This window comes from Daphnia pulex, chromosome 8, assembly GCF_021134715.1.
Source record: "Daphnia pulex isolate KAP4 chromosome 8, ASM2113471v1".
NCBI lineage: Eukaryota > Metazoa > Arthropoda > Branchiopoda > Diplostraca > Daphniidae > Daphnia > Daphnia pulex.
Genome location: NC_060024.1, coordinates 13,798,910 through 14,242,098, shown reverse-complemented (window position 1 = coordinate 14,242,098; position 443,189 = coordinate 13,798,910). Strand labels below are relative to the sequence as shown.

At 41.9% G+C, this 443,189-nt stretch overlaps 73 protein-coding genes, 26 long non-coding RNA genes and 1 other non-coding gene across 205 annotated transcripts; 39 read left to right on the top strand and 61 right to left on the bottom strand.

Annotated features, from left to right (window-relative positions):
* Positions 1 to 78,510: 78,510 nt before the first annotated feature.
* Positions 78,511 to 85,253, bottom strand: LOC124200418 (mucin-5AC-like). Its single transcript, XM_046596641.1, has 19 exons — positions 85,153 to 85,253; positions 84,732 to 85,083; positions 84,279 to 84,584; positions 84,142 to 84,208; positions 83,908 to 84,072; positions 83,722 to 83,849; positions 83,518 to 83,642; positions 83,307 to 83,443; positions 82,017 to 83,231; positions 81,767 to 81,882; positions 81,566 to 81,696; positions 81,359 to 81,495; positions 80,420 to 81,295; positions 80,196 to 80,357; positions 79,988 to 80,118; positions 79,786 to 79,907; positions 79,572 to 79,708; positions 79,385 to 79,494; positions 78,511 to 79,317 (listed from the first exon to the last, which is right to left on the bottom strand). The coding sequence occupies exons 3-19, from the start codon at positions 84,318 to 84,320 to the stop codon at positions 78,892 to 78,894; spliced, it is 4,227 nt and encodes a 1,408-aa protein (XP_046452597.1). The 5' UTR covers positions 84,321 to 84,584; positions 84,732 to 85,083; positions 85,153 to 85,253; the 3' UTR covers positions 78,511 to 78,891.
* A 42-nt stretch (positions 85,254 to 85,295) lies between these two features.
* LOC124200419 (mucin-5AC-like) lies at positions 85,296 to 91,933 on the bottom strand. Its single transcript, XM_046596643.1, has 9 exons — positions 91,884 to 91,933; positions 90,940 to 91,035; positions 87,847 to 87,910; positions 87,523 to 87,783; positions 87,272 to 87,411; positions 87,174 to 87,199; positions 87,016 to 87,111; positions 86,813 to 86,949; positions 85,296 to 86,746 (listed from the first exon to the last, which is right to left on the bottom strand). The coding sequence occupies exons 3-9, from the start codon at positions 87,902 to 87,904 to the stop codon at positions 85,521 to 85,523; spliced, it is 1,944 nt and encodes a 647-aa protein (XP_046452599.1). The 5' UTR covers positions 87,905 to 87,910; positions 90,940 to 91,035; positions 91,884 to 91,933; the 3' UTR covers positions 85,296 to 85,520.
* Positions 89,346 to 90,836, top strand: LOC124200423. Its single transcript, XM_046596657.1, has 2 exons — positions 89,346 to 89,434; positions 89,567 to 90,836. Exons 1-2 carry the CDS (start codon positions 89,431 to 89,433, stop codon positions 90,760 to 90,762), a joined length of 1,200 nt encoding a protein of 399 aa, XP_046452613.1. The 5' UTR covers positions 89,346 to 89,430; the 3' UTR covers positions 90,763 to 90,836.
* A 142-nt stretch (positions 91,934 to 92,075) lies between the features above and the next one.
* On the bottom strand, positions 92,076 to 94,575 carry LOC124200421. The gene is made up of 7 exons (XM_046596646.1): positions 94,041 to 94,575; positions 93,896 to 93,971; positions 93,424 to 93,837; positions 93,226 to 93,353; positions 93,042 to 93,163; positions 92,843 to 92,979; positions 92,076 to 92,774 (listed from the first exon to the last, which is right to left on the bottom strand). Exons 2-7 carry the CDS (start codon positions 93,960 to 93,962, stop codon positions 92,245 to 92,247), a joined length of 1,398 nt encoding a protein of 465 aa, XP_046452602.1. The 5' UTR covers positions 93,963 to 93,971; positions 94,041 to 94,575; the 3' UTR covers positions 92,076 to 92,244.
* A 241-nt stretch (positions 94,576 to 94,816) lies between these two features.
* Positions 94,817 to 97,485, bottom strand: LOC124200420. Of its 2 annotated transcripts, none has more exons than XM_046596645.1 (9): positions 97,294 to 97,485; positions 96,854 to 97,070; positions 96,712 to 96,776; positions 96,087 to 96,644; positions 95,798 to 95,992; positions 95,591 to 95,730; positions 95,407 to 95,528; positions 95,205 to 95,341; positions 94,817 to 95,145 (listed from the first exon to the last, which is right to left on the bottom strand). In XM_046596645.1, exons 2-9 carry the CDS (start codon positions 96,952 to 96,954, stop codon positions 94,832 to 94,834), a joined length of 1,632 nt encoding a protein of 543 aa, XP_046452601.1. In that variant the 5' UTR covers positions 96,955 to 97,070; positions 97,294 to 97,485; the 3' UTR covers positions 94,817 to 94,831. The 2 variants fall into 2 exon arrangements, with proteins under 2 accessions (XP_046452601.1, XP_046452600.1); XM_046596644.1 differs by having other exon boundaries at positions 96,712 to 96,779; positions 97,294 to 97,458.
* Positions 97,486 to 97,559: 74 nt separating this feature from the next.
* Positions 97,560 to 99,096, bottom strand: LOC124200424. The gene is made up of 6 exons (XM_046596658.1): positions 98,880 to 99,096; positions 98,515 to 98,814; positions 98,310 to 98,437; positions 98,115 to 98,236; positions 97,919 to 98,055; positions 97,560 to 97,853 (listed from the first exon to the last, which is right to left on the bottom strand). The coding sequence occupies exons 1-6, from the start codon at positions 98,947 to 98,949 to the stop codon at positions 97,738 to 97,740; spliced, it is 873 nt and encodes a 290-aa protein (XP_046452614.1). The 5' UTR covers positions 98,950 to 99,096; the 3' UTR covers positions 97,560 to 97,737.
* A 537-nt stretch (positions 99,097 to 99,633) lies between these two features.
* LOC124200425 lies at positions 99,634 to 101,469 on the bottom strand. Its single transcript, XM_046596659.1, has 6 exons — positions 101,008 to 101,469; positions 100,712 to 100,939; positions 100,509 to 100,636; positions 100,304 to 100,425; positions 100,099 to 100,235; positions 99,634 to 100,033 (listed from the first exon to the last, which is right to left on the bottom strand). The coding sequence occupies exons 1-6, from the start codon at positions 101,072 to 101,074 to the stop codon at positions 99,912 to 99,914; spliced, it is 804 nt and encodes a 267-aa protein (XP_046452615.1). The 5' UTR covers positions 101,075 to 101,469; the 3' UTR covers positions 99,634 to 99,911.
* Positions 101,470 to 101,559: 90 nt separating this feature from the next.
* LOC124200422 lies at positions 101,560 to 106,179 on the bottom strand. Of its 7 annotated transcripts, none has more exons than XM_046596655.1 (14): positions 106,035 to 106,179; positions 105,834 to 105,966; positions 105,693 to 105,754; positions 104,928 to 105,618; positions 104,656 to 104,865; positions 104,518 to 104,594; positions 104,346 to 104,437; positions 103,443 to 103,597; positions 103,305 to 103,380; positions 103,079 to 103,204; positions 102,879 to 103,006; positions 102,693 to 102,814; positions 102,488 to 102,621; positions 101,560 to 102,418 (listed from the first exon to the last, which is right to left on the bottom strand). In XM_046596655.1, the coding sequence occupies exons 9-14, from the start codon at positions 103,369 to 103,371 to the stop codon at positions 101,751 to 101,753; spliced, it is 1,245 nt and encodes a 414-aa protein (XP_046452611.1). In that variant the 5' UTR covers positions 103,372 to 103,380; positions 103,443 to 103,597; positions 104,346 to 104,437; positions 104,518 to 104,594; positions 104,656 to 104,865; positions 104,928 to 105,618; positions 105,693 to 105,754; positions 105,834 to 105,966; positions 106,035 to 106,179; the 3' UTR covers positions 101,560 to 101,750. The 7 variants fall into 7 exon arrangements, with proteins under 7 accessions (XP_046452611.1, XP_046452605.1, XP_046452606.1 ...); XM_046596649.1 differs by lacking the exon at positions 104,346 to 104,437 and having other exon boundaries at positions 104,936 to 105,078; positions 105,472 to 105,618; XM_046596650.1 differs by lacking the exon at positions 104,346 to 104,437 and having other exon boundaries at positions 103,443 to 104,031.
* A 185-nt stretch (positions 106,180 to 106,364) lies between these two features.
* Positions 106,365 to 107,501, top strand: LOC124200426. Of its 2 annotated transcripts, XM_046596661.1 has the most exons (3): positions 106,365 to 106,475; positions 106,838 to 106,895; positions 106,972 to 107,501. In XM_046596661.1, the coding sequence occupies exons 1-3, from the start codon at positions 106,448 to 106,450 to the stop codon at positions 107,486 to 107,488; spliced, it is 603 nt and encodes a 200-aa protein (XP_046452617.1). In that variant the 5' UTR covers positions 106,365 to 106,447; the 3' UTR covers positions 107,489 to 107,501. The 2 variants fall into 2 exon arrangements, with proteins under 2 accessions (XP_046452617.1, XP_046452616.1); XM_046596660.1 differs by lacking the exon at positions 106,365 to 106,475 and having other exon boundaries at positions 106,487 to 106,895.
* Positions 107,486 to 110,549, bottom strand: LOC124200429. The gene is made up of 2 exons (XM_046596663.1): positions 110,368 to 110,549; positions 107,486 to 108,095 (listed from the first exon to the last, which is right to left on the bottom strand). The coding sequence occupies exons 1-2, from the start codon at positions 110,505 to 110,507 to the stop codon at positions 107,933 to 107,935; spliced, it is 303 nt and encodes a 100-aa protein (XP_046452619.1). The 5' UTR covers positions 110,508 to 110,549; the 3' UTR covers positions 107,486 to 107,932.
* LOC124200428 lies at positions 108,896 to 110,018 on the top strand. Its single transcript, XM_046596662.1, has 2 exons — positions 108,896 to 109,054; positions 109,144 to 110,018. Exons 1-2 carry the CDS (start codon positions 109,038 to 109,040, stop codon positions 109,694 to 109,696), a joined length of 570 nt encoding a protein of 189 aa, XP_046452618.1. The 5' UTR covers positions 108,896 to 109,037; the 3' UTR covers positions 109,697 to 110,018.
* Positions 110,550 to 111,177: 628 nt separating the features above from the next.
* Positions 111,178 to 112,983, top strand: LOC124200416. The gene is made up of 2 exons (XM_046596639.1): positions 111,178 to 111,387; positions 111,473 to 112,983. Exons 1-2 carry the CDS (start codon positions 111,371 to 111,373, stop codon positions 111,969 to 111,971), a joined length of 516 nt encoding a protein of 171 aa, XP_046452595.1. The 5' UTR covers positions 111,178 to 111,370; the 3' UTR covers positions 111,972 to 112,983.
* Positions 112,984 to 113,013: 30 nt separating this feature from the next.
* On the bottom strand, positions 113,014 to 116,013 carry LOC124200412 (uncharacterized protein PB18E9.04c-like). Of its 2 annotated transcripts, none has more exons than XM_046596635.1 (7): positions 115,852 to 116,013; positions 115,425 to 115,508; positions 115,109 to 115,297; positions 114,916 to 115,037; positions 114,728 to 114,849; positions 114,525 to 114,661; positions 113,014 to 114,460 (listed from the first exon to the last, which is right to left on the bottom strand). In XM_046596635.1, the coding sequence occupies exons 2-7, from the start codon at positions 115,486 to 115,488 to the stop codon at positions 113,232 to 113,234; spliced, it is 1,863 nt and encodes a 620-aa protein (XP_046452591.1). In that variant the 5' UTR covers positions 115,489 to 115,508; positions 115,852 to 116,013; the 3' UTR covers positions 113,014 to 113,231. The 2 variants fall into 2 exon arrangements, with proteins under 2 accessions (XP_046452591.1, XP_046452592.1); XM_046596636.1 differs by having other exon boundaries at positions 115,865 to 116,009.
* A 286-nt stretch (positions 116,014 to 116,299) lies between these two features.
* Positions 116,300 to 122,262, bottom strand: LOC124200413 (mucin-2-like). Its single transcript, XM_046596637.1, has 7 exons — positions 122,104 to 122,262; positions 118,476 to 118,844; positions 118,181 to 118,402; positions 117,986 to 118,119; positions 117,803 to 117,924; positions 117,594 to 117,730; positions 116,300 to 117,521 (listed from the first exon to the last, which is right to left on the bottom strand). Exons 2-7 carry the CDS (start codon positions 118,531 to 118,533, stop codon positions 116,392 to 116,394), a joined length of 1,803 nt encoding a protein of 600 aa, XP_046452593.1. The 5' UTR covers positions 118,534 to 118,844; positions 122,104 to 122,262; the 3' UTR covers positions 116,300 to 116,391.
* A 217-nt stretch (positions 122,263 to 122,479) lies between these two features.
* Positions 122,480 to 125,793, top strand: LOC124200411. Of its 2 annotated transcripts, none has more exons than XM_046596634.1 (5): positions 122,480 to 122,624; positions 122,702 to 124,866; positions 124,921 to 125,061; positions 125,134 to 125,305; positions 125,379 to 125,793. In XM_046596634.1, the coding sequence occupies exons 1-5, from the start codon at positions 122,570 to 122,572 to the stop codon at positions 125,459 to 125,461; spliced, it is 2,616 nt and encodes an 871-aa protein (XP_046452590.1). In that variant the 5' UTR covers positions 122,480 to 122,569; the 3' UTR covers positions 125,462 to 125,793. The 2 variants fall into 2 exon arrangements, with proteins under 2 accessions (XP_046452590.1, XP_046452589.1); XM_046596633.1 differs by having other exon boundaries at positions 125,131 to 125,305.
* Positions 125,794 to 125,972: 179 nt separating this feature from the next.
* LOC124200417 (50S ribosomal protein L20-like) lies at positions 125,973 to 126,895 on the bottom strand. Its single transcript, XM_046596640.1, has 4 exons — positions 126,620 to 126,895; positions 126,430 to 126,540; positions 126,210 to 126,353; positions 125,973 to 126,140 (listed from the first exon to the last, which is right to left on the bottom strand). Exons 1-4 carry the CDS (start codon positions 126,701 to 126,703, stop codon positions 126,036 to 126,038), a joined length of 444 nt encoding a protein of 147 aa, XP_046452596.1. The 5' UTR covers positions 126,704 to 126,895; the 3' UTR covers positions 125,973 to 126,035.
* Positions 126,896 to 127,759: 864 nt separating this feature from the next.
* On the top strand, positions 127,760 to 129,151 carry LOC124200414. The gene is made up of 4 exons (XM_046596638.1): positions 127,760 to 127,899; positions 128,091 to 128,209; positions 128,293 to 128,941; positions 128,998 to 129,151. Exons 2-3 carry the CDS (start codon positions 128,106 to 128,108, stop codon positions 128,897 to 128,899), a joined length of 711 nt encoding a protein of 236 aa, XP_046452594.1. The 5' UTR covers positions 127,760 to 127,899; positions 128,091 to 128,105; the 3' UTR covers positions 128,900 to 128,941; positions 128,998 to 129,151.
* Positions 129,152 to 129,362: 211 nt separating this feature from the next.
* LOC124200060 lies at positions 129,363 to 130,721 on the top strand. Its single transcript, XM_046596140.1, has 3 exons — positions 129,363 to 129,543; positions 129,685 to 129,824; positions 129,898 to 130,721. Exons 2-3 carry the CDS (start codon positions 129,706 to 129,708, stop codon positions 130,487 to 130,489), a joined length of 711 nt encoding a protein of 236 aa, XP_046452096.1. The 5' UTR covers positions 129,363 to 129,543; positions 129,685 to 129,705; the 3' UTR covers positions 130,490 to 130,721.
* A 382-nt stretch (positions 130,722 to 131,103) lies between these two features.
* LOC124201116 (tubulin-specific chaperone D-like) lies at positions 131,104 to 136,064 on the bottom strand. Its single transcript, XM_046597568.1, has 16 exons — positions 135,367 to 136,064; positions 135,143 to 135,309; positions 134,942 to 135,080; positions 134,687 to 134,879; positions 134,406 to 134,619; positions 134,274 to 134,337; positions 134,038 to 134,122; positions 133,595 to 133,964; positions 133,429 to 133,534; positions 133,174 to 133,360; positions 132,582 to 133,112; positions 132,385 to 132,512; positions 132,171 to 132,322; positions 131,921 to 132,107; positions 131,597 to 131,860; positions 131,104 to 131,517 (listed from the first exon to the last, which is right to left on the bottom strand). Exons 1-16 carry the CDS (start codon positions 135,745 to 135,747, stop codon positions 131,212 to 131,214), a joined length of 3,474 nt encoding a protein of 1,157 aa, XP_046453524.1. The 5' UTR covers positions 135,748 to 136,064; the 3' UTR covers positions 131,104 to 131,211.
* On the top strand, positions 136,064 to 136,998 carry LOC124201117 (39S ribosomal protein L51, mitochondrial-like). 2 transcript variants are annotated; one of them, XM_046597569.1, is made up of 3 exons: positions 136,064 to 136,208; positions 136,292 to 136,734; positions 136,803 to 136,998. In XM_046597569.1, the coding sequence occupies exons 2-3, from the start codon at positions 136,309 to 136,311 to the stop codon at positions 136,947 to 136,949; spliced, it is 573 nt and encodes a 190-aa protein (XP_046453525.1). In that variant the 5' UTR covers positions 136,064 to 136,208; positions 136,292 to 136,308; the 3' UTR covers positions 136,950 to 136,998. The 2 variants fall into 2 exon arrangements, with proteins under 2 accessions (XP_046453525.1, XP_046453526.1); XM_046597570.1 differs by having other exon boundaries at positions 136,098 to 136,208; positions 136,284 to 136,734.
* Positions 136,999 to 141,846, bottom strand: LOC124201115 (serine/threonine-protein kinase 11-interacting protein-like). Its single transcript, XM_046597567.1, has 13 exons — positions 141,065 to 141,846; positions 140,940 to 141,005; positions 140,701 to 140,870; positions 140,443 to 140,636; positions 139,320 to 140,375; positions 139,078 to 139,255; positions 138,527 to 139,017; positions 138,387 to 138,464; positions 138,206 to 138,324; positions 137,969 to 138,144; positions 137,493 to 137,914; positions 137,314 to 137,427; positions 136,999 to 137,241 (listed from the first exon to the last, which is right to left on the bottom strand). The coding sequence occupies exons 1-13, from the start codon at positions 141,583 to 141,585 to the stop codon at positions 137,170 to 137,172; spliced, it is 3,657 nt and encodes a 1,218-aa protein (XP_046453523.1). The 5' UTR covers positions 141,586 to 141,846; the 3' UTR covers positions 136,999 to 137,169.
* A 1,550-nt stretch (positions 141,847 to 143,396) lies between these two features.
* LOC124199269 (histone-lysine N-methyltransferase 2C-like) lies at positions 143,397 to 164,978 on the top strand. 5 transcript variants are annotated; one of them, XM_046595036.1, is made up of 17 exons: positions 143,397 to 143,535; positions 143,756 to 145,030; positions 145,099 to 145,224; positions 145,300 to 145,520; positions 145,598 to 145,768; positions 145,846 to 146,740; positions 146,823 to 149,472; positions 149,542 to 149,684; positions 151,344 to 153,488; positions 153,652 to 153,933; positions 154,167 to 154,988; positions 155,078 to 156,802; positions 156,878 to 159,226; positions 159,295 to 163,203; positions 163,269 to 163,571; positions 163,650 to 164,159; positions 164,234 to 164,978. In XM_046595036.1, exons 2-17 carry the CDS (start codon positions 143,756 to 143,758, stop codon positions 164,321 to 164,323), a joined length of 17,616 nt encoding a protein of 5,871 aa, XP_046450992.1. In that variant the 5' UTR covers positions 143,397 to 143,535; the 3' UTR covers positions 164,324 to 164,978. The 5 variants fall into 5 exon arrangements, with proteins under 5 accessions (XP_046450992.1, XP_046450993.1, XP_046450991.1 ...); XM_046595037.1 differs by having other exon boundaries at positions 154,164 to 154,988; positions 159,313 to 163,203; XM_046595035.1 differs by having other exon boundaries at positions 154,164 to 154,988.
* Positions 164,979 to 165,085: 107 nt separating this feature from the next.
* On the top strand, positions 165,086 to 166,518 carry LOC124199280. Its single transcript, XM_046595062.1, has 3 exons — positions 165,086 to 165,257; positions 165,321 to 165,893; positions 165,968 to 166,518. Exons 1-3 carry the CDS (start codon positions 165,207 to 165,209, stop codon positions 166,211 to 166,213), a joined length of 870 nt encoding a protein of 289 aa, XP_046451018.1. The 5' UTR covers positions 165,086 to 165,206; the 3' UTR covers positions 166,214 to 166,518.
* Positions 166,519 to 168,481: 1,963 nt separating this feature from the next.
* On the top strand, positions 168,482 to 171,516 carry LOC124200644 (ornithine decarboxylase antizyme 1-like). Its single transcript, XM_046596909.1, has 3 exons — positions 168,482 to 168,485; positions 169,799 to 169,980; positions 170,053 to 171,516. The coding sequence occupies exons 1-3, from the start codon at positions 168,482 to 168,484 to the stop codon at positions 170,407 to 170,409; spliced, it is 543 nt and encodes a 180-aa protein (XP_046452865.1). The 3' UTR covers positions 170,410 to 171,516.
* Positions 171,517 to 171,799: 283 nt separating this feature from the next.
* LOC124199283 lies at positions 171,800 to 175,795 on the top strand. Of its 3 annotated transcripts, none has more exons than XR_006876772.1 (8): positions 171,800 to 171,870; positions 172,006 to 172,086; positions 173,784 to 174,141; positions 174,289 to 174,361; positions 174,470 to 174,809; positions 174,873 to 175,279; positions 175,368 to 175,551; positions 175,607 to 175,795. It is a non-coding gene; the product is annotated as an uncharacterized LOC124199283 (long non-coding RNA). The 3 variants fall into 3 exon arrangements; XR_006876771.1 differs by lacking the exons at positions 171,800 to 171,870; positions 172,006 to 172,086 and adding exons at positions 172,183 to 172,365; positions 172,424 to 172,617; XR_006876770.1 differs by lacking the exons at positions 171,800 to 171,870; positions 172,006 to 172,086 and having other exon boundaries at positions 173,908 to 174,141; positions 174,919 to 175,279.
* On the bottom strand, positions 173,429 to 175,118 carry LOC124199281 (neuropeptide F-like). Of its 2 annotated transcripts, XM_046595063.1 has the most exons (4): positions 174,895 to 175,118; positions 174,520 to 174,600; positions 173,986 to 174,046; positions 173,429 to 173,914 (listed from the first exon to the last, which is right to left on the bottom strand). In XM_046595063.1, the coding sequence occupies exons 1-4, from the start codon at positions 175,116 to 175,118 to the stop codon at positions 173,903 to 173,905; spliced, it is 378 nt and encodes a 125-aa protein (XP_046451019.1). In that variant the 3' UTR covers positions 173,429 to 173,902. The 2 variants fall into 2 exon arrangements, with proteins under 2 accessions (XP_046451019.1, XP_046451020.1); XM_046595064.1 differs by lacking the exon at positions 174,520 to 174,600.
* A 548-nt stretch (positions 175,796 to 176,343) lies between the features above and the next one.
* LOC124199279 (proclotting enzyme-like) lies at positions 176,344 to 178,186 on the bottom strand. Its single transcript, XM_046595061.1, has 7 exons — positions 178,047 to 178,186; positions 177,898 to 177,981; positions 177,732 to 177,819; positions 177,361 to 177,671; positions 177,104 to 177,264; positions 176,644 to 176,764; positions 176,344 to 176,568 (listed from the first exon to the last, which is right to left on the bottom strand). Exons 1-7 carry the CDS (start codon positions 178,126 to 178,128, stop codon positions 176,525 to 176,527), a joined length of 891 nt encoding a protein of 296 aa, XP_046451017.1. The 5' UTR covers positions 178,129 to 178,186; the 3' UTR covers positions 176,344 to 176,524.
* On the top strand, positions 177,175 to 179,705 carry LOC124199284. Its single transcript, XR_006876773.1, has 4 exons — positions 177,175 to 177,287; positions 177,359 to 179,270; positions 179,354 to 179,483; positions 179,551 to 179,705. It is a non-coding gene; the product is annotated as an uncharacterized LOC124199284 (long non-coding RNA).
* Positions 179,259 to 180,754, bottom strand: LOC124199277 (oplophorus-luciferin 2-monooxygenase non-catalytic subunit-like). The gene is made up of 4 exons (XM_046595059.1): positions 180,660 to 180,754; positions 179,742 to 180,585; positions 179,541 to 179,672; positions 179,259 to 179,467 (listed from the first exon to the last, which is right to left on the bottom strand). Exons 1-4 carry the CDS (start codon positions 180,678 to 180,680, stop codon positions 179,331 to 179,333), a joined length of 1,134 nt encoding a protein of 377 aa, XP_046451015.1. The 5' UTR covers positions 180,681 to 180,754; the 3' UTR covers positions 179,259 to 179,330.
* Positions 180,755 to 180,989: 235 nt separating this feature from the next.
* On the top strand, positions 180,990 to 181,099 carry Trnay-gua. Its single transcript has 2 exons — positions 180,990 to 181,026; positions 181,064 to 181,099. It is a non-coding gene; the product is annotated as a tRNA-Tyr (tRNA).
* A 564-nt stretch (positions 181,100 to 181,663) lies between these two features.
* LOC124199271 lies at positions 181,664 to 198,535 on the top strand. 10 transcript variants are annotated; one of them, XM_046595052.1, is made up of 14 exons: positions 181,664 to 181,729; positions 182,062 to 182,134; positions 182,620 to 182,740; positions 182,808 to 182,863; positions 187,109 to 187,194; positions 195,209 to 195,403; positions 195,624 to 195,788; positions 195,847 to 196,013; positions 196,083 to 196,237; positions 196,300 to 197,267; positions 197,353 to 197,516; positions 197,600 to 197,803; positions 197,880 to 198,047; positions 198,133 to 198,535. In XM_046595052.1, exons 8-14 carry the CDS (start codon positions 195,869 to 195,871, stop codon positions 198,339 to 198,341), a joined length of 2,013 nt encoding a protein of 670 aa, XP_046451008.1. In that variant the 5' UTR covers positions 181,664 to 181,729; positions 182,062 to 182,134; positions 182,620 to 182,740; positions 182,808 to 182,863; positions 187,109 to 187,194; positions 195,209 to 195,403; positions 195,624 to 195,788; positions 195,847 to 195,868; the 3' UTR covers positions 198,342 to 198,535. The 10 variants fall into 10 exon arrangements, with proteins under 10 accessions (XP_046451008.1, XP_046451007.1, XP_046451001.1 ...); XM_046595051.1 differs by lacking the exon at positions 195,624 to 195,788; XM_046595045.1 differs by lacking the exons at positions 195,209 to 195,403; positions 195,624 to 195,788; positions 195,847 to 196,013; positions 196,083 to 196,237; positions 196,300 to 197,267 and adding exons at positions 187,621 to 187,811; positions 188,258 to 188,424; positions 188,496 to 188,650; positions 188,711 to 189,681.
* On the bottom strand, positions 182,358 to 182,707 carry LOC124199285. Its single transcript, XR_006876774.1, has 2 exons — positions 182,618 to 182,707; positions 182,358 to 182,544 (listed from the first exon to the last, which is right to left on the bottom strand). It is a non-coding gene; the product is annotated as an uncharacterized LOC124199285 (long non-coding RNA).
* LOC124199273 (clotting factor G beta subunit-like) lies at positions 183,383 to 186,354 on the bottom strand. 2 transcript variants are annotated; one of them, XM_046595054.1, is made up of 8 exons: positions 185,900 to 186,354; positions 185,090 to 185,322; positions 184,677 to 185,024; positions 184,393 to 184,608; positions 184,175 to 184,325; positions 183,962 to 184,110; positions 183,780 to 183,858; positions 183,383 to 183,709 (listed from the first exon to the last, which is right to left on the bottom strand). In XM_046595054.1, exons 1-8 carry the CDS (start codon positions 186,012 to 186,014, stop codon positions 183,627 to 183,629), a joined length of 1,374 nt encoding a protein of 457 aa, XP_046451010.1. In that variant the 5' UTR covers positions 186,015 to 186,354; the 3' UTR covers positions 183,383 to 183,626. The 2 variants fall into 2 exon arrangements, 1 of the variants encoding a protein (XP_046451010.1); XR_006876767.1 differs by having other exon boundaries at positions 183,639 to 183,709; positions 183,979 to 184,110.
* On the bottom strand, positions 192,059 to 205,728 carry LOC124199270 (putative leucine-rich repeat-containing protein DDB_G0290503). Its single transcript, XM_046595041.1, has 4 exons — positions 205,482 to 205,728; positions 204,308 to 205,415; positions 202,728 to 204,087; positions 192,059 to 195,090 (listed from the first exon to the last, which is right to left on the bottom strand). The coding sequence occupies exons 3-4, from the start codon at positions 203,899 to 203,901 to the stop codon at positions 192,185 to 192,187; spliced, it is 4,080 nt and encodes a 1,359-aa protein (XP_046450997.1). The 5' UTR covers positions 203,902 to 204,087; positions 204,308 to 205,415; positions 205,482 to 205,728; the 3' UTR covers positions 192,059 to 192,184.
* Positions 205,729 to 206,443: 715 nt separating this feature from the next.
* On the bottom strand, positions 206,444 to 215,097 carry LOC124199274 (trypsin-1-like). Of its 2 annotated transcripts, XM_046595056.1 has the most exons (10): positions 214,962 to 215,097; positions 214,736 to 214,871; positions 214,225 to 214,451; positions 213,891 to 214,160; positions 213,731 to 213,819; positions 213,529 to 213,658; positions 213,328 to 213,466; positions 213,131 to 213,261; positions 212,993 to 213,071; positions 212,620 to 212,914 (listed from the first exon to the last, which is right to left on the bottom strand). In XM_046595056.1, the coding sequence occupies exons 2-10, from the start codon at positions 214,839 to 214,841 to the stop codon at positions 212,832 to 212,834; spliced, it is 1,254 nt and encodes a 417-aa protein (XP_046451012.1). In that variant the 5' UTR covers positions 214,842 to 214,871; positions 214,962 to 215,097; the 3' UTR covers positions 212,620 to 212,831. The 2 variants fall into 2 exon arrangements, with proteins under 2 accessions (XP_046451011.1, XP_046451012.1); XM_046595055.1 differs by lacking the exons at positions 212,620 to 212,914; positions 212,993 to 213,071; positions 213,131 to 213,261; positions 213,328 to 213,466; positions 214,962 to 215,097 and adding exons at positions 206,444 to 206,641; positions 206,728 to 206,809; positions 206,872 to 207,002; positions 207,070 to 207,208 and having other exon boundaries at positions 214,736 to 214,865.
* A 402-nt stretch (positions 215,098 to 215,499) lies between these two features.
* Positions 215,500 to 217,696, bottom strand: LOC124199276 (transmembrane protease serine 11D-like). The gene is made up of 9 exons (XM_046595058.1): positions 217,370 to 217,696; positions 217,170 to 217,277; positions 216,831 to 217,108; positions 216,669 to 216,757; positions 216,478 to 216,607; positions 216,269 to 216,413; positions 216,069 to 216,199; positions 215,910 to 215,991; positions 215,500 to 215,835 (listed from the first exon to the last, which is right to left on the bottom strand). The coding sequence occupies exons 1-9, from the start codon at positions 217,470 to 217,472 to the stop codon at positions 215,753 to 215,755; spliced, it is 1,149 nt and encodes a 382-aa protein (XP_046451014.1). The 5' UTR covers positions 217,473 to 217,696; the 3' UTR covers positions 215,500 to 215,752.
* A 622-nt stretch (positions 217,697 to 218,318) lies between these two features.
* On the bottom strand, positions 218,319 to 220,590 carry LOC124199278. The gene is made up of 7 exons (XM_046595060.1): positions 220,342 to 220,590; positions 220,160 to 220,243; positions 219,836 to 220,088; positions 219,609 to 219,763; positions 219,328 to 219,529; positions 219,008 to 219,259; positions 218,319 to 218,942 (listed from the first exon to the last, which is right to left on the bottom strand). Exons 2-7 carry the CDS (start codon positions 220,223 to 220,225, stop codon positions 218,458 to 218,460), a joined length of 1,413 nt encoding a protein of 470 aa, XP_046451016.1. The 5' UTR covers positions 220,226 to 220,243; positions 220,342 to 220,590; the 3' UTR covers positions 218,319 to 218,457.
* Positions 220,591 to 221,067: 477 nt separating this feature from the next.
* On the bottom strand, positions 221,068 to 223,429 carry LOC124199272 (contactin-associated protein-like 4). The gene is made up of 7 exons (XM_046595053.1): positions 222,956 to 223,429; positions 222,786 to 222,869; positions 222,465 to 222,717; positions 222,245 to 222,399; positions 221,974 to 222,175; positions 221,662 to 221,907; positions 221,068 to 221,596 (listed from the first exon to the last, which is right to left on the bottom strand). Exons 1-7 carry the CDS (start codon positions 223,058 to 223,060, stop codon positions 221,118 to 221,120), a joined length of 1,524 nt encoding a protein of 507 aa, XP_046451009.1. The 5' UTR covers positions 223,061 to 223,429; the 3' UTR covers positions 221,068 to 221,117.
* Positions 223,430 to 224,267: 838 nt separating this feature from the next.
* On the top strand, positions 224,268 to 225,467 carry LOC124199282. 2 transcript variants are annotated; one of them, XR_006876769.1, is made up of 5 exons: positions 224,268 to 224,336; positions 224,476 to 224,640; positions 224,731 to 224,928; positions 224,997 to 225,070; positions 225,170 to 225,467. It is a non-coding gene; the product is annotated as an uncharacterized LOC124199282 (long non-coding RNA). The 2 variants fall into 2 exon arrangements; XR_006876768.1 differs by having other exon boundaries at positions 224,274 to 224,365.
* Positions 225,468 to 226,720: 1,253 nt separating this feature from the next.
* LOC124200351 lies at positions 226,721 to 228,212 on the bottom strand. Its single transcript, XR_006877284.1, has 7 exons — positions 228,131 to 228,212; positions 227,945 to 228,031; positions 227,518 to 227,883; positions 227,289 to 227,439; positions 227,036 to 227,229; positions 226,812 to 226,957; positions 226,721 to 226,740 (listed from the first exon to the last, which is right to left on the bottom strand). It is a non-coding gene; the product is annotated as an uncharacterized LOC124200351 (long non-coding RNA).
* Positions 228,213 to 228,797: 585 nt separating this feature from the next.
* On the bottom strand, positions 228,798 to 233,893 carry LOC124200344 (major facilitator superfamily domain-containing protein 6-like). 2 transcript variants are annotated; one of them, XM_046596539.1, is made up of 9 exons: positions 232,899 to 233,893; positions 231,537 to 232,320; positions 231,296 to 231,451; positions 231,088 to 231,219; positions 230,822 to 230,977; positions 230,632 to 230,745; positions 230,315 to 230,573; positions 229,984 to 230,244; positions 228,798 to 229,876 (listed from the first exon to the last, which is right to left on the bottom strand). In XM_046596539.1, the coding sequence occupies exons 1-9, from the start codon at positions 233,387 to 233,389 to the stop codon at positions 229,668 to 229,670; spliced, it is 2,562 nt and encodes an 853-aa protein (XP_046452495.1). In that variant the 5' UTR covers positions 233,390 to 233,893; the 3' UTR covers positions 228,798 to 229,667. The 2 variants fall into 2 exon arrangements, with proteins under 2 accessions (XP_046452495.1, XP_046452494.1); XM_046596538.1 differs by having other exon boundaries at positions 229,957 to 230,244; positions 232,899 to 233,890.
* A 329-nt stretch (positions 233,894 to 234,222) lies between these two features.
* LOC124200349 lies at positions 234,223 to 235,512 on the bottom strand. Its single transcript, XM_046596560.1, has 4 exons — positions 235,372 to 235,512; positions 235,008 to 235,300; positions 234,658 to 234,865; positions 234,223 to 234,571 (listed from the first exon to the last, which is right to left on the bottom strand). Exons 1-4 carry the CDS (start codon positions 235,407 to 235,409, stop codon positions 234,418 to 234,420), a joined length of 693 nt encoding a protein of 230 aa, XP_046452516.1. The 5' UTR covers positions 235,410 to 235,512; the 3' UTR covers positions 234,223 to 234,417.
* A 282-nt stretch (positions 235,513 to 235,794) lies between these two features.
* LOC124200343 (alpha-mannosidase 2-like) lies at positions 235,795 to 240,593 on the bottom strand. The gene is made up of 12 exons (XM_046596537.1): positions 240,270 to 240,593; positions 239,823 to 240,211; positions 239,286 to 239,758; positions 239,098 to 239,215; positions 238,824 to 239,028; positions 238,256 to 238,765; positions 238,003 to 238,188; positions 237,769 to 237,938; positions 237,155 to 237,680; positions 236,923 to 237,075; positions 236,730 to 236,855; positions 235,795 to 236,627 (listed from the first exon to the last, which is right to left on the bottom strand). The coding sequence occupies exons 1-12, from the start codon at positions 240,375 to 240,377 to the stop codon at positions 236,139 to 236,141; spliced, it is 3,453 nt and encodes a 1,150-aa protein (XP_046452493.1). The 5' UTR covers positions 240,378 to 240,593; the 3' UTR covers positions 235,795 to 236,138.
* A 293-nt stretch (positions 240,594 to 240,886) lies between these two features.
* Positions 240,887 to 242,518, top strand: LOC124200643 (protein fem-1 homolog C-like). Its single transcript, XM_046596908.1, has one exon. The coding sequence runs from the start codon at positions 240,887 to 240,889 to the stop codon at positions 242,516 to 242,518; it is 1,632 nt and encodes a 543-aa protein (XP_046452864.1).
* Positions 242,519 to 245,568: 3,050 nt separating this feature from the next.
* On the top strand, positions 245,569 to 248,433 carry LOC124200348. Of its 3 annotated transcripts, none has more exons than XM_046596558.1 (4): positions 245,569 to 245,880; positions 245,956 to 246,060; positions 247,019 to 247,345; positions 247,401 to 248,433. In XM_046596558.1, the coding sequence occupies exons 1-4, from the start codon at positions 245,667 to 245,669 to the stop codon at positions 247,547 to 247,549; spliced, it is 795 nt and encodes a 264-aa protein (XP_046452514.1). In that variant the 5' UTR covers positions 245,569 to 245,666; the 3' UTR covers positions 247,550 to 248,433. The 3 variants fall into 3 exon arrangements, with proteins under 3 accessions (XP_046452514.1, XP_046452515.1, XP_046452512.1); XM_046596556.1 differs by lacking the exons at positions 245,569 to 245,880; positions 245,956 to 246,060 and adding exons at positions 246,216 to 246,759; positions 246,818 to 246,931; XM_046596559.1 differs by lacking the exons at positions 245,569 to 245,880; positions 245,956 to 246,060 and adding an exon at positions 246,213 to 246,759.
* Positions 247,277 to 248,562, bottom strand: LOC124200350. Its single transcript, XM_046596561.1, has 2 exons — positions 248,426 to 248,562; positions 247,277 to 248,111 (listed from the first exon to the last, which is right to left on the bottom strand). Exons 1-2 carry the CDS (start codon positions 248,490 to 248,492, stop codon positions 247,726 to 247,728), a joined length of 453 nt encoding a protein of 150 aa, XP_046452517.1. The 5' UTR covers positions 248,493 to 248,562; the 3' UTR covers positions 247,277 to 247,725.
* Positions 248,563 to 248,744: 182 nt separating this feature from the next.
* Positions 248,745 to 255,532, bottom strand: LOC124200345 (myc box-dependent-interacting protein 1-like). Of its 13 annotated transcripts, none has more exons than XM_046596543.1 (9): positions 254,877 to 255,157; positions 252,921 to 253,056; positions 252,120 to 252,310; positions 251,631 to 252,045; positions 251,210 to 251,452; positions 250,823 to 250,942; positions 250,505 to 250,562; positions 250,346 to 250,430; positions 248,745 to 250,259 (listed from the first exon to the last, which is right to left on the bottom strand). In XM_046596543.1, exons 1-9 carry the CDS (start codon positions 254,946 to 254,948, stop codon positions 250,176 to 250,178), a joined length of 1,404 nt encoding a protein of 467 aa, XP_046452499.1. In that variant the 5' UTR covers positions 254,949 to 255,157; the 3' UTR covers positions 248,745 to 250,175. The 13 variants fall into 13 exon arrangements, with proteins under 13 accessions (XP_046452499.1, XP_046452500.1, XP_046452496.1 ...); XM_046596544.1 differs by having other exon boundaries at positions 248,745 to 250,256; positions 254,877 to 255,134; XM_046596540.1 differs by having other exon boundaries at positions 248,745 to 250,262; positions 254,877 to 255,131.
* Positions 255,533 to 256,031: 499 nt separating this feature from the next.
* LOC124200347 lies at positions 256,032 to 258,444 on the bottom strand. Its single transcript, XM_046596555.1, has 8 exons — positions 258,236 to 258,444; positions 257,997 to 258,053; positions 257,828 to 257,917; positions 257,509 to 257,736; positions 257,069 to 257,187; positions 256,850 to 256,971; positions 256,640 to 256,776; positions 256,032 to 256,566 (listed from the first exon to the last, which is right to left on the bottom strand). Exons 2-8 carry the CDS (start codon positions 258,046 to 258,048, stop codon positions 256,214 to 256,216), a joined length of 1,101 nt encoding a protein of 366 aa, XP_046452511.1. The 5' UTR covers positions 258,049 to 258,053; positions 258,236 to 258,444; the 3' UTR covers positions 256,032 to 256,213.
* A 1,296-nt stretch (positions 258,445 to 259,740) lies between these two features.
* LOC124201194 lies at positions 259,741 to 269,013 on the bottom strand. 4 transcript variants are annotated; one of them, XM_046597689.1, is made up of 9 exons: positions 268,515 to 269,003; positions 268,365 to 268,437; positions 268,202 to 268,297; positions 263,304 to 263,307; positions 261,404 to 261,477; positions 261,142 to 261,257; positions 260,963 to 261,087; positions 260,742 to 260,884; positions 259,741 to 260,657 (listed from the first exon to the last, which is right to left on the bottom strand). In XM_046597689.1, the coding sequence occupies exons 1-9, from the start codon at positions 268,557 to 268,559 to the stop codon at positions 259,828 to 259,830; spliced, it is 1,506 nt and encodes a 501-aa protein (XP_046453645.1). In that variant the 5' UTR covers positions 268,560 to 269,003; the 3' UTR covers positions 259,741 to 259,827. The 4 variants fall into 4 exon arrangements, with proteins under 4 accessions (XP_046453645.1, XP_046453646.1, XP_046453647.1 ...); XM_046597690.1 differs by lacking the exon at positions 263,304 to 263,307 and having other exon boundaries at positions 261,404 to 261,475; XM_046597691.1 differs by lacking the exons at positions 263,304 to 263,307; positions 268,202 to 268,297; positions 268,365 to 268,437; positions 268,515 to 269,003 and adding exons at positions 261,562 to 261,654; positions 261,722 to 261,794; positions 261,872 to 262,355 and having other exon boundaries at positions 261,404 to 261,475.
* LOC124201192 lies at positions 262,544 to 273,889 on the top strand. 4 transcript variants are annotated; one of them, XM_046597686.1, is made up of 6 exons: positions 262,579 to 262,838; positions 262,911 to 263,089; positions 263,163 to 263,353; positions 263,415 to 263,809; positions 263,868 to 264,493; positions 273,693 to 273,825. In XM_046597686.1, the coding sequence occupies exons 1-6, from the start codon at positions 262,712 to 262,714 to the stop codon at positions 273,711 to 273,713; spliced, it is 1,539 nt and encodes a 512-aa protein (XP_046453642.1). In that variant the 5' UTR covers positions 262,579 to 262,711; the 3' UTR covers positions 273,714 to 273,825. The 4 variants fall into 4 exon arrangements, with proteins under 4 accessions (XP_046453640.1, XP_046453642.1, XP_046453641.1 ...); XM_046597685.1 differs by having other exon boundaries at positions 263,868 to 264,506; positions 273,706 to 273,823; XM_046597684.1 differs by lacking the exon at positions 273,693 to 273,825 and having other exon boundaries at positions 262,544 to 262,838; positions 263,868 to 264,802.
* LOC124201190 lies at positions 264,719 to 266,915 on the bottom strand. The gene is made up of 6 exons (XM_046597681.1): positions 266,831 to 266,915; positions 266,525 to 266,761; positions 266,348 to 266,463; positions 266,155 to 266,279; positions 265,940 to 266,076; positions 264,719 to 265,881 (listed from the first exon to the last, which is right to left on the bottom strand). Exons 1-6 carry the CDS (start codon positions 266,895 to 266,897, stop codon positions 264,827 to 264,829), a joined length of 1,737 nt encoding a protein of 578 aa, XP_046453637.1. The 5' UTR covers positions 266,898 to 266,915; the 3' UTR covers positions 264,719 to 264,826.
* Positions 269,210 to 271,331, top strand: LOC124201193. Its single transcript, XM_046597688.1, has 5 exons — positions 269,210 to 269,473; positions 269,544 to 269,722; positions 269,793 to 269,983; positions 270,046 to 270,440; positions 270,500 to 271,331. The coding sequence occupies exons 1-5, from the start codon at positions 269,347 to 269,349 to the stop codon at positions 271,141 to 271,143; spliced, it is 1,536 nt and encodes a 511-aa protein (XP_046453644.1). The 5' UTR covers positions 269,210 to 269,346; the 3' UTR covers positions 271,144 to 271,331.
* Positions 273,890 to 273,897: 8 nt separating the features above from the next.
* Positions 273,898 to 275,859, bottom strand: LOC124201191. Its single transcript, XM_046597683.1, has 5 exons — positions 275,706 to 275,859; positions 275,525 to 275,640; positions 275,332 to 275,456; positions 275,117 to 275,253; positions 273,898 to 275,059 (listed from the first exon to the last, which is right to left on the bottom strand). Exons 1-5 carry the CDS (start codon positions 275,857 to 275,859, stop codon positions 274,008 to 274,010), a joined length of 1,584 nt encoding a protein of 527 aa, XP_046453639.1. The 3' UTR covers positions 273,898 to 274,007.
* A 353-nt stretch (positions 275,860 to 276,212) lies between these two features.
* LOC124201196 lies at positions 276,213 to 281,326 on the top strand. 2 transcript variants are annotated; one of them, XR_006877547.1, is made up of 12 exons: positions 276,213 to 276,725; positions 276,807 to 276,968; positions 277,037 to 277,151; positions 278,244 to 278,372; positions 278,433 to 278,582; positions 278,641 to 278,751; positions 278,812 to 278,910; positions 278,968 to 279,086; positions 279,151 to 279,319; positions 279,372 to 280,195; positions 280,300 to 280,506; positions 280,561 to 281,326. It is a non-coding gene; the product is annotated as an uncharacterized LOC124201196 (long non-coding RNA). The 2 variants fall into 2 exon arrangements; XR_006877548.1 differs by lacking the exons at positions 276,213 to 276,725; positions 276,807 to 276,968; positions 277,037 to 277,151 and adding an exon at positions 278,048 to 278,136 and having other exon boundaries at positions 280,561 to 281,324.
* On the bottom strand, positions 277,238 to 280,449 carry LOC124201189. Its single transcript, XM_046597680.1, has 10 exons — positions 280,316 to 280,449; positions 279,984 to 280,253; positions 279,791 to 279,921; positions 279,611 to 279,732; positions 279,408 to 279,544; positions 278,974 to 279,336; positions 278,799 to 278,914; positions 278,622 to 278,743; positions 278,426 to 278,562; positions 277,238 to 278,342 (listed from the first exon to the last, which is right to left on the bottom strand). The coding sequence occupies exons 1-10, from the start codon at positions 280,365 to 280,367 to the stop codon at positions 277,387 to 277,389; spliced, it is 2,406 nt and encodes an 801-aa protein (XP_046453636.1). The 5' UTR covers positions 280,368 to 280,449; the 3' UTR covers positions 277,238 to 277,386.
* A 289-nt stretch (positions 281,327 to 281,615) lies between the features above and the next one.
* Positions 281,616 to 286,058, top strand: LOC124199562. The gene is made up of 5 exons (XM_046595394.1): positions 281,616 to 281,727; positions 281,837 to 281,991; positions 282,068 to 282,231; positions 282,301 to 282,467; positions 284,911 to 286,058. Exons 2-5 carry the CDS (start codon positions 281,844 to 281,846, stop codon positions 285,983 to 285,985), a joined length of 1,554 nt encoding a protein of 517 aa, XP_046451350.1. The 5' UTR covers positions 281,616 to 281,727; positions 281,837 to 281,843; the 3' UTR covers positions 285,986 to 286,058.
* Positions 286,059 to 287,104: 1,046 nt separating this feature from the next.
* On the top strand, positions 287,105 to 288,511 carry LOC124199588. The gene is made up of 5 exons (XR_006876889.1): positions 287,105 to 287,280; positions 287,350 to 287,500; positions 287,556 to 287,788; positions 288,183 to 288,417; positions 288,477 to 288,511. It is a non-coding gene; the product is annotated as an uncharacterized LOC124199588 (long non-coding RNA).
* Positions 288,512 to 290,090: 1,579 nt separating this feature from the next.
* LOC124199646 lies at positions 290,091 to 291,494 on the bottom strand. 3 transcript variants are annotated; one of them, XR_006876915.1, is made up of 4 exons: positions 291,437 to 291,494; positions 291,162 to 291,391; positions 290,557 to 290,807; positions 290,091 to 290,151 (listed from the first exon to the last, which is right to left on the bottom strand). It is a non-coding gene; the product is annotated as an uncharacterized LOC124199646 (long non-coding RNA). The 3 variants fall into 3 exon arrangements; XR_006876916.1 differs by having other exon boundaries at positions 291,162 to 291,381; positions 291,437 to 291,475; XR_006876917.1 differs by having other exon boundaries at positions 291,162 to 291,381; positions 291,432 to 291,469.
* A 786-nt stretch (positions 291,495 to 292,280) lies between these two features.
* LOC124199645 lies at positions 292,281 to 295,390 on the bottom strand. 3 transcript variants are annotated; one of them, XM_046595554.1, is made up of 8 exons: positions 294,874 to 295,388; positions 294,394 to 294,729; positions 294,147 to 294,320; positions 293,710 to 293,894; positions 293,501 to 293,646; positions 293,220 to 293,443; positions 292,754 to 293,107; positions 292,281 to 292,677 (listed from the first exon to the last, which is right to left on the bottom strand). In XM_046595554.1, the coding sequence occupies exons 1-8, from the start codon at positions 295,093 to 295,095 to the stop codon at positions 292,576 to 292,578; spliced, it is 1,743 nt and encodes a 580-aa protein (XP_046451510.1). In that variant the 5' UTR covers positions 295,096 to 295,388; the 3' UTR covers positions 292,281 to 292,575. The 3 variants fall into 3 exon arrangements, with proteins under 3 accessions (XP_046451510.1, XP_046451509.1, XP_046451508.1); XM_046595553.1 differs by having other exon boundaries at positions 293,710 to 294,320; positions 294,883 to 295,390; XM_046595552.1 differs by having other exon boundaries at positions 293,710 to 294,320.
* Positions 295,391 to 295,743: 353 nt separating this feature from the next.
* On the bottom strand, positions 295,744 to 304,895 carry LOC124201093 (transient receptor potential cation channel trpm-like). 7 transcript variants are annotated; one of them, XM_046597528.1, is made up of 12 exons: positions 304,579 to 304,895; positions 304,430 to 304,517; positions 302,550 to 303,256; positions 301,908 to 302,399; positions 301,574 to 301,837; positions 300,568 to 301,504; positions 299,162 to 300,496; positions 298,540 to 299,099; positions 297,624 to 298,447; positions 297,113 to 297,545; positions 296,722 to 297,047; positions 295,744 to 296,651 (listed from the first exon to the last, which is right to left on the bottom strand). In XM_046597528.1, exons 3-12 carry the CDS (start codon positions 302,584 to 302,586, stop codon positions 296,253 to 296,255), a joined length of 5,607 nt encoding a protein of 1,868 aa, XP_046453484.1. In that variant the 5' UTR covers positions 302,587 to 303,256; positions 304,430 to 304,517; positions 304,579 to 304,895; the 3' UTR covers positions 295,744 to 296,252. The 7 variants fall into 7 exon arrangements, with proteins under 7 accessions (XP_046453484.1, XP_046453487.1, XP_046453490.1 ...); XM_046597531.1 differs by lacking the exon at positions 304,430 to 304,517 and having other exon boundaries at positions 302,550 to 302,728; positions 302,812 to 303,256; positions 304,729 to 304,895; XM_046597534.1 differs by lacking the exons at positions 304,430 to 304,517; positions 304,579 to 304,895 and adding an exon at positions 303,578 to 304,402 and having other exon boundaries at positions 302,550 to 302,731; positions 302,812 to 303,256.
* A 1,217-nt stretch (positions 304,896 to 306,112) lies between these two features.
* LOC124200642 (SWI/SNF complex subunit SMARCC2-like) lies at positions 306,113 to 309,970 on the bottom strand. Its single transcript, XM_046596907.1, has 9 exons — positions 309,857 to 309,970; positions 309,590 to 309,774; positions 309,358 to 309,521; positions 309,142 to 309,292; positions 308,516 to 309,081; positions 308,362 to 308,450; positions 308,127 to 308,270; positions 306,529 to 308,064; positions 306,113 to 306,448 (listed from the first exon to the last, which is right to left on the bottom strand). The coding sequence occupies exons 1-9, from the start codon at positions 309,968 to 309,970 to the stop codon at positions 306,113 to 306,115; spliced, it is 3,285 nt and encodes a 1,094-aa protein (XP_046452863.1).
* Positions 309,971 to 310,053: 83 nt separating this feature from the next.
* On the top strand, positions 310,054 to 312,144 carry LOC124201097 (NAD kinase 2, mitochondrial-like). Its single transcript, XM_046597543.1, has 6 exons — positions 310,054 to 310,364; positions 310,430 to 310,598; positions 310,661 to 310,968; positions 311,027 to 311,233; positions 311,308 to 311,584; positions 311,653 to 312,144. The coding sequence occupies exons 1-6, from the start codon at positions 310,281 to 310,283 to the stop codon at positions 311,886 to 311,888; spliced, it is 1,281 nt and encodes a 426-aa protein (XP_046453499.1). The 5' UTR covers positions 310,054 to 310,280; the 3' UTR covers positions 311,889 to 312,144.
* A 584-nt stretch (positions 312,145 to 312,728) lies between these two features.
* LOC124201100 (protein NATD1-like) lies at positions 312,729 to 313,703 on the bottom strand. Its single transcript, XM_046597546.1, has 5 exons — positions 313,561 to 313,703; positions 313,271 to 313,436; positions 313,135 to 313,194; positions 313,027 to 313,073; positions 312,729 to 312,951 (listed from the first exon to the last, which is right to left on the bottom strand). Exons 2-5 carry the CDS (start codon positions 313,416 to 313,418, stop codon positions 312,823 to 312,825), a joined length of 384 nt encoding a protein of 127 aa, XP_046453502.1. The 5' UTR covers positions 313,419 to 313,436; positions 313,561 to 313,703; the 3' UTR covers positions 312,729 to 312,822.
* A 112-nt stretch (positions 313,704 to 313,815) lies between these two features.
* LOC124201096 (FAST kinase domain-containing protein 4-like) lies at positions 313,816 to 316,065 on the top strand. The gene is made up of 7 exons (XM_046597542.1): positions 313,816 to 314,211; positions 314,272 to 314,607; positions 314,674 to 314,938; positions 315,006 to 315,290; positions 315,348 to 315,434; positions 315,494 to 315,731; positions 315,794 to 316,065. The coding sequence occupies exons 1-7, from the start codon at positions 313,816 to 313,818 to the stop codon at positions 316,005 to 316,007; spliced, it is 1,821 nt and encodes a 606-aa protein (XP_046453498.1). The 3' UTR covers positions 316,008 to 316,065.
* A 174-nt stretch (positions 316,066 to 316,239) lies between these two features.
* LOC124201095 (polyubiquitin) lies at positions 316,240 to 320,728 on the bottom strand. 6 transcript variants are annotated; one of them, XM_046597536.1, is made up of 10 exons: positions 320,421 to 320,728; positions 319,660 to 319,996; positions 319,251 to 319,478; positions 318,860 to 319,087; positions 318,478 to 318,705; positions 318,082 to 318,309; positions 317,685 to 317,912; positions 317,294 to 317,521; positions 316,902 to 317,129; positions 316,240 to 316,731 (listed from the first exon to the last, which is right to left on the bottom strand). In XM_046597536.1, the coding sequence occupies exons 2-10, from the start codon at positions 319,988 to 319,990 to the stop codon at positions 316,373 to 316,375; spliced, it is 2,286 nt and encodes a 761-aa protein (XP_046453492.1). In that variant the 5' UTR covers positions 319,991 to 319,996; positions 320,421 to 320,728; the 3' UTR covers positions 316,240 to 316,372. The 6 variants fall into 6 exon arrangements, with proteins under 6 accessions (XP_046453492.1, XP_046453495.1, XP_046453494.1 ...); XM_046597539.1 differs by lacking the exon at positions 318,082 to 318,309 and having other exon boundaries at positions 320,421 to 320,570; XM_046597538.1 differs by lacking the exon at positions 318,478 to 318,705 and having other exon boundaries at positions 320,421 to 320,570.
* Positions 320,421 to 325,437, bottom strand: LOC124201094 (probable ATP-dependent RNA helicase DHX34). Its single transcript, XM_046597535.1, is given in 9 exon segments — positions 320,421 to 321,440; positions 321,520 to 321,662; positions 321,729 to 323,227; positions 323,295 to 323,552; positions 323,610 to 323,689; positions 323,751 to 324,055; positions 324,057 to 324,181; positions 324,246 to 324,613; positions 324,679 to 325,437. Coding segments are annotated over 9 exon segments (3,561 nt in total). The 5' UTR covers positions 325,313 to 325,437; the 3' UTR covers positions 320,421 to 321,291.
* A 152-nt stretch (positions 325,438 to 325,589) lies between these two features.
* On the top strand, positions 325,590 to 326,960 carry LOC124201099 (protein pygopus-like). Its single transcript, XM_046597545.1, has 4 exons — positions 325,590 to 325,741; positions 325,820 to 326,002; positions 326,072 to 326,597; positions 326,665 to 326,960. Exons 3-4 carry the CDS (start codon positions 326,131 to 326,133, stop codon positions 326,783 to 326,785), a joined length of 588 nt encoding a protein of 195 aa, XP_046453501.1. The 5' UTR covers positions 325,590 to 325,741; positions 325,820 to 326,002; positions 326,072 to 326,130; the 3' UTR covers positions 326,786 to 326,960.
* Positions 326,912 to 328,537, bottom strand: LOC124201098 (solute carrier family 35 member B1-like). The gene is made up of 7 exons (XM_046597544.1): positions 328,285 to 328,537; positions 328,105 to 328,208; positions 327,907 to 328,037; positions 327,650 to 327,844; positions 327,449 to 327,575; positions 327,282 to 327,388; positions 326,912 to 327,217 (listed from the first exon to the last, which is right to left on the bottom strand). The coding sequence occupies exons 1-7, from the start codon at positions 328,365 to 328,367 to the stop codon at positions 327,011 to 327,013; spliced, it is 954 nt and encodes a 317-aa protein (XP_046453500.1). The 5' UTR covers positions 328,368 to 328,537; the 3' UTR covers positions 326,912 to 327,010.
* A 577-nt stretch (positions 328,538 to 329,114) lies between these two features.
* LOC124201092 lies at positions 329,115 to 329,879 on the bottom strand. Its single transcript, XM_046597526.1, has 2 exons — positions 329,591 to 329,879; positions 329,115 to 329,527 (listed from the first exon to the last, which is right to left on the bottom strand). Exons 1-2 carry the CDS (start codon positions 329,788 to 329,790, stop codon positions 329,155 to 329,157), a joined length of 573 nt encoding a protein of 190 aa, XP_046453482.1. The 5' UTR covers positions 329,791 to 329,879; the 3' UTR covers positions 329,115 to 329,154.
* Positions 329,880 to 330,047: 168 nt separating this feature from the next.
* On the bottom strand, positions 330,048 to 331,344 carry LOC124201090 (putative defense protein). Of its 3 annotated transcripts, none has more exons than XM_046597524.1 (6): positions 331,115 to 331,343; positions 330,989 to 331,052; positions 330,812 to 330,927; positions 330,652 to 330,743; positions 330,390 to 330,582; positions 330,048 to 330,290 (listed from the first exon to the last, which is right to left on the bottom strand). In XM_046597524.1, exons 1-6 carry the CDS (start codon positions 331,295 to 331,297, stop codon positions 330,228 to 330,230), a joined length of 711 nt encoding a protein of 236 aa, XP_046453480.1. In that variant the 5' UTR covers positions 331,298 to 331,343; the 3' UTR covers positions 330,048 to 330,227. The 3 variants fall into 3 exon arrangements, with proteins under 3 accessions (XP_046453480.1, XP_046453479.1, XP_046453478.1); XM_046597523.1 differs by having other exon boundaries at positions 330,048 to 330,300; positions 331,115 to 331,342; XM_046597522.1 differs by having other exon boundaries at positions 330,390 to 330,743; positions 331,115 to 331,344.
* Positions 331,345 to 331,756: 412 nt separating this feature from the next.
* LOC124201091 (putative defense protein Hdd11-like) lies at positions 331,757 to 333,300 on the top strand. The gene is made up of 6 exons (XM_046597525.1): positions 331,757 to 332,164; positions 332,228 to 332,342; positions 332,408 to 332,514; positions 332,569 to 332,660; positions 332,722 to 332,851; positions 332,915 to 333,300. Exons 1-6 carry the CDS (start codon positions 332,009 to 332,011, stop codon positions 333,086 to 333,088), a joined length of 774 nt encoding a protein of 257 aa, XP_046453481.1. The 5' UTR covers positions 331,757 to 332,008; the 3' UTR covers positions 333,089 to 333,300.
* A 112-nt stretch (positions 333,301 to 333,412) lies between these two features.
* LOC124201089 (angiotensin-converting enzyme-like) lies at positions 333,413 to 337,229 on the bottom strand. The gene is made up of 13 exons (XM_046597521.1): positions 336,436 to 337,229; positions 336,181 to 336,361; positions 335,951 to 336,109; positions 335,784 to 335,880; positions 335,552 to 335,695; positions 335,188 to 335,477; positions 334,828 to 335,122; positions 334,696 to 334,750; positions 334,432 to 334,623; positions 334,262 to 334,360; positions 334,058 to 334,198; positions 333,812 to 333,978; positions 333,413 to 333,730 (listed from the first exon to the last, which is right to left on the bottom strand). The coding sequence occupies exons 1-13, from the start codon at positions 336,522 to 336,524 to the stop codon at positions 333,567 to 333,569; spliced, it is 2,073 nt and encodes a 690-aa protein (XP_046453477.1). The 5' UTR covers positions 336,525 to 337,229; the 3' UTR covers positions 333,413 to 333,566.
* A 1,093-nt stretch (positions 337,230 to 338,322) lies between these two features.
* Positions 338,323 to 340,167, bottom strand: LOC124201062 (leucine-rich repeat and fibronectin type-III domain-containing protein 3-like). The gene is made up of 5 exons (XM_046597510.1): positions 339,939 to 340,167; positions 339,773 to 339,873; positions 338,769 to 339,702; positions 338,571 to 338,705; positions 338,323 to 338,509 (listed from the first exon to the last, which is right to left on the bottom strand). The coding sequence occupies exons 2-5, from the start codon at positions 339,800 to 339,802 to the stop codon at positions 338,370 to 338,372; spliced, it is 1,239 nt and encodes a 412-aa protein (XP_046453466.1). The 5' UTR covers positions 339,803 to 339,873; positions 339,939 to 340,167; the 3' UTR covers positions 338,323 to 338,369.
* Positions 340,168 to 340,765: 598 nt separating this feature from the next.
* Positions 340,766 to 342,494, bottom strand: LOC124201065. Its single transcript, XM_046597513.1, has 4 exons — positions 342,352 to 342,494; positions 341,387 to 342,272; positions 341,184 to 341,318; positions 340,766 to 341,101 (listed from the first exon to the last, which is right to left on the bottom strand). Exons 1-4 carry the CDS (start codon positions 342,376 to 342,378, stop codon positions 340,962 to 340,964), a joined length of 1,188 nt encoding a protein of 395 aa, XP_046453469.1. The 5' UTR covers positions 342,379 to 342,494; the 3' UTR covers positions 340,766 to 340,961.
* A 461-nt stretch (positions 342,495 to 342,955) lies between these two features.
* LOC124201066 lies at positions 342,956 to 347,192 on the bottom strand. Of its 2 annotated transcripts, none has more exons than XM_046597514.1 (5): positions 347,027 to 347,192; positions 344,564 to 344,915; positions 343,498 to 344,488; positions 343,284 to 343,418; positions 342,956 to 343,217 (listed from the first exon to the last, which is right to left on the bottom strand). In XM_046597514.1, the coding sequence occupies exons 3-5, from the start codon at positions 344,396 to 344,398 to the stop codon at positions 343,081 to 343,083; spliced, it is 1,173 nt and encodes a 390-aa protein (XP_046453470.1). In that variant the 5' UTR covers positions 344,399 to 344,488; positions 344,564 to 344,915; positions 347,027 to 347,192; the 3' UTR covers positions 342,956 to 343,080. The 2 variants fall into 2 exon arrangements, with proteins under 2 accessions (XP_046453470.1, XP_046453471.1); XM_046597515.1 differs by having other exon boundaries at positions 344,564 to 344,657.
* A 1,430-nt stretch (positions 347,193 to 348,622) lies between these two features.
* On the top strand, positions 348,623 to 349,298 carry LOC124201070. The gene is made up of 3 exons (XR_006877482.1): positions 348,623 to 348,800; positions 348,876 to 349,077; positions 349,159 to 349,298. It is a non-coding gene; the product is annotated as an uncharacterized LOC124201070 (long non-coding RNA).
* Positions 349,299 to 357,492: 8,194 nt separating this feature from the next.
* Positions 357,493 to 360,048, top strand: LOC124201068. Its single transcript, XM_046597516.1, has 2 exons — positions 357,493 to 358,264; positions 359,771 to 360,048. The coding sequence occupies exons 1-2, from the start codon at positions 357,528 to 357,530 to the stop codon at positions 359,856 to 359,858; spliced, it is 825 nt and encodes a 274-aa protein (XP_046453472.1). The 5' UTR covers positions 357,493 to 357,527; the 3' UTR covers positions 359,859 to 360,048.
* A 142-nt stretch (positions 360,049 to 360,190) lies between these two features.
* On the top strand, positions 360,191 to 361,197 carry LOC124201079. Of its 2 annotated transcripts, none has more exons than XR_006877505.1 (3): positions 360,191 to 360,363; positions 360,433 to 360,672; positions 360,798 to 361,197. It is a non-coding gene; the product is annotated as an uncharacterized LOC124201079 (long non-coding RNA). The 2 variants fall into 2 exon arrangements; XR_006877504.1 differs by having other exon boundaries at positions 360,422 to 360,672.
* Positions 361,198 to 361,549: 352 nt separating this feature from the next.
* On the bottom strand, positions 361,550 to 362,584 carry LOC124201088. Of its 2 annotated transcripts, XR_006877525.1 has the most exons (5): positions 362,544 to 362,584; positions 362,173 to 362,259; positions 362,012 to 362,080; positions 361,881 to 361,952; positions 361,550 to 361,819 (listed from the first exon to the last, which is right to left on the bottom strand). It is a non-coding gene; the product is annotated as an uncharacterized LOC124201088 (long non-coding RNA). The 2 variants fall into 2 exon arrangements; XR_006877524.1 differs by having other exon boundaries at positions 362,173 to 362,554.
* Positions 362,585 to 362,631: 47 nt separating this feature from the next.
* On the top strand, positions 362,632 to 365,006 carry LOC124201073. Of its 3 annotated transcripts, none has more exons than XR_006877485.1 (9): positions 362,632 to 362,756; positions 362,859 to 363,026; positions 363,115 to 363,260; positions 363,380 to 363,702; positions 364,063 to 364,162; positions 364,221 to 364,300; positions 364,425 to 364,478; positions 364,563 to 364,717; positions 364,779 to 365,006. It is a non-coding gene; the product is annotated as an uncharacterized LOC124201073 (long non-coding RNA). The 3 variants fall into 3 exon arrangements; XR_006877486.1 differs by having other exon boundaries at positions 364,058 to 364,162; positions 364,221 to 364,304; XR_006877487.1 differs by having other exon boundaries at positions 364,058 to 364,162; positions 364,563 to 365,006.
* A 358-nt stretch (positions 365,007 to 365,364) lies between these two features.
* On the bottom strand, positions 365,365 to 367,383 carry LOC124201075. 2 transcript variants are annotated; one of them, XR_006877490.1, is made up of 5 exons: positions 367,243 to 367,383; positions 367,009 to 367,154; positions 366,567 to 366,889; positions 365,631 to 365,755; positions 365,365 to 365,568 (listed from the first exon to the last, which is right to left on the bottom strand). It is a non-coding gene; the product is annotated as an uncharacterized LOC124201075 (long non-coding RNA). The 2 variants fall into 2 exon arrangements; XR_006877491.1 differs by lacking the exons at positions 365,365 to 365,568; positions 365,631 to 365,755 and adding an exon at positions 366,198 to 366,225 and having other exon boundaries at positions 367,243 to 367,379.
* A 301-nt stretch (positions 367,384 to 367,684) lies between these two features.
* Positions 367,685 to 368,776, top strand: LOC124201087. 2 transcript variants are annotated; one of them, XR_006877523.1, is made up of 5 exons: positions 367,685 to 367,725; positions 368,010 to 368,096; positions 368,189 to 368,257; positions 368,317 to 368,388; positions 368,450 to 368,776. It is a non-coding gene; the product is annotated as an uncharacterized LOC124201087 (long non-coding RNA). The 2 variants fall into 2 exon arrangements; XR_006877522.1 differs by having other exon boundaries at positions 367,715 to 368,096.
* A 295-nt stretch (positions 368,777 to 369,071) lies between these two features.
* On the bottom strand, positions 369,072 to 371,643 carry LOC124201080. Of its 7 annotated transcripts, none has more exons than XR_006877510.1 (9): positions 371,361 to 371,643; positions 371,208 to 371,283; positions 370,717 to 371,148; positions 370,543 to 370,625; positions 370,155 to 370,363; positions 369,915 to 370,088; positions 369,737 to 369,856; positions 369,606 to 369,639; positions 369,072 to 369,480 (listed from the first exon to the last, which is right to left on the bottom strand). It is a non-coding gene; the product is annotated as an uncharacterized LOC124201080 (long non-coding RNA). The 7 variants fall into 7 exon arrangements; XR_006877506.1 differs by having other exon boundaries at positions 370,486 to 370,625; positions 371,361 to 371,642; XR_006877508.1 differs by having other exon boundaries at positions 369,737 to 369,845; positions 370,486 to 370,625; positions 371,361 to 371,642.
* A 9,708-nt stretch (positions 371,644 to 381,351) lies between these two features.
* LOC124201072 lies at positions 381,352 to 382,027 on the bottom strand. The gene is made up of 3 exons (XR_006877484.1): positions 381,850 to 382,027; positions 381,573 to 381,774; positions 381,352 to 381,491 (listed from the first exon to the last, which is right to left on the bottom strand). It is a non-coding gene; the product is annotated as an uncharacterized LOC124201072 (long non-coding RNA).
* Positions 382,028 to 387,259: 5,232 nt separating this feature from the next.
* On the top strand, positions 387,260 to 389,808 carry LOC124201078. 7 transcript variants are annotated; one of them, XR_006877501.1, is made up of 9 exons: positions 387,260 to 387,542; positions 387,620 to 387,695; positions 387,755 to 388,186; positions 388,278 to 388,360; positions 388,540 to 388,748; positions 388,815 to 388,988; positions 389,047 to 389,166; positions 389,263 to 389,296; positions 389,426 to 389,808. It is a non-coding gene; the product is annotated as an uncharacterized LOC124201078 (long non-coding RNA). The 7 variants fall into 7 exon arrangements; XR_006877499.1 differs by having other exon boundaries at positions 388,278 to 388,417; positions 389,058 to 389,166; XR_006877502.1 differs by having other exon boundaries at positions 387,261 to 387,542; positions 387,755 to 388,145.
* A 3,329-nt stretch (positions 389,809 to 393,137) lies between these two features.
* Positions 393,138 to 394,043, bottom strand: LOC124201082. 2 transcript variants are annotated; one of them, XR_006877515.1, is made up of 5 exons: positions 393,954 to 394,043; positions 393,578 to 393,664; positions 393,417 to 393,485; positions 393,286 to 393,357; positions 393,138 to 393,224 (listed from the first exon to the last, which is right to left on the bottom strand). It is a non-coding gene; the product is annotated as an uncharacterized LOC124201082 (long non-coding RNA). The 2 variants fall into 2 exon arrangements; XR_006877514.1 differs by having other exon boundaries at positions 393,578 to 393,963.
* LOC124201074 lies at positions 393,948 to 396,320 on the top strand. 2 transcript variants are annotated; one of them, XR_006877488.1, is made up of 6 exons: positions 393,948 to 394,165; positions 394,274 to 394,441; positions 394,530 to 394,675; positions 394,795 to 395,117; positions 395,929 to 396,053; positions 396,116 to 396,320. It is a non-coding gene; the product is annotated as an uncharacterized LOC124201074 (long non-coding RNA). The 2 variants fall into 2 exon arrangements; XR_006877489.1 differs by lacking the exons at positions 395,929 to 396,053; positions 396,116 to 396,320 and adding an exon at positions 395,459 to 395,486.
* A 357-nt stretch (positions 396,321 to 396,677) lies between these two features.
* LOC124201069 lies at positions 396,678 to 399,145 on the bottom strand. 3 transcript variants are annotated; one of them, XR_006877480.1, is made up of 9 exons: positions 398,938 to 399,145; positions 398,662 to 398,829; positions 398,428 to 398,573; positions 397,986 to 398,308; positions 397,519 to 397,630; positions 397,381 to 397,460; positions 397,203 to 397,256; positions 396,967 to 397,122; positions 396,678 to 396,905 (listed from the first exon to the last, which is right to left on the bottom strand). It is a non-coding gene; the product is annotated as an uncharacterized LOC124201069 (long non-coding RNA). The 3 variants fall into 3 exon arrangements; XR_006877481.1 differs by having other exon boundaries at positions 396,678 to 397,122; positions 397,377 to 397,460; XR_006877479.1 differs by having other exon boundaries at positions 396,678 to 397,122; positions 397,519 to 397,625.
* On the top strand, positions 399,060 to 399,965 carry LOC124201084. 2 transcript variants are annotated; one of them, XR_006877520.1, is made up of 5 exons: positions 399,060 to 399,149; positions 399,439 to 399,525; positions 399,618 to 399,686; positions 399,746 to 399,817; positions 399,879 to 399,965. It is a non-coding gene; the product is annotated as an uncharacterized LOC124201084 (long non-coding RNA). The 2 variants fall into 2 exon arrangements; XR_006877519.1 differs by having other exon boundaries at positions 399,135 to 399,525.
* A 535-nt stretch (positions 399,966 to 400,500) lies between these two features.
* On the bottom strand, positions 400,501 to 402,464 carry LOC124201071. Its single transcript, XR_006877483.1, has 4 exons — positions 401,581 to 402,464; positions 401,341 to 401,514; positions 401,036 to 401,282; positions 400,501 to 400,906 (listed from the first exon to the last, which is right to left on the bottom strand). It is a non-coding gene; the product is annotated as an uncharacterized LOC124201071 (long non-coding RNA).
* Positions 402,465 to 406,972: 4,508 nt separating this feature from the next.
* On the bottom strand, positions 406,973 to 407,799 carry LOC124201081. The gene is made up of 3 exons (XR_006877513.1): positions 407,679 to 407,799; positions 407,148 to 407,198; positions 406,973 to 407,083 (listed from the first exon to the last, which is right to left on the bottom strand). It is a non-coding gene; the product is annotated as an uncharacterized LOC124201081 (long non-coding RNA).
* A 1,269-nt stretch (positions 407,800 to 409,068) lies between these two features.
* LOC124201086 lies at positions 409,069 to 410,095 on the top strand. The gene is made up of 3 exons (XR_006877521.1): positions 409,069 to 409,254; positions 409,432 to 409,690; positions 409,868 to 410,095. It is a non-coding gene; the product is annotated as an uncharacterized LOC124201086 (long non-coding RNA).
* Positions 410,096 to 410,254: 159 nt separating this feature from the next.
* On the top strand, positions 410,255 to 412,590 carry LOC124201083. Of its 3 annotated transcripts, none has more exons than XR_006877517.1 (5): positions 410,255 to 410,576; positions 410,754 to 411,019; positions 411,197 to 411,462; positions 411,640 to 411,905; positions 412,083 to 412,590. It is a non-coding gene; the product is annotated as an uncharacterized LOC124201083 (long non-coding RNA). The 3 variants fall into 3 exon arrangements; XR_006877518.1 differs by having other exon boundaries at positions 411,197 to 411,905; positions 412,083 to 412,348; positions 412,527 to 412,577; XR_006877516.1 differs by having other exon boundaries at positions 411,197 to 411,905.
* A 681-nt stretch (positions 412,591 to 413,271) lies between these two features.
* Positions 413,272 to 418,180, top strand: LOC124201076. Of its 5 annotated transcripts, none has more exons than XR_006877495.1 (8): positions 413,272 to 413,387; positions 413,564 to 414,272; positions 414,450 to 414,715; positions 414,893 to 415,158; positions 415,336 to 415,601; positions 415,781 to 416,931; positions 417,110 to 417,375; positions 417,554 to 418,180. It is a non-coding gene; the product is annotated as an uncharacterized LOC124201076 (long non-coding RNA). The 5 variants fall into 5 exon arrangements; XR_006877494.1 differs by lacking the exon at positions 417,554 to 418,180 and having other exon boundaries at positions 413,564 to 413,829; positions 414,007 to 414,272; positions 417,110 to 417,511; XR_006877493.1 differs by lacking the exon at positions 417,554 to 418,180 and having other exon boundaries at positions 415,781 to 416,045; positions 416,223 to 416,931; positions 417,110 to 417,511.
* A 986-nt stretch (positions 418,181 to 419,166) lies between these two features.
* Positions 419,167 to 420,853, bottom strand: LOC124201063. The gene is made up of 4 exons (XM_046597511.1): positions 420,694 to 420,853; positions 419,709 to 420,636; positions 419,502 to 419,636; positions 419,167 to 419,425 (listed from the first exon to the last, which is right to left on the bottom strand). The coding sequence occupies exons 1-4, from the start codon at positions 420,721 to 420,723 to the stop codon at positions 419,289 to 419,291; spliced, it is 1,230 nt and encodes a 409-aa protein (XP_046453467.1). The 5' UTR covers positions 420,724 to 420,853; the 3' UTR covers positions 419,167 to 419,288.
* Positions 420,854 to 421,310: 457 nt separating this feature from the next.
* LOC124201064 lies at positions 421,311 to 422,791 on the bottom strand. The gene is made up of 3 exons (XM_046597512.1): positions 421,764 to 422,791; positions 421,566 to 421,694; positions 421,311 to 421,499 (listed from the first exon to the last, which is right to left on the bottom strand). The coding sequence occupies exons 1-3, from the start codon at positions 422,716 to 422,718 to the stop codon at positions 421,357 to 421,359; spliced, it is 1,227 nt and encodes a 408-aa protein (XP_046453468.1). The 5' UTR covers positions 422,719 to 422,791; the 3' UTR covers positions 421,311 to 421,356.
* A 152-nt stretch (positions 422,792 to 422,943) lies between these two features.
* Positions 422,944 to 428,774, bottom strand: LOC124201060 (peroxidase-like). Its single transcript, XM_046597505.1, has 16 exons — positions 427,274 to 428,774; positions 426,722 to 427,177; positions 426,351 to 426,645; positions 426,046 to 426,275; positions 425,936 to 425,981; positions 425,772 to 425,866; positions 425,650 to 425,682; positions 425,369 to 425,565; positions 425,022 to 425,256; positions 424,592 to 424,937; positions 424,368 to 424,524; positions 424,206 to 424,290; positions 424,033 to 424,121; positions 423,758 to 423,956; positions 423,594 to 423,696; positions 422,944 to 423,523 (listed from the first exon to the last, which is right to left on the bottom strand). The coding sequence occupies exons 2-16, from the start codon at positions 427,164 to 427,166 to the stop codon at positions 423,202 to 423,204; spliced, it is 2,877 nt and encodes a 958-aa protein (XP_046453461.1). The 5' UTR covers positions 427,167 to 427,177; positions 427,274 to 428,774; the 3' UTR covers positions 422,944 to 423,201.
* Positions 428,775 to 428,911: 137 nt separating this feature from the next.
* Positions 428,912 to 435,792, bottom strand: LOC124201061 (peroxidase-like). Of its 3 annotated transcripts, none has more exons than XM_046597509.1 (18): positions 435,774 to 435,792; positions 434,265 to 435,131; positions 432,997 to 434,195; positions 432,544 to 432,925; positions 432,179 to 432,473; positions 431,875 to 432,104; positions 431,761 to 431,806; positions 431,585 to 431,682; positions 431,490 to 431,519; positions 431,217 to 431,413; positions 430,912 to 431,152; positions 430,506 to 430,851; positions 430,278 to 430,434; positions 430,116 to 430,200; positions 429,958 to 430,046; positions 429,687 to 429,885; positions 429,524 to 429,626; positions 428,912 to 429,461 (listed from the first exon to the last, which is right to left on the bottom strand). In XM_046597509.1, the coding sequence occupies exons 4-18, from the start codon at positions 432,923 to 432,925 to the stop codon at positions 429,140 to 429,142; spliced, it is 2,820 nt and encodes a 939-aa protein (XP_046453465.1). In that variant the 5' UTR covers positions 432,997 to 434,195; positions 434,265 to 435,131; positions 435,774 to 435,792; the 3' UTR covers positions 428,912 to 429,139. The 3 variants fall into 3 exon arrangements, with proteins under 3 accessions (XP_046453465.1, XP_046453462.1, XP_046453464.1); XM_046597506.1 differs by lacking the exon at positions 435,774 to 435,792 and adding an exon at positions 435,619 to 435,743; XM_046597508.1 differs by lacking the exon at positions 435,774 to 435,792 and adding an exon at positions 435,472 to 435,741.
* An 875-nt stretch (positions 435,793 to 436,667) lies between these two features.
* On the bottom strand, positions 436,668 to 438,616 carry LOC124200641 (chorion peroxidase-like). Its single transcript, XM_046596906.1, has 5 exons — positions 438,456 to 438,616; positions 438,171 to 438,349; positions 437,558 to 437,757; positions 437,236 to 437,497; positions 436,668 to 436,906 (listed from the first exon to the last, which is right to left on the bottom strand). Exons 1-5 carry the CDS (start codon positions 438,614 to 438,616, stop codon positions 436,668 to 436,670), a joined length of 1,041 nt encoding a protein of 346 aa, XP_046452862.1.
* A 1,376-nt stretch (positions 438,617 to 439,992) lies between these two features.
* On the top strand, positions 439,993 to 442,760 carry LOC124201058 (beta-1,3-galactosyltransferase brn-like). Of its 5 annotated transcripts, none has more exons than XM_046597502.1 (5): positions 439,993 to 440,759; positions 440,845 to 440,906; positions 440,980 to 441,944; positions 442,025 to 442,235; positions 442,301 to 442,434. In XM_046597502.1, the coding sequence occupies exons 1-4, from the start codon at positions 440,616 to 440,618 to the stop codon at positions 442,231 to 442,233; spliced, it is 1,380 nt and encodes a 459-aa protein (XP_046453458.1). In that variant the 5' UTR covers positions 439,993 to 440,615; the 3' UTR covers positions 442,234 to 442,235; positions 442,301 to 442,434. The 5 variants fall into 5 exon arrangements, with proteins under 5 accessions (XP_046453458.1, XP_046453456.1, XP_046453457.1 ...); XM_046597500.1 differs by having other exon boundaries at positions 440,069 to 440,759; positions 442,025 to 442,226; positions 442,301 to 442,760; XM_046597501.1 differs by having other exon boundaries at positions 440,070 to 440,759; positions 440,837 to 440,906; positions 441,012 to 441,944; positions 442,025 to 442,226; positions 442,301 to 442,760.
* Positions 442,761 to 443,189: the final 429 nt, after the last annotated feature.

Below are 443,189 nucleotides of genomic sequence, written 5' to 3'. Positions count from 1 at the left end.
ACCTCTAACCTAACCTAACCTAACCTAACCTAACCTAACCTAACCTAACCTAACCTAACCTAACCTAACCTAACCTAACCTAACCTAACCTAACCTAACCTAACCTAACCTAACCTAACCTAACCTAACCTAACCTAACCTAACCTAACCTAACCTAACCTAACCTAACCTAACTAACCTAACCTAACCTAACCTAACCTAACCTAACCTAACCTAACCTAACCTAACCTAACCTAACCTAACCTAACCTAACCTAACCTAACCTAACCTAACCTAACCTAACCTAACCTAACCTAACCTAACCTAACCTAACCTAACCTAACCTAACCTAACCTAACCTAACCTAACCTAACTAACCTAACCTAACCTAACCTAACCTAACCTAACCTAACCTAACCTAACCTAACCTAACCTAACCTAACCTAACCTAACCTAACCTAACCTAACCTAACCTAACCTAACCTAACCTAACCTAACCTAACCTAACCTAACCTAACCTAACCTAACCTAACCTAACCTAACCTAACCTAACCTAACCTAACCTAACCTAACCTAACCTAACCTAACCTAACCTAACCTAACCTAACCTAACCTAACCTAACCTAACCTAACCTAACCTAACCTAACCTAACCTAACCTAACCTAACCTAACCTAACCTAACCTAACCTAACCTAACCTAACCTAACCTAACCTAACCTAACCTAACCTAACCTAACCTAACCTAACCTAACCTAACCTAACCTAACCTAACCTAACCTAACCTAACCTAACCTAACCTAACTAACCTAACCTAACCTAACCTAACCTAACCTAACCTAACCTAACCTAACCTAACCTAACCTAACCTAACCTAACCTAACCTAACCTAACCTAACCTAACCTAACCTAACCTAACCTAACCTAACCTAACCTAACCTAACCTAACCTAACCTAACCTAACCTAACCTAACCTAACCTAACCTAACCTAACCTAACCTAACCTAACCTAACCTAACCTAACCTAACCTAACCTAACCTAACCTAACCTAACCTAACCTAACCTAACCTAACCTAACCTAACCTAACCTAACCTAACCTAACCTAACCTAACCTAACCTAACCTAACCTAACCTAACCTAACCTAACCTAACCTAACCTAACCTAACCTAACCTAACCTAACCTAACCTAACCTAACCTAACCTAACCTAACCTAACCTAACCTAACCTAACCTAACCTAACCTAACCTAACCTAACCTAACCTAACCTAACCTAACCTAACCTAACCTAACCTAACCTAACCTAACCTAACCTAACCTAACCTAACCTAACCTAACCTAACCTAACCTAACCTAACCTAACCTAACCTAACCTAACCTAACCTAACCTAACCTAACCTAACCTAACCTAACCTAACCTAACCTAACCTAACCTAACCTAACCTAACCTAACCTAACCTAACCTAACCTAACCTAACCTAACCTAACCTAACCTAACCTAACCTAACCTAACCTAACCTAACCTAACCTAACCTAACCTAACCTAACCTAACCTAACCTAACCTAACCTAACCTAACCTAACCTAACCTAACCTAACCTAACCTAACCTAACCTAACCTAACCTAACCTAACCTAACCTAACCTAACCTAACCTAACCTAACCTAACCTAACCTAACCTAACCTAACCTAACCTAACCTAACCTAACCTAACCTAACCTAACCTAACCTAACCTAACCTAACCTAACCTAACCTAACCTAACCTAACCTAACCTAACCTAACCTAACCTAACCTAACCTAACCTAACCTAACCTAACCTAACCTAACCTAACCTAACCTAACCTAACCTAACCTAACCTAACCTAACCTAACCTAACCTAACCTAACCTAACCTAACCTAACCTAACCTAACCTAACCTAACCTAACCTAACCTAACCTAACCTAACCTAACCTAACCTAACCTAACCTAACCTAACCTAACCTAACCTAACCTAACCTAACCTAACCTAACCTAACCTAACCTAACCTAACCTAACCTAACCTAACCTAACCTAACCTAACCTAACCTAACCTAACCTAACCTAACCTAACCTAACCTAACCTAACCTAACCTAACCTAACCTAACCTAACCTAACCTAACCTAACCTAACCTAACCTAACCTAACCTAACCTAACCTAACCTAACCTAACCTAACCTAACCTAACCTAACCTAACCTAACCTAACCTAACCTAACCTAACCTAACCTAACCTAACCTAACCTAACCTAACCTAACCTAACCTAACCTAACCTAACCTAACCTAACCTAACCTAACCTAACCTAACCTAACCTAACCTAACCTAACCTAACCTAACCTAACCTAACCTAACCTAACCTAACCTAACCTAACCTAACCTAACCTAACCTAACCTAACCTAACCTAACCTAACCTAACCTAACCTAACCTAACCTAACCTAACCTAACCTAACCTAACCTAACCTAACCTAACCTAACCTAACCTAACCTAACCTAACCTAACCTAACCTAACCTAACCTAACCTAACCTAACCTAACCTAACCTAACCTAACCTAACCTAACCTAACCTAACCTAACCTAACCTAACCTAACCTAACCTAACCTAACCTAACCTAACCTAACCTAACCTAACCTAACCTAACCTAACCTAACCTAACCTAACCTAACCTAACCTAACCTAACCTAACCTAACCTAACCTAACCTAACCTAACCTAACCTAACCTAACCTAACCTAACCTAACCTAACCTAACCTAACCTAACCTAACCTAACCTAACCTAACCTAACCTAACCTAACCTAACCTAACCTAACCTAACCTAACCTAACCTAACCTAACCTAACCTAACCTAACCTAACCTAACCTAACCTAACCTAACCTAACCTAACCTAACCTAACCTAACCTAACCTAACCTAACCTAACCTAACCTAACCTAACCTAACCTAACCTAACCTAACCTAACCTAACCTAACCTAACCTAACCTAACCTAACCTAACCTAACCTAACCTAACCTAACCTAACCTAACCTAACCTAACCTAACCTAACCTAACCTAACCTAACCTAACCTAACCTAACCTAACCTAACCTAACCTAACCTAACCTAACCTAACCTAACCTAACCTAACCTAACCTAACCTAACCTAACCTAACCTAACCTAACCTAACCTAACCTAACCTAACCTAACCTAACCTAACCTAACCTAACCTAACCTAACCTAACCTAACCTAACCTAACCTAACCTAACCTAACCTAACCTAACCTAACCTAACCTAACCTAACCTAACCTAACCTAACCTAACCTAACCTAACCTAACCTAACCTAACCTAACCTAACCTAACCTAACCTAACCTAACCTAACCTAACCTAACCTAACCTAACCTAACCTAACCTAACCTAACCTAACCTAACCTAACCTAACCTAACCTAACCTAACCTAACCTAACCTAACCTAACCTAACCTAACCTAACCTAACCTAACCTAACCTAACCTAACCTAACCTAACCTAACCTAACCTAACCTAACCTAACCTAACCTAACCTAACCTAACCTAACCTAACCTAACCTAACCTAACCTAACCTAACCTAACCTAACCTAACCTAACCTAACCTAACCTAACCTAACCTAACCTAACCTAACCTAACCTAACCTAACCTAACCTAACCTAACCTAACCTAACCTAACCTAACCTAACCTAACCTAACCTAACCTAACCTAACCTAACCTAACCTAACCTAACCTAACCTAACCTAACCTAACCTAACCTAACCTAACCTAACCTAACCTAACCTAACCTAACCTAACCTAACCTAACCTAACCTAACCTAACCTAACCTAACCTAACCTAACCTAACCTAACCTAACCTAACCTAACCTAACCTAACCTAACCTAACCTAACCTAACCTAACCTAACCTAACCTAACCTAACCTAACCTAACCTAACCTAACCTAACCTAACCTAACCTAACCTAACCTAACCTAACCTAACCTAACCTAACCTAACCTAACCTAACCTAACCTAACCTAACCTAACCTAACCTAACCTAACCTAACCTAACCTAACCTAACCTAACCTAACCTAACCTAACCTAACCTAACCTAACCTAACCTAACCTAACCTAACCTAACCTAACCTAACCTAACCTAACCTAACCTAACCTAACCTAACCTAACCTAACCTAACCTAACCTAACCTAACCTAACCTAACCTAACCTAACCTAACCTAACCTAACCTAACCTAACCTAACCTAACCTAACCTAACCTAACCTAACCTAACCTAACCTAACCTAACCTAACCTAACCTAACCTAACCTAACCTAACCTAACCTAACCTAACCTAACCTAACCTAACCTAACCTAACCTAACCTAACCTAACCTAACCTAACCTAACCTAACCTAACCTAACCTAACCTAACCTAACCTAACCTAACCTAACCTAACCTAACCTAACCTAACCTAACCTAACCTAACCTAACCTAACCTAACCTAACCTAACCTAACCTAACCTAACCTAACCTAACCTAACCTAACCTAACCTAACCTAACCTAACCTAACCTAACCTAACCTAACCTAACCTAACCTAACCTAACCTAACCTAACCTAACCTAACCTAACCTAACCTAACCTAACCTAACCTAACCTAACCTAACCTAACCTAACCTAACCTAACCTAACCTAACCTAACCTAACCTAACCTAACCTAACCTAACCTAACCTAACCTAACCTAACCTAACCTAACCTAACCTAACCTAACCTAACCTAACCTAACCTAACCTAACCTAACCTAACCTAACCTAACCTAACCTAACCTAACCTAACCTAACCTAACCTAACCTAACCTAACCTAACCTAACCTAACCTAACCTAACCTAACCTAACCTAACCTAACCTAACCTAACCTAACCTAACCTAACCTAACCTAACCTAACCTAACCTAACCTAACCTAACCTAACCTAACCTAACCTAACCTAACCTAACCTAACCTAACCTAACCTAACCTAACCTAACCTAACCTAACCTAACCTAACCTAACCTAACCTAACCTAACCTAACCTAACCTAACCTAACCTAACCTAACCTAACCTAACCTAACCTAACCTAACCTAACCTAACCTAACCTAACCTAACCTAACCTAACCTAACCTAACCTAACCTAACCTAACCTAACCTAACCTAACCTAACCTAACCTAACCTAACCTAACCTAACCTAACCTAACCTAACCTAACCTAACCTAACCTAACCTAACCTAACCTAACCTAACCTAACCTAACCTAACCTAACCTAACCTAACCTAACCTAACCTAACCTAACCTAACCTAACCTAACCTAACCTAACCTAACCTAACCTAACCTAACCTAACCTAACCTAACCTAACCTAACCTAACCTAACCTAACCTAACCTAACCTAACCTAACCTAACCTAACCTAACCTAACCTAACCTAACCTAACCTAACCTAACCTAACCTAACCTAACCTAACCTAACCTAACCTAACCTAACCTAACCTAACCTAACCTAACCTAACCTAACCTAACCTAACCTAACCTAACCTAACCTAACCTAACCTAACCTAACCTAACCTAACCTAACCTAACCTAACCTAACCTAACCTAACCTAACCTAACCTAACCTAACCTAACCTAACCTAACCTAACCTAACCTAACCTAACCTAACCTAACCTAACCTAACCTAACCTAACCTAACCTAACCTAACCTAACCTAACCTAACCTAACCTAACCTAACCTAACCTAACCTAACCTAACCTAACCTAACCTAACCTAACCTAACCTAACCTAACCTAACCTAACCTAACCTAACCTAACCTAACCTAACCTAACCTAACCTAACCTAACCTAACCTAACCTAACCTAACCTAACCTAACCTAACCTAACCTAACCTAACCTAACCTAACCTAACCTAACCTAACCTAACCTAACCTAACCTAACCTAACCTAACCTAACCTAACCTAACCTAACCTAACCTAACCTAACCTAACCTAACCTAACCTAACCTAACCTAACCTAACCTAACCTAACCTAACCTAACCTAACCTAACCTAACCTAACCTAACCTAACCTAACCTAACCTAACCTAACCTAACCTAACCTAACCTAACCTAACCTAACCTAACCTAACCTAACCTAACCTAACCTAACCTAACCTAACCTAACCTAACCTAACCTAACCTAACCTAACCTAACCTAACCTAACCTAACCTAACCTAACCTAACCTAACCTAACCTAACCTAACCTAACCTAACCTAACCTAACCTAACCTAACCTAACCTAACCTAACCTAACCTAACCTAACCTAACCTAACCTAACCTAACCTAACCTAACCTAACCTAACCTAACCTAACCTAACCTAACCTAACCTAACCTAACCTAACCTAACCTAACCTAACCTAACCTAACCTAACCTAACCTAACCTAACCTAACCTAACCTAACCTAACCTAACCTAACCTAACCTAACCTAACCTAACCTAACCTAACCTAACCTAACCTAACCTAACCTAACCTAACCTAACCTAACCTAACCTAACCTAACCTAACCTAACCTAACCTAACCTAACCTAACCTAACCTAACCTAACCTAACCTAACCTAACCTAACCTAACCTAACCTAACCTAACCTAACCTAACCTAACCTAACCTAACCTAACCTAACCTAACCTAACCTAACCTAACCTAACCTAACCTAACCTAACCTAACCTAACCTAACCTAACCTAACCTAACCTAACCTAACCTAACCTAACCTAACCTAACCTAACCTAACCTAACCTAACCTAACCTAACCTAACCTAACCTAACCTAACCTAACCTAACCTAACCTAACCTAACCTAACCTAACCTAACCTAACCTAACCTAACCTAACCTAACCTAACCTAACCTAACCTAACCTAACCTAACCTAACCTAACCTAACCTAACCTAACCTAACCTAACCTAACCTAACCTAACCTAACCTAACCTAACCTAACCTAACCTAACCTAACCTAACCTAACCTAACCTAACCTAACCTAACCTAACCTAACCTAACCTAACCTAACCTAACCTAACCTAACCTAACCTAACCTAACCTAACCTAACCTAACCTAACCTAACCTAACCTAACCTAACCTAACCTAACCTAACCTAACCTAACCTAACCTAACCTAACCTAACCTAACCTAACCTAACCTAACCTAACCTAACCTAACCTAACCTAACCTAACCTAACCTAACCTAACCTAACCTAACCTAACCTAACCTAACCTAACCTAACCTAACCTAACCTAACCTAACCTAACCTAACCTAACCTAACCTAACCTAACCTAACCTAACCTAACCTAACCTAACCTAACCTAACCTAACCTAACCTAACCTAACCTAACCTAACCTAACCTAACCTAACCTAACCTAACCTAACCTAACCTAACCTAACCTAACCTAACCTAACCTAACCTAACCTAACCTAACCTAACCTAACCTAACCTAACCTAACCTAACCTAACCTAACCTAACCTAACCTAACCTAACCTAACCTAACCTAACCTAACCTAACCTAACCTAACCTAACCTAACCTAACCTAACCTAACCTAACCTAACCTAACCTAACCTAACCTAACCTAACCTAACCTAACCTAACCTAACCTAACCTAACCTAACCTAACCTAACCTAACCTAACCTAACCTAACCTAACCTAACCTAACCTAACCTAACCTAACCTAACCTAACCTAACCTAACCTAACCTAACCTAACCTAACCTAACCTAACCTAACCTAACCTAACCTAACCTAACCTAACCTAACCTAACCTAACCTAACCTAACCTAACCTAACCTAACCTAACCTAACCTAACCTAACCTAACCTAACCTAACCTAACCTAACCTAACCTAACCTAACCTAACCTAACCTAACCTAACCTAACCTAACCTAACCTAACCTAACCTAACCTAACCTAACCTAACCTAACCTAACCTAACCTAACCTAACCTAACCTAACCTAACCTAACCTAACCTAACCTAACCTAACCTAACCTAACCTAACCTAACCTAACCTAACCTAACCTAACCTAACCTAACCTAACCTAACCTAACCTAACCTAACCTAACCTAACCTAACCTAACCTAACCTAACCTAACCTAACCTAACCTAACCTAACCTAACCTAACCTAACCTAACCTAACCTAACCTAACCTAACCTAACCTAACCTAACCTGCCTGTCGCTGAGAAATTGGGTCTTTGTTTTGTGAATTGAAACTTTGTTTCTTCACCTTTGGTCACTTTTCTTTTCGCTACATGCTTTCTCTGTGTCTCTTTTTACTTCCATATTGATTTTTTTGAAATTTACTAATTTTCTCAACTTCAATATTTTTTAGGTCTGAAACCGGCGTTGGATTCCTCCCCGGATTTTAGTTCCTTTTTGTTTAACCTTTTTAAATTTGTAACGGCTTTTCCTGTTTTCTCTTTAGATTTGCCGGATTTTCGATTTTTTCCGCCGGATTTTGGACTCTGCCATTTTCCGGCCTGCTCAACTTTTTTCTAAGTCCTTTTTTATTATTATATTTTTTTCGATTTCTGTGTATCTTTACTGTTCGGAGGCCCGTATCTCTTGTAGTGCGGTGGTACTTCAGGTTAACTGGAGATTTTTTACGGCTTCGGCTGTTGCTCTGGCTTAACAGTCTCATTTGTGTTTTCTTTTCCAAATCTCTCAATTTTCTGCGTCCTTCGGGAGGTTAAGCGAGAGAGGCGGATTCTTCGTAAATGTTTTAATTTTTTCTAAGTCTTTTTATTATTATTTTATTTTTTTATTCTCATTTTTCTATCATTTCGCTTTGTTTATTTTTGTTTTTCTACTAACTTTCTTATTTAGAGCCAAGAGAGGCAGCCTTCCCGGAGAAAAATTTAACTTTTTTGTTTTGCACTTTTTTCAGATTCTGAGACGGCCATTCGACTGGAAATTTAATTTTAGGTCTATTTTGGTTAAGCTTTTGAATTGAATTAACGTGTTTTTCTCCATCTCTTTTAGGAAGCCCGGAAAAACGAGTTTTTTCCCGACGTTCCTGATCGAGCTTCGCTCTCAGCCGGCCTAGAAATCCGATGTTCTTTCCGGTCTGGTCAACGTGAATTATCGGCCCGATAATTTGGACGAACCAGTTCTTTATCTTTATATTTTTGTATTTGTATTTTTCTAATTTTCTTCTTTAGAGCAAAGAGAGGCAGCCTTCCCGGAGAAAAATTAAAACTTTTTTGTTTTTCACTTTTTTCAGGTTCCGAGACATCCATTCGACTGGAAATTTAATTTTAGGTCCGTTTTGGTTAAGCTTTTGGACTGAAATAACGTGTTTTTCTCTATCTTTTACAGGAAGCCAGGAAAACGAGTTTTTCCCGACGTGGCGGTCGTACCTCTCTTTTTTAGCTCTACACTGAACGAGATTTTGAGCTCGTGGCTCTCTCGTTCAGTTGCCTGACCGAGCTTCGCTCGCAGTGCACCTAAAAATCCGATGTTCTTTCCGGTCTGGTCAACGTGAAATTTCGGTCCGATATTTCGGACGAACCAGTTCTTTGTTTCTCTTATTTTTTCTTACTTTAATGCATTTGTGTTTTTTCTTATCTTTTTATTATTATTTCATTTTTTTATTATAATTTTTCTGTCATTTCTCTTATGTTTCAGCGCTTCAAAAATCCGATATTCTCTTCTTTTTTCGGTCTGGTCAACGTGAATTACCGGCCCGATAATTCGTACGAACCAGTTTTGTCTATCTTTTCAATTTTTGGTACACACACGGGGGGAATAACACGATCTGACTAGCGTTCAGGATGTCCGTAAGTCCCGGCGACGAGGTAGTGGCCTTGGACCCGGGATGGGATATCCGCTCTAGCTCCGCTTGTAGCCGCCTCCAAGTCCATCGTGCCGATCTGACTAGCGATTTGAATGTTCCAAAAGTTCCGGCGGCGAGGTAGTGACCTTGCGGCCGGGGCTGGACGTTCGTTCGGGCTCCGCCCGAAATCGCCTCCAAGTCCATCGTTCTTAAAGGGATTTTTTGTAAACACACACGGGGGGAGGGGGGAATAACACGATCTGACTAGCGTTCAGGATGTCCGTAAGTCCCGGCGACGAGGTAGTGGCCTTGAACCCGGGATGGGATATCCGCTCGAGCTCCGCTCGTAGCCGCCTCCAAGTCCATCGTGCCGATCTGACTAGCGATTAGAATGTTCCAAAGTTCCGGTGGCGAGGTAGTGACCTTGCGGCCGGGGCTGGACGTTCGTTCGGGCTCCGCCCGAAATCGCCTCCAAGTCCATCGTTCATAAAGGGATATTTAATTTTCTAGCGGGAAGGGTACAGACAGTGCGTGGCTTTCACACAACATGCAAATTCGCAGGCCTACGGCCTGCTCTTTGCTGTTGTAACCTAACTAACCTAACCTAACCTAACCTAACCTAACCTAACCTAACCTAACCTAACCTAACCTAACCTAACCTAACCTAACCTAACCTAACCTAACCTAACCTAACCTAACCTAACCTAACCTAACCTAACCTAACCTAACCTAACCTAACCTAACCTAACCTAACCTAACCTAACCTAACCTAACCTAACCTAACCTAACCTAACCTAACCTAACCTAACCTAACCTAACCTAACCTAACCTAACCTAACCTAACCTAACCTAACCTAACCTAACCTAACCTAACCTAACCTAACCTAACCTAACCTAACCTAACCTAACCTAACCTAACCTAACCTAACCTAACCTAACCTAACCTAACCTAACCTAACCTAACCTAACCTAACCTAACCTAACCTAACCTAACCTAACCTAACCTAACCTAACCTAACCTAACCTAACCTAACCTAACCTAACCTAACCTAACCTAACCTAACCTAACCTAACCTAACCTAACCTAACCTAACCTAACCTAACCTAACCTAACCTAACCTAACCTAACCTAACCTAACCTAACCTAACCTAACCTAACCTAACCTAACCTAACCTAACCTAACCTAACCTAACCTAACCTAACCTAACCTAACCTAACCTAACCTAACCTAACCTAACCTAACCTAACCTAACCTAACCTAACTAACCCCCCCCCCCCCCCCCCCCCCCCCCCTTCAGACAGATTGATCTGCCGCCATCCACACTAGAAGTAGTCGCAGTAGAGGTTTTCTCCGACGGAAAAAGCATCTCCATTTGCAATATCTACCACTCAAGTCAGGAGAACGATGTGCAAGTTTTTGAAAATATCCTCAGAGATTTACCCCCAGACTCCACTCCTTTTCTGTGCGGAGACTTCAACAGCCACCACGAAATGTGGGGAGGAAAGAAAAACGACCACAAAGGGCTCAGTCTTGTATCTTTCATCGAAGAAAACGGGCTAGTTGCACTTAACGACGGGAACACAACGTACAGATCCAGTTCAGGAGCATCCTCCGCCCTAGACTTGACCATAACAACGCCAGATATTGCTACAAAGTGTAGTTGGTCGGTCGTATCTGAATCAACGTTCGGCAGCGATCACCACCCAGTAATGACAAACATCGCCATACCGGTCCCCGTGGAGCGCAGCAACAACTCTAGGTGGAATTTTAAAAAAGCTGACTGGGTCGGCTTTGCTCAAACGTGCGCAGACTTATCCTACATGGACCTCTTCTCCACCGATATTGATGTTTTCAATGACAATGTGACTCACGCCATCATCCTAGCAGCCAGCAACCACATCCCAGTCGTGCGACAAGGTCACCACAAGCCGGGCGTCCCATGGTGGAATGCAGCGTGTGCAGACGCCATCAAAGAAAAAGAAAAGGCCTGGGTGAGAGCAAACGCATCAAGAAATCCAGACGACTACAAAATATACAGCACTTTACGTAACAAAAGCCGATCGGTGATGCGAAACGCGAAGAAAGAGCACTGGCGAGCTCACTGTAGCACAATAAACAAGAACACAACGTCCCGTGATCTCTGGGAAAAAACCAACCAAATGCTGGGGCGAAACAACAAAACAAAACCGATCTCGGTGCTACTCGACAAAAATGGGGCGTGTGTTACGGAGTCATCAGCAAAAGCCAACCTATTTGCAAAACACTACAAAGCAGTAAGTAGTGACACCAACCTTTCAGAGTCCTTTCTCCAACACCGCCGAATCTCCGAACAGTCCATGGAAGATGGTGAAGCGGACGAGCCGGACGGACGGATAGGAGACGCGGAAATGAATGCAGATTTCTCAATGCAAGAGCTGACGACCGCCCTAAAAGAAGCAAAAGATACAGCAGTGGGATGCGACCGAATATCTTTATCAATGCTACGCCACTTACCGGATACAGCACTACGTACGCTACTGGCCCTGTACAACGAGTCCTGGAAACAAGGCACGCTACCGAAAGGATGGAAGCACTCGCTGATCATCCCCTTGTTGAAGCCAAACAAAACTGCATCGAAACCGGAGTCATACCGGCCGATCTCGCTTACCCCGGTGCCATGCAAGGTCCTAGAGAGAATGATTAAGATCAGACTCTCTTGGTACCTTGAGAAAAATCTCCTCCTCGCCCCAAATCAAAGTGGTTTCCGACGAAACAGAGGGACTATGGACAATTTAGTGAGGCTCGAAAACTCGGTCCAATCAGCCCTAAACAACAAAGGATATGTGATGGCAGTCACGCTCGATCTTGAAAAAGCCTACGACATGATCTGGATAAAAGGACTAATTTACAAGCTCAAAAAACTCGGCATAAGAGGCAACATGCTCAAGTGGATTACCTCCTTTTTGGTCGGTCGGACAGCACAAGTATCGTTAAATGGAACTCGGTCCGAGCTCTTCTCCTGCCTAAACGGCACACCACAAGGAAGTGTCATCAGCCCGTTATTGTTCATTATCCTCATTAACGACATTGCCAAGAAACGCCGCTCCTGTATGTCGGGAATGTACGCCGATGACATCTTCATCTGGCAGAAGCACCGAAACTTAAACTTCCTGAGAAAGAAAGTAGAAAAGGACACACAAGATGTTATCGTCGAGCTCAGACTATGGGGCTTCCTAGTTTCGGCAGCAAAAACCGGAGCAATAGTTTTTTCCAAGCGGAACATACCCGAAAATTTGAGCATCACAGTAGACGGAGCTAGCATCCAAGTGCAAAAGTCAATCAAACTACTGGGCATGACACTCGACAGCAAACTAAATTGGTGCAAACAAATAGACGACGTCGTCAGCAAGTGCTCAAAAGTTTTAAATTTACTACGCCTCATTTCTGGAACGAAATGGGGCGCACACGCAAAGCCCATGCTACAAATCTACCAGGCCCTGATCCGCTCAAAACTCGACTATGGAGGAGAACTCATCGAGTCCGCCTCTATCACAGCAAAGAAAAAACTGGACAAAATCCAAGCACAAGCGCTGAGAACAGTGGTGGGTGCGCCAAGGGACACTGCAACAGAGGCCCTGCTACGAGAGACGGGCGAAATGCCCTTGCACCTTAGGAGAAATCTCGCCAGCGTCAAACATTATTTAAGGTGCTACGAGGTGAAGTCTGACCTGCTAGCAGAAAAAGAAGAGTGGTTCAAAAACACCAAGCAGTGTTTTCTCTCCAGAGTCGAGTCCGTGACAAACACCTTGGACCATCATCCGAAATCAGCCGAGAAATTATCCATCAGCAAGCACCCGCCATGGCAGGCTCTGCTCCCAGAAGTTACGACGTACACACCAAACGACCTGAAATGGCAAAATGTGGTCCACATTTACACAGACGCAGCAAAATCAAAAGACGGGCGATGTGCTGTTGCCTTTGTGGTACCAGAAAAAGTCATCGTTGAACAGAAGCGTCTGGTGGACGGTTTGGCGACAGCAAAGTGCGAACTCGTAGCAATACACCTGGCAGTAAAGTGGGCAGAAGCACACGCAACACTGGGGAGCTTTGTTATCCTAACAGACTCAAAAAAGGCATTGCAGATACTCAACTCAAGTAGTGAAAACAACAGTGTCAAAACAAGCACCGTGGACAACTGGCGAGCACTCTCCAGAGCTGGCACAACTGTCAGCTTTTCGTGGGTAAAAGGACACAGTGGAATATCCGGCAACGAGCAAGCTGATCGTGCTGCCAAAAATGGGCTGGAACTAAAACCCAGCCTCAGCTGCAGAAGAGACACAAACGACATCCGTGAAAACGTTGAAGACCTCCTCCTGAAAAAATGGCAAGGCCTCTGGGACAAGCCAAAAACGGAATGTGGACGTTTCACCCACAGACACAGTCCAGTCGTGTCAAGAATCGCCTCCCTGTTCGGCCAGTCAAGAAGTGAGCAAGTGTTCTTATCGCAGATTCGCCTCGATATGCTGCCGCTAAACTATCGTCTGTTCAAACGCAAAAAACATCCGACCGGTCTCTGCAGCAACTGCGACGCCGATGAAAAAGAAAATGTCGAACACGTACTGCTGGCCTGCCCGGCGTACGCAAAGAAGCGAGAAGAAATGGTGAACGTAGAGAGCGAAAACACTCCCACACTGCAAGAGCTGCTAAATTTCAACGACGAGGTAACTCTCAAAGCCGTTTTGGACTTCTTTAATGCCATAGGCATCAAAGCCCGACTCGGTTTCTAGCAAGAGAAACCAAAAACCTAAAGCCGGTGCCCAGCATTCTCCCTAAAACGCATGTGCAAGTGGCGTAAATAGGCCTGCCGGCCTGGAAACGTCAATCCCCATCTCCAAAAAACCAAACCAACACTAAGTCAGTAGCACTCGGTTGGCTGGTTGGCAACAACCGGTCAGCCGGGTCACTCCAGTTGTGACTTGAGGCCCATTAGCCGTCGCGATCACAATAAACTGTTGTTTCTTTTTGCTATTTGTGCCTGTCGCTGAGAAATTGGGTCTTTGTTTTGTGAATTGAAACTTTGTTTCTTCACCTTTGGTCACTTTTCTTTTCGCTACATGCTTTCTCTGTGTCTCTTTTTACTTCCATATTGATTTTTTTGAAATTTACTAATTTTCTCAACTTCAATATTTTTTAGATCTGAAACCGGCGTTGGATTCCTCCCCGGATTTTAGTTCCTTTTTGTTTAACCTTTTTAAATTTGTAACGGCTTTTCCTGTTTTCCCTTTAGATTTGCCGGATTTTCGATTTTTTCCGCCGGATTTTGGACTCTGCCATTTTCCGGCCTGCTCAACTTTTTTCTAAGTCCTTTTTATTACTTTATTATTATATTTTTTTTTTTCGATTTCTGTGTATCTTTACTGTTCGGAGGCCCGTATCTCTTGTAGTGCGGTGGTACTTCAGGTTAACTGGAGATTTTTTACGGCTTCGGCTGTTGCTCTGGCTTAACAGTCTCATTTGTGTTTTCTTTTCCAAATCTCTCAATTTTCTGCGTCCTTCGGGAGGTTAAGCGAGAGAGGCGGATTCTTCGTAAATGTTTTAATTTTTTCTAAGTCTTTTTATTATTATTTTATTTTTTTTCTTCTCATTTTTCTATCATTTCGCTTTGTTTATTTTTGTTTTTCTACTAACTTTCTTATTTAGAGCCAAGAGAGGCAGCCTTCCCGGAGAAAAATTTAACTTTTTTGTTTTGCACTTTTTTCAGATTCTGAGACGGCCATTCGACTGGAAATTTAATTTTAGGTCTATTTTGGTTAAGCTTTTGAATTGAATTAACGTGTTTTTCTCCATCTCTTTTAGGAAGCCCGGAAAAACGAGTTTTTTCCCGACGTTCCTGATCGAGCTTCGCTCTCAGCCGGCCTAGAAATCCGATGTTCTTTCCGGTCTGGTCAACGTGAATTATCGGCCCGATAAATTTGGACGGACCAGTTCTTTATCTTTATATTTTTGTATTTGTGTTTTTCTAATTTTCTTCTTTAGAGCAAAGAGAGGCAGCCTTCCCGGAGAAAAATTAAAACTTTTTTGTTTTTCACTTTTTTCAGATTCCGAGACAGCCATTCGACTGGAAATTTAATTTTAGGTCCATTTTGGTTAAGCTTTTGGACTGAAATAACGTGTTTTTCTCTATCTTTTACAGGAAGCCAGGAAAACGAGTTTTTCCCGACGTGGCGGTCGTGCCTCTCTTTTTTAGCTCTACACTGAACGAGATTTTGAGCTCGTGGCTCTCTCGTTCAGTTGCCTGACCGAGCTTCGCTCGCAGTGCACCTAAAAATCCGATGTTCTTTCCGGTCTGGTCAACGTGAAATATCGGTCCGATATTTCGGACGAACCAGTTCTTTGTTTCTCTTATTTTCTTTAATGCATTTGTGTTTTTTCTTATCTTTTTATTATTATTTCATTTTTTTTTTTTTTTTTATTATAATTTTTCTGTCATTTCTCTTATGTTTCAGTGCTTCAAAAATCCGATATTCTCTCCTTTTTCGGTCTGGTCAACGTGAATTACCGGCCCGATAATTCGTACGAACCAGTTTTTCTATCTTTATTTTCAATTTTTGGTACACACACGGGGGGAATAACACGATCTGACTAGCGTTCAGGATGTCCGTAAGTCCCGGCGACGAGGTAGTGGCCTTGAACCCGGGATGGGATATCCGCTCGAGCTCCGCTCGTAGCCGCCTCCAAGTCCATCGTGCCGATCTGACTAGCGATTAGAATGTTCCAAAGTTCCGGTGGCGAGGTAGTGACCTTGCGGCCGGGGCTGGACGTTCGTTCTGGCTCCGCCCGAAATCGCCTCCAAGTCCATCGTTCATAAAGGGATATTTAATTTTCTAGCGGGAAGGGTACAGACAGTGCGTGGCTTTCACACAACATGCAAATTCGCAGGCCTACGGCCTGCTCTTTGCTGTTGTAACCTAACTAACCTACCCTATACGTGATTGCCCCCCAAAACACCACAACACAAGGGAAGGGGCTCCGAAAAGAGCCTAAACTATTTACACGGGATTCTTTTTGTTCGGGCCGGGTTTGTAAAATTTCTAATTAGCATGTTAACTTGGGATTATTTTGTGAATGATTGGGATTGATTGGTTGGTTTTAACAGGGGACATATGGGGATAATTTTTCCCCTCTTTGCATTGCGCTTTCAACCTTGGTATCTGCTTTACTTGATTGTACTGTTTTCGTTTTTACACTAGTTAACGGTCGTTACTAGCTTGTAGCCAAACGTTATCCAAAACTAACTTTCATGGATACCATTCGGTTCGCCTCATTGCATATGCCCCTAACAGCTGATCTGCCCTCAGATTTCCTGATTTCTCACTCCTTCATGCTCTTTTCATGTAATAACGTAATTTTATTAATTAATTAGATTCGGTTTCACATTCTAGCTCGCTCACGCTCGCCTAGGATATATGGGGTTCATTCTCCTCCTCTTGCACGACACAACCGTGTCTTCCTGCTATCTTGATTGTCAAAAATTTTCGTTATACTCGTTAACTGGCTAATTAGCCTTAACTTGCTTTCTAACCAAAATTGACTTTCAGGGGGTTCATTCGGTTTGTCTTCTTGCATAAGGTCCTTACAGGTGAACTGCTCTTAGAATTTGTGATTTCCTGCTCCTTCCCTTAGTTTTTTGCATTTAACTCCTAATTGACATGTTAACTTGGGTTTTCTTTACGGGATTGGGATTGATTGCTCGTTTTTTACAGGGGACATATGGAGATCATTCTCTTCCTTTTGGTATAACGCTTCCAACCATGGTATCTGTTTTACTTGATTGTAGTTTTTAAGTTTGTTCCCTAGTTAACACTTCGTTACTAGCAGTTAACCTAAACTTTGTTCAAAACTAACTTTCATGGATTCCATTCGGTTCGTCTCGTTGCATATGCCCCTTACAGCTGATCTGCCCTTAAATTCTCTGATTTCTCACTCCTTCATGTAGTTTTTTTTGAAAAAACCTTAATTGATTAGTTAACTTGCATTTCTTCCATTTTGATTACTCATTAACGGTTCAAAATTTCTTTCTAGTGCCTATATTCATTTTGTTCCTCTTCTTATTCGCCATTCTAATTTCTTATTTGCATTTACTGATTGCTATGTTTTAATATTTTCCAATTTCTCGATTTGGTTAGCAAAAGTTAGCTCGCACAGACGTGCTACGCACAGAACGTGCTCCGCACGCGCGGCTTGAGTGTAGTAAGACCGTGTGACCAAGCGGTCTGAATCACTGGTCCCTTTGCTTACTCCCCTTGGAGGGTGTAAAATAAAAAGGAGACCCTTTTGCTGGGCTCGAGTTAAGCCGCTTATCGCGGCTTAGCGACCCTTTTCCAGCCTCGTGCCAGCCCCCAAAAGGGGCGCGGCCATTGGTGGAAAAAGAGCCAGCCAATGACAGCCCGACTTTTTTGTCTGAATTCTGTAACGTCCGGAGTCTCTGTATAAAGGATGGTTCTTTTCTCACACTAAGTCAGTAGCACTCGGTTGGCTGGTTGGCAACAACCGGTCAGCCGGGTCACTCCAGTTGTGACTTGAGGCCCATTAGCCGTCGCGATCACAATAAACTGTTGTTTCTTTTTGCTATTTGTGCCTGTCGCTGAGAAATTGGGTCTTTGTTTTGTGAATTGAAACTTTGTTTCTTCACCTTTGGTCACTTTTCTTTTCGCTACATGCTTTCTCTGTGTCTCTTTTTACTTCCATATTGATTTTTTTGAAATTTACTAATTTTCTCAACTTCAATATTTTTTAGATCTGAAACCGGCGTTGGATTCCTCCCCGGATTTTAGTTCCTTTTTGTTTAACCTTTTTAAATTTGTAACGGCTTTTCCTGTTTTCCCTTTAGATTTGCCGGATTTTCGATTTTTTCCGCCGGATTTTGGACTCTGCCATTTTCCGGCCTGCTCAACTTTTTTCTAAGTCCTTTTTATTACTTTATTATTATATTTTTTTTTTTCGATTTCTGTGTATCTTTACTGTTCGGAGGCCCGTATCTCTTGTAGTGCGGTGGTACTTCAGGTTAACTGGAGATTTTTTACGGCTTCGGCTGTTGCTCTGGCTTAACAGTCTCATTTGTGTTTTCTTTTCCAAATCTCTCAATTTTCTGCGTCCTTCGGGAGGTTAAGCGAGAGAGGCGGATTCTTCGTAAATGTTTTAATTTTTTCTAAGTCTTTTTATTATTATTTTATTTTTTTTCTTCTCATTTTTCTATCATTTCGCTTTGTTTATTTTTGTTTTTCTACTAACTTTCTTATTTAGAGCCAAGAGAGGCAGCCTTCCCGGAGAAAAATTTAACTTTTTTGTTTTGCACTTTTTTCAGATTCTGAGACGGCCATTCGACTGGAAATTTAATTTTAGGTCTATTTTGGTTAAGCTTTTGAATTGAATTAACGTGTTTTTCTCCATCTCTTTTAGGAAGCCCGGAAAAACGAGTTTTTTCCCGACGTTCCTGATCGAGCTTCGCTCTCAGCCGGCCTAGAAATCCGATGTTCTTTCCGGTCTGGTCAACGTGAATTATCGGCCCGATAAATTTGGACGGACCAGTTCTTTATCTTTATATTTTTGTATTTGTGTTTTTCTAATTTTCTTCTTTAGAGCAAAGAGAGGCAGCCTTCCCGGAGAAAAATTAAAACTTTTTTGTTTTTCACTTTTTTCAGATTCCGAGACAGCCATTCGACTGGAAATTTAATTTTAGGTCCATTTTGGTTAAGCTTTTGGACTGAAATAACGTGTTTTTCTCTATCTTTTACAGGAAGCCAGGAAAACGAGTTTTTCCCGACGTGGCGGTCGTGCCTCTCTTTTTTAGCTCTACACTGAACGAGATTTTGAGCTCGTGGCTCTCTCGTTCAGTTGCCTGACCGAGCTTCGCTCGCAGTGCACCTAAAAATCCGATGTTCTTTCCGGTCTGGTCAACGTGAAATATCGGTCCGATATTTCGGACGAACCAGTTCTTTGTTTCTCTTATTTTCTTTAATGCATTTGTGTTTTTTCTTATCTTTTTATTATTATTTCATTTTTTTTTTTTTTTTTATTATAATTTTTCTGTCATTTCTCTTATGTTTCAGTGCTTCAAAAATCCGATATTCTCTCCTTTTTCGGTCTGGTCAACGTGAATTACCGGCCCGATAATTCGTACGAACCAGTTTTTCTATCTTTATTTTCAATTTTTGGTACACACACGGGGGGAATAACACGATCTGACTAGCGTTCAGGATGTCCGTAAGTCCCGGCGACGAGGTAGTGGCCTTGAACCCGGGATGGGATATCCGCTCGAGCTCCGCTCGTAGCCGCCTCCAAGTCCATCGTGCCGATCTGACTAGCGATTAGAATGTTCCAAAGTTCCGGTGGCGAGGTAGTGACCTTGCGGCCGGGGCTGGACGTTCGTTCTGGCTCCGCCCGAAATCGCCTCCAAGTCCATCGTTCATAAAGGGATATTTAATTTTCTAGCGGGAAGGGTACAGACAGTGCGTGGCTTTCACACAACATGCAAATTCGCAGGCCTACGGCCTGCTCTTTGCTGTTGTAACCTAACTAACCTACCCTATACGTGATTGCCCCCCAAAACACCACAACACAAGGGAAGGGGCTCCGAAAAGAGCCTAAACTATTTACACGGGATTCTTTTTGTTCGGGCCGGGTTTGTAAAATTTCTAATTAGCATGTTAACTTGGGATTATTTTGTGAATGATTGGGATTGATTGGTTGGTTTTAACAGGGGACATATGGGGATAATTTTTCCCCTCTTTGCATTGCGCTTTCAACCTTGGTATCTGCTTTACTTGATTGTACTGTTTTCGTTTTTACACTAGTTAACGGTCGTTACTAGCTTGTAGCCAAACGTTATCCAAAACTAACTTTCATGGATACCATTCGGTTCGCCTCATTGCATATGCCCCTAACAGCTGATCTGCCCTCAGATTTCCTGATTTCTCACTCCTTCATGCTCTTTTCATGTAATAACGTAATTTTATTAATTAATTAGATTCGGTTTCACATTCTAGCTCGCTCACGCTCGCCTAGGATATATGGGGTTCATTCTCCTCCTCTTGCACGACACAACCGTGTCTTCCTGCTATCTTGATTGTCAAAAATTTTCGTTATACTCGTTAACTGGCTAATTAGCCTTAACTTGCTTTCTAACCAAAATTGACTTTCAGGGGGTTCATTCGGTTTGTCTTCTTGCATAAGGTCCTTACAGGTGAACTGCTCTTAGAATTTGTGATTTCCTGCTCCTTCCCTTAGTTTTTTGCATTTAACTCCTAATTGACATGTTAACTTGGGTTTTCTTTACGGGATTGGGATTGATTGCTCGTTTTTTACAGGGGACATATGGAGATCATTCTCTTCCTTTTGGTATAACGCTTCCAACCATGGTATCTGTTTTACTTGATTGTAGTTTTTAAGTTTGTTCCCTAGTTAACACTTCGTTACTAGCAGTTAACCTAAACTTTGTTCAAAACTAACTTTCATGGATTCCATTCGGTTCGTCTCGTTGCATATGCCCCTTACAGCTGATCTGCCCTTAAATTCTCTGATTTCTCACTCCTTCATGTAGTTTTTTTTGAAAAAACCTTAATTGATTAGTTAACTTGCATTTCTTCCATTTTGATTACTCATTAACGGTTCAAAATTTCTTTCTAGTGCCTATATTCATTTTGTTCCTCTTCTTATTCGCCATTCTAATTTCTTATTTGCATTTACTGATTGCTATGTTTTAATATTTTCCAATTTCTCGATTTGGTTAGCAAAAGTTAGCTCGCACAGACGTGCTACGCACAGAACGTGCTCCGCACGCGCGGCTTGAGTGTAGTAAGACCGTGTGACCAAGCGGTCTGAATCACTGGTCCCTTTGCTTACTCCCCTTGGAGGGTGTAAAATAAAAAGGAGACCCTTTTGCTGGGCTCGAGTTAAGCCGCTTATCGCGGCTTAGCGACCCTTTTCCAGCCTCGTGCCAGCCCCCAAAAGGGGCGCGGCCATTGGTGGAAAAAGAGCCAGCCAATGACAGCCCGACTTTTTTGTCTGAATTCTGTAACGTCCGGAGTCTCTGTATAAAGGATGGTTCTTTTCTCACACTAAGTCAGTAGCACTCGGTTGGCTGGTTGGCAACAACCGGTCAGCCGGGTCACTCCAGTTGTGACTTGAGGCCCATTAGCCGTCGCGATCACAATAAACTGTTGTTTCTTTTTGCTATTTGTGCCTGTCGCTGAGAAATTGGGTCTTTGTTTTGTGAATTGAAACTTTGTTTCTTCACCTTTGGTCACTTTTCTTTTCGCTACATGCTTTCTCTGTGTCTCTTTTTACTTCCATATTGATTTTTTTGAAATTTACTAATTTTCTCAACTTCAATATTTTTTAGATCTGAAACCGGCGTTGGATTCCTCCCCGGATTTTAGTTCCTTTTTGTTTAACCTTTTTAAATTTGTAACGGCTTTTCCTGTTTTCCCTTTAGATTTGCCGGATTTTCGATTTTTTCCGCCGGATTTTGGACTCTGCCATTTTCCGGCCTGCTCAACTTTTTTCTAAGTCCTTTTTATTACTTTATTATTATATTTTTTTTTTTTTTTTTCGATTTCTGTGTATCTTTACTGTTCGGAGGCCCGTATCTCTTGTAGTGCGGTGGTACTTCAGGTTAACTGGAGATTTTTTACGGCTTCGGCTGTTGCTCTGGCTTAACAGTCTCATTTGTGTTTTCTTTTCCAAATCTCTCAATTTTCTGCGTCCTTCGGGAGGTTAAGCGAGAGAGGCGGATTCTTCGTAAATGTTTTAATTTTTTCTAAGTCTTTTTATTATTATTTTATTTTTTTTCTTCTCATTTTTCTATCATTTCGCTTTGTTTATTTTTGTTTTTCTACTAACTTTCTTATTTAGAGCCAAGAGAGGCAGCCTTCCCGGAGAAAAATTTAACTTTTTTGTTTTGCACTTTTTTCAGATTCTGAGACGGCCATTCGACTGGAAATTTAATTTTAGGTCTATTTTGGTTAAGCTTTTGAATTGAATTAACGTGTTTTTCTCCATCTCTTTTAGGAAGCCCGGAAAAACGAGTTTTTTCCCGACGTTCCTGATCGAGCTTCGCTCTCAGCCGGCCTAGAAATCCGATGTTCTTTCCGGTCTGGTCAACGTGAATTATCGGCCCGATAAATTTGGACGGACCAGTTCTTTATCTTTATATTTTTGTATTTGTGTTTTTCTAATTTTCTTCTTTAGAGCAAAGAGAGGCAGCCTTCCCGGAGAAAAATTAAAACTTTTTTGTTTTTCACTTTTTTCAGATTCCGAGACAGCCATTCGACTGGAAATTTAATTTTAGGTCCATTTTGGTTAAGCTTTTGGACTGAAATAACGTGTTTTTCTCTATCTTTTACAGGAAGCCAGGAAAACGAGTTTTTCCCGACGTGGCGGTCGTGCCTCTCTTTTTTAGCTCTACACTGAACGAGATTTTGAGCTCGTGGCTCTCTCGTTCAGTTGCCTGACCGAGCTTCGCTCGCAGTGCACCTAAAAATCCGATGTTCTTTCCGGTCTGGTCAACGTGAAATATCGGTCCGATATTTCGGACGAACCAGTTCTTTGTTTCTCTTATTTTCTTTAATGCATTTGTGTTTTTTCTTATCTTTTTATTATTATTTCATTTTTTTTTTTTTTTATTATAATTTTTCTGTCATTTCTCTTATGTTTCAGTGCTTCAAAAATCCGATATTCTCTCCTTTTTCGGTCTGGTCAACGTGAATTACCGGCCCGATAATTCGTACGAACCAGTTTTTCTATCTTTATTTTCAATTTTTGGTACACACACGGGGGGAATAACACGATCTGACTAGCGTTCAGGATGTCCGTAAGTCCCGGCGACGAGGTAGTGGCCTTGGACCCGGGATGGGATATCCGCTCGAGCTCCGCTTGTAGCCGCCTCCAAGTCCATCGTGCCGATCTGACTAGCGATTTGAATGTTCCAAAAGTTCCGGCGGCGAGGTAGTGACCTTGCGGCCGGGGCTGGACGTTCGTTCGGGCTCCGCCCGAAATCGCCTCCAAGTCCATCGTTCATAAAGGGATTTTTTGTACACACACACGGGGGGAGGGGGGAATAACACGATCTGACTAGCGTTCAGGATGTCCGTAAGTCCCGGCGACGAGGTAGTGGCCTTGAAACCGGGATGGGATATCCGCTCGAGCTCCGCTCGTAGCCGCCTCCAAGTCCATCGTGCCGATCTGACTAGCGATTAGAATGTTCCAAAGTTCCGGTGGCGAGGTAGTGACCTTGCGGCCGGGGCTGGACGTTCGTTCGGGCTCCGCCCGAAATCGCCTCCAAGTCCATCGTTCATAAAGGGATATTTAATTTTCTAGCGGGAAGGGTACAGACAGTGCGTGGCTTTCACACAACATGCAAATTCGCAGGCCTACGGCCTGCTCTTTGCTGTTGTAACCTAACTAACCTACCCTATACGTGATTGCCCCCCAAAACACCACAACACAAGGGAAGGGGCTCCGAAAAGAGCCTAAACTATTTACACGGGATTCTTTTTGTTCGGGCCGGGTTTGTAAAATTTCTAATTAGCATGTTAACCTGGGATTATCTTGTGAATGATTGGGATTGATTGGTTGGTTTTAACAGGGGACATATGGGGATCATTTTTCCCCTCTTTGCATTGCGCTTTCAACCTTGGTATCTGCTTTACTTGATTGTACTGTTTTCGTTTTTACACTAGTTAACGGTCGTTACTAGCTTGTAGCCAAACGTTATCCAAAACTAACTTTCATGGATACCATTCGGTTCGCCTCATTGCATATGCCCCTTACAGCTGATCTGCCCTCAGATTTCCTGATTTCTCACTCCTTCATGCTCTTTTCATGTAAAAACGTAAATTTATTAATTAATTAGATTTGGTTTCACATTCTAGCTCGCTCACGCTCGCCTAGGATATATGGGGTTCATTCTCCTCCTCTTGCACGAAACAACCGTGTCTTCCTGCTATCTTGATTGTCAAAAATTTTCGTTATACTCGTTAACTGGCTAATTAGCCTTAACTTGCTTTCTAACCAAAATTGACTTTCAGGGGGTTCATTCGGTTTGTCTTCTTGCATAAGGTCCTTACAGGTGAACTGCTCTTAGAATTTGTGATTTCCTGCTCCTTCCCTTAGTTTTTTGCATTTAACTCTTAATTGACATGTTAACTTGGGTTTTCTTTACGGGATTGGGATTGATTGCTCGTTTTTTACAGGGGACATATGGAGATCATTCTCTTCCTTTTGGTATAACGCTTCCAACCATGGTATCTGTTTTACTTGATTGTAGTTTTAAGTTTGTTCCCTAGTTAACACTTCGTTACTAGCAGTTAACCTAAACTTTGTTCAAAACTAACTTTCATGGATTCCATTCGGTTCGTCTCGTTGCATATGCCCCTTACAGCTGATCTGCCCTTAAAATCTCTGATTTCTCACTCCTTCATGTAGTTTTTTTGAAAAAACCTTAATTGATTAGTTAACTTGCATTTTTTCCATTTGATTACTCATTAACGGTTCAAAATTTCTTTCTAGTGCCTATATTCATTTTGTTCCTCTTCTTATTCGCCATTCTAATTTCTTATCTGCATTTACTGATTGCTATGTTTTAATATTTTCCAATTTCTCGATTTGGTTAGCAAAAGTTAGCTCGCACAGACGTGCTACGCACAGAACGTGCTCCGCACGCGCGGCTTGAGTGTAGTAAGACCGTGTGACCAAGCGGTCTGAATCACTGGTCCCTTTGCTTACTCCCCTTGGAGGGTGTAAAATAAAAAGGAGACCCTTTTGCTGGGCTCGAGTTAAGCCGCTTATCGCGGCTTAGCGACCCTTTTCCAGCCTCGTGCCAGCCCCCAAAAGGGGCGCGGCCATTGGTGGAAAAAGAGCCAGCCAATGACAGCCCGACTTTTTTGTCTGAATTCTGTAACGTCCGGAGTCTCTGTATAAAGGATGGTTCTTTTCTCACACTAAGTCAGTAGCACTCGGTTGGCTGGTTGGCAACAACCGGTCAGCCGGGTCACTCCAGTTGTGACTTGAGGCCCATTAGCCGTCGCGATCACAATAAACTGTTGTTTCTTTTTGCTATTTGTGCCTGTCGCTGAGAAATTGGGTCTTTGTTTTGTGAATTGAAACTTTGTTTCTTCACCTTTGGTCACTTTTCTTTTCGCTACATGCTTTCTCTGTGTCTCTTTTTACTTCCGTATTGATTTTTTTGAAATTTACTAATTTTCTCAACTTCAATATTTTTTAGGTCTGAAACCGGCGTTGGATTCCTCCCCGGATTTTAGTTCCTTTTTGTTTAACCTTTTTAAATTTGTAACGGCTTTTCCTGTTTTCTCTTTAGATTTGCCGGATTTTCGATTTTTTCCGCCGGATTTTGGACTCTGCCATTTTCCGGCCTGCTCAACTTTTTTCTAAGTCCTTTTTTACTTTATTATTATATTTTTTTTCGATTTCTGTGTATCTTTACTGTTCGGAGGCCCGTATCTCTTGTAGTGCGGTGGTACTTCAGGTTAACTGGAGATTTTTTATGGCTTCGGCTGTTGCTCTGGCTTAACAGTCTCATTTGTGTTTTCTTTTCCAAATCTCTCAATTTTCTGCGTCCTTCGGGAGGTTAAGCGAGAGAGGCGGATTCTTCGTAAATGTTTTAATTTTTTCTAAGTCTTTTTATTATTATTTTATTTTTTTATTCTCATTTTTCTATCATTTCGCTTTGTTTATTTTTGTGTTTCTACTAACTTTCTTATTTAGAGCCAAGAGAGGCAGCCTTCCCGGAGAAAAATCTAACTTTTTTGTTTTGCACTTTTTTCAGATTCTGAGACGGCCATTCGACTGGAAATTTAATTTTAGGTCTATTTTGGTTAAGCTTTTGAATTGAATTAACGTGTTTTTCTCCATCTCTTTTAGGAAGCCCGGAAAAACGAGTTTTTTTCCCGACGTTCCTGATCGAGCTTCGCTCTCAGCCGGCCTAGAAATCCGATGTTCTTTCCGGTCTGGTCAACGTGAATTATCGGCCCGATAATTTGGACGAACCAGTTCTTTATCTTTATATTTTTGTATCTGTATTTTTCTAATTTTCTTCTTTAGAGCAAAGAGAGGCAGCCTTCCCGGAGAAAAATTAAAACTTTTTTGTTTTTCACTTTTTTCAGGTTCCGAGACAGCCATTCGACTGGAAATTTAATTTTAGGTCCATTTTGGTTAAGCTTTTGGACTGAAATAACGTGTTTTTCTCTATCTTTTACAGGAAGCCAGGAAAACGAGTTTTTCCCGACGTGGCGGTCGTGCCTCTCTTTTTTAGCTCTACACTGAACGAGATTTTGAGCTCGTGGCTCTCTCGTTCAGTTGCCTGACCGAGCTTCGCTCGCAGTGCACTTAAAAATCCGATGTTCTTTCCGGTCTGGTCAACGTGAAATATCGGTCCGATATTTCGGACGAACCAGTTCTTTGTTTCTCTTATTTTCTTTAATGCATTTGTGTTTTTTCTTATCTTTTTATTATTATTTCATTTTTTTATTATAATTTTTCTGTCATTTCTCTTATGTTTCAGTGCTTCAAAAATCCGATATTCTCTCCTTTTTCGGTCTGGTCAACGTGAATTACCGGCCCGATAATTCGTACGAACCAGTTTTTCTATCTTTATTTTCAATTTTTGGTACACACACGGGGGGAATAACACGATCTGACTAGCGTTCAGGATGTCCGTAAGTCCCGGCGACGAGGTAGTGGCCTTGGACCCGGGATGGGATATCCGCTCGAGCTCCGCTTGTAGCCGCCTCCAAGTCCATCGTGCCGATCTGACTAGCGATTTGAATGTTCCAAAAGTTCCGGCGGCGAGGTAGTGACCTTGCGGCCGGGGCTGGACGTTCGTTCGGGCTCCGCCCGAAATCGCCTCCAAGTCCATCGTTCATAAAGGGATTTTTTGTACACACACACGGGGGAGGGGGGAATAACACGATCTGACTAGCGTTCAGGATGTCCGTAAGTCCCGGCGACGAGGTAGTGGCCTTGAAACCGGGATGGGATATCCGCTCGAGCTCCGCTCGTAGCCGCCTCCAAGTCCATCGTGCCGATCTGACTAGCGATTAGAATGTTCCAAAGTTCCGGTGGCGAGGTAGTGACCTTGCGGCCGGGGCTGGACGTTCGTTCGGGCTCCGCCCGAAATCGCCTCCAAGTCCATCGTTCATAAAGGGATATTTAATTTTCTAGCGGGAAGGGTACAGACAGTGCGTGGCTTTCACACAACATGCAAATTCGCAGGCCTACGGCCTGCTCTTTGCTGTTGTAACCTAACTAACCTACCCTATACGTGATTGCCCCCCAAAACACCACAACACAAGGGAAGGGGCTCCGAAAAGAGCCTAAACTATTTACACGGGATTCTTTTTGTTCGGGCCGGGTTTGTAAAATTTCTAATTAGCATGTTAACCTGGGATTATCTTGTGAATGATTGGGATTGATTGGTTGGTTTTAACAGGGGACATATGGGGATCATTTTTCCCCTCTTTGCATTGCGCTTTCAACCTTGGTATCTGCTTTACTTGATTGTACTGTTTTCGTTTTTACACTAGTTAACGGTCGTTACTAGCTTGTAGCCAAACGTTATCCAAAACTAACTTTCATGGATACCATTCGGTTCGCCTCATTGCATATGCCCCTTACAGCTGATCTGCCCTCAGATTTCCTGATTTCTCACTCCTTCATGCTCTTTTCATGTAAAAACGTAAATTTATTAATTAATTAGATTTGGTTTCACATTCTAGCTCGCTCACGCTCGCCTAGGATATATGGGGTTCATTCTCCTCCTCTTGCACGAAACAACCGTGTCTTCCTGCTATCTTGATTGTCAAAAATTTTCGTTATACTCGTTAACTGGCTAATTAGCCTTAACTTGCTTTCTAACCAAAATTGACTTTCAGGGGGTTCATTCGGTTTGTCTTCTTGCATAAGGTCCTTACAGGTGAACTGCTCTTAGAATTTGTGATTTCCTGCTCCTTCCCTTAGTTTTTTGCATTTAACTCTTAATTGACATGTTAACTTGGGTTTTCTTTACGGGATTGGGATTGATTGCTCGTTTTTTACAGGGGACATATGGAGATCATTCTCTTCCTTTTGGTATAACGCTTCCAACCATGGTATCTGTTTTACTTGATTGTAGTTTTAAGTTTGTTCCCTAGTTAACACTTCGTTACTAGCAGTTAACCTAAACTTTGTTCAAAACTAACTTTCATGGATTCCATTCGGTTCGTCTCGTTGCATATGCCCCTTACAGCTGATCTGCCCTTAAAATCTCTGATTTCTCACTCCTTCATGTAGTTTTTTTGAAAAAACCTTAATTGATTAGTTAACTTGCATTTTTTCCATTTGATTACTCATTAACGGTTCAAAATTTCTTTCTAGTGCCTATATTCATTTTGTTCCTCTTCTTATTCGCCATTCTAATTTCTTATCTGCATTTACTGATTGCTATGTTTTAATATTTTCCAATTTCTCGATTTGGTTAGCAAAAGTTAGCTCGCACAGACGTGCTACGCACAGAACGTGCTCCGCACGCGCGGCTTGAGTGTAGTAAGACCGTGTGACCAAGCGGTCTGAATCACTGGTCCCTTTGCTTACTCCCCTTGGAGGGTGTAAAATAAAAAGGAGACCCTTTTGCTGGGCTCGAGTTAAGCCGCTTATCGCGGCTTAGCGACCCTTTTCCAGCCTCGTGCCAGCCCCCAAAAGGGGCGCGGCCATTGGTGGAAAAAGAGCCAGCCAATGACAGCCCGACTTTTTTGTCTGAATTCTGTAACGTCCGGAGTCTCTGTATAAAGGATGGTTCTTTTCTCACACTAAGTCAGTAGCACTCGGTTGGCTGGTTGGCAACAACCGGTCAGCCGGGTCACTCCAGTTGTGACTTGAGGCCCATTAGCCGTCGCGATCACAATAAACTGTTGTTTCTTTTTGCTATTTGTGCCTGTCGCTGAGAAATTGGGTCTTTGTTTTGTGAATTGAAACTTTGTTTCTTCACCTTTGGTCACTTTTCTTTTCGCTACATGCTTTCTCTGTGTCTCTTTTTACTTCCGTATTGATTTTTTTGAAATTTACTAATTTTCTCAACTTCAATATTTTTTAGGTCTGAAACCGGCGTTGGATTCCTCCCCGGATTTTAGTTCCTTTTTGTTTAACCTTTTTAAATTTGTAACGGCTTTTCCTGTTTTCTCTTTAGATTTGCCGGATTTTCGATTTTTTCCGCCGGATTTTGGACTCTGCCATTTTCCGGCCTGCTCAACTTTTTTCTAAGTCCTTTTTTACTTTATTATTATATTTTTTTTCGATTTCTGTGTATCTTTACTGTTCGGAGGCCCGTATCTCTTGTAGTGCGGTGGTACTTCAGGTTAACTGGAGATTTTTTATGGCTTCGGCTGTTGCTCTGGCTTAACAGTCTCATTTGTGTTTTCTTTTCCAAATCTCTCAATTTTCTGCGTCCTTCGGGAGGTTAAGCGAGAGAGGCGGATTCTTCGTAAATGTTTTAATTTTTTCTAAGTCTTTTTATTATTATTTTATTTTTTTATTCTCATTTTTCTATCATTTCGCTTTGTTTATTTTTGTGTTTCTACTAACTTTCTTATTTAGAGCCAAGAGAGGCAGCCTTCCCGGAGAAAAATCTAACTTTTTTGTTTTGCACTTTTTTCAGATTCTGAGACGGCCATTCGACTGGAAATTTAATTTTAGGTCTATTTTGGTTAAGCTTTTGAATTGAATTAACGTGTTTTTCTCCATCTCTTTTAGGAAGCCCGGAAAAACGAGTTTTTTTCCCGACGTTCCTGATCGAGCTTCGCTCTCAGCCGGCCTAGAAATCCGATGTTCTTTCCGGTCTGGTCAACGTGAATTATCGGCCCGATAATTTGGACGAACCAGTTCTTTATCTTTATATTTTTGTATCTGTATTTTTCTAATTTTCTTCTTTAGAGCAAAGAGAGGCAGCCTTCCCGGAGAAAAATTAAAACTTTTTTGTTTTTCACTTTTTTCAGGTTCCGAGACAGCCATTCGACTGGAAATTTAATTTTAGGTCCATTTTGGTTAAGCTTTTGGACTGAAATAACGTGTTTTTCTCTATCTTTTACAGGAAGCCAGGAAAACGAGTTTTTCCCGACGTGGCGGTCGTGCCTCTCTTTTTTAGCTCTACACTGAACGAGATTTTGAGCTCGTGGCTCTCTCGTTCAGTTGCCTGACCGAGCTTCGCTCGCAGTGCACTTAAAAATCCGATGTTCTTTCCGGTCTGGTCAACGTGAAATATCGGTCCGATATTTCGGACGAACCAGTTCTTTGTTTCTCTTATTTTCTTTAATGCATTTGTGTTTTTTCTTATCTTTTTATTATTATTTCATTTTTTTATTATAATTTTTCTGTCATTTCTCTTATGTTTCAGTGCTTCAAAAATCCGATATTCTCTCCTTTTTCGGTCTGGTCAACGTGAATTACCGGCCCGATAATTCGTACGAACCAGTTTTTCTATCTTTATTTTCAATTTTTGGTACACACACGGGGGGAATAACACGATCTGACTAGCGTTCAGGATGTCCGTAAGTCCCGGCGACGAGGTAGTGGCCTTGGACCCGGGATGGGATATCCGCTCGAGCTCCGCTTGTAGCCGCCTCCAAGTCCATCGTGCCGATCTGACTAGCGATTTGAATGTTCCAAAAGTTCCGGCGGCGAGGTAGTGACCTTGCGGCCGGGGCTGGACGTTCGTTCGGGCTCCGCCCGAAATCGCCTCCAAGTCCATCGTTCATAAAGGGATTTTTTGTACACACACACGGGGGAGGGGGGAATAACACGATCTGACTAGCGTTCAGGATGTCCGTAAGTCCCGGCGACGAGGTAGTGGCCTTGAAACCGGGATGGGATATCCGCTCGAGCTCCGCTCGTAGCCGCCTCCAAGTCCATCGTGCCGATCTGACTAGCGATTAGAATGTTCCAAAGTTCCGGTGGCGAGGTAGTGACCTTGCGGCCGGGGCTGGACGTTCGTTCGGGCTCCGCCCGAAATCGCCTCCAAGTCCATCGTTCATAAAGGGATATTTAATTTTCTAGCGGGAAGGGTACAGACAGTGCGTGGCTTTCACACAACATGCAAATTCGCAGGCCTACGGCCTGCTCTTTGCTGTTGTAACCTAACTAACCTACCCTATACGTGATTGCCCCCCAAAACACCACAACACAAGGGAAGGGGCTCCGAAAAGAGCCTAAACTATTTACACGGGATTCTTTTTGTTCGGGCCGGGTTTGTAAAATTTCTAATTAGCATGTTAACCTGGGATTATCTTGTGAATGATTGGGATTGATTGGTTGGTTTTAACAGGGGACATATGGGGATCATTTTTCCCCTCTTTGCATTGCGCTTTCAACCTTGGTATCTGCTTTACTTGATTGTACTGTTTTCGTTTTTACACTAGTTAACGGTCGTTACTAGCTTGTAGCCAAACGTTATCCAAAACTAACTTTCATGGATACCATTCGGTTCGCCTCATTGCATATGCCCCTTACAGCTGATCTGCCCTCAGATTTCCTGATTTCTCACTCCTTCATGCTCTTTTCATGTAAAAACGTAAATTTATTAATTAATTAGATTTGGTTTCACATTCTAGCTCGCTCACGCTCGCCTAGGATATATGGGGTTCATTCTCCTCCTCTTGCACGAAACAACCGTGTCTTCCTGCTATCTTGATTGTCAAAAATTTTCGTTATACTCGTTAACTGGCTAATTAGCCTTAACTTGCTTTCTAACCAAAATTGACTTTCAGGGGGTTCATTCGGTTTGTCTTCTTGCATAAGGTCCTTACAGGTGAACTGCTCTTAGAATTTGTGATTTCCTGCTCCTTCCCTTAGTTTTTTGCATTTAACTCTTAATTGACATGTTAACTTGGGTTTTCTTTACGGGATTGGGATTGATTGCTCGTTTTTTACAGGGGACATATGGAGATCATTCTCTTCCTTTTGGTATAACGCTTCCAACCATGGTATCTGTTTTACTTGATTGTAGTTTTAAGTTTGTTCCCTAGTTAACACTTCGTTACTAGCAGTTAACCTAAACTTTGTTCAAAACTAACTTTCATGGATTCCATTCGGTTCGTCTCGTTGCATATGCCCCTTACAGCTGATCTGCCCTTAAAATCTCTGATTTCTCACTCCTTCATGTAGTTTTTTTGAAAAAACCTTAATTGATTAGTTAACTTGCATTTTTTCCATTTGATTACTCATTAACGGTTCAAAATTTCTTTCTAGTGCCTATATTCATTTTGTTCCTCTTCTTATTCGCCATTCTAATTTCTTATCTGCATTTACTGATTGCTATGTTTTAATATTTTCCAATTTCTCGATTTGGTTAGCAAAAGTTAGCTCGCACAGACGTGCTACGCACAGAACGTGCTCCGCACGCGCGGCTTGAGTGTAGTAAGACCGTGTGACCAAGCGGTCTGAATCACTGGTCCCTTTGCTTACTCCCCTTGGAGGGTGTAAAATAAAAAGGAGACCCTTTTGCTGGGCTCGAGTTAAGCCGCTTATCGCGGCTTAGCGACCCTTTTCCAGCCTCGTGCCAGCCCCCAAAAGGGGCGCGGCCATTGGTGGAAAAAGAGCCAGCCAATGACAGCCCGACTTTTTTGTCTGAATTCTGTAACGTCCGGAGTCTCTGTATAAAGGATGGTTCTTTTCTCACACTAAGTCAGTAGCACTCGGTTGGCTGGTTGGCAACAACCGGTCAGCCGGGTCACTCCAGTTGTGACTTGAGGCCCATTAGCCGTCGCGATCACAATAAACTGTTGTTTCTTTTTGCTATTTGTGCCTGTCGCTGAGAAATTGGGTCTTTGTTTTGTGAATTGAAACTTTGTTTCTTCACCTTTGGTCACTTTTCTTTTCGCTACATGCTTTCTCTGTGTCTCTTTTTACTTCCGTATTGATTTTTTTGAAATTTACTAATTTTCTCAACTTCAATATTTTTTAGGTCTGAAACCGGCGTTGGATTCCTCCCCGGATTTTAGTTCCTTTTTGTTTAACCTTTTTAAATTTGTAACGGCTTTTCCTGTTTTCTCTTTAGATTTGCCGGATTTTCGATTTTTTCCGCCGGATTTTGGACTCTGCCATTTTCCGGCCTGCTCAACTTTTTTCTAAGTCCTTTTTTACTTTATTATTATATTTTTTTTCGATTTCTGTGTATCTTTACTGTTCGGAGGCCCGTATCTCTTGTAGTGCGGTGGTACTTCAGGTTAACTGGAGATTTTTTATGGCTTCGGCTGTTGCTCTGGCTTAACAGTCTCATTTGTGTTTTCTTTTCCAAATCTCTCAATTTTCTGCGTCCTTCGGGAGGTTAAGCGAGAGAGGCGGATTCTTCGTAAATGTTTTAATTTTTTCTAAGTCTTTTTATTATTATTTTATTTTTTTATTCTCATTTTTCTATCATTTCGCTTTGTTTATTTTTGTGTTTCTACTAACTTTCTTATTTAGAGCCAAGAGAGGCAGCCTTCCCGGAGAAAAATCTAACTTTTTTGTTTTGCACTTTTTTCAGATTCTGAGACGGCCATTCGACTGGAAATTTAATTTTAGGTCTATTTTGGTTAAGCTTTTGAATTGAATTAACGTGTTTTTCTCCATCTCTTTTAGGAAGCCCGGAAAAACGAGTTTTTTTCCCGACGTTCCTGATCGAGCTTCGCTCTCAGCCGGCCTAGAAATCCGATGTTCTTTCCGGTCTGGTCAACGTGAATTATCGGCCCGATAATTTGGACGAACCAGTTCTTTATCTTTATATTTTTGTATCTGTATTTTTCTAATTTTCTTCTTTAGAGCAAAGAGAGGCAGCCTTCCCGGAGAAAAATTAAAACTTTTTTGTTTTTCACTTTTTTCAGGTTCCGAGACAGCCATTCGACTGGAAATTTAATTTTAGGTCCATTTTGGTTAAGCTTTTGGACTGAAATAACGTGTTTTTCTCTATCTTTTACAGGAAGCCAGGAAAACGAGTTTTTCCCGACGTGGCGGTCGTGCCTCTCTTTTTTAGCTCTACACTGAACGAGATTTTGAGCTCGTGGCTCTCTCGTTCAGTTGCCTGACCGAGCTTCGCTCGCAGTGCACTTAAAAATCCGATGTTCTTTCCGGTCTGGTCAACGTGAAATATCGGTCCGATATTTCGGACGAACCAGTTCTTTGTTTCTCTTATTTTCTTTAATGCATTTGTGTTTTTTCTTATCTTTTTATTATTATTTCATTTTTTTATTATAATTTTTCTGTCATTTCTCTTATGTTTCAGTGCTTCAAAAATCCGATATTCTCTCCTTTTTCGGTCTGGTCAACGTGAATTACCGGCCCGATAATTCGTACGAACCAGTTTTTCTATCTTTATTTTCAATTTTTGGTACACACACGGGGGGAATAACACGATCTGACTAGCGTTCAGGATGTCCGTAAGTCCCGGCGACGAGGTAGTGGCCTTGGACCCGGGATGGGATATCCGCTCGAGCTCCGCTTGTAGCCGCCTCCAAGTCCATCGTGCCGATCTGACTAGCGATTTGAATGTTCCAAAAGTTCCGGCGGCGAGGTAGTGACCTTGCGGCCGGGGCTGGACGTTCGTTCGGGCTCCGCCCGAAATCGCCTCCAAGTCCATCGTTCATAAAGGGATTTTTTGTACACACACACGGGGGAGGGGGGAATAACACGATCTGACTAGCGTTCAGGATGTCCGTAAGTCCCGGCGACGAGGTAGTGGCCTTGAAACCGGGATGGGATATCCGCTCGAGCTCCGCTCGTAGCCGCCTCCAAGTCCATCGTGCCGATCTGACTAGCGATTAGAATGTTCCAAAGTTCCGGTGGCGAGGTAGTGACCTTGCGGCCGGGGCTGGACGTTCGTTCGGGCTCCGCCCGAAATCGCCTCCAAGTCCATCGTTCATAAAGGGATATTTAATTTTCTAGCGGGAAGGGTACAGACAGTGCGTGGCTTTCACACAACATGCAAATTCGCAGGCCTACGGCCTGCTCTTTGCTGTTGTAACCTAACTAACCTACCCTATACGTGATTGCCCCCCAAAACACCACAACACAAGGGAAGGGGCTCCGAAAAGAGCCTAAACTATTTACACGGGATTCTTTTTGTTCGGGCCGGGTTTGTAAAATTTCTAATTAGCATGTTAACCTGGGATTATCTTGTGAATGATTGGGATTGATTGGTTGGTTTTAACAGGGGACATATGGGGATCATTTTTCCCCTCTTTGCATTGCGCTTTCAACCTTGGTATCTGCTTTACTTGATTGTACTGTTTTCGTTTTTACACTAGTTAACGGTCGTTACTAGCTTGTAGCCAAACGTTATCCAAAACTAACTTTCATGGATACCATTCGGTTCGCCTCATTGCATATGCCCCTTACAGCTGATCTGCCCTCAGATTTCCTGATTTCTCACTCCTTCATGCTCTTTTCATGTAAAAACGTAAATTTATTAATTAATTAGATTTGGTTTCACATTCTAGCTCGCTCACGCTCGCCTAGGATATATGGGGTTCATTCTCCTCCTCTTGCACGAAACAACCGTGTCTTCCTGCTATCTTGATTGTCAAAAATTTTCGTTATACTCGTTAACTGGCTAATTAGCCTTAACTTGCTTTCTAACCAAAATTGACTTTCAGGGGGTTCATTCGGTTTGTCTTCTTGCATAAGGTCCTTACAGGTGAACTGCTCTTAGAATTTGTGATTTCCTGCTCCTTCCCTTAGTTTTTTGCATTTAACTCTTAATTGACATGTTAACTTGGGTTTTCTTTACGGGATTGGGATTGATTGCTCGTTTTTTACAGGGGACATATGGAGATCATTCTCTTCCTTTTGGTATAACGCTTCCAACCATGGTATCTGTTTTACTTGATTGTAGTTTTAAGTTTGTTCCCTAGTTAACACTTCGTTACTAGCAGTTAACCTAAACTTTGTTCAAAACTAACTTTCATGGATTCCATTCGGTTCGTCTCGTTGCATATGCCCCTTACAGCTGATCTGCCCTTAAAATCTCTGATTTCTCACTCCTTCATGTAGTTTTTTTGAAAAAACCTTAATTGATTAGTTAACTTGCATTTTTTCCATTTGATTACTCATTAACGGTTCAAAATTTCTTTCTAGTGCCTATATTCATTTTGTTCCTCTTCTTATTCGCCATTCTAATTTCTTATCTGCATTTACTGATTGCTATGTTTTAATATTTTCCAATTTCTCGATTTGGTTAGCAAAAGTTAGCTCGCACAGACGTGCTACGCACAGAACGTGCTCCGCACGCGCGGCTTGAGTGTAGTAAGACCGTGTGACCAAGCGGTCTGAATCACTGGTCCCTTTGCTTACTCCCCTTGGAGGGTGTAAAATAAAAAGGAGACCCTTTTGCTGGGCTCGAGTTAAGCCGCTTATCGCGGCTTAGCGACCCTTTTCCAGCCTCGTGCCAGCCCCCAAAAGGGGCGCGGCCATTGGTGGAAAAAGAGCCAGCCAATGACAGCCCGACTTTTTTGTCTGAATTCTGTAACGTCCGGAGTCTCTGTATAAAGGATGGTTCTTTTCTCACACTAAGTCAGTAGCACTCGGTTGGCTGGTTGGCAACAACCGGTCAGCCGGGTCACTCCAGTTGTGACTTGAGGCCCATTAGCCGTCGCGATCACAATAAACTGTTGTTTCTTTTTGCTATTTGTGCCTGTCGCTGAGAAATTGGGTCTTTGTTTTGTGAATTGAAACTTTGTTTCTTCACCTTTGGTCACTTTTCTTTTCGCTACATGCTTTCTCTGTGTCTCTTTTTACTTCCGTATTGATTTTTTTGAAATTTACTAATTTTCTCAACTTCAATATTTTTTAGGTCTGAAACCGGCGTTGGATTCCTCCCCGGATTTTAGTTCCTTTTCGTTTAACCTTTTTAAATTTGTAACGGCTTTTCCTGTTTTCTCTTTAGATTTGCCGGATTTTCGATTTTTTCCGCCGGATTTTGGACTCTGCCATTTTCCGGCCTGCTCAACTTTTTTCTAAGTCCTTTTTTACTTTATTATTATATTTTTTTTCGATTTCTGTGTATCTTTACTGTTCGGAGGCCCGTATCTCTTGTAGTGCGGTGGTACTTCAGGTTAACTGGAGATTTTTTATGGCTTCGGCTGTTGCTCTGGCTTAACAGTCTCATTTGTGTTTTCTTTTCCAAATCTCTCAATTTTCTGCGTCCTTCGGGAGGTTAAGCGAGAGAGGCGGATTCTTCGTAAATGTTTTAATTTTTTCTAAGTCTTTTTATTATTATTTTATTTTTTTATTCTCATTTTTCTATCATTTCGCTTTGTTTATTTTTGTGTTTCTACTAACTTTCTTATTTAGAGCCAAGAGAGGCAGCCTTCCCGGAGAAAAATCTAACTTTTTTGTTTTGCACTTTTTTCAGATTCTGAGACGGCCATTCGACTGGAAATTTAATTTTAGGTCTATTTTGGTTAAGCTTTTGAATTGAATTAACGTGTTTTTCTCCATCTCTTTTAGGAAGCCCGGAAAAACGAGTTTTTTTCCCGACGTTCCTGATCGAGCTTCGCTCTCAGCCGGCCTAGAAATCCGATGTTCTTTCCGGTCTGGTCAACGTGAATTATCGGCCCGATAATTTGGACGAACCAGTTCTTTATCTTTATATTTTTGTATCTGTATTTTTCTAATTTTCTTCTTTAGAGCAAAGAGAGGCAGCCTTCCCGGAGAAAAATTAAAACTTTTTTGTTTTTCACTTTTTTCAGGTTCCGAGACAGCCATTCGACTGGAAATTTAATTTTAGGTCCATTTTGGTTAAGCTTTTGGACTGAAATAACGTGTTTTTCTCTATCTTTTACAGGAAGCCAGGAAAACGAGTTTTTCCCGACGTGGCGGTCGTGCCTCTCTTTTTTAGCTCTACACTGAACGAGATTTTGAGCTCGTGGCTCTCTCGTTCAGTTGCCTGACCGAGCTTCGCTCGCAGTGCACTTAAAAATCCGATGTTCTTTCCGGTCTGGTCAACGTGAAATATCGGTCCGATATTTCGGACGAACCAGTTCTTTGTTTCTCTTATTTTCTTTAATGCATTTGTGTTTTTTCTTATCTTTTTATTATTATTTCATTTTTTTATTATAATTTTTCTGTCATTTCTCTTATGTTTCAGTGCTTCAAAAATCCGATATTCTCTCCTTTTTCGGTCTGGTCAACGTGAATTACCGGCCCGATAATTCGTACGAACCAGTTTTTCTATCTTTATTTTCAATTTTTGGTACACACACGGGGGGAATAACACGATCTGACTAGCGTTCAGGATGTCCGTAAGTCCCGGCGACGAGGTAGTGGCCTTGGACCCGGGATGGGATATCCGCTCGAGCTCCGCTTGTAGCCGCCTCCAAGTCCATCGTGCCGATCTGACTAGCGATTTGAATGTTCCAAAAGTTCCGGCGGCGAGGTAGTGACCTTGCGGCCGGGGCTGGACGTTCGTTCGGGCTCCGCCCGAAATCGCCTCCAAGTCCATCGTTCATAAAGGGATTTTTTGTACACACACACGGGGGAGGGGGGAATAACACGATCTGACTAGCGTTCAGGATGTCCGTAAGTCCCGGCGACGAGGTAGTGGCCTTGAAACCGGGATGGGATATCCGCTCGAGCTCCGCTCGTAGCCGCCTCCAAGTCCATCGTGCCGATCTGACTAGCGATTAGAATGTTCCAAAGTTCCGGTGGCGAGGTAGTGACCTTGCGGCCGGGGCTGGACGTTCGTTCGGGCTCCGCCCGAAATCGCCTCCAAGTCCATCGTTCATAAAGGGATATTTAATTTTCTAGCGGGAAGGGTACAGACAGTGCGTGGCTTTCACACAACATGCAAATTCGCAGGCCTACGGCCTGCTCTTTGCTGTTGTAACCTAACTAACCTAACCTAACCTAACCTAACCTAACCTAACCTAACCTAACCTAACCTAACCTAACCTAACCTAACCTAACCTAACCTAACCTAACCTAACCTAACCTAACCTAACCTAACCTAACCTAACCTAACCTAACCTAACCTAACCTAACCTAACCTAACCTAACCTAACCTAACCTAACCTAACCTAACCTAACCTAACCTAACCTAACCTAACCTAACCGACGCTGATTATGCGATGATATTCTGAGCATTTAGCGTGGCACGGTCTCGTATCCAGGGATCAGGCCCTGTCCTTTACAGAACTAAAAACTTAGACACCGACTTTAACACGCAAAATGGACAAACGTCCCATCAAAAACGGGCAATAATCCCATCAAAAACAGACACCAGTCCCATCACAAGAAACAGGACGTTTCACAATAGAAGAAGTTGATAAATTGATGAATATGTTCGCTGCGCGAACTAAGTTCATGGATGTTGTGGTGATCGCTACGCGATCTAAGTTCTGGGATGTTGTAAAAATCGCTACGCGATCTAAGGACAGCTCTGGCATGCGCTACGCGCACTAAGCTATAAAACGGGCGTTTTATTGAAGAAATTAAAAAGTGTAAACACTCACGGTCTAACCTAACCTAACCTGGGGTCATTCACTCCATTTTTAGAGTATCGACATGACCCTGAAACTATCGGCGTAACCCTGAATCAAGACCAATGGCGTTTTGAAGAAACTGGATTTTTTGGAAAGTTGTTAATTACTACCGCTAGATGGCGTTTTGAAGAAACTGATTTTTTGAAAAAAGTTGTTAACAACTACCGCTAGATGGCGTTTTTTTCAAATCACTATCGCGGAGACCGAATCACTCTCCCGGTGATCACTTCACTGTCGCGGAGACCAATCCGCTATCGCGGAGACCGAATCACTATCGCGGAGACTGAATCACTATCGCGGAGACTGAATCACTCTCCCGGAGACCGAAACACTCTCGCGGAGAGCACTTCCCTATCGCGGAGACCGCTACACTATCGCGGAGACCGAAACACTCTCGCGGAGAGCACTTCACTATCGCGGAGACCGCTACACTATCGCGGAGACCGAACCACTATCCCGGAGACCGAAACACTCTAGCGGAGAGCACTTCACTATCGCGGAGACCGCTACACTATCGCGGAGACCGCTACACTATCGCGGAGACCGAACCACTCTCGCGGAGACTGAATCACTCTCCCGGTGATCACTTCACTGTCGCGGAGACTGAATCACTCTCCCGGTGATCACTTCACTGTCGCGGAGACCAATCCGCTATCGCGGAGACCGAACCACTATCGCGGAGACCGATCCACTGTCGCGGTGAGTGCTTCACTGACGCGGACATCGCCAAACGGTAGACGACAAAAAATCACGCCGATATCTGCTCACGCCGACTCCCGAACTATCACGCCGGAGGCGGGATAAGAAAAATACTCGTTTTTCCCACGGTCACCCCTATCGCCGACACCGGAGCACTCTCGCGGAGACCGATCCTCTGACGCGGACATCGTTGGCCGCGTGGGAACCAAGGCCACACAAATGGGATTAAAGTCTTTTTCACCAAAATTAAATACGCCCCCTTCCGGCGAGTGGACTATATAAGCAGCGCGCCTCATGGCCAGAGCTCAGTCGGCTGCCGGAGCTCACCCGAGCAACATCTACTCTACAGGACCACCACCACCCAGGAAGAGGCCCCACGTGCTGGATGACCCTGGAAAAAGGACAAGAGGCGCTTCCGACCAGATCCACTGGCAAATCCTGGACGAAAAAGCCCTGGACCCTGGATTTCACCGGTAGTAGGAACCGCTGTATCAGCATTTATTAATGCTATCGCTATTTTTCGTCTTAATGCATTCTGTGTATTTTACATATGTGTACCCGTTCCCCGTGACGTGTAAAACTACTATGAGTGGCTAACTAAGTCCCACTCTTCCCTACTTTTACGACTCCAAGGGAATCACCTATAATTCATCGTATTGCATCTTTTAAGGCTGGTTTTCCCCGTGTACGATAAGAGACTATGGCTGTGGCGGTTCCACCCCTTCCACCTCGAATCAAAACCAAGGGAATAATGTTAAGTACCCACCCCTCCTACCACGCTTTATACACCTGTGTTTATTAAATCCAAATTCATAGAGTGCAGTTCTAATGCTATGCATTTTAACTCATTCACGAGTATGGCCTTGTTATTATGAGACTTAGAGCTAGTAATTGCTCCCTCGTGTCAATTACCCAAGCCTAATTGCTCTAGCAATGGTAAGATACACTCGTACCGTGACGATGTCTGATAAGGGGTAGTTTTCCTGCCACCTTTTGAAAGGCACGTGTGGGTATTGATATATCTAGTGGTTCGCCATTGCGGCTCCTAAAGAATAATCATTGAAAATGGAATAAATACAAAAGTAAGCAAATTCCTTTCCTCCTCCATTGACTACCCTATTATAATAAGACATCTTTAAATTAAAAATCAAAACAACTGGAATCTCATCAAATAAAGAAGAAACTCAACAAAAAAAGACCTAAAAAATTTTTTTTGCATTTGTGTTAGCTTTTAAATATATTTTTAAAGATAAGTTAAGGGATCCAGTAGAGAACGGTCCCTTCTGGGCTGTCTCTGACTCCGTCCAAATCAGAATATTGAGATAGGAGTCGAAATTCTGGCGTCTATGCTTATGGCATAGATAAATTTGGATTCTCAACTGACGAACTGGATTAGATTTCCCTTTTTTACTAAGAAATTAGAATCTAATAAATATATCTTTAAGTTATTTATGCAACAACACATCCCCATCGATTTCGAAAAAATCATACACATATGGTTCACTAAAAAAATCTTCCAATTTTTCTGGAATTTAATAAATTCAGACACCAATCGCAACATTGACTCAACAAAGAAATAAAATATTCATAGATAGCAACGGACTCAGCTATACGCAGGGTCTTAATATCTTATTTTTTATCTAAAAACAAAAAAAACCACAAAGACAACACTTGACTACTTCATTTTTTAACTTTTTTGAAAGAAAAAAAAGAACAGGAAAATAACATCTCTAACAATCTGGTGCAAAATTATATGGATTGCCCTGTAGGACTTGGAAAAAATATTCAAATATCTCTAAATATTTATTTTTTATTCTCATCATCTTCATTTTTCCGGATTTAGACAAGACTCTACATATCCAAACGGATGGACTAAATAAATTGTAAAGTGGAAATTCGAGATCTTCAAAAAGAATTTTTTATTTTTCCTGCAGGACTTTCTAATTTTGGAATTAAATGCTTTCAGCTTAACTCAATTTGTTTTGCTGAGTTCTTCAGCCACCTTTATTTTTCTCCTATGTTCAACAATTTGCTTTTTTCAAATGAAAATTGAATAAATATCTTTTTTAAAAAATTCTTTACAATCAACTTTATTCGACACACGTCCAACAAACAATCTATTTCCTACGTTGAGTCATCTTAAAACTTTTCGAATTTATTTTCATCAAAAACGGCTAGCTTAACTCAACTCTACCAAATATCTCCAAGATTTTAATTCTTAAAAAATATTAAATTGAAAAGAAAAACTAGGCTCGTGCAGCATGTTTCAACTATTTTACTTGAAATCCATCTTTAAATTACCTCAACACCCGAAGAAGAAGAAAGTTTGATTCTCGACGGAAGGAAAGCTGGGAATTCGGAACTAGTTCAGGCTTCCTCGCGTGCATCACGACTGTTCGAGATAGCCTAAGAGCTCGGCATGATCTGGGGGTGGCGGGTTCGGTGAGCCTGGACTTCTTCACGTGCCCTTTGGCTCTTCCAATCTGGAGTTAATCAAAGTAATAAAAAGAAGAAATTTGAAAAAAATATTCGCACAAATAAAACACATTTCACATTAACACGGCTCTTTCTATTCTTCTCTTTTTTCCCGGTGGCCATGCCCAAAACATTTTTATTTTTGCTTTGACTGAACAACAAACCTAACCGGTTGCGGGACCGACGCTGATTATGCGATGATATTCTGAGCATTTAGCGTGGCACGGTCTCGTATCCAGGGATCAGGCCCTGTCCTTTACAGAACTAAAAACTTAGACACCGACTTTAACACGCAAAATGGACAAACGTCCCATCAAAAACGGGCAATAATCCCATCAAAAACAGACACCAGTCCCATCACAAGAAACAGGACGTTTCACAATAGAAGAAGTTGATAAATTGATGAATATGTTCGCTGCGCGAACTAAGTTCATGGATGTTGTGGTGATCGCTACGCGATCTAAGTTCTGGGATGTTGTAAAAATCGCTACGCGATCTAAGGACAGCTCTGGCATGCGCTACGCGCACTAAGCTATAAAACGGGCGTTTTATTGAAGAAATTAAAAAGTGTAAACACTCACGGTCTAACCTAACCTAACCTGGGGTCATTCACTCCATTTTTAGAGTATCGACATGACCCTGAAACTATCGGCGTAACCCTGAATCAAGACCAATGGCGTTTTGAAGAAACTGGATTTTTTGGAAAGTTGTTAATTACTACCGCTAGATGGCGTTTTGAAGAAACTGATTTTTTGAAAAAAGTTGTTAACAACTACCGCTAGATGGCGTTTTTTTCAAATCACTATCGCGGAGACCGAATCACTCTCCCGGTGATCACTTCACTGTCGCGGAGACCAATCCGCTATCGCGGAGACCGAATCACTATCGCGGAGACTGAATCACTATCGCGGAGACTGAATCACTCTCCCGGAGACCGAAACACTCTCGCGGAGAGCACTTCCCTATCGCGGAGACCGCTACACTATCGCGGAGACCGAAACACTCTCGCGGAGAGCACTTCACTATCGCGGAGACCGCTACACTATCGCGGAGACCGAACCACTATCCCGGAGACCGAAACACTCTAGCGGAGAGCACTTCACTATCGCGGAGACCGCTACACTATCGCGGAGACCGCTACACTATCGCGGAGACCGAACCACTCTCGCGGAGACTGAATCACTCTCCCGGTGATCACTTCACTGTCGCGGAGACTGAATCACTCTCCCGGTGATCACTTCACTGTCGCGGAGACCAATCCGCTATCGCGGAGACCGAACCACTATCGCGGAGACCGATCCACTGTCGCGGTGAGTGCTTCACTGACGCGGACATCGCCAAACGGTAGACGACAAAAAATCACGCCGATATCTGCTCACGCCGACTCCCGAACTATCACGCCGGAGGCGGGATAAGAAAAATACTCGTTTTTCCCACGGTCACCCCTATCGCCGACACCGGAGCACTCTCGCGGAGACCGATCCTCTGACGCGGACATCGTTGGCCGCGTGGGAACCAAGGCCACACAAATGGGATTAAAGTCTTTTTCACCAAAATTAAATACGCCCCCTTCCGGCGAGTGGACTATATAAGCAGCGCGCCTCATGGCCAGAGCTCAGTCGGCTGCCGGAGCTCACCCGAGCAACATCTACTCTACAGGACCACCACCACCCAGGAAGAGGCCCCACGTGCTGGATGACCCTGGAAAAAGGACAAGAGGCGCTTCCGACCAGATCCACTGGCAAATCCTGGACGAAAAAGCCCTGGACCCTGGATTTCACCGGTAGTAGGAACCGCTGTATCAGCATTTATTAATGCTATCGCTATTTTTCGTCTTAATGCATTCTGTGTATTTTACATATGTGTACCCGTTCCCCGTGACGTGTAAAACTACTATGAGTGGCTAACTAAGTCCCACTCTTCCCTACTTTTACGACTCCAAGGGAATCACCTATAATTCATCGTATTGCATCTTTTAAGGCTGGTTTTCCCCGTGTACGATAAGAGACTATGGCTGTGGCGGTTCCACCCCTTCCACCTCGAATCAAAACCAAGGGAATAATGTTAAGTACCCACCCCTCCTACCACGCTTTATACACCTGTGTTTATTAAATCCAAATTCATAGAGTGCAGTTCTAATGCTATGCATTTTAACTCATTCACGAGTATGGCCTTGTTATTATGAGACTTAGAGCTAGTAATTGCTCCCTCGTGTCAATTACCCAAGCCTAATTGCTCTAGCAATGGTAAGATACACTCGTACCGTGACGATGTCTGATAAGGGGTAGTTTTCCTGCCACCTTTTGAAAGGCACGTGTGGGTATTGATATATCTAGTGGTTCGCCATTGCGGCTCCTAAAGAATAATCATTGAAAATGGAATAAATACAAAAGTAAGCAAATTCCTTTCCTCCTCCATTGACTACCCTATTATAATAAGACATCTTTAAATTAAAAATCAAAACAACTGGAATCTCATCAAATAAAGAAGAAACTCAACAAAAAAAGACCTAAAAAATTTTTTTTGCATTTGTGTTAGCTTTTAAATATATTTTTAAAGATAAGTTAAGGGATCCAGTAGAGAACGGTCCCTTCTGGGCTGTCTCTGACTCCGTCCAAATCAGAATATTGAGATAGGAGTCGAAATTCTGGCGTCTATGCTTATGGCATAGATAAATTTGGATTCTCAACTGACGAACTGGATTAGATTTCCCTTTTTTACTAAGAAATTAGAATCTAATAAATATATCTTTAAGTTATTTATGCAACAACACATCCCCATCGATTTCGAAAAAATCATACACATATGGTTCACTAAAAAAATCTTCCAATTTTTCTGGAATTTAATAAATTCAGACACCAATCGCAACATTGACTCAACAAAGAAATAAAATATTCATAGATAGCAACGGACTCAGCTATACGCAGGGTCTTAATATCTTATTTTTTATCTAAAAACAAAAAAAACCACAAAGACAACACTTGACTACTTCATTTTTTAACTTTTTTGAAAGAAAAAAAAGAACAGGAAAATAACATCTCTAACAATCTGGTGCAAAATTATATGGATTGCCCTGTAGGACTTGGAAAAAATATTCAAATATCTCTAAATATTTATTTTTTATTCTCATCATCTTCATTTTTCCGGATTTAGACAAGACTCTACATATCCAAACGGATGGACTAAATAAATTGTAAAGTGGAAATTCGAGATCTTCAAAAAGAATTTTTTATTTTTCCTGCAGGACTTTCTAATTTTGGAATTAAATGCTTTCAGCTTAACTCAATTTGTTTTGCTGAGTTCTTCAGCCACCTTTATTTTTCTCCTATGTTCAACAATTTGCTTTTTTCAAATGAAAATTGAATAAATATCTTTTTTAAAAAATTCTTTACAATCAACTTTATTCGACACACGTCCAACAAACAATCTATTTCCTACGTTGAGTCATCTTAAAACTTTTCGAATTTATTTTCATCAAAAACGGCTAGCTTAACTCAACTCTACCAAATATCTCCAAGATTTTAATTCTTAAAAAATATTAAATTGAAAAGAAAAACTAGGCTCGTGCAGCATGTTTCAACTATTTTACTTGAAATCCATCTTTAAATTACCTCAACACCCGAAGAAGAAGAAAGTTTGATTCTCGACGGAAGGAAAGCTGGGAATTCGGAACTAGTTCAGGCTTCCTCGCGTGCATCACGACTGTTCGAGATAGCCTAAGAGCTCGGCATGATCTGGGGGTGGCGGGTTCGGTGAGCCTGGACTTCTTCACGTGCCCTTTGGCTCTTCCAATCTGGAGTTAATCAAAGTAATAAAAAGAAGAAATTTGAAAAAAATATTCGCACAAATAAAACACATTTCACATTAACACGGCTCTTTCTATTCTTCTCTTTTTTCCCGGTGGCCATGCCCAAAACATTTTTATTTTTGCTTTGACTGAACAACAAACCTAACCGGTTGCGGGACCGACGCTGATTATGCGATGATATTCTGAGCATTTAGCGTGGCACGGTCTCGTATCCAGGGATCAGGCCCTGTCCTTTACAGAACTAAAAACTTAGACACCGACTTTAACACGCAAAATGGACAAACGTCCCATCAAAAACGGGCAATAATCCCATCAAAAACAGACACCAGTCCCATCACAAGAAACAGGACGTTTCACAATAGAAGAAGTTGATAAATTGATGAATATGTTCGCTGCGCGAACTAAGTTCATGGATGTTGTGGTGATCGCTACGCGATCTAAGTTCTGGGATGTTGTAAAAATCGCTACGCGATCTAAGGACAGCTCTGGCATGCGCTACGCGCACTAAGCTATAAAACGGGCGTTTTATTGAAGAAATTAAAAAGTGTAAACACTCACGGTCTAACCTAACCTAACCTGGGGTCATTCACTCCATTTTTAGAGTATCGACATGACCCTGAAACTATCGGCGTAACCCTGAATCAAGACCAATGGCGTTTTGAAGAAACTGGATTTTTTGGAAAGTTGTTAATTACTACCGCTAGATGGCGTTTTGAAGAAACTGATTTTTTGAAAAAAGTTGTTAACAACTACCGCTAGATGGCGTTTTTTTCAAATCACTATCGCGGAGACCGAATCACTCTCCCGGTGATCACTTCACTGTCGCGGAGACCAATCCGCTATCGCGGAGACCGAATCACTATCGCGGAGACTGAATCACTATCGCGGAGACTGAATCACTCTCCCGGAGACCGAAACACTCTCGCGGAGAGCACTTCCCTATCGCGGAGACCGCTACACTATCGCGGAGACCGAAACACTCTCGCGGAGAGCACTTCACTATCGCGGAGACCGCTACACTATCGCGGAGACCGAACCACTATCCCGGAGACCGAAACACTCTAGCGGAGAGCACTTCACTATCGCGGAGACCGCTACACTATCGCGGAGACCGCTACACTATCGCGGAGACCGAACCACTCTCGCGGAGACTGAATCACTCTCCCGGTGATCACTTCACTGTCGCGGAGACTGAATCACTCTCCCGGTGATCACTTCACTGTCGCGGAGACCAATCCGCTATCGCGGAGACCGAACCACTATCGCGGAGACCGATCCACTGTCGCGGTGAGTGCTTCACTGACGCGGACATCGCCAAACGGTAGACGACAAAAAATCACGCCGATATCTGCTCACGCCGACTCCCGAACTATCACGCCGGAGGCGGGATAAGAAAAATACTCGTTTTTCCCACGGTCACCCCTATCGCCGACACCGGAGCACTCTCGCGGAGACCGATCCTCTGACGCGGACATCGTTGGCCGCGTGGGAACCAAGGCCACACAAATGGGATTAAAGTCTTTTTCACCAAAATTAAATACGCCCCCTTCCGGCGAGTGGACTATATAAGCAGCGCGCCTCATGGCCAGAGCTCAGTCGGCTGCCGGAGCTCACCCGAGCAACATCTACTCTACAGGACCACCACCACCCAGGAAGAGGCCCCACGTGCTGGATGACCCTGGAAAAAGGACAAGAGGCGCTTCCGACCAGATCCACTGGCAAATCCTGGACGAAAAAGCCCTGGACCCTGGATTTCACCGGTAGTAGGAACCGCTGTATCAGCATTTATTAATGCTATCGCTATTTTTCGTCTTAATGCATTCTGTGTATTTTACATATGTGTACCCGTTCCCCGTGACGTGTAAAACTACTATGAGTGGCTAACTAAGTCCCACTCTTCCCTACTTTTACGACTCCAAGGGAATCACCTATAATTCATCGTATTGCATCTTTTAAGGCTGGTTTTCCCCGTGTACGATAAGAGACTATGGCTGTGGCGGTTCCACCCCTTCCACCTCGAATCAAAACCAAGGGAATAATGTTAAGTACCCACCCCTCCTACCACGCTTTATACACCTGTGTTTATTAAATCCAAATTCATAGAGTGCAGTTCTAATGCTATGCATTTTAACTCATTCACGAGTATGGCCTTGTTATTATGAGACTTAGAGCTAGTAATTGCTCCCTCGTGTCAATTACCCAAGCCTAATTGCTCTAGCAATGGTAAGATACACTCGTACCGTGACGATGTCTGATAAGGGGTAGTTTTCCTGCCACCTTTTGAAAGGCACGTGTGGGTATTGATATATCTAGTGGTTCGCCATTGCGGCTCCTAAAGAATAATCATTGAAAATGGAATAAATACAAAAGTAAGCAAATTCCTTTCCTCCTCCATTGACTACCCTATTATAATAAGACATCTTTAAATTAAAAATCAAAACAACTGGAATCTCATCAAATAAAGAAGAAACTCAACAAAAAAAGACCTAAAAAATTTTTTTTGCATTTGTGTTAGCTTTTAAATATATTTTTAAAGATAAGTTAAGGGATCCAGTAGAGAACGGTCCCTTCTGGGCTGTCTCTGACTCCGTCCAAATCAGAATATTGAGATAGGAGTCGAAATTCTGGCGTCTATGCTTATGGCATAGATAAATTTGGATTCTCAACTGACGAACTGGATTAGATTTCCCTTTTTTACTAAGAAATTAGAATCTAATAAATATATCTTTAAGTTATTTATGCAACAACACATCCCCATCGATTTCGAAAAAATCATACACATATGGTTCACTAAAAAAATCTTCCAATTTTTCTGGAATTTAATAAATTCAGACACCAATCGCAACATTGACTCAACAAAGAAATAAAATATTCATAGATAGCAACGGACTCAGCTATACGCAGGGTCTTAATATCTTATTTTTTATCTAAAAACAAAAAAAACCACAAAGACAACACTTGACTACTTCATTTTTTAACTTTTTTGAAAGAAAAAAAAGAACAGGAAAATAACATCTCTAACAATCTGGTGCAAAATTATATGGATTGCCCTGTAGGACTTGGAAAAAATATTCAAATATCTCTAAATATTTATTTTTTATTCTCATCATCTTCATTTTTCCGGATTTAGACAAGACTCTACATATCCAAACGGATGGACTAAATAAATTGTAAAGTGGAAATTCGAGATCTTCAAAAAGAATTTTTTATTTTTCCTGCAGGACTTTCTAATTTTGGAATTAAATGCTTTCAGCTTAACTCAATTTGTTTTGCTGAGTTCTTCAGCCACCTTTATTTTTCTCCTATGTTCAACAATTTGCTTTTTTCAAATGAAAATTGAATAAATATCTTTTTTAAAAAATTCTTTACAATCAACTTTATTCGACACACGTCCAACAAACAATCTATTTCCTACGTTGAGTCATCTTAAAACTTTTCGAATTTATTTTCATCAAAAACGGCTAGCTTAACTCAACTCTACCAAATATCTCCAAGATTTTAATTCTTAAAAAATATTAAATTGAAAAGAAAAACTAGGCTCGTGCAGCATGTTTCAACTATTTTACTTGAAATCCATCTTTAAATTACCTCAACACCCGAAGAAGAAGAAAGTTTGATTCTCGACGGAAGGAAAGCTGGGAATTCGGAACTAGTTCAGGCTTCCTCGCGTGCATCACGACTGTTCGAGATAGCCTAAGAGCTCGGCATGATCTGGGGGTGGCGGGTTCGGTGAGCCTGGACTTCTTCACGTGCCCTTTGGCTCTTCCAATCTGGAGTTAATCAAAGTAATAAAAAGAAGAAATTTGAAAAAAATATTCGCACAAATAAAACACATTTCACATTAACACGGCTCTTTCTATTCTTCTCTTTTTTCCCGGTGGCCATGCCCAAAACATTTTTATTTTTGCTTTGACTGAACAACAAACCTAACCGGTTGCGGGACCGACGCTGATTATGCGATGATATTCTGAGCATTTAGCGTGGCACGGTCTCGTATCCAGGGATCAGGCCCTGTCCTTTACAGAACTAAAAACTTAGACACCGACTTTAACACGCAAAATGGACAAACGTCCCATCAAAAACGGGCAATAATCCCATCAAAAACAGACACCAGTCCCATCACAAGAAACAGGACGTTTCACAATAGAAGAAGTTGATAAATTGATGAATATGTTCGCTGCGCGAACTAAGTTCATGGATGTTGTGGTGATCGCTACGCGATCTAAGTTCTGGGATGTTGTAAAAATCGCTACGCGATCTAAGGACAGCTCTGGCATGCGCTACGCGCACTAAGCTATAAAACGGGCGTTTTATTGAAGAAATTAAAAAGTGTAAACACTCACGGTCTAACCTAACCTAACCTGGGGTCATTCACTCCATTTTTAGAGTATCGACATGACCCTGAAACTATCGGCGTAACCCTGAATCAAGACCAATGGCGTTTTGAAGAAACTGGATTTTTTGGAAAGTTGTTAATTACTACCGCTAGATGGCGTTTTGAAGAAACTGATTTTTTGAAAAAAGTTGTTAACAACTACCGCTAGATGGCGTTTTTTTCAAATCACTATCGCGGAGACCGAATCACTCTCCCGGTGATCACTTCACTGTCGCGGAGACCAATCCGCTATCGCGGAGACCGAATCACTATCGCGGAGACTGAATCACTATCGCGGAGACTGAATCACTCTCCCGGAGACCGAAACACTCTCGCGGAGAGCACTTCCCTATCGCGGAGACCGCTACACTATCGCGGAGACCGAAACACTCTCGCGGAGAGCACTTCACTATCGCGGAGACCGCTACACTATCGCGGAGACCGAACCACTATCCCGGAGACCGAAACACTCTAGCGGAGAGCACTTCACTATCGCGGAGACCGCTACACTATCGCGGAGACCGCTACACTATCGCGGAGACCGAACCACTCTCGCGGAGACTGAATCACTCTCCCGGTGATCACTTCACTGTCGCGGAGACTGAATCACTCTCCCGGTGATCACTTCACTGTCGCGGAGACCAATCCGCTATCGCGGAGACCGAACCACTATCGCGGAGACCGATCCACTGTCGCGGTGAGTGCTTCACTGACGCGGACATCGCCAAACGGTAGACGACAAAAAATCACGCCGATATCTGCTCACGCCGACTCCCGAACTATCACGCCGGAGGCGGGATAAGAAAAATACTCGTTTTTCCCACGGTCACCCCTATCGCCGACACCGGAGCACTCTCGCGGAGACCGATCCTCTGACGCGGACATCGTTGGCCGCGTGGGAACCAAGGCCACACAAATGGGATTAAAGTCTTTTTCACCAAAATTAAATACGCCCCCTTCCGGCGAGTGGACTATATAAGCAGCGCGCCTCATGGCCAGAGCTCAGTCGGCTGCCGGAGCTCACCCGAGCAACATCTACTCTACAGGACCACCACCACCCAGGAAGAGGCCCCACGTGCTGGATGACCCTGGAAAAAGGACAAGAGGCGCTTCCGACCAGATCCACTGGCAAATCCTGGACGAAAAAGCCCTGGACCCTGGATTTCACCGGTAGTAGGAACCGCTGTATCAGCATTTATTAATGCTATCGCTATTTTTCGTCTTAATGCATTCTGTGTATTTTACATATGTGTACCCGTTCCCCGTGACGTGTAAAACTACTATGAGTGGCTAACTAAGTCCCACTCTTCCCTACTTTTACGACTCCAAGGGAATCACCTATAATTCATCGTATTGCATCTTTTAAGGCTGGTTTTCCCCGTGTACGATAAGAGACTATGGCTGTGGCGGTTCCACCCCTTCCACCTCGAATCAAAACCAAGGGAATAATGTTAAGTACCCACCCCTCCTACCACGCTTTATACACCTGTGTTTATTAAATCCAAATTCATAGAGTGCAGTTCTAATGCTATGCATTTTAACTCATTCACGAGTATGGCCTTGTTATTATGAGACTTAGAGCTAGTAATTGCTCCCTCGTGTCAATTACCCAAGCCTAATTGCTCTAGCAATGGTAAGATACACTCGTACCGTGACGATGTCTGATAAGGGGTAGTTTTCCTGCCACCTTTTGAAAGGCACGTGTGGGTATTGATATATCTAGTGGTTCGCCATTGCGGCTCCTAAAGAATAATCATTGAAAATGGAATAAATACAAAAGTAAGCAAATTCCTTTCCTCCTCCATTGACTACCCTATTATAATAAGACATCTTTAAATTAAAAATCAAAACAACTGGAATCTCATCAAATAAAGAAGAAACTCAACAAAAAAAGACCTAAAAAATTTTTTTTGCATTTGTGTTAGCTTTTAAATATATTTTTAAAGATAAGTTAAGGGATCCAGTAGAGAACGGTCCCTTCTGGGCTGTCTCTGACTCCGTCCAAATCAGAATATTGAGATAGGAGTCGAAATTCTGGCGTCTATGCTTATGGCATAGATAAATTTGGATTCTCAACTGACGAACTGGATTAGATTTCCCTTTTTTACTAAGAAATTAGAATCTAATAAATATATCTTTAAGTTATTTATGCAACAACACATCCCCATCGATTTCGAAAAAATCATACACATATGGTTCACTAAAAAAATCTTCCAATTTTTCTGGAATTTAATAAATTCAGACACCAATCGCAACATTGACTCAACAAAGAAATAAAATATTCATAGATAGCAACGGACTCAGCTATACGCAGGGTCTTAATATCTTATTTTTTATCTAAAAACAAAAAAAACCACAAAGACAACACTTGACTACTTCATTTTTTAACTTTTTTGAAAGAAAAAAAAGAACAGGAAAATAACATCTCTAACAATCTGGTGCAAAATTATATGGATTGCCCTGTAGGACTTGGAAAAAATATTCAAATATCTCTAAATATTTATTTTTTATTCTCATCATCTTCATTTTTCCGGATTTAGACAAGACTCTACATATCCAAACGGATGGACTAAATAAATTGTAAAGTGGAAATTCGAGATCTTCAAAAAGAATTTTTTATTTTTCCTGCAGGACTTTCTAATTTTGGAATTAAATGCTTTCAGCTTAACTCAATTTGTTTTGCTGAGTTCTTCAGCCACCTTTATTTTTCTCCTATGTTCAACAATTTGCTTTTTTCAAATGAAAATTGAATAAATATCTTTTTTAAAAAATTCTTTACAATCAACTTTATTCGACACACGTCCAACAAACAATCTATTTCCTACGTTGAGTCATCTTAAAACTTTTCGAATTTATTTTCATCAAAAACGGCTAGCTTAACTCAACTCTACCAAATATCTCCAAGATTTTAATTCTTAAAAAATATTAAATTGAAAAGAAAAACTAGGCTCGTGCAGCATGTTTCAACTATTTTACTTGAAATCCATCTTTAAATTACCTCAACACCCGAAGAAGAAGAAAGTTTGATTCTCGACGGAAGGAAAGCTGGGAATTCGGAACTAGTTCAGGCTTCCTCGCGTGCATCACGACTGTTCGAGATAGCCTAAGAGCTCGGCATGATCTGGGGGTGGCGGGTTCGGTGAGCCTGGACTTCTTCACGTGCCCTTTGGCTCTTCCAATCTGGAGTTAATCAAAGTAATAAAAAGAAGAAATTTGAAAAAAATATTCGCACAAATAAAACACATTTCACATTAACACGGCTCTTTCTATTCTTCTCTTTTTTCCCGGTGGCCATGCCCAAAACATTTTTATTTTTGCTTTGACTGAACAACAAACCTAACCGGTTGCGGGACCGACGCTGATTATGCGATGATATTCTGAGCATTTAGCGTGGCACGGTCTCGTATCCAGGGATCAGGCCCTGTCCTTTACAGAACTAAAAACTTAGACACCGACTTTAACACGCAAAATGGACAAACGTCCCATCAAAAACGGGCAATAATCCCATCAAAAACAGACACCAGTCCCATCACAAGAAACAGGACGTTTCACAATAGAAGAAGTTGATAAATTGATGAATATGTTCGCTGCGCGAACTAAGTTCATGGATGTTGTGGTGATCGCTACGCGATCTAAGTTCTGGGATGTTGTAAAAATCGCTACGCGATCTAAGGACAGCTCTGGCATGCGCTACGCGCACTAAGCTATAAAACGGGCGTTTTATTGAAGAAATTAAAAAGTGTAAACACTCACGGTCTAACCTAACCTAACCTGGGGTCATTCACTCCATTTTTAGAGTATCGACATGACCCTGAAACTATCGGCGTAACCCTGAATCAAGACCAATGGCGTTTTGAAGAAACTGGATTTTTTGGAAAGTTGTTAATTACTACCGCTAGATGGCGTTTTGAAGAAACTGATTTTTTGAAAAAAGTTGTTAACAACTACCGCTAGATGGCGTTTTTTTCAAATCACTATCGCGGAGACCGAATCACTCTCCCGGTGATCACTTCACTGTCGCGGAGACCAATCCGCTATCGCGGAGACCGAATCACTATCGCGGAGACTGAATCACTATCGCGGAGACTGAATCACTCTCCCGGAGACCGAAACACTCTCGCGGAGAGCACTTCCCTATCGCGGAGACCGCTACACTATCGCGGAGACCGAAACACTCTCGCGGAGAGCACTTCACTATCGCGGAGACCGCTACACTATCGCGGAGACCGAACCACTATCCCGGAGACCGAAACACTCTAGCGGAGAGCACTTCACTATCGCGGAGACCGCTACACTATCGCGGAGACCGCTACACTATCGCGGAGACCGAACCACTCTCGCGGAGACTGAATCACTCTCCCGGTGATCACTTCACTGTCGCGGAGACTGAATCACTCTCCCGGTGATCACTTCACTGTCGCGGAGACCAATCCGCTATCGCGGAGACCGAACCACTATCGCGGAGACCGATCCACTGTCGCGGTGAGTGCTTCACTGACGCGGACATCGCCAAACGGTAGACGACAAAAAATCACGCCGATATCTGCTCACGCCGACTCCCGAACTATCACGCCGGAGGCGGGATAAGAAAAATACTCGTTTTTCCCACGGTCACCCCTATCGCCGACACCGGAGCACTCTCGCGGAGACCGATCCTCTGACGCGGACATCGTTGGCCGCGTGGGAACCAAGGCCACACAAATGGGATTAAAGTCTTTTTCACCAAAATTAAATACGCCCCCTTCCGGCGAGTGGACTATATAAGCAGCGCGCCTCATGGCCAGAGCTCAGTCGGCTGCCGGAGCTCACCCGAGCAACATCTACTCTACAGGACCACCACCACCCAGGAAGAGGCCCCACGTGCTGGATGACCCTGGAAAAAGGACAAGAGGCGCTTCCGACCAGATCCACTGGCAAATCCTGGACGAAAAAGCCCTGGACCCTGGATTTCACCGGTAGTAGGAACCGCTGTATCAGCATTTATTAATGCTATCGCTATTTTTCGTCTTAATGCATTCTGTGTATTTTACATATGTGTACCCGTTCCCCGTGACGTGTAAAACTACTATGAGTGGCTAACTAAGTCCCACTCTTCCCTACTTTTACGACTCCAAGGGAATCACCTATAATTCATCGTATTGCATCTTTTAAGGCTGGTTTTCCCCGTGTACGATAAGAGACTATGGCTGTGGCGGTTCCACCCCTTCCACCTCGAATCAAAACCAAGGGAATAATGTTAAGTACCCACCCCTCCTACCACGCTTTATACACCTGTGTTTATTAAATCCAAATTCATAGAGTGCAGTTCTAATGCTATGCATTTTAACTCATTCACGAGTATGGCCTTGTTATTATGAGACTTAGAGCTAGTAATTGCTCCCTCGTGTCAATTACCCAAGCCTAATTGCTCTAGCAATGGTAAGATACACTCGTACCGTGACGATGTCTGATAAGGGGTAGTTTTCCTGCCACCTTTTGAAAGGCACGTGTGGGTATTGATATATCTAGTGGTTCGCCATTGCGGCTCCTAAAGAATAATCATTGAAAATGGAATAAATACAAAAGTAAGCAAATTCCTTTCCTCCTCCATTGACTACCCTATTATAATAAGACATCTTTAAATTAAAAATCAAAACAACTGGAATCTCATCAAATAAAGAAGAAACTCAACAAAAAAAGACCTAAAAAATTTTTTTTGCATTTGTGTTAGCTTTTAAATATATTTTTAAAGATAAGTTAAGGGATCCAGTAGAGAACGGTCCCTTCTGGGCTGTCTCTGACTCCGTCCAAATCAGAATATTGAGATAGGAGTCGAAATTCTGGCGTCTATGCTTATGGCATAGATAAATTTGGATTCTCAACTGACGAACTGGATTAGATTTCCCTTTTTTACTAAGAAATTAGAATCTAATAAATATATCTTTAAGTTATTTATGCAACAACACATCCCCATCGATTTCGAAAAAATCATACACATATGGTTCACTAAAAAAATCTTCCAATTTTTCTGGAATTTAATAAATTCAGACACCAATCGCAACATTGACTCAACAAAGAAATAAAATATTCATAGATAGCAACGGACTCAGCTATACGCAGGGTCTTAATATCTTATTTTTTATCTAAAAACAAAAAAAACCACAAAGACAACACTTGACTACTTCATTTTTTAACTTTTTTGAAAGAAAAAAAAGAACAGGAAAATAACATCTCTAACAATCTGGTGCAAAATTATATGGATTGCCCTGTAGGACTTGGAAAAAATATTCAAATATCTCTAAATATTTATTTTTTATTCTCATCATCTTCATTTTTCCGGATTTAGACAAGACTCTACATATCCAAACGGATGGACTAAATAAATTGTAAAGTGGAAATTCGAGATCTTCAAAAAGAATTTTTTATTTTTCCTGCAGGACTTTCTAATTTTGGAATTAAATGCTTTCAGCTTAACTCAATTTGTTTTGCTGAGTTCTTCAGCCACCTTTATTTTTCTCCTATGTTCAACAATTTGCTTTTTTCAAATGAAAATTGAATAAATATCTTTTTTAAAAAATTCTTTACAATCAACTTTATTCGACACACGTCCAACAAACAATCTATTTCCTACGTTGAGTCATCTTAAAACTTTTCGAATTTATTTTCATCAAAAACGGCTAGCTTAACTCAACTCTACCAAATATCTCCAAGATTTTAATTCTTAAAAAATATTAAATTGAAAAGAAAAACTAGGCTCGTGCAGCATGTTTCAACTATTTTACTTGAAATCCATCTTTAAATTACCTCAACACCCGAAGAAGAAGAAAGTTTGATTCTCGACGGAAGGAAAGCTGGGAATTCGGAACTAGTTCAGGCTTCCTCGCGTGCATCACGACTGTTCGAGATAGCCTAAGAGCTCGGCATGATCTGGGGGTGGCGGGTTCGGTGAGCCTGGACTTCTTCACGTGCCCTTTGGCTCTTCCAATCTGGAGTTAATCAAAGTAATAAAAAGAAGAAATTTGAAAAAAATATTCGCACAAATAAAACACATTTCACATTAACACGGCTCTTTCTATTCTTCTCTTTTTTCCCGGTGGCCATGCCCAAAACATTTTTATTTTTGCTTTGACTGAACAACAAACCTAACCTAACCTAACCTAACCGGCCGGGTTTGTAAAATTTCTAATTAGCATGTTAACTTGGGATTATTTTGTGAATGATTGGGATTGATTGGTTGGTTTTAACAGGGGACATATGGGGATCATTTTTCCCCTCTTTGCATTGCGCTTTCAACCTTGGTATCTGCTTTACTTGATTGTACTGTTTTCGTTTTTACACTAGTTAACGGTCGTTACTAGCTTGTAGCCAAACGTTATCCAAAACTAACTTTCATGGATACCATTCGGTTCGCCTCATTGCATATGCCCCTTACAGCTGATCTGCCCTCAGATTTCCTGATTTCTCACTCCTTCATGCTCTTTTCATGTAAAAACGTAAATTTATTAATTAATTAGATTTGGTTTCACATTCTAGCTCGCTCACGCTCGCCTAGGATATATGGGGTTCATTCTCCTCCTCTTGCACGACACAACCGTGTCTTCCTGCTATCTTGATTGTCAAAAAATTTTCGTTATACTCGTTAACTGGCTAATTAGCCTTAACTTGCTTTCTAACCAAAATTGACTTTCAGGGGGTTCATTCGGTTTGTCTTCTTGCATAAGGTCCTTACAGGTGAACTGCTCTTAGAATTTGTGATTTCCTGCTCCTTCCCTTAGTTTTTTGCATTTAACTCTTAATTGACATGTTAACTTGGGTTTTCTTCACGGGATTGGGATTGATTGCTCGTTTTCTACAGGGAACATATGGAGATCATTCTCTTCCTTTTGGTATAACGCTTCCAACCATGGTATCTGTCTTACTTGATTGTGGTTTTTAAGTTTGTTCCCTAGTTAACACTTCGTTACTAGCAGTTAACCTAAACTTTGTTCAAAACTAACTTTCATGGATTCCATTCGGTTCGTCTCGTTGCATATGCCCCTTACAGCTGATCTGCCCTTAAAATCTCTGATTTCTCACTCCTTCATGTAGTTTTTTTGAAAAAACCTTAATTGATTAGTTAACTTGCATTTTTTCCATTTGATTACTCATTAACGGTTCAAAATTTCTTTCTAGTGCCTATATTCATTTTGTTCCTCTTCTTATTCGCCATTCTAATTTCTTATTTGCATTTACTGATTGCTATGTTTTAATATTTTCCAATTTCTCGATTTGGTTAGCAAAAGTTAGCTCGCACAGACGTGCTACGCACAGAACGTGCTCCGCACGCGCGGCTTGAGTGTAGTAAGACCGTGTGACCAAGCGGTCTGAATCACTGGTCCCTTTGCTTACTCCCCTTGGAGGGTGTAAAATAAAAAGGAGACCCTTTTGCTGGGCTCGAGTTAAGCCGCTTATCGCGGCTTAGCGACCCTTTTCCAGCCTCGTGCCAGCCCCCAAAAGGGGCGCGGCCATTGGTGGAAAAAGAGCCAGCCAATGACAGCCCGACTTTTTTGTCTGAATTCTGTAACGTCCGGAGTCTCTGTATAAAGGATGGTTCTTTTCTCACACTAAGTCAGTAGCACTCGGTTGGCTGGTTGGCAACAACCGGTCAGCCGGGTCACTCCAGTTGTGACTTGAGGCCCATTAGCCGTCGCGATCACAATAAACTGTTGTTTCTTTTTGCTATTTGTGCCTGTCGCTGAGAAATTGGGTCTTTGTTTTGTGAATTGAAACTTTGTTTCTTCACCTTTGGTCACTTTTCTTTTCGCTACATGCTTTCTCTGTGTCTCTTTTTACTTCCGTATTGATTTTTTTGAAATTTACTAATTTTCTCAACTTCAATATTTTTTAGGTCTGAAACCGGCGTTGGATTCCTCCCCGGATTTCAGTTCCTTTTTGTTTAACCTTTTTAAATTTGTAACGGCTTTTCCTGTTTTCTCTTTAGATTTGCCGGATTTTCGATTTTTTCCGCCGGATTTTGGACTCTGCCATTTTCCGGCCTGCTCAACTTTTTTCTAAGTCCTTTTTATTACTTTATTATTATATTTTTCTCGATTTCTGTGTATCTTTACTGTTCGGAGGCCCGTATCTCTTGTAGTGCGGTGGTACTTCAGGTTAACTGGAGATTTTTTACGGCTTCGGCTGTTGCTCTGGCTTAACAGTCTCATTTGTGTTTTCTTTTCCAAATCTCTCAATTTTCTGCGTCCTTCGGGAGGTTAAGCGAGAGAGGCGGATTCTTCGTAAATGTTTTAATTTTTTCTAAGTCTTTTTATTATTATTTTATTTTTTTATTCTCATTTTTCTATCATTTCGCTTTGTTTATTTTTGTGTTTCTACTAACTTTCTTATTTAGAGCCAAGAGAGGCAGCCTTCCCGGAGAAAAATTTAACTTTTTTGTTTTGCACTTTTTTCAGATTCTGAGACGGCCATTCGACTGGAAATTTAATTTTAGGTCTATTTTGGTTAAGCTTTTGAGTTGAATTAACGTGTTTTTCTCCATCTCTTTTAGGAAGCCCGGAAAAACGAGTTTTTTCCCGACGTTCCTGATCGAGCTTCGCTCTCAGCCGGCCTAGAAATCCGATGTTCTTTCCGGTCTGGTCAACGTGAATTATCGGCCCGATAATTTGGACGAACCAGTTCTTTATCTTTATATTTTTGTATTTGTATTTTTCTAATTTTCTTCTTTAGAGCAAAGAGAGGCAGCCTTCCCGGAGAAAAATTAAAACTTTTTTGTTTTTCACTTTTTTCAGGTTCCGAGACAGCCATTCGACTGGAAATTTAATTTTAGGTCCATTTTGGTTAAGCTTTTGGACTGAAATAACGTGTTTTTCTCTATCTTTTACAGGAAGCCAGGAAAACGAGTTTTTCCCGACGTGGCGGTCGTGCCTCTCTTTTTTAGCTCTACACTGAACGAGATTTTGAGCTCGTGGCTCTCTCGTTCAGTTGCCTGACCGAGCTTCGCTCGCAGTGCACCTAAAAATCCGATGTTCTTTCCGGTCTGGTCAACGTGAAATATCGGTCCGATATTTCGGACGAACCAGTTCTTTGTTTCTCTTATTTTTTCTTACTTTAATGCATTTGTGTTCTTTCTTATCTTTTTATTATTATTTCATTTTTTTATTATAATTTTTCTGTCATTTCTCTTATGTTTCAGCGCTTCAAAAATCCGATATTCTCTTCTTTTTTCGGTCTGGTCAACGTGAATTACCGGCCCGATAATTCGTACGAACCAGTTTTGTCTATCTTTTCAATTTTTGGTACACACACGGGGGGAATAACACGATCTGACTAGCGTTCAGGATGTCCGTAAGTCCCGGCGACGAGGTAGTGGCCTTGGACCCGGGATGGGATATCCGCTCGAGCTCCGCTTGTAGCCGCCTCCAAGTCCATCGTGCCGATCTGACTAGCGATTTGAATGTTCCAAAAGTTCCGGCGGCGAGGTAGTGACCTTGCGGCTGGGGCTGGACGTTCGTTCGGGCTCCGCCCGAAATCGCCTCCAAGTCCATCGTTCATAAAGGGATTTTTTGTACACACACACGGGGGGAGGGGGGAATAACACGATCTGACTAGCGTTCAGGATGTCCGTAAGTCCCGGCGACGAGGTAGTGGCCTTGAACCCGGGATGGGATATCCGCTCGAGCTCCGCTCGTAGCCGCCTCCAAGTCCATCGTGCCGATCTGACTAGCGATTTGAATGTTCCAAAGTTCCGGTGGCGAGGTAGTGACCTTGCGGCCGGGGCTGGACGTTCGTTCGGGCTCCGCCCGAAATCGCCTCCAAGTCCATCGTTCATAAAGGGATATTTAATTTTCTAGCGGGAAGGGTACAGACAGTGCGTGGCTTTCACACAACATGCAAATTCGCAGGCCTACGGCCTGCTCTTTGCTGTTGTAACCTAACTAACCTAACCTAACCTAACCTAACCTAACCTAACCTAACCTAACCTAACCTAACCTAACCTAACCTAACCTAACCTAACCTAACCTAACCTAACCTAACCTAACCTAACCTAACCCACTTGGTATCCCTCAAAACTCGATTCAAACACTTGAAAGTCAAAATTTTCACAAGTACCATCACTGAAAGTGGATGACTGATCAACCATATGGTTTCTTGTTCAGTTTTTCATTTTGAATCGAATAATGTTTGTCTGGTGTCGCTGCGATTAGCCGTTCTCGAGATATTCGCTTTCCAAATTTCAGGACTTCCTTGGTGCTCACTTGGTAAAAAAATCCAGAGGTTAGGTTAGGTTACATCAACTTCTTCCGATTTTGACGAAAAAGACAAAAAAGACGTGTTTTGACACGAGGAACTCGAATTTCGCAAAATAAAACTCGTACGGCCACTTGGTATCCCTCAAAACTCGATTCAAACACTTGAAAGTCAAAATTTTCACAAGTACCATCACTGAAAGTGGATGACTGATCAACCATATGGTTTCTTGTTCAGTTTTTCATTTTGAATCGAATAATGTTTGTCTGGTGTCGCTGCGATTAGCCGTTCTCGAGATATTCGCTTTCCAAATTTCAGGACTTCCTTGGGGCTCACTTGGTAAAAAATCCAGAGGTTAGGTTAGGTTACATCAACTTCTTCCGATTTTGACGAAAAAGACATAAAAGACGTGTTTTGACACGAGGAACTCGAATTTCGCAAAATAAAACTCGTACGGCCACTTGGTATCCCTCAAAACTCGATTCAAACACTTGAAAGTCAAAATTTTCACAAGTACCATCACTGAAAGTGGATGACTGATCAACCATATGGTTTCTTGTTAAGTTTTTCATTTAGAATCGAATAACGTTTGTCTGGTGTCGCTGCGATTAGCCGTTCTCGAGATATTCACTTTCCAAATTTCAGGACTTCCTTGGGGCTCACTTTGTAAAAAATTCCAGAGGTTAGGTTAGGTTACATCAACTTCTTCCGATTTTGACGAAAAAGACATAAAAGACGTGTTTTGACACGAGGAACTCGAATTTCGCAATATAAAACTCGTACGGCCACTTGGTATCCCTCAACACTCGATTAAAACACTTGAAAGTCAAAATTTTCACAAGTACCATCACTGAAAGTGGATGACTGATCAACCATATAATTTCTTGTTCAGTTTTTGATTTAGAATCGAATAACGTTTGTCTGGTGTCGCTGCGATTAGCCGTTCTCGAGATATTCGCTTTCCAAATTTCAGGACTTCCTTGGTGCTCACTTGGTAAAAAAATCCAGAGGTTAGGTTAGGTTACATCAACTTCTTCCGATTTTGACGAAAAAGACAAAAAAGACGTGTTTTGACACGAGGAACTCGAATTTCGCAAAATAAAACTCGTACGGCCACTTGGTATCCCTCAACACTCGATTCAAACACTTGAAAGTCAAAATTGTCACAAGTACCATCACTGAAAGTGGATGACTGATCAACCATATGGATTCTTGTTCAGTTTTTGATTTAGAATCGAATAACGTTTGTCTGGTGTCGCTGCGATTAGCCGTTCTCGAGATATTCACTTTCCAAATTTCAGGACTTCCTTGGGGCTCACTTGGTAAAAAATCCAGAGGTTAGGTTAGGTTACATCAACTTCTTCCGATTTTGACGAAAAAGACATAAAAGACGTGTTTTGACACGAGGAACTCGAATTTCGCAAAATAAAACTCGTACGGCCACTTGGTATCCCTCAAAACTCGATTCAAACACTTGAAAGTCAAAATTTTCACAAGTACCATCACTGAAAGTGGATGACTGATCAACCATATGGTTTCTTGTTAAGTTTTTCATTTAGAATCGAATAACGTTTGTCTGGTGTCGCTGCGATTAGCCGTTCTCGAGATATTCAATTTCCAAATTTCAGGACTTCCTTGGGGCTCACTTTGTAAAAAATTCCAGAGGTTAGGTTAGGTTACATCAACTTCTTCCGATTTTGACGAAAAAGACATAAAAGACGTGTTTTGACACGAGGAACTCGAATTTCGCAATATAAAACTCGTACGGCCACTTGGTATCCCTCAACACTCGATTAAAACACTTGAAAGTCAAAATTTTCACAAGTACCATCACTGAAAGTTGATGACTGATCAACCATATAATTTCTTGTTCAGTTTTTGATTTAGAATCGAATAACGTTTGTCTGGTGTCGCTGCGATTAGCCGTTCTCGAGATATTCAATTTCCAAATTTCAGGACTTCCTTGGGGCTCACTTGGTAAAAAATCCAGAGGTTAGGTTAGGTTACATCAACTTCTTCCGATTTTGACGAAAAAGACATAAAAGACGTGTTTTGACACGAGGAACTCGAATTTCGCAAAATAAAACTCGTACGGCCACTTGGTATCCCTCAAAACTCGATTCAAACACTTGAAAGTCAAAATTTTCACAAGTACCATCACTGAAAGTGGATGACTGATCAACCATATGGTTTCTTGTTCAGTTTTTCATTTTGAATCGAATAATGTTTGTCTGGTGTCGCTGCGATTAGCCGTTCTCGAGATATTCGCTTTCCAAATTTCAGGACTTCCTTGGTGCTCACTTGGTAAAAAAATCCAGAGGTTAGGTTAGGTTACATCAACTTCTTCCGATTTTGACGAAAAAGACAAAAAAGACGTGTTTTGACACGAGGAACTCGAATTTCGCAAAATAAAACTCGTACGGCCACTTGGTATCCCTCAACACTCGATTCAAACACTTGAAAGTCAAAATTGTCACAAGTACCATCACTGAAAGTGGATGACTGATCAACCATATGGATTCTTGTTCAGTTTTTGATTTAGAATCGAATAACGTTTGTCTGGTGTCGCTGCGATTAGCCGTTCTCGAGATATTCACTTTCCAAATTTCAGGACTTCCTTGGGGCTCACTTGGTAAAAAATCCAGAGGTTAGGTTAGGTTACATCAACTTCTTCCGATTTTGACGAAAAAGAAATAAAAGACGTGTTTTGACACGAGGAACTCGAATTTCGCAAAATAAAACTCGTACGGCCACTTGGAATCCCTCAAAACTCGATTCAAACACTTGAAAGTCAAAATTTTCACAAGTACCATCACTGAAAGTGGATGACTGATCAACCATATGGTTTCTTGTTCAGTTTTTCATTTTGAATCGAATAATGTTTGTCTGGTGTCGCTGCGATTAGCCGTTCTCGAGATATTCGCTTTCCAAATTTCAGGACTTCCTTGGTGCTCACTTGGTAAAAAAATCCAGAGGTTAGGTTAGGTTACATCAACTTCTTCCGATTTTGACGAAAAAGACAAAAAAGACGTGTTTTGACACGAGGAACTCGAATTTCGCAAAATAAAACTCGTACGGCCACTTGGTATCCCTCAACACTCGATTCAAACACTTGAAAGTCAAAATTGTCACAAGTACCATCACTGAAAGTGGATGACTGATCAACCATATGGATTCTTGTTCAGTTTTTGATTTAGAATCGAATAACGTTTGTGTGGTGTCGCTGCGATTAGCCGTTCTCGAGATATTCACTTTCCAAATTTCAGGACTTCCTTGGGGCTCACTTGGTAAAAAATCCAGAGGTTAGGTTAGGTTACATCAACTTCTTCCGATTTTGACGAAAAAGACATAAAAGACGTGTTTTGACACGAGGAACTCGAATTTCGCAAAATAAAACTCGTACGGCCACTTGGTATCCCTCAAAACTCGATTCAAACACTTGAAAGTCAAAATTTTCACAAGTACCATCACTGAAAGTGGATGACTGATCAACCATATGGTTTCTTGTTAAGTTTTTCATTTAGAATCGAATAACGTTTGTCTGGTGTCGCTGCGATTAGCCGTTCTCGAGATATTCAATTTCCAAATTTCAGGACTTCCTTGGGGCTCACTTTGTAAAAAATTCCAGAGGTTAGGTTAGGTTACATCAACTTCTTCCGATTTTGACGAAAAAGACATAAAAGACGTGTTTTGACACGAGGAACTCGAATTTCGCAATATAAAACTCGTACGGCCACTTGGTATCCCTCAACACTCGATTAAAACACTTGAAAGTCAAAATTTTCACAAGTACCATCACTGAAAGTTGATGACTGATCAACCATATAATTTCTTGTTCAGTTTTTGATTTAGAATCGAATAACGTTTGTCTGGTGTCGCTGCGATTAGCCGTTCTCGAGATATTCGCTTTCCAAATTTCAGGACTTCCTTGGTGCTCACTTGGTAAAAAAATCCAGAGGTTAGGTTAGGTTACATCAACTTCTTCCGATTTTGACGAAAAAGACATAAAAGACGTGTTTTGACACGAGGAACTCGAATTTCGCAAAATAAAACTCGTACGGCCACTTGGTATCCCTCAACACTCGATTCAAACACTTGAAAGTCAAAATTGTCACAAGTACCATCACTGAAAGTGGATGACTGATCAACCATATGGTTTCTTGTTCAGTTTTTGATTTAGAATCGAATAACGTTTGTCTGGTGTCGCTGCGATTAGCCGTTCTCGAGATATTCTCTTTCCAAATTTCAGGACTTCCTTGGTGCTCACTTGGTAAAAAAATCCAGAGGTTAGGTTAGGTTACATCAACTTCTTCCGATTTTGACGAAAAAGACATAAAAGACGTGTTTTGACACGAGGAACTCGAATTTCGCAAAATAAAACTCGTACGGCCACTTGGTATCCCTCAAAACTCGATTCAAACACTTGAAAGTCAAAATTTTCACAAGTACCATCACTGAAAGTGGATGACTGATCAACCATATGGTTTCTTGTTCAGTTTTTCATTTTGAATCGAATAACGTTTGTCTGGTTTCGCTGCGATTAGCCGTTCTCGAGATAACAATACTTAGAAAAACCCCTTCTACTGCTCAGAAACATGCAATCTAGGGTATATTCTTGATCAGCAATCTTGCCACCAGGTGGCGCTGATGTCAATACTTATCAAAAGACACTTCTACTGCTCAGAACCATGTGAAACAAACATATTCTTGATCAGAATTTCACGCTGAGCACGATGCGATCAAAATAAAATTTAGTTCCAAATCTTGCCACCAGGTGGCGCTGATTTCAACACTTAGAAAAAGGCACTTCTACTGCTCAGAACCATGTGAAACAAACATATTCTTGATCAGAATTTCACGCTGAGCACGATGCGATAAAAATAAAATTTAGTTCCAAAACTTGCCACCAGGTGGCGCTGATTTCAATACTTAGAAAAGGGCACTTCTACTGGTCAGAACCATGTGAAACAAACATATTCTTGATCAGAATTTCACGCTGAGCACGATGCGATCAAAATAAAATTTAGTTCCAAAACTTGCCACCAGGTGGCGCTGATAGTTCCAAAACTTGCCACCAGGTGGCGCTGATTTCAAAACTTAGAAAAAGGCACTTCTACTGCTCAGAACCATGTGAAACCAACATATTCTTGATCAGAATTTCACGCTGAGCACGATGCGATCAAAATAAAATTTAGTTCCAAATCTTGCCACCAGGTGGCGCTGATTTCAACACTTAGAAAAAGGCACTTCTACTGCTCAGAACCATGTGAAACAAACATATTCTTGATCAGAATTTCACGCTGAGCACGATGCGATCAAAATAAAATTTAGTTCCAAAACTTGCCACCAGGTGGCGCTGATAGTTCCAAAACTTGCCACCAGGTGGCATTGATTGGCACTTCTACTGGTCAGAACCATGTGAAACAAACATATTCTTGATCAGAATTTCACGCTGAGCACGATGCGATCAAAATAAAATTTAGTTCCAAAACTTGCCACCAGGTGGCGCTGATTTCAATACTTAGAAAAGGGCACTTCTACTGGTCAGAACCATGTGAAACAAACATATTCTTGATCAGAATTTCACGCTGAGCACGATGCGATCAAAATAAAATTTAGTTCCAAAACTTGCCACCAGGTGGCGCTGATTTCAACACTTCGAAAAAGGCACTTCTACTGCTCAGAACCATGTGAAACAAACATATTCTTGATCAGAATTTCACGCTGAGCACGATGCGATCAAAATAAAATTTAGTTCCAAAACTTGCCACCAGGTGGCGCTGATTTCAATACTTAGAAAAGGGCACTTCTACTGGTCAGAACCATGTGAAACAAACATATTCTTGATCAGAATTTCACGCTGAGCACGATGCGATCAAAATAAAATTTAGTTCCAAAACTTGCCACCAGGTGGCGCTGATAGTTCCAAAACTTGCCACCAGGTGGCGCTGATTTCAAAACTTAGAAAAAGGCACTTCTACTGCTCAGAACCATGTGAAACCAACATATTCTTGATCAGAATTTCACGCTGAGCACGATGCGATCAAAATAAAATTTAGTTCCAAATCTTGCCACCAGGTGGCGCTGATAGTTCCAAAACTTGCCACCAGGTGGCGCTGATTTCAACACTTAGAAAAAGGCACTTCTACTGCTCAGAACCATGTGAAACAAACATATTCTTGATCAGAATTTCACGCTGAGCACGATGCGATCAAAATAAAATTTAGTTCCAAAACTTGCCACCAGGTGGCGCTGATTTCAAAACTTAGAAAAAGGCACTTCTACTGCTCAGAACCATGTGAAACCAACATATTCTTGATCAGAATTTCACGCTGAGCACGATGCGATCAAAATAAAATTTAGTTCCAAAACTTGCCACCAGGTGGCGCTGAATTCAACACTAAAAAAAGGCACTTCTACTGCTCAGAACCATGTGAAACAAACATATTCTTGATCAGAATTTCACGCTGAGCACGATGCGATCAAAATAAAATTTAGTTCCAAAACTTGCCACCAGGTGGCGCTGATAGTTCCAAAACTTGCCACCAGGTGGCGCTGATTTCAACACTTAAAAAAAGGCACTTCTACTGCTCAGAACCATGTGAAACAAACATATTCTTGATCAGAATTTCACGCTGAGCACGATGCGATCAAAATAAAATTTAGTTCCAAAACTTGCCACCAGGTGGCGCTGATTTCAACACTTAGAAAAAGGCACTTCTACTGCTCAGAACCATGTGAAACATACATATTCTTGATCAGAATTTCACGCTGAGCACGATGCGATCAAAATAAAATTTAGTTCCAAAACTTGCCACCAGGTGGCGCTGATAGTTCCAAAACTTGCCACCAGGTGGCGCTGATTTCAACACTTAGAAAAAGGCACTTCTACTGCTCAGAACCATGTGAAACCAACATATTCTTGATCAGAATTTCACGCTGAGCACGATGCGATCAAAATAAAATTTAGTTCCAAATCTTGCCACCAGGTGGCGCTGATAGTTCCAAAACTTGCCACCAGGTGGCGCTGATTTCAACACTTAGAAAAAGGCACTTCTACTGCTCAGAACCATGTGAAACAAACATATTCTTGATCAGAATTTCACGCTGAGCACGATGCGATCAAAATAAAATTTAGTTCCAAAACTTGCCACCAGGTGGCGCTGATTTCAAAACTTAGAAAAAGGCACTTCTACTGCTCAGAACCATGTGAAACCAACATATTCTTGATCAGAATTTCACGCTGAGCACGATGCGATCAAAATAAAATTTAGTTCCAAAACTTGCCACCAGGTGGCGCTGAATTCAACACTAAAAAAAGGCACTTCTACTGCTCAGAACCATGTGAAACAAACATATTCTTGATCAGAATTTCACGCTGAGCACGATGCGATCAAAATAAAATTTAGTTCCAAAACTTGCCACCAGGTGGCGCTGATAGTTCCAAAACTTGCCACCAGGTGGCGCTGATTTCAACACTTAAAAAAAGGCACTTCTACTGCTCAGAACCATGTGAAACAAACATATTCTTGATCAGAATTTCACGCTGAGCACGATGCGATCAAAATAAAATTTAGTTCCAAAACTTGCCACCAGGTGGCGCTGATTTCAACACTTAGAAAAAGGCACTTCTACTGCTCAGAACCATGTGAAACATACATATTCTTGATCAGAATTTCACGCTGAGCACGATGCGATCAAAATAAAATTTAGTTCCAAAACTTGCCACCAGGTGGCGCTGATAGTTCCAAAACTTGCCACCAGGTGGCGCTGATTTCAACACTTAGAAAAAGGCACTTCTACTGCTCAGAACCATGTGAAACAAACATATTCTTGATCAGAATTTCACGCTGAGCACGATGCGATCAAAATAAAATTTAGTTCCAAAACTTGCCACCAGGTGGCGCTGATAGTTCCAAAACTTGCCACCAGGTGGCGCTGATTTCAACACTTAGAAAAAGGCACTTCTACTGCTCAGAACCATGTGAAACCAACATATTCTTGATCAGAATTTCACGCTGAGCACGATGCGATCAAAATAAAATTTAGTTCCAAATCTTGCCACCAGGTGGCGCTGATAGTTCCAAAACTTGCCACCAGGTGGCGCTGATTTCAACACTTAGAAAAAGGCACTTCTACTGCTCAGAACCATGTGAAACAAACATATTCTTGATCAGAATTTCACGCTGAGCACGATGCGATCAAAATAAAATTTAGTTCCAAAACTTGCCACCAGGTGGCGCTGATTTCAACACTTAGAAAAAGGCACTTCTACTGCTCAGAACCATGTGAAACCAACATATTCTTGATCAGAATTTCACGCTGAGCACGATGCGATCAAAATAAAATTTAGTTCCAAATCTTGCCACCAGGTGGCGCTGATAGTTCCAAAACTTGCCACCAGGTGGCGCTGATTTCAACACTTAGAAAAAGGCACTTCTACTGCTCAGAACCATGTGAAACAAACATATTCTTGATCAGAATTTCACGCTGAGCACGATGCGATAAAAATAAAATTTAGTTCCAAAACTTGCCACCAGGTGGCGCTGATAGTTCCAAAACTTGCCACCAGGTGGCGCTGATTTCAACACTTAGAAAAAGGCACTTCTACTGCTCAGAACCATGTGAAACAAACATATTCTTGATCAGAATTTCACGCTGAGCACGATGCGATCAAAATAAAATTTAGTTCCAAAACTTGCCACCAGGTGGCGCTGATAGTTCCAAAACTTGCCACCAGGTGGGGCTGATTTCAACACTTAGAAAAAGGCACTTCTACTGCTCAGAACCATGTGAAACCAACATATTCTTGATCAGAATTTCACGCTGAGCACGATGCGATCAAAATAAAATTTAGTTCCAAATCTTGCCACCAGGTGGCGCTGATTTCAACACTTAGAAAAAGGCACTTCTACTGCTCAGAACCATGTGAAACAAACATATTCTTGATCAGAATTTCACGCTGAGCAAGATGCGATCAAAATAAAATTTAGTTCCAAAACTTGCCACCAGGTGGCGCTGATAGTTCCAAAACTTGCCACCAGGTGGCGCTGATTTCAACACTTAGAAAAAGGCACTTCTACTGCTCAGAACCATGTGAAACCAACATATTCTAGATCAGAATTTCACGCTGAGCTCGATGCGATCAAAATAAAATTTAGTTCCAAAACTTGCCACCAGGTGGCGCTGATTTCAACACTAAAAAAAGGCACTTCTACTGCTCAGAACCATGTGAAACAAACATATTCTTGATCAGAATTTCACGCTGAGCACGATGCGATCAAAGTAAAATTTAGTTCCAAAACTTGCCACCAGGTGGCGCTGATAGTTCCAAAACTTGCCACCAGGTGGCGCTGATTTCAACACTTAAAAAAGGCACTTCTACTGCTCAGAACCATGTGAAACAAACATATTCTTGATCAGAATTTCACGCTGAGCACGATGCGATCAAAATAAAATTTAGTTCCAAAACTTGCCACCAGGTGGCGCTGATTTCAACACTTAGAAAAAGGCACTTCTACTGCTCAGAACCATGTGAAACAAACATATTCTTGATCAGAATTTCACGCTGAGCACGATGCGATCAAAATAAAATTTAGTTCCAAAACTTGCCACCAGGTGGCGCTGATTTCAACACTAAAAAAAGGCACTTCTACTGCTCAGAACCATGTGAAACAAACATATTCTTGATCAGAATTTCACGCTGAGCACGATGCGATCAAAATAAAATTTAGTTCCAAAACTTGCCACCAGGTGGCGCTGATAGTTCCAAAACTTGCCACCAGGTGGCGCTGATTTCAACACTTAAAAAAAGGCACTTCTACTGCTCAGAACCATGTGAAACAAACATATTCTTGATCAGAATTTCACGCTGAGCACGATGCGATCAAAATAAAATTTAGTTCCAAAACTTGCCACCAGGTGGCGCTGATAGTTCCAAAACTTGCCACCAGGTGGCGCTGATTTCAACACTTAGAAAAAGGTACTTCTACTGGTCAGAACCATGTGAAACAAACATATTCTTGATCAGAATTTCACGCTGAGCACGATGCGATCAAAATAAAATTTAGTTCCAAAACTTGCCACCAGGTGGCGCTGATTTCAACACTTAGAAAAAGGCACTTCTACTGCTCAGAACCATGTGAAACATACATATTCTTGATCAGAATTTCACGCTGAGCACGATGCGATCAAAATAAAATTTAGTTCCAAAACTTGCCACCAGGTGGCGCTGATAGTTCCAAAACTTGCCACCAGGTGGCGCTGATTTCAACACTTAGAAAAAGGCACTTCTACTGCTCAGAACCATGTGAAACAAACATATTCTTGATCAGAATTTCACGCTGAGCACGATGCGATCAAAATAAAATTTAGTTCCAAAACTTGCCACCAGGTGGCGCTGATAGTTCCAAAACTTGCCACCAGGTGGCGCTGATTTCAACACTTAGAAAAAGGCACTTCTACTGCTCAGAACCATGTGAAACAAACATATTCTTGATCAGAATTTCACGCTGAGCACGATGCGATCAATTTTAAATTTAGTTCCAAAACTTGCCACCAGGTGGCGCTGATAGTTCCAAAACTTGCCACCAGGTGGCGCTGATTTCAACACTTAGAAAAAGGCACTTCTACTGCTCAGAACCATGTGAAACCAACATATTCTTGATCAGAATTTCACGCTGAGCACGATGCGATCAAAATAAAATTTAGTTCCAAAACTTGCCACCAGGTGGCGCTGATAGTTCCAAAACTTGCCACCAGGTGGCGCTGATTTCAACACTTAGAAAAAGGCACTTCTACTGCTCAGAACCATGTGAAACCAACATATTCTTGATCAGAATTTCACGCTGAGCACGATGCGATCAAAATAAAATTTAGTTCCAAATCTTGCCACCAGGTGGCGCTGATTTCAACACTTAGAAAAAGGCACTTCTACTGCTCAGAACCATGTGAAACAAACATATTCTTGATCAGAATTTCACGCTGAGCACGATGCGATCAAAATAAAATTTAGTTCCAAAACTTGCCACCAGGTGGCGCTGATAGTTCCAAAACTTGCCACCAGGTGGCGCTGATTTCAACACTTAGAAAAAGGCACTTCTACTGCTCAGAACCATGTGAAACAAACATATTCTTGATCAGAATTTCACGCTGAGCACGATGCGATCAAAATAAAATTTAGTTCCAAAACTTGCCACCAGGTGGCGCTGATAGTTCCAAAACTTGCCACCAGGTGGCGCTGATTTCAACACTTAGAAAAAGGCACTTCTACTGCTCAGAACCATGTGAAACAAACATATTCTTGATCAGAATTTCACGCTGAGCACGATGCGATCAAAATAAAATTTAGTTCCAAAACTTGCCACCAGGTGGCGCTGATAGTTCCAAAACTTGCCACCAGGTGGCATTGATTGGCACTTCTACTGGTCAGAACCATGTGAAACAAACATATTCTTGATCAGAATTTCACGCTGAGCACGATGCGATCAAAATAAAATTTAGTTCCAAAACTTGCCACCAGGTGGCGCTGATTTCAATACTTAGAAAAGGGCACTTCTACTGCTCAGAACCATGTGAAACAAACATATTCTTGATCAGAATTTCACGCTGAGCACGATGCGATCAAAATAAAATTTAGTTCCAAAACTTGCCACCAGGTGGCGCTGATTTCAACACTTAGAAAAAGGCACTTCTACTGCTCAGAACCATGTGAAACAAACATATTCTTGATCAGAATTTCACGCTGAGCACGATGCGATCAAAATAAAATTTAGTTCCAAAACTTGCCACCAGGTGGCGCTGATTTCAATACTTAGAAAAAGGCACTTCTACTGGTCAGAACCATGTGAAACAAACATATTCTTGATCAGAATTTCACGCTGAGCACGATGCGATCAAAATAAAATTTAGTTCCAAAACTTGCCACCAGGTGGCGCTGATTTCAACACTTAGAAAAAGGCACTTCTACTGCTCAGAACCATGTGAAACAAACATATTCTTGATCAGAATTTCACGCTGAGCACGATGCGATCAAAATAAAATTTAGTTCCAAAACTTGCCACCAGGTGGCGCTGATTTCAACACTTAGAAAAAGGTACTTCTACTGGTCAGAACCATGTGAAACAAACATATTCTTGATCAGAATTTCACGCTGAGCACGATGCGATCAAAATAAAATTTAGTTCCAAAACTTGCCACCAGTTGGCGCTGATAGTTCCAAAACTTGCCACCAGGTGGCGCTGATTTCAACACTTAGAAAAAGGTACTTCTACTGGTCAGAACCATGTGAAACAAACATATTCTTGATCAGAATTTCACGCTGAGCACGATGCGATCAAAATAAAATTTAGTTCCAAAACTTGCCACCAGGTGGCGCTGATTTCAACACTTAGAAAAAGGCACTTCTACTGCTCAGAACCATGTGAAACAAACATATTCTATCAGAATTTCACGCTGAGCACGATGCGATCAAAATAAAATTTAGTTCCAAAACTTGCCACCAGGTGGCGCTGATTTAAACACTAAAAAAAGGCACTTCTACTGCTCAGAACCATGTGAAACAAACATATTCTTGATCAGAATTTCACGCTGAGCACGATGCGATCAAAATAAAATTTAGTTCCAAAACTTGCCACCAGGTGGCGCTGATAGTTCCAAAACTTGCCACCAGGTGGCGCTGATTTCAACACTTAAAAAAGGCACTTCTACTGCTCAGAACCATGTGAAACAAACATATTCTTGATCAGAATTTCACGCTGAGCACGATGCGATCAAAATAAAATTTAGTTCCAAAACTTGCCACCAGGTGGCGCTGATAGTTCCAAAACTTGCCACCAGGTGGCGCTGATTTCAACACTTAGAAAAAGGCACTTCTACTGCTCAGAACCATGTGAAACAAACATATTCTTGATCAGAATTTCACGCTGAGCTCGATGCGATCAAAATAAAATTTAGTTCCAAAACTTGCCACCAGGTGGCGCTGATTTCAACACTAAAAAAAGGCACTTCTACTGCTCAGAACCATGTGAAACAAACATATTCTTGATCAGAATTTCACGCTGAGCACGATGCGATCAAAGTAAAATTTAGTTCCAAAACTTGCCACCAGGTGGCGCTGATAGTTCCAAAACTTGCCACCAGGTGGCGCTGATTTCAACACTTAAAAAAGGCACTTCTACTGCTCAGAACCATGTGAAACAAACATATTCTTGATCAGAATTTCACGCTGAGCACGATGCGATCAAAATAAAATTTAGTTCCAAAACTTGCCACCAGGTGGCGCTGATTTCAACACTTAGAAAAAGGCACTTCTACTGCTCAGAACCATGTGAAACAAACATATTCTTGATCAGAATTTCACGCTGAGCACGATGCGATCAAAATAAAATTTAGTTCCAAAACTTGCCACCAGGTGGCGCTGATTTCAACACTAAAAAAAGGGGTTAGATCTATTGTCACGACATATGTCGTGGCGCGACGGTCAAAACTGTCTATTGTCACGACATCTGTCGTGGCAATAAAGAGAAAATTGTCTATTGCCACGATACGCCTATACTTCCTCTCTAGTCCCTCATGTCGTGGCAATAACACGAATTTTGTCTATTGCCACGACATGCGTTTTCGTACTAAGTTCCACAGAAGATGTTTAGGAAAACTACTAAATAGGGTAAAACTAAATGTGCATAATTCCCGCATCATTTTTCTTGTCAATTATCCCGTGAAACTCAACCTTTGTTGTAATCTCCAAATAAAAAATTACCCTCTCGACGGAGAATCGAACGCCATGCTATCGCATGGTGGCATTCATCGCTGACCATTCGGCTACCATTAGTGAAATATTCGTGTAAAAAACTTGAGATATATAACCTAACCTAACCTAACCTAACCTAACCTAACCTAACCTAACCTAACCTAACCTAACCTAACCTAACCTAACCTAACATGCGTGAATGTCGAATTTAAAAAAAAATTATGTCGTGGCAATAGACAAATTTCGTGTTATTGCCACGACATGAGGGACTAGAGAGGAAGTATAGGCGTATCGTGGCGTGTCGTGGCAATAGACAATTTTCTCTTTATTGCCACGACAGATGTCGTGGCAATAGACAGTTTCGACCGTCGCGCCACGACATCATGTCGTGGCAATAGATTTAACCAAAAAAAGGCACTTCTACTGCTCAGAACCATGTGAAACAAACATATTCTTGATCAGAATTTCACGCTGAGCACGATGCGATCAAAATAAAATTTAGTTCCAAAACTTGCCACCAGGTGGCGCTGATAGTTCCAAAACTTGCCACCAGGTGGCGCTGATTTCAACACTTAAAAAAAGGCACTTCTACTGCTCAGAACCATGTGAAACAAACATATTCTTGATCAGAATTTCACGCTGAGCACGATGCGATCAAAATAAAATTTAGTTCCAAAACTTGCCACCAGGTGGCGCTGATAGTTCCAAAACTTGCCACCAGGTGGCGCTGATTTCAACACTTAGAAAAAGGTACTTCTACTGGTCAGAACCATGTGAAACAAACATATTCTTGATCAGAATTTCACGCTGAGCACGATGCGATCAAAATAAAATTTAGTTCCAAAACTTGCCACCAGGTGGCGCTGATTTCAACACTTAGAAAAAGGCACTTCTACTGCTCAGAACCATGTGAAACATACATATTCTTGATCAGAATTTCACGCTGAGCACGATGCGATCAAAATAAAATTTAGTTCCAAAACTTGCCACCAGGTGGCGCTGATTTCAATACTTAGAAAAGGGCACTTCTACTGCTCAGAACCATGTGAAACACACTTATTCTTGCATCTTTTAAGTGTAGTTTGGTTAAATTCTGAGCTATTTTAATTTTCAAATAGGTGGCGCCACTTTCGAAAATGAGGTTTTTTTACTGTTGAGTAGACGGCGCTGCAATCGAAAATTTGTAAACTTCGTATTGAAGCATTTCTACTGGCCGAATAATTTTTTAAATCCTATATTCGTGTTCCTCGTGTCCAGACGCATCTTCTAAGTGTATTTTGGTAAGATTCTGAGCTACTTTAATTTTGTCAAAAGATGGCGCTGACGTCGAAACTTTGAATTGAGTTTTGAAGCACTTCTACTGGTCGGATAATTTTTAAAAACCGATATTCGTGTTCCTCGTGTCAAGAACTACATGAATAAGTTATTTATGGGTTTTTTTCATTTTGCAGTGGTTGTCAATAGATGGCACTTATGTTAAAACTTTCAAATTACATTTTAACGCCCTTCTACTGGTCGGATCATTTTCATTACATTTCAATTATTTTATTAATGCTTTTTTCGAAAAGTTAAATGTGTTAATGCTTATTCGAAACGTGTTCGCTTGGAAAGCTAATATCACTGTGTTGTGATTCGCAAAATTCGTCTGCTCTTGTAGAATTGAAAACAAATTTGTTGAGATTTGAGAAAAGATTTTATCCTTGAAAATCGTTACTACCTAAGTTGATCCTTCATCATTATTAACCATCAAACTGGTTCAATTCGAAAGTCGAAACTGCCCTAGACTTGAGGTGAAATTTTGAACAGTTGTTCATTTTCATTTAATCATTTTATTCTCATGAAATACACCAGAGTTGAGTTCAAGGAATTAGCCAAATAACACATCACCGCAAATAAAAATGAAGGGTATGTACAAAGTCATTCGTCAGATTATTGCAAACCGAATCCCTGGATTAAGAATGAACCCCGACACCGCTCAGGAAGAATCGAATACCAAAAGATCGCGAATAATAATTTTAAAAAAAAAATGTCTGTAAAAAGCCACTAACAAGCAATCAAATAACTCTGTACGAACTACGAATGAATAGTCTTGGCATGAACCTAGAATATTCAGACACTTGTCGGAAACATATTATGCTTCAAAAGTTTGAAAATGTGACTTGAGCCGAGATTTAGACGACACATCTTGGGAATGCTAATGATGTTTCTTCAACGGACTGCGTATCTTTTTGGTTTCATTCAAAAGCCTCGTTATATAGGACAGTGCGTCATCGAAAACGTCATCGACAGGAATATTGGCCGACTTGGAAACTTCCAGGCTAACGTCATCGGATTCTTCTTCGCTAGAGCTCGGCAAGGACTGCTTGGAGCTGGGCGATTGTAGAATGAGCCAAAGATCTTCGAGATCTTCGTCGGAAGCATCCGAAAAAATCGTAGGATCGGACGTTGCGTTCGGGTAAAATGACGACAAGGACAGGATCGAGTCGGGAGATATTTGGGAGTAGGTACTAGTCTGGTGAGGAGTTATAAAGTTTTCTTTGGCTGAGAGATTATCCCCTGGATTGGTTTTCGACTGTGGGTAATCACCAGAGGACGGTTGATACACATCCGGTAAGACGACCTATTAAGTATCCAATACAAATGATTATATCATCAGTAAATTAGAATTGTTGATCATTTTTAATCACCGTAGGGACTCCCAGGTTTAGAGATTGACTCGCGAGCTGCTGCATCCAGCTGTTGTAAGATTTGGAGGCTTTGCTTTTCGTCAAATCCGATTCGTCTGTCAGACATTCGCCTATTTTTTTGTCGTCAATGAAATTTTCGTCATCACTGAGATTCGGCTAAATCAAACAGTTGAACTTGCTGACTGACCTGATAGGGTGAAAGCCAATCCTTCGGAGTAACCATCGTTGAGTCCGACATGTTTCAAGATAATAGTGACGTCTTCCGGCTGTTGGTTGTCGACGTACCACTGGAAGGCAGGAACGGTATGGACACGGCCGCAAATTCTTTTGAGAAAGTAAAGAATCAATCCCAAATCATTTCAGAATCGTGTAAAGCAATTCGAATAGAGTCAGTAACTTACTTGGATTCGTTCATGAAGGGAGCCACACGATAATAGCCTCTCAAACAATCCTCATCATCGGCCAGTCGACTGCGTTCGTCAACCGTCATGGTCACGACTCCGCGACGACAGTTGTTGCTCACCTAAGTATAGGCGCAGTAGTATTAGTCCACAGGGAATAAACGGGCGAAATGAAGCCCAGCAGTTAAACGACTCGACATACCTTGACATTCCAAGAGCAAATGAGAGGAGTGATGCGATTGAACGGGAACCAAGTCGATTTGACCGTGATAAACTCTTGATGCGAATTTGGATCACTTGACAGGGGGACCAAGACGTTGCCTCGGCACGTATCTGCCGTGAGAATCAAATCATTTCAATCATTTCTACTCCGCCTTCAGAAAAATCATTGACTGTGCTCGATTTAATACCTAGACGCAGTTGACCGCCATTGACAGTTGGCACGAAAGTTGAGGAGCTGTCAGTGTGCCATTCCGTGTTGTAAAATCCAGCCTGGATGCCCACACTCGGCTCTGGTGTTGTTGACGGTGTTCTAGGGGGTCGGGTGCTGGTCGTCGTCGTCATTTTAGGGACTATTTACACGCAGATGAGAAATAAACGGCCAGTGATGAATAGAATTGATTCGATAGATTACCTTTTGGTGTGTAGCTGATGGTCTGGCTCGAAAGAGATGGCCGTTTAGTAAATGGACGGGCCGTTGTGGTTGGAATTTGTGTAGTTGGACGAATGCTACTGGGCCGTGCGGTAGTCGACGGGAGGCGGAAATCGGAAGTGGAGTATATGTCCGACCAGGACTGCTGGGTTGAATTGGGAGATTTCAATATGAGCCAGGGGGTCTCAGGACTATGGCTGAAAATGACGGGGCTTTTGGTGGGCGCTGGCCTTGCGCTAGTCGCAGGACGTCGAGTAACTGGAGGAACTGAAGTCGATGGAATAACTTGAGTCCAAGGACGAACAGTGGTTGTTGTGGTTGACGAAGTGTGGACAAGTGGCCCAGTTTCCGACTCGTAGGAATCGTAAAAGTTGATCCAGGAACTCTTGACTGTACTAACAGGGGCTCTGGTGGTAGTAGACGGCTTCACAGTTGTCGACGGTTGGCGAATGATAACGGAAGGAATCGAGTTCGATGAAACTGGAACTGCCGACGGACGATCGGGAGCCAATATTTGAGAGGATTGCACGGTAAAATGAGTGGCTGCTGGATAAGCATTGGTCGAGGAACGATTGCCGCCGGTTTGGGGAGCTTGCAGTTGGGTGACTGTTGGTGGTGCAAACTCATCCTTGTGGCCGACGGAATTGGAAAACGAAGAGTCGTCGTACGGTTCGTCGGGTTCAATTTCGGAATAGGCCGAGCTGGTGCCAAGGCCAAATACGCCAGGAATGTGAACTCTAGGGCCGTCTCCACTTTTAAAGTCTTCCAAGACACGACTCATCCATCGATTTTGAGACCAATAATTGTCAATGACAACGTCCAGTTTCTTGACATCCGGCTTGCTCGGAATACACTCACCTAATCAAATTATAAGCCGTTACTATACCCATCGAAAGTTTTATAAAAATTTATTCTCGTCACCTTGAAGGCTAAACGAGAAACCTTCAGCTCGTCCGTCGTCGAGTCCAATGTTCTCCATAACTATCGTGACATCTTCGGGTTGCTGGTCGTCAATATACCAGTGCAGGGGCGGGGCAGTTCCGATTCGACCGCAGATTCTGTTCGTAATAACGAGTCGTATAATAATGAATGGGCGTGAATATTAAGCAAATGACGTGCGACACGTACTTGGCTTGCATCATGAACGGGAAAACGGTGTAATATCCCTTGGTGCATCCCTTGACGTCAGCCAGTCGGCTGCGCCCATCAACTCTCAACGTTATCCGTCCACGGCCATTCGTGCAGTTGGTGTTTCTCACCTTTTTAATTTAAAAAACAGTTGATTAAATTGTAGGGGGAAAATAATAGGGAATCATCACTTGATTATACCTTAACATTCCAAGTGCAGGACAATGGGAAGTTGCGTCCGGCAGGGAAATGCAACGATTCGTACGAAGAGAGACGATCAAAAGACAAGGGAACATTGATGGTACCTCCGCAAGTATCTGAAAGTAGTACAAAGTAGATATGCAAATTGATTGTTAAAACCAATAGCGTTTAAACCATTCAAACTAAACGGGCAAACACACTATTATCTATAAAATGTTCTCGACATTTCAACGCGTGATGAAAATCATACCGTATTGATCCCAACTAACGGAATGAACCATTGTTGGACGACGAATATATGAGAGGCCGGAATCTGATGACACGCTCGGCTGAACTGGACATACCGGACAAACTGGACTCTGAGGACATGTTGGGGGACTGGCCGAGGTATTTGGTTGACGACCTTTTACGTTTGGTTGGCTCGTTGTGCTTTTACTTTTACTTTTGCTGGGTTTTTTGTTCGGCTTTTTGGTAGTTTTAGTAGCTGGACGTTTGGTAACTAACGAAGAACTGACAACCGGCTGAACTTTCGGCAGCAACTGATTGTGATTGGGAGTTTTCATAATGAGCCAAGGGATCTCGCCATTCTCGTTGATGGGCATAGGAGCGATTTTATTCACGTGGGTATTGACTGGATTCTGCTGGTAAATGTCGGACGAGAAGGGCTGGCCTCCAGAGGAAGGCGATTTCAGGACCAGCCACGGCATATCCGAGTTATCATCATCATCAACATCCGGCTGTCGAGTTGTTGGTCGAGTTGAAGGACGTTTGGTAGTCGGCCTGGCGGTGGTCGTCCTAGGGCGAGTTGTTGGCTTTTTAGTTGTGGTGGCAGGGCGGGTAGTTTTGGGCGGGGACCGAGTAGTCGAGGACCGCTTAGTCGGCGGTCGAGTGGTGCTCGTTGGAGCACGAGTGGTTGGCCGATTTGTTCCGGCAGTTGGTCGGACAGTCGTCGAAGGAGGTCGGGCTGTGGACGGCTTATTAGTAGTGGGGCGGGCAGTGGTCGATGAGACTCTCGGTGTTGGTTTCTTGGTCGTGTTTTTAGTCGTCGGCTTCTTGGTAGTTGGCTTCTTGCTAGTTGTCGATTGAGGCCGTTTCGTAACTGGTTTTTCGCTTACCGACGATTTGGCATTGGCCGGGCTACGGGTCAACACGTTTGGAGAGACGGTTGTTGGAGTCTCCCACGTTTGATGGTCGACGGTCGATTTGTGGCTGCGGTAGTAGTCCAGGCTGAACGGCATGGTGACTATCGAAGGCGACATGGTCGTCGTTGCTAGTGGAATCTCGGAATTCTCTCCTTGCCTTTCCGTGAAGTTATTGCTCATTGAAATGTCGTTGCCGGAATCATCGGTAGAGAAGACCACGATCGGGACGCCGTAATCGGTTGAATTTCTCGCGAGCCAGTGGCTGGTGGAATTCATCGTGGATCCGTCAATGGTCACGTTCACTTCGTTGGATAGACATTCGCCTGATTGGAATTTTGAAATTAAAGAGATTGCAATCACATTGAACATTTTTTTTAATTAAATATCTAACGCATCACCTGTTAGAGTAAACGACAATCCTTCCGAATTGCCATCATTGAGGCCGATATGTTTCAAGCTGATGGTAACATTTTCGGGCTGTCGATCATCGACGTGCCATTGAAAAGGCGGAACAGTTCCAATACGCCCGCAGATTCTTTAAAGAAAAGAAAAAGATGTCGAATCATTAGATTAGGCAGCAATGACTAATGTCGAATAGGCTGATTATACTTGGCTTCCTTCATGAAAGGTGAAACGCGATAAAATCCATTGAGACATCCTTCTTCATCCGACAGTCGACTGAGCTCATCTACAGTCATGGTCACCAGCCCGCGATTGCAGTTCGTATTGCTCACCTGCGCATTGTGAATAAAACAGAGGTGCAAAGTTTTAGAAAAATCCTCATTGACTGAACAAATAAACCGGCATTTTTACCTCCACTTTCCAAGAGCAAACCAACGGGCGGGTTCGTCCGGCAGGAAAATCAATTGATTTGTAGGTCTGCTCAATAAGGATATTCCGGTCATTTGATAAGGGGACCAGAATATTACCACCGCAAGCATCTTTCGATAGAAATCCAAGCGTTAATCAACACATTTCGTATAGCGAGGGAAAACGTACCATATTGGCCCCAACTAACGGGCCGGGGGCTTTTCATTGGACGCATGCTGCTAGCTGGCCGACTGCGTCTGTAAAACGAACGCAAACTGTCTCTGTCCATCGACAATGTGGGCATTGTCGGCACTGGATCCAATTTCTTTTCCAGCAGTCGGCTCGATATGGAACCTGTAAAACAAAAAAGTCCATTTGATCGTAAACAAATCCCCTGGTGAGCCAAACAATCAAAACGTCTACCTGTCAAAGCGAGCGGCACGAGGACACAAAAGCTGAACAACAAGACGTGCCAATTTCGACGCATTATCTAAAGTGAATTAATAAGAAGCGTCTTTGTATAGTTCCAATTAATTTTTAATGATTGGGTAATTGGTTACCTTTTCAGTGTCGAATCTCAGTAAAAGAAAGCTGGGCATCATCACTGCACAAAGGGTACTTTGCAAAGCGATGCAGTGGCGACGAGACGAGATCCTGTTTCGTCCACAGGAGCTGATTCAAATGCTGGGCGAAGACTGAACAATTACGGAAACAAACAATCGCCTTTTTTCTCCTCTTTTTGGCTCAGATGGTCGACAAAAATCAAGTCGCACACTCTAGACGACAACATAAACTTTTGGTTTCCTCGTGTGTGCGTCTCTTCTCGGTTCTCACGTGCACCGCGTATAGCGCGTGCAGCCAAACATCTGTGAAATGAAAAGTTGAAAAAATAAAAAAGTGAGATTACGATTGCCCGTATCGCCAGCAGTTCCGTTCGATTGGTCATTCAACCGATGACTTTCTCCGCAGTAAACGAGTATAGACGGGCGCAGCAGTACTGTTTGTTCTCTTACCTTCCAAAGCATTTCCCTAGCCGTGATTCACCGTTTTAGCCTTTAATCAAGCCAATCAAGCTGGAATTCCGCCAGGTAACCTTTACTCGTCTAGAACCGAGACCTTCTTGGAAGACGAAAAATTGGCCCCATCAATTTCAATACTAAATTAGAGCAAAAGACTAGAATCAAAACTCAATGATTTAAAATTAAGTGCGAAGAAATGTAGAGGAATTATCATCTCCTTGCTAACCACGAAACCATTCATCCGCATCGTATCCAAATAAAGATTGCGTTACGTGAGAAGATGTAGGGTTGGATGGGGACGCCAGTCGAAGGAAAAGTTGATCCCGTAATACTCGCGTGTATAAAACTGTACAAAATCATTAAAAAGATGTTCAGTTATTTGAAGGTTTTTAGCGGTACAATTAGAAACTGTTACCTATTAAATTCGGATTCCAAGCGGCACATCTTCTTCCGTAACTGATTTTCTTTTTCGACGGCGGTCAGCAATAGTCGTGGGGGAAAGATTTTGGTTTCTATTGATTCTTTCGGTACAGAAATACACATCAAAGCTATGCATGATTTCTCGGTACGGTTAAACTTTTCCAATTTATTGGTCTTCATTGAAACTACAAAATAGGAAGGCCCTTCCGTCATGCCAGCAAAGTGCGACATTCCTTCAACGTTTCAAAATAAATTGGCGAAAACTTAACAAGATAAATCAAACAAGATGATAACTAATGAACTAAATAACGGTAATTAAGTTAGTTTCAATATTGGAAAATTGCCTTTCATGTTAAACGGGATTTAAAAGAATGATGGGAATTCGTTAAAGTCTTTAAATACTAGCCGATTCGGCGGATGGATTTGTTTCCGGATGGGCTTCTTGGGCAACGATTTTTGTAGCAGTGGATTGTCCAACAGCGTCGTGATGTAAGACAAAGCATCGTCGAAAACCTCGTCGACAGGGAAATTGGCTAAATCTGGGTTTTCAATGGTGACAGAATTGAAATCTCCCCCGTCAACAACAGCAGTTTCCGACAGGTAGGTTTCAGGGCTGGGGAGGATGGCGGGAGTCTCGTAATAATCACTGACGACGGGCAGATAGGCGGGAGTGCTGCTCGTAGGAGGATCGAGGTCGGGAGTCGAAGGTTGCACATTGGGCTGGTAAGACGCCACCGATTGGTTGTGGTGGTTGTACTTGAGGATGACGACTTCCTGAGTCGTTAATGGTTTACTGTGACTGGTCGTTGCTGAAATGGGAGATAAACTTGTCGGGGCAACGGTAACGGTAGACGGTGGAGGAGATTCAGTTGAGGGCAAGGAATGGATTTTCAGTTCGTCCCAAGGAGTCTCCAAGTCAAAAACGGAAGGTTTCGGCGGTTTAGTCGGGGGTTTCGTGTTGCCGCTCATTGGCAAAGTTGTCGCTGACGACGACGTCGATTGGATTCGATTAGGGAACTTGATGTTGAGAATGGGATGAGGTTTGGGGTTGTTATCGAACGGCAAGGGCAGAGGTCTGGGGGTGAGTGTTGTACTCGTCGAAGGAGATCCTGATGAGGATTGGTTGGGAGGTTGGAGAGGCTTGAGGACGTCCCAAGGAGTCTCCAGATCGAAATCAGGAATGGGGCGCTTGGTGGTTGTGGTTGTAGTTGTAGCAGTGGTGGTTGTTGTTTTTTTGGGAGGTAGCGTTGTTGTTGTTGTTGCAGTGGTGGTTGTTGTTTCAACGGTGGTTGATGTCGACGACGACGTGGTCTGGTTGCGTTCCTTATCCTTTTGAATGAGCATGAGCATCTCAGCATCGCTATTGCCCGTGTCAACTGGCAGTGGCTTGGTAGACTCAGCGTTTGCTGCAGTTTGGGCCGGCAAAGGACTGTTACCTGTGGCCGCAACAACGCCCGGAATGACCACCGTAGGGACGCCGGATAGAGCAGAGTCGGATAACATTCGATACATCCACCGACCATTGGCCCCGCTGTTTTCCTTGCCGATGTCAAACTTTTTAATGCCAATTTCAATCGGCAGACATTCGCCTATCGACAATAAATACGAATTAGAAATTGAGACTCGTTACCACCTAATTCGAATTAAAGTCTCACCTGAGAGAGTAAATGAAAATCCCTCGGCGAATCCGTCGTTCAGTCCGATATTCTTCATCGTGATGGTGACAACTTCGGGCTTGGAATCTTCAACGTACCAGTAGTAGGGCTGGATGTAGTTGATGCGACCGCAAATCCTATTTGACCACACATCAAAATTATCGAGAAAAACAAATTCTACTTTATTTAAACGTAATTATTACTTGGCTTCCTTCATGAAGGGGGAAACACGAATGTATCCTTTGGAGCATCCTTCTTCATCCGGCAATCGACTGCGACCATCCACTCTCAACGTGATACTATTAGGGAAATATTATATTAATTATATTATAACAATTATTAAATAATAATTTATTAATACCGGGCACGACTGCAGTTCTTAGTCGCCTATACAAATTCCCCTCAATAACTCGTTAGTGAATTTTTTACGATAACATATTAAACTGTTAATAGAAATACCTGGACATTCCAATTGCAGACCAAGGGATAGGTGCGTCCGGCCGGAAAATCAGTCGACTTGTAAGTGGGTTTGATCGTTTGCTCTGCCAGGACCTTTCGGTTGTAAGTCAACGGGACAACGATGGTGCTCCCGCACGTATCTGTCATCAAAATACAAATCATTTTAAAATATTGAACACAAGTTTTTAAATCAGAATGTCCTGAAACGGAAAGATTGGCCTGGATCGATTAAAGAAAAAGGCGATTATTACCGTACTGATAAGTTCCCTTTTTTGGCGGAGCAATGGGAATGGATGAGCTCCCAACGTAACCCGGGGTAGATAGAGTGTGAGCAAACGACTGCACGACTTCCGGGTTGTAATAAGGTTTGTAGTCGTCGGTGGCACTAAAGTAACCCACGTAATCGACCACGTTTCCCATATTTTTGTTGATCGTTTTGTTGGCGCTGTTCTTGACATTGGCGAACAACGACGCGATCGGGTTCGAGATGCGCGAATGGACTTTGAAGACTCCTAATTTCAAACACACGAAACCAATCAGAATGTTAAAATGAAGCCTACTGAAATGATTTCTACCTGCCGATGTCAAGGGGACGGCAAAGCAGAACAAAACCCAAAGAAACAATTGACGCATTTCGGCCTGCAACAAAAATGAGAAAAAATGATGAATCCAAAAAAAATATGGTCAAGGAGACAAAGCACAAACAACAAAACGAGCAAGAGAATATCTACAGTCTGTGCAACTCACCACGCAAATCTCAATCCAAACTGAGGTCTGACTATTATTAGCGATTCAAATTCTTCGGAGGTTGGAAGGACACTGGATAAATACTTGATGAAACCGTCGCCTTTTTCCCTAGAATTTTCTCCAACATCCAAGGAGCCTCCCAATACCAAACTACATAACAAAGCTTTCTCAATTCAGTTTTTTTTGTGTTTGTTTGGTTTGTTTGTCTTTTTCACAAGTTTTCCCTTCCCTATCTCTTCTGTCGACTGTATAGACCTATAAAAGAAAGCACCCCGATAGCAAATAGGACATCATCGATTCTCGTATCCATTTTTCCGGACGGCGAGGTGTCCACTCATCCGCAAAAAAGAAAGGACACGCACCAAGCCACCAAGGTGTTACATCATTCAATTTCAAACATGACGCTGCCTTTTTCTAAAAAGCAAATACAAATGTCAATGTCTGAGGATTAAATACGCATTAAGTGTTATCTCTAATGTACCGGCTATCACAACTGCTCTGCTCAAAAACGTTTCCTTTATCAGCCTAGAACTACTGTATACACGTTGGTATATACGGAATCAGCTCAACAGACGCGGACGCCATACAGAGGGCCTCAATCGCCTAGAGATGACCTAGATAAGTAGGGTTTTACGATGTTATGAGAGTCGTTTAACTGCTATACCAAGTGAAAGAGTTGTGAATTGTTTCCAATTCATGTCGTTAGTGAAACCTTCTATTTATATACTTTTTATTAGCCTACAAATAATAATACATAATAGGTTTCTATGGGCATTTCTAATGCGATTTTAAATAATGCCCAGTAAAATTCAATAAATATCTGGAGCTCAACTATTTATTGCTCTGCGGAAATTCATTACCTCTTTTTATCTGCAAGTCGATGTCAGGCGCGGATTGACTTGAAGATTTGTAGTGCAACTACGCACAAGCTACATGTTGCAAGGGCGACGTTTTATCCGTTTTATCTTAATTCGCCTTGAAAGTTCAACCGTCAACTGAATCAGCTGGCCAAGAGTTGGCCAAAGTCTAAAAAAATAACAAAAAGAAAAACATGTGAGATGGACAGGGTATTGAGTAATGTCTTTTTTTTTCGAAGAGCATATTAAATTCAGTTCAATTTGGTAATAAAAAATCTTGAATTAAACGATCACGAAGGATAATAAACGGTGAGCAATAACAATTATTTAATGCTTTTATCTTCTGTCCACTCATCTCCACCCATGTTTGGATTGTTTGGTCTTTGTTTGAACGTTGCCCTTTTATCAAAATTACATATCTATAAAAAAAAAGGCACGGGAGTGTATTCTGACTCGGTGAGTCGGTGCCAGTATCGTTCAATCTACCTTTGCTAGCTCATCTCATCTACAAGTTTGTGTTTTCAGTATCAAACCGATAATAAAAACGCCGCCATTATGGGTAAAAAACCGTTGTCCGTCGTCTATTTATACAAATAACCTTTGACTTAAGCTTTTGACATAACATTAATATCGACTTACACTTGCCAGCGGATGAATGTAAAACACGAATTAATTCTTAACGTTTTGCTAGGTTTTTTGGGGAGATGCCTTGATTGGGGCACTGAGAAGATTGGGCGACACAAAAACCTACTAACAATTTCCACGCTTTCATTGATTATTAATTCTTCTTTAAAAGGGGGCAAAGCTGGAGCTGAAGTGGGGGGCCCTGCTGGCGCTGTTACCGGTGCAAGCATCTGTTTGACAATCGCTGTCGGAGTAGTCGTGGCAAAATCAATTTTTGGCACACAGGAAACTGGAGAGGTCGTTCCTAATGCTTTCAAACCGTTTCCAACAGGTGACGCTCGATCAAACAAAAGATTCAAACATTTTACATGTGATGCATCGGGGAGCACCGAGAACGGAGACATGGAAACAACTTGGACAGAAGAAGAAGAGGCGATGTCAAACAAAAGCCAAAAGGACCCGAAAAAGGAAAAAGAAGAAAAAGGCAAAGATTGCAGTGAATGCATACCGCAGACAGACGAAGATATCAAAGAGCTGTGCGATTTGATTCAATCGTTAAGTAATCTTCTAAATGAAATTCGAAACAATGGTGACAAGCTGCTGTCGAAAAAACCGAAATATTTCAAAAAATTGCTCGATTTACTAACGAAATTGATTCACACACACGGCGCCGTGTTTCAACGAAGTGAGGCGCCGGAGGCGAGGGGTATCACATTGATTCCCTTTCGCATCGCACAAGTACAAAACCCGCCCGAACTGTTTTTCGATGGACGCATTCAAGAGTTCTTTAGTACCATGCTGACGCCTATCAACAATTCAAACGATTCCAACAATTCAAACGATTCCAACGAGACTTCAGAATCATTCAAGAACATCAAAGGTCTCATCTACTGCATCCAATGCCAAATATGTCGAGGCGACAACCAAAACGTATTTAACTACGTGGGGCAGACTGTCCAACTTGTGGCGAAACGGGGAACAAAGCATTACAGAGTCATCAAGACCCAAGATGGCCACCCGCTACACAATCACTTAACAAAGAAACACGAAATAATATGTCAGAATGGCCAGATTAATGTCGGTATTCTTTCAAATGCTTACAAAATCTATTTGGTTCACGACTTAAGCGACAACGCAACGTCCCCAAGAGTAGACAAGAGTTGTAAGAGAGAGACGGACAAGCGCATTCGTCGCTCCTGGGAAATGTTTTACCAGTGGATCTACAGAGCAATGGACTTTGACGGCGGTGGCAGTAGAAGATAACACCAGACGGGCTTTAAAAAACAGTAGTTGTTTGTAGTTGATTATTGAACAAATACAATTTCATGAAACTCAGATATTTTCACTCAAATCATGTTTTTGTTAGCGCTCGAGATTTCTAGAGATTGACGCAATGAGTCCAATGACTGAGCCGCAGGGGGGATGGGAAATGTAAAATACCTGAGACGATAGTCGGCTGCTGAGGAGATTGATAGTGACTTCTAATAGTAATAACGCAGGTACCAATTTTCTCACCAAGGATATCACAGCTTTAATCTAAACAGAAGGAAACTTGTTAAATTTTTAAAATCAAGATAAGGGGGTTCAGGTTATCACATGCAACAACTTCTTCATTGAGTCTACACTTTAAAGTCCTTAAAAAAATATAGTATATTAACTCACATACATTATTTTGTTTTTTATAGGCAGATAAAACTTTGTTTCTGAATAGCCTAGCTACTACTACATTTCAGTGGTGTGAACAGTAGACTATGATTGGATCTTGGACGAATCCCACCTTCTGCAGCAAAATCAAATATGAAGGCTGATAAGTGCTACATGCTGCTGTTCTACTGTCACATGTTTATACAGAGACATTGCATAAACAGGGTCTAACAAGGTGAACAAATCTTGAACAGTTAATAAACTACTGACCACACATACCCAATTTTGTCAACCGTCCTACTGTGAAAACAGAGACTAGTGAAAGTAATTCAGTAATTTAAAAACCAAGGGCATAATGGAATTTAAATGTATCACAGTAGCCCATATACCTATAAAATACCTTATATAGTAAATGTTAATTTGACAGTGCATAGGGATGTCAGCATGATGTCGGCATGTCAATAGAAAATTTTGTGATTTCAATAGAACACTACATATTCTAATACATCACAGAAAAAAATTTAATAAATGATAATTTTAAGCTGAACTAACCAAGATTTCCTTCGATTCGTTCGGAAAAAGTACACATGGTGAAAGTAGGGTGAATTCCTGGATTTTGACATGCAGTGAACTTCTTAATTTCTTACATCTCAAAGAATATTTTGCCCTATACTTTTACATTCTTTTAAAAAAGACGAGACTGAAAAGAAATGCGATAATAATTCTTCAATGCATGTTACCGTAATCGTGTTAAAAAAAGAAGACTTTTGCTCCAGTCCATGCTCGAGTCCGATTGATTTGAAACTTGCAAGTCAAAGAACGAATAAGTCGGCCATTACAATGGGGAATGGGAAGGGAAATCGGTTTTGGCAACCTATCTGAACCCAATTTCCTGCGATTCCGGTTTAAAACCGTTTAATTAAAAAATTTTCTACAACGATTACGTTCTAATGTATTTCGCAATTTCGTTTAAACAAAATTAAAATATGTGTTCAAGACATTCATGCTTTTAACTTAATAAATCGAATATTCCTCTGTAATACAAATCTACATACCGAAAAAAAAAATTCTAGTAAAATGGGAGGAACATGGGAACACGGTTTATTGTTTCGTTAATGGCTTGCGTGCCTTTAATGGCTTATCCAATAGTGTCGTAATGTACGAAATAGCATCGTCGAGATCTTCGTCGACAGCAATCGGAATGTTGGGTCTTTGTGGAGTCGTTTGCTGCTGTGTTGTTATTTCATGTGGATAACTTTGCGACCAGGACGACTGATCGGCGGGAGTGGTTGACACCGGACGATTTGTCTGTGATGGTTTGCTGGCTGCCACAACTGGCACAACTGGAGTCAGAAAAGAACTGGGCGTCCAAATCTGATCGGGAGAGATTGGCTGGATGGGAGGCTCGGAACCGGAATCAAGCGAAGGATTCAAGACGAATAAAGAATCAGAATTGTCGTCTGGCGGATTATTAGTTTCCGCTACGGTAACGCTGGCCAAATCCAAACCTGGGATGACCACGGTGGGATAACCGTTGGTTGCGTAATCTTTGTAGAGTTTCTGCATCCAGGTGCTGTAGGATTTCAAGGCTTTGCTTTTCGTCATGTCGGAATCGTTTGGAAGACATTCGCCTGTAGGATTTTAAAAAGATTTAAAATAATAAAGAAAAACATGGACATTGGTAATGTCTAAAATTCACCTTGAAGGGTGAAACCCAATCCTTCAGAGTATCCGTCGTTGAGTCCGTCGTGTTTCAAAGTGATGACGACATCTTCCGGTTCTCTTTCGTCGACGTACCACTTGAAGGGCGGAACGGTGTCGACACGTCCGCAAATTCTGTTCCGCAAAGAGCAGATTGATACTGTTGTCATAACCCAATTAACTCATATTCTATCTACTTGGCTTGTTTCATGAACGGAGAAACCCGATAAAATCCATCGCCGCAATCCTCTTCGTCCGAGAGTCGACTGAGTTCGTTGATTTTCATAGTGATGAGTCCCCGGCGGCAGTTTTTACTCACCTGTTAGTCGGTTAAACGAAAATGAAATAATGAAATTAAATTTTGAATGAAAGTCGAATTACCTTGACATTCCAGATGCTGACGAGGGGCGTTTTGCGTTCGTACGGGAAACTGGGCGATTTGACCGTGAACTTTTTATTGAAATCGGGATTGATTGAGATGGGGACGAGGATCGTTCCTTTGTACGTGTCTGCCGGTTAATTTAATTAAAACAAAAGTTAATCTTTGCCTTCATATTCTATCAAATAAGAGTAACTTACTGGTTTTCTTGTTGTTGTACTGCGCATTGTAGACATCGTCGAGGGAACTTTCGTACGACGATTCGACGACTTCACCGTTTAAAATCTGCGAGTGGGTATTGCTGGAATAGTAATTGCTCCCGTGGCCGTTTGTGGTTTGCGAACTGTGAGAACCGCTGGTGATGACCAGTTGCCTCGTCTCGGGACTGTCCTCTTCTTTCGATTCGACAGCTGTTGTAACATTATTCAGCAGCTTATCGTCTGTTTTGACTAGCGTCGGAACGTGCGGTGGCTCTGGCGTACTAGTGTTGAAATGACCCAAACTGCCAAAAATAATTCGGTTGGTGGCTTTTTCGATTTTGCTGCTGCCAGCTTTCAAGCCCCGCCAAAACGACGAAATGGGATTGGGGAGTCGCTGGATTCGCACCCTCAGTCCTTTTTTTAGAGAAATGAATAAAGTTTGAAATGGAATAAGAAAGACAATTGGAATTACCAGCCGAAGAGGTGAGTGAGACGACAAGGCAGAGGCCGAGCAACAAGACGAGAAACGGTTGGCGCATTTCTGTCGTCTGCAAGAGATCAGAAAATTGAAATTGTCAATGAAAAGGCGGAATATTTAAAAATATTTGTATACTTGCCTTAAAGTATTTGTAGCGATTCAATCAAAGGAAACAATTTGAATGATGCCCAGCAGTCGATTCCAATGCTTCAAAGACCGAACCGAGACTGGAAGACGATAGGATCTTGCAATGGCTTTTTGACTTTTGCATTTTATCCGCAGGCAATGGGCACTGATATATGTAAAACTAGGATATTCCCGCGTATATAGCCTCCTATTTGAACGCGTATACTTCTCACGCTCACGAAAACTACCGCGCTCAAATGGGTTTCTCAGTTTTTGATATTTACGTGCATTGTGACCTCTAGCAAAGAGCTACTCGCGTATAAATAGGACATTATACACGCACGCGATATCCGATTTGAAACTGCGTCCCACATTGGTTTTAAGCACAGGGAAAAGAAGCTTGAGAACTCTTTCAACTTTTTCAGATGTTTTTGTTTTTTCTCTCAAATTAGCCTGCTTTCAAACAGTTTGCTTATAGACAATAATCAGCTCATCCTCTTTGGCTCCTCTGCTGTTAAACGAAATAAAACAGATTTTTACGGATCAAGAATTAATGCAACTTACAAATGTGATACCACCAATAAAAACCACGTTGGTTGTAGAAAACTAAAAATGGGAGCCAAATATTTCACAATGTAAAACCTTAACGGTTTTCTATTCCTAGGCAGTGCCATTACAAATTTACAAGCATTGTAAATGTGTGCTAAAATATTTGGAATCGTTCCCAGCGCAGTCAAAAACTGACTACGCAATTTCCCAGTCAATTTGTACAGGCGTTTTTGGCGTAAATTATAATGAAATAAGTTAACGTGTATTCGTCGAATTAGTGGATGCATCCAACAGAGTCGTGATATCAGTTAGGGCGTCGTCAATGTTGTCTTTGGCTGGGACGGCCGGCGTCAACCAAGAGGAATATTTTTGATTGGGGTCGTCCAGGTGAATGGGTGGCAAAATGGGAGGGTCAAATGGTGTCTGGTGCGTACTTGCTGGGATGGAAATGGTGGCGCCGTGTCCCTTGGTCGAAGCTTCCGTCAACAGACGGTCCATCCAGTTGGTGTAAGCCTCGCGGTTTTCCTGGCCGACGTCGAACGTTCCCCGTTCGATCGGCAGACATTCACCTAAAAAATTGTTTAATTCCATTATTGCCAGATGTCATTTTATTCGTCACAATTCTCACCTTGAAGAGTAAACGCCAGTCCCTCGGAGAAACCGTCGTTGATCCCGATATTCTTCATCATAATCGACACATCGTTGGGCTGCTGATCTTCGACGTACCAGTGGAACGCCGGAATGCTGTCGATCCGGCCGCAAATTCTGTGAACGTATAAACAAATTATTTTCTGATTCATTAACAATAAGAAAGTGAAGGTCAAATTTACTTGGTTTCGTTCATGAATGGGGAAATGCGGAGGTATCCTTTGGCGCACTCGTCTTCGTCCGGCAGTCGACTGCGTTCGTCCAATTTCATCGTGATACGTGCACGTCGGCAGGCCTTATTCACCTTGCGAAAAAATCGTTACGACACAACCGAGAGCATTCACGTAACCCAAATGACGAAAATACCTTGACGTTCCAAGTGCAGACCATAGGATAGTCGCGTTCTTCCGGGAATTTGGTTGACTCGTAGCTGGGCTTGATGGCTTGTTCCATCAGGATTGTCCGATCGGCCGTCAAGGGGAGAATAATGTTTTTTCCGCACGTATCTGTCAATCGGAATTTCTAATCAAATCGATTCATTCTTCTTTTAAAAATAGAATTATGAATGAGTACCGTATTGATAAGTTCCTTTGACGCGAGGAGGTAGGGGAAGTCTGAGGGGTCGATCCAGCGGTTTGCGATCGATCATGGCCTTGACACGATTGCGTGGGTCGTTTTTGATGAGGACGGGACTGCGACCCCGTCTGATTTCTTCTAGGGACACGAGTTTGGTCCAGCTGGTCGTGTTGACCCAAATGTGGTAGGAATCTTTGTTGCCGGAAATGGATAAAATTGAAAATTTAATTAAATTTTGATTTGATTCAATTAAAAATTTCAATTGTAGATTTCCTTTGTTTCCAACCTTTGTTGCCCGCCGCAATAGAGTCGCTGTCCAGTGCGGAGCCGAGCGGCACCGGTTTGGGTATACCCGGCCCGTTGAGCCACAAACGTCCATCTGAAGTGAAGACGGAAATCTCGCCCATGTGGGTGGCCACGACGGCGTGAGCTCCGGTGACTGGCAACTCTCCAGATTCGGGAAGAATGACACCCGTCACCGAGTTGACCCTGGGACGTTTCGTAGTTGTCGTCCTGCGTCTCGTTTTGGAAACAGACGAAGGTCTTGGCCGTGTGGAAACTGATGGGCGTGGTCTTGTGGCTGTTGATGGTCTGGGTCTTGTTGCAGCTGCTGAAGGTTTACGTTTTTTAACGGGCCGTTTCTTCTGGGCAGTAGCTGCTGCTTCCTTGTCGGGCTTGTTTTTGTTGATCGTGACCGGTGGCTTAATGGCGTAGGACTCTGGAATGTCCAAGTCGTCCAACGTGAAGATGCTGGGGTCTTCGATTGAATAATTGTCCTTGGAATCTTTTGTCTTGAAGCCATTGAAATAGGATTTGATGGGATTCGAGATGCGATCAACGATTCCTGATTAAAAAAACAAGAAATAAATATCAGACTAATAAAAATACCAATGAAATGCTGTTCCAATAACCTGTCGACGTGAAAGTGACGCCGAGTAAAACCAGCAACAAGACGAGAAATATTCCACGCATAATTCTGCTCAAATAAAGACGAGACAAAAGGTGTCAATGAATGCAACAAAATGATAAAGCAAATGATACAAATCGACTCACACAGGATCACGACTGCTGATGCTGAAGTGAATGTCTGCGCTGCTGCTGAATGAAATGAGGCTGGAGTGAGACTGAACGAGGACGCCATCGAGTCCTTTCATTTATTCGCGCCTCATTTTCTCTTTTCTCGAAAGTGTCTAGCTGCAGTTTCTCCGTTAAAGATGTTCCACTAAAAGCTGGCTAAAATGGCGGTGAAAGGTGTACAACATGGAAGACTCTGTGCAGTTAACGAGACAAAAAAAGGAAAAGGGCATTACACCGAATTGTAAACAACATCCGTACGATAGGCACATGTTTTCTTTCCTCTAATAAAAGGAAACAGATAATAATATTATGGGAAATGTCCGTAAACCGAAATCAGTTCCCATCAGCTGATCGACTCAACACATTGTTTATATACCCAAATAGTACGGCTAAAACAAAAGGAAATTTCACGTTACCCCAAATAGTAAATAGGACAGCGACAAAAGAGTTTCGTGTCATCCTTTCCGGCCGCAAAATCTTTTTTCTCAGATGTTAAAACAAACATTCACGCCAGGAGAAATGTACAGAATCACGCACCACAGACCACAATTTAAACCGCATGGCTCTAGACCGACGAACCGACTGAGAGGCCGGAACCGCCCCCTTCCTCCCTAATGATGATTAGAGGTTGCCAAATCGTTAATTAGCACGCACAAAACATGGAAAAATTTGATTTCATTTATTCGTTTATTTTTAAAAAATAAAATCGTCCAAATACAATAAATAATCAATCAAGCAACAGACATAAATAAATAAATAGCTTATATTAAGCGAATGGTTAGGTTAATTATTTTGAAGACATTTGATGTGAATGAAAGTCGTGAAAGAATGGCGAGACTAAGAACTTTTTGGGTTCATCTTCAGACAACGGTGAGATCCACCGTTTCCGACTCCTTGGAAAGATTTGCCATCCAGGTGCTGTAAGATTTCAAGGCCTGGCTGCTCGTCATGTTGGAATCGTTTGGCAGACATTCACCTGCATCAGGATCGCATTTTTAATTGATTTAAATTTTAATTGGCTTTATATTCAATTCAACTCACCCGATAGAGTAAAGGATAATCCCTCCCAGTATCCGTCGTTGAGTCCGGCGTGTTTCAAAACGATACTGACGTCATCCGGCTGCTGGTCTTCGACAAACCACTGGAAGGGCGGGACAGTTTCGATCCTTCCGCAGATCCTACATAGTCAAATTGACATTTAATTTTGGATTATTATTAAGAGAATATTGGTATATACTTGGCTTCTTTCATAAAAGGAGAGACTCGATAATATCCTTTACTGCATCCGTCCACATCGGCTAGTCGACTGCGTTTGTTGATCCTCATCGTCACGACACCCCGGCGACAATTGTCACTCACCTATATAAAAACAGCCCCCACATAACCGTTAATATTCGTAATTAAAAAATAAACAAGTCAATGGATAGTATACCTTGACATTCCAGGTGCAGACGAGGGGATTGGTGCGTTCGTACGGGAATTTGGTCGACTTGTACGTCTGCTCAATCAACGTGTTGCGATCGTTGGACAGTGGAACGACAATATTGGCTTCGCACAAATCTATTCCAGCAACAAAGAAAAGCAGTTATATTATTCCACTATACATTTCTAGAGATTTGTTATAATTTGCATATTACCCACACGGCGTTGTCCGTCCACACCTGAATAGGGCAGCGTGATGGCCGAGCTGTGCGTTTCACCTTCGATGTTGTAATAGGAATTCAACGCGTTGGGCAGGATCGGCGGCAAGGTAGTGCTCTCGATTTCACTGCCGGCAGCCGCTCCTTCCTGCAATCCCACCAGGAACGGAGTCGGTAACGCTGGCGGTTGACTGTTGCTGCTGGTGGTTGGCTCCGTTTTGTTGGCCTCCCTCAATCCCTGGAAGAAGAACGTCAACAAGTTCGGGATTCGAGGGAATTTCTGCTTAATCCCCGGCTCTAATTGAACGACAAAAATAATAAATCACTCAAGGGAATAGGATATTAAAACCAGTAGAACTCACCTGCCGATGTGAAGGAAACGACAAGGCAGAGCGCCAAAATCAAAACGGCAAACAGTTGGTGGTGGCCCATTCTCTTTAATTCAATTACAAATTTGTACAGTCAGATGGACGAGATGCCGAATTCTCTTGGTTGAACGAGTGGAACTGCAAAAAGTGGCCGACCAATGCTGCAGAGGCTGAACGAAGACTGGAGTGTCGGGATCGAGTAACGGCCCCTTTTTTGTTGTTGGCCATTTTGCAGCCCAGCTGGAAACAACAAGTCACACCAGCAACCCAGCAGGCAAATCATTTGATAAGTATAATCTGTGCGGGTCGTTCTCACGTTTCCATTACAGCACAAATCATAGCCATACTAATAGTCGGGAGCCATTCCTAAATAGGACGTCACACGCGGGTAAAAAACGGCCGCAAAATTGGCCGGTCCCTTCATCCGCGCGCAATACTGAAGCCAACTAATGGCTCAGATAAACACGCGTGAATACACAATTGTTTCATCAGAAACCCGAATCCATTTGCCCAATTTACATGGGCCACATTTATATCGACGCCATCAGCACCACGGTATTTTATATCCAATAAAAAATTTAACTTTTGGGAACGTTTTGAACTTTACACGACTAAATTCCAGTTTTATCTGTATTTTCAACCGGCCGTTCATTATTAATAGCCGGGAATGCTGCGTATGTCGTTTTATCACCGGAAATAAACGGACTCTGTTTGACCGTCACGATATTGTTATATAAAGGTAAAAAGGTTCACTTTTTCTCTCGTTTATTCGATACGAAAAAATACAGGATTATTCGTGGTTAAAGAGTATACAATTTTAAATTATGCCTGGGGGGATACGTGAATAGGAAATTGCATCACTTTCCTATATAATTCAATTTGGGTGGAGATAATAAATAATCAAAAAACCATGGCGACAACTCTAAGAGTGAATAAAACACCTTTTATCTTAATAAAACCTATATTAGACGAGATTCCCCTTTTATCGCACGACTCCCGACCGGTGGGTTATTATAAATAAATCAATTAGGGCGTGACCACTACAAGATCCAAGGCTTCCGACTCTCGTTCGAGCTGATGCAGCCAATTGCTGTAGGATTTGACGGCCTTGCTGACGGACAAATCCGATTTGTTTGGAAGACATTCGCCTAAATTCATTTCAACAATGGAAATTATCCAGCCGTCAAGTTTAAATTTTAATTAGATGACTCACCAGACAGGGTGAAAGATAATCCCTCCCAGTATCCGTCGTTGAGTCCGAAATGTTTCAAAACGATCGTCACATTTTCCGGCTGCTGATCTTCCACGTACCACTGGAAGGTGGGGATCGTCTCAATACGTCCGCAGATCCTACATAGTCAAATTAATATTTCATTTTCGGTTATTATTTAAAAAAGGATAGTGTCTTATTGGTTTACTTTGCATCTTTCATAAAAGGTGAGACTCGATAATATCCTTTGGCGCATCCCTCCATTTCGGCCAATCGACTGCGCTTGTTGATTGTCATCGTGACAAGTCCCCGTCTGCAATTGTCACTCACCTGATAATCAAAATAAACACACGGGAAATGAATTATTAATTCATGAAGCTGTTAACTAGTGGCGAAATGTCTTATTTAATTACCCTGACATTCCATGAACAGATGAGCGGAGTCGAGCGCTCGTACGGGAATCGTGTCGATTTGAACGTTTCCTCGATCAAAGTGTTGCGATCGTTGGACAGCGGAACGAGAATATTTCCTTCGCACAAATCTGCAAATCAATTCATTTAGTTTTAATTGAATATCCCTTAATCATGATTTCCTTTTTGGTGTTGATTGTGTTTACCTACATTTCGTTGGCCGCCGTCTGCCGTGGGCACGACAACTGTGGTGCTGACCGTCAGTCCTTCTGATTTGTAATGCGAATAGCTCGTCACGTTGGGGTAAACGGTCGGCAATGGCGGCGGACTAAAATTATCCGCAGTCTCGTCTGTTTCCGTGGCGTTGGATTCCTTCCATCCGAGCAGGAATGAAGACAAAGGATTCGGGATCTGCTGGATCCGCTTGATAAGTCCTGTAAGAATGCAGCGAATATTATTCAAGTATTAATGCGGAATTCATTGAAGAATTTGAGTGAATTACCTGCCGAAGTGAAGGAAACGATGAAGCAGAGAGCTACCAGTGAGACAAAATGGCAATTTGAACGCATCTTGCTGCCGTCTGAAATCAAAGCCCAAATTGATTGAACAACACGAGGTAAAAATTCCAAATTTCCTGTAATTCCAATTAGGAGAATAGAGACGATCTGGTGCTGTGTGTTTAGCGATTCAAATGGTTAGGAGGGTGACTGGAGACTGGACGAGGAAAACAACAGGTAGTGGCCTTTTTTCCTGGACATCATTTTCCCAAACCAACAGCAGAACCGTACGTGTATACGGCGACGACGACTATATATAGATAAACTCCTTGGGGTTTTTCTTCCATATTGCTGTTATGTTGACACCGTAGGGGGGTCTTCTCTCCTATTCAACATCTTCCCCTCGATAGCAAATGGGCCAAACATTCTCCGTGTTCCGTTTTATTCCGCTCGGAAAGGTCCTCATTCATCCGTTACGACGAGTCGATAGCTTCTCTAATGAAGCTCAAGCCATTATTCAATCGTTAATTAGACGAGTCGTTGCGTCGTCATTGATCAACTGGGCCAAATAAAATTTATTGCTATTATTAGATAAATTAACAACATCTTAATAATTAATAATTAAGGCAAAACATCAAACAATAACGAAATCAATCCTAAAATAATAATAAAAAAAGTTGCAATTAATTCAATAACAAACTATAAATTGTAACAGGGGAGTATAGTAAGGAGTTTAGATGGAAACCATTCAAGTCCACAAGATGGTCTCTACCGTCTGGACAGCAGCAGCAGCCGCAGCAGTGACGTTCAAGGAAACATTTTGGGTCTTATTCTTTAATGGAGAAATGGCTGGCGCCATTAACGACTGGTTTTTGAGTACGTGCCATGGAGTCTCAAGATTGAAATGGCTGCCGGAAATCAAGGGCTTGGCCGGAGGAGGAGGTTTTGGGGTGGTGGTCGACGGGATGATGGCCGTCTGGTTGAGGATTGTGTAATTTAAGTTGATGATGGGATGCGGTTCGACACTATTGGCGTTGCTGATGTTGGGAGAGATGGACGGAATCTTTGGGGGTTTCGTAGTACTGGTGGTCGTCGTGATGGGCGATGGCGCTATAGTTCTCAATGGCGCCGAATGATTTTTGAGAACGTGCCACGGGGTTTCCAGATCGAAATCCAGCGCAGCAATTTTCGTCGGCTGTTTGGTGAAGTTGGACTGGACGACGTTCAGTTCAGTGTCATCTGCTTCATATGCCCAGAATGGACTGGCTGTTGTGGCGTAAACTTCGTCGTCGTCGGGTACGACCAGTGTGGGTACGCCAAAGTTGGCAGATTGGTCCAGCAGCTGTTGCATCCATTTCGTATACGATCGGTTGGCTTTACTTTGCGTCATGTTCGAGCCTTCAGCCAGACATTCACCTAATTTTCCAAATGACAACACATCGATGTTATGAGCTATGCAATTATAAATGCATTAAATCGACCCACCTGACAAGGTGAATGCCAGTCCCTCAGAATATCCGTCGTCGAGTCCGACGTGTCTCAAGTTGATGGTCACTTCGGGTTGTTGGTCTTCCACGTACCACTGGAAGGCCGGCACAAAGTTGATGCGACCACAAATTCTGTAAAAAATAACAAAGAAGTAGGGATTTAAGTATAAATAAAACGTAATAAATAATGAGACCAATAATACCTGACGTTATCCATGAAGGGAGAGACGCTGTAGAATCCGTTGAGACATCCTTCGTCACCTGCCAATCGACTGCGCTCGTTAATGGTCATCGTCACCAATCCCCGGCGGCAATTCTTGCTCACCTAAATGAACTTGATTTGTTAATACAATTGAATAAAAAGTGAATCCACCTGTCCATTATTATACCTTGACATTCCAAGAGCAGATGAGAGGAGTCGAGCGTTTAAACGGGAACAGAGTCGATTTGACCGTGAAATTCCTTTTGACGTTGCGAGAGGAAGACAAGGGGACGACGATGTTGCCTTCGCACATGTCTGTCACAATTGACACGTTATAGTTAATCGTTTCTTTTAAAATTCAAAGTGAGAAAAAGGTCTGATTTATACCTATCCGCAATTGACCACCGTCGGCATTGGGCACGACGGCCGCAGAGCTGTTTGTCGGCCACTCCAACGTCCCGGCACCCAATTTCGATGGCGTCTTTTTCCTTTTCGGAATTTTTTCCAACACTCCTGAAAGATAACAATTTAAACGTGAGTCAGTAACCTTGTACGAATCAAAACGACCGTCCAAGTAAATATTTTCTAAAAGGTCTCGATTGTAATTAAATACCTGCTGAAATGAATGAGACAAAGACGCAGAGACCGACCAACAGTAAGACTAGACCAGATTGACGCATTTTGATTATCTGACGAAAAAGAAAAATTAATTCCAAATGACTGCGAAATAACATTAAGTATACAAACTTACCCTGAGTTAAGTGGACTATCCTCTAACAGGTGTGAAGCGGCAGTAACAGATTTTTCCAGTATAAAGGCGGAGGATGGAAAGAAACAACAGCCGTCCAGATGGAATTGCGAGCGATTGGCGTTTTTTTGTTGGTCCCTTTGCAGTTTCCTCAGCGACTGAATGGACGAAAAAAAATCCACTGGGAATTATATAACGTGGTGGTCTTCTTTCCTCGGGGTACTTCCCATTTGCTCGTGTGTGACGCTCAAAGGCGTTGCCATGCACATAAGACGAGAGAGTACAGACACGTAATTATTCCAACTGGAATATAAAAACCAATAAAAAGAAGAGAAAGTAGAAGCGCGAAGAATAAGCCGCAGATGATATGCTACGCATCTCATATCGAAAAATGTTGTTGAACAACTAGGACGATTCCAATTAACGATCGAACTCGAAAGTCGTTAAACGGTGCGCCACATCACACGCTCACAGCAGATCGGAAGATGATGGCCTAGATTTCCGGTTTAACTGGCCAACGCAACATTCGACTAGACGATCGATTCTGGAACTTTTAGGAGAAAGTTTCGGAATGCCCACGCCGAAAATTTCACTAATAAACTCCCAATATCTATCAAGTATACAAAATCCGATTTAGTTAAAAGTGTATAAACACTTTCAAATGCACACCGATCAATAGGAGCCCACTAGAATGATGTGTAATTATTTTGCCACACTTTCGAGTGAAATTTTTGGCTGCCACGATTTCTTTAAAATCGCAACATTATTCACACGCCTCTTTTAGTAGAGAATCTTAAAGAAAAGACTATTTAGCCAAGAACAGAAAATGTCAAACTCTTCTCAAGAGAATTATGGAATCATTTGGAAATCACAAGTTGGCGTGAGAAAATACAAAATAGTTTTTACTTTTGGCTTAGGGCATAAGCCTAAATCGCTTTTGCCGCTTTCTGCTGCAGCGAGAACGGCCGTGTGGGAAATGGTGGGACAATTGTCTAGGTCTAGGGACGTTCACACCAATCAACTAGCATTATCAATCGGTACTTTAAATGTTTCTGAAAAGGAAATAATTTGACCTTACCTGAAGGATATCTCCTTAAAGAGACGGTAGATTTTGATTGAGCGGATTTTGCAGGCATCTTTCGACCGATCCGCAGGCTGGAATATAACGGAACGATGCGGAAATGAAAGATAAATCAACTATAACTCAGAAAATTACTCAGCGAATATTTGATGCTTTGTGTTGTTCTCGGATGTTTGGTCTGGGTATGTAACAAATGCAATGGGCTGCAGTATTTCAGCACGATAAAAAAAAGCCTCTTATCACAAGTCAATTTCAGACGACGGTAGACTTGATCATCCCTTTCACGCATACGTTTCACTGCACCTTTATCGCCCATCAGTCAACTGGCACAGTTCCACAGCGGACCTGAAAATAAAAACTACAAATAACTCATCACATAATCAAGGTATAAATACTTCCTTTGTTACCAACACACGTTTGAAAGAGCTGTGCACACATTTGCGGTAAACGTGTAGTTAACGGTCGCACAAGATTCAACGAGCAGCCGCACAACAATTATTTCTATTGGCCCAGACCGAATTTCTAAAGAAATGAATCCTAAACTTCCACAAAGGTAAACTGAAATAAAATGAAAATAGAGCTAAAAGTAGCGTTGCACCTCCACCTTCGACCAAACGAATTTAGAGAGGCTCATTTGGGATTTCATGTCACGGAACTGTACAAGCGTTAATCCGCCGTTGGGGATGAATTTGACAAATGGATTTAGAAATATAATGCACATAGGACAACTTAGGATAAAAATCAAATTCCGGTGGCAAATCTTGAATAGTCAAAGAGGTTTCCTGTTCTTACATTGTCATGTCGCTTGTTAAAACATATATTCCAGATCTTATTATATTCATATCATGAAACCCAGATGGAACTTCCATTTAAGTGAACAATTTCACCAGCTGGAGATGCCAGGGAATTTAATTGTACTGGATAAACTGAATTCGTATAACAGTACAGTACCTTTTTTTTAGTTTGATTGAAACAAAAAGACGAGATCCTAAGAGCATCAACCTCATTTACCAAGCGCCTAAACTCATTACGTACAAACTACAACCCTCACTCAGCAAGTTTTTCCTTGCTTAAATCACAGCATCAGACAAGTCTAGTCTAGATTAGAAAAAAATTGCATGCAATGATTAAAACAGAAGAATAATTGCTTGTTAAAATAGAGTTCAACCTACACATCACAGCTGATATTGGATTCTAGTGTCTTGTCTGCCGCTCTATATGCTGAAAAGTCAACCTGACATTAGCCGAGGAATTATAACAAGAGAATGTAACATATTAACCATAACTTCAAATTGAAAGGTAATTAAGCTTACCAAGAGTACGAGTCACTTGTTTGTGATGAGCAATAATGGCGCCATGAGTCAGCATAGCAGTAGAGGGGAAATAGTGGGCTTGATCCTTCAGCTCCTGGGTTTCCCGTTCTTACATATCGAGCAATTTCTTTGGCTGCAAATAGGGAATGAATTCAAGCCAATACTTTAAAAGAAGTTTTAAATCTGAAAATATCTTCCTACCAAATCCAGTTGACTCGCACTTGGAGAAATAGCGTAGAGCCCGCCAACCCGGCACGTTTAAGCTTATTTTGATTATTAAGACGTCTGCTTTGTTTTTATTTTACCAAGTTGAAATTGTGGCTGCCGTTTATTTCTTTTTTCATTTTCTAAATAATTTAATAATTACGACAAATGGAATACTATGGCATGAAAACGTTAACAGAAAATTTTTACCGTAATTATTAATCCTTAAAATTCTCTCCCGAATTAGTTCTATGTACCTTAAGCATACTCAAAATCCATCTATTGAGCTTAGTAGGCGAATAATAATGCCTCGACAGTCGCCCTAGATCCCTTCATCTGTTCATCAATCACATCATTCCTTCAGCCGACGAACTTTATTGACCAGATCACGCGCGTAGTAGAAACGAGAAATGATCTCATTTAATTCATTTAATGAAGGTATGAACTTTTTTAAATATCGTTGGTTTATAACGGCTGTAAAAAATTTGGTTGTCGTGAACGACCGTACGAATATCGAATATCTTCGTCAAACGTGTTTGAACCACACGTCTTGCAATTTCTGAAAGGCCGCCGCCGCCAGAAAAACAGTAAAGTAAAATATTGATTAGCCAAGTTATTTGAAATGAAATCACAATTGAACCGCTGTTGCAATATCCATGAATCATTATTTATTATTCCTTTCGACGACACAGCAACGTATAATCGACCAATTAGCCGCCATTTATTCTTCCAGTACAACTCCTTCACTTCCATTTTTGTCTTTTCCTCATGCGCTCGATTTATTTTGTTTGGTAAAATAGCTTTTAATTCATCTGCTGCTACCAAAATTGTTGATTCCACTGCCCATCTTCTTCCAAGGTAATCAAACCGCATAATTAAAAAAAAAATACTCGTTTCATTGATTCTTCGTGTTTGTTGTTCCAAAATCATCCAGTCATAGCAGCGCCAAATTTTACAACGTTGTCAAGTTGGGAGAATGTGTAGAAGAATTTGACATGACGAAAAGAGAAGCCAAATTTGCATTTCGATCCACTGATTTGGGCAGTTGGGATTCTGATTTTTTCGCAAGTGTAAGCGACATCACCAATTCGAAGCCCAAGACGATCCAGCATTGGGCACTGGTCGTTCACTTTCCCAGAGGAAAGAAAACGTATTTCTTTAAAGCTCGGGCCGACAACGGCCTTCTTCTCGCCTATCGTGCAGAGGGCGTCGCCTATCAAGTGTTCGAGAAAGCCACGTACATCGGCACGGTCGAGACTTGTCCCAGTGAACTACTGGAGAAAGCCAAACAAGTTCCAACAGGAGAGTACGACGTGTTATTGAATAACCGTCAAACATGGCTCAAAGACTTTTTACTTCTCATTTCTCCCGAATTGTTGGTAGCGCTACACGATAAAGTTCCTGACACTAAAACCTACTTGAATTATCTTGCCAGAAAATTTAATAAATAATCTAATAGTCCGACTTGTAATTGACTAGAGTAATTTAATTTAGGGATAACATAAATGAAAGAGGCGCACAAGGTTTAACATTTCAATTGGTTGATCGGGTTTGGGTATAGTCTAGTAACCTGACATCATACTACATAACACGACCATTGGTCTCGGCGCATTTCGGCGTTATAAGATGCCAAGACAACCTAGTCGAACCAAATAGTCGAAAACATCTTTAATCGAAAATGACATTTCCACAACTTTTCAATGATAAGACCAGTAGATCAACCAGTCAATCGATTTTATAAGGTATAGCACTTATTATTAACCGAGTTATTCACCATGAGATTGGGTGGTAAGAAAAAGTGCAATTCATTTTCCCTTCAAATTTTGCTATGCAATCACAGCAAAATCAAACGCAATCTAAGTGTGCCGGTAAACTTTCATAGAGTTAGACTAATCCTAATTACATTCGACACTGTAAATGACCGGGATCAACTCGCGATGCTTCAAGTCGTAAATGAGCAAAGCCAATCCTTTCCTCTTCACCTCAGTTGCAGCAGGTTCTCTTCTCGAGTTCTCGTTGAAATCATCTTCGTCCATGAGGCTGGGTCGTCTGGCAAAACTGCAATTTAAGAGAAGGCAATCAAATGGGAGTAAAAATAGTGTAGGAGCGATTCAATACAAACGAATGCCGTTAATGTTGGATTGACAATAACAACAGAAATACTTGGACAGTTGACTACACGGTTATCATTTTCTGTGGGGTCGTTAAGTGCGTGCAGCAAACTTTCGATAAATTGAAGGCATGTAGTCGATAATTGAGATATAAAAAATTGATACAGTTTCTATAAGTTCATACCCAATTACGTAAAAGGCAGAGAAAGTCAAATTAAAATTATTCCGCGAAATTTGCATTAGTGCTTAAATATGTTGATGAATAAACCTTCTTAATTTTCACGGAAAATGCCTTTCCATCTATTAGAAAATGCCAAGACTATCGATCAGAAACTTGCTCCATGATGACGATTATTAAAGAGAGAACTCAGATAAAATATATCTCTGTGGATACGTACGTACAGTTACATGCAACACACAACTATTGAAAAACAAAAGAGAAAAAAAAAACAGTAAATAATCCGAAAATTGAGAAATGAATAAGATTAAAAGCTCTCCGTGTTGAAAGAGTTTGATTAAGCATTAAGGTCATACTTAATGACGTCAAGGTTTAGAAAGTCTAACTCAATCTAATCCGCTAGACTTGCGTATTAGTTCTTAAATATGTTGGTGAATAAGCGTCATTATTTTCAAGGCAAATGCTGTTTCGTTTACTTAAAACGCCTAGATAATCGATTAGAAAATTGCTCCATGATTTATCAACTCAGATAAGGGCCAGTGTCGAAATCATTCGCAACTATCCTTTTTCCAACGGTTATCAATTATCCCCGTGTCTTCAACCAATACGCTTGCTGGATCTGCCATTTTGGTGTGTTATTTGGACCCAAAAGTAACAAGGACATAGCAGATTCCGGAAGACAAAGAAGATTCCTGTTGCGTAATAGCTACGATGGGAAACACAGAGAGGTACGTCACCTTAATAATTCGATGAAACTCAGCAACATAATCTAAAATACTTGTTACTATTCTCGTTCGATACAACGGGCGAAAAATAGTGGTTTCAATAGGCACATTGATTTTGTCAAATTGAGAGAATGCGAAAAAGAACATGACAACGAAACAAGAGAGGCCAGATTCGCGTTTCGCTGCCCAATTCTAAACTCAACCCCGAACTGGACGTTGGTCATTCAGTTCCCCAACAGGAACAGTCCGTCTTCCACGAAAACGTACCTGTTTCAAGCTAGAGAAGAAAATGATCTCCTTCAAGCCTTCCGAGCGGAAATTCACGGAAACGTTGAAGTCTTTCAGAAATCCACGTATTTCGGTACGGTCGAGACTTCTCCCAACGAATTACTGGAGAAAGCGAAACAAGTGAAAACAGGAGAGTACAACGTATTAGCCAATAAAAAAGCATGGCTAAAAGAATTTTTGGAACTTATATCCCCCGAGTTGTCGATCGATCTTAGCAGAAAATATCTTAGGGCTAAAAGAGAAGCAATTGAAAATCGAAAACGAAAAGATGATAGTTTTATCCGTAACCTTGTAACAGCGGAAATGGTTTTGGCTGCTGGTTTGGTTGGTTTAATGGTGGGTAGTAGTAGAACATAATGCATTTTCCTATTGATTGCTTACTTGAAAGGGCATTGATCAGTATACTTAACCCTACCGATAGTTTGCCCTCCCAAATGTTTGCCGTGAACTTGAAAGTAACCAAGAACGCCACATATTCGATGGATTTAAGACTTGCCCCTACATATTAGAAAATCAGTTTTCGGATTCACTACACTCGACGAGACAAAGTCGGTCGATTGATTGAACAATTAACCGTTCTCTTGATTGCAATGCTTTTGATTATGCTCTCGTGTGTACACTCCAACCAAATGTAAACAATAAACGGCTGCCCTTGGAAGAAAATTCCGTGAAAATTCAATTTCAAGATCAAAGACTGGAATAACGATTCTCTCCATGGAAATATTTTCTTTGCCCACATTCCCTTGTAAAGGTTAAGAAAAAAGAACGGGATGTGCGTACGTTAGTGTGCCTTCAACTAGGTGACGTACCATCCCACACTCACTGCACTAAAACCCTCACCATCAGATACGCTTGGAATTTTAGGAAATAAACACACATCACGGGAGGCATCGGCCGTCTGGAGAATCGTGGGAGAATTGTCTAGGATAGATCTATAGGCACGCTATTTCAAATCAACCAAAAAGTTAACCATCACCACTACAAAAGACTCGAAACAACAAGTCAATTTGGACTGACACTTGACTTACCTGATCATGGTACGCAATGGTACGTATTCAGACAGATCCAATCCCCGAGTATAACTGGCACAGGTTTGGGATGACACATTTATGCTGATAATGGATATGCTTCCAGGGATTGGAGTAACACAACAGCCATGAGACAGCATCTCCTTTCCTGCAAGAAATAAAACAAGGTGTAGACAATTTGACATTTCAATAGGTTGTCTTCTTCTCATCACATAAAAAGGTCATTCTAGGGTTTTTCGCAACTACCGCAATGCTGCATGGAAACCTCATAGACGTAGATGCATAGAGAACAAAAGAAGGGAAGAGCACACACACCCGGCTGACCGCAAAAACTCAGATGGCTCAAATTTCGGATTTCTCTTTAATTATTCTGGATTAGCGGTGCGGCTATGCGTACATGGCAGCAAATCCATTCCTGGAAGAAATAAATTTGGACTCGATTATCACTTTCTATTGGATCGTTACGTATAGTGCATGCAAGAGACAACTGTTGATAATCTCAAGCAAAGTGAGATTTTAAAAACAGATAAGATTTCTCCGTATTGTACAGTTTCTACAAGTTCATACCTAAAATGACGTCAAAGGCTTAGAAAGTCAAATTCAAACTGAACAGGAAATTTGCATTGATTCTAAAATATGTTGATGAATGAACCGTCATTATTTTCTCGACATATGCCTTTTCATCTATTAGAAAATGCCGATCAGAAACTTGCTCCATGATGCCGATTATTAAAGAGAACTCAGATAAGGGCCGTGTCAAAATCATTCGCGACTGATACACTTTAATCAACGGTTATCAGTTAGCTCCAAGTCTCTTCAACCAATTCTTAACCTCAGTCGCACAGAAAATCATTTTCTGTAAGTATAAAATTGTTTTCTCCAATTACCGTCGAACATTAGTATGGCTATGAAAATTGCATTAATCTTCTAAATGTGTCGATGGGATGAAAAGTTAACACGGATCACTAAAAAGTAAATTTAAATATTTGTTGTAAAAGCTACGATGGGAAGCAGCACAAGGTATACGTCACCTAAATAGCTAATTCTTAATAAAATTCAACAATCCATATTAATATACTCTTTTCATGTAAACGGCGAAAAATAGTGATCTCAACATTGTCAAATTGGAAGACTGTGAAGAAGAATGTGACTGCACGAAAAGAGAGGCCAAATTCGCATTTAGATCCAGTGATTCTCTACCTGGAAACAGCCCCACGTCAGTCCAGCACTGGACACTGATCATTCATTTCCCCAGAGGCAAGAAAACGTACCTGTTTCAAGCCAAAGAAGAAAATGGTCTCCTTCAAGCCGGCCGAGCAGAAATTCCATTCAAAGACCGTCAAAGACATCCAAGTGCTGAGAAGGCCACGGTCGAAACTTCACCCAACGAATTATTGACGAAAGCTAAAAAAGTCAAAAAAGGAAATTACAACGTCTTGTTGAACAACTGGCAAACATGGATCAAAGAATTCTTACGTCTCATTTCCCCCAAGTTGATGACGTGGTTGAAAGAAAAAGTGGCCGCAACTGAAAGTGGCCCAAACATTTCGTCGTCTTCAGTGGAACATGAATGTGAGAAACAAAAACTTGCAAATAAAAGTTAATTAAGATTTAGACAAACTTGCTAGTTGCTCCTTGATCAGTACAAAGGAGTCTCGCAGACCATTTGTCTATCAATTTTATTGACTTTGAGGTCAATTGTAGTTTCCTACGTCAAAAATGAAAACGGCTGTAACTTTCCCATCGATTTGTTTCTAAACTATCGGTGTTTTGTTCAAACAGTCCCCAAAGTTAAGTTGGATAATTCAATGCCAGACAATAGTTGGATCTAAATTCGATTGAATATGCTCTTACATGCACTTGAACCCAAAGTCAAAAATAAACCTGTAGAAAACACATGCCACACCGACTGAAATGAAACCTGAATCATCAAGAAAAGATTAGGCATAGATCACGGAAGGGAATCATATGAGTGAGAGCTACTGCACAGCCTTACAATAAGAAATCTGCTAACGGGCAACAAGTTATGAACAGAATGCATTGAAAAGAGATGCTCACCATATCAATTAAGAAAAGGAGAGTAATTTCCCAATAAAGATGTTACTCTCACAAGATCCAAATGCTATCGGCTCCATCTGAGACAAATGGAAAGAACTGTGACGAGTAGAGGAATCGACACACTCAATTATACAGTTTCTTTCGCAACATTTTCCTTGTAAATTCAATATTGAAATCAATGCAGAGAGAAGCAGTACAAACCAACCTGGATAACACGGATAAAATTATTTTGGTTACCCCGTGTACATGCGGTCTAGTCTGGGACGTCTCCTGTTGAAGAATGGCGTTTCTTTCTTTGAACACAGCGGGGCAGCACAAGTCATCCCTTCCCATTTCTAATCCTTTTATTTAACCTTGAAATTATTCAGAAAATATTTGGACGGGAGATGTAGAAAAAAGGTAGCCCTACCTCCACATCATTACCATATTTTGTTTTCATACGTGCAAAAAGTTTTCAAATGACCTTCATTTTTTGTTGACAAGTTAATGAAATAAGAATCAACTTGAACTATTCCCACATCTTGCCAATGAAACAAAATAAATGTAATATCAAGACTAGACAATGGATGTCGTGCTGAAAGTATGATGTTCTGAAAGTAAAGACAAACTTTTATTTGTCGAATAAAAATCTAGAATTGAAAAATAAGTTAAACAGAATCTGATAACAGATGAAAGCAACGACAGTTAAACACTAAACAGGCAACCCATTCCAAGGGAATTGCACATGTTTATCCGAGTTATTTGTAGTGTCATTTGAGTTAATGATTAACTTTTAATCATTTAAAAAATTAAAAATCAGCGTGCAATTAGTCTTCAAATGTCAACAAAGGGTTACGAAGGGGTGGCTTGTAGAAATTGGGTCGATTGCTGCTGGAAGCTTTGATGGTCGTCGATGGCGGAAGTTTAATAGGCGAATGACTCGAGTTGCTGGATGTCATCTTGCCCGGCTCACTAATAATGGCGGAAATGTTGTTGCTGGTATTTTCCGGCTTGTTGCTTGGCGATTTCAAGACGACGTCGATCAAAATCACTTCAGAATTGTTTTCTGCCAAATTGGCAACGCCATTCGACGGTTTCTTTTGGTTCGACAAAAATGGATGACGATGATCCGTTATTGTGGGAGGTTCCGGATTATTCCCTGGCAAATTCGGTCGCCGATTTCTAGGAGGAACTTGGACTTTTGCTGGTGGCAATTGCTGTTTACGTTTGGAATAAGGTTTGCTAGTACGGATGGTTAATGGTCTGGTATCAGCAGGATCACGGATTCTATCGGGAATGTCAATGTCTACAAAGAGCTCTGCAAATGATGGGCTAATTGGGTTATTGCTGGGTTTGGGCGATTGAACGGACACGGGGACATTGGGCCGATTCAACGGAGAATCCACAGCAGCAGGCGATGGACGATATTCCGTCAAAAATTCTTCCTCTGGCGCTTTCAAAATGAGCCAGGGAATATCGGGATCGCCGTTGGAAGTGTAAGCAGACGACGGACGTTTTGTGGTGGGGCTAAAACTGCTAGTCGGCTGAGTTGACGACGTGGTTGGATTTTTCGTTGACGTGCCAACAACTGAGGAATTATTCAACAAGGAGCTCGAACCGGGCAAAGCCACAGGATCACTGGGACTGCCTGTAGTAGTAGTTGTAGGGATTGTCGAGGACGGCATCAGGGTGGTCGTCGAAGGGATCTCCGTGACATTGTTGGACTCCGTGGATAAATTAACAGATACGGTCACATTATGCGGATGAGATTCCGCCAAGGATTCGTTAGTAGAGATGTTGGACTGGAGGACAGGAGGTTGAACGGCAGTCGTACCAAGATCCTGACTGGCGGCAACAGTTGTGCTGATTTCCGTAGTCGGTGACAAAGTGGTGGGTGTCGTAGAATTATCGATGGAATCGCTGGAATCATTTTCCGACGGTATGTAAACCGTGGGTCCACCCTCTGATTGTTTAGTTGAAAGCTGTTGTAGCCAGATGTTGTAAGATTCTGTGGCTTTTTCCAGAGTCATGTTTGACGCATTGGGAAGGCATTCACCTATTAATTTGATTGAAAAAAATAAAATAAAATTTGGTTTCTGATAATTGTGTTGGTTTCTCACCTGACAAGGTAAAACCCAATCCTTCGGCGAAGCCATCGTTGAGTCCGGCGTGTCTTAGAGTGATGGTCACATTTTCCGGCTGTTGGTTTTCGACGTACCACTGGAAATCAGGGACGGTGTTGATACGCCCACAAATCCTTATTGAAAAAGAAAAGCGTTGGATTAGGTTAGAGATAATAGGCCTTTTGCTGATTGCCATTTACTTGGTGTCGTTCATGAAGGGAGAGACGGTGTAGTATCCATGGCGACATCCACCGAGATCGGCCAGTCGACTGTATCCGTCGATTTTCATGGTGACCATTCCACGCCAGCAGTTCTTAGTCACCTAAAACATTTCAGGAAATGGGTTATAAAAGTATATAAAAGTAGATTTAAAAAATGAATGAAATACCTGGACATTCCACGAACAGATGAGCGGAGTTGATCGTTTGTATGGGAATTTGGTCGATTTGACGGTCACTTGATCCTTTCCATCAAATGTCAACGGGACGATGATGTCACCTTCACACAAATCTATTTAAAATATCCAATTAATCAAGAATTATTAAAGCACTCCAGCCAATGATAAATGTAAATATTTGTACCGATACGAAGTTGACCGCCGTCATCGGTCGGCACATAAAATGAGGAGCTGTTGGTGTGCCACTTGCCGGTGTATTTGGCGATGGCCGTCTGGCTATTTCCAGTCGACTCTGATGGCGGTGGGCTGTTGCTAGTCGACGTCGTACCTTCCGAGGCTGAATGCAGACCGAGGAGGAAAGAATCGAGGATACCTGATCAATATTTCAACTGACATTGTGAGTAATAAATCTAATCAAACGCCAGCAGCAGAACTGGAATTTGATCCATCTCGTTTTCTGTGCAGTTCATCACTTTTGACAGATTCGACAAATTATTTACCTGCCGAGGTGAAGTAGACGACGACGCAAAGGTCGAAAAACAAAACGAGAAATAGTTGGCGCATTTCTTACTGTTGCTGTCCGCCTAGAATGAAAAAAGAAAATGATGTAAATGAAAAAGAATTTGGTTTGGAAAGGTAAATGACAGCCGAGTTTAATTGATCCGCCCTCCCATAGATAGAACATGAAATAAGTTGTACATATTTAGAAATTAGAAAAAAATAGAAACAAATTGTCCATCAGACCACGTAACCCAAAGGTACACACAAAAGTTTTTCCTTCAACAGAAAAGTTACAAAATATCATCCGCGGAATGACACGGCAGGCTAGGCAATTGAAGGGCAACTATTGCAACAATAAACACACGGAAACACTATAAAAACCTTCGACACATCCATTAAGTAATTGAATCTAGCTCTACTCGGTACCTGGTAAACTTACACACAAGTCCAGTCAGTTGCTCAATTCATTTCCAAATGAGTTGTCGACTGTAAATGCAGCCGGACGGGATAACCAAAAATGGGCTGCCTCCTGGAGTCTGTTGCCACTTGTGTCCGTCCCGTGACGTTCCTAGATAAACAATTCCAAAAATAAATATAAAAACAAGAATGAGGACGAGTCATTTTTTAATTGACGTTAGAACTAGGCCGATTGAAATTAAAAACTCGAAAGTCGTATTAAACGCGTTGGGCCAGATCACACGTCCATTATAATAACAATAATAGCATCTAATACATACCCACAACTTTTATTCATTTGTTATTTGTAGTTTCCCCCCGTGGTGAGAGTTTCAAGGAAGCGTTTACGTTCGTATAAAAATGGGCTGAACGTCAATGAATGTGGGTAATTGGGTGCTGACTACAAGCGACCGTGAAATGTGTTATTATTGGGCTTTTATTTTGTCGTAATAAATAAAAAGAGTCGAAATTACAAGAGTCAAACAAGTCAATTCTGAGTAGGTCTGGTGGTTAAATTGTTGGAACAAAATAGCCGGGGAATGAATCTTTCCGTTTGTAAAGTTGGTTTGAAGGAACGTCTGGGTAATAATGATTCATTTCCGACGAGGATTCTGATGACGGGTGAGCAGGATCGGGAGGCGAGGCGAGAATGAGCCACGGAATTCCTTGGTGGTCGACAACTGGAACCTTTGGGCGGATTGGATCCGGTCGCTTCTTCTTTTGATTTGTGTTGGTTTGGGGAGATTTTAAAATGACCCACGGATTTCTGGAAGAACTTGACGCTGGGCGGACAGTTGTTGATGGTAAACGGACGAGTGGGCGTCGTTTAACTGGACGGACCATTTCTTGATGGTCTGGAATGAAAGGACGAGCGGTGGTGGACGACGGAGTCCGGTACATTTCCGTTAACGACGAATCATCAGGAGATTTGAGAATGAGCCAAGGAATCTCCGAGGGATTATCGTTGGAAACTGGAACGGCCGGCCGCTTTCTGCTGGCGGGGAACACGCTAGTCGGCGGACGTCGACTAATAGGGGCTCTGGTGATTGGCTTTGGGGTGGTAGGTAACGGACGACGACGGATCATTGGGAAACTTAAAGGAGAATTGTGATTAGAAACGGCTAAAATCCCCTCAGGAACGGGAGATTCGCTCAGCAAAGGCTGGGCCGTCGTTTCAATCGATTGCATTGTAGTAGTGGTAATGGGCAGCTGGGGAGACTCGGTGACAACATCAGAAATGATCGTCAAATGAACAGGATCAGCTTCATCGGCATCTATTTGCGGCAATAACGGGCGAATGGATCCGTTGGATTGTGTAAATGGATTCATTGCAATTGGGGGAAGGTCAACATCGTCGCTGTCGTCCGTTTGGTCAGAAGATGGACTCGAGTTTGATAATAGGACAGTCGGGGCTGGTGTAGTTGTCGAGTCGTCAGATGTAACGTTAGGAAATTCCATAGGACCTTTGGTGACGTTTGGCTGAGTTTCCCATAATTTCATGATGGGCTCCAATGGAACAAGGTCCGGCAAGACAACCGTCAGTTCACCCCTTGATCTCCTGGAGATTTGGTCCAGCCAATTCTTGTAGGATTTGATGGCTTTGCTGATTGTCAAGTCGGATTCGTCAGGCAGACACTCACCTGTTTGTTGTGTGGTGGTACAACGGGATTTGTAATCAACTTTAAATTTCCAATAGTAGAATAACTACCCACCTGACAGGGTAAAACCCAATCCTTCAGAGAACCCGTCATTGAGTCCGTTGTGCTTCAAGGTGATGGTCACATTTTCCGGCTGCTGATCCTCAATGTACCATTGAAAGGCCGGAACGTTATTGACACGGCCGCAGATTCTGTTGTGCCAATAGAGAAAACGGGATTTACCAAACAATTGACACACACAAAATGTTGGTAAATGTACGTACTTGGCTTCCTTCATGAATGGCGACACGCGGTAATATCCTTTCCTGCAGCCTTTCTCACTGGCCAGTCGACTGCGTTCGTTTATCTTCATCGTGACGAGTCCCCGGCGGCAATTGTCGCTCACCTACAAAGTACAAACAAGTGGCCAAATTCAATTTAACCAGATCTCTAATAATAACAAATACCTTGACATTCCACGAGCAGACGAGTGGATTGGTGCGTTTAAACGGGAATTCCATGGATTTAAAAATCAATTCCTTTTGGGGCTGGCCGTCGGGATGAGATAACGGGACGACGATGTTTTGAACGTGGCACAAATCTGCGTCAAGGGATTTCATTGGAATTGAATTGAATTTTAAATATTTGTGTTTTGGTCTTACCGACTCGCTGAAGGACGCCGCTAATCGTCGGCATCATCGTCGACGAGATATTGACGTCGTAGCCATCATTCACGCCGTTGTAATTATTGATGGGTGTGGCGATCAGCTCGTCCGGGATGGATGCAGGAGGAGGAGGAGTCGGCTCCGTCTTCACAGGACCCGGTCGCATAAATTTGTAAGTCGTGGCTGCGTGCATGCCTCGTGAAAATGATTCCAATATGCCTGTAAAGTTCAAAGGAAAACATTTAGATTAGTCTCAATCTTTTGGAATAAATGTCAATCGATTTCTACGTACCTGCAGAGGCGAAAAAGGCCACAAAGGAGAGGGCGATCAATGTCGGTAGGGCTAACATTCTCCGCGTATTATTTATTCCGCCGCTATAGGCGAGCGCCGGAATGGATGAAATTGGTCAGTTGCTCAATAGTCTCAATACTAAGGAAGCAACGGGCAACATGTCGACATTTATATATGGGTAAACGACGATTGTAGCACACGTCGATAACAACCGCCCACCACCAACACTCCAATGACAAACATTTTCTTCCAGCGACGACCAAAATGTGTTACGTTTCCTCGTCGAGACTCTCATCCGCTGGAGCGTGACAAACGGAAAAACAAATTTCAATTGACTCCATTTTAGCAGCTCCTGTACGATCGAAGACCCTTTTCACATCAAAGAATTGTACAAACAAAAAATGAATTTTGGCTATAGAATAATGAATGACGATTAAAATTTCAAAAGGGGCACTGCAGTTGAGTGGAATTAACAATTTAAAAACTTTGTTTTCTTCTTTTTGTCTTGTAAATAAATCTGGGCATTTTTTCCCTTTTCCGGTCGCTATGAGAGAAAGAAACGAATCGTCGCATCTTTCTTTCTTCTAAAATTATAATGAGCGCGTGGGAGGGAGTGGATAAGAGAGAGGGTGGGTTTTTCAATCAAAGAGAAAGCGCCGGAGAAGAAGAAATCCGTTTTTTCTCTATTTCTATTTCTCTGGTTTGTTTCTTTTAGTTTATTCATTGGCTGGTGAAAAACCACTCGCTTGTTTGTGGCAATATCCAGCATCTCTCTTTTCCTCTATGCATTTAGAGAAACACACATAGAAATGCCAACCCCCCTCATGGAACAGTCGTCCTCCATTAATATTGTGGTGGATAGTCTTATCCTCTAGTCCTATCCGATGGATTCAGGAGGATGCGTGGGGGGGCTGTCGACTGACACCGGTGACCCCGATTTTTTCACCTGGGCGACTGCTACAACCCCTTGGCCTTTCATCTCCCCCTTTCCTTTTTTCTTTAATAACACATCCCCCCCATCTTTCTTCTATCTGGAAATTTATTCTGTACACACCGCAAGACAAATGCCATCAACTTGAAGAGTTGAAGACCCTAATAGCAGCGGCCGGGGGTTCAGACTCCCTTCCCCCCTACACTCGGCGGGATCTGCGGCGGTGATGTGGCGCATCGTTAAACTTGCCGATAACGAACCGTCGCTTTTTTTACGAGAAAAATAAAATAAAATAAAATAAAATAAGAGGAAAGAAAGAAACAATCGTCTTTAGGTTCGGGGCACTGGGTCATCAAGATATTTTTCAAGTTTCCTCGTGCCGGAATCACCTTTTTTTTGGGGGGGGGGGGGGTTTCAGGTCCGGTTTATCTGATGGATTCCATCACTGCGTCGGTCGTACGCGCGCCGTAAATTTCCGTCGACTGATTATCTCATTTTGCCCTTTTACGTACCGGAGTAGTTGGCCACGTGGAAGAATGAATAAAGGGAGCGATTGAAAACCCGGGGATGAAAAGAAGGAAAAAAAAACCCGTTACTGACTCGAGCAGCACTTACGCGTTCACGTTTCTTTAGATTCGGCCAATCTGCACGGGGGATTATTCCATAGAGTCGATGATTGTTGCAACAGGTTTCCACCTTTTGCTTTGATTTCTTTAGACAAGAGCCAATGAATTCCACAACGGTAAATATTTCAGTTGTCAATTTGCTTTGGCATCATTGACTCGATTGCAATCGCTGCTGCTGCTGATCGTGCACGGGAAAAACCGGCCATCATCGCTGAACGATCGTCGCAGAAGCCGAACGCAAAATTGTCTCAAACCCAAAGGAAATGAATAAGACGAGCAGGTCCTTGACATTTCTACGCCATCGCGTAAAATTGAGAGCGACAAATCATTTTCATTTCAAAACGGGAAGTAAAACAGAAACAAAAGTTTCACGCCCCGACATTGACTGGCCAAAGTTCACCGTTGGAAAAGTAGAAACTCGAATGGAAAAATAGGAAATGAAAAGGGGAAAAAAGCGAAAACGGTTTCCACTAGCAAACACAATGTAGTGGAATTAAAAAAGGGTTTCCGTGTTTAGGGGGTGCCGTTACCGTCACTCGTCTGATGAAAGGGAATGGCACAGCCAACCAACAACAATAACAAACAAATAAACCCCAACATCAAAACTGATTTCCTTTTCACAGAGCCAACGGGCACAAGACGATTCGTACCTGTGAAACGGAAAAACAATTTGGGCCCGGTGCTATTCTTCTTATTTCTAATAAACACGCACATTTCCCCCCATATTCTGGAAATTAGTAAAATTTAAATCAAAAGATTTTCGCTCGTCTCAAAACGAAACTAAAAGGGAATTGCGGTCGGAGAGGTCGCGACCGGAGACCCACCCACCCGCTGGTTTTTAGGGAATTTTTTCAAGAAACTGCTGCACATGGCCCGACGTGCGTCTCAAGGCCAAAAATGCTGAAAGCAAAAGGGAAAAAAAGTTGCCGATGATGAAACATAATAATAATCACTGGAATAATAATGACTAGTACCTTCCAATTAGACCTGCGGCCACACACCCAAAAATAAAAAGGCAAGGCTGTTTTGTGCACTCGATCGAATAAGAAGGACTCGACCTTTTTTTTTCCTTATGGCTTTTCTGACTTTTCATGTGAACATGGGAAATTTCCAAAGTGCAACAACAACTCGACTTTGCTGGTTCGGTTGCAATGAGAACATTTACAGTGAAACGCGGCGTCCCGGCTAATGACACGCCAAGCGGACGGAGCAACATCACGAGCACAACCGGCAGCTGCAGCAGTTCAGGGTCACATTATTCTCATTTAGAAAGAAAAATTTTAAAAAGAGGAAAAAATATTGTTTGAGTTTTAAAATAACGTTTCCAGGTTCTACCCGGCGCCACCACCTTGTAAAAACAGGACGAAATAAAAGACAAGGCCGACAATGAGAAACGTCAACAACATGAGGGACGGCCGACGAGCGGTCGTATTTGATTTGTTCAAGCTCGTCCGATGGACAGACGGATGAGGAGAAAAACATGATTGTAAAAATGAATGCCAGTCTTTACCAGTTACCGTTTAGGATATCAACTAAAATCTCTGATCCCCGCACTCCTTTCCAACCCTCACCCCACCATCTCACAAGAAGAAGAAAAACCCATTGGGGAAATGGAGGGAAACCACTTTCACCGCACACATTTGGGGGGAATATCATTCCGGCCTGTTGAACTTGAATCAAACGTCTCATGAATTATACAATTCAGACGGGGAAAGTTATAACAGAAATAGGCATAGGGGGGATCAAATGTAAGGCATATCTCTCTATAGTTCTTTTTTCAAAGGGAAGAAGAAGAGCCCACGTGATTATCTCTATATGAAAAGAGAAAATGAAATGGTTTCTTCTTCCTGGTATGGTTCCATTTTCCATTCCAGTTGGAAGGTCAAGGAGCGGGGGTGGTGGTGGTCCTCCTCTTTCTCATTTTTATCCATTTTTCAACCAAAAAAGAGAAAAGTTTTAGATGTCTGCCCCCCTCTTACCCCCTGCCCTGCCCATGTACTACACACTTTCTCCCATAAAACTAAAATTCAAACTCTGAGAGAAATAAAAAGGAATGCGGATGATTGTTTACCTGACAGAAGGAAGGAGAAGCCAATGCTCGTCCATGTCCATCGTCGTGTGTGTGTGGAGCAGCACAGCAGCAGCGAAATGGGCGGAGAAGAAAAGAATAAAAAGGTCGAAATGCAAGAGGAGAAAAAGGAGGAGCTGCTGGCCCATGGCCGTGGCAGCCAACCTCCAAATAAGAGAACGAGTCTCGGAGCAGAGCATTTCCGAGCGAGGCGGTTGACCTGCGCCAAAAAAGATTCTCCTCATCCAACGAAAAACGACGGCAGGGGGGCCCCTTCGTTTCTTCTTTCCTGACTGCTGCTGCTGCCATGGGACGGACGACAGACTTTTGCTTTCAGCCGCTCCGGCCAGCAAAGGCAGTCGCTCCATCAGCCTCACACGGAGCGCATCGCTTCCACTTCACCTCCGCCCAGCTCTCCTCCATTCCACAATCCAAGTAGACAGCACACGGCAAGTCCACATCGGCCATCATGATTATTCACCATCTTCTTCTCATCGCTGCCTCTTTCGTTGCTTCCATTCAAGGTAAACACTAAATTTTAATTCCGTTTAAATAAAATTAAATTCAAGTGGGGAATTATCTAATTTTTAAAAATAAAAAGGAGGACGAAATTGCGGCACTCACCCGTCCTTGATTTACCTGCAACGCGGCGATAAAAGTTCCGTCGAGTATTGGGTCCCTCCGCCAGAGACCCCCGTCCTCCAGGCCGAACCGGAAATGTCCCTCCAATCGCGTCTGGATGAATTAGAAGAAGAAGAAGAAAATGTTCCATCGTCTTCGACCCAAGTTCCAGCCGTGGAATTGTCGACCACGGGCGGATTGACGACCTGGCGGACCAACGACGAAGAATTCGGCGAATGGAGAATCACCACTTCCTCCATGCCGTCCATCAAAGACGAGAGTCTAACTGTTTCCAGCCAGATGCCCATCTTGGCCGACTCCATTAATGTAGCGGAATCCAAACAACAAGAAGAAGAATCGACTGGTTTTACGGGACTCAAGGTCAGCAGTGATGACGTCATCACTACCACGCCTCTCGCAACTGCTACCTCCCAGGCTCCCCATCACGCACCCCAGGCTCATGGGGTCAATGGCCACATTCCAGCACCAGAGACGAATGGAAATAATCAACTCTCGGACGCGACGGAATTTCCAGCCGTTGACGTAACGGAACCACAGACGGACGGGCCGCTTGTAGAACGGGTGGCAGACCAGCAGCAGCAATTCCGGCCGGAAGAAGAAGAACAGACGACCGAGGTGGCGGCAGTCGAACGAGATGGAGGAAGCCGAGTGGCGCCAGTGGAGAAAATATTCACGACGGAATCCACGCCGGAAGAGATCAATATGGAACCCATCACGAACTTCATTCAATTGCTGGAAACAAAAACCAAGGCGGAATTGCTGGAGAATCTCATGAAGGAGGAAAACTTGAGGCCGCATACTTCACGACCGGAAGTGTCGGCCAAGAATAACGAATCCATCACCGTCGAGAATTCCGATCTCCTCCATCCCGTCACAACAGAAGCCCACCCGCCGCCACCGCCGCCGACCACACAGGAGCCCACCGAAATGGCCACCGACAGCATCCAGATAGAAATCACCAAACATCAGCAAACCAAAGTCGATTCCGCACCGGAAGAATCCATCACTTCTCAACTGAAAGACGATTTCCAGGACATTGCCCACATCCTCATGTCCATTCCGGAACTGCCAAAGGCCGAAAATCAAGTCAAAGAAGTTGAAAATCCTCAAACGGAAGAACCGGAATCGGTGACGATTGCCGATTTCAAAAGCGATTTGCACTCGGCCATCGACATCCATGCGGAAGAGGTCGAACCGGTTACAGTTTCTGAAGAATGGCTGGCGAAAATCACCGGATCGCAGACGGAAGTGCCGGAACTCTTCAGCACCGAAGCTATTCTCCCAATCCGCATGGAAGAATCAAGCGTCCAGTCAATGACCAAACAAATGGAGCCGGAAGAGGACGTCACAACGGAGGAAACCATTTCTGTTGCTGGACTTTCGCAATCTGACGGAAGCGGAATGAATCCTGTGGAAGATATTATCCCGCCCAGCAGATCAAGCGTCCACATGGACCATCCGGAATTGAAGGTTGAAGGTAGCGGATTGTCTGATGCCATTCAAGAGGATCCAGTGGAAATTTTCAGCAAAATCGACGACGGAGTGGAAGGAAGTGGATTGAATGCCGCCAAGGAAATTTCTCCAATGGGCGTCGTCATCACTGAAGAACCGGAACTAAAAAAGGCGGAAGAAAATGGTCCCATCGAAAATTTGGGAACGGACGGAATGGAAAATCCTTTCCTCGTCAAAATAGAAACGCCAATCGAAGGAAGCGGATCACTTCTTCCCATTTCAGATGAATCCATCGCAGTCGTCGATCGGAGTGACGATCCGGCATCCGCAGTTGTTGAGGACGAATCGCCACCCGAATTCCGCAACGACGACGTTTTGATCAACCGCATCCGAACAATCGTCAACTCTTTGACCAACCCCAAAGATTCTTCTTCCTCCTTCCTACGCCGCACTTCCGGGCTCCTCCAGTCTGTTTTCAAGCGGACGAAACGGTCGACTAATCCGGCAGAGGTGGTCAACAGTCCTGCATTCCGCCAGTTCTTACGCTCTCAGCCGTTGCCCATACGACGGGCCCTTTCGCCAAACTTTTCGGGCCGATTCAGCCGCCAAATGGTTCCGTCCAACAGCGGCCAGGAAGAAGAGGATGGGGAAGAATGCGATTTGCACATCAAAGTAATTTAAGACAATGTTTAAAAGTGAAAAATAATTAATTTGTTTTACCTTTAGACGGATCCTGGATTGCATCTGCTGCTGACATTCCACAACATGAGCGCCCCCTACACATTAGACTGCGCCGGAGCTTACGTCGAAATCGAACGGGAAGGAAACGGTTTCGAAGCTCGTTGGTGCGGAAAACCCATCGGAGAGGTAAAAACAATTCAACTTTATTCATTTTTAAAAAGATTGTCTAACGCATTTTTTTCTTTTGTGGGGTAGCAGAGAGGAGTGAGATCGCACGTCATTTTCGCCCGCTCAGAGGTACGAGTCTCCGTCTACAATAACAAAAACACGCTCCTCAAACAGCAGTTCGTTACCGGTGTGGATGAAAACAATTCTTTGGATCCGCAGCCATTCACAATGGGTGCGACTGGATTCAGTGCCGATATCGAAGGTAAAAATTGCAACCCAACAAATTAAATCAAACATTTTCTAAAAAATCTTCTCCTTTTCCTGGCGGATTACAGTGATTGATTTACACGATGCTGGGCAGTTCACGTCCTTCCAGCGCTCAGAAGCCTACAGCAACGTCCACCGCCGGATTGGTTAAATTGTTACAAGGAAAAGAAAGATAAAACCACATTTCAATTCAAAGTTAAAACAGATGAAAATGTTTGACAAACGGTTTCAAACGAGCGCGGAAAACGGTCACCAACACACAGGCGCACTAGTCTCGGATCCTCTTTTTCTTTTTGTTCCTCCCTTTTCACTCTAAAAACTGCAAGAATGTTGAAGGAATATTCCATGTCTCTTTCGCTATTCCTCGTTCCAAAATCTCGTTCCCTGGTGGTGGACTTGGGGGTTTCAAAACAATGACCTTTTTCTATTGTATAAGGAAAATACGGAGGCAATTTGATTATCAATAAACGCATGTTCCTTCTACAAGAGTTTGCTGATCGATAGGGGCTAAAATTGGGATTTCAAATTCTTGTATCATTAACTTGAGATTTAGAGAGGAATATAATAACCTTTACCTGCACCCGTCTCATTTGGATTTCAATTGACGGTATCGGTTATCCAGCCTCGTTACCACCTATAGGCAGTAACTCGAAGCCAAAGGATTATTTCAAAAGTTTATTAGAATACTCTACAGCTGGTACAGTCAAGCTCTCCTATACAAGAACCTACAACATTCCTCTGGTTATCACTCCTGCCGGTGGAGGACTAAAGTCATTCAAGCCTTTGATGGGTTCTCGCTGCAGTTTGGCAGCAGCAATGTGAGTCAACGACTGCAAAGTTATTGAGACAAGTATCAATAAAAAGTTTCCCCGAATTTGTTTGCATGAATTATGGGTTACCTTGAAAGTTCTTGGTTCCCAGATGGCCAGATTGGCAAGAGTTTTTCTGTCAAGGGCTATCTGGCATCTGGCCATCCCTCTGACCAGGGCTTCATAAGAAGAGCCAAGCTCTCGGCACCCTGCTGAAATTCGTTGCTGCCACAACTGGAAGTGAAATCATTATGGTAGTTTATTGTTTGGACAAGGCTGACATTTTTTTATTTATTTCACAATGTTTTACCTCAACTGCATCTCTCTTTTTCAGTTTACGGCTTTTCCTGACATAAACCAATGCTCGGTGGAGATACCTGATGGCTATGCTGTAGCAGTTCCTTTTTCTGCCATAGTAATGCTAGATGAAACCAAAAATAGAACCAGGCAATTTAATGGGGGGAAATATTCAATAATTATTTTAGGGAAATTGAATTTACTGCAGTAAGTTTAAAAACTCGTCTTCGTTTCCAGAAACCATCGGCATTGGGAGTTCGACTGCACAGAACTCGTGTGATCAACATTTCTGTAGGACTTTATCAAATTGTTTTATTTTTATGGAATTAATAGATTTGAATAATTAAATATTGGAGTTGTACAATATGAGAATGAGATTAGACTTGAGTGCAGGCTGAAGGGTAGTGCAGCAAAGCACAGCTCCTTGTGGATTGAGCGGGATTGAGGAAGGTAGAAACTTTGAGAAAAAGCAAAACGTTAAATATGCAAATTACTAGCAGACGATGATAATTGGCGTTGTTGCCAAGCAAAAAAAATGTATATTTTTTTTAAAGGGATTTTCGCGCGTGAATTTGAATCCTTGAACTTACAAAACCACATAAACTTTAAAATGTTTTGCGTTTTCTTTTTTTTTTCCTCGTGAATAAACTCGTGAATAAATTTAAAGCTTGGTTCTGCAGTGACGTACTGTTCAATGGCTTAATAAAGATAAGAGCAGCCAAACAAGCCCCTAACAGCAGGGGCCTACGACGCATTATTAGACAATAACTGTCAGTGGTGGCTAAAAGAATTTTTGGATCTTATTTCTCGCAAGTTGCTGTGGACTGTGGTCGTTTTATATGAAGTTCTAGTTCTATATGAGGCCTTCGTTGATTGACTGAAACTCGAATCATTTGTGATTCTCCAACAGCATGAACAATCAACTGTTATTTACTTTATGTTTGTCAACATATTATTGTCACGTTATGTGAATTTCGGCACGCACGCGACGAATTAAAGAAGCCGGCTCTTTTTTCGTTTGTCTACGTCAAAATGTGTCGATAATTGTTTAAGAAAAATCCGAATAAAATGTCCAGAGATTGAAATATGCTATGTCGTGTTTAGCCAAACAATCAAAATTCTATTTTCTATTAGTTAGTAACACGCACAATTTCGCGTGATTATTTCCGTTAGGCAATATTCTCCTTTACCTGACATTTCGATAAAGATTCGATAAGGAATAAAACAAAGGTAAAGATAATCGAATGGAAGGACGTGGGTGTGAAATCTTTCAAACTCTTCCATAATCGTTTCTATCTGAATAAATAAGGAGCCGTTTTCGTTATCACCACCCGATTTCTTCACTTTCAAAAGTGCACTATCGTTTTTCCCGTAGACTGTGCAAGCATCTGAGCGTCTTTGTTAAATCAGACTCAACGCTAATATCACTCGTCAGTCGAATTGGTACTTACGGTATAACGTCGTTGGCTCATCTAAATTACAAGTATATAAAAAAAAGAAAATTAGCATTAGAATTTTGTCCATTATTTAACAAATTTATTGCTCAGAACGCATTCGAATTTTTTTTACAAGACCAAAAAACTTATAACCGCCTGAGTCATTATTTTTCTAGCTGTTAGATAGTTAAAATGAGATAGAATATACGTTTATGGATTTTTTGAATTCTTTCACTAGGAAATCTAGACCATAATGAACTGGTTCTTTCCTAAGGATATCCAACCGACCGTAGCATTGGCCGGTGGACAACGGCAGGGTTTAAGAGGCACTGCCACACCCTCTCCTGCTGTAGTCGGGTACGTAGAGGCAACAACGAAATTGAATTCTAATTGTTTCACTATATAAATGTCCATCTTTTGGTTGATTTGGATTTCATCAGTGGAAAACCAATAAACATTCCGCCCCCGATAAACGGGAAAAAAAACCTGGAAAAATGCCAAAACTTCGACCAAACACAGAGGGAAGCCAAATTTGCACTTCGAAAAACCGATTTGCAACAATTGAAATCACTTTCTGAGGATCGAAAGAACAGCGAGTTTACCGACATGGATCCAACCATAGCCCAACACTGGTCGCTGTTGGTTCAATTTCCTGAAGGCAACCAGAAAATCGCGCAGAAAATACTATTTTTCGAAGCTGTTGAATCCGCAGAGGGAGACAATAAAGGGAACCTTCAAGTCCTTTGTGCAGAAAATGTGGATGCCGAAGTATTCAAGAAAGCCACATATTTCGATACACTGAAGATTAGTCCCAGCGAATTATTGGAGAAAGCCAAGCAAGTTTCTTCAAATGGAACCAAGTACGACAGATTTTACAACAACTGCCAAACGTGGGTGAGAGAATTTCTGGTTCTAACCTCCCCAAAATTGTCGAAATCACTGGTTGAAACAATCATGTCGTCTGAATCAACCCGGGACATGGATCTCTATTTGAAGAACGTTATCGAACACACCAATCTGGCTAACTCTTCCAACGCTCCCGAATAATTGAACTAATGCGAGTAAGATACTTGAGGAGTTCGACTTGAGGTATTTCCGACTCATCAGAATTTCTGTCTTCTCTATTTAAAACATATTGTCTCTAGATTGCAGTGACCACCCCAGATACGGAATTTGATTACATCGAAAGATGACGTAGATTTTTCATAGCTACCAAGTAGAATGTTGAAACCCCCCAATATTGTGTTAATAATGAATGTTTCAAATTCAATACACACAACATTGTGCCGTAAAAAAAAATCAGCCTCTTATTTTCACCAAGAACCAAAACATGTAACCAAGAAATATCATATTTTTTTAGTCAAGTTGATACGCATTATGTTTCGTTTGTTTCGTCAGCTATTTCACTCCCAACCCTTTTTAGCATTGCATAACTAACATATTCGCACAGCCAAAACAAATCTCGAGCGCATTTCAATTTTTGAGCGTTTGAGTGGAGCGTTTCAAACCAATACACAGACACAAAACAGGCTCTATACAGATCTAAAATAGATTCGAGCGACCTTGGTCTGGTGTTTCAAGATCCGCCATTTGGCCATTTCTTCGAGCGACGCAGTCACGCACGATCCATCGCGTCTGTCGCACGCCATTCTTGAAAATTTCATCGCAAGAAATAGCCTCTCTTAATAAAGGTATAAATCAATCTTTAATGACCGTAGCAACAGTTTAAAAAACGAATTTGATTGTCGTGAGCGGAGAACGTGTGCAAACCGCATCATATTAGAAATCATACAAATTCATACAAATTCCTAATTACAATTTTAATTGACAAGAAATAACCAACTGACGACGCAATGAGTTTCATTCCCCAAAAAATATTCAACCTTTCGGACCAAATTTCTGTTTACGATAAAATGGGTTCAGCTGCATCTGCCGTTGTCAGACGAGCTGCAAGCAGTTCCCTTCTCCCAAGGTATTCAAATTGTACTTTTTTTTAAAACAACTCGTCTCATTGATTCTTCTTGTTTGTTGTACCAAAATGACAGTTCAAGTTGCGCCCCATCTGTGAACGCTCACCTTGTGAAATTACAAGAATGTGAAGAAGAATGTGACGAAAAGATCAGAGAAGCCCAATTTGCATTTCGATCCACCGATTTAGGCAGCTGGGCTGCTTTTCCTTCTTCCGCAGGTGAAGAAAACACAGACACGGATCCTAAGAACATCCAGCATTGGGCCCTGGTCGTTCACTTTCCCAGAGGCAAGAAAACGTATCTCTTTGAAGCTGGCAAGGGTGAAAATGGCCTTCTTCAAGCCAGCCGTGCAGAGGGTGTCGACTATGAAATCTTCGAGAAAGCCAAGTATTTCGGCACGATCGAGACTTGTCCCAGTGAACTGTTGACGAAAGCCAAACAAGTTTCAACAACCAAGCAATCCCCATGCTACAACGTTTTTAAAAATAACTGTCAAACGTGGCTGAGAGAATTTTTAGATCTGATTTCTCCAAATTTGTTGCAAGCGCTATATAAGAAAATTCCCGAGACTCAAACATATTTAAGTTACCTCGCAGGATCGCTCGGGAGCTCTGCCGCTAACGCTGTTCCAGATCTTGTTTCTCAAATAGTTTCTCCTATACAGTGAACGACGAAGGTTGGAAAAAGGAGCAATAACAAAAATGAGTACATGTTGAAGAACCCTATCGACTGCCATCTCCTGTCATTACTAACAATAAGCATTTTAACCTCTCTATTTAGTTTTTGTATCTCAAACGTTTTGTTATCGTCTTGTTTTAAGACTGAATTCAATAATCAACAGTGAAACCTTATTTTCTCTTGATGATTAGCCTGATGAATACAAATTTTACAAATATTCATACGCCAGATGTTTACGCAATTACAACTAAAATTAAGAACCATCCCCGCTTTCCAACATTTCGGCGTTAAGGATAATAAAAATATAGTCACCCAGATAATGGCCGAAATGGGTTTGATGGGACGATTCCTCCGATCAGCATAGTCGATATCGCATGGATGAGGATGACGTCCTAGGAATCCGGCCGGATGACGGGATAACGGACAAAATCGATTCAACTCGTCCTGTGTGAGCATCCACATTAAAATTTGATTATTTATTGCCTTATTGGTTTAACAACATTTTAACTTTGTAACTCACCTGAATCTTTTGACGGATTGTGTAAACGGTCAGCATTTTCCAAATAAGAAAAACTTGATTATTTCGAACTAAAAACCAATCAATTGTGCAGCCAAACAATCGAAATTGTATTTCCTATTAGCGAATGACACAATTTCGAGTGGTTATTTAATTTTAAATAAGCAAATAATTTGAATGAGAGTTTAAGAATGTCAAGGATTCAAAGTTGGTGGAATGAAAAGGGAGCGAAGCTGAGTCTTGACGGGCTTCAAAGCTTCGACGTCTTCGTCCCAGTCAGTGTCGCTGAGAATGGCCAAGATGTCGTCTTGGTGATTGGCCAACGACGGGCTAATATCTGTCAGAGTCAGCAGCGTCTCGTACAACTTGGTGGCCGTGATTTTACGAACGCGAGGGAACCGATTCACTAGCAGATTTAACAGGTGAATGATTGATTTGTCGAACGTCACTTGATCACCTCTGAGTAGGTGACAGTACAAATCCACCGACGATATCAACAACTGTAAAAAAGATGATAATCAACAGTTTAAATTAGATTTTTTTCAAATATTTAAATTGCAATTTAGTTTAAATGAATACCTTTAACGGTTTTCCGCCGTTGGTCATCTCAGTGCGGATCAAGGTCAACAGCGACAGTGACATGGATTTGAAAACGGAATCCAGACATCCGGACGACAAGAGATGGTCCAGGAAGTTGAAAATGTACGGCATCAGTCGGACACTATTCAAATTCTCTTGAAATACGTTTAGAATATCCCGGGTGACCAAATTCAGTTCATCCAATTTGTTCTCTGCCACCAACTGGCGGAGGTAACTCATGAAGGGAGCGCTGGAACTTTTAACCTGCGAGACAACAAATTAATTCACAAGCAATACTCGAGGTGTTGTTTAAAAAACGCATACCAAACTCTCCGTGAGACTGCCGATGCTGGAAACAAGTCCGGTGATAACGGCCTTGCGGTAAGTGTCGAGTCGCATCACCTTCATCCACAAATCGAAACATTCCTTCTCGGTCGAAATGTCCAGCGGAGGCGGTGGAATGATGGAACGCAATTCTTCCAACTGCTCGATGTGAGGAATGGTGGGATCACTGAAACAAACATCAATTCGTTATGGGAATTAAAGTTAAGAATTAAATTGTTGCTATTAATACCAGTAAATGAGAGAAGAAAAGACGTTGGTGGCCAACAGCCGGGTACGGCGGATTTGTTCCGTCGATTGTTTAGCCACCGCATGCAATACGGAGCGGATCAGATCAGCTTCAAGTAGTTCTGGTTGCGAGGTGTTGGTCAACAACAAAACAACCTGTATTCAAATGTTTTTTTTTTCGATTTATTTTATTTGAAATAAAAGAATTCTAAGCTCACCTGAATAGAAGACATTGCCGATTCACGGACGATAGCTCCAATATCTCCACGACTGTCTACCGTGTAATCTTCAAGGCCGTCGATCAATGTGCGGAATATTCCGGCCAGTGTCGCTTGATCAACCCCACCTGTGAAATAATAAATAAAGTTGAGACCAATCTCAAAATAAATGCAAATGAGGTCGTCTGTCATTTTACCTGGACTGGATGGGGCGATCCCAACGGTTGTGCAGACGAGCGAAAGAGCTGTCAGAGCATTTTTTCGAGATTCAGCCCATTGGAGAGTCTTGTCGGTGATGAGAGCGCAGGTGCACAACTGTTGGATGACTTTCGGCAAGGAAACGGTGAGGAGGAAGCGAGGCATTGAGCCCAGGGCCAGTGCGTTTCCTACTCTCGCCTGTTGGTTGTTGCTCGTCACCTCGGGTAAGAAATGGTTCAACAAGGCAGTGAGTTTCTCCACTGGCTGATGCCGGAAGTATTCGCCAATCAAAGCGGTGACGGCGCTGATGGCCGATTGCTGGACATTTGAATCGGCTGAAGCAAGACACTCTCTCAACGCTTTCAACCAACGGTCGACCACAGCGTCCGGCAACGGGAAACCGCCCGAACTCAGATCCTGGATAAAATGACAAACGGCTATGCGCATTTGATCGCCACCAAAACTCCGCCAGAAACGCTCCTCCAGGATGTCGACACAAGTTTGGATAATGGCTTCCATCGTGGCATCACCTAAAGGTTCAAGAAAACATTGTAGGAATAATTCAGTAAGAAATGAACAGCGGTAACTGACCAAGTTCATCTGGCAGACGACGTTGATGGTCTTTGGCCACTTGACAAAGAGCGCTGATGACTTTGCCACTGGCCAAAATGCTTCCGTGCCGTAAATAGAGTTCAGGGTTTGTGCAACGAGGAAGGATCTGAGTAGAAAGAATCACTTTCATACTCTCCGGATCGAGGAACGTTATTTGATGCAAGGCCTGAACAAAAATTCTGATTAACAACTGCAGTTCAATTAGCAAAGTTCAATTGCACCACCACGCCATACCTGAGATGTTAGCTGTCGAATAACCGTGTCCCAATGGATGACTTTACGATCCACCAAATGCTGGATGAGATGCGGTCGGTACTCTTCGTATTGCGCCACGAAAAGACTGGAGAAAAAAGAGAATTGTTATCAGCATGAAATGAATTTGCAACAGAATGAAACTCACCTGAGTTGGAGATAGGCATTTTTACGTAAGCCAACAGCGAAATAATCGCAGGTGGTGAGGATGTCGATGCCGTGAGGGAAAGTGCCCTGTCGACCGACGTGTTCCTGGAAGGCAGAAGCGGCAGCCCGTCGGCAGTTGACCTCACGATCGAACACGGTGGTGATGACTAGGGCTTTAGCCAACTGATGGACGAATGGCTGGAGCAGAGAAGGGTCGTAGGATCGGGCAAGAGCCCAGCAGAGGTAACAAGCGGCATCACGTACAGCCGAGCCAACGGAAAAGTTACCGCGTAACTCATCGTACAGCATGGCCTGCTCCACAAAAGGCAAGACAGAAGACAATCGCTGGGGTAACAACAATCCACGACGGGCTAAAAAATGAAGAAGAGAGAGACATCTAGTTATGCGTTTAGATATACTTTTCAACATTTAAGACAACGATACCTAATTCAGCCAAAGCCAAACATCCTCCGTGCCAGGCCATATCCGACTCCCGGAGAGAAAAAAGTTCCATGATCGATTCAATTACCTGATTAATAATTAAATCGTTGTAATAATAATAGTATTGTTCAGTGTTTTCTATAGAGATACAAGAATTACTGAATGTAAGCCACACAACAACAAAGTCAACAATGAATAAGGTTGATATTATTACGTCTTCATATTAATATTAAGCTAACCTGGTCGGCAAAGTTCTTTGATAAGCGACTGGTCAGCCGACCAATGCCTTTTGCTGCAGAGTACCTGTAAAAAATAAGATTATCATGACAAAGGATTGCTTTAACAAATGAAAAGAGATTTAAATTCAGTACTGGACTTCACGGTTCTTGTCTCGGAGGGCTTGCAGGATCTCGTCAAGTACTTCTTCGATTTCTTCCGGCACGTCGTAATCGTCGTCATCTTCATCATTCACCGAAATAGCTGCTTTAGTCTCAACGGGTTGGCTCTGTTGCAGATTGGCAGCTAATGATCTGCTGCCCCGCTGGTATCTCCAAGAGGCAACGCGAGGTTTCAAAAATATCAAACCTGCCATTCAGAAATACATGAAACGTTTTAATTACTTGCAGCTGAATGAATCGAAGAAGGGGCTCACCTATTCGCTGCGTCAGCTTCACCAACGGTTTCTTAACTATAAGCAATTCTGACGGTTGAAATTTAATCGTCAGGATGGTACGCAGCACAGCATGTGCATGCTCCATCATTTGTTCTCTTTGCCCATGTTTGAATACGCCGGCCAACGTTGAAAGAACTCCTTTTTTGAACTGGGCACTATCTTTGGTAAGAACCTGTTGGAAATGAAAACAGTAAGCTTGACAGTTATTTTCAAGTTGAAAACAAAAGGGCACACCTCATGAGCCCAATTGATGAATCCCGGTAGATAGGAATCTTTGACATCAGGCCTTGTAAGATAGATTGCCGATACATAAAAGGCCATGTCCTGAGCTTTTGTTGTCCCAGCCAGGTATTTCTTACAGACATTCAGAATTCTGAAAGACATTTAACTCATCTTGATTCAAAAGACATCAATATTGTAAAAAATTGTTCTTACCTTTCCATGATTGGTTCTGAAGTGCTGGTGTCAAATCGCTGAAGGTGGAACGGGATTTTAACTACAATGCTGAGCCACAGAAGCAAGCCGTAATGAGTCTCCCATTTTAGTTGCACACCAGGGTCTTGGTTTTCCAAGTAATGTAGCAAAGGCTCCAGATCGGCAGTCTAGAAAGAATTTTGATTTAGACAATTAGATCACAGGGAAACTCTATAGTACATTACCTCGTGAGGAAGATGTCTTGCTACAACTTTGTAGCCTCTGACTTTCGATATAAAGTAGAGGCATCGGAAGGCCACATGTTTCACCTCATAATCCAGCCCTTCCTCGCGAATGATGTTGATGATTTTAGTGAGTAGTCCATCAAGGTGTGAATCGATCAAATGTGGTTGCTCTTGGTATTGATCTAGAATGAACGAAAACCTTTGCCAGTTTCTCTCCACTAAACGAATATCCGTTTGGTTTGTCTGATGTTGGGCTGACGTCCTCAGTTCGTCAATGAGTTTTTCAACCTCCGAGTGCTCAGTAAAAGATTCTTTTGAGCACCCAAGTCCAATGACATCGATTTCTTTTTCTGTGCACTCATCTGCAACTTCTAGAGTCATTTTGATTTCTCAAAAAAGTTGTCAAAGAAGAAGAGGGTATGAGTAAACAGCAACCCGAATGTCAACAAATGATTTCGGCAGTAATTTGTATTTATCAAAAGCAGGAATCTAAACTGTGAAAATCTCTGTGGAAATGAATAATTTAAAAAAAAACCGGTCGGTAGCCTATACCTTATAGCTTATATTGCCTTATACTTGTTAAATTTATTAAGCTTAGCTCTTACTAGCTGCTAGCAAGTTCCTTTAACACTTAACCAGAGGAGTCTATAGCTCTGGGGCTCTGGCATGGTGTATGGCTCTGACCCTGGCAGGCCGTTAACGTGTTAACGTTTTAATGATAGTGCGGCACATGTTCCGCAACGCTTATTGCGTCGTCTGCTCTGCATGTTTTCAACTAGTTGGTTTCTAAAGTCATTTTATTTAATTATATCCCGTGTATAAATAAGTTTAGCAAGTTACCGGTAAAAAAAAGAGAACTTTTAACGCTTTCAGCTTTTAACTATTCAATTAATTTATTTGTGAATATTTTTCTTTAGGTCAAAGTGTCAAACCCCATGAAAAATGACATCTCTGATAGGTTCCATGATCTCCACTCTTGGTGCAACTCTGAAATATCGCTCATTAGTTGGAACTGCTAATCAAGCTTCAAAAGTTGTAGCTTTGTTCAGTCCAGAATGGACCACAGTGCGATTTCGCTTCCACGCTGATAAAGTTGCCAAAGGACCAGTTCCCCGACGTTTTGGTTATGAAGACAAAATTTTCAAGGGTGGTCTTTTACCCAGAACAGCTTACCAGGACAAACGATTACCCATACCAGATTACAAGCCGAAAAACAGCTGGAATGAAAAACGAGCACTTTTTGGCCAGAATGACTACATCGATATCCTTGGCCCATCAAATGAAATCACTCAAAAGACCTTACACCCAACTCAATTGCTCTACAATGTTCCTCACTGGTTAAGAGGAGTAAAAGGAAACGAGTATCAGGTACTACTAAACTCCAGATCTGAAAGAAAATAGTATACCAGACCATTTTGTTTCAAACTTGATTTTAGGTCCTGTTGCGCAAGAGGAAATTTGTTCAAAAGGAAGGTTACCCTATCACCCATCCAACAAAGTGGGCCGAGCTGAATGTCAGAATCAAAAAGCTCTACAAATATTTGAATACCAAAACAAAGTCACCCTTCTGGAAACATGCTTAGTGAATTTGTGTTTTAAATAAGCAGTAATAATAAAAAAATACATGAATAATAGTTTTGTTATAAATTGCTTATTATCTGAATGCACATTGTGTAATGAATTAGAAGTTGAAAAGGCTCACGTTTGAAACAAAATAATTGCACTTCGCACAGAATTCGTGTACAGCAAAGTAACAATAAAGAAAAACAATAAGTCTAATGGAGAGGGGGATATTACATGATGTTATTCGTCGAGCTCGTTGATTTCCAGCTCAACGGAGAAGACGGCTTCCCAAGGATATCGTACAGCTTCAATCTATGTTCAAAACATTAGGAAAAACAAAAGGATTAATAATAAGACGGGACAAAACAAAGGAGAGAATATCACCAGTTGATCAACCGCCTCTCTGGTAGCCAAAGAAACAGTCCATTTCTCTTCCATACCCGATGCTTCATCGAGAAAATAACACCGGATTTGTTCCGGTTTGCTCACAAAGCTTTCCTGGAAAAAAAAATAAGAAAAATGAAATGAAGGTGAAATAGACAAGAAATTGGCCGTCATTTTACCAAAGAGACGAGATTGACAAGTTGTTGAAGGCTGAGAAGTGATACCCCCCACGTTCGAAACTGAACTTGATGGCTCATCAGCCAACGAGGATCACCACGTACTAATGCCATACGATCACTTGTGACCATCAAGGCTGTGTTGCTATAACTGGCCGTTTGCTGGTGATTTTGTTGCTGCTTACTATTGCCCCATTCGACCCGGCAGTTTACACAAAAGAGGAAGACGCGAGAATTGCTATCCGGCATGAATCGGGTACTCGTCCTCGTAGATCCTACAACACCGTCCGTTTCACCGTCATCCGCAGATCCCGTCGAAACAGTGTCCTGATCTCCTCTGACGAGTCCATCCAAAGCCAGCCATTGATCCGCCATGAGATCCGTCCGTAAGGGCGGAACAGTCAATCCGGATTTCTCAAGAATATCTAAACCACAGAATATTAGTTAAATAAAAGAACAAGACAATAAAAACGATTTACCAGTGAGAAAGTGAGTCACGTTCTTGGTTCGTCTTTGATCACGAAGCAAAATGAGGTGAGACCAACTCGTTCCGAACTTGAGAACAACACCTTGGTTACCGATGACGATCAACATGTTAACTAGTTGATTAAGCGGGTAACTTGTTTCCAAATTGAGCCACTTTTCTGGCTGCTCACTAGAAACGCAAAATGTTAATAAAACAAAGGTGACAAACCCAACAGGAAAAATTTGCTTACCTGCTGGGTGATCCTGTAATCCGAAGGAAGTAAACTTTATGACTGGTTACAACCAAAAGGGCAGGAAATGGAGTCAGTTCCTCATCCGCCGGGATGGCATTCATCGTAACCAACTCAACCTTGAATTCAAAATTTTATTAGTTTAAAGGACCTTGAATGAATAATTTACTCTCTTCTTCACCTTGATGAGGCCGTGAAATTCTTCCGTTTGGTGGCCCAACAAGAACATTTCGCAGTAAAGTCTCAACCGATGATCCACCTAATGAATTAAAACGATAACTTGGATGAGTCACTCGTAAAATAAAACTTTTGCTAGTTTACCTGAGAAAAGTCGGCGTAAGAATATGTAAAGGGCGGGACCGAGGATGAGCTCGAGCGGACAGACGAATTAGATCGAACTGCCGAAGAACCATTTTTGTGACTTGCTTGACTGCTGCTCTTGCTGCTGTGCGAGCGCGACGACAGGGATTTACCCGTTGACTTTGTGTTGAAGTTTGCACCGTTGATATTGAACGGAGAAACGGAATACTCGGTCATGGAAGCGAGTCGCATGACTTTATCCATAACCACCTCGACACTTCCTTCTTCCGAAGTGTCGGACGCCTCCTCACCGCTGATGGCGGGTGAATAAGGTTCATTGGATGCCACAATGACGTCACTGCCCGAATGATTACTCGAGGAAGACGTTGATTCAGACCCAGACACGTCATTATTAGGAACTGCAACTAGTTTTTGCTGCTGCTGCTGTTGTTCCAAGGCGAATACCATGTCACTTGAGCAGTAGGGGCAGACAGAATATTCTTCCAGTTGACCTAAATTAACAAGGCATCAAATAAAACTGTTTGAATTAACACAAGAGAGAACTGCGTTACCTTTCAAAAGAGGAGAAGAAACTGTAGAACTTCGCAGCCGGATAGCCGCTCGAATCAAAGGGAATTTGCGATCGCATTTCATGCAGCTCATATCGTCTCTCAATAATCGATCCTCTTTCTCCGGATTGGCAACTTTTGCCGATGACCTTGAGCAGCTAGCGAAAATCTTTTCCAGCTCCTAGAACAAAGGCAGCAAATTAGTAACAAGAATCGACATTTTAACTCTTAAATGATGATCATACATTGAAATCGTCTTGTTCCATGTCGTAGATGGGCTCGCTACTATTGCGAAAAGCCGAATAAAAAGTCAGTTGAACCCGAACGATTGGGCGGGATGTATTTGATTGCTGGAGAACCGTCATGCTCTGAAGACTGGAACGTTTCCAACAGGAAAGTGTCTGGCCACTTAACGAATCTTTTTCGCACAGATAACCAGCCGAGACGGTCATCAATCTCTCCTCTTGGCATTCAGCATTGATTTGACGTTGGACAACAAAGATATGTAAATCATCCGTTTCTTCGTCGTTGGAATCGTCCTGGCTGACGACAATACAGTTGTCGTCTTCGGCAGACATGTTCAAACCGCTTTCAGATTCCAGTACAACAATGGCGTCATCTTTTCCCAAAGACTCGGCGGTTTCTTCTTTGACTGGAGATTTCGCCTCCATGCATCCATTATTAGTCGTCTGCTTTAGCTGCGTTTCTGTTTCTTGCCAGCCAAGAAGCAACCGGACTTCATTTCCCGCTTGACTAGTCAGCCAGTTTTCTTGACCAAAAACTCGGCGTAGTTCTTCAACTCGCTGCTTGGTCGTCAAATGTCCCGAGTCACTCGATGGGGGCGGTTGTTCTGATGACGTCGTCAGGGTCTCGGCAGTCGACACCACAGGGTTTTGATCAGGTTTCAGGAATGCATCGGGATGCGGAACGATTTGGGGATCAGCAATTTCAACTTCTCTCATTCGGCTGGCTTTGCGACGTTTCACCGCCGACAATGACAAGGCGTTATTTGGAGTAACGCATAAAGAATTTGATACTTTGACAGATGAGGGAGAAGGCCGCAGTCTTTCTGAATTCGACAGCGATTTGTGGATTTCGCTGCCGTCGGGGTTTAGAGATTGTTGGGCGTTTTCTTCCATCGCGTCATCGACCGACGAGATCACCACCGTCGTTTGTTGTTGCTGAAAGAGTCGAGAAGTGCTCCACGATCCGCTCAACTCGGGTTGGATTGAATACAAGGCCGCCATCGTTCCCACAGCATCCTTGTCGATGGAACTTAATGGCTGTTCATCGAGTCGAAACTAAAAGGGGAATTAACATTTCTTAGTTAAACGGGTTTGATGATGTAGTGTCATTATTTAAAAATACCTTTTTCCGGTTTATCCCCGATGAAACGCGCCGTAAAACAACTTGTCGATAATCTTTGACATAACTGATTGGATTAAACTCTAAACTGAGTTTGATCAAATGGGTCAAGGAGGATAAAGCTGATAATGCTTCCCCGCTAGAAATACAATTGTAGGCGACGTCCAATTCTTCCAAAGAAACCAACTGCTCCACTCCTGGTTGAAATGTCAAACAATGTTTGCATTATTGGTAATTTAGAGAGAATTATTTCTACTGCACCTCTTAGACTGTCCAGCTGGTTCTGTCTGAGTCGTAATACTTTCAATGTAGTCCTAGCACTTGGAGCTAAAACAGGGATTCTTTGAAGGCTGTTGAAGTCTAATGTGAGACTATGAAGAGTCAATAAAGTTGAAAGGGACTGTATGGAATTGTCAGTCAACTCATTGAAACTTGAAAAATAAATGAATTTATTGATTTGTTTTGTTTACTTGATTTATACTGCAAAAAGTACTACTCACGTCAAATTAAGAGTTTTAAGCCATGGGGCTAATTGAAGTCCAGTTCCAAGGTCAATCGTCTGACAGCTAGTAAGATCAAATAATAACAGTTTTGTTAAATAAATGAGAAGCTTGAAGATGAATACCTTGTCACATGCAGAGAATGCAACTCTGACCAGAGAAAAGTGTCAGAGCACTTGTCACCTCCACATCCTTGTAATACTTCATCCAGGGAATCGAGACAGGCATAGAGGACCAAATGATGAAGTTGCGACCGTAGTTGTGACAGGTGGATGACATGCAAAATGGGGACATTTCTAACTTCCAAATGAGTTAATTGGTGAAACGGGGACAAATTAATTGTTTCGTTTAAGAGCAAAGAACTACTGGCAGGCTCTGGAACAATTTTGATGGCTTTAACATTGGATAACAAATTGTGGAGGGACGAAGATTCAGTATTCTGAGAATGAAGAGAGGAAGAATAGAGCGCAGAGCAGATGTCTTGAATCTGCCTGCTGGTCAAACTAAGTCGAGATCGGCTAGCAGCCAAAGATTCTCGTTTGTTATGCAAAAGAAAAATTATGTCTTGTAAACGAGACTGTTGAGTTGTGTTGCTGTTGGCTGCAGGAGCCATGGTTGATCGTCTGTGGGAAAACAACGACTGCATCGTTTCAGCCTTACATGGATATTTGAAATTCAACAAACCACACTAATAATGGGAGTGTCTAATGATTATTTGGCCATCAAATTATGAGGAAAAACATCCTCCCACTTCACTTCCGGATTAATCAAATCCCAAACTGCGTCAGTAGCAGAAAAGCGTGCTGTCTAATAAAACAAAACAGCTGTTTTCTCATAATACACCAATGCCCATGATTTAGGGGAACAACCAATCGCGAATAATATTTTGGCGGTTTTGCAATCATTTGTTTGAATTTTTCTGAATTTAAATTTCTAAAATTAATTCGAAATGAATAGCAAAGGAACAAAAATAAGCATATTAAATTTCTATTAATTACAGGATAACTGTTTCAACATAATTAAATAATCAATATGTTTTTATTTAAGCCGGATCTTTCCAAGTAGAAAACGGAATGCCGATAACAAACCTAATTTTTAATTTTCAATCCTTGACATACTGTGATTAAATGTCATGAAATACATGAAAAGCAATTCAATGGAATAGGATGTGCATGGGCAATGCGTGATCTAGGACTTTAGTCTGGGTCAATTGTTGGCTCGATTGTTGGTCTCTTTGTTCCAAAATAAGATATTTTCATTACTTGTCGGAAGTGTTTCCTTAGCTTTGGTGTGCTGTGCATAGTGATCACGGCCAGGCTACGTGATTTTAGTTTTACCCTCGAAGGAAACAAAACAACACCCTAGAAAAAAATGTTCAAGGTTTGAAGATTGCTTGACCTCAAAATTTCACATCGATCCATTGAACTAGATCTACTTGATGGATGTGCTATACGCCCCTGCCTGTCCGTGCAGCAATTTTTAATTAAAACCATTCCATTAAAATAATTAGTGATTAATTAAATGCTGCGTTAATTTTTTTTTGCGCCAAGTTATCGGCGCTGTTAATCTTTTCAGATAGCAAAAGGCCAATTCATTTGCTTCACATTGAATTTTACCTGCAATTTTATTTTAGCTCTATATCGGCATTATTAGTATGCTAAATAGATAACAATTTCGAACAACTGTAGGGTGACAATACTTTAGAAGCGCTATTCTTTTAATAAAACTTGACGTCAGAATTTTATTGCATTATCTGCTGTCGTTTTAACCAGATTTTTTACCGTTCCCCGTAAATGGATGTACATGCGGTTTCTCCTACTTGGTTTTCTAAGTAATTAAAACCTTCACTAAACATCCCAAAATATCGTCTGCGAATTGAAGTCCAGCCTCTAGTTAAGGGCTTTTCAGGTAGGCCTAGCTTGCCAGGTAGACATGTCTACGCCCGCCGTAAACAATCACCTTTCATTTTTATGGTGAGTTAGAACACGGTGCTTGTGCTGAAGATGAAGATAGGGAAAAAGAGGGCGTCGACTTTGACAGGAAACTGGACCACATGGCAAAACTTGGAGCATTGCTTATTTTTGGCAAGGTCGCCATTTGGCAGGTTCGGCTGTTTATTTTTTAAATCAGAACAAGGCAACTCTGATTATCTGAACAACCACATCATTAATTCGTTCAATTTGGTATGTTTATCTTTTCTCACAGACTAGCTTTAAAAATAGCGGAGGAAATTAGCACAAAATTTGAGCAAACTTTTTTAAAACATTTAAGTATGAACATTTGATGACTTGCATTTCCATTCGTCACTTATCTGGCATCAGACATTTCAAGCAATGAATACAAATTGGAGGGAATTGTTTTTCCAATGTCAATAAATTGAATATTTTCCCGCGTCATTGTGTCATTGCTCACCGCCCGAGGGCTTGTGGTTGATGAGAGCCATCTATCGGCTACTACGAGATTCGACAGAAAAAAAGCCCAAACAACATGGCGTCTGAGTGCAGTCATCGAACGCAGCTTACGTGGATTTCGAAACAAAATTAGAGATGTGTCCCAGTTGAAATCAACACCGGCTAGCCGAAAATAATTCGGAAAGGTAAATAACTCAAGAAATGCAAAGGTTTATGGTCTCGTTTCTCTTGGCGGGGATGTGCTGAGTCGATATTTAGTCGTGGGCTTTTGGATTCAAGGACGCCCATCTTTCTCCCGCCTTGTAGTAAAGGCGCTGCCGCCACCAAACGGCTTGGGTTGTTGATCCATTAACTAATTTTTTGTTTTCTTTTTGTTTCTGGTTATTTTTCATTCATTCCATTCAGATGGACTCTACAGAGGAAGTCACCAAACCGGGTTCATCCCTCCTGGAATCCATGCTGACGTTGGACAGCACAGCCCTACTACCAAGAGCATCACCCATGGTTAATCACCCTGCAAGTCAAGCTGCAGCCCAAGCGCTATCAAAATCATGGGGCAGCCACGGAATAATGGCAGAGGATACAACCAGTGGGGCTTCCAACGTCACTGTGAGACTCCCAATCCACACTGTGTCGACAAGCTTTGGAGTTCTTGGCAGTGGTTCGCTCAGTTTGAAGAGGAATAACGTTGTGGGTAGACCCGTGAAGACAGATCTCAGTGGAACTGGAAGAGTTTTGACCCAAAGAAAGAATCCCAGCGTGAAATTAAAACAGTTGAGCAGTGGCGCAATGACATCAGTGTTTGGTGGGCCCGTAAAAGGCCTGAAGAAAGCTCTGGAGGAGGTCTCCACACTGTCGCAGTCACCAACCAGGGAGTCTACCAGTGCAGATACACCTGTAGGCTCGTCGTCGCAGTCGTCGGATTGCATATTGGATTTAGCGTCGGATCAGGGGGCCAACGGTTCGACGGGAGGTGGCGACAGTGAATTGGAATTAATTGAAGAAACCTGGCCGGGAAAAGTGTGTGCGTTTTGCAACCTAGGCGAACGCAGTCAGCTGGGACAGGGTGAAATGCTGAGGCTGGAAGTGGGGTCGGATTTTGAAAGTTTACGCCAGAGCACGTTGCACAGTGAAGAGCGTCTCCAATCGCTGGCCGCCAATGCCGGGGCCGTCAGCACCAATAAGACGTCGCTGGGCCCTTGCCCAGTCGGCGGCAATACTTCCAGCAGTCATTTGGCCACCTCTTTGCAGCCGTCCAGCATCAAGAAACCGCGGCTGGCGCTGAAAGGACGACGGACATCGTCGTTTGACGCGTCGCAATCGTTTCGCTCTGAACTCCAGGAGGAGTTGATGGCCGTGGGCTACGCAGAAGAGCCGGATCTGCTGGCCATCGTCGAGCCTTGCGGCTACTTTTACGCTCACCGGATGTGCGCCATTTGGTCGAAGGGCGTCAAGGTGGTGAACGACGACGACACCAACGCCGGTCCCAGTGTAGTGTCGGTTTGCTCGGCCAGCAGTTGGCCAGAAGTTGCCGGAGCCGATTCCGCTCTGATCCGGGCCGCCTCCCTGCGATGCCACTTGTGCGGCTCTTTCGGCGCCTCCCTTTCCTGTCAGCACGCGACGACCGGGGGCACTGGATGCCCTAAATCTTTCCACTTTCCCTGCGCAGTCAGTGGCGGAGTAAGTTTTGAATAAACAAAATTTTGATTGAAATTGATTTGCGGATTAATACGATTGACTTATCCTAGGCTTTTCTGAACGCCAAAACGAGAGGATTGCATTGTCCGGATCATATTCATCAGGGATCGATCATGGCCGGCCCATCAGACGCCAATTGTGCCGTCTGTCATTCGCCATCCAATGTGGCCAATCAGGTAATGAATAAATGAATGATTTAAAGTCTTTCTATCGATTCTAATGGAATGCTGTTATTTAAAAAAATGCTCTAGCTCTTTTGCGTTACCTGCGGCAAACATTACCACGGCTCCTGTGTCGGACTGGGTAGCAGCCCGGGAGTCCGAACGGCCTGGCAATGCAACGAGTGCAAAGTTTGCATCACCTGCAGGACTCCAGTGGCCCAACAAGGAACTGGAGCCGAGGCGGTCACCGACCGAACTAAAATGCTCGTCTGCGACACGTGCGACAAGAATTACCACCCCTCTTGTGTCCGGTGAGTTGGATTTTCTTCCGCCTCAAAATAATTTCGCCAGAATCGAGTTGACCACATTTTGAAAAATTCTCTGACAGGCCGTTGATTTCCAACATTCCCAAACTTGGCTGGAAATGCAAAAATTGCCGAGTGTGCGGCGATTGCGGGTCCAGGACGCCCGGATCGGGTCCTTCGTCTCGCTGGCACGCCTGTTTTACTGTCTGCGATTCCTGTTATCAACAGAGGAACAAGGGCGTTTCCTGCCCCATGTACGTCATTTACTTTTTTCACCTCGACACATTTATTTCATTAAAATTATTCTTTTTTGACGTTTCGGCTCAATCAGGTGCGGTAAAGCTTATCGCCATTCGCAGCGAGAAATGAGCCAGTGCACACGATGCCGCAAATACGTGCACTCTGGATGCGATCCGGAAGCGGATCGGACGCTGGTTCAGCGCAAGAAAGACATGAATTCCGACTACGAGTACCTTTGTCCTCCCTGCAAAGTCTCGTCGCCTGTGCCGACCCCGAAATCGGCCATGGAACTCGACCCGCTGTCGGAAAGCAATCCGGGATCGGTTAGTCAAGACAATTCGCAGCAACAGACGACGCATCAGCAGCAGCAGCAGGCCATGATCGACGTTGATGTTCCTGGCACCCCCACCTACTCTGACGAGCTTCAGCAACAACAAATCCAACAAGAAGAGACGAAACCGCTGGCCGTTCGTGTCGGGCAGAAGGTCATGGCGTCTCAACAGCAGCAGTCTGCCGGCAAAATCGCCCGGAAGCGGATGACTGGTGCGGCTGCGGCCGGTGGGGGAGGTGGTGGAGCCGGTGGCCGACCCAAAGGATCGGGCAAAGCCTCGTCCTTTGGAGCCACTGGATCCAACAGCGCCGGAGGCGCCGCTTACAACCGCAAGGCCAACAAGTTGGCCGATTTCGGACGGAAGAGAGGACCCAAACCAAAGATGCGGGGCGTTTTCGGTGCCCCTGGAGTCGGTCTCCAACGGCCAGCAGATGGGACTGGCAGTGGAGGCGGAGCCGGTGGAGGAGCAGCAGCGACGGGCAGCGTTTCGTCGACTGGCGTTGGAGGAATTGAAGGGGAGCCCTGCCTGGAGAACAAGTTGATCCTTTGTTCGTCATCCGACAGTTTTGTAGTGGAGCAAGACGCTTGTGCCATGTGCGGTTCTTTCGGTTTGGACCAGGAAGGCCGTCTCATCTCTTGCGCCCAGTGTGGCCAGGTACAATTGTCATTTCTAAATTCTTTTTTTAAAGTAAATTAAATGTTTTCTTCAATTTCCCGTCCGGTTGGTCCATTTGCAGTGCTACCATCCGTTCTGTGCCAACGTCAAGGTCACCAAAGTCATTTTGCAAAAGGGCTGGCGCTGCCTGGACTGTACGGTGTGCGAAGGGTGTGGCGAGCGTCACGACGAGGCCCGTCTGCTCCTGTGCGACGAGTGCGACATCTCGTACCACATTTACTGCATGGAGCCGCCGTTGGACTACGTGCCGCAGGGCAACTGGAAGTGCAAGTGGTGCGCCGTCTGCCAAGTTTGCGGCTCCAACGAGCCGGGCCTCAACGCCAACTGGACTCACCAGGCCAACGGCTCCCTCTGCGGCCCCTGCGCCTCCCTGCGCCAATGCCCGTCGTGCTCCTCGTCCTACAACGAAGGTGAGCTCATCATCCAGTGCCAGCAGTGCGCCCAGTGGCTCCACGCCGCCTGCGACCTCATCCGCAACGAGCGGGAGGCGGAATTTTGCGCCGAGGACGGATACACTTGCGTCCTCTGTCGCCCGCCCGACCAACAGCCTCCGCACCTGCACCCATCCAACGCTTCCGCTGCTGCCTTGGCACTGGCTCCACCACCGCCTTCGCTCTCGGTCCAGGCCTCCGCCTCCAATCAGGCCGGCCATCGACAAAACAGACAGTCGTCATCGGCCACTCCGCCGCCTAGTCCCGTTCCAGGTCTACTACAGGAATTGGCCGGTGGCTCCTTGATCAACGGATCATCCAACAGCATCCGGCCCAAATCGTCGGCCTCTTCTTCCAGCCAATTCCTAGTGGACGGCGTCTCTTTGTCGGAAGGCGGAATGAACCACTTGCGGTCGCTGCAACTGGACCAGCCCCGTCGCCGGTGTCGCAACAAAAAATCGCTCGAGTCTGACGCCCAAGACGACGTCCAAGGAGACGGCCAAGAAGATTCCCTGTTCAAAGACGGGACGGTGTTGACCCCTCGTGAAGACGGGCGGATGCCCGACGTCCCCGAGGGTTACGCCATCGTCCAGGGCGACAACGGGGCGCTGATTTTACGCAAGAAGCGCCAGCGAAACCTGCAGAAACTGGGCATCGGAGGCTTCCAGGTGCGTCGACCCTGGGCCCGCGTCAAAGACAAGGAAGAGGACGCCATGGACAATTACAACACGGCCGAAGTGACTTTGCAGCAGCTGAAGGAAACGACAGCGACGACGCCGACGCCTCCCACGACGACGACGGCAGCCACCACGGCGGTCGATCAAGTCACCGCCGATGCGGGCAAGCCCAAGCGGAAGCCGCAAAGGCGCAAGGCCAAGAACAAATTGGCCGAAACGTACCCGACGTATTTACAGGAAGCTTTTTTCGGACGGGATCTCCTGGTCAAGCCCAGCGGCAATTCTGGCGCCACCAACAACTCGAGTTCCTTCCTCAGCGACTCGTTGTCGGCCAACGACTCGCAGACGGCCAGGGCCAGCGGCAGTGACTCGGAGCCAACCGACGATGTCGCCATTCCAGCCGTCAAAAATCCGTCCATCATTCACTTGTCGAAGGAAGAAGTGGCCGATTTGGAGAGGCGATCTGCTCCAGTTGGCGGCAGCGTCGTCGCAACACCCGCACCGGTCCCCATTCCACAGCAACAACAACCCAACAACCCGCCACTGACTGTCCAGTCGTCACCACAGCAGAGTCACCTGCGAGTGGCTCCTGTCGTTGTTCCTACCGTGGCCCAACCAATTGTCCACGTCTCGGTTGCTGGCAAGCCGGTGGTCCGTGCCCAGGTGACACTTGGGGGTGCCATTAAACCCGAAGTGGAAGAAGACCCGCTGGAACTGGCCGGCGACAACGAAGAAGAGGAAGAGGATGAAGCCCTAAAAGATATTCTGCCGCTGGCTGGCGATTTGCTGGACTCGGACGACCTGGTGGATTCCATCATGAAGGAGGGTGACGCCGGATGCGCTGTCGACGACGACGACGTCAATCCAGATCACAATCCGCTGGAACTGGAGGACGACTCACCGACCCAGGTCCACCAAGGTGCTGGCCAGCAGCAAAGGGACGAGCTGGCGGACATTCTGTTGGAAACGATTGAAGTTGGCGGCCTGCCCAACATGGACTGCAAGGACGTCGAGGACATTTTCAAGGGAGTCTTGACGGACGAGTCGCAAGAGTCGCAGTCGGCAGATTTTTCCCAAATGGCCCCTGTCCAACAACAACAACAGCAGCAACAACAACAACATTCCATGGCTGTTGGTTTCAATTTGAACAGCAACAACGGCGGAGGCAATCCTGGCAGCTTGATGCCTCCAGTAGCCTCTGGCGGTCCAGCAGCTCTAGTCAGAGCGTTGTCGCAGCAACAGTCGCAGCAAGGAACTGCCTCGCCCAACACAAATGTCCAGCAACAACCGCAACTACCTCCGCCTTGTTCGCCCTATTTCTCCGAGTACAGTTCCAGTCCAGGATTCAGCCCGGCCTTTTCCGAACCGCCGCAAAGTCCCTGGCCGTCATCGTCCGGTAGCAACGTCGGGTTGTCTGGCGGCGGCGATCCTCACGGCGGCTCCAGTGATCTCCAGGATCGAGACGGAGGCGGACCCGGCGCCACAGCCAATCAACGCAACGCGCTCAAGTGGGAAGCGGACGAAGCCCTGGGCTTGTCGGCCACCATTTCGGCCGTCCTCTTTGCCAACACCAATCACCCGGAATTGAGACGCGATTTCCCAGGTACTTATCCCCAACAACATTCTCACTCGATTGACGCCCTTGATCATTTTGTTTTTTGTTGGATTGCAGCCTGGACGGAGCGATGGAAGCAGATCGCCAAAATTTGGCGCTCGTTGCCGGCCGACAAGAAGGCGCCGTTCCTGCAAAAGGCCCGTGAAAACCGGGCGGCCGTCCGCCTCCAGAAGACGCACCACCAGCAGCAAACGCAACAGGTAACAACGCCTTTGGCTAATCTTGATTCTTTGACCAACAGCAGACGAGCGCTGTGGTAGTTGTGGTGATTGTGAGAACGTCGTTTCTTATCGGGAAGGGAGACTGTGGGATCCACTTTCCCCCCTCGACTTGTCGTCTCCTAATCCTGGAGAATTGTTGTGTATTCTTGTTGTTGAGTTGTTGGGTTATCTCCGACTGGGCACAACACAATGTGTCACCTGATAAAAATATGAAACTCAAATATCTCCTGTCCGTCTCTCTCTCTCTGGTCTTTTCATTCCCGGTCCGCTTGTTGGGTGGCTGGCAATTCCTGTCCTTCTTTTTCTTATTCTTATTCCGTCACCCTCCTCCTCCTCCTCACGTCAGCAGTCGACTGGTGGCGCCGCAACTCCGACGCTGCAGCGAAATTTCTCCTCGTCTTCTTCGGCCGCCTCGCCTGGCCCGTCTGCCGTCGAATTGCCTTCGCCCTCGAATTCGTCAAACGGGTCCGGCGAACATCCACCGCCAACGGCCCAACGATCGGCGGCGGCGCTGGTGGTGCTGGACGGAGGGCAACGAGCCACTCCGATGGCCGTCGTGACGGTCGCCGATTCCATGGCCCCGTCCAGTTGTTGTTTCGCCTCGTCCTCGGCGGCCACGACGACGACGACGACGAACATCAGGTCCATGCAGTTGGCCAATGACGAGGGGCCTGTCGTGGTGGTGGATGAGCCACCCGTGGGCCGCAACGTCACCACCGGAATCGAGTCGCACGGCATTCGCGTTCTGACGCCGTCGGAGATTATGCGGACCCTCCCATCCATCGGCGCCGCTGCCAACAACGGCGTCCAACACGCCCAGCATCCGAATCTTCCTTCCGGCCCTTGCCCTAGTCCAGCCCTTCCATTGCAGCAGCAGCAGCAACAACACCATCACCACCATCTTCACCAACAACAACAACATCACCACCACCACCACCAATACCTCCACCATCACCCGGTTGCTCTGCAACAACATCTCCAGCAGCAGCAGCAGCAACAACAACAACAGCTCCACCATCATCACCCAGCTGTAATGGCACCAGTACATTTCGTAGGCCTAAAATATCGTCCAGGCAATTCCTGTGGAATGCGGATTTTTGGAATGGACTCGATTGATCGATTTTGGATGGATTCTTTTCATTTTGATTCCACCCCCCCTTCCGGTCTCCCCCTCCTTTTTTATTCCGTTGGAATTTTTCGTTATTTGATTTCCTCGGCTACTCTTCTTTCTCCCGCATGAGTGGAGGGATCAATCCTTCGACGCATGTCTCTTTTTTTAAATGGTTACATCATCATGGTCATCTTATTCTCCTCATTTCGTCCGGCAATTGTTTTTATTTCAATATTTTGGGTCGACTTTATCTTTTAATTCTCATCGAACGCTCAGTTTCGATCCGGAAGTTATTATTTATTTATTTGTTATTTGGTCCAAATGAGTTTTTGAATGGAATCGTTTGTTTCTATGATTTGGATATGACGATCGATCGGTCAGTTGTTGTTTTCTTATTTTATGATTTCGAGTTTTGATTTGGATCGTTGGAAATTCTATTTTCGTCGTTGAGTCATTTCAGTTTTTCTTTTCTTTCTGAATTTCCGTTTCTAATTTCGGGCCTTTGCATTTCCCGTCTGTGGTTGCAGGAAATCGAGAGGCCAGTCATGGCCGTTCCTCGTCGCGGAGTTGTCGAAACGGAACAGGAGCGCCAGTGGAAGCAACTACAGGCCCTCAGACAACAACAGCAACAACAGCAACAGTTGGCCAGTGGCGGACAGATTGTACCTCTCGGCGGACACGTTCCAGTTCCTGCCGGATCCATGGCTATGCCTCCTGGCCAACCGGAAGCAGTTGTAGCACAACAACAACAGATTTTACAACAACAACAGCCTCCCATGCCCAACCAACAGCAGCAGCAACAACAACTGGGAGGTGGTTTCGCCACTCCCATTCAAGTTTCTCGAGTTCGCGCTCCTGGTGAGCCCGTCAACGGTCCCACTGGACCCGTTTTCATGCTCCGCGGCCCTGGCAATCCACCGAACGTCCAACAGCAAACGGCGGTGGTCCCACCTTCCATGGTCATCGCTCCCGATGGAGTAGAAGGGGTGGATCCTTCGGTGGTGATTGGCGGTGGCGTCGTTGTCGATCCTTCGAGGCAGCAACTCCGCGATTTGCTTCAGCGCCAGCAGATGCAGCAGCAGCAACAACATCGGCAACAACAGCCGCATTTCATCAAGGCGGAGAACGTCAAGAGGGAGGAGGATGGGGTCGTCATCAATTCCATGCCCCCGCAACAACAGCAGCAGCAACAACAACAACAATTCGCCATGCAGCAACACCAACAGCAGCAGAGGCCTCAGTTCCGCTACCCTCTACCTCCGTCCGCCACTGGACCGAATGTCGTGGCCCAGGGACCAGTCATGCAGCAACAACAACAGCAACAACCAATGCAGGGAGCCCCTCGCATGATGTCACCTCAACATCAGCAGCAACACATGCAGATGCAGATGCAACAACAACAACAGTTGCAACCCAGGCCGAGAGGTTTCCAGCCCGGCTCGGCTGAATTCCGTCAACCCATTCAAGTTGTTGCTCCTCCCCAACAGCAGCAGCAGCAACTGGTCCAAGGTCATTTCCAGGATCCCAGAATGCGGATGATGATGATGCAGCAACAACCACCACCTCAACAACAGCAGCAGCAGCAGCAAATGCAGATGCAACGTCCTATCGGCCAAGTGCAACAACAACAACTCCATCCCCAACAGCAACAACAGCAGCAACAGATTCAATCGGTTCATCCTGGTGGCATCCGGCAAATTCATCCGGGCGTCATGATGCAGCAACAACAACCAATGCAGCCCAATGTCCATCCCATGGCTATGCAGCAGCAGCAGCAACAACAACAACACATGATGATGCAACAACAGCAACAACCGGTAATCCAGCAGCAGCAACAACAACAACAGCAGCCGATGAAAGTGGAGATGATCCACGAGGAGCCGCCGACGCCGTGCGCTGTGGCCGTTTCCGCCGTGGCCGAGTCACAGAACCACAACAACCTGCACCAACAACACGATCCTGCCGACGACGATTTCGGCGACTTGGGTCTCGGCTGCGTTGACGACGACGAGCTGCTCGGCCTGGGCAACGACTTTAACATTTTGGAGTACGCCGATCCTGAACTGCACGACGCCATGGACGACATGATGGGCGGCGGCCAAGACGATCACCCGGGCCATCGATCCTCCTCGTCGACCGGCAACGGCGGCGCTGGTGGCGCAGACAGTCCCAGCGATTTCAACATTTTGGAATACGCCGATCCTGGCGAGTTGGATGGAACGTCGACGACGACGACAGCCCCCGGCGATGATGCCAACAACCAACGGCCGTCCAATGAGCAACTGTCGCCGGACGAATTGTCTCGACGCAAGAAAGAGGCCGAAGAGAAGGCGGCCAAAGTGGCTCAGGACATGAACGAGTTCCAGGCCAAACTGCTGGAACTCACCGAACAGAAGAAGCAACAACAATTGAAAGCTGAAGCTCAACAGCAGCAGCAACAACAACAACAGCAGCAGCAGCAGCAGAATGCCCAACATCAGCAGCACCAATTGCAGCAAGGACCGGATTCGGTCGGGTCCTCTCCAGGAGCGCAGCAGCAACAGCAGCAGCCGCAACAACAATTTGGTGCCGTCGGCGGATACCCGCAACAACAGGCGGCTCAGCCTCCTCCGCCCTACCGAGGTCCTCCTCCGCCCTATCCAGGGACTCCGCGGGCTCCGTCAAGTTCTCAGGTGAGTCGCTTGTTTCGTGTCATTTGTCTGGCCCTGGTCAGAGGTTGCCCAGTTGGCAACTGGTCAACATTGCGCCGCGGTGGAAAAGTGGAGAAAAAATCCTTGAACATGTTTTCCTTGTTTCATTTCCTGGCCCTTGCTGTTTCCTTGATTCTCTCTGCAGCTGGGCTACGGTTGTATTGTCCGTCCCGGTGGCCCAAGTGTCGGTGGTGCAGGTGGTGGCGGTGTTGTTGTCCACGGTTGTTCTCCTAACTCCGCTATTGGCAGTCCCGTCTATCTGGTCTCTCCCCCACCTACTCCCACCTCCCTTGCTCCTCCCCCACCGCCTCCTCCTCTTCCCCCTCCTTCGGCTCCTTCTCTTCCGGCGGCTTTTCACCACCACCAGCAACTGCAACAACAGCAGCAGCAACAACAACAACAACAAAGACGATCATTGCTCCTACAGGTGAGGAGCCCTAATATCTGTCTCGTCTGTGTGTCCGTCCGTCCGTCCGTCCTCTGGTCCATCCTTCCTACTCTCCTTTTGTTGTTGTCGTTCGTTGGTTGTTTCGTAGTAGACCTTAACTTTTCTTTTTTGGTTCGGTTCTTGTTCCATCCGCCTGCCTCGTTGTGTCCTAAACATTTCGACATTTCTCTGATTCCGATCCGCACGATCCGCTTTTGTTGTCGTCTCAGCAGGAACAACCCCTACTGCTGGAAGATTTGCTGGAACAGGAGAAGAGGGAGCTGCAGAGACAGCACATGCAGCACCAGCAGCAGCAGCAACAACAACAACAACAGTCGCCGTTGGGCGGCGGGATGCCGTTCGGTGCCGGAATCAATTCGGCCCCCATCGGGTCGACGCCGGAGAAACCGTTTCTCTCGGACACGGATTTTGAGAAACTCAAAGCCGACGTCCTGGCCGGCGGCCCGTCCGTTTCCCTTTCGCCACCAGCCGCTGTTCATCCGCATCACATGCAGCAGCAACAACAACAACACCAACAGCATCACATTCACCAGCAGCAGCAACAACAACACCTTCACTTGCATCAGGGGCAAGTTCAACATCCCCAACAGCAGCAGCAACAACAACATTTCCAGCATCCGCACGCTCCCAGTGTTGTCCAGCACCAGCAGATCCAGCAGCAACAACAAACGATGCAGATGCACCGACCTCAAGGCAATTTCCAGACGGTCCATCCGCACATGGTGAATCCGCAACAGCCACAGCAGCCTTTCATTCGTGCTGGACCGCCCATCCAGCAGCAGCAGCAGCAACAACAACAGTGGCACGTTCACCAGCAGCGGTCGCCTGGCTCGGCGTCAGCGGTTCCGCCCGATACCGGACTCCATCCGGCCCTACTTCAATCTCAATCCAACGGATCGGCTCCAACTGCTCGACCTCCGTTGCCGCCTCCTCTCCTGCCGGCCATGGCGGCTCCGTCGGAGAACGTCACCAACGAGGCGGAACGGCAACAGCAAGTCACCTACGAGCAGTGGCTCGGCCAGCAACAGCACCTGGTAAATTCAATTCGCCATTTTTTGATCCCCGATGAGTTTTGGGTTTTCTAAAATAAATTTGTTTTCACTTTTTCTTTTATCTCTGGCAGATCCGGCAGCACCAAGTTTATTACGAGACGGAAGTGAGCAAGTTGCGGAAGCAGCGCAAATCGCTCAACAGCCGCCAGAGGCAATTGCGGAAGAACAACCAGGAGTTGAACGACGCGGATGCTGGCGAGTTGGATCGCATCACGACAGAACAGCAGGGCCTTCAGAAGCAGCTGGATCAAGTCCGCCGACAGGCCAGGCAGCACACGATGCTCGTGCAGGACTACCGCAACAAACAGCAGAAGAGGCAGGGCGTGGTGGGACCACCCGTGGCCGGCCAAGGCCAGCAACAACTCCCCGCCTCGCCGTCTCCTATGGTCGTGGCGGATGGGTCGGGCAATTTCGCCGCGTTCGGCCAGCCGCAGCAGTTGCAGTTGCAGATCCAGCAGCAGGGACAACAACAACAACATCCTCAGCAGGCCAGTCCAAGAGGTGGCGGCATGGTGGTCGGCGGAAGAGTCACTCCTCAATCGCCGCATCCGCTCTTGTCGCCAGTCGGCCACATGGGCATGACCGGTCCCCTGCGGCCGCCGATGAACCCGCAACAACAGCAACAACAAGTCCACCCTCAAATGCACGGCCAGATGATGCAGCAGCAACAGCAACAACCCGGCGGCAACATGATGGTGATGATGAACCAGCAGCAACAACAACAACAACACCCCAGCGTTCAGAACGCCACGTCGCCTCACGCCGGCCAGCAGCACCAGCAGAATCACCCGCACATGGTCCAGGCAATGCAACAACCTGGCCAGCCAATGATGATGCAACCCAACCGCAACATCGTCGTCGGTCAGCAGGCCCAGTTCCAGCAGGTGCGCCAACAGCAGCAACAACAACATCCGCACGGCTCACCCATGTGCCCGTCCAGTCCCCAAGTGGCAACGTCCAGCGGTGGACCCGTTCAGAGTCCCCGGATGATCCACCAAGTGGCCAGTCCTGCCCAAATGATGACGACGCCCCAGCCGTCGCCGAGTCCTCAGATGCAAATGCCGGGCAGAGTAGCCGGACAGGTGCAGCAACAGCAACGCCCCATGCCCGCACCTTCACCTTCGCCCTCGATGATGATGACCCACTCGCCTCACGGGTCGATGAGTGGCGGTGGGCCCATGACGCCCGGCCCCATGACCCCCGGTGGCACAGGTCAACAACAGCAACAACCCAGTCCTATGCCTTCGCCCCACACGGCGTCTGGCGGCGGCGCTGGGCCTGTCGGTCAACAAGGGCAGATGCAAATGTCCTCGTCGTCGCCTAGAGGTATGGGCCAGCAACAGCAAGTGGGCACGCCTCTGTCTCAACACTCTGAGAACAACGACGTCGTGGCCCTCAACAGTCCGTTCAGCCCTGGGCCGATGGCTTCCCCGCAACCCGTCGGAGTCCTGGGCCAGTCGGGTCACAATCCCAACGTCGTCGGGACTGGGCAAGGCCAAGTGGGAATGACGATGCGATTGACGTCGCCCCAATCTCACCCTCCGCGGTTGCCTTCACCGCAACAACAGCAGCAACAACAACAGCAAATGCAAAATGTCCAGCAGAATGTCGGAGGCGGTCCTGTGAGGATGATGGGCCATCCTGGCCCGGGCGTTATGATACGCCCGCCCATGCAGCAACAACAGCAATACGTTGACATGCAGCAACAACACCAGCACCAACAGATGCAAGGCGGACCTGGCCAAGTGATGATGCAGAGGCCGGCCGGCAACATGCAACAACAGCAGCAACACATGGTATGTCTATTCTTAACATTTTATTTCTAGTAAACTCTTGGAATTCATTTTCAATTGATTTGGTTTTTAATGAAGGTGATGCCTGGACAACAACAACAACAAATGATGGGACAGCAGAGATTCATTCGGCCAGCCAATGTGGTGCAGCAACAACCCGGTGGTCAAGGGCCTGGTGGTGAGCCGGTGATGATGATCCGGCAGCGCTTCCCTATGGCGTCCGCCCTCCAACAGGCGGCCCAGATTCAGCAGCAACAACACGCGCCCATGCAAGGCAACATGCAGGGAATGCAACAACAGCAACAACAGCCGATGAAAGTCAACCAACAGCAGGTGCATCAACAGCAAGCGGCCCAAATGCAAATGCAACGGCAGCAGCAGATGATGCAGCAACAACAACAATTCGCCATGCAACAACCCATGCAACAGCAGCAAATGCAACAACAACAACAAGCCCCTCAGCACCAGATGCAGCAACAACAAATGCAGCAGCCAATACAACAAGGAGTCCAGGGCCCATTGAATCACCAGCAACAACAACAACCACCTCAAGGGCATTTCCAGCCGCAACAGCAAACGTACGGCAACAACAACCAGCCGATGCAGCAACAGTACATGCAGCAGCCGCAACAACAACAACCCATGCACCACCAGCCAATGCAACAGCAACAAGTTTACGGAGGCAACGGCAACAACTACAATCCGGTCATGAGACCTCGAGCCCCTGGAACTCCTGTCACCGTCCAGCAGCAACTCTCGGTCGACTCTTCCGTCGGAAACGTTGTGGCTCCTCCTCCACTCCAGAGCCCAGCAGCTCAACAACAGCAACAACAACAAGCTCCTCCAGTTAATAATCAGACGCTCGACTCTGCTGATCCGTCGGCCGGTGGAGGCGGTGGAGGAGGAATCGGTTCGATGAACGTGGCCCCTCACTGGATCGTCTACGATTCGTTTGGTTTCCCTAAAATCGGATTGAAAGGAGGTGGCACCGATGGTCCACTCTCTCCCCCTCCCCCACCTGCTCCCATTCTTCCGGCAACGGAGAAGAGCGAACAAGACAAAGGGCCTCAGTTGTTGGCAGCCGATTTGGAATCGGCCACGTCCAGTCATGAGGGGCCCATCGTCGTTGCCGAGGTCGTCGAATTGACGAAGGCCGTCGAAGAAGTTGGCGGGATGGAGGGGCTCATGGATCCGCTGGCAACCACTTCGACGTCGGAAATGTCTGAGGTGGTCGTGCCGGCCCTTCGTGAAGAACCGACGATGACGAAGGCGGACGAGATGATGGTCAACGACCAGATGCTGATGGATTTGCCCGGCGGAGGAGAAATGGAGACGCTGGAAATGTTCCACTTGGTGGAAGTGCCCGAAGTGACGGAAGTGGACATGATTTCACCCCGGCCAATCGACGGCGGTGGCAAAATGGCGCCAATCCACGACCCCATCGAATTGGTGGAAGAGAGGAAAGAAGGACGGGCAGTGGCCCGGGTCGAAGTGGATCCTTTGATGCCAGAAACAGCCGCTGTTGCCGATCCAGCCCTCGAAATTGGAGCTGGAGCCAATTCCCAGTCATCGCCGTCTATCGCGTCCAGTGATCCTGTCGAATCGTCGCTTGTAAAATCTCAGCAGTTTGATCCTTCCGTCATTCCGAAATCCGAATCGCTGCCCGATGTGATTCTGAACGAAGAAGTTGAGGCCGCTCCTGTCGTATCGGCCACCGAGTCGCAGGAACAAGTTGAGACTCCACCAGTTCCAGCAACGGTTTCAGCGCCCACGGTTCAAGATCCAGTGGTGCCAGAAACAGAGAAACCAACGCCTCCAGCGGAAGTTGTTGCTGTGGCGGCTGCTCCGCCCCCAGTTTTGACACCGGCCGTTGTGATACCCTCGGTCTCGCTCTCTCCTGCAGTCACTTTGGCTTCCAAAGTCTCGCTGAAGGCCCCAGTCTCTTATTCGTCGAGTCCATCGTCCATGTCGACGACGACAGTCACCACCGTCACACTGTCGGCCATTCCGGTTTCGAATGTGCCTCCGTCGACCCAATCGGCCACCCATTCCACGACAATCCAGTCGAATCCTCAACCGAACGTGACGATTCCGATGACGTCAGTTCGGACAGTGTCCGTCCCTGGAACTGTGCCGACGTCGATCCTCGTTCGAGCTCCGATGGGCAACCGACTCTCATCACCTTTGATCATCAACCAACGGCCACTGCCCACTCTGACGTTGAACTCGTCGTCCGCTCAGAATCCTCCGCCATCGGCCAATCAGCCCAAAGCGACTCTGCAGCAACAACAGCAACAACAAACGGTGGTGTTGGTCAAACAAGAGAAAGTGGACGAGGAACCAGTGGCAGCTCAACAGTCAACGTCTGAATCCAGCGCCAATGCCGAGGAATCCAGCAATCCGCTTCTGGTGCAGCAACAACAGCAGGTGACTTTAGCAAATGACTTTTAACATGAATTTCTATTTTCCAGGCACCCGCGTTCCTAATTCAGTAGTTTTTCTTGTTTCCCCAGAACGCCCTGCTCAAGCAGTTGCTGCAAGGATCGGCGGCTGCGGCCGCTGCAGCCGCTGCCGCAGCCTCGTCGGCCTCATCCACTTTGTCGTCCTCCTCGGCCTCGACGTCCGCCGTTTCGTCGACGACCAGCAACTCTGCGACGACGACCACCACCACCACCAACAACTCGACGAAACCGACGTCGCTCATGGGTTTGCTGGCCAAGCCGTTGACTCCCAGCAAAGTGCCCGTCTCGTCTTCTTCATCCGGCGTCTCGGCAACCAATTACGGCGGAGGTCCTGCCCCTGGCGGTGGTGGAGTTGCCACCAGTTCCTCGACGCCAACTACACCGACATCCTCGGCGTCGCGGTCGCTTTTCGGCGCTGCCACTTCGTTGGCCTCTCAACTGGCCCAGCCCATCACCCCGTCCTCGTTGGCCGTGGCTCAGATTCCGCCGTCGCAAATGGCCCAGATGGTCTCCCGCGTCCCTCAGCCGCCGACTCCGACTCAACAACAACAACAGCAACAACAGCAGCAGAACGCGTACCGACCTGCCGGCATGATGGTCAGGGCTCCTTTCGTCGGCCAGCAACAACAGAGGCAAATGGTGGTGGTCAAACAGGAAGTTGTCGTGTTGAACGAGCAGGCGACTTGTTCTTCCGCCGTCGGCGTCAAAATGGAACTGGAGGAGAGCGAACATTCGATGGATTCCGTCACGGCCTTGTCCAATTCAGAGACGCAGTCGGAACAACAACAGCAACAACATCAAAAGCAGCCACAGCCCACCAACCGGTTGACGGCCAACAACAACAACAACACGACGCCAGCGACAACAACAACAGGCGCAACGGCTTTGACCAATTCGGCGGCGACCAGCGAGGAAATCCGCAAAATGAAGCGACGCCAATACCAGCAGAAGCGGAGGCAAAGCGTCGCCGCCAACAACAAACCGGATTCATCAGCTAACGCGTCCGGAATGAACGTTTTGGGCGTCACTCTCCCTCCGGCTGTTTCCATGTCCAACAGCAACAACAACAACCAGGCCGTTTCGGTGGCTACGGTCCCGTCGGCCGCCACAGTCGTGACAGTCGGCCCTGGTGCCGCTGGAAATGCCAATCTCAACACGTCGGGATCGGCGCCCATGACGCCGACCGGATCGATCGCTGGAGTTTCTATTCCGTCGACTCCCAATCCGTCGGCCAAGAAGAGAAGTCGCAAAGGATCGAAATACGAGGAGATTGTGGATTACGACGCCTTTATCGAGTCGGTCATGACTCAAATCCGCACGGCTTTGCCTCCGCTGACGGTCCAGGAGCCCCAGCTGGGACGTGGATGCGTTTCGTCGACGGGCACTTTTATCTTTGGCGCTGGCGATCTCACCCCGTTCGCCTCGAGGATCCAAAGTCACAACAACAACAACAACTACAGCAACTACTCGGCAAGCGCCGTCAAGGTGGATCGCAACGGACTGCTCAAAGGCTCTTACGGCTCGGCCCACTTGCCCGGCGTCTCGGATTACTACAACACTCGCCCGTTTGGCGACATCGAACCCGTGGCGGCGGCGGCCCCTCCACCGCCCAACAATCCGCCCACTCCGTCGGCAAACAACAACAACAACACACAGGGCGCTGCCGGAAGCAACAGCAGCAGCAGCAGTAGTAGTAGTAGCCAGAGGGGTTTCTACCACCAGGAATTTGCTTGGCCTCGATGGGATCCGGCCGGATCGTCACGTCATCACGACGACTACGCGTCGCGCAACAGCCGCAGCAGCTCGAGCTGCTCCATCCTCCTGGACAACAGCAACAATCTGGCAGGCGGAAGAGGTGACGGATGCGACACTCCGGACACGGTAGTCAGTTCGTCGTCACCCGAGTGCGTCATGCCGGAACCGATTGTCCGTTTCCCCGGCCTCCGATTCATCGACTTGGCCATGGACTCGGCCGGATCGGACAGGCAACAGAACTCGAAGAGTCCGGAAGATTCTTCCACGTCCAGGCGGAGTAGTTACTGCAACTCGCCCGATATCCCCATCATCATCTGCGCCCCCGTGCCCATCCGGCCCACACCGCCGACCCAAGTTCACATCACTCCGCCTGCTGCTCCGCCCCCCGTGTCCGCCCCTCCTTGTCCGCCCGTTTCGATGAAGAAGGAAGTCATTTGCCTGGACACGGAGAATCAGCCGACCAACAACAGCCTCCAGCCCGGCAAATCCAGCAGCTTCGCACCTTCGGCGTTCGGACTGATGACGGGCGGTTCCGGACTTCCGCTCCGGGACAGCACCAACGTGACGGTGACTTTAACTTTGAACGCGTCGGCGGCCGAAGATGTCAACCAGGTCCTGTGCCGATTAGCCGCCCTCCTCAGAGTCCCGCCGCCTACCGATTACCGCATCATCGAACGGCCTGGCGCCGGCACTCCCGGCGGTGGAGGCGGACCGCCCGGCCCGTCGCAACGCCTCGGACTTTACCGTTTCAAGGGCAAAGACGGGAAGGAAGGCGCTCCGGTTGACATCCAGTCGATCCTGAACGGGACGACGAAATTCTGCCGCCATTGCGACGTTGTCATTTTGGGCAACAACAAAATCACCAAAAAGGCCCAGCTCTTCTCCGCCGCCGGACTGGACAGCAGCAGCGCCGAGCCAAAGAAAACGACGACGGCGACGACCATTCCCGATCCGGACGATCCCGACGGAGAAGACGAAGATTACCATTTCTGCAGTTCCGTCTGTTTTGTCCAGTTCGCCGTGGCGCACAACACCCGGCCGTCGGCCATCGAAGCCAAAGAAGCCAACGCCGTTGTGGCTCACATCAGCAGCGGCGGTGGCCAGGGGCAACAAGTCTGCGTCCAGGATTCGGGCGTCTCCAGTCACAGCCACACGGCGGCCAGCGCGGCGGCCGCCAGTGTCGTTGCCGCTGCGGCCGCAGCCGCCGCTGTCGCCGTTGCAGTTCCGTCGCAGGCCCAGACTCCGGTTCCGGTGACTCCTCCCGCTCCCAAGTGGAAGGGATTGCGGTACCGCAACTGGTCACCGAATTTCCAGCAGCAGGTGGCCAGGAAACAGCAGCAGCAGCCGGGCAACCACAACAAAAAGATGACGGACAACGAGTTGACGGAAATGCTGTACAGGGCGGCCATTTGCATCCGCCCGACGGGCGAAAAGGCGATCGACAAGCGCCAGTGTCTCTTTTGCAGTGGCCAAGGTGACGGCGTGTCGGACGGGCCTGCCCGGCTCATCAACTACGACGTGGACCGTTGGGTTCACTTGAACTGCGCCCTGTGGCACGAAGAGGTCTTCGAGATGGTCAACGGGGCCCTGATGAACGTGGACACGGCCCTGAAGCAGAGCCTGACGCAGACGTGCCTCCATTGCGGCCGCAACGGCGCCAGCGTCAAGTGCTTCAAACTGCGCTGCTCGTCCGTCTTCCACCTGGGCTGCGCCGTCAAGGAGGGCTGCGTCTTCCTCAAGAACAAGTCCGTCTACTGCTCCCAGCACTTGCCCAAGTGCTCCAGCACCAGCTCCACTTCGGTGGTGGACATCAAGGAGGAGCAGCTGACGACTCTGTCCGTTTTCCGGCGGGTCTACATCAACCGCGACGAGAACCGCCAGGTGGCCACTGTCATGCACAGCGGCGGAGTGGCGGTGGACGCCGGAGAGCAGAGTTACCTGCTGAGAGTCGGGTCGCTGACGTTCCTGTCGGTGGGCCAGCTGCTGCCGCACCAGTTGGCCGCCTTCCACTCACCCAATTGCATTTACCCCATCGGCTATCAGGTGGTCCGCTTCTACTGGTCCCCGCGGCAGATCCACAAAAGGTGCCGATACGTTTGCTCCATCGAGGAATGCGAGGGCCGGCCGCAGTTTAACGTTGTCGTCCAGGAACCCGATCGCCCCAACCTGCCCGACCTTTCCTTCAAGGTAAAAATTCCGTTTTTTTAATTATTTGTGGGAATTCAACTGACGGATTTTTGTTTAAATTCCAGGACTGGACGTGTCAAGGTGTTTGGCAACAAATTCTCGGCGCCATTGAAGAAATGCGGCGGCAGGAAGGTGTCGTCCGTCTTTTCCCTCAGTTTCTCAACGGCGAGGATCTTTTTGGACTCAACGAGCCGGCAATCGTCCGTGTCCTTGAATCCTTGCCTGGAATTGAGTCGCTGACGGATTACAACTTTAAATACGGCCGCAATCCTCTGCTGGAATTGCCGTTGGCCGTCAACCCGACAGGATCAGCCCGTTCTGAACCCAAACTGCGAACTCATGTCAAACGATTCCACGCCCATCGGACGGTCCGTTTGTTGAATTCAATTGCAAATTTGTTTTAAGTCGCTAAACATTTTTGGTCGATTTGTTTTTTATTCCAACAGTTTGGCACTTCGCGTTCGTCAACCAACGCGTCGACGTCGTCATCCAGCGGCGGTGGCAGCAGCCACTCGAGCAGCCTGGCCAGCAGTTTGGTGATGGTGGACCTTCCGGGTCCGTATTCCAAACAGTTTGTCCACTCAAAGAGTTCGCAGTACAAGAAGATGAAACAAGAGTGGCGTCACAACATTTACCTGGCCCGCTCCAAGATCCAGGGCCTGGGCCTCTACGCCGCCCGTGACATTGAGAAACACACGATGGTCATCGAGTACATTGGCGAAATGATCCGTGCCGAATTGGCCGAGTGCCGGGAGAAGCGCTACGAGGCGGCCAACCGCGGCATTTACATGTTCCGACTGGACGAGCAGCGAGTCATCGACGCCACCCTGTGCGGCGGATTGGCCCGTTACATCAACCACTCGTGCGGGCCCAACTGCGTCGCCGAGGCCGTCGAAGTCGAGCGCGACTTGAGGATCATCATCTTTGCCAGCCGGAGGATCGCCAGAGGCGAAGAGGTGAGAGTCGCACACAAGTTTATCCGCTTTCGTTGCAGAAGATAATAATCATTTCATTTTGATTTGGTTTGCAGCTTTCGTACGACTACAAGTTCGACATTGAAGACGACCACAAGATTCCGTGCCTTTGCGGGGCCGCTAGTTGCCGCAAATGGATGAACTGATTGAAACCAAATTGGACAAATTTGAGATGGATGAGACTCTGTCTGTCTGCCTTGTTTCTATAAGAGAAAACAAACAAAAAAATAATGTTCTTTTTCTGTTTTTGTATTTAGTCGCCTGTGCAATGGTTATAATCTGTACAAAGGATTGAAAGTGGGAAAATTTTGTTTTTTGTTCTTTAATTTCTTTTGCCATTGTGGGGAATGTGTCACAACTTTGTGTGATTGTGCGTGTGTGCGTGTGGGTGTAATTGCGAATTGTTTAGTCCTCCCGTCTATATTTGTGTTGTACATTTTGTGTCTGGAATTATGTCGTCGTTCATTTGTGTCTCGGATGGAAAGGCTTGGTGGAAGGGCCGAGAATCCCGTGGCCCCCATTCATTCGATTGAATTGGCGTCATTGTTGTTTTTAACTTTCTTTCCTTCCTTCTCTCCTCTTCCTCTGATTGTTTTCTGCATTTTCTTTCCCCCCCCCCCCCCCCCCGATTGATGAGTTTTGCCTTGACTTAATTCCCTCGTCGGCCACCATTTGAATGATTGAAGATTGAAGAAATGATTCATAGAGCAACTTGCAGTGAAAAAAGTAAATCAAGTCGCCCAATTATAATTTTGTTATCTGTACGGATTGTTTTTACACTTATACACCTATTCAAACCAATTCGCTTCCAACGTGGACTCATTTTCAGCCTCTCGTCTTAATGAGTTAATTACCAAGATTAATTCTTTATCGGTGTATCAAAGAAAATGGCAACGTCGTTGGTTCAAAATGTGTCAACAACCACGTGAAATCGCGAAAGATAACTTCCAAGTTATCGTGTTTCATCGTGTAAGTTAGTTGTCTTATCAACGTGGTTTCAACTATTTTCAAAGTCAAACAAAGTCCGCCATGTCTTCTAGAGATACAAAACGTATAAACGTAGCTGCACCTGCTTTATTGGTAATTTTGTTATCACATAAGTTTAAAAAGTACAAGGTCATTTGATTGTTATTACATTTACAGGTTCAAGAAAACCAGATGCAGAAACAATTTATAGAATTCCCATGCTCATCTATTCGTCTCGGGTCGTATAATTTAAGTGGATCTTCATTTATCGTACAGGTGTCATCAACAGAGGTTTTGTTAGAATCAGCCTCCAACAACCAAGAATCACAATCAAATGTTGGTGCATTTCAATTTGATTTGCATTTCCCTGTCAAAGAACTGCTCGAATTTTCATCTCATTTCCACCCAACTCATCCAGTTCTTTTCTTGACATTCAGCCCTGAACTGAGCCAAAATGTTTCAAATCTGTTGAATCTTGACCAAAATGGACCTTACTGGAATTCCCAGAGCACTAAAGAGATCGAAAAAAGAATGACTTTAATTCCCCACACTTTAGATGCTTCAGCCATTAAGGAAATCGTTTCAATGCTGTGCAAAAATTGCAGAATCAACGAATTAAAAGTCGCTGAGGCAACTCAACTCCTCCAGATTTCAATACCGTCATCAGACGAACAAAAGTATCTGGATGCTTTTAATCGTGCCATGAAATCAATCCGAGTTTCCTCGTCAACAATTCCGAAGAAAAATGAGGTAAGATTTGTTTAAAAAGTTTTTCTCCTTTTCTTATAATGACAATTTATAAGAGTTCTTTTGTTATTGAATAGATCGAAATGCAGATTTTTGTCAAGACATTTTCCGGTAGGACTATCACTCTTACAGTTGAGCCTTCAAACACTATCGCTTGGGTGAAAGACAAAATTCAGGAAAGGGAAGGTCTCCCGTCTGATGAGCAATGTCTAATGTTTGCTGGAAAGCAGATCGGTCGGTTCGATAGCCACACTTTGTCCGAGTTTTGCATTCACAAGCAGTCAACCTTGGAATTATTGTCCCGAAATCACATAAAATTGTAAATAGCCTATCCAAAAAAGCAGATTGCAATTCCAGTTTTGATATAATTGATTAATATTTAAATAAGCGCGTCGTTATTCTGATTTGTGTTGTTGCTAGTATTAGTAGAGGAAATACTCAATCAAATGATAGACCTACCGTGATTCTGCACGAGTATAATTTTTTCTTACATTTTTCTCTGTTGGACCCAGCGCTCATTTAACAGTCAAAAAGTCAAACTCTGCCAACATCTCAAACAACTTGCGACAACTTGTATGCAAAGATTTTCCGGTTCGCCTTGAATAAATACCAAGAAGTTGTGACGTCATAGTCGTTATATATGGTCAAGTCGATCAGAGTGTATATTGAATTCTGACGACATTATACGTCGTTAAAAGTAACCAGAAATGAATCTAAAAGGAGAATTAATTGAAGAATTGGTATGGAAAGAAGAATAAATGTTCAGATCAATCGGAATATCTTTTGTCTGACTATAACAGTGTTGGTAAAATTAAGTAACAGAAAATTGCCATTATAGTTTATAACACTAATCTCTCAGTGCAGATAAAAGTTTATATGTCTTTAATTCGTTTATCTTGCGTTGTGAAGGTTATTATCTTCTTGGCAGGGGATCTTGGCTATCAGTCAGCTAGATGTAATCCAATAAGTTTAACCTTGGACAAATAGAAATGATCTGTGCTAGTCATGTCGAATGATGAAATCTTTATAAAGTGTGTCGAAAGTAATGTAAGTATTGTTCATGTCTAAACGTTACATAAAAGAAATTCCACTCTTCTCAAATATAATAAAAGGCAATAAAAATCAAAACTGTTATTGGAGCATTATTGTATAAATTAATGCTGATGAGGTATATCGGGTTTGACAGCTAGCAGATTGAATAGGTCAAATGGAAAAGGGTTGGAAATGATTTAGAAAGGATGTCGATACGAGATATTCGGTGGAACAAAGGACGAACAACCTTCGCTTCGAATTGCGTTACACGCTGAGATTTCCTGTGTTTGCATAATTGGCAACACGGAAGTTTTGATTTCTTAAAATTCCGAATCAGCAGTTTGTTACCAGTTCACGTGCTTACTTATTCATAAACGAAATGAGGAAAAAGCAAGTCGGGATTGAAAGATTTTGGCGAGTTTCGATTGAAACTGATGGATAAAAACTCGTGTTGCTGCATGACTCGGATCTTTCCCGAAGGATTGACGGTCACGGCCGCTAGATGGCCAAATCTGATCAGAAAAGGGGTGGTTGGGAGGGGAGGTTATAAAAGGAAGCAGCACTCGATCCAGAAGATAATAGTCTCAAACGAACATTTCACAGAGTCGGATCCATCCAGAATTGGATCCTTATGTTGGAAGTAACAGCAGAAGACGACGATTCGATAAGTGAAACCAAACAAACTTGGTGGTTAAGTAGTAGTGAGTATGATTATTTTCGGTTCTGAAGCGTTATCGTTAATTGGAGAAGTCAACAATAGTCCTCATCAGTTAAAAGCCATGCCAGCCCTAACATTTTATTCGTGAGTATATTTTGATTTCACGTTTTTTACTTCATTATACCTAGTCCTTGAATTGTTGGCATTAGTCCTGTTGATGGTCTCTTTTGTTCTTGTTTGGGAAAATACGCAATGAAGGAAAAAGTCTAAAGGGTGGCAGCGGCCATCTTGCTTCGTGACGTCTCCCTCCCCTTCTTGTCCTTCTTCTCTCAGCTGCTGCCAAAGCGGGTAGCAACAGAACAAATTATATGTCTACGATAAATTTATCTATTAATCGAATAGTTCAACGATTGCGGATCAAGGCCCAGTCATGTCTCGTGTCCCATTTTTCGATAGAAAATGTTTTTTAGAAATAATTTTCAGTAAAGGTTCTGGTAAAAAAAATAAAAATTTAGTTACGTCATCGTTGATACTGCGCTGCGCAGCCCTTCGGCCTTGTTTTGCTGTTATTTTCTTCTTGTTTTATTGCACAGCCAGAAACGCCGCATCTTGGCATCTGCAATGGCCGTTTGACCTTTTTCGCCAATATTCCAGAAGTTTCCATGCGCATAATCCTTGGCACAATTCGTTGACATGGATGACATTTCGTTATTAATGTAATCGCCATCTGCTCGCATGTTCCAATCTTATTTGATCACGTACCTAGTCACCGTTTGTGCTCGTGCTCGACTGGTTCAAGGGTTGTTCAATTATTTCCAAATCGCTGACGTCGTCTCGGTTCCCCGTGTTACAATTTCTCCTGCAGGGTTTCCTCTTTCAATATTTGGTCCGGTTGATAACAATGGGTAAAAAGCAAAAAAGAAGAAGTCCGAGTCGATAGACGTCAATAGTGTCGACTTCCAACTACGCCATTTGAGATCTTGTGAAACCTGGACAGTTTCCAAACTTGAGACAGGCCAAGCAGGTCCTAACCATTTCTTATTTTTCTGCCACTGTGAACGATATTCTAAACCGCCGTCATCGAATGGTATCCGGTCGTATACGAACCAAGCTTCCTGGGAATTGGGCCGGGATACTGGAAACCCTGGCGATATCTTGTTTCTTTTTACGACGTATATTTTCATAGATTATTATTCGAATGGATGTTTCATGACCTGGTAATAATTCCGTCCACTAACGGAACAAAGCCGAATTTCTTCTTTTCGGTGGGTGATGCAATTTGTTTGGAAATGTTTTTGGCTTCTTTTATTTGTTCCCGAATTTCGCAATCGATCGGCCGTTGGGAACGTAGACTTTGTTCGCCGATCGATAAAGTTGCTATCTGGGCTAGTGTGACGTCACCAAGACTGCAGAAACAAAGCACACGCAAAGAGTTTGAATCTCCATGGCAACGGTCGAAATAAGAATCCGGTCCGTCCTGCATTGTTATTTATTTACAAATTGTCATGGGTGAATGATTTGGTTGCAGTGGCAAAAGAAAAGATTGACGTCACACGTTTTATTTTGTTTGGAATGATTTAAAAAAAAATGGGGTTCTTGTTGTTGGTAAAGGGGGGCGTTTTCTTGTATTATTTTTAGCCGCCACCAGATGGAAGACTCTGCAGACAAACATGAAGGAATGTGTCGTTCTCTTTCACACAGAGTTTTTTTCCCCCCAAGTTCTTCTTCTACTTATATATTTTTCACCAACGTGATGGCGATCTTGGCACTGGGCCGATTTCCTGGCTCTTGTGCAAATGCGATCGGGCGTCATGTGAAAGAAAAGAAAAAGAATCTTTCCTCCAGCAGGAGTAGGAGTGGGGGGGTTGGTGTGTGTTGCCACCACATTTGCAGTTCAGTTGTTGACTGAATGAGTTTCCGATGCCATGTCTCTGCTGTTGATTGTCCCACCCGATGAGTTAATTCTTTATTTATTGTCTTCTCTTCAACTGTTTACCTTAATCCGATTTGTTGTTGTGTCGTTTCTTAACCAAATTTCATTTGTGCAGGTCGTCAAGTGAGGTGAGGGGAGGTGTTTCCATGTCTGGATCGTCTGATGTTACGCCCTTGGCCACGGTCGAGCCATTCGTCGTGAGGTATACTAAATTGATTTTTCATCTTGTGCCAAATGGATTGGAATAATAATAACAACGTCGTGTTTGATTTGCTGTTCAATTAGGCTGGGGGTGGGGCCTCGGTGGTGGTCCTGATGTGCCCCACGCCGCTAATAATCAAGTAGGATCGACACCGCCAGAGGGCCTCAGTAGTAGCCACGGTGGTGTGGGGAATAATCACAACAATAAACAGCAACAACAGCTCTCTGCCAACAGCCAGGAAGTTATTCAACAACAACAACACATTGTAAATCTATACTTTTATTTATTTCTAGCTTAATTCGTTCAAGTTTACTTAATAAATCTTTTGATTGAAAAGGGAGCGGAATTGGTCAAAGCGTCGCGTCAACAACCGACTCGATTGGCGTTTGTGTTGGAATTGACGGCCACTCGAGATTGGCGCTGGGAAGGTGTTTTGTGGCGGGGTCGCCTCTACCTGGAGGTTCCATCACGTCTCGTCCAGACCGGCTCCAAGGAAGGATTCGTGGCTCTTTTGGAGTACGCCGAGGAAGAACTGCAATGCAGTCACGTCATTTTGGCCCTGTCCAAGGATCGGGCCGATCGCGCTGACGTCATTCGCACCTTCATGTTCCTCGGCTTCTCCATTTTGCCACCGGGTCATAAACTGGTGCCGGCCAACTCCAACAATCTCTTCCTGGCCTGCAGTCTCGAGTGAAATTGAAAAGGAAAGAGAAGAAGAAAGAAGAAGAAGGGGGCGCTCAGTAGCCCAACTTACTTTTTTTTGGGGCCCGTTTTCATTTTAGGCAAAAAGATCCACCACCACCACCACCACCTAGTAGCTCTTACCCCTTTTCTCTTTCTCTCTCGTCTCTTGTGTCTATTTCGCTGTGCACGAGCCTGTATTTTGCTGTTTTTTTTGTTTTCTTTTTCATTATCCTTCAGAATAATGGTTCTTTCCCCACCCACCTTTTTTATTAATTAACAACAATCGCCCTGATTTCATCTATAATTTTTTTTCTCCTCAAGTGAGTTGTCGATCCTTAACTTGTTCGAAAATTCAAAAAAAAAATTTCAAAATTGCGCCAAAAAATTACAAAAAAAGAAATTAATTCTAGTTTAGTCAAAAAGTTTCGATTGTGTCTTTTTTTAAATTCTTGTCCCTTTTTTTTATTTCTCTTTTTTCTCTTATTATTACACCACACACACAAACACAACGGGGATCCATTCCAATTCTTTGGTGGGTCAACACGGAAAAAAGAAACCAATCTTAATTAACACCACCCCCATTTCTATTTGTGTATGACGACGCGTTCCAATATTATTGTAGCGAATGTAGTTGGAGACGTTTAATATTTGGAAATCATTGGGTTTTTTCTTCATTTTCTTTTTCATTGTCGAACCTTTTTCAACTGCCATACCGCGACGGTACAAAAAAAAAAAAGAAGAAAATCGTCGATTCGTTCATTGAGTGTTTTAACGCACTGTGACACACACCTCTTCAACTTGATTGTTGTTAGAAATTATTAACAAAAGAAAACCGAATTGGGAAATATGAGTACAATGGTCGTTAGCTTGATGGACTTGAGAATTTTTCCATTTTCGGATTCACCTGCAAATCGCCTGCGATAGATTGAAAAAGTCAAAAAAGGAAACAATTTTTCTCCATATTTTACGTGTCTCTCAGCACTTTTATCCTCTCGCCATCCCCGAAATTTTTTAAAAGTTTTTTTTTCTATAATTCCTTACGGTCCCTTTACTTTTATTCTGGTATTGTTGTACGCTTAATAAAAAACCGATTTAATAATACACTTATTCAGTTGTATTTACAAGTGGCTCCTCATGGCAACGCTGTTACGTCATTTCCTTGTCGAATTTTTGAAGGAACAAAATAATTGATTCTTTTCAAAGTTCTCTTTCATGCTGTTCAATCCTTACTTTTTTAAAAAGGAAAAATAGTTGATTCATATTGGTGACTTAACTTATTCAACAATAAAAAAACGTTACTGAATACTTGACTGGTTTTCACATTTCAGTAGTTTTGATAGTAGCAGTAGAAACCCTGAATGCCAAAGCAGCAAGAGCATGGCAAGAGTCTGAAGTAAATTACTTAACAAGTTAATCAATTGAAACTCGGCAACAAATGTGAAATAATGAAAAATCTACCCAGTTATTATCTGTAAGCCATGTTTATCCCAGATTGTGTTGAATCTATTAAAGACCATTTCTTTTTCGATAACAAGTTGGTGTCTATTTCTACAGTTGAGCTAAACTCAACCTTATCAATAGTTTAATACTTACATTTTTTCTGCAGGTTTGTTTAGAATAGGCAGGTCTAACCAGCAAAATTGGACATCAAGATTATTTCGGCAGCAACAAGCTAATCAGAATAAAGGTAGGCTACATTGAAAACTTTTTAAACAGTTTTTTCCTGCTAATCTTGCTAACTTTTCAACATCTATTGATTAAAAAAAAACACCCAACATTGATTGTTGGATTGAGATCTTTTGAAACTGTTTTCGTTCCACTAGAAAACTGGTGCTGATTATTATTACCTGGTCTTATTAATAGCTTTTTATTTTTGGCTAGATTTAGTTATTGTTGAAAGTCTACGTACCTAAACGTGAGAATACTTAAACAAAACACGGACGTTGATGTTATTGATTATTGAAGGGTATTATTTTCTAAATTTAGACATGATTAGTACTGAAATTATAATTTTTGGTTTACAGCGAACCTTCTAAAAGTCGGGAGAGAGCGCATCGACTCGTAAATTCATCAATCATTCCGTATAATTGATTTCATTTCTACACAATTGCACAAAAGCGCGATCTCGTTTTTAGGTTTCTACGAATTCGAGTAATAGCCTCTCCTATCCCCCTAGTGTTAAACTGGAATACCTGGAAATGTTTAGAGTTATCAGTCCGTAAGTCCTCGTCTCTCTCCCAATTGAATATTGAGCGTAGGTTATATACAATTAGGATCCACCCTTTTCCATGGCGATTGCTACTCCACTTTCATCTTTTATTTGTTGGACGACAAGATGGAGCGCCAAGCTAGGATCAATGATCCTTGTTATGCCAGTTATTGCTTATTATTTACAATGTAGCATTTGTAAAAAACCCTTAAGATATTCTTCGGGTGTTATCTAAGGGATTCGATTATCCCGACACATGATCTATCGAACCCCCCACGTCTTGTGAATTTTAGAACGCACTTCCGTTTTTCAGGCTTTTTTGTCTTGCCCCCTGTCGGATGTGGGTGCATGAAACATTCACGTGCGACTAGCTCCGTGAGCGCAGAGCACTCACGGAATTATTATCATCTCTGGAGGCCCTGCTGTAGTCACTTGCGTGCGCGGAATAGTTTTGCAAATACTTTTTGTACAACATGAGAACACAGGTCGGGAATCAGAGTGACATTTTGTTTTCTTTCGTCAGCAGTTTCTCCATCTTCTTTTGATCGAAAACGGATGGCAAAGTTTAAACTTTTAGGCTTAAATAAAAGCGGAATGGTCTAGACGGGAATACCAGGATTATTCTCTCTGGTGCTTTTTCTCTACATCTTTGGTGGCACTTGAAGAATAAAATATTTGCTCCGACAAAGTGGTAATTATGGGAAGTCTTTTATCAATTCTCAATTGACACTTTTGCCGTCCACATTGGATGTCGAGTTCATGTATTGAACGTGTGTCTATCGATTGTGTAAGTCGTAAAAAGAAATGGAAGGCTGAGAGATGCTGGAACGAGGCGTGTATGTTGCACACTAGGTATTTTAGTCAATATCTACGTAAAAGACTCATACAGCAGAAATAAGACGAAAGATTGAAATGGTTATACATGAAGCAATCAAAAGTCGAGTGACACATTCATCAGTAAAATCGCCAGGAAATAAATAGGTCGACGACAATGCAGAATACGAAACGTTTGGTTATTCCGTTTTCCACGAATAATTTCAAATATAGTAGAGTTTAAGATAATACCGCTTAAAATAATATAATCAATAATTGGAAGGAAACGGACAGAAATAATTTTCACAACACAAATCAAAACTACAAATTAAATATTTTCTTTCTTTTCTTCTTTTCCTCAGGATTTTGCAAGTCAGCAAAGCAATTCGCGCCTTGTCCATTCTCCCAAGCCGGAAATGGAGTGGAGAAATAATCATTTGTCATCGGCTTGGCTTATTCGGGTCGATCCTGCCCCGGCGACTTAATAAGCGTGCTGAGTGTTCCAAAGTGTTTAATTAATTTAATTTAATTTTGTTAGAAATAAGAAAAGAAGAATGAACAAACTTGTGGGTGTAGGGGAAGGTCTTCCATGTCAAAGTATGGCAGACGTCCTCGCTTGCCGAATCTGCAATCAGGAACCCAACGGAAATGGATGATTGGAATTAACAATTGACGCGATTACATCATGCGTGAAAAGTTGAAATAGCTGAAGTATAATGGGTGAGTGCAGCTAGACAATCATTCAAACAGTTCCGTGCATTCCACATGCTAAAGCCAAATGGTTTTTGCTGATCTTTTAGCAATTTGGTTCGTATTTATTAATTGAGAAAAAAGTGTAACAAATTTTTAATTTTGATTTGTTTTCAGTGCGTGCAAAATAGGAAAGAAACCTTTGCGGGAGAATCGCTAGCTGTGAGTTATATGTGTGACTGGTGTGAAGGTAATTTGCTTTTTAAAATTATTTGATTCATTATTGAGGTGCTGCGCGGTGATCAAAATTGCTTTTTTAAAGAAAATGTTGTGATTTTTTGTTTTTTTTTAAATTTAGAATTGAGCGGGAAAAATCAAAAGTCTTTGGATTTGAATTTGAGTTGATACCTGGGACGAACGAGTGAGTTGTCGTAGCGCCGGTCGAGTTGCTTCAGCTGCAGTAACTGGACAATCTTACCGCCCCTGATACTGAACATACGCTAACACAGTTTCAATGTTAAAACAATGGACGGCTCTGCTGAGGTTCATTTGAGAGCAAAAAGGAAAAGTCTCAAAAAACACAATGAAGAGGATCGAACTAATCACTTTGAATTAGGATATACATGCAATCGATGACGGTACACGTCACCTGTCGATGAATGTTTCAAGAGAAAAGGTCAAAACGACCACACACAAAGGTAAAACACACACGTAAAAATCAAACAAATTGTTGGAAAAAATTTGGCAAATTGTTTTTTTAGAAATTTGAATTTTGTATTATACCTGGGCCGGGCGGCTTGACCATAGACTTTGTCCAATCCTTGAAGATATTTGATGGCATCAGCCATGGCCGTCATTTCTCCGCCTTCACCTCCGCTCATGACGTCTCCGCCATCGGCTTTGGTGGTAGTGACGCAAACGGCCAACACGACCATCACCACCAGGAAGACCAAAGCGGCCAACGAACAGGAGCGGGGAAGGAATTGCTGGATGCTGCTGCTGGACATTTTGTGGTTGGGTGAGTCTAGTGGAAGAAGATGATGAGGGAGGTAGAAGAGGCAAGTGTCGACTGTGTCCTGACTGGGCCATTTGGCACCTTTTTATACCCGTTTCCCATCCCTCTGGTCCAGCGGCGTGTGCCCACCGGTTGACGCAGTCGCGGATAAAGGTCGTCGTCGTCTATTTCTCCTACGCTTTTAAATTTCCAATATCTGGACCAGTTCTTTACTTCACTTTTTGTTGTCGGTTAATTTCAGGATTGGAAAAAGTCTGTCAGCCGCAGGATTCCCGCTCAGTTGCAACTGTTTTTGTTTTCCCAACTGCTACGCAAATGAAGAATTGCGAACATGACAACTCAATGGTATAATAACCGCAGCTGCCAATGACGTCGGAAGACGGCCCCAGATATTTACAGACAACTCGAGCCGGAACTGTTGCAGAGTGCGTACAAGAGAACACACACAGTGTACGCATTTGACATTTTTTCTTTTTTTAGTTCTACACATTGGACACAGCACTTGGACACAAATCCTTTTGGGTTGGTGGCGGCTGCCGGCCGGGATGGATTTGACACTCTCCAACACAACAAACCACTTCTCCCACATACACCAAGATGTAACTTTTTTGTCCGTTTCGTCGCGTTAAACTGGAAGGGGGGAAATAAAGTCCCGGAGAATTTTAAAAAAGAAGTCAGTCGATAGTGCCAAGGTTGGCCGTTTTTTCTGACTTTCTTTCCCGGCCGATATTATTATATATCCGTGGTGTGCGTAATATTACGAAAGAGTCGGGGTGGGGCAAGCGTTTGACGGGCAAAGGAAGTCATAGTAGAGAGATAAATGGTTCAATCAGTACAACACGAACCTACAAACGCGTTTATATGAAGTCGAAGCTGAGCCGCCGCCCATAAATTGGGAGCCTTAGAAAAAGGGATCCCGAAAAATCCCGCGGGGAAACAAACACATCTCGGATGTCAGCCAACGTCAATACGTTTTTTCCGTAGCCTTTTTTTTCTATTTTAAAGTAATAGACGCAAAGTCTTGGCCTGAAACAACCGAAAACGTTGTGTAGAGAGAGTGTGTATCGCCAATTTACATGGGTGGAAACAAGAACGGAGGTTGGTCATAAGGAAAATAAGATTATAGATATAAAATTCAGAGGTAGAACCCGCCACCTGAAGCATATTGAAACACGTAAAATTGTTTTCTTTCTTAGCTTCTAAAATATTACGAGAGCTGAAAGATATTTTTTGTTTTGTTTGCAAATGATTTGTTTTTAATTAACAGTGGGAGCCGGGGGGTATATTAACTAAGGCGTCGTAGTTTAATGAATTTATGTTCATTGTCGTCAGTGTAGATTCCGACATTGGATAGTTTGGTGTTATTCTCGTGCATTTCCTTGGCAGCAATGGAATGAATCAGGTTCGCTGGACGGTGGATAGGATCCAGTCCGTGTAATGACCTATAGTGCCAGGGGTGAAATTTAATATTTTTCCTTTCAAAAGAAAATTGGTTTGTTAAAAAATGGCAATTTTACTAGTTCGAGTGTACAGGCCGGGTTTGGTGGGTTCTCCGCATCTGATACCCCAACTAACGACACCAATGGCCGCCCACCGATCGTCCACCATGGACATCATCAGCGGTCCACCACTATCGCCCTGGAAAACAAAACAATAAGGAAATTGAACGAATTGGACACTGAAGATGGGTCCAGTTAAAACCCGACCCTTACCGGCCGCAAAGGGCCAAACCAAAATTGAGATTATTTAACATACAAATGGTCAGCCCCAATAAGTGAAACGTGACCTCCGGCTCGCCCACACGCTCTCACGTCAACAAAATGCGCATCGAGTTACTCGCGAGATGCAATCAAAGCGTTTTGAGGCAAAAATGAATTAGCTTCGTCATCTCTTTTAAGGGCGATGTGCAAATAATAATAATGCGATGGGAGCCGGTTGATGAAATTGGATAACGTAACATGATAGTAGTCGTACTACCTGGCAAGCGTCAGCCGATTTGATTCGTCCACCAGCGCACAGCGTCGTATCAAAGACATTCTTCCCGATGGCTTCCAGACACGCCTGATTGTTCCATATGGGCACTTCCACTTCGCGGAGAGACGGACTAGAACTGCCTAGAAATGCAGTCGTGCCCCAGCCTTCAATGGACGCACACAAGAGAGTAAAATAATTAAATATCGATTGGTTCAATTCAATTCAGTTTTAAAGGTTTTTCTTCATTTATTAAAGCAGACCTGCGACGAAAGCTGTTCGATCTTCCAGTGACGGCAGGGACGGAGGGGGCAGGCAGATCCGCTGGATGACGGGGGAGAATTCAACCGGTCGATTCAATCGAACGATGGCGATGTCGTGCAGGTGAGATCGTGGCTCGTACTGCTGGTGCACAGTTATCTTCTCCACGTTGAATATGTTGTTGACTGTGCTGTTCTCCTCCAATAATGCTCGGGCAGAGTTGTTGTTACTGTTGTCTGGGATCTGAGTCGCAGGCAACCTTCCTGCCAAGTCAAATTCTCCCAGTCGGATTTGTAACTTGCTCGGGTGAACCCTGTAGAATGTTGGCAAATGTCATAGTCAATCGTGGAAGCTGTGAAATGAGGTACCTTACCCACTGACACAGTGTGCAGCAGTCAAGACATGGCGGTCAGAGATCAGGGCTCCAGCACAGTATTGATTTGCATTGGAGCGATAAAAAGCTGCATGACAAAAATGCAATATTATCTGGGCTGCACTTTTTGTTCACAGTTTATAGGCTTGATTTAGACATTTATTACCAGCCATCCAGGGCCACTTTCCTGGGTACGATATTTCACCACCAACGATTCTCGTTTGAGTATTTGCCCTAATTCCACACCCGTCTGAACAAAATGGAAAAAAATTTCACATTACAGATGAGAAAAAGAGTTTAAAATGTAATAAATACCTGGTTTTGCTACTGTTGAATGTATTGAAGTTAAAATTAAACAAACAAGGGGTATCAATTCAGATAAAACAATCAAAGCCATTTTTAATCAAATAAAACCACTGCGTTAATTGTCATTTGGTGTGGGAACGATTAAATGAGTTCTTCTATTTTCTGCAGACGAGAAGACTCTGACCTTAGTGTTGGCATGGCAACGTGACCTCGAATGACCCACTTCTTTTCATGGACAAGGGCAATGGAATCTCAGAAAAAATCTTTTCATATTTATAAAGAAAAAATGTCCATATTGATCGTTTCCATTCTTCTGTAGAAAGAAAATCGTTCATAATTTTTAACGGTGAATCCGACCCTGAATGAAGCTTTAATCGTCATCCATCTTCTTTATTGATCTTTGGAAACAATGCTCTGTGTTCTGTATGGCGGCAAATTTATAAGGAATAAGAAAAAACAGAAATCTTCTCTTACGGCAAAAATCAGAAACTAATTTTGTTTGTATCAATCTTAACTCGTAAATTGTGTGTAAATTGTCAACTAAACTTTTTAATCAGTAGATAATCAAGAACTAGGAAGTAGGAACTCAAGTATACATTTGAATTTTAGCGGGTCGAGATCTGACATCCAGTTTATAGGCAACGCCGCAGCCAAGCGCTTTAATTAAAAATTTAATTTAAAAAATTTTAATCGTCACTTTTAAAATCAGGAATCAACGAATTGTTTAATCAATTTTGTAAAAGAAATCAATTTTTTGTGCGTCTAATGTTGCCTAAAAATGCCAGTTGGCGCTTCCCCCAAATTTCTCACATTGGCATTGTTATTGTGAGGAAGAGCAGACAGCCGACAGGACAGGTTTCATTCGAGATTCGAGAATTTACTTTTTGCTATTCACTTTCGGCAAAATTTCTTCAATTTGTAATTTTTTTAAAGTTAAAATATCTGGAAATTGGGGGCAGTCGATATGTCTGGGTGCATAACATTAAAATTTACATCCTCTACAGGATGCAAAGTTCTTGCATAGATAAGCAATTGGGGCTCAAAGAATTGAAACTGTACTTTTGACTAGCAGGAAATCCTGACTTTTTTTAAGACTGAATCATGACCAACTTTATCGTCAAAGCATCTGATTCTAAAAATACCAATAGATATCAAAGCTGTCAAAATTCCATTGCGGCTTAATTGCTTTGTTAACTGAAAACAAGAACAAAAGCCAGAGAGTCTCCTAATTCAGTATGTATTCAATATTTCACTAATTATAAGATTGAATTAATTATGGAATTCAAAACATATTTAACAATTGATGTATCCACCAGGATTCAAGTCTTCAAAACTGGTTGAATTAGCACAAGTACCTCCAGTTGTAGCTTTCAGGAGGTTTGGATTATCACGAATAAGCCATGCAAGCCCACAGTCACAGGAGAATGGATCTGGTGGTGGTTCAAAGTATTATTATTATTTTTCTTTTAGTAGTAACAATTAAATAAGTTTTTAATTATTCACTGTTTGCCAGGAAGACTGATCCAGTGGAATTAGCAATGCCAGCCATCTGTGTCAAAACTGGCTGGAAAACTGAGTAATCAAATGATACCAGGTTGTTGTTGCTCAAATCGATTTCTGCATAACTGTAATCGCCTGTAGAATTTGATAAACTCATGGAATACCTTTGCATGCTCTTTTTAAATTTCAGAATAATCTACTAACCTTGAAATGCGTTGGGTTCAATGGTATCCAGTGATACATTATTTAGGTAAATTTTTTGGGGGGCAGTGAGAGAAAGTGCGCCAGTGTTGACCATTGAAATGTTGTTGTTAGTCAAGGCGAAATTGATGACATTTGGTAGTGAAACGATCTGCGAGGGGACTCTAGTGATTTGATTTTTTGATAATGTCAACGTGGTTAAAGTACTGGCAGATGTACTGGAAACAAACGCGTTCAAAACAATGTCAACAGCCTGGTCACTTAACCCGTCGTTGTAAAAGTAGAGATGATCAAGACTGGAAAATGCTCTCGCTGGGAAATTAATCAAATCGTCAAACCCTTGGCTATTATCGATCGCTAGTCCCACCAGACTTGTTAAAGGAGGAAGATTTTCAATGGGTTTGACGTTCGAAGTAGTGTCTAAACGGAGTTCTTCTAACCTCGTAAATCCCCTCAGGAAATCAAAATTGAGGAGACTTAAATCGCATTTAGAGATGACCAACTGTTTGGTGTAACTACTGGATGATCGAATCGCAGCAGGATCCATGATCAGCTGAAAAGAATCTCTACTCGTGCCAAGCAAATCCATGATTAAGGCACGTTTACCAGCCAATAGGTCAGCCGGAATAGTTCCTCCTGCAGCTGGAAGAATAATAACTAAGCTGTAGATGTCGAGTGCAGTCGTTCTACTGAAAGCAGCTTGAATATCTAAGGGCATAACATCGATACAATTGACGTACAAATTGCCATCAGCATCTTGGCCACAAGCGCACGGACTGTAGTCTTCGCATTCCGCTTGAATGTTGGGTAAAATTCCGGCTACCAGAACGATGAAAACTGTCGCGATCTGTATTGAATTTTTAAGGTTTCTATTAATTGATAACAAATCAAAAATAGCTACCGTTTATTTATGTAACTTACACAGGTATGGTAGACGTTCATTTTGTCTCAACTTACCTGAAAACAGGTGAAAAACTGACTACTATACATGAAGCCCTTGATAACGCTTGATAAACACTTGCACGCTCGGTCATATTGATTATATAGTACGTGCTGCGTAGATTTCTTCATAGTTACCTACGTCATCGTACGTTATTATCTCGCAAGATCAATGATCCGGTTCATTATAGTCTTAATACAGGAAAGTAAACACAAGATATTTCTGATGTCATGTTATCTGTTTGTTTGCTTGTTAGTCAGTGTTTGTAAAGTGATTGTAATCATATCGAATTTGTTTCACGTGTGCATATCCCGTCGGTAGCTCAGTTGGCAGAGCGGTGGACTGTAGATTCGTGATTCACGCTGAATTCAGGTGGAAACAAGTTATCCATAGGTCGCTGGTTCAATTCCGGCCCGACGGAGTAATTTTGTTTTGCAACCAAAGTGAATTACAGCTTTTTTCAAATGACGTTATCAATGGGACCCTTAAAATAAACGACTGCTTCTTGATAATTAATCAAAAGATTTAAAGAAAGATTTATTTCTGATAATATTCATCTGCTTGAGGGAATATGGTGGAACAGTTTGTTTCTGTGTTGTAACAGGTGGTTGTAAGGAGAGCAGAGAATTAGAACGTCCAAGAAGTAAAAACAGAGCAAAAGAAAGTTTCTTGTGTAAAAAGTCCCGCTACCCGGCTCAGTGTACTAGCTTGCACAGCAAGTCGATCGTGAATTCGTGATTTCGTGCGTAATTGCGTATTTTATTATTTTTGACTTGGAAAAATATTTTGATTTCAGTTTTAGAGTTTTTGCAAAAATACGAACCAAAATTAGACATTTTATTTATCATTTCAAATTTCAAGAACTAAAAATCTTCCCTTTTCATAAAACAGGCAACGCTGTACCTTGAAAAATTTCGTTTTCAATTTTTCTTTTTTTTTCATAATTATTCATAGTTCATCCGACCTTCAGAAGTGCAAGTGCCTATTTAATATTTATGGTAGCGCACGCATGGAGCACGTTGCAATTGGCGGGAGTTGGCATTAGTTCTTAGTAAATATTTATCTTATTCTTGATCTTCTCTAGTTAATATCAACATTTTATTGCTGTGAATGAGTGTATTAAAAGCCAAAGTGTTAATTTCTTTCATTCAGTAACAACTAGAATTGCTTGATTTAAAATTCAAACGATAATTTTGAAGCATGTCTGAAAGACTATTGAAAATGAATGCATTGTGATTGTGATTTGTATAAAAATGGTTCTGAAATTGACACCTTTGTCATTCCAAACATGAACTCTTCAATATTAATTCATTACTGAATGCTTGTGTGTAAATCATAATTACTTTTTGGTGTTACCCAATTAAGATTTTCTTTCACACACAGGTTTGCGTGAATTGCAAAATATGAAGCCCATGTTCTGCGAACTCCATGATAATCCATTTGAAAACAAAGACAGGTACGTATTTCAGACAGATTAACTAGTGAAGGCAAGTTCAAGGTTAACAACTTTACTCCTTGTCACTCATCAATATTGTACACATTTGAACATTTCCATAAATTTTGTGTTCTCTGGGATTTTGCCATTTCTCTCGTTACTCTGCTGGAATTTGTTTGAAACACAAAGAAACGAGTAAAGTGGGCAGTGTTAGAGATATCATTCTTGATTGGACACAAATGTGTAACTGCACAACTACACTTTGTGTATTTTTATAATGGGTGAAAAGTTTTTTCAATATCAAAATAATGCAAAATTGTTGTCTAAAGAAGCACTTAAAGCTCATTTTGGTTTGAAGCAGCTTTTCTCGACATTATTATGCAGCTGAGATACAGTTGATAGTAGACCTTGCGCGTTATGGTTCACTTGTGCTTAAAAGAATTAATAAAATGTAAATTTAGGTGTAATTAAGCATTTAAAACATAGTTAAAACATTTTCTTTACAGACTGCTTACGGATGTCCTGTAACTCCCCGTCAACTGCCAATGGCCGTTCAATGTTCCATGTTTGAATCTTTAATTTACTGAAGAAAACTCCACAATGAACAGTCACCTTCGGATAAGACAAGTATGAAAAGAATATTTGACAATGACCGCCAATAATTTTTCATAATATTTGCTAAAAGGTATTGCAGTTTCGTCGCTTAAACTTCAAGCAGTGATAAACTTCAGCTGACTCCACATTATTACGGTCAGTGTTGCAAATTATTCTATTGTTATGCTGTTAGCCACGTAGTCTGGTCACCAGTTCAGGTCTCATAGCAACTACATTTCGTTTCCGCATCTTTTCTCGGTTGACCTATTTGCGTTGCAGAGGTTTTCCTTATTTCCAAATTATCCAAACCAAATCGATTCACATGCAAAATTTTTGTTTTGAAATGGGCAAGATTCATAAGGTTAACTTAAAATAATTGTTCTGGTTTCGCATTGGTTTGAGAAATGGCTTGAACAACTCCCAACATAATTTGAAAGAAATAATTTTTGAAATTACCGCTCCCAACGTTGTCGGATTTAAAATTCATAGTTTTTGGGCAGACGACACAACAAATAACTGTCAGTCTCTGCTGCAATTGTTTATTGGTTGATCCATCTTGCTGAATGAAAAAATATTGACGAGCTTGTAGTCTGAACAACCCACAAATCATTATTGAGGCCCGCCCCCATCATTCCCAGTTATCAGACTAAATCGAGCAAACGATGTTTTCGTCAGTGAAGGACAAACATAATTTTTATTCAAATCAGGGAACAATTGAGTGATTTCGAACCATTATGTTAGACTGTTAGTCATATAATCGTACTGCGTACCCAGGCAAACTGTTAAACGGTGAAAGTGATTTGAAAGAATAGGTAGTAATTATTTTTGTTTTGATCCAGTTCATTTTTTCGTGGAGTTGTTTTTAATATTACCGGGTTAAAACTTGTTCTTCTCATTGGGTGTGGTGACATTACGTTGATTACACATTAGCCATTCGTCTGATCCATTGCCTGAAGGAGGCCACCCTGGTGAAGACGCCGGGATATTTTTCGTGGGCACAATCTTTTAAAACAAGTCAACCCATTGTTTGAGCGTTAAAATTAAGTAAAACACAATCTTGTTCAACTCGTACCGATTCCAAAGCTGACGATTCCTATTTGAGTCCAACTGCCAGTTTTTGATCGATAAATCAGCGGACCTCCGCTATCTCCCTGAAAGCCGAAAACAAAGAAATATCATTTCATTTTATTGGATGTCTGTTCCCTTTTTGGAATTTTTGTGAAACGTTCATTTCATCTTGCGTGCAATATGTACCCGGCATGCGTCTTTACCAGGAGCAGCAGCGCATATCATGCTGTTGTCCATTATTTGGAAGCCAGCCGATTTGTAATTGTCTTTGCAGTGCGAATTGGCCGTCACTCTGACGTTGACTTCTTGCAGAACAGTCGGTACAGTAGATCCACCTGCGCAAAGAGATCCAATTCATTCCATTTATCTTGAATTTGATGGATACAAATTGATTTGTACCGTAATTGAGTGAGCCCCATCCTATGACGGTCGCATCTTCGTTCTCGTAGAGGTCTCTCGTTCCGGTAAGCGGAGGCAAACAAACAGGCGAAATGGTTGAAGTGTAATTCACTCGTTCCGTCAGAGTCAGGATGGCGATATCGTTGTTAAACTAGTTTTTAAATCAAGTTATTTTAAATTGCTTTTTCAGTCATTAGTTAGGTCGTTGCGTAACTCACTTTAGTCCTAAAGTTGAATCCCCAAAACACTTTGATTCGGCGAACTTTTATGGTCACCTGAGCGTCGTCAGTGTGCAGGTTGTGCATGCCCAGATCGACGGTCAATCGATTGCGAAGACCAAACAATGCAGACACACAGTGAGCAGCTGTTAGGACTTTATTCGGGGCAATTAAAGATCCTCCGCATAGGAATTTGCCGCTGAATTTTAGCGCCGCCTTATAGGAATTTCAAACATTCATTAGAAAAAATGTGACGGAATGTTTGATCGAGATATACACATTACCATAAAAGGCCAAGAGTTTGGGGTGGCATCACTTCCTCCGACGATGCGTTGGCCGTCGTCGTCATACTTTCTACCAGGTCCAGCACCACAGATGGCCTGTTGTCTTTCGGGGTCAATGAATTCTTCTTTCGATTCATCGTCACCGTAATCATCATCGGTTAATGCCGTTGTTTTGGTATCCAAGGGCCTCGTATGCGGATTATGTAACCACGAATGAACGTGGGATGCGTCGTAAGGTAATCCGGTGTAAGGATTGACTGGCATCGAAGGGAATGGGCTGTAGAATTGGTGTTGGTCATCGTTTTCAAAATCGTAGCTGCTGATTGTCGGACAACAAATCCCGTAAACCTAGAAGGTGCTATTTAATCTTCCACTCGAGATTAAAGGTTATTCAACTCTTAATCAACAATCACCTGTCTGTCGTCTTCTCTGTGGTAGATGCAAGCGCCGCGAATGGCCAAGGTCCTCGATTCAAAGTTGTTGAAATGATGAAACTTATTCAATCTGGGGTAGCAGGATCGAATGGATGTGCAGTAACCGATATTGCCCTCCCTCGTAAGGCATGTCCTCTCCTTAACCTTCATAAACGCATTGCTCAGTAAATGGGTCGACTGGAACAACTCGTCTCCATCTGCGTTATCTCCGGCTTGAATCGACACCCACGAAAGAGTTGACACGGTTTATTTTGATGAGTCAGAAACATGTTCATTCTAATTAGTAAATTCCCTCGAGTTAAACAAGAGATGGACAAGACTTTTTGTTGGAACGGCATTTGCTTTTTTGTGAGGAAATATTCCAACGGCGTTTTAATTTCGAGTTTCTGGTTATTATTATTCCCCCTCCAGTAGTAGATAACTTATAAACCGGAAAATCCAGTTGATGGGACTCACGAAGTTATGTCAAGATCATGGCCCACGGACTCCCATCATCTCTTAGTGTTTTATACATCAGTAGATACGGACTGTTGGCCTTAATCTTGATCACGATTTGAAATGTAGATAGCTATGTTCGCATCGCCCCAAATGTCTTTGTCATATCGGAAAAACCTCAACAACTAGGAAAAAAGAGAAAAATTGCAAAATAATTTGTGGTATTCCGGTTCGCATTGTTAGTTCGTTTCTCGGCTAACGCTCCCCCTTATGTTTCTTTTTTCAACTTGAATTTGTTTTGTAATTAAGTGAAGACTAGGGAAAACTAGGAAAGTAAATAATCGGATTAAGTACCTTCGATTACGACGGTATCGGTCGTTTGATAGACTCTGCCGTTGGCCGTAGAGAACAACAAAATCGCCACAACAAAGAGTGCGGAAGACGCCGACAAGTTACCAAGTTGGCTCATTGCTAACTTGATGTGGGATCAATCAGGGAAACAATCGGGAATGGTGACACTCTAACAAGTCACGTCTTGTTAGTTGCTGAACCAGCAATTTCCTCTTGAACGACTCCCAACTGGCTTCTAAATCACTTTTCCCACTGGAACGCCTTTTATGTTATAAATAGCGCAGTCGCTTGTATCCGAGCTGGTGGTTGAAAACACTTGAAAAAAGTTTGTTCGTCCTGCGCTGTATTAATTCTGCCGACTTTGTGGTTTGAAAATTGAATCGAGCAGCAGAACTTGAATGTGATGTTGTTGTTCCATCACCTTTCGAGTTTCTCCAGCAACTAGTTCCTCTCTTTAATCCCCCCTCGCTATAAAATGTTTTTGTTTCGTGTTTGGAATAATAAGAAGAAGCCCCAAGCCATCAGCGTGTTGCAATAATAACGAGAGCCCCTCTCAAGAACGAGTTTGAACATTCATCTCGATAGTGGCTGTCATTCAACCTCGTCCACCGAGTTTTTTGTTGTCCGCCTTTTTGTTACTTTGTGGAACGTATTATTTTTATTCCATGCGTAGCATTCATAAGTAAACTATTCTAACGGTAAATTGTGCATTGAACCACGGATCCCATAATAGGCAATCCAATTTTCTTGTTTTTTTGTTTCAAATCTTTTCCTTCGTGTTCTTAATTTCTCGGAAATTTTTCCATCGTTAAGTAACGATTACGAATTGCGAGTTCATTTGAAATCGATCAGAAAGAATACAGGCAACCCTGTCTTGTTTTCTTTATGTAGTAGTTTTCGATATTGGCGTTACAGTCGGTTTCTTTCTGTCACTAAATACTTAATTTGTCTTTAATGTCTCCTGAGATTACAACAAGGGTATAAACACCATTAGAAACCCTTACCATTGATTCTCTTAAGACTAGCCTGATCTACCCTACAGGTACCGGCTTTGAATGGTACACTGAAACCTGTTTGATATCACATTGACACATGTGGCTGTTGTTATTGTCTTTCAAATTGGACTGTTCCATTTTTTAAAATAATTTTTTAGTTTACTAGTTTCAGAATCTGTTGACGAAACTAATAGAAAATTTTATTCTTTAATTACAGGATCTTTCACTTCTCAACTGCAAGGTGCTGATTACTTAGAATGTTGCTGAATAACAAACACCTGCTGCATCTTAAAAATACTTCAGGTTAGTGTTGACATATGATCCTGTTGTTACTTCGTGGTAATTTTCTATCAGCTGATTAATGGAAAAAAGATACTTAGTGTAATTTAATATAACAAAGTCTGGATCAGTTTAGTTCTTTTTTACAACTAAGCGATGTATGCGTATCTGTCCTGTGTATCTGTTTTCTCTTTGCTGCAGATTATTTCAGGTTTGAAGTAATTGAAAGTGATTACTCAAAAGAGCATAAATGTTGTGGTCATTTGACTCCCTCTGTCACTCATGGTTTATACCTGTCCCTGACATTTTAACATGTTTCACGTCTTGCAATAAAGACGCTTGGAGGCATTTTCCTTAAATGTAGCCACACACATTGAATAATCGCGCAGGTGTTCGAGATGACTAAAAATCCAAAGTTCAAAGTACCGTATTTTCTCTCTCCTGTTGCAGAAAATGGCTCGCCAACTCTACATTGCGCAAAACTGCAGTTATTCTTGAGACACGAACGGCAATAGAGGCAATCCCCACGCTCGAAATTACTCCGCTTATCTGCTGGAATTCTTCGCTGTTTATTGGAAGTTTTTACTTCTACCAGACTTGTTGTGTTACATGCTGGAATAAATCTCGCTACAGATCAACTGGTAAGTTAAAAATGATGATGATGTAACTAATCGATTTCTTGATTGTAACCTCTGTTCCAAGTCTATTTTTGTCATTCACTTGACTTGAAGGTTGTCGAGTACCGCAACTGGCGAATAAGCCATGCCCTGTTTATTTTTCCCAGCGTGGCAATGTTGTGTTCCAAAATACCGGTCTTTCCACATTGCGTTGACAGAAAAAACCAATATATTTATTTTAACAGTTTGCTTGTGCCAAAATATCTATGGTAATCCCCGCTCGCCCTCTGTTCGCCATTTAGCCTGTGGCGGCCGACAACGGGTTCGCTTTCTCCCTTCAATCCGTAACTGTCCAAGTATTTTATATATTTCTGTTGTTATTTGCAATCCAACATTTGCGACATTCGTTTGTATTGAATCGCTCCTACACTATTTTTACTCCCATTTGATTGCCTTCTCTTAAATTGCAGATTTGCCAGACGACACAGCCACATGGACGAAAATGATTTCAACGACAACTCGAGAAGAGAACCTGCTGCAACTGAGGTGAAGAGGAAAGGATTGGCTTTGCTCATTTACGACTTGAAGCATCGCGAGTTGATTCCGGTGAAAGTTCTGACTTTTATCCTTTTTGCAGGTAGGCAGTGTTGTTCCGTTTTTGTTTAGCGGATAAAGTATAAACAACTCTTTTCTTTGTCCATCGTATAGGCATAGGATCGCTATTCTCGTTCATCACCATCCACATGAAATCGTTGGGACTGACCGTCGAAGAGACGGGCATAATCAACAGTGTTTCTTCAGTTGCAGCCGTTTTTGCGCCTTTCTTCCTTGGCTTGATCGCCGATAAAGTTGGAAATTTCAGGGTAACATTCCACTCATTAGATCAGTGTCGTTGTTTGATTAATTTCAATACTTTGATTCAGGTGATGATGTGCGTACTGAACACGATTGTGGTTGCTGTATCACTTCTCTTCGTCGTCATCCCAGTCGGAAGAATTCCGCACAAGTTCCCGGATAGCATGACGTTGGCAGTTGGATGTGGAAACGAAACGAGCGACTATCGTTTACCAATTCCTGATGTGATGGACCTCGACTCGACTACGTGCCACTTAAAATCACCCAAAGGCAACCAAAGCACAACCAATGTCCCGGCCGTACTCGAAGAATGCGGTTACGTCTGCTACAACCAAAATCGATCGCAGGATCCCTTCCATGTAGAGGCCAATCCCTTGCCAACGCAAGAAATGCTCAATGTCGAGGAACTTCCCGCGGCTAGTTTTCGTGATTCTATTTTCTTTTCCCAAAACTGGACTCTGGGTTTGGCTTGCTTCTTGGGCGAAGAAGAAGATTGCTACATCTATAGTGACTTCAAAGCAGGATTAGGAAATTTAACCCTTGGTCTAGTTCCATCTGCCAAATCAACCAGCATGTTCTCCTTATCACGGATCGCTGCGGATAGCGAAGGCGAACAGAAGATGAAAATTGTCTACTGTGGATCATCTTCCAACGGCAGAAATCACAAGTTCCGGCAGAATCACCATTACCAAGACATCAATCAAACGGACCACAGCAACAACACCGTCTACCAAATTTGCAAGCCAGAATGCATTGTTCGTGTCAATCGCTCCGATTTGTGCTCTAATATGGCTGAATACGAAAACATCGATCCTAAGCTCACGTTCGGGCTTTACATGGTTGTTCGCTTGTTGTTTGACACGTCTTGCGGAGTGCTGGATCTCTTTGTGGCAGCATCCGTGGCACTGGTCAACCAAGTAGGCGGCGATTACGGTTTCCAGAGGATGTTTGGATTTATTGGGGTCGCCATTTTCTCGCCAATTTCTGGAGCCTTGATTGACTATTTCAGCTCTGATACCAACACTCAAGGCAATATTCGGTAATCGATATTTTAATTAATTTCATTTTATTTATTTAAAAAAAAGGAGAAAAGAATGTAATCGTTGTAATCCATAATTCTTCAGGCCTGCTTTCTACCTATTTGCTGGTTTATTTACAATTGCAGCCATCGTCATGTTGAAGATCAATCTTGATTTTAAACTTCCAGCGAAATCTCCATTCAAAGATGTGACATCTTTGTTGAAAAACGTTGAATTGGACCTGTTGTTGTTCGCCGGCTTCATTTCAGGTAAATCAATTTAGTGACTGGAGCATGTTAAAAGAACGCATAATATAGCCTGATTTTCGTTTATTGCTCTTTATGTCATATCAGGAATCGCCCATGGTTACGGGATTTTCTGGACTTTTCCCTTTTTGGAAGAGATTGGGGGTAACAAATCTTTGATGGGGCTATCCAACACGCTCCAGTCGTTAGCTTCTATCCCGTTGCTCATCTTTTCTGACCGCATCTTTCGAAAGCTGAGCCACCCAAATGTAATAACTATCTGCTTTGGAGCAGGCATGATCCGATTCATAGGTATACATAGTTCACTGCATTTTTAATTGTTTATTAAATTGAATTATCCCCTCGTGATTGTCGCATGATGAAGGATACTCGTTTTTGTCCGACCCGAACTTGTGTCTTCTGTTTGAGCCAATGGAAGCCATTTCCAGTACTCTCATACGCACGGCGCTCATAACGTATGCAAATGAGCTAGGGACGACGACTAACGTGGCTTCTATTCAAGGACTGTTATCAGGAATCACTTTCGGACTAGGTTATTTAATGAAGACATTCTTATTTACTTTTTTTTTATAGAATATGGGGTGCGTTCATTTTTTACTGATTGTTTTTCGCATTCCAGGCTGGGGAGTAAGCAGCTATGGCGGAAGCCTACTTATTGATGGGTATGGCCAGCGAGTGACTTTCCGCGTGTTGGGTGTCATGTCGTTCATCGCTGGGTTCATCTACTTGCTCTTTAATTTTTTGTACTTGCGTCCAAAGAAGAACCAGCAAATAACCGAGAGCAATGCCCGCTTAGGTTTGAACGGGAAGATCGAGACTTCCCAGTAACCCCCCCCCCCCTTTTTTTTAAATTCCGGATGAAAATCCACTCTTATGTAATTCGTATGTCTCTTTGACTATACCTAATCCAGCGTTTTGCTACAATTGCTGAAGTTGTCCAAACATGTGATCAAAGTATTTGTGATTTTTACGTAAGATTGGCTGAAACAAGATGAAACAAAATAGAACGCGCAAGTCATTTTGAGTTTAATAAGCTTCCTTGTATACCAATAGGTATTCTTCGTTTGACTGTTCCGACTGGTAAAATGCTGTAGCATGTCGAGTTTAATCCAGTCTGATTCCGGCGCTGTGAATGTTCATAAAATATTTCATTCAACATTCATTCAGCATTTTTTTGCATCGACAAACTTTCAGGCTTAGATCATCCGCGATGCGAGAGGTATAGCCGGGTGGCTACACCGACTGCCACCTTAGAAAGAATGGGTGAAAAAGAAATTTGGCAGACGCATCATTTGACGACCAAAGCTGACTGAATTGCTATACAGGTATTATCATTTTATGCTTGATCTCTCCTCCTATTTTCGTTCCTAATTTTCACAATTTTTGACTATACGGTTCCCGCAATTAACCGCATTCCTAATTCATCACCAGCCAGTTGCATGGAATTCCACTTGGCTTAGGATATTTAACTCCTTTTCCTGACGTCCCAAAACGAGTGAGATGTCGAACGAAAGCAAATGGGTCGAAAAGTGAGTGGAAATATTTTTTCATCTTTTGAAATTTTAAAATTCTTTTACTACATTCGTTGTTGACCACATTCCATGTTGTCCAATTTTCCAATTGCAGAAAAGGAAGAGATAAAGAATGCCGGAAGAGCTGGGCACTTTCCTTCCGTTGAGCCATCGGCACGACGGTACTACCAGTCCATCTCAATTGTGGTCCTCTGTCTGCTGCTTCTTCTGTCCTTCAGATCCACAGCAACACAAAAATGGAATTGCAGCAGCCGTAACTAATACGCCGTCACCAGTCGTCCCCACCACCCTTGTTGAAAGGTAGGATCTATTCCCAAAAGTGAAATGCGGGTGAAATTAACGATTTGAAGTAGCGAAGGAATTTATATTAGCGCAAGATTTTAATCTTTTGTGATCAAGTTGTTGGATTGCTGGTTAGTAGAGAATTGCTAATTGCATCAAATTTCTGATAAATTTTGAGCTTCTCACATAAGAACGGAAATGGCCTTGCACGCCACTTTTGGGTTCGTTTCTTTATGCAGATTCTTTTTACTTCAGCGACAGCCAGTCAGGATTCGAATCTACACAAAGGAATAACAACACATAAAAATATAGAAGTATACTTTTATTAGTCGGTTTATTGAAACAAAAAATGAAGAAAACTTAAAATGGCCATCTAAAAAAGAAAATCAATGTGTTAAAAAGTCTTGTTGGTCATTAACTTTAACATGCGAAATATTTAAGAATCAGAACTCAGGGCCGTCGTCAGTTTCTTTTTCAATTGCGTTTTCAGTTAAATTTTCAGTTGCGCTTTCGGTTCCGTTGTTGGTTCCATTTTCAGTTAAGTTTTCAGGTAAATTTTCTGTTTCTTTTTCAGTTGCGTTTTGGGTGCCATTTTCGGTTTCATTTTCGGTTCCAATTTCGGTTGCATTTTCAGTTGCATTTTCTTTTGCAGTTTCTTTTGCATTTCCAGATAGATTTTCAGTTAAATTTTCATTTTCAGTAACATTTTCAGTAACATTTTCAGTTTCGTCGTCGTCATCGTCATCGTCGTCATCGTATTCAATTGATTTGAAGAGCCACTGACTGAATGTTTCCCAGTTTCTTCGAATTGTTTTGTCTTTGTTGATTTCGATAAAACGATGGACTATGTCCACTTCGAGGATCTCGCTAAACTTTACAACCACGTCAGGGTGGCAGTGCCCTGGATGATCGAATACAGTAGACGAAGACTTTCGGGGTGTGGATTTTGCGAGTGGATTTCCTATCGACAGTGTGGACCTTTCCTCACTTTTTACCCAATCGCGCAACATCTGCCCCGTGTGGGTTTCGAACCGAGGCTTGAAATTCTTCGATTGGCCGACGTAGACGAATTCATTTCCGTGGCGAGCGCAAATGATGCAGCGGAATCGGTAGATGCAGTGGAATTTCTTGTCGTTGGCAACGTCTTTCAACGGGACTTTGTGGGCCGCGTGAACGGGCAGAAGAAGTTTAGCTATGAAGCGCTTCAGGTTGTCATCGAAGCAAACGGATTCCGAATCGACGGCGAGCGTGATGGTCGATGGGCTTGTCATTTTGAACTCTGCTCTATGGACGGTCACCAGTTCGTGCAGACTGTCGTACAGTTTGAAATAGGAATGCAAAGTGAACGACTCGTTTTTGGCCATTTCTGTCAGTCGTTGCAATTGCTTAACGAGGGCAGACACTGATCGACCGCCTTGATATTCCGGTAAAGCGATTCCGGCCTCTTTCAGGATCTTTCTCATTGTCTGCGAGGTAATGTCGTAGATGCGCACAAGGTCTTGGTCTACTGGGTCTGAATCGACTTCCATTGACTTCTGCATGCTCTTACTTGATTTCAGACTCTTTTTCCGTTTTGGCGTCCTCTCTTCTTCTTCTTCTTCTGACTCGGGCGATGGTTCACTTTCCGATTCACTGCCAAAAATGTTTTGATCTTGTGTGTCTTTAGTCAAACTTGATGCTCCTTCGATCCAGGAATCGGCGTTCGTAGGATTCTTGATTATTCCACAAATGCCGTTCATCTCATCTCCGCGTGTGGCAATGGCCGTGCCCACGTCGTAAACGGCTCCGACAATGGCACCAACTGCAGCCGATCCGATTTGCCCGCCAATAATACCTCCGACAGCTTTACTCACGGAAACGACCGCCGTTCGAACTTTTTTGTTCTGTCTTTTCTTGCCAACTTTGCTTTTGGTTTTATGATTGACTTCATCTTCGTCCAAGTCCGAGTCTTCTTCTTCTACTTCTACTTCTAAATCTTCGTCTTCATCAGCTTCTACTTTCTTGCCAACTTTAGATTTGTTTTTGGCTTTACGTTTGACTTCATCTACGGCTTCATCTTCAACTTGGTCTTCAACTTCATCTCCCTTTACTTTCTTGTCAAGTTTAACTTTGCTTTTGCCTTTACTTTTCGTTTTACGTTCTTCATCTTCATCTTTGTCACCTTTTACGTTTTTGGCAACTTTGACTTTGTTTTGGGCTTTACTTTTGGCTTTGCTTTTGATTACATCTTTGACTACATCTGTGTCTCCCAGGTCTTCATCGGTGACTCCATCGGTGACTCCATCGGCCTCTCCATCGGCCTCTTCCGGTTGTACCGTGTTACTGCCATCCTCCAAGCACTTTTTGGCCAATTCATCATCTGTACCTAGAACTTTCTTGCTCATTTTCCGGCTCATTTTCCGGCTCATTTTCGGTTCTGGTAACTTGACTTTTGCTTCTTCTTCTTCTAACTCAGTCGAGGAATCGGTTTCCGTTTGATTACCATCAGCGACTCCTGCTAGTCTGTCGCTTACGAGGTCTTCTCCGCCTGTGGCCACTCCCTCTTCAGCCGCTGCGACTTTCTTGCCAAAAAGGCCTCCAATGGCTCCAGCAAACGTCGATTTGCCATCCACTTTCTTGACAACTTTGGTGTCTTCGACATCCTTGACTTTTATTTTAACTTTATCTTTACTTTTGACTGTAACATTCACTTTACCTTCAATTACCTCAGTGACTTTATCATCAGTTTCATCCGATTTCTCCTCTAGGATGTCATCATCTTTGCCAGCGTCTTGTGATTCTGAATCAAAATCCGGTTTTTTCTTGCTCTTTTTCAGACTCATTTTCAGGCTCTTTTTCGGTTCCGGTGACGTGACTTTTGCTTCTTCGTCTTCTTCTGACTCAGTCACGGATTCAGTTTCCTTTTGGTCAATCGATCCATCAACGACTTGTGATACTCCGTCGATCCAGGTATTCACGTTATTTGGATCTTTGATTATTTCATCAATGCCAGGCAGCTCCTCTCCAATTGTTGCAATGGCCTTGTCCAGATCACCAATCGCTTTCTCTGCAGCTGCTGCGACTTTCTTACCCAAAAGGCTTCCAATGGCTCCAGTGAACGTCGATCGATTCTCTGATTTGCCATCTGCTTTCTTGATAGGTTTGGCGTCTTCAACACCTTGAACTTCATCTTTCACTTTGTCTTTACTTTTGACTTTTTCTTTACTTTTGACTTTATGTTTGACTTTACCTTTTTCGTTGACTTCATCTTCGACTTCATCAATGACTTCATCCGCTGCTTCATCCGTTGCTTCATCCGATTTTTCCTCTGTGGTTTCACTCTCCAAGCACTCTTTGCTGGGCAATTCATCTTCTGCTTGAAGGCATTTTCCTTAAATATAGCCACACACATTGAATAATCGCGCAGGTGTTCGAGATGACTAAAAATCCAAAGTTCAAAGTACCGTATTTTCTCTCTCCTGTTGCAGAAAATGGCTCGCCAACTCTACATTGCTCAAAACTGCAGTTATTCTTGCGACACGAACGGCAATAGAGGCAATCCCCACGCTCGAAATTACTCCGCTTATCTGCTGGAATTCTTCGCTGTTTATTGGAAGTTTTTACTTCTACCAGACTTGTTGTGTTACATGCTGGAATAAATCTCGCTTCCAACAGATCAACTGGTAAGTTAAAAATGATGATGATGTAACTAATCGAGTTCTTGATTGTAACCTCTGTTCCAAGTCTATTTTTGTCATTCACTTGACTTGAAGGTTGTCGAGTACCGCAACTGGCGAATAAGCCATGCCCTGTTTATTTTTCCCAGCGTGGCAATGTTGTGTTCCAAAATACCGGTCTTTCCACATTGCGTTGACAGAAAAACCAATATATTTATTTTAACAGTTTGCTTGTGCCAAAATATCTATGGTAATCCCCGCTCGCCCTCTGTTCGCCATTTAGCCTGTGGCGGCCGACAACGGGTTCGCTTTCACCCTTCAATCCGTAACTGTCCGAGTATTTTATATATTTCTGTTGTTATTTGCAATCCAACATTTGCGACATTCGTTTGTATTGAATCGCTCCTACACTTTTTGACTCTGATTTGATTGCCTTCTCTCAATTGCAGATTTGCCAGACGACACAGCCTCATGGACGAAAATGATTTCAACGACAACTCGAGAAGAGAACCTGCTGCAACTGATGTGAAGAGGAAAGGATTGGCTTTGCTCATTTACGACTTGAAGCATCGCGAGTTGATTCCGGTGAAAGTTCTGACCTTTATCCTTTTTGCAGGTAGGCAGTGTTGTTCCGTTTTTGTTTAGCGAATAAAGTAAAAACTCTTTTCTTTTGTCCATCGTATAGGTATAGGATCGCTATTCTCTTTCATCACCATCCACATGAAATCGTTGGGAATGACCGTCGAAGAGACGGGCATAATCAACAGTGTTTCTTCAGTTGCAGCCGTTTTTGCGCCTTTCTTCCTTGGCTTGATCGCCGATAAAGTTGGAAATTTCAAGGTAACATATTCCACTCATTAGATGAGTATCTTTGTTTGATTGATTTCAATACTTTGATTCAGGTGATGATGTGCGTACTGACCACGATTGTGGTTGCTGTATCACTTCTCTTCGTCGTCATCCCAGTCGGAAGAATCCCGCACAAGTTCCCGGATAGCATGACGTTGGCAGTTGGATGTGGAAACGAAACGAGCGACTATCGTTTACCAATTCCTGATGTGATGGACCTCGACTCGACTACGTGCCACTTGAAATCACCCAAAGGCAACCAAAGTGCAACTCATTTCCCGGCCGTACTCGAAGAATGCGGTTACGTCTGCTACAACCAAAATCGATCGCAGGATCACTTCGATTTAGACGCCAATCCCATGCCAACGCAAGAAATGTTCGATGTCGAGGAACTTCCCGCGACCCATTTCCGTGATTCTGTTTTCTTTTCCCAAAACTGGACTCTGGGTTTGGTTTGCTTCTTGGGCGAAGTAGATACTTGCTCCTTCTCAAGTGATTACTCCACAAAAGTATCATTGAATTTCACCTTTGGTCTAGTTCCATCTGCCAAATCAACCAGCATGTTCTCCTTACCATTGATCGCTGTGGATAGCGAAGGCGAACAGCAGATGAAAAATGTCTACTGTACATCCAACAATAGAAATCACAAGTTCCGGCAGAATATCCATTACCAAGACATCAATCAAACGGACCACAGCAACAACACCGTCTACCAAATTTGCAAGCCAGAATGCTTTGTTCGTGTCAATCGCTCCGATTTGTGCTCTAATATGGCTGAATACGAAAACATCGATCCTAAGCTCACGTTCGGACTATACATGGTTGTTCGCTTGTTGTTTGACACGTCTTGCGGAGTGCTGGATCTCTTTGTTGCAGCATCCGTAGCACTGGTTAACCAAGTAGGCGGCGATTACGGTTTCCAGAGAATGTTTGGATTTATTGGGGTCGCCATTTTCTCTCCAATTTCTGGAGCCTTGATTGACTATTTCAGCTCGGATTCCAACATTCAAGGGAATATACGGTAATCGATATTTTAATTTATTTCATTTTATTTATTTAAAAAAAAGGAGAAAAGAATGTAATCGTTGTAATCCATAATTCTTCAGGCCGGCTTTCTACCTATTTGCTGGTTTATTTACAATTGCAGCCATCGTCATGTTGAAGATCAATCTTGATTTTAAACTTCCAGCGAAATCTCCATTCAAAGATGTGACATCTTTGTTGAAAAACGTCGAATTGGACCTTTTGTTGTTCGCCGGCTTCATTTCAGGTAAATCAATAGTGACTAGAGCATGTTAAAAGAACGCACTATATAGCCTGATTTATCGTTTATTGCTCTTTATGTCATATCAGGAATCGCCCATGGTTACGGGATTTTCTGGACTTTTCCCTTTTTGGAAGAGATTGGGGGTACCAAATCTTTGATGGGGCTATCCAACACGCTCCAGTCGTTAGCTTCTATCCCGTTGCTCATCTTTTCTGACCGCATCTTTCGAAAGCTGAGCCACCCAAATGTAATAACTATCTGCTTTGGAGCAGGCATGATCCGATTCATAGGTATACATCGTTCACTGCATTGTTGCTTTTTTATTTTTAAATTGAATTATCCCCTCGTGATTGTCGCATGATGAAGGATACTCGTTTTTGTCCGACCCGAACTTGTGTCTTCTGTTTGAGCCAATGGAAGCCATTTCCAGTACTCTTATACGCACGGCGCTCATAACGTATGCAAATGAGCTAGGGACGACGACTAACGTGGCTTCTATTCAAGGACTGTTATCAGGAATCACTTTCGGACTAGGTTATTTAATGAAGACATTCTTATTTACTCTTTTTTTTATAGAATACGCGGTGCGTTCATTTACTGATTGTTTTTCGCATTCCAGGCTGGGGAGTAAGCAGCTATGGCGGAAGCCTACTTATTGACGCGTACGGACAGCGAGTGACTTTCCGCGTGTTGGGTGTCATGTCGTTCATCGCTGGGTTCATCTACTTGCTCTTTAATTTTTTGTACTTGCGTCCAAAGAAAAACCAGCAAATAACCGAGAGCAATGCCCGCTTAGGTTTGAACGGGAAGATCGAGACTTCCCAGTAACCCCCCTCCTTTTTTTAAAAAAATTCCAGATGAAAATCCACCCTTATTTAATTCGTATGTCTCTTTGACTACTAATCCAGCGTCTTGCTTCAATTGCTGAAGTTGTCTAAAAATGTGATCAAAGTATTTGTGATTTTTACGTAAGATTGGCTGAAACAAGATGAAATAGAACGCGCAAGTGATTTTGAGTTTAATAAGCTTCCTTGCATACCAATAGGTATTCTTCGTTTGACTGTTCCGACTGGTTAAGTGCTGTAGCATGTCGAGTTCAATTCAGTCTGATTCCGGCGATGTGGATGTTCGTGAAAGATTTCATTCAACATTCATTCAGCATTTTTTTTTTTGCATCGACAACTTTCAGGCATGGAATATCCGCGATGCGTCTATGTGCTGTGTCCTGCTGACCGGAGAATCGGCAACTTAATTCCTGATTGGGGTAAGTGCCATCAAAGAACCAAATGATTTTTATTTTCCGCCGGGCGGCTACCGACTGCCACCGTAGAAAGAAGGGGTGAAAAAGAAATTTGGCAGACGCATCATTTGACGACCAAAGCGGACTGAATTGTTATACAGCGGTATTATTCATTTTATGCTTAATCTCTTCTCCTATTTTCGTTCCTAATTTTCACTATTTTTGACTATACGGTTTCCGCAATTTACCGCTTTCCTAATTCATCACCAGCCAGTTGCATGGAATTCCTCTTGGCTTAGGATATTGAACTCCTTTTCCTGGCGTCCCAAAACGAGTGAGATTTCGAACGAAAGCAAATCGAGTCGAAAAGAGAGTGGAAATATTTTTTCATCTTTTGAAATTTTAAAATTCTTTTACTACATTCGTTGTTGACCACATTCCATGTTGTCCAATTTTCCAATTGCAGAAAAGGAAGAGATAAAGAATGCCAGAAGAGCTGGGCACCTTCCTTCCGTTGAGTCATCGGCACGACGGTACTACCAGTCCATCTCAATTGTGGTCCTCTGTCTGCTGCTTCTTCTGTCCTTCAGAGTCACAGCAACACAAAAAGGGAATTGCAGCAGCCGTAACTAACACGCCGTCACCAGTCGTCCCCACCACCCTTGTTGAAAGGTAGGATCTATTCCCAAAAGTGAAATGCGGGTGAAATTAACGATTTGAAGTAGCGAAGGATTTTATTTTAGCGCATTTTTATCTTTTGCGGTCAAGTGGTGTGATTGCTGGCTAGTAGAAAATTGCTCATTGCATCAAATTTCTGATAAATTTTGAGCTTCTCACATAAGAACGGAAATGGCCTTCACACTACTTTTGGGTTCGTTTCTTTACATGCGCAGATTCTTTTTACTGCAGCAACAGCCAGTCAGGATTCGAATCTACACAAAGGAATAACAACACATACAACATAACAACACAAGTATACTTTTCTTGGTCGGTTTATTGAAACAAAAAATGAAGAAAACTCAAAATGGCCATCTAAAAAAGAAAATCAATGTGTTAAAAGTCTTGTTGGTCATTAACTTTAACATGCGAAATATTTAAGAATCAGAACTCAGGGCCGTCGTCAGTTTCTTTTTCAATTGCGTTTTCAGTTAAATTTTCAGTTGCGCTTTCGGTTCGGTTGTTGGTTCCATTTTCAGTTAAGTTTTCAGGTAAATTTTCAGTTCCTTTTTCAGTTGCGTTTTGGGTGCCATTTTCGGTGCCATTTTCGGTTGCATTTTCAGTTTCGTTTTCAGTTGCATTTTCTTTTGCAGTTTCTTTTGCATTTTCAGTTAAATTTTCATTTTCAGTAACATTTTCAGTTTCGTCGTCGTCGTCGTCATCGTCGTCATCGTATTCAATTGATTTGAAGAGCCACTGACTGAATGTTTCCCAGTTTTTTCGAATTGTTTTGTCTTTGTTGATTTCGATAAAACGATGGACTATGTCCACTTCGAGGATCTCGCTAAACTTTACTACCACGTCAGGGTGGCAGTGCCCTGGATGGTCGAATACAGTAGACGACGACTTTCGGGGTGTGGATTTTGCGAGGGGAATTCCTATCGACAGTGTGGACCTTTCCTCACTTTTTACCCAATCGCGCAACATCTGTCCCGTGTGGCTTTCGAATCGGGGCTTGAAATTCTTCGATTGGCCGACGTAGACGAATTCATTTCCGTGGCGAGCGCAAATGATGCAGCGGAATCGGTAGATGCAGTGGAATTTCTTGTCGTTGGCAACGTCTTTCAACGGGACTTTGTGGGCGGCGTGAACGGGCAGGAGAAGTTTGGCTATGAAGCGCTTCAGGTTGTCGTCGAAGCAAACGGATTCCGAATCGACGGCGAGCGTGATGGTCGATGGGCTTGTCATTAGGAACTCTGCTCTATGGACGGTCACCAGTTCGTGCAGACTGTCGTAAAGTTTGTAATAGGAATGCAAAGTGAACGACTCGTTTTTGGCCATTTCTGTCAGTCGTTGCAATTGCTTAACGAGGGCAGACACTGATCGGCCGCCTTGATATTCCGGTAGAGTGTTCCCGGACTCTTTCAGGATCTTTCTCATTGTCTGCGAGGTAATGTCGTAGATGCGCACAAGGTCTTGGTCTACTGGGTCTGAATCGACTTCCATTGACTTCTGCATGCTCTTACTTGATTTCAGACTCTTTTTCCGTTTTGGCGTCCTCTCTTCTTCTGACTCGGGCGATGGTTCACTTTCCGATTCACTGCCAAAAATGTTTTGATCTTGTGTGTCTTTAGTCAAACTTGATGCTCCTTCGATCCAGGAATCGGCGTTCGTTGGATTCTTGATTATTCCACAAATGCCATTCATCTCATCTCCGCGTGTGGCAATGGCCGTGCCCACGTCGTAAACGGCTCCGACAATGGCACCAACTGCAGCCGATCCGATTTGCCCGCCAATAATACCTCCGACAGCTTTACTCACGGAAACGACCGCCGTTCGAACTTTTTTGTTCTGTCTTTTCTTGCCAACTTTGCTTTTGGTTTTATGATTGACTTCATCTTCGTCCAAGTCCGAGTCTTCTTCTTCTACTTCTACTTCTAAATCTTCGTCTTCATCAGCTTCTACTTTCTTGCCAACTTTAGATTTGTTTTTGGCTTTACGTTTGACTTCATCTACGGCTTCATCTTCAACTTGGTCTTCAACTTCATCTCCCTTTACTTTCTTGTCAAGTTTAACTTTGCTTTTGCCTTTACTTTTCGTTTTACGTTCTTCATCTTCATCTTTGTCACCTTTTACGTTTTTGGCAACTTTGACTTTGTTTTGGGCTTTACTTTTGGCTTTGCTTTTGATTACATCTTTGACTACATCTGTGTCTCCCAGGTCTTCATCGGTGACTCCATCGGTGACTCCATCGGCCTCTCCATCGGCCTCTTCCGGTTGTACCGTGTTACTGCCATCCTCCAAGCACTTTTTGGCCAATTCATCATCTGTACCTAGAACTTTCTTGCTCATTTTCCGGCTCATTTTCCGGCTCATTTTCGGTTCTGGTAACTTGACTTTTGCTTCTTCTTCTTCTAACTCAGTCGAGGAATCGGTTTCCGTTTGATTACCATCAGCGACTCCTGCTAGTCTGTCGCTTACGAGGTCTTCTCCGCCTGTGGCCACTCCCTCTTCAGCCGCTGCGACTTTCTTGCCAAAAAGGCCTCCAATGGCTCCAGCAAACGTCGATTTGCCATCCACTTTCTTGACAACTTTGGTGTCTTCGACATCCTTGACTTTTATTTTAACTTTATCTTTACTTTTGACTGTAACATTCACTTTACCTTCAATTACCTCAGTGACTTTATCATCAGTTTCATCCGATTTCTCCTCTAGGATGTCATCATCTTTGCCAGCGTCTTGTGATTCTGAATCAAAATCCGGTTTTTTCTTGCTCTTTTTCAGACTCATTTTCAGGCTCTTTTTCGGTTCCGGTGACGTGACTTTTGCTTCTTCGTCTTCTTCTGACTCAGTCACGGATTCAGTTTCCTTTTGGTCAATCGATCCATCAACGACTTGTGATACTCCGTCGATCCAGGTATTCACGTTATTTGGATCTTTGATTATTTCATCAATGCCAGGCAGCTCCTCTCCAATTGTTGCAATGGCCTTGTCCAGATCACCAATCGCTTTCTCTGCAGCTGCTGCGACTTTCTTACCCAAAAGGCTTCCAATGGCTCCAGTGAACGTCGATCGATTCTCTGATTTGCCATCTGCTTTCTTGATAGGTTTGGCGTCTTCAACACCTTGAACTTCATCTTTCACTTTGTCTTTACTTTTGACTTTTTCTTTACTTTTGACTTTATGTTTGACTTTACCTTTTTCGTTGACTTCATCTTCGACTTCATCAATGACTTCATCCGCTGCTTCATCCGTTGCTTCATCCGATTTTTCCTCTGTGGTTTCACTCTCCAAGCACTCTTTGCTGGGCAATTCATCTTCTTTGCCAGCGTCTTGTGGATTCGAATCCAAATCTGGCTTTTTCTTCTTTTTCAGGCTCATTCCTCGGCTCATTTTCTTGCTCTTTTTCGTATCTGGTGACGTGACTTTTGATTGCTCTTCTGCCAATTTTTCGTTTACGACTTCTGCTACTCCATCGGTTACTTCTGCTGATCCGTCGTTTATGACACTTGATACTCCGTCTATCCAGGTATCCACGTTAGTTGGATCTTTGCTCATTTCACCAATGCCAGACAAGTCTTCCCCAATTGTTGAAACGGTCTTGTCCAGATCACCAACCACTTCCTCTGCAGCTGCTGCGACTTTCTTGCCAAAAAGACTTCCAAAGGCGCCCTTCGATCGAACTTCTGATTTGCCCTCTGCTTTCTTGACTTTCTCCTTGATATTGTCTTTATCTTTATGTTTGACTTTACCTTTTTCTTTGACTTTATCTTCGACTTCATCAGTGACTTCATCCGCTGCTTCATCCGGTTTTTCCTCTGTGGTTTCACTCTCCAGACAATCTTTGCTGGGCAATTGGTCTTCTTTCCCATCGTCCTGTGGATTCGAATCCAAATCTGGCTTTTTCTTCCTTTTCAGGCTCATTCCTCGGCTCATTTTCTTGCTCTTTTTCGTATCTGGTAACGTACCCTTTGCTTCTTCTTCTGACTCAGTCGCGGATTCAGTTTCCTTTTGGTCGATCGATCCATCAACGACTTGTGATACTCCGTCGATCCAGGAATCCACGTTATTTGGATCTTTGATTATTTCATCAATGCCAGACAAGTCTTCTTCAATTGTTGCATTGGCCTTGTCCGGATCACCAACCGCTTCCTCTGCAGCCGCTGCGACTTTCTTGCCAAAGAGGCTTCCAAAGGCTCCAGCGCCCTTCGATTTGCCCTCTGCTTTCTTGACTTTCTCTTTGACTTTGTCTTTATCTTTACTTTTGACTTTTTCTTTCAATTTACCTTTTTCTTTGACTCCATCTTCGACTTCTTCTTTGACTTCATCTTCGACTTCATCAATGACTTTATCTGCTGCTTCATCCGGCTTTCCCTCTGTGGCGTCACTCTCTGAGCACTCTTTGGGCAATTCATCATCGTTGCTAGCGTCTTGGGGATTTGAATCCAAATCCGGCTTTTTCTTCTTTTTCAGACTAATTTTCAAGCTCATTTTTTAAGTTTTTTTTTTTTTTTTTATATTATGCGAAATTATGGTCACGTGACTTTTGGATTAATTCCTGTGGGCTCAGTTGCGGATTCAGTTGGCGCTGTGTAGTTTCCGTTTGATTGCCTAGCGACTCTTTCTCGACAAGTTTGATTTCAGAAACATCCGCGATTTTTATACGAATGAAGATTCCTGCCACAAAACAAAATTTTCTTTTGATTTACGATCTAAATCGCTTCATGCTTATCATCGTTTATCAATTATCAAATAGATAAGAGGATAGAGAAAGAATCGAGTTTACTGTTCTAACTTGTATTAGTTTTAAATGGATTTTGGAGAAATAGTTCTTAGTCTTAATTCTTAAATTAACTAACATATTACTATTTTGGTTGTTATCATTGGTAAAACTTACTTGTTGAGCAAGTCTATTTCTCCGAAGTCGCTGCTGGAAAGACTGATGCCAGTATTGCGCTTGACGTGACGTGGAACGTGAAAGGCAACGAAAGTCGGTCGGGAAATCGTGCAGATGCTGTTTGATGAGTCCTGTTTGACGATTAAGTTCCTTCCCGAATGGAAGTAGTCTGACAAATTGCTGAGGTGGCGTCTGGTCAAATGTAAAAACAAGATCCTTCTCAAAACGCTTTAGAGATCTAGAAACAACTGATGTTGAGTAGATATGGAATAGCTGTTGCCTTTTCCCCCCTGTTTTATTAAGATTTGTACGATACCAACTTGAAAATTAGATTGAAAGCTGCTGTTTATCTGTTTAACTTTGCTTTACGTCAAAGTCGTAATCGCCAAGGTTTGTTTGTGATCCTGCTGGTCTCTTGCTTTGTTATCAACACACGGGTCGATTGGTCTTTTGTTTATGGGATTTCCAATAGCATATCAGTCAGTTGGGCTCTCGTGTCCCTTTTTGGTCGTCAAATTGGTCCTTTTCAGTGATCGGTCACAGTTTCAAATTATGCCAAGGCGCCTCTTTTGTTTGTTGAAACTCAGAAGTATTAAATAATGATAAGAGACAAAACAAAAAAAGTCGTCCAATCTTGAATGATAAATGGCTGGCATCTAGGGACATAAGAAGGTCTTACATAAAAGGAAAATTTGAAAATGTCATTGGGAGCTTATACAATGATTGACAAGTAGTCGTTATTTAAGCAGACCAAAAGTTTATTTTTTTTTGTTTAAATTTATTTTGTGGAAATCTGCGCTAAGGGTTTTTAGTCCCATCTCGTGATTTACTCACAACAAAAAGGCAGCCGATTGCAATCCCTTACAGCAGCATGAGTTACCCCTCAAAGCAGCAATGTGGTTTTGTAGTTCAACATCTGAAACACCTGTCGAAATGAAAATGTGTTTACCAGTAGCCAGGTTCAAGTTGTCCAGTTTTCTACTTCTAATAAAAATAATCCTTTTCCCGCTAGAGTGCAAATCAATTCATTATTCTCCAAGTCCACAGTCCGCATTCTCCAAGTGACGGTACCGACGGACGACTGGACGAGATCTTGCAAATAAAAATGCTGGAAATTGGAATACCGGTATGTAGGAATTTTAACCATTATGAAATTATTGTTATAGGGTCTTACTCTAAATTTCACCGTTTCTTTCTGCAGGAATTTCTAACCGAAGTGTTTTTTGGTTTTTTGGTTTTCAATCTGAGACTTGCTAGACGTCATGCCTTCATCAGAACGTTCAAAATGAGTTGTATTATCCGAGATCCAAATGCGTTACAGAAGGAAACTTTCATGAACAGGTAATATAGTTTTTTCTATTCTATTTAGTTTTCTGTCACTCTTAATAACACATACTACCTGTGTGACTCCACAGATGTTTTCAGTATTCACTTTTGTGGCTTGTTAATGTGACAATTATAGGAAAACAATTATGTGTAATTTTTTTAAACCATGTCACCAATAGATTACCCAGTGTGAGTAGAAGTGTTCACACCACAAGTTTATCAAAGGATTTGTCCTTAATCATCTATTTTGCATAACTTAGGCAATTGAAACTTCAAGTAGAAGCTCCAAACATCAGAAGAAGAAAATTATGATTGAAAGCATGCAATTCATGTCACCTGACTAACAGGTATACACCAATTTTTAAATATTATTATATGTTTGAATTAAAGTATCCTCTCGTGATGGTGGCATGATGGCATTGATTACCCCAGAATTGTGTAATTTATCTATGAATCAATGAAAGCCATTTTTTTATGTTTTGCAGGAACGTCCATCATAATGTATCCAAATCAACTCGGAACGACGACTATCGTAGCTTCTATTCAAGGACAGTTGTCGTTGGTGATGAAAGATTTTATTCTGTTCATTCATTTTTTCATCGACAACTTTCAGTGATGGATCATCCGCGATGTGATATTTGCTGTGTCTGCTGACCGCAGATGAGAACCAACGAATCAGCTCCTCGGCGATTTCATTCTTCATTCGGGTAAGTTTCATAACCAAATTATTATTTTTTGACACCGTAGGCCTACTGATTATTGCCGCAAAAAGAAATCCTGCGACATATCATTAAGGATTTTAGGACTGAATTAACTTAACGACCATTTAATTGTTTCTTGAGTTAAATAAAGATAGGAATTCTAGTTGAATAAGGATATCCAAAAGGTCAAATTGATCGTTTTTTGTTTTTCTTCGCGACAGCGTTTAGAATAGCGAGTGTTTCCAAATCCACATTCCGTATGATGACACTCTGGTGTAAACACCTGGGAATCCAGGTCTGGCGCATCCTGTAATTGGATGAAACGTTTTGTCAAATAATAGAAGCGAGGCCAATGAATTAAAACTGAATAGAATAATTATTTTGATTACGTACCGTTACCAAAGCTGACGATTCCAGCCTGAGTCCACGGTGATCCTGGTGCGGATCGGACGAGAAGTGGACCGCCGCTGTCTCCCTACAGAACACACCATTTAATTGATTTTTTTGCGACTGAGTTTCTTGTCAAGTTTCGGTTACCTGACAGGTGTCTTTTCCAGGTGCAGCGGCACAGAGCATGCTTGTGGCTAGGGTTGAGTAACTGGTTTTGCATTGTGCATTGGTTGTGACTTTAACGGTAGCTTGCTGCAGCACAGACGACAAAGACCCACCTACAATTAATTAAGCCAGAAATATGTCTTTGTTTTTCTTTAATGATGTTCATTGATGGCGTGTCACCTTCTGACGTTGTTCCCCATCCGATGATGGCTGCCTCTTGGTCTGCGAATTGGTCGTTGGAATTTGCCAAACAGACGGGCGAAATGGTTGACGTGTAAGTCACGGGTGACGAAAGGGTAATGATGGCGATGTCGTTGGCCTAGCACAAGAAATGCATAGCGCTACAGTTTTTTTACCCGATTTAACCCAATCGAAAATGTGTTAATGCTTACATAAGTTATTGAGTTAAATGCCCAATGAATCGCTATTTTACGGACATTTTTGGTCACCTGGGCGTCGCTTGGGCTCCGAACGTGCATTCCCAAATCCACGGTCAAATTGGGAATGTCTGCTCTCTTAATCCTACAATCCATCAATCAGGGAAGAAAGCTTTTTTTATTATTATTATTCATTTCAACAAATTTACCCGGTGAGGCAGTGAGCGGCTGTCAGGATCTTAGTCGGAGCAATCAGAGACCCCCCACAGAAAAATCCACCGTTTAATCGGAGCCCCACCTGGAGAGAACTCGTCAGTCGTTAGAATAGTGGCCGTAAACGAATTGTGTTGCGAATATAAACTCACGATGCCAGGCCAAGCGTTCCTAGCAGCATCGACTCCTCCGACGATTCGGTGAGTATCGAAACTGTAAGTTTTCAATGGGCCAGCGCCGCAAGCGATGGTTTGCCTGTAGTCGTGGGACACGCCGGTGGGTATGCCGGCCATCCTGTACGGATTATTTAGCCACCAATGAAAGTTCCTTGTCCCGTAATAAAATTCCGCGTAAGGATCGAATGGACCGCCAATATTTCCGGCTGTAATCGACGAAACAGTGTTGTATACAGTTGAGAATTCAATAGCAAGTTAGACAAGTTTAGAGAACATTCCAACAACGTCGTGATTTCAACTTTCTGGGTGCCTTTTTCTTCTTCTTTAAATTTTAATTACTTTAATAACGTGGAACTGGAATATCCAGTTGACGTACACGGAAAGGGACAATCGCATTATATTTGAGTAAATTAATTTTTAATTCGCGTTATTCTTTATTTCTTTTCCTATTTTAGAGGAAATCTTATTTTGCACAATTATTGGTCATGCATTTGTTTGCATGTGCCGAATTACTAGAGGACGGAATCAGATTCTCACCTTCGATGATGACTGCATCGTAGAATCCTTTGCTAACCGGAAGGGAGGACAGTATTAGGAGAACGGACACTAAGAAGAAAGCAGTTGATGCCGTTAAATGACAGAATTGGGATTTGTCCATTTTTTGAAAAAGGAAATCAAATATCCTAGTCCCTATGCACTTCAGCAGTTGCAGATCCCTTTTGGCCTTTTGATCGTTTCACTCACCAACCGCTTCTGAATAACTTCTTGGATTTGTACTTTGAGTTCGCCACAGTAGACGATGGACGCCCCTTGGGCAAATTGACAAAATAATTAAGGGAGAAGCTAACGAGTACCTTGAACTTCCAAATCTTGTTCTACCACTTTTTCGGATTCACCGCCAGCCCTTTGCATCTTTTTACTATTATCTTTTTCTTCTTTTTTTTATTGAATTCCTTTTGGTTTAGGATATTGAACTCCCCAGAAACGCGATACGACCCAAAACGAATGGGTTGATGTCGAACGAAAACAAATGAAAAGCGAAGAGCGATATTTTTTAGCAATTGAAATTTAAAATCGTTTCGACCTTTGTAAATTGTTTTAGTTGCATTCGCTGTTGACCCAATTTCATGTTGTTCAATTATTCCAATTGCAGAAAATCATAAAATGAAGAATACCGGAAGAAGGACCTCCCCATTGCGCCATCACGACAGTTTCACCAGTCATCGACAATTCTACATGTGTACCTCTGTCTGCTTCTTCTTCTTTCGTTCGGATCCGCTGTGACAGAAGACCCTTACTACATCCCTCGTGAACCAACACACCCGTCACTAGCCGTCGCCAGCCGTCCTTGTCGAAAGGTAGGACTCTATTCCCAAAAGTGAAATGAACGAACGATATGAAGTAGCGAGGGATTTCATACTAGCGCTGATCTTTTCCGTCGAAATTGGCCAAGTTATCGCATTTTGAAAATGTCGAGTCCTCTTATTTTTCTCTCTCTTAAGTGAAAGTCTTGACTATAGACTATAGTCAAAGTTGTCAACATTCATCCAAGGTTACGGCAGAGTTTATTTGGCACTGCTGTGCCACAACAAGTGACGAGCTTGTTTTGAAATAGGCCCATCTCCACTTTTATGGCCAACGACATCTCGCTGCAACATAAAAGATAACGTCAGCCCTGGGTAGAATGGAAACGACCTTCACGCCGCGTTCGTTTCGTTTCGTTCAGTGCGCAGTTTCTTTCCCTTTCTCAACAGCGAGTCGACAGCCAAAAGATTCGAAACATGTTTCAGTCAACTAAAAGCAATCAGTGTAGGTTAAGGGTGGAAAGTGTCTGGGTTTATTGAAGCGAGAAATTAAAAAAGCGAGAAACGAAAACAAAAATTGGCCACATAAAAACAGAAAAGCTAATAATGTCGCACAAAAAGTCATTTGAGAACGTCAACGTTATTTGGGAATCAGCACTTAAGGGCCGACGTCAGTTTCGTTTTCAATTGATTTAAAGAGCCATTGGTTGAACAATTCCCAGCTGCTCCGAATCGTTTTGTCCTTGTCGCTATCGGAGAAACGGTGGATGATGTCCACTTCGAGCACGTCGCTAAACTTTGCCACGTCCGGGTGACTGTGCGCTGGATGGTCGTACAGAGCAGACGACGTCTTGCGTGCGAATCCTTTGAGTAGATTTCCTTTCTGTAGGGCCGACATCCTCTCCTCGCGATCCATCCAATCCCGCAACGTTTTTCCCGTGTGGCTTTCGAACCGAGGCTTGAAATTCTTGGATCGACCGACGCTATTGAATTCCTTCCCCTGGCGGGCGCAAACGGTGCAGCGGAATCGGTAGATGCAGTGGAATTTCTTGTCATTGGCCACTTCTTCCAGCGGGACTTTGTTGGTGGCGTGAATGGGCAGGAGGAGATTTGTTATGAAGCGTTTCAGAGTTTCATCAAAGCACACAGATGCCGAAGCGACGGTGAGCGTGATGGACGACGGACTCGTGTTTCCGATCGTCGCCTTATGGACAGTCACCAGTTCGTGCAAACCATCGAACAATTGGAAATAGGAAGGCAAAGTGAACGACCCGTTTTTAGTCGTTTCTATCAGTCGCTGTAATTCTTCAACGAGGTCAGACGCTGATCGACCGCCTTGATAATCCGGTAAAGCTATTCCGGCCTCTTTCAGAATCTTCCTCATTGTCTGCGGGGAAATGTCGTAGATGCGCACAAGGTCTTGGTCTGCCGGGGTTGAATCATTGTCCATTGACTTTTTACTGCTTTTCTTTTTGAAACTCTTTTTCGGTTCTGGTGCTGACTTGACTTTTGCTTCTTCTTCTTCTTCCACTTTGGGTTTTTCTGTTGGCTCATCAGTTGCGGATTCAGTTGGCGCCGGAGTTTCCGTCTGATGGCCCCCAGCGACTCCTGCCAGTCCGTCGCTGACGACACTCGACACTCCGTCGACCCAGGATTCCAAATGGGTGGGATCTTTGATGATTTCACAAATGCCAGTCATTTCTTCTCCGCCTGTGACGATGGCCGTGCCCAGATCACAAACGACTCCGACAATGGCACCCGCTGCAGCCGCTCCGATTGACCCGCCCAAAAGTCCCCCAACAGCCCCGGCGGCGTGAACGACCGTCGATCGAACATCTGATTTGATTTCTTCTTCTTCTTCTTTCTCGACGACTTGAGTGTCGTGTTTGTCTATGACTTCATCATCGGTTGGTGCCTCTTCCGGTTGTTCCGTGTTGCTGCCACCCTCCAATAAGCACTGTTTGGCCAGTTCATCTTCGCCAACGACTTTAGCCACTGCGGCCAGAGCGTGTGACACTATGATGGTTTTGATGGACGAATGCTCAGACTGGTTTTCTTCTGCGTTGTCTTCCTTTCCGCCAGATTTGGAAACATCAGAATCGGCCATTTTCAAATGGATTGGATTAAAATATTCCTGCGACAATAGAAAAGATTCAAATGTAAGTCATACAGAAACTATAGGAAAGAAAATCGAGTTGACTTATCTAATAATGGGATTCCCAAAATAGTAAACTGGAGAATCATTTCCTACTCTTCATATTTTTTTAAATTTTGGTCTTGTTAATTTTTGGTCAAACTTACTTGTAGTGAAAGTCAATCCTTTGAAAAGTAATGCAAATCTCCCTGCTGCTGAAGAGACAGATGGCTGGATTGAGCTTGGCGTGACGCTGAACGTGACTGGCAACGAAAGTGGGTCGTGAAACCGTACATATATGCTGTAGGACCGCTGTTCAACCATAGAATTCCTTTTGGGAATGGAAATAGTCTAGACGCTGCTGCTGCTGTTTTATTGCCGAGATGGCGCCGAGTCGAATGTAAACAACACACTCACCCTCCAGAGGAATAACGCTGCAGAGACCTTGAAACTCGTGCCGTTGCCTAACAGAGAGAAAGAGAGAAAAACACGCTGCTCCCTTCCGTCCCGTTTGAATTGAGATTTCTATACTGAGACGACACTAAATAAACGCCCGGGAAATTCAATTGAAATCGGTTGGGAACTGATGTTGAGCGCTGCTGCTGCGGCTGCATTCCGACCGATGTCTCACTCCGCCACTGCTGTGGTCTGTTTCTGCTTCTGGTTGATTTCCTATCAACAGAGACGGGTCGAGTGGCCCGTTGTTGTTTATCGGATAAACGACACCACATTAGTCAGCTTCTCTCGTGTTTAAACATTCCGCTAAACTGTCGAAATGAGAACAACATTGGGAACATGTTATATGATAGGAATGAAAATTTGGCTACTATACAAAGTCGTTCTTGTGATGTTTGGAATCATCTTCAACCTTTTGTTTCTTTGTTTTTTCAGATGGCAGTCGAGGATTCAACAGCCGTCGCTTTCTTGTCATCGCATCGATTCCGCTTGAATTTCCTTCCTCTCCCGCCACGACCAGCACTATGCACAAACCAAGTATTGGCCAGTCTGACGACATCATCCGGGAAGTCTCTTTTAGCTGTGGATTTGATAAGGAATCCGTAAGCGATGGGCCGCTGTCTGGATGGTGAAATATTGAAGGTTGAACCCTTCCATCTCTGTACGCTAGCTTGCCCAGATTGAATTTTTATTCCAACTCATTGTAATTATTTTTGTAGTTTTCGGCCATTCGAGACCGTCTTCCTTGGTACAAATGGGTACAACCAACTGGCAAATCGACACCCTCCTTCTCACCACCCCGTGGCTTCAAGTTTCCCCACAGCCGTCAGACTGCAACTTGTGTCACTTTCAACCACATCTATCGGTGAGTCCAATTATCAAACTGATTCTTATTCTTCCATTCGCCGTAGTAGTACCACGTCGCACTTGGTTATTTGCTATCAAAAATCAGGAAAAACGCGTCCATAAAACCGAGGGTTATTATTCTTTCAGCAGAATTCAGATAATCTTTTGACATCATATTGTAATGCGTTATCTTTTTCTATCTCGTATTCGACAACGCAATTGCATTGAAATTTCCGTATGTTTATTCTCATCTTTGCAAAAGGCTTTTCTTGGCAAATCAAAAACTGGGAATTATCCAACAAAATTATTTTGTTGTTTTGTTGAATATAAACAAGATAGTGCACTCTATTGTTTTCGCTTTATCTTTTATCGTCGTTTATCTTGTTGCTTAAAAAGTCGTTCAAAATCCACTAGAGATGTCGCATTCGGCAGGCGATCAGACTTTTGCGTACGATCGGATCCATTGTCTGTACGCAGTCACTCTGGTGTAAACGCCGGGGTAATTCGGTCTGGCACATCCTGTCAACAAAAAAACAAATCGTCCGGAATATTAAAAGGAGAAAAGACGCGCAAAGTTTAAAACCGAAATTTTCTTACCGATTCCGTAGCTGACGATTCCAGTTTGGGTCCAAGAACCCCCCAACGATCGCACGAATAGGGGACCACCGCTGTCACCCTAGAAACGAAACCAATAATCAAATCGTGACCCAATCCAATCACAATTGTATTCAATACTTGGCAAGTGTCTGTCCCGGGGGCGGCAGCGCAGAGCTGATTGCCGGTAATGGTAGGGTAACTTTGCTTGCATTTCGAATTGGCCAGTACCTTGACGGTCGATTGCTTCAGGACGGTAGGCAAAGACCCACCTAAAGGGACCTCGTATTATTATTACTCCGTTTGACTTGACTTTGTTTGAAATTCGCGCCACTTACCTTCTTTCACTGTCCCCCATCCGACGATGGCCGCATCTTTGTAGGCGTACTGCTCGCTCGTCTCCGGCAAACAGACGGGTGAAATGGCCGGCGTGAAAGTCACGGGTGAGGCTAGCGTCAAGAGGGCGATGTCATTGGCCTAATAAGTAAAACACCAAATCACTTGACTTTATTTCGTTCGATTTACCCCCAATAACTCACGTTTGTTTTATCATCCCAGTCCTTGTGAATCGTCAATCGGCGGACCTTTTTCGTCACATGGGCGTCGTTTGGGTTCAACCGGTGCATGCCAAAGTCTACAGTCAATTGCGGAATCGTCTCCTTGGTTAACCTGCGTGCGATTTTTATAAAATTGTAGACGAACAAAATGAAGTTGGAAGGTTCTGGCGAATTCCAATTTTACCGGTCGACGCAGTGAGCGGCCGTCAGGATTTGATTATCACTAAGCAGAGATCCGCCGCAGAAAAATTGGCCGTTTAATCTCAGCGAAACCTTTTGAAAAACGTAAAGTCATTTTAGTAAGAGCAGATGGAGTTGACAAGTGAATTGGCGAATCGACTCACGATGCTGGGCCACGAATTCTTTTGGGCGTCAGTGCCGCCGACGATGCGCTGCTCGTCGAAGCTCAGCGTCTTTGTCGGCCCAGCGCCACAGGTGGATTGCTTATCCGCGGATTGTTCGGCCAATCCATTGGTCATCGTCGTCACGGGTTTTGTCGGCCTGTACGGATTCTGCAGCCACGAGTAAATATTTGTCGGCCTGGTGTACGGATTAGTGGACATATAAGAATTGCGGACCCCACTGGATTGTTTCGGGCAACAGACTCCGTACATCTGCAAATCAAAAGTGGCGTCACTTTGATTATTTTTGATTTCACGCCATTTTCTAAAAAAAGACCTGTTTGCCGTTTTCTCCGCCGTAGCTGCAAGTCCCACGAGTGAACATGACCCACATTTCCTCTTGGTTGACTTGAGATAATTTGATGGTGGGATAACAGGATCGCAGCGAAGTGCAAGTGCCGATGCTTCCTTCGTTTGTGAAACACGAGCGTTCCTTCAACATGAAGGTGTTGCTCGGCAGGTTGGTCGATTGGTAATACTCGTCGTCGCCTCCCATGTTTTCGTCTTGAATATTTAAAAAAACAATGAATCGTTTGTTAGTTTCGTACCCTAAACAAGACTGTCAAAAGGTGACATTTCTCTTTTTGGACAAAACAATTTTGTGATTTTCAAGGTCCGTTTCGTACACCTCCATCTATCTTTTGGTTGTTGTTATGTTTGAAAACGGGATTTCCAGTTGAAATCCGGTTTTCTAGCTACGAATTCACGCGTTATGCACGATGCGGGTCGTGTTTCGAATGTCAGAGAACCTGAATTGTGACGAGGGAAAGAAGTCTAAATGTCGTCACCTTCCATGATGATGGCATCTCTGGTTTGGTAGACGAGGCCGCTGACTGGACAGGAGCAGCACATCATGGCAACCAGGGCCAATAGGAAAAGGATCGATGCCGTCATAACTTGGATAATTGTTTCAATGGGTTCAAACTGAATCAGGAAAACATTAATTACTTTCCATTAATATTTGACGTACCGATCGCACATTTCATTTTTACTAAATATTTTTTTGAAAAATACCTGAAACGGTTGAAGCGAAGATCCTCGACTGGTAAATATTCAGGCAGATTCGGTTGCGAGAGTTGAGAGACGCTCAACTCGAGAATGGACGAGTTGTCGTGAAGTTTCAGCCAACAACCGCAAGACTCTTCTGAGTGAATTTGCATTGTCGCAACTCCTTTTTATCGGTCCGACTTGACTTTGCCGCTCATAAGCGACTAACCGGTTCGTCTGCCATCAACAAACAAAAAACTTTGATGGCAAATCTTGTGTGTGTGGTCGATGACTTGGAAATACCAGCACTTCCCGGATCCGCTTCTCACAGATTGGCCTATAGTACCAGGTACGATAACTGTGCAAGTTTTGAATAAGTGCTACAAGACATTTGTCGGTTCAATATATGCGGGCACCGAAACTTGCAGTTTTTTTCGGCTTGTCACAATCAGCTCTGACAAGTTGCCATCGTTTTTACAGTATTTTGACGGTCAAGGCACTTTTTTTCTATTAAACTCCGTTAACTCTTTTTTTTTCAGCAAGTTTTTAATTGAAAACCAACGAAATTGCATTGCGGGTTAGTCTACGTGTATTTAAGGTACCGTTCGGATTATTTTCTAGTTTAGATGAAAAAATGAGTTCACAAATCGGTTTTCCGGGTTTGAAAACATCAGAGTTAGTTTAGTCAAGTAAAAGAATGTTTAGGTACCTTACGTAATCCCCCCCCCCACTATCTCTCGCTTTTTTTTTTTTTGTTGTTGTTGCGTTTCCTTGTTGAGTCCAAGTCCTTAACTTAAGAAATGTTTGATGCGATTTTCTCAGACATTGGTGTATGCCGTGATCCAAGTCCTGAATGACGTCACCCTAGTGTAGACGCCAGGGAAATTGGGATCAGCACACCCTGTCATTGCAATTCAAATGAGATTAGACAAGGGGTTTAATATCATTTCGAGTTGATTAAACAATTAAACATACCGGCACCGTAGCTGACGATTCCAACTTGTGTCCAAGGGGATCCTGATGAGGATCGGATAAAAATTGGACCGCCGCTATCTCCCTACAGGGGAAAAATAACACAAGTCACGTCATTCGACTTTTTTTCCAATCAATTTCCATCAGCCAGTTGACTTATACCTGACAGGTGTCTTTTCCGGGTGCAGCGGCGCACAGCATGCTGCTGATAAGTTGCGGGTAGCTTCTTCTGCATTGCGAGTTGGTCACCGTCTGGACGGTAGCCTGCTGCAACACATTAGCCACGGATCCTTCTAAAATCAAACGGCCGTCATGACGTTGTTTAAAACTCAAAAAGAAATTCAGATTTTGGGCCAATATACCGTCCGACGTTAATCCCCATCCGATGATGGCCGCATCTTGATCGACGTACTCGACGTATTGACGTGACGATGGCAAACAGACGGGCGATATGGTTGACGTGTAAGTCACGGGCGACGAGAGGGTGAGGATGGCGATGTCGTTGGCCTATGAGCAAAAGAGACATTCAAGATTTAGGAGCTTGTAGGATTTGAGCACTTTGACAACTTACGTTTGTGTTTGGATTCCATCCTCCGTGGATTGTTAGGCGACGGACCGTTCTCACCTCTTGAGCGTCGCTGGGGTTCAAGGTGTGCATGCCCAGCTCGATCGTCAAGTACTTGATGTTGCTCTCAGTTATCCTGTCGACGAATTAATGAATCAAAAGAATCGAAATGAGATATTTTGGGTTGAGGAATTTACCAGTCGACGCAGTGAGCGGCCGTCAGAATTTGATCAGGTGCAATCAGAGATCCGCCGCAGAAGAAATTGCCGTTCAATCGCAGCGCCACCTTTTAGACATCAAATTATTTCCAGTCATCTTTTATGATTGAAATTTTTAAGAGGTATTAATTAATAACTTACGATGCCGGGCCAGGCATTCTTTTCAGCCTCGACTCCTCCAACGACTCGCTGCTCGTCAAAGCTTAGCGTTTTAGTCGGTCCAGCGCCGCAGGTATTCTTTGACTCCGGATGACGATTTCTGAGATGGGCTGGAATGTTGGTAGGACGTGCCCACGGATAGAAGCGGACGGGAGAGCCGAAAAGTAGGCAGGCGGAGTAAGGGTTGTAGACTGGCGCTGCTGCCCCGTAGAAATCGCCGATACTCTTGGCCATGAATGGGCTGCTGGGCAGGTTAGCATCTGCATTTCAAGTCATTTCATCGTAAGGGGGAAAGTTCCTTAATAGAAAAGAGATTCTCACCTTCGATGATGATTGCATCGTTCGTTTGGTAGACGAGACCGTCGGCCGGAAAGGTAAACGTCAACAGAAAGGCAACCGCAAAGAAAGATGGGGCCGTCATTTTCAAATCTGCTCAATTACGTAATTAGGCGGTTAGGACATCAAGACGGAACAGGAAATCATTTCAGTTTCGGCGACAATGAATGAATTGAATGAAGTACCTGATACAAATTGGCTTTTCTCCTTGCTGCAGTGGACAACTCGGACGCTCTTCTGAATCCCGAATGTTCTAGGGGGGTCCTTTTTATTGGAGGGGGGCCTCATCTGTGGGTAATGAGTCGCAACCGGTTCGTCTACGTGGGATTTCCTTAATTGGCCCAAAATTGATCTCGGTTCGATTGTGAAGTTTTGAGGTCTTTGAGGACGTTACATAGAGAGTGCCAACACCTTTTCTATTGTATGGTTAGGTGATGGTTGTCTCTGATAATTTTTGGTTTCCTTGTTTTGTAACATCGCTCCGCCGTTGCAATCGCCATCCAACGATCGAGATGTTTTGCTGAATAGATTTTGATTTTTTGTAAATTTGCTGCATATACTTTTGCTCCCTTAGAAGTATGAAGGTTATGTGCACGTTTGACGATTCATAGGTACATTTCCCCTTTAGATTGAGTTGCTTGTTCGATTGTGTCGTAGAAAAGCCACGCCCTAAAATGCTGGTGGTTTCACGGTCATGTTCACTTTCGGCCATGTACATGTTATCGAAAAGCGTTTTTTTTTTTATCTTCACACCTTTGCTGGACTGACAGCACAGTGGTATTTTTTAAATAAATGCAAAACGAAAATGTGCAGATTGCATCTGTTGATAATCTTGGTGTGGAGTATTAGACTTTTTCTTGTTTCCATGCAGTAGATTATTTAATTCATTTCAGACTTAATGATTAATAATTACTAATAGAGTTTTTTTTCACATATGCTGTTTTCATGTTGAAACAATATGCAAGTTAAAAGTTGCCCGTTTTCTTAGACGGAAAGTGTTCTTACACCTTTATTTTCTCGTCACTATTTGACTACCGGTACATCATTCACAGCGATTTCCAAATGTCTTCTAATAAGCAACCCGTAAAGTGAGTGCAATGATTAAGACTGTCTGTGAGCAACAGCAATAGAAGATCCCTGTTTAAAAATTTATTGTACTTGGTCATTGCGGAATGAAAATTTGATTTTACACATCTTGTCACCAAAACATTATGCCTCGACTGTTTACTCTATGGGATATCCGCAGTATATGTGTGTTACATATTGACATCATTTACAGTGAATTTACAATGTCTTCTTCTAAAATCCATCCCGTAAAATGAGTGCCTTGCCAATTTGGTGTGTCATGCAGATACGCTCCTGGTGTCATGTGCTTAATCCGTAACCAAATTTGATCTCCCAAATTTAAGTGAAGTGTAGAATGGAAGGTAAATGGAGTTAATTGACTGTTTATCGTGTTGGCTTCGTCAGTAGTCCCCAGCCCAACCGCTGCGTCGTTTAAAAGCAGTTCCACTCCCAAATAGACTTCGCCTGAGGCTATCACTGGAAAACTTACCAATCCGGTGAAGGAGAAGTAATAAGTGCCAGCTCGCGGTGCCGTGAATTTACCGGACGCCAAATTCATCGCGTTTCCGACGTTCAATTTTGAAATTTCGAATGGAATCGGAGTATTTGTTGTGTTGAAATTCGAGTTTTTCTGAACGTAAAAATACGTGGGCGATGATTTGACATCGACGTAGCCAATCCATTTCTGAAAACCTATCAGTCACCGATAAGTTTTAAATGAGCAAATCATTTGTTGTGTGTTATAGTCGAAACTTTACCGACATCGCTAGGAATTTTTGTAAAGTCGCAGTAAACACTTTCGACCATGTTGGTGCCCACAACGGAATACAATCCACTCAGGGTGTGTCCGATGCGCCACAGATCTAGACATGATGTCGCCATTCCACTGACCGTCACTTGCCCTGTACATTCAAACCGACCCAGTGTGTGAACGCCGGAAGAACTTGCAAGTTGAGTCCGGCCAAAGTTTAAGCGAGTGATGGGCAAAACACTCTTGTCAGCGATAACACCTGCATATTAAATGTGTTCACATGCCATTAAAATGAGAGAATGTTAGCTTTATGTAAGGTGATTTTACCATCGTCGACTAGTTGCACAGGTGCAGAGGAATCGCAGTTGCACTTGGTAGAAGCTTCGACACAATTTCCGTCGATTCCGCACTGGCAGGTGTGGACGTCTGTGTTCATTCCGGCCCAAAAATATTTCTCGTTGCCGTTTTTATCGTTCCACCAGGAATAGGCGATGTTGTCGAACTCAAATATTGCGAAATAACAGTCGTACTATTTCAAAGGCAACACGGAATTTGTAAAACTAGAATTTTACATTAAAACATTTGGTATTTTATTTTTTTGAACTCACTTTAATTGATTGGTGACATTCGTTTGACAACTCGACCAGTGCTGACATTTGCCTACTAGTTGCGCTGTAGTTCACTGCTCTTGAATAACATCCAGGATCAGTACAGTGACCCACGTCCATAGGCGATTCGCTGTCGTGTAAAACGGAAGTCGAACCTTTTTTCAAAACCAACCGAATAAAAAAATTTCTATTTCTGTCAAATTGAGTAGTCGCTCTCTTTTTTTTACCTGATGCCATGTCACAATAGACTTGAATTGGGGCATCTCCAACTCCTTGCCCGTCGGGATCAATCCAGTACATGCCGGAACTGAGCGATGGATCCGCTGAACGGGCATCTTGACACGTCCGCGGCATGGCACTTTTACCAGCTACTTGACGGCCGATTTCTTTCTCTGTTTTCAATAGAGCTGATTCGGAGTTTGTTTCGCGTTGAACCTTTAGTGCCAACTCTAGACGCGATATTTTTTCTTCCAACATGTCCTATTGTCATCACGTTATTAATCGCAATGCAATTCAGTTGAAGCCAAGATTATATAGACGAATAGACTTACGTGCCGTTGATCTTTGAGCTGAATCAGAGCCTCCAATTGACTGTCTTTGGCCTCAAGTTTGGCCATTTTTGCTTCCAAGTTGGCCTTTATTGAAATGGTACGAAATAGTTAAAAGTTTGACTACCGTTTCAATTTAAATTTTGTTAGGAATTCTGATGAGTTCAATCATATGGTTTGCTTACATGTTGTTCTGCCAATCGCTGAACTTTTCTTCTAAAGAAAGGGCTGCACCGCTCGAACAGGTCGGCCTTATCAATGCCACCAGAACACTTAAATGGATGAGTGTGGTGATTGACAACTTCAGCGACATTTTTATTTTCTCCCTGAAACAAACTCGACTGAATCCGCTTTCTCAACTGAAGATTTATCCTTTTTGTATCGCCAATAAAATCAAGCGAAATGAACAAATTATCTTTCTCTTGTTGACTACTGACCTGTCAATCTCATCTGCCCTCATTTCTTATCTTGCAAGAAGGGGAAGTTTTATTTCTACACACGTATATTTTCCTCAAGATACGTAGGTCAAATAAAGGCCATTGTGTACATATTTATCTATTGGGAAATCCGCTCATCTGTCGGTTATTCGATGTCGAACAGAATTAGTTACACAAGTACTGCTACCAGTGTATCAAACAGCATTATTATTTCTTTTTCGTTAACTACCATTTGCACTTGATCGTGTTTCCGTGTATTATTATTTATTAACGAATGGTGGGCATCTGATTTAGCGAGGATAGTAACTATATTGTAATAAATAAATAGTCCATACGCACTATACTGTCGAATATGGCGAAGGATAATTGTGTTGGACTAGGCTTCTTGACATTTTTCTTTGTTCATTATTTATTATTGCTCAGGCTCAGCGTAATTTTTGTTTGGCTCCCACAGACAATTTCCATGAGAACAAGTTTTATTCCGAATTCAGAACATGTATTGCAGTTATTAACTCCATTTACGGTTAATTCACAAGTTCTTCCTCTAGAATCCATCCCGTAAAATGAGTGCTTTGCCAATTTGCTTTGTCATACAGATACGCTTGTGGTGATATTTCATTAATCTGTAACCAAATTTGATCTCCCGAATTTAAGCGAAGTGTAGAATGCAAGGAAATTGGAGTCAGTTGACTATTAATCGTATTGGCTTCGTCAGTAGTCCCCAGCCCAACCGCTGCGCCGTTTAAAAGCAGTTCCACTCCCAAATAGACTTCGCTTGAGCCTGTCACTGGAAAACTTACCAATCCACTGAAGGAGAAGTAATAAGTGCCAGCTCGCGGTGCCGTGAATTTACCAGACGCCAAATTCATTGCGTTTCCGACGTTCAATTTTGAAATCTCGAATGGAATCGGAGTATTTGTTGCGTCGAAATTCGAGGTTTTCTGAACGTAAAAGTACGTGGGCGATGATTTGACATCGACGTAGCCAATCCACTCCTGAAAACCTATCAATCACAGTTAAGTTTAAAATGAGCAAATCATTTGTAGTGTGTTATAGTCGAAACTGTACCGGCATCGCTAGGAATTTTTGTAAAGTCGCAGTAAACACTTTCGACCATGTTGGTGCCCATGACGGAATGCAGTCCACTCAGAATGTGTCCAATCCGCCACAGGTCAAGGCATGATCTCGGCATTCCACTGACAGTCTCCTTTCCTGAACATTCAAACCGACCCAGTGTATGAACAGCTGCTGCATTTTGAGTCCCACCGAAATTCAGCCGAGTGACGGGCAAAACAAATTTATCGGACACGACTCCTGCTCATTGTTTGGCAAAGTCATTAACTTGATCGGAGATTCAGCTTTCAAATAAAATGATCCTACCATCGTCGACTTGTAGCGCTGCTGCAGCGGAATCGCAGTTGCACTTGGTGGACGCTTCCACACAATTTACGTCGATTCCGCACTGGCAGGTGTGACCGTCTGTGTTCATTCCGGCCCAAAAATATTTCTCGTTGCCGTTTTTGTCGTTCCACCAGGAATATGTTATGCCGTTTAACTCGAACGGGGCCTGACTGCATTCGTACTATTTGGTTAAAGTACCAAAATAATTGTCTCGTGAACCTTTCAATTATTGATTGCTTTATAAACTCACTTTAATTGACTGATGGCATTCAACGGACAAATCGGCCAGTGCTGACATTTGCCTACTAGTTGCGTTGTAGTTTACCGCCCTTGAATAACATCCTTCAGCAGCGCAGTTTCCAACGTCCATGGCCGATTCGGTGTCGTGAGAAATGGATGTCGTTCCTGTTTTAGAAAAACTAAAGCTGTTTTTTCGGTTTATAAAGTCGAGGAAAATACAAATCTTTTACCTTTGCTCATGTCGCAATAAACGTAGATCGGGGCATCTCCATATCCCTGTCCATCAGGATCAATCCAGTACATGCCGGAATTGAGCGACGAATCCGCTAAAATGGCCTCTTGACATGTCCGCGCTACGGTTCTCTCCACTGCCAGTTGATTGCTTCTATCATTAACGTTGATTGACGTAACTAATTTGGAGGTAGTTTGACGTTCGTGTTGTAGGGCAAGTTGAAGTTGAGAAACGTTTTCCGCCAAAATGTCCTTTTGATTTGTAGAATTTTTTAAATCAGAAACACTCGCTCAGAAACACAACATTCAGGAATACTTACATGTTGGTGATCTTTAACTTTAATCACATTCTCGAAGTGATCAAGTCTAGCCTCAAGTTGAGCTATTTTTGATTCCAAGTGAGCCTTTATCACAAAATTAACAGATAGGTGAGAGTCAACAAGATATATGAAATCATATTGGCTAAAATAGATCAAGATTTTGTTCTTACATATTTTTCCTCCGATGTAGGAACTGCACAATACGAACACGTCGACCAAAGTAGAACCACCAAAACACTTGAACGGATCAATGTGCAAACTGACACAGGAGACATTCTTTTCAATTCTCTTAATAAATATCGAATGTGATCCCCCCTCGCCCGTTTCCCACTTGAAGATACGTCGCAATTTATATTAAAAAATGGGATATGACTAGAGTAATCTTTGTTGATTTACGCATTGTTGTGTGTCGCTAGTCCGTCCTATCATTTGTTATCTTGAAGGTAGAGAGATGTTTACTTTTCAGCTCATCCAAGATAAGAATTTCAAAGTCCAAACGTTTTACGGCGCACAGGTGTCACTTCTTTGACACAGCGCTGCGTGTCAGTAAGTGAGAGGATTAATTGGTCAAAATTTTAAACAGCTTTTATTTTATCTTCATTATTCATCGATACCAACTAACAACAACGTAAGTTTATGTTAACCAGATCCTGTCTCTTGGTTGTGATTCTTTATCCTAATTGTAAACGGCAGAGAGACTGCTGTCTATCTACATATAAAGACAAAGATACAGGAGCACAGTCATCCATCAGCTGACAACACAATTATTTTAAAATTATTTAAAAATGAGTCGTTAAACTAAACATTTTGACATTTTGTGCAGTCAGACTTCAGCCGCTTTGAACTTACCGCTTTGCAGAGTTGCCGACGTTTCTAATTAATTTCATAACTACAAATGGCAATGTTGCGATCGTTCCTTTCAAGATGGCTGCCGGCATTCATCATGAGAAGTGACAGCACGCCCGGATTGTGGTTTCTCGCCTTTTGCCGGTTGGTAGAATGTATTTTCGATTTTTATGTTTTTGCTATGCTGAAAGCATAGACAAAGACCACTGGTTTATGCTCTTCATAAGAAAATTAACATGGCCAACTGTCGCCAACATTCTTGCTACCCTTCCTCCGATTTCTCCAATCTTGGACTACTTGTCCTGCCCTCTAGTGTACGTTTTCATCTCTACACTCTGCTTACTTCTATTCAATTGCAATGATTCAATTGATTTCTCTGCTTTTGTAATTAGCAAATGTCAAAATTAAATACAATTTGACTTCTTAATAAAAATTTGTAAGGCAAAATTACCTAAAACTATTAAACGCCAGAAAAGAATTTTACCAAGACAGAAGGAAAACAATCTTCGTCTGCAAAACCCTTCGTAGCCTCGGTGCAGTACAGTACTTTGTCCGCTAGAGGCACTACAAGCACTCCAAGAACTCGGGGTCAGTAGGGATAGGGCTAAAAGGATAGCACATGCGAAACCAGTCTTCTTTATCTATGCTGAAAGAGTGAAAGGAGAAAGGTAATGAGGAACTGCCACCATATCACCACTATGGAAGGTATTCCAGTCGCTGCTGCTTTACAATTGGTAACTCAATAAATATTTTTGTACTTTATTCTTGCTCCTTGCCAATCCAAATCATTTCAAAACGTTTGACACTATTTACGAAATCTAACTTCTGAACTTTTATTCCCAAGGTTGAGAAAGGCGAAGCAAGCAGCCATAATGTTGCACCACTATCACCCATAAACAAGTTTCAACGAACTTGGGTATTTACCATGAGGTGGTCTGAAGGACATGGAATAGTAACCAGTTTCTACCCATATTTAATTTCCATTACATAAATGAAGTGTAGGTCAAAGGTAATTGGTTTTGAATTGATCTACTGACCTCTTCAAAAATTCTTGCAAAACCACTTCTCAATCCAATTTTCCAATTCCAACTTTATCCAGGTTCCAGTCCTCAAGTCGACAGTCTGTTACACTGGCGATGACATCACTAGCATGATATTTGTCACCCACCCTGCCGGCCAGTTCTCCTTTTAATTATGTATCTGAAGTAGTGATAAAGTTTTATTGAAAATCTTTGGCTGCCAATCCCTGCAGTTTCCGCCTCTCAATAGGAAGCATACAACAATCCTCCAATGACAGGTACAGTTAAAAGTATGTTGTTATTTTGTTCTTGCTCTAAACATAATGAAAATAATTTGTTTCTGTAGTTAATTTCTGCACAGTATCAACAACAAAGAAGAAGTTCCAGTTGTTCTTCAATATTTATCATGCTATTATAAAAGTAAGTTGTTTTTACATAGAATTTAGAGAATTTCTCATCTTTATTGCAATGTTAACGATTGGTTGCATTATTATTAATTTCATTTCCTTTTGGTTACAGGTTTATGTTCCCGTAGTCGCTATACTGGTGAAAGATTTTTTGCGTCGAATTATGCTGTTGCTGTTCCTTGGTGCCGGACTGCTGGTGTTGTGCACAAAAGTTACATCCAGTTTTAATTGTTATTTGTGTCTATGCAGTTAACCGTTTATAGGTTGAAAAGGAACGGAAAATTTCCTTGGTTTTGAATCGCTGGTGTTGTGCTTCATAAGTTACATCCAGTATTTGGTTTAATTGCTATTTGCGTCTATGAAGTTAACCGTTTATATGTTGGAATGAAAAAAAATAGTAATACGGGGAATTTTTACGTTGAACAAATAATAAACATGCCTTTGCGATTGGGAAACCAGCGAGGAGGAGATTGGGGGGGGGGGGGTCAATTGATTTTCGTTAACCAGAAGAAGTCGTGGTTTGTTTTAATAAGGTAAAAATAAAATCCTTGTCTATCACATCCATATACCTACCTATATAACCACATCTATTCCTAACACCCCGTAACTTCCACCAACATCCATTCCTTAAATCCCCATTTCCCCACAGATATCAAATATCTGTAATATGTAAAATTATTGTTGAATAAATAAACTATCTATATAATATGTAAAACTCAATTTTATTTCGGAACACTTACAAAATAAAAAATTCATTAAACAGAGCGTCCGGTTCGAGACAATTTTTTTTGTGCGAGGCTTTTTAGCGAGCAATCCGCCACCCAATTTGACAAAAAGTGATAGTTTGTTTTCCCGGAAATTGCGTCAGACGGTTAAAAAATTTCTAGTTCAATAATCTCATGTAGGAATTTGCATCTAGTCTGCAGGTGCAAATTGCGATTCTTTAAGCTTGATTATTTAGGAGATGTGTTAAAAAAATTGTGAGTAGCCAATAAATTGAACTCATTCGCTTTTTCAGAATATTTTGAAGATAGATCACAAGAAAATCTAAAAACAACAAAGTGATCTAAAACCAAAATATTCAGAAAAAGTGGATTAGTTCAATTGTTTAGCTACCCACAATTGCTTTTAACACATCACCTAAATTAATCAAGCTTAAAGAATCACAATTTGCACCAGTAGACTAGATGCAAATTTCTACATGAGTTTGTTGAATTAGAAATTTTGTAACCGTCTGACGAAATTTCCGTGAAAACAAACTATCACTTTTTGTCAAATTGGGTGGCGGATTGCTCGCTAAAACTCGCACATGCAGTGTCGGCGTAGATCCAGGGAGATTACCTGGAAATGGAAGAGGAGAGAAGAGTGCGAGGCAAGTTTTACTGGGGAGCGATTAGTCATACTAGGCTTCCGGGTTAGACTCATGACCCTCAGATCATAAGACTTCCAAGTCCCCGTTCGACCAGAGCCCTCCCCTCCTCCTGGTTTCACAGCGGGTGAGTGACCACCGGCGGGCGTTGGTTAGTGGTTAGATAGGGAAACGGGGCCACAGAAAAGAAGGGAGCCCAGAAATGCACTTGTAATTTAATCTAACTATGCAATTTATCAGTCTTGGATTACAGCATTCTCTCGTCGATTTTCAGTTTCACCAATGGAGTCCATGATCAGTAGCGAAGGATTACCCTGTAAGCAGAATGAACATTTATTTGGATGACAATAATTTTCAATAAGATTGTAGCGACAAAAAGCAATACCTCAAATCAAGAGGGACTGTGTAAGGAGCTAAATAGGGAGATTCAAGGGTAGCAGCCATTGGGTTAGCAAACAAGGGAGTAAGGGACCTCGTTGACTTTCTTGAAAGAACATTACTTTTCATATTTAGGAACCTGAAGGTTAGAACCTTTAAATGAAAAAGAAAAAAAAAACATTTTAAAAATAAGTAAAAGAATAATTAAACAGTTTTAAGTATATTACTCACGCAATATTTTTCTCGCCAAAATCATCATCTCGTCCAAGGAAACGCCATCACACATCGCGAACAGCCAAAAATCTTAGGGTAAAACTCTGTGCTGTGTTGAGAGCAGGGTAGTAGAAGCCAGTTAGGTAGTCGAATGATGCTGGCCGCCTATGATGTTCATGTAGGCCGCATCTTCTCGGTCATTACCTAAATGGCTAAATCAAGAATAAAATGTAAACAAAATTTAAATTCAGTGACATGACAATGAAGTTACACAGGTAACACCAATCAGCTTTCCTAAGCAATCCAGAAGATGGAATGAGTCAAGTTCGATGACAAAGCGAATGATCCGCGTTGAACGTGTGGTCATTACCTTATTTTGGAGGGATAACCAGATGCCCCACATTTGGTCTTCTAGGCAACATCTAAATAAGAAACCAAACAATCGTTGAAATTTCTATTAGTATGACAACTTCTCAAAATTCAATGTAAACACAACTTACAATGATGATAGGCATGATCACAATATTTAACCTCTTTTTTTGTCGTTGACAAATATAGGGAGATTCAAGGGTAGCAGCCAACGTGTTAGCAAACAAAGAATCTTGTTGACTGTAAGTCCTTTTTCTTGGAAGGACATAACTTCTCATAAAGTCAGTCATGCCAATTAAGAAACCTGTAAAGAAAACAAAAATTCATATTAGACTGCAATTAATAAAGTTCAGTAACATGACAAGTGAACTTTTATACACATGAAATCACCAATCAGTTATCCAAGACTCTCTATAAGATAAAATGAGAGATTGTTCCATGCTGGGGGTCGGTGATCTAGCAAGTCCAATAGAAACAGCCGATAATTAAGATTAATCCTAACAAAACATGAGAAGAATATATGTTTTAGCATGAAATAAAGCTAGTGTTGGTTTTTACCTGTATCATTTCGATGACACAGTAGAATACAATGAGTTTGAACAAAATAGTTGACGGTAGGTTGCATGACTTTCACGTTTACTCTGACTGTGAGTTGATGAAAAACATTAAGGTTTTTATCCAACATATACACGGAATAGAACACATCACCGACAAGTTATTACAGACGAAACCACTCGAGTTTACCTATGAATCATTGGTAATTTTCGAAGCTAGCTTGTTAACGATGGTTGTTGACTCATCAGATGTTACAACTTCTCACGTTCTGACCAATAATAAGCGAATTTTGCATGCAGTTCTATATTTGACCGCTAGATGGCGTTCTGCCGAAACTTTTTTTAAAAATTTAAACATTTTGTTTGTGACCCTTTCGGCGTGCCATACTCCACCTACAATATAGGACCCAAATTTTTTTAATAATTTTTAAAAATTTCCTTGTATGCGACAGTAGAACTCCAAACGTCCAGACATAAGAACTCCTTTTTTAAATATTATTAAAAAATTACCAGACAATAGAACTCCAGTGCCCGACAGTAGAATTCCACTACGGACAATAGAACTCCATTGAATTTTAAATATCTCAAATGTCCGACAATAGAACTCCAACAAAAATCATTCGCATGAACGTTGATGACGTCTGATGATCACAACAATGAAAACTGAGCACCTCATAGCGTACATCTACAGAGCTCTATTCACACTGCGATGGTTCAATGAAGCTAAAGCGGCTCCAATAATAATCAAATGAACGAAGGAAATCAACAACACGTTCTTTTTTTTCTGCCATCCATCTAGTTAGTGATTTCTTTTATGTTCAAATGTAATCAGTCAACGAATAAAAAGTCAAATGAAATATTTTGTAAACGGATGCATTTTTTAGTTTTTCAACCGAAACGGATATGATGACGACGGCGGATGTTTGACATCTAAAATCAGAACCAACAATCAACTCGATGCTCGAACACAGCGCCAATAATTTAACATCCATTGGAGGGCAAGGGCGGTGGGAATAATCAATCGACAAACAAGGAATGAATTAAGGAAAGCCACAACAACACAATATTATAGAGTGCAGCATCTCTCCCAGGCTAAATGTAAAATAACAAGACCATCAATTCTATCCCCAACAACTTATGACCGGTGGAGTGAATTAATCTCGAGATGGCGTGAGGAGAACAGTGACAAAACAAACGGACGAGAGTAATCGATTCTTATTTTTGCTTCACTTGCCAAATGAAAACTTATATCAATCGAGTATTTGGTTATTAGAGGCTGTACGAACGTCCAAGCAACGGCGTAATTGAAATCAAAATAAACTTGAAACCAAATGAGAGAATGCGAAAATGGAGCGCGACAAAGTATTGCTAATAATAATGACACCGGTTGTTTGGTTTCAGTTCAGTTATCAGTTAATCCGAAGGGAAATTATTACATTACAAAAAAAGGGGGAGGGGAGTGAATAAAATGCAATTCAAACGTTAATTAAGTTAACCTGATTAATAACACCATGAATATATACGTGTAACGGTGCAGAATTCATATAAACTGGGTCTGAAGGTGATTGGAGAGATAATACACTGAAGTTGTTTCAAAAGTCACTTATATAATAGAATAAAAACTGAACATTTTTCAATTACAAAACAATTTTGTTTGTTCCATCTACACACAACATTCTTTCTTCTTGTTTTTGTTCTACGGTCGCTCCGCGCTACTTTTTTCGTTTTTAGTATTGACTATTGTTGTATTGAGTGGTGTTGTTGCCATACCCTGAACCGGATGAGAAGTTGACTGATCCGCCGCTTTGTGTCGGGTTCATTGAGATTCCGCTGTATTCCTCGGCCTCGGCGACGTAACCAAATGAACTCGGCGCGTGGTGGTGGTGCTGGTTGCTGCCCCCTGCTGGCAGGAAGGGATTCGTCGGCTGGGCCATACCTATCCGGTTTCAATTCCCATCCATCAATTTCGAAAGTTAATTTACAAAAATTAAAATAAAGCCATGAATTTCAATTTACCGCCGAGGGTGGGGATGTCCAAGTTACCGTGACTGGTATTGTAATTTAGCGTGGCTTTGCTATTGGAATGATCCAAATTGGCAGTGGAAGCGGTGCGGACGATGGTCGGATTGCCGGGGACACCGTGAGGAGCCAGATGGGCCATTTCCGCTGCAACTTGGTGAGGATCTTCAGCTGGAGTCAAATCGGCGGTTAATCCTTTGCCTCGGTGATAGAAACAGACGAGGCAGAATCCGACGAGCACAAAGATGCAGGCGAATCCGTAGCCACGCAACACGGCCGTCGTACCTAAATCATTTAATTAAAAGGAATTTTTATTATTTCAATGAAGAAATGAATTAAAAAAGGTGGAAATCACCGTAATAAGTGGAAAAGAGTCCGCCGAAAATGGTTCCGCAAGCGCGTCCGGCTCCGTTATGAATGAATGACAAAACTCCTTGAGCGGAGACGCGCAATTCCGGCGGAGTGTTGTGGGCGATGTAGGAGCAAGCGGCGGCCCAGACGGCCGAGTGAGTCACACCTTGGATCAACTCAAAGGGGATGACGCCCCAGGGTTCTTGGATGTATGAAATGTAGAGGAAGCGCAAGACGCTGCACAGCAAACCCAAACACAACACCTGATGGACGGAAGAAATTGGCTGTATTGGATATGGCTGATTTGATGAGTTGGTATACCTTGATGTGGCCGATTTTGCGGATGAGCGGGTAACTGAGAAAGTAAGCCAACATTTCCGAAATGTGGTTGACGACCGACGCCATGCCAAAGACGGTCGAAGTGCCTCCGTAATCCTTTAGTTGAATAAACCAATTAAAAAAAATGACAATTCGGGTCGTTTTAAGTGGGAATAAACTGGGGCATCATCACCTGCAAGTGCCAGAAGAGGAAAGTGAAGATGAGTCCGATGCCAAAACCCATGAACCAGGCGACGAACATGAACGAAGCGCATCGAATGTTGGCAAAGTGACGCAAGACGGGCATCCATTCGGGGATCTTGCTGGTCGTCTGGGCAAACACTTTGCTCTAAAGGCGGGAATCAACCATTTAATTCGATTAGCCGCTGGGGGAGGGAAATCGATAGCGACGACAACGCCATCAGCTCCACATAAATAATAAGGAGAGACAAGTGTTACCTTTCCCAGGAGGTTTTTCAGGGCGTCGTTCATCACTTCTTTAGTCGAGTGATGGTGTTGGGATCCAGGCGGCGGAGGGGCCGGTTTCGGATGATACCAGGAACCGGGAGCCGGAGGAACATACGGACCTTCCTGTTTTACAAAGTTACGTCGTCAATTTGATTGAATAAAGTGATGAAATAAGCTAGGCAATAACAGGCACACTCACCTCAATAGGCGATGAAACGGTGGCGGCGTTTTGCGTATTCTCCTGGGGTTCCGAGTCGTAGGTGAAGGGCAACCGGGTGGCCACAATCATCGTGCCAATCATGAACGTGGTGAACGAAATGTAGCAGACCGTGTACACCCTCTCCCTGTGATGCACCTGGAAAAAAAACAATGAATGGGAAACAAATATTCAGTCCGTCCGGACTGATGGTCAAGCGGATGAGGCCAGCAGTCTCATTTACCTCGCAGGGATGAGTGGGTCCTTGTGTGGGTTGCGAGTGGTCGAGAGTGAGACAAACAAAGAACATGGTCAATCCCCATCCGATGGATGCAAACATTCGTTGGCGGCCGTATTGATCGGCGTTCTCTTTGCCCAGCAGGTTGAGAACGGCCGAGTCGGCCAGGGTCATGCTGGGACAGCAGAAGAATTCGCCAATGATGATGAGCAGCAGGAAGAGGAAAAACACTTTGCGGATGTCGTTGCGGTTGAAGATGGTGAACGAGAAGGTGGGCGAGACCAGTTGGCTGTTGCTGCCCAGCGCCTCGTAATTTTTGGCAAAGTCCACCGTGTACGGCGAGATGCCCACTTCGTGGGTTGGCTTCATCGGCACGTCAATGTGGCGACGGACGCGCACCATTTGATCCACCACCTGCCCGTCGTCGTAATCGGCCATCAGCGGAATGTCGAGCGTTTCCTCTTCTTCCATGGCCAGCAGCTGGTCCCACGGCACTTTCCTGGCCGCTCCGTCGCCCGACTGATGGGCCAACTGGTCCTCGACCCACTGAGGTGGGCGGGGCGTCCATCCGGCCATGAAGTTCTCCGTCTCGAAATCGTCCAAATAATCCGACGGCGAGATGCTTCGCTTGTCGATGCGGTTGACGAGGCCCTTGGGAGTTTCGATGTAGAATCCCGTCGCGTTGTAGACGAGACACGACGTTGCCGGAGGCCGGATGAAGCCAATCGGGACATTGAAAATGATCCAGGCGGCCAAGGAGCCAAGTAGCATGATCCTCCCCTTCTTGAATCTATTTCAATAAACAGTAACCAAATCCCCCAAAAAAGACAAAATAAGACAAGGAAATTGATTGATTCCTTTCATCACTTGCAGCATCCGCCATTCCGGCGGAATAAAAAAACAAATAAAAAAATAAGGAAAACAACGATGAATCAATGTATCGATCTGTATCTGTCAGCAGTGGTCTCCATCGACCGCACAAACCCAAATAAAAGAAAGAGCTTTTAATCTATTGTTAATGGCCATCCAGCCAGCTAGCAGCAGCAGCAGTTTACTGTAGCATATATCTTTTACAGAAAGAGAGACACACTCTGTGGGAGTGCCAAAATGATGAATAATCCTTTGGCGGATTCCCTTCGCGCCAACCGGAAGAGCGAACCGAGGACCACCAACATGAAAGAAAAGGCGTCGGTTGACGTCAGAGTCGACGTCGTGCACGGCTCTAGCCAAAATATTGATCGCCTCCTACTGCTGCTGCTGCTGTCGTCTATCTCGTCTCCCAGCATTTCACAAACTTTTGTGGCTCTGTCACACTCGACTCGATTCATTCGCCATTTAGAAAAGGAAAGATAGAAAATGGAAACTTACCGATCGGCCAAGTCTGCCCAGAAGGGAGCGCTGAGGTAGCCGACAAACGGCCGGATGCCGATGAGAATTCCGGCCTGGGTCGGGGTCATGCCCATGTTTTTGAAGTAGATGGCCATCAGAGGTAGGAGGGAGCCAAAAGCCGAGAAGAAGCAAAAGTAAAACGCTTTGGCGATCAGCAGCTCCCGGTTGACTGGGCCGCCGAAAAAGTATTCGATGAGATCCGCACGCCCGCGGATCTTTTTGGTGCTCTCCTTCGGCTCCGGGTATTTGGCCAAATCCACTTCGGCCATTCCCGTGCCCATCGGCTGGTGCTGCTGGAAATTGTTACCTGACGATGGAAATGTCCCGCCATCACCACCAGCCCCGCTCATCAGTCCAGCGCTCGATCCATCGTACGCGTAGCTGCTCGAGTCCGGATAGGCCGACGACTGTTGTTGTTGTTGGTCCGTCGAGTCGGACGGGTAGTAACTCCCAAATGGATTGGAGGCCATGACGACGACGAAGCTAATTAACTGTGAGTGTGAGGATCAAATTCAAAACTGTTTTGGGAGAATGCAAAAGATGCCAGGACTATGGACGTGGATTTCACCGATCCATCATTCCTCGCTGCAACTGTTTGGGCAATAATTGTGTGTGTGTCTCGTTATTAACAAGGGGGAAGGAAAAGATGACCACCAAAAGAAAAACGCTTTCACCTTCTCCTCGACTTGCGACTCGACTGGATGAAACCAAAATCCAAGAGTCCTCACCTTGTCTTCATTGGTGCTCCGCCTGGAGGCGCTCACGACGCGCATCCACCGGGAGGAGGGGAAACAAAAAATCAATACTTTGGCCTGCGCTCGCTGACTGACTGGCGGTGAGCGTTGACGTCATGGAAGCCCTTTTCTTCTTTTCTCTCTTTCCACCCATTGGTCCAGTCAACTCAATTGGCTCAAATCTGAATTATCAGCAAAAACCAGCTCATACACATCCAGCGCCTAAGGTCTGATGCCGGCTGCGCATGTATTCGGCCCCGGAGCTGCTGCAGCTACGAGATTCAACCAGCAAATCATTTAAACAAGATGACACTTGGATTCCGCCGCACACTCGCACTAATCAAATTCAAGCCCTAGAGGAGAGAGAGCAGAGAGAAACAAATGAGACAATATTGACAAGACATGATTATAATTCAGGCAGATTGCGTTCGCCCGCTCCCGCTGCTCATTTCGGCCGGGCGGACGTGACCATATCAAAAGTTGATGAACAACTTGTCTACAGTCAATCAAGTCACCATGCAGTTTCTTTCCAGTTTATTCTCTCAATCATCAAATTATTATTTTGTTTGTTTTTGGCATTTTCTTTTTTCGTCTCGTTTTCTTGTTCAAAACCGTAAAAAACGGAGGGGTAAAAGTTCTGAAATTAATTACAGACACCGGAATATAGTCGAAAGTGATGGGAATCAAGAAGAAGAGAGAGTGTACAGGGTGGTGGTAATTCGGGAGTCAGAAGAATGGAAGAGGAGGGTGGGCTTAAGGATGGATTACAACCTTGTCTTCAACTGTACAGGACTATTGATGCTACTGCTGCTGCCGCCGGATCGAAGGCTCCGATCGATGCTGTAACAATAAGTGCCAGGAAAACTGGCCACGTCGTAGCTCTCGTAATAGCTGTTGGAACTATAACTCCGCTCGATCCTTTTTGTTTTGTTTTGGATCAGAATAAGAAAAACAAAATGAGATCAACTCGAAATCAATACACCCAACTGCGTCGACATACGTACATGCAAACGTATTCGGTGCTGGCCAGCAAATCGGTGACCACCTTTTTCTTCCTGACGCTGATTGTTTTCGTCGACTTTCTCACCCACTTCCAGGGAATCTTCCAGCAGCATCGATACTCTTTCAATCTACCCAGTGGCGACTTGGTTGTGGACGTGGTGGATATGGTGGTGGTAGATGTGGCGGGGGCGGCGTCCGTCTCTAGCTGGGCTACACTTAATTATATCAAAGCGACTATTTTTTAAATAAAAAAATCATCGACAAATCAACAAAACCAACGCAAAAGAAAATAAATCGACAAACAAAACCCAACAAATCAAAAGAGAGAAAAGGTGATGACGTCAATACTCGCCTTGATCGGACGGGAATTTAAGGCGTTGAGAGACGATGTGAAGGGCCAATCCGACAGCCAAGAAGAGAAGACCGACGACGACCAGAATGGGCCCACCAATTTGCGATCCCGTCAGGTGCTGTAGGTAATGCGTGTTGGTGTAGGTGAGCGGACGATAGACCAACACCGTCAACACCACACCGGCAACGGTGAAGCAACCGGAAAAGAGCAGGATCAATGTGGGGCACTGGCTGGCCGTGCGGAAGGATCGGCCAGCCACTACCACTCCGCCTTCCATCTTCTCCACATGAAGCCTAAATGTGTTTTTGGTTTTAAATGACAATTAGTCAAGAGAGAAAATGTGGTCTGCAATTGATTTGTTTACCTGGAAATGATGAGGTCGGCCAATGATTTGGTCGGCATCGCGAATCCAACATGAATGCGACAGCTCGAGCACTAAAGTTCCAACGTCGCCGAGCTGCCGACTATTTCTGTGTGTGTCTTGCAGCTGCGGCAGTCACACAGCAGAAGCCCCTCTCGTTTTCTTTCTCCCTGGGCCAAACTGGACAAAAAAACAAACAAGAAGAAAATCCCCCACCGTCCAAAAGGAAAAACATAAAAAGAAAGGAGCCACCTCCTCCTCCTACTACGACTCTCTCTCTTTTAATTCAATTAAGACAAGCACATCAGCTGTTTTGAGCAGTTGCAGTCAAAATGAGGCCCCTCACCCCACTGCTGGAAAAAGGTGGTCGACACTACGGGGCAGAGCTGCCCAGGTTTTTTAGCAGGAGAGGATCGGGGTGGGTTGTTGTGTGGGCGGCGACGACCATGTCGTGATGTATTATATCACAACGGCAGTATACAATCACAAACTCGTGCTCGGTGCATGCTCCCAACGACGCATGCTCTTGCATGTCCGTCGTCAACATTTCGCTGCGAGTTGGGAGAAGAAGAAGAAGAAGTGGCCAGGCAAACAAAAAACAAATGTCTTAAGGAGAAAAAAACAAATGGAGGAAACAATTCACCACACACTGCCAATTATTTTTTAAGAGAAATGGGAGAGAAAAAAAAGGTCGAGAAATTTTAAAGAAGGAAATAATAATAATCATTTTTTTTTTTTGTTTTTTTTTAAGGAATGTTTTTATCTTTTGTCTAGGGCTGCAGTTCAAATGTGTAAATTTCCATGGGTCGTAAGGCGATGGTAAAAGATTTTTCAATGTCGGGTCCTTGGTGCTGGAGAGAAGTGAGTGACATGGATCGAACTCGATTGCCAAAGTAATCGGGGAAAAATCGGTCCAGGCTAAACTCGCCCTCGTTGTTATCGGCCAAGTTGTTGCTGACGACGAGACCAGAGGGCGGGAAACAACAATCGAAGCCGAGTCGGTGCAAGACGAGAGAGACGGACGACGACGACGGCTCGACGGCTTGATCGTCGGGCAATTGCGTTCCAGTCCGCAGGTTGACCACGTGAATATCAGATCCACTGGGCGAAAGGGCCGGTTTAAAGTTGTCGTGCAACTTTTCGGGAGAGTCGTCTTGGTTGTCGGCCACTAATTGGTGCACGGGGTACAGCAATCCGTGTAGCGAGCGATGAGCCGTAAGCGAAGGATATCCATCGGGTCGACGGCCTCCATGGCTTCCCTGTAATCGGATCAATTCCATTGAAATGAAACAGAAAACGCAATTCAGACAAAAATATTAAACGAGACAACAAAGAAATGGAGAATCGTGAAAAAAACTGACCTTGCACGATGCGATGCGCGGTTCTACCAAGAGCCGGAAGGAGTTCAAAGTCGGAATGACGTTATCCAAAACGCCTTGACCCACGCCGCGATTGTCGTCTTGATTCAACCGACGATCGAGCATCACCTGAAACGAATTGTCATCCAAACACAAAATGAATTTGAATTGATAATGTTCGTCGCAAATTGCATACCTCCAGTTGGCCGGATGAAAGGCTGGCCACACCCAGCGGTTGTTTGGTTGCCAAAGTTATTCTGGTCGCAGAGTCTTCGATGTACGCCATGGCAGGCATCGGATAAAACTGGGCTTGCAATGGAAGTTGCTCCCATTTCTCGCGTCGTGTCATCTAATTGACACAAAAATGTTTTTTGAAAAATTTAGACCAAAAACAAATCGTCGAGGTGACGTCAATCAAATCATTTCACCTGAAGCCCGTTGAGGTCACTGTAGAAAGCGGTGCCACTGTCGAGGTTGGTAACAAGACGCATGGCCACTTCCAAGTTGGTCTGTCCAGACAAATTGACTAGATTGTCGATATCCAGGTGAACTCCATCGATTCCGGGCGATCGATGCAACGTGACTTGATGAACGACCAGCGGCAATGTGACGACCACTTGAGAACGGATCGAACCCTCGACGATTCTCACACCATTCTCTTCCGCACTGGATTCAACTACTCGGCCAGGGCCGTCCGGAAGGAAAAGATATGCTCCGCTCTTCGGCTCGTTGCCTCGACGTGTCCCGTAATGAACAAATTGGATGGAAACCGAGGCAGTTTCACGTCCGCCGTGGCTGATGGCGCTCAACAGTCCGTTGGAATCGAACGACGCCTTCAAATTAGAGTTTTCGAGCGTGAACGCATCGAGTCGATCCTTGACATCAACCGTGAAAGGCGCAACCGAGTCGATGGATCGGAAATCTCTCACCACAACTCGCGCCACGTTCAAATTCCTGGATCAAAACATCAAAGTTACGTGAGACTAAATCAGGCTGGATCCTTTTACACAAAAAGAAAGAAAGGCGCTATCGATTGACGTACGTGTTTTCTTGTGTGGTTCCAACAAATTTGCGGATCGTGTAGGTTGACATGCCCAAGGGTGAAACGGAGATGACGAAAGAGATGTCGAATTCCTCTGGTGAAAGTTGATGCGACGTGATAAATACTGGGCTGACTTGGACTTTGATCGGTTCCGACTTCTCGTTCATCACCTTTTAAATCAATTTCAATGGTTGTTATTTTGTTTAAATGAATTGCAAGACCAATTTTTACAACCTCGACGTTGTATTCGGAGATGCGAAGAGTGACGACTTGGACGCGTTCAGAGGCCAGCGAATTGTAGAAAACGACCCTCTTGGCATCTTGTAAGCGGATGAGACTTTTGCGTGGCAATTCATTGGGTTTTGAGTATTCGTCGTCCACTAAAAAGTGTCGAGTATTCAACTGAGGCTCCAAATCGGCCTGTTGTTTAACATTTTTCAAATGATTATTATTGAGTGCATTTGTATAAGAAGAATAAAGGAAGGACCTGAGCCGGATGGAGTAGAAAGTGAGCGCATTGTTGGATAATAGTTTGGCTGCCTTGAATGGCTGTCTGCATCATTTTGGCATAGTCTTGAACGACGTGATCCTTCTCCGTTCCAGTGATGCCGTCGTGATGCTGGAAGAGGCTCAAATGACGTCGAGCCTCCGACAGTAGCGCCATCATGCGGCTCATCCAGCTACGGAATCGTTCGGGCACAGTCGACTGCCGATGAAGGTGCGACCACGTCATGGAATAAATAATTTCGGCTGATCGCAGATACGATTCCAACACTCTGTCCAATTGCTTGTAGAAGGGCCGGGACGTGTAGTAGCCACTCCAGTAATGGTCGTCAATGTCGGCATAAGTGAAGAAATCGCCGGATAGCGACGGAAAACTCTCCACAGACTGGGCAACGTTGGCCCGGAGCGAGTCGAAATAATCTTTCAACGTACCAAACTGGGCCTCCACGAACCAGTCACTGCGGCTGTTCATGTAGTCAAACAGCTTTTGATACTAAAATAATTCGCATTAATAACGAGGATTATTCTTTAAATGCAATGGCTTAAATTACGTTAATAAACTGCTGATCGAATTCAGCCGCCGTGTCGTATCGGAAATCGTCACCCAACTGGACCAGCAGGACGTTCGTCTTGTACAAAGTGGATTTCTTGCGGTACTGATCCAACAACAACGAGGCTCTTTTTTCAACGTTCACATTGGTGATGGGCTGAGGAGGAACTTTCCACGGGCAATGGATCGGACTCTGTCCTGATGAACTGCACATTAAAACACATCAAGTCAATGAATTACGGTGGAGAATAAAAACGACCGAGTGAATGGCAAACCTCAATCGACGGAAATCAAATTGGCAACAAATTTTCGGGTCAGGACCGCAAGTGTGTGGCACGTCGTAGCTGTAAAACGGCATCATGTGACAGAGCATATCAGTCTGTCCATCGCGATCTGCAGAAAACACAATGGAAATTGAATTTTAAAATAAAATTCCATAACATGTTGTTATAGTTTAGCTTACCCCAATTTTGCCGCCAGCGGAATTCCAAGTTCTTTTTGGCTGACATGGCTTTCTTGATGGCATAGTGAACACGTTGAATGACCATATTTTCGAGACCGCTTCTTTTAAGCAGATAGGCCATACTGCTGGACATACCAAAAGGGTCAATTGCCCATCCGTTGGTGGGTGAGAAGCCCAGTTTCTGTTTGAGCCACTCGTGACCGGTCGTCAGTTGCTCGATCATGGCGTAGTAGTGCGTATTGGCCTCGTCGTTCATCACCCAGCCACCCGTAACGATCTCGATCTGTCCGTTGTCCACCAACTGTTTTAATTTATCCCTACTTTCTTGATCAGATTCTTTCCACCAAAAATCCAAGTACGAAATTTCTGCCCAGATGAATTTGCGATTGTCTTTTTCGCTCACCTTCCGGACCATGTTATTCAAAATGTGTCTGGTCTGATCTTCATAATACTTCTGAAATGTCTTGATCCACCTGCAATAAAATAAACAAATTGGAGGCAGTTTTCTAACAAATTGATGAATGGACTCATATATACCCTGGGTCATTGTGAGAATGTGGAACCACAAATACTTTAAGTTTGTTCTGCGCAGAGAATTGGCTTTCATCGTACTGGATGTCCCAGCCCTGCTTCCAAACACCACCATCTGGATTGTCGAATTTCAACTTGCTGTACACGTCGAGCATCTGCACGTTGGGTTGCAGGGGGGGTTTCTCAACAAACGAGCAATCATTCGCTGCTGAACTGCCAACCAAATTTTTCAAAACTGGTTGGATAATTTTGTCTTTAAGAGGATCTTCATCTTGGGTGGGTGAATCTTTGAGGAGATCAGAGACAGATTTACCAATCTTTTGTACAATCTCATAATTTCTCTTCAAGTCCTGTTCCAGTTTCTTCACCTTCTTCTCCAAATCGTCAACATCATTCTGCATAAAAAATTTAAGTTGGAGTAAAACCGTGGTATGATCTTGTGATGGTGTTTACCTGATCGTCACCGGCCAAATTCTTGTTTTTGCCCAACAATAACACAATGCACCCAAAAACAATCAAGCAACTCAGACCAAAAAGTAGACTAGTTTTCCTGATCCGCATATTATTGCAATTCTATTAGACTTTTTTCATTTAAATTCATTAGTAAAAATGACAAATAATTCTATTAATGCGTGTCATTGAGACCGATAAAGAGTCCCGCTCCGATACGTCACGGGCATTGCACTGAAGACAGAGGTATGACGTTCGGCCGTATGCGTCTGCTGTAAAACAACAATGGCCACCTAGGAACAGCTAAAGGAACCGCAACGAACACGGCGCCCATTTTCGAAAAGAGCCATAAGGCAAAGAAAAGAAACCTAAATACGAAATTCATAACACAAAATTATTGCAATGGAGACAACTGAACAATCTGCGCTTAATTCAATTAAATTCGATGCAAAAATAAATTCTAATGAATCGTAAAACCGTCGAAAGATAAAAATGAAATTCTTTGACAGAACTGAGTTGCTCACCAAAAAAATCCTCGCAAGTCTATATAAGACTGAGGAATGGGATGAACATTTATCAGAACTTTTATCAACTAGTTCGAAACCTACTTGAAAATCAAAATGGACACCTCAGATGATGATTGGAGAGTTTTGCAATCCATCTTTCTTGCAGCAGTGATATCGGAATCGATAACTGAAATGAACGAAATACTTGCCATTCAAGGACCTGAAATGGCAAAAGTACTAGCTACGTCAGTCGACGAACAGGGAATTTCCCCCATGATGACCGCGATCCGTCACGAGTGTTTTAATGTCGTCGCATATCTGATAGCCAATTTCGGAGTCGATGTTACGGGATGTCACGGCGCTTTTGAGTGGAACGGAACCAAATATTACAATATCTCACCTCTGTGCGCAGCCATCATAAGTCGCCAGGCGGACATTGTCGATGCATTTATCGCCGTCGAACAGGGACAATTGGATAAAGTCATCGCCGACATGGAGGGAATCAAGTCGAGTACAATCCGTCGAGAGGATAAAATCGATGCGCTGGAATTGATGGGAGCCGCCTACGTTTTCTACAGCATGGATTCCTCGACGTACGCCATTTCTATCTGGAAAGAAGCCACGAGACTTCGTCATATGACAGTCGATGGAGAACCGGCGATCCCCAAAGTAATTCCCCCTCAATCCTCGTCTCTTTTGGCCAAGGCGATGGGCTTCACTTCCGAATTCACGACTCTGGAACACCTCGACCAACTGGAAGCCCAGCTAAACTTTGATTTTGGCTACCCTGAATTGCATCTCTACACTCAGGCCTTGTTAGTCAGTCAGAGGATGTCGCATCAATCCGATCCTGAGCAACATAAATATATCCTCGTCCATTTGTGCGAATACGCCGATACATTCCACGACGAAAGGCAGTTCAATCGAGCCATCAGCATCGGCATGTACATGATGGGTCAGTTCCAAGGACTCGAAGAATGGGACGATCCATTTGTCAACAGTATGATCATCAAGGTAATTGAAATCCTGGTTGGAAGTTTCATCGAGCTCATGGACCTGCCAAGCTCCGACAGAGAAGAGTTCACCTTCGCCAATATTATGACCGTAATGGAATATACCTTGGAGCACAACGTCAAGCTGCGATCGGCTAATTACAGGGAAGATGATGGAAACGAGCTGGATTTGTTGATTTTCGACCAGATCGAAATTTTGACGGAAATACTTCCAACACTGAACGAACAAGAAACTCACCGATTCAAGCGGACTCTTTACCATTTCATTCGAACCGATTACAGATTCAACAGAGTCGGCCAGGGCAATCTCCTTCATCTTGCCTGCTGCACCTGCTCAATAACAACAAAACTCTTTCATCTTAACGTCATGAAATTGTTACTGGAACTCGGAGTCGACCCAAGGGCCACCTCGTCCAACGGAATGACGTCCCTTCACGTCCTGGCCAGTATTGGATGGGAGCACTGGTCGACCAACATCACAGACGCAATCCAGTTGCTGTTGGACTCTGATGCTCATATCGACCAGCCTGATGATGAGGGCATAACAGCTTTGGACTTATTTAAACTCAAGGAAAAAGAACTGACTGAAAATGGGATCTCAAATGTTTACCTTCAAAGACTGATTCATAAAGTGCGGCCCCTCACATGTTTAGCTGCCCAAGTCGTGAGCCGGCATGGAATCCCATTCGACGACCTGCCGTCCAGTTTAATTTCGTTTGTCAACCGTCACTAATAGTCTGGGAGCTGGGTGACCAAAAAATGATTTTTGTTTAGCAAAAGGTTTGAGGCTAAAATGTGGTTAGGGGGGGTATGACACACACGAAAAGCCACGTCTGTCGACTGGCGGCCGGGGCGTTCAAGCGTGACGCGATCCCGAAATCGGCGTGAACGGTAAAAAAATCAACTTTGTTTAGCAAGCCCAAATTATATCTTAAAAAATAGAGGGATATCAACTTTATTTAGTTTCCGACAGACAGACGTCATAATCTGGGGCCTTGGGGCCATCAGACGTCGGTGTGTAAGAAATTTTACGAAATTTCAGTAAATTGTGAAAATGGCAACGCTGCATCCTAAGCGCCTAATTTTAAATAGAGAGAGTTGGGGAGGATCTGTGAGTTTTTAACTAAGTAAATGTGAACAGAAAATGCATTTTTCGGTTTTTTAAATAAGATTATGCATTTATTTTGTTTAACTGATAATTTTTTGATTATTTGGTTAGTGTAATTTGGTTGCTAAATTTTTGGCGGTTCAAATTTCTTCCCTATGTAACCCGCTTTTTTTCTGCTCCTCTTTCGTAAATGCATACCGAACGTCACGGGAAACCCTTGACTAACATACGTTATGGTTTTCCCCTGTATTAGCATGGGTTGTTCCCCGCTTATGTGTATGCGCTTTGATGATATCGGAAACAAACGCCAATCGGAGCTATCGACCAATACTCGTTCTTCTTCTTCTTTCTTTTTGACGATATCTTTTAAGTATATATTATATAGCACCGTAGGACTATAATAGACAACTTCCAAATAATATACCTAAACTTCTTACGTTTTAATGACTCACTCCCTCCATTTCGAAAGACATTCGTTTTTCCGCCCGGAGTTTTTCAATTCTTTTTTCTTTTCTGTTAGAAAATATAAGACGGCATCAGGCCTAAATACCCATTAACCTATATTGAATCGAAAATGTCCAAGAGATTCTTTTTTCTTTTGATTTTTTTATTTGGATGCATCAATCCAATCACCAAACGTTTTCTCTTTTTTTATTCTTTCGAAATTTTGGTCTCTTGTGTGGCTTCTCATATCTTTTCCCGCGGCTGATTGTGTCCATCACTACTCTACGTATAGCAGCAGTCGTCTGTGCTTGAAAGAAGGGCCTGCCACAAGGTCGTGATTGCAATCACGACCGTATGCATGCGTACGGAGCTAACCCCCTATGGCTTTTCGGAGTCAGGGTTGTGGTCCTGGAAGGTTGCGCTGTGTACCACCAATCGCCAACCAAAATATAAAAATAAATAAATTTCTATATAGTCGGGCAAAAATGCTCCGAGGGCTCGTGACCAACCTAAAACACACAGGACCGGGTCAGCAACAGCGTGTGAGCCCTTAAAAAATAAAGGCTGGTCACACAACCAGCACATCTCTATATAATAGTTGTAAATATGCCCAGCTCAATATCTCTCGGACGTGACAGACTCGAGTTTTCTCCGGAATCGAAAATTGGGCCGGACCCTCGATGGATCGCGTTATCAAATTTCTTATTTTTCTTCTATACGACATCACGTCAAGCTGACGGCAGTCAAACTGCCCTATTTTACTTATTTATTCATGAATCTTTCTCGCCAGCTTATTTTTTACTGAACCAAATGATAACAGAAAATACTGACGTGCTCGTGACGGTGTGACCAGCGCATCAACAGGTTGTTGCGATATAGTGGCACATCCATCTCTTTCCGCTCATTTATCATGTCTATTATAGTCCTACGGTGCTACATAATATATATAAGACTCTCTCTGTTGCGTCAATATAGCGAGAATAAGAAACCAAACGGTTGACATCGTTGGCCGTCGTCGTCGATCGGATCAAATTGGTCGACACCAACTCCAGCTGCAATAGCGTGAAGCGTCCGATTTATTCGATGCGGATGGGCAAGTGGTTGGCCGCGGGACAACCAGAGAGAGTCCCGTCTCTCTTCAACAGCACGGGGAAACTATACACAAGTAGGCCTATATGTAGCCTATAGTATAAATAAGTAATATACTTAAAAGATATCGTCAAAAAGAAAGAAGAAGAAGAACGAGTATTGGTCGATAGCTCCGATTGGCGTTTGTTTCCGATATCATCAAAGCGCATACACATAAGCGGGGAACAACCCATGCTAATACAGGGGAAAACCATAACGTATGTTAGTCAAGGGTTTCCCGTGACGTTCGGTATGCATTTACGAAAGAGGAGCAGAAAAAAAGCGGGTTACATAGGGAAGAAATTTGAACCGCCAAAAATTTAGCAACCAAATTACACTAACCAAATAATCAAAAAATTATCAGTTAAACAAAATAAATGCATAATCTTATTTAAAAAACCGAAAAATGCATTTTCTGTTCACATTTACTTAGTTAAAAATTCACAGATCCTCCCCAACTCTCTCTATTTAAAATTAGGCGCTTAGGATGCAGCGTTGCCATTTTCACAATTTACTGAAATTTCGTAAAATTTCTTACACACCGACGTCTGATGGCCCCAAGGCCCCAGATTATGACGTCTGTCTGTCGGAAACTAAATAAAGTTGATATCCCTCTATTTTTTAAGATATAATTTGGGCTTGCTAAACAAAGTTGATTTTTTTACCGTTCACGCCGATTTCGGGATCGCGTCACGCTTGAACGCCCCGGCCGCCAGTCGACAGACGTGGCTTTTCGTGTGTGTCATACCCCCCCTAACCACATTTTAGCCTCAAACCTTTTGCTAAACAAAAATCATTTTTTGGTCACCCAGCTCCCAGACTATAATGGACCATTCTTACAAGTTCCTATCTGATTGAAATGTAATGCAAATTGTCTTGGTTAAACTGTCGTTAAAATAAACCTGATTTCTTATCAACTTCTTGTTTTTAATTTTTGGCGTGTAAAAAGGGGAGAGAATAGACGACCTTCGGAATAACGAGGTTGATTTAAATTTCTTACTGTTGAACGGAAATATCTGCGGTGGACTGTGCTGCTGGCACCTGGACGGTAGAAAGATGCCGCTTCAATTTCATTACACTGTGCCAGCATAATAAAAGCGGCTAGAGCGGCTCTAATCGCTTCCTCTTTGTCGACGAGACACGAGAGTAATAAACAATTCTGGACTCGGTGTAGTACTTAGGTGAATCTCGTCGAACTAAAATGGGAAAGAGGTGTGTCGTGACTGGTTGTTTGAACAATAGCAGGCATTACTCCATGTTCAGTTTCCCCAATCCATTGAAGCAAAACTATCGCGAACCCAGGACGTACGACTTGGCTGTCAAACGAAGAGAAGCCTGGATCAAAGCCATCAATCGCCCAACTTTCAACCTTTCGCAGGAAAAGTGTCAAATTTGTTCCATTCATTTCTCTTCTGGTGAGTCTGTTTGTTTAGAGTTACCATCACTCTAACGCACGTAAACCATTTGTTGTTGTTTTGTTGTTGCAACAGGAAGGCCTGCAAAGCTGGTAGACAAAAATAATGTCGACTGGATACCCACTCTGTTTATGAACGGGTTGGACAACGATCAAATTCCCAAAAAGAGAGATTCTAAACGTGAGTCTTTCAATTTTGCTTACATTTCAACAAAATACGGATTCCCTGTGAGCTCTTGAGATAGAATGTGAAAGGGGTGTATAACGAAAAGTGACAGAAAACGAGGTAAAATTGCAGCGGCTCGTCGGTTTTCCCTCTAAACAGCCGCTAGAACTTTTGCTACCCGCAGAGCCAAAAGTCGTGCGGCTAGTCGAAACTTGCTGCAGACTTGGCTTGATTGAAGACGGATCGACAATTCGACAATTTTTCAGTTGACATTTCGTCCGTTATAGATGTTATACCAATGAAAAAGTAGTAGTTAGCAAAAAATCGTGCGCAGTTTACGCCGATGCGCACCACTGCGGCCGATAGCACAACTAAGATTGTTATTACGCTTGACTACCTGTATAGGCAAAGTGCTTTGTTCAAAAAGTAGTCGGAAGAGATATAGTTTTCCACAAGTTGTAAGACACATCGTAAAAACTTGAGAATTAATTATAAAGATGCCCGATGGTAAAGTTTGTGTTATTTGCGGTAAATATCAAAAAATGTCGAGAAAAGTTTCTTTTTTTTCAATCCCTAAACAAGATAAAAGATTGCAAAATAAAAGTGATAGAGAGTTAGTTGAAAGAAGAATTGCAGCTTGGATGGCAGCTATTGGATCTAATTTCAATAAGTACTATGGTACACCCTGTGTGTGTTCTTTACATTTTCATTCAGGTATACAGTCATTACAAACTCCAAGTTACTAAGTAAGTTAATTACTTTCATTCTGTAGGCAAACCAGCATACATGTTCTCTGAAAATGATGTTGACTGGGTTCCGTCAAAGAATTTAACTAACATAGATCAACAGGATGAACAAGATCATGATTTTGATTCAGACTTATCACGTACATGTTTTGCCCTGCTAGTTTTAGAAAGTCTTCAATGTTATAACTGAACAGTAATAATGATGACTGTTTTTACTTGATTTACAGAGAATCCCTCACCAAGTGACACTGATCCTCCCTTGAAACAGCCAAGGATAGCATTAACAAATTCCAACCAAGAAAAAGAGCCACCAGCAACTCCCGTCATTGAGGAACCTGTGAAAAGGAAAGTGATTTATTCTAGACCTGTCCAACCTGTGAATGGAGTTTGGCCGAGGCTAACTGCAACCATCATCACACCAGAATCCATCAACAGCCCATGCAACAGTTTGTTGTTGAGTAATCTGGGGGTCGAAAAGAAATCTGTTGAAATTGTTGAAAGTGTATTAGAGGAGAAATCTCAGAGCATAGCAGGGAAAGACACTTCTACAGCAGGTAAATAAATATATGGCTTTCAATAGAACCGAAATTGAGATTCTCTGTTCAACAGATGCCGAAGACTCTCTGCCCGATTGTGACGTGAGTGCAGCTTATTGTTTCACATCGAAATTGAAAGAGGAAAAAGCGACTCAGGTGACGGCCGATGAGATTCGACTGGCATTCCAGTCGACTGCATCGACCCAGACATTATGGAAATGAAAAGAAAAACACTAGAAACCACAACGGAAAAGGTTGTGGGACTTCTCAAGAAACTACTGTGATACCTCGTTCAAACTTCAAAATATTGTTGTTTTTCAGACCCCTCCCCCCTTGCAACATGGTTTCCCTCTACTGTCAAATTATGGCACTTTATAACTTTTAAGAAATTCAGATCGTCAACCAACTAAACCTCCCGGAAGCATTTGGTACAAGTGAGGAGCAAAGACGTAGAGGAAAAGAGATCCGCCGACCCTGGCAACATTGGCCACCACATCGAAGAGGAAAAGTTTCTTCCAAAAAGCGAAATAGGCCGACTTTGATGGGAATCCAAGCAGCCGGCTGATTCCGCTGCGTACGTCAGCCAAACTCAAACTACGGCGAGTCTCCAGAGCGGAACTCCAGACCCCTACAACGGCCTCATTTCCTCCTCCTCCTGCTGCACGATGGTCGTCGTCGTTGCTGTTGTTCCAAATGTCCAGTAAGCGACCAGCCCAGCATTCCATTTCTTTACTGGCGACTCGAGTCCACACCTCGTAGCGATTCCGTAACGATCGGCAGTGACCTGAAACCAAATTTCATCCGTGAGAACAACAAAGGAAGATGCACGCTAATGATCTTCCTCCTCAGAACAGTCCCATAAAAAGAATCTTTTCATCTTTGGTGAACCAGGAAAAAATAGTCTTTTGCATAATAATGAACCAGTCCTCCTCCTCCGCTTCTTTTGCGCGTTAACTTATCGATTCTTCTGGCCTAACGGCATCTTTTTTTAAACATGAGAACAAAATACCTTAAACAATGCAAGTCCTGTTTGTTTGTTTGTACAAATGTGTAAATTTCTCCAACAAAGCGAATTTTTCAAATAAATGTGAAATGTACCGATTGAAGATGAGATGATGACCACTAGCAGTGTCAAGCAAACGAGGATGCGGTGGGACGGCCGCATTTTCTCTTTGGCACGATGATTAACGCGACCAGGAAATATTTAAAGATGATGGCCCAAGACGAAAGGAAAAAAATGTTCGTGTGCCGACAGCTTGACGGTTGTTCCACAACTGAACTGCTGGTGGAACGCGGTGGTAAGTTTTCAACGGAAAAACCGTTCCATCCCTTGCTGTGTTTGCCTCGAGATTTTCCCAAATGAATTCCATTTTGTTGTGAGCGCAGCGTCAAATGAAAATCAAGTCTTTTTGATTGGTTGGGTTTAGATTAATCGACTATCTTTTTATTGGTTGTTCAAAAAAAGATTGGGGAAAAAGGAGTCAGAGAGAAAGAAAGAGTCAATAAAAGGATCTTTGTTGTTTGTTGTTGTAGGGAATTGTTGTTGTGGGAAGCCCATCGCAAAAATCGGTTGTGCAGCAGCAAAATAGTGGATCAGTAATATTTTCAAAAACAATCCAAAATATCATCGAGTCGTTAAATTCTAATTCATTTGCAATTAATATCTCCTTTTTTTCTTATCGAGCCTAAAAAAACAAAAACTAATTCAAACGTAATTGAAAAAAAATAAAAAAAACAGCTGTCACAAATGTTTGTTATCTTTTGCATTTCTTCGCATCACACACAAGGCACCTTTGTTTTTGTTGTTTGCTCGATTCAGTTTCAAGGAAATGGACGTTGGGTTTTGTTTTTGTCATCGGAAATACTCGGAAAAATTAAGGCGAAAAAGAATATAGAAAGGGCGTGTCAAAATATGGCCGTCAATTAATTATTACGATAATAATAATAAACTCAATGTCTTTATGGCTATATTATCTCAACAGGATTAAACTAGAAAATATAAATCATTAATGGTTGTTTGTTTTTGTAAGTGGAGAAAGGGGGAAATAATTAAGAGGTAGGAGAGAAATAAAGAAAAATTCATGCTCGAGTCTTTTCCGATTGACAAATGATAATTAAAAGAAAAAAAGAAATATTCTTCGTTTCTTTGTTTTTCTTGTTGCTAATTTTTGAAGAAGAGGATCCTTGTCGTTTTCACCGAGAGAGACAGTGTCACACACCTTTTTTAGCACACGCAAAAATAACGAAAAAATGGGAGCGGAGAGAGAAGGAGATTCATGGCACACTTTTCTTTCTTTTGAATTAAAAATAATGAAAAATTACGAGAATTAATTATATAAAGAGCTAGAGGGAGGGAATATCATGTAACACCTACGACCACTGGGAAAGGAGGGTGGGTAAACACAGGTTCAATTGAATAATATTTAAAAAAAAAACTTATTCTTCTTCTTCTTCCCCACTTGTTGAAAAATATTATAAGTGGGGAAGGAGGGGGATATGATGATGATGAGAGTGCAATCAGATCTAAATTAACACTTTCCATACGATTGTTCTGGTTTTTTCTTCTTCTTCTTCCAATAGAATTTTTCAAAAAAGAAAGAGGAGTCTGGTGTTGAATAATTTTAAAGAGTGTTTGATAGCTGGTTTCCTTTTTTCGTTTTTTTAGTCTGGTTTTTTAATCTTCTTGAGCTGCTTATAAGCTTGTTTCGTTTGGTTTTAATTTCGCCCCAGATCTTCTTTCCATTTCAGATTCGTTAGTTTAAATGAGTTTTTGTTTTTTTTTGTTTTTTCTTCTTCATCATGGCTGTGCTTGTTTCTTTCCTTCTTCTTCTTGTCAACTTGTTCCACCTCAGATGGGTCGAGTGAAATTGGCCGGGAAGAGACCCTGACGTCCTGTCGCCTCTTTGATGCCCATCAGCCAACCTTCCTCCTGCTCCAATAGGTGGAAATTCATCAAAACAAGGGTACGGTTAATGTTACTAAGTCCAATAGGCAATTCAAACGCCAATGTTGCAATACCTGTTCCTCGGGATCTTCGTATTCAATCACTTGGACCGTGTCGCCCACCTCAAGAGACAATTCATCCTCATCTTCCGCTTGATACCTGAATAATAATTTAAAAAAAGCAAATTTCATTAAAACCTGATACATTTCACAATATTATTTTCAATTAGTTACTTGTAAGTGGCTCGGACTCTGTAGAGAACACCTGGCGGAAGGTTATCCGTCGTAGCACCTGGAAGCAGAAATCCAAAATTTAAAATTCCAACAAACAATTTCTAAGAAAAATGGAATATAGGACCAAGTGAAACTGAAAAATCCAAAAGCATAAATGACAAGTGATGTTAGTGTTTTAAAATAAAATACAACATAAAAGTTTAATTGTTTTTTTTTGTGTCTGAAAGCAAGAAAAAGGGGGTCAAATTTGTTGATTTGATTAAAAAGTGGGAAAAGGTGAAATTGTAAGGGGGGTAGTAGGGGGGTAAGTAGGCGCACCTATGGGAATATCATAAAGTTCTTCGACGCCGGGCCTTTGATTGGTGTTGCGAGCCGGTGCAGCAGCACCGGGCCCTCCGCTGCTGGGCGGACTCTTGTTCACTCCGTTGGTCGTGGCGGCTGCAAGAGAACACAACAAGAAAGAAAACAACGCAAAGTGGTGGGCCTGTGCAAACTGCCGTCTCAAAACCTCTGAAAAACCAAATCTAACACACTAGCCAAACTAAATATAGAACCAATTCCAATCATTAATTCATCAAGTCTCACTAAACATCAATTGATTTTATCCTTTTTGGTTTAAAGCGACCGACACACAAGTTAAAAAGCAAAAACCAAAACGACACAGACAGACGGACGATTGGGATAGTGGTGGGAACAATCTCTAACCTCCTGCGCCATTGTTGGTCGGAGTGCTGGTCGTCGTCATTTCGCCGACTTGGGCTCCGACTTCAACCGGTTCGTAATCCTTCAATCCGCCAGCTCCCGTTCCGCCTCCAATGAGTCCCCCGCCAGATTGTTTGCTGTAGTTGTCGTGGTCATTTTGGTTGTTGTGTTGGTGGTGGTCGTGGAACGGACTCGTGTTGTCCTCGTCCTGTTCCGTCCGACCCAGTCTCGATCCGCGTGAACCCACTGGGATCATCCGGGGGAAAAAATGGCCGAAAAAACGGGCAACAAGAAGAGACAAGCCAATTTGGTTAAAAGTTAGCCGGGACGGACACGGTCAAACAAAATTTCATTCCGGTTTCGTTAGTTGGTGGATTGGCAGAGAGAGATGGATTGCATTCAAAAAATCGAGTGCGGAATTTACCGTTTTCTGGGCTGTTGAGCGAATTGCTGCCGGGTGACGAGAGCATCTGCGTGGGCGGCGAGCTGCGCCTGTAGTGGCTCGACGACGTCCGTCCGCTCGACTCCTTGGCCAATTTGTCGATGATGGACTCCAACTCGCCGTGGACCTTTGAGAGCTCAGAGTGGAACACCTGCTCGGCCGAGAAGAGAGTCTGCAAGTTGGTGATGAAAAATGGCAGACGCGAGTCGTAGAGCGACGGCAGCTCCTCGTTGAGCTCCGCGTTGAAAACGGCAAACGTCCGTTTGGCCTCCTCCAATTGCTCCTTGGCACGGCCGATCTTGACTTCCTCTCGCTTCTTGGAGCTCTGCAGGGCCTGGAAACTGTGTCGCTGTCCGTCGTAGTCCACCAGCTTCCTCCCTCTCTTTTCAATCTTTTTCTGAATTTCCAAAATGGGGGAAAATTAGAAAAAGTGACGTTTGGTTGAATTCTGAATGGACGACGACGACTTACTCTCATTTCGGGGAATTGGCCCTGGTAGGTGTTGAGTGGGATGAGGACCTGGTCCGTCATTTTGTGGCCAAGATCTTGCCAGAGCATTTCAATGTTTTGTGACTGGACCGTCAGCAAGTCGTGCCCCGTCCAGTCCGGTTCGTACACCTCCGACATGCACTCGTACAGAGTCTTGCTGGCCGCTTGCATGGCTGATGACACCACCAGGAAAAATAGAAATAAATAAATAAATCAAAACAAACATGGAATCCATCAAAAAAGAGAAATAGGGAAAAATAAATGAAAATGACATTATCTAAAAATGTGTTATGTATGCAGAGAGTACAGAGGATCCCGTTAAAGTCAGCTCGGTGTGTGTGTGTGTGTGTGTCAAGATTTTCTAATTTTGGACGGTGTTTCCCCTTAGTCCACCACCCCACCCAACCCTCCCACCTCTCGTACGTGAATACACGAAACGCGGAGATGTGCAATCGAATGAGAGAGACGAGTCTCTTTCTCTCTTGTTCACAAGTTTTGTGCAAAGGCTAAAGCAAGAGCTGAATTTTATATATAAACACCGGGCCGGTCGGTCGGTCCAAAGCTGTTGGCTCTCTACTCACACACACTTCCTTCCTTCCCCTCACCCTACCTCTCACTAGTACGGAGAACTGAGAGGTGGTACATCAATTTTAGGAATGTTTTCTAGTTTTTTGGTGGTGGTGGTGGATGATGGAGGAACGAAAAGGCAAATTGAAAATTCCAAACACGTTTGTTTTTATCTATTTTGGAAAAAAAGGAAGAAAAGAAGAAGAAGAATTTCACCTTTGACACAGCGGATGTAATTGTTGAGCTCCTTTTGGAGTTTGTTGGCCGCATTTTGTTGCTTGTTGAAATTCTGGACGTGATCGTCGAAGATCTCGTCGGCTGTCCGGTCCACTTTGCCCACCTTTTGCAGGATCTACCAAAAACCGGAAAAAGAAATTATTATCAAAAGACAAATTACAACACGAAAAATGGAAAGATAAAAAACGACTATTATTTTTTTGGAGTAGACTCGTGGGGCCTCCAGTGCAAACCGACAACGCCCGCCTATCCACCTATAATCCAGCGAAGAAGAAGTCGTGCCTTGCGTTGAAAGGCCATTAAAGATAAAGATTGCGCCTCTGGGCATAAACGCCTTTTTGGCTCCTCTTCAACAACACGAAAAGAACGAAATTCTCTTCGACTTGTTTCTCTTTTTTCGTCGGTTATTAGAAGAAGAAAAATAATTCTTTGGGTCGATGTGAAAGTCAAGTCGATATAACCGCCGTCATTTCCTGCTCCCATTTTCTTTTTCAATCGGCCAAACAAATTCTCTTTTCTCTCTTTTCTCTTTCGCTCATTTTTTGAAAGGCATCAAAAGATGCGAGCCTCCACCTTTCGCCCATCACAAGAAGAAGGAAAACAGAAATAATATATATAGGTGATGGGCGTTCTATTTCCGTGACCGGGATCCCGGTCGCTCGGCTCTGTCTTCTACTGAGGGGGGACCATCTATCTACTTGGTCTAGTTGCTTCGCATCCATTCAAACTAGCCGTATAGTCTTAGCGTTTCTTCTGGCTCTGTTGGCTACTTGGCAGCACCAGCGAAATGTTGCTGCTGCTGGCCGCCTCCTCCTTGTCCGCTTTGCCTAGCTGCATGTTTGTGGGAAAAAGAATCAAAAAGTCCGTGATCTCGCCCAGCTCTCGGGACTAGTGCAGAACGGGAAGGAACTTGGCAATCGGTTCACTAGACACCCATCTCTTTTTTTTCTCTCACACTGTCTGACTGTCTAAATTTAGTGTGCCAGCACAGGCTGTCCCCTCACCTATGCAACGGAAGCCCAAGGACAACGACGACTATACCAAATGCTTCACATTTCCTGTCACAATGGGCAAGAATGTGCCCCTCTACATGTTCTTTAAAGCTTTCGTTAACTGCACACCACCTGGTGTGCAGGGTGAAACCCTGGAAATCTCACCAACGATGAAAGGACTGCAGAGACAAGAGCTGGGCCTGCTGTCAAAACAGCTGATGGGTTTTCGACTCCAAACCTGTCTGCCTGCCTGTGAAAGGTTATCGGAAAATGATGAAAAAGGCCAGCCAGCCCTGCCTGCCTGGATGTGTGTGCTTCCTCGAATCAACAATGGCTTGGTGGTGCCTGCCTAGGAGAGAGACTGGTTGGCAGAGCTAGAGAGAGAGGGAAAAGATGAGATTGGGCATGTGGGTCACCACAGTCTGAAGAGAGACAGCTGTTTCGATTGAATTACCATAAATAAACGCGACGGGGAGTCACGGTCGCATTCAACCGATGACACAATTCTTTTCCCGTTTCTAATTCTCCCCCCACACACACACACTTAAAGAAGACTGTGAATCAAAATCTGAAAAAGATGTGGGAAGCACTCACAGCACACGTAACTGGGAAACACACCCAATGAAATCAATAATAAAATCAATGGCAGTGCAGTAATAGTAATAATAAAAAAAGTGTGTGTGTGTGTTGTGTCTATCAAACAACCTGTTGCCACCATTGACCATAGAAGGTCATGAATTCTGGCTGCTGGCAGCAGCAGCCGACGATCGAGGCCCCTTTCTCTACTAGTGAAGGAGGGAGGAGAATCTCTGCACTGACGACCATCTGGTATTTAACTGGAGGGACAGTGTTGAATGGCTGGCGAATCTGGCCGTGTTATCAAGTGGAGACGACGAGTCTGATGATGAATAACGTTTAGAGTCGAGCAAATTGATGCAAATACCTTTTCTTTGGCCCGTCCAGCGTGTTTCTTCACGGCCGTGGCGAACACCAATCCTTTCGATTCACTAGCCATGGCGTCAACAACAGCAACAAAACAGCAGCAGCAGCAGAAGGAGCAAGAGACAAGACCCGACTCACTTCTCGTCCACTAGTGTGTCTATCGCCTCTCTGTGTATATATACTACGCCCGTTGCACACACACACACACACACACCAGCAGTTAAGACCCGACCGTGACTTAACCGAGGGCTAACTCGACTCTCCGACTCGGCTGGAAATTCAACGTCAGGAGGGGCCCCAGACGTCGAACGAAGGAACTAAAAAGACATCTAGTTGCGCCAACTGCCGCTAGATGGCGCTGGCCGACGACCCTTCCACCCAAAAAGGTGTTTTTACTCGGACCAAAAGGGAAATGCCAACGTAGGCGGAATAGAGAAAACAAAAGATGTCTAGTGTATGTAGGTGGGTTGAAGTTCTTTGACTATAGTACACAAAGTCGCGCTTAACTTGGCCATACTTGGTCACGTTACACAAACCAGCAGGAGAAAAGAAAGAAAAGAAAAATGTTTTTCTTTAGGGAATGAGGATTTCGAAGGCAAAAAGAATTTTACGAATCGGGTCACACACTAGTACAAGGTACTAAACGTGACGCATCAGCGGACGGATGATGTCAGATTTCGCGTTGGTGCGAAAGGAAATGGCTGAAAAGTCAGAAAACCATTTTCTCCCAAATCCAATTCGCACACCATTTTTACTTTTCTCTTTTGAAATTTCCCAACTAAAAAAAAACAAAATGGAAAGGAAGGTGTCCTGGCCCTTTTCCATCTTTCATTTTGGTTATAATGCATTGATTCCCAGTCTCAGAAAAATCCAAAAAGGAAAAGAAAAAGAAAAGTTGAATAACGGATGCGACCGCCGGCAAATCCGGCGGAATGGGATGTCTGTGCCGTGTATATATACGGTCTATCCGTCGTGTGTTATTCTTAGCCGCCACCGCACGGAGATCAGCCAACGTCGTTCCTATTCATTCGCCCATACACCACAACAACAAATAACAAGTGACATGATGTCGCCAGCAAGTCGACTTGGCTGCAACCAAAGAAAGCCCCGCCCACCTTTTCCCTCCTCATTCCGTCATCAGCCCAAAATGTACTAATGGATTTTGTTTTTTCTTTTATTTCCATCAACTTGTAACACGACACACACACACATACAACGGGCTTTAAATTAGAGTGAATAATTATCATTTTTAAGAATAAAATTAATGAATAATGCAAGTATACATGGGTCCAATAAATAGCCGACCAGCAGCTAGAATTGTCAATTCAAATTTCAAATTTAAATGAGGTTCAATTTGCGGAAAATCAAATAGAGTGGCGAATAGAATGTGATTTTGTTGGCCGGTTTGACCGTTGTGCTGGACTCGTCGTCGGTTGGATCGGATGCCGTAGCCTGACCGAAATCCTGGCTGATCTTCTCTGAGGCCTTTGCCGACAGTTTGGAGTTGGGCTGGAAGGACATGGAGGCCGTGTGGAGGATCACTTGACTCTGGCGGCTGCCGGGAGTGGCCGAGTCCATCAGCAGACGGTACATCCAGCGGCTGTTGGTTTCCATGTTATCCATCGCCACGTTGCTGCTATTGATTTTACTCTCACTGCTGCTGCTCTCCTTGGACGTCGTCAGACATTCGCCTAATTGGAAATATGAATTGTCAAACATTTCTTCAAACAGTTCATTTAAACGAGTAAGTAATTGGGCAATCACTTGATAGAGTAAAAGACAATCCTTCGTCACGGCCATCGTTGAGTCCAATGTTTTTCATGATGATGGTCACCTCTTCCGGCTGGTTCTCGTCCACGTACCACTGGAAGGGCGGAACGGTCCCAATGTGTCCGCAGATTCTATTCATAAGGGGGGAAACAAAAGTGGATGTAATGACGTAATAATAACAACGGGTGGCGTATTATTAGTTACTTGGCTTCCTTCATGAATGGCGAGACTCGGTAATATCCTTTGCTGCATCGATCCTCGGTGGCCAGTCGACTGCGTCCGTCCATTCGCATCGTCACCCGACCTCGACGGCAATTCTTGCTCACCTGTTATCATACCATATATATAGATGGCGGCCCAAATGGTCACATCAACCCCAATTGAAATGGCATATCAAAATGGCGATATAGAAACGGGAAATACCTTGACGTCCCAGGAGCAGGCGTACGGGACTGAGCGTGCGGCCGGGAATAGCGTCGACTTGTAGGTTAACTCTCGCCGTGAATTGAGATCCAATAAGATGTTGCCTCCGCACCAATCTCCTAATTACATTTCACGATTATTAGAGTCGATTCGATTTTTGTGACTTTTTGATTCAATCAAATAAAATAGAAAAAGATAACCGCAACTGTTGACCTACTGAGCTCCTCTCTTCTCCTTTTGCTCCACAGTCAAAACAGTTGCGGTTATTTTTATTTTTATTTTTCACGCTTCGTATATGCAAATTCGTCACCCGCTTATAATAAAAAAGAAGCGCAGAAAAAAAGAGAAACTCGACAGAATGGGTTGACCTCAATTTTACCTTTCGATTTTTGTGGGTTTCAGTTGATAGGGAGGGGACAGATATTTTTTGGTTTTTTTACCTGGTTGATGTCCGCCGGGTTGGATGGGTCCGGCCGTCGACTGGACGCCGCCGCTGACCCCGATCTGCTCATCCGCCGTTGCTGCTGGAGTGGACGATGAATTCTTGGCGGAAGATGAAACGAGCGTGGCGTTTTTGGTTCGCCAAAGGTTCGACACGAACGGCACGGCAGGTATTTTAAAAGTCACGTGCCGATTCCCGATAGCATTCTGAATGTTTTGCATAATTCCTGTAAAAATCAAAAAAACAAATCCGTCAAACAAATCCAGCGCGACAAATAAGTCAGTTAATAAATAATCTGGCCGGAATTTGATTTCTACCTCTCGACGTGATGGGCCGACTCTCTGGTAAATTCACTTCGATTTTCTGGTATTTGTCCATCGTCATTTTCAGTCGCTCCGACACGGTCCCTTAATTTTTCAAAAAAAGGTTTAATTATTTAAACTAGCTTTTAATTAAGTATTTTTGAAAAAATGTTTGACTCTATACCTGCCGAAGCGAAGGCAATTAAAGCCGACAGAATCAAAATCAAGAATCGCATGTCGACTGTGTCATCGTCGTCGTGGGAAAAACGCAAAAGTTGAGGATGTCACCGGGTCAACAAATTCAATTCAATGCACAGAAACCAAATACGAAAAAAAGAATTAATTAGGTCATCAAAACACGCCACCCCAATAACAGGCTAATATAGTACAATAAGAAAGGTCAAAAAAAGAATTGAAACTCACCAGTATACACGGTATAGAGCAGCAACAAATAAAAATAAATTCAAATGGGGCGAACTTTATAATTGTGAACAGCTACGACGGAGCTGTTTGAGCGTCAGAGGCTGGACAGAGACTGAGCCGAGACGGGACTGAGCGTTGGCCTTTCTTATTTTCCTTGTCTTTTTTTCTTATTCTCTCTTCGTTCACCGAGAGAACAATACTTTTCTATCTCTTCTCCTGTGAGTTGGAGATATCCCAAGGAAAACTAGGTTTCCCCCCCTCCCTTCCACACACACTATCCACCTGTATTATTTCTCTGTGTAGAGAAAAAGAAAGAAAGAAAAAGAGAAAATGGCAGGTGCTGCTGCTGCCATGGGAGAAAGAAAAGAGCCTTTTCCCTGGATTTTGATTTGAGACCCTCAGGCTTTTTTCCTCCTCCATCCAGGGTCCCTTTTATTTCATTTGATTTTATAATCGCAATTTAAGATAAACACACAAAAGCAGTAGTAGATATAGGACAGTGTGCTCACACATTTTTAGCTCAATTTCAAAATGCCGAATGGTCCGACGTTTCTTTAATCATTTTCTCCCTTTTTAAATTTTGACGAGTTTTTAATGAAGAGCATATACTACTTATACAGCAGAGAAAATTCATTTTACTTTTTTTATGTGTTACTATTCGAGACAGGAAAGCGAACCGCTTGACGTTAGACAGGTGAAAATCACTTAAAAGACATGGTCTTTTCTCCTATATTTGAGAGTTGTAGTGGTGCGGATACGGTGTATGTGTGCTGGCCTACTTCTATTACCAGCACCATTTAACGGATGTGTCTTTCGTTTCGTTTAGGCTGGAAAAAGTTAGGACCCCACTTATATTAGCGGTGAAATTGGCACGGCTCGCAGAGAAAGTCTTGCCCAGAGAATACAACTTCTTTCCATATACGTAATAATCACATAATGATAAGAAGAATAAGAGTATCACCCGGCGCATCGTCCTCGGTTTAAACATGTAGTTATGACGATGCGTTTGACCTACATTGGGCACAGCACAGCCGGAAACAATGGGACCTATTGGTCAAGTCCACAAAGGGGAAACACACTCGGAATGAGACACCGATTGTTTCAATTTTTATCTTTTTCCATCATTGAATTTATGAAACAAACACGTCATCGAGGCCCACACAATATAATTGGGGATTTTCATTTGAATATAAACTGGGACGTGAGATTTTTAAATTCGTAGAAATTGAAAGAAAAAAAAAGAAACCCTTTTGAAAATGAATGCAACTCTTATTAATACTCAATTAGGAAATTACTATATTCATTTGATTAAATTCCTTTTTTTTTCTTTTCCCAATTATACTAGGTGGATACAACCGGTTATAAAATATGACGTGAGATAAAAAGACACGAAAGCCGATTCATTCGTCTGGCGAGAGATAACCAATTTAAAGAGAAAACGAATGGCATTACCATTTCTAATCAGATATGATTTTCACACCTGTGCTGGTGCTGGATGACTCGGATTGATAATACAAAGTCCCGTTTATTTTGCCGCAGCGACGATATACAAATTTGAATTTAGATATAACAAATGCAATAACAAGAAATAATTAAAATAAATAAAAGATTTTCAGGAATTTCAGAAAACGTCTCTGGAATGTTTGAAACCTGTTGAATGCCAAGTTCTGACCGCTGATGGGGGTGACGACATGGGAAATGCTGATGGGCGGTTGTTGGGTTGTTGTTGTTGACGCAACAACAACATCAGACAAGGGGGTGGTGCTGCTGGACTCTGCTGTTAAAGTGGTTGTTATCTCCGTCGTGCTGGACGTCAGCAACGGGTCATCAGTTGATGAAGTGGTTGAGATTAGCTCGTCATTATCCGTCGTGCTGGCCATTACCAAAGGTGTGGAGGTCGTCGTCAGGTAAAACGGGTCAGTGGATTGGTCGGTTGTTGGCCAGGTGCTGCTCATCTCTTCTTCTGGTTCAATTGTCGACTCTGATGGGACGCTGGTGGTGCTGGTGGCGGGATATTCAAATTCGCTGGAAATTGTGCTGATGGAAACGATTGGCTGAATCGTTTCGTTCACGACTTGAGGTGGCTGGAATTTGGCAATCGCTGATTTCTGGTGAATTTTGGGTGAATGAAGATCGGAGGGCGATTTCAAATGAAGCCACTGGATGCCACCGGAGTAATTGTTATCGGATGAGACAACTGGATGATCCAGTTTGGGTCGGCTGGTGGTGGTGGTGGTGGTTGTTGGGGCTGGAGTAGTAGTGCTCGTTACTGGCAATTTGACACGGTTGACGGTCACTCTGGGTCCTTCTCCGGCCAGGTAGTCTTCCATGACTCGATTCATCCAGCGCCGATTCAATCTGGCGTTCTCCTTGTTGACAGTCGTCGTTCGGGCATACGACCATTCTTCCTCTGCACATTCGCCTTTATTAATTATATCAAATTCAATTCATTATTGGCAGTTATGTTAATTCAAATCTTTTTAAAAATTATATGGTCCTAATATACCTTGGAGGGTAAATGAAAGTCCTTCAGAGAATCCGTCATTGATGCCCAAATTCTTCATCGTGACAACTGTGACCTCATTTTCCGGCTGGTAGGCGTCGACGTACCAATGGAAGGCCGGAACATCGCCAACATGTCCGCAAATTCTTGTAATTATATAACAATCGTTTCTTTAATATCAATAACATAATTGCGTGATCTACTAAAATTAAATAGAAATATACCTGGCGCCCCTCATGTTGGGTGAAACCGTGTAATATCCTTTGCTGCATCCGTCCACATCCGGCAATCGACTCCGTCCGTCCACTCGCATCGTCAGTCGAGCCCGACGACAGCCGTCGTGTTGCACCTTTAAAACAAAACCATGGAATCATCTCACCGTGACGATAAACTAAATTCTTACCGTGAAATTCCAAACGCAGAGCATCGGGTAATCGCGTCTCGACGGGAAATGTGTCGATTTGTACGGCAAAAGTCGTTCAAACGACAGGGGGATATTCACGGAGCCTCCGCAGGTGTCTGATTTCAATACAAAATCAATTTCATCATCAGTTCTAATTGAATTTAATGATCAAACCAACTAACAAGAGCTATACTTGAATGTGCTACTTGTTAAAAAAGCATCTGTTATCAGATAGTATCCTAAATTGATTATTATTATTTACCAGAAACATAAGGGACCCTCCTAACGGGGCGGCTATTGGCGGTCAACGGGCCGAGTGAAGTGGCGACGAGTGCTGTAATAATAGTAGATTATTATAGTTCCCGTGTCCTATTATTATTTTCAGACTCTCCTCTGTGTGTGTTTGTGTGTAATAAATACCTTCTGGTATGTTGCCAGTTAGCGGCGTTCCTACTGACGTCATCGGGCTATTTCCAATCAACGGTAATCGACCATTATCTTGCCTGTAGTAACCTGATCAACAAATATAAGGAGGAATTCAAAATCAAAATCAAAACTATGCAATTTGCCAAGTGTTTACCTGCCGATAAGGACAAGACAGTTGCCAAATGAAATAGCCACAAGAGGAGAAACGATTTGACCATTTTGTTTGTCTGCAATGTAGTTGAAAACAAATGAAATATAACATGTCAATTGGCAATAATAAAAGGATAGAGATTTGATTTCGCACCTTTCCATTTGGGATTCCTGGACGCGATTGGGAGTTGCATGACATATTACAACGCACTAAAATGAAAATCACCAACAGATAATCGATAGTTTTTATCGTCAGAGACGAGTTTGTCGAAATGTTTCAGAGACAAAAGTCGAACGGACACTGGACAAATTCACGAATGGAATGGGACCTATTCTTCCTCTTTCCCCACACTCTCTACATATTGACAATAAGCTACAACATTCACAGCTGATTGCACACAACACACGTGCTGATGATGCAAATAGAAACTAGGTTTGTCTTGTTCTCGTCTTTGCTTCGTTAAATTCATTCCCATTCACCTTAAAACGGCTAAACGGGATCTTTCTCTCCACCAAAAAATGGAAATGGACATAGGAGGCATTTGGTGAATTTCTAAACACTCGAATTCAGTGGCCACACATAAATTGACAGACAATTTCTTCCCGGTTCGTTTGGTTGTTTACGCGAAAACTGGAGCGTCTGAAAACACGCGGGAGACCCGTAGTAACATTTACATTTTGAAAATGGACGCGAACAAAGGATATTATATGCTCATTTTTTTCAATTATTTCGTTGAGAATATTATTTGCAATTTGCATTTTGCATTTTGTTGTCAGCGAATTTTGGTTCGTTTCTTAATATTGCGCTCGACAATTTTTTTAATTTGGCAATAGTGCATCTCGTAAAAAAAATGCAACTGATTTTTCGAGCCCAGAGGGCAAAGGACGACAGAGAATAATAATTCTAAACTTTTTTCGTTGACTGTTTTGGGTGCCATTTTGTATTTTGAGGTCTTTCAGTTAGTCGATTTAGTTATTAACTATTTTCTTTAATATGCCTCAGCCGAAATGGTACGGAAAATCTCTTTCGGCATTGTGCATGGAAAATATCGTCAATAACATGGAGAAATGGACGGCATTGCGTAGTTCGGAGCACGTTTCCATCCTCTTTTACCTTCTGCGTGAGTGTCTATATAAAATAGTTGGTGTCTATTACTACTGTTATTTTATTATGCCATTTTGACTACGCACAGCTTCACATTGTCTGGAGTACATGACTGAATGTCTCTTGGAAAACTACTCGATAACAGAGGACATGTTTGATTTACTTTTAAGCCAACACGTGAAAGTTCTGGATTTATCACAACTGGGCACTGGACATGATGCAGAAAGAAATCTTCGCATCGTTCGTCTAGCATCTGACAGATGTTTGGTATATACAAGACCAATAGTTAATTCTGCATTACTATTGTAGTAAATTTATGTGTAACTCTTTGCAATTACAGCAACTCACTACACTGAAGATTCATGATGGCTGGGGTTCTTTTTTCAATGAAAATAGAAATTTTGAAGTAAAAGAGACTTTAGCTTCTATTTTGCAGCGTTTTGAACACTTGCAAATTCTTGATTTATCTTCCACAATTTATGGTGCTAGTTGCATGATCAATCTTGGATTAACTGGGAAACCAAAACTAAGGTAGGGTCTACTTTAATGAAATAAATAAACTTTCTTAATGTCAACTTATTTTTTTTTCAAGGGAATTGCAAGTTAATTCGTGCCCTGACGTGACCGATTCTGTAATGCAAGTGTTCTGCAACGGTCAAAGTTCCCTTCAGAAATTATCAGTTAGGGGAACGGAAGTGACTCTTATCGGAATTAGATTTGCTATCGAACATTTACCAGAGCTGAAAGAATTAGATTGCCACATTGAGTCTGATATCCTACAAATTTTTCGTGGAATTCGTAATGATAACAGAGAATCAAAAAAATATTCCTTGGCCAAGTTGATTATGCTGAATAGGATGTGGAATGTGCCAGACAAAGTCCCCTATGAAAAAGGCAGCGTTTCATTGATGGTTGACATGTGCCCGTCGCTCGTCGATCTTTTCATACATGTAGACGACGAAGGATTTACGAATGAGGAGTTATTAGGTGAGCAAAATCTGAAGTAATGGTATGTGTAGGGAAATTAAACGCAATTTTATTTCAGGTTTTCGACAACTTCAACAACTAAAATATCTCGACATTCGTAAGTGGTCGTCAATCTCTATTCGTGGCGGAGTAATTCCTCTTCTACAAGCTCGTGGCCATACACTTGAAATGTTATTTTTATCGATTCAAGTAAAGAGTGAAGAAGTCTTTCTAATCATCGAGAGCTGCCCGAACATTCGCTGTTTGTCACTTTTAATAGAAAGTTCCGATTTGGAAACTCCTGAACCTGTAGTAGATGACCGCGTCCACTCTTCTCTTTGTTCCCCAAAGGAAGTATTTCCGTTAAGGATGCTGGAAGAAATCTCTCTGTTTACTTATTTTTCATATGCTATTTCACGCAAACTCTTACTTTTGCTTTTATCTTCCCTTACTATTACAGACATTTCCATATACGATTGTTTGACTCTTGATGACCAGATCATTGAGGAAGCTTGCACTAAAAACAGTTTCAAGTATTTGACCAGGTTATGGTTGCGTGGTTGTTCTAATGTGAGCCAGAAAGGCATCGATTTTTTTCTGAACGAAGCGAATCCTTTGTCCATAATTTCTTTAAAAGGCTGTGGAAATGTGAACCCTGAGCGTATGAGAACCATGGCTCAAGAGAAGCATTGGAATTCGGTAAAAATAACTGTTGAAGATTATGAAGACTATGAAAGATATGAAGATTGAGGTGATCGCAGTGAGATGGGCGGACAGAAATGCGATCCAATATTTCTTTGAAAAGTTTCGTTTCCTGATCGAACACTTTTTCTTTATGTTTATATGCTTTAAAAAGAAAAAAAAATATTGTTTTTGTCAAAATTCTTTGTATCTGTGGTAATCAAGAAATATTAAAGAAATTCAATAACATCTATGTTTTCATACTTTATTCCACAAATTTTTATAGGTTTCAATTCAGGGGATGGCTACACTCATTCCGATAAGCTAAACAAATCTTATTTTGTTTTTCTATATTATTTAGGACATGATTTTCATTAATTTGTTGTAAGTTCGCTTAAATGTCTGTTGTAATTTGGTCAAACTAGATTTCTCTTCCTTCAAGCTGATGTTAGAAATATTGGCGTCGTTCTCAGGTGATCCAACTTTGACAGGTCGACTGGGCTCTGTTGGTGCTGGACTGGTGAAGGTATTCGTTGCTACTGGTGTTTCGTTTGATGCTGGAAAGGTAGGAAAATAATTTAACTTATTATGATTCAAAATGGTCGTTTGTGGCTGTGTCGAATATCTGATGAGGTTAGAAGTAACTTCAGGAGTAGTTGGTGGTGGATCGGTTGTTGGCAGATCGGTCGTCATTGGCCTGCCAGTTGTCGGAATATATTTAGCTGTTGTCCTAGGTAGTAGAGAAGTGATTTCAGTGTTAAGTATTTCCCTGTTTATGATATTGCGGTTTGGGTTATTTGAATAGTAATGTTGATTGTAGGGGGATGTTGACTTTATTGGCGAAAAAGTAGAATTTTTACGAAGGTAAGCAGATTTCAGAGCCAGCCACGGATTTGTAGTCGTCATTTCTGGGACTTGTTTCACATTATCGGCTTGGTTATTATGTGGGTAAATTTCGAACGATGATGCCGAATAATGGTCGTCTGTTTGCTCAGGAGATTTCAGAATAACCCATGGAATGTCTTGATAGTCGTTGAAATAAGTTGTGGGTGGGCGATTGGTCGTTGATGATGGCCGCTGATTTGTTTTTTCTGTTGACAAAGGGAAATAGGTGACTGAATCCGACGTATATGATGGATGGCTGGATTCGGTGGATTGCGAGATGAGCCAAGGTTCGTATTCAGGATTGTTGTCATTAAAAACAGCTGGTTGTTTAGTTGGTGCTGTGCTAGTTGAAGTAGTTTTTGGTACTTCAGTAACGGGAATTTGATGTTTTTGACCATGGCTGGGCTTGATAATTATTCTAGGCCCTTCTCCGGCTTCAAAATCTTCGATTTGTCGATTTATCCATCGTCGACTGAATCTGACGTTTTCCTTTCTGACTCCAATCATCTTGTCATTCACACATTCACCTGCATTTTTTAAATATTTACTTTTGTATTGTTCACCCAATTTTGAAAGTTGTATTACCTTGAAGGGTAAATGACAAGCCCTCAGGGTTTCCGTCGCCGATTCCTGTATTATCCATAATAATGGTCACATCTTTTGGTTGGTGGTTGTCGACGTACCACTGGAAGGGCGGAACGTCGCCAATGCGCCCGCAAATTCTACATTTCGCAAGTATAGATTTAACGGGATTGTTATTAGATCAATTTCAGAGTGTACAGGCGGAATATTGGGCATACTTTGCTTCCTTCATGAATGGATAAACACGATAAAATCCTCTAGCGCATCCGACCACATCCGGCAATCGACTGCGACCGTCCACTCTCAACGTGATTCGTGCCAGACTGCAATTCGAACTCGGTACCTGGTAACCATTTCAGATTTCAATTTAATGCGCCAATTACCGTAACGCTTCATTGAGTTGTATAATACCTTGACAATCCAGCGGCAAACTAAAGGATAAGCGCGTTCTTCCGGAAATTGTGACGATTCGAACGGTGTGAGTCGATCAAAGGACAAGGGGACATTGACGGTACCTCCGCAGGTATCTATTACGTTTTATTCGTGAATTATTAAAAAATGGAATAATCTCAGTTAATAATTTCATACCTGCAGAATTTCGATCCCAACTGTCAGCGGGTGGATTGGTGGTTGTTTGGCCAACTAAACGGCGGCTATCCGTGTCCGGAAGAAAATCAGATGTTGCTGGATGGATGAGATTTTGTGACAATCGCAGAATAGTTTGTGGTAGATTGTCATTCATCTCAATGTACTCCGGATCGAATTCGGTTATGGACGATTGACTTTCCGTCTCAATCGACTTGCTTCTCAAAAAAGGTGTTTTCCCTAATAGAATACGAGATTTAATTGTCACTAATAATTAAATAATTATCAGTTTTAGTCTGTGATAGGTACCTGCCGCAGTGAACGATATGACCAGAGTGCAATGGATGACAAACACAACGAAAACTTGTTGGCACATATCGACTACAATGATGGATACTGATGGAAACGATTGGCATGAATCGTTTCGTTCACGACTTGAGGTGGCTGGAATTTGGCAATCGCTGATTTCTGGTGAATTTTGGACGAATGAAGATCGGCGGGCGATTTCAAATGGAGCCACTGGATGCCACCGGAGTAATTGTTATCGGAAGAGACAACTGGATGATTCAGTTTAGGTCGACTGGTGGTGGTGGTGGTTGTTGGGGCTGGAGTAGTAGTGCTCGTTACCGGCAATTTGACACGGTTGACGGTCACTCTGGGTCCTTCTCCGGCCAGGTAATCTTCCATGACTCGATTCATCCAACGCCGATTCAATCTGGCGTTCTCCTTGTTGACAGTCGTCGTTCGGGCATACGACCATTCTTCCTCTGCACATTCGCCTAATAATTATATCCAATTTCATTCATTATAGGCAATTGTTATTCAAATCTTTTTAAAAATTATTTGGTCCTAATATACCTTGGAGGGTAAACGAAAGTCCTTCAGAGAATCCGTCATTGATGCCCAAATTCTTCATCGTGACAACTGTGACCTCATTTTCCGGCTGGTAGGCGTCGACGTACCAATGGAAGGCCGGAACGTCGCCAACATGTCCGCAAATTCTTGTAATTATATAACAATCGTTTCTTTAATATCAATAACATAATTGCGTGACCTACTAAAATTAAATAGAAATATACCTGGCGCCCCTCATGTTGGGTGAAACCGTGTAATATCCTTTGCTGCATCCGTCCACATCCGGCAATCGACTCCGTCCGTCCAATCGCATCGTCAGTCGAGCCCGACGACAGCCGTCGTGTTGCACCTTTAAAACAAAACCATACAATCATCTCACCGTGACGAAAAACTAAATTCTTACTGTGAAATTCCAAACGCAGAGCATCGGGTAATCGCGTCTCGACGGGAAATGTGTCGATTTGTACGGCAAAAGTCGTTCAAACGACAGGGGGATATTCACGGAGCCTCCGCAGGTGTCTGATTTCCATACAAAATCAATTTCATCATCAGTTCTAATTGAATTTAAGATCAAACCAACCATCAAGAGCTATGCTTGAATGTGCTACTTGTTAAAAAAGCATCTGTTATCAGATAGTATCCTAAATTGATTATTATTATTTACCAGAAACATAAGGGACTCTCCTAACGGGGCGGCTATTGGCGGTCAACGGGCCGAGTGAAGTGGCGACAAGTGGTGCTGTAATAATAGTAGATTATTATAGTTCCCGTGTCCTATTATTATTTTCAGACTCTCCTCTGTATGTGTTTGTGTGTAATAAATACCTTCTGGTATGTTGCTGCCAGTTAGCGGCGTTCCTACTGACGTCATCGGGCTATTTCCAATCAACGGTAATCGACCATTATCTTGCCTGTAGTAACCTGATCAACAAATATAAGGAGAAATTGAAAATCAAAATCAAAACTATGCAGTTTGCCAAGTGTTTACCTGCCGATAAGGACAAGACAGTTGCCAAATGAAATAGCCACAAGAGGAGAAACGATTTGACCATTTTGTTTGTCTGCAATGTAGTTGAAAACAATTGAAATATAACATGTCAATTGGCAATAATAAAACGATCGAGATTTGATTTCGCACCTTTCCATTTGGGATTCCTGGACGCGATTGGGAGTTGCATGACATATTACAACGCACTAAAATGAAAATCACCAACAGATAATCGATAGTTTTTATCGTCAGAGACGAGTTTGTCGAAATGTTTCAGAGACAAAAGTCGAACGGACACTGGACAAATTCACGAATGGAATGGGACCTATTCTTCCTCTTTCCCCACACTCTCTACATATTGACAATAAGCTACAACATTCACAGCTGATTGCACACAACACACGTGCTGATGATGCAAATAGAAACTAGGTTTGTCTTGTTCTCGTCTTTGCTTCGTTAAATTCATTCCCATTCACCTTAAAACGGCTAAACGGGATCTTTCTCTCCACCAAAAAATGGAAATGGACATAGGAGGCATTTGGTGAATTTCTAAACACTCGAATTCAGTGGCCACACATAAATTGACAGACAATTTCTTCCCGGTTCGTTTGGTTGTTTACGCGAAAACTGGAGCGTCTGAAAACACGCGGGAGGTAGTAACATTTACATTTTGAAAATGGACGCGAACAAAGGATATTATATGCTCATTTTTTTCAATTATTTCGTTGAGAATATTATTTGCAATTTGCATTTTGCATTTTGTTGTCAGCGAATTTTGGTTCGTTTCTTAATTTTGCGCTCGACAATTTTTTAAATTTGGCAATAGTGCATCTCGTAAATATAATGCCAACCGATTTTTCGAGCCCAGAGGGCAAAGGACGACAGAGAATAATTAAACTTTTTTCGTTGACTGTTTTGAGTGCCATTTTGTATTTTGAGGTCTTTCAGTTAGTCGATTTTGTTATCAACTAATTTCTTTAATATGCCTCAGCCGAAATGGTATGGAAAATCTCTTTCGGCATTGTGCATGGAAAATATCGCCGATAACATGGAGAAATGGACGGCATTGCGTAGCTCGGAGGATGTTTCCTGTAATTTTTATTTACTGCGTGAGTGTCTATAAAAAAGTTGGTATCTATTACTACTGTTATTTTATTATGCCATTTTGACTACACACAGCTTCACATTGTCTGGAGTACATGACTGAATGTCGCTTGGAAAACTACTCGATAACAGAGGACATGTTTGATTTACTTTTAAGCCAACACGTGAAAGTTCTGGATTTATCAAAACTGGGCACTGGACGTGATGCAGAAAGAAATCTTCGCATCGTTCGTCTGGCATCTGACAGATGTTTGGTATATAGACCAATAGTTAATTCTGCATTATAATAGTAGTAAATTTATGTGTAACTCTTTGCAATTACAGCAACTCACTACACTGAAGATTCATGATGGCTGGGGTTCTTTTTTCAATGAAAATAGAAATTTTGAAGTAGAAGAGGCTTTTGCTTCTATTTTGCAGCGTTTTGAGTTCTTGCAAATTCTTGATTTATCTTCCACAATTTATGGTGCATGTTGCATGCTCAAACTTGGATCAACTTGTAAACCAAAAATAAAGTAGGTTCTACTCTACTTTAAGCAAATAAATTGATTGTACATTTTATATTTTTTTCCCCTAGGGAGTTGCTAGTTGATTACTGCCCTGGTGTGACTGATTCTGTAGTTGAAGTTTTTTGTAACGGTCAAAGTTCCCTTCACAAATTATCAGTTAGGAGAACGGAAGTGACTCTTATCGGAATTAGATTTGCTATCGAACACTTGCCAGAGCTGAAAGAGTTATATTGCGAAAATAAGTTTGATATCCTCAATGTTTTTCGTGGAATTCGTAATGACAACAGAGAATCAAAAAGATATTCCTTGGCCAAGTTGATTATGCTGAATAGCATGTGGAATGTGCCAGACAAAGTCCCCTATGAAAAAGGCAGCGTTTCATTGATGGTTGACATGTGTCCGTCGCTCGTCGATCTTTTCATACATGTAGACGACGTAGGATTTACGAATGAGGAGTTATTAGGTGAGAAAAATCTGAAGTAATAGTATTCATGGGAAATTAAAAAAGCATTTTTATTTCAGGTTTTGGACAGCTTCAAAAACTAAAAAATATCGAAATTGATCAGGGGTCGTCAGTCTCTATTCGTGGCGGAGTAATTCCTCTTCTACAAGTTCGTGGCCTTACACTTGAAACGTTATCTTTATTGATGGAAGTAACGAGTGAAGAAGTCTACCTCATCATCGAGAGCTGCCCGAACATTCGCCATTTGGGACTTGTAATAAAAAGTACCGGTCAGGATACTCCTGAACCTGTGGTAGATGATGGCGGCCACTCTTCTCATTGTTCCCCAAAGGAAGTAATTCCGTTAAGGATGCTGGAAGACATCTCTCTGTCTTCTTATTATTCTCCATTCCCTATTTCACGCAAATTGTTGCTATTGCTTTTGTCTTCCCCTGCTCTTACAGCGGTTTCCATATATAATAGTTTCACGCTTGATGACCAGATCATTGAGGAAGCTTGCGCTAAAAACAGTTTCAAGTATTTGACCAAGTTAAACCTTTACGGTTGTTCTAATGTGAGCCAGAAAGGCATCGATTTTTTTCTGAACGAAACGAATCCTTTAGACGACATTTCTGTAGAATACTGTGGAAATGTGAACTGTGATCGTTTTAAAATGATGCTAGAAGGGAAGCACTGGAATGTCAAGTGGAATGTTGAAGATTAAGAGGTGATTGCAGTAAGAAAATGCTATCCAATGTTTTTTTTTTTAACTCGTCGTTTTTCCTGCCCAAACAGCAAACACTTATTTCCTTATGTTTATACTGTATGCTTTCATAAAATCCTCACCTGGAATTCTCATAAGATTCTTTATCTGGTGTACACGAGTCAAGATTAAATAGTCACGGAATTCAATATGTGTCTTGTTTCATTTTACAATTGAACTTCATTCCACACCTTTTTACAATTGGGTGTAAATTTAAATAAACTTAAAAAATCCTACACTACATTTATTCAATTAGGACATGATTTGCAATAACTTGTAAGCTCGCTTTAATTTAATTTTAAGTTGAAGTAATTTGGATATTAAACTAAATTTCTCTTTTTCTAAGTGATCAAAAAATATTTGCATCGTTTTCAACTGGTGTACGAGTGATCCTAGTCTTAGTCTGTGAGACTGGACATGAGAAGAAAGGGATATTCATTATTTTTAATTATTTGCTGTTGAACATTATTTGCAATTTACTTTTTTCTTTTTTGTGAGGAAATTTAGTTCATTTTTTTCTAATTTTATCGACTCACGCGAGTTGTAAAAGAAATCTGGCAATGGTGCATCTTTCCTTCAACGCAATTATTCCGTTCGCGCCTTTATGGACGCCTTACTGTCACTCTGTTAGGAGGGGCGGAGAGAAACATTTAGAAAAATCTCTAGTGTGATCGTTGATGTTCGTTTTGTGTGCGTCTTGGTTTTCACTGAAGTCCTTCACTGTGTTCTCTTAACCATTATCTTCAACAATCAACATGCCTCAGCCCAAATGGTACCACAAATCTCTGGCAGAATTGTGTATGGACAGTATCGTCGATAACGTGGAGAAATGGACGGCATTGCGTAGTTCGGATTATGTTTCCAGCCTCTTTAAGCTTCTGCGTGAGTGTCTTTTCTTTGCAATAATTGTGTGCTTTTATTTGATAATGCCATTTTGACTACACACAGCTTCACATTGTCTGGAGTACATGACTCTTGAATGGGTCGAAAGAAACCACTGGGTTATTACAAAGGAGATGTTTGAATTGCTCCTGAACCCACATTTGAAAATTCTGGATTTATCTAAAAGTAATATGCATATCACTGACAGTCTTCGAATCGTGCGTTTAGCATCGGTTAGATGTTCGGTAAAAATTAATCCGTCATTTTTATATAGAAATCAATTAAAAACGAACAACTTTTTGCAATTACAGCAACTCACTACACTGAAGATGAGTTTATACAATAAATTGCCATCAAATCAAGTAGAAGATACTTTTACTCCCATGTTGCATTTTTTCGAACACCTGCAGATCCTTGATTTGTCTGGTACAATTTACGGTGCTAGTTGCATGATCAATCTTGGATTAACTGATAAACCAAAACTAAGGTAGAATCTACTTTAATGAAGTAAATAAACTTTCTTTATGTCCACTTAATTTTTTTCCCAAGGGAATTGCGAGTGAATTCGTGCCCTGGCGTGACCGACTCTGCAATGCAAGTTTTCTGCAACGGTCAAAGTTCCCTTCACAAATTATCAGTTAGGAGAACGGCAGTGACTCATATCGGAATTCGATTTGCTATCGAACATTTACCAGAGCTGAAAGAATTAGATTTCGACATTAAATCTGATATCCTACAAATTTTTCGTGGAATTCGTAATGACGACAGAGAATCAAAAAAATATTCCTTAACCAAGTTGTTAATGGCTATGCCAAACAAAGTCCCCTATAAGAAAGGCAGCGTTTCATTGATGGTTGACATGTGCCCGTCACTCGTCGATCTTTTCGTACATGTAGACGACGTAGGATTTACGAATGAGGAGTTATTAGGTGAGAAAAATCTGAAGTAATGGTATTCGCACGTGTAGGGAAATTGAATGAAATTTTATTTTAGGTTTTCGAGAACTTAAACAACTAAAAAATCTCGAAATTGGGTTTTCCTTCAAGTCGTCAGTCTCTATTCGTGGCGGAGTAATTCCTCTTCTACAAGCTCGTGGCCATACACTTGAAGAGTTAAATGTATCGATGAAAGTAACGAGTGAAGAAGTCTATCTCATCATCGAGAGCTGCCCGAACATTCGCCGTTTGCGACTTGTTATAAAAAGTACCGGTCAGGATACTCCTGAACCTGTGGTAGATGACCGCGTCCACTCTTCTCATTGTTTTCCAAAGGAAGTATTTCCGTTAAGGATGTTGGAAGACATCTCTCTGTCTTCTTATTATTCTCCATTCGCTATTTCACGCAAACTCTTACTTTTGCTTTTATCTTCCCCTACTCTTACAAAGATTTCCTTAGAAAATTGTTTCACTCTTGATGACCAGATGCTTGAGGAAGCTTGCACTAGAAACAGTTTCAAGTATTTGACCAAGTTAAAGTTGTACGGTTGTTCTAATGTGAGCCAGAAAGGAATCGATTTTTTTCTGAACGAAGCGAATCCTTTGTCCAACATTTATTTAAGAGACTGTGGAAATGTGAACCCTGAGCGTATGAGAACCATGGCTCAAGAGAAGCATTGGAATTCGGTAAAAATAACTGTTGTAGATTATTAGAGGTTATCGCAGTGAGATGGGCGGACAAAAATGCGATCCAATATTTCTTTTAAAAGTTTCGTTTCCTGTTCGAACAATTTTTTCTTTATGTTTATATGCTTTAAAAAGAAAAAAAGAATATTGTTTTGTCAAAATTCTTTTCATCTGTAGTACTCAAGAAATATTAAACAAATGCAATAACATCTATGTTTTCATACTTTATTCCACAAATTTTTATAGGTTTCAATTCAGGGGATCGATGGCTACACTCATTCCGATAAGCTAAACAAATCTTATTATGTGTTAGTATGTTATTTAGGACATGATTTTCATTAATTTGTTGTAAGTTCGCTTAAATGTCTGTTGTAATTTGGTCAAACTAGATTTCTCTTCCTTCAAGCTGATGGTAGAAATATTGGCGTCGTTCTCAGGTGATCCAACTTTGACAGTTCGACTGGGCTCTGTTGGTGCTGGACTGGTGAAGGTATTCGTTGCCACTATTGTTTCGTTTGATGCTGGAAAGGTAGGAAAATAATTTAACTTATTATGATTCAAAATGGTCGTTTGTGGCTGTGTCGAATATCTGATGAGGTTAGAAGTAACTTCAGGAGTAGTTGGTGGTTCGGTTGTTGGCAGATCGGTCGTCATTGGCCTGCCAGTTGTAGGAATATATTTAGCTGTTGTCCTAGGTAGTAGAGAAGTGATTTCAGTGTTAAGTATTTCCCTGTTTATGATATTGCGGTTTGGGTTATTTGAATAGTAATGTTGATTGTAGGGGGATGTTGACTTTAATGGCGAAAACGTAGAATTTTTACGAAGGTAAGCAGATTTCAGAGCCAGCCACGGATTTGTAGTCGTCATTTCTGGGACTTGTTTCACATTATCGGCTTGGTTATTATGTGGGTAAATTTCAAACGATGATGATGAATAATGGTCGTCTGTTTGCTCAGGAGATTTCAGAATAACCCATGGAATGTCTTGATAGTCGTTGAAATAAGTTGTGGGTGGGCGAACGGTCGTCGATGATGGCCACTGATTTGTTTTTTCTGTTGACGAAGGGAAATAGGTGACTGAATCCGACGAATATGATGGATGGCTGGATTCGGTGGATTGCGAGATGAGCCAAGGTTCGATTTCAGGATTATTGTCATTAAAAACAGCTGGTTGTTTAGTTGGTGCTGTGCTAGTTGAAGTAGTTTTGGGTACTTTTGTAACGGGAATTTGATGTTTGAGACCATGGCTGGGCTTGATAATTATTCTAGGCCCTTCTCCGGCTTCAAAATCTTCGATTTGTCGATTTATCCAGCGTCGACTGAATCTGACGTTTTCCTTTCTGACTCCAATCATCTTGTCATTCACACATTCACCTGATTTTTTTTAAATTTACTTTTGTATTGTTCACCCAATTTTGAAAGTTGTATTACCTTGAAGGGTAAATGACAAACCCTCAGGGTTTCCGTCACCGATTCCTGTATTATCCATAATAATGGTCACATCTTTTGGTTGGTGGTTGTCGACGTACCACTGGAAGGGCGGAACGTCGCCAATGCGCCCGCAAATTCTACATTTCGCAAGTACAGATTTAACGGGATTGTTATTAGATCAATTTCAGAGTGTACAGGCGGAATATTGGGCATACTTTGCTTCCTTCATGAATGGATAAACACGGTAAAATCCTCCAGCGCATCCGACCACATCCGGCAATCGACTACGACCGTCCACTCTCAACGTGATTCGTGCCAGACTGCAATTCTTACTCGGTACCTGGTTACCATTTCAGATTTCAGTTTAATGCGCCAATTACCGTAACGCTTTATTGAGTTGTATAATACCTTGACAATCCAGCGGCAAACTAAAGGATAAGCGCGTTCTTCCGGAAATTGTGACGATTCGAACGGTGTGAGTCGATCAAAGGACAAGGGGACATTGACGGTACCTCCGCAGGTATCTATTACGTTATTTTCGTGAATTATTAAAACATGGAATAATCTCAGTCAATAGTTTTATTTATACCTGCAGAATTTCGATCCCAACTGTCAGCGGGTGGATTGGTGGTTGTTTGGCCAACTAAATGGCGGCTATCCGTGTCCGGAAGAAAATCAGATGTTGCTGGATGGATGAGATTTTGTGACAATCGCAGAATAGTTTGTGGTAGATTGTCATTCATCTCAATGTACTCTGGATCGAATACGGTAATGGACGATTTACTTTCCGTCTCAATCGACTTGTTTTTCAAAAAAGGTGTTTTCCCTAATAGAATACGAGATTTAATTGTCCCTTATAATTAAATAATTATCAGTTTTAGTTCTGTGATAGGTACCTGCCGAAGTGAACGATATGACCAGAATGCAATGGATGAAAAACACAACGAAAACTTGTTGGCGCATATCGACTACCTGCACAGGTGAAATTTAAAATTAAACGTCTAAATCTTTAACAGCAATTGTTTCAAGTAGATAAAATAATAAATCAAAATTTACCTTCCAGGGTGATCGTCTCATCCTTGGCGAATTGAACGACATTTAATGTGGCAAGTACGACGTGCCTAACCAGTGAAAAAGTGTACGTGCAATTATGTGGTGTCCTAACTCTTCTTCTGGTTGATAGGCAATAATGAGACGCCCAGACAGTTGGTGCTTACTCAAATGCTTCAGACGTTGGACTGAGAGTTTGAAACTGTAGCAGTTATGGAATTAAGTGGCAACAACAAGTCGTTTTCTCCAGCACTCTCACAAGAAACAACATAGTAAACTCATTTTACACCAGACTACACAATGAACACTGTGTTTATTATATCCCAGCATTCAACTATTTAAGAAAAAGTTGCCCAGAGGTTTTTCTTTGCTCTTTTGAGCTCATCTGCATCGTATAAATTCTGTCCTCTTTAAGCAAATGAAACGAGCGAAACCACAGAATAAGAAATTTCTTCAACCGAAAAATCTCTCGTGATAATGTTTTCGTGAATTTCCGTGACACGCATTCCATGCAGATATTATTTCACGCTCGCTCGACTCACACGGGAATGTTGTATGGGTAAGTTTTAAAATATTTTACTTGCTCAAGGAAATTGTAACCGAATCTAAATTTCTTGTTTGTTTTGTTTTTAATATAAAGGAAAGAACAATTTCTCACAAATCTGGCAAAACCGCACCTGGAAAAACCACGTCAATTATCTTTTCGCGCCTTTGAATTAGGGGAGGGGAAATGATGCCCATTTATCGTTCGTGCCATCATGGTGTCAAGTTTCTTAATCAGCGAAATCAACTGTCAAGTTTGGTAATGATGACTTAAATAAATTATTATACATGACATGAATAATAACATTCTGCCTGGTTTATTTTTAGTTGGTGCAATTTTGCATGGGCAGTGTCGTTGTTGGGCATGCACGAATGAGTTGCCAAGCACATTGCCTACTTATTTCACTATTACGTCTCATGGAGTCTTGTTATCCTCTATTCAGTAAGTCAATTACATTTTATTCCTTATACTAGTGCACGTTATTCCCATGGAATGAGCGTTTTAGAAAGTTTTTGGTTATAGTTAATGGTCCCACCGATTTATTTATCAACCACAAAATGAGAGATAGATAGTAGCATAATATTTATTTAGGCCTGATAATTTATAACTGAGTAATTACTGCTGTCAATAAGCCATATGCTTATCAGACATGTATTATGTTTCATTGCTGTTTCTGTTATTTCTGCTGGTTTATTTCCGCTTCCCTTTTGATTTCTTCCAATTGCGACGTGATGTCAGAAATGGCTTCGTCGATAATCCCGTCATCGTTAATCACAATGGGCCGTACCCCGTTTGTGGCCGCCTTTGAATTACTGTTGGGTACATTAAGAACCGGACTTTTGGTCGTGGGTGGCACCTTAGTGCCTGATTTTCGGGTCGTAGTTGATTGTCGTTTAGTTTCTTGACGAACGGTGGGGGAAGTAGGACGGACTGTAGAAACACGAGTGGACGAAGGAACAGCAGATTTAGTTGGTGGTTTCTTGGCTGCAGTGCTGGGACGAACGGTGGTCGATGACAAACGAGTCGCTGTTGTTGACTGAACTGAACCAGTTTTGTTAGACGGGCGTCGAGTCGTCGATGTTGGCTTGTTTGTCGATGGACTGGTCGAAGAGCGATGGGTGGTGGGTGGACGGACCGTAGTCAACGGCTTAGCTGAAGTAGATGGGGTCGTTGATGCTTTTAATGGGGAATGATTTTCACTAACGGGAGATTTTAGAATGACCCATGGAATAGGGGAAGTAACGTGCGGGGTGACGTCGGGAATCTTTGGGAGATTATTCACAGGACTTGTTGACGAGTGAATCGCTGCTGGAGCTACAATCTCATTGCTAACGACATTTGGAACTACGTTTGACGAAGAAGATACCTTCGTGTCGGACAGCGGCTTCAGGATGACCCAGGGAATGTCTGATTGATCTTCAAAATGGTTTGACGTCGTTTTATTGAAGTTTTGAGTGTTTGACAGGATCGAGCTGATGGTCGTGGAACCAAAGATCCCAGGTGTGATTAATCTCGGCCCATCTCCTTTAACAGATTCTTCCCTCAATCGATTCACCCATCGAGTAGTGGACCAATAATTTTCAATATCGACGTCAATCTTCTTGATATCCGGCCTGATTTGAATACATTCGCCTAAAATTCACCATAGATAAACAGAATCAGGTATACAACATTCAATTGATTTATCTAGTAATTATCTTTAAATGTCATTTTACTTTGAAGGCTGAAAGACAGACCCTCGGAACGGCCGTCATTTAATCCAATGTTTTCCATGACGATGGAAACATCTTCCAACTTTTGGTCGTCCACGTACCACTGGAAGGGCGGAACTGTTCCGATCCGGCCGCAAAGTCTTGACACAAAACAATGATGGTAATTAAAGGAAATATAATTTAAAAAAGAATCAAGTACTTTGCTTCCTTCATTATAGGTGACACGGTGTAGTATCCCTTTGTACAGCCATCCACATCGGCCAATCGACTCCGGACATCCACTCTCATTGTGACTCGTGTACGACGGCAGAGCGGACTCACCTGCGAATGTAATTGATTAAATTATTAAAGCCGTTATAAAAGTTTGATTTTTTACTTTGACATTCCAGATGCAGACGAGAGGATAATTCCGCCCAGTGAAGAAATGCGACGATTCGTGAAATGAGAGTCGATCGAATATCAAAGGGACATGGATTGTTCCTCCGCACGTATCTGTTTTTCAATTATTTGATTATTTATTAACCCCTTTTTGTATTCAAATGTAGACGAACCGTATTGGTCAAAAGTTATGGGTCGAGGTGTTGTTGCACGGGCAGTGACTGGATGAGCTGTTGGAAGTGACGGGCGTCGGGTGTTGGGACGTCGAGTTGGTCGAGGACGACGGGTAGGGGGTTGATTCAGGTTACTTTCAATGTTATTTACTGAAGTGACGCTTGCCAATGTCGTAGGTGGCGGCAGTGTTCCAGGATTTTCCATCCAGGGAATAATATTGGCCAGTTCCACACCTGGAATGAAAACCCTGGGTCCTCCAGCGACTACCGAGTTTTTCCACAGCTGATGCAGCCACTGACTGTTGCTGGAATTCATGCCAGTGTCGTTGATAGTCACGTTTGATAAGTATGCCAAACATTCACCTATAAGTTTAATCAAAGTAATTTGTTTTTATTAGGAAATTAAGATTTTTAAAAGGGTGCCAGTGCTGTACCTTGGAGGGTGAAAGACAGACCGGTGGATTTGTCTTCTTCAAGTCCCATATTCCGCATGGAAATGGTCACAGATTCCGACTGTTGGTCCTCGACGTGCCACTGGAGAGGAGGGACATCTCCGATGCGGCCACAGATTCTGTTGTATCCCATAATGAATCATTTCATTTTCAGGTAAACTAAACTTAACTTTTGACTGTATTACTTGGCTTCTTTCATAAAGGGAGAAACGCGGATGTATCCATTGGCGCATTCCTTGTCATTGGGCAGTCGACTGCGTTCGTCAAGTCTCAAAACAATTCGACCGTGACGGCAATTCTTGCTCACCTGGAGTCGACCCATCATCACCATGAATTTCTAGGGCAAATGTGATTTTTCTACGTACCTTGACATTCCAAGTGCAGATTAATGGATACGTTCTCGCTATTGGGAAACTAGTCGACCGATAAGTTTCCTCGATGACTTTATTATTCTGATCGTCCGACAAAGGCACAAGGATATTGCCCCCGCAAGTATCTGCATGAATGATTGCATTGAATTTAATATGTTGACAAATATGTTATGGCGTATTTCTTCACCGGCTTGATCCCAACTGTGAACGGGATCTTTAGTTTCTGCTGGACGCCTAGTTGTTCTTGATGGACGTCGGGTCGTAGTAGCCGGTCGTCTGACAACGGGTTTAACTGTTGTGCTTTTCTTTACAGCATTGGCCGGACGGCTGTTTTTGCGGTAATAATCCTCGTCGTATCCGCTGCTGTTTAAGGATGTGGCCAAAGTTGTCTCTGCCAAGGTAATAGGCGAATCTGTTATGTAACTGCTGTTTTGCGATTTGTCTTTAGCCGAATCATCTAAATAATAAGGCAATTGATTAACATGTTGTCATTTGCATTACAGGAATCGATTTATTTACCTGCCACGGTGACGGATAAAACGAGGCTGAACAACAAAACGAGATGGCGCATTTCGAGTAACAACTGAAAAAAGTTCACCTTTCGCAATTCAACGCAACCAAGATGTAGGAAACTTGTTGAAGATGTTGATATGCTTCAGAGACTACAGCTGGAGAAACACTGACTGCTGGATGAGGAGCGGAAGCAAACAGTAAGGCGATGTCACACCTAACCGTGGGCTATAGTTTAACAGTCTTGTTATTAGAATGAAAACCAGCACGGCGCTGCTAGTTTCCAGGACGTTTTCTGTTCTACAATAACAACATAACTTACGCGCTTAATTTGTCACGTGGTGAAAGTCCTGCAAACGTCGTTCGACTAGCTTACTTCTTTTATGTGCGGCTGTGCCTCAGTCATTGTATATAAAGAGTGAGCTAGAAGAGGTTTGAAACGGCGTTAAAAATGTTTGTAACCTCAATTCCATTTAGTTTCTAGATCTCTAATTGCGCCCTCTTTTTTTAAACATCTTCACTTGTAAGAAAAAGGGATCCTGTAGTTGTATAGGAAATTAGTTGATATGGCGACATCTGCGTTATAAATATAAGGTAATCGGCAAACCAAAGACAATGAAACATCTAGCACAATAAATATGTGGCTTATTCCTTCAAGCAAAATAAACGTGAAACGACTCTTTCAAAAACCATTTTCTTTGGAAAAAACATGTCTTATTCATTATTTTTTTGAACAATTGGGCGTTTTGGCCTTTAAAGGCTGGTATAAGCCGTTTCTAGTAACAAATGAAGCATGCAAAAATTGCCAAACACATAATTAAAATTACTTGTAAGTTTAAACTTTATCATTATTTCAGATCACATAGTGTTAAAATGTAATCAAATTCTATTTTCTACTGCCACAAATTTGTTGAGAAAGGAATTCCTTTTTATAAACCTATTGTCAACACTATCGAGGAGTGTATATTTTGATGTGCTCATTTGAGATAGGGACTTCATTAATCATTATAGCTCGTTCAAGGCAGTTAATTTTTGGCTATTGGATGTCCTCGTTAGGAGTTGAAAGACTCATATCATTCAAAGCATTTTAAGAATTCAGTCTTACGGAATATTTCTACGTTTAAATGTGCCCGTGAAGTGAATCCTGTTAGTGTTAGATTTGAATTTGACGAGTCAGGGAAACACGATTTTGATTAAGAGTGACTCCTGTCGATTCACTATGATTGGGTTATTATCATTTTTGCATTATTGACTGCGCGGGTAATTTTAACTAATTTTAAGGTCCAGCCAGATCATGTATTGATTGTTTTGGCAACTGTGTTCCTTAATGAAAATCGTGGTGAATCGTCTGCTGTTCCTGGCTTTCGTAATTTAATAATTTCGTTTCATGTTCGTTCGAACGTTCACCTTCTGACTTCATGGTTAGCGATTTAAAATTTGGTTGGGTTTTCGCTTTTTAAAAAAACTTTTGATTTGCACACAGCCGTAAAACGGTTGTTTCATAATTTAACCCAGGCGATATTTTTGCAGTTCCATCATGCCTCGAGCAAAAAGTGCAAAAACTTTATTGGAACTGTCGATAGCTCATGTTGTTCAAAGCATGAATAAGTGGGAATGGAAGCCAATCGAGCTTTCAGACACCATATCAGATTCAGAGCTAGTACAAAGTCCTTTACATCAGCTACGTAAGTTGGTGAATCTAAAAAGTGTTTTATTTCACTGTCTTATTATTGTATTAGTTATATATTTAATTGCTTCTAGCTCTGCATGTGCTGGAAAAAATTGTGCAACATCTCCAAATGAATTACTTGCTGAGTAAACACTTAAAATGGGTCATCACATCTCAACTAAATGAGCTTCTATTAACCTCAAATGATGAAAAAGAGATTCATGTACAACTTAAACATGCTTCTATCCAATGTCCAGTAAGAAACAATTAATTTTATTTCTCTAATAAGATAATCTTTCAATTAACCTTCTTTTAATTATTGCAGCTACTGAAAAAATTGAAAATTTTTTTAACTTGGGAAAAGCTAGATATTGAAACATCCATCGTGCAATTCCTTCCTAAATTCCAGCAATTAGAGGTATTGGAAATTGCAAACACTTCTGTGAGAGACAACAGCTTAGAAGTTTTTGGAACTTATTTCAAACATCTAAGGTACAAAGTGTCATCTGAAATATTTTTTTTTTTGCCTACAATTATTAACGTCAAAATGTAATATTTTTGAAGGGAGCTGGATGTGAGTTACTGTCCAGGTGTGACAGACAATGGAATTCAAAGATTGTGTGGTGGAGCCCACCATTTGGAAGGGGAAAGTAGAAGAAAAGAATATATATGGGATTATGGGAAGTGTAAGCTTATCCAGAAATTGCGCGTTAAGGGAACTAGTGTTACCAAAAAAGGAATTCAAATCGCTCTTCAAAACCTGCCTTCCTTGAAAGTTTTAAGTCATGAGTTAGTTGTAGAAGTCTTGAGTAACATTCATCAATCAGCACTGAAGAGTAACCCACCCTTAATTCCCAAATATTCCTTAATTAAAATCGCTGTCGCTGGTCCGCATACACAAGGAAGCTTTGGCTTAGCGCTCGCACTTTGCCCTTCAGTTATCAAGGTCAAGATTGAGGAGATCAAGAGTGATTTTCTTAATAGTGACTTGTTGGAATTATTAAAACTTGCCAGTCTTCGTCACCTACAGATAAAATGTTTTAATCCTTCTAGTGTAACATTTTATGATGGAGTGTTTCCATTGCTGAAGGCCAAAGGAAATCTTCTCGAGAGCCTGAAACTTGAGATGTTCTCTGATGTCGACATTCATTCTATCATTGAGTTCTGTCCTAATCTCAATTCGCTTGCAATTGATAATTGTAAATTTTGTGAAATTCCTGTTGAAGAAAAGGACAGTTTTGTGCGTTGGAAACGAATCAAAATCGAACCACCAATTTTAAGAAAACTTGAAGTATTGCGTTTGATACTTGAATCGCCTTTTCAATTCAATGCCGAATCCATACTTTTGCAGCTCTTGTCATCGCCTTCACTCAGGATTCTTGAGATTTTTTATTGTAATGAACTTACGGATAGCATACTCGAAACAGTTGTGTTGCGTCATCATTTTCAAAATTTGGCACAATTAGAATTATATTGCTGCAATTCTCTGACCAAAAAAGGAATTGATTTTTTTATGAACGATAACAACTCAATCAAATACATGGACTTAACATTTGAAGGCGATTATTCAGAACTTCTGACTGTAGAGAACTTTAATGAATGGGAAGAGAAAAGGATACAGAAAAATTGGCAATTGATTCTAAATATTTGTGATGTACGAGACTAATTGTTCATAATTCGTGAGATTTTGTTATTAATTATTTTCCCTTTCCATTGCGTTTGGTTGTCATATGCCCTTTGCCTGTTCATTATTGTCATAATGTTGAGGCTAGAAAATAAATCGGTCAATTTTGAAGTTGTGCGTTTACTAACAAAACTATGATTATCTGAGATTAGGCGTGGAGCTGGAGCTTACTGTCCAGCGGCTATCACTACCAGTTGACGCTGAATCGCTGATCAACTCGTGGTGGAATTTAAAAGCATTTATTTTCACTGTTTGTCAGTTTTTATGCAAAATAAAATATTTCAATTCGCGATGACCAAATCAGGGTAAAAGATTATGCTTATAGAATATAACTGAAATCCACGTTTTCGGTTTTCATTTTTCAATCATATTTCCTAATTCAGTTATTTAATTTAATGGCATTATGGCAACGTTGTTCTTAAAGACATCCAAAGATCGTCTGCTATTTCTGGTTATTTGTCTCGTTAATTTTTGTTCACCTTCGTTTCAAAAAACTTAAACTTACACATAGCCGTGTAACGGTTGTTCAGTAACTTCGACAAACTCTTTTTTTGTAGTTTCATTATGCCACGAGTGAAAAATGTAAAAACTTTATTGGAACTGTCGATAGCTCATGTTGTACAAAGCATGGATCAGTGGTCATGGAAGCCATCAATCAAGCTATCAGACACCATATCAGATTCAGAGCTCGGCACGAGTCCTTTACATCAACTACGTAAGTTATCGAATGTGATACGTAATTGACTTCACTGTAATCAACACTTTTTATTGCTTCTAGCTTTGCATGTTCTGGAGGAAAACATGTACTATCTTCAAGAAAAGGAATTGCTGGGTAAACACTTGAAATGGGTTATCACTTCTCAACTCGATGAGCTTCTATTTACCTCATGTAATGAAGTTCAGATTCGTGAATATCTTAAACATGCTGCTATCCAATGTCCAGTAATAAGCAACTAAGTTTATTGTTCTAGTAATATAATCTTACAGTTGAGCTTATTTAAATTTTGCAGTGTCTGAAATCATTCGAATTTCAAAGGGACAGAGAAAACATTCTTGATATTGAGACATCCATACTACAATTCTTTCCTAAATTCCAGCAATTAGAGAAATTGGAGATTGCATACACTTCAGTGGGAGATAATAGCTTGGAAGTTTTTGGAAAATATTGCAAATATCTAAGGTAGAAAAAGTGTCAACTGAATATTTTTATTGTCTATAATTCTATTAACGTTAAAATGTAATATTTTGAAGGGAGTTGGATGTGAGTCACTGTCCAGCTGTGACTGATGCTGGAATTCAAAGATTGTGTGGTGATGCCTACCATTCAGGAAAAGAATGTGGAAGGATAGATTATATGTGGGCTAATGGAAAGTGTAAATGTATCCAGATATTGCGCGTTAAGGGAACTAGTGTTACCAAGAAAGGAATTCAAATCGCTCTTCAAAACCTGCCCTCCTTGAGAGTTTTACGTCATGAGTTAGTTGTAGAAGTCTTGAGTAACATTCACCAATTAGCGCTTGAGAGTAACCTGCCCGTAATCCCCAAATATTCCTTAATTGAAATCGCTGTCGCTAGTCCGTATACACAAGGTAGCTTAGGCTTAGCGCTCCTTCTTTGCCCTTCAATTATCAATGTCAAGATTAAGGGGATTAGTAATTTTCTTGATAGTGACTTGTTGGAATTATTATCAGTTGCTAGTCTTTGTCACCTAGACATATCTGCTTGCCCTGAAGTAACGTTTTATGATGGAGTGATCCCATTGCTAAAGGCCAATGGAAATCTTCTCGAGAGCCTGAAACTTAAACATTTCTATGGTGTCGACTTTCATTCTATCTTCGAGTTATGTCCTAATCTCAATTTGCTTTTAATTTATCATTGCGTTTGCTATGAAATTCCTGTTGAAGAACAGGACAGTTCTGTGCTTTGGAAACGAATTAATGTTGAACATCCAATTGTGACGAAACTTGAAGTATTGCGTCTGACCTTTTCGTTTGTTGATTCCGAATCCCTTCTTTTGCTTTTGTCTTTGCCTTCTCTCAGGGGTCTTGAAATCGCTCATTGTTTTGAACTTACGGATGTCATACTTGAAAGGGCCGCGTTGCTTCATGATTTTCATAATTTGGAAGAATTAGAAGTTGCTTTCTGCGATTCTTTGACCAAAAAGGGAATTGATTTATTGATGAGTGATAAAAACTCAATCAAGGAAATGACGTTGCAATTCAATCACAATAATCCAGAACTGCTTACGGCAGAGAACATAAATGAATGGAAAGAGAAAAGTGAACAGAAAAATTGGCAGTTGGAATTACATTTTTTCTGTGACTAATTGTTCATAATTCACAACATTTTGCGTTTAATTATTTCCCTGTCCATTGCTTTCGTTGTTGTGTATGCCGCTATGGCCTGCCCGTTCGTTTGTGTCAGAAAGTCAAGGTTAAAAAATAAAACACAGTTAATTTGCTATTTGGTGGTGCATCATTTATTATTAATTAGTGTTAATTGATTTGGTTAATGTAACTTAAGAGATAACCAACCCATTGACAAAGTAATACTGATATTTAAAATTTTCAGAAATCGCGATAATCACCAATGAATAGGCAAATATTCTTTACTCATATGAAAAAGTTAAAGCAAAATTATCTAAAAAAACATGTACTAATATTTTTTATGTCTAGGGGCCTATTTCAAATTCGCTAGATGGCTAGATAGATGAGATGAATTCGCTAGATGAGTCCACAATATTTTGAGCAAGATTCGTTCACCATAAAGGCGTGAATTTGAATAGTTATCCTGCACATCAAGGTTCAACATCTAAAAAAATTATTCCTTTTCCAGGAATTATTACTATTCTAATAAGAAATTAAAACACTTAGCAGCTTCTCGGCCATGGGTAATCTTCAGGTTTATTGCAGTAACTTTGGGGAAGTCACATGAAAAGATGCAGCGCACATATACCAACATGTGTTGTATTTATCTGAATTTTTTACTCAAGCAGTAGGTAGCAATTAACTTTAGTTTATTGCATTATGTTGGAATATTTATTGGAATATTTCCTTCAGATTCAGCATGACTAACTGTTTGCTGCCAAAGTTAGTTGGAACTCTAACTCAAACAAAGCCACAGGCAGGAAAATTATTTTTTTCTTCAGAAAATTGTAAGTTTTATTATTTTTCTTGTCCCCCCATACTTTCTGTTATTATTATAGATTTTTATGTTGCAAAAGTTAAGAAAAGTCTGAAATAGCAAACTAAATCATTTGTTTGTTGAGTCATAAGGAAAGCTGCTGGAGTAATCTCACTTGATTTGTTTCGTGCCAGCTAGTGAAAGGCGGGACAAATTCAAGTTGAAGTCAGCTTATTTGCAAACAAATCGCAAACAGACCTTGCTACTCTGCCCAGTCGTCCGTGGATGCTAAGGACTGTCACTAGGTGGCTAAAATTAGTCCACTAGACGACGCGGGTGTCTTCGTTAGTCGTTCGAGAGGCGCCTGAGAGGAGGCGAGTCGAGAGTGTCTTCGTGAGGGAGAAATATTTGCCATTTGTTTACGAGACGCTGACTGAAAGTGTATTCCAAATTCATTACGAAATTGCGGTGTCGATCTACATTTTCAGCCATGAAATGGTAATAATAGTTTGGACTTTGGATTTCTTAAATTTAATTAATCATTGACGTCTCTGTCTGAATTTACAGGCAATCTGTCATATAATTTCACTTGGCTAAATAATGTGACCACTTTCACTTTGGTCGAAACTGCCGTCCATTTTGTCGAAATGTCGGCCATGGTTTTAGCTGCACCCATACGGCTCTACTTCTCATCTCGTGCTGTAACATTTCAGAGCTAGTAAAGAAATGTTGTTGGATCAATTTCCCTTCAATAATGTAATAGGTTTTATTAGTTGATTTTCAGGTCGGAGATGGAAATCCCTTTGCTCAACTGATGCAGAAATTGAGGACATGAGAAAAGTCTGAGCTTCATGGATGTTGTATCTTTAATGTGGTTTTGTTGCAGCCAGCTGGTGAGAAAAATGTGTGTGAGTCAAGTTGAGCTGAAGGCCTGCAGCTGCAGCATGCAGTTTATCGAGCTGGTGTTATCCCAAAAAGTGTCACTGCAGGAAAACATCTTGAATTGGTAAATTGATTGATGTTATTGGTTGTAACTTGGGAAGACTTGTGTGTGTGTTTTCTTTTTTAAATTTTGTATTCAACTGACAAGTTTAACTCTTATGTGATGTAGAAAATTAAGGGTAATATTTCTTCCTCAATTGTTTCTTCAAAGATAGCTGCATTGTTGGTCAGCTTTCACTGAGTTAATGATTTCCTTCCAATGAAGCTAGAACAAAAAATTCCCACTCAGTATTACCAAGTTTATAACACATTGGAATAAGTTGATGAACAGGATTCTTTTCTCGTTTCTTTTTCAATTTAAGTTAATTGTTAATTTTAAATTAAGCAAATTTATTATCAGTATCCTCTTTTCACATTTAAAAATGTTATTGTTTCATTAATGTTCTTTTGCTTTTTAGGAGTTCATGGTCAGTTGGAGCTGTTTGGTGTACAGTGATTTTGCAGTCCCTTTCCAGTTGAGAGATGCTCTGAAATGGAGCTTGTGCAGACTTGCAGTTCAAAATCACACTTAAATGAGTCATTTGTCTATGTTGGTGTTCATGCAGTGTTGAACAATTGGGTTTTATAGTCAATTCTGCCTGATGGCTGTCGGTCTTATTTTATCCGTCTCTTGCTACCTGTGCCAGCGTTGAGGTAAAGCTTGATGTTTCGTTCAGTTATTGACTTTTAATTAAAGTCTATTCTTTTTTCAGTTGAATCGTTTGCTGCCGTTCCATAGACTTGATCCATTGGTTGAACTGAGAAGAGGTTGCTGAAATTCAAGACTCGTCAATAATTTATGTAGATGTAGACAAATTACAAGTGCATTTCTGGGCTCCCTTCTTTTCTGTGGCCCCGTTTCCCTAAATAACCACTAACCAACGCCCGCCGGTGGTCACTCACTCGCTGTGAAACCAGGAGGAGGGGAGGGCTCTGGTTGAACGGGGACTTGGAAGGCGCATGATCCGACGAAAACTTTTAGAGGGTCATGAGTCTAACCCGGAAGCCTATTATGACTAATCGCTCCCCAGTAAAACTTGCCTCGCACTCCTCTCTCTTCTTCCATTTCCAGGTAATCTCCCTGGATCTACGCCGACACTGCATGTGCGAGTTTTAGCAAGCAATCCGCCACCCAATTTGACAAAAAGTGATAGTTTGTTTTCACGGAAATTTAGTCAGACGGTTACAAAATTTCTAATTCAACAATCTCATGTAGAAATTTGCATCTAGTCTACTGGTACAAATTGTGATTCTTTAAGCTTGATTAATTCAGGTGATGTGTTAAAAGCAATTGTGGGTAGCTAAACAATTTAACTAATCCACTTTTTCTGAATATTTTGGTTTTAGATCACTTTGTTGTTTTTAGATTTTCTTGTGATCTATCTTCAAAATATTCTGAAAAAGCGAATGAGTTCAATTTATTGGCTACTCACAATTTTTTTAACACATCTCCTAAATAATCAAGCTTGAAGAATCGCAATTTGCACCTGCAAACTAGATGCAAATTCCTATATGAGATTATTGAACTAGAAATTTTTTAACCGTCTGACGCAATTTCCGAGAAAACAAACTATCACTTTTTGTCAAATTGGGTGGCGGATTACTTGCTAAAAAACCTCGCACAAAAAAAATTGTCTTGAACCGGAGGCTCTGTTTAATGAATTGTTTATTTTATAATTGTTACTTAATAAAATTGAGTTGTAAATATTACATAGAAGGTTTATTTATTCAACAATAACATTTATATATTACAGATATTTGGGGGGAAATTGGGGTTTAAGGAATAGATGTTGGTGGTAGTTATGGGGTTTAAGGGATGGATGTTGGTGGAGGTTATGGGGTTTAAAAGGAATGGATGTTGGTGGAAGTTATGGGGTTTGAGGAATAGATGTGGTTATATAGGTAGGTATATGGATGTGATAGACAAAGGATTTCATTTCTACCTTATTAAAACAAACCATGACTTCTTCTAGTTAACGAAAATCAATTGACCCCCACCCCCCAACAATCTCCTCCTCGCTGGTTTCCCAATCGCGAAGGCATGTTTATTATTTGTTCAACGTAAAAATTCCCCGTATTACTATTTTTTTTTCATTCTAAACATATAAACGGTTAACTTCATAGCGCAAATAGCAATTAAACAAAATACTGGATGTAACTTATGTAGCACAACACCAAGGAACTTTTCTGTTCCTTTTTCAACATATAAACGGTTAACTGCATAGACACAAATAACAATTAAAAATGGATGTAACTTTTGTGGACAACACCAGCAGTCCGGCACCAAGGAACAGCAACAGCATAACTCGATGCAAAAAATCTTTCACCAGTATAGGCTGCAACAACATATGCCATATTGGACAGCAACATCACTGCTAAAACATAAACCTATGACCAAAAAGAAATTATAATGTTTGATCAATGGAAATTTTGTATAAAATAAAAAAATCACTTCAAATGGAGTTCACCCAAATATTCTATGGCAACACTATCTGATAACTATAGTTTAAACAAAAATTTACATTAAACTAGAATACTCATTTAAGATTTCAATACAAATTCATTTGAAATTTGTAGTGCTCTGCAGCGAAACAAAAACATTCTTCTACAGTATCTGCCTATCTTGTTAACCAATTCCCCTTAAACAATCCATAACTCAATTTACATATGATCAAAGGAAAGAGCTGTTGACATGATGAAATCCCCAAATGTTAAAATTAAACAATGTAAGCAATTATAGTAGTCCAAGCATGATACTTCCCAAGTTAGAACTTATAAGTTTTATCAAATTACCATTTCAAGGAGTCTTCTTGCAGTTCTACTCGATGTCCAACATTTCGGCAACCACAATGCAGCATGATCCAGCGTCAACTTAGATATAGCTGATCCCAGAAGACTTGAAGCATGGGACTCTCCCACACTCCAGGACTACATCAGCACCAAAGACTGCATGCAACAGCTCAATTTAATCACACCTTTCACTGGATGACTGCAGCGAATCCATGCACATTAGACTGCAACAAAGAAGCGCAGACTTCACCTGGCTATTGAAAAACAAAAACAAGTTACTAACAAGGAACAGAATCTCATGTGACATAAAAAATCAACAGAAGTATGAAGTTAAACTATACAATCTCTCAGAATAACCTTGATAAATCTTACAAAGGAATTTGTAGTTGTCAAGTTTTCCAACTTGAAAAAAACAAATGTAATCCACATTTCCATAATGGTCTTAACTCATAATTGCAACAGAGAAGCAAAGGGGTCTACTCTCTAGTCATTAACTAAATCTGTAGCGATTAACTATCAGTTGAATGCAAAATTTAAAAAAAAAACAAAAAAAAAAAAACACAAGATTTCCCAAGTTACAACCAATAATATCAATCAAATTAAATTACCAATTCAAGAAGTTTTCCTGCAGTTACACTTGGGATAGCACCAGCTCGATAAACTGCATGAAGAAGCTGCAACTCAACCATGACTCGATCACACCTTTCACCAGCTGGCTGCAACAAAACCACATTAATGATACTACAGCCATGAAGCTCAGACTTTGTCGTTTTCTAAATTTCTGCAACAGTTGAGCAAAGGGATCTCCATTTCCGACCTGAAAATCAACTAATAAAACCTACTACATTATTGCAGGGAAATTGATCCAACAAAATTACTTTACTAGGTCTGAAGTGTTTCTGCACGAGATGAGACGTACAGCTAACAATGTCCGACATTTCGACAAAATGGACAGCAGTTTCGACCCACGTCATCACATTTGGCCAAGTGAAATTCTATGCCAGATTGCCTGTAAATTCAGACAGAGACGTCAAAGATTAATTAAATTTAAGAAATCCAAAGTCCAAACTATTATTACCATTTCATGGCTGAAAATGTAGATCGACACCGCAATTCCGTAATGAATTTGGAATACACTTTCAGTCAGCGTCTCGGAAACAAATGGCAAATATTTCGTCCTCACGAAGAGACTCGCGTCACCTGGTGGCTGGGGGACAAACCACCATTTTAGCCACCTACCGACAGCCAAAAGATTCCCTCACGATTACCACGTTTGACTGTACGGAACGGATGGAACATGGAAGAAAAGATGTATTTTGGACTCTTTTTCCGAAGCTTAACATCACGACTCACGAGATAGATAAATGAATAATTAGATACACATCACGTACAAATAAATCTGATGAGATACCCCCTATCTAAGGGGGGTCCAGACATAAAATAAAACTTGCAATTTTCGGAAGAAAAGAATAATTTTCCTGCCTGTGGCTGTAAGGCAGCAGCAGCAACGGTTTTCTGTGTTTGAAACAGTCATGTTGAATCTAAAGGAAATATTCCAATAAGTATTTAACATAAATATGCAATCAAATTGTGACTAAGCTATTATGGGTTTTACCTGTATTGACAGGATGAAGCATTCAGCAGAACGACGATGTTTAATGAAAGAATTGATGATAGGCTACTTGTAGGCTAGTTGCCTTTCGCGTTCCTTCCTGCACGTTTTTACATTTTCACTTATTTAACCTTTATTCAGTGAACTTATTTAGAAAATGTACACATTTCCTTTGTGGTTACTTCCCATAGTTTACACTGCACACATAAAAGTATTATGTAACAGAATATATGAAATTAAGAAGGAATAATTTCTCTATGAGGGTTAACTTTAACCATGTAAAACAACGACTCAAAACTGACTTAGGCAATACGTGAGCAAAATTCGAAAGGTAATGTAAAAGACACAGGTTTGATTAGTTAGAACTGGCCAGTACGTCAGTACTGGGGAGTTTGGGGAGAGAATTATTTTTAAAAATTCTCTCCTTTGTCGAATTCGGTTTTGATGTTTTCAATAAATATCTCTTCAAGTTCAATTTCTATTTCGTGCGGCTGTACGAATCGTCGCTTTTTCTGCATAACAATTTAACAAAATACAATTTCGGATTGTTCACAACAGTTAAATTTGTAATATTTTGATTTGACTTACAGAAATAGTTTTGTGGCGGCGCTGGTCACGAGTTTTTTTCTCATATTTGCTGGGCGATTTAAGTTTTCTTGAAGTAGACGCAGGAACAAATCTTTTCTGACGAACCTCGGGACCGTTAAGGGGGATTCTCGCAATGTGTGTCTCAGAGGATGTATTTGGACTTGGAGGGATGCGACCGATATTTTGTTCTGGCTGATTTTGTAAACTATCAACCGCGTTGCTGAAGCTAAAAAATTCTCGCCAACGGCTCGGCAATAAAAACGACGGGATTTCACTCAGTTTTCTTGTTGAGTAGCGATCAAACGGCTGGATAACGTGGTGTACAGATGGGGCCTCTTGGTTTTCCAGGTAAAACTAAAACCCAGAACAGAAACAAAACAGAAATAAAAATACATCCATCTTCAGATATTTCAAAAGCCTTAAATTTTTGTTTAAATAAAAAATAAATAAATAAAACTATTCCTACTTTGATGGGGTTATCAGGTGATGTGGGAAGGCACTTGGATTTAATACGAGCTTTAATCTCTTTAGCCGTCCGGTGGGGAAGAATGTATTGAGAAATCATGGAGCATATTAAAAGGCTCATCGACTTCTGAGAACCTGAAAAATAATCTTCATTAAAAGGAGTAAATCGTTCGATCCCCATTGCAATGAGCTGATCTTCGTGCGGTGACATCCTGCATGATGGACCTGTTCGAATATCAAAATAAAATTCATGTGTAATAAAGAACCACTTAAATTACCAACCTCGTTCTGCTTGAAAGATGGCAAGTGTAGGAAGGAGTTCAGGGTAAATGAAGATTCGACTTTCAGCCATCATTTCTACCATTTTCGGGTTGAATGGGAAACGTTCCAGATTTTTTCCTGAACACTTCAAAAATTTCTTCTTTTTTCTGTGGTAAAAGGGTGAAAAATTAATACATTTAAAAGCAAACTTTTTTGTATGCAAATCGTACCCGTAGTTGACGACTTGTCTCTGATATTTACGGAGTTCTTCAGACGAGGCTTTTGTCACGACAGTCTCCCAACGTTTGACTAAATCAAGAGCTTCATCTAGATTGGCGATTTCCATTCGTTCCTTTAGGGGAACTAGTTCTTGAAGCATAGAATGGCAACCTTCCGTTACAGGTTTCAAATCTGACTGTTGAGCAGTGATCAAATGCATTTGAGTAAGAAGTTGAACATGTTTCCGCATCTGCTCGCTGAGCATTATCTGGGCTTCTGGAGAAAGAACTACTTGAGTAATAGATGATTCCAACGAGTTATCCTCAATTGGGATGTTTGCGGGGTAGGGCTGGTAAAATATTTCAACTGGGGCATAATCCGTGGGGAAGGACGCTTCTTGGAATGATTCATATATTGGTACGAGGGGTGGAACATCTTGAATTCTTACTCCATTGGGAATTTCGTTGGCTTCAGAATGATTCGGTTCCAGTAGGACTGTTGTATCTGACATGGCTTTGGAAAAGCTGCATGGACTGGGTTGTGGAATTGTAGCAGAACTGATTGAATTATTGTTTGTTTCACTGAATAAGTTATCATTCAAATCTGAGATTCTGTTGGTTTCCTGGCTCCCCCAAATCACAAGCAAGGATATTAGTGGCAACAGATAAATGAACTACGAATGAATTAATCTTTACCTGCCAGTTTGGGTAAACAGTTAATTGATTTTGTTGGGAATCCAGAGCAGCAGGTTGTAGTTGCATTTGAGAATTTTTCTCTAAAGTCATTGGAATCGGACAAACAGGATCCAGATTGGTAGCATGTAACTGTTGCATTGAAAGTCCCTCGATTAACGACGTCGGATCACCATCAGATGAATTCTTAAGTTTGTCTTCTGTTTGTTTCTTCATTAACTTTATTCTTTCTCTGTATGCTTTGGAATATAATCTTGACCTTTCCTTATTTTGTTCATGTTTTGTTGCTGGTTTTTCTTTAACAACCTTTTTGCAATAAGACCTCAGTTGCATTCCTTCCTAAAAAAAAGATAAACCGGCTTACATATAAATCAATACAAGAAACATTACAATAATTTCATGTATCCTGCTTTTCTCCACTGTTAAAAGGACATGTTTTAAAAGAATGCATTAGTTTTAACTAATCGGAAGTTCTGTACTCACACTTCTCACAGTCTTTTTAGTGTTTGGTTGAGCCTTGTTTTTATTATGCGCTGCCATCAAATGAACATATTCCTCCAAGTGTTTATTTTCTGCATGTCGTATTAGATTGGTCGTCTTTTTGCCTTTGAATGAATCTCGGCAGCCGCTGACCATACATTTGCTTTCTCTACTTTCAGCATTGAACTTGAAAAGACTGTGAATCGGGTGTAATTGGTTGGACATTTCTTTGTCTAAAAAAGACTTGTAGTAAGCCAAAGCTTTTGTTCAATAACCACAGAATAGAGAATAGTTCATCGAAAATTTAAGAGAGAAGAGAAAAAAAGACGTGTTTACTCGTTGACAATAAAAATCTAATGCTGGAAGTTTCCAAAACAATCGCAGGTGGCGCTAGTGATTCGTGATGACTGTTGACGTCACGTGATGCGAACGATTACGTCTAACTTTTGATCCGTCGTCTGCGTCGTCTGTCGTATATTTGTGATTTTCCTTCTTCGCTTCAGAGAAGATTTTCGATGATTCGGAGGTTTAACAACTTTGAGAAAACAAAGTGTGTAAAAACAATTCAGTCCAAGGGTAAAGGAAGGTCCCAGCTTAAACTGAACGCCAATCTTACGTCTAGTTTAAGAAGAATTAAAAAAAAAGGTCGAGCCGACCTCAACCTTTTCCTGTAATTCAAACGTTGGTATGATGTTGCTTTCAAAAGGAAAAAAGAGAGAGCCCATTTTCAGTCAGTTGTTTTTGGACTCTTCAAGAAACTTGTCCGGAGAACTACCTTGGCTGATTTGGAGCGCGTCTTTTTGTGTGTCTTTTTTTTTAATTGAATAATTATTTGCAAACAGGAGCACTAGAGAAAACACGAAGAAATGTATATGAAACCAGCAAGATAAGTTTATTTGCGCGCGCACCGGGAACCTACAGTCAATAAAATACTGCTTCTTTTTTTTCCGTTTCTTTTTCTAACAAAATCGTTCCAATGGAAAATACACCTAGAGGAATCTAAAAATTGACCTAAACACCATTTGTTAATTAATATTTTTTTTTTTGTCTTTTTTTGATTGGTTCATCACGCTCTCTAACATTGATTATCCTAATAAATGAAAATATAACACTGCCCGTACGGTGACAAAATAAAAACGCCCGTACATATAGTAACACAACGGCGACACAACAATTTCACTAATTCATTAATAAGCAAAAAGGGGCGGGAGGGATTGTCCACACAAATAATTGGGAATTGGCACGCAGGGGAAACAATTGAAGCTAAAAAGAACTTGGCGAACTCTGGTTAGGTGGGAAAACAACTTTTTCTCGAAGCAACACACACGCACGCGCCCCCCATTTATAGTCAATTTAAAAATAATTTGAATCAAACCTTTCCTTCAACACTCGTCTTCGACGATGATTGTGACGTCTTCCTCCGGCCTCAAATGACCATGCGACAAAGCGCGAATGTTACCGACAGATCGGGTGAGGTTAGACTGGGCTGTTTCGTGTTCGTCTGTCAATGGATTGCTGACGGTCATCTTTAAAAGGGGCCGTGAAGGCGTCAGGATCCTTAGTTTGGCGTGACCATCGGGCGGTGGTTCGCTGCTCGCTTTCGCCAACACCTTTGAAGTCAATAGTTTTTTGGGTGACTGATCTCGTATCCCTTCGTCTTCTTCTTTGCGTTCCAGCAGCTTTTCTCCAACCAGGAAATTGACGGCATCTTGTTCGATTTCTGGAGACTCGTCGAAACTGTCCAGGGCCTCTTCTAGCGGAATCGGCACGTTACACAAGTCCTGAAGGGAAAAGCCAATCAATTTTAAATTATTTAAGGCCGAAACACAATACAATGTCATAATATTTCACCTCTAAAGAATTATCCAAGTCTTCAGAGTCACGATGAAGTCGACGACGGGTAATTCCTTCCATCATTTGATAATCTTGTCTTTCGATTTCCCGCAAATGTTCGGCTTCGGCTTCCACTTTGGCAGCGGCCGGCGGATGTATGGTGGTGGATAGCCGAGGGGCAGCGCCACCCGACTTGCTACGCGGAAGACCTTGCCCAGCCGGAATAATGTTGATCTTGGGCGGAGGTTGTTGCTGATCCACAACGGCCGTCGTGGTCGTGCCTGGAGGGGAATACGAGTGCATCGACTGCAAACGCGTCCGGCGTACCGGTTGGTCCGATTGATCTGTCGACAATAAACCAAGAAAATGGTTAGCCAAGAAATTCCGGCCACGTGTCATTTGAAATTACCTGGACCCAATTTTTTATCATCTTCAAAAGGCGGAGGACTTTTATGTCTTTGACGTCGACTGCTGCGAGGACTGAAACCGACGTCTGTACCGGACCAATTGCGGAAACGTTTGATGCCAATGGCTTCTCCTCCGGCAGAAACGGCACCGGACTGGGGGATGACTCCCGCTCCGACGCTGTACGATCGGTGATAATGAGGAGGTGAGCTGCTGGTTTCCGGTCCTAGTAAAAGAACATTGCTGCTGGCATCGACTATCGTGTCGTCCAGCAAATCATTCGAATGTTGTTCAAAGACTTCCGTCAACTCTTCATCTCCGTCGTCAATGGGCGTACTCAACATCTGACTGATGGAGCGCTCGCTGGAATTGTAGGACGCTATGGCCAGGCTGGTGGTGCCCAGCTCGTCATCTTCCTCTTTGATCCGGCCGACCCGCTTAAAGTAGAAATGAAATGGAAAAATTACAATTAAATCATGTCTTCGTTAATGAAAAAGTGATGAATGTGTGTCTACCTTGGGGGACGGTGGGACCTCTGGCCAAGGTGAGCTAGATGCACGACCAAGTGCTACATGTCGCCCAACTGATGGTTCAAAGATGCTGGGCCCTTCCCGGCCAGGGGCGTCCGTTTCCATCGACTGGAGAATGTTGACGCCGTCTTTGGACGTCTCACTGACAGAGCGACGTCGAAGATGGCTGATACTGCCCCCTACAACAGCGCTGCCCAGCGATCGGAGCATGGCCAGATCTTGAGGCTCAACTACTTGATGGATCTGCACCGGCATCATGACATTAGACGGGCAATCATCATCAGGGTCGAAAGCTGCACAGCTGGACCGCCTACCACCCAAATGGCTGCGCTCCACTGATGGATCGACAGTCGTCAAATGACGTCGAAAATCTTCGACCGTCAGTGGCTGAGGAGGAACGGCCACGTTGGGCGACGACTTGAAGGAGCGCCTGTTTCTGGTAGGGGACAATTGCAGGTTGTCTCCGTCGGTCGATCGGACGCTCCGTTGGAAAGACATGAACCGATGGATGACGGCCAGGGAAGCATTCGTTTGCTCCGCCACTTCTTCCAGCCGCATCAGACGGAAATCCAGCGATTGCAGGCCGTCAGTGTGTTGGGCGGATTTCTGATACGAGTCTTCAATCTTGGATCCCATGGCGTCCAATCGTTCGCCAATCAGCCGGACCCTTTCGTCCGTACTTTGATGCTGTTTGGCTTCTCTCTCACGGACCAAACCTTCCATCGACTCTTCTTCGAAATCGTACAACCTTTCCAGGTCGTCCTTGTCCAAAAAGAGTTTCAATCCGTAGTCGTAGGAATCCTTCATTCCTGTTTCAATGAAAAGAGATGAAACAAAAAGAAAATTTCAAGTTACAACTGGAAAAATTTCGCTTAAATAGATTGTCAATTGATTTTGTTACCTTTGGAACATCTTCGGCACCACTTGACGAGTAGATACAAATGGGAGAAGATGATGAGGGGCGGCGGGAGGGCCGGCTTCTGCTCGTACTCCATGACGACGTTGAATCGGTTGAATTTCCAAATTTGGTGGGAGAAGACGTTGGTGCGCAGGAAAATGGAATTGAAAACGGCGATGAGCAAATTGAGAAGCAAAATGTTGGCCACCAGCAAGTAGCACGTCATCAGGAGCGGGTTGAGCCAGCGTCCCGTCTCGCAAGGAGGCATTTCCGGATCGTAGGAGCCGTCCGCTTTGGTTCCGTTGCCGCAAGGCGGGTCAATGTCGCCGGCGAACAATTCTCCGTAGATCATGAAATAAGGTTTGAAGAAGATGTCGCGGACCGAGAACCAGGAAAATTCCTCGTGCGGGAACAGGACCGACTGACGGAAGACGCCGTACGACATGAGCACCACCAACATCAACGTGATGTAATAAATCATCTTCTCCAACATGCGACCAATCATCGTCACGAAAGGGCCGAGGAACTTTGAAACTTGAAGAATCCGCAAAATTCTTATGTACCTGAATAAATGATGCAAATGTTATTTTGAGCCGGAAAATTGACATGAAGCCGGACATCATACCAAAAGACAATGTTGAGACAGTAGAGGACACGACCAATTTCCAGCGTGTCTTCCTGCAAGCGAAACACCATGGCGATGAAGAATTCAATGACGAAAAAGGCGTCGCAGCAATTCCACACGCCCGACGCCCAGACGGATATCTTGTGACTGAGTTTGACCGGCTCGCTGGACATGATCTCGCGCACTTTCTCGCCGCCAAAACTGGCCATATGCAGGATGACGTAGTACTCGTTCCACTCGGGCGTCGCAGGCGTCCGGATCAGCATCGTGTACGTGTAAACAATCAGGAAGAAGAAATAGGCCATGGACCAGGACCAGAATTTCGTGATGGGCGCCGCGTAGAATTCGTAGAATTTCCTCTTGATCCGCAACTGACGCATCCGGCGACGCTCGTAAATGACGCCCGGATCGACCACCTCGTAGACGATCTGTTCTTTGCTCGTGTTGTTCTCTCCGTTTAGCTCGTCCTTCTCGATGATGGGCAGGGTACTGGCGGCCAGGGCCAGGGTCGACGAGCCGGAATGAAGCCGTTGGCGGACGCCGCTTCCGGTGCCACCGCCCGCGTTCATCTCGACCCCTTCGTTGACGCTGCGCCTCGACCTGGCGCTGGCACTCCGCTCGGATCTCGGCGAACTGGACGGAGAGGAGGAAGCGGATGAAGAATTGGACGACGAATGGTCGCTGCTCGTGTTGTTGTCTCGCCCTTCGTCTTTCAGGTCGATCATGTGCTCCTCTTCCGTCTGGGGCATCAGTTGGAGCTCTTCTTTCGATTTGAATTCCAAACGAAGAATCAGTGGCGGGCACAGGATGGCCAGGACAATTTTCAAGTTGGTCGAGCGACGAGTCCGCAATCCTCCCAGCCACAAGTCGCCCAGGATGAGCTGAGAACATGGATGGGCCAGCAGTTCCCGGTGGTGACAGGCAAAGGCCAACCTCAGGCAGGTCTGCCTGGACCAATTAGACAATTCACAGGTCAGCAATTGCATGGCGAGGTCGTCATCTTGACGGTAACAATAGTCGAGCAACTCGAGAGCCTCGCGATCGAATTCGGCCGCATAACTGCGCAACTCGTCGTAGATTTCCACCTCCAAATCGTCGTCGGCCGCTTCACTGGCCATGGCCCGGTAGAGTTTGCTGGCAATCAAGGCTTTGGCCAGTGCCTCCTCGCCATGGTGCCACATCAATTTGGCCATGTCTTGGCGTTTGGTCAACACGGACCAGATGAGAAGTTCATTGAACGGCTGCTGGGAAAACAAAGTGAACGAAGCCTCGGCGTGACATTGGCTCTCGTCCATTAGACTCTGATTGTTGCCTCCGTTGCGCAGGACGTGATTGCTACATCAGACAATTAAAAAACGTGTTAAATGGCGTTCACAAACTTGAAACCCAGGAAAAACCGGAAATACCTGTAGACGCGGGCCAAGGCACTCTGGACGATGGGCGTCGGTTTCTTCATCAAGACGGTGTAGTTGTGGCGGAACTTTCGCCGGGTGTAGGAAGATCGATAGGCACCGCCCATCAACTTGTTGATGACCAGTCCGATATCGATCAGAGTGAAGGAATAATTGCGCGGCATGTGCGGACGGACGTCACGAACGATGTACCTCAGCGTGTTGGCCGGCCCTTGTTTCGAGTTGTAGAGTTCCTCCAGTCGGGCGATGGTTAGAAATCTGGCCATTTGCACTCCCGTCTCCAACAGCAATTTGACAAAGTCAACGCGATTCTTCACCAAGGCTTCCATCATGGCTTCTTCCAGGGCTCCATCGGCCCATTCTTGGCCGTAGACGAAGATCTCGGAACGGGCAATGTCGACTCGATTCCAGGCCAAGGCCAAACAAAGTTGCTCGGCTGCCGACAAGTGACGGGCGCGGAAAAGGGCACTCAGGATCGAGTGGTCCAATTCGTGGCCGTCGCCGATGACGTCCGAAGTGGCCGTGTTGTCCGACGGCCGGAAAATGGTGATGAGGTTTTTCTTCTTGACGCATTGGAGGAGCTCGGCCAACAACTTGTCGGCCTGAGACTGATGGACGTGAAATGTGCGCTGGATGGCGGCCAAGAGTTGTTCTCGCATCCCGTCCAGCACAGTCGACGATTCGCCCGTCTCTGTCGCGTATTTGTGCGCAAAGGCAATCAGATCGGCGGCCCGGCCTGACCCTTCCACCACAACAACCGGAACAGGTGGCGAATCCGTCACGTATTCCAGCACCGTCCTGATGGTGTGCATCCCTCCTTCGACGACCAAGCAGACGACGGGAATAGAACAATTAGTTCGAGCCGGAAGCCGTTGGCTGGATATGTATTTCTCCAGTTTCCTCCGCAGGGCAATCTCCGCTCCGTACCGACCTGTCATATTTTCAAAAAGACAATTTTCAAATCCAAATAAAACCCGGGGAGTAAATGTGTTTAACCGACCGACTGTCCCGTTATCGGCCAGCAGAAAATAGGCGTGTCGGTTGTTGAGAGCAGCGAATTTCGAACGCGGATGATCGATGGATTGGTAGGCAACATCCTTCTTCCGGCCGATCAATGACGCTCGATTTTCCACCACACCCCAGGGAGCGACGCCGATACTGACGACGCGGCCCCCTCTCAGTCGAGGCGACCGTTCCGATATCAAAGCGTCGCCAACATGTCGAGTCACTCCCGTACTGGTCCCACCCGTCAGGATCCAAGCACCTATTGGAAATATGAAAAGATAAACTTTTAAATTGCGCATCAAATCTAATTAGGAATAAATATGACATACCGGTGGTTTTGGCGGCCCTCAAAAGTCCCTTGCGAAGGATGCGCTTGAGACGCGGATTGAGTTCGAAATTGGCTTTGCCTCCGTGGACCGAGATGATGAGTTTGGGCAATTCCAGTCCCCACTCGCGAGTCAGGAGCTGGAGAATGAGGTCGGATCGCGAGTCAAATCCCAGGCGGATGAACTGGGCCTTGTTGGGATGAGGGCCTCCCAGGAAGTCGATGGTGCCGTAGGCATCGGTGGGGCTGCTGGTCGTGTGAAAAGCCGGTGCCCAGGTTTCACCCGGCTCTCCGACGCTGTCGACGCCGTGAGTCTTGTGGTAGGCCCACGTTTGGCCGCAAGCGCACAGGGAAACTTCTTTGGTGCTGGTGACGAAACGGGAGCAATCCCGTTTGCTAAACGACTGCTCCACCCAGAGGGGATCACCCGGCCGCAGTAAAGGTGGAGGCATGGCAGGGCCACCACCGACGCCCAGCGGCTGCACTCCTTTCACATCTGAATCCAACAACAACAAGGAAGAAATGCCGTGAGCATGACACACTCTCATTTATGCAGAAACACGTGTGTGCGCTTTCTTTCTCATCTTCTTTTCTAAAGTGAGATAATAATAATGGGGGGATAGTGCGAACGTGATAAATAACAAACCTGGCGTATGAGCGGCCGAAGGGCTGGATGACGCCATCACGGCCTGGCTGAAATGACTAGAACTTTTTTGCACGAGGCCGGACCACCAACGTCTGTCCCGCTGACAGTGGCCGAGAGATGAAGGGGGGCGGTCCGTCGGGCGGAAGAGCACAGCAAACGGTTTCAGAATTCAGATTCTTCTTCTTGATCAAAGAAAATGGAGAAAACCAAAAGTTTGGCTCAAGTTAAAAGTGCAAAGGAAGAAAAAAAAGGAGGGACGAACAGAATAGAAGATGAGGCCGGTGGGGTGGGTAGTAGCAGCAAAATAATAAAAGACGCTGTCGGGTAGCGAAAGGATGGAAGAATCTGCGGATGGATCGATAGCGTCCGTCGCAAGTTTCTTTTTCTTTCTTCTTCTTCTTCTCTATGGCGGTTTCTCCCTGCTGCTCAAAGTGCAAAGACAGCAGGATCCTGGCACGGATTGGTTTTCTGGTGTGGTGGTAGCGGTGGCGGTGGTGGTGGTGGACGCCTGTTCTGGCAAAGACGTCGTCCAGTAGCGGCGGAAGCCCATCAGCATTCTTTCACTTCTCTTCTCTTCTTCTTCTTTTGTCTGCTCTGATCATCCACTTGGACTGACCATAAAAACGACAGCAGCCAACAACAAAGAGCAGCAACTTTCTCTCGAGCACCAGACAGCACCAAGAACAGCAACAACTCCTCCTACTAGACTAATACGAAATGAATAAGCAAATAGATGAGATAGATATTAAGGCGACTGCCGAGTGGCTCGGTCCGACTACTACAGCGACTCGATTTCCAAACGCAAAAGTTTCCTAATTAAAAACGAAAACCGAGTAGACAGAGAAAATCAGAGGGGAAATCTGCTCCATCACCACAGTAGTAGTAACGTGATCGATCGAGCGAATGTGTTTCTTTTCGGTTTCAACCTTCAAAACTTCTTTGCACAGCGCCATGACCCGACGGATCAGTCGAAATCGAACGTTCAAATACAGTCAGAACGAAATAACAAACAAAATAAAAAAACTCACGTGAGAAAGTCGTTGATTTAGGTCACACTAGATAGACAAAAAGATTCGGGTCAAATTGAGAAGCTTTTTAAACACAGAAAAACCGCCGACTAAAACAACGTTATTTCATAGAACCTCGAGAATACGAAAAAATCGTTAACAAAACTGTTGCTCTCGGCTACGCGGCCCAAACTCAAAACGAAAATGCCGCACAACAGACTCGATCGTGAGCCAAGAGCCTTGTGAGCTACGGTCGCGACTGAACGTTCCTCTTTTATGATGCACATCTCCCTTACAGCTCGTTTCTTTTCCTTTTTTCCTTCTTTTGGCTTTTCGCTCCGTTCAAAAGGGTCGGCACGGCGCAAGGTGGAAAGAATGAAAGGTGGAAAAAGAAGTGGATAATAATGTGTATAGCCATGTGATACGTACGAGCGTAATCTCGTCATGACGGTTGCTGCTGCTACAGTTCTAAAAAAAGGAACCAACGACGAAGTCCTACCAAAATTTCTAGACGGACCCCAGCAACCAGTTACGGCGGCAATATAATCCCTTTCACTTGAAGGAGCTTTTTCAATAGCACGCCAAAGTCGGTGGAAAGAACGAAATTGAACATTTCCAGAACAATCACCAGCAATTCTAATAGAGCACTTGCATTTCCAATCCTCTTTTCCCTCTGAAAGTTGCAATCAATGCAATTTGAACAAGTGGAGCTGCTCAAACTAGTTGCCAAAGTATATGTCTCCTGTTCGTAATTGGATCATACACAGTAGGGGGTCCTACCTTAATTGAGTACACATTAGTGCACAACCTAGGACTTTCGAAGAGCTCCTGCTATCTATTGCAAGTCTAATCGAATCAAATAGAGTTAGTTACCTTGCTGAATGCACTCAACATTGACCCTCAGAAAAGTGAAACAGACACATAAAGCTTTTTGGGCTTACATAGGATTGTGAATAATAATCTAGATAAAAAAAACTAGATAAAAGAATTGGCCAGACAAAAAACAAACACAATTTACATACTTTTTTGTTGGTGTATCTGAATATAAACCTTTAAGCTAAAGTTCTAGTCGTCACAGTAACGCCGGCAAGGAAAGCATCACAACAAAGGATCGCCAAAGCGTCTCATGAATGAGCGACTGGAAAAGAATTGATAACAAGATAATCACTAACCTAGGCACAAAATCGAGTCGGGAATTTTCAAAGGGACAGTTGCAAGAAGCCACACAACTTCCGCACGCTCCAGCTCGCCTGACGTCACCCACACACACGACCAAAGTTTCGAAACTTTCGGGGAAAACAACGCAACCGACTAGTGAAAAGCGTCTGCAGCATAAACAGGCCGGCCAATGCCTTTGCCATCTAAAGTTGCTCTATGCCGCCAATTGGTCCATTGCCAGCAAAATTCCTCAATTTCTGTTTGTTTCTTTCGGTTCGAAACAAAGCAACAAGGGCTGAACTCAAAGTCGCAAATATTTATTTCGATTCCAAACTGCGCACTTGGCATCCTTTTGTAAATGAGGAATTTCAGCAGCCCCAGTTGTTCATTGTCTTTTCTTGATACACAATATATGTACTAGCTCGAGCGACCTCGAGCTTGTGTTTAGAGCCAAGACGAGTTGATTAACCGTTGCGAAAGAGCTGAAACATTATGAGATGTAGGGTTCAATAATCCGGAGGTCGACTCGTCTGGACTGTAGCTACAATGATACGTGCAGTCAAGAAAAGTCTGGAAGAGTCGAATTGTTTTCTGCACGTACAGAGAGTGGCCAGGCAAATAAAAGAAACAGCAGCTAGTGTATTGTTCGGTTTTTTATCGGAGCCTTGAATACGCGATTGATTACTGCTGAGCAATTTCCCACCGACTGCGACGGCTCTCGCATGGGTTGTTGACGTTGATCCCACGGAAGTTTGCAAAGGGATTCTTCGCTCTCTGCTCGTGTGTCGTTCCAGTTTATCAAGCACACGATCGTGATGTTCTATAGCCAATAAATAGCGGTCGACTATAGCCGGATCGGACATTGGATACAATTTGTGGAACGGCAAGGCATCACGGGTTTCTTCAATCCAGTTCGGTTTCCCCTGGACACACGAAACCTCATTTCCTATCAAGCACAAAAGTCGAGTCTCATTAATTAAGAGGCGTCGTGTTATTCTTCTCCTTTTCTTTATTCGATTCTGAATCGACGATGACTCCATCGGCTAGACCCCCGCATCCACTCAGATCACCTAACCTTAAAAAGTTAAACATGACACGCGACCACCACCACCAACTAGCCCCAGATAAATCGGCAGCCGAGTAACCGGGCGGTTGGTTGTTGCTAGTGGTCGAATGACACCGTCCTCTTTTCCCTTTTCAAACATGGCAACCAGGCGAACGCAGTTTCAAATGATTCCTGATTTCTATTATTATTATTGAAAATTAGAAATAAAAAAAGGAATGAAAAATCGATGATGAAAATGAGTGGGGGAAGAGAAAAATTATAGAAAACATGGCGAGTGAAATGACGACGAAAAAATGGCGGACGACAATTAAATGTGTGTGCTGGATGATGTTTTAAACTGATAGAGTTGTCGGGATTTCGGATGACGGGACAGGTGTTGTTGGCGGTGGCAAATGCGGTTGCGGACTGGGTTGGATTTGTGGGGGAAGCGGCGAGCTGCCCGTGTAGCCGGCAGTGGCTACCGAAGGAGGTGGGCCGATGGGCAATTGCACGGGCGGGATCATGGGGATCGGTTGAATGTGTTGCTGTTGTTGCTGCTGCTGCTGTTGTTGCATCTGAGCCTGCTGCATCTGCTGCTGCTGCAGTTGCACTTGAGCTTGTTGACGAGCTCGGGCCTCGGCCGCCCGCAGCTGCTCCAAGTGGAAAGCCTGGCGCTCTTGCAGCAATGCCTAAAAATGATGAATGAAAAAAAGGGGGAAAAAATGTCGGTCAAGTGACCCAAAATAAAAAAGACGAGAAAACAATGTACCTGTCGTTGGTATTCCAAAGTTTCTCTTTCGCGATCCATCATGGCTTCGAGTTCTTCAAAATGCCTCAATTTGATTTCCAATTTCTTCATTTGCGTCTCGACCAAAAGGGCAACCAGAGATTTGATTTTACGTTCCTCGGCCGCGGCCAGGTGGCGTGCCTTGACGGCAGCCGCGGAAAGCGAAGCCGCAGCAGCCGCTTGCAACTGAGCGTCTTTGACCAATTTCTGTTTCTCATTTGCGGCGGCCAGAGCGGCTGCAGCCTCGGCGGATTTCTCCTTGTCTTCTTCGGTGGTTTCCTTGTCTTTCTTGGTTTCGTCAACGTCCATCTTCTCCTCCTTGATTTCGGGCTCCTTAGTTTCAGATTCCTTTGCAGCCGATTCTTTGGCTCCTTCACCGTCTTCCTTGGCGTCTTTGACGGTCGCGTTGTCCACGTCCATCTTCTCAGCTTTGTCTTCCTCACTTTCAGTGGCCGTCTTTTCTTTCTCTGGCTCCTTGCTGCCTTCAGCGCTAGTCGACTCCTCTTTCTCACCTTCCTTCTTCTCTGCTTCTTTCTTTTCTTCCACCTTTTTATCAGCCTCCTTCTTCTCTTCGCTCTTCTCCAAGGCTTCCTTCTCTTCGGCCAATTTGTCCGCTTTCTCCTTCTCCCTCTCGGCCTCCTCCTTGTCTTGAACTGTTCCAGCAATTCCAGATTGGGCCAAAGCGGCCACCGAGGCGTCCGATTTGCCTTCGCTCAGAGCATTTTCGACGTTCTTCAAGTGCGTTTCCAGCAGGGCCGATGGAACTTCGTCCTTGATCTTGGCGAATTCTTCCATCGCAGCTTTGGCAGCAGCGGCAGCAACTCGTGGATCCACAACTGATGCCAAAAACGCCACCGTCGACATGATGGGGTTGCCGGCCTGGCTGAACGGAATGGGCTGATAGGCCAAAGGTCCAACAGCTCCGCCGCCACCCAATTCAACGTCTTCAAAAAATGGATCCTCGATAGGAAGGCGAAGAAAGTGGAGAATACATTCATCCTGGGTGCGAGTTCCAACGTGTTCGCAGACTTTGTTCCAATCGTCCTTGTACAGTTCCAAACCCTCGAGCAGGAGCAGCGTCTCCTGTTCCGTCCACTCTCTGGTTGCCTTGTTCTTCAACACGGACGAGCTCTTACGGCTGTATTGGTCCAGTTTCAGGCCGAAATTATTGGCCACGGGAGCTGTTTCGGATTGGCGAGCTGCCGTCTTCTTATCCATGTCGATCAGAGTCTTGGCCGCTGATGGCTGCGTTGTCCGAGGAGGATTGACGGGCTGCAGACCTGACGGCGTGTCAGAGAGGATGTGAAAGTGCGATGTGGGTGGTGGGCCGACAGGCATCGGGCGTGAATCCCCATCCACCTGGTAATTGACGAGTCCCCACTGCTCCAAAAAGGCGTGAACGCGCATAATGGCGCAAACGTCACCGGCCAAATTGCGTCGACACGCAGTGCTGGTCAAATATTCGGTAGGATTCAAGCGATAGGTGTCGATCATAAAATTACGATACGCCAAATAAACCTGAAAATAAAAGACCAAATGGGTATGACTTGAACAAAAGAAAAACCAAAATTTCATTTTACCTCTGGAGTCTTTGAACGGTTTTTGCCATTGAAAAATTCGGGCAAGGCGCGACGTTCGATCGAGTGAATCGAATTGTAATCAAACCAGGCAGCGTAGCTGGGAATGATGATGTGGTGAGTTTGGTCGGTGACATTATCGTCATGCTAAAATGGGGGAGGTGAATAAATAACACGGCTGGTTACTCGAAACAGTTCTGGAAATTTCCGACCAAATAATAACCTGTTGTAGCAGTACCTGCTGCCCGTGCGGATCGTCTTGTGGTGTGACTAATGTGATATCTGCCAACTTTTCACCTTCTTCATCTAAATCAGTCAATGCAGCTCCTAATTTCAATCAAAAATACAACAATGACACTACAATTAACAAAAGAATAAATAATCTATAATACCTTTAGTGGGCATCCAATCGGCATCTTTCTTAATAGCCGTTGGAGGAGGTCCGCCCGGAACGGGATGAGTCTTTGGCACTTCGACTTCGCGGAGATTAGTGTCTGAGGGAGGATCGTCCATGTCTCGTGTAAGATCGTCGCTGTCCTCTTCGCCACCTTTGAATTTTTTGCCCAAGGCAGGACGGACACTCTTGCGCTTGTTTCCAGCACCACCAGCAGTTGTGGGAGTTGCAGCGGCTTTAGTCGATCCACTGCCAGCCGGTGAAGGAGACCTTCTCCGTTTCAAAGTGGAAGGAGTTTTCCCTTTTTGTTTACTGTCACCGCCACTCATCAAATCCTCAACGGACAATCGAAGCTTGTGCACTTTTTTCTTTCCACTAGCATCGACTTCGTAATCCTCTTCATTCATCCACTCGTTGTATTGATCTAAATCCAGCAACCAGTTGGCGGCAACTCGGTAGGTTTTGTGAGGTTCATTCAAAGATTCGAGATAGTCTGAGAGCTCTGGAGGATCGACAGGTAATTCGATCGTATCCCACTTGTCGTACGAGTCTGGGAAGTAATACCTAAGACATGACACGTTGTATATTCATGGGTTCAGAACTGTTGCTTTAACTGAGGTATACCAATGAAGCAAAGTGTTGCGATCGCGACGAAACAGTGGACGGGCGTACTCTTCTTCGAGTGGATCAGCAGCCGAATGAACAAGATGTGTTGCTTCAGCTTCAGTCTCTGCGATTAACCCTTGATGCCTTTTGACAATTTCTTTCAGTTTACCTAGTGAGACATTCAAAGGTCATGAAACTGTTAACACTGCATTATTATATGACAACAGCACTTACCGACAAGTCCTTTATCAACATCTGGCATGATGTAAATATTAGGCTGAACAAGACATTTGGCTTGAATCAGTGCTTTCTCTATCGCAACCATCATTTCAATGTGGCGTTCCATTCTGGAAGGAGAAGCAAAATCCATGCGCCTCCATCCATGGTCAGTACGATACCTATTATAAAGATCAATATGAAAAATGTCAATAACACTGAAGCATGCTACAAATAAAGAGTTACATACTTGTAAACAGTAGCCAAAATCTGGCAGATGCCGCCATTAGGCCTGAAGTCTAGGAAGCATTTTGTAGGAATCCTTGTCAAAGGTGGTTTAGCCACATTTTTGCCATAAGTATCTTCTTGAAACTGGATAACTTGAGTAATGGAAGTTGAAAGACTTTTGGCTGTTGGAGGGTCTGTTTGAACATACTGAAACAAGAGGGAATGAACCGGTCAAATGACAGCGAAGAATTAACATGACAAACGGTGATTGCTGCCGGTGAATATTTACCTTTTTGCAATTTTTTGAAAGCCATGCTTTTACTCCTTCGAAAAGCAACAAAGTTTCGTGAGACTCGTAGAATTTTAAATTTGGTCCTCCGTCTTTTTTCGGTGCGAAAGCCATCTTTGATGATGCTTTTGATGCGTCTTCTTTCACATTCAAGGGAGGGAAGTCGTTTAGTTTCAAACGCCGTCACTATTTATACAGAGCCATCTATCGTTAGGAAGTTGAAATAATTTTTTGTCTGCTAGGCTATTTCAGTTTTTCTGCGTACGATGGTTCCCAAACCAATGTTTTGAAATCACGTAACAGATTATTGGTGAACTGATAATATGGCAGAGATAATATTATAGAAATATAACGTGACTGATTGACACGTATTTTTCTTTCTCTTACTGACCATTTTTCCGGTGACCCATACGGTTGTGCTGCTATGTTTCTGAGAAAAATCGCATCTCAAGGTTCGCCGACAAGGAGCTTATCCTTCATAGGAAATTTACAGCTGTACAGAAAACTAGTAGGGATACACCAACTTCATTCTGAAAATTTTTTTAAACCTACATTTTTTATTAATTTTTCCAGTCAAGAAACTCAGTAGGAAGTTGGAGCCCATCAGAGGCATCCACATTTTCTCCAAAAAAAGCCTTGGTATTGACAAAACTATCTCGCTATGAATTTGAGAAGCTCAGGCACAAGAATCTTGATGAAAATCAATTGGAGCACGCCTTACGAAAGCGAGGATCTGATTACAGTAATTCTTTCTTTACTTTAGTTGTTAATTTAATACATACTTATAGTGTTTATTCTCTTTAGATATGTTACTCTACCATCATACTCTCCATAAAAACTGTGAAGCCATGGTGAAGAGTATCTTGGAGCAAAAGAACATTGAAACAAAAGTTGTGACTCGCTTTGATTACAATGAAAGTAACATTAACTGGGCTGATGTTATCTTTACTGCTGGAGGAGATGGTACATTTTTACTTGGTGCAAGTAAAATCCACGATCCTACGAAGACGATAATTGGTTTTAATAGCGATCCTACAAGATCCGAAGGCTACCTCTGCCTCCCGAAGAAATACTCTAATAACATCAAGAATGCCATTGACAAGCTACTTCAGGTTAATTCCTCGTCCTTTTTATCTCTTCCAAACAAATAGTAAATTTTGTTGTTCATAGGGAAAGTTCCGTTGGCTTTTTCGCAAGCGTATCCGCGTGACACTCATTGGCGATAAAATTTATGATGTACCTGTTGAGCTGCATGATCAGCAGCTTAATCAATTAGAAAACCGATTTTTAGAGATTTCCGAGTACCGTGACGAGGTCCCTAAGTCAGAAGAAAGCATAAAGAACAAACGAATTTTGCCTGTGAAAGCTCTCAACGAAGTACAGTATAAAATTTGAAAACACTATTTCAATCAAATCAAAACTAACTTTAAATTTTCGTTTTACTTGTACAGGTATTTATAGGCGAAGCTCTCTCCGCTCGAGTGTCTTACTATGAGCTTGCAGTGGATGGAAGTGAGCGTACTAAAGTCAAAAGTTCAGGACTGTGTGTATCGACTGGAACAGGATCTACCTCCTGGACTTTTAATATCAACAAGCTTCCGCATCAAAGTGTCAGTGATTTAATGCAACTGATTCAAGAAGAAACGCGCTTACCAATTGACTATAAGGATCAACGCCTCATTGATAGGATTACTGCAAAATTTAACAATAACCTCATTTTTGGACCTGGTATTATTTGATTGTTCAGTTATTCAAACAAACAAAAGCCCTTTTAATCATGAGATTTTCTTTTACAGAGATAGCTTTAATGGGTTACACAATTCGAGACTCATTATCGGATGGGACATTACCAGTACCGGGAGAGCGGAAACCTCGAGGATTCGCTAAGCAACTCAACATTCGCTCCCGCTGTTTTGACGCTTCCCTAGTCATCGATGGTGGACTGTCGTATTCTTTTAATGACGGAACAGTCGCTATTCTTGATATTGTAGATGAGGATGCGTTGAGAACCGTCGTTTTAAATGAACCTTAAAAACTCTAGTTCAAGTGACTTGTGTTCTAGCAATTCCCTTTGTTCCACATGTGTAAAGATAAGCTAATTTGTGTCAATGCCATCCAATAGATTTGTTTCATATATTTAAACCATTTAATAAGGAGTAAACAATTTTATTTTTCATGTGTTTCTTTGAACCATTACACATAATGTACCAAACTTTTGGAATTCTTCAGATTAGTCAGTGACCGTACTAGGATCCAACGATGATGTTGTTGATGGGGATGTGGATGAGCTTCACGAAAAATCCAATGAAACCCATGATGGCAAAGCCAATAGCTGTGGCCATAGCGATCTTTTGGAATTCTAAAAGACAAAAAAAAACATTACTTTTACTGCTTGTTCTGAAATGACCGTCAATTTGCAATGGAAAATTAAACTGAAGACAAGTAGAATGTACAGAAAACACATTTTTACCTTTGCGGTCGGGTTTTGTGCACCTCTTAACCAAACGAAGAGAATCTTTGGCGAATTGACGCCCAGGTTCAACAAAAGTCATAACCTGATCCATTTTTACTTGGTTCTGGTAACTTTTTTAAGTTTCAAGCAACTATAACCAAGAATAAAGGAACGAGAAACGTTATGTCCTGCTTTAAATCAGTCGTAGAGAGCTCTGTTGCTTCCTTCCAACTCACCCTGAAAAAGCTGCTTGTCAAATTGTTCTACGCAGTGGGACGTGAAACGTCATCAACATTTTCCAACTGCATTTTTTTATTTCAGAAAATACCCAAATAATGACTTCAATACATAAAAAAATGTAACAGTATTTTAATTAACAATTTTTTATATATTAATAAAGCTATTAAAACGATTTATTGATTTCAAAGAAAATAAAGTGTATTTTTCTTGATTTCGAGGTTGAAAGATGTGCGGAACATTCGCAGTAAGAGCCATCTATCAACGAAACTGAGAACTACTGAATAACGAATTTCAAGTACTTTTCTTTTGTGTCGTCTTTCAAAGAATTATGCAAATAGTTATGCAAATACGTGCAAGTCAACTTCATTTTCATTTCTTTCTCAACTGCATGATCAAAAGCAGCCTAAGACACATTTCAAAAATGGTGGAATATAGGGTTTAGCTTTTAAAAGAAACCATTAAGAAAATAAATAAATACCTTGGCTAGCAATCCAGCTATCCCTCTACCAGTGTAACCCATTGGAACTAAAAAAATTTAAATTTAAATTTATTTCTTCAAAGATATCCTATTAATGTATTTACATACCTTCAGTGTGATACATGTCTATCATACCTTGCTTCTTTTCATACACCAACACAGCCTCATCTACATAAAAAAAGACAGAATAAACAATAAATCTTTTGTTCTTATCATTTTACATAGAAAGTTGCTTGGGTTTTACTTTCGTCATCAAGCTTGATGCAGAATTTAGAGTTTTCATGGTCATGATGCACCTCAAGTTCTTCCATAACAAATTCTCGATGTGATGAACAATTCATAGCAAGCACCCGTTTGCTCGCAACCAACCGTGGAAAAATTGATCTCAGCATTAGTTCTTCCAAATTTATCTATTTAAAAAATATATATCACCGCGTAAGCCACTATTACAAATAAACACAGTGCCATCACTCAAATTTCATTCATCCTATACATTATTATCATCGTGTAAACGATATATAACTGTAAACCTACCTCAATGTTAGACTTTGATGGTCATCTCCCGATTGTATACAACGTTTTCAAAGCGTCGAAAAGAGATGAGAGCAAATTCAGCAGATGTTGTTTACTTGTTTTTCTTCAACGCTGCTGCCAAAACTTTGCAGATTTCGTCGTCTGCTACTGTGCTCCTTCCAGCCTGCACTGCCATTGGCTATTCACGTTGAAAACGCGTGATGAACTAGTAAATTTGACAAGTAAAACAATTCATCGGTTTTTAAGAAAATTAAAATGTTTCGCACTGGATTACTTGTGAAGTTCGGTATTGTTCGTATAACTGGTTCCTGCTCATTGGTTCAAACTTCCGTAAAACGGTGTTCTACCTCAGCAAATCCGTCTTTAAAGCAGACCAAAGCTGAAGAGCAGTTATTAAACGAACCGGCTTGGGTCAAAACTGCTCTTGATAAACAAATTTCGTCGGCAACTGATGCCAAATCATTGTTGTTGGCTATTAAAGACCCAACTTTTAATGGGAAATGTGCCATCAATGTGATGAATATCCTCAGTCGATGGGTGTCAGAAGGCAGGTTCACTTCGTCAGATTTTGAGAAATTGGATGATAAAAAGAAATTAGAAGATCTTATTGTCCAAGGTAACTTTCAAGTAGGGATGTTTGCCATTCTGCAGGTAATAGCCATTTTTCCAGTTATACTTTTATGATTACATAACAGGTATTTTGTTCTGTAGGCTCTAAAAAGTGTGTTGGTGCTAGGGTTCAGCCCTAGTTCAAATACTGTTATATCTCTTGAAAATGAAATTCTCTGGAATTTGAGAAAGCGAAGTGTGTCTCAACACTTTTCAGTTCTCTATTTCTATGATGACATTAAAGACACAGCTATGCATACAAAAGTTGTGGCAAACATAGTATCCAATATTGAAAGACGGTGGGTTGAAATTGTTGAAGTCAAAGATTTTGTTTCCTTGTTGAAACATGCCAACCATTTCAATACAAAATTCATTGACAAAATGGAAGATGTCCTGGTTGAGTTGATAGAAGGCTACAACCAAGAAGATCAAACAAAGGTCTAAATCAAACAACTGCATCTTTTGATTATTATTTTTAAATTTCTTATTCTTTCTTATTCAAAGATCCTGACCGTACTGGGTGCTACTCAGAGGAGATCGACTCCATTGTTACGTGCTCTTTCTTATCACCTTAACAAGAGTTCCGATAAATTTTCTATTCACCTCTCCTCCGATATCCTTTTTGCCCTACACCGCCTTTCTTTTCACGATCAGGTGTTGATTGAGCGTATATGCGATGATGTTGTAACCCAGCTTAATTCTGAAGTGAAGTCATCTTTGGTAGGATCTCTACTCACTAGCCTTGGTCAACTCAAATATCGACATGAAGGTTGTTTTGTTTATATTTACAATTTATTTTTTTCTGTAATTTCATTAAAACTCTCCCCCCCCCCCAGGTTGTTTGGACGCTATCTGTGATTGGATTAATCATAATTGGACCAATGTTCGTTATCAGGACATCCTCTCGCTGACTTTGTGTCTCGCAGCTTTAGATTTCCTACCATCAAACTGGGAACCACTTTGGGAGAAAATGTCAAGTCTACTAAAAGATAAAAAGGCATTTTCTGGTTTGAATAAATCTGTTCAATTGGATTTGGTGTGGTCCTTGGCCATACTTAATCATTTAGATTCCGAATTGTGTCAATCAGTGTTGAATGACGTATTTATTCACGAAATATTTGGTAAGATGATCTTTTACGTAAACATAATCATGTGTTGACCGCTTTGTGTCATCCTAGTGTCTGCTTCATCGAACAACAAAGGAATTCAAATGAAAATCAACCAGATCTGGGCAATGGCCATCTTGAAGAAATGGAAACTGAGTGGTATAACTTTATCCCGATTTTGCCATCCATAAATTGCAATAATCCTTTCTCACTTGTAGGTTTAACAACGAGCTTGCCTTTCAGATTTCCCGTGGTTCCGCTAAACAGTCCCAAATCTACTTTGAATCAAAAAATTCTCAATACGCTGTCGAATTTCATTCCAGCCGAGAAACACTTTCGCACAGGCCAAACTGATCTAGGTATCGAAGTGGATGCCGAGTTCATTATGAACGACAAGGGAATTCCGTTACCTTTGGCTGACTATATTGGGAAGGCATTACCGGACAATAGCAAAAGGTGAACACCAGAAAAAACTTAAGACTTGCTCTAGTTATTATTAATATGTTTGCTTACATTAGGGTTGCGGTAATAGTGCTTAACTACAATCATTTGTGCAAAGGAAAGTCTTTCAGTACAGGACCTCAAGGATTGCGTGAGAGACTTCTTACCCAGTCAGGCTATCGAGTGGTCACAGTCAAACACACAGAGTTCGACCCTAAAGCTGATCTAGTTAAAAATGTCAAATACCTACAGAATTTAATTAACAATGCAATGGCAGCCGCAAGGAATTAAACATGTAAAACGCGTTTGTAGTATAACAGTTTTGAATGAATACAGTGTTGGCCTTGTACATTTTCAGTGAAAAAAAAAATTATTGGAGTAGTAATTAAGTTTGATGACAAATGCAAATTGAGTTCAAAAGTTGTAATTCAATTTTAACACAATTGTTATTATATTAATTTTATTGTTCGTTACCAATTTAATTATTATAACGTATTATAATGAAGTAATATAAAACCAATGATTAATGCAATTTCGATTTGTATTTCAATTTAAATCAACTTAAAAAACGAAACACGCCAAAGCGAGGACAAAACATTTCCGGATATCAGTTCAAACGTTAGAACTTGCGATAAAGCTTCAAATTATTTCGGTATTTAAATACCACCGCGAAGACGAAGGACCAAATGAAGAGTAGATTCCTTCTGGATGTTGTAATCCGAAAGAGTACGTCCATCTTCAAGTTGCTTTCCAGCAAAAATGAGACGTTGCTGGTCAGGAGGAATTCCTTCCTTGTCTTGGATCTTAGCTTTGACGTTCTCAATGGTGTCTGACGGCTCAACTTCGAGAGTGATGGTTTTTCCTGTCAGGGTCTTGACGAAGATCTGCATACCTCCTCTCAAACGCAGAACCAAGTGGAGAGTAGACTCCTTTTGGATGTTGTAATCTGACAAGGTACGACCATCTTCCAACTGTTTACCGGCAAAGATGAGACGCTGCTGATCAGGTGGGATACCTGAGTAGAAGAAGAATGGATTAGATTTTTTACACCATAGAAAGTCGTTGAAGTTCTAGAATTTATATCAGTACACGTTGGAAAAGAAGTAATCAGGGTACATATTAAAGAGCTAATAAAGTGTCATCATAATCGATGAAAAAAAAATAAAAACTGCTCCAAATTATTACCTTCTTTGTCTTGAATTTTGGCCTTAACGTTCTCAATTGTATCCGATGGCTCCACTTCAAGGGTGATGGTCTTTCCGGTAAGAGTCTTCACGAAAATCTGCATACCTCCTCTCAAACGCAAGACCAAGTGAAGAGTGGACTCCTTCTGGATGTTGTAATCGGACAGAGTACGACCATCTTCCAACTGCTTACCAGCGAAGATCAGACGTTGCTGATCGGGAGGAATACCTAGGGGAGAAAATAAGCTAATTAAACACACGTTCGTAACACACAATACGAATAATGTTTTAAATGCGTCAGATAAACTCGTAATCAGGGTGCATATTTAGGTGTCCTAAGAATATCATCAAAAACCAATTTTCCAAATTATATCAAAATCGAAGCAAGCTTACCTTCTTTATCTTGAATTTTCGCTTTAACGTTCTCGATGGTGTCGGATGGTTCAACTTCAAGAGTGATGGTCTTTCCAGTCAGGGTCTTCACAAAGATCTGCATACCACCGCGGAGGCGAAGAACCAAGTGGAGGGTTGACTCCTTTTGAATGTTGTAGTCGGACAGTGTACGACCATCTTCCAACTGCTTACCAGCGAAAATCAGACGCTGCTGATCGGGAGGAATACCTGTAGGTTAAGTAACTAATTAATACTAGAACGGGAAAAATGTTTCAATAATCTTAATATTGCTCATCAGACCAATTAAGTAATCAGGGTACATATTTAGGTGTCCTAAGTGTGTCATCACATAAATATTTATCTTAAGCAAGTATTCCTTTTCGTTTCTTACCTTCTTTGTCTTGGATCTTAGCCTTGACGTTCTCAATGGTGTCCGATGGTTCAACTTCAAGGGTGATGGTCTTTCCAGTGAGAGTCTTGACGAAAATCTGCATACCACCTCGGAGGCGAAGAACCAAGTGAAGAGTCGACTCCTTTTGGATGTTGTAATCGGACAAGGTACGACCATCCTCGAGCTGCTTTCCGGCAAAGATGAGACGCTGCTGGTCGGGTGGGATACCTGAGTAAAGAATAGCGATTATATATTTGCGTTGCCGAGTTTTTGCCGAATACTCCATGATGTGCATCAGTACACGTTGGAAAAAATGTAATCAGGGTACATATTGTAGAGCTAATAAATTGTCATCATTATAGTAAGCAAACAAGGAAAATCCCTCCAATAATGTTACCTTCTTTGTCTTGGATTTTAGCCTTGACGTTCTCAATCGTGTCGGAAGGTTCAACTTCAAGGGTGATGGTCTTTCCAGTGAGAGTCTTGACGAAGATCTGCATACCTCCTCTCAAACGCAAGACCAAGTGAAGGGTAGACTCCTTCTGGATGTTGTAATCTGACAAGGTACGACCATCTTCCAGCTGTTTACCGGCAAAGATGAGACGCTGCTGATCGGGTGGGATACCTGAGTAGAAGAATGGATTAGATTTTTTACGCCATAGAAAGTTGTTTAAGTTCTAGAATTTATATCAGTACACGTTGGAAAATAGGTAATCAGGGTACATATTAAAGAGCTAATAAAGTGTCATCATAATCGATGGAATAAAAAATAAAGACTGCCCCAAATTATTACCTTCTTTGTCTTGAATTTTGGCCTTAACGTTCTCAATTGTATCCGATGGCTCCACTTCAAGGGTGATGGTCTTTCCTGTAAGAGTCTTCACGAAAATCTGCATACCTCCTCTCAAACGCAAGACCAAGTGAAGGGTAGACTCCTTCTGGATGTTGTAATCTGACAAGGTACGTCCATCTTCCAACTGCTTACCAGCGAAGATCAGACGTTGCTGGTCTGGGGGAATACCTACAGAAAAAGCAATAACATTGAAATTTCTACCTAAACATTCTGCCATTTACCACGATACCACATCAGATTTAATTGTAATCATGTTGTTGATATTAGCGTATATAAAATTATCATCATTGCAGAACAACCGAACTTTCAAAAACTAACGTACCTTCTTTGTCTTGAATTTTAGCCTTGACATTTTCAATTGTGTCAGAAGGCTCAACTTCAAGAGTGATGGTCTTGCCAGTCAAAGTCTTGACGAAAATCTGCATACCACCACGGAGACGAAGAACCAAGTGAAGAGTCGACTCCTTTTGGATGTTGTAATCAGACAAAGTACGGCCATCTTCGAGCTGCTTTCCAGCGAAAATTAGACGTTGCTGATCGGGGGGAATACCTGTAGACAATTCAAATCGTTAATATTATCTAGTAGATTAATGCTACCAAAATCATTTAACATTTAAATTTCAGATTATTTAGTAATCAGGGTCCATATTTAGGTGTCCTAAGAGTGTCATCAGCAACTACAATAAATTTCTCTTCTTATTTTTTTCCATTACCTTCTTTGTCTTGAATCTTGGCTTTAACGTTCTCGATAGTGTCAGAAGGTTCAACTTCGAGAGTGATGGTCTTTCCAGTAAGAGTTTTAACGAAAATCTGCATGCCTCCGCGTAAACGTAACACCAAATGTAATGTTGACTCCTTCTGAATGTTGTAGTCGGACAGAGTACGACCATCCTCCAATTGTTTGCCGGCGAAGATGAGACGTTGCTGATCGGGTGGGATGCCTGAACAAAGAAACATTTTGTAATTTCAATCAGACAACTATGGAAATTAAAATGTATTGAATACTTCAGGTTATTGCGATATAATTGTAATCATGAAGAAATTTAGACACTCTAAATGTCATTGTAATCCTAATACTCATCAGGTTAATTTAGTAACAGTAGGCAAAGGTTTGATAGTTACCTTCTTTATCCTGGATCTTTGCTTTGACATTCTCGATGGTATCAGAAGGTTCAACTTCCAGAGTAATGGTCTTTCCAGTTAGTGTTTTGACAAAGATTTGCATTCCTCCTCTCAGACGGAGGACCAAGTGCAGGGTAGATTCCTTCTGGATGTTATAATCAGACAGGGTACGACCATCTTCCAGCTGCTTGCCAGCAAAGATCAAACGCTGCTGATCTGGTGGAATGCCCTCCTTATCTTGAATCTTGGCCTTAACATTCTCGATAGTATCAGAAGGCTCAACCTCAAGGGTGATGGTCTTGCCAGTCAATGTCTTGACAAAGATCTGCATCTTTTTCTGAAGAAACGAAAATTAAACTTACTTTAGTATCATATACAAAACCAGTTTATCAGAAGTTTCATCATAACCAATCGTCATCATTACGTCACGTCGAACAAAGGAAAGTTACGCCCATGCATAAATTTTATTACTAGCCAATTATTTTTAAAGAAGTTGCAATCAAAACTAATGTAATACAAAATGTTTCTAGTAAATTTCAATAACTGTCTCATCTTACACCATGAAATATTTTCCAACCAGTTGTTACTAAGAGAAAAGAGATGAAACGAGGAAAGAAAATGGCGGACACAATCGAACAAAGGGACAACTTGCCACGGCGTAAATTTTTCGTTTCCCCCAAAAAATCTTAGTTAATTTAACTAGTTACACACAAGAACAATGGATATCTATTCAGGACAAAGAAATCAAAGGTTTAACTTACTAAATTTGATCAATCAGATGATAAAGTTGAATTAAAATATGTGTTCGACGAAGCAACTGCTAAGACGTTCTGCTCGAGTTGGGTGCTGGACGCGAATTGATTTTTAAAATGGCTGACGTCGACTTATATAGACGCGACAGAAGCGCCTGGGGAGGTTCGTACCAAGTCCCCTGCGGCTTTCCCTAGCTTTTTCTAGAAGGATTATTTCGTATTTTCGTTTGTCGTTAGATAACGTAACGATGAAACGTCACCTTCTCAAACGTGACTACAACGACAGAGAAACAATATGTGACGTAGAATATTCCGTGATTATGAAATTTGAGCTAATTCTGGAAGTTTCCACATTTTTATCTAAGTGACGTTAATTTTGTACGGATTTGCCTCAGCCTTGAAATAATCGCGGATATCCTTTATTCCTTTATTTCTCATACTTTCTATTTCTTTTCCACCAAACTTTTTGGGTCCAATATTTTCATTTCAAGTAGGTTGCGAACCTTTACGAGATAATATTTACACGTGGCAGAATTTTGAAAGTAGAAACACGTATGAGGTTGCTGGCAAAACTTGTATACAAATAGAAAGTGACGAAGAAAAAAACAACTAATAAGGAGAAATTTCTTAATTAGACCGAACAAGATAAAAACCGTTATGTATTTACGCTTCCATGACTCTGAATAAAACTATAATTCATTGCAAATAAATTCCAATTCAGCGTCGTTTTACATAGGTCTTTATTCAACCTTGAGTTTAAGGGGATTATAATGTGATGATGTTCGCAAAAATGCGCAGCGGAAATGAGTGCTGGTGTCGACGTGTCCCACGTGTTTAATTTGAAGGACTTTGGGCAAGGCTTCTTTCTGCGTGTATAGGACTAATCTGCCTCAGGTTTGTTGGACTTTTCCTGTTGGTGCTTCCTTTGATGACGCAGTAAATCAATGCCGGTCAGCTCCACAGTGGTGCGACAATCAGGACAGAAATAACCCGTTTTCGACTCGGAAGCTTCTGCTGGTTCACCCTGACCTAAATAATAACCCAACAAAACGGAAAATTGTAAACTGGATAGAGGGCAGCAAACAGATTGTTAAAAAACATTTCATACCTCCTTCCATCAACTCTTTTGTCTTCTGGCACTGGACCTGGTGCCTCAATCGCCCTAGACCCGTCAGGTAGAAATTGAGTTCGCATATAGGACAAGCCCATGGTGTGCTGAGATAATCTTGGGTGAAATCGGGTTCTTCCAAACTAGAAAATCGGAAATTTTCTTATAATAATTTTTGAGTTGTTATTTACAATGATAAAATTTCATACCATCCGTAAACAAGAAAGTCGGCCATTTGCAGCCCACCTTTCCTTGGATGGGCGACTGCTTGGAATTCTGGCCAGAACGGGTTAATCTCATTTGGCATTTCTTCATTTGGAGTTTCAGATTCTAGAGCATGGCCCCGGTAAATAACCTTCAAATCAGCTGCTAAAAGTCGTTTAATGGTGTACAAAATTTGAGTTTGCGTGAAGGCAATCAGGTCGTAGTGCAAATCTCTCTGCATTCGTTTCATTTTCTGTTCCAGTTTCTGGACGTCTTTCTCCTTTAGTGGACGATTAGGATCCAGTCGCAGCATAAGGAGGTCGTTCCAGCGGTAACGCAACTGGCACGCTTTCAACAGGAGACTCTGAGCGGCCGCTGCGTCCACGAAATGAAGCTCCAACCAAGAGTCGCAAACCAGCCGGGCGAAATCGCCATTGGTATCGATGGACTGTGAGAACAGAAGGAGAGTCTGAGCTGCCGGCATGCGGAAAGCGTTCATGAGATACAATTTGTTGGTCTCCAACAAAGTCACATACATCAGCAATTGGTGCTTGCTGGAAACGGGCAACTTTGTGGGGAAATCCGGCACTTGTATAATGTCTTGTTCCAGCAACTGGAGAGGCTCTGGGTGGTTGGCAAAGACGCCCATAGGATGAAGGGCTGTGAAAGGCTTGGCTCGAGTGTGGAACAATTGGTCGGATGTCGACTTGTAGTTGTTAAATTCATCTGCTAGCGCCACTTGAGGGCTCAGCCCACTGGCCAGGATCAATTTCAAAAGCATAAGATCTTGAAGGGACGTGGCGGCCGAGGTGACGCCACTCAAAAGTGATCGCACCGTCGACTGGTCGTGTTGCAATCGAAATTCAACATCTTTGATATCGATTTTGCCTCCAGTTGGCATCTCCGCTTGTTCGCCGTTTTCATCTTCATCGTCGTCGTCGTCCATGTCCTCAATGTCTTCGCCGAGTTTCAGGACTTTCCGTTTCCGCTGGCCGGAGCGAATAAAGTCGCGCTTGAGTGACCTCAGGTGTTGCAGTTGGCCGTGCCGGACAGCTCGTTGAGACGAGCTGGTATTCTGCTTAGAATCCTGCCCAGGAAGGAGTCCCGCGTCGGAAAGGATGTGTCGAAACTGCTGTCTGAGCTTTGTCATTTCGTAAAAGCGTTGCTCTTCCAACCCTCGTTTCTTGCACCATTTCCGACTAGTGTGGCCCTGGTTGCCAGCCTTGATCTCGAGCCAAGCTTTGTAGGCATTAAGGAGCGTCAGGGGATCCCCGTGATCAGAATCCAACTCTTTACGGGCCGATTCGCAGTCTGTGTCACGGTAGGCTCGATTGGTAAAAGGTGTCTGGACGCTCAAGGCTGCAGCCAGGGCCAGCACGGCTTCCACTTGACCGAAAATGGAACCCATTAACAGCATTTTGCCCAAGGTGATGTCAACTGGTAATCCTGCAAGGCATTTCCCAATGGTCGTCAGTTTCTCGTCAATCGTTAACGCCTCTTTTTCCTAATAAAACAATTGGACATTTTGGTGTAAAAACTGAACACGGAAAAAGTCATCAAGTCAACGGTACTTTTAGCGTAGTAATGGAGTTTTCCACCGCATCACCGGATGGCGGTTCGATAAAAGGAAAAAGTCGAGCATCTGGCAAGCCCATTGAGATCATTTGAAGAATCATCGAATCGAGAGGAACCCGTTGGATTTCGGGCGTTGCGTAAGCGGCGAAATCTCCGTACTCTTTTTCAGAATAAAGGCGGAAGCAAACACCGGGACCCGTTCGTCCGGCTCGCCCTTTACGCTGTTCTGCACTCGCTCGGCTGATCCAAAATTCCTAAGCGTTCACCGCTATTAAACATTTGGGTTTTCAATAGATTCGAAATGATCATACCTGTAAACGCTGGAGCTTGGAAATTGGATCGTGACTCATTTCTTTGACTTTACCGGAATCCACCACAAATCGAACTCCATCTAAAATGTATAACAATGATTATTAGACTGCAGATTATATCAAAATTGGCAAGTTTTATACCTAAAGTGATGGATGTTTCGGCTATATTTGTGGCGATGATACATTTGCGGACGCCTTCCGGTGGATAATCAAAGACTTTGTCTTGTTCGGCGATGGATAGAGTACTGTGCAGTGGCAAAACAATCCATCGCTGGTTCTGTTGGGCGTATTCTCTTACCACTTCTTCCACGGAAGTGATTTCATTCAACCCGCTGAGGAACATGAGCAAGTCTCCTCGTTCCTCTACTTTGTATTTGCCATCGATTAGCTGCAGAATTCTTAAATAAGGTGAAGGATTCATTTTGCCCGTTTTAGTTACTCTTTCCTCCGGCCACGATGGGAAGATACTGCACTTGAATGGGAAACAAGCGACCAGGAACTTGAATGACAGGAGCCTGACCTTGGAAATATTGTTGGAACAGACCAATATTAATGGTGGCAGACATGAGGATCTAGAAAATAAAATAAATTAATAGTTTCCTTCTTAATTATATCTTAATTCATAATGTTTATTACCAGTTTAAGATCTTTTCGTGATTGGACTAGACATTTCATCACTCCCAACAGGAAATCACCGGCAAGATGTCGTTCATGTACTTCGTCCAGCACAATAATGTCATAATCAGACAATGTGGGATCCGAGGAAATTTGCCTAAGTACAAGCCCTTCAGTGACAAACACGATCCTTGTGGCTTGGGTTTTGCTTTTCTCAAAACGAATTTGATAGCCAACTGTTGAGCCAAACTCATTCAACGTTTCGTAAGCAACTCTTTTCGAAAGAGAGATGCAAGCAATTCGTCTGGGCTGTGTGCAAGCGATCCTGGAAAAACCAGCCTGAAGCAAGTATTGGGGTACTTGAGTCGATTTTCCGCAACCAGTATCACCTTCATTGAATTTTAAAAGCGTTTTAGAATTTACAAATATTGCAATATTAATCAAACAAACATACCAGCAATAATTATAACTTGCTTTTCTAAAACAGTCTTGATAATTTCATCTTTGAATTGAGCGATGGGTAATTTGTCTTGACTTTCTCTCAACTTCTTCAATTTTACCATTTTTTCTCTCTGTAAGAATTCCAAGTAGAGAAGAATTATCTGGTGAAACTCCATCAACTGCTCCCTAGTCAGCCTTGGGCGTGCAGACTTTCTTTCAGAGTACTCTACTGGAGGTATGCGACAAAGTAACTTGTCTGGGGGTGGAAGGTTTAGACCAAAGTTGAGCATGAATGAACGGTGATAAACAGTGGGGATACCCAGTTCATTCGTTGGATTTGACTTGGGTGGAATCCATTGGGTAACTCCTTGCCGTTTCCTCATAATTTGGTATTTGTTGAAAAACTTCCAAAATTCTTCATACTGTGGTGTAGACTTTTTTATCACATCGCGGTCGGTGAAAAAGAGTGTATCTAAATCTTTTTTATAATCTTCAAAGGAAAATTCCAGGTTGATTTTGGCTGCATGTTTCTTTTCTCGTGGCTCTTTTTCGTCGTATTTCTTGCTATCGTGTTTTCTCGGGCTTCTTGACCTCGATCTCTTTCTACGACTAGGAGAACGTGAGGATCGTCGCTTTTCTTTGGGCATTCTAAAGTTCTTTCTGGACAATTATCACAGATTAGTGTTTTGACAAATCAAATTTTCAAGTTCAACAGGAAAACAACAACATGATACAAGTTCATACACGCCGCTAGGAGGCGTGGCTGTTATTCATCCCGATCCCGACGGCTGCCGACGGCTACGAAAAATAATCTCTACACATTTTAATTTAACATTTGTTCTATAATTACTTCTATAAAAATCTTAATATTTAGAAATAAGCTAAAAGTTTTTCGTAATCTCCATTTCTAACATTTGCGAAATAAATAAAGAATTTGTACACCGCGGCAACGCCGATTCAGGACGCTACAAACACAGGAGAGTAAAAATTTTCTGACGTGTAAGCCTTGAATAAATGGAATAAATTCAAGTTGATATAAAAACATTTGACTGTTTATTTCGTCAGTTTATTATCCGGTAAGTAATAACAAAGATTTTGATATATATTTTTTTAATTTATACTTATTGGAACTCATTTATCGTACCTGTGTAAAGCCCTGTCGAAGCGAAAGCCCATTCAACCCTTGGCTGGGGACTTTCGGTCTCCCGGCCAAGGACCCAACTCAGATGGCCCAGCCAACAACAAGAAAAAGCCAAGAAGAGGGTCCAATAATGCTGCAGCTCAGGCAGCACAGCAATCTCCTGCGATCAATGATCTGGTTCCGCCACCTCTTACCGGTTTGAAATTCAAACAAAATTTGCTACTCAGTAAAAACAAATAGTAATATTTCATTTGATTCTTTACAGGTTATGGAGACACAATCATTGCGTCCAACCCATTTGATGACACACCAGTACCTCATTCGATGATGCACCAGGGCCCTGGCCCAATGTCTGGTCAAGGACCGGGAGGAATGGGAGGACCTCCTGGCATGATGGGTCATATGGGCATGGGTGGAATGAATGGTATGAATCACGGTGGTCATATGGGTCCAATGGGCCAAATGGGTGGAAACATGAACAACATGGGTGGCATGAATATGGGCCCAGGACCGATGGGGCACGGCGGAATGGGCGGTGGTGGTGGACCCATGGGACCTATGGGAAGTCCGGCGTGCAACGTTTTTGGTCAACCCAACTCGGGAGGCCCACCTGGTCCCAAACCTATGCCGGTTTCGGCCGGAAAGATCTACCCACCCGACCAACCTATGGTTTTTAACCCCCAAAACCCCAACGCTCCTCCCATCTACCCGTGTGGTATTTGTCACAAGGAGGTCCACGACAACGACCAAGCGATACTATGCGAATCGGGATGCAATTTTTGGTTTCACAGGTAATCTGGTTCAATATCTCATTTTAAACTTTCAACTAAAATCTTTTTGGTTTATTTCTTCGTGCAGAATCTGTACAGGATTGACCGAGGCAGCTTACCACTTGCTAACGGCCGAAGTCTACGCCGAGTGGGTTTGCGACAAGTGCTACCAGTCCAAGAGCATCCCCATGGTCAAGTTTAAGCCTTGAAAAATTAAAAGAAATATCGTTATCCTACCAAAATGCTCGATTGAATTTTTTGTCTCGCCCCCCCCCATCAGACATCAGAAAACCACTCTTTTTTACTTCTTATTGTCTCCTATCATCGACTGAAAGTGTTGTATTACGTTGTTTATTAGCCGCAAAACATGAAACAAAACAATAATCACAAAAAAAACATGCGATTCCTTGAGCCGCTTAAATGCTAGAAGACAGTCAGGACTTTTTGGGAGCTTTCCTCTTGCCGTAGACCGAGTCCATCGTGAGGCCAGCAAACACCAGGACAGCTCCAGTCCACTGTCTACCGGAGAGCTGATTTCCGAAATAGAGGACGGATGCCATAACTGTAAAGAATTTCCTCGTCGTCGTAACAATGGAGCAGGGCAACGCACCGTAGTCGGCTATCATTCGGAAAATGAAGAACTGAAAATATGAAATAATTATTTCGTTATTTCTGCATAGTTGAAATGGATCAAATATGTATTACCTGGCCGAGTGCGCTGGCGATGGAAAAAGTAGTCAAGTCCCACAAGACGAAAGGATGCCGGCTGATGAATCCGGCAAAGTCAAATAATTCTCCAGTGATCAAAAGAGCTGAAATAGTCATACGATTGTCATTTTGGTATGCAAATTAGTTTGCATAAATCATGTTACCAAAGGCGAGGTATCCGACAGACCACAAGTTCATGTACAACATCATGTGGCCGGATTTAGACTGGTATTCAGTTTTCATCCGCTCTTGTATGGCGCCTGTAAGTCCGTCCATGATCAAAGACAAAATCTGCAAGGAATTAGTCAATTAGTATACAGGTTAATCATGTGATATTTTTTTAAAGTTGGTTAAAGTAATCTTACCAGAAGAATTTCACCAATACCAATTCCCGAGTCTACTTCTTGCTTTGCAGACACAGGCTTGTCTTTGTACATAAACATGGCTACACCGAGGACAACAGTAAGAATAAATAAGTATTTGGCCATAGGGTAGGACTTATTCCCAAACAGTACACCAAGAATCATAACAGGAATAGGTTTGCATGATTTTCCAACTACCTGTTATTGAATTGTGATTAGTAAAAATAAAATCAAACGTACTGTTTAACTATGTACGATACCTGAGTTGGATAATTGACCCATTGCAGAGCCATGTTACTGCACACCATGGCTAGTAAATAAGTGAGTGCAGATGAAGCATAATACATTCTACTTGTTTTATCTTCTCCCTGTTTCATCAATGTAGACAGCACTGCAAGAGAGAAAAAAAACGATTTAAGATTGCCTGAATTTGATAAATGAATGTAGTCGTGACTTACTGATTTTGGCATATGTGAAATTGACCACACACTGTACGAATACGAGGGCCAGTGTGTAAGTAAACTTTTCCTGTGTTTCACCTTCTCCATACTTTCCTCTGGTTCTGTTATTCAAACGGATGAACAAAGTGAGTTTAACGAGACATTGTGTTTAAGTTGACATGTACCCATTGAACTTACATTCTTTCCTGAAGAATACCAAAATAAAAGTAACAAATAAATATGCCTGAAGCATAGAGTAAGAATCTCTTGTCCAAAGCCATGATGATTAAAGTAAATCTAATAAATCTATAAATAACTTAAGAAGACTTTCAAATTAAAAAAAGAACCGGGACCAATGCATGTGAACTGCTCAAACTGTACAAACTGAAGCGAGACCACCGAGAGAACGGGAGAAAAAAAAATCAACAATGCCGCTCCTGGCGACGTGTCAAACTCAGTTGCAAGTTGCACGAAACTGTTTCTGATTGGATGTTGGCAAAGTCGTTCCCGCCTTCATTTCAAATACGTTTATACGCCTTTACTCGGAAAAAGTAATACCACCTTTAAATAAGTTTTTATTTTGTTTTAATTGTAGCTGTACTATGTACAAAGGAATGTTTTCAAATAACAAATTACATAATATCGGAAGAAATTCCTAAACTTTTTCAAATAATTAAATCGGAAGCAAAAAAGGACAATTAATCAGGCGTGTTTTTCTCATTTCTCCGTTTAACTGTTGATAAACGAGAACTTGTGTAAGTGTTGATTGGTTTCCAACAAACTATGAGCTACCATAACCAGACGTATTTTTAAACATCAACTCACCAAAAATAAAACACAGATCTTGGCTAGTCACGATATAAATTTAACCCTTTCCTTGCCGCTCTTCATTCTTCAATTCTATTCTTGCTTCAGATGTGGACCTCGATTTTAAGTAAACTTAAACGTTGAACAACTTTAGACGTATTGTGTTACGTAACGTATCACTGCATTCAATGTGCTGAAAAACCCACTAGACACCAAATAGATATAATTTACAGACTTTTATTGGCTTGACACAATTGAGTTTTACAGAGGTTTAATTGCACTAAGAGGCGCAGGTGTAGATTGAGCAGGTGAGGACGACGGAAGTGTAGTAGGTCGAGGTTTGTTTTTCAGAAAAATACTAGACAAGACGTTGAAGGCGGTAGTACCGATTTCGTGCCAATCAGTGGATGTGAGTGCTGATGAAGTCGGGGCCGAACGACTTCCTGACTTCTCTTCCACTGTGTAGGCATTTTTGTCCATCCGTGTTGAACTGGACTGTCCCAGTCCGACAAATCCGATCCAGGGTTGAACGAACAGCTGGTGCAGGTAATTCAACAAACTTGTTACAGCGGAATAGAAGAATCCGAAATAGCCAGTTGCTTTCGCTTCAGTCACATGTTGGACAGGTGGATTGCTATAAACCATTTACAAATTAATTGCAATTCAATTAAAATTTGAGCAGTATCCAAACATTTACCTTAGCATATTGATGAGGAAGCTGCCCGATTGACTAGTACAATTTCCGATACATTGACCATCAACCGACATACTTTGCGTTGGCCGAGTGAAGAAACTTGCGTCTCCATTTTTCATATCGTTCGATTGAAACGAATCGACTTGCAACCAAACCGGGTGAAAAACAGCAAACAATGCGACAAATACGAGTGCCAACTTCATTTTTCCAACACAATTACAGACTAGAATTGAATGGACTACCTCACCCGGATGATTCGCTGCGACTGAATGAATAATAACCTGTCGTGCGCTCTTATTTAAATACGGGATTTGATGAAATTGTTACGCCATCAGAGCCCTCTGTTATTACAAGGCCACCAATTAAATCTCACCCTACCTTTTCACCACCCGGCACGTGCGCCACGCCCCATTACCCGTCCTCCCCTAGACAATTTGAAATCAATTAAAACAAATAACAATTAACCTTAATAAAGGTATATTTGCATTCGAATCCAAACGCCCCCCAAACACCACCACAAAAAAGAAAAGCCCCAATCATAAAATATATTACAACGAGAGAATTTGGAATATTAAAAATGAGACGAGAAACTAAAAAAGATCTAGAAATCAGGCTATAAAAGCGATGGTGACACCGATGATTATAACACTGTAAAAAGCCAAGATACCAATCGGCGAAGCAGCGTCTGCAATCTCTGGCTGGGCTGTGGTCGTCTTAGGCAATTTGAGAAGAAAAAGGGAAAAACAAATCGAATTAAAGTCTATATGACAACCAAATAAATATTTCCAATTAAATCTCATACCCGTGTCGAAGTGGAATCATCGCTAACATCATCTGACTTTTGAACGGCGGGCTTCTTGGTGGTAGACACGGCGGGTTTCTTGGTGGTGGTAGAATCCTCCTTGACGCCATCAGAGACAACGGCCCGCTTAACTATCAAGGTAGGAGATAATTGTTTAACCCAGAACTCGTCAAACGACTTGACGAAGGTGGCCCTAATTAAGCAGAAAAACATTACCAACTCTCCCTTTTCTAGAGTTTTAAACGAGAAGATTATAACTAACTTGAAGACGACAGTTCCATCAAAGTCCTCTGGGGGAGTCCAGGTAGCAACAACCGAGTTCTTGAGTGACCTGTCCTTGTGGGTCACGGCATTCTGGTGGGCAAAAGAGATAAATGGTTAAAGTCTTTTAAGATACGTTGGAGATAAATGGGGTTAGTTACCTTTGTACCGTCTCTCCTGCAGTCAATGGCCTTTCCCTTGCCCTTGAGATCGGAACTGAAGGTCCCGATGGGTGAAGAATCGGAACCGGTGCCATCAAACGCCATCATGAAGAATCCTGACACATACCGAGAATTTTACATTTGACCCCATCAACTTCTAGAAATAGCAATTTTTACCTTTGAATTCATCCCTGTCGTGTTCTAGCGTCACTTCAACGGTCCCGTTCGACCACATTTCCTCCTGCGCAAATGAAATGACATTGAAATTTACCAATCAAACGCAATCAAATTAATCATATTTACCCTGGCGAGTTTTGAAGTGAATGGACAGACGGACGACTGCGGCTTCACGAAATGATCAGGGGTCATGTCTTCACATGCTGCAATTGGGGCGCCATCCGGTTTGGAAAATGCGATTTGAGCGATAATCAAAATCGCCAGACACAAGACAAAGAATCGACGAGCTACACACTGAACGGAATACATTGTAACAGAGAGAAGATCGACGAAAGACTAGCACAATTAACAGTCGTGTTACCTGGGTTTTTATACCTTGGCCCCAACTTCCAGGGGGAGGGTAAAAAATGGGAGGGACAGATGAATATCTCTGTCTCCGCACCTTTCATTTCAACACACGGGAAATCGAGATTTTTCCTTTTTTCATCTACAAGGTCGAACGTCTTTAAACCCCGCCATCCCTTTTGTTTATTATAACCTTTCCCCCTCACAGCATTCGCATTAACTTTAAATCATTCAAGTTAAGGACTGGAAGCTGCTTCAACGTTAAACATTTCGATGTATTTTTTTAAAAGTTTCTTGAATTTCCAATCTACATGAAAAATTTCAATCGTAATTTTACTTTATTTTGGTTTTTAGATATTATTTTGAAAATTGCGGTTCGACGCACAACGACGTTCATTTGTTTGCGGAAACTAATCACTTTTTCGTCTGCTATATTGTTATGAGTTGGGTCACGTTCACGTTTTGTGACCGCGTCTAACGTTCAATCTAAAGTCCACTGTGATAGCAAGAAAAGGCCATCGAGCTGTTTTTCCGAGACTCTTGTCTTATATAAAACTTATATAAATACTCAGATCTAACTGTGTGACGGGGGTGGTGTTTCAAGCAACTTTAGGGGTCTCCGTTGTAGCATCTTCTAAAACGTTTGACAATCGGTTAAGATTTTTTAAAAAGAAGATGCAAGGTCTATTAGTAATAATGATGGCATTGATCGCCGGTCAAGTAACCGGACACCCCCATGGAGCCCCTACTACAGCTTGCAACACCATGTTTCCGTTGCACAAACATCATCCGCAGACTTCAGCTTGTCCTTTTGAAACACGACCATATCAGGTACTAGTCGATTAGAAATCATATAAAGATACAGATGAGGATTACATTAGTTTGTTTTCTTAGACTGAGATTTTCTCAAATTCAAGTGTGAGGATTGCCCTCCACAACTTGGGAATGCTGTCTGGTTCATCAAGCGGCTCAAGTTCATCATCAGAAAATACTACCGACTCTTTCAAAGGTGTGATAAACATTTAAAAATAGATTGTTAATTTAATCTAAACCATTCAATTTATTTATTTGCAGGCTACATGATAATGGCATTTGAAGTGCCTTCAGAAAATGCAGTAGCACTAGGAACATTTCAAGTAAGCAGTGATTCCCACACTATCAACTGTCATGGCATGCAGCAGGTATAACCATTTGAATTTCTGTTGAAATTTCTGATGTAATCATTTCCAATTCAGAATGCAGCCACACATTCAAGCAAATCTCACAAGAGCATTGTCCACTTGACTTGGACTCCTCCAGAGGACTTTGAAGGCGACGTGATTTTCAAGTAAACAAACTCAGTTCATTATTGTTCAACAAATATAAGTATTTTTGTTGCTTTTCAATAGGACAACTTATGTGGCGTCCAAAAAGCTCTTTTGGATGAATCAAGTCTCTGCCCCTGTTCGTGTCAGGTTGGCAGCAGCAGTTGCGGATGAGGAAAGCGACACCGATGATGACAATACTGTTTTAATCCAAGTATACGAACGTTTAACTTTGACAAAATTTAGCAATTGACTTATTTTATCTGATTCATTGTAGAATGACGTCTTGGAAGGGAAATTAATCGAACAAGTGGCCTATCTGGAATCACGCGAGTACATCAGTCTGTGGGCCATCTGCAGTTTGTTTATTGTTGGATTCACTTGTGCGGTTCTAGCCAAATTGATCCTGGCTGCCCGTGCCAAGAAATATTCCACCCTCGAATCTATATAAATAAGTTCCTTCTCATTTGACTGACCTCGCCTTACTACGTAGATTCGTAGTTTCTGCTGACTGCTGCACAATTTTGAGCTCAAATAATCTTTTTTATAGTTCCTCTCCCTTTTGGACACCCCTCAGTTATTCTTCTTCAAAGAGTTAAAGCTTTTTTTAATTGCCTGTAGATGAATCATTTGGATTATGAATACACCTGTATTTTTAGATTACATACCACATACTGTGTAAATTCAAGGGACTTTGGCAAAAGACCTATTCGATTGACTGTGAATAAAAAATGTTATAGTCAAATGTGTTATGAACAAATTAAAACAGATAGGCTTCGCTGTAACTGACTGTATTCGTTGTATGATCCAAAAAACAGCCACTTGCCATTACTTTGCAAAATACTTGAAAAGAGAAAAATAAAACTAATCGACGTAACTACAGCTCTCATTTTCGAGAATGAAAACAAATATAGAAAATTTACTCTTTTTTAGACAACGAGATTGAGGAGGGAATAAAAGGCGACTAAAATCCAGGCGCAATGAGGCAAGAAAACAGTTTGGCCGCCAGATTGAGGACCGACTGGTTGGGTCATGGGTGGCGGATGATGGGTGGTTGAAGTGGGCGGAGGGTTTTTCTGGCAATTTAGTCCACCTAATCAAGAACACACACATTTCTTTGAGTAACACATTCAACTCAATTATCATAACCAAACTGGAAGAAATAAGAACTGACCTGAATTCCATCCGACAGGTTCACCGAGTTCCTTGTTCTTGGCAATCAGCCACACCTCCAGGGGCTTGAAATATTCACGAAAGGCGTTGGCGTCCATGCGATCTTGTCCAGTGACGGCTCGCATCGCTTCCGGCCAGGGTCGCGAAGATCCCATAGCCAACATTGCCCTTATGTATATTTTGTAAATTAATTTGAAGTGACTTATATAGTTGTATAAAAGGAATTATTAAAAATAATTGTTAGTACCCCAATTTTGCCCCGGCTTCCTTGTTCCTGTAAAAGTCGCACTCGTGAAGTGGTTGGGATGGATTGTGCGGATCATATTGTCCGGCTGTCACGCACATGGATTTGTAAAACTGAAACTGGATGACGAAACTCACAAAATACCTTCACAAAAACAAAGTTAATAATTTGAACCTAAATCTAATAAATAATTGCATAACTTCATACCGGATGTATTCAACGTTGGCTGCAATGTGATATTTGGCTCCGGGATCGAAATCCACTTCAGATCTTGTAACTGGCGATCTGATGCCTTGGTACTCCTCACTTGATTCAATAATGTTTGATTCAAATTCAAAATAAGAAACAATAGCAAAGAAATAATAATTTGAACGAACCGAAGTTTCCACCAATGGCAATTGTAATCGGCCGATGTCACGGACCCGTCAAACACGTCCCATCGCCACTTGTCCATGATGTAGGCAAACGGGAAAAAGGCGATTTTATCCAATGCTGTCGACAACAGGTAATTGATGGTCGCCTCGTCATCGGTCGGCGTTGATTTGTCCAACAATCCAATTTCCTTCAGACTGTATAATAATAGTTGACGCAATTTGAATATCATTAATTGGTCAATTTGAGACAATTGGATCAAATCTTACTGTTTGGTGGTCTGGACAGAGAGGGCTAGAGAATCGCCAACAGCTTCGTGAAAACCTGTCCAATAATTAATTAGAAAATTCAATTCATTCTAGATAATATGAGAAATCTATATGAAAATGAGAAAATGGTACCTGAATTAGCCCCTTCCCGGTAGACTAGCGGCAGATTTTTGTACTGTAAAAAGTACTGGATGTGTCCCATTTCGTGATGGACGGTAATAAAATCCTCCATGTTGACTTTGGTGCATTGCTTGATCCTGAAATCCTTGCCGTTGCAAAAATCCCAAGCAGAAGCGTGACACACCATCTCCTTACCCACCAGTTTCTCGATGATGGATCCGCTCCAAAATTCCGGCGGAGTCGGCAGCAAACCCATCGAGGTGAAGAATTCCTCCGACATTTCAAACATTTTCTTTGGGGTGTAGCCCTAAGTGAAAAACAAAGTTTTGTAGCTTTGCTATCCCATGAATATTCAACGAGGACAATTCTTACTTGCTTCAACATTTCAGGAGTGACATCGATGGAAGTTTTCCCTGGATAGGGCGTGACCAAATCGTCGATATTGCCCCACGTTTGGGCCCACATGTTGCCCAGGAGATGGGCAGGTATGGGCTGATCCTTGGGCACCTTGTCTTCGCCGTAATGGGCCCGCAGTTTAGCCCGGACGTAGGCGTGAAGTTGAAGGTAAAACGGTTTGATGGTCTGCCACAGGCCCTCGATATCTTCCTTGAACGTGTCTGACTCGTAATTACGCAGCCAATAAGCTCCCGTGTCGCTGAAATCTTGTAATCAAAAAGTAAATTAATAAAAACATTGACGACAATATTAGCAAATGGCATTTGAAAAGTGATTCAACTGTTCATCTGAGCGGCTTCGTTGCTGAGTTGGACGAATTTCTCGTAATGCTGACGCATTTTGCCGCCGCTCTGTTCGTGCCACTGTTGCCAAACGTGTTTCAACTCGTCAAAGTTGCGACTTTTGCTCATTTTCTCCGTAATTTCTATTTGAGAACAAATAAGGGAAAGTGCGGATTGTATAATCGCCGCGTGCTCCACTGTAATTGTTCTTTAATAATAAGTTATGTATACCCGGGTCGAGATTCATTCCGCAATCGCCCGGATTGGCGAAGGAACAGATTTTGGCCGTGCTGTAAATCTTCTCCATGGCGTCAATTGATTTGCGGTACTAGTAAAAACAAAATTAAGAATTCAGACCTCGCCAATCACGTTCATGGCTCGTGATGTCAATTTTTCACCTGCGTGAGTTTGTCCTCTGGCAGGGCAGACGGGCCCAAAACGGACAAGAGTTTGAATTTGCGTTTCAAATCGGGGTCAGTGAAGGGCTCCCAATTGAAACTGGTAATGTTCTTCCAGGCTTCTTTCTCGAAACGAGCGGCCACCAAACTCTGCTCCAACTGGACACATTTGCCATCAAGAAGAAATTAAATCAGACTGTCGGGATTCGTTAAATGAATTAAAGACCAACTTTAAGTCGTTGGTTCTCGTCGGTTATGTCCGAGGCGTATTGCCACTCGGCAATGTTGGATTTGTAACACATGTCGGAGGATTTCACGTCGTGAGTTGACAGGTACTCGCGGGCATGGGCCTCATCTTGCACGATCGACCTCTTCCACCGGGGCTCAGCACCGGCCTCATAGCCGCCGGTCCTTTCACAACGGGAAAATTATGTCGTCGCCCATTATTCGGTTATTTTCAAATAAATTAAATTCATTCAACTTACAGTTGGTCCGGGTGGGACGAAACATCCTGGGCGTCATTGAAATCGGCACAGCAACAAATCACGAACACGACGAACGCAAGCCAACGCATCCTGACTGACCACCAGCCCAAACGAAACGAAAATGGAACAAAAGTGGCGAATGTTGTTTTTGAACTCTCCCGGTCGGGAAAACGTGAACCAGCACAACAACAGACAAGTTTTCAAATGAGCAGAGAAAAGAAGAAAAATGTGGGTTTTTCTTTTTTATTTTGGGGTTGTTGTTATGGACGGAGTATAGAGGCGGGTCGTCGCCGTGATGACGTTGGGAAAAGAAAAAAAAAACTATTTGACTATTCCGAAGGGGGGGACCCTCGAGCGATTTCAAAAGCGGCGCCTATATCAAACAACGGGAATACATTTTACCGAGATAACCTTGGCGAGTCGTTCATATTATCCCGGCGGTTCAGCAACCCCTCTACACACTATATTTCCCCCAACTAATTTTTTTAATGACACTCACGCGGACGAAAGCGACTTTGTTGTGTTGTTGTATCACGTGAATAAGCAACCGGCGGATACAGGACTAAGGCGACGACGGACAGACTGTAATACACGTGTACCGACTAGTAATAAGTCAAATGGTAGTTTTACAAGAGCTGTGGTAAAAACTCAAACATGGCTGTTGCTGCAGTTGTTTGAGTAGAGCCCACCAACTGCTGAATGACACCCACCTTTTGTTTTGACACCTGTCTGTGGGGCGGAATTAACGTACCTTACCTCCAAATTCAATGTGAGGGGGACGGTTAGTTTCGCCAACAATGAAAAGGTGCTGCGGTATAGTTTGTTATGGCATTAACATTGATGGAGATTTGGCTATTGAATTGGACTGATTGAATTTCCCCCAAATTTCAATACAATTTGCTACCGGAGAAAGTGAGCGTGAGTCGGCATACAATAAAACTAATGACGAGATGATGAAGGGAAGATGTGAGTCTGAACAACCCGGATATTTTACACAGCAGCCTGTGATGTGGCCTCATTCTCTGATAAAATTGAATTTAGACATAATTATTTATCCAGCAGTGCTCAGCAGGCGGGTCATTTGAAATTCAATCGATCAACAAATCAAAGTGACAAAAACAGGAAGTGAAACTTATACATAGTCGACTTCCTATAAACGGAATATAAAATTGGAAATTTGAAATGGGGTCTGAGAAATGGGAATTTGAGTTTAAAATATGAATAGAGAGTCGCTCTCCCCTCGGGGCTCTATGTTATATAATAATGAGGCATTGGGTATTTTTGGACTTGCTGGAAAACCCAGCGACGGATTTCAGTCGTTATTTCTTTCGGGGTCATCATCTTCTTATTATTTGAAATCGACGTTGAAATGAGAATTCCCTTTAGATTTTAATCGCCACTGTCGTGGAAAATCTGATAACAACAAACATCTGTCGACGGATCAAACCGTTTCCCTTTTTTATTGACCACCTTTTGCTTAGTAACTGCGCAGTCAATAATAAATCAACGTGACATTTTTACAACCCAACGTGGCCGAGCAATAAACCTTTGGAGTGTCGACCCCACCGAAATTTAAACGAACAATTAAAAGTCGAGCGTCTAATTCCGTCTAAATGGAGTTCACGAACTTGTACAACAATGAATGGGACTAAATTACACAGGAACGTGAGTGGCGCTTATAACGACGTGAGAGCAGAGGATGAAATGGCAACAAAAAGATTTCACGGCGCAGAAAATAAAATTAAAAAAAAGGCTGTGTGACCGTGACCTTATGTAATACCCAACAAAACATTAGAGGCCGGAAAAAGGGGGGCATAGCACCTGCGGGTTAATTATTATGACGAGAAGAAGAATTTTTGTTTTTCTTTTGTCTTTTTTATTTTAACGATTTTAACAAAGAATCAACTTATTTTATTTACTTTTGATGGACGATATTACAAGCAATTGGTAAACGAATCGGGACTCAGATCCTCGAACCGGAAGAATCCGCCGCAAACTCCGTTCCTGACACTGGGGATGAGAGCTGGATTGTCGCGGATCAGCCAAGCCAAACCGCAATCGCATTTAAAAGGATCTGTAATAAAACACAGAGCGTGAAATAGAATGTCATTTGTTTGAAAATGATGATAAATTACTTCCGGTCACGAGAACTTGGCCGCCTGATCCGCTGGATGGCGTCGCCATCTGTTGGAGCATCGACAGGAAAACGTCCGATCGGAATTCGCTCAAATTGTTATTCTCCAAATTGACTTGGGCATAAGTGAAATCGCCTTTTTAAAAATAATTAATTCATACCAGTAGAAATTAATCAATTTGTATTTGAACTTAAATACCTTGAAATGCACCGCCTTCGATGGCTGTTAGTGAATTACTTTTGAGACTGACGAGAGTCACGACGGCACCAAAGTCCAAAGTCAATTGGCTCATGAACGGCACGACGTTGTAACTGACGTCGTAGACGGACAATTTGGAAAATGAGCCGATGCGCGGGATTCGGGTGAGTCCGTCGTTGGCCAGGATCAGCTCCTGCAAGGAGCTGGCCGACGACGAACTGCCCACCGACACCAAAATGCCGTTGGCCGTTTCGTCGCTCAATCCGTTACCGTTGAGGTAGAGCCGCTGCAACCCAGCGGGAGTCAAATCAGGAAAGGCCGCCGTTTCCAGCCCAGTGCAGCCGGAAATGATGAGCTTCTTGAGGGCCGGCAAACTGGGCAGACTTTCAATAACTTGAAGATTCAACGTGTTCTCGAAGCGGAGGGTATTGAGCACCGAAAAGTCCGTCAGGAATTGCATGTCCGTCTGTCCGGCCAGATCGCAGTTGAATATGCCAAAGACGGACGTGTTGAACCGCGTGAATTCAAAGGCCGCCGGATCGATCGTCAGTCCGATGCTGGGCGAGGCGTTGGGTGGGCAAATGAGGAAAATGTTTTCGGCTCGTTTGTCCTGTAAAAGATCGGCGGGCAAATTGATGGAGGATCCTGCAGGATCCGGATTAAAGGATGGAGACAACATGACCAAATAGAGTCGAAAGGTTTGAGTGCGGAAGAAGACGTCCTGGATGTCCTGGACGGACACGTCTGTGCAGGTGACTTCCAGCCCGTAAGCGGTTAAATCGCAAATGCAAGGGGAATAGTCTTCCGGGCAGACAGACCGTTGCTGGAGTAAAGTTTCATTCCAGGATGAAAATGATGGTAATTCCGTCCTTACGTCATTGTGTTTAGTCGTTGCTAAAACTGTCGCCGATAGACCCCAGAGGGCAGCAACAACCTTTTTTGGGTATACAGAAAAGAATGTGAATGGGGTGTAATTGCAATACGAATATTGAATCAAGTCTCACCTGAAACATGAATTTAAATGATGATGGCATTTCGGAAATGAATTCGCTGATAGCAGTGGCTATACACACGCGCCAGTGCGTTTATGGTAATGGGACGACAACTTTGGAAGTGATTTCATGACAACAACAACACATCGATAACATTCGTGGCTTATTAGAGGCTCACCCATCCAGATTGAACGTTATCTGCAATGAAATAGTCCCGCCATCACGCCGAGGTACAATAACACGGATATTACACCACCATTGGGATGCTGGTGTTGTTGTTGGGGGAATTTCGTATTCAAATTTTGACTCAAACGCGCAGTAGTGACATAATAATAAGTACAAGTGTTATTTGTTGTTGTCACATTTGATGCGGTGTCGTCGGGCACAATTGTTGAGCTGTATGCAGATCAACAAACAAGAAATAACTAATATGCTGGGGGAATTTGAATTCGTTGTTGCTGTATTGACTTAAAGGAGAGATTAGAGGGGAATTCTTTTCTACAGGTAATCCAAGCGCTGTGCTATTGAGTTATATAATACGCGGCTGTGTCTTATGGTTATTTCTTATCTTGTCAACTATGAGTTGAGTGCGGTTGATGAGTGACGTTTGTAATTCCCCTCGGATTTCATTATATTTCTCTGTGCTGCTGCTGTCGCAATGTGGGAAATCAATTGTTTGTCCAGTTTCGATTGCCAACGGATGTAGGCCAGCAGCGTCCATTACACTGGGGGGCGACATTCCAGGACGATAAGCTGATTGCACGTGCGCCTTTATCGACTGTCGGATTGGTTAACAACAGCCAATAATTATATGAACGGCCGACTTTTAGACTTTTGGCCGCGGACCAAATCTCAAAAATGACGTAACGTGTGACATTTTTACCAGCCACTAATTATAAGAAGAAGGCGGAAACCGACTATTATTGAATTATCTCCCAATTCATTTTCTTTCGCACATCGTTTGAAATTTCATTTTACTCATTTCTTTATTCAAGTCAAACTTAATTATGTTGGGCACTGCACAACAAGTTTATTCACTTTTGGCTTATTAAACTCAATTGGCAACACCCAAAAATGAAATAAGATAAACGTGAAAAAAGGGAATTAATAATAACATTCGTTTCTTTTCTATTTTAATAAGGTAGTAATACAATTTGAATAATAGTTGGGTTTGGGCGCATCAGGTCTGGAATGAAGTGACTTAAGGACAGTCGGCGTACGAATCGGGATTGAGATCCTCGAATCTAAAGAATCCGCCGCACACTCCGTTCTTGACGCTGGGGATGAGAAAGGCGTTGTCGCGGATCAGCCAGGCCAGAGGACAGCCGCAATCAAAATTATCTGAAAGAAAAACCAAACGATGAATAACTACTCATTCAAAAGAGAATTGAATTAAAAGAATTTCAAATTTGATTATTATTACTTCCAGTGACGACGACTTGGCCTCCAGAGCCGGCCGGTTGGGCGGCCATCTGTTGCAGCATCGATTTGAAGACATCCGCTCTGAATTCCGTCAATTTGTTGCCCTCCACTTCGACTTGGGCGAAAGTAAAGTCACCTAATTCAATCAAATCGAGTTAGCTAATAGAATTTGATTGGCGAACTGTTTTTGTTAGCGGCTATTACCTGAGAAAGCGCCGCCTTCGATGGCCGTCAGGGCGATGTTGGTGAGGTTGAGGGAGACGACGCGGGAGCTGAACAGGAGCGCCGATTGGCTGATGAAAGGGATGACGTTGTCGCTGACGTCATAGGAAACCAATTTGGAGAAAGAAGCGATCCTGGGCACTTTGGTCAGGGCGTTGGCCGCCAAGGAAAAGTCGACCAAGGTGTTGGCCGACGAAGAACTGCCCACCGAGATCAGAATGCCGTTGGCCGCAGCGTCAGTCAAGGCGTTGCCGTTGAGGAAGAGCCGCTCCAGTCGGGCGGGAGTCAAGTCCGGGAAGGCCGCCGTCTCCAGCCCAGTGCTGCGGACGATGGAGAGCTCCTTGAGGAGCGTCAAGGTGTTGGCCGGAAGTGTGGCGATGGAGGCCACGTTCAACGTGTCGACGATGCGCAGCGAGTCCAGGACGGTGAACCCAGTCAGAAAGGAGAGGCTCGTTTGGGCGACCAGATCGCAGTCGTGAATCTCGAAAATGGTCGTGTTGAACCGCGTGAATTCAAAAGAGGCTGGATCGATGGTCAGACCCAATTTGGGCGAGGCGGCCGCCGGGCAGTTGAGGTAAATGCGCTCGGCCCGTTTGTCCTTCAGGAGATCGGCCGGAAGGTCGATGGAGGCGGTGGCCGAAGTGGCCGTCAGCGCAACTGAGTAAATGTCCAGCGTTCGCGTCCGGTAAAAGACGTCGACTATTTGAGCGACGGTCACGTCCACGCAGGAAATTTCCAGGCCGTTGGCTGTCAGGTCGCAAACGCACGGCGAATAATCTTCCGGGCAGACGGCCCGCTGGAGACCACCAAGCCGGACATGGGGTGGATTAGCCGCAACGGCCGTCAGGAGGAACCCAGCCACCAAAACCTTTTTGCCATTAATACATAAAAACCAAAAATTAGAACATTTAAAATACGATAATAAACAAATTCAATTTGTAACTCACCTGGAAAAGGTTGCTGAACGATGACATGATGCTGCTATGGAAGTTGAGTGTGTGTGCAGGTTGATACAGCACAATTGACTATAAACGACATAGGCGTGATTGAGCTCATTATAAAGTTTTTGACCGCGGCCACTCGCATTGGGGCGGTTATTGTTGGGCAATAATGCGGCACAGATCTTACTAAACTGGCCCTTATCTTCTGCCCAGCAGCTTCAATTGTGTCACGTCTCAGCAATGTGATTTACAAACCGCTGGGCATCATCAGACGTTGCGTTAGCTAATGCCCACCAACGCCTTCGCTCACCTTTTTTCGTTATCGCCGGATTTAGTTCGTCACATTTTGACATTTGTGTGCCGGTCAGCCAAAGGGAAGAAAGTACATCCGTCAATCGGTCGCTTATCATCATTCTTATCTAAGTACTCTAATATTTGGTTGATTATTACGACGGAATAATGGGATACAACTGCATCCATCTAGGTGATTCTATTGATTTTAAATTTCAACAAGAGTTATATGATGATGAAATGATGGTTTATGTGTACGGCGTCTTATCTCTCCACTCAAAACACCGATTTTTACTATATTATTGGGCAATGAATAATATTGAAGGAAAACGTGCTGGATTGTTTATTCAACTTTCATCATCGATGCAATAGAAGTATTGGATAACGTCTAACGTCAATGAAAAGAAGGAAGCCAAATTTATAAATGACCGGTCCCTACTTGTTTTAGCAGTCGGCGTAGGAATCAGGATTGAGGTCCTCGAATCTAAAGAATCCGCCGCAAACTCCGTTCTTGACACTGGGCAGAAGAGCTGGATTGTCGCGGATCAACCAGGCCAGAGGACAGCCGCAATCAAATGGATCTGATGGAAAAATTATGATTAAGTACATCTATCAGAATGAAATCAGAAACATTGATTCAAATTTACTTCCAGTGAGGATCACTTGGCCTCCAGAGCCGGCCGGCTGGGCGGCCATCTGTTGCAGCATCGATTTGAAGACGTCCTCTCTAAACTCTGTCAGTTTGTTATCTTCCAAATTGACCTCTGCATTTGCATAGTTACCTGTAAATAAAAAAATAGGAGTTTATACAGAAAATGTCGTTACATAACTTTCGACACAAAATGAACATGCATAATATACCCAAGAAAGCCCCGCCTTCGATGGCGGTCAAACCAATATTCTTGAGGCCGACCAAGTTAACAGGTACGTTGAAAACCAAATTGGATTGGCTGATAAAAGGAATGGCGTTTGAACTGACGTCGTACCAACCCAATTTGGAGAAAGCGCCAATCCTGGGCACTTTGCTCATCGTGTACTCGTTGGCCAGGATCAGTTCCTGCAATGAACTGGACGACGAGGAACTGGCGACGGAGACCAAAATGCTGTTGACGGCCGCATCGGTCAACCCGTTGCCTTGCAGGTGCAAACGAGCCAGCCGGGCGGGAGTCAAATCGGGAAAGGTGACATTTTCCAGTCCTGTGCAGTTGACAATAAACAATCTCTTCAATGCCGGCATAGTCGAGGTGGGCAGAGTGGCAATAGCTTCGATATTATTGGAATCGTCAACTCTCAAAGTGTTGAGGACTGAGAAATCGTTCAGGTATTGCATGTCCGTCTGTCCGGCCAGATCGCAGTTCAAAATCCCGAAGACGGTCGTGTTGAACCGCGTGAATTCAAAAGTCGAAGACGCAATAGTGAGGCCGAGTTTGGGGGAAGCGTTGGCCGGGCAGCCCAGGTAAATGTGTTCAACGCGTTTGTCTTTCAGGAGGTCGGCGGGCAAATCGACAGTCCCAGTGGCGGAAGCCGAGGCCGTCAGGACGACCTGGTAGAGGTCGATGTTTCGGGTGCGGTAAAAGACGTTGGCAATATCGGCGACGGGAATGTCGACGCAAGTGACTTCGATCCCGTTGGTCGTCAATTCGCAAAGGCATGGAGAATAATCTTCCGGGCAGGCAGCTCGTTGTTTAGTATTAGTTTCTATTAGTCGATGGATCCCCTTTGGAAAATGGCGACTTGCGCCTTTGTTATTCGAAAAAGTCATTCCTGGCCTGACGTCATCGACGTTGGTGTCGTATTTCCTCTGCTGTGCATCGGCTAGGACAGCCGTCAGCAGAAGCCCGAGGGCTAATACCTATGTACGAATTATTTATTTAAATAAGCAATAGCGAATGGGAAAATGTTTACGTAATGGATAATATTAGCTGACCTGAAAAATGGATTAAAACGCTTGCATGTTGGGACTGAGAAATGTTGTTCGCTGCTGAAGCTCAGTGCGCACTTGACGACGACGGCCCAAATGCCTTTATTATAAAGATATTTTAAGTCAATATAAGATAGCGAGTTTTTTTGGACTGTTTATTTATTCCGTTATCTGCTGTGAGACATTGGACAATTCGTCGTGTTGATATCAGCATAAATTTTTCGCTCCACTATCAAATTGTGCCAGCCTCTGTTTTCTTTGCCTTCCTTGTTGATGTTACCAAGTTACGAATCTTAAAAATCAATGGGACCCCATACTGCCTTATTACGACGTCCTCCCTCTATGACAATAACTCCGCCTAGATCAGTATTTTTTGAAAAATTTAAACAGCTAAATTGTCAGTGAAATAAAAATAATTATTTACTCAATCTCGACTTCACTTTAATACACAACATGAACATTAATCACAGCTTACACTATGATTTGTGACTAAATATTTTTTTCTTTAAGCTTCAAATCTATAATATTACGAAATTAATAATATGTAACTAGTGTTTTTTTCTCCTTTATTAAGAAATTTCTACTTTTATGTTGATCAATAAACCATCGGGGGTCACATGAAAATTCGTTTAGAATAGAACTCGAATAGAGAGGGGTTGAATTCAGGACTGCCCAACGTAAGAGTAGAAATTCTTAATTAAGGAGAAACAATATCAGTATCATAATAATTGATCATTGTTTGTAATTATGTAGTTATTTCATTAGCAGTAATCATTTAAAGTCAATAGATTTTAAATCAAATCAAATTATGCAAAAACAAGCCCGATTGGCGGTTGCTAACAACCTACGACACACCCAAACCTTGATAAAGACCGGCAGTTAATGGAAAGTTCAGTTAACGATTGATTTTCATCATCTTTGAAATACAAAAATGGCACGAGGACAGCAAAACCGAAATGGAACCGGCACGAGAAAATTGACGAAAAAGCAGAAGCTGGCGCTTGCATCGAAAAGGCTTACCCGCGTTCAAGAAAAAAAAGCCATTTTTATTACAAAACATTTGGCTAGAGCCCTCCTCCTTTTCAAACGAGAATTAAGGCAGTTTCTCAAGTCATGGGGATTGGCCCCTCGCAAATATCAAGACACGTCCACCCTTCTCAAGAAAATGATTAACTATAATCAACAGATACCGAATTTCTTTGGAACAACCAAACGTCGAGTGGAAGTCGCTACCGCAACCCTACGTAAGGCCAATTATGGCAGAAACGCCGTCTTCCACGGTGTTTTACCCGTTGTCTGGAGGGAATGGAAAAAGTTTCTACGAGCTTGGATTACAGTGGCGAACATGATTGGGGCCAAGTCGCTAGTCCAAAAGTTACGAAAAATGATGACGCGTCTACTTTCCTCGCACGGACGACGACCCTACACCGTGTCGAAAAACACTATTTTCATGAGTGTGGCTTCAGAAGAAACGACTAAATGGACATCCTCCAAACGATCGGCCGCCATCGCGATTGGGCACATAGTTTTCGACACTTTTCTTCAAGATGTGGCACCGAACCTTCGCACATTCATCGATTCAAATAACATCAGAGCGAATTGGACTTCCGTGTTGGACGCATATGAGCTGAGTAAGTTCATTTTGGACAAATGCAGCGCAGACTGCTTTTTCGTTCCGCCCGGGACGCAAGATGAAGATGAATTGATAACAAGACTGGAAGGAGCGATGGAGGGGCGGCATGCGGTAAGTCATGATATGCAAGAGAACGTCTTCTATAATTGGGAAATATACTTAAAGGATTGTGTTTATATCCTGACAGCGATTCACTGTCCAGAAGCAGCCGCACGCGTCCAGAAACGCCTTGATCGCCTCATCGCATCCAGAGACCAGGCCAATCAGCAATTCTCTGCATTAACAGCTCGCCGCGTCACTACCGTCCATCGCAGCTTCCTGCAAGCCAAAAAATCGCCCCAACTCAAAGGTAAGCCAGGAAAGTGGCCGAGGCCTAATAGTCGATGGTTGAAAGGAATGTGTCCGTCCCAAACGATCGGGGACGCCTTTAGATTCCGACTCAAGAACAAGGTTCACAAGATTCTTCATTAACCGAATTTCGATTCTCTAAATTCTCTTGATTGTTGCTGCTAAGTCGCTGATACGTTGATCGTAATTCTGAATACAAAAGTTGTCGATTTGAAAATTTTCTATCTAGTCTCGTCTTTCATTCAGTTGCAATTAGTTATGAATAAATCAATGCTGTACTAAAAATTAAATGGATAACTCGTGAGAAGCAAAAATACGAAGCGCTAAAATGATCTGACAAGAAAGCCAGTCTAATCTCACATATCTCAGAATTCTATCGATCCTCACTGAACAAATTTGTTTCCCAACTGGGGCTGGTATAACAAAGAGCCAAACAACACACACTTGGCACTTCCAAACAAATACAAGGGAAATTGTCAGATACATACCCGTTAGATATACTGTTGAAGACATAGTGGCATTCTCCATCATGAAATTGCAGTCAGCCAACCATCTAACTTTACTGCTGTTTGGTCACCATCCAACTGCTTGTTGAAAAGGGTAGACAAATTCACGCGGGATGTGGTGGTGAGCCCCAATGTTGGCACACCTTCAAACCTGGAACACAAAAAGATTGCACAGCAGTTAGGATAACAACTTTGGAAATAAAACAGTAAATTAGTCTCAATTTGAATTTGTTCTTTACGCTTGCATTCTAAAAACACACAAATCTTACTGGATAATAATAAAAGATTGATTTAAGAAAAAAAAAAGGTTTTCATGGAAAGTCATCGCTGTGTGAGAATGATCAAGTCAAGATCATCAGCCCTCTCCTTTCAATCTGGAACGTGTAGGCAAAATTCAGGCTTCCATTAACTTTTACATTTTTCTCATTGGCTTCTCACTTTTCTTCATCTGGGATATTTTGTTATACATTGTGGAGCTATGGTCCATGACGATTCACATGTAGACTGAGGAAATTGCTATTTCAACACACATTGTGTCTAGCTTCAGGAGTACAGCTAGTTCAACCTTGTTACGAGATACTACTGTTTGTTCTTCAACGGATTCTTCCAAAGGCACAGACAATTCTAAAAGTCAAACAGTACTTGGAAAGTATAGACTTGTCGTGCATCAGCTAAATGATGCTGTAACTTTGGCTAAGAATCACACGAAAAATTTCCCAATAGTTCCACCATTTTCAGTATGGAGATATTATAAGTCATATGCAAGAGAAACCATCGACGCCTCACCTCTCGTACCGATGAGATCTTATTCTAAGAGATGTAGAATGCTTAACTGTTTTCTCACATTTTATCGGTTACTACCTACACATTTTCAACCACGCGTAAGGGGACGGGATATTTGTGATAACAACACATGATTTTTAGATCAGGCAATTTAGAACAAACAAAAGAATACTAACGTCAATGAACTTTTTAGGCAATTAATTCAATTTCACTCTACTTTGTAAAACTACTCCTCTCCCCACGACTGGTTAATGTAAAGGTAACACCGGCGGTCACCCAGCCACAATTTGTTTCAATCACGATCTCTGCAGAACAACAGCAGAGTGGCAGATTGGCAGGGTGGTGGGTGGAGAATGCATGCAGACGAACTTCCGTCTTAACAGCGATGCCATTTTAGCTCGACGGAGTTTAATCAAATGTTTGATAAGTCAATCAGAGAGTCAATCAAAACAATCTCAATTAAATTCATGTGTCGTATCAAAGTAGACTTAAATAATAATAATTAATTTAAAAAAATAGAAATACATCAATAATATTTTATTTTACCAACATTTTCCGATCGGACAAAAAGTTTCGATTTCGTCTTCTTTATCTCAAAACAAATAAGATTTTCGATAAGAATGACATGAGTTCCACTCTGCTGGTTTCTCTGTGGGTAAACCTGAGAAAATATGAAAATGGACTAGAAGTGACTGAAGAGATTGCCTTGCATGTTTTGATCGTAAAGGATTATTGCTGTCTATGGAAATCTGAAATGAATCCGGATTTGTTATGTTAGAAAGTGGAAACGTCCAATGTCTCACAGCAGATAACGGAATAAATAAACAGTCCAAAAAAACTCGCTATCTTATATTGACTTAAAATATCTTTATAATAAAGGCATTTGGGCCGTCGTCGTCAAGTGCGCACTGAGCTTCAGCAGCGAACAACATTTCTCAGTCCCAACATGCAAGCGTTTTAATCCATTTTTCAGGTCAGCTAATATTATCCATTACGTAAACATTTTCCCATGCGTTATTGCTTATTTAAATAAATAATTCGTACATAGGTATTAGCCCTCGGGCATCTGCTGACGGCTGTCCTAGCCGATGCACAGCAGAGGAAATACGACACCAACTTCGATGACGTCAGGCCGGGAATGACTTTTTCGAATAACGCACATACAGTCAATCAAGACAGGGCAGGTCCATTATTAATTGACTTTGAATAGGGAGATTTCCTGGGCAAGGAAGAAGAGATAATAGTGCGTTGTGCTGAGTATTACCGTATTACGTACATATGGATGTCACAAAATTCGCATATATAATGACCAAAAATTGTACAAATAATAGGAACAGTTGGCCGAAAAGTGGAAGCCAGGTGCTACGGAACCGTAAGTCAACTGTTCGATCCTCGGGGACAACATTTTATTTATTTATTTTTTAAGATAGTTATTTAGAGTTTGAAAATAATAAATACACGATTTTGTAAATTTAATAAAAAGAGATTCCTGTTCTAAACGCAATTGATTTTTTCGGTGCAAGTTTTAACAGATCCATATAACTATTTTTTGTTTTCCTCATTCTTTAGCGGATTACTTGTTGTAATTCGCACATACAGTCAATCAAGACAGGGCAAGACCATCTTTATTGAATTTGCATAGGGAGATTACCTTGGTAAGGAATAAGAGTGAGTATAGTGAGAATAACCATATTTTGTACATAATGGACTAAACTGATAAAATACGCATATATAATGACCAAAAATTCGCTAAACTAAGAGGAACAGTTGTGCCAGTGGTTGGAGCCTTGTGCTACGGTACCGTGAGCCAGCTGTTCCATACCCGGGATAAGACTTTTATTTTTTTATTTTTTAGTAAGTTTTTTGAACTTGGAAAATATTATATACATGATTTTGTCAATTTAATAAGCAGATATTCCTTTTCTAGACGCAATTTTTTTTGTGCAAGTTTTAACAGATCCATCTATTTTTTGTTTTCCTCATTATTTAGCGGATTACTTGTTGTAATTCGCACCTACAGTCAATCAAGACAGGGCAAGTCCATCTTGATTGACTTTGCATAGGGAGATTACCTTGGCAAGGTAGAAGAGAGAAGAGTGCGTAGTGAGAATAACAATATTTTGTATGTTATAGACTAAACTGATAAAATACGCATATATAATGACCAAAAATTCGCTTAACTAAGAGGAACAGTTGTGCCAGTGGTTGGAGCCTTGTGCCTTGTGCCTTGTGCTACGGTACCGTGAGCCAGCTGTTCCATACCCGGGGTAAGACTTTTTTTTTATTATTTTTTAGTAAGTTTTTTGAACTTGGAAAATATTATATACATGATTTTGTCAATTTAATAAACAGATATTCCTGTTCTAGACGCAATTTTTTTTTCTGTGCAAGAATTAACAGATCCATTTAACTATTTTTGGTTTTCCTCATTATTTAGCGGATTACTTGTTGTAATTCGCACATACAGTCAATCAAGACAGGGCAGACCATCTTGATTGAATTTGTATAGGGAGATTACCTTGGCAAGGAATAAGAGTGAATATAGTGAGAATAACCATATTTTGTATGTTATAGACTAAACTGATAAAATACGCATATATAATGACCAAAAATTCGCTTAACTAAGAGGAACAGTTGTGCCAGTGGTTGGAGCCTTGTGCCTTGTGCCTTGTGCTACGGTACCGTGAGCCAGCTGTTCCATACCCGGGGTAAGACTTTTTATTTTTTTTATTTTTTAGTAAGTTTTTTGAACTTGGAAAATATTATATACATGATTTTGTAAATTTAATAAACAGATATTCCTGTTCTAGACGCATTTTTTTTTTCTGTGCAAGTTTTAACAGATCCATTTAACTATTGTTTGTTTTCCTCATTCTTCAGCGGATTACTTGCTGTAATTCGCACATTTTATATTTCTTGTAAAAACCCTTCTCAGAAATAATTATTTTTACTATAAAAAAAATGTAAAACAAAATGTAAAAATAATAAAATGAATAAGAATTGTGATAAGAAATATACTGTGAGGGACTAATCCTCAAATTTTATAAAATCACCAAAAGGTGTTATTATTATATTATATCTAGTCATGTAGTTGTCCTAAAATTATTGTATTAAAATTAAATTAAAGAGGCCTCTACTAGTCTACTTTGATACGACAAATGAATTTAATGGTGATTGTTTTGATTCACTTATCAAACATTTGATTAAACTCCGTCGAGCTAAAATGGCATCGCTGTTAAGACGGAAGTTCGTCTGCATGCATTCTCCACCCACCACCCTGCCAATCTGCCACTCTGCTGTTGTTCTGCAGAGATCGTGATTGAAACAAATTGTGGCTGGGTGACCGCCGGTGTTACCTTTACATTAACCAGTCGTGGGGAGAGGAGTAGTTTTACAAAGTAGAGTGAAATTGAATTAATTGCCTAAAAAGTTCATTGACGTTAGTATTCTTTTGTTTGTTCTAAATTGCCTGATCTAAAAATCATGTGTTGTTATCACAAATATCCCGTCCCCTTACGCGTGGTTGAAAATGTGTAGGTAGTAACCGATAAAATGTGAGAAAACAGTTAAGCATTCTACATCTCTTAGAATAAGATCTCATCGGTACGAGAGGTGAGGCGTCGATGGTTTCTCTTGCATATGACTTATAATATCTCCATACTGAAAATGGTGGAACTATTGGGAAATTTTTCGTGTGATTCTTAGCCAAAGTTACAGCATCATTTAGCTGATGCACGACAAGTCTATACTTTCCAAGTACTGTTTGACTTTTAGAATTGTCTGTGCCTTTGGAAGAATCCGTTGAAGAACAAACAGTAGTATCTCGTAACAAGGTTGAACTAGCTGTACTCCTGAAGCTAGACACAATGTGTGTTGAAATAGCAATTTCCTCAGTCTACATGTGAATCGTCATGGACCATAGCTCCACAATGTATAACAAAATATCCCAGATGAAGAAAAGTGAGAAGCCAATGAGAAAAATGTAAAAGTTAATGGAAGCCTGAATTTTGCCTACACGTTCCAGATTGAAAGGAGAGGGCTGATGATCTTGACTTGATCATTCTCACACAGCGATGACTTTCCATGAAAACCTTTTTTTTTTCTTAAATCAATCTTTTATTATTATCCAGTAAGATTTGTGTGTTTTTAGAATGCAAGCGTAAAGAACAAATTCAAATTGAGACTAATTTACTGTTTTATTTCCAAAGTTGTTATCCTAACTGCTGTGCAATCTTTTTGTGTTCCAGGTTTGAAGGTGTGCCAACATTGGGGCTCACCACCACATCCCGCGTGAATTTGTCTACCCTTTTCAACAAGCAGTTGGATGGTGACCAAACAGCAGTAAAGTTAGATGGTTGGCTGACTGCAATTTCATGATGGAGAATGCCACTATGTCTTCAACAGTATATCTAACGGGTATGTATCTGACAATTTCCCTTGTATTTGTTTGGAAGTGCCAAGTGTGTGTTGTTTGGCTCTTTGTTATACCAGCCCCAGTTGGGAAACAAATTTGTTCAGTGAGGATCGATAGAATTCTGAGATATGTGAGATTAGACTGGCTTTCTTGTCAGATCATTTTAGCGCTTCGTATTTTTGCTTCTCACGAGTTATCCATTTAATTTTTAGTACAGCATTGATTTATTCATAACTAATTGCAACTGAATGAAAGACGAGACTAGATAGAAAATTTTCAAATCGACAACTTTTGTATTCAGAATTACGATCAACGTATCAGCGACTTAGCAGCAACAATCAAGAGAATTTAGAGAATCGAAATTCGGTTAATGAAGAATCTTGTGAACCTTGTTCTTGAGTCGGAATCTAAAGGCGTCCCCGATCGTTTGGGACGGACACATTCCTTTCAACCATCGACTATTAGGCCTCGGCCACTTTCCTGGCTTACCTTTGAGTTGGGGCGATTTTTTGGCTTGCAGGAAGCTGCGATGGACGGTAGTGACGCGGCGAGCTGTTAATGCAGAGAATTGCTGATTGGCCTGGTCTCTGGATGCGATGAGGCGATCAAGGCGTTTCTGGACGCGTGCGGCTGCTTCTGGACAGTGAATCGCTGTCAGGATATAAACACAATCCTTTAAGTATATTTCCCAATTATAGAAGACGTTCTCTTGCATATCATGACTTACCGCATGCCGCCCCTCCATCGCTCCTTCCAGTCTTGTTATCAATTCATCTTCATCTTGCGTCCCGGGCGGAACGAAAAAGCAGTCTGCGCTGCATTTGTCCAAAATGAACTTACTCAGCTCATATGCGTCCAACACGGAAGTCCAATTCGCTCTGATGTTATTTGAATCGATGAATGTGCGAAGGTTCGGTGCCACATCTTGAAGAAAAGTGTCGAAAACTATGTGCCCAATCGCGATGGCGGCCGATCGTTTGGAGGATGTCCATTTAGTCGTTTCTTCTGAAGCCACACTCATGAAAATAGTGTTTTTCGACACGGTGTAGGGTCGTCGTCCGTGCGAGGAAAGTAGACGCGTCATCATTTTTCGTAACTTTTGGACTAGCGACTTGGCCCCAATCATGTTCGCCACTGTAATCCAAGCTCGTAGAAACTTTTTCCATTCCCTCCAGACAACGGGTAAAACACCGTGGAAGACGGCGTTTCTGCCATAATTGGCCTTACGTAGGGTTGCGGTAGCGACTTCCACTCGACGTTTGGTTGTTCCAAAGAAATTCGGTATCTGTTGATTATAGTTAATCATTTTCTTGAGAAGGGTGGACGTGTCTTGATATTTGCGAGGGGCCAATCCCCATGACTTGAGAAACTGCCTTAATTCTCGTTTGAAAAGGAGGAGGGCTCTAGCCAAATGTTTTGTAATAAAAATGGCTTTTTTTTCTTGAACGCGGGTAAGCCTTTTCGATGCAAGCGCCAGCTTCTGCTTTTTCGTCAATTTTCTCGTGCCGGTTCCATTTCGGTTTTGCTGTCCTCGTGCCATTTTTGTATTTCAAAGATGATGAAAATCAATCGTTAACTGAACTTTCCATTAACTGCCGGTCTTTATCAAGGTTTGGGTGTGTCGTAGGTTGTTAGCAACCGCCAATCGGGCTTGTTTTTGCATAATTTGATTTGATTTAAAATCTATTGACTTTAAATGATTACTGCTAATGAAATAACTACATAATTACAAACAATGATCAATTATTATGATACTGATATTGTTTCTCCTTAATTAAGAATTTCTACTCTTACGTTGGGCAGTCCTGAATTCAACCCCTCTCTATTCGAGTTCTATTCTAAACGAATTTTCATGTGACCCCCGATGGTTTATTGATCAACATAAAAGTAGAAATTTCTTAATAAAGGAGAAAAAAACACCAGTTACATATTATTAATTTCGTAATATTATAGATTTGAAGCTTAAAGAAAAAAATATTTAGTCACAAATCATAGTGTAAGCTGTGATTAATGTTCATGTTGTGTATTAAAGTGAAGTCGAGATTGAGTAAATAATTATTTTTATTTCACTGACAATTTAGCTGTTTAAATTTTTCAAAAAATACTGATCTAGGCGGAGTTATTGTCATAGAGGGAGGACGTCGTAATAAGGCAGTATGGGGTCCCATTGATTTTTAAGATTCGTAACTTGGTAACATCAACAAGGAAGGCAAAGAAAACAGAGGCTGGCACAATTTGATAGTGGAGCGAAAAATTTATGCTGATATCAACACGACGAATTTTGCTGCAGTTTCTAGATCGATTGCTTTTTTACAAGATAAACTTTAATGAGTGGACCTCATGCCGCAGGACAGCGCCTTTGTCCAGTCTTTTTTTTTTGTTTTTCGAACGGTCTCAACAGCGTTGGAATCGGCGGGAGGTTTTTTCCGCCAGGGTAAATGCCTAAATGGCAAACCGTCTCTGTTATGTTCACTCTCAGTGGACCCCAAACGCTACCTCACGGACGTATATGTTCTTGCTTCCCTGACACCTTTCCGCCTTTTGAATTCCGCTCCTTTTACCCGAATGTGATGTCGGTGAGGATTTTATTTTATTTTTTTAATGGGAGCAACAACAGGGACTACAAAGTGAGATCGGTGTGAATGCCCAGCCGCCCGTATGGCTGTCGATGTGGATCAATTATTAGAAATAAACACTGTTGATCAATTACAGTGAAGAAGCGAAACAATGAGACCTTTCATCTCCATGGGAATTGAACTAACCACCGACCTTGTAAGTCTGTTCTATCGAACACGAGCTGCGGACATCGAGAAACTAAGGTTTGGTTTGATTTGTTATGTAGGTAGTATGTATGTTATGTTGTAGGTACTGATAATATTGGTGATACACATTTGTTATATTTGATAGTATGTAGGTAGAGAACCCGTTGGCTTTTATCAAACTTGCTGGTCTAGAAGGAAACGTACCTCACTTGGAACACATCTTTGTCTACAACCTCCAGCAATAACATTTCAACTTGGAAAGACTCGACGCCATGAGCGAACTGAGTGTTTGTCATTTAATCACGGATAGCTGTGATGTTGATTTTTTTAAACCAAAACTTTGTCGTTGGTTGATCCCTTATTTACGTCGACTGGATACCCCTACAGCCTGATCGTATCAAGGAGTTATTTACGAGGCTTACTCGTAGTCAGGACTCAGGAGTCAAGAAAATCTGGACTGGGTCAATTCAAAAACGTAAATCACGCCAGCCCGATTGTCGTCGACGCAAACTTTCCAAGCCCTGGAATGCATATGCCTGCCAGAAGAACGACCAACTTGAAGTGGACATTACATTTTTCGATTGCTAGCCTGAGCGACCGCCTGGCTCCAAAGCAGATTCCCTACTTACCCATTTACACCATCAGTTGGATTAGCTCCAATCTCATTTAGAGGCAGCTAATGTTTTATTGTTGTCTGTAAGTGGAGTGTCTTTTTCAGTCCGTTTCACTCCTCAACGAGCTATAGATTAACATCCTATGTCTGTAATGCTTTCGAAAAGTTATCCAATGCAACTAACATTCCCAAGTAACTAATTCCTAAGAAACATTCCTACTCTTATAGAGAGAAAAAAACAGTGATTTTAATCTGTAATTAATCTTGGAATTCATATTTTTTAAAACAAAAATTATATATTGGAAGAGTTGCAAAATATATTTTATTAGACGGCCGAGTTGCACCAAATTGGCAACGCCAACGCCACTCATCTTCCACCAAAGAACGTTTGGCCTTGGCCTTGGCCCTGCTCTCTGCTGTTCATTTGCAAATTTTCTCATAGGACTTCGAAAGGTGTAATGAGAATTTGCAGTTCGTCGCGTCAAACTTTGAAGAAAATTTATTGAAATTGTAGATTTAATTCATAGATCTAGAAAAGGTAACAAGGATTTTATTTGTTAAACAAGTATATCAAATAGAAGATGTTTACTTAAAACATTTCTGACTGCATTACAGTGGGAAGGACATTCCATTACCAGCACGTGATCGATCCAGGTCGACGGTTCGCCAGATCTCCGTGGATTACAACAAGGTAACTGGAAATTTAGCTGTCAGTTATTGTCCTTTGGAAAATGTGTGACTTAATTACAGTGGTTTCTATTAATGTCTTACCTTGGTATGTGGTTGATGGCAATTGAAGTAAACCTTATCTACTTGCCTGTGTGGGAAGACTAGCAATTGGTAAATTGAGTTGAAATTGTAGTTTTATTCAATATTTATCAAGTGAATTGTTTTCTAATGGATCTTCCTAGTTACAAATTTTCTCTAGTCCATTACCTGGGTGATTTTGTTTTGATCTTTATTTAAGTAGAACAATATCTTCATCAATTTAAGCTTGAACTCTTTAATTTATTCTGTTGGGTTGTGCCAATTGATGCTCCCTTTAGTGTAGCGTTTCACTTTAAACTAATAACATTTTAAAAATTGTATTATTTCACTTTGCTTTGAAGCAGGTGGTTGGTGTTTGTTGGAGCAGTCTATGGTAAAGCAATCTAATGTGCTTGCTGTTCTCAGCTTTTCATGGTGCTGACATTTTGGCATTGTTTCACTTGATTTGCGTCTGCTCAGTGTTTGTGTGTATTTTATTGATAAGTATTTTTGGGTTGATATTCAGAGAAAACCAAAAATGTTGAGAACATAGAAGACCATGTCCTGCCAAAGAAATCTGTCATTCTGTCCTCCAACCCACTAAATGTGGTATGGTATCACGTCAGATTTGTTAAGTTTGCATTCCCTTCTTGCATCCTAAGAAAGGTTACCATTTTATTGAAACATAGGCATGCTTTATTATACCTAACTTCCGTTCTTGCCTCTAAGCATGTGTTCAGGCATGTTTATTGTTCATATTGTTAGTGATTTATTTCTTACATTCATAGCATTTTCCACTTCGGAATGAAAAGCATGCAACCAATTTCCAGCTCCAGACAGGTATCAGTATGCCTTGCATACGCGGTAGCGCTTATGTCCTCCGGCCGCCAGGTGGCGAGAGCGTCGCGTCAAAACTCAGACATTTTCACATTTTCCAGCCACCGACTGAAAATGTCTTCCAAATTCATCATGGTCATAAAAACTAATTGGCTAATTGTCGGTAAATTCGTTCGACATTGACTGTGTGCGACCTCTATATTTCAGCTGCTTCTCAGCAAACAAAAGAACAACAAAAACGGGGGATAGGTGAGAGATGGCGCTCAGGTGGGCGGACCTTTCCCTTAGACACATCAGATCTCTTTTCGCTCTCGTTGTGCAAACATCATGTCGGATCCCGAACAGTCAAGCGATTCTAGCTCAAATTCTAGTAGTTCAGGCTCCGACTCATCAAGAAGAGGAGGCGTAAAGAAATTTCGTCTCTCAAGTGAAAAGTCAGCTAGTTTGGCCGACTGGGTCGTATCGGGTTTAGATGACACTCGAGCGAAAAGTGCTAGAGAGGCCTTTAGACCCAAGCTAAAGAAGAACGCCGACCTGCTGATCAACCCCAATCTAGATGATGCATTCTACATCCGGCTGAAGGCAGTTAAGTCATCTTCGGCAGCCAAGGTCAACATCGACCCAATCGAGAAAATCTACAGAAATCAAACCTTCAAGATCCTTGACTTAGTCAAGCCCATCATGTTTCTAGCAAGTCGGCTCAAGAAAAAGAAGAAATCCCGAGCCGACGCCAAGGCGGTCAAAACAGCTCTGAAGCTCTGGGCGGTGGTGTACCACGACATCACGAACGCGCGACGCCGCAACATTCTGGCCCAAATCTACCCGCAGAATATTGGACTGCTAGACGACAAAGCTGTCCTGCCAACGGGTGGAGAACACCTCTTCGGTCCGAAGTTCACCCAGGCCCTGGTCGAGCAAGTGAAAACTCTGAACGCTCTCGAAAACGCGGGAGCCCCTCGCGCGCCCGGATCTAAAGGTGGTCATGATCAACGCCAATCGAGTCGCGATTTCAGCCACCCCCCTTCATCTTCAGGCGGTCGCTATTCCAATTTTAAAGGATCTCGGTATGTCCAATCTATTCTCCTTTCCTTTTATGGGTTTTTTCTCTTGGACGCATAGCGCGTTTTTATGTTAAATTGTCAAGACCGGCTTTCGATCGGTGGAATTTATCAACGGTGGCCCCATATCTACAACTAAATTCTATTTGTGATCCCGTCCAATTATTCGGGAGCGGGTTGGCTCACCAAGTTGAACTTGATTGACTCATACTTGTCGGTCTCAATTTTTTTTCCTATTTTTGAAGGCCTTTTGAAATTCCTTCAGTTTAAATGGGGGCGTTTTCTTCGAATTCGTGCCCCCCCCCTCCTTCGTTTTAAACTCAATGTGATGGGCGTTCACCAGACTAGCAAGGGGAGTGGTAACCTTCCTGCGGAAGAACGACCTTCGCCTCGAACTTTATTGGGATGAGATTTTAATCTCGGCGCACGGGTATAGAATTGCCCCAGCACACTTCCGTGCTCTTCGGATCCCCTTAGATTCCAAACCGGATGATCATCTGATCAGGTCAAGAGAGCAATTTACGCTTTCGGCACGTTTACAAGAGGCTCTTAGAAATCCTTCTTGGGTGGTTTCAAAGGCAGATTTTACATCTGGCCGTCCGCTCAGTTTTCCCGACGACGGATTTGTCCAGGGCGTCGGATGCATCCTTTTTAAAGAAGGGAGGGGGGCAGTATGAAACGAATAAGGACTAGGAAACTAGCCGAGATTGCCCTAGCAACACCACTGACCTCCCGTCCCTGATAGAGCTAGCAACGGAAATTCCGCTCCTTCTCTTCCCATCCAAGTAGGCTGATCTCCCCGTTGGGGGAGGGTCATCCATTGACAGGAACGAATCCATCTGTTTTATCGCTCGGTGGTTCTCCGGAGTTGTCTGGAAGAACGAACCTTTCCGAAGGAAATTATCGAGCTCATACTGGGAGCAATTCGATCGAATACGCACCCTGCATACCAGTCCGCTGAGGTCGCTTGGAGCAGTTGGTGTAAGCAACGGAACCACAACTCTCTGTTGTCTGGCGTCAAGGAGGTATTAGCTTTTCCTTGTTAATTTTCATTCCAGCAAGAGCTGCAGCACGGTGGGAAGGAACCCTCCGACAACTATTCGTATGAAAGAGTATTGACGCCTTTTTAGACGAAATGCCGATTTGGTGGCGCATCCATGTTACACAGTCCAGCAGGGCTCCCACGAGCTCCAATTTTCAATCAGGCGTTGGTAACTGTCGACCATCAGGGGGTCTTATCTTATATCTTATTATATCTGATTATATCTTGCTTTAAAGACACAGTCAATGTCGAACGAATTTACCGACAATTTGTAAATTGTTCGAGCGAGCTTTAGCTCGCGATGAGCAATTTGGATTGTTGGGGGAATGGAGTGAAGACATTGACTGTCTTCTAACCACCCATCCCGCCCACTTCATTCCCGTTATCATTATATTATTTAACTTGAATTAGGTGCAGCATCTGATTATTGACGGCCCACTAATTCCTCTTTCCTTCTATCTTTTTGCTAGATACAACAATGATAGCCGCAGATCCAATTTCGACCGTGGCTCACCCAATCCCGCCAATAAAGGCGATCAGAACAACAACAACAAATAGGCCATTTGAACCATGGATCACCTTACACATTTTCCGTTAAGCCAGATCCACAGTTTGTTTTTGCTTCCAATTCTGATGTGTCTAAGGGAAAGGTCCGCCCACCTGAGCGCCATCTCTCACCTATCCCCCGTTTTTGTTGTTCTTTTGTTTGCTGAGAAGCAGCTGAAATATAGAGGTCGCACACAGTCAATGTCTTCACTCCATTCCCCCAACAATCCAAATTGCTCATCGCGAGCTAAAGCTCGCTCGAACAATTTACAAATTGGTAATTCTTGTTTGAAACTTTTTCTTCAATTTACTAAATGTTACATATTAATGTGTGATTCTATAGGCAATGCGTAATCCATCCTCCTGTAATTTCCTTTTGGCGAAATAATCTGATCACGTGGGCCAAAACTGCTGTCCATTTTGCCGAATGCCGTCTAGGCGTCTATTATTACCTGTACCTGCTGTACGAGTTTGCTGTACGTCTCGTCCCATGAAGAAGCACTTCAGACCAATTTAAGTAAATTTATTGATCAATATCTCTGCAATAATGCAATAGATTTTAAAGATTTTATTAGTTTATGTTCAGGTCTCAGACTGCTGTGCTGATATATTGCAGAAATCGAGAACACAGCCAAGTCATAGCTACATTGATGTCGTGGGACCACATGCTACTAAATTACTTCTTGCCTAAACATGTAATAAAAAAAAAAACAGTAGTTTTTTCAGAGTACTTGACTTGAAATTTGTGTCTCACGTTGCCGAAATATGTCTTCTCCTGCTTGTTCTACATAGCATCCTATGAACAGGTAACAGCATAGTGGACAAGGTAATAATGTTTGTGTATTCATTGAACTTGCAGTAAGATGTGGCTAACTTTCTTCATTAACTTTAATTCCTTTGATGTCATTAACCAATTTCTGTCTGAAACTAAATCTGTCTTTTTCCCTGTAGGTTTCGATAGCCATTTGACGTTGACGGTGTCAATGGAGATGCTGAATTTCACAATTCAACTCTGCCAAACAGTTTTTCATATGGCCTGAATCTGAAGATTAATTTAATTTGATTTTGTTTCTAGATTATGCTCCCATAGCTGCTGTCTACTTGTTGCAGCCATATGCTGGTGGTAAAAGTCTTTTTGCATAAAGTTGAACTGTGATTGTACCTTGATGACGGTTTCATGTTGCGGAAGTTTAGAACAGTATGTTAAATTGTCATTTTGCCAAATAATAAACAAATCATCGCGATTGGGAAAGCAACGAGGAGGTGGGAGGGAGACTTAAATATTTAAAAGAAATGTTGAGGTGTTTTGTCGAAGAAATTGACTCGGTAATTATAAATATCTTCAACTTTATTAATCAATAATCTTATAAACATACACCTATACATTTATTCCTTACACCATATAACCACATTTCTATGAAAAAAATTGATAAATAATCCTGTTACATAACTCTCCTGCTCATAACTACTTATTCATGAATAATAACATAATAAACAATATGCTTCAAAGCGAAATTTTTTTTGTTTCATGCTAGCTAAATAAATAATCTAACATAAAATGAAATAAATGATATACTGCTGAAGTTGAAATTACCAAACGCAAATTTCCATTAGTTGTTAGGCCTCGCACATTCAATCTAGATAGGGGGAGACTACCTTGATTGCCTCTGCCCAGAGAGATTACCCGGACAAGGAAGAAGAAAGAAGAGTGCGAGGCAACTTTTGCTTGGGATCATAGTAGACTGCCTGATTAGACTCTTGTCCCTCAAAAAATTTTCCTCAGAACATGAACCGTTCAAGTCCCCGTTCGACCAGAGCCCTCCGTAGGTGGTTAGTTAGGGAAACGGGGCCACAGAATAGAAGGGAGCCCATGCACTTGTTATTTATCTACATCTACCTAATTTATTGTTATTGATCGAAAGCAAGCTCTTGTTTAACCGTCAACTTCTATAGCACGATGGCGAAGGGTTAACCTGAAATGAAAGAAAATGACTAACTAAGAATGCAGTAAAAAAAAAGATAATGAGAAGATACCTGGAATAAGTTCAACATCTCTCGGCATATTCCGCTAGTGGATAAGGTCTGGAACAGCGGCGAGAGATTAAACTAAAAAGTGTATTTAGATGTCAATTTTAAAACAAGATTGCAGTGACAGCAAGCAATACCTCAAAGGAATCAATTGAAAGGAACCACAGAAAGGAAGAGATCTCCGGTAAGTTCTTGCAATTTATCATCTAGAAAAATCAAACAGAAACCTCAAGACAAACACAATGAATTGTAGGTGTAGAAAATGTTATTAAGTTGACGTGTTCAAACTGCAGCTCACCATTATTAAAATGGGAAGAGAAAGTCAATGAAGTGAAATGACGAGTTCTTTGATTAATTTGAGATTCACCATTTACAAAACGTGCATCTGAAAGACAAGATAAGAAATTTTGTAAGATTACTGTGATATTACAATTATTGATTCCATTTTTAGCTGCAGGATTAGTGACAGCTTAGAATTCCTGTGGCCAGCTTCAACAATGGTCGTCATTACGTGGCAAATGATGACAAATAAACTGGTCAATATGTGTGAAAACATTTAGTTAACATAAGTTCATTCAAATTTCAGTTTCAAAAACATAAATGTTAACTTATGCTGAATATTGATTTCACTTTTCGAATTCTTTCAATTTTCCACATTTCAGCTCCTACCTTGGGACCATGTTTGGGGACAATCGTCTCGTCTTTCGTCTGCATGAAGCACTGGCACCATCTAGCGGTTGTTTTTATAGACGATTATCCAGTGTGCCGCTAGATGGTGTTGGTATTGTTTTTAAAAATGGCGAAATGTGTATAAAAGTTATGTCATCTTCTGTATTCGAATTTTCAATGTTTTACTGCCCAAAATCAAACAATTATTTACATGTAAGATTATTGTGATTATTCTATCTACATAGTAGCAAATTTTCTATAATTCACTGTGTACTTGACCAATCGACTAATTGTGTACTGTACTTGGAATTCTAGACAATGTACCTGCCGTCTAGTCATTAGATTAAATGTGGACCCCATTTAAAGAAAAAATTTATCAGCACTTCCTAAACTCACAGCTTCATCTGCATCATCCTCTCACATCGTAGACAAAACTTCAAGCTGTTTTGCCCAATAGTTGTGGCATTGGACCTATGGTTACAGGTAAAAAGCATAACTTTCCGATTTTACAACCTCGTCATCCATCAATGCAATAAAATAATCTCAAAATTCACACCCATTTGATTAACAGGTTTGTTCTTGCCTGAAAGATGTTTACACCTTTGAACACTTGACGGTGTTGTTGCGTCATGAAATTGTATTGCTGCCATTCCCTGTATCTCCCACTTCACAGAGCTCTGCAAGAAATGAGTAATAGGAAGCCTACAACAGATTGAGGTAAAGGTGGGCTTCCATGTTCTTGCTGTATCATGTAATAAACTTTGTATTCCACCTTGGTCATGGGTATTTATGGGCCTCACTGCAATGTTAAAACCTTTTTCTGTTCTTTGCTTTAGGAATTAAACAATTAATAGGTTCCGTGATATGCCATTGGATTTCGCGAGTAGCCGCCAATGTCAAACTACAACGCAGTTTCTTTATTGGAATTGTGTGGTCCTGGCACAGAAATCCTTGATGCTGGCCTTTGTTCATAACAGAAGAGTGACTTCTACCACTTTTCTGCTCCATCCTAATCTTCGCTACCCACACTCATCTAGCTTCTCTGCATATTATGCTGCTAAACAATTTGCCGTACTTCACTGACGAGTTAGACTAGTCGCTTCCGTCCGCAGCGACACATGTACTGTCACTTACCACGGGATTATGCCCAGATACGGAGGTACCCGACAATTGACTTATTTTCTTAGATCATCTACTAGTAATCTACCTGCGTGTTAAACTCTGTGTCTGTGTAATAATTCCAAAATCAGGCCCTTCTTGCGCGCAAACGAAGTGTTACTTAGACGTTGTTTTTTTCTAATGCTAGATGGATTTTCGATAATTTTCAGCTGTCAAAACAGTCAGTTCCAGTTACTTTGCAAATCTCTTTAAACATTTATCGGCAGCTGTTGTGTGGAAAATTTTTAGTGAAAACTGACGATAACTATTCCACCAACAAAGCTCACTTGTTAGATTTTTAAAAATGAGTTTTTTTTCTACTTCCGGTTTATTTTCCGAAACTTCTACTATCTAAGCTCAGATTGGTGATACTCAAACTCAACCTTAACTTCAAGTGTCAAGATTGGAGTTGTTTAGATTGGAGTGCAATTAAAGCTAACCCGGCTAAACATTGAACAGAGGTAAGTTATGTTATACATGACTCTTTCAAGAAAACTTTACTAAAAACTTATTTTAAAGAATGCAGTTTAATTTAAGCTACTAAGCAACCATAATCAGACAAGGATTTAACACCAAAAGAAAGTGTGGTGTTTCTTTTGGTTAGTAAGTTCACTCCATTTTTCTTTTATTTAGCAGACAAATGATGTTATTAATATTGTTACCATAACATTGACATGTTGTAACATTTCAAGTGTGAATAACCTTTGCCTTTTTTTCATTTAGGGACTTTCAATAAGGATGGAGTCGGTACAATTGTATAATTAAGGAATAATTTGGGTAATTTGGTTATTTCAGATAATATATAGTGATTTGATTTTATACAATTTTTTTTTTTTTTTTTTTTAAATTGGTGATCTTTAGGCAATGGCGCAATGCTATTCTTTTTTGACACAGCACAGAATTTACAACCCTTCAACCAATTTTGACATCTTCGAGGCAGAGGGCTAGATGCCCACCCCATTGGCATTCCATATCTCTGACATTGTTTGAAAACTTCGTAGGCTGATTACTTTGCAGTAATTATCATTGGGCACTTCACAAAGTGTTCACATTTACTTCATTGACAACTTTTTTTAGGCCTGCCCCTGTACCTACACTGACTTTGCAGAGATTTGGATAGATGTGTTGCTGTTGCAGAGGTTTTCTGTTAATTCAAACATATTTTTAATATATTTTCCTTCATAAATAGTAAAAGTTTTTGAAAACTGATATTGTATCCAAATTCTTATCCATATCCATGTAATTGTGTTTGATTTTACGGTGGGGTTCGATTAGATAGTGAATAATAAATAACATAAAGATTAATTTTGTAAGGAATTGCTTATATTGTCCCACCTCCACCCACAATTCCTCCACATTTTACAAACATAACATGACATGAATACGTACACATATACACACACATACACTTAAGTTAACCCGTTGGCTGCCACGCCATACAACCCGTAGGTTGTTTTCTACTATCTACGCGCCACGTCTGAAGGATCCATGGCCAAGGTGGGACTTGCCATTGCTGACAAGTCCGGGCTGACACGGTGACAGGAGAAGATGGAATGCACAACCTCTAGAATCCATCACCGCATCGACAAGGGGGAAGTCCCTATGGTGCATTGCCTAACAGGGCCTTTCGGCGAATCTGGGGCTGGTGCGACTGTCCGACCCCGCGGCATGTAAACCACGAGAACGAACAGCGCGGCCCGTGCTAAGGAGCTAGGGGAGAACAAAGGCGTGGCAGCCAACGGGTTAACTAGCAAAACATATACCAGCAATAAATGATGATCCACGTTGAACCGCTCGTAAATCTGCCAGGAAGTTCTTGTAGTGGGACCCACAGCGATCGTGTCTCTGACCACATGATGGGAGACATCTAAATTCGATAACAAATCAAGTAAGATTACTAGGAACGAAAATATTCTATCGTCATATCACCTTAGGTTGTTAGTTGGTGTCCACGAATAATGAAGAAAAATAAAAAGCTGCTGCTGTTCCGTTGATTTTTTTCAGATACCGGCAACCTTCTGGTGTCCATCTTCTCAACGTCTTCTCTGCATTACCTGAATAAAGACAAAACAATTCTTATTAAGTGACATGACAATGAAACTTGCAGATAGGTAACATTGATCAGGTTTTTTGGCTCAAAACTTTAACAGCGCGATTTTATTTGCTTAAATCCTAACTAACGATACTCAGAACTGTACATGTAACAAAGTTCACTTTCTGGTTTCATGCAAATTTTCCGGAAGTATACCGGAAGTATGCAATAGCTCCTCAACTGTTGGGCTGTCTTCAAATCAAACCAGATATTCGTGATCCCCATGAAATTTAGGGTCGATTTGATATGTTTCAAACGAAATCCAAAATTTGGCCAAAATCGAGAATTTTCCTGAACTATAGTTGAGGAAAGTTTTCGAAACCGGAAGTACGCGTACGTAAAAATAAAAACATATACTTTACCACAAAATTGACGAGGATCACGAATATGTGGTTCTTTTGTGCGTCGAATGAATATTTACTGAACTACTGACTGAAATGAGAAAACCGGAAGAAGAAAAAAAAAATCATTTTTAAAAATCTAACAAGTGAGCTTTGTTGGTGGAATAGTTATCGTCAGTTTTCACTAAAAATTTTCCACACAACAGCTGCCGATAAATGTTTAAAGAGATTTGCAAAGTAACTGGAACTGACTGTTTTGACAGCTGAAAATTATCGAAAATCCATCTAGCATTAGAAAAAAACAACGTCTAAGTAACACTTCGTTTGCGCGCAAGAAGGGCCTGATTTTGGAATTATTACACAGACACAGAGTTTAACACGCAGGTAGATTACTAGTAGATGATCTAAGAAAATAAGTCAATTGTCGGGTACCTCCGTATCTGGGCATAATCCCGTGGTAAGTGACAGTACATGTGTCGCTGCGGACGGAAGCGACTAGTCTAACTCGTCAGTGAAGTACGGCAAATTGTTTAGCAGCATAATATGCAGAGAAGCTAGATGAGTGTGGGTAGCGAAGATTAGGATGGAGCAGAAAAGTGGTAGAAGTCACTCTTCTGTTATGAACAAAGGCCAGCATCAAGGATTTCTGTGCCAGGACCACACAATTCCAATAAAGAAACTGCGTTGTAGTTTGACATTGGCGGCTACTCGCGAAATCCAATGGCATATCACGGAACCTATTAATTGTTTAATTCCTAAAGCAAAGAACAGAAAAAGGTTTTAACATTGCAGTGAGGCCCATAAATACCCATGACCAAGGTGGAATACAAAGTTTATTACATGATACAGCAAGAACATGGAAGCCCACCTTTACCTCAATCTGTTGTAGGCTTCCTATTACTCATTTCTTGCAGAGCTCTGTGAAGTGGGAGATACAGGGAATGGCAGCAATACAATTTCATGACGCAACAACACCGTCAAGTGTTCAAAGGTGTAAACATCTTTCAGGCAAGAACAAACCTGTTAATCAAATGGGTGTGAATTTTGAGATTATTTTATTGCATTGATGGATGACGAGGTTGTAAAATCGGAAAGTTATGCTTTTTACCTGTAACCATAGGTCCAATGCCACAACTATTGGGCAAAACAGCTTGAAGTTTTGTCTACGATGTGAGAGGATGATGCAGATGAAGCTGTGAGTTTAGGAAGTGCTGATAAATTTTTTCTTTAAATGGGGTCCACATTTAATCTAATGACTAGATGGCAGGTACATTGTCTAGAATTCCAAGTACAGTACACAATTAGTCGATTGGTCAAGTACACAGTGAATTATAGAAAATTTGCTACTATGTAGATAGAATAATCACAATAATCTTACATGTAAATAATTGTTTGATTTTGGGCAGTAAAACATTGAAAATTCGAATACAGAAGATGACATAACTTTTATACACATTTCGCCATTTTTAAAAACAATACCAACACCATCTAGCGGCAAACTGGATAATCGTCTATAAAAACAACCGCTAGATGGTGCCAGTGCTTCATGCAGACGAAAGACGAGACGATTGTCCCCAAACATGGTCCCAAGGTAGGAGCTGAAATGTGGAAAATTGAAAGAATTCGAAAAGTGAAATCAATATTCAGCATAAGTTAACATTTATGTTTTTGAAACTGAAATTTGAATGAACTTATGTTAACTAAATGTTTTCACACATATTGACCAGTTTATTTGTCATCATTTGCCACGTAATGACGACCATTGTTGAAGCTGGCCACAGGAATTCTAAGCTGTCACTAATCCTGCAGCTAAAAATGGAATCAATAATTGTAATATCACAGTAATCTTACAAAATTTCTTATCTTGTCTTTCAGATGCACGTTTTGTAAATGGTGAATCTCAAATTAATCAAAGAACTCGTCATTTCACTTCATTGACTTTCTCTTCCCATTTTAATAATGGTGAGCTGCAGTTTGAACACGTCAACTTAATAACATTTTCTACACCTACAATTCATTGTGTTTGTCTTGAGGTTTCTGTTTGATTTTTCTAGATGATAAATTGCAAGAACTTACCGGAGATCTCTTCCTTTCTGTGGTTCCTTTCAATTGATTCCTTTGAGGTATTGCTTGCTGTCACTGCAATCTTGTTTTAAAATTGACATCTAAATACACTTTTTAGTTTAATCTCTCGCCGCTGTTCCAGACCTTATCCACTAGCGGAATATGCCGAGAGATGTTGAACTTATTCCAGGTATCTTCTCATTATCTTTTTTTTTACTGCATTCTTAGTTAGTCATTTTCTTTCATTTCAGGTTAACCCTTCGCCATCGTGCTATAGAAGTTGACGGTTAAACAAGAGCTTGCTTTCGATCAATAACAATAAATTAGGTAGATGTAGATAAATAACAAGTGCATGGGCTCCCTTCTATTCTGTGGCCCCGTTTCCCTAACTAACCACCTACGGAGGGCTCTGGTCGAACGGGGACTTGAACGGTTCATGTTCTGAGGAAAATTTTTTGAGGGACAAGAGTCTAATCAGGCAGTCTACTATGATCCCAAGCAAAAGTTGCCTCGCACTCTTCTTTCTTCTTCCTTGTCCGGGTAATCTCTCTGGGCAGAGTCAATCAAGGTAGTCTCCCCCTATCTAGATTGAATGTGCGAGGCCTAACAACTAATGGAAATTTGCGTTTGGTAATTTCAACTTCAGCAGTATATCATTTATTTCATTTTATGTTAGATTATTTATTTAGCTAGCATGAAACAAAAAAAATTTCGCTTTGAAGCATATTGTTTATTATGTTATTATTCATGAATAAGTAGTTATGAGCAGGAGAGTTATGTAACAGGATTATTTATCAATTTTTTTCATAGAAATGTGGTTATATGGTGTAAGGAATAAATGTATAGGTGTATGTTTATAAGATTATTGATTAATAAAGTTGAAGATATTTATAATTACCGAGTCAATTTCTTCGACAAAACACCTCAACATTTCTTTTAAATATTTAAGTCTCCCTCCCACCTCCTCGTTGCTTTCCCAATCGCGATGATTTGTTTATTATTTGGCAAAATGACAATTTAACATACTGTTCTAAACTTCCGCAACATGAAACCGTCATCAAGGTACAATCACAGTTAAACTTTATGCAAAAAGACTTTTACCACCAGCATATGGCTGCAACAACGTATCAAATTAGACAGCAGCTATGGGAGCATAATCTAGAAACAAAATCAAATTAAATTAATCTTCAGATTCAGGCCATATGAAAAACTGTTTGGCAGAGTTGAATTGTGAAATTCAGCATCTCCATTGACACCGTCAACGTCAAATGGCTATCGAAACCTACAGGGAAAAAGACAGATTTAGTTTCAGACAGAAATTGGTTAATGACATCAAAGGAATTAAAGTTAATGAAGAAAGTTAGCCACATCTTACTGCAAGTTCAATGAATACACAAACATTATTACCTTGTCCACTATGCTGTTACCTGTTCATAGGATGCTATGTAGAACAAGCAGGAGAAGACATATTTCGGCAACGTGAGACACAAATTTCAAGTCAAGTACTCTGAAAAAACTACTGTTTTTTTTTTTATTACATGTTTAGGCAAGAAGTAATTTAGTAGCATGTGGTCCCACGACATCAATGTAGCTATGACTTGGCTGTGTTCTCGATTTCTGCAATATATCAGCACAGCAGTCTGAGACCTGAACATAAACTAATAAAATCTTTAAAATCTATTGCATTATTGCAGAGATATTGATCAATAAATTTACTTAAATTGGTCTGAAGTGCTTCTTCATGGGACGAGACGTACAGCAAACTCGTACAGCAGGTACAGGTAATAATAGACGCCTAGACGGCATTCGGCAAAATGGACAGCAGTTTTGGCCCACGTGATCAGATTATTTCGCCAAAAGGAAATTACAGGAGGATGGATTACGCATTGCCTATAGAATCACACATTAATATGTAACATTTAGTAAATTGAAGAAAAAGTTTCAAACAAGAATTACCAATTAGCCAATTAGTTTTTATGACCATGATGAATTTGGAAGACATTTTCAGTCGGTGGCTGGAAAATGTGAAAATGTCTGAGTTTTGACGCGACGCTCTCGCCACCTGGCGGCCGGAGGACATAAGCGCTACCGCGTATGCAAGGCATACTGATACCTGTCTGGAGCTGGAAATTGGTTGCATGCTTTTCATTCCGAAGTGGAAAATGCTATGAATGTAAGAAATAAATCACTAACAATATGAACAATAAACATGCCTGAACACATGCTTAGAGGCAAGAACGGAAGTTAGGTATAATAAAGCATGCCTATGTTTCAATAAAATGGTAACCTTTCTTAGGATGCAAGAAGGGAATGCAAACTTAACAAATCTGACGTGATACCATACCACATTTAGTGGGTTGGAGGACAGAATGACAGATTTCTTTGGCAGGACATGGTCTTCTATGTTCTCAACATTTTTGGTTTTCTCTGAATATCAACCCAAAAATACTTATCAATAAAATACACACAAACACTGAGCAGACGCAAATCAAGTGAAACAATGCCAAAATGTCAGCACCATGAAAAGCTGAGAACAGCAAGCACATTAGATTGCTTTACCATAGACTGCTCCAACAAACACCAACCACCTGCTTCAAAGCAAAGTGAAATAATACAATTTTTAAAATGTTATTAGTTTAAAGTGAAACGCTACACTAAAGGGAGCATCAATTGGCACAACCCAACAGAATAAATTAAAGAGTTCAAGCTTAAATTGATGAAGATATTGTTCTACTTAAATAAAGATCAAAACAAAATCACCCAGGTAATGGACTAGAGAAAATTTGTAACTAGGAAGATCCATTAGAAAACAATTCACTTGATAAATATTGAATAAAACTACAATTTCAACTCAATTTACCAATTGCTAGTCTTCCCACACAGGCAAGTAGATAAGGTTTACTTCAATTGCCATCAACCACATACCAAGGTAAGACATTAATAGAAACCACTGTAATTAAGTCACACATTTTCCAAAGGACAATAACTGACAGCTAAATTTCCAGTTACCTTGTTGTAATCCACGGAGATCTGGCGAACCGTCGACCTGGATCGATCACGTGCTGGTAATGGAATGTCCTTCCCACTGTAATGCAGTCAGAAATGTTTTAAGTAAACATCTTCTATTTGATATACTTGTTTAACAAATAAAATCCTTGTTACCTTTTCTAGATCTATGAATTAAATCTACAATTTCAATAAATTTTCTTCAAAGTTTGACGCGACGAACTGCAAATTCTCATTACACCTTTCGAAGTCCTATGAGAAAATTTGCAAATGAACAGCAGAGAGCAGGGCCAAGGCCAAGGCCAAACGTTCTTTGGTGGAAGATGAGTGGCGTTGGCGTTGCCAATTTGGTGCAACTCGGCCGTCTAATAAAATATATTTTGCAACTCTTCCAATATATAATTTTTGTTTTAAAAAATATGAATTCCAAGATTAATTACAGATTAAAATCACTGTTTTTTTTTCTCTCTATAAGAGTAGGAATGTTTCTTAGGAATTAGTTACTTGGGAATGTTAGTTGCATTGGATAACTTTTCGAAAGCATTACAGACATAGGATGTTAATCTATAGCTCGTTGAGGAGTGAAACGGACTGAAAAAGACACTCCACTTACAGACAACAATAAAACATTAGCTGCCTCTAAATGAGATTGGAGCTAATCCAACTGATGGTGTAAATGGGTAAGTAGGGAATCTGCTTTGGAGCCAGGCGGTCGCTCAGGCTAGCAATCGAAAAATGTAATGTCCACTTCAAGTTGGTCGTTCTTCTGGCAGGCATATGCATTCCAGGGCTTGGAAAGTTTGCGTCGACGACAATCGGGCTGGCGTGATTTACGTTTTTGAATTGACCCAGTCCAGATTTTCTTGACTCCTGAGTCCTGACTACGAGTAAGCCTCGTAAATAACTCCTTGATACGATCAGGCTGTAGGGGTATCCAGTCGACGTAAATAAGGGATCAACCAACGACAAAGTTTTGGTTTAAAAAAATCAACATCACAGCTATCCGTGATTAAATGACAAACACTCAGTTCGCTCATGGCGTCGAGTCTTTCCAAGTTGAAATGTTATTGCTGGAGGTTGTAGACAAAGATGTGTTCCAAGTGAGGTACGTTTCCTTCTAGACCAGCAAGTTTGATAAAAGCCAACGGGTTCTCTACCTACATACTATCAAATATAACAAATGTGTATCACCAATATTATCAGTACCTACAACATAACATACATACTACCTACATAACAAATCAAACCAAACCTTAGTTTCTCGATGTCCGCAGCTCGTGTTCGATAGAACAGACTTACAAGGTCGGTGGTTAGTTCAATTCCCATGGAGATGAAAGGTCTCATTGTTTCGCTTCTTCACTGTAATTGATCAACAGTGTTTATTTCTAATAATTGATCCACATCGACAGCCATACGGGCGGCTGGGCATTCACACCGATCTCACTTTGTAGTCCCTGTTGTTGCTCCCATTAAAAAAATAAAATAAAATCCTCACCGACATCACATTCGGGTAAAAGGAGCGGAATTCAAAAGGCGGAAAGGTGTCAGGGAAGCAAGAACATATACGTCCGTGAGGTAGCGTTTGGGGTCCACTGAGAGTGAACATAACAGAGACGGTTTGCCATTTAGGCATTTACCCTGGCGGAAAAAACCTCCCGCCGATTCCAACGCTGTTGAGACCGTTCGAAAAACAAAAAAAAAAGACTGGACAAAGGCGCTGTCCTGCGGCATGAGGTCCACTCATTAAAGTTTATCTTGTAAAAAAGCAATCGATCTAGAAACTGCAGCAAAATTCGTCGTGTTGATATCAGCATAAATTTTTCGCTCCACTATCAAATTGTGCCAGCCTCTGTTTTCTTTGCCTTCCTTGTTGATGTTACCAAGTTACGAATCTTAAAAATCAATGGGACCCCATACTGCCTTATTACGACGTCCTCCCTCTATGACAATAACTCCGCCTAGATCAGTATTTTTTGAAAAATTTAAACAGCTAAATTGTCAGTGAAATAAAAATAATTATTTACTCAATCTCGACTTCACTTTAATACACAACATGAACATTAATCACAGCTTACACTATGATTTGTGACTAAATATTTTTTTCTTTAAGCTTCAAATCTATAATATTACGAAATTAATAATATGTAACTAGTGTTTTTTTTCTCCTTTATTAAGAAATTTCTACTTTTATGTTGATCAATAAACCATCGGGGGTCACATGAAAATTCGTTTAGAATAGAACTCGAATAGAGAGGGGTTGAATTCAGGACTGCCCAACGTAAGAGTAGAAATTCTTAATTAAGGAGAAACAATATCAGTATCATAATAATTGATCATTGTTTGTAATTATGTAGTTATTTCATTAGCAGTAATCATTTAAAGTCAATAGATTTTAAATCAAATCAAATTATGCAAAAACAAGCCCGATTGGCGGTTGCTAACAACCTACGACACACCCAAACCTTGATAAAGACCGGCAGTTAATGGAAAGTTCAGTTAACGATTGATTTTCATCATCTTTGAAATACAAAAATGGCACGAGGACAGCAAAACCGAAATGGAACCGGCACGAGAAAATTGACGAAAAAGCAGAAGCTGGCGCTTGCATCGAAAAGGCTTACCCGCGTTCAAGAAAAAAAAGCCATTTTTATTACAAAACATTTGGCTAGAGCCCTCCTCCTTTTCAAACGAGAATTAAGGCAGTTTCTCAAGTCATGGGGATTGGCCCCTCGCAAATATCAAGACACGTCCACCCTTCTCAAGAAAATGATTAACTATAATCAACAGATACCGAATTTCTTTGGAACAACCAAACGTCGAGTGGAAGTCGCTACCGCAACCCTACGTAAGGCCAATTATGGCAGAAACGCCGTCTTCCACGGTGTTTTACCCGTTGTCTGGAGGGAATGGAAAAAGTTTCTACGAGCTTGGATTACAGTGGCGAACATGATTGGGGCCAAGTCGCTAGTCCAAAAGTTACGAAAAATGATGACGCGTCTACTTTCCTCGCACGGACGACGACCCTACACCGTGTCGAAAAACACTATTTTCATGAGTGTGGCTTCAGAAGAAACGACTAAATGGACATCCTCCAAACGATCGGCCGCCATCGCGATTGGGCACATAGTTTTCGACACTTTTCTTCAAGATGTGGCACCGAACCTTCGCACATTCATCGATTCAAATAACATCAGAGCGAATTGGACTTCCGTGTTGGACGCATATGAGCTGAGTAAGTTCATTTTGGACAAATGCAGCGCAGACTGCTTTTTCGTTCCGCCCGGGACGCAAGATGAAGATGAATTGATAACAAGACTGGAAGGAGCGATGGAGGGGCGGCATGCGGTAAGTCATGATATGCAAGAGAACGTCTTCTATAATTGGGAAATATACTTAAAGGATTGTGTTTATATCCTGACAGCGATTCACTGTCCAGAAGCAGCCGCACGCGTCCAGAAACGCCTTGATCGCCTCATCGCATCCAGAGACCAGGCCAATCAGCAATTCTCTGCATTAACAGCTCGCCGCGTCACTACCGTCCATCGCAGCTTCCTGCAAGCCAAAAAATCGCCCCAACTCAAAGGTAAGCCAGGAAAGTGGCCGAGGCCTAATAGTCGATGGTTGAAAGGAATGTGTCCGTCCCAAACGATCGGGGACGCCTTTAGATTCCGACTCAAGAACAAGGTTCACAAGATTCTTCATTAACCGAATTTCGATTCTCTAAATTCTCTTGATTGTTGCTGCTAAGTCGCTGATACGTTGATCGTAATTCTGAATACAAAAGTTGTCGATTTGAAAATTTTCTATCTAGTCTCGTCTTTCATTCAGTTGCAATTAGTTATGAATAAATCAATGCTGTACTAAAAATTAAATGGATAACTCGTGAGAAGCAAAAATACGAAGCGCTAAAATGATCTGACAAGAAAGCCAGTCTAATCTCACATATCTCAGAATTCTATCGATCCTCACTGAACAAATTTGTTTCCCAACTGGGGCTGGTATAACAAAGAGCAAAACAACACACACTTGGCACTTCCAAACAAATACAAGGGAAATTGTCAGATACATACCCGTTAGATATACTGTTGAAGACATAGTGGCATTCTCCATCATGAAATTGCAGTCAGCCAACCATCTAACTTTACTGCTGTTTGGTCACCATCCAACTGCTTGTTGAAAAGGGTAGACAAATTCACGCGGGATGTGGTGGTGAGCCCCAATGTTGGCACACCTTCAAACCTGGAACACAAAAAGATTGCACAGCAGTTAGGATAACAACTTTGGAAATAAAACAGTAAATTAGTCTCAATTTGAATTTGTTCTTTACGCTTGCATTCTAAAAACACACAAATCTTACTGGATAATAATAAAAGATTGATTTAAGAAAAAAAAAAGGTTTTCATGGAAAGTCATCGCTGTGTGAGAATGATCAAGTCAAGATCATCAGCCCTCTCCTTTCAATCTGGAACGTGTAGGCAAAATTCAGGCTTCCATTAACTTTTACATTTTTCTCATTGGCTTCTCACTTTTCTTCATCTGGGATATTTTGTTATACATTGTGGAGCTATGGTCCATGACGATTCACATGTAGACTGAGGAAATTGCTATTTCAACACACATTGTGTCTAGCTTCAGGAGTACAGCTAGTTCAACCTTGTTACGAGATACTACTGTTTGTTCTTCAACGGATTCTTCCAAAGGCACAGACAATTCTAAAAGTCAAACAGTACTTGGAAAGTATAGACTTGTCGTGCATCAGCTAAATGATGCTGTAACTTTGGCTAAGAATCACACGAAAAATTTCCCAATAGTTCCACCATTTTCAGTATGGAGATTATCTCCATACTATAATATCTCCAGGAGATATAATAAGTCATATGCAAGAGAAACCATCGACGCCTCACCTCTCGTACCGATGAGATCTTATTCTAAGAGATGTAGAATGCTTAACTGTTTTCTCACATTTTATCGGTTACTACCTACACATTTTCAACCACGCGTAAGGGGACGGGATATTTGTGATAACAACACATGATTTTTAGATCAGGCAATTTAGAACAAACAAAAGAATACTAACGTCAATGAACTTTTTAGGCAATTAATTCAATTTCACTCTACTTTGTAAAACTACTCCTCTCCCCACGACTGGTTAATGTAAAGGTAACACCGGCGGTCACCCAGCCACAATTTGTTTCAATCACGATCTCTGCAGAACAACAGCAGAGTGGCAGATTGGCAGGGTGGTGGGTGGAGAATGCATGCAGACGAACTTCCGTCTTAACAGCGATGCCATTTTAGCTCGACGGAGTTTAATCAAATGTTTGATAAGTGAATCAAAACAATCACCATTAAATTCATTTGTCGTATCAAAGTAGACTAGTAGAGGCCTCTTTAATTTAATTTTAATACAATAATTTTAGGACAACTACATGACTAGATATAATATAATAATAACACCTTTTGGTGATTTTATAAAATTTGAGGATTAGTCCCTCACAGTATATTTCTTATCACAATTCTTATTCATTTTATTATTTTTACATTTTGTTTTACATTTTTTTTATAGTAAAAATAATTATTTCTGAGAAGGGTTTTTACAAGAAATATAAAATGTGCGAATTACAGCAAGTAATCCGCTGAAGAATGAGGAAAACAAACAATAGTTAAATGGATCTGTTAAAACTTGCACAGAAAAAAAAATGCGTCTAGAACAGGAATATCTGCTTATTAAATTGACAAAATCATGTATATAATATTTTCCAAGTTCAAAAAACTTACAAAAAAATTTAAAAAAAAACAAAAGTCTTACCCCGGGTATGGAACAGCTGGCTCACGGTACCGTAGCACAAGGCACAAGGCACAAGGCTCCAACCACTGGCACAACTGTTCCTCTTAGTTAAGCGAATTTTTGGTCATTATATATGCGTATTTTATCAGTTTAGTCTATAACATACAAAATATGGTTATTCTCACTATATTCACTCTTATTCCTTGCCAAGGTAATCTCCCTATACAAATTCAATCAAGATGGTCTGCCCTGTCTTGATTGACTGTAGGTGCGAATTACAACAAGTAATCCGCTAAATAATGAGGAAAACAAAAAATAGATGGATCTGTTAAAACTTGCACAAAAAAAATTGCGTCTAGAAAAGGAATATCTGCTTATTAAATTGACAAAATCATGTATATAATATTTTCCAAGTTCAAAAAACTTACTAAAAAATAATAAAAAAAAAGTCTTACCCCGGGTATGGAACAGCTGGCTCACGGTACCGTAGCACAAGGCACAAGGCACAAGGCTCCAACCACTGGCACAACTGTTCCTCTTAGTTAAGCGAATTTTTGGTCATTATATATGCGTATTTTATCAGTTTAGTCTATAACATACAAAATATTGTTATTCTCACTACGCACTCTTCTCTCTTCTACCTTGCCAAGGTAATCTCCCTATGCAAAGTCAATCAAGATGGACTTGCCCTGTCTTGATTGACTGTAGGTGCGAATTACAACAAGTAATCCGCTAAATAATGAGGAAAACAAAAAATAGTTAAATGGATCTGTTAAAACTTGCACAGAAAAAAAAATTGCGTCTAGAACAGGAATATCTGTTTATTAAATTTACAAAATCATGTATATAATATTTTCCAAGTTAAAAAAACTTACTAAAAAATAAAAAAAATAAAAAGTCTTACCCCGGGTATGGAACAGCTGGCTCACGGTACCGTAGCACAAGGCACAAGGCACAAGGCTCCAACCACTGGCACAACTGTTCCTCTTAGTTAAGCGAATTTTTGGTCATTATATATGCGTATTTTATCAGTTTAGTCTATAACATACAAAATATTGTTATTCTCACTACGCACTCTTCTCTCTTCTACCTTGCCAAGGTAATCTCCCTATGCAAAGTAAATCAAGATGGACTTGCCCTGTCTTGATTGACTGTAGGTGCGAATTACAACAAGTAATCCGCTAAATAATGAGGAAAACAAAAAATAGTTAAATGGATCTGTTAAAACTTGCACAGAAAAAAAAATTGCGTCTAGAACAGGAATATCTGTTTATTAAATTTACAAAATCATGTATATAATATTTTCCAAGTTCAAAAAACTTACTAAAAAATAAAAAAAATAAAAAGTCTTACCCCGGGTATGGAACAGCTGGCTCACGGTACCGTAGCACAAGGCACAAGGCACAAGGCTCCAACCACTGGCACAACTGTTCCTCTTAGTTAAGCGAATTTTTGGTCATTATATATGCGTATTTTATCAGTTTAGTCTATAACATACAAAATATTGTTATTCTCACTACGCACTCTTCTCTCTTCTACCTTGCCAAGGTAATCTCCCTATGCAAAGTAAATCAAGATGGACTTGCCCTGTCTTGATTGACTGTAGGTGCGAATTACAACAAGTAATCCGCTAAATAATGAGGAAAACAAAAAATAGTTAAATGGATCTGTTAAAACTTGCACAGAAAAAAAAATTGCGTCTAGAACAGGAATATCTGTTTATTAAATTTACAAAATCATGTATATAATATTTTCCAAGTTCAAAAAACTTACTAAAAAATAAAAAAAATAAAAAGTCTTACCCCGGGTATGGAACAGCTGGCTCACGGTACCGTAGCACAAGGCACAAGGCTCCAACCACTGGCACAACTGTTCCTCTTAGTTAAGCGAATTTTTGGTCATTATATATGCGTATTTTATCAGTTTAGTCTATAACATACAAAATATGGTTATTCTCACTATATTCACTCTTATTCCTTGCCAAGGTAATCTCCCTATACAAATTCAATCAAGATGGTCTGCCCTGTCTTGATTGACTGTAGGTGCGAATTACAACAAGTAATCCGCTAAATAATGAGGAAAACAAAAAATAGATGGATCTGTTAAAACTTGCACAAAAAAAATTGCGTCTAGAAAAGGAATATCTGCTTATTAAATTGACAAAATCATGTATAGAATATTTTCCAAGTTCAAAAAACTTACTAAAAAATAATAAAAAAAAAGTCTTACCCCGGGTATGGAACAGCTGGCTCACGGTACCGTAGCACAAGGCACAAGGCACAAGGCTCCAACCACTGGCACAACTGTTCCTCTTAGTTAAGCGAATTTTTGGTCATTATATATGCGTATTTTATCAGTTTAGTCTATAACATACAAAATATTGTTATTCTCACTACGCACTCTTCTCTCTTCTACCTTGCCAAGGTAATCTCCCTATGCAAAGTCAATCAAGATGGACTTGCCCTGTCTTGATTGACTGTAGGTGCGAATTACAACAAGTAATCCGCTAAATAATGAGGAAAACAAAAAATAGTTAAATGGATCTGTTAAAACTTGCACAGAAAAAAAAATTGCGTCTAGAACAGGAATATCTGTTTATTAAATTTACAAAATCATGTATATAATATTTTCCAAGTTCAAAAAACTTACTAAAAAATAAAAAAAATAAAAAGTCTTACCCCGGGTATGGAACAGCTGGCTCACGGTACCGTAGCACAAGGCACAAGGCACAAGGCTCCAACCACTGGCACAACTGTTCCTCTTAGTTAAGCGAATTTTTGGTCATTATATATGCGTATTTTATCAGTTTAGTCTATAACATACAAAATATGGTTATTCTCACTATATTCACTCTTATTCCTTGCCAAGGTAATCTCCCTATACAAATTCAATCAAGATGGTCTGCCCTGTCTTGATTGACTGTATGTGCGAATTACAACAAGTAATCCGCTAAATAATGAGGAAAACCAAAAATAGTTAAATGGATCTGTTAATTCTTGCACAGAAAAAAAAAATTGCGTCTAGAACAGGAATATCTGTTTATTAAATTGACAAAATCATGTATATAATATTTTCCAAGTTCAAAAAACTTACTAAAAAATAATAAAAAAAAAGTCTTACCCCGGGTATGGAACAGCTGGCTCACGGTACCGTAGCACAAGGCACAAGGCACAAGGCTCCAACCACTGGCACAACTGTTCCTCTTAGTTAAGCGAATTTTTGGTCATTATATATGCGTATTTTATCAGTTTAGTCTATAACGGACAAAATATGGTTATTCTCACTATATTCACTCTTATTCCTTGCCAAGGTAATCTCCCTATACAAATTCAATCAAGATGGTCTGCCCTGTCTTGATTGACTGTATGTGCGAATTACAACAAGTAATCCGCTAAATAATGAGGAAAACAAAAAATAGTTAAATGGATCTGTTAATTCTTGCACAGAAAAAAAAAATTGCGTCTAGAACAGGAATATCTGTTTATTAAATTGACAAAATCATGTATATAATATTTTCCAAGTTCAAAAAACTTACTAAAAAATAATAAAAAAAAAAGTCTTACCCCGGGTATGGAACAGCTGGCTCACGGTACCGTAGCACAAGGCACAAGGCACAAGGCTCCAACCACTGGCACAACTGTTCCTCTTAGTTAAGCGAATTTTTGGTCATTATATATGCGTATTTTATCAGTTTAGTCTATAACATACAAAATATTGTTATTCTCACTACGCACTCTTCTCTCTTCTACCTTGCCAAGGTAATCTCCCTATGCAAAGTCAATCAAGATGGACTTGCCCTGTCTTGATTGACTGTAGGTGCGAATTACAACAAGTAATCCGCTAAATAATGAGGAAAACAAAAAATAGATGGATCTGTTAAAACTTGCACAAAAAAAATTGCGTCTAGAAAAGGAATATCTGCTTATTAAATTGACAAAATCATGTATATAATATTTTCCAAGTTCAAAAAACTTACTAAAAAATAAAAAAATAAAAGTCTTATCCCGGGTATGGAACAGCTGGCTCACGGTACCGTAGCACAAGGCTCCAACCACTGGCACAACTGTTCCTCTTAGTTTAGCGAATTTTTGGTCATTATATATGCGTATTTTATCAGTTTAGTCCATTATGTACAAAATATGGTTATTCTCACTATACTCACTCTTATTCCTTACCAAGGTAATCTCCCTATGCAAATTCAATAAAGATGGTCTTGCCCTGTCTTGATTGACTGTATGTGCGAATTACAACAAGTAATCCGCTAAAGAATGAGGAAAACAAAAAATAGTTATATGGATCTGTTAAAACTTGCACCGAAAAAATCAATTGCGTTTAGAACAGGAATCTCTTTTTATTAAATTTACAAAATCGTGTATTTATTATTTTCAAACTCTAAATAACTATCTTAAAAAATAAATAAATAAAATGTTGTCCCCGAGGATCGAACAGTTGACTTACGGTTCCGTAGCACCTGGCTTCCACTTTTCGGCCAACTGTTCCTATTATTTGTACAATTTTTGGTCATTATATATGCGAATTTTGTGACATCCATATGTACGTAATACGGTAATACTCAGCACAACGCACTATTATCTCTTCTTCCTTGCCCAGGAAATCTCCCTATTCAAAGTCAATTAATAATGGACCTGCCCTGTCTTGATTGACTGTATGTGCGTTATTCGAAAAAGTCATTCCCGGCCTGACGTCATCGAAGTTGGTGTCGTATTTCCTCTGCTGTGCATCGGCTAGGACAGCCGTCAGCAGATGCCCGAGGGCTAATACCTATGTACGAATTATTTATTTAAATAAGCAATAACGCATGGGAAAATGTTTACGTAATGGATAATATTAGCTGACCTGAAAAATGGATTAAAACGCTTGCATGTTGGGACTGAGAAATGTTGTTCGCTGCTGAAGCTCAGTGCGCACTTGACGACGACGGCCCAAATGCCTTTATTATAAAGATATTTTAAGTCAATATAAGATAGCGAGTTTTTTTGGACTGTTTATTTATTCCGTTATCTGCTGTGAGACATTGGACGTTTCCACTTTCTAACATAACAAATCCGGATTCATTTCAGATTTCCATAGACAGCAATAATCCTTTACGATCAAAACATGCAAGGCAATCTCTTCAGTCACTTCTAGTCCATTTTCATATTTTCTCAGGTTTACCCACAGAGAAACCAGCAGAGTGGAACTCATGTCATTCTTATCGAAAATCTTATTTGTTTTGAGATAAAGAAGACGAAATCGAAACTTTTTGTCCGATCGGAAAATGTTGGTAAAATAAAATATTATTGATGTATTTCTATTTTTTTAAATTAATTATTATTATTTAAGTCTACTTTGATACGACACATGAATTTAATTGAGATTGTTTTGATTGACTCTCTGATTGACTTATCAAACATTTGATTAAACTCCGTCGAGCTAAAATGGCATCGCTGTTAAGACGGAAGTTCGTCTGCATGCATTCTCCACCCACCACCCTGCCAATCTGCCACTCTGCTGTTGTTCTGCAGAGATCGTGATTGAAACAAATTGTGGCTGGGTGACCGCCGGTGTTACCTTTACATTAACCAGTCGTGGGGAGAGGAGTAGTTTTACAAAGTAGAGTGAAATTGAATTAATTGCCTAAAAAGTTCATTGACGTTAGTATTCTTTTGTTTGTTCTAAATTGCCTGATCTAAAAATCATGTGTTGTTATCACAAATATCCCGTCCCCTTACGCGTGGTTGAAAATGTGTAGGTAGTAACCGATAAAATGTGAGAAAACAGTTAAGCATTCTACATCTCTTAGAATAAGATCTCATCGGTACGAGAGGTGAGGCGTCGATGGTTTCTCTTGCATATGACTTATAATATCTCCATACTGAAAATGGTGGAACTATTGGGAAATTTTTCGTGTGATTCTTAGCCAAAGTTACAGCATCATTTAGCTGATGCACGACAAGTCTATACTTTCCAAGTACTGTTTGACTTTTAGAATTGTCTGTGCCTTTGGAAGAATCCGTTGAAGAACAAACAGTAGTATCTCGTAACAAGGTTGAACTAGCTGTACTCCTGAAGCTAGACACAATGTGTGTTGAAATAGCAATTTCCTCAGTCTACATGTGAATCGTCATGGACCATAGCTCCACAATGTATAACAAAATATCCCAGATGAAGAAAAGTGAGAAGCCAATGAGAAAAATGTAAAAGTTAATGGAAGCCTGAATTTTGCCTACACGTTCCAGATTGGAAGGAGAGGGCTGGATTGATGATCTTGACTTGATCATTCTCACACAGCGATGACTTTCCATGAAAACCTTTTTTTTTTCTTAAATCAATCTTTTATTATTATCCAGTAAGATTTTTGTGTTTTTAGAATGCAAGCGTAAAGAACAAATTCAAATTGAGACTAATTTACTGTTTTATTTCCAAAGTTGTTATCCTAACTGCTGTGCAATCTTTTTGTGTTCCAGGTTTGAAGGTGTGCCAACATTGGGGCTCACCACCACATCCCGCGTGAATTTGTCTACCCTTTTCAACAAGCAGTTGGATGGTGACCAAACAGCAGTAAAGTTAGATGGTTGGCTGACTGCAATTTCATGATGGAGAATGCCACTATGTCTTCAACAGTATATCTAACGGGTATGTATCTGACAATTTCCCTTGTATTTGTTTGGAAGTGCCAAGTGTGTGTTGTTTTGCTCTTTGTTATACCAGCCCCAGTTGGGAAACAAATTTGTTCAGTGAGGATCGATAGAATTCTGAGATATGTGAGATTAGACTGGCTTTCTTGTCAGATCATTTTAGCGCTTCGTATTTTTGCTTCTCACGAGTTATCCATTTAATTTTTAGTACAGCATTGATTTATTCATAACTAATTGCAACTGAATGAAAGACGAGACTAGATAGAAAATTTTCAAATCGACAACTTTTGTATTCAGAATTACGATCAACGTATCAGCGACTTAGCAGCAACAATCAAGAGAATTTAGAGAATCGAAATTCGGTTAATGAAGAATCTTGTGAACCTTGTTCTTGAGTCGGAATCTAAAGGCGTCCCCGATCGTTTGGGACGGACACATTCCTTTCAACCATCGACTATTAGGCCTCGGCCACTTTCCTGGCTTACCTTTGAGTTGGGGCGATTTTTTGGCTTGCAGGAAGCTGCGATGGACGGTAGTGACGCGGCGAGCTGTTAATGCAGAGAATTGCTGATTGGCCTGGTCTCTGGATGCGATGAGGCGATCAAGGCGTTTCTGGACGCGTGCGGCTGCTTCTGGACAGTGAATCGCTGTCAGGATATAAACACAATCCTTTAAGTATATTTCCCAATTATAGAAGACGTTCTCTTGCATATCATGACTTACCGCATGCCGCCCCTCCATCGCTCCTTCCAGTCTTGTTATCAATTCATCTTCATCTTGCGTCCCGGGCGGAACGAAAAAGCAGTCTGCGCTGCATTTGTCCAAAATGAACTTACTCAGCTCATATGCGTCCAACACGGAAGTCCAATTCGCTCTGATGTTATTTGAATCGATGAATGTGCGAAGGTTCGGTGCCACATCTTGAAGAAAAGTGTCGAAAACTATGTGCCCAATCGCGATGGCGGCCGATCGTTTGGAGGATGTCCATTTAGTCGTTTCTTCTGAAGCCACACTCATGAAAATAGTGTTTTTCGACACGGTGTAGGGTCGTCGTCCGTGCGAGGAAAGTAGACGCGTCATCATTTTTCGTAACTTTTGGACTAGCGACTTGGCCCCAATCATGTTCGCCACTGTAATCCAAGCTCGTAGAAACTTTTTCCATTCCCTCCAGACAACGGGTAAAACACCGTGGAAGACGGCGTTTCTGCCATAATTGGCCTTACGTAGGGTTGCGGTAGCGACTTCCACTCGACGTTTGGTTGTTCCAAAGAAATTCGGTATCTGTTGATTATAGTTAATCATTTTCTTGAGAAGGGTGGACGTGTCTTGATATTTGCGAGGGGCCAATCCCCATGACTTGAGAAACTGCCTTAATTCTCGTTTGAAAAGGAGGAGGGCTCTAGCCAAATGTTTTGTAATAAAAATGGCTTTTTTTTCTTGAACGCGGGTAAGCCTTTTCGATGCAAGCGCCAGCTTCTGCTTTTTCGTCAATTTTCTCGTGCCGGTTCCATTTCGGTTTTGCTGTCCTCGTGCCATTTTTGTATTTCAAAGATGATGAAAATCAATCGTTAACTGAACTTTCCATTAACTGCCGGTCTTTATCAAGGTTTGGGTGTGTCGTAGGTTGTTAGCAACCGCCAATCGGGCTTGTTTTTGCATAATTTGATTTGATTTAAAATCTATTGACTTTAAATGATTACTGCTAATGAAATAACTACATAATTACAAACAATGATCAATTATTATGATACTGATATTGTTTCTCCTTAATTAAGAATTTCTACTCTTACGTTGGGCAGTCCTGAATTCAACCCCTCTCTATTCGAGTTCTATTCTAAACGAATTTTCATGTGACCCCCGATGGTTTATTGATCAACATAAAAGTAGAAATTTCTTAATAAAGGAGAAAAAAAACACTAGTTACATATTATTAATTTCGTAATATTATAGATTTGAAGCTTAAAGAAAAAAATATTTAGTCACAAATCATAGTGTAAGCTGTGATTAATGTTCATGTTGTGTATTAAAGTGAAGTCGAGATTGAGTAAATAATTATTTTTATTTCACTGACAATTTAGCTGTTTAAATTTTTCAAAAAATACTGATCTAGGCGGAGTTATTGTCATAGAGGGAGGACGTCGTAATAAGGCAGTATGGGGTCCCATTGATTTTTAAGATTCGTAACTTGGTAACATCAACAAGGAAGGCAAAGAAAACAGAGGCTGGCACAATTTGATAGTGGAGCGAAAAATTTATGCTGATATCAACACGACGAATTTTGCTGCAGTTTCTAGATCGATTGCTTTTTTACAAGATAAACTTTAATGAGTGGACCTCATGCCGCAGGACAGCGCCTTTGTCCAGTCTTTTTTTTTTGTTTTTCGAACGGTCTCAACAGCGTTGGAATCGGCGGGAGGTTTTTTCCGCCAGGGTAAATGCCTAAATGGCAAACCGTCTCTGTTATGTTCACTCTCAGTGGACCCCAAACGCTACCTCACGGACGTATATGTTCTTGCTTCCCTGACACCTTTCCGCCTTTTGAATTCCGCTCCTTTTACCCGAATGTGATGTCGGTGAGGATTTTATTTTATTTTTTTAATGGGAGCAACAACAGGGACTACAAAGTGAGATCGGTGTGAATGCCCAGCCGCCCGTATGGCTGTCGATGTGGATCAATTATTAGAAATAAACACTGTTGATCAATTACAGTGAAGAAGCGAAACAATGAGACCTTTCATCTCCATGGGAATTGAACTAACCACCGACCTTGTAAGTCTGTTCTATCGAACACGAGCTGCGGACATCGAGAAACTAAGGTTTGGTTTGATTTGTTATGTAGGTAGTATGTATGTTATGTTGTAGGTACTGATAATATTGGTGATACACATTTGTTATATTTGATAGTATGTAGGTAGAGAACCCGTTGGCTTTTATCAAACTTGCTGGTCTAGAAGGAAACGTACCTCACTTGGAACACATCTTTGTCTACAACCTCCAGCAATAACATTTCAACTTGGAAAGACTCGACGCCATGAGCGAACTGAGTGTTTGTCATTTAATCACGGATAGCTGTGATGTTGATTTTTTTAAACCAAAACTTTGTCGTTGGTTGATCCCTTATTTACGTCGACTGGATACCCCTACAGCCTGATCGTATCAAGGAGTTATTTACGAGGCTTACTCGTAGTCAGGACTCAGGAGTCAAGAAAATCTGGACTGGGTCAATTCAAAAACGTAAATCACGCCAGCCCGATTGTCGTCGACGCAAACTTTCCAAGCCCTGGAATGCATATGCCTGCCAGAAGAACGACCAACTTGAAGTGGACATTACATTTTTCGATTGCTAGCCTGAGCGACCGCCTGGCTCCAAAGCAGATTCCCTACTTACCCATTTACACCATCAGTTGGATTAGCTCCAATCTCATTTAGAGGCAGCTAATGTTTTATTGTTGTCTGTAAGTGGAGTGTCTTTTTCAGTCCGTTTCACTCCTCAACGAGCTATAGATTAACATCCTATGTCTGTAATGCTTTCGAAAAGTTATCCAATGCAACTAACATTCCCAAGTAACTAATTCCTAAGAAACATTCCTACTCTTATAGAGAGAAAAAAAAACAGTGATTTTAATCTGTAATTAATCTTGGAATTCATATTTTTTAAAACAAAAATTATATATTGGAAGAGTTGCAAAATATATTTTATTAGACGGCCGAGTTGCACCAAATTGGCAACGCCAACGCCACTCATCTTCCACCAAAGAACGTTTGGCCTTGGCCTTGGCCCTGCTCTCTGCTGTTCATTTGCAAATTTTCTCATAGGACTTCGAAAGGTGTAATGAGAATTTGCAGTTCGTCGCGTCAAACTTTGAAGAAAATTTATTGAAATTGTAGATTTAATTCATAGATCTAGAAAAGGTAACAAGGATTTTATTTGTTAAACAAGTATATCAAATAGAAGATGTTTACTTAAAACATTTCTGACTGCATTACAGTGGGAAGGACATTCCATTACCAGCACGTGATCGATCCAGGTCGACGGTTCGCCAGATCTCCGTGGATTACAACAAGGTAACTGGAAATTTAGCTGTCAGTTATTGTCCTTTGGAAAATGTGTGACTTAATTACAGTGGTTTCTATTAATGTCTTACCTTGGTATGTGGTTGATGGCAATTGAAGTAAACCTTATCTACTTGCCTGTGTGGGAAGACTAGCAATTGGTAAATTGAGTTGAAATTGTAGTTTTATTCAATATTTATCAAGTGAATTGTTTTCTAATGGATCTTCCTAGTTACAAATTTTCTCTAGTCCATTACCTGGGTGATTTTGTTTTGATCTTTATTTAAGTAGAACAATATCTTCATCAATTTAAGCTTGAACTCTTTAATTTATTCTGTTGGGTTGTGCCAATTGATGCTCCCTTTAGTGTAGCGTTTCACTTTAAACTAATAACATTTTAAAAATTGTATTATTTCACTTTGCTTTGAAGCAGGTGGTTGGTGTTTGTTGGAGCAGTCTATGGTAAAGCAATCTAATGTGCTTGCTGTTCTCAGCTTTTCATGGTGCTGACATTTTGGCATTGTTTCACTTGATTTGCGTCTGCTCAGTGTTTGTGTGTATTTTATTGATAAGTATTTTTGGGTTGATATTCAGAGAAAACCAAAAATGTTGAGAACATAGAAGACCATGTCCTGCCAAAGAAATCTGTCATTCTGTCCTCCAACCCACTAAATGTGGTATGGTATCACGTCAGATTTGTTAAGTTTGCATTCCCTTCTTGCATCCTAAGAAAGGTTACCATTTTATTGAAACATAGGCATGCTTTATTATACCTAACTTCCGTTCTTGCCTCTAAGCATGTGTTCAGGCATGTTTATTGTTCATATTGTTAGTGATTTATTTCTTACATTCATAGCATTTTCCACTTCGGAATGAAAAGCATGCAACCAATTTCCAGCTCCAGACAGGTATCAGTATGCCTTGCATACGCGGTAGCGCTTATGTCCTCCGGCCGCCAGGTGGCGAGAGCGTCGCGTCAAAACTCAGACATTTTCACATTTTCCAGCCACCGACTGAAAATGTCTTCCAAATTCATCATGGTCATAAAAACTAATTGGCTAATTGGTAATTCTTGTTTGAAACTTTTTCTTCAATTTACTAAATGTTACATATTAATGTGTGATTCTATAGGCAATGCGTAATCCATCCTCCTGTAATTTCCTTTTGGCGAAATAATCTGATCACGTGGGCCAAAACTGCTGTCCATTTTGCCGAATGCCGTCTAGGCGTCTATTATTACCTGTACCTGCTGTACGAGTTTGCTGTACGTCTCGTCCCATGAAGAAGCACTTCAGACCAATTTAAGTAAATTTATTGATCAATATCTCTGCAATAATGCAATAGATTTTAAAGATTTTATTAGTTTATGTTCAGGTCTCAGACTGCTGTGCTGATATATTGCAGAAATCGAGAACACAGCCAAGTCATAGCTACATTGATGTCGTGGGACCACATGCTACTAAATTACTTCTTGCCTAAACATGTAATAAAAAAAAAACAGTAGTTTTTTCAGAGTACTTGACTTGAAATTTATGTCTCACGTTGCCGAAATATGTCTTCTCCTGCTTGTTCTACATAGCATCCTATGAACAGGTAACAGCATAGTGGACAAGGTAATAATGTTTGTGTATTCATTGAACTTGCAGTAAGATGTGGCTAACTTTCTTCATTAACTTTAAAAAAGTCCTTTGATGTCATTAAATAATTTCTGTCTGAAACTCAATCTGTCTTTTTCCCTGTAGGTTTCGATAGCCATTTGACGTTGACGGTGTCAATGGAGATGCTGAATTTCACAATTCAACTCTGCCAAACAGTTTTTCATATGGCCTGAATCTGAAGATTAATTTAATTTGATTTTGTTTCTAGATTATGCTCCCATAGCTGCTGTCTAATTTGATACGTTGTTGCAGCCATATGCTGGTGGTAAAAGTCTTTTTGCATAAAGTTGAACTGTGATTGTACCTTGATGACGGTTTCATGTTGCGGAAGTTTAGAACAGTATGTTAAATTGTCATTTTGCCAAATAATAAACAAATCATCGCGATTGGGAAAGCAACGAGGAGGTGGGAGGGAGACTTAAATATTTAAAAGAAATGTTGAGGTGTTTTGTCGAAGAAATTGACTCGGTAATTTGTAAATTGTTCGAGCGAGCTTTAGCTCGCGATGAGCAATTTGGATTGTTGGGGGAATGGAGTGAAGACATTGACTGTGTGCGACCTCTATATTTCAGCTGCTTCTCAGCAAACAAAAGAACAACAAAAACGGGGGATAGGTGAGAGATGGCGCTCAGGTGGGCGGACCTTTCTCTTAGACACATCAGAATTGGAAGCAAAAACAAACTGTGGATCTGGCTTAACGGAAAATGTGTAAGGTGATCCATGGTTCAAATGGCCTATTTGTTGTTGTTGTTCTGATCGCCTTTATTGGCGGGATTGGGTGAGCCACGGTCGAAATTGGATCTGCGGCTATCATTGTTGTATCTAGCAAAAAGATAGAAGGAAAGAGGAATTAGTGGGCCGTCAATAATCGGATGCTGCACCTAATTCAAGTTAAATAACATAATGATAACGGGAATGAAGTGGGCGGGATGGGTGGTTAGAAGACAGTCAATGTCTTCACTCCATTCCCCCAACAATCCAAATTGCTCATCGCGAGCTAAAGCTCGCTCGAACAATTTACAAATTGTCGGTAAATTCGTTCGACATTGACTGTGTCTTTAAAGCAAGATATAATCAGATATAATAAGATATAAGATAAGACCCCCTGATGGTCGACAGTTACCAACGCCTGATTGAAAATTGGAGCTCGTGGGAGCCCTGCTGGACTGTGTAACATGGATGCGCCACCAAATCGGCATTTCGTCTAAAAAGGCGTCAATACTCTTTCATACGAATAGTTGTCGGAGGGTTCCTTCCCACCGTGCTGCAGCTCTTGCTGGAATGAAAATTAACAAGGAAAAGCTAATACCTCCTTGACGCCAGACAACAGAGAGTTGTGGTTCCGTTGCTTACACCAACTGCTCCAAGCGACCTCAGCGGACTGGTATGCAGGGTGCGTATTCGATCGAATTGCTCCCAGTATGAGCTCGATAATTTCCTTCGGAAAGGTTCGTTCTTCCAGACAACTCCGGAGAACCACCGAGCGATAAAACAGATGGATTCGTTCCTGTCAATGGATGACCCTCCCCCAACGGGGAGATCAGCCTACTTGGATGGGAAGAGAAGGAGCGGAATTTCCGTTGCTAGCTCTATCAGGGACGGGAGGTCAGTGGTGTTGCTAGGGCAATCTCGGCTAGTTTCCTAGTCCTTATTCGTTTCATACTGCCCCCCTCCCTTCTTTAAAAAGGATGCATCCGACGCCCTGGACAAATCCGTCGTCGGGAAAACTGAGCGGACGGCCAGATGTAAAATCTGCCTTTGAAACCACCCAAGAAGGATTTCTAAGAGCCTCTTGTAAACGTGCCGAAAGCGTAAATTGCTCTCTTGACCTGATCAGATGATCATCCGGTTTGGAATCTAAGGGGATCCGAAGAGCACGGAAGTGTGCTGGGGCAATGCTATACCCGTGCGCCGAGATTAAAATCTCATCCCAATAAAGTTCGAGGCGAAGGTCGTTCTTTCGCAGGAAGGTTACCACTCCCCTTACTAGTCTGGTGAACGCCCATCACATTGAGTTTAAAACGAAGGAGGGGGGGGGGGGGCACGGATTCGAAGAAAACGCCCCCATTTAAACTGAAGGAATTTCAAAAGGCCTTCAAAAATAGGAAAAAAAAATTGAGACCGACAAGTATGAGTCAATCAAGTTCAACTTGGTGAGCCAACCCGCTCCCAAATAATTGGACGGGATCACAAATAGAATTTAGTTGTAGATATGGGGCCACCGTTGATAAATTCCACCGATCGAAAGCCGGTCTTGACAATTTAACATAAAAACGCGCTATGCGTCCAAGAGAAAAAACCCATAAAAGGAAAGGAGAATAGATTGGACATACCGAGATCCTTTAAAATTGGAATAGCGACCGCCTGAAGATGAAGGGGGGTGGCTGAATTCGCGATTCGATTGGCGTTGATCATGACCACCTTTAGATCCGGGCGCGCGAGGGGCTCCCGCGTTTTCGAGAGCGTTCAGAGTTTTCACTTGCTCGACCAGGGCCTGGGTGAACTTCGGACCGAAGAGGTGTTCTCCACCCGTTGGCAGGACAGCTTTGTCGTCTAGCAGTCCAATATTCTGCGGGTAGATTTGGGCCAGAATGTTGCGGCGTCGCGCGTTCGTGATGTCGTGGTACACCACCGCCCAGAGCTTCAGAGCTGTTTTGACCGCCTTGGCGTCGGCTCGGGATTTCTTCTTTTTCTTGAGCCGACTTGCTAGAAACATGATGGGCTTGACTAAGTCAAGGATCTTGAAGGTTTGATTTCTGTAGATTTTCTCGATTGGGTCGATGTTGACCTTGGCTGCCGAAGATGACTTAACTGCCTTCAGCCGGATGTAGAATGCATCATCTAGATTGGGGTTGATCAGCAGGTCGGCGTTCTTCTTTAGCTTGGGTCTAAAGGCCTCTCTAGCACTTTTCGCTCGAGTGTCATCTAAACCCGATACGACCCAGTCGGCCAAACTAGCTGACTTTTCACTTGAGAGACGAAATTTCTTTACGCCTCCTCTTCTTGATGAGTCGGAGCCTGAACTACTAGAATTTGAGCTAGAATCGCTTGACTGTTCGGGATCCGACATGATGTTTGCACAACGAGAGCGAAAAGAGATCTGATGTGTCTAAGAGAAAGGTCCGCCCACCTGAGCGCCATCTCTCACCTATCCCCCGTTTTTGTTGTTCTTTTGTTTGCTGAGAAGCAGCTGAAATATAGAGGTCGCACACAGTCAATGTCGAACGAATTTACCGACAATTATAAATATCTTCAACTTTATTAATCAATAATCTTATAAACATACACCTATACATTTATTCCTTACACCATATAACCACATTTCTATGAAAAAAATTGATAAATAATCCTGTTACATAACTCTCCTGCTCATAACTACTTATTCATGAATAATAACATAATAAACAATATGCTTCAAAGCGAAATTTTTTTTGTTTCATGCTAGCTAAATAAATAATCTAACATAAAATGAAATAAATGATATACTGCTGAAGTTGAAATTACCAAACGCAAATTTCCATTAGTTGTTAGGCCTCGCACATTCAATCTAGATAGGGGGAGACTACCTTGATTGCCTCTGCCCAGAGAGATTACCCGGACAAGGAAGAAGAAAGAAGAGTGCGAGGCAACTTTTGCTTGGGATCATAGTAGACTGCCTGATTAGACTCTTGTCCCTCCAAAAATTTTCCTCAGAACATGAACCGTCCAAGTCCCCGTTCGACCAGAGCCCTCCGTAGGTGGTTAGTTAGGGAAACGGGGCCACAGAATAGAAGGGAGCCCATGCACTTGTAATTTATCTACATCTACCTAATTTATTGTTATTGATCGAAAGCAAGCTCTTCTTTAACCGTCAACTTCTATAGCACGATGGCGAAGGGTTAACCTGAAATGAAAGAAAATGACTAACTAAGAATGCAGTAAAAAAAAAGATAATGAGAAGATACCTGGAATAAGTTCAACATCTCTCGGCATATTCCACTAGTGGATAAGGTCTGGAACAGCGGCGAGAGATTAAACTAAAAAGTGTATTTAGATGTCAATTTTAAAACAAGATTGCAGTGACAGCAAGCAATACCTCAAATGAATCAATTGAAAGGAACCACAAAAAGGAAGAGATCTCCGGTAAGTTCTTGCAATTTATCATCTAGAAAAATCAAACAGAAACCTCAAGACAAACACAATGAATTGTAGGTGTAGAAAATGTTATTAAGTTGACATGTTCAAACTGCAGCTCACCAATATTAAAATGGGAAGAGAAAGTCAATGAAGTGAAATGACAAGTTCTTTGATTAATTTGAGATTCACCATTTACAAAACGTGCATCTGAAAGACAAGATAAGAAATTTTGTAAGATTACTGTGATATTACAATTATTGATTCCATTTTTAGCTGCAGGATTAATGACAGCTTAGAATTCCTGTGGCCAGCTTCAACAATGGTCGTCATTACGTGGCAAATGATGACAAATAAACTGGTCAATATGTGTGAAAACATTTAGTTAACATACTACCAAGTTCCTTCAAATTTTAGTTTCAAAAACATAAATGTTAACTTATGCTGAATATTGATTTCACTTTTCGAATTCTTTCAATTTCCACATTTCAGCTCCTACCTCGGGACCATGTTTGGGAACATTCATCTCGTCTGCATGAAAGCACTGGCATCATCTAGTGGTTGTTTTTAACGATTCAGACGATTATCCAGTGTGCCGCTAGATGATGTTGGTATTGTTTTTTAAAATGGCGAAATGTGTTAAAAGTTATGTCATCTTCTGTATTCGAATTTTCAATGTTTTACTGCCCAAAATCAAACAATTATTTACATGTAAGATTATTGTGATTATTCTATCTACATAGTAGCAAATTTTCTATAATTCACTCTCACTGTGTACTTGACCAATCGACTAATTGTGTACTGTACTTGGAATTCTAGACAATGTACCTGCCGTCTAGTCATCAGATTAAATGTGGACCCCATTTAAAGAAAAAATTGATCAGCACTTCCTAAACTCACAGCTTCATCTGCATCATCCTCTCACATCGTAGACAAAACTTCAAGCTGTTTTGCCCAATAGTTGTGGCATTGGACCTATGGTTACAGGTAAAAAGCATAACTTTCCGATTTTACAACCTCGTCATCCATCAATGCAATAAAATAATCTCAAAATTCACACCCATTTGATTAACAGGTTTGTTCTTGCCTGAAAGATGTTTACACCTTTGAACACTTGACGGTGTTGTTGCGTCATGAAATTGTATTGCTGCCATTCCCTGTATCTCCCACTTCACAGAGCTCTGCAAGAAATGAGTAATAGGAAGCCTACAACAGATTGAGGTAAAGGTGGGCTTCCATGTTCTTGCTGTATCATGTAATAAACTTTGTATTCCACCTTGGTCATGGGTATTTATGGGCCTCACTGCAATGTTAAAACCTTTTTCTGTTCTTTGCTTTAGGAATTAAACAATTAATAGGTTCCGTGATATGCCATTGGATTTCGCGAGTAGCCGCCAATGTCAAACTACAACGCAGTTTCTTTATTGGAATTGTGTGGTCCTGGCACAGAAATCCTTGATGCTGGCCTTTGTTCATAACAGAAGAGTGACTTCTACCACTTTTCTGCTCCATCCTAATCTTCGCTACCCACACTCATCTAGCTTCTCTGCATATTATGCTGCTAAACAATTTGCCGTACTTCACTGACGAGTTAGACTAGTCGCTTCCGTCCGCAGCGACACATGTACTGTCACTTACCACGGGATTATGCCCAGATACGGAGGTACCCGACAATTGACTTATTTTCTTAGATCATCTACTAGTAATCTACCTGCGTGTTAAACTCTGTGTCTGTGTAATAATTCCAAAATCAGGCCCTTCTTGCGCGCAAACGAAGTGTTACTTAGACGTTGTTTTTTTCTAATGCTAGATGGATTTTCGATAATTTTCAGCTGTCAAAACAGTCAGTTCCAGTTACTTTGCAAATCTCTTTAAACATTTATCGGCAGCTGTTGTGTGGAAAATTTTTAGTGAAAACTGACGATAACTATTCCACCAACAAAGCTCACTTGTTAGATTTTTAAAAATGAGTTTTTTTTTCTTCTTCCGGTTTTCTCATTTCAGTCAGTAGTTCAGTAAATATTCATTCGACGCACAAAAGAACCACATATTCGTGATCCTCGTCAATTTTGTGGTAAAGTATATGTTTTTATTTTTACGTACGCGTACTTCCGGTTTCGAAAACTTTCCTCAACTATAGTTCAGGAAAATTCTCGATTTTGGCCAAATTTTGGATTTCGTTTGAAACATATCAAATCGACCCTTAATTTCATGGGGATCACGAATATCTGGTTTGATTTGAAGACAGCCCAACAGTTGAGGAGCTATTGCATACTTCCGGTATACTTCCGGAAAATTTGCATGAAACCAGAAAGTGAACTTTGTTACATGTACAGTTCTGAGTATCGTTAGTTAGGATTTAAGCAAATAAAATCGCGCTGTTAAAGTTTTGAGCCAAAAAACCTGATCAATGTTACCTATCTGCAAGTTTCATTGTCATGTCACTTAATAAGAATTGTTTTGTCTTTATTCAGGTAATGCAGAGAAGACGTTGAGAAGATGGACACCAGAAGGTTGCCGGTATCTGAAAAAAATCAACGGAACAGCAGCAGCTTTTTATTTTTCTTCATTATTCGTGGACACCAACTAACAACCTAAGGTGATATGACGATAGAATATTTTCGTTCATAGTAATCTTACTTGATTTGTTATCGAATTTAGATGTCTCCCATCATGTGGTCAGAGACACGATCGCTATGGGTCCCACTACAAGAACTTCCTGGCAGATTTACGAGCGGTTCAACGTGGATCATCATTTATTGCTGGTATATGTTTTGCTAGTTAACCCGTTGGCTGCCACGCCTTTGTTCTCCCCTAGCTCCTTAGCACGGGCCGCGCTGTTCGTTCTCGTGGTTTACATGCCGCGGGGTCGGACAGTCGCACCAGCCCCAGATTCGCCGAAAGGCCCTGTTAGGCAATGCACCATAGGGACTTCCCCCTTGTCGATGCGGTGATGGATTCTAGAGGTTGTGCATTCCATCTTCTCCTGTCACCGTGTCAGCCCGGACTTGTCAGCAATGGCAAGTCCCACCTTGGCCATGGATCCTTCAGACGTGGCGCGTAGATAGTAGAAAACAACCTACGGGTTGTATGGCGTGGCAGCCAACGGGTTAACTTAAGTGTATGTGTGTGTATATGTGTACGTATTCATGTCATGTTATGTTTGTAAAATGTGGAGGAATTGTGGGTGGAGGTGGGACAATATAAGCAATTCCTTACAAAATTAATCTTTATGTTATTTATTATTCACTATCTAATCGAACCCCACCGTAAAATCAAACACAATTACATGGATATGGATAAGAATTTGGATACAATATCAGTTTTCAAAAACTTTTACTATTTATGAAGGAAAATATATTAAAAATATGTTTGAATTAACAGAAAACCTCTGAAACAGCAACACATCTATCCAAATCTCTGCAAAGTCAGTGTAGGTACAGGGGCAGGCCTAAAAAAAGTTGTCAATGAAGTAAATGTGAACACTTTGTGAAGTGCCCAATGATAATTACTGCAAAGTAATCAGCCTACGAAGTTTTCAAACAATGTCAGAGATATGGAAATGCCAATGGGGTGGGCATCTAGCCCTCTGCCTCGAAGATGTCAAAATTGGTTGAAGTGTTGTAAATTCTGTGCTGTGTCAAAAAAGAATAGCATTGCGCCATTGCCTAAAGATCACCAATTTAAAAAAAAAAAAAAAATTGTATAAAATCAAATCACTATATATTATCTGAAATAACCAAATTACCCAAATTATTCCTTAATTATACAATTGTACCGACTCCATCCTTATTGAAAGTCCCTAAATGAAAAAAAGGCAAAGGTTATTCACACTTGAAATGTTACAACATGTCAATGTTATGGTAACAATATTAATAACATCATTTGTCTGCTAAATAAAAGAAAAATGGAGTGAACTTACTAACCAAAAGAAACACCACACTTTCTTTTGGTGTTAAATCCTTGTCTGATTATGGTTGCTTAGTAGCTTATATTAAACTGCATTCTTTAAAATAAGTTATTAGTAAAGTTTTCTTGAAAGAGTCATGTATAACATAACTTACCTCTGTTCAATGTTTAGCCGGGTTAGCTTTAATTGCACTCCAATCTAAACAACTCCAATCTTGACACTTGACACTTGAAGTTAAGGTTGAGTTTGAGTATCACCAATCTGAGCTTAGATAGTAGAAGTTTCGGAAAATAAACCGGAAGTAGAAAAAAAACTCATTTTTAAAAATCTAACAAGTGAGCTTTGTTGGTGGAATAGTTATCGTCAGTTTTCACTAAAAATTTTCCACACAACAGCTGCCGATAAATGTTTAAAGAGATTTGCAAAGTAACTGGAACTGACTGTTTTGACAGCTGAAAATTATCGAAAATCCATCTAGCATTAGAAAAAAACAACGTCTAAGTAACACTTCGTTTGCGCGCAAGAAGGGCCTGATTTTGGAATTATTACACAGACACAGAGTTTAACACGCAGGTAGATTACTAGTAGATGATCTAAGAAAATAAGTCAATTGTCGGGTACCTCCGTATCTGGGCATAATCCCGTGGTAAGTGACAGTACATGTGTCGCTGCGGACGGAAGCGACTAGTCTAACTCGTCAGTGAAGTACGGCAAATTGTTTAGCAGCATAATATGCAGAGAAGCTAGATGAGTGTGGGTAGCGAAGATTAGGATGGAGCAGAAAAGTGGTAGAAGTCACTCTTCTGTTATGAACAAAGGCCAGCATCAAGGATTTCTGTGCCAGGACCACACAATTCCAATAAAGAAACTGCGTTGTAGTTTGACATTGGCGGCTACTCGCGAAATCCAATGGCATATCACGGAACCTATTAATTGTTTAATTCCTAAAGCAAAGAACAGAAAAAGGTTTTAACATTGCAGTGAGGCCCATAAATACCCATGACCAAGGTGGAATACAAAGTTTATTACATGATACAGCAAGAACATGGAAGCCCACCTTTACCTCAATCTGTTGTAGGCTTCCTATTACTCATTTCTTGCAGAGCTCTGTGAAGTGGGAGATACAGGGAATGGCAGCAATACAATTTCATGACGCAACAACACCGTCAAGTGTTCAAAGGTGTAAACATCTTTCAGGCAAGAACAAACCTGTTAATCAAATGGGTGTGAATTTTGAGATTATTTTATTGCATTGATGGATGACGAGGTTGTAAAATCGGAAAGTTATGCTTTTTACCTGTAACCATAGGTCCAATGCCACAACTATTGGGCAAAACAGCTTGAAGTTTTGTCTACGATGTGAGAGGATGATGCAGATGAAGCTGTGAGTTTAGGAAGTGCTGATCAATTTTTTCTTTAAATGGGGTCCACATTTAATCTGATGACTAGACGGCAGGTACATTGTCTAGAATTCCAAGTACAGTACACAATTAGTCGATTGGTCAAGTACACAGTGAGAGTGAATTATAGAAAATTTGCTACTATGTAGATAGAATAATCACAATAATCTTACATGTAAATAATTGTTTGATTTTGGGCAGTAAAACATTGAAAATTCGAATACAGAAGATGACATAACTTTTAACACATTTCGCCATTTTAAAAAACAATACCAACATCATCTAGCGGCACACTGGATAATCGTCTGAATCGTTAAAAACAACCACTAGATGATGCCAGTGCTTTCATGCAGACGAGATGAATGTTCCCAAACATGGTCCCGAGGTAGGAGCTGAAATGTGGAAATTGAAAGAATTCGAAAAGTGAAATCAATATTCAGCATAAGTTAACATTTATGTTTTTGAAACTAAAATTTGAAGGAACTTGGTAGTATGTTAACTAAATGTTTTCACACATATTGACCAGTTTATTTGTCATCATTTGCCACGTAATGACGACCATTGTTGAAGCTGGCCACAGGAATTCTAAGCTGTCATTAATCCTGCAGCTAAAAATGGAATCAATAATTGTAATATCACAGTAATCTTACAAAATTTCTTATCTTGTCTTTCAGATGCACGTTTTGTAAATGGTGAATCTCAAATTAATCAAAGAACTTGTCATTTCACTTCATTGACTTTCTCTTCCCATTTTAATATTGGTGAGCTGCAGTTTGAACATGTCAACTTAATAACATTTTCTACACCTACAATTCATTGTGTTTGTCTTGAGGTTTCTGTTTGATTTTTCTAGATGATAAATTGCAAGAACTTACCGGAGATCTCTTCCTTTTTGTGGTTCCTTTCAATTGATTCATTTGAGGTATTGCTTGCTGTCACTGCAATCTTGTTTTAAAATTGACATCTAAATACACTTTTTAGTTTAATCTCTCGCCGCTGTTCCAGACCTTATCCACTAGTGGAATATGCCGAGAGATGTTGAACTTATTCCAGGTATCTTCTCATTATCTTTTTTTTTACTGCATTCTTAGTTAGTCATTTTCTTTCATTTCAGGTTAACCCTTCGCCATCGTGCTATAGAAGTTGACGGTTAAAGAAGAGCTTGCTTTCGATCAATAACAATAAATTAGGTAGATGTAGATAAATTACAAGTGCATGGGCTCCCTTCTATTCTGTGGCCCCGTTTCCCTAACTAACCACCTACGGAGGGCTCTGGTCGAACGGGGACTTGGACGGTTCATGTTCTGAGGAAAATTTTTGGAGGGACAAGAGTCTAATCAGGCAGTCTACTATGATCCCAAGCAAAAGTTGCCTCGCACTCTTCTTTCTTCTTCCTTGTCCGGGTAATCTCTCTGGGCAGAGTCAATCAAGGTAGTCTCCCCCTATCTAGATTGGATGTGCGAGGCCTAACAACTAATGGAAATCTGCGTTTGGTAATTTCAACTTCAGCAGTATATAATTTATTTCATTTTATGTTAGATTATTTATTTAGCTAGCATGAAACAAGGAAAATTTCGCTTTGAAGCATATTGTTTATTATGTTATTATTCATGAATAAGTAGTTATGAGCAGGAGAGTTATGTAACAGGATTATTTATCAATATATTTCATAGAAATGTGGTTATATGGTGTAAGGAATAAATGTATATGTGTATGTTTATAAGATTATTGATTAATAAAGTTGAAGATATTTATAATTACCGAGTCAATTTCTTCGACAAAACACCTCAACATTTCTTTTAAATATTTAAGTCTCCCTCCCACCTCCTCGTTGCTTTCCCGATCGCGATGATTTGTTTATTATTTGGCAAAAGGACAATTTAACATACTGTTTAAAACTTCCGCAACATGAAACCATCATCAAGGTACAATCACAGTTGAACTTTATGCAAAAAGTCTTTTACCAGCATATGGCTGCAACAACGTATCAAATTAGACAGCAGCTATGGGAGCATAATCTAGAAACAAAATCAACTTAAATTAATCTTCAGATTCAGGCCATGTGAAAAATTGTTTGGCAGAGTTGAATTGTGAAATTCAGCATCTCCATTGACACCGTCAACGTCAAATGGCTATCGAAACCTACAGGGAAAAAGACAGATTGAGTTTCAGACAGAAATTATTTAATGACATCAAAGGACTTTTTTAAAGTTAATGAAGAAAGTTAGCCACATCTTACTGCAAGTTCAATGAATACACAAACATTATTACCTTGTCCACTATGCTGTTATCTGTTCATAGGATGCTATGTAGAGCAGGAGAAGACATATTTTTGGCAACATGAGACACAATTTCAAGTCAAGTACTCTGAAAAAACTACGGTTTTTTTTTTTATTACATGTTTAGGCAAGAAGTAATTTAGTAGCAAGTGGTCCCACAACATCAATGTAGCTCTGACTTGGCTGTGTTCTCGATTTCTGCAATATATCAGCAAAGCAGTCTGAGACCTGAACATAAACTAATAAAATCTTTAAAATCTATTGCATTATTGCAGGGATATTGATCAATAAATTTACTTAAATTGGTCTGAAGTGCTTCTTCACGGGACGAGACGTACAGCAAACTCGTACAGCAGGTACAGGTAACAATAGACGCCTAGACGGCATTCGGCAAAATGGACAGCAGTTTTGGCCCACGTGATCAGATTATTTCGCCAAAAGGAAATTACAGGAGGATGGATTACGCATTGCCTATAGAATCACACATTAATATGTAACATTTAGTAAATTGAAGAAAAAGTTTCAAACTAGAATTACCAATTAGTTTTTATGACCATGATGAATTTGGAAGACATTTTCAGTTGGCTGGAAAATGTGAAAATGTCCCGAGTTTTGACGCGACGCTCGCGCCACCTGGCGGCCGGAGGACATAAGCTACCTTATGCAAGGCATACTGATACCTGTCTGGAGCTGGAAAATGGAAATTGGTTGCATGCTTTTCATTCCGAAGTGGAAAATGCTATGAATGTAAGAAATAAACCACTAACAATATGAACAATAAACATGCCTGAACACATGCTAAGAGGCAAGAACGGAAGTTAGGTAAAATAAAGCATGCCTATGTTTCAATAAAATGGTAACCTTTCTTAGGATGCAAGAAGGGAATGCAAACTTAACAAATCTGACGTGATACCATACCACATTTAGTGGGTTGGAGGACAGAATGACAGATTTCTTTGGCAGGACATGGTCTTCTATGTTCTCAACATTTTTGGTTTTCTCTGAATATCAACCCAAAAATACTTATCAATAAAATACACACAAACACTGAGCAGACACAAATCAAGTGAAACCATGCCAAAATGTCAGCACCATGAAAAGCTGAGAACAGCAAGCACATTAGATTGCTTTACCAGAGACTGCTCCAACAAACACCAACCACCTGCTTCAAAGCAAAGTGAAATAATACAATTTTTAAAATGTTATTAGTTTAAAGTGAAACGCTACACTAAAGGGAGCATCAACTGGCACAACCCAACAGAATAAATTAAAGAGTTCAAGCTTAAATTGATGAAGATATTGTTCTACTTAAATAAAGATCAAAACAAAATCACCCAGGTAATGGACTAGAGAAAATTTGTAACTAGGAAGATCCATTAGAAAACAATTCACTCGATAAATATTGAATAAAACTACAATTTCAACTCAATTTACCTGTTTGCTAGTCTTCCCACACAGGCAAGTAGATAAGGTTTACTTCAATTGCCATCAACCACATACCAAGGTAAGACATTAATAGAAACCACTGCAATTAAGTCACACATTTAGATACACATTTTCCAAAGGACAATAATTGGACAGCTAAATTTCCAGTTACCTTGTTGGAATCCACGGAGATCTGGCGAACCGTCGACCTGGATCGATCACGTGATGGTAATGGAATTTCCTTCCCACTGTAATGCAGCCAGAAATGTTTTAAGTAAACATCTTCTATTTGATATACTTGTTTAACAAATAAAATCCTTGTTACCTTTTCTAGATCTATGAATTAAATCTACGATTTCAATAAATTTTCTTCAAAGTTTGACGCGACGAACAGCAAATTCTCATTACACCTTTCGAAGTCCTAGGAGCAAATCTGCAAATGAACAGCAGAGACTGCAGAGTGCAGACAGCAGAAAACGCCAAACGTTCTTTGGTGGAAGATGAGTGGTTGGCGTTGCCAATTTCGGCCGTCTAATAAAATATATTTTGCAACTCTTCCAATATATAATTTTTGTTTTTCAAAATATGAATTCCTAGATTAATTACAGATTAAAATCACTGTTTTTTTTTCTCTCTATAAGAGTAGGAATGTTTCTTAGGAATTAGTTACTTGGGAAAGTTAGTTGCATAGGATAATTTTTCAAAAGCATTACAGACATTATAGAATAGGATGTTAATCTATAGCTCTTTTGTTGAGGAGTGAAACGGACTGAAAAGACACTCCACTTACAGACAACAATAAAACATTAGCTGCCTCTAAATGAGATTGGAGCTAATCCAACTGATGGTGTAAATGGGTAAGTAGGGAATCTGCTTTGGAGCCAGGCGGTCGCTCAGGCTAGCAATCGAAAAATGTAATGTCCACTACAAGTTGGTCGTTCTTCTGGCAGGCATATGCATTCCAGGGCTTGGAAAGTTTGCGTCGACGACAATCGGGCTGGCCTGATACGTAAGTAAGCCTCGTAATAACTCCTTGATACGATCAGGCTGTAGGGGTATCCAGTCGACGTAAATAAGGGATCAACCAACGACAAAGTTTTGATTTTAAAAAATCAACATCACAGCTATCCGTGATTAGATGACAAACGCTCAGTTCGCTCATGCCGTCGAGTCGTTCCAAGTTGAAATGTTATTGCTGGAGGTTGTAGACAAAGATGTGTTCCAAGCGAGGTACGTTTCCTTCTAGACCAGCAAGTTTGATAAAAGCCAACGGATTCTCTACCTACATACTGTCAAATATAACAAATGTGTATCACCAATCTTATCAGTACCTACAACATAACATACATAATATCTATATAACAAATCAGACCAAACCTTAGTTTCTCGATGTCCGCAGCTCGTGTTCGATAGAACAGACTTACAAGGTCGGTGGTTAGTTCAATTCCCATGGAGATGAAAGGTCTCATTGTTTCGCTTCTTCACTGTAATTGATCAACAGTGTTTATTTCTAATAATTGATCCACATCGACAGCCATACGGGCGGCTGGGCATTCACACCGATCTCACTTTGTAGTCCCTGTTGTTGCTCCCATTAAAAAAATAAAATAAAATCCTCACTGACATCACATTCGGGTAAAAGGAGCGGAATTCAAAAGGGGGAAAGGTGTCAGGGAAGCAAGAAAATATACGTCCGTGAGGTAGCGTTTGGGGTCCACTGAGAGTGAACATAACAGAGACGGTTTGACATTTAGGCATTTACCCTGGCGGAAAAAACTTCCCGCCGATTCCAACGCTGTTGAGACCGTTCGAAAACCCCCCCCCCCCCCCCCAAAAAAAAGACTGGACAAAGGCGCTGTCCTGCGGCATGAGGTCCACTCATTAAAGTTTATCTTGTAAAAAGGCAATCGATCTAGAAACTGCAGCAAAATTCGTCGTGTTGATATCAGCATAAATTTTTCGCTCCACTATCAAATTGTGCCAGCCACTGTTTTCTTTGCCTTCCTTGTTGAAGTTACCAAGTTACGAATCTTAAAAATCAATGGGACCCCATACTGCCTTCTTACGACGTCCTCCCTCTATGACAATAACTCCGCCTAGATCAGTATTTTTTGAAAAATTTAAACAGCTAAATTGTCAGTGAAATAAAAATAATTATTTACTCAACCTCGACTTCACTTTAATACACAAGCAACATGAACATTAATCACAGCTTACACTATGATTTGTGACTAAATATTTTTTTCTTTAAGCTTCAAATCTATAATATTACGAAATTAATAATATGTAACTGGTGTTTTTTTCTCCTTTATTAAGAAATTTCTACTTTTATGTTGATCAATCAACCATCGGGGGTGACATGAAAATTCGTTTAGAATAGAACTCGAATAGAGAGGGGTTGAATTCAGGACTGCTCAACGTAAGAGTAGAAATTCTTAATTAAGGAGAAACAATATCAGTATCATAATAATTGATCATTGTTTGTAATTATGTGGTTATTTCATTAGCAGTAATCATTTAAAGTCAATAGATTTTAAATCAAATCAAATTATGCAAAAACAAGCCCGATTGGCGGTTGCTAACAACCTACGACACACCCAAACCTTGATAAAGACCGGCAGTTAATGGAAAGTTCAGTTAAATGATAGATCTTCCATCTTCTACTAGAAACCTCCAGCTTTAACTTTGAAATACAAATATGGTAACAGAACAGCAGAACCGAAATGGAGCCCGCAGGGGAAAGTTGTCGAAAAGGAAGAAACTTGCACTGAACAGGCTTACCCGCGTTCAAGAAAAAAAAGCCATTTTTATTACAAAACATTTGGCTAGAGCCCTCCTCCTTTTCAAACGAGAATTAAAGCAGTTTCTCAAGTCATGGGGATTGGCCCCTCGCAAATATCAAGACACGTCCACCCTTCTCAAGAAAATGATTGACTATAATCAACAGATACCGAATTTCTTTGGAACAACCAAACGTCGAGTGGAAGTCGCTACCGCAACACTACGTAAGGCCAATTATGGCAGAAACGCCGTCTTCCACGGTGTTTTACCCGTTGTCTGGAGGGAATGGCAGCAGTTTCTACGAGCTTGGATTGCAGTTGCGAACATGATTGGGGCAAAGTCGCTAGCCCAAAAGTTACGAAAAATGAAGACGCGTCTACTTTCCTCGCACGGACGACGACCCTACACCGTGTCGAAAAACACTATTTTCATGAGTATGGCTTCGGAACAGACGACTAAATGGACATCCTCCAAACGATCGGCCGCCATAGCGATTGGGCACATAGTGTTTGACACTTTTCTTCAAGATGTGGCGCCGAATCTTCGCACATTCATCGATTCAAATAACATCAGAGCGAATTGGACTTCCGTGTTGGACGCATATGAGCTGAGTAAGTTCATTTTGGACAAATGCAGCGCAGACTGCTTTTTCGTTCCGCCCGGGACGCAAGATGAAGATGAATTGATAACAAGACTGGAAGGAGCGATGGAGGGGCGGCATGCGGTAAGTCATGATATGCAAGAGAACGTCTTCTATAATTGGGAAATATACTTAAAGGATTGTGTTTATATCCTGACAGCGATTCACTGTCCAGAAGCAGCCGCACGCGTCCAGAAACGCCTTGATCGCCTCATCGCATCCAGAGACCAGGCCAATCAGCAATTCTCTGCATTAACAGCTCGCCGCGTCACTACCGTCCATCGCAGCTTCCTGCAAGCCAAAAAATCGCCCCAACTCAAAGGTAAGCCAGGAAAGTGGCCGAGGCCTAATAGTCGATGGTTGAAAGGAATGTGTCCGTCCCAAACGATCGGGGACGCCTTTAGATTCCGACTCAAGAACAAGGTTCACAAGATTCTTCATTAACCGAATTTCGATTCTCTAAATTCTCTTGATTGTTGCTGCTAAGTCGCTGATACGTTGATCGTAATTCTGAATACAAAAGTTGTCGATTTGAAAATTTTCTATCTAGTCTCGTCTTTCATTCAGTTGCAATTAGTTATGAATAAATCAATGCTGTACTAAAAATTAAATGGATAACTCATGAGAAGCAAAAATACGAAGCGCTAAAATGATCTGACAAGAAAGCCAGTCTAATCTCACATATCTCAGAATTCTATCGATCCTCACTGAACAAATTTGTTTCCCAACTGGGGCTGGTATAACAAAGAGCCAAACAACACACACTTGGCACTTCCAAACAAATACAAGGGAAATTGTCAGATACATACCCGTTAGATACTGTGGAAGACATAGTGGCATTCTCCATCATGAAATTGCAGTCAGCCAACCGTCTAACTTTACTGCTGTTTGGTCACCAACTGCTTGTTGAAAAGGGTAGACAAATTCACGCGGGATGCGGTGGTGAGCCCCAATGTTGGCACACCTTCAAACTGGAACAAAAAAAGATTGCACAGCAGTTAGGATAACAACTTCGGAAATAAAACAGTAAATTAGTCTCAATTTGAATTTGTTCTTTACACTTTCATTCTAGAAATACACAAATTTTACTGGATAATAATAAAAAGATTGATTGTTAAAAAGTATTTAATAGAAAGTCAGTGATCAGCTGGGTGAGAATGATCAGGTCATCAATTTCAACCCTCTCCTTTGAATCTGGAACGTGTAGGCAAAATTCAGGCTTCCATTAACTTTTACATTTTTCTCATTGGCTACTAACTTTTCTTAAGCTGGGATATTTTGTTATACATTGTGAAGCTATGATCCATGACTATCCACATGTAAATTGGAGAAATTGCTATATTAACCACGCATTGTGTCTATAGCTTCAGGAATAGGTTACAGTGGCTACAGCTAGTTCAACCTTGTTACAAGATATTCTTCTTAAACGGATTCTTCCAAAGGCACAGACAATTATAAAAGTCACACAGTACTTGGAAAGTATAGTCTTGTCGTGCATCAGCTAAATGATGCTGTAACATTGGCTAAGAATCACACGAAAAATTTCCCAATAGTTCCACCATTTTCAGTATGGAGATATTGAAAGTCATATGCAAGAGAAACCATCGACGCCTCACCTCTCGTACCGATGAGATCTTATTCTAAGAGATGTCGAATGCTTAACTGTTTTCTCACATTTTATCGGTTACTACCTACACATTTTCAATTACGCGTAAGGGGACGGGATACTTGTGATAGCAACACATGATTTTTAGATCAGGCAATTTAGAACAAACAAAAGAATACTAACGTCAATGAACTTTTTAGGCAATTAATTCAATTTCACTCTACTTTGTAAAACTACTCCTCTCCCCACGACTGGTTAACGTAAATTGTAAAGGCCGGTCACTCAGCCACAATCTGTTTCAATCACGCTCTCTTCAGAACAGCATCAGAGTGGCAGACTGGCAGGGTGGAGAATGCAGACGAACTTCCGTTTTAACAGCGATGCCATTTTAGCTCGACGGAGTTTAATCAAATTTTGATAAGTCAATCAGAGAGTCAATCAAAACAGTCTCAATTAAATTCATTTGTCGTATCAAAGTAGACGCCTCTTTAATAATAATAATTAATTTTTAAAAATATAAATAAACCAATAATATTTTATTTTACCAACATTTTCCGATCGGACAAAAAGTCCGGATTTCGTCTTCTTTATCTCAAAACAAAAAAGATTTTCGATAAAAATGACATACAGTCAATCAAGACAGGGCAGGTCCATCTTGATTAGCTTTGCATAGAGATATTTCCTGGGCAAGGAAGAAGAGAGAAGTGCGTAGTGAGAATAACCATATATTATACATTATGGACTAAACTGATAAAATACGCATTTATAATGACGAAAAATCCGCTTATGTAATAGGAACAGTTGGCCGAGTGGCTGGAGCCTTGTGCCTTGTGCCTTGTGCTACGGTGCCGCACGCCATCTGTTCAATACCCGGGTAAAATTTTTTTATTTTTTATTTTTAAGGAAGTTTTATGAAGTAGGAAAATATTATATACAAAATTTAGTAAGTTTAATTTAAAAAATTTCTATTCTAAACGCAATTTTTTTTGTGAGAGTTTTAACAGATCCATTTAAGTGATTTTACTATTGTTTGTTTTTCTCATTATTTAGCGGATTACTTGCTGTAATTAGCAAACACAGTCAATTAAGACAGGGAAAGTCCATCTTGATTAGCTTTGCTTAGAGAGATTTCCTGGGCAAGGAAGAAGAGTGCGTAGTGAGAATAATGACATATGGTGCATTATTTAAACTGATAAAATACGCATACATAATGACAAAAAATACGCTTATGTAAGAGGAACAGTTGGCCGAGTGGCTGGAGCCTTGTGCCTTGTGCCTTGTGCTACGGTGCCGCACGCCATCTGTTCAATACCCGGGTAAGACTTTTTTTATTTTTTATTTTTAACGAAGTTTTATGAAGTAGGAAAATATTATATACAAAATTTAGTAAGTTTAATTTAAAAAATTTCTATTCTAAACGCAATTTTTTTTGTGAGAGTTTTAACAGATCCATTTAAGCGATTTTACTATTGTTTGTTTTTCTCATTATTTAGCGGATTACTTGCTGTAATTAGCAAACACAGTCAATTAAGACAGGGCAAGTCCATCTTGATTAGCTTTGCTTAGAGAGATTTCCTGGGCAAGGATGAAGAGTGCGTAGTGAGAATAACCACATATGGTGCATTATTTAAACTGATAAAATACGCATACATAATGACAAAAAAAACGCTTATCTAAGAGGAACAGTTGGCCGAGTGGCTGGAGCCTTGTGCCTTGTGCCTTGTGCTACGGTGCCGCACGCCATCTGTTCAATACCCGGGTAAGACTTTTTTATTTTTTATTTTTAACGAAGTTTTATGAAGTAGGAAAATATTATATACAAAATTTAGTAAGTTTAATTTAAAAAATTTCTATTCTAAACGCAAATTTTTTTTGTGAGAGTTTTAACAGATCCATTTAAGTGATTTTACTATTGTTTGTTTTTCTCATTATTTAGCGGATTACTTGCTGTAATTAGCAAACACAGTCAATTAAGACAGGGAAAGTCCATCTTGATTAGCTTTGCTTAGAGAGATTTCCTGGGCAAGGAAGAAGAGTGCGTAGTGAGAATAACGACATATGGTGCATTATTTAAACTGATAAAATACGCATACATAATGACAAAAAATACGCTTATGTAAGAGGAACAGTTGGCCGAGTGGCTGGAGCCTTGTGCCTTGTGCTACGGTGCCGCACGCCATCTGTTCAATACCCGGGTAAGACTTTTTTATTTTTTATTTTTAACGAAGTTTTATGAAGTAGGAAAATATTATATACAAAATTTAGTAAGTTTAATTTAAAAAATTTCTATTCTAAACGCAAATTTTTTTTGTGAGAGTTTTAACAGATCCATTTAAGTGATTTTACTATTGTTTGTTTTTCTCATTATTTAGCGGATTACTTGCTGTAATTAGCAAACACAGTCAATTAAGACAGGGAAAGTCCATCTTGATTAGCTTTGCTTAGAGAGATTTCCTGGGCAAGGAAGAAGAGTGCGTAGTGAGAATAACGACATATGGTGCATTATTTAAACTGATAAAATACGCATACATAATGACAAAAAATACGCTTATGTAAGAGGAACAGTTGGCCGAGTGGCTGGAGCCTTGTGCCTTGTGCCTTGTGCTAGGGTGCCGCACGCCATCTGTTCAATACCCGGGTAAGACTTTTTTTATTTTTAATTTTTAAGGAAGTTTTATGAAGTAGGAAAATATTATATACAAGATTTAGTAAGTTTAATTTAAAAAATTTCTATTCTTAACGCAATTTTTTTTTGAGAGTTTTAACAGATCCATTTAAGTGATTTTACTATTGTTTGTTTTTCTCATTATTTAGCGGATTACTTGCTGTAATTAGCAAACACAGTCAATTAAGACAGGGCAAGTCCATCTTGATTAGCTTTGCTTAGAGAGATTTCCTGGGCAAGGATGAAGGGTGCGTAGTGAGAATAACCACATATGGTGCATTATTTAAACTGATAAAATACGCATACATAATGACAAAAAAAAACGCTTATCTAAGAGGAACAGTTGGCCGAGTGGCTGGAGCCTTGTGCCTTGTGCCTTGTGCTACGGTGCCGCACGCCATCTGTTCAATACCCGGGTAAGACTTTTTTTATTTTTAATTTTTAAGGAAGTTTTATGAAGTAGGAAAATACTATATACAAGATTTAGTAAGTTTAATTTTAAAAATTTCTATTCTAAACGCAATTTTTTTTGTGAGAGTTTTAACAGATCCATTTAAGTGATTTTACTATTGTTTGTTTTTCTCATTATTTAGCGGATTACTTGCTGTAATTAGCAAACACAGTCAATTAAGACAGGGAAAGTCCATCTTGATTAGCTTTGCTTAGAGAGATTTCCTGGGCAAGGAAGAAGAGTGCGTAGTGAGAATAACGACATATGGTGCATTATTTAAACTGATAAAATACGCATACATAATGACAAAAAATACGCTTATGTAAGAGGAACAGTTGGCCGAGTGGCTGGAGCCTTGTGCCTTGTGCCTTGTGCTACGGTGCCGCACGCCATCTGTTCAATACCCGGGTAAGACTTTTTTTATTTTTAATTTTTAACGAAGTTTTATGAAGTAGGAAAATATTATATACAAGATTTAGTAAGTTTAATTTAAAAAATTTCTATTCTTAACGCAATTTTTTTTGTGAGAGTTTTAACAGATCCATTTAAGTGATTTTACTATTGTTTGTTTTTCTCATTATTTAGCGGATTACTTGCTGTAATTAGCAAACACAGTCAATTAAGACAGGGCAAGTCCATCTTGATTAGCTTTGCTTAGAGAGATTTCCTGGGCAAGGAAGAAGAGTGCGTAGTGAGAATAACCACATATGGTGCATTATTTAAACTGATAAAATACGCATACATAATGACAAAAAATACGCTTATGTAAGAGGAACAGTTGGCCGAGTGGCTGGAGCCTTGTGCCTTGTGCCTTGTGCTACGGTGCCGCACGCCATCTGTTCAATACCCGGGTAAGACTTTTTTTATTTTTTATTTTTAACGAAGTTTTATGAAGTAGGAAAATATTATATACAAGATTTAGTAAGTTTAATTTAAAAAATTTCTATTCTAAACGCAATTTTTTTTGTGAGAGTTTTAACAGATCCATTTAAGTGATTTTACTATTGTTTGTTTTTCTCATTATTTAGCGGATTACTTGCTGTAATTAGCAAACACAGTCAATTAAGACAGGGCAAGTCCATCTTGATTAGCTTTGCTTAGAGAGATTTCCTGGGCAAGGAAGAAGAGTGCGTAGTGAGAATAACCACATATGGTGCATTATTTAAACTGATAAAATACGCATACATAATGACAAAAAAAACGCTTATCTAAGAGGAACAGTTGGCCGAGTGGCTGGAGCCTTGTGCCTTGTGCCTTGTGCTACGGTGCCGCACGCCATCTGTTCAATACCCGGGTAAGACTTTTTTTATTTTTTATTTTTAACGAAGTTTTATGAAGTAGGAAAATATTATATACAAAATTTAGTAAGTTTAATTTAAAAAATTTCTATTCTTAACGCAATTTTTTTTGTGAGAGTTTTAACAGATCCATTTAAGTGATTTTACTATTGTTTGTTTTTCTCATTATTTAGCGGATTACTTGCTGTAATTAGCAAACACAGTCAATTAAGACAGGGCAAGTCCATCTTGATTAGCTTTGCTTAGAGAGATTTCCTGGGCAAGGAAGAAGAGTGCGTAGTGAGAATAACCACATATGGTGCATTATTTAAACTGATAAAATACGCATACATAATGACAAAAAAAACGCTTATCTAAGAGGAACAGTTGGCCGAGTGGCTGGAGCCTTGTGCCTTGTGCCTTGTGCTACGGTGCCGCACGCCATCTGTTCAATACCCGGGTAAGACTTTTTTTATTTTTTATTTTTAACGAAGTTTTATGAAGTAGGAAAATATTATATACAAGATTTAGTAAGTTTAATTAAAAAAATTTCTATTCTAAACGCAAATTTTTTTTGTGAGAGTTTTAACAGATCCATTTAAGTGATTTTACTATTGTTTGTTTTTCTCATTATTTAGCGGATTACTTGCTGTAATTAGCAAACACAGTCAATTAAGACAGGGAAAGTCACTCTTGATTAGCTTTGCTTAGAGAGATTTCCTGGGCAAGGAAGAAGAGTGCGTAGTGAGAATAACGACATATGGTGCATTATTTAAACTGATAAGATAGAAAAGCAAGCTTATCAGCTCGCCGCGAATGGATAGTCGTAAGCCAGTTGAAAACTGTCTTAAATGACAAATTCAGGGCCTATTGTTAAGTCGGACTTGTTCACAATTCACGCTTTTTTCACAGACTTTTAGGTCTTAAAACGGGATTTTTCTGACGCAGTTCAATATCCTTGCAAGTTATTTACGTTTGGTTTGATCAACTCATATTTTCCAATTTTTACACATAAAGTTCAATAATTGAATTTAAAAATAACCATCATTTAGTCAAATAACTACAAAACATAAATAACATCTGGTGGTGATTTGATGTGAAAGTGAAAAAGTTGTAGTCGCAACCGCCAGATGTCACTAGTCGTTCAGCAATTATTTTAGCAGTTTTTCATTAATTACAGGAGAACTAATTAAGTAAATGGAATTATTTTTGTTCTGGTCGCACCGCATATTTTTTGTGTAATTTTTAAGACCAAAAAGTCTGAAATCTGTCGTGAAACACCCGAGCTATGGAGCGTTACATACAGACAGACAGACAAAGTGACATGGCTTTTTTTTTCTGCGTATGCGATTATTAGCTTCGACCTTCGGGCTCGCAAAAATACGCATACATAATGACAAAAAATACGCTTATGTAAGAGGAACAGTTGGCCGAGTGGCTGGAGCCTTGTGCCTTGTGCCTTGTGCTACGGTGCCGCACGCCATCTGTTCAATACCCGGGTAAGACTTTTTTTATTTTTAATTTTTAAGGAAGTTTTATGAAGTAGGAAAATATTATATACAAGATTTAGTAAGTTTAATTTAAAAAATTTCTATTCTTAACGCAATTTTTTTTTGAGAGTTTTAACAGATCCATTTAAGTGATTTTACTATTGTTTGTTTTTCTCATTATTTAGCGGATTACTTGCTGTAATTAGCAAACACAGTCAATTAAGACAGGGAAAGTCCATCTTGATTAGCTTTGCTTAGAGAGATTTCCTGGGCAAGGAAGAAGAGTGCGTAGTGAGAATAACGACATATGGTGCATTATTTAAACTGATAAAATACGCATACATAATGACAAAAAATACGCTTATCTAAGAGGAACAGTTGGCCGAGTGGCTGGAGCCTTGTGCCTTGTGCCTTGTGCTACGGTGCCGCACGCCATCTGTTCAATACCCGGGTAAGACTTTTTTTATTTTTTATTTTTAACGAAGTTTTATGAAGTAGGAAAATATTATATACAAGATTTAGTAAGTTTAATTTAAAAAATTTCTATTCTTAACGCAATTTTTTTTGTGAGAGTTTTAACAGATCCATTTAAGTGATTTTACTATTGTTTGTTTTTCTCATTATTTAGCGGATTACTTGCTGTAATTAGCAAACACAGTCAATTAAGACAGGGCAAGTCCATCTTGATTAGCTTTGCTTAGAGAGATTTCCTGGGCAAGGAAGAAGAGTGCGTAGTGAGAATAACCACATATGGTGCATTATTTAAACTGATAAAATACGCATACATAATGACAAAAAAAACGCTTATCTAAGAGGAACAGTTGGCCGAGTGGCTGGAGCCTTGTGCCTTGTGCCTTGTGCTACGGTGCCGCACGCCATCTGTTCAATACCCGGGTAAGACTTTTTTTATTTTTTATTTTTAACGAAGTTTTATGAAGTAGGAAAATATTATATACAAAATTTAGTAAGTTTAATTTAAAAAATTTCTATTCTTAACGCAATTTTTTTTGTGAGAGTTTTAACAGATCCATTTAAGTGATTTTACTATTGTTTGTTTTTCTCATTATTTAGCGGATTACTTGCTGTAATTAGCAAACACAGTCAATTAAGACAGGGCAAGTCCATCTTGATTAGCTTTGCTTAGAGAGATTTCCTGGGCAAGGAAGAAGAGTGCGTAGTGAGAATAACCACATATGGTGCATTATTTAAACTGATAAAATACGCATACATAATGACAAAAAAAACGCTTATCTAAGAGGAACAGTTGGCCGAGTGGCTGGAGCCTTGTGCCTTGTGCCTTGTGCTACGGTGCCGCACGCCATCTGTTCAATACCCGGGTAAGACTTTTTTTATTTTTTATTTTTAACGAAGTTTTATGAAGTAGGAAAATATTATATACAAAATTTAGTAAGTTTAATTTAAAAAATTTCTATTCTTAACGCAATTTTTTTTGTGAGAGTTTTAACAGATCCATTTAAGTGATTTTACTATTGTTTGTTTTTCTCATTATTTAGCGGATTACTTGCTGTAATTAGCACACACAGTCAATTAAGACAGGGCAAGTCCATCTTGATTAGCTTTGCTTAGAGAGATTTCCTGGGCAAGGAAGAAGAGTGCGTTGTGAGAATAACGACATATGGTGCATTATTTAAACTGATAAAATACGCATACATAATGACAAAAAAAACGCTTATGTAAGAGGAACAGTTGGCCGAGTGGCTGGAGCCTTGTGCCTTGTGCCTTGTGCTACGGTGCCGCACGCCATCTGTTCAATACCCGGGTAAGACTTTTTTTATTTTTAATTTTTAAGGAAGTTTTATGAAGTAGGAAAATATTATATACAAGATTTAGTAAGTTTAATTAAAAAAATTTCTATTCTTAACGCAATTTTTTTTGTGAGAGTTTTAACAGATCCATTTAAGTGATTTTACTATTGTTTGTTTTTCTCATTATTTAGCGGATTACTTGCTGTAATTAGCAAACACAGTCAATTAAGACAGGGCAAGTCCATCTTGATTAGCTTTGCTTAGAGAGATTTCCTGGGCAAGGAAGAAGAGTGCGTAGTGAGAATAACCACATATGGTGCATTATTTAAACTGATAAAATACGCATACATAATGACAAAAAAAACGCTTATCTAAGAGGAACAGTTGGCCGAGTGGCTGGAGCCTTGTGCCTTGTGCCTTGTGCTACGGTGCCGCACGCCATCTGTTCAATACCCGGGTAAGACTTTTTTTATTTTTTATTTTTAACGAAGTTTTATGAAGTAGGAAAATATTATATACAAGATTTAGTAAGTTTAATTAAAAAAAATTCTATTCTAAACGCAATTTTTTTTTGTGAGAGTTTTAACAGATCCATTTAAGTGATTTTACTATTGTTTGTTTTTCCTCATTATTTAGCGGATTACTTGCTGTAATTAGCACACACAGTCAATTAAGACAGGGCAAGTCCATCTTGATTAGCTTTGCTTAGAGAGATTTCCTGGGCAAGGAAGAAGAGTGCGTAGTGAGAATAACCACATATGGTGCATTATTTAAACTGATAAAATTCGCATACATAATGACAAAAAAACGCTTATCTAAGAGGAACAGTTGGCCGAGTGGCTGGAGCCTTGTGCCTTGTGCCTTGTGCTACGGTGCCGCACGCCATCTGTTCAATACCCGGGTAAGACTTTTTTTATTTTTAATTTTTAAGGAAGTTTTATGAAGTAGGAAAATACTATATACAAGATTTAGTAAGTTTAATTTAAAAAATTTCTATTCTAAACGCAATTTTTTTTGTGAGAGTTTTAACAGATCCATTTAAGTGATTTTACTATTGTTTGTTTTTCTCATTATTTAGCGGATTACTTGCTGTAATTAGCAAACACAGTCAATTAAGACAGGGAAAGTCCATCTTGATTAGCTTTGCTTAGAGAGATTTCCTGGGCAAGGAAGAAGAGTGCGTAGTGAGAATAACGACATATGGTGCATTATTTAAACTGATAAAATACGCATACATAATGACAAAAAATACGCTTATGTAAGAGGAACAGTTGGCCGAGTGGCTGGAGCCTTGTGCCTTGTGCCTTGTGCTACGGTGCCGCACGCCATCTGTTCAATACCCGGGTAAGACTTTTTTTATTTTTAATTTTTAAGGAAGTTTTATGAAGTAGGAAAATATTATATACAAGATTTAGTAAGTTTAATTTAAAAAATTTCTATTCTTAACGCAATTTTTTTTGTGAGAGTTTTAACAGATCCATTTAAGTGATTTTACTATTGTTTGTTTTTCTCATTATTTAGCGGATTACTTGCTGTAATTAGCAAACACAGTCAATTAAGACAGGGCAAGTCCATCTTGATTAGCTTTGCTTAGAGAGATTTCCTGGGCAAGGAAGAAGAGTGCGTAGTGAGAATAACCACATATGGTGCATTATTTAAACTGATAAAATACGCATACATAATGACAAAAAAAACGCTTATCTAAGAGGAACAGTTGGCCGAGTGGCTGGAGCCTTGTGCCTTGTGCCTTGTGCTACGGTGCCGCACGCCATCTGTTCAATACCCGGGTAAGACTTTTTTTATTTTTTATTTTTAACGAAGTTTTATGAAGTAGGAAAATACTATATACAAGATTTAGTAAGTTTAATTTAAAAAATTTCTATTCTAAACGCAATTTTTTTTGTGAGAGTTTTAACAGATCCATTTAAGTGATTTTACTATTGATTGTTTTTCCTCATTATTTAGCGGATTACTTGCTGTAATTAGCACACACAGTCAATTAAGACAGGGCAAGTCCATCTTGATTAGCTTTGCTTAGAGAGATTTCCTGGGCAAGGAAGAAGAGTGCGTAGTGAGAATAACCATATATGGTGCATTATTTAAACTGATAAAATACGCATACATAATGACAAAAAAAACGCTTATCTAAGAGGAACAGTTGGCCGAGTGGCTGGAGCCTTGTGCCTTGTGCCTTGTGCTACGGTGCCGCACGCCATCTGTTCAATACCCGGGTAAGACTTTTTTTATTTTTTATTTTTAACGAAGTTTTATGAAGTAGGAAAATACTATATACAAGATTTAGTAAGTTTAATTTAAAAAATTTCTATTCTAAACGCAATTTTTTTTGTGAGAGTTTTAACAGATCCATTTAAGTGATTTTACTATTGATTGTTTTTCCTAATTATTTAGCGGATTACTTGCTGTAATTAGCACACTTAGTCAATTAAGACAGGGCAAGTCCATCTTGATTAGCTTTGCTTAGAGAGATTTCCTGGGCAAGGAAGAAGAGTGCGTAGTGAGAATAACCACATATGGTGCATTATTTAAACTGATAAAATACGCATACATAATGACAAAAAAAACGCTTATCTAAGAGGAACAGTTGGCCGAGTGGCTGGAGCCTTGTGCCTTGTGTCTTGTGCTACGGTGCCGCACGCCTTCTGTTCAATACCCAGGTAAGCGTTTTTTTTTTTTTAAGGAAGTTTTCTGAAGTTGGAAAATATTATATACATGATTTTGTCAATTTAATAAACAGATTTTCCTGTTCTAGACGCAATTTTTTTTTCTGTGCAAGTTTTAAAAGATCCATTTAACTTTTGTTTGTTTTCCTCATTCTTTAGCGGATTACTTGCTGTAATTCGCACATACAGTCAATCAAGACAGGGCAAGACCATCTTGATTGAATTTGCATAGAGAGATTACCTTGGCAAGGAATAAGTTTGAGTATAGTGAGAATAACCATATTTTGTCCGTTATAGACTAAACTGATTAAAATACGCATATATAATGACCAAAAATTCGCTTAACTAAGAGGAACAGTTGTGCCAGTGGTTGGAGCCTTGTGCCTTATGTTACGGTACCGTGAGCCAGCTGTTCCATACCGGGGTAAATCTTTTGTTTGTTTTTTTTATTTTTTAATAAGTTTTTTTAACTTGGAAAATATTACATACATCATTTTGTAAATTTAATAAACAGATATTCCTGTTCTAGACGCAATTTTTTTTTCTGTGCAAGTTTTAACAGATCCATTTAACTATTGTTTGTTTTTCTCATTCTTTAGCAGGTTTACTTGCTGTAATTCGCACATACAGTCAATCAAGACAGGGCAAGACCATCTTGATTGAATTTGCATAGGGAGATTACCTTGGCAAGGAATAAGAGTGAGTATAGTGAGAATAACCATATTTTGTACATTATGTACTCAACTGATAAAATATGCATTTATAATGACCAAAAATTCGCTTCTCTATCGGGAACAGTTGCGCCAGTGGTATGAGCCTTGTGCCTTGCGTCAAGTGCTAGAGTGCCGTGAGCCAGCTGTTCAATACCAGGGGTAAGGCTTTTTTTTTTTAATTTTTAAGGAAGTTTTATGAAGTTGGAAAATATTACATACATGATTTTGTAAATTTAATAAAGAAATTTCTGTTCTAAACGCATTTTTTTTCATCTGAAAAATTTAATTTTAGACTACTCACTATTTTTTTACAAAAATCTCCTAAACTATTAAACGTAGACAATCAAGCAAGCAAGCAATGTGTACCAGTAGAATTGATGCAAAATTCCACATGAGTGGAATGGAGTTAATGAGAGCTAGGTAATTAACAACGGGATTCAGAAAAGGGTGAATACAGAGTCCATCAACTTTTCTTAATTTTTCCGCTTAAAATACTAATTTTTTTTCTTATGAAACGAAAATGAAGCCGCAAAGAGTGGGGGTGGGGGGTCAACTCCAACTCGTAAAAAACTAAATTCATCTAACTGATACGGGAACAATAGTGTCGATAAATAATCAAAGACAATAATTTTGATGTTGACAGGAATGAATCGTATATTGCTTACCATAATGTTTAAGTAATTAATAAAGCAAGACGCTGAAGGGGATTACCAAATTCTATAAAAATAAATTTCAGCAGTTTGACCCAATTTAACAGTTTGCATAGGAATCAGGATTGAGGTCCTCGAAACCAAAGAATCCGCCGCAAACTCCGTCCTTGATACTGGGCAGGAGAGCTGGATTGTCTCGAATCAGCCAGGCCAAACCGCAACCGCAATCAAAAGGATCTGATAGAAAAATGCGAGTCAGTATATCATGTCAGCAACATACGGCCATATCAGTCTCAATCAATTTTGAAATTACTTCCAGTGACGAAAAGTTGACCTCCAGAACCGACAGGCTGAGCGGCCATCTGCTGCAGCATCGATTTGAAGACGTCCTCCCTAAACTCGGTCAGTTTATTGTTCTCCAAGTAGACAAATGCCTTTGAGTAGTCACCTGCCCAAAAAGATGTAAAAAAAGATAAACAGAGAAAGACATTTTATTTGCGTTACTTAAACACAGGCTTACCCAAGAAAGCCCCTCCTTCGATGGCGGTCAATCCGATATTTTTGAGGCCGACCAAGTTAACAGGCGCGTTGAAAATCAAATTTGATTGGCTCATGAAAGGGATGGCGTTGAAACTGACGTCATACAAAGCCAATTTAGAAAAAGAAGCAATCCTGGGCACTTTGGTCATCGTGTACTCATTTGACAGAACCAATTTCTGCAATGAACTGGACGACGAGGAACTGGCGACGGAAACTAAAATGCTGTTGACGGCCGCATCGGTCAACCCGTTGCCTTCCAATTGCAACAGCTCCAATCTGGCCGGAGTCAAATCGGGAAAGGTGACATTTTCCAGTCCTGTGCAGTTGACGACAATCATTTCCTTGAGGGCGGGTAAGGTAGAAGTGGGTAGGCTTTCGATGGCTTCAATGTTATCGCAATCGTCAATTCTCAAAGTGTTGAGAATTAAAAAATCGTTCAGGTATTGCATGTCCGTCTGTCCGGCCAGATCGCAGTTCAAGATGCCAAAGACGGTCGTGTTGAACCGCGTGAATTCAAAAGTCGAAGGCGCAATAGTGAGGCCGAGTTTGGGGGAAGCGTTGACCTGGCAGCCCAGGTAAATGCGTTCAACGCGTTTGTCTTTCAAGAGGTCGGCGGGCAAATCGACAGATCCCGAACCAGAGGCCGTCAGGACGACCTGGTATAGGTCGATGTTTCGGGTGCGGTAAAAGACGTTGGCAATATCGGCGACGGGAATATCGACGCAAGTGACTTCGATCCCGTTGGCAGTCAATTCGCAAAGGCAAGGCGAATAATCTTCCGGGCAGGCAGCCCGTTGTTGGCGCAATGCGCCCTTACTGTTATGTACTGTTGGTCTTACGTCATTGGTATCAAATTGTCTGCGGGGATCGGCTACAACAGCCGTCAACAAAAACCCGAGTACTAAAACCTAATAGCAACAATAAATTAAAAAATAATGCCATTTTTATGTAAAAGAAAATCTAACCTGCAAAAGAGAGTGATGAAATGCTGGCATCTTGAATTGAAAATGTTGTTCACAATTGGAAGCTCAGTGGGCACACGACGACGACTAACGATTCACCTTCATTATAAAGCCTCGTTTTCCATCAACGATAACGAGATAATGAGCATTGCTTAAACAAAGTCTCACAGATTTCGTTATCTGACAGGTTACATGAGCGACATTTTCCAATGGTTTTGACATTAACGTTAAAATTCAACCTTTGTGTAGTAATGCAAATACCGACGAATGTAACATTTAAAGTAATTCCCGCTGCAGTTTGAAATTGAATCCAGTTGCATTCAATAAAGTTGAGAAATCGAAGCCGAAAACAGAAACATTTCCCATTCTGATCGATAATAACGAAATTGATTTGTCGATGACGAAATGTTGAGGGGATTTTAAAATTACAGCAGGATAGCAACCAAACAAACAAACGTGCTGATTGATAAAGCCACAAAATGCGTTCAGTCTTTAGCCCGACACGCACATACAGACGAGTGTCATTCAAAACAGGAACTGAAACTATAGGTGGGCAGGCGACCGTTGATTTCTGTTGATAAGATGAATTATAAAATAATTATCTGTTGTTGTTCTCATTGTTCTAGATTGAATAACTGGTTTATTTCTCTGCATGATTGGAGGTTTTTACGGGCAACTGGAGAAAATGGATGGGCTCAGAGATGCGAACGGAGTTCCATCGGAACAAGTGGCCGATTTGACAGCGCTGAGCAAATTCGGGTTGTCGCGAATCAGCCAGGCCAGATGGCAATCGCCGCAATTCACTGGGTCTAATCAACAAAAAATGATAAAACATTTCCCATCAAATAAATCAAATAAATTGAATAGGCTCTTACTAGACTCGAGATTGACTAGACCACCGCCGTTAGTGACGACCATCTGCTCCAGTAGCGACTTGAAAACGGCTTCCTCGAACCGGGTCAAACTGTTGGAGCGAAGGTAAATTTGTCCTCGGCTAAAATCACCTTGTATATCAACAAAAAAGTATAAAGAAATCAAAGTTGATGTGAACCTATATTAAAATGGGCAATCACCTTGAAAGGCATCAGGTTCGATGCTGCTAATACCGTCGGATTCCAGGTACAAATAATCGACAGGAGCGTTGAAAACGAAAGAGCCACTAGCAATGAGTGCTGGTAAACTGTTGTTGGACAAATCCAGCTGCATCAGCTGAGAGAACGAATCCATCTGGGTAGGAATCTGCGTCAACTGATTGGTCGTCAACCACAGCATCTCTAGGGCGGAAGCAGCCGATGGGGAAGAAGCGATGGCGTTCAACATGTCGCCGACGATTTGGTCGCCCAGTTGGTTGCCATTGAGCCAGAGACGTTTCAGCTGAGTGCGCCCAAGACGGGAGAAATCGGCAATCTGGTCCAGCCCTGTGCTGTAAGTGATGGCCAGTTGGGTCAGACTAGGCAGAGCGGGCAGATTGTGAATGTTTTGGACGTTGGACGACTGGCTGATGAAGATGGTGCTCAATTTGAGGAAACTATTTAGAAAGGAAGAAAAGTCGAGTTGACTCTGATCGCATCCGGCGCTGAAGAAGAAGAAAGCAAAGTCGCTGGACGGACGGAAAGCGTCGGCATCTATCGTCAATTGCCACTGCGGAACTGGGCAAGTCACGAGGATGTTGCCGGCTCGTTTGCCGCTCAGCAAATCGGCCGGAATGGCCACGACGTTTCCCGCAGACGGCGGAGGGACTGTCAGTTGAAATGAGAACAAATCGCTGGAGGTGGTCCGGCTGAAAACTTGTTGAATTGTTTGGGTGTCGACGCTGTCACAGATGATCTCCAATCCGTAAGAAGGACTGTTGATGCAAGTGCACGGTGAATAATCTTCCACGCAGGATTCTCGGCCGACTTCCAGGTGATGGCCGTTGGCAATTTTCAAATCGTTCCATTCGATATTCCTGGCAGTAGCGATGAAACTTGAACCGAATAAAATTAAAACACCCAGAAAGGGTGAAGTTGCAAAGGAGTCTTTCATCATGTTGTTGCTTCTACAAAGAAATGCGTCGACTCTTGGTCATTTAGTTTTATTATCCAAACATATTTCACTCATATCCCGATAGCAACCGATACTCAATTATCTCATCGCCCCATTGATCATCCTAATAGATAAGAAGGTCATAAAATACACAATAGTATAACAAACTTGCGCGTGTTATCAGAAGTCGACAGACTGAAAACAATTGAAAACCTTTTTTAAAAATTATTTTCACTGTGGATGAGAAAACGTTTAATTTTTGTTTTAAATAACGATGCCTATACACATTGCTAGGCTTACTTTCGAAAATACCAAATAACAGAAGCTCTAGCTCGTCATTATTTCCAAAATAAATTAAGTTAATTTAGTATTCCGAACGGAACAAGTCGAAAATCCTACGAATTGCATACAACTTCATTTGGGAAATGTTGTCTTTGCAAGCCTTGAGGGATGAGGGTTTTCGGAGGCTTGAAAACAAATTTTAAATTAAAATTTCCACGGAATAATTCCGCAAACGCCGCCAATGAAATGCGTCCGACGGAAGCCTTCCGGGATGCTCTTGATAGAACAGGAACCTTCTTTAGACCAGAAGGCGTTGCAGCCGGGTGTGTCGATGCATATCCTTCCGCACTGGCCACCGTCGATGAGATTCAAAGGGGCGTCAATGTCGTGGCCCTCAAAGTCGCAATTCTGCGCCCATTTGACGCCGTCCTCGGCGATTTGCCAGTCGGAATTGCCAATCTCTTTCCACGGGTAGAGATTCATACGAGGAATCGAGTCGAAGGATTCGCAACTGACGATGGGATTCCTAAAGAAAAAACAAACCCAGTTGATTGCGGGTCGAATTGATTGGCGGTGGGAATTAGGTATTAACTTACAGTTCAGATTCGGCTTTGAAGAAAAGAGGTTGAATAAACTGGACGAAGCTGTTGTCACAGACGATGCGCGAGTAACTGGTTTTCCGGATTTCGTCCAATTGTTCTGGAACGACAAATAATTGGATCTTAAAAAATTGAAACGAAAAATATTTGCGGTTCTCTACCTTCAGTGAACGAGCCGGACTGACCACCGAGATCGTAAAAGTAGCGATCACCCCGTTTCAACCTCAGAAACTGGTCGGCGATGATACACTGGAAGGTGGGGCCTATCATGGCGCCTTTGGTCGGCCTCTCGGACACACCGGCAATGAACAAATCAACATCGTCCACAGAGTCGTACACGGACTCGAATTTCTCGACAATCTGTCAAATCGAAAATCAAAAGTTTTGAATCATATTTTTTCGCTTAGTAGCTATTGCTGGCAAAGAGATGACGTACCCTAGGAGGAATCACATCGAGAAGGTCGCGGAAATCTCTGGCACGTGAGAGTCCGCAAAGTTCGCGGTAAGAATTGTATCCAGGCAAACCTATAATCATTGAACCATGAAATGAATCGATAGTCACATTATGTATATGGGCACACATGTCGGTTATTCATGAGAAGAACATACCGTGATCACGACCGCGCTGAATGTTGAGCGAAACTATATCCATGCCGAAGCCCTTGCCCTCCTCTTCAAACAAGTGATTGGTCATCTATTATGAGAATGGAGGTGATTGGGCTAGACAACAATCCGAAACAATCGACATCAGCCTTTCATATTATTAATTACCTCTTCGGTGAAATAGGTGTCGACCCTTTGGCCGGGTACCGTTGCCAAGGCGATGAGAAACTTGTCCAAATTGCCGGGCGTGTACGTCTCTGTCGTCTTGAAAAAGTGTTGGCGCAACAAAATGTCTCGCTCCTTCACTCTTCGCTGGTTGATGAGGCTGTATAGCAATTAAAAATGAATTAATTTCAAGCTATTCACAATAATGTAGACATGTTAATGCCTACTCTTGTTTTCCAGGAACCAGGGAATGGCCGAAACGGAAAGCGGCGGCGGCAAATTCGTTCAAAACGGACGGATTGACAGTTTCGTCGTAATCGCGGCTGAATCCGTGCTGGAGCGGCAAGAGGCCGAGCTCCTGCATCTTCTCCCGTCCGATGAGAATCGGTAGAAATTCGTTGTAGGTGATGTGCTGCATTTGGGCGATGAGAATGCGTCTGGCCTCCTGGTAGAGACGCTCGTCGCTCCAGTGCGGATTGAGTTCCATCAGCAGTTCGGCAACTCCGTTGTGTTCCCGCATGAAAACCGTTTGCGAGGCGACCATGTAGGGACTGACGTTGATTCGATTATCACCTGTATTATTAGTACATGCATCAAAGATAAATATAGTCAATGTCAAATCAATCTGGGTTTTTCAGCATTTCTTTAGTACTATACCTGCTTTGAAACATTTGATTTCGGGAGGTGGATGGATTCCGGTCACGGCTTTGGACAAGGCGCAATCGACGTCCGTGTCGTTGTCGGGCGGATGCAAGTCCATGTCGTGCTGGTGGTAGCCTTTGCGAGCAAACACCTTGAGGGCGCCTTTCTCAAACGTCCTCAACTCGCCGGCCACTTGATCGTCGGAGCCATAAAGGCCCGAGAGATCCAGAAAGTGAGTGTTTTGATTCATCTGCAATCAAATCACAAAGCGAAAACAAAATAAGAACAGAAACGAACGATTATCAGCCGCACTTTCACAACGTGCCCTCGTCAATCCCCCCCTAAAACAACACCCGACTGACCTGCTCTACATGTCCGAGACGGCCGTCAGTTCTACACGCGGGAGCGGAACGGGCAAATTGCATGCAGCGCTGGCGAAACTTGGCGTAAAAAGGGTCGTCCTTGGGAATTTCGATGGGGATACATTTGCCGTGACTAAGGTCGTTCTCTTCGAGGAATTCACCATCTTCCGTGCAACAAGGCACGGCCGATCCGTTCGCTTAAACAACAACCAGAGAATAATGTTAAGAATTGGACCCAGCGTTCCCTCTCATTGCATAATCATTTTTTAAAGAAATAATACCTGATTTAGATTCCATGGTTTCCAACATGTCGTCTGAAAAACAAACAAAAAACAATTGGCAAATGATAAATCGCAATTGTTTGTGGTATGACTGCTAGTCAACTGTAAACTAATGCACTTACGATCGACAAACTGGCCGTACTGCATGACGAAGGTGGTGTCGGTATCGCTGGGAACGTCGAGGTCACGAACCAGCAACAGTGATAGCAAACGGGGACTATCAAATGATTGAATTATAATTAGGAAATGTGAAATCAAATTGTAAAATTGGATGTGAAGTAATTACAGGGGAAGTTGGCCACCATTTTTAGCTCGTCGGGGCATCCAGACACCTGTTGGATAACATGAATCAATTATTCTACTTTTGGAAATGTTCTTGAGTTTCCTTGACATTACCGTCGTAGTAATTTGGGGCGAGGGCCCGTTGGTATTGGGTTTTCGGCAAACCCCAAGGAACGTGGCCAGGTGGATGAATGTTGTTGCAAATGCCCGTAATCGTTCGAAACGGGGAATTGAACGTCTTGTGATCGCAGTCCGGATGGGTGGGACACATGTCGGCTATGATCGTGTCCTTCAGTTCGAATCGGTTCAAAGCGCATTCGACCTGCTCCGGTTTGATTTGAAATCTAATAAATTAAAAAACATTTAAATATTTTCACCAAATTCCAGACAGATGATGAAAATATCCATTTGAAAATCACCTTTTAGTCAATTGCAGGGCCGTGTAAACTCCGTAGAGTGAACTGTTGCTGATTCGAACGGCTTCGGGTGTCGAGTGGAAAAAGACCCAACTGTGGGTGTGGCGCTGCGATCCGGGTCGGACTCGGATATTTTTGCGGACGAGTTGCTTCTCCGTTTCGATCATGGACACCATTTGCACTTTACCCAATTCGACGGCTTCGTTCACCGACATCACGTTGATTCGGTCAAGGTGATGGTCCAGCTGGAGGCCTTTCGGGCACGAGCTCAGCTTACTGAACGGCACCCCATGACGGCCTATAATAATAATACCCGAAAAATTGAATTGGAATGGAATGGAATATACAAATGAATTCAAATTGTAGGCACTGACCATTGTAGGGCAGATCGGGACAGCAGATGCCTTTGCCTTGTCCGTTTTCTAGCGTGCAGGAAGTTCCGGGAGTCTTCCGAACGAGGTCGTACCACACGGCGCAATCTTTGGCCGGGCGGCAACGCGATTCCAAACCGCCAACTTCTGGGCAATAACTCAACGGGACATTGTAATCCTTGGGTGGGTATTTGTTGTAACTTCCTCCGCCGGCCAAATGGCTGTTGGGATATTTGTAATCATTTCCTTCCTCGTGAAAATTGGAGCCATAGACGGGCTTGACGGGAATATAGTCATCTTGCGTAATGGGCCGGTCGGAATAATATCTAGCAGGCGGGATCCGTTCGTTGGGATAACCGGGCGACTTTTGCTGAGGATACTTCTGGCTGGTGGCCACGGTCAGCAGCAGGCCCATAACGGACACTCCAATCAGCCACCGTAACTCCATACTATCACGAGCTGTGTAATAATTAAGACAAATTTTAAGAAAATCCCAATTGAGGTAATAATCCAGCGTCTAGACTGCAATAAATGAAATGCATCAACAACACTGACCTGAAAACAAAATGACGAGGAAGAAAAAGGCACTGGACTGTTGGGGACTGGTTCTGAGCTCTTGGACACTTGTTCCAGCAACGGCCGACTCTGAGCGCCTTCTGCGGTGGACACCCTTCTCTTCCTCCCGTATTTATACGTTATACAATCCGCGTTACGTCAGTTGGGTTAGGTTCTTGCAGCCATGGTTATTTTGTGTTCTTTTTTTCTTTTTTCAAGTCCAGATTCGTGCGTATTAATCAAGGTTGCGTCCAGGCATTTCGTGAGGTTTTCCTTTGACGTTGCTGGGCTGGCTGCGAAGGGGTTGGCTCACGTTGCTGCACTGATTCCTCGAGGGGTGAAAGCGATTAGGCGCAATCAACCAAGCGCGCTATTACAAAAGGGGGGGGGGGGCTTTTGATGCCAATTGAAATGAATCGGAATGGAATACAATCAGCGGCGGCGGTGTGATGTGAAACAGGGCGTGACCACTGCTGCGTTCGTGGTTCGACAAAGAAGAGAAAACAATACCAACGACATCATACACATGGGAAATAAAGATTAGGCAAACGAATCAATAAATAAAGACCAATGAATACATGAAGAAAATAAGAGTCGCCACAGGAAAGAAATAAACGAGTCCATTATTACGATATTACATAAGCGATTTTCTGTTATGTAATTGGAAAACACGACAGCCAATGGCTGAAGTCCAAGGAAAATAAAAATCTTATCGTTTCCGCAGAACAAACGAAATCCCAGAAGGCCAACAAGATATCAGGTGACAATGTTTCGCCGTCGTAGGGAAACATTTGGCCAATAAAAACCCCAAGAAAAAATTCTACATCTGGGAAACCGTTAACGGTTGGAAATGAGAACAGGCCGTTTGTGGTTGTGCGGCTGAAAAAAAAACATAAAATAACCAGACGCGTCGCTCGCTCTACTGTCACGATCTTCTTCGAATGTTAACAGCATATGTTGACTGCGGCTGTCAACGCAACGGTACGCTCCCATCCGAAAAAATTGCAAACTTTGCGTAGGCGTGGATCCATTGTAATTAAGCAACAACCTCGTCTAAACGAGTCTAGACATGATGTACTGGGAAATTTTGTTCACCCTTCCCCTAGTTTTCCCCCCAAACAAATTACATTTAATTGGTTTTTGACAAAAAGATCCAAGGTTGAACGGATCGGTGCGAACTAATAGATAATGATGGTACGGTCTGAAGCCCACCGTCCGGAAATATTCGGATTTTTGTAACGGTCCGGACTTGGCCGCATTGACAATCTTATTAATGTTGGCGCATCAAGGGCAAGGTGTTTCCGGCTAAATATTTCGCAAATTTCTAATCCGGTTTGTGGGCACAGTAATTCAAATCAATTTCATCGATCAAAGACGAACAATGTAGTCAGCAATAAATTCAGAATAAAAATTCCCCGGCAGCTATTTTGATTATACCATTTCTGTAGCCAAATTTACCCGACACTCTCCTGAACTGATTTGCTTAATCTAAATCTTCTCAGTGAAAAAACTTTGAACCAAATTTAGAACTGAAAGGGAGAAACCACAATGACGAGGCTCTTTGGCCAAATCGACCAGTCATCGACGCTCCAGGAAAATTGATATAGCGACCGATGGATCAAACAATACTGCGTAATATTGGCTGGCGATAACACATTGTAATTTTCTGAAAAAAAAAAAAGGAATGCGTGAAAATATTTTCTGATTGATAATTCTAGTCATTATACTTTTGGTTTTGATTTAAAATGGGAAATTCAAGGCAATAAAAAAAGGGGGGGGGGAAATCACCAGAATCAAGAAACAGCAAGTTTGCAATATTTGATTGTGGGGATTTTTCCTAAAGGTTGGAGTTGTAATGAAAAGAAATCAAAACTTCTCTGGAACAAAACCGCAAATGCCGCCGCTGAGATGGGCCCGATGGTGCCACGATGGGATGGTTTTCAGCGTACACCAGCCGTCGCTGGCCCAAAATGCGTTGCATCTTTTGCTCTCCTTGCACTTTTGGGCGCATTGGCCTCCGTCGGCCACTTGCTGGACGTAGCTAATGTCGTAACCGGGAAAGTCGCAGTCGGGGAACCATTTGACGCCGTCTTCGGCCACATGCCAAGCAGACTTTTCCACTTCTTTCCACGGGTAAAGGTTCATCCGGGGAATGGAGTCAAAGGACTCGCAATCCACAATGGGATTCCTAAAAATGACGCAAGAATTGTGAATAATGTCTGACGAAACTACAGCCGATAATTAACTTACACTTCAGAGACAGATTTGAAAATGAGTGGCTGACTAGACAAGACGTTGCTGTTGTCACAGACGAGACGGGCGTAACTGATTTTCCGAATTTCATTCAATTGATCTGCATTTTTTAAAAAAGAATTAGATAAAATGAAAATTCCATGAAAATGTTATCCAAAACCTTCAGTGAACGAGCCGGGATGTCCGCCGAGATCGTAAAAGTAACGATCGCCCCGTTTCAGCCTCAAAAATTGGTCGGCGATGATGCAAGAAAAAGTGGGTCCAACCAAGGCACCTTCGGCTTTTTTCTCCGACACGGCAGCAATGAATAAATCAATATCGTCGACAGAGTCGTACAACAACTCGAATTTCTCAACCACCTGTTGAATAATCAGTTGCAAAATTACTTGCAAAATTAACGCAAAAAGAGAAAGAAATTGTAATTACAATACCGTTGGGGAAAGCAAATCGAGAAGATCGTGAAACTCTTTAGCGACTGGAAGGCCACACAAAGCACGATAGGCATTGTAGCCATCAAAACCTAATTCAAAACATATTGAGACGTCAATCTCGATAATTCAATTATGACGCAAGTGAAAATGTAGGATACCGTGATCACGACCGCGTTGAATGTTGAGCGACACTATATCCATGCCGAAGCCCTTGCCCTCCTCTTCGAACAAATGATTGGTCATCTATACAAGGTAGACCACGCAGAGTTGTAATTATACTTTTAAAATGAGAATATAATTATTTAAGAACATGTTATTACCTCCTCGGTGAAAAAGTTGTCGACACTTCGACTAGGGACAGTTGCCAAGGCGATGAGAAACTTGTCGACATTCCCAGGCGGATAAACCTCTTGGGTTTTGAAAAAGTGTTGGCGTAGTAAAATGTCTTTCTCTTTTATTCGCTGCTGATTGATGAGACTAAAAACCAAAAAAACATGCAAGTCATCGGTCGTAAATGTCGTTCAAGGATAATCGAGCACGAAACTTACTCTTGCCTTCCAGGAACCAGGGAGTGGCCGAAACGGAAAGCGGCACCCGCAAATTCATTCAAAATCGACGGATTGACTTGGTCGTCGTAATCGCGGCTGAAACCTTTTTGAAGTGGCAACAGGCCGAGCTCCTGCATCTTCGATCGGCCTATAAGAGCTGGAAGAAATTCGTTGTAGATGACGTGATGCCATTGACCAATTAGGATCCGTCTAGTCTCTTGATAGAGACGCTCGTCGTCCCAGTGCGGATTCAACTCGGCCAGTCCCTCCGCAACTCGGTTGTGTTCACGCAAAATGACGGTCTGCGTGATGGCCATGTACGGCGATACATTCACTCGATTGTCGCCTGCAGAAAATTGCCATTTGAACAAAAATCCAACCAATTGTTGACTTTGAATGAATTCACCTGCTTTAAAGCACCTGACCTCGGGCGGTGGATCGATTCCGGACACGGCCTTCGATAAGGCACAAGTGGAAATCTCAGGGCCGACATCGTCGGGAGGGAGCAAGTCCATCTGGTAGTGATAACCCTTGCGGAGTCGAGTCACATTTAAGGCGCCATTTTTGAACGTGCGGACCTCAAGGGCCACTTCTTCGCTGGAACCATAGACGGCCGATAAATCCAAGAAATGCGTATTTTGGTTCATCTAATAAAACCAACCGCTTTTTTTTAAGTTGACGAAACTTTCTGAAAATCTCATTGAAACTGACCTGCTCTACATAACCAAGTCGACGGTCAGTTCTACACGCGGGAGCGGAACGGGCAAATTGCATACAGCGCTGGCGAAACTTGGAGTAAAACGGGTCGTCCTTGGGAATTTCGACGGGGATACACTTGCCGTGAGCGTAGTCTTGTTCAGAAAGGAAAAGCCCGTCGTCCGTGCAACAAGGGATAGGTGATCCGTCCGCTTTGTTAAATTGTGTAGAGTTGATTAGAAAAAATGACTTTTTAAATTTTACTTTAATTAATTATTCACAATTTACCTAGTTTGGCTTCGACAGTTTCCAACACATCTGTTAAACGAATGAATGAGGAATTTTTAATTAAAGATAATTTGATAAGAACGTGACTGGTTTACCGTGATCGACAAATTGGGCGAATTGCATCATCCAGGTGGTGTCCGTATCACTGGGCGCTTCAATGTCGCGGACCACCGATAGAGATATCACGCGGGGACTGTTTGGGATTTCAAACAAACAAATGGCAATCATCTTACATAAAGCAATTAAATATCTATTCAGTTAAATTTCTTACGGTGGGAGTTCGCCACCATGTTTAGCCTGTCGTGGCATCCACAAGCCTGTGCCAAATATTTGCAACATCATGATTACACAATTTAATACTTTGAACGTTTCAACACGTTAGTACCGTCGGCGTAATTTGGGGCGAGAGCCCGTTGGTATTGGGTTCTCGGGAGACCCCAAGGGACATGCCCAGGTGGATGAATGTTGTTGCAAATGCCCGTAATCGTTCGAAACGGGGAATTAAATGTCTTGAGATCGCAGTCGGGGAAAGTCGGACACGTTTTGGATATGACCGTGTCTTTCAGATCAAACCGGTTCAAAGCGCAGTGGACCTGCTCCGGCTTAATTCGAAACCTGTAACCGCAAACAAGTAGCCAAATCTGTCTCTCAACAATCAAAGCCAATTAAAAGTGACTATAGTAAATTACCTTTTAACGAGTTGTTGGGCCGTGTAAACTCCGTACATTGAGCCGTTGCTGATTTTCACCGAGTCGTTGGTTGAGTGAAAGAAAAGCCAACTGTGAGTGTGGCGATCGGATCCGGGTCTGACTCGGATGTTGTTGTCAAAGAGACGCTTCTCGGTGGCTTTGGCTGTACTCATCTGCAAGTTTCCCGCGTCGGCGGCTTCGTTGACAGCGACGATGTCGATACCTTCAACGTGAGCGTCCAATTTGTAGCCTTGCTGGCACAATCCCGGATTACTAAACGGCTTTCCATGACGACCTGTTAAACATTTTATCATCCGCCCATTTAAAAGATTTCAACTTTGCTAATTTGAAATATGGCGATTTACTGTTGAGGGGAAGATCCGGACAGCAAATTCCTTTTCCATGTCCTTTTTCCAGTGGGCAGGTAGTTCCCGGAGTCTTCTGGACGAGATCGTACCACACGGCGCAATCTTTGGCCGGTCGGCAATGCGATTCCAATCCGCTAATTTTCGGGCAATGAGCCGATCCCCTCGGCGAATATTTGTAGCCTCCTCCATGTTGATCAGCATCGTAGAGGAATTTGGCATTTGTGACAGGAAAAATCGATTTGGCAGGATATTTAGGCCGTTCCGAGTGATAGGCATGGTCTTCGAAATAAGTCGGTTGATAAGGGCAGTTCTGACTTGCAATCCCACCAATAAACAGCAGTCCCATCAGGAGCACTTCAATCAGCTTCCGTAACAACATCTTCAACAGGTTCAAACATAAATAATTACTACATTTTACGGTGTACTAAATTTAAAAAAAATTCAACTTACTTAAATGAGGTTGCATACGACGATAAGAAGGTGGGGTAGTTTCCCGTTTCACTGTTTCGGACCGAATGAACTGTGTGTCGTCGTGAATCGCCTTTATTGTCCTCTTTATAGTTTGGGTGAAATTTCCCTATTTGGAGATTCACTAGTCGCCGAAGTTTGGTCTGCCGATCTATTTTAGTCAAGGAGTTGTCACCCCGTTTCCACAACTGAGACAGAAAAAAAGAAACAGGAACATTGGAAAACAAGACCCGCTGGAATCCATCTCCGCCCCCTTTTTTTCTTCCCAAGAAAAATCCGCCACGCAACATAATCGATAGGGTTGACTTTTGACAAAAGGCCTTTCGATTCCAGTCCTCCCATTTTATCCAGACAATTAACACCGATGGCTTTTTTTAACTCCTGTGCACTTCCAATAACGGGATCGCGTCTACTTGAACCCAAATGCAACTGTAAATCGATTAGTGTTGTGAAATAAGATGCAAATAGAACCGACTGAGCGAGGAAAGAATGAATGCAAATTAAGGGCGTGGACGTCGCATTGTCGTCCGTTAAAAGAAAACAATTCAACAGCGCGGCATCCCCATCGGAATAGAAATGAGATAAGACCTAAACCGGTAAAAAGGATTGCAAGTCACTTGACAACGAACACACACAAAGCACCGACTTTCATTTGGTTTTAATTGTAAGAAAGAGCGGGCGACTCAAAAGGAATCTGTTATTTGATCCCTTGCGGTAAAAGAAAATCAGCCAATTAATTATTTGAAAATGTTTAATTCCAACTTACTTATTCGCAATCACATGTCAAGAATTAGATCTTAGTAAGCCATGTCATTCCTTCAACCTGCTACTGCTGTTTCTTTTTAAACTTTTCAAGCTTTTTCTTCCCAAAATCAGTTGACGGACTCTGCAGTCGATTTGGAGGAACTACTAGACGTGCCAACTTGCCAAACATGTACGGATAGTATTGAATGTTGCGCTCGTTAAAATCCGGATACTCTTTGAAATGAGCATCCAAGTAATAACGGTGACCTGATAGCAAGTGCATCGTGTCGTAATTCTGGTCCCAGTTTGGCCATTCCTTGGATTCGTAGAGTTCATCCATCAGCTGAGCGACTCCGAGCCGCAACTTGACCCGGTGCATCAATTCCGGCTGCTTGTAAAGGATCTCGACTGTCGGGCGCTCGCCGGCATTGTAATACCTATTGTAATAATCAATCTGCACTTTCACATATGGACTTTAATTAATTACAACTATAAATATAATTTACCATGAATTGGGGTTGTATTTTCGGTAGCAATCCAGCCAGAGTGGCAGGAAGCGCGCTTTTCGATGGGCAATAATTACCTGACTACCGATGAACTGACTTTCGTCCCATCCCATGGCTATTTCGTATTTCCGGTAGGCGTTGAGATTGTTAACGACGTAGACGTCGTTGTCCAAGTAAATGCCACCGTACTTCATCATAATCTGAATGCGGGCAACATCGGAGCCGTGGAAGAGTCCCCAGTCCTCGCTGAGCGGCTGGCCGTAAATCTCCTTGGGCAATTCCATCGGCTGGATGACGATGCGGCTGTACAAATCCCGTTCGCTTCTCCGGATCCACTGCCAATAGATGCCGGTAAAGTGAATCTCTTTGACGTTCGTGTGCAGGTAAATGCGGTCGGGTTTCTGAGCCAGGTAAGCCGAGCGCAAACAGATGTAGTCGACGAAACTGAATTTGGTGACGTTGAATCGGATGTAATGGATGATGTTGGGGACAATCAAACGTCCGTCGAAAGTCCGGCCCGTCTCGTTGTCGAATCCGTCAAAGAAAAAGTCTGCGGATTCCGTCATTGCTGCCGGACCGGGCTGTCCAAAAGGCGATTCGAGCAGAGCGTTGAAATCGCTGGATGGAGTGGTGGCAGTCTCGTTCCATCTTTCGATATCGTCGTAAATTGCTCGAAAGAAGTTGAAATTCACGTAGAGAAGAAAGGAAATGGCGAGAGCGAAGTAGACTAGATTTTTTCGATTCCGCATTTCTTCCTCTTGTTCAGTCGTCGATTGAATTCCAATTAAATTTAAGGTGTCACAGCCCACAGCGTGATTTATTCACACGCCTGCATAATGGAAAACGATCCGGGAATTCACAATAGATCTAAGAGATAAAAAGAGAAATGAAATCGTCTAGAGTTTGACACAAAAGAAAACAAAAGTTATTTCGAAATACTGGTCCTCTCGTGAAACAATTGAAACAAGAACGCGAGTTTCCTTTTCAATTCCACGGTCGGTCGTGTGACATGGCTGAATGGACACAATAATCTATTGTTGCGGATTGATAGTTTTAGTGCCCATTATTTATTTACAGCCTGCCCATAGAAGCTATCTTTAGTGCCCCACTGTGTAGAGCGTGAAAGGCTTATTGATACGAAATTCTCATCAAACTATCCCAAAGGCGTTTAGAGCGTAGAAAACGAGCCCATGGTGACGCAACAAACCTTGAGGTTTTCGCAATTGTGTGAAAAGTGTATAGCGACCGACCGTATACATTCACGCACCGTGAATCGCAACAATATGATTCGCGGTTTGGAGGCTATTCACAGCAGCAACTTTTATAAAAGCATGTTATATAAATCAAAACTGACTTATGGCCGAGTGTTGGACGTATTGTTAGTTTTTACTGGCGTTTTTCACGAGCGATTTCAACTATTCAAAAAGGAAAAGGGAAACAAAAGTTGTTGTTCGACTTGCGACGCTTGACTAAGTGAATTCAGTTTTGACTCTCGTATTTATACTTTACCTCAGCCTTGATTGACTTTTGAAGATGAATGTTTAATTTAATTTTTAACTTTTCAAGTACAAACTGATGGCAGTCCAATGTTAAGAAATCAGCAAGTTCCCATGGACATCCGCTGAAATGGTCACGTCCTTCGCTCGAGTCGGTTGAAATTTGCATTTAAAAGGGAAATATGCAAATGCGTATCGCAATGTACTGCTAAAAAATGTAGAAATACATGTCGAGAAATGTAAAATTAGAACAGGAAGCTTGTTTAGCACACACACAAGAAAAAGTAACTGTCTGGTATACTTCATTGCCAATATATCTATTGAATTATTATCTCACCATGTCTATACCAGATAACTGGATCGGGTCCGCGTCTGTTACCGATATTGACAACCGCAGTAATTCTCGTGTGCAGAAGTAGATGGTGAAGAAGCTCTAACCGCTGTTCAGAAATTCCGTCCTGTACCTAACGTTTCGGTTCTCAAACAAGAATGTTACACACCAGGTAAAACTGAATTGTCCATCACGTGTCGAAGAGAACGATGTGTTGGTTTCTTTCGGGAGCTGACAATGTGTTCAGACTTGTGTTTGATATGTGGGTTACGCGGCGAAACCGATTACGTGCTTGGTTGCATTTGGGTGATGAATGTTACGCACACATGGAACTACGTAACCGTTTTTTCCTGGTGTGAATACGAATACTATAATTAGGTTCTCACCAATCGTATCGAAAACCGTGTCCCGAGTGAAAACCATATGGAGCCACACCAGTCTTATCAAGTTATTAATGTTGAATACGGGATGAATATTATGAGGATGACGGGTTCCGCGGCCTTAACGCCCCCTAATTTCTGAAGACCTAGAGACCTAGACAGTCAGAAATAGAGACTCCGTGTTGCATATGCTTAGTTAGTATACCAACAGGCCAAGCTCCTGCATCTTCTCCCGGCCGATAACGACGGGCAGCCATTCGTTGTAGGTGATGTGCTGCATTTGAGCCGCCAGAATGCGTTTGGCTTCCTGGTAGAGACGCTCGTCATTCCAGTGCGGGTTCAAATGGGCCAGCAAATCCACGAGTCTGTTATGTTGACGCATAAAAATGGTGTGCGTAACGGCTAAATTTGGAGTCACGGATGATCGCCCATCTCCTAAATGAATACATCAAAAACATTTTGTCATGCAGCTGTCCAGAAATCACGTTAACCGTTTAGGAGAGGGAGGGGGTGTTACTAATGTGACGTGTAAGACGATAGGAGAGAGGGGGAGAAAATCGTCAGAATATAAAAAAGCAAAAATATTCAAATTAGAGGGGAGAATTTCAAAAAGGAGTTTTAGAAATTTATTCAACAGTTGATTTGCATATGGTGGTGGGTCTGAAAATTTTCTGTCGTTTTAGGGGGATGTTTTTAATGATGGGAGTGGTGATGAAAACCAGGAAAATTTGCATGATCTGGTTTATGGACACTGTTCGGCTCACCTGCTTTGAAGCATTTCACATGAGCGGATGGCTCCTTCCCGGTTACTCCTTTCGACAGGGCGCAAGATGAAATTCCTGTTCCCGAGGCCTCGTCGTATGGCAGAAAGTCTAGCCCCACAGGCTTTACTGGGTGGCCAGAATTAATTTCTATTTGGGAAGTGACATTGAGGGAGCCTTTTTTGTGCGTCCGCAACTCACGCGCTACCTTGGCGTCCGAGCCGTACACGTTCGAAAGGTCCAACAAATGAGTGTTGTCATTCATCTGATAATGAACAAAGAAAAATGAGAAATTGTTTGAACAGGTTTACAACTTCCCGTGTACCTGTTCGGCGTAACCCAGTCTGCAATCGGATCTGCGTGCGGGAGCCGACCGGATAAAGTTCATGCAACGTCTGGCAGGAGACAACTTGGAGAAAAAGGGGTCGTTTTTCGGGATGTCAATGGGCAGGCATTCGGGATGGAGCATATCCTTGTCAATGTGCTGGCCGTCTTCCATGCAGCACTGGATTTCACCTAAACGAGCTGTTTTTTAAGGAAAATTGATTAGAGCTAACGTCTATAAGATAATGACGACTGTTGTCAAATGAAAATTGAAACGAACTCGTCAGTTTGGATTGGACAGTTGAGTTATGTCGTGATCAATAAATTGGCCGTATTGAGTCACCCAATAAGTGTTTTCGGACCATTTGACGTTAGGATCGTTTCCTTGACTGCGAGCCGTCACCGCTAAGGAAGTAGACAACAGACAGGCACTACGATGAAATTAATGAAAACATGAAATATAAGCACTTATCTAAATATTTCAAATTGTCGAGTACAAACTTTGGAAGTTCGCCACCGTTTTGAGCCCGTCGTGGCTGCCGCACACCTGAATAAAAATGAATATTCATTTTACTATTTACTTTAGGGCCATCTTGAATTCAATATCTAAATACCATCAGCGTAAACTGGGACGAAAAGACGTTGGAACTGAGTGCGTGATTTGCCCCAGGAAGAGCGAAGGAGATTGTTGCACGAACCATCGGGTGTTCGAAAGGGATTTGTCTTCGCTTTCTCATCACAAATGGGATCAGCCGGACACGTGTCGGAAAAATACGTATCGCTTATGACAATTCTATTCAGAGAAAATTAGGTCTGTTCCGGAGGAATTCGAAGTCTAAATGAAGAGCATCAACGGTTACAATTCCTGCATGAAACAAGTTAAGAAAAACACAAAAAACCTTTTGACCAGTTCGGTGCTAGTCGAAATTCCACGAAGTGCCCCGAGACTGATCTTCTGCGATTCGTCTGTCGTCTGGAACAAAAGTGAATAAAGAGCCCGGTCCGTTCCAGTAACGACGACGATGTGTTTCTTGGCGAGGCGTTGCTCCGTTTCCACCATTTTCGAAAATTGCAACTGGCCCGCCTTGATGGCCGCATCCAAAAGACGAGGGGCCTCTTTTTCGACAATCAACAAAAGATGCGAATGACTAGACTCGGCAGCCACCGAGTTCACGGAGGCAATGTTCAGACGAGATTCGACATGCCCTCCAAATCTTTATGATTCGGCCGGGAATTTGCTTGCTTGATGGGTTCCCTACTAACATCTGTAGAAAATCAATGATTATTGCAGTGTTTAATAAAACAAATTAGTCAATTTGCATTGTTATTACTATTTCGGGGAAGGTTTGGACAGCAGATTCCGTGGCGCTTATTCGGTTTGCAGGCAGTGCCGGGAGTGATCCGGACAAGATCGTACCAAAAGGCGCAATCACTTGCGAGTCGACATTGCGACTTGAAACCACCAAAATCGGGACATTGTTTTCCAGCGGAATGAACTCGAACGTCAAGGGTGTTCCAGTCGAATTCTGAAAATTTGGTGTGGGTCAGGTGTGGTAGTAACAATGACACCAAAATGATGACGAATAAAGTTGTGTTCATGTTGGAAGAGAGAGTCATGTTGTCCAACACAGCCGAGACTCAACTATGAACTGTAAAGAAAAATACAAATGAGAAGATTAGGGTTTAGCATTTGTCTCTACTTCTGCTCCGAACTAACCATCATGATAAAGGTCAACACACTTAACAATCTAGATTTTCAGGAAACCATTTTGAATCGTGGTACACCATAGAACGTCGATATCGAAACTTAGATGTTTTTGGAAACCACATTTCTATTGTTCAACATGATTTTTGTTCAAGTTTTCACCATAGAAAGTCGAAAAGGAAACTTATGTTTTTGGAAACCAAATTTCCACTTTTTTAAGGGGGTCACTGACTCGGTGATTCATTTCAACATTGCAGGAAAAACCGAAAAAGTCTATTTATATGTTATCATTATCACTTCGAGGTAAAAATGTACTACTATAGCTACCCACTGCATCTACTTCTCCGTTTTACTGCCTTGCGTTGATTACTTGATTCAACACGTGAATAAAAAGCGCGAAAACGAAGAAACAACTTCTCTCCGAGAGATAAAATGAATAACTGGCCGCCAAAACGGCCAAATCATAAATCAACCTATGCTGTGTTGCAATATTTAAAAAAAATTTACAAATGATCAAAATAATGTTTTTTAAAGACCAGTGTACATGCAGTGTACAACATAAATACATTTTTTAAATAATAATTATTTAATAAATAATAAATAATTTTAATAATGTGTTCGAATTCTAAGTATGCTAATTAGTGATCCAGTGTTGCCACTTCCAACTTTTCTCATCCCCTCCGTTTTCAATGCCCACGATGCATTGAAAAATATTTGTATTTAATCAGAATTGTATTAGGATGTCAAGGAATTTTATTTCAAAATTTGTTGTGGCAATTATCTTCGAAAACATTATATCACTGTTGGCAACAAAGCTCCAGATTTCAGACTGGGACCAACTGTCAGCTCGCTGAGTCCTCATGTCAGCATGGTTTATAAACTAGTATTCAGTTTCAGTTTAACTAATTTTCACTTTGCAAATTTCATTCAGTTTTCAAATTTTATGGCTGGGCTGCAGAATAGCCTTCATCATAGTCAAATCCATTTCTGCTCTATACCGAGAAATTTGATCCAAGTGACGACTGACTTCGCTTTTGGGGGTGGGGCTATTGCGGTGTTGAAATATGATGCTTTTTTTTTAAATATTTACCTTAACTAACATTAAACGCCGGATTTAACCAGTTCAAACCAAATCAATCCCGATGTATGTACCAAAAGTGGATCGTAATCGGATGTCGCTCTTGGTGGCCACCAACTGATGGAATTGAATTGCACAGACTAATCAAAAGTCACGTTCGAGATATTTGATGTGGGATCTACTATCGACGTGTACTTGCTCAGGTTTTGTTGACGTTGCTATAATTTGAAACCATTGGCACCTGCCGAAATCGAGATTTATGGACGTGTCGTTAAAATGCCAATTGAGCCAACAGCCACGTCAGCAATTATTCACGATGACCAATATTCAACTATAAAAGCCACCGTACTTGCGAGTTATTTTCACATATCCTTTCTGATCATCAAAACACTAGCTGAACTCTCCAACATGAACTTGATGGTAAAAGTAAATTACTTTTTTTTTTTTAATTTTGGTCAATAAGAAATTCAATCATTTTGCAAATGCGTCACCCGGAGGTATTTAGCATCTCGGCTTTGCTGGTCGTCCTGGTTTGCGTCTTTACTGCAACCGCAGCAGAGGAACATGGTAAGAAAAAACTGATTTTAACGTTTTATTATTTGTGTCGTACTTATTCCCGCGATGGGTTATAAAATCCAAGCGCGATCCTTATTATATTTCTCCTCATTGTAGTTACCGAAATGGCGTACAAATCTGAACACGCTTCGGAAGATCATCACGATGCTGCTGGAAAAGTCGATGACGTCAAAAAGGACGGAATGAAATTCGTGACCAGCAGACACGCTCGTAAAGCGAAAGCTGCCCATCAGCACGAAAAAGGAACTAAGCATCCGAAGAGCAAGAAAACTAAACAAGTCGTCCCGAAAGCAGCCGAGGCGGCCCAGCCTAAAACTATAATGAAGAAAAACAGCATAACCATCGGCCGAGAATTGTTCGATTACCTCGCTTTGCATTTGCGCGAGACGGTCTACGACGGCGTCGAGAATTACATCCGCTTCATGACGGCCTTTTTGGGTCTCGAAGAATTGGCAGCTGGAGCCGAACCGCTGATGGCGCCCGGCATGGGTCCTGTTGTCAATGACATCACCTGGTTCCGTTATCCGATCAACATTAATCCTTGTCGCTTTTTTGACAGTCCAGCTGCTGCTGCTGCTGGCAATTCCAGCAGTCGTATTAGCCTCTTTATCAGCGTCATTTCGGGACCCAACAACTATGAAAGACGGGCCGCCATTCGCCGAACATGGCCCGTTCATTTGAAGAATCAAACCAATTTGAATCATCCACTGGACGTTGTGGGTTTCGGCTTCGTCATCGGCCTGACCAACGACAGCGTCGTCCAGCAAAAGGTCAAGGAGGAAAGCGAACAATTCGGCGACATTTTGCTGGTCAACATGATCGACAGGTACGTGAACTTGTCGGTCAAAGTGGCCAGTCTCTTCAACTGGGTCGACACTTATTGCCCTCGAGTCGATTACGTCCTAAAAGTGGACGACGACGTCTACGTCAACGTCCACAATTTGGCGACGGTCCTCCACTCGTTGACGGTGGCGGATCAAAGTATCTACGGCCGCCAGTGCGGAGGCAATATCCCGGACCGGAAGGGAGGTACGTTTTCTATCGTAAATTATTATTGTTCATTGTTGTGCAACACAACTGAATTGAATTCCATTTGCACAATTTTGTAGGTAAATGGATGACGAGTTACGAGAATTGGCCGTGGCAAAAGTTCCCCATTTACTTCCAAGGAGCCGGAGTGGTGATTGCCGGAAGTGCCGTCCGTCCCATCTTGGCAGCCATGCAAGTGACTCCTTACTTCATATGGGACGACATGTACCTGGTCGGATTGTGTGCAGTCAAGGCCAAAGTTCAACTCCGCACGTCCAACCAGTATTAAACGTCAGCAGCATTTCTCCTATTAATAATTTTTATATAATTGCTCTGTAAATCTCTAATTTGTCAAGGATTTTCATCGACATGCCGGCCAACTACGCCGACCCGTGTTTCGTGCGCACCTCGGTCATGTGGACAACTGGATCCTCCGACGCCATGAACTCGTCGCATTTTGCAAGCCACAACTTTTACCATCAAATTCAACCCAAAACTCATTGCATTGGCAAGGACAATAAGACCAACGACGAGCCGGCCAATCGTACCGACTTTCCTTTCGGCACCGCCCTTCAAAACTAAAATCCCGAGTCGTTTCGATTCCATCTGTGCTGTGCAGAAGGAATTTATACATCCTGAAAAGAATTCAAGTTCACAAAGCATTTCGCAGTTCATATAGCAGTGATTGATTATTATCCCCCTTTTTTGTGTTGGTGAAGAGGATTGTAAATTGGCAACTATTAGTAAACTTGACGAATAAAATGGCGTTCAAGTCGGAGAAGAGAGCGTCCAATACAATTGAGAGTCAACTATGAACTGTACGTAATAAAAAACACAAATGAGAAGGTTCGGGTTTAGCATTGGTTCTCTAATCCTGTGACTAACCATCGTGATAAAGGTTAGGTTAACATGTAATTGTCTAGATTTCGAGGAAATCCGAAATCGCTATTTTCTATTGGAATTGTTTCCACTTTTTTTAAGGGGTCACTGACTCGGTGATGTAAAGGCATTCATTTTAACATTACAGGAAAAAATGAAAAAATCTACTTTTGTTATCACTTTCGAGGTAAAAATGTACTTTAGCTACCCACTGCACTACTTCTCCGTTATACTGTCTTGCGTTGATTCAACACGTGAAAAAAAAGCGCGAAAACGAAGAAATAGTGATTCAGTGTTGCCACTTCCAACTTTTCTCATCCCCTCCGTTTTCAATGCCCATGATGCATTGAAAAATATTTGTATTTA

Bases quoted from the DNA above. Each gene is read 5' to 3' on its own strand.
- LOC124201115 (XM_046597567.1), bottom strand. From the start codon at position 141,585: ATGCAGTCGTTGTTTTCCCACAGACGATCAACCATGGCTCCTGCAGCC. The intron at 141,006-141,064 runs GTATTCATCTTC...TGATCTTACTAG, and splicing joins CATTCTCTGCATGTGACAAG to CTGTCAGACGATTGACCTTG. The intron at 137,915-137,968 runs GTAAATCGTTTT...TCTGTGGTTTAG, and splicing joins CGTGACTCACTTTCTCACTG to ATATTCTTGAGAAATCCGGA.
- LOC124199270 (XM_046595041.1), bottom strand. From the start codon at position 203,901: ATGAGCTTGAAAATTAGTCTGAAAAAGAAGAAAAAGCCGGATTTGGAT. The intron at 195,091-202,727 runs ATGAATTGCCCA...TTCAAGCAGAAG, and splicing joins ACAAGACGCTGGCAAAGAAG to ATGAATTGCCCAGCAAAGAG.
- LOC124200347 (XM_046596555.1), bottom strand. From the start codon at position 258,048: ATGCGATTCTTGATTTTGATTCTGTCGGCTTTAATTGCCTTCGCTTCG. The intron at 256,972-257,068 runs GTATTTCCCGTT...GTATGATAACAG, and splicing joins CCTGCTCCTGGGACGTCAAG to GTGAGCAAGAATTGCCGTCG. The intron at 256,777-256,849 runs GTAACTAATAAT...CCTTATGAATAG, and splicing joins CCATTCATGAAGGAAGCCAA to AATCTGCGGACACATTGGGA.
- LOC124199277 (XM_046595059.1), bottom strand. From the start codon at position 180,680: ATGAACGTCTACCATACCTGT. The intron at 180,586-180,659 runs GTAAGTTACATA...AATTCAATACAG, and splicing joins TGAACGTCTACCATACCTGT to ATCGCGACAGTTTTCATCGT. The intron at 179,468-179,540 runs GTGAATAATTAA...AACCACCACCAG, and splicing joins ATCAGTCTTCCTGGCAAACA to ATCCATTCTCCTGTGACTGT.
- LOC124201065 (XM_046597513.1), bottom strand. From the start codon at position 342,378: ATGTCATCGTTCAGCAACCTTTTCCAG. The intron at 342,273-342,351 runs GTGAGTTACAAA...AATGGCAAAAAG, and splicing joins CGTTCAGCAACCTTTTCCAG to GTTTTGGTGGCTGGGTTCCT. The intron at 341,102-341,183 runs GTAATAATAATC...TTTTTCTTTCAG, and splicing joins CCAAGTCGTCGTCACTGGAA to ATAATTTTGATTGCGGCTGT.
- LOC124199279 (XM_046595061.1), bottom strand. From the start codon at position 178,128: ATGGCTTTGATTGTTTTATCTGAATTGATACCCCTTGTTTGTTTAATT. The intron at 177,982-178,046 runs GTATTTATTACA...CATTTTGTTCAG, and splicing joins TTCAACAGTAGCAAAACCAG to ACGGGTGTGGAATTAGGGCA. The intron at 177,672-177,731 runs GTAAGGTACCTC...AACATTCTACAG, and splicing joins GCTGCACACTGTGTCAGTGG to GGTTCACCCGAGCAAGTTAC.
- LOC124201062 (XM_046597510.1), bottom strand. From the start codon at position 339,802: ATGCCATCATCATTTAAATTCATGTTTCAG. The intron at 339,703-339,772 runs GTGAGACTTGAT...TACCCAAAAAAG, and splicing joins CATTTAAATTCATGTTTCAG to GTTGTTGCTGCCCTCTGGGG. The intron at 338,706-338,768 runs GTATTTAAGTTC...ATTTTTAAAAAG, and splicing joins CGAAGGCGGTGCATTTCAAG to GCGATTTCACTTATGCCCAA.
- LOC124200349 (XM_046596560.1), bottom strand. From the start codon at position 235,409: ATGCCGACCAAATCATTGGCCGACCTCATCATTTCCAG. The intron at 234,866-235,007 runs GCGAGTATTGAC...AATTAAGTGTAG, and splicing joins TAAATTCCCGTCCGATCAAG to CCCAGCTAGAGACGGACGCC. The intron at 234,572-234,657 runs GTACGTATGTCG...CAAAACAAAAAG, and splicing joins AGCACCGAATACGTTTGCAT to GATCGAGCGGAGTTATAGTT.
- LOC124200343 (XM_046596537.1), bottom strand. From the start codon at position 240,377: ATGCGGATCAGGAAAACTAGTCTACTTTTTGGTCTGAGTTGCTTGATT. The intron at 239,029-239,097 runs GTTTGCCATTCA...TTTAATGTGCAG, and splicing joins TTTGATTTCCGTCGATTGAG to TTCATCAGGACAGAGTCCGA. The intron at 238,766-238,823 runs GTAATTTAAGCC...GAATTATTTTAG, and splicing joins TCGATCAGCAGTTTATTAAC to TATCAAAAGCTGTTTGACTA.
- LOC124200344 (XM_046596538.1), bottom strand. From the start codon at position 233,389: ATGGCCTCCAATCCATTTGGGAGTTACTACCCGTCCGACTCGACGGAC. The intron at 231,220-231,295 runs GTGAGTGTGCCT...TTTGTAAAACAG, and splicing joins CCGTTTCATCGCCTATTGAG to GAAGGTCCGTATGTTCCTCC. The intron at 230,978-231,087 runs GTAACACTTGTC...TCCCGCCTTTAG, and splicing joins TGAAAAACCTCCTGGGAAAG to AGCAAAGTGTTTGCCCAGAC.
- LOC124201060 (XM_046597505.1), bottom strand. From the start codon at position 427,166: ATGGAGTTACGGTGGCTGATTGGAGTGTCCGTTATGGGCCTGCTGCTG. The intron at 426,276-426,350 runs GTGATTTTCAAA...TTAATTTATTAG, and splicing joins GCCCTGCAATTGACTAAAAG to ATTTCAAATCAAACCGGAGC. The intron at 425,982-426,045 runs GTAATGTCAAGG...GTTATCCAACAG, and splicing joins CGCCCCAAATTACTACGACG to GTGTCTGGATGCCCCGACGA.
- LOC124201100 (XM_046597546.1), bottom strand. From the start codon at position 313,418: ATGCTGAGATCAATTTTTCCACGGTTGGTTGCGAGCAAACGGGTGCTT. The intron at 313,195-313,270 runs GTAAAACCCAAG...TTTTTTATGTAG, and splicing joins CATCAAGCTTGATGACGAAA to ATGAGGCTGTGTTGGTGTAT. The intron at 313,074-313,134 runs GTATGTAAATAC...AAATTTTTTTAG, and splicing joins AGACATGTATCACACTGAAG to TTCCAATGGGTTACACTGGT.
- LOC124199562 (XM_046595394.1), top strand. From the start codon at position 281,844: ATGCCTCGAGCAAAAAGTGCAAAAACTTTATTGGAACTGTCGATAGCT. The intron at 281,992-282,067 runs GTAAGTTGGTGA...AATTGCTTCTAG, and splicing joins AAGTCCTTTACATCAGCTAC to CTCTGCATGTGCTGGAAAAA. The intron at 282,232-282,300 runs GTAAGAAACAAT...TAATTATTGCAG, and splicing joins ATGCTTCTATCCAATGTCCA to CTACTGAAAAAATTGAAAAT.
- LOC124201095 (XM_046597536.1), bottom strand. From the start codon at position 319,990: ATGCAGATCTTTGTCAAGACATTGACTGGCAAGACCATCACCCTTGAG. The intron at 319,088-319,250 runs GTAATGGAAAAA...AATTGTCTACAG, and splicing joins CAAGATTCAAGACAAAGAAG to GTATTCCCCCCGATCAGCAA. The intron at 317,913-318,081 runs GTAACATTATTG...TTCTTTACTCAG, and splicing joins TAAAATCCAAGACAAAGAAG to GTATCCCACCCGACCAGCAG.
- LOC124201191 (XM_046597683.1), bottom strand. From the start codon at position 275,859: ATGAATGACAATCTACCACAAACTATTCTGCGATTGTCACAAAATCTC. The intron at 275,641-275,705 runs GTATAAATAAAA...ATAACGTAATAG, and splicing joins TTGGGATCGAAATTCTGCAG to ATACCTGCGGAGGTACCGTC. The intron at 275,060-275,116 runs GTAATACAACTT...AAAAAAAATCAG, and splicing joins TTTGTCATTTACCCTTCAAG to GTGAATGTGTGAATGACAAG.
- LOC124200412 (XM_046596635.1), bottom strand. From the start codon at position 115,488: ATGCGCCAACTATTTCTCGTTTTGTTTTTCGACCTTTGCGTCGTCGTC. The intron at 115,038-115,108 runs GTACAAATATTT...TATTTTAAATAG, and splicing joins CGGCGGTCAACTTCGTATCG to ATTTGTGTGAAGGTGACATC. The intron at 114,461-114,524 runs GTGAGAAACCAA...TCAAATTAATAG, and splicing joins ATTGGGTTTTACCTTGTCAG to GTGAATGCCTTCCCAATGCG.
- LOC124201194 (XM_046597689.1), bottom strand. From the start codon at position 268,559: ATGTCATGCAACTCCCAATCGCGTCCAGGAATCCCAAATGGAAAG. The intron at 268,298-268,364 runs GTAAACACTTGG...TTTGTTGATCAG, and splicing joins TGTCTTGTCCTTATCGGCAG to GTTACTACAGGCAAGATAAT. The intron at 261,258-261,403 runs GTAAATAATAAT...TATTGAAATCAG, and splicing joins GAGGGTCCCTTATGTTTCTG to ACACCTGCGGAGGCTCCGTG.
- LOC124201096 (XM_046597542.1), top strand. From the start codon at position 313,816: ATGTTTCGCACTGGATTACTTGTGAAGTTCGGTATTGTTCGTATAACT. The intron at 314,608-314,673 runs GTCTAAATCAAA...TCTTATTCAAAG, and splicing joins ACCAAGAAGATCAAACAAAG to ATCCTGACCGTACTGGGTGC. The intron at 314,939-315,005 runs GTTGTTTTGTTT...CCCCCCCCCCAG, and splicing joins ACTCAAATATCGACATGAAG to GTTGTTTGGACGCTATCTGT.
- LOC124200060 (XM_046596140.1), top strand. From the start codon at position 129,706: ATGAGTTTCATTCCCCAAAAAATATTCAACCTTTCGGACCAAATTTCT. The intron at 129,825-129,897 runs GTATTCAAATTG...CCAAAATGACAG, and splicing joins AGCAGTTCCCTTCTCCCAAG to TTCAAGTTGCGCCCCATCTG.
- LOC124201093 (XM_046597528.1), bottom strand. From the start codon at position 302,586: ATGGCGTCATCCAGCCCTTCGGCCGCTCATACGCCAG. The intron at 298,448-298,539 runs GTAACAAAATCA...TCATTGAAACAG, and splicing joins GTGCCGAAGATGTTCCAAAG to GAATGAAGGATTCCTACGAC. The intron at 296,652-296,721 runs GTGAAATATTAT...TTTTCCCTTCAG, and splicing joins ACTTGGATAATTCTTTAGAG to GACTTGTGTAACGTGCCGAT.
- LOC124199280 (XM_046595062.1), top strand. From the start codon at position 165,207: ATGTCTTCTAGAGATACAAAACGTATAAACGTAGCTGCACCTGCTTTA. The intron at 165,258-165,320 runs GTAATTTTGTTA...TTACATTTACAG, and splicing joins TAGCTGCACCTGCTTTATTG to GTTCAAGAAAACCAGATGCA. The intron at 165,894-165,967 runs GTAAGATTTGTT...GTTATTGAATAG, and splicing joins CAATTCCGAAGAAAAATGAG to ATCGAAATGCAGATTTTTGT.
- LOC124200414 (XM_046596638.1), top strand. From the start codon at position 128,106: ATGAACTGGTTCTTTCCTAAGGATATCCAACCGACCGTAGCATTGGCC. The intron at 128,210-128,292 runs GTACGTAGAGGC...GGATTTCATCAG, and splicing joins CCCTCTCCTGCTGTAGTCGG to TGGAAAACCAATAAACATTC.
- LOC124200348 (XM_046596556.1), top strand. From the start codon at position 246,543: ATGCCCGATGGTAAAGTTTGTGTTATTTGCGGTAAATATCAAAAAATG. The intron at 246,760-246,817 runs GTATACAGTCAT...TTCATTCTGTAG, and splicing joins TTCTTTACATTTTCATTCAG to GCAAACCAGCATACATGTTC. The intron at 247,346-247,400 runs GTAAATAAATAT...TCTGTTCAACAG, and splicing joins GAAAGACACTTCTACAGCAG to ATGCCGAAGACTCTCTGCCC.
- LOC124199273 (XM_046595054.1), bottom strand. From the start codon at position 186,014: ATGAGCCAACTTGGTAACTTGTCGGCGTCTTCCGCACTCTTTGTTGTG. The intron at 185,025-185,089 runs GTGATTGTTGAT...AGCACCTTCTAG, and splicing joins ACAGAGAAGACGACAGACAG to GTTTACGGGATTTGTTGTCC. The intron at 183,710-183,779 runs GTACGAGTTGAA...TTGTTTTAAAAG, and splicing joins AATCGTCAGCTTTGGAATCG to ATTGTGCCCACGAAAAATAT.
- LOC124201117 (XM_046597569.1), top strand. From the start codon at position 136,309: ATGACATCTCTGATAGGTTCCATGATCTCCACTCTTGGTGCAACTCTG. The intron at 136,735-136,802 runs GTACTACTAAAC...ACTTGATTTTAG, and splicing joins TAAAAGGAAACGAGTATCAG to GTCCTGTTGCGCAAGAGGAA.
- LOC124201089 (XM_046597521.1), bottom strand. From the start codon at position 336,524: ATGCGTTGGCTTGCGTTCGTCGTGTTCGTGATTTGTTGCTGTGCCGAT. The intron at 336,362-336,435 runs GTAAGTTGAATG...CCGTTGTGAAAG, and splicing joins TCGTCCCACCCGGACCAACT to GACCGGCGGCTATGAGGCCG. The intron at 334,751-334,827 runs GTACCATTTTCT...ATTATTGGACAG, and splicing joins CCGGGAAGGGGCTAATTCAG to GTTTTCACGAAGCTGTTGGC.
- LOC124201058 (XM_046597500.1), top strand. From the start codon at position 440,616: ATGCCAATTGAGCCAACAGCCACGTCAGCAATTATTCACGATGACCAA. The intron at 440,907-440,979 runs GTAAGAAAAAAC...ATAAAATCCAAG, and splicing joins AACCGCAGCAGAGGAACATG to CGCGATCCTTATTATATTTC. The intron at 441,945-442,024 runs GTACGTTTTCTA...ACAATTTTGTAG, and splicing joins TATCCCGGACCGGAAGGGAG to GTAAATGGATGACGAGTTAC.
- LOC124199269 (XM_046595035.1), top strand. From the start codon at position 143,756: ATGGACTCTACAGAGGAAGTCACCAAACCGGGTTCATCCCTCCTGGAA. The intron at 146,741-146,822 runs GTACAATTGTCA...GTCCATTTGCAG, and splicing joins CTTGCGCCCAGTGTGGCCAG to TGCTACCATCCGTTCTGTGC. The intron at 154,989-155,077 runs GTAAATTCAATT...TATCTCTGGCAG, and splicing joins TCGGCCAGCAACAGCACCTG to ATCCGGCAGCACCAAGTTTA.
- LOC124201097 (XM_046597543.1), top strand. From the start codon at position 310,281: ATGTTTCTGAGAAAAATCGCATCTCAAGGTTCGCCGACAAGGAGCTTA. The intron at 310,365-310,429 runs GTAGGGATACAC...TAATTTTTCCAG, and splicing joins TACAGCTGTACAGAAAACTA to TCAAGAAACTCAGTAGGAAG. The intron at 310,599-310,660 runs GTAATTCTTTCT...TATTCTCTTTAG, and splicing joins AAAGCGAGGATCTGATTACA to ATATGTTACTCTACCATCAT.
- LOC124201091 (XM_046597525.1), top strand. From the start codon at position 332,009: ATGCAAGGTCTATTAGTAATAATGATGGCATTGATCGCCGGTCAAGTA. The intron at 332,343-332,407 runs GTGTGATAAACA...ATTTATTTGCAG, and splicing joins TACTACCGACTCTTTCAAAG to GCTACATGATAATGGCATTT. The intron at 332,515-332,568 runs GTATAACCATTT...TTTCCAATTCAG, and splicing joins ACTGTCATGGCATGCAGCAG to AATGCAGCCACACATTCAAG.
- LOC124200350 (XM_046596561.1), bottom strand. From the start codon at position 248,492: ATGCGGCCGTCCCACCGCATCCTCGTTTGCTTGACACTGCTAGTGGTC. The intron at 248,112-248,425 runs GTACATTTCACA...ATTTGGTTTCAG, and splicing joins CATCATCTCATCTTCAATCG to GTCACTGCCGATCGTTACGG.
- LOC124200426 (XM_046596660.1), top strand. From the start codon at position 106,660: ATGAAATCACAATTGAACCGCTGTTGCAATATCCATGAATCATTATTT. The intron at 106,896-106,971 runs GTAATCAAACCG...AAAATCATCCAG, and splicing joins ACTGCCCATCTTCTTCCAAG to TCATAGCAGCGCCAAATTTT.
- LOC124201190 (XM_046597681.1), bottom strand. From the start codon at position 266,897: ATGTGCCAACAAGTTTTCGTTGTGTTTGTCATCCATTGCACTCTGGTC. The intron at 266,762-266,830 runs GTACCTATCACA...GTATTCTATTAG, and splicing joins CATATCGTTCACTGCGGCAG to GGAAAACACCTTTTTTGAGA. The intron at 266,077-266,154 runs GTATGCCCAATA...TGCGAAATGTAG, and splicing joins CCATTCATGAAGGAAGCAAA to AATTTGCGGGCGCATTGGCG.
- LOC124201064 (XM_046597512.1), bottom strand. From the start codon at position 422,718: ATGATGAAAGACTCCTTTGCAACTTCACCCTTTCTGGGTGTTTTAATT. The intron at 421,695-421,763 runs GTGATTGCCCAT...TTGATATACAAG, and splicing joins CGAACCTGATGCCTTTCAAG to GTGATTTTAGCCGAGGACAA. The intron at 421,500-421,565 runs GTAAGAGCCTAT...TTTGTTGATTAG, and splicing joins TCTAGTCAATCTCGAGTCTA to ACCCAGTGAATTGCGGCGAT.
- LOC124200411 (XM_046596633.1), top strand. From the start codon at position 122,570: ATGATTATTCACCATCTTCTTCTCATCGCTGCCTCTTTCGTTGCTTCC. The intron at 122,625-122,701 runs GTAAACACTAAA...AAAAATAAAAAG, and splicing joins TTTCGTTGCTTCCATTCAAG to GAGGACGAAATTGCGGCACT. The intron at 125,062-125,130 runs GTAAAAACAATT...TTTGTGGGGTAG, and splicing joins GCGGAAAACCCATCGGAGAG to CAGAGAGGAGTGAGATCGCA.
- LOC124200429 (XM_046596663.1), bottom strand. From the start codon at position 110,507: ATGCTGTCTCATGGCTGTTGTGTTACTCCAATCCCTGGAAGCATATCC. The intron at 108,096-110,367 runs GTAAGTCAAGTG...CTTAAATTGCAG, and splicing joins CCATTGCGTACCATGATCAG to TTTTGCCAGACGACCCAGCC.
- LOC124200642 (XM_046596907.1), bottom strand. From the start codon at position 309,970: ATGGCTTTCGCACCGAAAAAAGACGGAGGACCAAATTTAAAATTCTAC. The intron at 309,522-309,589 runs GTATGTAACTCT...TCTTTATAATAG, and splicing joins ATTTTGGCTACTGTTTACAA to GTATCGTACTGACCATGGAT. The intron at 306,449-306,528 runs GTACATTGTTTT...CATCATTTTTAG, and splicing joins CTTTGGAATACCAACGACAG to GCATTGCTGCAAGAGCGCCA.
- LOC124200641 (XM_046596906.1), bottom strand. From the start codon at position 438,616: ATGGTGGAAACGGAGCAACGCCTCGCCAAGAAACACATCGTCGTCGTT. The intron at 438,350-438,455 runs GTTTTTTGTGTT...TTCTCTGAATAG, and splicing joins AGCACCGAACTGGTCAAAAG to AATTGTCATAAGCGATACGT. The intron at 436,907-437,235 runs GTGAGCCGAACA...GTATTCATTTAG, and splicing joins TGTGAAATGCTTCAAAGCAG to GAGATGGGCGATCATCCGTG.
- LOC124200425 (XM_046596659.1), bottom strand. From the start codon at position 101,074: ATGCGTTCAAATTGCCATTTTGTCTCACTGGTAGCTCTCTGCTTCATC. The intron at 100,637-100,711 runs GTAAACACAATC...ATTGATTTGCAG, and splicing joins CGGCGGCCAACGAAATGTAG to ATTTGTGCGAAGGAAATATT. The intron at 100,426-100,508 runs GTAATTAAATAA...TTTGATTATCAG, and splicing joins TCTGTTCATGGAATGTCAGG to GTGAGTGACAATTGCAGACG.
- LOC124199645 (XM_046595552.1), bottom strand. From the start codon at position 295,095: ATGTCCAACCAATTACACCCGATTCACAGTCTTTTCAAGTTCAATGCT. The intron at 294,321-294,393 runs GTAAAGATTAAT...TGGGGGAGCCAG, and splicing joins CTGTTTACCCAAACTGGCAG to GAAACCAACAGAATCTCAGA. The intron at 292,678-292,753 runs GTAAGTCAAATC...ATTGTTATGCAG, and splicing joins GCCGCCACAAAACTATTTCT to AAAAAGCGACGATTCGTACA.
- LOC124201061 (XM_046597509.1), bottom strand. From the start codon at position 432,925: ATGTTGTTACGGAAGCTGATTGAAGTGCTCCTGATGGGACTGCTGTTT. The intron at 431,153-431,216 runs GTCAGTTTCAAT...TGGTTTTATTAG, and splicing joins GACTTGGTTATGTAGAGCAG to ATGAACCAAAATACGCATTT. The intron at 429,462-429,523 runs GTAAGTTAATTA...CGTCATTTTTAG, and splicing joins TTCAAATCTGTCTCTGAAGT to GAATCCCATTGTGGATTGCG.
- LOC124201193 (XM_046597688.1), top strand. From the start codon at position 269,347: ATGCCTCAGCCGAAATGGTATGGAAAATCTCTTTCGGCATTGTGCATG. The intron at 269,474-269,543 runs GTGAGTGTCTAT...GACTACACACAG, and splicing joins CTGTAATTTTTATTTACTGC to CTTCACATTGTCTGGAGTAC. The intron at 269,723-269,792 runs GTATATAGACCA...TTGCAATTACAG, and splicing joins TGGCATCTGACAGATGTTTG to CAACTCACTACACTGAAGAT.
- LOC124200424 (XM_046596658.1), bottom strand. From the start codon at position 98,949: ATGGGCCACCACCAACTGTTTGCCGTTTTGATTTTGGCGCTCTGCCTT. The intron at 98,815-98,879 runs GTGAGTTCTACT...TCGTTCAATTAG, and splicing joins CGTTTCCTTCACATCGGCAG to AGCCGGGGATTAAGCAGAAA. The intron at 97,854-97,918 runs GTGAGTTGAATT...ATCCTGATGCAG, and splicing joins ATTATCCTTTACTCTATCGG to GTGAATGTCTGCCAAACGAT.
- LOC124201068 (XM_046597516.1), top strand. From the start codon at position 357,528: ATGTCGGATCCCGAACAGTCAAGCGATTCTAGCTCAAATTCTAGTAGT. The intron at 358,265-359,770 runs GTATGTCCAATC...TCTTTTTGCTAG, and splicing joins TCCAATTTTAAAGGATCTCG to ATACAACAATGATAGCCGCA.
- LOC124200417 (XM_046596640.1), bottom strand. From the start codon at position 126,703: ATGTTGATCACACGAGTTCTGTGCAGTCGAACTCCCAATGCCGATGGT. The intron at 126,541-126,619 runs GTAAATTCAATT...GGTTTCATCTAG, and splicing joins GAGTTTTTAAACTTACTGCA to CATTACTATGGCAGAAAAAG. The intron at 126,354-126,429 runs GTAAAACATTGT...TTTCACTTCCAG, and splicing joins AAAAGAGAGATGCAGTTGAG to TTGTGGCAGCAACGAATTTC.
- LOC124201063 (XM_046597511.1), bottom strand. From the start codon at position 420,723: ATGCCAGCATTTCATCACTCTCTTTTGCAG. The intron at 420,637-420,693 runs GTTAGATTTTCT...TGTTGCTATTAG, and splicing joins TTCATCACTCTCTTTTGCAG to GTTTTAGTACTCGGGTTTTT. The intron at 419,426-419,501 runs GTAATTTCAAAA...TTTTTCTATCAG, and splicing joins TCAACTTTTCGTCACTGGAA to ATCCTTTTGATTGCGGTTGC.
- LOC124199271 (XM_046595045.1), top strand. From the start codon at position 188,280: ATGGACGAAAATGATTTCAACGACAACTCGAGAAGAGAACCTGCTGCA. The intron at 197,804-197,879 runs GTATACATCGTT...CGCATGATGAAG, and splicing joins AGGCATGATCCGATTCATAG to GATACTCGTTTTTGTCCGAC. The intron at 198,048-198,132 runs GTTATTTAATGA...TTCGCATTCCAG, and splicing joins AGGAATCACTTTCGGACTAG to GCTGGGGAGTAAGCAGCTAT.
- LOC124201116 (XM_046597568.1), bottom strand. From the start codon at position 135,747: ATGACTCTAGAAGTTGCAGATGAGTGCACAGAAAAAGAAATCGATGTC. The intron at 132,513-132,581 runs GTAAAATGACAG...ATTATTTCACAG, and splicing joins GATCGCCCCATCCAGTCCAG to GTGGGGTTGATCAAGCGACA. The intron at 132,323-132,384 runs GTGAGCTTAGAA...ATTTGAATACAG, and splicing joins CGGCAATGTCTTCTATTCAG to GTTGTTTTGTTGTTGACCAA.
- LOC124201092 (XM_046597526.1), bottom strand. From the start codon at position 329,790: ATGAAGTTGGCACTCGTATTTGTCGCATTGTTTGCTGTTTTTCACCCG. The intron at 329,528-329,590 runs GTAAATGTTTGG...AATGGTTTATAG, and splicing joins TTCCTCATCAATATGCTAAG to CAATCCACCTGTCCAACATG.
- LOC124199276 (XM_046595058.1), bottom strand. From the start codon at position 217,472: ATGAGGCCCCCCTCCAATAAAAAGGACCCCCCTAGAACATTCGGGATT. The intron at 217,278-217,369 runs GTACTTCATTCA...GTAATTGAGCAG, and splicing joins GAAAAGCCAATTTGTATCAG to ATTTGAAAATGACGGCCCCA. The intron at 216,414-216,477 runs GTAAGTTGTCAA...TTTTGCTCATAG, and splicing joins GATGGAATCCAAACACAAAC to GCCAACGACATCGCCATCCT.
- LOC124201090 (XM_046597522.1), bottom strand. From the start codon at position 331,297: ATGTATTCCGTTCAGTGTGTAGCTCGTCGATTCTTTGTCTTGTGTCTG. The intron at 331,053-331,114 runs GTAAATATGATT...TCATTTGCGCAG, and splicing joins TCACTTCAAAACTCGCCAGG to GAGGAAATGTGGTCGAACGG. The intron at 330,291-330,389 runs GTATGAGATTTA...AGACGACCACAG, and splicing joins ATGATTCCACTTCGACACGG to CCCAGCCAGAGATTGCAGAC.
- LOC124199278 (XM_046595060.1), bottom strand. From the start codon at position 220,225: ATGGCCAAACTTGAGGCCAAAGACAGTCAATTGGAGGCTCTGATTCAG. The intron at 220,089-220,159 runs GTAAGTCTATTC...TGATGACAATAG, and splicing joins AGCTCAAAGATCAACGGCAC to GACATGTTGGAAGAAAAAAT. The intron at 219,530-219,608 runs GTGAGTTCAAAA...CCTTTGAAATAG, and splicing joins AATGTCACCAATCAATTAAA to TACGACTGTTATTTCGCAAT.
- LOC124200420 (XM_046596644.1), bottom strand. From the start codon at position 96,954: ATGAAAGGACTCGATGGCGTCCTCGTTCAGTCTCACTCCAGCCTCATT. The intron at 95,731-95,797 runs GTACTCATTCAT...TCCGATTGACAG, and splicing joins CAAAGGAACTTATCAATACG to ATACGTGCGGAAAAAACATT. The intron at 95,342-95,406 runs GTAAATTTGACC...ATACGTTCACAG, and splicing joins CCATTCATGAACGAAACCAA to AATTTGCGGCCGGATCGACA.
- LOC124199274 (XM_046595055.1), bottom strand. From the start codon at position 214,841: ATGACGGCATCGATCCTTTTCCTATTGGCCCTGGTTGCCATGATGTGC. The intron at 214,161-214,224 runs GTCTTTTTTTAG...TTTGATTTGCAG, and splicing joins GCGGAGAAAACGGCAAACAG to ATGTACGGAGTCTGTTGCCC. The intron at 213,659-213,730 runs GTAAAATTGGAA...AATCGCACGCAG, and splicing joins GCCGCTCACTGCGTCGACCG to GTTAACCAAGGAGACGATTC.
- LOC124201098 (XM_046597544.1), bottom strand. From the start codon at position 328,367: ATGGCTTTGGACAAGAGATTCTTACTCTATGCTTCAGGCATATTTATT. The intron at 328,209-328,284 runs GTAAGTTCAATG...TTTGAATAACAG, and splicing joins GGTATTCTTCAGGAAAGAAT to AACCAGAGGAAAGTATGGAG. The intron at 327,218-327,281 runs GTAATACATATT...TCATATTTTCAG, and splicing joins TCGCCAGCGCACTCGGCCAG to TTCTTCATTTTCCGAATGAT.
- LOC124199281 (XM_046595063.1), bottom strand. From the start codon at position 175,118: ATGTCCAGCAGCAGCATCCAGCAATTCCTTCCCCGCTCCTGTTCGTTG. The intron at 174,601-174,894 runs GTATAATACAAA...GCGTATGTTCAG, and splicing joins GGTCAAGCCGCCCGGCCCAG to TATCAGGGGCGGTAAGATTG. The intron at 174,047-174,519 runs GTATCAACTCAA...TCCTGATTGCAG, and splicing joins AACTCACTCGTTCGTCCCAG to ATTCGGCAAGCGAGGACGTC.
- LOC124200422 (XM_046596648.1), bottom strand. From the start codon at position 103,371: ATGCGTCAATCTGGTCTAGTCTTACTGTTGGTCGGTCTCTGCGTCTTT. The intron at 102,815-102,878 runs GTATAATAATGG...AAGTTCATTTAG, and splicing joins TCTGCTCTTGGAATGTCAAG to GTGAGCAAGAATTGCCGCCG. The intron at 102,419-102,487 runs GTGGGTCGATTT...TTGGAAAATTAG, and splicing joins ACTGGCATTCACCTTGTCAG to GTGAATGTCTGGCTGAAGGC.
- LOC124200644 (XM_046596909.1), top strand. The intron at 169,981-170,052 runs GTAAATCTATAC...TTGATTGAAAAG, and splicing joins TTCAACAACAACAACACATT to GGAGCGGAATTGGTCAAAGC.
- LOC124199272 (XM_046595053.1), bottom strand. From the start codon at position 223,060: ATGTCTCCTGTGTCAGTTTGCACATTGATCCGTTCAAGTGTTTTGGTG. The intron at 222,176-222,244 runs GTGAGTTTATAA...TTAACCAAATAG, and splicing joins AATGCCATCAGTCAATTAAA to TACGAATGCAGTCAGGCCCC. The intron at 221,597-221,661 runs GTACAGTTTCGA...TGTGATTGATAG, and splicing joins AAAAATTCCTAGCGATGCCG to GTTTTCAGGAGTGGATTGGC.
- LOC124200418 (XM_046596641.1), bottom strand. From the start codon at position 84,320: ATGATGCCCAGCTTTCTTTTACTGAGATTCGACACTGAAAAG. The intron at 83,850-83,907 runs GTACGTTTTCCC...TTCTATCGAAAG, and splicing joins CGTTAGTTGGGGCCAATATG to ATGCTTGCGGTGGTAATATT. The intron at 81,496-81,565 runs GTACGTGTCGCA...TATTACGAACAG, and splicing joins CCGTTCATGATGCAAGCCAA to AATCTGCGGTCGAATCGGAA.
- LOC124201189 (XM_046597680.1), bottom strand. From the start codon at position 280,367: ATGCGCCATCTCGTTTTGTTGTTCAGCCTCGTTTTATCCGTCACCGTG. The intron at 279,545-279,610 runs GTAATACAGTCA...GGGATACAACAG, and splicing joins CCCTTTATGAAAGAAGCCAA to AATCTGTGGCCGCATCGGAG. The intron at 278,744-278,798 runs GTAAAAAATCAA...TTACATTCGCAG, and splicing joins TCTGCATCTGGAATGTCAAA to GTGAGTCCGCTCTGCCGTCG.
- LOC124201099 (XM_046597545.1), top strand. From the start codon at position 326,131: ATGATGCACCAGGGCCCTGGCCCAATGTCTGGTCAAGGACCGGGAGGA. The intron at 326,598-326,664 runs GTAATCTGGTTC...TTCTTCGTGCAG, and splicing joins TGCAATTTTTGGTTTCACAG to AATCTGTACAGGATTGACCG.
- LOC124200345 (XM_046596540.1), bottom strand. From the start codon at position 254,948: ATGGCTAGTGAATCGAAAGGATTGGTGTTCGCCACGGCCGTGAAGAAA. The intron at 252,046-252,119 runs GTAAGTCGTCGT...TTGGAAATTCAG, and splicing joins GCCAATTCCCCGAAATGAGA to AAAAAGATTGAAAAGAGAGG. The intron at 250,563-250,822 runs GTGCGCCTACTT...TTCTGCTTCCAG, and splicing joins ACTTTATGATATTCCCATAG to GTGCTACGACGGATAACCTT.
- LOC124201066 (XM_046597514.1), bottom strand. From the start codon at position 344,398: ATGACTTTTTCGAATAACAAAGGCGCAAGTCGCCATTTTCCAAAGGGG. The intron at 343,419-343,497 runs GTATATTATGCA...TTTTATTTACAG, and splicing joins CGAAGGCGGGGCTTTCTTGG to GTAACTATGCAAATGCAGAG. The intron at 343,218-343,283 runs GTAAATTTGAAT...TTTTTCCATCAG, and splicing joins CCAAGTGATCCTCACTGGAA to ATCCATTTGATTGCGGCTGT.
- LOC124201192 (XM_046597684.1), top strand. From the start codon at position 262,712: ATGCCTCAGCCGAAATGGTACGGAAAATCTCTTTCGGCATTGTGCATG. The intron at 262,839-262,910 runs GTGAGTGTCTAT...GACTACGCACAG, and splicing joins CATCCTCTTTTACCTTCTGC to CTTCACATTGTCTGGAGTAC. The intron at 263,354-263,414 runs GTAGGGTCTACT...TTTTTTTTCAAG, and splicing joins ACTGGGAAACCAAAACTAAG to GGAATTGCAAGTTAATTCGT.
- LOC124200421 (XM_046596646.1), bottom strand. From the start codon at position 93,962: ATGCGCCAACCGTTTCTCGTCTTGTTGCTCGGCCTCTGCCTTGTCGTC. The intron at 93,354-93,423 runs GTAAGTTACTCT...ATTAACCGGCAG, and splicing joins GTACAACAACAAGAAAACCA to ACACGTACAAAGGAACGATC. The intron at 92,775-92,842 runs GTGAATTTTAGA...AAAATCCTACAG, and splicing joins ATTGGGTTTCACCCTTCAAG to GCGAATGTCTTCCAAACGAT.
- LOC124200413 (XM_046596637.1), bottom strand. From the start codon at position 118,533: ATGTTAGCCCTACCGACATTGATCGCCCTCTCCTTTGTGGCCTTTTTC. The intron at 118,120-118,180 runs GTAAGACCAAAA...CCCTTGACGCAG, and splicing joins CGGCGTCCTTCAGCGAGTCG to ATTTGTGCCACGTTCAAAAC. The intron at 117,731-117,802 runs GTACGTACATTT...TTGGCACAACAG, and splicing joins CCATTCATGAAGGAAGCCAA to AATCTGCGGCCGTGTCAATA.
- LOC124200419 (XM_046596643.1), bottom strand. From the start codon at position 87,904: ATGCGTCAATTGTTTCTTTGGGTTTTGTTCTGCTTTGCCGTCCCCTTG. The intron at 87,784-87,846 runs GTAGAAATCATT...GTTTGAAATTAG, and splicing joins CGTCCCCTTGACATCGGCAG to GAGTCTTCAAAGTCCATTCG. The intron at 87,412-87,522 runs GTAATAATCGCC...TTTTGATGACAG, and splicing joins AAAGGGAACTTATCAGTACG to ATACGTGCGGGAGCACCATC.
- LOC124200643 (XM_046596908.1), top strand. From the start codon at position 240,887: ATGGACACCTCAGATGATGATTGGAGAGTTTTGCAATCCATCTTTCTT.